This window comes from Dermatophagoides farinae, chromosome 2 (assembly GCF_024713945.1).
Source record: "Dermatophagoides farinae isolate YC_2012a chromosome 2, ASM2471394v1, whole genome shotgun sequence".
NCBI classification, from domain to species: domain Eukaryota; kingdom Metazoa; phylum Arthropoda; class Arachnida; order Sarcoptiformes; family Pyroglyphidae; genus Dermatophagoides; species Dermatophagoides farinae.
The window spans coordinates 3,034,397-3,585,793 of record NC_134678.1 but is presented as its reverse complement, the minus strand read 5'-3'; the positions used below and the strand labels follow the sequence as shown (position 1 = coordinate 3,585,793).

Sequence of the window (551,397 nt, the reverse complement as noted above, 5' to 3'; positions counted from 1 at the left end):
GACAATGGTTGTCTAGCATGTGGCGTATCTAGTGGTGGATTAATTCTTAAAAAAGAAGGTCGCATAGGACAAGCATCAATTCTGGGTTCAGGATGTTGGTCAGAAGGCAATGTAGCTGTGACTACTAGTGGAATAGGTGAATATCTAATTAGAACTTCATTTGCTCGAAAAACGGTGGAAAACTTGAATGGAAAAAATGATGACACACAAAATATAGTTGAAAAATTGGTTCAAGTTTTCAATGATAATTTTTTCGGTAATATTTTTTAAATTTTTTGGGTTTTCATTTATTCAATGAGAAATATTTTATCACACCAGAATCTCCATTAATGAAAAATGTACCACGCGAAGATCATTTGGCTGGAATCCTAGGATTATCAACTGATACAGATAACATTGAAATGTTTTGGGGGCATAGTACCAAATCAATGTGTATAGGTTATATGGATTCCACATTCACATCTGGAAAATCATTCATATCTGATTTAGATTGTTCAGTTAAGCCAGGTTCTTCAATTATTGTACAATCAAAATTATTTCTAAATAAACATTAATTTTTATCAAAAATTTCTTTGTTTTTGAACAATTTATCTAAATTAGGTATATCTTTAATTGAAACTGTTGCACTGCCACGTTTGGCCGGTTTTGGCTGTGAAGGATGTGGCTTCCATCCGATGAAATAGAATATTTGAAAAGTGGCTGGTATACATGAATTTATATCATCATCTGGTTTGAATGTTTTATGTTTTTCACTTGATATTCCATAAAGATGTTGATATATGGAAGCTGCGGCCAACAACGAATCTCTATTCAAATGTGTCTTTGCTAGAATGGCAGCATTATTTTCTGCCATTCCTTTCAAATCGTACATTAATTCGAACATGGTTGGGTAATGTACAACTATCTCATCAGTATCAATTGTTAACATCGTATATCCCGATCTATTCAATAACGAGCCGATATCTTGTGCGGTGATTAGCGGTGATATGTGCAATCCGAAACCACCTTCTCGTTCGATTTCAGCCATTTGCAATGAACATCTAAGTTCAAATAATGTTTGTCCACCAAACATTGATCCTATGAATATACCATCTTGTTTAAGCGAATGAAAGACGTTTGAAAAAAGTCTTGGCAAATCATTTATCCAATGAAGATCTAGACTAGAGATGATCATATCCACACTGTTTTCCTGTAGTATAAAATCTTCTTCGTTGATGAATAATTTTTGTATCTCAATATCATTTCGATTTTTGATTAATTCCTTGTAAAATGAAAAAATGAAAATTACAATTAAGTAAAATACAAGTTTCAAACACATTAATTTAAATTACCAATGATTTGTAAGACGAAGAGCAATGTAAAATACAATCAACAGTTTCCTATTTAAAAAACAAAGATAAATTAAGAATTGGTTTTAATAAAAACGGAATTTTCTTCTCACCCTGGTCAGATGTGAACCAAGAAGACCTTTGTAAGTGCCAAGATCGACAATGAATGAGAATCGCCTAAAATCATGCTATGAGATGAAAATATTTTCGCTTAAAAATAATATTTACCTTTTGATATCAAATATCCTGTCGGCAACTCGAAAAGCTATCTCATCTTTCAAATAATTATAAAGTTCAAAATCTGGACTGGAAAATGATCGATCACGTTGTAATCGTTTAATTTTTTCACTAAATATATTAACATTTGTGGAAAAAAATCGTTTATCACGAACTTTTATTGATGAACAAAAATGTTTCCACATAATCGAGGTATTAGGTAATTTTGTTATTTATGATGATTTTAACACCAAAAACAGAATCAAATCCAAAAACTTTCACATCTCAATATATCGATTGTATCGTATTCTTTTTTTTCATTAATTCTTAATCATAAATCATTTAACATAATCATAATAAATCTTAATCATAATTTTTAAAGAATATTATCATCATTATGTGTTCGTAAAATGATTTTATTTTTAAAAGAATATAATTTTAGCTTTAAATACAAAATAGAATTTACAAAGGTGAGAAAAAATCATGATTTATAGTATCGCGAAAAATACTTTTTAGCGATTTCGGGCATATCACAATCTTTTTCATCGCGTAAACCATAAATAGCGCATCCACCTTCAACTTTTTTACGAAACAGATAACGAATGTCTTGCGAATCTTCTTTTTCAATACGAATTGTATCAATAAATTCGGAATTGTAATCAGATTCAGAAATTTTACAATTATATTCAGATGTAGATGGCAATAGTTGACAGTCTTGAAGACATTCATCAATATTAGAATATGAATCCAAAATTTTAGAAAACTTTTTCTTGTTCTCGATATAATTTTTTATTAGAGTATTATTTCTTCCCAAGTCTGTTCCGTTAATATATATTCGTGATCCATCATCCATAAGAGCGACATATTGAATGGACATTCCATGCATTCGTTCACCGCAAATCATAATAATATCTTTCAATTTGTATTTGTGATTATCGGTCATTTTGAGGTGAAATAAAATTGACAAGTATTCGAAAGTATTATCAATAAGAATCACGATTATTACTCAATTTTGGAAATATTTAGAATCAAATGTTGATGTTTGGATGCCTTGAAAATCATTTAAACCTACTTGGTTTACTGTGGTTAAAATAGTAGCTAATTCAAATCGAAAAATTGTGAGAATATGGCTTTTATTTGTTTTTGTGATGATGATGAGTGATTCTTTAAATGCATATAACACAGAATAGAAAAAAATAAGCAAAAATCACATTAAATTATGTGAACAAAGAGGTCAGGTAATAATTGATCGTGTAGAGTACAAGGGTCGACCAACTCTTGGAGATGAAGGTGAAGAGGACCTGGATCGGTTTTGTTCATTTGATGACATATTTCCCGGGGTAGAATGAATAGCAGCGAAAGGAGTTTGTTGTGTCCCAAACATCGAGAATGATTGTCCAGATGTTGTCGGTGTACGATTATAATCTATGACTAAAAAAATTTGATTAATTTATAATGGAAAAAAAATTTTATTTAAAAAAGTTACCTCTTTTTGGAGATGTTTGTAGAATAGGTGATGATGAATCAACATAAATGATTTGTTGTTGTCGATCAAGAACAAATTTTTTTCCAATGACATAGATGGAAAAGGCTAAAATGATGGTTATGATTAACAATGAAATCGTATAGAATGATTCTAATGCCGTATTCGAACCGATGAGTAATTGTCCGGGCAGATTAGTTACACCGAAAAGTGATCTATCAAATAATTTAAGTTGTATGGGAATTTTTTCCGTTTGATTAACTAATAATGATTGAAGTATTATATGAAGATTAGAAACATCATTGGAAAAAATATCAATATTTCTTAGAGAGACAATCACGCGCATCGAATTGGAAAAAGATTGATCATGTTCGTAGATCATTTGCTTTTGTATAGATATAATATCTTCGTTTGAAGATTTTATGACCATTTCTTCCAGAACATCAATAACAGAATGAACAATAAAACGTACTTCACGGGATTCAGAAGTTAATAAAATTTGTTTTAGATTAGTTCGAAATTCTGGCCAAAATGGAAATTGTACTTGATGAAATAAACCAAATGAATTGAAAAATTGCTGCTGTTCATTAGAATGATCAGATGATATGATTGTGTCGGCTAATGTTGTAATTACAATAGTCACAGTTACATTTCGATTTTTCCATAATGCTAATGAATCTAGATCTAAATTCTTTTTGGGCGTTAATATACATGACCAACCATTTTGTTGTGGATTATATTGAACTTTTGCATTCCAAAGAGAATCGGAAATTCCATCCGAAAATGAAACATCACATGCAAAAGGTACAAGATGTTCAACATCAGCAAACGCTTTTGCATCTAATCCGGGACAACTATTCGTTTGTTTGGATGATAAACCTGGGACATTGATAGGAACAATATGTTTTGAAGTCGTACTGAGGCCATTGATGACATCCGTATTTAATATAACTCGTTTGATTGCTAAAACTTGAAATGGTTTATAAGTTGAAACCCGAGTTAAAGAATGGTTAAAAACAATGCTGCCTTTGCCAGGACTGAGTGCCAACAATGCTCCAACTTTTGGATTTATCCAACCGATAGGTATTAACGAATCTTGTTGATCTAAATGCCAAAAACCTTGCTGCTGCTGATGGTCTTCGATTTTGGTTCGCATACAGACTACATCGCCAACTTGTAATGTGATTGAAGAATCGTCTGTGGGCACTTCATTAATTGATGTTATGGCCCAATCGACAACAATTTTATAATATTGTCCAACTTGGTTAATATCATCCCAAATTTTCAATATGACTGAACCAGGTTTAAGTGAACGAATTCTAAATGATTGTGTAGATTCATCTGGAGACTCTATAACTGTAATAATATCATTTCGAGACATCATCCATTTGAGATTAGATTTCACTGAATCAAATCTTCGTCCTAATTGATTGTGAAAGTGAATGACCATTGAAATTTCTGATCCTATTGGAAATGAGGCCAAATTAATCAACGGTGTGGACATGTGTTCTGGATATTGTACAGGATCCAATTCAATCGAGAGATATCGAACTTTATCAACATGGATAATTTGATTAAAGTGATCCATAATGCCTGTTCGATATAAATCTCGCTCAATCACCAACGAACTGAATTCTAATTGATCACCAGCTTGTAGCATCAAATTACCAGTTTTGTTGGTCAATTTAATGTGCGAAGATTCATTCCATATGCGATATCTTACATCATCCATTGAATTTTGATGTAATAAGAGTTCAGATTGAGGAGACATGAGTAATGCACGTCCAGTTAATTGTTTTGGATGATCTCGTATATTTGTAAATGAATCCATGGGTGATGATACCGATAAAACATAATTAGGATATACTTGAATCTGGATCGAATTGGTCAATGGTTGATTGCGATATAGTTGTTCGAAAAGAGGATCCCGAGATGCAGATGTAACCTCGACCACAACTTTTAGCATGACTGTTCCTATTGAATGTGCACTAAAACGTACAGCTATTTCATCGGAAACTTGTCGATCGTAAATACCAACTTTTTGGAATGAGTTTTCCAGCGTTCCAATTTTGTCATTTGAAAGTGACCAACTTATTTTAATTGATGGTCGAGCATGACCAAACATGAATGGGGTTTCATTTTCTCCCGAACTTCCAATCAAATAAACCGGAATTGAAGCGCCGACAAAAACTTGATTAATTGGAGTCCAGATCTGGATTTTTTTCAATGGAGTTACATAAATTTCTGCTTGAGCACGAGAATATTCATAATTATCAATACTAGTTACACGAGCAATTAAACGTGTTTTGCCATTTTTTAGCGCTTTTATCAAACCATTTGGACCATTGACTATAGGTGTGGTGATAGCTATGCTTGAATCTTCTAATTCAAATTCAACATTTCTTTGTGTTTGAGGTCCTCCGATAAATTGCGGTTGGAACACGTTGCCCACGATTAACGTAATATTAGTGGGTGTAATTCGAAGTGGGGAGAATATTTGCAATTCAATTTGTGCTGACAGTATCGAACGAATTTTTGGTGATTGTGTTTCTATCAACAATTTACACAAGCCTAATCGTTCTGCTCGTACTGCAAATGTCGATAAATAATCATCTTTTGGTTTCACGTCTTCAATTTTAAGTAAGTTATTCGAACTGGTAATGATCAAATCAAGGAATTTATGCAATGAAGAATGAAGGCGTTTTCCACGGTTATCGAGAACAAAAAATGTTCCTTGAATAGAATGGCCGAGTTCTATTTTATCTGCCATTTGTATTTTAATATCAATTGCTTCAACAACCGAATATGGCAGCATGAATGGCGGATAATTGAGGCAAAGATCGGTTATGATAATCATGCCATTACCAGTTTGAAGTGGTGTAACTATGAATTCGCGTTTGTCATCTTTAGCCAATTCTACTAGAACATTTTGTTTTTCCTGCCAGTCCAGTGAAAAGTGACCAGAACCTTTGACAATGTTCAATACTTTTTTATAATCTGAATGTTTCAATACAGTAATGCTTTCTTCTGTTACTGTCAATGGATCCAATATAATTAATTCTATTTCTCTTCTAATATCGAATTGATCCGGAAAACGTCTATGCTGATGATAACCGATGATACGACAACCAACTCGAATGGCTTTTATTGAATTAGTAAGACCGGAAAAAACTTGATATGATCTAGTCAAAATGGAAAAACCACGAGCGCCATTTACTTCTTCAAGGACACGATTGGCTTCTTCGAAAATTCCATTCGATAAATCTTTCGACCATTCAAAATATAGTGTTGAAAAGTTATAAAAAGCATTTCCTTGCCGATCTAAAACATGAACTTCTAATTCGTGTGAGCGATTTTTTTCCAATGAAAATTGCACATCTTGATGAGGACACGATGATTTCGTTTTCGGTTTGATAATCAATGTTTCGGGTAGTGAACATTTAATTCGAACCAAGGTTATTGTTGATGCTGGATTCAATAATGTTGGTGATACTATGTTTCCAACTTTGAATTCGATTTCTGTTTCTCCATACTGGTTACAATATGCACGAAATATATGAAGATCTTTATTAAAACGATAACGGTCACGAATTTCCATCAATTCTATAATCGAACTATTGATTGCAATAGCTTAAAATGAAATCATCATTATTAATTAAGATTTAGATGAATGAAATCTAGGTAATTTACCTTTGGTAAAATGTCCTTCGGGATACATGGACCATGGACGTGGTCCGCCTTCAAATGCTAAATCAATTCCGGCTCCAAGTGAGAGAATAGCGATTTGATCTTTTATCGGGTGAATCATTTTCAATGGTTTATAACATCCAATAATAGTATGTGTAGAGATTTTTCGATCTTCTAATCCCAAATGATTATAACTAATTGTTACACGAGAATTGCCCGATGCTATACATTCGAACAATAATGATCGACAAGAATTACGTCCAGTACCTGGCATAAATGTATCAGCATTGTAACGAATTCGATTCTTTTCCACAATGTCAACATCGAATTTGACTTGTGAACAATCATCAAAATAAAATTTTTTGCCATCTTTGATTGCAAGAACTGCGATAGGAAGTAAAACCTCTCCACCAATAGGCGCTTCAACAATCGATGGCAAAATTTCCAAAGCATCAATGGGAAGAACTTGAATCAGCATTTTGGAATTAAATATCAATGAATTATGAATATCATTACAAATTATCCAGACATCTCCTAGCACTCCTTTTCTATGAATTGTTGCTCGTGTAGATTTATGCGTTGAAAATTTTAAGATAGCTAATGTTTCGTTTGAAGATTGCCAATTATATCCGCTACCAGTGGCACCTAAAGCTTCAACGTTAACTGTATAGACTTTGGGCTGGGAGGAATCGTTCGAAGGTAACCATGGCAAATAGATTTCTTTAGGAGTCAATGTAATTGGTGGATGAATTGTAACATCTTGTTGATGAATTAATGGTTCAGATAGAAAAAAATTGCCTGCGCCACGGAAAAAGACTAGCAAATTGGCCGTGCCAATTTTTTGTCGGGTTCGAATTCGATAAAATGTTTTGTTCAACGAATTCTCTAGAATTTCAAAAAATTGATCATTCTCCATTTTCAATTCGAAATGAAAATTATCTGACGGATGGAGAAGATTATGAGAATTGTCGTATAAGGATAAGTGAAGTTGATATTCAAAATCGGTTACAAGTTGAAATCGATCACCTGGTTCAATCAACATTGAAATATAGCTCGGTGGCATAATATGAATATCTGTTCGGGTTCTGCTGTATAATACATCTTCGGGTGATGAGCCATTTGAAATCATATTTCGATCTTTTAAAACTAAAGTTGTATGGCCTTCGTTTAATGCTGTAAGTACGTTGGTCGATTCATCAAAGCTTGCAATATTCGAATCATAGACTTCTAAATAATATTGTTCATTAGGAAATTGTAATGATACACGAGGGCCTTGTTTGGAAATTTCAGCACTAAAATGAATAATAGCTCCGGGAACCATGAATATATCATTGGATGGCAGCAATAAAAGATTTGCAACAACATGGATATTGATTTCTGCTGGTTCCATTTTGATCATGGACTCATTATCACTGAGAGTGGCACGAATCTTGGCTGAACCAGTTTTCACACCTTCAACCAAAATCATAGAACTTTTCTTGCCGCGTGACTCCCAGTATTCAACAAAATCAGGCGATGCATAAGATGATGTAGACCAAGGACGATATCGTATAACATCCGATGGAGTTAAACACCAATCAAATGAAACTCCTCCGATAGATGTAAACATATCATTCTTTTCTGAATATGCAAATACTCTAATGGTTTCGGGTAGCTCACCATAGACGATTTCTTTTGTTGTCGTTTGAATAGTAATTCTTGAAATAGCATCCACTTCAACATCACAACGAATTTGTAGATTGGTTTTGAGATCATGAGCAGTAACCACTGTAGACTGACGTTTTGGTATTCTGGAAACTACGGTAACCAAGGCACGTTTTGAACAAGATGAAGTATCGGCTGGTGTGATTGAATCAAGAAGTAGTTTCACTGATGCAATATCAGGTCGTGAACTAGACCATTTATAACAAGCATTTTCATCGCCAAAAGTTTCCAATGTAAAATTCGTCGGAACTCCATCATTATAAGGAAGCAATATTCGTCGTTCATTTATTTTGTCGGTGGTACAGAAAATTTGAATAATTAAATAGAAGATGACCGCAAAACGAATCATGTTGTTCTTATTGATTGGTGGCATCGAATCAACGCATAATTATGATACGTTAATAGAATGATAAATCCGTTTGTCAATGAACAACGGTAGTGAAAGAAATTGTTTTTTGTTTTGTAAATTTATTATTCTAAATAAAAAAAAATTTCAGAACAAAATTTGTACAAAAAACCGGTCGAATTTGACATGAATAGCATGGATGAATTCATAAAAGCATGGCGACAACGGCCTCAATGTGCTTGGAATTTGCATCGATAACACATTCACCATATTCCGTAAACTTTATAAGATATATTGAAGCCAAAGCTTGTGCATGCTTTACGTACTGAAAACCGTTCATAGACAAAGTCATGTTAGAATGAAAAATTTGAAATTTTAATTTATTTTTTTACTATTTAAAGAATCATTATCATCAATCAGCCGGTTTTTGTTTATAAATCGGATCGCGTTCATAAGCTCGTCCGTATAAAGATAATGTTGATAATGGTCGATATAATTTTCCAACCGAATTGAAAGATAAACTACCGAAAACAAGTTCATGAATTTTTGTTGTTCCTTGAATTTTGCTTGAAACCGTCCATACATCATCCATAGGTATTAAACGATTCTGATATTCTAAGACGCTTGGATAAACAACAGTTTTTAAATCGAATGTTGCTGTCAATTTGACATGATAAAATAATGGTAACTGATTGGATGAATATTTTCCACATGTTTCATCAACATTCTCAATGCAATAAACGAGTGCACAGAATTCTTCTCCCCATTCGTAAGAAGGATTCGCTCGAGAACGATTGGAACCAATGAGAAAGTATTGTCCATCTAAAATTGAAAAAAAACTATTACTCAAAACAAAATGAAGCTTTTTTTCGAACCTTGATTTGATTGACTTAAATTTCCTTCGAACTTCAAATGACATTTTACCCCTTGATGTTCTAATTCGATTTCTTCTTGTCCTATATTCAGAGCTTTCATCATGACATTAGTATTATTCATCTGTTTGTATTTATAGGTTCCATTTGTTATAATTTCACGGCCTGCAACAGGTATTTCTATAATCTCATCTTTATATTTATTACATTTAGCTCTTGTTGTACTACGTGGATGAATTGGTAATCTACCAATTACCAAACGTTCAGCATCATCTTCAGTAAAATGAGCATTGAGAAATGTTCGTTCAGGTCCACCATTATAGATTCCACTTCCAAGTGAACCGGCCTAATCAAAAAATAAGAGATGATAACAATAAATGTGTTAGTGTGTTTATTTACTTGGAAAGGATGATGAATATTTGATGCCAATAGGCTAACATTATTGCCAAATGCCCAAGCCATTTGGAATTGTGATGCTGAAAGAAATGGTGCTTCATCCATCCAATGTGTTGGAAATATAATCGTATCTACATCATATTCAGTGGCCAAAATGTGTCCCGGTTTTTTATAGATAACATCGAAACATATTTGAAATCCAAATCGTCCTAACGAAGTATCTATGTAGATCAATTCATCATGTTGTGCAGGATCCAAAAACATTTCTCCATATGGTTGCATTTTATGATATTTAGCTACCAACTGGCCAACACGATCAAACAAAACGGCTGTATTATAGATGTAATAATTATCACGACATTCTGTTGTTATATTTCTAGTACACGGTTGCTTATCGAGTAGTTGGGCTACAAGAAAAATTTCGTACTTCATAGCAAGACAACTTAATCGTTTTAGAACAGAAACGGATGAATCATAAATTTGTTCAACATTTTCACATAAATGAGTCAATTCGTTTGGAATCTGAATAGAATATTCTAGAGCCATTTTTCGATCATGAATTCCAGTCATTAAGCCAGATTCAGCAAAAACAATCAAATCGACATCCTTTTTTAAAAGAAATTAAAGAAAATGAAGAAAATGTCAGAAAATCTTATGACAATTTTTAAAGATTATTATTAATTACGCGTTCTTTGGCCAATATAGTAGCATTGATAAAAATTCGAAAATTTTGATCAATATTTTCGTTGACATTTTTCCCGTAAAATGGACGATGATCCAAAATGGCAGCTGTGAAACAATTTGAATCGATTTGTGAATCAACACGTGTATAATATATCGCTACTATCGATAATGAAATAAGAATTGATATCACAGTAGCGGTTAATGTTATTTTCCAAATAGAATTCATTTTGAAAATCTATAAGTTTTACGATTAAAATAAATGAATGATTTTCATTTAATTTTTAATAATTAAAAAATTGTTAATTTAAGATTTTTTTATGACACAATACAAAGTGTAAAAAATTTCTTTTTTTTTTGTTGCAAATGATAATGATTTGTTGATAATTATTCTCATCATTGTTCATTAATGTTCTTTATGGAAACAGAAAACTTTTTTTTTATCTTTATGATAAGCTCGATTATGTATATCTATATATGCTTAAGTAACCATTGTCATTTGATCTTTGATTTTCCATTTGTTTTTTTTATGATAATGTTCTTTTTTTTTATTTTTCTTATAATAACCTTTGCCTTTATATTCTAACTGTTGAATTAATTTAATTTGAAATGTTGATATTTTTATAAAAGAAATTCATTCCAATCAACCAAATGCAAGGAAAAATGTTAGGCTTATTCTTGTTACTAATAGTTTCGCCTATAAATTCATTATTAGCTCAATCGAATGATGAATGTACAAGTTTTCAGAAATCAGCATTAAATAATATACTTTTGATTGGATTGATCAATAATGAACAATTATTATTGATAACAGTTAATTCTAAATTATATCTAATTTCCTACAATGAAGATCCAAAATCTGGTGATGTTAATGTCAATCTTAAATCAAATTCACCAACAATTCTGGATAATTATTATCCACAGTTAGTAAACGATGTTCGATTCAAACGAGCATTGGCACAGAATTCAATACAACATACATTCATTTTTTTCTGGCGTACACGTTTACGTATGGTATTCATTGGTGATGACACGATTGAATATTATCCCGAATGGTCCGAAGTACATAACAATAGATTTCGTTTGCCATCAATTGAAACAATACCATTATCAAGCTATGATAAAGAAGGAAAAATTCTTTACATGCTTAATGTAAAATCAACCGAATTAAAAATACAAGCCATTTATCTCGATTCATTTCCATGCGATATATTTGATATGGAAAATATTTTATCCAATCCACAATATCGTTATATTTGTTATAGTGGTGATAAAAATTTTATGTACATTGAAACATCCGTAGAAAAACGATGTTCATCACCAGTTAAACTATTGGTTCGAATAGGTTTTATTTCTAAAATAAATGTCTATCTCATCACAGAAAGATATGTATATTTCTTTTCACGACAAGCCCTAATAAATACAGGTAAAAATTATCATTTCTACAAGATATTGACCACATCGTTTTTTCAATGTCAAGAAAAAGGTATCGATTTGAAATGATCATTATTCGAATATTTTTATTAACAACAATCTGATTTTTACAAATTATTCAATTCAAAAGAACAATCAACTATCGAAGAGGTGAACGATGATGAGCCCGTTTACGAGGATCATTGGAAACCACAAATGAATAATAAACATAAAAAAACTGAAGACAATAAATCCAGTGAATTCAATTTGAATTATTTATGGATTATTTTGGTTGTAGTTGCTTTTCTTTTTCTAATCGTTATTTTCTACCTACATCTTTCAATTCGTAAACGAAAAAGATCTCCAAAGAGAAATTATGGACAAAGAGCATCAAGCTCAATAGTATCGAATATCTCATCATCTAGAGTATTATCTCAACAAAGTATGGGATCACGACAATCATCATCAATAATGAGTAGATTTTTAACAAGTAGAGGTGGAGGCTCAAGAAGATCACCATCAACTTCAAGAGCATCTACGCTGAGAAATGGATGGGGATGGCGAACTACACAAAGAGCAGCAACGATATCACCAACATCATCACAACAACCGAGTACTTTCAGAACAAGAAGAATGTCGATTAGAAATTAAAAAAAAATTATATTTTATAATGTAATAGCTTTTAATAGTTAAAATTTATTCATTAGAGAATTAAAGATAAACATAATGATGACGAAAAAAAGACGATCACTGAATCGATTAAGTGATTTTTCAAAGATTCAACGATTGCAATGGCTAGTTTAAGATTTGAATTTTGCAAACGTATCTTGTGATGACAGAATCGATGAAATCAAATTGCAGGCCATTATAGAGAGAAAGGATTGATTGCTTATAACAGTCATTCTCAACCACTGTGCCGCGGCACTTTTGTGTGCCGCGAAATTCTAAGATTGTGCCGCCAAATTTTAGATTTAATAAAATGAAAATATTTTTTGTTTTGATACATTTGAATATTATGGTAATCCTGAATCAAAAACATGTACTTCGATTAGTCAAATATCTATTAATAGTTGTGCGAATTGTTTGTAGTGGAACCAACATAAGAAAAATAAGTATAATTAAACAAACAAATAAAAGCAATTCTTCTTTAAACAATTTTTTATTAATCAATGTTTTACAAAAAGTGCTAGATTCTAGAAATGGCAAGTCCAAACTAACACGACCAGTTCAGAATTCAAAATCGAGAAAATAACAAATCCAAACTAACACGATCAGTTCAGAATTCAAAATTCACAATCAAGAAAAAGGCAAATCCGATCTAACACGATCAGTACAAAATCAAGAAAATAACAAATCCAACCTAACACGACCAGTTCAGAATCGAGAAAATAACAAATCCAAACTAACACGATCAGTTCAGAATTCAAAATTCACAATCGAGAAAAAGGCAAATCCGACCTAACACAACCAGTTCAGAATCGAAAAAATAACAAATCCAAACTAAAACGACCAGTTCATCTTCAATGGCAGAACATCCGATACATATCGAATTAATTAAATGTAACAAACATTATTTAACTCTGAATCTTGGAAAACACAATTCATCATTGAAAATAATTTTTAATGAATCTAAAAAACGGTATAGAAACCAACCAATTCTGGTAACTAATTCCAATAACTAACCATCTGAACTGCTCGTGTTAGGTTGGATTTGTTATTTTCTCGATTCTGAACTAGTCGTGTTAGTTTGGATTTGCCATTTTTTTGATTTTGAATTCTGAACTGGTCGTGTTAAGTTTGACTTGTTATTTTTTTTATTTTGAATTTTGAATTCTGAACTGATCGTGTTAGGTTGGATTTGTTATTTTCTCGATTCTGAACTGATCGTGTTAGGTTGGATTTGTTATTTTCTCGATTCTGTATTTTGAATTCTGAACTGGTCGTTTTAAGTTTGACTTGTCATTTTCTCGATTGTGAACTGGTCGTGTTAGATTGGATTTGCCATTTTTTTGATTTTGAATTCTGAACTGGTTGTGTTAAGTTTGACTTGTTATTTTTTTTATTTTGAATTTTGAATTCTGAACTGGTCGTCTTAGGTTGAATTTGTTATTTTCTCGATTCTGAACTGATCGTGTTAGGTTGGATTTGTTATTTTCTCGATTCTGAACTGGTCGTGTTAGTTTGGATTTGCCATTTTTTTGATTTTGAATTCTGAACTGGTCGTGTTAAGTTTGACTTGTTATTTTTTTTATTTTGAATTTTGAATTCTGAACTGGTCGTCTTAGGTTGAATTTGTTATTTTCTCGATTCTGAACTGATCGTGTTAGGTTGGATTTGTTATTTTCTCGATTCTGAACTGATCGTGTTAGGTTGGATTTGTTATTTTCTCGATTCTGTATTTTGAATTCTGAACTGGTTGTTTTAAGTTTGACTTGTCATTTTCTCGATTGTGAACTGGTCGTGTTAGGTCGGATTTGCCTTTTTCTCGATTGTGAATTTTGAATTCTGAACTGGTCGTGTTAGTTTGGACTTGTCATTTTCTCGATTGTGAATTTTGAATTCTGAACTGATCGTGTTAGGTTGGATTTGTCATTTTCTCGATTCTGAACTGGAATAAACGAATTAACAACAAATACACTATATACTGTTATTTTTGTAGTACATATTATATATTATTTTATTTAGCACATTTAAAATCATTATCATAATCTATTTTACGCAGTGCTTTTTCTTTGTGTGCCGCCAAATTTTGAAATCGTAAAATGTGTGCCGCAACAAAAAAAAAGGTTGAGAATCACTGGCTTATAATAATTATATTGAATGCGAAAAAAACTTTATTGTCATCTTGAAATCATTTTGATTGTAAACAGCATTATCCATGTCATCATTTAATTTAATAGGAATTCACATTAATGTACCATTTATAGAAAGTTACAGTTGTTTGTGCTAATCCATCCATTCATCAATCATTGAATAAATGCAATATATGCATGTAAATCAAAAAAAAAACATGTTTGCTTAAAAACAGGTTACATTTGCGTAATCAAAATAAATTTGAAAAAATAAGCAAACGATAAAGCAAGATATAAAAGATGAAAATTTTCATGGTTAAATTTCGAAGAAAGTTATTCTGAAATCACAGATATTTGCGTCAACATATAAGTTTTTTTGTTGTTTGACATAATTCAGAATATGAATCATTAAGAAAAAATGAACATCGGCTTTAAAATCAATTTGAATCTTATCATCATCTTAATATGGACGATACTTTGTCTAATGTTTATGGTACAAGCTAAATCATCTCCATCTTCAATTGTAATAGAATGTGATGATTATAAAAATTTAGAAGAACATATGCTTAAAATTTCGGGAAATATAAATGACAAACGTTATCCATATCCGTCCAAAGATGAAGAGTTTTCAACCTTTTGCAGGTAAGTAGATTTGATCAATATAGTAGTAAACAAACATTACTTTTCATTTAAAAAAAAATAATTGTAGAAATATTAAAACTGGTGCAAAATTTACCAAAGATTACACACAACAATGTCTACAACAAAATCCATCAGGTAAATCAATCTTGACGATTATAGCCTATTCGATCACACAGTCGGCAAAAAAATATTGTGCACGTCGTAACCCGAAAATCCGCAAAGAAATGATTCAAATTGCAAAATGTACCAATCCCAATCGTAAGCTTTTAACTGAATGTTTCCAAACCTATTTGGATCGAATGAATTTGACTTTTAAAGTTGAACCTGATAAAAATAAATTTCCATATCTATGTTGGTATGTACAGAATGAAGATGCTCACTTTTTCCATTTTTAACCATAAAAATTTCATTCTCAGTGTAACCGATGTATTATCTACTTGTATGACTGAAAAATTAAGAAATGGTAATCCGGTTTGTTCGGAAGAAGCGATCGATAATTTCCAAAAATTTTTTGGTGGCGCAATGAAAAATGCAATGAATTTCGCTTGTGAGAATTTCGAAGATCAACAAGACCGTTGCCAAAATATGATAGAAAAACAAGTGAAATTAAATGGAGGTTTGCCGCATGTTCAATGGCGAACACCATTTACTATTCTTATAGAATTTTTCAAAACATTGTAATACCTTTTTCTTGTGAAAATGCCATCATAAAAACAAATTGAAAATATGTTTGAAAAAAAAACATAACAAATTTGCAGATATTAAAAAATATTCTTTCCGAAAAAACAAAGCTTGATAATATATTTGAATGGTGAAAAATAATGTTGGACAAAACTTTTGTGTGGAAGATTCATTTTTTTTTGACCATAAATATTGTCCATATAATTCTTTAATAATCAAAATAATTGTATAATTGAATTACGTGATGCGCCAACACCGATCCATTTTACTGTAAAAAAAATTATGATAATTTTTCTTGGATATAATTCAACAAATTGTCTAAATACTTACTTGGCTTTCCTAACAATGACTCTACTTTTCGGACATAATTTTGAGCTTTTTCGGGCAAATCATCAAATCGTCGACATTGGCTAATCGAACATTTCCAACCGGGTAATGTAACATAATTGACGGTTACTTTTTCCATATCGACAATGTTTGACGGTGGCGATTCAATTTCACTGCCATCAATCATATAGCTGATGCCAATTTTTATCTCAGATAATCCATCCAATATGTCCAATTTAGTCAATGCAATACTTGATTAATTATTATGTTAATTAATTGGGATTAAATTAACATTTCCAATAAAAAAAATATACTTACGCTGAAAATCCATTGATCATATCGGCATAACGAAGCAAAACAATATCAAGCCATCCACATCTACGTTTTCTTTTGGTGGTTACACCAATTTCTTTACCAACTTGTTGAAGATAATCGCCAATTTCATTTGTCAATTCAGTTGGAAATGGTCCATCACCTACTCGAGTACAATATGCTTTAGCAACGCCATAAACATCACCGATGAATCTTGGAGGTATGCCTAATCCGGTACAAGCACCACCAACCGTACAATTCGAAGATGTTACATAAGGATATGTTCCAAAATCAATGTCCAGCATGTTTGCATTGGCACCTTCGACTAAAATGTTTCGTTTTTCATGAATCGATCTTGATATGAATGGTATTGTGTCAATGACACAAGTGCGAATATGTTCTCTCATTTCTTTTATGCGTTCCAATTGTTCGTCAACATTTGCTTTCAAGTCAGGGAATTGAATCTGATAAAATTTGACTAAAGAACGAAATTTTTCTGAAAATTTATCAAAATCACCCATCAGATCGGCCATACGAATGCCAATACGTGATGCTTTTGTTGAATATGTTGGCCCAATGCCTTTTTTTGTCGTGCCAAGACTTTTCGTTCCTTTAGCTTTTTCGATTAAACCATCGACTTCTTGGTGGAAATCAAACACTATCGAAAAAAATATTTCAACAAAGTATACATATTTAGAACACACTTACCCAAATGAGCACGATCAGAAATGATCAGACGTTGTTGCCAATTTATGAGACCTTTTCCTTCGTTTTTGTGAATCTCGTCTAATAATTGGCCTAGATGGATGACCACGCCATTACCAAGAACGGATGTAATATTTGCATTAATGATACCACTGGGTAATAAATGGAAATCATATTCAACACCATCAGCAACCACAGTATGACCTGCATTATTTCCACCTTGACATCGACAAATGACATCCATCTCAGAAGCGATCAAATCGACAATCTTTCCTTTTCCTTCATCACCCCATTGTGAACCAAGAACGACAGTAACCTTCGAACATTTGCTATAATCGATTCTTAATGGCTGGATAGCAGAAGAATTTTGCTGTTCAACACCGGAATCGTTGCCATTTGCTAGCCGATTTCGTTTAGAATTGTCGTTTTGAGTTTTATTAATAGAATGATATGAATGATGGCAATTATTCTGGTTGTGATTATGATGAGGACCACCATTTTGTTTGTTCAAATCGATCGTTGCCATAATTTTACTGAGATTAAAAAGATAAGCTTGTTTAGATAAATTCAGCAACAAACAAACCTCGATTAGCCAAGTTATCAAAAAAAAACGAATGAATGAGATCAAAATTTTAAAAAGTTTCTTCTTATTTAGATCGATGATTCCACTATAAAATGAATTTCAATATAATAAAAAACAATATGATCTTGAGCTTAATGTTGTTGTTGTTGTTGTTTGAATTCTCTTTTTCACTTTACAGTTGTTGTTATATTATCAACATCTTGAAAAAAATGATTGGAAAACACAAGGCTAAATGTGATGAAAGAAAAATAATAGTGATAATTGTATTAGCAATTGCACTTCATTCATTTATTCATCAAAACAAGAAGGGAAAATCAAACAAAAAAAACTAAATGAATTCGGTCGTACACAAAAATTTTATATATACGATACATTGACAAAAAAAAATTGAAATAATAAACCTAACATCATACAACGATGATGATGATGACAATGAAAACGGTGGATAGAAATCGAGCTAATTTTAACTAGATATTTTGTCAAAAAAAAAAAAAGAATTCGAAATTAAAAACCGGATTCATTTCAGATGGGAAAAATCCTTAGTTTTCATCATTATCATTATTTTTGTTTTGCTAGATTTTACTTTGCTTCGTCATTGTCAAATATAAAAACAATGAGTATTCATATCTAATCTTGAAAATGTAATATAATATAAAAACATTATTATATTCGTGTCATTTATTTTGATATCAAGATGTTCTTGATAATTCATTATTACGCAATTATCACAAAAATTAAAGAGGGAATCTGATAAACATAAATTTGGCGAAAATGTTTTTTTTCACATTGATAATGATCATGAAATCATTATTTTGTTTCTATTATATATAATGGTGAATAAAACATAATAATAATTTTGTGTTTAATGAAAAAAGAGCTCATATTAGTTATTTACATGAACATGAAACCTCAGCAATGAATTCATGAATATACAATTACATGAAAATGAATCTTTTTTTTAAGTTAGAAGTCCCTTTTACACAATTTTTAATCTGAAAAAAAGAAGTAGAATGACTTATTTATACTTACTTTTTTTAATTTGACCAATTTTGCTTCAAGTTTGCAATTTGTATGTATATATTCACATATGAATCACATTTACACAATATATTCTGATGGAAACTATGAATTTCTTAACTGTAGCCTAATCGATCGAATGATGAATAAGAATATTCTTTATTTTTGTTTTTATTGAGAATATAAAAGTTAACAACACATTTTTCATCCATTATACATTGGTTTCATCCAGTATGATTATATCGATTGTAAGACATGTACACACACACACACACATATATTTATTATACAATGTTATATGTGGTGATATTGAAGGAATGACAACAATATTAAATAAAGAATTGTTCGAGAAATGAAGTTAGAGAGCAATCATCATAATTCTATTGCTCACATGAATTGACAATATAATATAAAAAAAAATGTTGCTCAAAAAAAACGGCGTGCACATGTACATGCTGGAAAAAAATACGCCATGCGAAATTAAAGATTTGTTGTCTTCATCATATATATATATATACCTCTTTCATACTCTTAGTGATCAGGCGCTTATATTTGCCGATATAGCTATATACATCGGAATGTTAATTTATCATAGAGAAAAAAAATGTCGCATACTCAAAATTTCTGATTATAGACGCATGCCGTCGGAAAAAAAGTATCATCAAAAAAAAAAAAAAAAATTATCGATACTATATCTTAAGAAAAAAAATGGGTTTATGATAAAAATATAAGTATAATTACCTCGATTGATTCGTTGGATTTCTAGTTTGGCAATCAGATTCTCCAAGCTGAAAAGTGTCAACGAAAGTGATTGACAAACATGCATTTATCTGACGAATCACTGGTTAAAACCAGTTATTGCTAGCACATTAAACAAATTTTTTTTTTCTCGTGGACGTTTGATGATTATGATTACATGTTTTAATAGTCAATCGTTCAATCATAATATGTTTCAATATGTTTCTGTTTGATATATGCACAGAATTTCATGTTCGTTCTTGTTACCCTAAAGTCCTATGTATAATAATGTTCTTTTATAATTTCTTAATGGTAATCGGTGATTTCTTGCTGAGTTTTCTTTGATGTCGATACTTATTGGAAACTTTTTTTTTTGTTTCGTCCTTGGTTAAATTGCATTGTGCTTGAACTTTTTGACCTAAGGGTTTTCATTAATCTTAAGCTTTCTTTTGTTATGCAAATATTACGATAGTCATTCCATAATCAAACACCTTGTTTCATATGATGATGATAATATAGCAAACAATGCCATTTTACGAGTAGCCGAACATTCATTCACAGTTTATTTACAATTTTTAACTGAAATAAAAAATTATTTATAAGAATTCAATAGTTAAGAATGAATTAAGATTCTAACTCGAAATTAGATTTGGCATTCGAATCTGCATGGAAATCTTCCATTTACAATATATTAGTATGATTTGATTCATGTCCATTTCACTTTCAGTCAATATTGTAACATTCTTCAATTTTAAGGCCGTTTCAATATTGTCCACCATCGGAATATCATTTGATTAGATGATTGTTTCGTTATCAGCCTCTTTAACATCATTCGATCCTGGGCGATTTCGTTATCACTCACCATCAGAACATCATTCAATTCCGAGTCTGTTTCGGTATCAGCTTTCACCAAAACATCACAAAATTCCGGGTCTGTTTCGATCTCAACTTTCACCGAAACATCATCTGAGGAAGAGGAATGTTCAATATCACTAAACATGGAGTATTCAAGAGAAGTTCCTTGTATTTGAGATGTATTAGTCGACTCCTCTTGGGGATTGTTTCCATCGATAATCACATCTGGATGAGTTTTAACAATGTGTCGATGCATGTTGGTATGTGTTTTAAATAACTTTCCACAACAGAATGTCAGAGACTTTTGTTTTGATCGTATTTGATTATATGCTTTGGTGATTGAACTTCGTTGATCGAATTTTCTTCGTTTTTTTATTGATAAGAATTTCGGTGTTATTTGCTTGGAAATATTGAATTTTTCCGTCACTAATATCCGAAGATCTGATGAAATTTCGGATGAATCAGCTATGCTTTCAATTTTATTCTGTATAATTTGAAACACATCAAAGTCCATGCTAAAAGATCCATATGAATGGACAAAATCATTGAGTTTATCAATCAACTTTCCATAAGCTGGAATGATGAATTCATCCTTGATTCCTTCATTTTCAATCCAGCTCATTAATTGATCCATAGAAACTTTTATCGAACGGGAAATATTATTTTTCTTTTTTGACATACTGAAATTATTGAGATATTAATTAAGTAAAAATTCAAAAAAAAAGAAATACTTTAAACACCTGCTTTTTAAAATGTCGATTTTCCAAAAATCAAAAAGGAAAACATGATGTGACAAACGCTAAATATTCAAATAAATCGATAAATAGAATCCGAGCTCAATTAATTGATATTTAGTAAAGTTAACTAAGTGTAAACTAAATAAAACCCCCCGGTTTTTTGAAAAGTAGCGGCACAGTTTAAAGTTAGTTCACAAACTAAAAGTGTAATACTTCTTACTTATTTTCTATGCTTCCCAAACCGGGAGGTTTTTTTGGATTTAGGATTCATACAACAGCAACATCATCGTTTTCTTTATGTGGTAGAGGCATAGCCAATTTTTTCAGTTCATCACTAATGATATTCATTCATCATGATGCAGCACAGCTGATTTTATTGATTTGTTTACGTCATTAAATTGGAAATTGGAAAAATTATTTTGGATTCTTTCAAGTTTTTTTTAATTGTGTTTTCCCATTTTTTTCGGACTACAATGTCAGCCTCAGTTAATCTATTTTCAATTGTAAATAATTTAGATGATATTAAAACAACCTTAATACCTGAAGATCAAACCAGGCAAGAAATGTATCGTGATGATGATTGGGATAATCGTTGGAATTGGGATACAAGTGAATTAGTCTATGAAGATGATAATAATGATGATAAGAAATATGTATGGCTTAATGAATGTATTATTTCTATATCACCATTTTCAGATATGATGGTCATTGGACGATCACGAACAGTATCCATATTTCATTTGAAACAAAATTCTAGTAATAATCAAACTGAATTTAATTCGATTTATACTACAACGTTACCTGGTTTGTTCGTTTAAAATGATAATCATATTTGTTTCATTAATTGTTAATTTGTTTTTCATAGGAATTGAAAATGATGAAATACTTACAAATATTGTTTTGTTACCCTTTGTATCACATAAAAAATCTGCCGTAAATTTTCGTGATTGGACAGCCATTATAGTTGGATTCTCGTCAGGTTATTTTCGAATCTATACGGAAAATGGAAAATTTCTTCTATTGTCACATCTTTTTCATGATGAACCAATCGTTGAAATTAAATGTCGCACATATTCTATCAATCAGCTATTATCGGATCAAACGGATGAAATTCTAATTATTTATCCAACTGCCGTCATACAGATTGATGGTTTTAGTCTATTTCAAACTATTAAACTTTGTCGTAATCGATTAACAAAATCGGATGAAACCATAGACAACATTGGCGGATTTTTCAACACCAAAGAAAGCAATCAAACACCTTTTACATTTAAAAAATGGACATTTCAGACATCATCTGATGGTCGAATCTATGATTGTGTTAATGTTTGTTCTTTTGTTAAAAATGATTTCGATGCTTTAGTATCACATTCGATTGATGGAAAACCATTAGCCAATGATCATGCTAATCTTTTTTTCACTACTGGAACTAATCCTTATATTGGATTTTATCGTGCACAAGAGGTAAATCGATAAATTAATGTAAAATTGATTGAAAAATCATATTTTTTTTCATTTATTCTACAACAGGGAACAACACATGCTATAATTGATGAATTATCTCAATATTTAATGAATAAAGTGAAAAATATGTTTTCTTTCTTCAATCAACAAAAAGAACCAAATGTCAAAGAATTGATTAAACCATCGACAAACGTTGGATCTGATTTATCTCTATTCGATGAACGTTTAGGTCTAAAAATTTGTCTTTCACCAAATCGAAGATTAGCCGCTGTAACCGATGATTTTGGCCGCGTAATACTGTTTGATATGCAAAATTTAATTGCTGTTCGTATTTGGAAAGGTTATCGGAAAGCTGAAGTTGGTTGGATTGTTATCGATGAAGATTTGGAACAAGAGAATCGAAAACAGGCACATTTCCTTGTCATTTATGTACCAAAACGAGGTATATTAGAAATTTGGTGTGCGCAGAATGGACCTCGTGTAACAGCTTTTAATGTTGGAAAAAATTGTAAACTTCTCTACATTGATCATACTATGTTTGGCCTTAATTATATCATTCTACAAAACATAAAAAATACGATGAGCTTTCAAGAATATCAACGATTTTTTGCATATTCAAGATGTTTTCTATTTAATTTTGATACTGGAACAATTTTCCGTTTTCAGGTTCCATTTCTTTGTTCGTTGACCGATAAGAATAGTAAAAAAACTCGTGATATCCATATATTGAAAGATTTAAAAAATCTACTAAAAAAATCTGATTCAATCGATAAAATGATGAAAGAAAAATTCTACAATGAAATAACAAAATTAATTTTAATGCTAAAAACTGCTGAAATACGACGTGAATGTATTGAATTAATATGTAATACTTGTGAAGATCCCAATCTAATACTTTTATGTACACGAAAATTACATAATGATTTACTACAATCATTGGATAAGAATGAATTAGATTTTGAAAACAAATTGATTGCACAGATGTGTACAAGAATCATACAACTTTGTCAATATTATATCAGCATACAAGAAAGAACTGAAGAATTGCAGGAAAAATTTGAAAATATCATTCATCAAAGTGAGCAACCACCTGATATACAACAATTGATGGAAAAGCTAGAAGGTTGGTCAGGAAATGATGTTGTACGTATACTATCATTAATTACATTTCGTCAATCGATATTGAAAATGGATCCACAAATGAAAACATATTTAAGTGAATTAAATCTAACGATTACGGAAATGTTATCACATTTTACATTATATTATAATCATCTTGTTAAACGTGATCAACAAGAAATTTTCGAAAATTTACCCATTGAAATTATATTGATGAAAGAAGAAACTCAAACAACATCAAGAAAATTGGAAGACAATAAGCTAAAAATGATGAATATTAATGATGATCATTATATTAATTTGAATAGATTATCAACATATTTATTTTTTGCAATATTCTGTGGTGATGAATCTAATTTGGAAATTTTATTGAATGATACGAATATTATATTGTCAAATTTATTGCTTCTATTGTTTAACGCATGGATACATTCAAAATGTTCAATTTATTGGCCTTGTTGGACGACATTTTCAATGGCTTTTAGCCATATTATAAATACAATAAATGCTTCACAAATAGACAACAGAAATAATGAATCAAATGACGTAAATGAAATTCAATTTGATTTTTCATGTTTTGATGATCATCTAAGTCCCAGTTGGATTGATATTATTAAGCTAATTTATAAGTCAACAAATATTCCGGCTGCATTCATAGCAATCAATATGATTAAAGCACTTATACATCGAATAAAAGTTGAAAAGAAAATGGCCGAGATAAAAGAAAAAGAATTAAATGATAATGATGATGAGAAAAAATCCTTGCATAGCATTGTATCGGCCGATAATGAATGGGAAACATTACATTTGGACAAAGAAAATCTAAATTTATTATCAAAACAACTTGAAGATTTATTTTTACTTGATTTGTTGCTCAAATCATGTAATTCATCCGTAATAACAACAAATACAGCGCAAACCTTGAATAATGGTGTGAAAAATATTGAAAACATATCATTATCATTTATATTGACCAGTGGTCCGGGTATTGTTTCGGAGATTGTTGCCCGCTGGGCTGTGTATCATAAAATTGATCCCAAACTTCTTAGCACATGTCCACGAATTGATGTTGATTCAACACTATCTTCATCGAATGTAGAATCGTATGATGAGGAAAAAATTCCAAAAAATTATATTCAAAGGTAAACAATGTTTGCTTTTCGAATGTTCTCTCAACAATTTTATCGTTAATAATCTTAATTTTTCCTATTAATAGTGATTTAGAAACCGGTTCCAATGCTGTAAACGAACTTTCAAGATTAACAGCACAATCAACATTGGTCGAAATTTTAGATCATGTTCGACGATGTTTTCCAAATTGTCTTGATTCTGATATATTACTTATAAATTGTTTTTGGGAATTATTACGACAATGGAGTAATCAACCATTAATACATACAATTGAAATGGCATTAGAATACTTGGAAAAAGTATCAAGTTCAGTTTTGAAACATAATGTTGCTTCAATGGCATGGCGTTTATTTATACAAAAAAGATTTGAAATTCTTTGCAATCTGATCGAAAAGATGGGAAAAAAACCTAAAGATCGTGTCATTAAGAAAGAATTGGGAATGGGTAATATTATAAAAAGCGAATTTTTTTTGTCCAAAATTAATGTTTGTTTATTTGTTTATACAGATGAAAACAATTTGGAAGAATTTTCAAATTTTAGCTGTGATTTAGTAGATTTTATGATAAGAACAAGTGCATCATCGGAAACAGAAGCATTGCCCTTATATACAATGGATGATTGGTGGAATAGTTTTAATTCATTGCAATCATATAATACGAATTATAATGAAGAATTCATCAAATATGATTTACAAACAACAACCGGCAACAAATCTAAACAACCCAAGCAGCCATCATTATTGAATGAATCATCATCATTATATTCGTTGAACATTCCATTAGCAGTGATGGCAATGCATCAAAAAATGGCCAATATTGATCTATTGATTGAATATTATCATCTAGCACAATGTATTCAATTTATTATAATATTTTCTGTGCGAAATGTTCGTCCATTATCATTGTTTCCATCATCGATACGAGCATATTTTTTTAAAGATCTTGTTTCATTTCTATCGATTGATACTACTAATGATGGTATCATATTAAATGATCCCGAAATAACTGAAATTCGAAGAAAATTTCTTACTAATACAATTACATCGATAGTACAAACAATTCCATCGTATAGAAATGGTATGATATTTTTTATATATATCTTTTTTCTTTGAAAATTAATTTCCATTATTTCTTTCTTTATCGAATGAAAATCGATAGATACCAATGATAATAAAAATGAATGCCAACAATTCTATATTCAAGCAAACAAATGGTTCGGTAGGATAATTCAATTGGCAAGAGAATGGAATTTAGATATCGATCGTATACGTGGGCATTATGTACATGAACTTTTTCTTTACGGATGTGATCCGTTAGCCGAAGAGGTAAATTTTGTTGAAAAGGTGTTTGGTCGTTTTTTCTTATTAACCAATAAAAAAAAATTTCTTTATCATTGATCTTAATTTTATCTACTAACAAACATACACACCAAAGCTTATGTCTACCGTATCGGATACAAAAAGTTTAGGTCGTCAATTATTGATCATATGTGGAATACGATTGTGTAGCGTGCTGAATTCAAAATTCACATCATTAGATGAAATATCGTTTCTTGCACCGAATGTACTATTCTGGATCAAATCCTTGGTAAGTCATTTCGTTTGCGTTTCTTTCTTCATTAATTTTTTTCTCTTTTTTTTTGTTTCAAATTTTTAAGATTATTGATCCAAATTGTTTTACTGATGTGCCTAAATCATCAACAATTTTATTGTTGGAGAAAATATCAAATTTTTTATATGATGCAGACGATGACTTGGGAAATTATCGAATCTGTGAAGAATTATTATCTGCTTTCAAAAGATTTGTTTGAATGTTCTTTGTTGTTGTTGTTGTTGTTGTTGTTATTGTTGATTTGTGAAATAACTGGAAAAAATCGAAATAAAATTCTTTAAAAGTCAAATTAATAGATTGAATTTTCTGTTTTATGACTAAACATTGATACTATTTATAATTATATAAAGGATAAATAATTTTAATGATTAATCACATTCAATCATCATCAAATGTAATACGATTATAATTTTTTTTTTTTTGATTTTGCTTGAAAAAAAATTCAATTTGTTCACAACAAAATCACCATCATTTGCTTAATGATAATAATCATAATGATGATGATGACGATTATTTTCTTTTTTCTATCAAATTCTTAGATTATTTGATGAATTTTTAGCTGTTTTTCTTTCGGGTTGCACTCATTAGATTCGACAACATTCTGGCCAAATTCATTCTCATAAGAAAACATAAAAGTAAACAAGTAGTTTTTTTCTTAAAATATTCATGCTTTTTACGCTTGTCATTTGTGATTTGTAAACAAACAAACACAAACATTCAATGTGTGTGTGTGTGTGTGTGTGTTGAAATTAATCATTTTCTGATGATTATCCGAGGATTAAATGATTTGACTGTAAATAAGAAAAAAAAACTTTTTTTTCCATTTCAATACAAAAATCAATCATTATTATTATCGAATGAATTTTCACTTTACTTTCAATCTGTTTTCTTTCTTTTTTTTCCCCTTTACAGTTTGCTTCACTGTCATATTTCTCTCTCTCTGTGTGTGTGTGTGTGTGTGTGGATGTTTGGGGGTAAAATGTTTTTTATTTTTTTTTTTCTCAAAACAATTTAGTAATCATTTTCTTGTATTTTGTTTCCATTAAATTGAAACATTTTTGGCTACTAAAAATAACTTTGAATTTTATAAAAAAAAAATTTGACAGCAAAAATTTTTTTTTCTGAAAAAAAATCAACAGTATTTCCATCATCAATCTATTTGGCAGAGTGTCTTTTTGTATATTGTTATTATTATTATTATTATTATCATCAATCTATTGGACTGTGTTTTTTATTTCTCTCGCTAACTTAGTGATCGATGACAGTCCATCATCACTAATTGAACAAAAATGAAATCCGAAGGAGAAAAAATAAATAAATGTTCATGTGAAAACAAAACAAACACACAAAAACGTGTATAATGTGTTAATAAAAAGATGTATTTCCTTTTTTTCATCATTATCGTTTTAAGTAAGCGAAGATATTTCATTCAAAAAATTTACTCATCAATAACAAATCGAATTTTTTTGTCTGATTTTGATTTTGTAATGAAAAATGATGTTTTCAATGGTGGTTAAATGTTAGAAAAACTTTTGTTCAATGAATGTGAATGAAATCATCATCAAGTTTTGGAGAGAAACAAAAATATTGTGTTTTTTTTGCAGCAAACGCATTTCATTCGAAATCATTAATCATTATGAAAGAATGGACCGACCATTTTTTGAAAAATTGGTCAAATATTCTTTCTAGTATTCTAGTGAATGTGATGAATCCAAATATTCGATTGATTGATTGATATTATTTGGATTTTTTTTTGGATTATTGTATTGTTACTCTGTCAATGCTATATAACATTGAATAATCATTATTCAAACAAAAATTCCGATGGTTGGCAAAACTTATAATTTATTCTGCTGTTGTAGCTACTTAAGAATTTTTTTTTTTGTTCGGTCTGCCAAAAAACGACTATCGGTGAATAAATGAATGCAACAGCTGTGCTTTGCTAATTTTTTATGGCCAATTTCATTATCAATTTTTTTTGGTATCTTTTTTTGATTAAGTGAAAAAAAACTTGAAAAAGCATAAGTGAAGAAAAGAACAATTATAATCATGACATCAATTATGACAAGCATGCATTTTTTCGATTTTTTTCCGTGTGAGTGTGTGTCTAAAGGCAATTTTACTCTCATTTTGTTGAAGAAAAAAAACCGAAAATTATAATGAGAATCGAAAATTTCAACTAAAGTAAAAAAAATTCATTTTCTATATAGAGTCGGCGCCATTCGATATCGATATATATTATATATATTTAAGGCGTATCTTACCACCTTTTTTTCAGTTTTCAGTTCGAAAAAAAAATATATTCTAAAATGTATTGACAAGCCACAAAAATTCCACTATTACTATACGGATTTAGAATAAAGCAAACAAACACAAGTCTACACTGGAATCAAATCATCATGATCATGATCATGATCATCAATTCATTAGATTCAGTTTAAACATCATTCACAAACATATCGCACATATTTGTTTCAACGGAGATAAAAAAAAAACTTTTATTTTATCAAAAACTTTCCAATATTCTCAAAGCTTATCATTATGATATATATTGATGAACAATAATAAAACAATGGCTATAATAATAATTATATTATAATTCATATCTTTTTTCAATCATAAAATGCTTTTTTTATGCTATGATCATCACATGATTTGATATTGAAAATTTGTTATAAATATTGTGTGAATAACAACAATAGCAACAACAACAACAACAACAACAACAACAACAAAAAGTCAAAATCCGATTAATCGATGAAAAATCTATATCCAGAAAAAAAATCATTGATTTCATGCATACAACTTTCACTGTGTATTTGTTGTCAAAAAAAAATATCTAGAATTCAGCCTATTTTTTTATCTTTATTGATAATATGCTAAATTTGTTTGTGTGTATGATTGATGAATATGTATCAAAAAAGGTGTTTATGAATTTTTGATTTCGTATATACGGGGGCCGTACATATCAAACAAAAAACGGTAAGGTTTAACTTTTTTTTTTTGAAAGTAACAAAACTACTACTGCTATTTTTTTACAAATTCACATTCTACAGAATTATTTGTTTTTTTTGTCACTCTATAAATAAATAAAGAATTTTTAATGATTCTCAAACATGTCATGTGATTTTTTTGTTTGTGTGCCTGTATGTATGTTCCATGAAACTTGCACTTTACATTCATTTTCATTTGTATATTGATATTATTTTTTTTTGCACAATAAAAAGTTTTGGTATGTTGATTCTCAAATCTTAATATAATCGTCGTACAAATGTATCCAAGAATTCTCAAAGGAAATTAAAGCTTTTAAACAAAAATTAAAGATATTCACTTCTTCTTCTTCGTCTTCTCTAATTATTCGTAATGTTGTGTTCCAAATTCAAGTCTAATTTTAATTAGTTTTTGGCAAACAACAACCACCATCATAACCATCACCATAAAAAGAGAAAGAAAAAATCTTAATCGAATGATTTTTTTCTTTATTCTGTTTTTAGTAATTTTTTTTTTGAACAAGAAAAAAATTAACCTAATGAAATGAACATACTCTGTCCCTGGATGTGCATGTATATATGATTGTTGATGATAATTTTTTCTATTTTAACCCGGTTTGTTTGACATTTTCCCGCATCTTTTGGCTTCCTTTTTGTCTGCGTGTGTATGTCATCTGAATGTTTTCTTTATTCCTATCTAATTCTTTTGATTTTTAACAATCAAAGTTTGTATAGCAAATTCTTCCCACATTCTTTTTTTCCATTCTCTTTGTGTGTGTGTGTTTTGTTGTGTTAATGCTTCAATAATCTTTGGTTATTTTTTGCTTCATCCGTTGATCTTTTTTTCTGCTTTGTTTGTTGCTTTTGTTGTCCTATTTTTTCTCACTTTCACACATTATTCTGATACAGTTTGATAAGGTTCATACGAATTTCATTATTATTTAGTTTTCTTTCAAAAAAATTCGGTTTTTCAAATATTTTTCCGCTTAGAGGAAGGTCCAATTTCAACGCAATTTGATAATTTGATAACAATAAGATGATGAAAGAAAAACATGACAAAGAAAAAGTGTGAAAACTGTAAAATTTTTATTTTATTTTTTTTTTTTAATCAACAACAAGATTTTGTTATTGATGTTACAGAAACTAGAATAGAAACATTTTTTTTTGAACAACAACGACAATTAGATTCATGTTTCAATATATTATCTCCACCATCATCATCATTATCATTGTCGTCATCAAGAAACAAAAATGATGATGTTGACATATCAAGAATAACGAATCATGTAACTATAATTTTTTTTTATATAAATTCAAATAAAATAATAAACAACAACAACAACCGAAAAAATACTGAATCCTTTTCTTTATTATTGCATTTGAATTCCATCTTTGTTCATTTATCGTAATTTTATTTGTAAAAGTAAAACAAAAATTTGGAAATAACCAGACACTTTTTTTTGTGTGCGTGCAATAATGATGATGTTTATATTACTTTGAAGAGAAAAAAAAATAAATTTCAACAGCTTAAAGCTATGTTTTTATGAAATATTTCTTTTCAACTTTAAAACTATTGTTTTTCTCTGATTTTGATGGAATCAGATTGAAGAAAAAAAAAATATATCCGACGAAAATTTTATTATTATATAAAACATAGTGCTTCTAGTAGATAACTTGTCTTACTGTTGTTGTTGTTTTGTTTTTTTATCCATCGGTTGTCATGGTTGCATTCATTTAGGCAGCGAAAATGATGCGGATTTTTTTTTCATCTCCCTCGACGCTTAAAGTGAAAAAAAAATCTTTTTTTTACAAAAGAAAAAACTTTTGTTTTCAACAACTTGGAAATATATTATTTTCTTTACGACCAACTTAAAAAAAAAATTTTCGGATATTTTTCGTCATTGAATGAATGAATCTATTAATATCTAATCGATAAAAATATTTTCTTTCTTTAAGATTCTTTTTTTTATTCTTAAGATGGCCAATATTTACCAAAATGATAATCGGCCTATATATATTATATTTAATTATTCTATACATTAACCAAATGTAACTAATAGAATTTTTAATCAATCAATCAATCAGTTTGGTCAAACTAATCGGATGGCCATATTTCTGATCACGATGATGATGATGATGATAATGGCGGCAAGATTTTTATAATTATTATTATTATTAATTCGGCTATTGATTGTTTTTAGATTATGTGTGATAATAATGTCGAAAATAAGAAAAAAAAACGATAAACAAAGTAACACATATTGAACAATGGTGGTGGAAAAAGCGATTGTGAAAAAATATATTGTCATCGCTATTTTTACGATTTATCATGTATCGAATTTCAGATCAGATTTTCTTCTTAACTTTTCCTATATTTTTTCTTTCCATCGTTGTACTTAAAGGCTTCGTAGTTATTTTTTTCATGATACAGAATTTCATAATGATTTCTCGAAAGCTTGAGAAAGAGCAAAAGAATGGCAGGAATACAACAACAACAACAAAAAAAATTGAAAACAATCGAATCAAATCAATACAAGTAGTAGCAACGAGCCATAAAAAAAACTAATCAAAAATCAATTCAGATTTTAAAACTTTTGCCAATATATTCTACGTGTTTGTATGTGTTTTTCATCATCAAAAGTACTTTTATTCCATATTTTCATATAGTCATTAAATATTTTCACATGAAAAACCCAACAAAAATCCAGAGTAATTTTGTTTTAACACTTCAAATTCTTTTTATAGTTCTCACAATGATCATTTGTTTTTTTTCTATTATTACTTACTTTTCTCTCAAATTTATTCAATTTTCTATATCCACCATGTGTGTATGTGTGGTTCATTTTCGATAATTTGATTTTATAAAGAAGAAAACTCTTGTTTTTTGTTGTTGTTGTTGTTGTTGTTTTATTATTAGTATTTTGGCCTTACGGCATCCCCTTTTTCTATAATATATATGAATGTTTTTCAATTTATTTTCACTTTGAATTTCTGGCGATTCTTAACTTGTTCATTTTTTTTTTACTTTTCCAGCTAAATACATTATGAGAGAGCGAAGATAAAGACAGAAATACGAATTCCATTTGGATTCGTTTCAAGGGACAAGTAAATTTGGTATTTTTTTTCTCTTATCTTATCTTGTTATTATGGATCTGAACAACATCTATTTTGTTCGACAGTTTATAGTGTAAGTGTGTGTGTGTGTTGGGGGGGGGGGGGGGGTAATAAGTGAAATCAATGAAACTTTTATCATGTTATATTGTAAATTGCTTTTATCATTATTTTTATTAATTGAACTGCTCTAACAACTATATATAACTTTAACATTAAGTCAATGATGTGTATACATTATCATCAATAGACAAGTGTATATAATTACAACTTGTGTGTGTGTGTGTGTGTGTGTGTGTGTGTGTTACGTTACGTGAATCCATAATTAACACATTAATCTTGATATAATAAGATGTTGATGATGATGAAATTATTTATTGTAAATGTGGAAAAAAGAATGTACAATTGAAATTGATGATGATAATATTGATGTAATGTGGTGTGATTTCGTATCATTGACAGCAGCACACACACACACACACACACACACACACACACACACACACACACAACACTTGAACAATTCCGCGACTTTGGTCAGAATAATCTATGTGATCATGATATTAATTTCTGTATAGTCCATTAACTAAAGTATTTTACAGATGCATTTTGCGTATATTTTTCTCTACCCCCCCCCCGAAAATCATCAATTGATGATGATGGTGATTTTTCGGAAATGTTTAAAAAGGGAAAATAAAACATAGACATAATGGAAAACACACACAATTAAAATGGATTTGAATTTTCCGTGTAGAGAATAAGAGAAAAAAAAATGATCACCAATTACTGTTGTTGTTTCGAATTAGACAGTGATTGTTTCGGGTGTGAGAGAACCTAATTTTGAAAATTTCCTAATTCTCGTTTTTTGTTTGTTGTATTTGATAATGATTATGGTGTCAAAAACATTAATTTTCAATCACTTTTTTGCTATTGTTGCTTAATTCTCATTGAATAATCAACTCCTGATGATGATGATGATGATGACGATGATGGTGTTAGCTTTTTCTCTGAAACACAAATCCAATCGTTATTTCGTTTGTTTGCTTTTTTCAATTTTTGTGATTTTTTTCCTTCTTCTTCTTTGAATTACAATACATCTATTATTTTACAATTTGAAAAAAAAGAAAAAATTAATTTGAATATTTGTGTTGCTAATCTATGTTCAATTATGGATTTTTTTTAGAAAGTTAATTAATTGAAATTATTGCCATGAAATCATCACCAGATATTAAATGGATGATGATTAACAAGTTTACCTGTAATGTGTTTTACCTAGTATAATTTGCGCTAAATTTATTTTTTGTTTCTCTTTAGCTTATTTTGATCAATCATTTATGAATGAATCACACTTAATCAATCATTTTTTCTTTTTTTTGTGTCGTTATTGTTTGCTTGTCATTTTTTTCTTTTATCTTCTCTATGTATATAATGGATATTCATAATTTTTTTTTTGTTTTCTATTACACACAAACACACACAGGTGTTGATCGTGTATTCATCAATTTAACTAATCGTTTTATTCTTTTCTGTTTCATTGAATGAAAACAAGGAAAATAACATAGTGACATCGAACCAATGAATACCAATAGAAAGACATAGAGAGAGAGAGATACAAACAATCCATTATTTGATCATCATCATTATCATCATCATCATATGTGAACAAACAAAAAATTAAAAGAAAACGACGACAACCAGATAAAACTTTTAGATGAAATGAAGAAGAAAATCCATTAACAATGATAATGTAATTTATCTGATGATGATGATTACTTTTTTCTTTATTCATTTATTGTATATATTCCCATGTTTGTATGCGCGAGTTGATATATTGTCATTTTCAATTCATTTTTTCCCTCATCATCATCAATGTGATATGGCCAACAACACTTACTCTAGTGATGGCTATTCAAATGGATTGTTTGTTTGTCTGTTTCTAATGAAATGAATTTGAATGAATAGAAAAAAAAATTTCAAACTGCTGTTTCATTCATTCATTCATTTATTTATAGTTGACATTACCAGTACTGAACTATTTTTATTTTTTATTTTTATTTCTTTTAGATAACCAGTTATTTCAAGTTGTTTTTTTTTGATATATAATGAGCAATAAACCACTATTGTTGAACAATAATGATGATGATGATGATAAGACAACAACATCAACAGCAACAACAACATTATTATGGTATTTAAATAGTCCATCCACATTGAATCCATCATCATTTGCATCATCATCATCATTATCGTCGTCATCATCATCAACATCAAATGATTTTACATCATTATTATTTGAATTTAATCATACATTTCATCATAATCTTCATAATCAACATCATTATCATGATTATATCGAATGTCAAGAACAATTTATTGATATTGAAAATTTTACAGATCTCACTTTTCCAGGTATTGTATTTGTTTTTTTTTTTGAAATTTCTTTTTTAAAATTTTTTCATTTCTTCCTTACCGGTTTTTTCGACCATCAACAACATCATAAAAATTATTGAAAAAGGTGAAAGAATCGAAAGTAAAGCATTCGGTTTGGATGAATATTTCAAGATAACAATTTATATATTGGCTATAATAGCTTCAATATTTGGAAATTCTGCTGTGGTCATCAGTGTTCTTTCAAAACGATCATTACGTGTCACAGTTAATTTATATTTAGCTAATCTGGCTGTAGCTGATATACTAATATGTATCTGTTGTATGTGGGTACATCTTGTCAATCATTTAACGGCACCAACATATGTACTTGGACCATTTATCTGTAAAATCAATTCATTTGCACAAAGTGAGTAGTTGTTTTTCTATTGCTTTTTGTTCAACGGTTAAATCAAAAAAAAAGTCCTGATTGTTTCCGGTAATGAATTCCTTGCCCTATAAACCATATAATTCAGGAAAAAAAACAATCCATATTGAATGATGCTTAAAAGTTTGTACCTTTTAAAATTACTCTACACAATTACGAATTGTAAAATTTCGCAAATTTTTTTGCAAAATTGGAACTGATTTGCGTGTGCTTTGATGAATGAATATTCTCAAATACTGCTACTAAATAGAAACTGATTAGTTCATTAAGAAATTTGGTAAAATATAAATTAGCAAATTCAATTAATTATTGCATGGTTGACTAGTCACGGAAAAAAATATATAATTTGTTTCTGTTTATTTATTTTATTTATTTTTTTTTTTTTTTTTTGTTTCCAAAAATATCATTTGAATCGTCCTCCGGAAAACACATGACATAAACAAATAACACAAAATAATTAATATCCGTTATAAAAATAAACATGTGTTTTGATGTACAAATCATTGTTGTCAATATATGAGATTTACATTATATAGACAATCTGTGTGGAAAACTTTTTTTTTCCAGTTAAACTACCAAAACAAAACAATGCTTATGTAATAGAATTACAATTAACACTTTTATCTTTTGAATGCATATAACACCTTTGTTGTTGCTGTTGTTGTCAATCAAAATGTAGGCATAAAATTCAAAAATTAAAAATAAATAATAGTATTCTAAATAAATGAAAAAACAAAACAAAACATCATTATGTGAAACAAATAAACAGTGAAACCTGAAACAGATTTTCAACAATAAAACAGGAAACTTTATACAAAATTTAAACTTTACTTTTGTTGCATTAATTATCGTCATTTGAAAATAGAGAAAAAAAAACAAATGAATTTGACATAACTGTCCATGGTTGTGTTTGCATTGAAAATAATTATTTCATTACATTACTTTATTTTTTTTAATGCTGAATATTTCTTAATTCCAAAAATGAAATGAAAATGAGAATAAAACTTTTATTCCATTTGTCACATTGTTCATGATATGGACATTATTATTTTGTTAAGTAAATGACATATACAATGGTCGTTTCAAACACAAAAAAAAACAGTAAAATGTCATGAACTCAAAAAACATCAGTATTTGTTGTTTATTTTATTTCCGGAATACAAACAAACAAAAAAAAAGTAAATTTAATATTCAAATTAAAAGTTCTTTGTTTTTTTTTTTGATTCCAAATTCAATTTTACTTTTTTTATGATCCAAATTTTTCGTCCATTTTGTCCATCATCATCATCATCATCATCATCCACCCAAACATTGTGTTTACGTACATACATAATATATATTGATGTGAATTCGAAAAAAATTCTAAATTTTTTTTTCGTTTTATTTGATTTTCATTCATTTTATATTCAAATGAGAAAAAAAAATCTGTTTTCGACTTAGATAAAGCAAAAAATCAACGACATACACACACATATTGATGATGATGATGATGATGATAATGGAATGAATATAAATTGTTGATAGTGTTTGATGATTGGTGAATTGAATTCGAATTTTTCATTCGAAAAATAAAAGCATTTATAATCATTTATAATAGTGATTTTTTTTTGAAAAGATCCAATTTTTCATTTATATCAATCCTTCATTCATTTCACTAAACGGGTATTTGTGTGTTTATGTTGTGAATGTATATCATTATCACACTATCAATAATACCAGAACACTATTATTATGAATTAAAGATGCTTTAGATGTTGAATTATGAATAGGAATTTTTTTTTTGAATATTTATTTTTTTTTGTTCTATTTTTTTCATTTGGATCATTCATTCATATTGATGCTGATATTGATTTATTTTCGATTCGATATTTGTTTGTTCTTTGTTGCAATAACCAATTTGAATTGTGAATAATAAAATAAAAATCAAGAGCAATTATAAATTGACAATGAAATTATATGTACGTGTATGTGTGTGTGTGTGTGTGTGTGTGTGTGTGTGTGTGTGTGTGTGTGTGTGTGTGTGTGTGTGTGTGTGTGTGTGTGTGTGTGTGTGTGTGTGTGTGAAAAACACTTTCTTTCTCCATAGAAATAGTTATTTTTTTATTATTCTGTTTTTTTTGTGTGTGTGTGTGCGCGTAAAAATTACACCCAGATGAATACATTAGAAAATTTATTGAATATGGCATATATAATAATAATAAAATAGACTGTGTTATTTATTTCAGGCAAGTTTCATTTATTTATTTTTTTTTTTTGCCATAAAATAAAAATAGATGTTTGATGAAACTGTCAACACGATTTCAAATCGTTTCAATCAACATCATTGTCGAATGAAACGCTGTATGAAGGGATTCTTCTTCGTTTTTTTTTCGTTTTTTTTAAATTAAATATTAGTTCATGTCAGATCGATGGTTATTGATTGATTGATTATATGATATGATGATAAAAATGATTGTTGATTGATTTTTCAACTTTTGTTTTCTTAAAAAAAATTATTTTTTTTCCATCTATTTATTCATTCACTTTGATATGATGAAATCTATACACCAACTTTATTTCGATCACATCACACACACACACACACACACGCACACAGTTTATTCAGAATTAAATTTTTTCATGAAATTATTAAAGTCAAAATGAATGGAGACAAGAATCATTTTGGTACAATGATGAAAAACTATTTCCGTTTTAAATATTCGATCTACATGTAGCGAGTTTTTTCATCTTCTATCCACATTTTTTAATCCGATTCAAACTGAATTCTTGAATTGAAATTCTTTGGTTTGTGAGAATATAAGAAACGAGAGTAGAATTTGATTTGGAATTCATACAAAAAACAATCCATCAAGAGAAAAAAAATGAAGCGATAACGTATGAAAGAACGTGAAAAAAATGTATCATAGAAATTCAAATTGGTGTGTGTGTGTGTGTGTGGGTATTTGTCTTTTGTTGGATCCATTTCCACAACAACAACAAAAGAAAGAAATAAAAATATGCATTCATCATCGGCACTATCACCATCATGATGATTATTGTCGAATTCAATTGGATCAAAAAAAAAGAAAATCCAAAAAAATAGCGAAAAACTTCATGTGAATTGAAAAAATGAATGGAAAAATAAATAACATTGTGATGATGCAAATGTATGATCAAAGATGTGCAAGAATTTTCTCATATTACAAGCTGAATGAATTTTATCCATATGATGATGATAAGCAGAATGTGTAGAAAAGAATCTATTGCACTGTAAACCATACATACATGCATACATAAATCCGATGACAATTCTTATTCTTCTTCATTTTTCAATTCTACATACATTTTTGTTGAAACAAACCAAATCAAAAAAAAAAATGTATTGTATATTTTGAATTTGATAAATATCATGATTAAATCAAGTTGACTGTTTTTCTGGATTTTTATTCTAATAATATAGAGTTTACAGTTGTAATCATTGATTTATATGACAACAACAAATGATAAACGATAATGGAAAGTACAAGATTTTTTTTTTGTTCAGAGAACCAAAAAGAATTTTTTCTTTTTATTCGTAAAAAAGACTATTTTTAGATTTAGTTCAGATTTTTTTGTTTTTGTTTTTTTGATTGATTTTTTGTATATATGAATGTGTTGAAAATTGATAAACATAAAAATGGCAAATAATTCAATCTGATTGATTATTATTATTAGATAATCCGAACAATTTAACATAACATTCCAAGTTGAAAACAAATTGTGTTCATGATGAATCTGAACATTCACAAAGACTAAATACAAACAAATCCATTATTCCTAAAGGCAATTATTGTTTGAAACTGTGTGTGTTTGTTTGTGTATATAAGTGAAAATCAAATAATTTGGTACAGAAATGAAAAAACTTTTTCATAAACTAGTTATGATGATGATTATTGTATAAATAATTTTATTTGATTGATTCAAAATCACTGGATTTGTTATATGAAAATGAAATGATTGTATATGCAAAAATGTGACAAAATTTTTATCTGTTTTTTTTTTCTTTCATTCACTCACTATACAATGTCAAAACGAAAATTTAATTAACGGTTTTTTCTCGTGAATCAAAAAAAAAAATTGTAATGTAAATCTTTCAACATCACATGGTCAATAGACGGCCAATGACATGATGATGATTCATATTTGTCATATTTTTTCTATCTATCTGTCTTGTATTTGTTTCTGTTCAATAGAGAGAGAGAGAGAGAGAGAGAGAGAGAGAGAGAGAGAGAGAGAGAGAGAGAGAGAGAGAGAGAGAGAGAGAGAGAGAGAGAGAGAGAGAGAGAGAGAGCAAAAAAAAAGATCAAAATGAAATAAAAATCATCAAAAATGTCAAATCAGATTCTTTCTTATTTTTATGTATTTTTTTTCTCATTCCAATTTGGAGATATTTTATTCGAATGTAAGAAACTCAAGAAAAAAAAACTAGGAAAGAAAGTGAAAAAATTCCATTTTTTTGGATGCTATATTTGTCATTTTTTTCATTATTATTATTATATGTTACAACAATTCTGTAAATTCTACTAGATTTGTCCGATCTTTGACCAAACAAACATAAAGTACAATTACAAAATTATAAATGGGCTATGAAATGAATGTCAATCTCATCATTATGACATTTTGTTGTCATTCAATCCATCTTTATGTGGTATTATTATTATGATGAAGAGAGAATAAACAAAAATTCTGGTTGTTGTTATCAAAGAATTTTTTTTTCGTTAAATAAAATGAAAAATTCTGTTTCGATATAAAGATTTTAAAATTTAATTTATAAAAAAATTTTTCATTTTATTCTCTTTTTTTTATATCTACCGATTTTTCATATTCATATTCTTTATTTTTGTAGTCATGACTCGTTTCTCTACTTTATTGAAATGAGAAATTCCGTTTTATTTTTTCTTTTGTCTGCTGTTGTTGTTATTGTTGTTGAACATTGCAATATGTGATATCATTGTATTCATAATCATAATCGGTATATGTAATTAAGAAAAAAAAATTCTCATTATTAATACAAAATTTATTAGAATTTGTGCAATGTTGAAATTAAATTGAATTGAATGAATAAATAAAAATTTTTTTTGTATGAAATGGTAGAAATTATCGAAATTCTTTTAAAAAAGGTAAAATTTATTTATTGATTTTTTTTTGTGATAACAAAATGGTTATTATATATAGGAAAAAAAACGACAAATGGAATTTCAATTTTTTTTTTGCACATCTATTATATCACTATGTTGTATTCAGAATGTAAACAGAATATACAAAGAATTTGATTCCATTTTTCGTATTTGTCTTTTGTCATTCGTTCTCTATCAAACTCAATTTATTATTATTGAATCAATTTTGTTTGTATTCAAATTCGATTCAGTTTCAAATTCAACATTGTATGACTATCTATACATGTGGAGGAGGAAAACAAGAGAAGAAGAAAAAAATGGCTATTTCGAATGTTTGTTTTGTTTTCTTGATAATAGATACGAATATCGATTTTTTATCTCTTAAAAATCGATCATCACTATTATATACTTGATATAAAGATAGTAAGGATGATGTTTTTTTTCATTGAATTTACAAATTTTACAAATCTGAATTTGTTTTTGTTTTTTGAAAAATTGTCCTCTTGAACTGCCAAAAATCTTGTTGCCGATAGTCCAATATTTTAATTGATTTTGATTTTGTTTTTTTCCCATACGTTTATTATCAGTGACATGTTTAACATCATCAGTATTGTCATTATCTGCCATTGCTTGTGATCGTTATATGGCTATTATATATCCATTACGTACACGTGTAACGAAACAACGAACCGGTATTGTCATCACTGTCATTTGGATTGTATCATTAATTATTTCAATACCATTCTATTATTCCCGTCGTTATGAAACGGTTAAAGTAAGTGTGAATTAAATTATGACACAAATGTGAATGACTAAACTGACTTTTAATGTTATCGATTTTTTTTCTTGTTTCAACAATCTGACAACCACTAAAGTGGATAGATTATACACAGACAACTTGTATGGAAGATTGGCCATATACAATGACTTATTCGGAAAATGATGGTGGCTGTGTAAAGAAACATACGATGAAAACATTCTATTATACATTAGTAACGACAACATTATTCTTTGCACCGGTATTGATTATGATAACCGCATATTCAGCTATAATTTGGATATTATGGGGTAGCCGTTTACCTGGTGAAGCGAATGAAAGTAATTTACGACATCAAAAAAAATCCAAGAGAAAAGTATGTTTTCAATTTTTTGTTGTTGTTGTTGTTGTTGTTGCTAAAATGTATACATCCTGCATATATTATGAATCGATTATCAATCAAAAAAATTTTTTTTTTTGTTTTGCTGTTGCAAATCTGATATATGATGATAATAATTTTTATAATATACATTTACATAACAATCTTTCATATATTTTTTTTTTTTTGATTTTCAATCAATTTTTTCGGCAACAGAATCGATTTGTCATTAAATTCACGTTAATAATATATTAATATTGAAAATGTTGATGAATTTTATCATCATCGAAATCTGTTACCACCATACGGTTTTCTTTTCCTGTTTATTCCCAAAATAATCATTGTCAAATGACGATATTATCATTTTTCTAGTTAACACTGTTTCTATATTCAGAATTTCATGCTATAAACATATATAATATATATACCATATAGAAGGAATAGATTACCTCCAACGAATTAATTTCAAAATCATTTTTAATGAATGTTTCCATCATTAATTTTTCTCTATATATTTTACTTGTCTATGTATATATTTATTTTATTTATCGAAAAAAAGGTAATCAAAATGGTTGTTGTCGTATTATTAGTATTCGTTATTTGTTGGCTACCATTACAAATAATTGTATTATATTCAATTTATTTTCATTCAAGTAGTGAAACTGTAAGTATTGTGGTTTATTATTGATCTACTTTATTGATTAATTAATTACATAATTGATTTATTATTTATCTATTATTTAGCTTCCTAGCTGGTTTGGTAATCTGATATTCTATTCATATTTTATTGCCTATTCAAACAGTGTATTCAATCCGATTATATATGGTGGTTTTAATCGTAATTTTCGTGATGCATTATATAAGAATGCATTCTGTCAAAGTCTATGGTGTTTCGGTACTCGTGATAATAATAATGTTATTGGTGGTGGTGGTGGTGGTGGTTGTACGCGTTGGCATCATCCACGTAAGTTTATCCTTTTTTTCTTTGCAAAAGATTTTTCCTGATTTTTCAAAATTTAAATTTTTTTTTATTTATCATTTTGAATGCAATTTTTTCATTTCATTTTATCATTATCATTATTATTTCGTAATATGCATGCATCGTATACGCACACGCCTTTTTCTGCAAATTATCTCACTCATTAATCATTCTTTCATCCATTATTATCATCAACATAAAATCCTTATGGTATATGTGGTTTGCTTTCTTCCTTTCTTTCATTCATTCATTCATTCATTTGCCAGAGAAAAAAAACGAATGATAACCAACCATACAATAACGTTTTTTTTCTCTCTCCGATTTTTGATATAGCCCCAAGGAGAAATGAAAAAAAATAGTCTTTTACATTTTTTTCCCATTTATTTATGACCAAGACACATAAAAATAGAAAGAGAGTGGATAAAAGAACCCATGGGTGTTAGAGATAAAATAATGTGACTTCCAAGTCAAAGAAAAAAAGATATACAGTGGGCACTCTACTACTTACGAACAACTTTGTTCCAGAAGAATGTTCGTAAGTCCGAATATTGGTTAGTCGAGTATCCACTGTGAACAGGAAAAAAATCATTTAGCCAGAAAAAAATTTGTAATAAATGTCCTTTTCAAAAAAATAATACTAATTGGTAAATATAGACAAATATCAATGTCAATCCCAAGAAAACATAATAACGATCCATTCACGTCTATCGTTTTCGATGTCTAATAATGTATGACATGACCATGATGATGATGATGATCATTTTCATTAGTGGAAAAAAAATCATAAAAGATATAACTAGCGATTATTGTTATACTATAGTTTCACATTTCCTCGAGTCAAAATTATTGTTTTAAATTGTGGTTGTTGTTTCGAATCACATTCGATTATTTTTTTTTTTTTTAATTAGTATACTTCAATTCATTTGATCATCATCATCATCATCCACGAGACATTAATGAAGGCGACAACGACAATATTAGAATGGATCAATCTTAAATTCTAAAAGTTTAATGATTAGTTTGTTTTACAGAATTAATTTTTTTCTGTTGTCCATGTTTGTGTGTGTGTGTGTGTGTGTGTGTGTGTGTGTAATTCGCGAATTATTTTTTTTTTGTTTTATTCTATATTTTCAATATTTTTTCTTTTTTCATTTCTCATATTTTATCATAATTATTTGTTTTAAAATAATCATGTTATATGAATCGAATGTGCTGCTATGTTTATTTATAGGTTGTACCGACATTGCTCATTATTCTGATCATCAATGAATGAAAATTCTTTTTTCTCTCTCTTTCTCACACATACACACACACTACTAATTTAAATGTACCTGAAATGTATTATTCTTTTATTCTACCTATTTACACCATTCACCACAATCACCACCAATGAATATTTTGTGACTTGATACTGATCCTGATCCTGATATAAATATTCAAACACCTCACCAATGGACTAACACCATGCATCTCGAGAATAAAATTTGAAAAATTAATTAATTAATTTAAATTTCAAAATTTTTTTTCATGTCATTTAAATTAAACTAAAAAAAAATTCTATCTATCTGTACCACACCAAAATTTTAATTACCATCAATGAAAAATCCATTATAAAACAAGCATCGTTTCGTTTTTTTTTTTTTTTTTTTTTTTTGAAAAACTACCAATTTTTTGGGCTGCCTTTATTTTACTAAAATTTTTTTTATTCATCTTTTCATCCCAAACATTTTGCACACACTTGCAGACACTAACCAATTGATCTTATATCTTTTTTTTTTGCCATTTCTTGATGCTAATTTTGCACATTTGAGATTCCTGATCAATCAATTATTCTTTTTCCTGTGATAAATTTCAAATTGATGTGCTTGTTTGTGTAAAACACACATACACACACACATTTATATATACACCCACCCTGTATGAATTACACTGGGGAAAAAAATTGGCTCTTTTCGTATTTCCTGTTAATTAAATTAAAATTGAATTTTTTTTCACTACTTACTACTACTTTCATTGATAATTTGGTATGAAAATTTTTATTTTTTTTCCCCACCATACCCCACACTTCCTCGCACTGTATATCATATCAAATCGGTGTAATATATTCAAATTAAAATATAAAATTATGTATGTATATAAACAGAATTTTCCATTGGATCAATGTCGACTATTGTAACAACCATCCAACAACAACAACAACAACAACCAAATCGTAATGGAATGACTACATCATTATCAGCGAGTAATTATAAATTTTCAATAATAAAAAAATCACCACCAACTACAACAGCAACGACAACATTCGCGACAATGACATCAATGAATAATGGTAATAATAACAAGAAGAAAAAGAAGAATGATAAGAATCGTCACTTTATGAGAATTCGATTGTCATCATGTTTGACTTTCAATAATAAAAAAAATAATGACGATAATAATGTTAATGATGATGATGATAACAATGTAAATGAACAACCATCACAACAACAACAACAATTCATCAAAGATTCTATTGTTGAATTTGTTGATGATCCAAATAATGGTAATGATATATATGAATTGGAATCATTAACAGCTTCCATTGTATGATATATTATTATTATTATTAATCAAAAAAAAAACCAATTTTTATCGATATTCAAAAAAAAATTTCAACAATTTCATTTTCATTTTGACCACCCCCTCTCTCATATAAATTTTTTCCGTTGCCAATGTTTTTTTTTCAACCAATTTTTCCTCCAATTATCTATCATTTTAATCAGATAAAAAAAATTTTACCATATTTTTCGTGGTTGAAACATTTGAATTTTGTTTTTGTTTTTGTTTTTTTTTTTTTTTTTTTTTTTTTTTTTTTGCTGATTATCCAGAAATAGCCAGATTCGTATTAAAAATTTGTTTTAATTTATGGTAGTGCTGCTATCTTTTAACAGGATAAAGAACTACGTATATCAATTCAATTCATTAGATCTCAATCCAAACTAATAATGGTAGAAAATGTCTTTAGACATTAACATTATCTATACTTTCAACATATAAAATGGAAATAATTTAAAAATGATTATTATGACCATTTATAACCAATTAATAAATGATCTTGCAACAAAAAAAAAATAAAAAATAAAAAATTCTAACATTCTTGTTGCTTTCGTCCACGTCTTCTTTCGATCGGATCAAATCGATAAATTATTACTGTAGTTGTTTTTTAATTTGAAAAAAAAACATTGTCCTTGAATTGCATTCGATTGCAATCCAATCACGTCATTTCATGTAACAATAATATTATTTTGAAGATGTGTACAAGTACTGCGTTTTTTTCCTGTCGAAAAATGGCAAACCAATTGGTCAGCAAAATAGAAAAAATTTCATTTCGTCGATGTAGAATTTATAAAAAAAAAAAAAAAATATTTCATGTCATTCGTTGTTTGTAGCGTGGCTTCTGCAAAACAAAAGTATTTTGTAAAATTATATGATGATTTTTTCTGGATTTCATTTGTTATTAACATTATTCTCGATCACCATAATAAATGTCGATTCAATCATATTCTATCAAGGTCATACAACAGCCTGTGATCAATGTGATCGTATATCAACAAATTCTGTACGTAATATACTTTGCTGTATGAAATTCAGCAAATGTTGTTTACCAAATAGTTTAGATGAATATAATGCTCAAGTTGAAGCTGAAGATGATATTTATTATGGTCGTGTCAAACCAAACATCAACAGTAACCGAAACAACGGAAATGGATCACCATCATCAGCACTTCTCAATAATGGAATGAATCGGAAACAGATGATGAAGAAGAAAAAGAAACAAAGTAGTAAACAAAAGAAACGAAAGCAAACTTCAAATAAAGTAAACAAAAGAAAACGTCCATCAACAGTAATTGGGATCGTATAGTTAATAAAATATTACTTTTATATATATATAAATTGCCATTAAAATGATGATGATGCTTTCCAAGAGAAATAAATCTTCTTTCTATAGTTGAGTGTTTTTCTTTTTTTTCATGTTGTAACAATAATAATAATAATAATAAATAATAACAACAACAATTCTGACAACTTGTCGACCACAAAGAAAAGGCAAAATAGAATCATATGAAAGCGATATTTATCATCATATTTGTCTAATGCCGTATGTTGATAACAATAATAAATTTTATATCGTAATTTGTTTGTTTTTTTTTTTTTTTTTTTTTTTTTTTGATTGATTAATTCGATATCGATCAGCAAAACAATGATGAAAAATGATTATTAATTACTCGAAAATTTGAACTCATTTATTTCATTTTGTTTGTTTGTATGAATTTCAAAAATTTACAAATTTAGTTGATGAAACAAAAAACAAATCATTTTTGTTTTTTTTTTTGTTCAATCAATCAATATTTGATAAATCACCACCAACAACAGATTTTGTTTTTCATTCGATTAATTTTTGGGTCAAAAAGATAAAACATTGAGCATTTTATAATAGATCAAGATAATCAATATCCATGGGTGGTGTCATTGATAATGATGAAAAATGCTCTTGAAAAAAATTGATTGACCGTATCATTTTTATTTTTGTTGACCATAACATAATTGAAAATTAGGCGGCGGTGGTGCCTGCTGCGATGTTTGTTGTGGATTCGATTGTTGTTGATGTTGTTGAGGATCTTCACCCGAAACACTTCCACTGCTCACTGATTGGGATGGATTGATTGGATCTTGTTGCTGCTGAAAAAAATATATAAATACAATGAGAATTATTAAAAATCAAACATTATCAATGCTTACATCGCCAGAAACTCCAGACATGGGCATTGTTGGTATCAATTGTGGTGTATAAAGTTGTGTTCCATATGGATGTGGATTACCCGGTAAATGGTACTGTGATAATGAAAAAGAAACAAATTGATAAATAAAAATATATATGAAAAATGATTTACATACCCCAGCCGTTCCTGAAACACCACCCAATTGTATGTGCGACATTTGTGCTGTCAATTGATGCATTAATGCGGGAGAAAATTGAAGCGCTGTAGCAGCATTCGGATCCATCAATTGTGGTTGCATTATATATTGGGGCTGAGGTGCTTGATGATGCATCCATGGATTTGCTTGCATTGGATTTTGGTATGGAGATGAAAATCTTTGATACGAAGTAGCACTCAATGGTGATGGCAACATAGCAGTTACACCACCGTTCGTAGTCAAATTTGTAGAATCGAATCCCATTTGAAGTTGCTAATCATTTGAACGATAAAAAATTTTCATTAAATATAAATTTGAACAAATTGAAAACCAAAAACACTTACATCAACATCGCTTCGATAACGACTTTCATTCTTATAATGATTCTTCTTTTTGCTACCACCATCAGCGAATTTCACCAACAATGTATCTTTACCGCCAGGTAATAATTTTCCATTCAAAATGTTAATGATACTTTCACATTTTTCTTTACTTTCCATTCTATTTATAAGACGACAATGAAGAATCATTCATCAAAATCATTCAGTAATTAATTTATTTACCGAGCAAATCCTACACCACGTGGTGTACCATTCGAATCCTTTAAGATACGTGTTGATATGACATTACCATATAATGAAAGCATTGCTTCCAAATCTGTTTCGGCCATAGTCATCGGTAGATTTGCAATATACAAATTTGTTGGATCATGTTCTTGTTGCTATTTAATAATAAAATAATAATCAGAATCATACAAAAATATGAAATATCATCAAAATGAACATACAAGAATCTTTTGCTGCATTGTTTTGTTTCTATTTGTATCAGTACATTTTGCCATTTGTGCTTGAACACCTTGTGAAATTAAACTCTTAACTGCTTGTTCGGCAGAGTTTGGATTGTCAAAATCAACAAAACCATAGCCTGTATAAAAGAAATTAAATGATTTTTTGTTTTTGAATATAAAACTAAAATCAATGCTAAATACCTTTGCATTTGTTGGTTTCCTTGTCTAGAATAGCTTTTGTCGAGACAATATTACCATAACTAAATATTATAGAGAAAACGAAATTATTGTGAATATATAAAACTACAGAAAAAAACCGAAAACATACGGTTGGCAAAGTAATTGAAGATCTTTGTCAGTAGTATTTGGCGTCAAACCACGAATATATAAATTTGTTTTACTGATTGTTGTTAATGTTGATGAATCCGATTTATCCGACGACAATATCGATGCTGTCGTTCCATTTTGTGTGTTTACATTTGTTGTTGAATTCATGGACAAACTGCTATTATTATTATTATTTCCACTTGTTGTACTATTATTGTTGGCATTATTTCCGCTATTAATCGATGGAACATTTATGGAGGTAGATGATCCATTTGTTGATAATTTATTATTGGTTTGTACCATTTGATTTCCGGTTCCAACAGCAGCAGCAGCAGCAGCTGAAACTGCTGATGTTGTTGATGGTGAAACGGAAGACGTAATTTGTTGTTGCTGTTGTTGTGATGAAATTCGGGAATTATGATAAGGCTAGAAATGATAAAAATAATAAATGTCAATGATTGATTGATTTCTTAATATTTTATATTTTATTTAATAAGAATAAGATCCTTTATGCAATTCATATCAGTGAGTTTTCACAATGTGTTTGTGTTTGTGAATAATACCTGTGTATGGCGAATCGAATAATTATTATTTGATGATGATTGTTGTAGGCAATTTTTATTAGACATGCGGAATGGCATGTTTGTTTGTTGTGAAGAATTTGGCAATATTGTTCGGCCATTGCCGCCGATTCCAACAACAACACTACTACCACCACTTGTACCTATTTGCTGAACTTTATCACTATCATTATGTCGCTTGTTATTATTTAAATGAGGTAAATGTGGCGAATGTTGATGATACGAAGACATATTCGGTCCATTCATGTCTACCATTGAATTTGCCAGAATCGATGATGTTGTTGTTATTGTCGTTGATGATGGCGAAACGACAAGTGTTGTTTTCGATTGTTGTTGATTTATATTATTATTATTATTACCACTACTCATTGTTTTTATATTATTTGTTGTTGATGTTGTCGATGAAGTTGTATTCGACATTGAACCTTGCAATGCTCTACTATATAAAATTTTTGGCTGTGATTCTTGCTTCATTATTTTTCATGTAGTAATGATGATCATTGATGGTAAAATAATTACAAAAAAAATGTTTGATGATAGAAACAGTTGAAGGGATGATAAAGTGATTGTCGTATCATTCAAACAATGTATATCAATATCACATTATTAGAATATAAATTTTTTGGAAAAAAACCTATTGACAACCTTTTGGAATGAATCACCAAATGTAATTTGTCATTCATTGATTATGACAAGTAATAATTAACATTTTTAAAAAAAAATGTAACACTTGATGATAGCACAATACAGAAATAAAATAAGAAAATCACTTGATTGATTAAAAAAAAGGTAAATTCATAGAAAAAGGGTATTATTTGTTGTATGAAAATAGAATTTTTCAAATTATAACAGCAATAAAAACAATGGATAGATACGATTACGATATATTTGTTGTTCTATAATCGCGTTTAGTTATCGGAAATCAATTGATATATTTCACATTAATCTGATAAAAAAAAAGTTCAGTGACCATATGGATTATAGACGGGTATAATAAACCATAATCATTGAAAATCACGGATCAATGATCAATCAGATGTCGTTGTTTTTTCTCAACATACACACAAACACATATACCAACATATAAATTGTTAAAATGATAATCACAATAACAAAAAAATTATCAACACATTAACAACAAAATGGTTGCTGAAACTCTATATTGGGTCAATCCATCAGGTTATTAAACACACCACATAAAACAAAAAAAAAAATGAAAACAAAACAAAAAACAGCCCCAAATTGGTTTTATTCGAATTGAAATTTACACAAAAACACCATCAATATTGGAGAATCAAAATTCTTCATCGTTGTTGTTGTATTCAACGACGACGATGTAAAGGAGGATGATGAGGAGGAGGATTCGCGCATTCAAAAAAATGGTTGTAAATCAATATTGAGATTGGATTCTGGTTATTTCTTTTTTTTTTGTTGTTTTGTTTCTTCTTTTCATGAGTATAATATATACTTCTTCTTCGAGTAGTTTCGTCGAATATGTGGTGATGAGCGAAACAAAGAAAAAGCGGCGAAAATTGAGTGTGAGTGAGTTTTAGTTGAGAGGAGGAAAATAACTAAAAAAAAGAACGAACAACCGAAAGATCAACACAAATAAATGGAATGAAAAAAAAACTGAGAAAACCAGAAAACACACCAATAAAGTAAGACGACATAGAACACACACACACACATACAAACAAATGGATCACCATTTATCGAACAAACAAAACTTCAATCATAAAAGTTTGTGTTTGGGCCATAGATATATCTTTTTTTGGCAAATGTAATTTGGTGTGTCTTGTCCGCGGATGATGGTAGTGGTATTATTATTGTATTGTATAATATAATATGGCCGCGCTTAAATCATTGTTGTGGTTCATCATAGATGGCATCGGTGATATTGTTGAAAACAAGCCAACACCTTTTGATCATATGAAAATGATCGCCATCTAGTGTTTAATGAATTAATTAAAATTATATTCTGCATCTTTTTTTTACCGAAAATCTTATTTATATGATGAATTCTGAACAATAATTGCATAATAGGACCTTTGATACTATAAAAATTTTTGAATATATAAAAAAAAATTTATAACATACCGTATGACCAGAATGGGATTGAGCATTTGAATGAACAGGTGGAATAGTTGATGGTGGTGGATAATATTGCCTAATTCCATCGGCATTTGATGTATAATAATTAACATAATTTCCATGTGATGATGATGTTTGATGATGAATCGTTGATGATGATGATGATGATAAAGTTGCTGCCGCTGTTGTTGTTGATGAAGATGACGATGAAGAATGATGATGTTGATGCGGATGTTGTTGTTGGCCAGAATTTATTGATCCATGATGATGTTGACGATGATGATGATGATTGTTGTTACTATTATTATTGGTAGCGACAGAGGCATTATGTGTTGGTGGTGGTGGAGCACCAGTGAATCCTGTAAATGGATTCATCATGGCAGCAGCCATTGCTGTTGGATTAATCATTTTTGTTGATTTGTTATTGTTGGCTGACCACAGATTATGGTCGAGTTTTTGATGATGATGATCGAATTTCTGAACAACAAGTGGTAATGTAAATTAAACAAAAATACCATACACCAGGCACCAAATGAGTAGAATTTTGATTCAACAAAAATCGAATTAAATTTATGGTTAAATTTCTATTAAAATGATAATAAATTAGATAAAATCATTGATCGGATGCTAAAATATATTACTTGTCAATTGATGAATCAATTTCGAAAGATTCGATTTACAAAACAATCGAATGGATGAAATACTTTGCTTAATTTACTTAAGATATATAAAGAATTTTACTCAATCATCGAAAATTACACAAACAATTCTTGAAAATTCAATGTAAATAAAAAAAAATTGAAAATGATGTGAAAATAAAGATGGATGAATGATGTTCTCATGAAAAAAAATATTCATTCATTCACATCATATACCGAACATACAGAACATTAGTATTGACAACAAGGTCCTGAGTTGAGCCAGAGTTGTAGAATGAGGAGGAAGAATAAAAAGCAAAAAGGAATCATTCATTTGGAACAATATTCGGATTCTAACTATTTTATTTGCCACTACTACAAATGAACAAAAACAAATTTTTGACATAATATCAGCCAATCGGGGATAGGGGACAATTGATTGTGTAATTTTTTGTTTCAGTTGTTTGTGGATGTGGGAGTGGAAGTGGACAAAAACAAACAAAGAAGGAGGAGGAGGAGAAAGAAAAAAGATGTGATATTGTAGCACCATAGAAAAGGTAATAACCATCGGGCAATGTACCGCTTGCTATGTCCAATATTGTCGCGCATTTTATTATTGATTGGGCCACTACCATTATCGTAGCATCACTATTGCTGCTACGATTCGTTGAATATGGAGAATTAGATCCGCATCAATTCAATTGAAGAAAAAACAAAATATATCGATATAACAGAATATGGTAGTGGTATATGAATTTATGACTGCATTCGAATGGTAGTTTCTTGATTGATTTTAAAAAAAGAAATTTTTTCTATTTCTGTACAATTTTTAAAAATTATTCTCATTTATTTATTAATTTGATAAAATAATGATAGAAATTTTTGCCGAATTTCATCCGTATAATTTGCATTTGAACGATCTAATAATTGTTGTATGATAGCATTGAAATGGTTATTAATTTGAACATTCTGTTTTTTCAACCATTCATTTGGAATAGTTGATATTAAACAATTGATACGTTCGAATGTTTTCATTGGATCATCGGCTGAACGTTGAATAGAAATAAGTAGATAACGGAAACATAATTTTTCAATCACCAATTCACGCAAAATTTGTTCGCTGATTATATTACGAAATGATAATATATTTTTCATCAGGTAGAATGTTTCCGAATATTGATGATCGAAAAAACCAATTACATAATCTCGAACTAAATTTTCATAATGCGATCGTTGCTGTTGATCATTGTGAGTGTTGAAAAATTTGGCTGGAATCATTTGTGGAATGAATATATCATTTTCAATAGTTTTTTCCATTCTTATAACAATTTTTTGTAAAAGTTTTGAAAAATTTTCACTTATATCAACCAATGTAGGAAAATTCGTTATCGATAACCGTAAAAATCGGATAAAACGATCAGTTTGTCTTGTGGATAATGGATTCCAGATTTCCTTTTCAATCATTTCGATCAATTTCGGTATCATAACATTATCGATCAATGTTGGAATCACATTCAACTCGATTAAATTATCTTTACTTAAATTTGAACAACAATAACGAATCAGATGCTGCATAGATTCCGTTTCCATTAGATCAATAGCATTCGAATGGTGGTGATAATGATTATCATCAAGGAAAATATTCCAAAATGCAAAATCATAACGAATATAATAGGAAAGAAATTTGGGTAGAAATTCTGATATAAATGATTCTTTATAAGTATGTGTCTGTTTCGATTTCCATTGTTGAAATTGTTGACATATACTATGAATAGATGCAAAATCATCATCAGTATCATCAAATAATTGATTTAATCGTGTTTGGATTGATTTCAGTTCTTCATTGTCTAATAAATCATGTTCCGAATCATCATCATTTGTTGTAAAGATTTCTTTCTTGTTGTGCTTCAGAAATTTTTCCATACGATTATAGCAACGATTACGTTTAGTATGATCACCATCAAAATTATATACATCCAATATACAATTCAATTGCTGATGATCTATTGATGCATATTGTATTGATAATGCTTCATGATTCATAATTAGATATAATGAAATTGAATTCTGATCCTGTATATCGTTACTATGTTCATTCGATTTAAGTTGTGCATATTTGCCATATACATCAATTATTTGCTGTTCGTTCGTTTCTAATTCAGCCATTTTATCATTAATACAATCGAATAAATTACGTATGAAATCAAACATATTTCGATATAAATTATATTCATCAGTCATTTGCGACACATCCGTATCATATGTTTCAATATCTTTGGCTGTTAATTGTAGATCCATTGTTATACGATCCAAAAGTTTATTATTCTCTTCAATTTTTGATTCAAATTGTTGTCGCATCGAATGAATGCGATCATTGAATGAATCGAAATCGTTATTATCATTATCATCTTGAAGATTATATTTATTATCACTAATATAGCTGGGTATATGGTTTCCATATGATCGTGAATCAGGGTGATCAATTTCGATCGGAACGACACTATGATTATCATGTATGACTTGTAGTTTATTGATCAATGTATTATCATCCAAAGCGGTCAAAAATTTATTGTTCATTTCGGATCTAGCTAAATGATAAATGTTTGGCATACGAACTGCTTTACGTATCTGTTCACGTTCCCATTTATCGATTTCATCTTCAGATTCATCATTTTTATCATCATTTTGAACGCCATCATTATCATCATTGTCGTCTTCGTCAGATGATGAAGAACATTTAGAATCATTCGATTGTTTTCGATTTTCAATTTTTTGTTGAGCGACACGAAAACATTCACGAAATTTTTCTTTCTCTTTTGATTCATAATCAACATTACCGAATTTTATTCGATCTTTATCACGGTGATCATCATCATCGTCGTCTGAGTTTGGTAGGTCATCACCATTTTCGCTTTTATCTTCATCACTTTCACGAATTAAACGGACCCCCGTTTCATTTTCTTCATTTTCTAACAGTATAAAATCGGCTGTCATGGCCATTTTTTGTCGACGTTTTTTTAGCTCATAAATTGTTTTAGCATCCGGAATAACACCACGTTCTAATGTTGAACGAAATTGTGGCCGTTGTTGTTCAGAACTTTGGCTAAAATGTCTATTTTCATCATCGTCATCATTATCATTGGCTTCATCATCGCTACCAGGACAAACAATAATTTCTTCCAATTTTTTCACATCTTCAATGTTTGCTTCTGCAGTTGTTGATGAGTCAAAATCTTCTTTTCGTTCGATTATGGAATTGTTTTCATTATTTGTACAATTATTATTATCAAATTTAGATTTAGATTTCAGTAATTTTCGTTTATTTTTTTCCATTTTTCGGCTATATACAGATTTTTTTACTACAAAAACATCTTTATCTAAGAAAAGTGAAAAATTTAATTAAAAATTTGTAGAAAATAATCTCAATCAAAAAAAATCTTACCTTCTTCTTCATCTTCTTCGAAACTGAGTTTTGTTTTTCGATCATTTTTATTGTTAGCAGATTTGAAACTAAGATTACTACTATCAGCATCTTGTTCTATCGTTAATATATTCATTGAGATTGCAACATTATCATTAATTTTTGGTGTAGTTTCATGAGGAATTTGTTGTACATCACCACCATCATTATCATCAGAATCTGAATGACGAGTACGTTGACGAAATGATCGTTTAGATTTTTTAAACATATTTATTATGTATTAAACAAATAACACATTAAAATCATAAATAAACAACAATTGCTTTATTCAAAATTAAAACATCATCAATTGATCGGCATGTTGTGTATTCGGAATTTTATTTTGACCACGACCAGAAATATTTCTAGAAATTCAATTATTTTTTAGTCAATAATTTGAGAAAGTTTACGGAAAATTTATATTTATACTTGGTTTTAATTCTTTAAAAATATAAAATAATATTAATTTATCATTTTTTTAAATTGATTTTTGAGAAAAATAATTAAGATAATTTTGAATTAGAATTATAAAATTGGATGCATAATTTTAGAAAAAAATGGTGAATCGAAAAAACGAATAGAGATCAAATAATTTTCCTTTTTGTTTTCAAATATGGTCATTATGTAGATTTTTTCAAGATGATGATAATATTTAATTACGAATACCTAATGCTTGTTCTAATTCAATTCTTCGCTGTTGTACTTTACTGTAGAAATAACGGCATACAGCTTCTTGTGTCCATGGTTGATAGAAAAAATCGGAAAGTCGTTCCTCTTCAGGATTGCCACTTTGATCAGTCATAACCTAAAATGAAATAAATTTTCATGTGAGATTATATAATTATAACAACTATATGATTAATAACAAGAATACCTTAAGATCACGAACTTGTGAAATAAGCCATTTATGTATAAATTGTTGTGGATCGGATGCAAATCCAAGATAAAATTCTCTGCTTGTTTTATGATGATTGATTGAATCAACTGTTTCATGATTTTTCTGTTCTAAAGCCAATATTTCCTGTTGTGATGCAATGGAAAGTAAAAAATTTTGCATCTGTGATTTTAATGGATCATCCACTTCAACTTCAATATCATAACAGGAAACTTTTTTTAATGAATCCAAATGTCCTTCAATCACTATCTGATGATTAATTATAATAGGATCAGGTGGTTGTAGGAAATGATTCAGACGGCTTGGAAATTCAGCAAATTTAATTCGTTTTGCATTGAATATTTGTTCCAAATATTGATCGCAATTGATATATTCACGTTCATGTGTATCTTGAAGTCGATTTTTCTTCACATATTGCCAAAAGGCTTGAATGATAACGGGTCTTGTGTTTGCATAAATACCTAACAAACGGCTCAATCTTGGATCCAATTTATATTGCATTGGCTGATAATCAAGCATGAATAGAATGGTACAACGTACATTACGATCACCAGGACGTTTCACTTGAAAACCATCTGTTTCAGCCGTATTCACTGATCGATGCCATTCAACGAGATGATTATCCGGTCCATAAAGTTCTTTATCCAATTCTATAACTAAACTTTTGAAAAATGTTGAAAATTTTCGTTTTTGTAATGCTTTTGAACTTGATGAACTATCTGGTTTATCATCCAATAATCGGCCCTCTACTCGTAATTCCCATGATGGTACAATCGGTTCTTCATTACCTTCGGGATCATTTTTTCCTGGATAAAATGTATTCGTGACAAATATACGTAATTTTCGCTTCTGTTTGATTGGTTTTTTCAATGCTTCTTGTATGTCCATTCGTTTACGCATGATAGTGAAATCAAGTTTACGTTCGAATGCTATCAAATCCATATAAGCTTGTGATTCTGGAACAAGATCACGAACTTTTTGGGGCAGAATTTTATCAGAAATTTTTTTCTTCTTTTTTGCTATTGGACCATGCATCGATGCGTTTGAACCCGGTGCAACTGTATTTGGTGGTACAATACCGCCACCACCAGACATTTGTTTCATTCCAGGATTTACCATGGCTTGGGCAGCCGACCGTTTACCACCAGAATGCATTGGTGATTGTGATGGTTGGGGTGGACCTGATTGTGGCAATGAAACCATTGGTGGGCGATTTGGTGATGATGGATATTGACCACCACCTGCCATCGGATGACCCATACGTACTTGATGTTGCGGAGGATATTGACGTGGTGGCATCATTGAATTGCCGGGCGGTGGTGGTGGTCGCATTGAATTCGATATTGGCTGTGGTGGCATTTGATGATTCGATAATGGTGGTCCTTGTATTGCCACATTAGGTGACATCATCTGCCCGGTTGATGGTGGTGGAGGCGGTGGCATTTGACTGATATATTGTGGTCGATTCATATTTTTGATTCAGAAATTTCAAAAAATGATGAAATTTGATAAAATTAAATCATTTGAAATGAAATAATATTGAATGAAAAGCCGAACAAAAAAGAACTGTGAGTGTCAGATACTTTGCGCTCACTATCGATTCTATCGATATTTGACCATCACAATATTCAGCGAATTGTATTCATGCAATTTTTAGAATTTTTATATAATTTTATTATTTTGCCTGACGATAATGACTTCAATCATATATTTTACACCGATTTCCGGAGCCCTAGATGAATCACCACCATGTTATCTTCTTAATATTGATGAATTTTGTTTCCTTCTAGATTGTGGTCTAGATGAATCTTGTAATGTTGATTATGTTGAAAATCTAAAACCACATATGTCGAAAATTGATGCCGTTCTTCTGTCTCATCCTGATACTTTTCATTTGGGTAGAATGTTATTTAAATAAACTATTACTTTCTTGAATTAAATTGATTAATTTTATTTTTAGGAGCATTGCCTTATTTATTTGGAAAATGTGGCCTGTCATGCGATGTATATGCAACAACACCGGTCTATCAAATGGGTCAAATGTTTGCATATGATTTATATCAATCACGTCATAGTTTCGAAGATTTCAATCTTTTCTCATTGGATGATGTTGATCTTGCATTCGATAAAGTGATTCAAGTTAAATATAATCAAACAGTCATGTTAAAAGGAAAAGGACAAGGTATAACATTGACACCATTGCCAGCTGGACATATGATCGGTGGTACTGTTTGGAAAATCGTTAAAGATGGTGAAGAAGACATCCTTTATGCTGTTGATATTAATCATAAAAAAGAACGACATCTAAATGGTTGTACAATCGATAAATTATCACGGCCATCAATGTTGATTATTGATTGTGATAATATTAATTATTTACCGGAAAGGCGAAAAAAACGTGATACACAATTATTCAGCAGTATTATTGAAACATTGAGATCTAGTGGTAATGTTCTGATTGGTACGGATACAGCTGGACGTATATTAGAATTATCACATATGCTTGATCAAATGTGGCGTAGTGAACCAGGTCTTCATGTGTATTCAATCATTTTGCTCAATAATTTCAGCTATAATGTAATAGAATTTGCCAAATCATTAGTCGAATGGATGAGTGATAAATTGATGCGTGGTTTCGAAGGCCAACGTAACAATCCATTTGCATTCAAACATATACAGCTATGTCATAACCTGAACGAATTGGCTCGTATTCCTGAACCATATATTGTATTGGCATCACAACCAGATTTTGAATGTGGATTTTCACGTGAACTTTTCTATAATCTTTGTGGTAATGCAAAAAACACAATCATTTTAACCCAACGATCATCACCAGGTACATTATCCGATTTACTTATCAATTCAGTCAATTTACCACGACCATTTACGATGAAATTTGAACGAAAAATACGTGTACCATTGACCGGAGAAGAATTGGATGAATATCTGGAACGAAAACGTAATGAAGAATTGGAAAAAGAAAAGGAAAAAAATGCTAGTAATTCGATTAAAGAAAAAAATAATGATGACGATGATGAATCGGATGATGAATCTGATGACGAAGATGATGAGGAATATTTTGATGAAGAATTTAATCGGATTAAAAATGTTAAAAATGAAAATTCAAGAACAGTGACAAATATTTCTGGCACACAACATAATACCGCCAAACATGATCTAATGATGTCATCACGTATGGATGGCCGATTAAAAGGTGGTGGATTTTTTAAGAATGCAAAAAAATCCTATCCAATGTTTCCATGTGTGGAAAAGAAAATCAAATGGGATGATTATGGTGAAATAATCAATGCAGATGATTATTCAATATTTGATATGTCAAAAATGTTTATGGAAGATAAAGAAAATATGATGATATCTGAAGAATTGAAAAATGGCGGTGAAAATATGGCCAAAATAAATGATGATACAATGAATGAATCGACAAAAGAAACAAACCCAACAAAATGTATTCGGAATCTGGAAGAATTGCAAATAAAAGCTAAGATTGAATTGATCGATTTTGAAGGTCGTTCAGACGGTGAATCACTAAAACGGATAATCAAATTGATAAGGCCACGACGTTTAGTATTGGTTCGTGGTCTAACTGATAAAGCTAATAGTTTTGCCTCGTATTGCCAGAATAATGATTGTGTACCGGGAAAAATTTTTACGCCAAAAATTTCTGAATTAGTCGATGCAACAACTGAACGTCATATTTATCAAATTAAATTGAAAGATGCTTTGGTTAGTTCATTGAAATTTTCTCATTATAAAGATGGTGCACAATTATCATGGGTTGAAGCTGAAATCGATATGGATATAACTGAATCTATATTGCCACAAGATGAAGATCAACAACAAACAAATTCCGATTCGAATGAACCAAATAATAATAAAAAAGATGAATTAGATTCAACATTAATGATTCAAATTGATCATCATCGTAACAATAATCGTGAAATGATACCAATATTAAAACAATTACCATCATCGGAAATGCCTACACATCAAACAATATTTGTAAATGAATTGAAATTATCGGATTTTAAACAAATATTAATGAAACATGATATACAGGCAGAATTTTCCGGTGGTGTATTACTATGTAATGGACAGGTAGAGGTGAAACGAACAGAATCCGGTCGTATTCACCTAGAAGGAACCGTATCGAATGAATATTTCAAAATACGACAATTATTATATGATCAATATGCTATTTTATGAATTTTTTTTTCATACCAAATTAATCTTTATTTTTTTTGTCTTCATTTTTTTGATTTTGTAAATATTTTTTTCCATTTTCATGACATGATTTCCATGATGATGGTGATTACATTTGTTATCATATAAAAACCATATTATCTTCAAAAATCTTTGTGAATGCCTGAATGGTTGAAAATATTGATTATTTTTTTCCCCGATAATAAATGCATCAAAGTTCAAATTTCAAATTTTGTTTCATGGTTAAATGATGATGATGATGATGACTAAAATAAAAAAAATCGGAATTATGAAACTGTTACGATAATCATTAATATAAAAGTGATAATGAATTTATTAAACGATTTAGATTTGGATTTTATTTAACGATAATTTGAATGAATTGATCAATGGTCATCAAAAATTATTCAATCTTATTGATTTCAATCATTCGATAATTGATTATGGTTATTTTGATTGGCAACAACAAAATATATGTCATGATCGTCATCTCATCATATAAATACTGTTGCTGTTGCTATATCGCAAATCATTGTGGATTAATTTTCAATTAATCAATCGAACTAAATCAATTTTGTCAATAAAAAAAACAATTATGGAAAAAATTGATATCCATGCACATATTCTGCCGGAAATTCTTCCATCATTTAAAGAAGTAAGTAGAGATTGAAAAACTTTCAAATTAATAATACTTTTTGTTTCATTTGTTATTAATGATAAAAAAAAGAAATTCGGTTATTCTGGTTGGGTTCAATTGGAACATAAGATCGATTCGAATGGTAAAAAAATTTCTAAACTTATTTACGATGATGGATCATTCATGAGAGATGTTGATGAAAGACTCTATTGCGTTCAGACACGTTTAATGGAAATGCAAAAAAATGGTATGATTCTTTGTCAAATCAAAATTAATGATGATTAGTGATTTGTTTCTTTTCCCATTTTTTTAGGTGTCAGCAAACAGATTATTTCAACCGTACCTGTTACATTTAATTATTGGGCAAAAGGTGAAGATAATGAATTTGTATCAAGATATTTAAATGATAACATTACACACGTTGTACGACAATGCCCTGATAAATTAATTGGTCTTGGAACGTTACCAATGCAAAACGTTGAGCTTGCTATTAAAGAAATGATTCGTTGTAAATCTGAACTTGGAATGAAAGGTCTCATCATTGGAACACATGTTAATGATAAATCATTGGATGATCCAATATTCGAACCATTTTGGAAGGCAGCCACTGATTATAATATGCCATTGTTTATTCATCCATGGAATATGGTTAAGCCTAAACGTTGGGATAAATTCTTTTTACCATATATTATTGGCATGACTGCCGAAACTTCAACCGCTGCATTACAATTAGCATTTAGCGGTGTTTTAGAACGTCATCCTCGATTGAAGATTATCCTTGCACATGGTGCTGGAACATTACCATATATCAATCAACGAGCCGATCAAGCATTTAAATTTTATCCAGAAAATATGCGTGACGATGTTCAAACTCCTACCCATTATCTTAAAAAAAATCCAAATATTTGTGCCGATACATTACTTCATGATCCAAATGCATTAGAATTGGCATTGAATTTTTTCGGATGCGATTCGTTATTACTTGGATCAGATTTTCCATTCAAACTTGGTGAAAGTTCTCCTGGTTCAATGATTGATAATTCATCTGATCGTTTTTCTATGGAAATGAAACAGAAAATGTTTCATCTAAATGCCGTACGGATATTTAATCTTGATTGAATATTTTTAAAAAATTTAAATATCGATTGTTACAGAATCAATAATTTCGTCCATTACTATCCAAAGTGATTCTTAATTTTTTGATGATTAAATTTTTAAAAAACTCTTTCAAACTGCCTTTAACAACAAGTTTTTTTTCATTTCAAGTTTTAAAGACCATAATTTATGACCATCGTTATCATGTATTATCATCATCAACAACAACAACAATATTATCATCAATTCATATCGATTGTTGTAATGATGATATCTAGATTGATGTACAACCATTCATTTCAAAGCTAGATGAAAATATTATCAAGATCGGTTGTGTATGTGAATGATCGATGGCAAAATGATATGTCGGTGTACGTATGATGTATCAATTTGTTATTTGTATTTTTTTCAGCAAAACAGAAAAAAATAGAAAAAAAACAGGTTAAATATCAACACCTAAGTGTGAAATGTTTGAATCGAAATGTTTAAATGTCGTGAATGAATACATACTCTTGATTCAAACATTCGATTCGAACACTTGTTTTGTTTGTATTAAGTTCTGATTTAAGGCGATTATAATTTTTCGAACAAATATATCTGGATAATCTGATTTTTTTGATGACGATGATGATGATGGTTATTTGACAGTGAAATTCATCATGATGATGATGATGATAATAATAATATGATGTGAAAAAAACATTGTTACTTTTTTTTCGTTTTGACAAGTCAATTTTTATTCATCGTTTCATACAATTTTTTTTTGTAGCATCGATATTTCTTTTTTTTATCTGAATATTATCATCATGAATGGATTGATCTGAATGACAATCCCGGAACTGGAATGTAAATTCAAGCTTGTCATGTTTTTTTTTCTCTTGTTCATCGTTTTCACAAGACATTCATTTGACAAATTTCTTTTTCTTTTTTTAGCTCCTCCAACGAAAAAAAAAAATTGTTGATGCGTCAATTTTTCATTTTCAAAAGACAGAAAAAGAAAAAAAAATCCAACCAAAAACCCATAAATTCAATACATCATCAATTCAGCTTTGTTTTGTTTGTTGTTTCAAATAAATATAATCATTGAATCAATTCCATTCAATTTTTTTTTGTCTCAAACATGGCTGAATTATTTTCAAACGAATATCAGTATTATGGCTGTGGATGTTGATGTAAGCAAATAATTAGACAATGAAAAATCATCATAATGATAATGACCAATGGTAAGTAATCAACAATTTTGTTAAAAAAAAACTAATAACTGTTACAAACGATAAGTAGAAAAAAAATAATACCTGTTTATCATTATAAGCGTGCCATATATAATGGGCAATTGTGATAACATCTTTAATCACGACAAAAATCTTTAGTACGTCGCTTTTTCTGTTGCTCATCGATGATGATGATGATATTATCATTGTTTTTTTTCTAAACTGAGATTTTTTTCAGTTTTTAGTTTGGTTTACAGATTTGTTAATCTTGATTTCTTGTTATACGTTGTTATTGGCCATTTTCTTGAATATAATCCATAGCTAAAAACAGATTATTGTTATTTACAGAGAAATTTTTTTTTCTCTCTCATTTGATTTGGATTATTTGGCTCGATTTTTTTCTGCTTTCGGTCATCATCACTTCCATAATATGATTTTTATCATCAAGATTCATCTTGTCAAAAAAAAAGAAAAGAAAACCGAGAAAAAATGATTACCATTATCAAAGAAAATTTTTCACATAAAATAATTATAGGAAGAAGAATAGACTGGAAATAAAATTCAACGAAAAAAATCATTATTTCCTGGAAAAAAATTGCAGAAAAAAAACATATTCTATGGAACGAAAATCTAATCAAATCAAAAAAAAGAGAGATGGAAAAAATGACCTTTAAAATGAATTTGAAATGGAATTTATTTGGAATTTTTTTCTGTTTTTTTTTCTTCTTTTTCCGTTGACATCTACGAATGGTGTTCATCAATTTTCTTCATTTTTTTTTCTATCATTGAAATTTGAAAGTTTCATCAGCCAGTCATACCATATATCTACTGTGAACATGTTTTGGTCTTAAGAATTTATTATCACACACGAATTCGAAAGTCGATATATATTTTTTTTTATTATTCCGATTCCTATATACACGATTGGCGATGAAATTCAATTTTTTTTTCAATCAATCAAAATAAAAATCTGATGAAATTCTTTTTCATTTACAGTACATTGTGCATTGACATGGATCGAATGAATGAATTCAAATATACCTATTGGATCTTGTATTTGAAGAATGAGAAAAAAAAATCTCATTATCTATTGTTCCTGTGTAACACACATTATCCTCATTAGATGATTAAATCTAAAGCAAGTTCAATATGTGATCCGTTTTTTTTTTTGCTAGGCGTTTTCCAAATTTTTTCCTACACCAATCATTATCATCATGTTTGATGATAATCACATGTGAAAAACAACAACAAACGGCAGGAAACAAAAAAAAATTTTCATACTACATATTTTCAAACAGAATTTCTGGGCGGTGGTATATTTATATCATGGAATGTAATAAAGCGGTCGAGAATTTTTCTCTTTCTTTTCTTTGAGACAAAATATTTCATTTATTATCATTAAAGATTATTATCATAAAGCTTAAACCTGAATTGTTGTTGATTGTGGAATGGATCAACAACAACAACAACAAAAAAATGTGATCAATTTTTTTTTTCTTTTCGACGTTTGCGCGTTGATTTTGTATCATAGGTTCATCATCAAAAGACAAACGAAAAAAAAAACAAATCCGAAAAAGTCGTTCATTCATTTATGATGAAATCTGAAAAAACACCAACCAACCAAACAAACACCAACGCCTTTAAAAATTTGTTCATTTAGTCTAGCGACACACATTTCCTGTTTTGTGTTGCTGTGCTTTATATATTTGGTTTAAAAAAATTGTTTGTTGTTTTTTTTTATGAATTCCGGAAAAAAATAAGAAATATGTTCAATGTGAAAAAAAACGACTGAATGAATAAAATTGACAAGACAAACATTGTGAAGAAAAAACAACCATCATTTGAATCATCATTCAGACTAATTCAATCAATCGGAAATGTTGAAGAATCTCACATCATCATCATCATCATTGAAAAACATCATTTAATGGACGAAAACGAAATTCCACAGAATTCATAATTATCATACGCGATCATTATTATTATTACATACTTGATTCAATTCAATTTCAATCCATTGATTTGATTTGGATTGAATTGAATTGAATTGGATTTTTTTTTTTTTTTTTTTGGTTCTCGCTTCACTTATTTCAAATGTATGTATTATAAATGTAATGGTTACATCATTGGTTTTTTTTTCTCAACATTATCCCATCATTGAAAATATGAGCTTCATTCAAATGCTGAATCATTCATTCATTTAATCTCTCATAACCAAAATTATCAGGCTATATATTTGCTGGTTACAATTCTTTGTTGCTCATTAATGCATGAAATGATTTTCATTATTAGTTGATAATATCCGATTATTTCCATACACACACACTAATCATAATTCAAAAAAATAGTTTAATTGCATAACATTTAAAATTTATTTTTTTTCACGACGACGACGACGACGACGACATTTCTTTTTGACAGCAATTCTTGTCTTCCAAAAGAATCTCGTTATTGTAAAAGAAAAAAATCTCTGTGATTTAATTCAATTCAATCATCAATTCTAAAGTTCCCAAAATGTTTATTTTATGCAATGAGATAAAGAATCAGTGAAAAAAAAATCCATTTCAAACACAATGTGCTCACGTTTTGAAAAATATAGAAATGTTATTGTAGTAATAGAATTGATATATTCAATATTAAATAACCCGAAGAAAACATTATCATTAAATTGAATGGAACAAAAAAAGAAGAAAAAGAACAAGAAAAGATTATCAATGAAATGAATGGTGATGTTTAGAATAGAATCAATGAACAGAGAACAACAATTGTGTTTAGAAGAAATAAAGAGATAGATATATAAAATTAACAACTTATAAACATCAATGACACAATCAGAATAAGTGATATGTGTCGATTTTCTTAACAAAAATAGAAATTTTTTTTTAGTGGAGAATGTCATTGTTTTCTCCATTCAGATCATCATCATCATCACCAATATTGTGGCACATTGTTTGCAATTGAACGAGAAGTAAAATAATTCGTAATGAAAGATAAATTTTTTTTTTTTTTTTTTGGAAATACAAAATCATTTGACATTTGGCAATTTTTTTTTTTTTTTTTTTTGCTTCTTCACTACCCCTTGTTCAATTCTTGTGATTGTCAATGTTTTTGTTGTTGCTTTTGATTTTTTTTTGTTTCTTTCGCTGTTTTAGCTGTCGTACCAGGCTAAATGTCATAATTTTTTGTTGATGTTGTTGTTGTTGTTGTGTTGTCCACATTTTTTATTTATTTGTTTGTTTGAAGCTTATCTTCGAGTAACTAAAAAAAAACGCGAAAAATTCTTTTACATTTCATTGTCATTGTAGTCTGTGTATTATGTTTTGTTGAATTTGAAACATTTGAAATTCATTCTTTTGCTTGTCATATACGAAACACACAAATGCATGATGTGTCCACAATGCTTAAATGTCCGAATGATAAGGTGGTATCTATGTCTATAAAGGTTGTCAAAACAGGAAAAAGTGTATAAATTCCGGAAATCCATAACGTTTCGAATATCGTAATCGAATTGGATCCAGTGATTTCCACCAGTAAAATTACAAGTTACAGAAGTTGGAAAAAAATTTTTTTTTGTTATGGATGTCAATATTAAATGTTAATTTTGTTGTCATTCTTTTTCCTTTTTTTTTCTTTTAGTCTCAAAGTTTTTTTTTTTTTTTTGCTGAAACTATAGAAAACTTTTCATTCGGTTTGAAATCAAAAGATTTTTCTCATTATTTTCAACGAAACAAAAAAAATTAATTCAAAAACAACAACAGAAAAAAAAATCAAAGACAAACAAAAAAAATGTGTAAAGCATTTGAAGATGAAACAAATGGATGCTGTGATGATCCGGATGATGAATGTATTGGCCAAAATGGTTGCTGTTGTTGTTGTTATTATTGTTTAAATAGTGAATGCTGTTGTGGTGATGGCCAACACAAATGTATGAAATGTCCACCAGAATGTTGTATAAAATTATGGAATTGTTGTAATCCAATTCAATGTTTTACCTATAGTAATATGATTACATTATGTCGTTCATTATTTCTATTATTACATACATTATTAGTTGCAACATCAATATTTGGTCTAATATGGTCAAATGTTTATTTCAATTATTTTGATCATATTTTTACTGGCACTATTTTGGGTGGACATTTAGTTACATTATCTGCAGGTTAGTTTATACATTGTATGAATGAAATAATAATATTCTGAAAAAAAATTATTTACCAATTACTACCAATTACCAATTTTGAAATTTTTATTTTTAATATGTATTTTTTATTCATTATAAATAGGAGGATTACTATTTGGACTAAGTGGCCTTTATGCTACAATCAAACATCATAGACGATTATTATATACACATACAATTATTAATTGGTCATTATTCATATTAAGAGGTTTTACATGGCTATTATCAATGTTACATGAATATCATATTGATCCATTATTATATGGTTTAGCACCCATTGAATTTTCATTAGCTTTGTTGTCCACAATGTTGTTACGAGATGCACTCATCTATTACTGATATTGAATGATGATAAAAAAACAAAACAAAACAAAAAAAACATTGAGCATTCATCACTCATCACACAAACACACATATCCAGAGAAAGAATCAATATTGTATTTGGAATCGATATTGAATACCAAAAAAAAGAAAAAAAAAATTGTCAAAAACAAGCCACATTTGAAATGAAAGATGATTATTTCATATTCAATGATAAATAATAGCGAAAATAAAATTCCAAGGAGCGCGTGTGTGTATACCAAAGATGGACAATAAAAAAAATGTATCAAAAATCATCACCCAAAATATTCTTGGAACAATTCCTTTGAACTCCTTGGATAACAGAGAATTCTACATTCTCTCCTCCATCATCATCATCATCATCATCATTTTCTTCGTCGTTTAATTTTTCCTATACCATTATCATCATCATCATCATCATCATCATCATCATCGTCATCAGTAACATTCTAAATAATTCAACGAACACACGAACTAACAAAAAACTATTGAATGACCGTTTATCATCATCGAGTATGTGTATATATGCCCTCATCATCAAACCATAACCAACAAAAAAAACATAGTAAAGTATTACAAATGAAACAAAGAGGAAACAACAACAACAACAACAAGAAGACATCGGAAATGCCTATACACACACACACACACACATTTATAAACAATATATGAATGGAATTTGATGAAAAAAGTTCGATCCAAAGTTTTTGTTGTTGTTGTTATTATTATTAGAGTAACAGAGTGTATAAAAGGCACAATATAACCAACAACAACAAAATTCTGCCTGAACGATTTCTTATTGTTCATCATTTGTTTTCGTTGTTACTGTTATTTTTTTTTCATAAGTTCTGCTATCTTTTTCTTTATTTCTTTCAAACAATTTCAATTCTTCTGGTTCTTTTTTTTTTTTTTTTTTTTTTTTTTTTTGACGAGCATACGCTTTTGATTATAATTATAAAATAAAAAAAAAGAAAAGAAAAATTCTATCCAACTTGTAGTATATGTTTGTGTGTTGAGAGAGAGATGGCCAGAATAAATAAATAAACGAAGAAACAAAAAAAAAATAATTTTGTTGAAAAATTTAGCAAACAAAATTTTTTTAATTAAATTTAAATTATAAATAATTAAATCGTTTTCGTTGATAGTGACGTATTATGGCAATGGATAAATGAAAATTTTGAAGCTTTTTGTAAAACAAAATAAAAAATGAAAAACAATATTATTTTTGGCTTTGTGCGACCATTATTATTATGATTCATATAGATATGGTTGACTGTGGTCATCGAGAACAACGACAGAAAAGAATAATAGAATCTCTGCATTTTTTTTTTACAAACCTTCTTTTTTTCATCATGATCATAAATCTAATTTAATTATTCGGAAATTTATATTGAAACACAAAAATCCATAATAATAACGATGAAAACAATGTGTTTAAGAAGATGAAAAAGTATAAAAAGTCAACTGATAATGAAAGTTTCAACAATGAAACACAAAGAGAGATTTTATTTTTATAAACTTTGTGGTCAACACTAGATGTTTTTTTGTTCTCTTCTGTAGAAGTTCTGCTGTTTATGTTGTCAATTTCGTATTACTAATTTATACCATTTGTCCACCACTATCATCACTTTACTGTTTCATTATCAATGTAAATTGAGCCAAAAATTTTTTTTTTCTTATTAGAAATAATCATATCGACCATTATTATTATTTCCTGTTATTTGGAAAATAATGATATCCAATATCGATTAATTGATATATTGAATCAATTTTGTGTGTGTGTGTGAGTGCAGATGTTGTTTTACTCAAACTTTTTTTTTTGATTCATCCAAAGGTAGAAACAACATAAATTGTCGATAAATGTGTATTACCGCAATACTTTGTTGTTGTATTCAATTTATGTATGTTTCGATCTTGATCTAGAAAAACAAAACAAAATTCAATTCAATTCTCAATCACCTGGAACACGAAATAGTTCGATCTATCGATTATTATCAGTGGAGAAAGAAAAAAAGTGCTATTAGCAGCAGAATAAAACAAAACCAAAATTGATCGATTTGGATCGAATCGAATCGAATCGGAACTATGTGGTTAACAGCCACAATAATGATAACAAACCCGGAACAGGAGCTTCGCGCCTGTCTTGCTCTGCTGGGCTGACTCCTTGGCTGCGCCGCCCCCCTACTTGGTATCCGACCAAAGGTGTCAATTTTAACGCTTCGTGCCTGACGGCCTTCGGTTTGGTACCGTATATTATTATATTATATTATTATTATTATTTATTATTATTATATATAAATATAAATAAAACAGAAATAGAACAGAAAAAAAAGAATCATCTTCATCTTCATTCAATCATTCATCATTCAATTTATATCTTCATTCTGTTGTTGATTTCGGTTTTGATTACCATTACCATTACGATTGTTAAGATTTCGATTACGTCGATTACGATTTTGTTGATTATGAAATTGGTAAAAAAAATAATTTCTAATCAAGTCGTTTATAATCTGATTTTGATGATGATCTCGTTGTCGTCGTTGTTGTTCTTGTCGTCGTCGTCGTTGTTGTTCTTGTCGTCGTCGTCGTCGTTGTTGTTCTTGTCGTCGTCGTCGTTGTTGTTCTTGTCGTTGTTCTTGCCGTTGTTGTTGTTCTTGTCGTTGTTGTTGTTGTTGTTGTTGTCGTCGTCGTTGTTGCTCCTGCTGAAACTGCAATTGTAAGTAATTATTATAATTAACAATATAATGATGTTGATAATCAACATCATATTGTTGATGATGTTGAAGAAGATTATTTTCATCATTATTGATATTAATTTTATTATCATCATTCGGTTGTGGTTGTTGTTGTTGTTGGGGTTCCATTACTTTTTTTCATTGGATTTCGAATTATTGAAAAATTGAAAAAAATTTATTAATTTCAGCAATAATATCATGAAATCATCAGGTAATAATATATAACTTACCAATTACCAATATAATAAATTACCAAAATTATCAAAAAATCAGGATGATGTAATGATGATGATGATGTGTGGTGAAAACAAAACTCGGAATCGGAATAAAAATGAAAATCACGTGTGTCACTATCAAAATTCGAACTCTTTCTATGTTCTATTGAATGACTGCACCATCTATTGGATGCAAAGGCTGCAGCAACGTGTGCTTAGCTAGAACAATGAAAAAAAGCTACATACCAAATAGTTATGTTTGTATTGAAAATAAGTATTATGGCCGGTTCGGCTTCTCCGCATCAAGTACCTAGTTTTGTTAACACAGTGTAAGCACTTGCAGAGTGTAAAAGTTGCAGTTACCGAAATACTTTATAGAGATAGAGATAGAGATGATTAGAGATGATTTTTTTTTCCTTGCCAAAAATAAGTAACCATCAAGAGGAAAAAAAGAAAATTGATCATTTCAACCATATTTGGAATGTTCATCAATTGATGAACATTGGGAAGTGGTTGAATACCTTTTCCTTTTTTTTTTTTTTTTTTTTGTTCAACTTCTTGTACACAATAATATATAAACACATTATTGACGTTAATAATATCCATCATCATCATGGATAAATGTTGTTGTTGTCATCGTATGGAGAAAACAATAGCTACAAAATTGATATTACTTCCGTTGTTTTTTTTTCAGTAAGAATCTAAACGAAAAGTTTCAATATCTGAAATGAAAAAAATGTTTTTGTTGTTATTTTTATCATGTTTTTACGATATAAGATTTACCGTCCATATTGTGATGACGGTCGGTCGGTATATAATTTACAATTGTCCATTATCATCATCATCATCATCATTATTGAATGTTGTTATTGTTGTTATGTTTTTATTTGTTCGACCATTTTACAGTTGCTGTTGTTGTTTTTTTTTTTTTTTTTTGTTGGATTCATAATTGCACATTTTTTTCCCGTTTGTTTACTTATAATTTAAATTCTTCACGTTTTTTTCACAAAAAAAAAAAATTTCAGTTACATTGCCAAGCCTTAGTTTTTATTTTTTCTGTTATGATTATTATTATTATTATTATTCTTTGGGCGAAGTCAATCTTTAAAGTGTATCCACATTCATTCATTCACTATAAAGATTCTTATTTTTTTTTTAGTGAAAAAAAGACGATATTTTATTCGAATGTTCACCATTTCAATGAATGGCTATTTTGGAGAGACAGAAATTCTTTCTTTAGAAAAGAAAAAGGTTTGACACTACATTTGTTATTCAATGTCCTTTTTTTTCTTTTATTTCAAATAAGAACTAGTGTGTCCAACTGAAATATATGAGAATATAATTCTATTGTCTGTATATAGTTATTTATTGACTTTGTTTTTTTTTATTATTCTTCTTCTTCTTCATGTCATCGTTGATTCAAATATCATCATCATCATTATTATCCGACAACAATAAACAAAAAGAATTGAAACAACAACAACAACAACAACAACAACAATAAGAATCAGGAAAAAAAATTGTACTATTTTTGAAGAAAAAAAAATATTGCATAAATTACCATGTGTTTCATAAACATCGATATTTACTATGAATTTTTGATCTAAATTCTCGATTATATCCACAATAACATTGGGGACATTTTTTTTTTTTTTTTTTTGATTTACTAAAAGAGATTTCTATGGCCAATGTTTTCATTTTCAAGTGGACCATAATTTCTTTCAGATCTTAAGTTAAAAATAAACAACAACAACATCAAAACCGGTGAAGATAATAGATTAGAAACAAATATATAAAATAATGGCAAAATAAACACTATATTGTTGTGTATATATAATACACACAGAATATTGAAAGTTAAATACAAGGACATGGCACAACAGAGCTCATCATCAGTTTGTTCGTTCATCATGATCATCATCATCATATATATCATAATTGTTCATTCATTTGTAATGGGGCCATAGTTTTTTCAACACAAAGCCTATGTCGATAACAACAACAACAACAACAACAACAACAAAAAACCTACAATTACGGACCGAATAATAGTTATAGCGAAATCTATTCTATATTGATCTATTTTTGTATATACTTATCATTATATAATTGAATCGAATGGTTTTTTTTTTTTGCTTTATCTATATTAATTTCATTTTCACTTTTAAATTACTTATATTCTTAATTCTTATATAAATAATAATCTATTGTTCCATTTTATCAATTCTATGAATTTATAAATTTGAAAGATTCTTCTAGAATCAAGTAAAAAAGAAAAATAAATTCTGGTTTAAAAATTTTCAAATGTGAAAAAAATAATGAAATATAAAATAGAAAACCAAAGTTTTTTTCCCATTCTCTATCTGTGCGTGTGTGTGCGTGTGTGTGTATTTGGCAAAATATTTTGAAAAAATTCAACAACAAAAAAAAATTTCCATAATATAAGCACAAAATACTTTTTTTTTGCTTTATTCACTTTTCAATGTTTAATGTGTTATATGTAACGAATAAAAAAAACAACAACAACAACAAAAACAACATAACTTTTGAATCAACCAGAGAGAGAGAGAGAAAGGTTATTTAATAGCCATTGATGATGATGATAGTCGCATTCAGAAATACCATTTATTCATATGTGTGTATTATATATTATATATGTCATATGATCATCATCAAGTTTACTTCATTTTCAAAAGAAAACAAAAACAACAAACGAACAAACAAACAAAAAGTATTTTATGGAGAGAAAAAAAAACTATGAAAACATGTACACCATTATGATGATTGTGTATTTTATTTTATATATAAATATAAATATTCATTTTAAATCACGTAAAAAGTATTTATTTTTCTTGAATTCATTTCAGATTTGAAATGTTTTTCTTCATTTTTAAAGCTTGTTGTTGTTGTTGTTGGCGAATGCGGTAATTGTATTCCTTCATTCATTCATTCAGAAAACATATGCATATTAAAGGGACATTTTTTTTTGGTTAATGTTGATGTTTTTGTTTTTCATATTTCATTGAAACTGTTTGTTGAAATGCTTTTAAATTTTTTTTTTTTTTTGCATTTTTTCGAAAGAAAAAAAATATTTCATTCATTGAAAATTTTTAAATTAAAAAAATTCAACTAACAACCAAGAATTTGTCGCTGTCGGTGGAAAGAAATTTTAATTGTGTGTGTGTGCATTTGGTTCAATACAGCCGGTTCTAATATTTATAATCACCACCACCACCACCATACATACATAAACGACAAATGTGTTTGCGTCAATAATAAAAATAATCAATATATAATGATAAAAGAAAAATCGATTTTTTTTTGGCTAATTAATGACGTGAAAAAACTACTATTACAACAACAACAACTATGATTAGAATTTCTTGGTTTTCTACTTATATAATAATGTATCAATGTGTATGTGTATGTTTCGAAAATTCTCAACGACTGGTGGTATCAATTTGAAGTGATCAACAGAATTATCCATTGTCGTTATATATATAAGAAATAAATGTAGAAAAGATCCAGAAACACTAACAAAAAAGTGATAGAAATAGTGTCTGATGTGATCTATTTTCATTTTTCATTCTCTAGCTCTATCGTTATCAAAATAATAAGCCACAAACAATATTTTTGTTTGTGTATGGAACAAGCATCATCAACATATACAGAACCAGAATTATGAAGAATATTTTTCATGTGTGTGTATTGTAGTAATCGAATCAAACAACATGAAGCATGTGGTCACAAAAAAAGCAAAGATGATCGAATCTAATAGAAACGAATGAATTGGAATGGATCGGATCGGATCGGATGAGTAAAAATGAAAAAGGAAGACATTTTTTTTTCTTTAGCTGCGATAATAGCAGTAATATTTGCCGATACCATGAATGAATGAATGAATGAATAGAATGAATTCAATTGAAAAAGATTTTTTTTTCTTGTTTTTGATACGCTGTTCTATATGCTGTTTTTGTGTTGGTTGTTAACTTTTGGTCGATTTAGGTTCAATATTAATGGTGGGTGGGTGATATGATTGGATGATTTTCATTCTCGATGAGAAAATTTTTCACTCCCCCCATCCTCAAATACATCGACAAATGACAGAATCAAAATGAATTGAATGATGATGATGATGATGATGATGATGCAATAGAATTTGTGGAGAATAAATAAATAGAAGAAAGAAAATATCTATAGTATGATGTAAAAGAGATGATGGTGAGCAAATCGAGAAATCGTTTCGTTTCATTGATTAGATGAGATGTTGAAATGAATGAAAATGAAATGAAATAGATGGATGGATGGATAGATTGAATTAACGACATTCCTATGAATTGAATGAACCAAATGAACAAATGACTACTGAGTTGTTTGTTTTTGGTCAACAACAACAAACGAATCGAATTTGAATTCAAATAATAATAATAATAATACCATAGAAAATTGGTTGACCATTTTCACTATTTATAGATATTTTGTTAAGAATTTGAATGTACTAAAAATACATTTACATTTAACATTTTGGTTGATTTTTGTTGTTGTTGTTGCAAATCTAATCAATCGACTACTAATTAGTTTAATTAGTCAATCATTTCAAATAGAAACAAAATAATGGTGAAAAAAAAAATTTTAAACAATATTCTTATCATCATCATCATCATCATCATTAACAAAATTGAATAACACATATTTCACAATATAATGACATCAACAACAACAACAAAAAATTGATAAATATATTATAAAATGAAATGAATCATCAGATAAATAGAGAACCATGGTTGATGTTTGAAAAAAAAATATTTAACAACAATGTAATTTGTTGTTCTGGTGGTATATACTTCAAATTTTTAACTATGAAACCTATTTATTTATTATTGTGTGATCATAATGAAATTAATAACATTGACGATAACAGCAATAAAAACAACAACAACAACAACAACAAAAAACTATTTTAAAGTTGACAAACACTAAAACAGGCTAACAGAATGTGGATATATCATTAATAATATTCGAAGGATGGCAATATAGCAACGTATAAAATTTGATTTTATCAGCAACACACACACACACACAATATTATATATATATACAGAATCGTTATATGTTTTCCAATTATCTTTTGTTATATCATTATCATCGCGATAAACATTCAAAAGAAACATTCAGGAAAAAAAATATAAAAATTTTTCATAATCAATCAGTCATTCATTCATTCATTCATTCATTCTATGCAGGGGTTATCTGATCGAAATTAGATAACGAACAAAAAAATGTCTATTTTTCTATGAAAAATCGTTATTGAATGTAGTGTTTATCAAAATATTGAATCAGATCAGATATATAAGCTTATTATTTGATGGCAAAAAAAAAATGAAAAACGTGAGAACTAAAAAAAAAAAAAAAAACAATCGAATCCAATACTGGTCACAGACATGTGATATCGTAAAGATCGAATGAATAATATTGATAGGCAATATTTATTTCCGAAATTTTTCAAATATTTTTTTTTTTTTGGGGGGGGGGTTTCACAAGAAATTCATGCTCATCACCATTATCGATTATTATCATATTATAGATATGATCGGACGATGATGATGATCAATTAACATAACAAAAAAACAAAAGAATGAAAATTGGCCAAAAATGATATGGATGACAACAAATCAAGTTGAAATTTTTTTTTTTTTTTTGATTGGATAGATGCTACACTTTTATTCAGGATCGGTATTCACTAATTATTACTCGGTGTCAAATTTTATATTACGGCAATTTTTATTTCATGTGTGTGTGTAATGGTCATCATTGTCATTATTGTTTCGGCAACAATTTGAATTATTTTTTTTTTTTTTGAAATAGATGAAAATTACAGCCATGTGTCAGGAAAATGAAAAAAAATCAATAAAAAAAAATTATGAATATAGATTAATTGCTCGTCGGTCAAATCATATTGTCCAATTTTGGCATGAGGTTTCACACACACACACACACACTCGTACGCATAGACTAAGAATAGATTGTTGAAAAACAGAAGCATCCCATTATTTTTAATATAATGAATAGAAAGACACAAAGAAAGGAAAAAAATAATTTTTCAGTCTCTCTCTCTCTCACACACACAATGTGATGTTATTATCATCAAAACTTTTCCATCATCATCATTAAATCAATGATAATCATAACGAATCGAGAAATACAAGAAACAAGAAAGAAAAAAAAACTTTATTATTTTTCCCTGTAATTTATAAATATAAGATATATATTCATCATTCAAAACAATGATTTGCACGCAAACAAACACACACACATTGAATTCAATACGAGAAAAAAAATGAATTTTGAAAATATTTTTATACAGTGTGTGTGTGTGTGTGTGCATGTGGTGTTTGCACCTGTCGATTTTTTTTGTGTGTGTGTGTCTTAGCTCCGTTTATTTGGCGCCATTGATGTGTGTGTTTTCATATTCATCTTTTATATCAGGAAAACACATCCAATGTATCGATGTTATTTGTTTTCATGCTAATTTTGTATGCAATTTTTTTTTACTACCACACACACACACACACACACAGAGTACACAATAATAATATTAGCATCAAACACGCCATATATCATGATGATGATGATGTTGATGATGATGAAATATTCAAAAAAAAACAAGAAAAATTTATTAAAAATTTAAATTTAATAATGAGATTTTTTTTATAATTATTATTCATCGTTTGCTTTTGTTTGTGTGTGTGTGTACCATATGATGGATATTTTGATGACCATAAAATTTTTCCAGACTGAAATTGTAATATCCTGATATCAAAATTGCCAGTCTGGTTTAGTTTTTTTCTGGTCATATGCTAGTATGAATGACATGAAAGATCGTCTCTTGGGTATCCACACGCATACACACAAATATGTCACCATTAATTTACATGTGATAAAGAAATAATTATAGAATTTAGAGTTTTGATAATTTTATAGTTTATCTAATTTGAAAATATATAAAGGTTTTCAGGAAATTGAATCATACTACACATACACATAATAATAATAATATATATTTTGATTGCCAATCTACCAATAATATGATCATCATTAATATCATTATTATCCAATATTGATTCAATAAATTTCTAGTCATTATTTTGATACAAAACATTATTATTAAAGAATTTTTTTTTTGAAATAAAATGACCATTTATATAATGCCCTGCCCTTTTTTAACTGGCTATAAATGATAGGATTTTTTATTTGGCGAAAAGATACTATATGAGGGTTATATACAATGACGACTACGGCGACGACGACGACGACGATGATGATGATGATTGTTGATGGTCATACCATGAAAGTTCGTGACCGGTCAACGTTTTATTTTTTTTCACTGCTTTTTTTTCTCATTGCTGCCGTTGTTATTGTTGTTGTTGCCATCCGGTAAATACAGAAATACACCTGACCTTTTTTTTCGTTCAGCAACAACAACAACAACATTTGGCCATCTGGTCATCTTGATGAGAATCATCATCATTCTGGTTGGTTAACTTTAGCTGTTTCTTTTTTTCTGGAATAACAACGAAAAAAAACAAAATTAAAGGGCAAAGTTTTTTTGTTTTGTTTTGTTATGCCCGGCAATTCGTTCCGTCCGTTTGGACATTTGGTCGGGTGGTTGTTCGGTTGACCGAGGAAGCAAACGAACAATCAGTTTTGGGCTGCTTTTTTTTCGTTCCTTCAGTTGTTTTCGTAATTGGTGTGAAATCTAAATCATTCGTCGTCAATCTATTGTTATTATTATTATTATTAAAACTTTAGGGTTGATCATACAATTAAAAACTTGATAATGATTCTTATGTATAATACTGACCAAAAAAAATAATCATAATAATAATTGTTCTTGTTGTTCAAGAGTAGATAGGCCTGATAAACAGAGCTTGAAAGAAGAAAATTGCCCAACCTGAACCATCTTTATGATGATGATGATAAATTTGAACCAATAAATACAATAAAAATTGTGAAGAGGAAAGAAATAAACAACATTGTCGATGAAATAAATAAATAAATAAATTGAAAATAGTTCAAAAGGTGTAAACTTTCTGAATGATAAATGGCAAAAAGGTGAAAAAAAGGTGATTTTAATATTTATGGAACCCAAAAAATGATGGTGGTCAAACACAAGAAAAAAAATATTCTTATCCAATAAACACATAATTATCAAAATCATAATGGTCAGTTGTTAATGAATTTGAATTCATTTTTTTCATTTTTTTATTGAAAAAAAAATCAATAAAAAAATCCTATTCAAAAGATAATAATTTACAATTCTTTTGTTTGTTTTCATTTCAAAAAACAACCTTCCATTATGGTGAATGTTTTTTCTCCAAATAGATAGTTAGTGGATGATAAAAGTAGGTGTTTGGTGGCAAATATAGAATAAGCAAACATGAATTTTCTTCATTTATTCATTATTGAATAGAATTTGATGGATCGATGAATGAAAATGAATTTTGTTACGAAAAAAAAAAAATTCTATTACCTTGTTTATTCAATGACGATCAAGTCCAATTGAAACGAACCGTCAACGTCATCGATTCAATGAATGAAGGTTAAGAATAGCCAAAAAAAAATATTTATTAATTCAATCTATTTTTAGAACCAAATAAAATAACTGATAGTCGATATATAATAAGAGGATTCATGAAATTGAAACAATCTGGAACAAGAATAATCTAGAAAAATTAACTATAACTAAATGATGTCAGAACAATGAAACACCTTTTGTTAATGTTTACTGTGTGTAAGCATTATAAATGAAAAACAAAAATTAAAAAAAAAACAAAATCATTAAAAATACTCATTAAATGATGACCAATGGGTGTGTCCAAAACATCAATGGTAAGCTTGAAAACAAAAAAAAAACATTTATTTGCGACTTGGTTGACTGATTTTGTATATGTGTGTATGGATGGATGGATGTCATCTTTATGGTGTTTTTTGTGCTCATTTTTTTTGTTGTTGTCATTCTATATCTTGTTTTGTTTACCATCAACATTTTTTCGGTATTTATATTGATATATTGTGGTGTTTATATTCATTATCATCATCATTAAAATGAATAATTTAACTATACCACTCACTAAATCGAACAGAGAATATAATGAAAATAACCAGAATAACTAACCAACTAGCCACCACTATTGAATGACAATCATGATTCAATGTGATGTTTGTGGCTTATATTTACTTTTTAAAAAAAATGTCAAATATTCATTCTATTATTTTGTGATCTACTCGAGAAAAATTTCCATTCAATTTCAATTCTGAATTGTAATTATAATCAATGAATGAAAGAAAAAACAAAGACATTTTTCGTTCCATCCATCCATCCATCTATCCATCTATTCATTCATTCAATAGTTGTTACATATTTTTTTTTCAAACTGTCATGTTTAATTTGTTCATTGTGTGTGTGTGTGTTTTACTTATATTTTTTGACAAAATGTGTTCAACTTTATTATCATCATCGTCATCATCATCATCATCAATGAGGATGATGGACATGTAATAGCAACACAACAACCAATAACAAACAAACAATGATGATTGACATTTAAAATGAATATAAAAGTTGTCAGTTGCATCAAAAAAAAGTACATTAAATTCATATATAAATATTTGAGTGCCAAATGAAAACATTCACTAAAAATATGAAGAAAAAAAATGGAAAGGAAACACAGCCCCATAGAGATCCATCATATTTGACATTTGGTTGTTACACAAAACATACCATACAAACATTGAATCAATATCCATACAGTGATCATAATAACCGGAATAATGATAACAACAACAACAAATGAACAATGTTTTTGGGTTTTTAGCAATATATGAAAATATATTATATTAACAATATTGATAATATTTAATCAGAATCAATCCAATTTTGTTTTTGTTATTATTGTTGTTTGTAATATGAATTTAATGAATTTTTATTAACACACATACACAGATCATCATCGTTTTGGATTCAATGTAATTTTATCGGCCAATGTGCATGTATAAGTGGTATTCAACAGGACATTGACATTTAAAACGAGGGTGAATTCCATCTACATTTGTGATTCAATTTATAATTTTTAAAAAATATAGATATTCATGTTACACCCCTTTTGGCCAATGGACAGAAAAAACTATGTATAAATTACACAGAACAATTGTAGAAATAATAAGTATTCGATTCGATTTTAAAAAATCGTATTATTAATAATGGTAACCAATTATATGAATACATGTGAATAAAAGACCAGCAAATTGTTTTGACATTTCATTCATTTATATTATTTTTTTTTATTGGCCGAAAGGCAATAAAAATGTATTTTTAGTAACAAAAAAAAGGATGGAATTTTCAATCGAATATACTAGAAAAAAATATAAGAAATGATACCTTGAATCTGGAAAATTCTATTTAAAAATGAATTTTTTTCTTTTCATCATCATTGTATTTTCTTTCAAGAGTTCAAACCAATGAATCAACGAAATGAATCCGGATGGTCCGTAGAATGAGGCCAAAATTGAATCAAAATGATATTGGATTTTGGAACAACTAATGTTGCTACAACTAAATTCTTTTGACAATTCAATTCTGACATATAAGTATGTGCGTGCGTACTGGCAACGTAAGACATAAGGGTTAATATACATTTAAATTTGATTCATTTTTCTTTTCCTTGTTTAGCTTGTATCATACACACATTGATGATGATAACTCAATTTTGTAAATGTCTCCATCATTCTCTTGTATCCTTTTTTTTCTCGTTATTTTAAGTTCTACATTTTGCTCAATTTCGATTGCCATTCTATATTAATAATTGCAATCGATCTTAATAGGATCCTTTATTCTCATTGAAATATAAATATATGTGAAGAATGAATGAATGAACAAAAGTTTAGATTAGATTTGTATGAACAAAAAAAAACATTGAGAAATAGAACGAGAATAAAATACACCATCAATATACAATGGATACAAATGTGAAGCCATGTTATAAAAAGAATTTCGTTTTTGGAAAAAAAAATAATGGTAGTAGTGGCGGTGGTTCAATTGTTACACTTATTACAAGAATTTCGATTTATTTTTTTTAAATTTTTCAATGAGAAAAGAAAAAACGGAACACAACATGAATTTGGATCCAGAAAAAAAATGTTTTCTATTTTTAAGAGTTTTTTCTTGATTCTTTTTTTATTCATCATTTGTTAATATTATTTTGTGTGTGGTTCTCTTCAACTCTCAAAAACTCTTCAATTGTTGATTCTTGTTATATTTCAGGTTTTTACTCATGTACCAACAAGCAAACAAGGCAAAACAATGAGAATCTTTTTTTTTTGAATAAGAATTTTATTTTTTCTGTTCAAAAACTTTCGGAAAAATAACGTTTTTTTTCATCAAAAAGGAAATTATTATCTTTCATAGAATTTTATATTATTTTTTGCAGCAAAGCTTCATTGTTGAAAGTAAAACATTTTTTTTCTGTAAAGTTTTCTATCGATCGATCCAAAAACATAAATTGATAGATGGAATTACGGCCAACAACATTCATTGATTCAACAAAATCGATTATTATTATTATTCAACAGAGAAGAAAACGTTTTCCGGTATCATTTTCATTTGTTTTTCATCTATATATATGTGTGTGTGTCATTTAAGTATAGTGTTTTCAGTAAGATAAGAAACCAGAATGACAAAAAAAAACTAGAAAATAAAATAACAATGACCACACTTGAACATACACATTTTACATACATGCCAATTTATTTAAAATAATAAAAGAAAGAAAGAGCTTATTGAATAGAATAGGGAGAAAAAATTTGCAAAAGTGTACAGAAAAACAAAAAAAATATTCTTGAATATCATCATTATAAAGTAACAAAGAATAAAGAATTGACAAAATTTTTGACAAATCAGCAACATGAACAGAATAACTGTGAAGAATTTGAAAAAAAATAAAGTATGACAATAGAAACACACTGTTTGTGTGTTTTATATGAGAACAAAAGAATTTTGTGTTATGAACCAAAAAAAAAAACGAAAACAGTATACGCAAATGCAACGCAATGACTTGGAACCCGGGTAAAATGTGTATGTACGTGTTTTGTATGGAATTTGATAAACCGGTACTCAAATCAAAGAATGAGCCGAATGTAATGGTAAAATTCAAACAACAAACAAAAATTTTTTTTTTTTCATTTTCAAATTGAAAATTGAATAAAAGGAAATTAATTAATTATTCACTGGTATGTAGGTTGTGTTTGTTTGTTTGTTTTTTTTTCAAAACACTATTCTCACCTGAAATGATGATGTAGCAAATTGTGAAAATTTTTCAAAACAAAAATTGAAAAACAACACAGTGTTTTTTTTCACACTTGATTTAATGTGATAGAATGTCATACACAATGAATAAATTTTCGACAAAATGTTGTATTTTAATATCATTCTGTGATTACTAAAAAACACAACAACAACAACAACAACAAAAATCACTTTACCAATTGTAACCAAACAATTTTTTTTCCTGTTTAATTTCAGTTTGAATTTGATGTGTCTCACATAGGACATACACAAACATATATGGTTTATGATGATATAAAAAAAGTAATACGATAATAATAATAATAAAATTCTGATTACACGAAACACACACACACACACACAGACGAGATCAAAACGATTTTAGCATCGAAAATAATTCATTTTTTTTTATATAATAATAAGCCAATATATAATATTGCACATTGCACATGTATTATTTAATAAATTTTCATTTCATTTCATGTAAATTTTTATTTTCATCATTCAATACGATCATAAAATTCATATATAGTTTAATCATAATAATAATCTATATATATGATATGATATTGGAAGGAAAATATAATCATCATCATCATAATATATAATTCATATTTCGAAATTATTATTATTATTATTAATATTATGGAACATCATTTGCAAAAACAACAACGTTTCGCATCTGATTGCGCGAATATAATATAATATAATATAAAATTCAAAAGATATAGATATATCCTAAAATGATAACAATAATAATAATCATCGTCATCTTAATTCTATTATATCATATCACGAGCTAGTTATGAGATATGAAACACTGTGTGTTTAAAATGAATTTATATATTTTTTTTAGGCAAAAAAAAACCACACACATAATGTAGACCAGAATTTCGGTCAAAAAAAAAAAAAATAAGTTAAGTGATTGAAAAAAATGACGACCCGAGAAAATCACATCATATTCTATGTATATACATGTGTGTGTGTATGTGTATGTGAAATGGAAAAAATTCTCTTTATGTAAATTTTCTCTTCGTTTTCATCATTTTTTTTTAAATATAATTTGTACAAGAAATTCTCTCTTTTTCCCTAGAGAGAAGGTGATGTTTCTAGAGACAGTTCTAGTTCCAGGGTGTGTGTGTGTGTATTTTTCATTGTAATCTTTACTTCCGGTACATTGCATATCACGACAGCTAAAGTTTTCAATTTTTCTTTTTCTTTATTTTTTTCTACCTGTTTGTATATGTTTTTTTGATTTATTTTACTTTTTTTACAACTAAAACCATTTGATAAATCCATTGGATAAATTTAGCCAAGTGGCTTTGCTCTTTTTTTTGAAAAAATTCATTTCATCTTGATTTTTGTAACAAAAAAGTATTTTCAAGTTATATGAAACGCCTACGCCAACATCTCTAGCCCACAAATAAAAACGTGTAATAAGAAGACTGGCAAAAAACAGACCAAAATTTCTATTCAGTTCTATAAGCTTAAACTTTTTTTTTGATGATGAGCAAAAGAATTTTGCCAATATAAAATTTCACTTATATCGATGATGTCGAGATATGTGGTGGCTGATATTCGAATTGAATGCTTGAGTCTAAATTTCAATTCATTTTATATGGCCAGAAACACTTATTACATACAATGAATTTAAGCATTTTTGAATCAATCATCCTAGAAAAAAAAATTCTATAAAATTTGCTGAAACAAATTTTTTTTTTATTATTATTACAATTTTTCATCTCATTTCATTTCTGTTGAACTGTGATTCTGAAGAATTTCGTCTCTTTGCCGTCGATGATGATGATGATGAGAACGATGACAATAATAATAGTAAAGAAAAAATTTATCAAAAAATTAATTTTAAAAATAAATTCAAAAAAATTTTTTTATTGCCATCATCAATAATAATAAATTCAAAACAAAAAAAAATTCGCCAAGCTAATCAATATTTATGGTCTGTCTCATATGTTAATGAAAGTCACACACACACACACACACACAGTGAGATGGAGAGAGAGAGAGAAAATTAATTTAAATATAAATGTACGGTAATGCTGACTATTAGAAAAATCTTTCATTTCCCATAATGATTCATTCATTCAACTACCTTATCTAGTCATAATTCTGTACAATAAAAAAAAAGATTTAAAATAAAAAATATTTGAATCCTCCATTGTATATATTCGTCGTTGTACAATCATCATTATGATGACCTCTCTTTCTGTCTATGTGTATGAATTGAATTTTTCATCATCAATGAATCAATTAATCGATCGATAAATATTCATTCTTTTTTTTCCACAAATCAAACAATGATTGTCACATTCATGTCATTATGATGAGCGGAAAAAAAACAATTTTCATTTTATCAATAAGAAGAACAAAAAATTCCACTGACCAATTTCAATGATTGGTTTGTCATCATCATCATTATTATTATTATGTTTTCATGCGTTTGGTCTGTTTGTTTGTTTGTTTGTTAGTTTCTTATTCTCTCAATCATTTTCCTATAAAAAAAAGAAAATATAGTCAAATACAATTTTTTAGACATAGTCCAAACACAAAAGAACAAATAAAAATTATTATAATTCAGCAAATAAATTCACCACTGTTTTGTTTGTAAATCATTCGTTATTCTTTTGATGATTAATTCAATTTGAATCGAGCAATGGTGATTTTCCATTTATTCCATAAAATTGTCATTTCTTAGCAACTGAAATAAAAAAACAAACCAAATTGTCCGAAATATCAATGAAAAAAAGTAAAAATAAAGTGGACACTGAACACGTCACCACCATATCATATTGTGCAGGCAAGGAATATACAACTTTTTTTTCGTATGTTTAAAACCACAAAAAAAATATTGATAATATGAAATAGGTAGAAGAAAAAAAAGATGCTAAAACAAATGCGTAGGAGAATCGAATGAATTAACTTGGTTGAAATATAGGGAATCTGAATGGCGATGAATTTAAAACATGTTGTTGTATATATTCGTCATAACACATTAAAATTATATGAAAATTAAAGTAATAATAATGATGATAAGAAGAAAAAAAAGAGTAGGAGTTTGAGTGTATGTATTTCGAATTAGCTAAAAAAAAATATTGTTATTCATCATCATCATATAGCATATGGTGATTTGAAATGATAAAATAAAAATACAGACAAAAGCTTGCCACACATAGATCCATCATGATGATATGATTAAGATGATGATATCCGAAAAACAAGAAGAGAAAAACATTTCAAATAGCTAAAAAGAGAATGTGAAGAGCTTTTGTTGAGATGAGATGCATTTTGAATTGAAAATTGAAAATTTCTATAATCATTCTGGTTTCCACCATGATGTCGTACAAAGTGAATTGATGAAACTTATCAAGGTGCAGAAAAAAAAGAAAAAATTTTCAACTCAAATTATCATCACCACACCATCATCATTTGAATATTTGCATTCTATTGTTAATTTCATTAATTTTGTTTTCGATTGTGGGTGTTTTAATGTCATCAATGGCTCAAAATACATACTAAATAGTCTTCTTGTATATATTATTGTTGAACCAAAAAAAAAAAAAAAAATAGAATACCAATAACCATCATCATCATCATCATGACAACATCAATACAAATGTTGAAGAAATAAAAAGAAAAATTGTCAATATCATCATCTCATATAATTTGGACAGGCAATGTGTATTGTTCCAATCGATGATATAATGATCACCACTACTACCATAACTATATCATGTGTGTGCGTGTGTTTAAATGTCATATTCATTGATTGTGTGTCTGAATCCATTATAGATAAGTTTGTTTTTTTTTACTAGCGTTTGTCCATTTTTTTGTGCAATAATATTTCATCTGGTCAACGAGAAAAATGATCATGTTGATGATTATTATTATTAGATCAGCAAAAAAAAATGAAGAAAATCGGAATTACAAAAAATCGATATCATGTATATATTGATATACTATCGATCGATATTGATATTCTGTTTGTCGATTCTGTGTTTGTGTAAAAAAAAGCAACGATAACAATGATCGAGTTAGAATTGATTCTGCCCAAACTACGATAAATAGTTTCACAACTTGATCATTTTTTCGATAATTTTAATCATTATCATATGTAAATCAACAATAATTGTTTTGCAGGAAAATGAAATTTTTCTCAAGAGATTTTTTTTCTGTTGTTTTATAAAAGCTGTCACCAAAGAAAAAAACCAACCAACAAACAAACAAACAAACAAAAACGGTATGTGTCCAAATATTTTCATAAATTTCGAAGCCATAGAGATATTTTTCTTTATTTTTTCTTTTTTTCGTTGTTATTTGTTTGCTTAGATTGTCATGGTTGTTTTTTTTTTGTTAATAATAATAATCAACGATAATTTATATGCATCAAATATAGCCGAAAGAAAGAAAAAAGTCAGAAAAACCCAGAAAAAACACATCATACACACACATAAACACATATACAGGAAGGAAGGCATGATCGTCATTCATTGTCATCATCATTATTATTATTATTATTTATTTCTGAAGTCAATTATGATGATGATGTGGCCAAATTTCAATGTTAAACATATATGATATACATGATTTTGACATAGAATCCATTATGTTCATTCAGCTTTTTTTTATAACATTCAATGATGAATTTGGACATCCACCACACACACACACACACACACACACACACACCAAACATGAGTTTCCCGACATTGGATCCGACTTGTTTATTTGTCAACTGTTATTATTATTATTATTATTATCCATCATTCAAAACAACAGAAAAAAAAATACCGAATGACAATCATCATCATAAAATAAACAACTATAAACTGGAAATAAAAGCCAAGATCAAAGAGAAGATGTTTAGATATGAGCCATTCATAACACACACACACACACACACACACACAACGACAATAACTGATAATGATAATCAGAATGCCTGTAAAAATATAGAATTTAAACCAAAAAATATATTTATCTTTTTCTTTCTGTACATGTGGAGCTTTTCCACTGGTCGTTCACTAGCAACTATTGTGTGTGTGTGTATGATCTCCACAACAACGTGAAAAAGGAATAGTGGGCCAACATCAAAAGATGTTTCAGACCGTTTCAGAAGGAAAGAAAAAAATGTCCGACAATATTTTCTTTTTCTCCTTTTTTTTTTGGTTGAATGGCAGAGTTTGTGGGTGTGTTATTTTTGTATTTTCAATGCTGCTGCTATTAGGAATCGTAACATATAACATCTATAAAATGATGAAATAAAATGTGTAAGGTTTAAATGTCACTCGGGTATATTCATTTGAATTTTTTCCATTCATTCGTTCGGAATTTTTGAATATGTGACCAGACAACCTGACAAAAATGTCGTACAAATGACGTGTTTACACGCCATTTTACTATAGTAATTTTTTTTTCACTGATATGATTCATTCCATTTTAGGTTCCGTTCTCAGTGTTCATCATCTTCATAATAATAGTTTGCCATATCTAACAGACATCACACACATACATACATACATACAATACATACAGCATATATCGAATGTTGAAACTTCGTATACACAAAACACACACATTGGATAACAACCACCACCAAATATATGGAACAAAACATATAAAACGATATTGTAGAGCATAGTAAAATAGAAATGAAGAGGCAAGACAAAAAACTAACAAAGAAAAAAACTAGAACAGGGCGCCATGTTCAATTTCAAAATTGTGTATAATGGAACCTCTATTTAGAATTGTGCTATATATAAATGTTGATAATGTGATTGACTGGTTTATATATATATATGGATATTTGGTTTCATATTATGTGTGCTTCTCTCTTTTTTTTCTCTCTCTCTCTTTTGGTTTCTCCATTTAAACAATTTCTTTCTTTCCCCAAACAATAATAATAATAATAATGATATAATATAAAACATATAACAACAATGAAAATGTAGGAAATAAATATATACGCCATTGCCACATACATATGTATATTAAATAAAAAACCAACCAGAACAAGATGATGATAATAATGTGTGTGTGTGTGTGTGTATATGTGTGAAGATGTACCACTGCCGCCTGACCAGTTCCTGGCAACCGATTTTCCATATATATACGCAGTATATGTTTATGTTGGACGACCGACACAACACACACAAATACTTACCATTATCATCAATAGACGAATGGTAAACATCAAAAAAAGAAAAAGAAATAAAAATCCTAAATAAAAAGGCAGCCATTTTACATTTGATTCATTCATTCTATTCGAATATTTTCATTGGATAACAACACAAACACCCACAGCTGTGAAAAAATTCGTGAACGAAGACTATTTTTTTTTCTCTCATTCAAATAACTGTTGTTGTTGTGCAATCCATTGTTATCAAAATTTGCTATTATTACATCCCGTTTATAAACTGACATCATTGAAGATTTACGAAATATATACATACGGAAATGTATTTGCAATGTTGCGTTTGCGTATTACGAATTATGTGAAACTAAATATTGGAATCTTCTTGATAACAACAATGATGATTCTAAAGAATCAAATTGCATCTGCGCATATATTCATTCGATTTAGTAGATTTCTGGTTCCAAAGAACCCAGGATCAATATATATATTGAACCACTATGACAGAATATCGATAACTAACCATCGCTGCTACTACTACTACTACTACTAATCATTATCAACAGAAACTGAATTCTATATCCTGTGTATGTAGAATAAATACATCGTCAATACAAATAAACAGCCGCAAAATTGTACGGACAAACAAGCGGCAGCTGTCGAACGGTTATTAGTTGGATCATCATCACTATACATTGTGTGCTGTATTGTATATTTATTATTTCATTTCATTCAAAACCAATACTACCGCTACCGTTTTAATCAAAAAAAAAAAAGAATATTCTTTTAACAAGTATACATAGTGATAAGTGTGTGTGTTTGCATGTAAAATGCACCATACCAGAACCAGAAACACACGACAATCAACTAAAATGAAATGAACCTGAACCACCACCATCTCACTATCATGGTATAGACCCAAAAGCGAGAAAAAAATTTGAACATTTCACGACGACGACGTATACCGTCGACAACGTATAACGAAATTGCCATATCAAAGTGAAAATTTCTTTTATAAATTGTCAACCATACAAATAAACATTCGACATTTGGTTCGTAGCATCTAGTCTGATAGTGTGCACAACAACCATCATCTTCATCAAGTTTTATATTTTCCCGTTGCTTTTTTCTTCCATCCTTTCAATGAAATATTCTTTTCCAAATTCCAAATTTTTTTTTCTTTCTCTATCTCTCGCTCTTTTTTCTTTTTCGTTAATGATAATGATGTGCAATTGATCAACATCATCAACATCATCGTCAATAAGATTTAAAAGAATTATTTGGGATATTTTCTTCCTAATAATTTTGTAAATAATTTGTTCATGCGTTACGTTCATCATCGATTTCATCATGATTGACGATTGTCACATTGATGGTGGTCAAATACATATTTTATCATATAATGGTCATCAATATCAATAACTCTGACCTTATAGTATAATCTTTTTTAATCCCATTCATTTGGTTATTATTTAATCAATTTTTTTCGCAACTTGGTTGATTGATTCATTTTTTTTTTTTTTTTGAAACCATTCGGTAATTGATCATCATTCAGTTTTTCGTACGAGAAAAAGAAACTTTTCATTTCAAAAAAAAAGTTTTTTCTCATCAACTTTTCTTCATTTTTTTCTGGTTTCGTTTCAAGAAATTTTTTTTTTTATTTTCATCCAAGAAAATAACTATCACATGATTCAATTAAAAAATGAATCAGTTTCTACAATCATCGAGCATCTTTACAAATAACAAAACAGGTAACCAGATTCATTAATTGATTTCTTTTTTTAAAAATATTTCTGCATTTGTGTAAAAAGTTGAAAGAAAAATCTGTCGTTAGCCATTATCATCGTCATCATTGAAATTTAGGCATTATTATTATAATCATTCATCATTATAACACATTATAAGACATGTATAGCATACATCAGGATCGACATATCGATCATCAAATAATCATTGAAGTGAATTGGATTTCATATTCTATATATATGTTGTAAATATGATGATGGCAGCATCAAGAATCGTCGATTTATTGAATGTCATGTTTTTACATTCCAGAATCAATGTTTTTTTTCTTAGCTATCGAATTTTTTTTATCATTTTTTTCTTTTTTTTTTGTTGTTGTTATCTATACATAAAGGAATTTGTTTGATTCTTGCAAATTGATTTCTGATTTTCTGATAAATATACATGGCGCCTTCAGGGGAATTGAATTTTAATCTTGTGTAATCTTTAATCTTTTGTAGTATTGATGATTCAGTTTTTTTTACATTCAGAAATGAAAGACAATTGGAAATTCTGTTTTTTTTTCGTAATATTTATTCATCAGTTATTCTTTGATATTTTTTTAGAAATAGAAAAAAACAAGTTATTTGAGCTTGTCATTGATGATTGTCGGTTCTCTCTCATTCTCACTATTATGCTTCCGTTATGCAATTGATTGATTTTGATTTTTTTTGTTTTCGACCACATTTGATTCGATTTTTTTTTTTGTTGTTGTTGTTGTTTTAGCCGTTGTTGCTAGTTTGGAAGAATAGAAAATCCAATTGATCGGTTTCTATGTATTTTTCTTGTTGTTTACTGTTGTTATTTTTTTTATTCTTGGAGAATCGATTCCGATTTGATGATGATCGACCAGTCAACCGATTGATTAACTTTGTGTATAGTGTAGGGCAACTTACAATATTTTATTATCAGGGGTAAAATGCGGTTGTCGGTTTGATGATTGTTGATGAAAAAAAAACCAAATAAATCGACCAAACATTGTGTTAATGAATTGTATTTATTGTTATTGTTATTGTTTTTTTTTTGTTTTGTTTTGTTTCTTTTTTAGCCATAATGAATGTTTCTGGTTTATTTCAAATGGGGAAAAAAAATTCTTGGAAATAATAATTATGATGAAGACAAAATATGGATGATGTCGGTAATTAAATTTTTTTCTGTTATTTGATATCAATTGACAAATGAAAAATCCTGGCAATATTTTTTTTTTTTTTTTGCATACAAAACAGATTTCAAATTTATGATTTTAAACTGACTATAAATACACATTTTAATATTTAAATTTGAAAATTTTTTTTTACAGCTAAAAAAATGTATCAATCCTCATCGATTGGTAGTTTTGGAAAAACAAACATCGACAGAATGGATAAAAACACCTGGCCCGAGAGTGCGTACAGTGCTTGATCTTTTGTCTCAACCAGTATTTTTTTTGGTTGACTTGAAACATTTTTTTTTTCATTTCAGAAATAAAAAATTTCATTGAATGAAAAAAAAATGTTACAAGAGATAATATTTATATTTTGTTGTAAACAAACAAACAAAAATCAACCTAAAAAATTGTCCATTACAGTTATGGTGAGCAAAGCATCAAGTACATTACTCACTCGTTTTTAAATCATCAATTATTTTATCTATTCTGTAATAATTTTCATCACAAACACACCAGGTATGTACATATATTTTTACAATTATTATCAATTCATGCAATCATCTTATTGTAGTCATATTTTTTTTGTTTTTTTTTGTTTTTTTTCATCATTTCATCATCATTATATTAATAAATAGAATTTATTTTACCAAATTATTTTTCATTTTTTCATTTCTGCCGTTGTTGTTGTTGTTGTTGTCGTTGTTGTTGTTATTATTATTGTTGTTGATTCGAGACATGTACCATTCATTCATCATTCATTATGGCAGAGTGTTGCCCATTTGTAAATATGGCCATTGTAACAAAAAAAAAGTCAGTCAGTCACAAATTCATGGACACCACCCAAGTTATATAAATTATTATCGTTTTTCAGTTTCGCTTAGATAACATTTATGCATTTAAAAACACACACATACACACATATATACATACATTTTATTTAGAGATGACAAACCTTATGCCATATATATTAGTATTATTATTCTATTGTTCTTTTTTTTCAGCATTCTCTCTCTCTCTCTCTCTCTCTCTCTCTCTTTCTCTTGTCATTGTTGTTGTTCAATGTTAATCATTCATCCATACCTAAATTATATATAGTAACCATAAGATTCATGGATATATGGATCCAAATATTCAAACATACATACATGATAAAAGAATTCAAGAATTCTCCAATAATGATGATGATAATGATAATAATAATAATAATAATGAAGATAATATGATCAGACTATACAAATCGATAAAGAGAAAATTTTCTTCAATTTTTGTATGGATATATAATTGATAATCATCAATATTATCATCATCATCATCATCATCATCATCATTATTATAATTCATTAACAATAACGAAAAAAAAATAGTAATCAATGAAAAAAAATAACGATAAAAATTCAATCATTCATCCATGGATCATTATCGATATAATTATCATTCGATTCATTCAGTTAATCATCATCATGATTGAATCTTTAAATATTATTTATATATATTTGAATCTCATATCAATTGCTTTGTTTTCTCGCATATACTCATCATATTCAAACATCATAGTTCATCATTATTCATTTATTAAATGTCATCAGACTTATGTGTGTGGTCGTCGAGAATAATCAAAGAATCTTCATTCAAAAAAAAATGTTAACCTTTGTAGATGGATTATGTCATTATATTTATGAATGAATGTGATAATTAAATAAATTTCTATATATAATTCGTAAAGGCATTTTTATTAAATAAAGTGATCATTCATTCATTTGCTATAATAATCCAAATAGTAACATCACTACAATTCTTATTGCCGGATACCAAACAAAACTGAATAAACATTGAAATTTTAGGTATACATCGTCGTCATACATGTCATATGGCTATTCATTATTGTTATTACATAGAAAACTGTGCATGCGATATTGTTGTTGACTTTTTTTTTTGTTTTGATAATAAAACCTTGAATTTAATGGGTATATATCTAACCATATGGAAACAAAAGAATAAAAACACACACACACACATATAAAGAGGAAACCAAAAAAAGAAAAAAAATATAATAATAAGAACCTAGAAACAATACACCATACGATTGTAGATTCTCATTCATTTCATTTTATTTCACAGCTGTAAATTGTATATTGTCTTGACTCATTCATTCATTGTTCACATTTCATTAAATGACAATTCTACATTCGAGAAAATGAATGTAAAAAAATAAAAAATGACAGTACTAATTTTTTTTCCATTTTAGTGTCAGGTCAGATAATAATAATAATTATATTACAACATTTTATTTAAAAAAAAAATTGTCGCACAAATGTTCTTTCCGCTAGTACGGATAATATGCATCATACAAAACATATTGAGAAATAAGTTGAGAAAAAAAAACAGAAAGAATTTTTCCTGGCCATTAATTCTTAGGGAATTTCTTTCTTTGTCTGCATCACACACACAAATAAAGGCATCTTTCTTTTCATTTTGCATATGTGCTTTTTACTAATATTATTATTACTACTACTACTGCTGATGCTTAGTAATAGAGAATATAAAATTTCGATTTTGAGATGTTTGTTTTTTCAAAATTTTTGGGCTTGTATTATATATATACATGATACCGATGAATAATGATGATGATGTTCACCTGTGCGCGAGTTTACCGCATTTATTTTTGGCTAACTATTTCAGCTATATTTGGATAAATAGAGAATTTATATAGTTATATATATTTGAAACAAAACCAGCAAAAAAAAAATCATCTGGTAATAAGAATGATCATTTGAAAAGTCTGAAACCTAGAAAAAAAAATTAAGTAAACATCCATCATTCAATCATACATTCTTCATTTCAATTGATGATGATTCGTTCTCTGGATCAATTTTGATGACATTTCTTCTCCACTCCATCGTTGTTGTTGTTGACATGGTGATAATAATATTTTCATTTTGCAAAAAAAAAATTATTAGTTTTTTTCTAGCTCTAGCTGGAAATAAATTTTGTGGAAAAAAAAACGCTCGGGTTATCAAAAAAAAAATTCACATGAATGAAAATAACACGAAATCCAAAGGGAAAAAATTTTTCACATACAGTAAAATAAAAAAAAATGAAATAAATGTTCCCATTATATATAATAAACGACGTAAATAAAATGTGAAATCAAAGTCAGGAGAGCAAAAAAAAATCCCATCAATCCGTTTAGAACAAATTTTCAATGTGAATGTGGAAATTGAATGGAAAGAAAATACTTTTTTTTTATTACCCGATCACAATCAAAAACAAACTCGACAACAGATTAAAATGGATGGACTTTATACAACTATCGTTTAGATTCATTTAGGATCGATTTTATTTAAAATGCCGAAATGTTAATGCAAGGGCGTATTAGGCCAAAAAAAACCAGATCAGGCCAGCAACCAAAACAAAAAAAAAACAAAAGAAGAAAAAAAAATAAATAAAGTGATAATGGAAATAAACCAAAAAAAAAACAAAAACTGACAATAAAAATGCCAAATACATTTGTTAAATATTATTGTATTGTTTGGATTGCTATTGGCCAATCGATTCGAATCGAATCAAATTTATTTCAAATCTTTGCTTTTCATTATTCTCAACAGCATTGATTTTTTTTCCTGACTTTGTTGTTTTGCTTTTTCTTTTCTTATTATTATTATTATTATTATCAACAGAATAGAATCAATCACTCAATCTAAACTAACAAATATTTGTTCGTACATACATTCACTATTCATTGATTTAATAATTCCCAAGTGGAATTTTGGTTATTCACATAGCATCAATTCCCCAGAAGAAAAAAAAACAAAAACCATCAAAATGAACTAAACAAACTGTATTATGAAAACAATAACAGTTCAGTAAAACAAAACAAAACAATTCTGTTAGAATGTCAGCAAACTAAAAGCTCATCATCATCAAAGATGATGATCTCCTTTTTTTCTTCTTCTTCTTCTTCTGCTTACAGATCAACATTCAATGATGATAATGATAATGATAATGATGACAACAAACCAAAAAAAGAGATTTTCCTTCATTTAAATAATACATTTTCTTTTCTCTGAGTGTGTGTGTGTGTGTATTTTTTTCCTTATTGAATAAAATCAATTTCAAAGCGTTGAAAGGTGACCTATTGTTTTGTTTTCTATTTATACTGGAAAAAGTCTCTTTCTTTTGTTTTGTCTTGTTTTTGTTTTGTTGAAATTGATAATGATTTCACTTCCCATTCATTCAATTTATTATTCATTCAATCTAATGTGATGCAATGAGTTTTATTGTTGTTGTAACCACCCTTACAAAAAAAAGGGTGGATGGTAATTTTGTTCAAATTTTTCAAATTTGATTTTTGTTTTTTGTATTCAAAACTATTCTATTATAGTAGTAGTATAATTTTTTTTTAGTTCAATAATAAATCAATCAATCAATCTAGTTTTCTAAACTTGAAATTTATTAATTGAAAAAAAAACAATGTCATCATCATTATCAATTAATCTCTCATTTGAGACAGATGATGATGATGATGACGTTTTGTGTTTCAAAAGCTAGATAATTGAATTATCAAATTCAATGAATAAATTTCTTTTGTGTGTGTGTTTTTTTTTGATTTCATTATCATGTCATTCCACCTGAACAATTGTCAAAAAGAATCTTTTTTTCTCTCTTTCTCTCTTTATCAACTATTAAAGAATTCTTTTTGGTGAAATAAATGAAAAATCAAGATATTTTATCTTTTTTTACAGTGTTGTTGATTTTTTTTTTTTTTTTTGAAAAAAAATTTCAATTTATAAAATAGAAAAAAAATATAAAAGACAAGAAGATCAATCATCAAACAGACTAGCAAACAAACAGAAATCATTGATGAATGAATTTTGAATATATGGAAGAGAGAAGAAAAATTTTCTATCACCAGCTACGCTTTTCATATTCATTCGTGCATGATTCGTGTTTCTGAACAAACAAACACCAAGAATAGTCTGGAAAAACAACAAGAACTTTCATGTTGACAACTAAAGGCAAATAATTTTTTTTTCAACAAAAAAAATTGAACAGAATGAAAAAAGATGTGAATCTCTCATGTTTAACAATGTCATTCATTTTGGCATTATATTCATTCCCATAATGTACAAAACACACACACACACATACACAATATGTGTTTGTATCGATTTGGTAATGTTGATGATGATGATGATGAACACATACAATGTTCAAATCCAAATGGATGAAAAAAAAAGTGAATGAATTCAATCGAATCGTTTTTTTTTTGTCAAATTGAAACCAGAATGACATCCGTGCATTGATCAAAAAAAAGTGGCAGAATAAGATTTTCGGTGTGAATGAAAAAGAAAAAAAAATATGAAATTTTGAATTTGAAATCAAAAAAAGAAAAAAAATATGATTTCTCTGGTACATGCGTGCATGTTGTCATGCAATGATTATTTTATCAAGTCAAATTGATTTCAGACAAGATAGTATATTGTGTATACGATGAATGGATGAAGAAAAAACTAAAAATTCGAGTTTAAACAAACAAACAAACAAACAGAACAATCTTAGATCATATTCTACACAATAACAAATATTAACAAAGCAATGTTGCAAAAAACCATTATTATTATTATTATTCAATATATGGAAAAAAAATAAAATGATGCTCTATGCATGCACCAACCACCATATGGTACAAATATGAAAAAGGTGAACGATGTTGTTGTTGTTGTTGTTGTTGATTTAAACTTATTTTTAATAATAACTGGAAAGAAAGAGAGAGAGAGAGAAAAAAAAGGATATTGGATGTTATATATATATACAAACACACACCAACCAACCAACAAACACAAACAAATATCATATCATATATATTGATTATTGTTTGTGAAATTGCCCAATTTCATAAACAAACGAATAAACAAACATAACGTAATACAATTTTTTTGTTTTGTTTTCTTTTAACTAAATGAATGATGGATGTAAAGTAAAAAAAAAATGAAAAAATGAAATGATGAAAATATCAATCCAAATATAAACAACATTCAACAAACAATGGTTGTCGATAATAATCAAAACAACATATGCGATATGTGATCAGATTGATATCAGAAAAAAAAATAACCGGTGTGTGTGTGTGTATTTGTTTAATATGTGATGTATATATGAATTTTGTTTCCATAAACAAATTTACGGTAAATTATATGTCACACACACACACACACACACACACACACACATGCCAATCACTCACTATACCTATACAACAAATGAGTGAAATGCAGATGGGAAATATTTTTTTTTTTTTATTACTATAAAAGATGTCTTGTTGTTTATTTTCTTTTTCTTTCATATTTTTTTTATTCATAGAATCAAGGAAAAATGATGATGATGAATATTATAAATCAAAGATTCAAGTCAAAAGCTCAACATAAACAAACAAACGGCCATCTGTTTTTTTGTTGTTGTTGTTGTTGTGTATCGATAATGATCGGTTGTTGTAAACAAAAACAAAACAAAAACTAATGAAAATTTTTTTGAGAAAGTCATCCGGTTTTTTTTTGACATTTGTTATTTTTTTTTTGTCGCAATTTTCTTTCGATTCATTATATTGCGACAAAAAAATAACAAAATTTAATCATTCGAAAACAGAGTATAAAGAATCGTTCAGACAAAAAAAAGTCGATCAAATCCATTTTCAACGAGTGAATTAGAATCTGACAATTAATCCCTACCATATATATTTCCTTTTTTTTTTTTTGTTTTGGCATCCGTAACACAGACTTGTGATTTTGATCTGTTTATTTCAGTAGGAATTATGTTCCTTGGCAAAAAAAATTTTTGAAACAAAACAATCGTTGCCTTCCTTTTACCCGAGACAGACAGCAGACGAAAAACCGATCAATGCTTTCGATGGACAACAAAAAAAAAGTTTTTTTTTTGTTGCAAAACAGAAATAATGTACTTTTTTTTCATTTCGATAATTAGAAAAAGCAAAAGGTTTTATTATTATCATAATTATTTCGAATTCGTTGGGAAATGCAGTTTTCGAGTTGGAAACGAAAATATTTTCATTTTTTTTCCACTATAGTTCATCAATATCGTCGTTGTTTTTAACGAAAATGAAACAAATGGCTCAATAATACATAGGATTTATAGAATGAAAAAAAAATGAAATGAAAAAAAAATCACAATCAAATAATAATCTCTAGTAACCGGGCAATATGAATCGAATCGAATGTTTATACAAACAGAGAAATAAACCAAAAAGTCAATCTGTTCCAGTCAGTGTGTTTGTGTGTGTGTGTGTGTGTGTGGTAGGCGTTTTTCACATGATTGTTGTCATGGTGGGTGTGTTGTTAAAATAATTGAAAAAAAGAAGCAATATTGACAAAAACAATAAAAAAAAAATGATCATGATGATATGGCAGCAAAAAAAAATAGTTTTATTATGGATCAAACGAGAAAGGTATTCACTGAGAATCGACGAAAAAAAAAATATCCAAGCAGCAGTGATAATATGAAGCAAGAAAATTGGTTATTAATTAATAAAAAAAAAGTAGTAATATACATAACTCTATAATGAACTAGAATATATAACATGGTCTCATTGATTGCCTCTAATCATCATCATCATCATCATCATCATAGTCGTTGTGATAATTTTTTGGATGCATTTTCTAATCAAGTTTGTCAATATCTATTGTTTCATCACATTTATAAATATATAGAATGTGTTTCTAGTGTGTGTGTGTGTTTGTGTGTATCTACTATGTTATGATGAATATTCCGGAAGAAAAAAAAGTTGTTTAGTTGCATTTGAATAAAAAATCATTCCAAAGAATATACACATTCACAAAAAATGAAGAAAAAATGCCCTGAATCCAAATACAAAAATAAAATTCAAAAGAAAAACAAAGAGAGAGAGAGAAAGAAATCAAATGAAAAATAATAATAGTAATAATGCCTTTGTGTGGAATGTGATGATGATGATGATGATGATGTAAAATTCGTGCACAACCAGTGTGTTTTTTTTTGTCTTTATGTGTGTGTTTGTCATCAATGTATAGGAACACATGGAACAAATGTAATATGAAATGGAATACGAATCAAAATTCATAAAATGAAACAAATGAAATACAACTACTAGCAGCAAAGACTTAATTAAAAAAAAATGTTATGATGAATGTGTGTGTGTGTGTGTGTGTGATCATATTATATTTTTTTCTGTCCAAATCCAAAATGTTAGTTTTGAATTCAAGCAGACTGGCAGACAAAGCAGTGAAAAAATGCATACAATACACAATGATGATGATTCAAACCATATGGAACCATAATTATCATCATCATCATCATCATCACCATGGATAGAATTGAAAGAAGAATGAAAATTCAAAAGTTTTTGGTGCTTGACATATGAGACCTATTGAAAAAAAAATACAAATGTGTGTCTGTGTGTATGTTTCTCTAGTTTTCTGATGACATTTTTTTTTAGTTCTGTTGTTGACAATATATTACATACATATGTATGCCATAGGCTACAAAAAAAAATTCAAAAATTCATGTTTGTGCGTGGGTGGGTGGGTTAGGTGTTTTTTTTATTGAATAGAAACAATGTCTCCAAATGTTATGATGATGATTATAATGATAATGTTATAGATATTGTCATTGTTTTTTTTTTGTTTTTGTTTCTTGGCATTACGATTTCAAATCCATATTCATAATCATCATCACCACATGGCTGCCGATGATGAAAGATCAACACGAACCGCATTCGTTGATGATGATGATAATGATGATGTAGAATGATAACCATTACTGCTACCACCGGATGTAGTATTCTTATTATTATTATTATTGTAGATTAAATTAGTTGTAGTGGTATCCTTTTCCTGTACTGACGATGATGGTGATGTAATTGATGATGATTTTATTCGATTATTATCCATAGTTTTTTTCATTGATTTTGAATCATTTGTTTCCAATTTCCGCTGTTGTTGTGTTCTGATTGTCCACCAGATTTATTAGATTTACATCATAATATTAGGAAAGGGTCAGACAAAAAAAAATGAAAAAAAATAAGAAATATTTCATTACAATTCAATAATCATAAATCTTAACACTACTACTATCTATCTGGTCATAATAATTTTAAACAGACTAACAAATTCTTGAATTCCGGGCATAAATTCATCATGAAAATGTAGAAAAAAATCCATAGTTCATAGGAATTTTTCTTTCTTTACTTTTTTTTGAAAGACTGTAACTTACAGTAATCATCATCATCATCATCAGCATCATTGAGAAATAGAAAGTCGTTTTTAGTTACCTTTTGCTCAGAGGATTCAAACTTTAGTAATGCCAACCAAAAAAAAAAAAACTATAAGCAACTTGCAAACATCGCACACACACACACATCATAAAACATTATGAAGTTCATCAATTAATTACGAAGAAACGAAAAAGTAAAAGAAAAAGACAACCGACCAAAAGAAAAAATATATATATTATATGTCATATGACGAATTATTATTAGGCCATTTATTAATATTAAAAGGGTGTGTATGTGTGTGTGCATTTGAGACACCAAGAATGCAAGAAAAATGAATGAAAGAAAAACCAAGTGCCAAAGATCTGAGCTAACACATACACACACACACACACACACAAACACATTTTGAATGGAAAAATTTCGTGCACCATACCATGAACATACAAGGCAACAAGGCAACAAAAAAAAACTATTACTTTACCAATTATTTTGTTTTGAGGTTGAAGACACATAATACATGTATATTCATTCCAAATTCTCATTATCAATCAACGAAATGCCAAATTAGTTTGTTTTTTTTTCTATTGCATAAGTTTTTTCTTTTCAGCTTATTTCAAACTTTTTTTCATGATAGAAGAATATGGTTACCTTCTTTTTTTTCCATATTATGGTTATGATACAACATCTTAAGTTATATATACTTGACAGATACTTGAAACACTATCTGCGAAACAGTAGCCATTTAACCATTCATTTGGTACTATAGAAAGCAAAAAAAAAGATGTGTGTATCCAAAAAAAAAAAAAAACCATAAGCCAGCTGGAATTTAGAAGCAGGTAAAAATTAGCTCAAAAACACAAATTTAGATCATTGTGATTGTTGAACAGAATAACTATTGTTGCAAATTGCAATTCTTTTGATTATTCATCATTCCATCAACAAAAAAACAAAAAGAAAAAATTTAAATTGTAACAAAACACATGATGATAAATAAGTGACATTGATGATTGTTTAAGCCTGACAATTATCATTCATTCATTCATTTCATATATTATAATTAAATACAAAAAAAATGATGTTATATTCAAAGGAGCCAAACAAACACAGTGATATTCGATTGAAACACAATGAACTTATCAATCATATAATATATGTGGAGAAGCACATACTTTTGACATTTATCATCATCATAATCATCATTTGTGTTGATAGAATTGATGATAATCAGCATTCATTTATTCAATGTTCAGCCATATGGTTAACATTATAATTTAAATAATAATAATGATGATAATCATTATGAAAGTTGAAAATTGTCAAAAAAATTGTTCAACAAAAGAAAAAACCTTTCAATCAATCAACAACACTGACATAATATTTTTTTTTTTTTTTTTGGGTTTTAAAATAGAATATTTTGTTTTACAATGTGAATACAAATAAATAAATAGAAAATAAAACAAACAAGCAATCAACAAACATTGGTCATATGTGGTTTATGTATTGTGTGTGTCGATGTCGATGGTGATGGTAATCAGTGTGTGTGTGTGTAGAATCAAACATCACCAAAAATAAAGGTTAATAATTTTTTCACTTTTGGATCACACTGTAGCAATTGATGATGATTATGATTACAATATTCTTGATTATACTACAAACATTGATATCATAATGATAAATTTCGACATTTCAATGATAATAATTATAACATAATCATTTTAATTACAATATCAACCCGTTGCCCTCAATCCATCTATTTTGAGTCAAATAAAAAAAAACTAGATTTTCTACATAATGTATATATGTTCACTGCACAGGTAAAGAATTTCTACATGTTATGATTACACCATCATTGTTGTTATGGCTGCATAACAAGCGGAAAATCATAATCAATCACAATCATCATGATGACGATAATGATGAAGAAAACATATGGAAACAGAAATAAATTCAAATCATAATGATAATTTAATGGTGGCAAGCAAGCACAATTAATCACATAAATCATTTCATTCATAGTAATGATCATGACAGATGATGATAAATAAGAATCGGAGAAAAAAAAAGAAAAAAAAATCAATCAACAGCTAATTAATTTTAAAGGATCGATTCAAATGAATGATATATATTTATATATCACAACTAGAATAGTGTGAGTCATCATTACTATAAACAATCATTTAATCGTGATGATGATCATCAAATTATTTTGATAATATAGATTTTTAAAGATAATAATAGATTGTGTGTGTGTGTGTGTGTAAAGATTACTAGAAGCTATAACGATAGAAAAGAATTACGTGATCCATAAGCTCTCTTTCTTTCTCTCTCTCTCTTGCACCCTCCATTAGCCGAGATTAGTGTGAGATTTCGAAATTGTTTTCTTCGTTTAGGTTTTTCGTTTTACTCTAGTTATTATTAGCTCCATTAGAGCTATGTTGTTGTTGTTGTTGTTGTTCATCGACCACCATCATCACAATATTACGGAAACGATACTATTGGCTATAATAGTTAGTTAGTTAGTTGATGATGATGATGGTGTATAAGCAAGTAAATTAAAAGTTTTTTTTTAAAGAAAAATAAAATTTTTGGCTTTCATCATTTATATATACACATGGATGTATGATGTATGATGATCAAAAACATTATAACGATAAAAGCTATAATCAAAGACTAAAAAAAAATAGATTTTTTTTCAATTTTTCCGGTTCGGGTCCCGAGCGAATCATTGGAAACTAAAAATCCAACTTTTTTGTTCATATATAGAATGTATACTGAATCCCTTTTTTCAGAATAAATGGTGGTGGTAGAAAAGAAGCCTAAACACACACACACACACACACACACGCACACAAACACCATAACAACATACATTCTCTTAATTCATATCAAATTGATTTAATGGAAAAGTAATGATAAAAATTAAGCATAAAGGCAATCATCATCATCATCATCATCATCATGTGTATATGATGATGATGATGAAAAAGTAACTAAACCAAGATGAAATAAAAATAAAAGTAGACTATATCAACAAAAAACCAGACCAGTTTAAACCTGAAATTTAACAATGTATTTTTCGATTTCATAATGAACGACACACCAAACATCATAAGTATAGTGAAAGAGAATGAAAACAAACCTAACAAAACCAAATAAAAAAAAAGTAAATTGAAACTATATATATACGCCCAGTTTGAAAACAAATTCAAATCCCTGTTACAATTTCATTTATTCAAGATTTATATATCGATAAAACTTTTAGTTTTTTTTTCGTTTCATTCATCATCATTGTCACTCTGTTTAATATTTTTTCAAAAAAAATCGATCAAAATCAATGATGGGAAACATAATGAGAAGAGAATAAACATGAGCAAACAACAACAACAACAACAACGATAATAATCATCATTTACAAAGGTAAAAATATTGTCAATTGTGGTCGTCGTTATAAACTTTGTTATTGTTGATCTACTTTGTTATTGTTGTTGTTGTTCTGGGTCTTTTGAAATATTATTATGTACTACCCAAAACCAGAATAAAAAAAAAATAAAACAGAGTTCATTTTTGTTGAGTATAAAAAAAATGGGACAAAAATCGATCATTCGATCGAAAATTATGAACTTGAATTATATATTATATTGAATCGATCATACACGAAACAATCTGGCTTAAGAATGTTAAAAAAAAGTGGAGAATTTCATCCCCTCCCCCCAAAAAAGCTTACTTTTTTATTCATTTTTTACTATTTGAAAATCATTCATTTTCTTCATATATAAAACAGTAACAGTAAAAAGAAACAAGTCATATGAATTAATAGAATTAAAAAAAAATGAATGGCATGGAGAAAGAAAATAAACTAAACTAAATAAAATCTAGACTCTATAGATTGAAAAAAAATGTAAAATTTCTTTTAAAAAACAAAGAAACAATATAATTCATAATAATCGAAAACGAAATGTGTGCGTATGTGTGAGTGCATCGAACAAACATTGAATATTCAGGGAAAAAATTGAGTACAAAAACGAGACAGAATAAACAGCTAGTCTTAAAAAATAAAAGAAAAATATGAGACTATACGACGATATATGAATATACAACAACAACAACAAAAAGGATCATCATTATTTCTTCGATAATGATGGCGATGATGATGTGCCGAAAGAATGCAAAAATTTGATTTTAGCCCAAAAAAAAAATGTTGCTAATCGATTTTTGTTTTATATATGTGTGTTTGAGATTTTTTTTCCTTGGATACTTTTTCTTGAGAATTTTCATCGATTCCATGCGAAAAGAATAAATGAATGGAAAATCTCCACCTCTTATTGCGAAGTATACACAAAAAAATAACTTGACATTTTTTTCTTGTTTCTTAATAATGATGATGATAGTTTTTCTTTATAAACAGTTTTTTCAGTGATGATCATCATTATCATCATCATCATCATGAAATTGATAGAGAGATGATGATGAAATTGGTAAAAAAAATTAATTATTGATTGCCATTATTATTAGGTTCATTTTCAAAGTTTCTAAAATAAAATATCAAAAATTCTTTCCAATTTTTTCATGATAATTCAAGACATTGATTTTTTTTTTGGATATGTGGGTTTCCGTTTAAACATTCCTTATTCTTCACATCACGAATCAAGCATCTCGGATTTTCAAATACAGAGAAAATTTTTCATTTGTTGATGATCATGCATACATGATCTGTTTTAGCAGAATTATGTATTGTTATTTTTGAAAAGTAAATAATAAATCATCATAAAATACACACAAACACAAAACATCTAATACATTCTTTCATGTCTAATTCTTCGTGTTTGTTGTGTGTGTGTGTGTATGTCAGGATAAACCTAGAACCAAGAACCAAGAAACAAGGAAACATAGGTTTACAATAAATTTATTTGGAAAAAAGAAAAAAAAATTCGGAAACTAGAATGCTATTCATTTTTCTTTACTGTTCAAGGAAAAAGTTCAAAATTGATGATACAAACTCTCGAATGGTCACAAAGTCTTTTGTTTTCTCATTTTTTTCGCTTTTTAGCTTTTTAGCAAAAAAAATTTTTTTGGCAGAGTAAGAAAATAAATCAACTGAATTCAAACAAACAAAACAGGAATTTTTTTTAATAAAAATAAACTCAAAAATTTCAAAAACATACAGAAGCAAGAATAATTTAAAATCAATAAAAGAATTCTCTCGATGACGATGATTATGATGATTCTAAACGAAACCAATACATAACAGAAGAAACAATGTAAATTCAAAATGGAAATTTAATAATTTTCTTTGTTTTCTAATTCTCTAGCAAAAGTTAACAATAACCAGGACTGTTTTCGAACGATAAAAACCACGAACATCTCTTGAGAAAACAAACAACAATCAGAAAAAAAATATTGACACATTTCTTATGACAATAAATCTATGCAAATAAAACTGGGAAAAAAATTTCGTAATCAATATATATAATGATGATGATTATAAATAGCAATTTTGTGATGAATAAAAATTTTTTTTTTATAAAATAAATCGAAGCCAAAAAAAGAATCAAATCATTGATTCAATTCAGATTTGATTTGATTATGATCTAATCAAAAAATTGGTTGCCAATTTGTATTAACCAAACACACACACACAAAAAAAAACGATTCAAATTTTTATTCTTGCCAAACATCAAACAATAACAAAGCCTGACGTTTAAATTATATTGCATAATATAAACATAATTTGGCAGATGCTTCAAAATAAATTCTTGATTCTTTTTGAAGCTTCATTCTTAGAAGAAATAAAGAATATATCAAATATATATGTCTGTGTATAACATAAGCAATAATAATGTTTATCATTTTGAATGAATGAAATTTTCAATTTTCTTTACTCATCATTTTTACTTTCAATCAATGAATGATATTATTATTGATGCTCATTCACTATGTTTGTGTGTGTGTGTGTGTATTTGTTATTGTTGATTTAACCGGTTATTTATAACCCGGTTACATATAAATAATAAACATTTTCTCAATACTAAAAAAAAATGGGAATTTGGCTCGATATCAAATATTTTACATTATATAGTTGAAGTTTTTTTTTGTCCCGGAAATTCAACGAATAGTAATAGTAAAAATAATAAATATCAGCATCTGAACAAACAAACAGAAAATAATTCTACTTACCTAGTAATAAATCCAGATTTTACTGCACGAAATCCAGCACTAGCCAATGGATGACCAAATGTTGGTCCAATCATTGATGAACGATTGAATAAACCTTCACGTTTTTCACGTTGTTCAGTATATTTTCCAAAATTCGATAATGAAATAGCTCGTTTTCCATCGATCATTGTTGTGCTAACATCACTTTCATTTTCATCATCATTATCAACATCATCATCATCATCATCATCAATATCTGTAGATATAGATGATGCGGAAGACGACGGCGATGATGAAGATGTAGATTTCATCAATGGCGATGGAGTAGTTGATATCATCAATAATTCTTTTGATGGTTTTTCTTTCATTTGCTTCTGCTGTACAGTTGTTTGATTTTCATCCATTAATAAACAATTATTATTATCATTCTTAAAATCATCATCATCATCATCAATTTGATAAGCTCGATTTTCAAAAGCAAATTGCTTATCACCATCATCATTGTGATCATTGTTGCTGTTATTATTATTGAATATTTTATCATTTTGATTCAATTGATTTGTTCGTTGTACAGAATCCTTTGAATAATTTGAAACAATTACCGTATTATTATTATTATCATCATTAGCGTTTGACTCGATTTCCACTTTAGTTATGAATGTTTGTTTACTGCTGCTATCAGAATCTGTCATACATTGAGTGGCGGTGATTGTTTCATCATGATTTTCCTGAGTTTCATTAGCCATCATCATTATTAGATCATCAACATCATCCCTAGTGCATGTGGATGCATCACTTTTTGTTTTGATTATCGATTGATGATGTGCAGTTAATCGTGTAGTTGATCCAGCACAACAAGATGATGTATTTGTTGTTAATGAAGCTGTAACAATGATAAAAACGAAAACAATAATTTTTCCGGCCAAATGAATATTTGTGAATGGGATCAAATTATTTTTATAATGAAAAAAAAGAAACATACCAGTTTTTGATGCTGAATAATGACGAATCATATTAGTGGATGATTTTTTTTTCTGATAAAGATGATGGCTACTACTTTGATGACTTGCCGTCGATAGGCTTGATTGATGTTGATGATGATAATAATATGCATTCAATGGTGGTGGTAATGAACCAATAATATGTATATCATTTCCAACAAAATAACGATATGGTGTATCATAATCAACTTCAAGTATTGTTGAAAATTTATTCGGAAATAGAATATCAACAATGGATACGGTTGCACCGATAAAACAGGCTGTTAAACCTATATACAACAAACGAATTCGGAAAAAAATTGAAAAAAATTAATTTTTTTCAATAGAAAATGTACCATTATATCTAATAATTTAAATGAAAACAATACATACCAGCGGCAAAAACAAGCCAAAAACACCAACCATATGTGAATATTAATGTTGAACCTTCAAATGGTATACGTAATGGTTTAGATGGTATCATCATAACATATAGTAGATTTGATAGTAACATTAGTAAGCCAGTTAATTGCATCGTATATGCACCATATCTTGGTACGGCACAAAGCAATATATTCATTAATATCCAGCTTGCAAACGCTAGCCTAAAATTACAAAAAAAAAGGAAATTAAATAGACAATGAGAAAGAAATTGATGATGAGAATAAATTGTGATTGGACTTGATCCATTTGTTTTCATTTTATCGTAATAGATGGATAGTGAAAAATTCTCATCATGTGTTGTTTGTTGTCACAGCAAGAGACAAACAAAATTTAACAACAAATCCCGATCACATCCGGAAAACAAAAGAAAAAAGGAATCTGGGAATTTTTTTTTTTTTTTTGATTCACCACTATCATCATCCATTTTAATATACTTACCATAATGAAATGCTTGTATAATAACCGGCCAAACGATAATGACGACCCCAATTAAAGCCTTCACCATCTTGGCTTAAATATTCTGAAATGGTCAATATTGGAAATGGTAATCCTTTGGCTAATGCACGTTGAAATTCATGTTTCATTTGATTAGCTTTGTGAAAAAAAATAATGAGAAAATAAAAAGAATTAACCATCAAATTGTGGATAATGATAATGATGGAATAACATGGAGAAAAAAAATATATAAAGGGAAAAGTGAGAAAAAGCCAAAATAAATGAAAAAAAAACAAATTTCAATTATAAATGAGTTGTGTATCAATTCTTTTCAATCATCATTATTGTATTTTTACTATTAGTTTTTTTTGTCCTTAATAAATCGATAAAATTAATAAACCACCACCACAACCACAACCATTATGGGGAATCGAAAAAAAAGAATTTCATTCATCTTTTTCTATTGTTACACTTTATATAAAGCTGATGGAATGAAATTAGAAAAAAAAATTCAAATTAAAATCGTTTCGGTTATTCAAGATGTATATATTGTTGGTGTTGTATATATTTGGATTTTGATTTATATTCATATTCCCGATGATATAATCGAAAAGAAGAACTAACAAGAAAAAAATTGATCAAAATATGAATATGATGATTTGGGATATATGCCTTTAAGGCGTCAAAAAAAAAGATTTGTTATTCTATTGTCGGTTATTATTAGCATTTGAATTATTTTCCAAAAATTTATATTTTAAATTCACGATATTTCCTACGTAAATATTTCAAGAAAAAAAAACAAAAAATTCCAAGAAAATTTTAATTTTTAAAAAGAAATTTATTCTTTCTTTCAAATGTTTCTTGACGCCAACGTCAAAACAGCCGTTCATCATTATTTCATATACTGAATGATGAAATGAAATCAACAACAAATTGATTGAATTCAATATTGAATCATTTTTCATTCATAAAAGTGGTAAGAAATGGAAAACCGCATGCACAAAAAAAATCTCATCATGTTTGAGGAATATAATTCGTTGATGATTAAATTTAGGCGACAAAAAAAGGCAAAACAAAGAAATTGTTTCCTCTGTGTTAATGATCATAGAAAACAAAAAACAAAACAAAAAAAACCTAAAGAGATAAAGATGAAAGAAAATTCTCCATATCTCATGAGACACATGAAATTCTGATTCGTATAATAATAATAATTGACCACCATATATCACACATATGGTCAATTATTTTTGCATCAAATTACAATCATATCATTATGAGAATAATAATATTATTAAGCGTAAATAAATTCATGGTTCAAGGTTTAACGACAACGACAATTCGATGACAGGTTAATTGTGTCGTTATTATAATATAATTTCTTTTTTTCTTTTATTGTTGCTGTTGTTGTTTCCAAGGTCAGATTGTCCAATTATTTTTATTCAGTGAAATGAATGAAAAAAAAAATTTTTTTTGACAAATTGAATTACACATCATCATCGTTGAATCTTTTCGAATCTATAAAATAATTATTAAATATGAAAGGTTATTATACACAGATGCAAACGATGTTTCGACAATGATTGTGAATGTGTCAAAAGCTGTCTTTATTTTGGGCTAAAAATTTTAATATTTCGCCAAAACTTCAAGATGAAAAAATTTGACATTTGAATAGTAACAATCTGAGAAAATCAAGAAAATATAGAAAAAAAACTTGATCATCCTACACATATAATATATATATAACATTATTTTATAAATGAAAAAAAAGAGAGAAAGATTCTTTATTTTTCTATGAGTTTTTTTTTGAAAATGATGAATTCAAAATTCCCAATGATGAGCCGCCGTCTAGTGTGTGTGTGTGTGTGTGTACATTCATACATCACATTGACGATGACCACAAAACAGCAAAGAATTAATAATGTTCATTAATTAAATTAACAAGAATATTATCTATATATACATTGTAACCTTTCTGTTCTAAAATGAAAAGTGTGAACAGAAATTTTTTTTTTTTTTTTGCTTGTTTTCAGACAAAACTTTTTTTTTTGTACAATGCATTAAGTTCATATGATGGATGATGTCATGAAGAAATGATGATTTACATTTTTTTGGAATATGAAAAAAAAATTGCACAGTTTTTTTCAATGCATCATCATCATCGAAATCGAACCAGAAAAAAATGTTACTATTTTTTTTTTGGAAAAAAAAACATACAAGCAAGCTATATAAAAATATGTAGAAGTGGTTGACAACAACCATACAAATTGTGGCCACGTTGTCCGATTTTTTTTTGTTTGATTCGATTCCTTAGAATCCTGGCTAAGAATTCGAAGTGAACTTTGTTCAAATTCCATCATCATCATCATCATTGGAATAATTTGTTGAACAAATTTTATTCAATAGAAACTTTTTATTCTTATTACTACTACTATTGATGATGATGATGAAAATGTGGTTTTTTTTTTGCTTATAAAAATAAAAACATTTTTCGCTTTAGGCTAATCAGACAATATGTCGCACACAATTCAAAGTTTCATCATCTTTTTCGTTTATAACATAGCTATTATTTTGTAATTTTTCTTTTTTTTTCTTCCTTCCTTTTTTTTACATTCGATTTAACCATTTTATACTAATGTGTAGAATATAGCACTCTCTCGTTCAAATACATTATAAATACATAGATATGGATGCTGTATTGTATCCTGACAAGAATGAATACCGAAAAGCTTTTAAATCATGTTTTTTTTTGTTCTTGTCATAATTTTTGTTTCATGCATAAATACACTGAGTGTGTGTGTGTGTGTGTTGTGTATGTGTGTATACTAGTCTAACAAAAAAAAAGGAATGGAAAATTTCTCCGTTTCGTAAATCAAAAAAAAAGAGAAGAAAATACACAGAAACAAGATATAACAATATCAAATCAAACATTTAACTCAACTCAACATTAAAACTCAATTAGAATATATATATATATATTGATGGTTGTTGGGTTCAGTTTTGTTTGTTTCGGTGGTTGGTGACCTCAAGTAAAGTCAATTCAACTCAACTCCACACAACTCAATTCAATTTCCGTTTGTTTTTTTTAATTTTTACAGATTCTAGTTCAATCATAGCATATATATATAGGGAAACAAATGAACCAGAAAAAAAACAACACGCCCAAAAACACGTAACCCGGAAAACAAATTCAAATACGAAAATGCTTTCAATTGAATAAATCAATGATTCTTGAATATTTTAATTAGTTTGATTTAAATCCAAAAAAAAAACCGTACGAAATAAATTCTAATCAAAAAGTGTTTATTTATCAATTGTCGACAACAAAAAAAAAACTTCAAATAGACTAAGTAGTGTGGTGTTTGACAATTTAATTAGTCTACAGTGGTATTTTATATCACAAACGTTCATGTTCTAATCTGCATAATTTTTGCTTGTATAAGTTCTGTTTCCGTTATTCTCTAAACTCTCTACTACTACTATTGATGGCAACAAACAATGTCTCATTATCATTATTGAGCAAACAACCAGAATGATTCTTATTATTACATAAACTCGCGCAAAAAACAAACACAATAAATTGCAAATGTGTGCGTGAGAAAGCATACATGAATCAACGTGGAAAAAATATACCAAGTTTCATCATCATCATCATCATCAACAACTACAACAAAAAAAATACATTTTCACTATGCAAACTAATCATATTCATTCATCAACATTTGATCATCATAATTATATCATAAAATAATGGCCAATGATGACAATGGTCAAATATCGAATAGCAAAAAGACCATAGATACCAATTATATGATAATATCATCATACGATATACAATACATAAATACAAACAAAAGGAAAGAAAAAATTTTGATGACATAACCGACCGATCCGAATGGAACACACACACACACACACACACACTTTATATTAATGTGGTGTATATCCTGTTTTGTGTGTGTGTGTTTACTGGCCATTAGAATACATATACAGAATATGAATCTTAGTTTTTTTTTTCTTGCCAAAAAACGAATAATGTTAATAGCAGCAGCCATAAGGCAAACAAATATAACGTTGAACATGACCAAAGCATTGAATTTAAAAAAGAAAGATCATATTTGTTCACCTAATTCTGTTTACTTTTCCTAAGTGGTGCCCATTTATGTATGTGTGTGTGTATGAATTTTTTCACTATTATTATTATTATCTATATTCAAGATTCTCATCATCATAGAATATATGTCGTAGTGCCTAATGCTATTGGTATGGTTTATTTCAAAAATGATGATTTCCATATTTTTCATCATTTCATGGTTGGTTATTTTTTTCGAGAAAAAAAACCGTTACATATTTTTAGAAAGTGGAAAGATACTTGACTTTTCTCTTTCTTTAGCATCATTTTGTGAAAACATTTATTTGTCCATGTAATAATAATGGCCATTTTATAGTGAGCAAAAAAAAATATGTACATTTTCGTGTTCAAAATGGTCATTGATGATGGTTGTTCAAAACAACATTTAATTTTTTTCCATTTGGCCATATTCATAGAATAATTTCCTGTGTTCGTCTTATATATACATTGATTACAATAGCCATCCTAATAGAATATGCCAATAATGGTTAATATTGAATTGTTGATATTGACCTCAAACATCAACATCGATGAATGCTAATCACACTAACGTTGTTGATCATTCAAATTTGATATTCGAATCAAAAAAAAAAAAAAAAAATGGTTTCATATAGACTTGGTTATTTTTTTTAAAAGAATCAAATAATCATCACGATGGCTTTATAATAATGGAATAAACAAGGAAAGCAAATAAGGAAAAAAAAGCTTTCATGTTCCAACACACATGGCCCATTTGTCAACAGTAGAAAAAGCATTTTCCATTCACAATTCCAAGATGTCGATCCAAAAAAAGAAGAAATTTCTCAATGCTATTTTGCAGAACGCACACGGAAAAAAGCATTCACTCTCACACACACACACACACAATTTGGTTGTATGAGTTGATAATGATGAATACATATATGACATATGAAGAAAAGAAAAAAAAATATCGATATGGACAAAGAATTTTTGTTTAATAGGAAATAAAGATGTATCTCCATGCCTGTATATCGTGCGTTTCCTTTGTGTGTGTGTGTGTGTGTGTGTGTGTGTGTGTGTGTGTATGCACTATAATAATAATAATAATAAAAAAAAAGTATAACTAATGACCCTTATGGAAATATACATTGCACACATAAACATACACAGTACCCAGAGAATGACACAAGCTTTTTTTTTGTAAGAAATACAGCATACTGCTGGACCAAACAAAATATAATAATAAAATAATAAAATAAAAGTAAGATGTGTCATAGCATTTATTTATTTTTTTTTCATCAAGATGATCTAAACGAAAGAAAGAAAGAAGAAAAAAATTGCAATTTCATTTGCTTGTACATATATATGTATATATATAGATTGATACGATGGTTATATAAATGTAAAATTATTCATAATGACACACACACAAATACACAGTGTTATTGAGGATAGGAAAATTAACTATGAACTTGTTTAGGGTAGTTTGTGTTCCAGAAATACGACGACAACAACAACAAAAAAGAAATTCAATGAAATCATGAAAAAAAAATGAAAATAACGTTGACATTATTATTATACAAGCCAACGCTAACAACAAGAGAAAATAGTACCCAAAAAAAACCAAATTTATGCCAAAGCACAAATAAAAATTGAATATAGATGGAGAATATAAAGTTTTACTATAAATTTGATATTGTGAAATCATTCATCCAGTTTCTTCTTTTACCGATATTTATTCTCTTTGAATATATATAAAAAAAACGGTCCAATATCACTGATATTGAAACCATCATCATCGTAATCATCAACAACACTGATGTGATGTATAATAAAATAAAATAACCGAACATATCATTTCTTTTTTCATTCACAATCTGATGATGTTGTAAATATAAGCAAATTTTCTTTTTCTTTTTTTTATTTTTATTTTTGTTAGTTTATTTGTTACTTATATGATGATATATTTTTTTGCGACACATTTTGAAAACAGAAATTGTTTAGAAAAAAAACTTGGTATTGTCAAAATATTCACTGTTCCCAATGTCCAATAACATTGATGTCGATGAATAAATTAAATTACAGTCACAATTTCATCTTTCTATTAGTTGTTCTTATTGAATCATTCACATACATGCATTATGGAGATTATATCATCGAGATTCAGAGATTGAAAATTTTTTTTTTCATTTCATTTTTTCAATATTAAACATTATCAATATAAGATTTTTTTTTCGGTTTTTTCTGTTGTTGTTCCATTGGAATTTTTTTCTGGTAATCATCATAATAAAGAATATAGGAATAAAATGAAATGGAGAGAGTGTAAAAAACTGCAAAACATTCCAAATTTTGGCTGAAAATATTAATAATTTACAAAGGATCAAATTGCCACCAATAATTGAATTTATCGAAAAAAACCAATGATGTTGATGATGGAAAGAATTAGCAAGCAATTAGTATGAAATTGAAACAATTTTTTTTCATTATGCAAATGAGTAAAGAATAAAGAAAACAAGAAAACCCTTCATCGGATGAAATATTTTCTTTGCAAATGGCAAAAAAATTCAAAGTTCATTTAAAATTCCAAACAAAAAAAAACTAGAAAATGATGCCCTTAACAAACAAACCGAAACGAAACAAAACACAAAGCAGAAATATATTTTATACGTTGGTATAATAAAAAAAAATTGGTGAAATGAACAAAACAAACATCAAACGCCATAATAACATATATATGAAATGGAATACAGTGGTTATGGAAAACAGCATGTGATGATGCGACATAGAAAAAAATAGAGAAAACAATAAGGTTCTTCAGACAAAATGCAGGAATGAAAAAGAGAAAAGATTGTTGGCATAGATGCACACTGAAAATGTAAGTATCATAATTTATCTATTTAATTAATGCAGTAGTGGCATTTGATTGTTTCATTTCTGCATTGAAAACTAGAGTGAAAAGAACCTAATATAAAATTCGGACGAAATATTCGATTTGAGGATTCTCGCCCATTTAATAATAATGCCAACAAACAAAAAGGGCAAATAAATAGAGATCTAAATGTGATAGATAGAGATGAGAAGAGAAGAGAGAGAGAGAGAGTCATAAAGTCATATTATACGTATGTTTCACTGCATTAAATGGATCGGAAATAAAAATAGAAAAAACCAAAAGATGTATATGAATGCCGCAACAGCAACAAGGGCCATCTTTGAATAGGGTTTAAATAAATGTACATTTTGGCTCAACAACAACAACAACAACAACAAAAATACTACAGAGATCAAACCTAAATCGTATCTGATGTTTGCAACGAATAGAAAAAAAAGAAGATCCATTCAGTTCCAGAGAAAAAAACGAACTTTCCAAAATAAAAAAGCATCAAATAAATTTGTTGTTGAAATAATTTGCCCAAAAAAAAGCATAAACCATGTTAAAATCTATACAATGTACTATAATCAGCAGACCAGTATAATTCTTTTCGGTTTTATTGTTACAACGATTCTAAATTCACTGTTGCTAATGTTGGACAATCAATGACATTGCAATAACGTATGAAACCAGTCACATCTTGTCATTTATGATTGTTTTTTTTTCAGTGAAAAATATTTGGTTGATGTGTAGCCATGGAATTCTACATTCAGTTATCTCTTTATACGGGTAAATTGCATGTTGATGTTTTTCTTTTAATACAATAATAAATCTCGATAGCCAAACACTGATTGAATGATGTGGATCCAGATGGATAAAACATTTGAATTTCAAATGAAACAAAATAATCACATTCTATTAGGAATAATAATAATAATAATAACCGCTACTGAAAAACGAACAGAAACCGGAAAAGAATTTTTTTTTACACGATCAAAATGAATAAAAATAAAAAGTTTCATCATTGTATTTAGTTCCAAACTAAACCCAAGAATAAGTTTAAATAGAACACCAATTTTGATTAATATACATCCAGCTGTGTAGATTGATTAAATTGCTGTGCATGTTTATGTTTTGTGTGTGCATTAACCCAAAAAAAAAAAAAAAAAAAAAATTAAGGATTCCAACCGATCATCAAATGAAAGCAAAGCAAAAAACTCCAGAACAACAACCAAAACTGAATTCAGAGAGACAACAAAAATAGCTTGTTGAATCCACACGAAACATATACATATGCACACAGGAAATTCAACAATGAATGGACATTGGACAATGGATAAGTAAAGTTTTTTTTCAAATAAATAAAATGCTTTTAACTATTTGCAAACTTATGCGTGCAATATGAAAAAAAACAGAATGAGAAAAAACAATTCAACGTTATTATCAATACAAAAAAAGTCTTGTTGTCAATTCTAATAATCAAAATCAGAAAAGAAAAAAAAACAACAAATATCGATTTGGATCAAAACAACAACGACAACGAACAAAATTGGTTCGAGGCTTTTTTCTGTGTCTCTATCGCTCTCTATATGAGAGCTTGGTGATTGTATGATTGATTCAATTCTGTTTTTTGATATTTTCTCTTTATTCTTATTTTGTTTATGCAAAAAAAAAAATATTCATTCAAATTTTAGATTCTCCCTATGATGTCTGTCGTCTATTCATTCAAAATAAAAACGGTTTATATTGGCAAAAGATAGATAGAGAGAGAGAGAGAGAATAACAATGTGCTTCATGGTTGGATCGATTGACAAGGAAAACCGACAAACAATTGCCAACCAGTCAGTCAGCAATCATTGGATCTACTTATAGACAATTCTTCAGACAACAACAACAAAATCAGAATTGAATCTCAATTTTTTTTCCATAACAGAATCGCTGCTAGGTTTTTTTTGAAGTACAACATTAGCAATGTAGAATTATATGGCTATAATAGGAAAATCTTTTCAGATTTTAGCAAAACAAAAAAAATTATTATAGTTTATATTGGAATTAGGAAGCCTATCATCATCATCATAATGAAGGATTTTTAAATGTATCTTTCTATTTATTCATATGGAAGTGCGAGAGAGAGAAAAAAAATTCGTGCTCATGGTGTGAATGCACATGAAAAATGTTTTAAAATAAATTTTAATTTTTTTTCCAACTTTTGATCGCTCGGTTGAATAATAAACTAAACAAACGATAAATTTTTATTTTGCGTTGTGAATCCATTTTTTTCAGGGCAGAAAAAAAACGAACAAAACCATCGAATAGGAAAATGAACAAAGTCAATTTTTTTTGCATGTTTTCGATAGAAAACTTTGATGGAATCACTATTTCTTTCAATATATATCTTGTATAATAATAATAATAATAATCACAACAACGACAAAGCCTTAATATAAACACAAATAATGGCAATATGAATTCATTTCGTCAGTCTTGATGATGATATTGATGGAAACGAAATTTCTTTTCCTGTTTATATGAAAGAAAAAAAAATTCAGATTTGATGATGATGAGAAAGGAAAAGAGAAAACTTTGCATCAAACACAACTAGATATTTTCTGTTGTTGAAGAATTTGAAATTTCTCTCTCTCTCTCTCTCTCTCTCTCTCTCTTACTCAATCTTTTTCGCTAGAAACATTGTGTTTATAATAATATATTTAGCTATGGTTATGCAAAAATTATTATTCAAATTCATGTCTAGAATATAATCAACAATAAAAAGAACGTTAGACAACAACAATCTCCTCTATTCTGTCATAGAGTGGGACCTATTGGTTAAATATGCTAATTTCATTTTTTTTTGTTTTTCACTGATTTTGACTGAAAGTTTCTTTCCACTACACTGTGTTTGTGTCTCAAAATAACAGGGGCGGCGAAATAAAGTTTTAGATTCACAGATATATTGACAGTATATAATGAACCAGAAAAATGGAATCAAGAATATGGATCTGAATTAAATTTGAGATTTATGAAGAAGAAGGAGAAGAAGAAAAAAAAGAGGAAATAAAAATTTACAAAAAAAAAGAAAAACAAAGAATTACTTACCACCAATCCAATAGAAACGTTCGTTATAGTTAATTTCTTCATGCTGTTGATGTATAGGTAGTGCTGACGTGAATCGGAATAGAAAATTTATGAAATTTTCAAAATTTAATAATTTTTCTCATGATAAAAAAAATATTCAAATACCTTTTAATGTAATATTGACACTATCCAAACCGATATATACACCAACATTAGCATAGATTTTTTCTTTGGAAAAGGCACGATACGGTCCAGCGATCGATCCTTTTGCTACATGCCAATTTGATCCACAATTTGAAACTATTATAAGATGGTGAAAACAGTATTTGATTATTATCTTGAATGCATGCTATAAAATGACATAAAACACTTACTTAAAATAACGGCACCAATGAATAAACTGGTGGTTACACATATAAATGTTGAAACACGCTATAGAATAATGGACAAAAGGAAACCAAGGATTATTATCAACATTGAATCAATCGTTATATAAATATAAATAAATAGATTAATCATTTAAGGGAAAAAAATTGTCATTTCTGTAAAAACTTGTTAAAATGTCATTGTTGTTGTCAATTAAAAATTTCCAGATGTTTCCAATCGTTTACTGTTCATTATACACCGTCAATATTGTAAAGGATATCGACCTTTCATTTTTTTTTCTCATTCATTTCTACGACACTGAAAATTGTCATTTAATATCATCATCATCATCATCATCATCAAAATAATACCCTGGATATACATGTCTTGTCGAATTGAAAAACATAATTCAATGTAATGTGTAATGAATTGCAATGTTTTTTTTCAAATGAAAAATATGATATATATATAAACATCATAAATGAAATAAAATAAAATAGAATAAGAATGTATATGAAACCTATTTGATGTGTGTGTGTGTGTGTGTGTGTGTGTGTGTTCAATAGGGGATGGCTCAAATTGATTGATGCCAATATATCGAATAAATTTATTACTATTATTATAATAATAATATAATGGATATCACTACTATCTCTCTCTCTCTCTTTACATTTTGCAAAGTTTCATTTTTCTTTGTCGTTTTAACTATGTTTGTCCGTTTGTTTCTGTTGTATAAAATTCATGTGAGATCCATATAAACAAGCCATTGGAGACAGACAAAGACAACATTTGTTGTATTATTTTGGTATTGAATCCCGTTTCACAAGTTGATAAATGATAAATGATCCACATACACACACACTTTCATGCCATATATACAAACAAACAGCAATTGCAACAATGTTGACATCGATCATGGTCTTTGCACTTTTTGTTGTTGTTGTTGTTGTTGTTCACATTGTGATATGTGTTTTATTATTGTTGTTGTTTCAAATAGTTTTCATACATTTTTTTTCTCGTTTTTTTGATCAACGAAAAGAAAAAAACTATCAATGAATCGATCATAAAATGAATGTCATGATAAAATATATTCCGTATTCTTATTATTATAGATAGAACAAATGAATAAAATTTGATCAGATCGAATGAAAAGATGATGATGACAATTAGTTAATAGTTTATTATATATTATGAGAATGATGATCATCCTGAATGTATTGGCTCGTCTATTTGATGATAGGCAATGGATACAAATTGATGATGGCCATGTTTGTTCTCTTTTTTTTTGTTCTCTCTTTTCCTATTCTTAATGACATTCGGCCAACAAATAACAAACAAACTTATACAATAAACAAGATATAGAGAAAGATATGTATTTCATGTGAACAACACCAATTTTTATATATATAAAAACAATATTGAACACGACAACATCATTTCTGTTTTCTATTTCTCGATTGATTAATGGAAAAACTGAACAACAACAGTAATAAATAAAGCAAAAAGTTTTATTGATGGACATCATTTCAACGAATCGAATCTGTATGTGTGTGTGTGTAATCATCAATATTGGAACTGAAGTTTTTTTTTCGTAGAAAATAATTTTACCCTGTAGTAAAGACATGACAATTATAATTAGATAAATTTGAAAAGCAAATCGATAATAGAACAATGAATTTCGTACTTATTAATTAATGAATGTATATCTGTGTTTTTATGTAAAATTCAATGAATAATAAATAAACAAAATTAGGCAAAAAACGAATGTAAACTTTGATAAAACTGGAAAAATAAAAGTACTTTTTCTACTGGTATAAAAGCAAAAAGAAGTCAAAGACCAAAATTAATAACTAAAGTATATGGATCACCCTAGATGACCAGAAAAAGATTTTTTCAGGAAAAAGAAAAAAAAATTATCACCAATATATATAATAACCATAAATAGGATAGAATAAATGAAATAGCAGCCAATTTCATAAGCCTATCAAGAACCATTCATTTCATCTATAATGACTTTAACCAAATATTATATAATAGGAACAGAAAATACTACCAAGATTTTCACATAAATTCTGAACCTGAAAGTTCAGCCAAAGAATGAATAGAAAAAAAAAAGAAAAACTCGGGTTATTAATGATTGATGATTAAAAACACGACGAATGGATCTTATGTTTTCCAAAGAATTTCTAAAGAAACTAACATTGTCCGATCTCAATTCAATGGCCTATGGGGCATGTTATTTTTTTTCATCACAAGTTTTAAAATACAAAAAGAAAAACAACAACAAAAAAAATGAAATATTCAATGATAGCGATTCTCAAAAAAAAAAATCTATGAAGCAGGCCATTACTAAACCATCATCAAGAGAGAGAGAAAAAAATGGATCGAAAAAAAAGAAACTAAGTATAAAAAAAAAATAAAAGCAATAAGTAAAAAGAAACTAAATCAGATTTTCCTGCGGATAAAGAGGAAGCAAAAGACAATATAGGATACTCGAACAAACCAAGACGAAGGCAACAAAAAAAACAAGGAATCTGAAAATCTTTTCAGAACAACGAGAATTCAAAGTTAAAGCAAAAAAAAAAAATCAACACATAAAAGTGAAAGTCAAAGTGTGTCAAACCTTCCACATACACACCACATAAATGGCATAATCGAATAGAAAGGAAATTTTCACAATTTTAAATTAATAATGATGGTTACAATTTTTCGTTTATTATTATTCACGTAATAATAAATCATTAAATTTGACTATGAAAATGACGTATCGTTATATATATGTGTGTAGATCATATAAGTACATTTACAATTTGAAATACGTTCATTTGAGACATATCAAATGATTGGATGATGTATACATGAATGAATGAATGAATAAAAAAATTCTGGACAAAATTTTGCAGTTTTTTTTTCATCAAAGGAATTCATTTTGATTCATTGTTGTTGTTGTTGTTGATTTTTTTTGTGGTGGAAAAAAATTGAAAAAGTGATTGAATTTCATACCAAATGAAGTAATTATAAAACACATACAATGTAAAATCTTGGCAATTTAATATCTCTCAAAAATGAAAATCTTTAATAAATTTCATTTTTTTTTGCAAGTTTTTCTGTCTTGAATTGATGTGTGTTACATTAACAATTATGATCTTTATTTATGGAATCAAATAATAAATTATATATTATAAATTATAAGTATTAAAAATGAATTACATACCAATCGCTGGTATCATTTAAATTAACAAAAAATCAATTAATTTTACAAACAAAACAAAACTCAAGCAAAACGCACGTGGTATTTTTCTCTAATGCGAATACATACAGCATTATTTGTAACGTTCATATATATCGTTCAGTTACAGATGTGTGTGAATATTTCTTAAAATTTTCTAAAATACTGAAATGCATCTAAACTCTTTCCATAAAATTTTCTGATAAATTAATCAATTAATTTTCATTTCAATTAATTAAAATTAATTTTTTTTGCTAATTTTCAATTAAAACAATCCCCACAACATCATTGAGTTTCACATTTTTATTTTAATGATTATTTTTCTCAAATGTGAATATTGTGTTGTTTTATATATGAATTCATTGGTTGAAATTGGTAAGAAAAAGAAATTTCACTATTTATCAAATGTTGTCTATCTTTTATTGTTATTAGCAAAAATAAATTAAATTGTACGATTGGAAATGAATTTTTCGTTTTGTTTTCGAACAATGAATGTTTGTTCTAAATAATGCATTTGTGTATTTTGATGATGATGATGATCATCATCATCATCATGAATACTAATAAAAAGTTTTTTGGGTTCGTTTCAATATTAAATGAAAATTTATAAATATAAATTTTATCAGTGAACAATAAATTTATAGACAAATTTAATGATATAATCTATAAAATATGTCCATATATATCTACGTGTATGTGTATGTAATAATAATAACTGTTGAAAGAAGATGCAAATATCAATTTAGATGACGAGAATTGAAACAGAAGAATAAAAATTTAGGGAAAAAAATATTTTCTCTTTATGTGTGTTAATATGATGATGATGATGAACAAATATTGCAAAATTGGGACATACAGATACAAAAACAAAAACTGACTCTCTATCCTAACCAAATTTTTTTGGTTATTATTATGTCTGTGTAAACGGGAAAAATAATAAAATTTTATTAGTCCAAAGTTTCAACCTAAGCAATTGTTTGTGTGTGTTGAGAGAATTCACTGTATTCATTTGGTCTGGGAATCTAGTTTATATTGTTTCATGGTTGGTTATATAAATTCAAATGATTGTATTTGTTGTTGTTTCTGGATATATTTATGGATGTGTGTCTACCAACAGCCAGAAACAGAAAGTGGAAAAAATTTCATTTAGTTTTAAAGCTTCATTAGAAATTATATCTGATTGTTTTTTTTTTTTTTTTGTTCAAATAGTTAGTTAGTCTTTAGCCAAACAAACAACAACGGAATTTGTCTGAAAACAACTGAAAACATCAATATTGTTGTTGCAATAATGTTATAAAGAATTCAAACAAACAACATTAGGATCACAATACTGCACACCAAGTGTATGTATTATTTGTAAATGTTTTTACACTGTTTTTCTTCGATTCATTCAACGTTATTGAGTTTTCTTTTCCTATATTTATCCAGAAAGAAATTCATTCAAATTTAACAAATTTGTTAATGCAACGGATTCATTCACTATCATTCTATCTCTGTATTTCATGTACAAATCTGTAAAAAAAACTAAACTAGTTTAAAGGAGACAGAGAAGGACGCTTGAAAATGTTTCAAAACTGGACAAAAACGAATAATATATCCCAATGTATAAAGTGTTGTATAATTAAATTTTGGTCATTTTCTTTTATTCTTTAAGAAAAAAAACAAGACAAAATAAAATGTCCAAATCTTTGTGAATAAAACATACATTCGGATGAAATTGTTATTATACAACACAAATAACAACAACAACAACGACAACAACAACAATGAATGGGAAATCATAATAATAAACATTGGCATTTTCGTATTTGAAAAAAAAAACAAATTTTCCTAATTCTTTCAATGTTTAATTGTTATGATTATTGTTGAGATTCTTGAAATTATATATTTTCAGAATAATAACAATAAAATTGTTCAAAACAAGTTATACAACATACCTCTTTACGAATTCCAGGAAAAATGATTAGAAATGCAACAAAAAATGTTGTAAAACTAATGTAAATCAGAATATTACGTATATCTTCAATGGCAGCCGTACGATTCATTGATGAATATAATATTGGACCACCATTATCTTGGAATGCATCAAACCAATTGGCACCAATATTCACTAGATCAGGTGATGGTGACGACATTTTTTTTTATTTTACAATATTAATGAAATGATGAAAAGATCAAGATAGATTTGAGTGTAATGATTGATGAGAATGTTGATTGTTGAACCAAATGAATCACAAAACAATAAAACGTTGAAAGAAAGTTTCAATGCCTGTAATGAAAGATAACGGGAAAAAAAATTCAAAAAAATTATTAGATATAATCATGAGACAATCGAAACAAAAATCATATATTTGAATGAGGAAAAAAAAATTCAAATTGAAATTATTAACCATGTCAAATGACGAGATGTTAGTTCCAAATCAATATTTTAAACATTGATAATTTTTATTTGAATTCAGATCATAACCTGAACAAAAACTGAAAAGAAACTTTTTTTTTGATGATGAGGATGATGACATGACAGGCCAACTATGAAATTATCATCATTATCATCATCATTACATTCATCGAATGACAATCAAATCAATAATTAATCTAATCTAATGATATTTACTGATCATTTCATTTAAAGACAAAACAACCCAATAACTGGTTTGAAATCAGAAAAAAAAGTCAAAATTAATTTTAAAATGTTTATAATAATGGTTAAAAAATTGATGATGATGATGATGAGAAACAAACTAGTTTAGTTCAGTGATTTGGATTGATCGTTTCTGGTTTTCAAAAGGTGTGTGTGTGTGTGTTTTATTAAAGCAACTGTGTAATAATGATGATAAACTAATCAGGTAATAAGGATTTGATGCAATTGAAATGAGAGAAATAATGATGTTTTAGTCGCACGCACACACACACACACACACTCTCCCTCTCTCTCGGATAATTTTGCTTTTTTTTCTTATTTTTCGTCAATTTATCATGCAAGCTATTTCTGCAACTAATAATAATTTCCTCCAAACATTTTCTCTCAAATTTTTTTCCTTTTCCTTTTTTTTCTATTTCTCATCACTAATAAAAAATATTGAATATGATAGATATATAAATATCTGGGAAACAATTCATTTAAATTTTGGTTTTTTTTCTGATTGCAAACCACCAGCACTGAACAAAATACACACAAAATGACAATGCAAATGTTGTTTCACAAGTAAAAGACAAAAAAAAATTGTCAATTTTTTTTCTGACAATCATCAGATCGGAAATTGTCATTATTTTCATCGTTTTTGTTCGTCTTTGATATATTATTGTATGTAGTTGCGTTTGTTTCAATCATCATGATTATGATTTATCAAGGTTTTTATCGTTAGAAAAAAAAACAATCTGGATATATGTTTTTTTTCTCTCTTTCCTTTTTTTTCCTAATTATTAAAATATTCATTGTTAATCATGGATCAAGAGACATAAACATTTTGTGTCATTGATTGCTTGTTATTTATTGATTTAGTTGTTGCTAAAAATAAAAACAAAAAAAAACGGAACTGACAATTTTTAGTTTTTGTCATTTTCAATTTTTTTTTTTCTTTTTTTTAACGTTTTGTTTTATTTTTCTTCATCGTCATCATCAACATCATCATCATCATCATTATTATTGTCGTTGTTCATGCGATGAGACCTTCTAATGCCAATGAGATTGGCTGTGTTTCATTTTATTTTTTTTTTCTCTCCAATCATCATTTTGTTTGGTTTCACACTTTTCAATTTCTACAGAAAAAAATAAAATAAAATAAAACATAACCACCAATCAATTGTAACGATTGACAGATGTTGCTGCTACAAAGCGTAATAATAAACCAGAATAAATAGTACCAAAAAAAAAAGAAAGATTAGCGGTTTTGACTTTGAACCAAAAAAAAACTACCTCCCACCCAAACAACAACAAACAGCAAACAAAACAAAACAAAACAAAATAAAAAAAAAATAGAAAATTCAACCAATCAACACTATAGATTTATTATTGGCCTTTTTAGATTTTTCGGTTGAATGATTCATTCATTTTCATTTTGTTTTAGTTAGTTACAGTCATTTAGAAATTGATTCATTTCAAATGACGATGGTCGTACTGACATAGCGCCCCCAAAAAAAAAGAAACATTACAATCAATAAATTTCGATTTAGAAATAAAAACATTTCATTTCATATATACAGAGCTTATATATAAAAGCAAACAAAAAAAAAATCAGATACAATTCTTTTTTGGTTGATAAAAAAAAATTCATTCATTTTTCACTGTGTTTCAAAAGTTCAACCATTTGAATTGACCAATTATAATAGTATATAAGATGATGGTGATTAAGATGGAAAATCAAACAAAAAAAATAACAATGAGAAAATCCAACAACAGAACCAAAAAAAAGGGTTAATCAATCAATCCTTTGGGTGCAATCGATGTGTGCAATCATCAACAGCAATATTATTGTAAAATTGAATTGAAAAAAAAATCGATCAATCTTTGTTTGATTGTTTTTTTGTTTCTGTCAGAAACAAAACAAAAAACAAAAAAAGAACAAGAATGACCAAGAAAAAAAAACAGAATCGAATGATTAATTAAAAAAAATTCAAAAAATCAAAATATATTTACCATTCAAATCATTAAGAAATACAAAAAAAAACAATTTCCGAGATAAAAACCGTTTTGAAAACCAAAACGTTCTGGAACACAAATACACCCACACACACACAATTGAAACAGATGCACTAAGAAATCAGAGAAAAAAATGGGTGAATTCACTTTAATAAAGCGAGAAAAGACGAACGTTTTTTTTTGGAAATTTTCAAATAAATAAATTATTGAAAAAAACCCACAAACAAATGATGATGATTATGTGTATGTCTGTTCAATACACACATGCACACACACACACACAATTGGAGAAAAAAGATTCTTTAAAAAAATTTCCTGCATGGAAAACCACAAACAAACTGATCTTCAATGTACAATGATTCGATGACAAATGATGATGATCATCATCTTCGATTCGTTTTTTCCCTCTCTCTTCGATTCAATTTAATCCATCACAAAACGATGATAATAATAATAATAATGATGATGATGATGATGATTGGACATTAGACATCCACAAAAATCAAACACATACATAGAAATGGTCATTCCAAATATTGAATCATATCTATCCACCGAATGTATATAATATTCATTCGGTTCATCTTTTCTCTCTCTCTCTTTCTCTTTCTGTGTGTATGTATTATTTATCCTATGTTGTTGCTGTAAAGTTAAGGAAATAAGACCTCGAATATCTTCCGAGTGATTTTAGTTTTTTACACATTCATATTTCTCATTCACCTTAAACACACACACACACACACACACATAACACATTCACAATCTCTCAATGTCGATGTTCATATTGATAGAAAGGTTACAAATTTTTCATTGAAAATAAATTTCAACAATTTTCTATCCATTCTATAATTCATTGTGATGTAATGATGATGATGATAATGATGATGGTCATTCTCATAAGTAATAATCGTCATCACCTTTATATATTCACATAATGATGGTGATGAACATTTTTTTTTTTTTTTTTGGACAATGTCGAATTGAAGGAAGAATGAGAATCAAGGATTCAGCAAACAAACAAAACATGAAAAAACGGATCAAAGTCATCGGAGAAAGAGAGAGAGAGAGTGATGAATGTTGTTTGTTTGGAGATTCAGAAATCAACAACAATTTTTTTCAAGGTAATCAATTTTCAAATAAAGGAATGAAATAAATCAATGAATAAAGTCAATGATGATGATATCATAATAAAAAAAAAGAATAAAATTCAACAATAAATGACACTGAACAATCAATGTCATCATGAAGATAATCGATAGCAGACACATGCACACACACACACATGACTTTTTCACAAAAAAAATTCGAACTTGAATATACAGGACACATAGACAAAAAAAACATGTAATAACATAGCGATTATTCAACATTGAATTATCATTATCATCCTCATTATTATTATTATGTGATAAAGAACAAAAAATCTCATGATTTTTTACTTTTTCAAAGACTTTTTTTATATTATACTATATATAATGCAATTAAGAGATGTTATTGATCTTCAGCAGCAAGAGCAGCAGCAATGATGTTCCATAATAATTGTTCCATGATGATGATAATCATAAAAAACTTTTTCTTTGATATTTGAAAATGAAGGTAACAAAATGGAAAAGATTTCCATTGTCATGACATTTTGTTTTTAAAGTAACAAATTTTTTTTCTCTTATATCCTCAACAGCAATTTATGTCATTCAAAATCAATAAATCGATAGATTCATTGATTTTTTTTGTTGTTGTTGTTGTTGTCGTTTCTGTTGTCAACATTTTTTTTTTGTTTTTATGTGAAAAAATGTTTGCTTGTTTTTTTCAAACCAAACATTATGGTCAATGTACGATAATGTTATTGGTTTCCAAAGAAGAACCTTGTTGTTTTTGTTGATTATGGCCATCAACATTTTTGATAAAATAAACAGGAGAACAAAATTAAAATCTTTTAAACCATAATGATGCATGTACATCAAAATAACATCAAATAAACATATTCACTGTGTTTTTGTCATCCAAAACAAATTTTTTTTTGTTTTTTTTTAAATTATTAAGAAATGTTGAAAATTGAAAAAAGTAATAATAACTTCAATTAAGATATATACTTATGGAAAATCCGAAAGAATTTGTTGCTGTAAACAAAAACAGCAACGAAAAAATCAAATCAACTATCATCGAATCAACAAAAAAAAAAAATGATGATTAGGAATTTCTAGTTCAAAGTTCTCATAATTATTGATTTTTTAAAAAGTGTTTTTTTTTCTTAATTGAAAAAAATTGAAATTTTTTTTTCTCGTTGTTCTTCAGAAATAAATGCTGAGAATTTTAATCGATTTTAATTATTCCAAAATTTTACTGAAACCCCCTTCTTCCAAAAAAAAAAAATTCAATCTTTGAATCGATCTATTTAAAAATGATAAGAAAATCAAGATGAAGAATGAATTCAAACCTTTTTTTCTTTTTTTTCAAATCAATGCATAAAAAATATGTTCCCCATCATCGCCATCATCATCAAGGACAGAAATTATTTTTTTTTTCAATTTCAATGATAATGATTTCATGATGCTAACACACACGCTAATCATCTTTTCCATGAACAGTGAAAGACATTCAGAGACAATAAATATGATGATGATAATGCTAACCAATTTTTTTTGCATAAATCACAAGGACCGTTTCCAACTTGTAGCAAGGTCTACAACTAAATCAACAATGGTAGTGATGCAAATGAGTTTTGTCGTCCTGAAAAACGAACCCTCTTTTTTGAGAATCAACAGTATTTTTGTTCATTATCATGTTAACTAGATGGTTTGATTTTAAATTTTAAATTTATTTCTGGGAAAAAACAACAACAGCAACAATGACGACAATTGAACGAGGTCAGGGACAAATACAATTAACATTGGAGACAGTGAAACAAGGAAAAAAAATGATAACTGTGTAAGAGAAAATGAATTTTTTTTTTTTTGAAAAAAATGTCAAAAGAGAAAGCACGTCATAAATTTGACGTGCTTAAGCATTAATGCACTTGTTGCTAAATAAATTTTTGTTCTGGAATTCTGAATCTAATTATCCAGGATCTTTTTGTTTGTAAAATATCTATCATTCCATTAAATGGGCAAACATTAAAAATTTTCAGTTTATCAATCAATAATCGGTTAAAAATATGAAAAAAAATCAACTAATCTAATCATTATATAAAAGAAAATATGAACATCAAGATCAAGTAACTAGATCCAAAAAAAAAAGAAAAATCCTTGTTCCAAAAAGGAATAATACTGCCCCATACACAACATATGAATATTTTCATACATTGCATAAAAATTTTCACAAAAAAAACCAAAGTTTCCATTTAGTTTAATGGTCTTGCTATGTAATATAGAATATTGAATAGATAACATGTACAACATTACTGCTGTTTTTTGTTTCATTCTGATTTAATGGAACTTTAATGTTTATCAAAATGATTTTTTGTTTTTCACTCTTTCACTCAATCTCTCTCTCTTGCATTGATTATTCCTTGTTTCCTAGAATGCCATAAGTTTTATGTTGTAAAAAAAACAGGAAAAAGTGAAACATTTTTTTTTTTTTGGTTAACAAAAATGAGACTAATTATACGGTCGTAGCCCGTATAATAATGAATAAACATGTGAAAATTGCCTATGTACATGATGACAATTGACGAATAAAAAAAAATCCGGAAAATCCGGTTATTTTTCCCATATGTGGGAAATATATTCGTCAATTTGTTGTCAATTAACCAGGAAAAAGCAACAATAAACCATACAGAATACTAAAAATGCGTCAGATTCTGGATTATATAGAAAAAAAAACTTTAACAACCATAGAATCAGCACAATATGTTGTTATTTTTATTGGTCAAATATTTGTTTTAAGATATAAAAAAAACAACTTCACCCTACTTAATCAACCAGAATCTGGTTGCGATCAAATGATCCACTATATCCAACACAAGCATATGTTTACTGTTTTTCATTTAGAAATTTTTTTTTTTGTTCTACAAACTTAAAAGATTGACATTGATGATTTTCATCTTGAAATTTGATGAATCGATTGGAAAAAAATAAGAGAAAAAAAAACTAGAAAATTTTACCATTGGAAACAACAGAAATGCAAGCCATTATTCATCATCATCTACAACAGCGATAAAAATATAGATGAAAAATGGAGAAAAAATACAAACAAAATCTTTGCGAATCAAACATTATTATTATTCGAACAAACAAGCTATAGACAAAGTGTTAAAAACCAACAAAACTTCTAAAAAAAAACTCTTCAAAAGGATTTTTCTTGCTTTATTCGGATTTAAAGAGAATCTTATAAACACACACACAAACACTATGGGAAATGATTTTGAAACAAACACAAAGAAATTCTGTTTCTTTTGCCATCATTTGAATCATTTCAAGTGGAAAAGATTTTCATTTTTTTTTTATTTGCCGTTGTAATAGAAAGAAAAAATATATGAGTAATATAGAGGTCTTATGACATATTAAATCCTAATCGTTGTCGAAATTATTATTAAAAATGTTTGTATGTTTTTGTTGTTTTCATCGAAAATGGAATCAACCTAAAAACTTGAAAAAAAACTTAAAATTTTATCCGATTTAATGGATGAATTTAATCATCATCATCATACAATTTGTCTTTTTTTTATCTACCCTCTAAAAAAATCTTTTTTTTCAACGGAAATGGGCCAAAAATCTCCAATATCCTGATTTATATTTAGTGAAAAACGTATATAACAAATCAGATGATTAACTCAGAAAAAAAATGTATGTGTGTGTGTCATAAATTATGTTTGAACCAGAATATTATCGACCTTTTTTTCTATGATCCATTTTTTTATCTGATCAAAATCTTACTCATAATATTTGTTCAATTATTATATTTGTTTTTTTTCTGGTAGAACGATCAATAATGATTCAATGTTCAGGATACAAATGATAACGGTGGGCAATATCTGAAGCAATTAATATAGAACACTTAAAACCATCTAAATGAATGAAAATAAAACCAAACCAATGAAAAAAAAACGATAACCCGAAACGGAAAAGCAAAAACCAATTCAAAAGGCAATTTTTTTTGTTGATGAATAAATTGGTAAATACAAGGTCCAGAAAAAAAATCTAACCAATTGGGACAAAATGTTGTTGTTGTTGTTGTTGTCGATGATGATGATGATTTCTGATATCAAATGACCAAAAATAACTTTCATTATACCAAATAATAATATAATAATAATAATATATGTAGCATCTTCATTGAAATGGACCCAATAATAATCATAAAGACAACGATGATGATAACCACCATCACTATCACCGCAATTATAATTATGATAATAATAACGAGAATGGCTCCAAAAAAAAGTGTACAATAAAGTGATTGTCAAATAGTCCACACACATACAAAAATAATATGTCCATGTCTTTATGGGCTTATTCTGTACTTATTATTATTGTTAGTGTTTTTTTTTGTTTTGGTCATAATTGCGAACCGAAAACGGTTGAATGAAATGAATGTGTTTTGAATGATTATAAAATAACCGTAGAATAAAACTGAATTATTAAAAAAGCATATGTAATGAGAGATGAGAATGATGTTCTCATTGATGTTCTTTAAACACCAACACTACTTACAGGATGTGGAAATGAAATTTTTTTTATCATTCAAAAATATTATGGAATTTTTGTTTCAACACAAGAACAAAAAAAAACAAGCAAAAATGCTATTAATAAGGACAAAAAAAAAGTTAATGTATCCAGTAATTACAAGTGACAAAAAAAAAAACGAAAATTCATAAAAAAAATATGATTACAAATAACAAACAATAATTCATTCGACGGAATGAATGAAAAAAAAGGTTGTTTTTTTTTGGAAAAAACTTTTTTTGTTCTCTACTGTTTCTGTTTCTGTAAAAATACAAATTGCGATCATTATAATCAGAAATTTTAGTCACACTCATCTTGCAGTGAACAAAACTTTACGGTATTGACCAAGAAAGGCGTGAAATCAATATTCATCAAAAAAAATATATCTTGAATATTCATATAGCATATGAATATGTCTTCATTATTACAAATAACAATTGAAATTATTTGTGTTTTTCGCTTGAGTAACACACAATATAGACATAACAACAACAACAACAACAGCAACAAAAAATAATGACAAGATTTTTTCTTTGTTATGGTGTGATGGTCAATTGATGATTTGATGTATCAAATGAATTACGCGAAAACATTGTGCAATATGACATTTTTCATATCACCAATCTCATTTGTTCTACACTACAAGTCATAAATCTTATATATTATTATGTTTTTCTCACCATTCGTTCTAGACATAAAAGACACTTATTCATTCAAATTTAGCCATTGTTGATGTTGTTGTTGTTGTTGTTGTTGTTGTTACAACATGGAAAACAAAGAGAGAAAAGGATGGATTATTGTTCCCTATATAATTGATCAATCGATAATCGATATATAATCTCGAATCATATTATTGATGAAATAGGAAATATGATAAAGAGAAAATAATAACACTTTCAATATGCTTATGGTTATGTCATACAATTGTCTAACATATATACATTGACAAATGACAGAACAACAAATGATAACAATGTTTTTTTTTTTGGGAACACACCAACAACAACAAAAGAGGAAAAGGAAATTGTGGTTTATATTTCTTGTATAGGTAATTTACCCGTTAGGCATGCTTGTCGATTGTTGGATCTTTTGTATTTATGTATACAGGTCTTTGGAACTGTTCCATTTTCATCATCATCAAATGCACCACCATACGAACAAAGAATCAGAAAAAAAGAAGACTATATGCCAACCAACCAACCAACCAACCAACCAAACAAACAAAAACGAAACGAAACGAAATAGGAAAATATGCCAACCAACCAACCAACCAACCAACCAAACAAACAAAAACGAAACGAAACGAAATAGGAAAATACGTGACTTGGAAAAACATGATGGTATTTTGTACACACACACACACACACTGAAGACATTGTGGCAAATTTAATTTAGTTAGATTTACTTTATAGTTATTGGTTAAGAATATATTTAAGACGAACATCATCATTGTCATCATATATATAGAATAGATAGATATTGAGACGGAGTGAATAACACACACACAAACACAGAATCCAATATGATGACAATGACATGTTTTAATCAAAACCAAATTCAAATTGTTCGATTTGATTCGGTTCGATGCGGTTGATAGTATTTTTCGAGATTCGTGTTTCAAACTTATATATAGATATCATCCAGTTATCATCATTATTATGATAACGAAGAATAAGAATTTGCAAAAAACTAGTGTTTATCATTCTGGCTAGGGAAATTGATTCTCTATTTTTGGATAGAAGGAACAAGAAAAAGAAGATTTCAAAAAAAAAAAAAAAAAAAAAAAATATATATTCTAATCGTATTCGGTGATTTTATTTTGAAGAACAAATCAATTCCTGGATCGATTATTTTGCTGTTTCTATTTCTGTCTATGTAAAAAAAAAATCATCTTGTCAAATAGTGGATTTAAAGAAAATTAAAATATAATGAACAAATTACTTACATTTGATTAGAGACTAGAAAATGTTTATGTTTTTTATTTTATTCTGTCAATTTAAAGAATCAATCACAATCAATTAATGTGTGTATCACAATTTATAGCAAATTAAGAATTGAAATTCAATTAAAATTTAATGATAATTGAAATTACTTCATAGCCATCATCTTTATCAATGATCAAAATTTTCTAGTGTTTGTTGTTATCAATTTATTGATATAATCATTATGATCAAACACTTCATACTATCTATCAATAATATTTAATAATTGAAAACAATCATTTTCAATATGAATTTGACAAGCTTTTTAAACCAGTGGATATACTGTACTGTTTTTTGGCGATGACATAATCATGTGATGTGATGTGATCTTGATTAGTTTTTTGTTGTTGTTGTTGTTGTTGTTTTTGTTTTTATTTTTATGTTACTGTGTTTTTGTCACCATCAATTCATTCATTTCATTCAATTGTTATTATTAAGCTTGCTCGAATAAACATTGTTAATCATGATTAACAAATAATGGTGATGATGTTGATGATGATGATGATGATAATAGCCATCGGGAAGGAAAACATAAAAAAACAAAACAAAACAAAAGCCAAATTCAATTGAGATACACACACATAGAGAGAGAGAGAAAGATCAAATTAAACAAAGATTGTTGGCAGAAAAAAAATGACAGACAGAATTACCAAGTGTAGTAACAATTGATAATGAAGCCAAAAAAAACAGAACAATGTGACACGCTAGTCAGTTATTTTGACACACATTATCATCGTCATCATCATCAACTAAACTTATGATAATAATAATAATAATAATAATAAATTTGAAACAAAAATATATAGAAATTAATTTCATTATCAATATCGTCGATCATTATTTTTGATCACTTGTCTCGTTTTTGTTGTCGTTGTTGTTAATTGATGATGAATTTACCCAGAAATAATAATAACAATCGACGATGAAGATGATGATGATGATGATGACGACGACGACGAAATTATCATTAAATTTAGATTGTCATCATTTGTATTTTTCAAAAATTTTTTTTTGTCGTAACCAAAGATGACATTATGATCAAATTCAATGACAATATTGTTTAGATAAAAACAAACAGAGAAATTTTTGTTTTCTTTTTTAGTAAATAAAATTGAAAAGAGAAAAATATTGAAATTTTTTTCTGATGGACAATATATGTTGACGATGATGATTATTACGTAATAACCAAGGATTTTGTGTCTGTATATAATGGATATTATTCATATGATGATGATGATGAAAGAGAAGGATGAACACACACACACATCCTGTTTGAATTAAAATTATTTGATGATCAACATTCTTCATTCGATTTTGATATAATGATTATATTTAGGAATTTAAAATTTAAACAAACAAATGACCAGATTCTATAAGACAATTGATTGAATGATCCATGGATAATGTGTTTGAATTCGAACATAAGATCATTGCATAGAGAACAGAAATAACGCGTACTTGACAAACAAAAGAGCAGACACACAATCAATGAGTATCCATATCTCATTTTGACCGAGTACAAAAACAAGGTAATGTATCGAAGTAGTTTTTTCTCTCTCTTTTTTCCATAAAAAATTCTCTTTTTTAATCAAATTAGTAATTGTAAATTTTTCAAATTGATTTGACATTTTCAAAGACGTGGGTGGGGAACATGGATGGCAATAACAATCATTTGATGACATCCATCATGTCTGTCTCTTTCAGTGTGATTTTTGTGTTTTGTAAGTGAACTGTAATTGTTTTTTCTTTAAAAAAAATTTTGAAATTTGAAATTTTAATTTTTCTGTAAGAAACAAAAAGAAAAAACAATACGACATTATGACGAAAGAATAGTTCATTCAAATTCTCTTGTACTGACCACCGATAAAAAAAATAAAGACAAATAAAATATTCTGTTCACAGGTTGTGAATAAAACAAAAATAGAAATGAAAGTTTTCCAATTCACCATAACTAACAGCATTATCTACAATTAACTGAAACCGATTATCTTTTAAAACTTTTGGATTCATAAATTCTGTTCTGTGTGCATTTGTGTGTGCAAATGACATTTTTTTTTACATAACAAAATTCATTGGAAATTTCATAGTTAACGTTTACTTTTTTTCCTCACTAGGTGAACAACAACAACAGGGAAAAAAACTTTTATTCAATTCAATAATATACAAAATATGGTTCTGATGAAATAAAGTTAAAGAATGAACTTTCTAACTTTGATCAAAATCACGTTTTTTCTTTCTATTCAATTGGATCATCTACCAAATCAGACGGAAAATAAACCCAAACACAAATATGCAGCCTAAGAAAAAAATGTTCACCATTTTTTTTCTGCCGAATATGCAAATATTTCTTGAAAAAAAATTGATAAACATTGAAACAAGAAAGATGATGAATTCAATCATTTTGATAAATAGAAAAGTTTCAAACAACAATGAAAAGAAAAGAATTGTCGCTAATCAAAAATTTTTTTTCATTGTGTCACACACACATCATTCAATGTTTGATTAAGGTTCGGCCAAGGGGTCGAGAAGGAGAAAAAAAATTTTTTTTTGTCAAGTGAGAAAGTTTCTGAAAGGAGGACATGTCCTCTTGTCCTCCTTGGAACTGGTATGACCCTATGTTTGATGACGACTTCAACGTATCGTAACAAATATATGAATTCAATAAAACTTGTTTGAAAAATAAAAAACAATATATAATATATAAATATCGATTGTTGTTTATGGCACACTTATTTCTCTTTCATCATCAACCGATGTGTTTAATGGATTTCAACATCGATCAATTGATTGATATAAAATCAAAATTGAATACAATCAATCATTTTGTGTTTATATTTCAACAAAATAATCCTTAATTGAATTATTTATCTTAACCATATTAGGTATATGATGTATAATAGGAAAAAAATTTGTAGAAAATTGTTTGTTTTTCTTTGAATTTTTATATTTCTAATCGAAGCAAATTTTTTTTTCATCTTTTATATTGGTTAAAACAAATAACAGATAAAATAGGATTACATTATATGTGTTTTTTTCTGGTAATAACAACAACAACGATCGGATATTATGAGGATAAATTTGAAAATATTGTTTTTCACTTCTGCATGTTTTTTTTACAAATATTATAATCATCATCATCATCGACAACGATAAATAATTTTTACAAGTTTTTTTTTTGGCCTGGCTTGCTGCCATCGTCCATCCATCATTCTGTGAATAATAATAACAACAAAGCTTACAGGCAGAATAAGGAAATAGATGGCCAAAATAGACATATATATATATAACTTGAAGAAAAGAACAGTGAATATGGTCAATTTCACAAAGGGATATATAATAATGATTTTTTTTTTGCGATTGAAATGATATTTTTGTTGTCGATTCACAAAGTACGTCAACAAAAAAAAATAAAATAATAATAACATGATATTTGTTTGACTTAATCCTTCAATGTTTGATTCTTCTTCTTTTTCTTTTTTTGATATTACTTTTTTTCGGACGATACATGCGATGTTATTATTGTTATTGTCGTTGTTATTATTATTGTATATATCTGTTATTGATCGGGTAAATTCGGTAAATTGTCGAGAAAAAAAGGAATAAAGAATAAACTATACTCTATATCTCGTTCGGATGAATTTGGTTATTCTTTTGTTAATGGCTGGCCGCCTATCTGATACGATTTGATATTTAGAGAAACACAAATAAAATGAAATGAAACGAAACAGCAGCAAATATTCATTTTGAGGTTTAACCATGATTCCATGTGGATTTCTTTTCTTTTCATTTGGTTTATGTTTAATTCAATTCAATTCAACCATCCATCCATCCATCCATCCAATCTAGCCCATCTGTCTTTTTAGGCAAGATTTAATTCTTCATGTCGATTCAAGGATCAAATTCTTTTCATTTTTTTTTCTTTATTATTGTTGATTTTAACATGGATTTTCTTTTGCTCATCTTTGATTATTTGACATGAATGAATCCATGTCCATGTCCATTTAATTCGTGGCCGTTGTCGTTTTTTTTTTCTTTACACAATAAAAATGAATAAATAAATTCTGGGAATCTGTTTTGGCAATTTTATTAATTGTCTTCCATCATTTTGGACATTAGACAAAATAAACAAATTGGAATCCCCTGAACGCCAAACGCCAAACGCAATAGGATTTTTTTGCCAAATTGTTTTTTCGTGGAAAACTAATTTTCAGTTTCGTACAAATGATAATCAATTGAACTTTTTTTTTTGATAATGAAAATTCAACTTCTCGTTTTTTTCTCTTTTTGATGTCAAATTTGATGACAGTTTCAATTTATTCATTTTTAGTGATTCGATTTTCACCACACACACACACACACAAGTCATATCCAAACATATAAAAAATACACTCATCACTATGGTGTTTCTATATAGGTTAAATCTGGAAACAAAAAAAGCAATTTTCATTCATTTTCACATCATTTTCTTTTTTTTTGGTTTCGATTCCAAAATTTATATGATGATGATGATGACAATATTGGGAATTTCATTTTCACGAATTTGCTCTCTTTTGTTTTCATGGTTGGCCGCAAATCACATACACATAGATTCTATTTCAAAGAATTTTACCATTGCTATTATCAAAAGAATAATATATTTATTTTGTGAACATTCAATGGAGATAAAAAAAAATATTCATCGTTTTCAAACTAACTCTTTTACAAAATTGATTTATTTGAGATATGTCATCATTGTCATATCTTCGTACAGTATAAGTGTATCTTGACATTATTACAAAATACACGTAACCCGTTTTTCCCAGAAAAAAGTGAATATTTTGTTTTTTTTTATTTTGACAATAACATGAAAGTTTTGAACAAAAAAAAATGCTACCATCCACTTATTATGTGTGTATGTTGATATTTCATCAGTTACAGCCAGAATATTCTCTTTTTTTTCTTTCTATCTATCTGTTTGTTTTTTATTTGACGCCTGAATTATATTCAAATTCGTTATTCATGCACACACACACACACACACACAGAATCTGAAACATATTACATTTTTTTTTTTTTTTTTTGGTTGGTGGGTGTGTGTGTGTTCGTGCATGAATTTTTTGTTTGTTTGTTTGTTTGTTTGTTTGTTTGTTGTTTTCTTTTGCCATTTTCCACACGCGTCTATATTTTCTCTATTTTTATTCCATGATACATAAAATCCATTCATATATATTATATATATAAATTCAATAGAATCAAACATCATACATTATTGAAAAGTCAATGAATAGGAACCAATTTTTTTTTTGTTTCATTGGTAAATATTTACACACACACACACACGATTACATTGATTGGTTATTATTATCATCTAAAATATGAATGTAATAATAATCATCATCATAATCGATAATCGGTGAAACCAAAAAAAAAAATTCAATATTTTTTTCATATTGACGACATTTATGATCATTATCATCTGATTTATATGGTTTTCCACAGATAGAAAATTGAACAAACGAATAAGACTTTTCGTTTTGTTGAATGATGACAACATCCGGTACAACGATGTTATTATTGTTTTACTTCCACATATACTCTCCCTTTTTCATCAATGATCAAATAAATTTGTGTTGATGCCTTTATTTGATCAAATGTTTAGTCCAATGGTATTTTTATTTTGTTTTTCCTTTTACTCTCATGTTTTCAACAACAACAACAACAACAAACGATTATAATAAATAATAATAAAAATGAAAACAAAAATAAAAACACAACAAAAAAAATTTCACAATCTAATATTGGATCGGTATTGCAACGGTTTTTTTTTCTTTCATTTCATATTACAAAATATACATTCAACATACACATGCACAATAATACTTTTAAAAGATTTTCTGCATTTTTTTGAAGGCATCACTCTTTTTTTTCCATCATGTCATCAGGTTCTGTGTACTGTACACCATACGATGAACAAAGAGAAAATTTTTTCTTTTTCTTTGTTTTGTTTTCAACTTATGAAGAAGCTAATAAAAAAAAAAGAAAAATTTACGAGAATAGAACGAGCAAACTCTAATCTATAATGGAAAATTTCAATTTTTTTCCAGTTTTTGGATAGAATGAAATTTTTTTTTCTCTTATTCAATTTCAAAAGCTTGATTTGATTCAATATTGTTGAATTGTGAATAGTGTGTAGGGAGTAACAAAAAAAAATACGGAAAAGAATCGAAAAACTTGGTTGAGCTTTTTTGTTGTTTGATGAAAAAATAAAAATAAAAATATTTCATTCTACAATCTTGAACCTGAAGAGCATTTCACACACACACACTTTCATAGCCATTTTGTTCAATTTTCAAACAAATTTTTTTTTCTATTCCATTTTCTGTTACACTGGATCTTTGGTTGAAAATATGAAACCTTTGAAATAAAAGTATGGTTCGGATGGATCGAATTTTTGTTGTTATTATTGTTATTGTTGTCAAAGTCAAAATCATCATCATTGTTGCTGTTGGATTTTTTTTATTATTATTATTTTCAAAGCAATTTCTCATCGTCGTTGTCATCGTCATCGTTTTTTATTTGTTGTATTGTTTGATCAAAAAAGTAAACAAAAGAATTTCGTTTAGTTTATACAGGCTTCTTTTTTTCTTCAATCCCCCCCAAAAAAATATGTTTTATAATTAATTTCATTTTTTTTCTGCTGGTTGAAAAAAAATCTGTGATAATCATGATGATAGTGAACGGCAAACATATTTCTTTAATAATTTTCAAATTTTCCAAAGCCAAAGCCAAAAAAATATTAATATTTAACTTTATGATCACAAATGATTGCAAAAAAAAAAAAAAATCTTTCATCATCGTCGATCATTGTTACGATAATATGTATTTGATGATTTGAAAACTGGATTAATCAGAATTTCAAACAAACAAATTTTGATTATTCATTATTGATGGAAAGAGGAAATCTTGTATCCAAATGATAGAAAAATCAATTATGATGATGAGATAGGAAAAATTCTCACAATTCATGCAGAATAAACGAAAATTATTGATGGCGCGCCAAAACTCTTGTATATATTCAAATTATATATTGGAAACAATAATTGTCCGCTATTGGTTTTTGTTGTTTTGTCTTCTGATTCGTTGATGTATCCTATTATTTTATTATGAAATAATAAGAAAAAAAAACGTAACATGAAAGAACAAGAACAAAAGATGCAAGGTGTTGTTGTTGTTGTTGTTGTCATTATTCAAATAAGAATCGCTTTTATTAATTTCTGATTGATGCATATTTAGTGACAATTTTTCTCATTTTTCTGTATTTCAGCTAGTGACATGTTGTTGTTGGATATGAAACACCTGGATTCTTACTATTGTTTGAGAAAATAAGATATTGCTGCAAATTGTTCAGAAACGTAGTCTATGAGCAGCACAGGAGACCACGTGCATGATAGCGCGTTTTTTTGGCTCACCCTCCTGCCCTTTGACACACACATTTTTTTGTTCGTCACACACAAAAACACGTTTTTTATTGGTCACACGAAAACCACATTTTTTGCAATACACACACTTCTGTTCTCTCCTTAGACCAAATCGGTCAACTTTCATTTATTCCAATTGTTTTAATAAAATTCTTCGTTCGTTTCGTTGAGTTGGGAATAATTCACTATTTCCAAAACCGAGCTTTCATCTCTCATTTTTTCTGAGTTCAAATCTGTGTTGAAAACATTTCATCATTCTTTCCGAGTTTCCATTCTGAGTATCAATCACAACAATCAATCGTCTAAACATGAGTAACAACGAAGAATTGGTCAATCTGCTTTCTCGAAGAAGAATTTATCGAGCATCTATAACAAGTATGTATAATCAGTTGAAATCGAATTGTGTTATTCCGACATTGTATTCTGCGACCGAACTGCATAACGATTATTCAGAAATCAATTTACAATTGGAAGATCTCAATCATGAAGAAAACAGTGATCATATGGAAAAAATCGATCTCATCATCGATTTCCTATATCGGTATCAAAGAGTTGTGCGTCTAACATCAAGAGATACATTGTCATCGGCATCACGAAGTCAATGTCAAACAACAATTGAACAATTAAACAAACTGGTAGAGAAATTCCCTGCCACAAGTGGATTGGTGGATGAACTACAAGAAAAATTGGAGAATATATCAATCGCATCGAGTAGTCAATCAAAATCATCAGTACGAAGCAATGGACGTCAACCGTTAGCAGCCACGAGCCCTAGTATTTCACCGAGCATTCAAGACGTTCGTTTTGATCATGTTAAACAAACAGCAGACAGTCATCCATCAGCAATATCACGCCGTCAAAATGTCACGTTCGGGTTTAATAATGGACCAACACCACCGACTATCAATACTCTATCAAGCAACAATGTCAATAATACTGGTCATTACCAACCTGAATTAACAACAGTCAACAATTTGTTCGATCAACCACAGCAACCGCAACGAGTACCAAGCAATATGCCAATTTTAATAAACCAAAATAATTCGACAAGAATAAGAATTAAAGCCGAAGAGGTGCCGAAGTTTGATGGAACAGCCGGAAGTTGGCCCGATTTTAAAGATGCAGTTGTGGAGCTTATCATAAACAATGTAGAATTGCCAACCCAAAAATCAAAGTTTTGTCGCCTAATGAATCTACTTCCACCGCTAGCACAAGATACAATCCGATGCGAAAAGTCAAACCCAGATTTCCAACAAATTTTGAACATCCTAGATGAAGTGTACGGTTCACCAGCTTTGATCATGAATGAACTAGTTCAAAAAATACAATCGCTTCCATTTCTGCGTTTCGATTCTCATCATAGCTACTATACCAAATTCTATGAAACAATGGCGAAAATAAAAAGCATCGATTTGAAAGATGATGACAGCCAGACAATAATAAGTTACGTTCTGGGAAGAATGGATTATGAAAATCGACGAAGAGCATTCCATAGTCCAAATCAATCATCATCAAACGTAACTATCACAATTGATCAACTGTATGAATACTTTAAAAGGATTACTCAAACTGATTTGTTGATCAGCTACATGACAAACATTGGAATTAATCGTCAGACTGATCAAAGGAAAATCATTGTCAACAACATCAAATGATAATATCAGCACATCCGACGACAAACCAAAGTGTATCTTCTGTGATCAATTCCATTTCCATAAATATTGTCCCTTGCCTTATGATCAGAAGATATCAGTGCTCAATAAAGAAAAACGTTGTTACCGATGTGCTGGAAAGGGTCACGGTACACGAGAGTGCACAAGAATACTCAAATGTAACAAGTGTGGCTCAAATCATCAATCATTTTTGTGCAAAGGTAACTCAAGAGATAATCAACTAACGTAGAATCAAACCGCGGTAAAGTCATTGATTGCTTCTAAAGCTTATAAAGAATACAACAATTCATCAATAATTATTGGTAAAACATCTTTAGGCTACAATATGTAGATTTATTAATGAGAAAGACTTTTGTTTTAAGCCGCCAATCAAGTAATCAATTGTTGAACAATAATTACATTTGAATCTGTTCTTTTTTCTGATCGAACTATTTATATAAAATGTCTTTTTTTTTAATATAATTGAATCTCAATGTGTTTTTTTCTACCATTGAATTGTTGAACAAGAATATTCTAACAATAACAATGAATAAAACAACAATTAAAAGTGATAAAATAATAATGACAATGATATTGACAGTAACAAAAAAAATCGAGTAATAATGATCTAATAATGTAAGGTAAGGTAAGATTTTTTTTGTTTGTAATCAAGTTTTGTTCATGATCATTCTCATTATCATTGTTGATGATAATGAGAATGATCATGAACAGATCAAATGAAAAACAATTCTGATATTGGTGATGGTTTTTTTTTTGGTCTTGTTCAATTTGTTGTTGTTTTCCATAGTGAACCATCATTTTAATTTGATTCTGATTATTTTGATTGTATGCATGTGCATCGTAATCATCATTAAATGATAATGATGATAGCCATAGAAATAAATTGTCTATATTCCTTTCCCATAATGATATCAAAACTGGATTTGATCGACGGTAAATTAAAAAGACCAACCGAAAAAAATAATAAATAAGGTGATTCTTAATTAAACTGTAAATAATAAATTATTTTATCGCAGTATATACATAGCTAGAAGCAGAATCGAGAATAGAGAATAAAAAAAAATTGTCATTTATACTGGATACAAGGTGGAAACTTTTTTTTGGAATAAAAACCAAAAGAATTCTGTCCACAGTACAATGGGAACAAAAACTTTTTATTTTTTACATCCATCACACACACACACACACACACACATGAACAAAAATGGAAAAAGTGAGAAATTTTCATTTCAATTTTTTTTAATAATTTGAATTGTTTCTCCGAAAAAGATATGTGTGTGTGTCAAACCGCAATTGAAAAATTGAAAACATGAATATGAATTTTTATTCTATCAAAAAAAAAACAATTTGTTTGTCGATTATTATCATAATCTTCATTTGAATAACTAATCCTTTTACCGGTTTATGATTGAAAAGAAGAACGAAAACAAGTTGTGTTTATTTTGAAATGAAAGTAAAAAAAAAATTTGTTGTTTATTCACTGAATTCACCTATTTTAAATTAATGAAAAACTTGTTCAATTTTATCAAAGTTTTTCATTTTTGCTTGACAAAAATAAATTCTACACATGCACATACATTTCATTTGTTTCAGAAAACAAAACAAAACAAAAAACATTTAAAACTTGTATGATATATCAAAAGAAGAGGAACATAAACTTTTTATCTACCCTTTTTTTAGGTTATTATTTTTTTTCGGTTATTCTGATAACAACTACAACAACAACATTTTATGATGATGGTCCCTAAATAATAATAACGAATTCATCCGGCAAATCAAACAGGCTTGTTGTTTGTTTTTATTTATATTTATTTTTATTTTGTTATGTAACAGCAGTAGCCAAAATAGGAGAAAAAACATTTGCATTAAAATTGTCTAAAATTTTTATTCTTTTTTTTCTGGAATTTATGATGATGATGATTATGGAACTTTGAAACTTTCACTTCTAATAAGTTTTTTTCATACAATTTTTGTTTTTGGGCCTTATATAAGAATGGGGCAAAGTAATATAAATTTACAGCCTTTTTTTTCTTTTAAACGACGACCGATGACGACAACAAATTATTCTATTCGACACCCATAACGTTATAATCATAAAGAATAATAATAATAATAAAAATAACTTGAAACGATTCTTTATATATTTTAATTGACTATTTTTTCTTTCACTATCGTTGTTACTGTTGTTACTGTTGTTGTTGTTGTTGATACGATGATTTGTTCGCAGGATTTACTATCGTTTCTCAAATAGTTACGATAGAAGAAGAAATTGTAATTCAGATTTTTGCCTTTCATTCTGTTCCATTTGTGTGTGTGTGTGTGTGTGTGTCGGTGGCATCTATTTGGAATTGAGTTGTATTAACGGAAAGAAAAACTTTTTTTTCCAACAAACAACAACAACAACAGCTATGGTGTATCACACATTTATTATTCTTTTCTATATTTTTTTTATACTTTAAGTGATCACATTTTTTTTCTATACAAAAACACAAAATATATTCACAAGAATTCTGAATTGAGAATTCATTCTTAATTGTCGTACAACAACAAACAACCAATTTTAATTGGAACTTCACACACACACACACACACACAAATATAAAACATATAACCTAACCAAGTATAGTGTGTTATTAAAATTTTATTGCTTTCACACACACACACATACATACGGTGTATATGTCTAATTTATTAGTATTGTGTCTGCGTGTGTGTTTAGAGCTTTAAATGAATGCTTTCTAAATTTGGTCCTGGTTTGAGATTGGTATGGGTGGATGGATGGGTGTGTGTGTGTTTCATAATAATTTTGCTCAATCTACCTCTTATAATAGTAGCAGTAAGTATAGTAGTTGATAAAATGTTTTTTGCTATTAAAACACTGGTTTAACAAACGTGGAATTTTTATTCAGAATTTTTTTGGATGATTTTATTCCGGGTTCCAGAAAAGAAAAAACAATTAAAAATTTTCTCCAGATTAAGTTTTTGTTGTTTTTCAACTGATCTATATAGGCAAGAATATACGTCATGCCTCTTGAAATGTATGTACTTCATACAACATAATTTTCAATATTCATTATTATTATTCATCTTATTTATCATTTGGATATTGCATCTGGTTGTGCCCTTTGGTAATTCTAAATATGATCTGAAAAAAATGGTGTGAAAAAATATTAATAACATCGTGATGTCATTAACGAACAAACAAACAAACAAAACAAAACAAATAAATCGATAGATTCATTCGATTTATCGTTGAAACACACAACAAATAATAAGAGTCTCTTCTCATGCAAATTAATAAAGTTATATATATATATATTATTAAGATGAATGAAGAATGTATGCATTGACAACGAACAATATGATGAGAATGATGGATAAAATGATTAACACACTGCTCCTGTATGTATGTGTGTGTTGGAAACAACTGAAACAATGTTGTGATCAATGAATCGAAAATATTGGATGAATCAATTTTTCTTCTTTTCTCTTATATTCGATAAATGTATGAAAAAAGCAGAGAAAAAAAAACAGAAATTATTCTGAAATAAAAAGAAAAAAAATAACTAACTAAAGCTGATGATTAGAATGTTCTGAAGTAGCATCAGCAAGTCTTGTGAGTATCTAATTAGATCAATGTTTTTTTGTTCTTGTTCCTTGTAGGTTTTTTTTCTCTTTTTCTTTCTCATTGTCTTTTTCATGAAAAAAAAGAAAAATCTTAATGCTAAAGAATCTTTTTTTTTATCTATTACTCTTTTGTAATTTGTTTTGTCACATTTGTTCACTTCATTTTGATTTTTGTTCAATCGTGTGTTGTTCAAAATTCATCTGATAATAATAATCAATTGCAGTTCTATTAAGCAATATAAATGATTAGAAAATAAGGAAATAAATTAACGCCTTGTTTCAAGTATAATACATATTGAATGAATCATTGCATACGGTGAAAAATCAATTCCATATGAAAATAAAAAACGTTCATAGAATATTCTTCACTGTCACACTGAAGAATTATTTCTTACTTTTTTATAAATAGTCAAATTTATCATTTTTTTCTATTGACATTTGAATTTCATTTGAAATTATTAAATAAATTATTCAATAATTTAATTCTGTATTTTTTTTAATAAAAACAAAACAATAGAATTTCTCGTATTTCAAAAGACGACAAAACTGATTGAAAATACCAGAATATTACTTGAAATATTTAATTTATTTTACTTATTAAATTTCATAAAAAAATTTCATCATCAATTTGATAACTTAATCATTATTTTGTTTGCTTGCATGCTTATTATTTCTTGGTTACAATCTAATCTCGTTTTACTCATTCTCTGTCTCCCTTCATCACACATTCAAACATTATGAAACCAGAAAAAAATCATCTATTCCACTAATGGGTTTTGCTTTTGGTTGTCAATTCAATTAGGCAGTAACGTCAAGCACTCAACGACCAAAAGAAATAGAAATAGAAAAAATGAATAATTTGTCATCAAAGCAATAATTTATATGAAACAAATTCGAATGTAAAGACAAACACCTACCTTTTTTATGATGTTATTGAATGATGATAAAGATGACAATGACAAAAGATGCAATCAAGCGACAAAAAACAAAATTGGATTCTTTTTTTTCTGGATAGTATTTGAGTGTTAAATTTCTTCTTTTTTAAGCTTTTTGACTTTGTTTTTTCCACCTTTCAACACAATACACGAGTATCTGGTTACACATTATTCTTTTTTGTCTATTTTATCAAATAATTTTTCATTTCATTGAATAGATAATTCTGGAACATTCGAAAAAAAAATAAAATGAAAATAGAGAAAAAATGAGTTGTCGGAACATCGGACCATAAATATATCAAATGATGAATGTTTTCATTAAATTGAATTGCAAAAAAAATAAAAATTTCCGTTTCCAAAAAAAAAAAAAAATTTCGGTAATAATAAAAACCAATCAATACATTTTTCCTCTAATATTAATATTTATTAACTACTTTGTAAAACAGTCGGTAATCGAAGATTTTAATTGAAAATTTCTAAATGTAAAAATAGAAATTTCATTTGAGTTTGAGTTCAATCGTTTCTATTTATATATTGACCATCATAAATTGATATTTTATGATAATGATTATTTCTTATGGAATATCTGGAATTTTTGTTATTCCATGTATACAACATTGTAAAACCTGAAACAAACAAAAAATAAATAAAATAAAATCAATCAGATCAATTTGATTGAAAGATGTGATTATTTTCTGTGTTGACGGTATTTCATCTCGTATTTTTTGGTGGCCTGTAATCATGATGATCATCTAAATTTATTGCTGAGTAAATGTATACAACGAAAACGAAAGAGAACAAAACAAGAAAAAAAGAAATTCAATTAGAATTGTGTGTGGTTTCATCATCATCAATAATAAACCATCTATACCGGCAAATATTTGGGCATCAATAATAATGATAATGATAATTGAATTCAATTGTGGTTGTGATTTTAGATAACGTGATTTTTCCTCTATTTTTTTTTTCTTTCTATCTAACTATCTAGCTACATTGATGATAATTGCATTAGTTTCTGTTTTTTTTTTTTTTTTTTTTTGGTTCTCTCATTCGATCATCAAAATCATTAAAAACCGAAAGAATTCATGAATCATCATCATTTTTTTTTTTGAAAGCGACAAAATAAAAATGACCAGAAAAAAAAATAAAATTCGTCAATATTAAGCGGTTGTTGTCCAGATGAAAAAAAAAATGAAAACCAACGGTTTTTTTTTATTGAACATGGTAGTAATAGTAATACTAGTAGTGTTGAGACGGTAATTTCATCATTCCTTCATTTTTTATTCTCTTTGATTAGAAATTCTTGTCTCGTTGGTCATTCGTTCAATTCAAATGATGTTTATTGACGAATCAAGAAAATTGTCTTGCTTCTTCCCCTTTATCATCATTGATTATTATTATTATTATTATTAATCTTGATTCTAGTTGGGAATCTTTTTCTTTTGTAATTTCAATCACTTTTTGGCCATTCTTTGTCAAACGAACGTTGTGTAAATCGAATTGAATTGATTTTTCAATTTTTAAAATTGAATTTTTCTTTCTCCATTTGTGTACATTCAACATTGTTTGATTTGATTTTTTTTTCGTTGTTACAGATTCACTTTTTTTGGCATGATGTTTGATGAATGATGGCGGCCTCATACATCATCCATTTTTTGTTGTTGTTTACATATTTTGTGCATATTTCACAAATGTTTTATGTATGAAAATTTGTTTGACTTGACATGATTTTGTCGTTTAAAGTTTGAATGGAAAATTTTTGTTTGAAAATAAAATGTTTGTATTTTTTCATAACAATTTGTTGTCTTTGATTATCTGATTATTGAATAAATTTTTTCAACTAATCAACATCTATTGAACTATTATTATCAGTGTATTTTTTTTTTGCTATTGTTTATGAATTGAATGTGATTTTTCAATCTTTTCCAACAAAATTGTTTTATTCTATGAGAATATTCCAATCTTTTTTTTCATGGCTGAGAATTTTTTATATTTGATACAAAAAAAAATCAATAGTAACAAAATAATTTTTTTATTATTATTTCTTCACTCAATCTTATTTTACTTCTTATTCATTTTTTTTCCTATTCATATAGAGTTTCAAAGTTTTGTAACTTTTGATGATCGATGAGTAAAAACATTATGGTTCCACATACACACACACACACCATGTCATTCAAATTGAACGATTTCGTTCAGTCAATAAATTTGGGAACAAAATGAAAAAAAAATCAGCATTGTTCCATTATTATTGAGTTTTTTTTCCCACAATCCAGAAATTTTTGTCATTTTTATCCACCCCCTTCCCCCACCGATCCAAATTCAAATCGCTTGTTTATTTGTTATGGCCATTGGCCAGTTTCTTTTTTATCTTCTTCTTCATTAGATTTTCCAATCACGTTTCAGTTGCTAATATTTGCTGGTCCAGTAAGCACAACACATACACACAAACTTTTAATGTTACCTATTCGCTCAATTCAATTGCAGTTGGATTTGAAAAAAAATTGAGCGAAATTAATTTGTTTGTTTGTTTGCTTGCTTAAGGAATAAACTCAAAGTGTCATGGAATATTTCCGTTTTCAACGTGAGTGTGTGTGTGTGTGTGTGTGCACGAATGAGGAGGTTTCATTTAAATTGATTTTTCAACATTTAAATTAGCTTTGAAAATTTAATGATTTAAAAAAAACAAAAATCTGCAAACAAACAAACAAAAAGTTTACCATCATGATGATGTTAAGAAACTTGACCGACAATTCTGAAAGTCTGTTTACATTTTCTCGACAAAAAGAAGGAAAATGAAAAAAAATTGAAATATTCTTTGCCGCTGAAAAAAAAACTAAACAAAACAATTCAAATGGAATAAACATGATCAATATTCCATAAGCATATCAATGATCGATTTCCGATATTTCTAAATGTGTCGTTGTCTTTGTTTTTTTGTTTTGTTTGTGTTGTTCAAACCTCAATTGAACTGAATAAATTCTGTTGTTATTCTCTTTATTATTATAACTGTTGTTTTTTTGAAATTGAAAAAAAAACAGATTTGAGACAGGCCATTGGTCAACCATGGACAACGGAAAATAAAGAACTGTCAATTTTCATTTATTCAATCGACCGATACTGATATTGTTTTTTTTTCACTACTGTTTGGTGGAACAACCCAACAAAAAAAAACTAAAACGACTAAAAGTCAAATGTTTGGTAAATTTTTCTTGTAAATCTTTTATCCATTACTTTGGTTTGAATGAAGAAAAAAAAAATAAAATATGTGTACTCATGGATTGTATTTCGGAAAAACAAAATCGAAAATTTCACTTTTTATTGAAATCGAAATTATTGTATTAAAATTACATTTTGATGTTGTTGTTGTTGTTGTATGACAATGGATTGAATTTGGATCATTTGGAATCGAGTTTTTTGAATATTCATTGATGATGATTATAATATTTTGTAAATCAAATCGATTTATTTAAACTAATTTTTTTCCTGTTTTTTTTTGGTTGAATTCTCTGATTGGAGTTTGCTATATAAATGAATGAAAAAAAAATTCTAGCAACAAAAAAAATTGTTGACAAATTTTCACAAAAAAATCTATTAAATATCTGGGAATCAATTATGGTTATAATAAAATAAAATTCTGGATATTATTATGAACACAAAGGACAAAAAAAATTTGATCAAATTGCTTGTTTGCAATCCGTCTATTAATGTTCCGGAATTTCACGAAATTCTTTTCATTTTTTTACCGTTTAATATGGACCATAAATATTTTCATTTTTCTAAATGTTTGAAATTTATGAAATATCTTATTTGTTCATGGTTGTTATTTTTTTCAAGAATTTTTTCTCCATTTCATTTAGATTATAATAATATTATTTGATGGAATTGGCAATTTCATTTCCAATCGGATATTTTTTTCCGATTAATGATGTCCGACGTGTTGACAGCAAAACTCAATAATAATAAAAATTAATGATAACACAACTACAACAGGGTCATTTGATGAATCTTGAGTAAAAACCGCGCACTATAAAAAGCCAAATATCATTTTTCTTTTTATTAAATACCAACCAATTAAATTCTACATTGATTTTATGAGGATTTTTATATCATTTCGTTTTTTCTGGATCTAATTTCCGTCATTATTATGTCATAATCATTATATTACCGGTGATAAAACTAAATCAAATGTAAAATGAACAATGTTCGCCAATATTAAAACCAATGGATGTGGAAAAATGCGAACATAGTTAGAATGAATTTTTTAACAAAAATTTACAATTTTTTCTACAAAAAAAGTATCTATCAAATATGCAAATTATTCATAATTAGATTTGCAGATGGCCAAAAAACAGAAAAAATTTTGTATTCGATTCATACAAAATCAAACAGAAATTTGTGTCGACATCAACAGAAAACAAAAACGAATGTCAAATTGTCAAATGAACACAAATATTATTTACAAAAAAAAGAGAACCCGTAATCAACATTAGAATTTTGCAAATTTTGTGCAATGTGCAAAACATGAAAACGATAGAAAATGAGAATCGAACGACAAAGATCTATTACAATTCTCTCTCTCTCTCTCTCTCTCTCTCTCTCTCTCTCTCTCTTGGATAATTCATGCACTCTTTGTATGTATGTGTTGCAAAGAATTCTAGCTTCTTCATTCAATATCATTTTGTTTCCATCAATTTCATTCTCTTTCATTTTCATTCTTCGTTCTAAAATTCCCATTATCTTCCATTTTATATTTACATTGGCAAGATTCATTCATTCATTCATTTATTTTCGTTTCACAAATTATCATTCATTCTATTCTTTTCTGTAAGATAAACAACAAAATGATACCAAATTCGGCCGATTTTTTTTTTATTTTGCTTTCACTCTTATATCACATTGACCATTTGTCAATTGAGGAGCAGGCTCTGTTTTGGGTTCTGTATTCCGTGTTCAATAGATCATTCCTCATTTGGGTGAACTAAAGTCACTACTACTAAGTCTGGCTATTTGGTTTTGTTTTTTTGTTTTTTGTTTTCAGGCTAGTCGATAATTTGTTTCGACTCAATTAAATATCTATTTGTTTTTATTTTCTGCATCAATTTTTTTGTCTATTGTTCAGTTTTGTTGTACTGTTTATAGAATTGACTTTGGTTAGAATTGCTCACAATTTATTTTTTAAATTATCAAATGTTCAAGGTACAATCATTGATCAATTTGATTGGACAGGACAAGACAAAAGTTGAATATTTGTTTGTATAGTAGATTTTTTCTTGTCAAGAATCAAAGTCTTTTTTTTTTGTTTTTCGATTGAATTTTTTTTTTGTTTTATTCCAAACAAATACTTGACAATAGTTATCGTTTCAAGATAGAATACTAGATAGATAGATAGATTCATTGGATCACTGGTTTTCATTATCGTTTATCGTTTGATAATTTACCGTTTATCATTTTTGATCAATTGATTTTGTCTAGTCCAGTAAGTAATAAGAAGTATCAATGTATTCAAGCTTGAATGAAAAATTTTTTCATTCTTAAAGAAAGAAAGAAAACCATCATCCTCAATTTATTTGTTTAATTATTCGTTTAATTGTGTTTATTTTTTTTCTGCGTGGGTTTTTTTTAACTAGATTTCTCTTTGTGTGGGTGGAAAAATGGGAAACCAAAAAAAAAAAAAAAAAAAAAAAAACTATAAACCAAACTGGACATTAATGGAATCTCATTCGTTTTCTTATCTCTTTCTATGTTGAGATGTTAAATAATATTGTGTAATAATTTAGCATCAATGGTGAGACTAGGAAAAAAACATTACTTCTATTTTCGTTTTCACTAATAAATTCTATGCTTTTTGTGAATGATCAACTAGGAATATTCAACGAACACAAAAAAAAACTCATACATTTTATATGGAACACACACACACACACACAACGACACCCACAAAAAGTAAATATAAGAATATGAAGCCTTTTGCCCCCAATTTTAGTTGTTTCACATCAAATCATTTTTTTTCTGTGGTAAATAAGATGATAAAGCTGGATAAACACGATGAAAAAAATGTATATAAATCTAAAAGGAGAATAAAGAATATAGAAAAATAAGCTCTTTGCTTCACTCAAATTTCTTGGATTTTTTTTTCTCATTCATTTATGTATGTCAACCACCACATACATACAATATTTACATTTAAAAATTTGTCATCCATTATGTTTGGCCAAAAAAAAGCCTTTACATTATTTATTTATCCTATCTATATGGTCATTGTTATCTGATCTATGATGGTGTTTACCGGCTTTCTTTTCTTTTCGGCAACTCTAATTTCATCCGGTTTTATTATAAACAACATATACATATAATATATAAAAACGCCTACACACATGAACAAAAAGCATTTATTTGTTCACACATCCTAATAGAATGTGCCTAATGTCATAATGTTTATGAATGGATGGATTTGTTTGATTATTTCGATAACTTTTTTGGAAAAACAAGATTGAATTTCCTTATTGACAATGTTCATACGAATTGGTGGTAAAAAAAAAAATAGTAAATGAAATTCTAATTCAAAACACATGGCACCATCTTGTGGTTTTTTGATCAAGTTTTTCGTGCCCATTCAATTCATGTTAATAATCGTAATCTTGACCTTTTTAAGAGGTGAACGTACAATGAGATAGGAAAGATAAAGGGTAAAATAAAAATTATTTTTAATTAAATAGCAAATGAACTTTAAGGGGTAATGCGAGTGAGAGTTCAATAATCAGTCATTGACGTTCACTTTTTTTATAACTTTCTAACCAAAAACAAAAACAAAACAAAACCGAAAAAACTGGTTTCACTTCCTTATTGATTAATCTCTTTCAGAATCCAGTAAGAGAGAGAGAGAGAAAAAAATCAAAACAGAAAATAGAACCGGTTCAATCTGAATTTCAATGTGAATTCCGACAGAATGCGGAAGAAACATTTGTTTATAGAAAAAAATTCTTTCATTCATTTATTGAATAAACAATTCTTAATACAAATCAGAATAGGCAAAGGCATTGGACTCATCTCTCATTTGACATTTTAAATTTAAATTTAATTACTTCTTAAACATTGTTTGAAAAAAATTATTCTGTTTGAACATTGAAAACAACAGAATTGATTTGAAATTCTTTCAACAAAAAAAATTGCTGAACACATTAATTTGCTTGTGGTTTTAAATTGAAAAAAATTGATAAACTTTTTTTTATTGTCATAATTACAACTTACCTGACAATTGAAAAAGCCAAATTTTGACGAACAATTATAAAAAAAAGTGGAAAAAGATGAAAAAATCAAATTTCAAGTTGTAACCATAAAAAAAATTGCAAAAATTCAAGTGGAATATTCTGTTTCAATTGAAACAAAAAACGAAAACAAAAATTTCATTGTCAGCGTATGTTGATAATGAAGAGAAATAATAAAAGCTTTTTGTCGATCTCAATTTTTAGGTTAAATTAATTTGTTTCCAAAATTCTTTCTTCATAAATCAAATGTATTTTTTTTATGAAAAATCAAAATTGTAATGTTTATTTAAACCAAAACAAAAAAAAAAAAAAAAAAAATACATGACAAATTTATTCATTGGTTGATTGCACTCAACAAACTATTGATGATAATGATGACGATGGTGATGTTGAATTATTATTGGTAGAAGAAGAAAAAATAGAAAATTTTTTTCCTGAATCTAAAAGTTTTATTTTTAAAAAAATAAAAATAACAGTTTTATTGCTGTTCTTAATTGTATTGTCTTGTAACGGCGACTATTTGAAAAGTGTTTGTTCAATTTTGAAGGTTACTGTACTATGTATATATTTGAAAAAAAAAACAGACAGACATTAAGTTAAAGTCAAAACTTGATTTCTGTTTTTTTTTCGAATTGAAGAATTGGATTTTTTTTTTCGTTCACTTTTCAATTCAGGTCTGATGATCATTGATTGGTAAGAGGAAAAAAAACACAAACGGTTATGATTGGTCATCTGAAGAAAATGGTAATAGTGGTGGTTGTGGCAACCATCATCATTATTCCGTTGTGCAAGTAAAAAAAAAAAAAACGGTTATTCATTGCATTCATTCATTCGGATATACCGATTGTGATACGGCATATCACTATGTATGTATGTTCTAAGTTATAAACAAGCTTCATAAAGTGAAGAATTAAATAACAAGGCAGATGACCGCAAACGATGATGAAGGTAATAAGATAGTTATGATAACAAATATGAATGCAATGAGCGATAAATGGTGAAAAATAAACTTGCATGGATAAATGCTATGTGTGTGTGTGTGTGTGTATGAGAAAAAAATGTAAATAAAAATGTAATGGTAAAATGGTTTTTCTATAAAAACATTATTATCAAATTTTGTAGAAAAAACACATCATTTAAATTACGGATGCGGATGCAAACACACACACACACACGATGATTCAACAATTCGATGCTAGACGTTCATAATATTTATTAGCAAGAGAATAGGATTTCAATATTCATTTTTTTATATGCAACAAAAATAAATAAAGAAAATTCTTCTATGATATGTAATGAATGGTAGAGGACGAAAAAAAAGAGAGGAATAGCTAATCATCATCAATAATCAAATCAATTTTGAAAATCATCAAAAAGAGTGAGAGAAGAATTTGAATTTAATGAAAAGTGTTGAAAGGTAAATTGGAAAAAAAGATGCCAAATCAAAATGAGCCAATTTGATTGTGGTGGTGGTGGTGTATACCTTCCGCTTTTTTTTACTATTTCTTTTCCACTTAAATTGAATGTATATGTGTTCAGGTAGTATTCATTTTGGATGTTATTTCTATCTAATTTGTCGATACCACCAAAAAAAATGATGATCATTTCTGTCTGTCGTTTATATTCATTTATATTGGATAGATCTATTGAATACCATGAAACAATAATGTATGTGGCTGTTTTTCTTAGTAATAAGAAAAATAAAAACTATCTATGTTTAAATTGAAATAAGAATGGAATAACGCCAATTACCTTGACGAACATAGCAATTGACAATGGAGGACTTTTTCTTTCTTTTCTTTTCCATTATCTTAATATATATTGATAGCCAATAAATACAAGTTTAAATGAATGAATGATAGTCACCGTTTTTGTCCAATAACATCCGCAGCGGTGCGTTCATGTGTGTGTGTGTGTGTGTGTGTGTGCATGTAGCAAGCTTAGCCAAGTAAATTCATTTCTCATTTTTTTTTTCTTTTCCTTTCTTATATATTATCATTATTTCATTAACATTGAGCACACATAGGCGGGCATAAATACCAATGAAAATTATCATCATCATCATCATCATCCTCGTTTATCACCAAATTGAGTATTGGAACATCAGCAGAAGTAGAATGAAAAATAAGAAATTTCCAATGTACATGGCCACCTAAAAGCCAGAAGGCTTGCTTGAATGCTATTAAATTAGAAACCAATGAAACGAATATATAGAGAAAGCGATAAATGTAATATAATGACGGTAGCATATATATATAAATAAAGTATATTTGATTGGATAGATATTTTCTATATCAAGGTTAGTTATATACATGTCTTTAGTCATTTTAGTCTTTCAAATAATTCCAATATCGTTTTTTTTCTGTTGGAATGTTAGCGACAAAAAGAAAATGGAGAAAAAAAAATGAAAAGCCATTTTGATTTGACATGATCAGGAAACTGAATTTTTGACACACACACACAGACACACACACAAAATTCACATCGAATAATTCGATTGATTGATTGATGGATCAAAAGAAATTGGTTGAAACAAACTTGCAATGACGATGATGATGTGATTTCGATTCGATTTTGAAAACCTTGACATTGACAGTCACATTTGATTTGCAAATTTTTTTTTATTGAAATTATTCATATGAAAAAAAAGAATAATATTCATTATTAATCAATCGAAATATTCCGATTATGGATATTAATACTAGCATTGGAAAAATTTTCAACAAAAATAATTTGTCATCAAGGAAAAATATGAAATTTTAGTGAGAGAACATAAAAAAAACTTGAAACAATGGCAAACGCACATACACACAAATATGCTCTTGTTTCTCTCAATTGGATCCATTGAAATTGAAATCGAATAATAAAGAAATTTTAAATTGAATTTTTTTTCGTTTTTATGATCATGATTCATGTTGTGTGGCGCCATCATTACTGGGAAAATCCATAATTTTTGCATTCATTTTCACAAAAATCGGAAATCATTTACAAACACCATATGTGCGAAATTGAATTTCAGGAAAAAATTCCAAGTTTTTTTTTCACCTCCAATTCAATGGTATGAATGGAATAAAAAAAACATATTTACATTAATTAGTGATCTAAAAACCAATTAATAATCAATGTTTTTTTTCCGAAAAAAATACATTTGAAAAATATTGATGATATTACAATCAATGCATTTGTTTATTCATTTATTTATTCACCTTGATTCCTTAACAATGACAATAATACCTTGAAACCTGACGACAAAAAAAAATGGTCATTACCAAGGACTTATTATTATTGTATTTGTTTCCGTGATTGGTTTTCATTTTGGGTTAGACTAAAAAAAAACATTTTCATTATTATTATTGTTGTTGTTGTTGTTGTTGTTGTTTTTGTTGTCATCGACAAAGGTGATGATAAATGATTCTTTTTCTATTTTCTATTGACTTGAATAAAAACTAACGAAGGTGTTTTACTGTATAAAGTTTTTCTATGAATATTCATACTTTTTTCTAATCATTAATTTTGTCGAACAAAAACAAAATAGTGTCTTGTTTATCGATCACATTATCATCACTTAAATTTGAAAATTATTTACTGATGAAATTAAGTGATTAATTCAAACCCACTGAAATCAAAATGGATTATGAATTTTCAGAATGTTTTTAGAATTCGGCAAAAAAATCAATTCCTTTTTCTCAGTTACAAAATTTTTTGAACAAAACAACAAAAAAATGTGTGGGAAATAATTTGATAATAAATTAAAACGGAAAATACAACATAATTTCGATCATTTGAATTACAATTTAACACCTTTTTTTTGGCATTTTGATGTAATTATTGTATGGAAAAGCAAAAGAATTTTGAAATTCAATTTTTTTTTCTCATTCGTTTTTCCCACCAACATACTACGACAACACGTTCTGGCACAAACGTGCAGAACGTTATATTCATTCTGAATTGAAAATAAAGAATAAAAATCTTATCAAACATCTCAATCATCATCATTATTATTGTTCAAGGTTTAACATAGGGCGGTTGTCTTTGCTTTTCTGCCAAATTATGTAAATCACCATCATTATCTTGTGTTTAATTTTTCTTTCATTTCCTTTATGGGTTTCTGAATCATAAGAAAAAAAATTTCAATTTCAAATGTTGATATGTTGATAATGATCATGTTAGAAAATCGATATTCGCCGAAATGACGTAGGAATTCAATTGAAAAATGATGATTATTATCATTATTCGTTTATAATTGATCAAATTAATGATGGAATTCCAATGAATCAATCAATTTGACAATTTTTATTTCTCTTATTGCTTTCTCGCAAGCAGCAATTTGTCAAATTCGTGTTTTTTTTCTTACTAAGATAAACCGATTGATTTAATTTTTTTTTGATCAGAAAAACGAAGAATTTAAATTAAAAGAACAAAAAACTTACGCAAAAGATTTGATTGAGTTCTTTAGCTTTTGCTGCTTCTGTTTGGTTTTCAGTTGTTGATGAAAAAAATTTTTGGAAATTGTTGATCTCAAAACAATCACTCACAACTCAGTGTCCTGTAATGAAGTGACAACGATAATGATGATATCGTCAATTTTTTTTTTGTTTCAAAGAAAAAATCTGCCCAAACAAAAATTGCCATGACATGGATAATTTGATGGATAGATGACATCATCATCATCATCGATGTTGATGGTGTATAGAGTAGATTCATGGGAAAAAAATTTGTACATTGTGCGTGCCGTTTCGATCAACATCATCATCATCAGCATTATAATCAAATAATCGATAATTGGATTTCGATTTCAGAAAATATGCGAAATCTTTTTTTATTGAAAATTATTACAAATGTTTAACGACAGATGGCAATATGAATGGCATAATTGAGTCTTTTTTTTATTATTTTTGTAGGTGCAATTCAATTTAAACAACATCAGTAAATTTTTTCAAACACCATGATTGATTAAATGTGATTGCCGGATCTATCGGATAATAATGATAGGTTTATTACTGATGAAATAAATGTTTATGGCATTCGTGTGTGTGTGTGTATGTGTGTGAAGTAAAATCACATCATTTAATTTGCACACTATTCTTATCTCACAAAAAAAAGAAACATAATTTATACAATAAACACATATCTCACAAACCATTCATTAAAATAGTGAAAGATGTAATTTGTAATTATTCTTATTGATGATTTCACAATTTCAATTTCAATCAATCAATCAATCAATGAGTCCAAAAAATTCAATTGTCTGCTATACACCGAATGAAATAAAATGATGAACACAATGTCTTTTGTTTGGGTTTTGTCTCACTTTCTTCAGGAATAAGGGTGATTATTATTCTATGGAAATATTTACGAATAATAATAATAATTAAAACAATAATTAATATATATTGTTCATATGCAAATCATTAATCACAAAGTGTTAATCCCTTTTCTATTGTTTTTGTTGTTTTTGTTGTTGTTGTTGTTAAACATATCATTTGTAAATTATAATTTTGACATTGACAATAAAACATTTGTAACATTTTTTTTCTTCTTTCACCAATGGGGAATTTGTCTGAAAATTTTTTTTTGTCCATAGCAAAATAAATTCCATTTTTTTAATGCTAATCTGATCTGGTTAAAAATCAAATAAATTCGATATTTCACCTGTGTTGTTTTTTTTTGCCAAAATTTTTCTGTTATTTCTTCCTGAATTTCATTTTTTAGATTAATTTGATTTGACTGGACCATGATGATGACCATGAAAAACAAAACAAAAAAAAATATTCATTTCTTCGATATTTCGATATTTTGATGAAATCCAAAACAAAACAAAACAAAACAAAAAATTATATATTTTGAAATCTGAATGGAGCAATGTAAATGTTCAGCAATATAACACACACTCATATATGTATATATAGATAGATAGATGATATTTACACAAATTTGTGCCTGTTTGTACCATTATAATAATAAAAATAAAGTCTAATATAATTAATCAAATCAAGAAACAAAACAAAACAAAAAAAAATTCAACATACAATCAACAATAATCAATAAACCGATTCAAATTTGTCATGCCGCGAATGTCATGTTGATTACACAAATAAATATATCTCAATCCTTTATTTTGTTCAATTGAAAAGAGAAACAAAAATTCCTTTCATTTTTATTTTAATGTTTTAATAAAAACATGATAGAATAAACAAAATGAAAAAAAATTATTCCAACTAGCCATTCATAATACCGATTATCCATTGATCAAATATTCCAATATTCATCATTTAGATGAATTTATTTTGCAAAAAACAAAAACAAAACCTTGGCATTTATTTTGTTCAATTTATTCTTGTTTTTTTCCCATTTTTCTATATAAAATGTTTTCAATATTTGTAAAAAGCTTAATATGTAAATATTGCCACCAATAAATTTTTAAGCAAAACTTTTTTTTTATTACTTTTTAGCGTCCATTTTATAAAATTGATTGATTTTTTTTCTCTTTCTTTAATTTTTCAATAAAAAAAAAATTCGTGATTCTCTTCCCACAATCGTATTAGAGATTGATGATAAACGAATAATATTAACACCATTTTGTTTTTGTTGGACGCCTAGGGTTATCAAGTGAGAGAAAGAAAAAAAAATCTTGCTGGTTTTTTTTCTGCAATCAATATTCATCATGTCAACGACATTTGTAATTATCCATTATTGAGTTTTTTTTCCGTGAATGAAAAATCTAGAAGATAGAAATTTGAAAAATGAATTCAGATATCTAATCATGCCAGTACTAATCCGTTCATTATATTTTGACAAGCAATCAATTTGTAGCAATCATCAAATAAGAAATTCGACTCATCATTCTTCAAATTCGTTTGGAAAAAAAATATTAATTGAATTTATTCGAAATATCATTAAATTAATCAATTTTTTTTTCGGTCGAAATTGGTGTTTGCTATAAATCGAAAATGTTTTTTTTTGATGAATATTCCGTGATAATTTCGTGAGGATCGAATAAAAAACATGAAATATAAAAATTAAAACATGAAAATCAAATGTTCACCATTTATGTAAATTTTTTTTTTGTTTTTCTTTCATGTTTTTTACTTTTTCACTTGATGACAGGTGGTGGGTAGCTTGCGAATACACAACAACAAATGGTGGCTGGATTTTCCCAAACAAACAAACAAACAAACAGAATTTCATTTCCAAAAAAAAAACAATGGAGCTAAATGAATTGACCTTCTTTAATGAGTGAAAAAAAACATTTTTCTCGTAAAAAACGAAAAATGAAACATTCCACACACACAAAAAGTTATCATGTTATTTAATGATAAGATCAATTTTGAATAAGAAAAATTCATCAACAACAACAACAACAACAGCCGCTGCTATGCAAAGAGAAAAAACCCATGACTAATTAATGAAATCAATTGATCGATTGCCGCCACCACCACCACCACCGCCATCACCACCAAATCAAATGTCTATACTCGTACCCCTTTTATTGATGATCAAAACATCAATTGACGCCATAGACATTTATGCACACACATACACACACACATTGATTTACCATATACAAATTTGACCATCATCCACTGATTATCTAAAGGATCATTTATATAATAAATAATAATATTAATGGCAAACAAACATCATTCATTTGATTGTTATCAAAACACTATATTTATATAAATAAATTCCGTATAATAATGGTAATTGAAAATTGGAATTCATTTTTCATTCGTTCCCATCGAAATCATTATGATGAAAAAAAATACAACAACACACGCTCATATCTTCGTCTGACCATGAAGTTTTTGTAATCGAATTTGATCAATATTTAATGACAAAAAAAAGTAATAGAGGGGTTTAAAACAAATTTTGTTTGTTACGTTTTTCATGTCACTAATTGATGGCTAATAAGGATAATTATCTTTATTATTACGATGAATGATAATACTTATCATTATCAAAGAAAAAATTCTTAAAATGACAAGAAAATTTTTGAAAAATTTTATTTATTTTCAATTAAAAATTAACTCATTGACTGCCAAACTGCTCAAATATGAGTCGTATTTTAATGGAATTTTTACGCCACTAGTCTATGGGTACTTTTTTTCTATGATGGCAGCCAATGAGTTAAAAAAAATGAATTTTAATAATTTTATTAAATGAATCATCAAATATGAATGATCAATGTCAAATCGATAACCATGATAAAAAAAAATGTGATCAATTTAAATGAAAATTCAGAATCGATTGATAACATTAGTGAAAACTGTTGCTGGGTGTTGTGTCATTGATGATGTAACATTGTGATTTTTCAAAGGAATCAAATTAAAAAAAAATCGCCATCATCATCCGGCTAATTAATTTTGTTTCATTCATTCTATTCAACAATTGATCAATTCATAGTTAAGAAGATTAGAACTATCTGCGTTTTTTCTCTCTGTTTTTTTTTCTACCCATACACACACACACACATAATTTTAATCGATTGCAATCGTAATGGTCAGTCAGCCATATCATCAATAGTAAATAAATCAATCGATTGATTCGCTCATCATCATTATCATTATATATTATATATATTTTTTTTTTTTTTTTTTTGGTTAAAAAAAATTATGAAGATTATCATTATGATGATTATACCAACACACATGTTTGATTTCAAATTCAAGGTCCAAATGGTCATTGTAATATTGAATATTGAATGACTACTGATTATGATCATCAGAAAAGAGAAAAAAAAATAAAAATCAAGTAGTAGCGATTTTCATTTTATTTCTTCATATATACAAAATGTCTTTGTTTTTTTTTTCTCATTTGTTCAATTAACTTTTTTTTCCCATTTCAACATTTGATCACACGATTCAACCACAAACACACACACACACACACACACACATACATAATACTTTTACGTTCATAAGTCTTGAATTTATCAATCAATCAGTAAAAATAGCTAAAATCCGCTTATGCTGATTGATTGATTGAATCGCTACTACTGTGCACAAACACTATGCACCTATCCATTCAGCCAATGGACAGCACATGTTTATAATAATAATAATAAAAAAAATCCTATTTTTGAATTGAAAAAAATATGTGATTGTTTTACGATTGAAATTCATTTCATTTATTTTTTTTTCTAAATATATTCTTTACATGTCAAAAAAAACACACCGACAGCTGTCTATATAGAGACAAAGACTACTGAAATAAAAAAAAACTGTCATTGTTTTTTTTTATTTCGCTTCTGTTTTCTATCATCTACTCATTTTGGAATTCAATTTTTAATGGATCAGATATTGGAACTGGATTGAACTGGAAACCCTCTAGCCATGCCACCATCAGAGTATATCATATCAGTTTTGCTTTTTTTTGGGCTTGGAATTTCAATGAATAATTTTTTTTTCTCTCTTCTGGATCGAGTGTGTTTGATCCAACAGCAACAACAACATTATTAGCAGTAAATGTGTTCTATCAGTGTATATTTGCGTGTTTTTTTTTTTATTTGCCTGTAGGTAGAAAAGTTATCATTTCTGATGAAAACTTGTTGTTAATCGAATTCTTTTTCAGCCATTTAGTTGAATTTTTTTTATTTCGTTCGATTAACGATTGCCAATAATATAGCAATAAATAAATATAGTGAAATGTGAACATATTCATATTGGTGTTGGCTTCACATTTTTTTTTCTTCACAAAAATATTATTTCAAAATCCTGCCAATAATGATTAATTTCAAACAAACAAACAAACGAAAACCAAAAAAGAGAAAAAAAAACAGTAGAGATTTATATTCATTGAGAATTATATTTTTATTAATGACATAATTGTTATCGTCCAGACATTGTGCGTTGATCATGTATTTGGATTTTTTCACATCTTTTTATATTTTCTTTTACTTACAATCAACGGGTGGTCACACACACACACACACACACATACACACAATAGTTAGTTAGGATAATAAGAAGGAGGTTTGGTTTGAATTTTTTGGATTTTCCACAATTGAATTCCAATTGAATTTTTATTTTTATTTTTTTTTTTGTTGTAGCATTTTTGACTCGCCCAATTATTGATTGAATAGATTTTATATAAACATCATTTTAGAATCAATTGATCGATGATTTACATGTATATATCTGCTTTGCATTCATATGGATATTTTCACCATAGGCGGAAATTCGCCTATGATCATCATCCAGGAGAATGATGATGATTGAATCGACGTTTGTCATTTTTTTTAATAGATAATTTTCAGCTTAAAATTTAATTTGAAATTTTTCTTGGATTCGTCATCATTTCAAGGTCGAATGGTCAATTCAATTCAGTTATTTTATTTTTTTTTTGTTTATTTGATATTGAATTTAAATTTTTTTGTTTTTTTTTCGTTGTTGAGGTTTTTAATGTATTTGAATTGAATGGACCTGTGTGTGTGTGTGCTTGTGTGTCATTTTCCTTGTCAATTTTTGTTGTTGTTGTTGTTCTCGGAACTTCTGGAATCGTTGTCATCGTAAATCATGTTTCAATGATAATGCCGATTACAGATGAATTTTATTTTATTTTTTTTATTTTTTTTTGTTCAATGAAATCAACCATCATTGTCAACCAGAGAAAAAAAAGTATTAATTTTTATGGCTGTTTTTTTTTTGTTTTGTTTGCCCCATACAACCGAAAGAACGAAATTTTGGAAATTAAATTAAATTAAATTTTTTTTTTAGTAGGCAAGGAAAAATTGATTTTAAAACAATTTTTTTCTTATTTATTTTTTTTTTTTTGGTCGGCCGATTAGTTTGAATTATAAATATTTTTACCATTACCATTGTTGATGTTGTTGCCTCGTTTATTGTGCCATTTGCAATTGACTTTTTGTTGTTGTTGTTGTTGTTGGCCAAAATCTATTTTAGAATTGTTCTTGAAAATTTGTGTTTCCACATTATATGTGTAATACAACCTTGTATTCAACACACAGTTTCCTTTCCATTGTATTTTCTATATATATGTATGATGTCTGTGCAAGTGGTTTGGATTCAAAATGGTTCGATTCGTAAGTGACTATTGAATTGAAGAATCAATAAAAAAAATCATCAAGATAATCCAGGGATAATCGAATGATAGAATTTTTTTTTCACTTTTCTTAGAATATCAATTTGCCTTTGTTTTAGAATTTGTTTTATTTTCCAAAATTTCTTTGATTTCTCACTAGCTGATGAATCCATTGTTTTCAACATTTTTGATTATTAGCTTAAAATGAAAATTTCAATCAGAAATTTTTTTTCATCCCATTCATTTATGAATTTATTATCATTTTTCGTTTCCAACTTAAAACAAAACAAAAAAAAAACGATTCACATGATCGATTTGATTGTTGTTGTTGTTGTTTAACGCTAACAATAATTTCACTCGTCACACTGACCAATTATTTCAATAATAATGAAAATTTATCACAATTTGAGGGTCAGTTAAGCTGTTGGTTGTTGTTGTTGTTGTCATTGTTTCAAGTTCATGGTACAGTCATACATGTCTGGATGTGGGTGAGGAGATAATAAAATATAAAATAAAGAAGACATTTTCTTTGCCATTCAATTCATTTTAGATACAAAAAAATCAATGCAAAAATAAACATCTCAATTCAGAATATACATATAATGTTAATATACCATGCTGGTTTTTTTTAATAAAATACAGGAAACATAAAAAAATTGAAATTATTGCACACCAAAAAAAGAAATTGAATTGAATTGAATTAAATTAATTGACCGGAAAATCAATTTCATTCAAAAAACATCATTGATCCAAACAGAAATTTTTTTTTGATCCAATATAAATATAATGGATAGATTGTTGGGTATGAATCATCATAATTTACAAATATTTTACATTCTTGTCATCATTTCAATTGATAACCGTGAATAATGGTATGATTTTATCCATATACACACGCACACACATTGTGTTTATTTATCGTGACAATCATCATCATTATCGAATTGATAAATTTGAATATCAATAACTAATCGATTCATTTACAAATGTGAAACATATGTAAATTCACCGGTTGATTTTTGAAACTTTTGTGTGTGTGCATGTGTTTTTTTTTCTTGCTTACACGTTGATTCTGTTTATGTAAACGTGAATATAAACAATGGAACAAAAAAAAACCGAATAACAACGAAATTTAATCATAAATGGTATGTGTAATGTTTGAATGGTTGTTAGTTTGTTAATAATATCAAATTTTTGTGCAGGAAATTCCATTATTCATTCCATTCATAATCCATTATTATAATTATTTTGTCAATCAATCAGAAAACAAAAAATTATTCCATCATCCAATGATGAATCAATCAATCAATCAATCAATGATTTTAAATTCCATTCACATCATCACAAATATTTTTCCTCTTTCTTTCTCTAAAAACACGTGCAGTGGTTTTTCCACAATAAAAAAAAATTTTTTTTTTCGTTGGTTCTGCATTTTTTACATTCAATTTGATGAATTCACTGAATTCTCAAAGTTAGCGCATTTTATTTTCTGTTTGTATCCAAAAACAAAAAAAAAAAAAAATATTTGGCCCCTTTCATCACCATCCTGAAATGTATCTACTTGAAAATCATTAAATGAATGTCTGAAAAGTGTATGTGAGGTAATTGGATGGTTTTTTTTCTCTTTTTCTCTTCAGGATATTTACCAAACAGGTACATAATACAACAAGATATATATAATACACCTTGTTTTTGATGGTGACCATGTGTGTAGATGTATTATGTATCACAAAAAAAACATAGAAAAAGAGAGAATAAAGAAACTGATCAAGTCTTTGTTTTTATTGATTTTTTTTTCTTAGTCTCTATCATCATCGTCATCATCATCATACATCTGACCTGACAATCATGGCTATATCTGGCTAGAAATTTAGCTTTTTTTTGACATAAAATTAAACATTCAAATTTTATATGCGAAAAAGAATCGGTTTCGATTCTGATGATGGTAAATGTGTCGTGTGCGTGTGCAAGAGAATGACATTTAAAAGAAAATGAAAATTTCATTTTCATTTGATAAAATAAAAACATTTTATGGTCAAAAAAAAAAAAAAAAATAAATAAACGAACGAACGAATGAAAAGGCCGATATTTATCCAATCAGTCATAGCATCATCATCATCATCATTCGTTAATATTAAATATATAAATGGCGCCATTGAATTACGAACATCTCTCAATCACTCTCTCTTTCTCTCCCTCACTTTCTCTCATTTGCTTGCATTTTCTCTCTCTCTCTCTCTCTTTCTCACACACACATTTAGCTCTTTCGATATTTGATTTTTTTCATTATTTTGCTCCATCATCATAAATAGCTATAGCTTTCACTCTCGCTCTCAACAGACATACACTTTCTCTTTCTCAATTTCTGTTAATTTGTTCTGTCTATGTTTCATTTTTATGGAAAAATAATAATTACAATGATGATGATGAACAAAGCTTGAAACATATAGAAACGAAGAGAAAAATGTTTCGATCTATTATTATTATTATTATTATCGGGAAAGAGAGTTTGAGCTCAGTTCCAACAACAACAACAACGACAAAAAAAAAGAAAAAGTGAAATTTACTTTGAGAGTGAGAAACATATTTCTATTTGATGATTGTGGCTCATTCATTGATGATGATGATGATGATGAATGGATATACAAGTAGAAATATAATATATCCACAAACCACTGACACATGAACATTCGACATAGATTTTTTTTTTCATTCAACTTTTAATTTTTGTGTTTGTGATTTTGATTTCATCAAACAAAACAATCAACAGCATCATAAATAAACTCTGATGACATTTGGTTGTAGCTGCTGCTGCTGCTGCTGTTGATGCTGTGAAACATAACACATAATACATACATACATATATTTTGCCTTGTTCTGCTTATTTGTTTTTTTTTTGTTGTTGTTGATTTTTTTTTTTGGTTTTTTTTTGTTTTTTATTTCTATTTTTCTGATCATATAATGATTTGGAAAACAAAATATGCATTAGATTTTTTTTTTTGAAACAAATGTTTTTTTTACTCGACATATTTTTCGATAACCAAATCCAAATGACAACGACAATAGCCACCAATGATATAATGAATAAGTGAAAAGAATTTTTTTTTTTGAATTTCATCTGTGATTAATGTTTGGTGAATGGTGATGGGCGTTTTTTAAGAATTTGTTTCTATTGATGATATAAATGGTGAAATTATAACGTGGTTGTGTGTGTTTCTTTTTCTTTTTATAGTGTTTGTCAACAATATAGTCAAAAAATAATGTTTTGGTGAAAAAAGTGATAATTTAAAAACAATATAAAAAAGTTTCAACACGATAATAATAATAATGAGAAAACGTAAACGATAATACTATTTTTTTCACATTTTGTTTTCGTACGCAGGCAAGAATCCATTTTTTGATAATTTTATAAAAAATTTTCAATTTTTTAAGATTTTTTTCAATTAATTTTTATCTCTTTTTATACAGTGTGTATATGTGTGTGACATAACATCATCAACGAAGACGACGACAATGTTTGATCAACATTCAATGATCAATGATGATGGTAATCATCAAATATTGACCATCAAATCAATAATAATCAAAAAATCATCGAATATAATTATCGATGATCATGATAGAACACAGCAACAACAACAACCAGATGATATTGTTGGCAATAATATGGCAAAAACATCCATTGTCCATCATCAGCACAAATGGCCAACAACAACAAAAATTCAAACGAAAAAGTTTCAAACAAAGCCAGCATCATTTTTAAAAAGGTCTGTTTTACATAAAAGACAACGATCAAATTCAATGACGATTCAATTCGTATCACCGACAACAACAACTAAATCACCGCCATCGATACCACCACCACTACCAACAACAACAACAGAAGCAATAATATCAACACTACCACTTTCTCATGAATGTTCATTAATCAAATATACAGATAATCAACATAATGATAAATCACGAATACAATTACCACCAAGATTATTATTACCGTTATTATCATTATCATCTCTCATCCTAATCTGGTCCAATTCTCTAATCTATTCCATTATAACAATAATAATCATTATATCAATCATCATCAATGATTGGTATTTTTATTATCAAAAAAATATTATCGAATATTCTAGAAGGTTTCATCAATATTTAAACATTTCTAATTGCTTTAATATCAACAACAAAAACAATGCTGATGATGTGGATGGTAATGAAATAAATTTTAACAACAACAACAATAAAATTACCCATAATAATAATAATAATCAAAAGGATTCAACATCAACATCATCATTCATCAACGTGATATATGATCATCATCATAATCATCAACAACAAAAACAAAATTATATGGCTAATAATAATGGTCAAATTCTGACCAATTGTTTTCAACAACAAGCTAGAACATTATCAACACCTGTTAATAATAGTGATGATGTTATGATGAGGATCATTAATCAACAACAATTAAAATCATCATCATCAATATTGGAATGTCCAAAGAACTATGGATCCATAAATCATTCGAGACGGCAACAACCACCAACATTTTTGTTGTCATTATTTTGTTGTTTATCAATGTCATCATCATCATCAAATCGATTGAAAAAAAAATTTCAATCATCTATTTCATCAATGATGATAATGATTTTATTAGTTGGATTTATTTTATCATCATCATCTTCATTAATGATACAAAAAACATTTGCAGCACAAACATCATCATCATCGCAAAGAAATGGTGAGTAAATTTTACACACACACACACATACACATACACACAACGACTATCAAATTCTGGTATCTAGTAATAGTTGCTATGGCGTTCATTATAACAAATCAAACAGGTCAAACGTACATTCAAACACACACACACACTTGTGTGATATTCAATAAATTTTTTTTTCGATTAAGCTTTCTAGAAAATAATTCACACATTTTGTTTTTCGGTTGAATGTTGCAAAATCCAAAAAGAAAACATTTAAATAAAATTCTTTTGAAAATTTATGCAAAACCAATGATTTGTTTAGTGGTGGTTACCTCATCGTTATTATTATTATTATTATGGCCATTTCGTTTGAGCCACAATTTTTTTTTTCGTTATTTGGTTTTTGTTCATTTTCATTGACCTTTTGTGCATTTCATTCGTTTTCTCTGTTTATTTATACCAGAATTTACCAGAAGTAAATTGCCCATAAAACCATGAATCAATTGATGGTGATAAAAGAATTTTTGCAATTCCTTTTTTTGTTAAAATTCTTATATCTTTTTCAAATAATTTAGGTTTTTATTTCTTTCTTAGCTTTGTGGTTTTTTATTTTCATCATTTCTTAACCACTTTTGTTCAATAATCATTCTTTATTTAAATTTTAACAAAGGATCGAATTAAATTAAATTGATTGATTGGTTTTTTTCTTTTATTTCTCTTGATTCAAAAAGAAAATTATCATAATTTGAAAGAAAATTTTTACCAGAAAACAAAACAAATGAAATTTGGTAGAAAAATCATCACGTGCTCTAATCACGATTTCTTTGTATTTGTGTGTGTGTGTCTGTTTTCATAAAAATTTTTGCCGAAAGCGTTTAAAAATTGCATCATCATCATTATAATAATGACGATGATAGATACAGAAAGACAATGAAAAAAATGGATTTCATTTTTTTCTGATTATAGGATAAGAATCGAATGAAAGAAAATTCGAGAAAAAAACTAGAATAAATTAACTAAACAATCAAACAAAAAAAAGGTAAATAACCGATTGGTCAATCAACAATCTCATTACACACACACACACTTTGATTACAATTTTATACCGATAATGATCCACTGTTTTTTCCTATCGAGAATAGTAGAGGGAAAATGCTAATAATTTTCGATCTGTGGAAATTCGGGTTTTTTTTGTTGTTTATCGCAAGCTTTTTCTAGAATCACTATATAAATCTACAATAAAGATAGCAAAAAAAAAAAAAAAAAAATGGAAATTTGAACAATCGGTTGCCGCCAATCAATTTGTAGTGTATGTGTGTGGGGGGTACGAATCACAGAAAATAAAGATGAAAAAAGCTAATTTTTATTTGCCAAGCCATAATAAAGAGTTTCATACATCATGCTGAACGAAATGTACACATACAAAAATGGCAAAGAATTTAAGAAAAAAAAATCAGTGTTTTTTTTATTTTCTTCTTTCTCTGAACCGGTTTTATTATTATTAATCCTTTCTGATTGATTGAAATTACTTGGTTATAAATCTATCTATCGTAGATATATCAATCAATGTGAAATTGAAAACCAATATAGTTCGAAAAAGTGATTTAATTGTAGTGTTTCTGTAGTTGAGACAGGTTAGATTTATCCATCTGAAGATTATACAATAATAATAATGGATTCAAATCATATCATAAAATTCTTTAGCAATCTGTGTAATGTTTAACATTGATCGAAATAATGTAATTTATAATATTATGAAAAGAGAAACATGTTCTTCTCTACATATTAATAGTCATTTTTTACAGTTGAATCAAAATGAATGAATGAATGATGATGATGACACGTGAGAAATTGAAATATTAAAATAAAAAATGTCATCATGTTATTATTATATTACAATATCGATCAAATTCGATCGATATATTTATGTATATATTGTTGAAGAAGATAAAAGGTCACGATGTATGTGTGTGTGTGTGGATCATAATCAATGAATGGCAACATTACATTACATAATGTATCATCATCATCATCATCATCGTTTGAATTTCAATCCAGTTTTCAATCATTAATCAGAAAGAAATTAGTTTTTTTTATATAGAGAAATTTTTTTTTTTTTTTGCTGAAACAGAAAAACTATGTCACATTGTGAATGAATGTTATATACACCTGTCTCTTTCTTTCACTCTCTCGTTTATTATTGTCACTGATGTCTTTCTCTCTTTCTATTTGCTTCTTATTTTAGACTTTTTGTTTTTATCTGTTTTGTTATTGTCATTTTTCATTTTGTTGTTTGAATTTTATTTCAAAAAAAAATTTCTTGTTTTGAACATCATCAATTTTCATCAGAATTTTTTTTCTCTAATCAAAAATTCCATCAAGAATTTGCAATTCAAATTTTTTTTCTCCTAATATGTAACTAAATATTATCCATTTAACAACGGAATAAAATTTACGAAAAGAGTTAGGTGCTGAAATCAAATGAATTACACACCATACATACTGCTGAAATACTGAACAGAAGTTTTGTTTTTTTTTTTTTTTTTTTTTGTTGAAGGTGACACACATATACATTATATATGTGTGTAATAACCGAAATTACTGACTAACTATCGAAAAAAAAATGATTTCATTTTATATTTTGCTAAAATTTCGATTGAATCCACATTGCTTGTACTTTTTTTCAGTTATTTTTTTTCATTTCATTTCTCTAATTATTGATCGATTGAATTCATTCATTTAATCATTGGATCAATAATTCGATGTCTAGTTATTATTATATTATTATACATACCTACCACACACACACACATACAAAAAATAAAATAAAAAGTCAGGATATATACCTGTACACGTACAACAAACGCCCATTCTTTTTAACCAATCAATGAATAAATAAAAAAAAAACACATACTGAGCAATCAAGCAGGTAAATAGTTTCAACAACAGCAACAACGACGACCATCAATGAATGTCAATAATTTTTTTGTTGTTGTTGTTGTCGTTGTTGTTTTTCCACTTTAAGTTTGCAATAATAATAATAATATCATGTATCCAGAAAAAAATGATAATAATAATGAAAACCACCACCACCACCAAAAAAAAAAAAAAAAAATATCATCATCCCTTAAAAAACAACCATTATTTTTTTTCTACTGAAAAATCTAAACTTATGCCATTGCTTTCAATTGAAACATTTTATTGGTTAATAAATTACTTCCAGCTTAGTTTTTGTAATATCACAACATTTTAGATATTTAAATACTTGTCAATTATCAATGACGAATGTCATTGATGAAATTCATTGGAAGGAAGTCTTTATTTTTTTTTAACATTTTGCGTGAATGTGTGTGTGTTTCTGAATAATTTAATGGATTCAGAAACGTTTTTTTCTTTCGTTTATTTTTAAATAAACAAAAAAAAAAAACAAATTTGCATCAATGAATCTGATCTGACGGAGATGAGTTTATTGTGGATCAATTCATTTTGGATCATTTGATATTTTTTTTGTTGGAACCAATTGAATTATTATCAAAATCGGATCATATGATTTCATGTGATTCATGCAATAAATAACAACAAGGTTACAAACTAGATTGATTCATTTGGTGGTTGTTTGGTTGGTGGTTCGTTTGTTGTTTGCAAAAAGAGAGGAAGAGAAAACGAATGAAAAATTTTTCCATTCATCCACATACACACACACACAGATAAAGAAAAATATTGAATATATGGATGAAATACAAAGTCAAGGAAAAACGAAAAAAAAAATTTCCATTGAGGATTAGTCAACGACAATTTGACATTTTCAAACGTGTTACAATAATGATTAATTGATGTATATATCTAAATTATTGACAAATGTTCGTTTTTTTTGGTTTTATTTTTCCAATGATGATGTTTGTTGTTTTTCATGGCAAAATATGCACAAATTGAAAAATATTTTCTGGTTTGTTTTGATTTCAAAAAATTCTTTCATTGTTTTTCAATGTTTTTTATGTTTGTTTAAATTCATTTTTTTTATTGAAAACAAGAAATGCAAATAGACAATGTTTTTGAAATGAATAAATAGATATAGTAGATTCACAAAAACATAATGACATTGATTACTCCGGAAACGTGCATTTAATATATTATAATTTAATTTAATTTAAATTTTTTTTTCTTTTCATTTTCTTTAGGTGCCGTTTTACTACGTAGTACGGCTAGATCCGTTACACCTGTAATAATGACATCGACGTCGCGAACTACAACTAGGAACCTAAGCACCCATTCGACTTTAGCAACAACAACATCATCGACAACGACGACGACGACGACAACAACAGCAACACAGATGCCAAGTTCATCATTGACATTTGAACCAACATTATCATCAAAGATCAATTATGATGATGATGAAATATTGAATAATGATTATGATTATCATCAACATCATCATCATCATAGTCATGATAATATAACATCAACAGAAAAATTTGATTTAAATTTTTCACCATTAATCAATGTATTTGCCTACCAAACGCAACAACAACAACGACATCATCATAATAATGAAACAAATGATGATGAAGATGATGATCTAATGATGTTTAGTTATAGAAATCATCAACGTGCCATTCATAGAAATATGTATTTTAAGGCTGAAATGCAACGTTATGATGGTTGGTATAATAATTTAGCACATCCATCATGGGGAACAACTGGTAATTATTTTCATTTTGTTATTTTCATTTTATTTCAAATTCAAAACAAAAAAAAATTCCATCGTCATCATCATCATCATTAATCAAATCATTTATTCATTACAATGAATAATGTTTATCATTTCTTGGAATCTTTTTTGGAATTTTTTTCCACATTTCAATAGAAAAATTCAAATTACACGATTCTGATGTAATTTTGAACAAAGGAAAATAAAACATCACATGAACAAATTACCCAGAAAAGAATATTACTTATCACTAATAATGGATCTTAAATTAGAAAAAAAATCACACTTGCACACATGTCGTCATTATCCATTGTATGAAAACCGTAAATAAAAAGGCTACATTGGTTTCAAGTTGATTGTAAATATAATTACTTTATCATATCACAAGTGCTAATGATTTACAAAGGGAAAATAATATCGATAATTATATTATATAGAGATGTATCCGGAAAAACCAAGACAAAAAAAAATATGCATCCAATCACCTCCACCACATTATGGGCAAGAATTTTTGATTTTAATGATCGATAATTATAATTGATGATGATGGGTTTTTTTTTCACAAACACACAATCAGGCTATTCAATTTTATTGCTACTTGGATATTGCCATCATTTTTTTTTGTTGATTCAATCCATTCGTTACTATATTATGGATGAATCTTTTTTTTCCCAATTTTATTTGAATGAATGAATTTCTATATTCGCTAATTATTGTTGTTTTTTTTTGTTTTATTCATTTTTCTCTTCGAAATATATATATATATAGAAAGTCATCTAACACGCAAAGCACCACCATCATATTCGGATGGTGTATATATGATGGCCGGTGAAGATCGACCTAGTCCAAGAGAACTTAGTCAAGCTTTGATGAAAGGTGACGATGGTGTTGCATCTAGCCGTAATCTTACGGCATTGTTTGCATTTTTTGGTAAGTTTTTTCCTTTTTTAAGCCAATAACCATAATCAACATCAATAAGGAACAATCACATTACAAAAAAAAATCAATCAATTTGTTATGGAAACAGTGATGATGATGGTGTTTATTTTTTTTTTACATATTTTCAACATATATTAACGCGTGTGAAATCGCGTATTTTGTGAATGTGTATGTGTGTGTGTGTGAGAGAGAGAGAGATGGACATTGATGATGATTTGACAGTTAGAAAAAAAAATGCAAGTGTTGTTTTTTATTGACTCAACAAGTCTGTCTCAAGAGATGATGAAAATATTGCATAATAAAACTTTAAACGACGACCAATAATATGATTGTAATAAATGAAATGAGAGAAAAAAAAATATGTTTTTTTCTTGCTTAGCCGGTCTTTTCTGAAATTTTTTTTTGCTTTGTTTTTTTTTCATGAAACAAACCTTGACCCATGTTTTTATAGATAGATTGCGCGGCAATGTTTTTTTTGGCCAATCTCATCTTATAAAAAACCAAATGATGATGATGATGATGATGTTTAACAACAACAATTTATCGATGATACAATATTTTTCCTATTAGCAAAAAAAAAAAAAAAAACAAATCTTGTTTTCACATTCATTAAATCTATACATGGCTAAAAGTGATAGAAAAAGAAAAAAAAATGATGAGCCAGCAACGCAAAAGAACTTTATCTATATCCACAATCATCATCATCATCATCGATTATGTAACAATGTGATGAAACATACACACACACGCATGTTTGTGTGTAATTAAAATAGTTCCAAACAAACAGAGAAAAAAAAACAACAACAACAAAAACAACAATTTCTCTAAAGATCATCATCATCATCATCATCATTAGGTTACACAAGTATTAGACAAAAACAAAAAGTTATTACATCATTTGGAATTGTCAAGTTTTTTAGGAAGCAAAAAAAAAAAAAAAAAAAAATTCAGAATTCATTTTTCAATTTAATCGTTTCAATTTTGTTGCCCAAATTCATGAATGAATCAACACAAAGGAATTTTTTTTTTATTTTGAATAATTTCAGTCTATTATGCATATGTGTCTTCATCAATCAGTCAGTCAATCGTTTAGCTACTTGAATACCTTGGATCGAAAAAGATTATTTCGTTTTTTTTCATCATCATCATCATCATTTATGTAATACCAATTTCAACAATTGAATATTATTATTTGATGATGATGATGATGATGATGCGTGCATTTTTGTGAGAAAAAAAAATCATGAGGGCAGAAACATCAAACAACAACAACAACAAAAACAACAGGCAGAGAGTTGTTGTTGGATTAAATTTTTTTTATTTCAATTTTTTTTGTTGTTGTCAATGTCATAGTGTCTGAAAATGTAAATCAATTTTCACTTGCATCTTTCATCTAAGTGTTTATGTGGAAAACAGATGAAATGCTATGTTATATATAGTAACACAGGGGAAAAAACAGAGAAGGGGGAGGGAGAGAGAGGAAAAAAAATGTTCAATAAAATAGTGACCATCATTTAATAATAATATAATCATGATGATGATGATAATAATAATTGGAACAACAATTTACGTGTGTGTGTGGTCAACATACATTAGGTTAAGGTCAAATAAATTTTTATCAAATTTAAAATTGAAAAATTTAATGGTCAAAACAAACGTTTCAGTAAATTGTCTTTTTTTTGTATTGTCGTGGATTTGATTTTTTTTTTGAAAAAAAAATTTAAATAAAACTTGTAGGAAGTGATGAATGAAAATGACATCGTCATCATCATTGATCGATTGATTGATTGCCGATTCTAATTTTGTTGTTGTTGTTGCTGTTGTTGTTAGTGGTGATAAAATATTTATTTTTTTTTGTCAAATTAACTTTATGATGACAAAACGCAACACACACATACATAACAATCATTGTATTTCATGTTGAACTTTTTTTTTATTAATTTTTTTTCCATATTTTTTATACATTTATTATGAATCGCCCGATTTCTTTCAAAACATTGCATTGAACAAACAAATCATATTTTTTTGTTTGTTTGTTGTTGTTGGCCATTGATTCATTCATTCAAAAAAAAAAAAAAAAAAAAAAAACAAACAAACAAAACAAACGAACAAACGAAAAAAAAACAGGACAAGTTGTATCATCGGAAATATTGATGGCCAGCGAACCTGGTTGCCCAATCGAATTGCATCGTATTAAAATAGCTAAATGTGATGAAATGTTTGATAGAGATTGTCATGGTGGTCGTACAATGCCATTTCATCGTGCAATATATGATATACGTACTGGTCAATCACCTAATAATCCTCGTGAACAGGTATGTGTTTTTTTCCTATTCAAAATATTTACATACATATAATCAATTTAAATCAAAACCTGATTGATTGGTTGAAAAATAATCTTTTGGTTTTTGTTCATTATAATTCTATCAAATTTCAATTTAATTCGATTTTTTTCACTGAAAAAAAACTAAAATTTACTCTTTTCAGATTAGTTATTAGTTGTCATTATTCCTGATCATGTATCATATTACAAATTGGATAGCAATAAAAAATAAAGAAAAACGAATCAAGTTTATGACAAAATTGAATAAAATGAATATATTCAGAATAGAAAAGTAAAAAAAAAATCTCATTGAGATCGATTGTCGTTGTTTGTTTGTTTGTTTGTTGTCATGTCGGAAACATAAATGTGAAGGACAACAACAGCGAAAAAAAAAGAATTAACGCTATCGGCAATCGATAACGATTACAGACACCATGATTTTTATTCAAAAATGTATGTCGAGAGATAAGGAGATAAAAAGAATAGGAAAATACAAAATTCATTCCAATAGAATACCGTCGTTTTAATAATTTTGAATTTTAAATTTTTTTTTCTTATGAATAATTATGATTATAAAGATATGGATCGCGTACAATATTATATTGGGTATTCGCATTGTAAATTGTTGTGCGTGATTTTTTTTTCTATCAATCTGAAAAAAAATGATCCGATCAAGATACAATGTTATGGGAAGAGAATAATAACAATATATATAATGATGAGTGAAAAAAAGTATTTAAAGATAATGAAGATGACCATGAATGATGATGGATTTATCATAATAATGAATAAATGAATATAATGATGCAATAACATTCGAAATATTCAACATTCGAAATCAAAAATATTGTCCCGTATCATCATTGATGGATCTTCATTGTTTTTTTTCTCGTTTTTCTGAAATTTTTGTTTTTCTTTCTGTCATTGTTGTCTGTTGAACAATTACAGTATAATTACGATTTTATCTACACCTGTACAACAATACAACAAAAAAAAGGTTAAAATTCATGATTCTTTAATCTATACGCCGAGATTTATGTTTATCATCAATGTTTGTGAAAAAAAACTGTTTCAAATCAAACATTGATTTGAGAAAAATTTTCCATTGTTGTGCCACACACACACACACACATAATGATGATAATTGTGTCAACATTTTGTTTGTTTGAATATATTCAAACAAACCATTGACATTTCAATGTTCATTGATATTCTCTTTTCATTAATGATGATGATGATGATGATGATGGTGATTGTATATGTTTCGATATATTACGATCAATCGGAAGTTTTATGAACTTGAAACACAAACACAAACACACAACACAGGATATCTACCTACCTATTATTAAGGTGGTTTTTTTTCTGCTAAACAAAAACCTATCTTTGATTATCAATGTCATGCCGTTTATATTCAATTCAAGTTCAATTGAACTGAAATTGTGTATGATGACGATCATAACGATAATGTACGACGTTTTATAAATGAGAAATCAATGTGTGTGTGTGTTTCAATGTTATGACAATGAAAAAAAAAATTAAGTTTTTTTTTCTTCTTTGAACAAAAAAACCGATTCGATCATTGATTTTGATCAAATGATAGTTGATGATGATAGTGGTTAATGGTTAATGGTCTGTTTGCAGAACATATTATTATTGTTTGGAAAAAAAAGAAAGCGAGAAAAAAATGAACAGAATTTTTTTTCTTAGCTAAGTCGGAAAAGTTTTTGAAATTTTTTTCTTTTTTTTTCTATTTGCAACATTCAATTTGATTTTTCTTTAAACTTTCTCGCTACCTCTCAATGATCAATGAACGCAAATTTTTTTTTTCTTCTTTCCAATGTTTCTTTTCTCATGTTTCAGTGCATAAATGAAGAAAAAGAGAAGGTAACAGTTTGCCGAATAAATTTCAATTAATTAATTTTGAAATTTTTTTTTTATTGATCCAAAGAGAGAATGAAAGGATTTATGTGTTTGTGATTTCGCAATAAATTTATCTGATAATTGATGTTTTTTTTTCTCCTTACAATATAAATTATTCATCATTAGCTTAATCTTGTGACCAGTTGGATCGATGGTAGCTTCATATATAGTACATCGGAAACATGGCTAAATTCAATGCGTACATTTCAAAATGGTTCATTTAAAACCGATATAACTGGTCTTTTTCCACCACGTAATGAAGATCGTGTACCATTGATTAATTCACCACCAGCACATCATTTACGCATGGCACATCCGGAAAGAATGTTCTGTAAGTTTAGGAAATGTGATTAGATCATTGTTTTGCTGATTTCTCCCTCTCTCGCTTCAATCTTCATTCAATAAAAAAGTGCTTGGTGATGCACGTACAAATCAAAATCCCGTTATATTAGCATTAGGTGTTGTTATGTTTCGTTGGCATAATGTATTGGCTAATCGTGTACAAAATGAACATCCCGATTGGTCTGATGAAGATGTATTTCAACGTACTCGACGTCTGGTCATTGCTAGTCTACAAGTAAATTTAATTAATTTTTTTTTCAATTTTTTCCCACTAAAAACATTCCTTCAATTATTTATTTATAGAATATAATAATGTATGAATATTTGGAAACATTGTTCGATGAACCGATGCCACTTTATGATGGTTATAAACCGGATATACATCCCGGTATTAGTCATGTCTTTCAATCGGCTGCATTTCGTTTTGGACATACGATGATACCACCGGGTCTTTATCGTCGCGATGCACAATGTAATTTTCTACGTACAACAAGTGGACACGATGGTATACGTCTATGTTCAACATGGTGGGATGCAGTTGTAAGTGTTGTGATTGATTGATTGAATGATTCAATGAGCAAAAAAAAAATCATAAACGAAAATTCTCTAATTTTTCAATTAAACAGGATATACTACCAAATGCTGGCCTGGAAGAATTACTAATGGGATTAGCATCACAGATAGCTGAACGTGAAGATGCTGTTCTTTGTTCAGATGTAAGAGGTAAGTGTATTTAATAATGTTTTTCAATCAAACAAAATTATTTGATTGATTGATTGATTGATTGATGTCTGGTGATGTTTATTAGCCATCATTAATGATGATTATAGTAATTACCAAAAAAAAAAAAAAAAAAAAAATGATGATCTATTGTGATTATGTTTATGTTTCTGTTAACATTCCAGTGTGATTGATGGGTATCGAATCAATAAGAACCAATACAGTCAATTTTACATAATAATAATAATAATGATCAATGAAGATGTTCATAATTGTCATTTGAATGATTGTTATTGCAATTTTTAAATTAAATTTAATGTATGGGTTTTTGTAATTGAATTATTTTCAATCTTATTTATCGTTGAATTGAACACCTTTGTTGTTTGATTGATTTTTTTTTCTTGATTCTTGAAGAAAATTTTTGGGATTTTTTTTGGGTAATTCCTTCATTTCCATGCGATATATAATCATAAGTTCAATGTTGCAAATTTCTTTTCAACGAAAAAAAAAAATTCAATTTTAATTTTAAAAGCCTCATAGGCAATAATTGAACACACACACACACACAGAGCAGATTATGAAAAAATTGAAATTTTCTAATTTCCATCAAACAATTTAGAGAAAATAATATCCTCCTCTCTCCCTCTCTCTCTAGCATACAGGCCATATTTTTTTCTCATTTTGCATGTTTTCATTTCCGTTTGAATGTGATGCTTTTGATTTTTTTTGTTCATTTGCCAAAATAGTAATAATGATGATGATGATTGACATCAAACACTAACATTCAACAATCATCAAATGATAACAATTGGTTTGATTGTTGAATATTGTGAACAAAAATTGATAATTGAAAGAAAAAAAAATTGACATCCATTTGGAGTTTTCAAGGAAAAATATATACAGTTATATATTGTTGTTGTGATTTGGCCGCAAAATAAAATAATAATTAAATTAAAATATATTGAAAAATTATTAATGGTCAAATCATCATCATCATTATGATGATGATGATGATGATGATTGATTGATGAAAAATGATGATCATCATTGGTTATGATTCCGGTCCTAAAAAAAAGAAAAAGAAGAAAGTCTAAGAAATGCTATTCACTACATTGAAATGACACATGAACAACAAAAGGTCGATAGTGTTTTTTTTTCATATCGTTGCATCACATTGTATGTGTGTGTGGTTGCATCACACGATTATGTTGCTCAACGATGATGTTGATGATTAAGAACATTTTTTGATGGCCAATGACTACTTATCTCTAGACATAAAGATGTGAGTGTGTGTGTGTGTGAGAGAGAGAGAAAAAAAAATTTAAGTGTAATAAAAAAAAGAGATAAATTCTTTCTCATTATCTGCATGCCATAAAAAATGTCACAAAAAACTCGTTTAATTATTTGAGTTTGAAACAAAAACAAAAGAAAAAAAATTCTCATGGAATTTCCCCTAAAAAAAACCACCATCACGAATGTTTCACACCTTTTGATTTCATTTTTTTGTTTCTTTGTCCGGATTTTCCGAATGAAAATTTGGAACTTCGATGGTGGTAATCAAATTCAACAAATTTCATTCATTTGAATTTTAATTTTTTTTTTTAAATTCAAATGTTCTGTTCACGTGTTTACTCTTTCTCGTTAATTGCAAACTCTATCCATCCATGCAAACAAACTGCTCGACGATAGAATGAAAATGAAGAAATTCAATTCATTTTTTGAAAACAAAAAAAAAGAGAGAAATCCAATCCAATCGTAAGGGGGAATGTAAAAAAAGTAAATAAAATTATTGAAAATGAGGTCAAGATTATCACACATGGTAGCGGTAGTCTGTTTGGGCTGTGGTGGATCGAATCATAATTGGATATATATTTTATGTTGTTGTTATCATCAAGCTTTACTTATTATTTTTTTTTCACAATCTGATTGTGAAAGATTTGTGTTATCACTACAGTCAATTTATTCATTTTTATCTTGGATTTTTTCTTTTAGTTTTAGACATTTTGCTTTTTTTTCGTTTCAACTTTTTGCTGGTTACTATCATTCAAAATGTTGATGATGATAAACGACCTCGAATCATTCCAGAATATATAGTCATTATTAACCAATTGAAATGAATAAAAAATTTATAATATTTTCTCACTGTGTTAAACTGTGGTTTTTTGAATCGATTTCGAGATCTTTTTCTTTTCGGACTGATGATGATAATTGATTAGCTGCTAGTAGTAATTTCAATCTTTTCAATGTTATTATTGTCACAATATATTTAAATTAAGAATGGATAGTGCATGATTTTAATGATCATGATCATCATCATCTTCGTATTTAGCACGGTAGATTCATCATCATTTTATCGATTCGATTGATGATGATGACGATGATGATGATGATTAAAATACGTTATCCTTTTCCTACCTTCGATCAAAACATGGAAAGGTGGAGAACGTCATACACGGAGGGATATAAAATTCATCAATGACAATTTTTTATTTTTATTTTTATTTTGTTGGAATCATTATTAACAATTCTCACTTTCTTCAAATGATAATGACCATAATTATTTCTTCCTTTATTTTTTTTTTCGTTGATTTGCTTCCATATTACTTCCAGTGTGTGTGTGTGTGCTTACCTTGAAAAATTGAAAATACATATTTCGTTTTGCCTGTTTCGTTTTTGAAAATCATTATTTCAAAAAGCCGGATTTTCAATCTAATGATAATCATATAATGATGATGATAATGAAACCATTAGCAAGCTAACCTTTGGTCTTATTTTGGTAACGTTTGTTTAGGTTGACCATGATTCAGGTGATGATAATGGTTTAATGATTAATAGTTTAATGTTCATTGGATTGATTGATTGATTGTCATTTCCAAAAACTTGACTTTGTTAGCTTATTTATTAGCTATTATTATTGATTATTGGCAATAACGGAAATGTTTTGAATTTTATTTTGAAAAATCTATTGATTAATAATGTTTCTCTCATCGCTACTTTTTTATTTTTAGATAAATTATTTGGACCTTTAGATTTTTCACGTCGTGATCTGGCCGCATTAAACATAATGAGAGGTCGTGATAATGGTCTACCAGATTATAATACAATAAGAAAATATTTTAATTTTCCACCGGTAACAAATTGGTCACAGATTAATCCATTACTTTATGAAAAAGCACCAGAATTATTTGAAACATTATCTAATTTATATGATAATAATTTGGATAATATTGATGTATATGTTGGCGGTATGGTTGAATCAGAATTGGAAACTGGTCGTCCCGGTCCATTGTTTCGTGCCATCATACGGGAACAATTTCTACGCATAAGAGATGCTGATCGATTTTGGTTTGAAAATAAACATAATGGTATATTTAGTGATGAAGAAATTGAAGAAATACGTAAAATAAAATTGTGGGACATTATAGTCAATGCAACAAATGTTCTACCGGATGCTGTACAGAAAGACCTATTTCTTTTTCATCCAGACGATCCATGTCCACAACCGCGACAGATGACAAGTAAAAATTTGGAAAATTGCCTAATTCTAGCTGGTTGGAATTATTTTCATGGTAGTGAACTGCCATATATAATGGTCATTTTATTGCTTATATTTATACCGATGTGTAAGTGGTTAAATTTTGTGAATGTGTTTTTTAATCGGCAAAATTTTAATTTTAATTTTATCTTTGAAATTTTTTTTTAATATTCATAGTTGTCGCTGTAATGGGATATGGTGTTATCAAACTAAACAATCGTCGACGTCGTAAGATTAAACAGCAAAGAGAAATATCACAAAAGAAAAATTATGATAAATTATGTATGTATATCGTTAATCATGGACAAATCATTTTGATGATGATGATAAAAATCAATTTTTATTTATTTATTTATTTATATTTGAAAAAAAATGTAATACACATTAGATGTACGTGAATGGTTACATCATAATCATAAACGTTATGTAAAGGTTAAAATTGGACCCGATCAATCAGTATCGACTGTAAATCGTAAAGGTGAAACATTACGAAAGATTGATATACATGAAACATCATCATTATTAGTGGAAGTATCACAAGATTCAAATAAACCAATGATATTGATACGGCCACCAAGAGATCATGATCTTGTATTACAATTTGACAATAATGGTTCAAGAAAAAAATTTCTAACAAAACTTGAATCATTCCTATTGAATCATAAGAAAACATTAGAAATAATACATACTTATCGGGATATAATGTTGGCGAATGCTGAAACAAAAGAAAAACGACAAAAACGTTTGGAACATTTTTTTCGTGAAGCATACGCACTAACATTCGGTTTGAAACCGGGCGAGAAACGTAAATTTGAAGATGTAAGCAACGATGTCATCATGGTAATGCGTACATCGTTGTCGAAAAAAGAATTTGCCGAAGCATTAGGAATGAAACCTGATTCATTATTTGTGAAACAAATGTTTAATTGTGTTGATAAAGATCATGATGGTCGTATTAGTTTTCAAGAATTTCTTGATACAGTCGTACTATTTACACGTGGGAAAACCGATAGTAAATTACGGATTATATTCGATATGTGTGATCATGATGGCAATGGTGTTATTGATAAAAATGAACTAACAAAAATGTTACGATCATTGGTGGATATTGCTAAAACAAATTCAATGACTGAAATTGAAGTGATGCAATTGATTGAAGGAATGTTTGCATCGGCCGGTCTAGAAGATAAAGATGAATTAACCTATGAAGATTTTAAACATATGATGAGCGAATATCGTGGTGATCTAATTGCAATCGGTTTAGATTGTAAAGGTGCTAAGCAAAATTTCTTGGATACATCGACAAACATTGCACGGATGACTAGTTTTCAGATAAATCCATATCCAGATCCGGAACCAATGTTCATTATACAGAAATGGAATCAATTCATCACTTATCTGGAGGAGAATCGTCAACCAATTGTTTATTTATTAATATTTTTCGTTACAACAATTGTTTTATTTTTAGAACGTTTTGTTACATATAGTCATCTAAGTGAACATACTGATCTTCGTCATGTAATGGGTTATGGTATTGCCGTCACTCGTGGCTCGGCTGCTTCATTATCATTCTGTTATTCATTATTGTTGGTGACCATGTGTCGTAATTTGATGACAAAAATTCGTGAATTACCCATACATCAATATATACCATTAGATTCTCATGTACAATTTCATAAAATTGTTGCTTTGACTGGTCTATTTTTCACAGGTATGTTTTCGTAATATTATTTTTCTTATATATTCGTTAATTATTCTGATTTTTTTTCTTTGAATTCATTTTCATCATCCAGTATTACATACGATTGGTCATTGTGTAAATTTTTATCATGTTTCCACTCAACCTGTTGAACATTTACGTTGTCTAACTAAAGAGCTACAATTTGAATCGGATGCTAAGCCAACATTTTCATTTTGGATATTTGGAACTGTAACTGGATTGACTGGTATATTACTCGTACTAATCGTATCGATTATATTCATTTTTGCACATCCACGAATACGACAAAAAGCGTATAGCTATTTTTGGACCACACATTCACTATACACCCTTATGTATTTGTTTACATTTATTCATGGATTGGCTAAAATTACCGGGGTATGTAATGCCTGAATTTGTTTTGATTTTTCGTTAATTGGTAAAACTTTTTCTATCTGTATCAGCCCCCAAAATTTTGGCTATTCTTCATCGTTCCCGGTATCGTTTTTGTTCTAGATAAAATTGTCAGCTTGCAAACAAAATATATGGAATTAGATATTCTGGAAACAGAATTGCTACCTTCAGGTATTTATTTATCAGAATTAGATCTTCAAACGGTAGATATATTTTTTAAATTTTCATTCTCATTTCAGATGTAACAAAAGTAAAATTTTCACGTCCACCGAATTTTAAATATTTATCTGGTCAATGGATACGATTATCATGTACAGCATTTCGTTCAAGCGAATATCATTCATTAACATTAACCTCGGCACCACATGAAAATTATCTTTCTGTTCATGTTAAAGCTCAGGGCCCATGGACATGGAAACTACGAAATTATTTTGATCCAAATAATTTGGTCAATATTGTACCGGATTTACCGCCTCCTAAAATACGTCTGGAAGGTCCATTCGGTGGTGGTAATCAAGATTGGTATAAATATGAAGTTGCTGTTATGGTAGGCGGTGGTATCGGTGTTACACCATATGCATCCATACTAAACGATTTGGTGTTTGGAACATCGACAAATCGTTATTCCGGTGTTGCCTGCAAAAAGGTTGGTTGAATTTATTTTTGGCGCCTATTTTAGCTTGATGTTGATTTATTTTAATGTGTCAGAAAAATAGTCGCGTTTGTTTTTTAAAAAATGAAATTTTCAAAACTATTTTCTTCATCCATCAGGTATATTTTCTTTGGATTTGTCCATCACATCGTCATTTTGAATGGTTCATCGATGTATTACGTGATGTAGAACGTAAAGATGTGACACAAGTTTTAGAAGTACATATCTTTATTACACAATTTTTTCATAAATTTGATTTACGTACGACAATGTTGGTGAGTTGAAATTTTTTTTCCAATGAATTCAATTTTAATCAATTCAATGATTTTATTTCATCCATTAATTCAGTATATATGTGAAAATCATTTCCAACGAATATCGAATCGTAGTATGTTTACCGGTCTAAAAGCTATCAATCATTTTGGTCGACCAGATATGATTGCCTTCCTGAAATTTGTACAAAATCAACATTCTTATGTAAGTGGTGTTATTGTGATTTTTTTTAAAGAGAAATTCACAAATTTTTTTCCTCAAAAATTTATAGGTGAGCAAAGTAGGTGTATTTAGCTGTGGACCATCAGCAATGACAAAATCAATAAGTAAAGCTTGTGAAACTGTGAATAATCGACGAAAATTACCATATTTTATACATCAATTCGAAAATTTTGGCTAAATTTTCAATCACAATCATCATAGAACTCAAACTATAAAATTTTGCTCATTAATTCGTTCATTTAATCATTTGTGATCAATTTGGGGTGTGAAACACAAAAATTATGAATCGGAATCTCTCTCTTTCTCTCTCACATTGTAACATTTATCTCTTCTTTGTCTTATTTATTTTTTGTTTCTGAATTTTCCGAAAACATTTTGTTTTTTTTCAAATAGATTCAATTCTCATTTCATTACATTTTTTTTGAATTTCGACAAAAGAAAACTCAATGCCATTTTTTCATAACATAAATTGAAATTCTTCGATTCGATTTGCCATTTGTTTGTGGTACACCCAACACAACACAATATACACCCAAATGATATGTGATATTTCTTTCATCATCAATTTGATTTACTTAAATAAAGAAATTTTTGTTTTAGAAAAATCGCTTTTGTCAAAATTTCATTTCAAATAACTGAGGTTTAATCATAATTTGGCCATCTCAAACGTTTGTTTTTGACCAAAAATCAAATTTTAAACAAACGCTTTTCATAGACAACGTAACGAGATGACTGACGTCATGAGCGGTTGATTGGGCAAACAGAAAAAAAACAACAGAAATCATTGAAAAAAAAATTGTCTTGTTGTCGGTCAAATTTTATTTGTGATAATCATAATTTGATTATTTTTAATTCACTAAATTCCTATGTTTAATTGACAATTTCATTCGATTCAATCTATTAATCGATAATTTGTCCACAACATCAAACCAATTTATATGCGTGTGTAATATGTTTGGTTAACCTTTGGAAAAATCTTTTTGTTTAAATTTAATTGAAAATATCTGTTTTTCTGTATTGGTAAGTCACATTTAAACATATATATAGATTATACCGGAAAAATTCAATGTCGATGGATTGCCAATATTATGAGTCTTTCCTTTTTCAAGTTGTTCCAGAAAAAAAAATTATCAGGCATGTTTATTATTATATAGGTATTACTATCTATCTTATGCTTGACGATCATTATTGTTGCAACTAAAAAATGCAGAGTGAAATTGAGAGAGATAGAGAAAAATATCGTATGATTTTTCACATTATCATCATCATATCACATATCGCACATTTTTCCATTTAGTCATCCGTTTTTTTGTTCTGTTCAATCGTAGTATTTTTGTTCAATTAATTTTTTTCAATACACAACCGAACTTTGTATCATTTGTGGTTTGTGTATTGAACATTTTCTGGAATTGATTTTTTTTCTGTTGAGATAAAATAAATATTTTAATTTCAAGCCAATTTCCTCACGCCACGACTATAGTATTCCAATTGATAAAATGTAGATCTTTGGATTATTGTCATACAATATTTTATTGATTTGTCAACGTCATCATTGTTACAATTAATTAATGAAATCGCTATTGAAACATTTGTCCATTCAATTAAAAAATCATCTTAGCCGAAATGTATTATATAATAATTAATTTTTCATCTCCAATTAATTATATTTTATTAATTTTTTTTTTATTTTTCATAGATTTTATCATCGAATGTTGATTAATTAATTGATTGATTGAAATTATTATTATCATCATCATCATTATATAAAATAATAACAAAAACAATTGTGACACAAAAATGGCTGGTCGTTTCAATTCTTTGCTTAACGCTGCTTCAAGCGTTGTTTGTGAAAAGCTTAATGATGCTAAGTTAAAAAGGTTTTTTTATTTGAATGACAATAATGATTACATGTAATTAATTGTTTTTTTTAATATAAATCCATTATAATAGACTGGCCGATCATAAATATTCAGCATCTGGTAGTACAATGCTTGATTTTATAATGCAAAAATTTTGGAGATGGTGTATTGATAACTGGATACCGGAATGGTGGGCACCAAATGCAATGACACTTGTCGGTTTGATTGTCAATGTATTCACATGTTCATTGATGGTATATTATAGTCCGGATGCAAAACAAGATATTCCATCATATGTATTGATATTGGCTGCCATTGGTTTATTTATATATCAAACATTGGATGCTTGTGATGGTAAACAAGCACGTCGTACGAAAACAAGCTCATCATTGGGTGAACTTTTTGATCATGGATGTGATGCTATTTCTACGAGTAAATATCTTTTTTTTTGATTTTCGAATTGTTTTCGTTTACTAAGCCCTTAATTTATGATCTCGTTCAGTATTTGTTTCATTATCCGTATGTTTATCCGTGCAACTTGGTCAATATCCCAATTGGATGGTTGTATTATGTGGTGGTGCAACTAGTCTATTCTATATTGCCCATTGGCAAGCATATGTTTCTGGTACGCTGAAATTTGGTTTCTTTGATGTAACCGAAGCACAGTTTACGATAATAATAATACATTTAACATCAGCTATTTTCGGCTTATCATTTTGGAGTAATAAAGTATGTTTATTTAGTTTTATGGATCATTAATTCCTATTTTATAATTTAAATTCTTCGACGGAATTCAGATTTTTGGTATCGAGCTAAAAATAATGGCAATGATCGGTGTTATCGGTAATGAATGTTATCTCTTATTCCGTGATCTCAAATCCATTCTATCTGGTGGTGCGGGCAAAAATGGTTCAACAATCGCTGTAAGTTTTTATTCTCAATTTTACGCACAGCTTTATTTATTTGTTATTATAAACCAATACACACAGGGCACATCGATTCTATCACCGATAATTCCTTTGATGTTGGTCTATTCATTTACATTGATTATATATTCAAAATCAATGAGCAACGCTTTTGTTAATTATGTAGCCATCTATATTATTACATTTGGTTTTGTATGTGCAAAAATAACATGTAAACTTGTGGTAAGTGAGCCAAAACGAAAAATATACAATTTAAATTTCCATGTTCACTTTTCCTTTCTTTCCAGGTTGCACATATGAGCAAAAGTGAAATGTCTAAAATGGATACCATATTCATTGGTCCTTTGATATTATTTTTTAATCAATATTTTAATTTCTATTTCGATGAATTAACAATGCTTTGGATTGCATTTGTAAGTTTGATTTATTTTTTTTTCTTTTCATACTTTTAAACAATTTTTTTTGTTTTGATTGTTTGTTTTAGGCTTACATATTATTGGATTTCATTTGTTTTAGTTATTCAACATGTCGTCAGCTAGCAAATCATTTAAGGATCTATATATTGACCATTCGATCAGTACCGAATGAAATGTCATCGAATAATATTTCATCATCATCGGCATCAACAACGACAACGACAAACGGTAGGCATTATGGAACACGTCAACGTACTGGGAATCATTCACGCCGCTGACCCATCTAATATAAAATCGATACATTATTATTATCTAATCAATTCATACTTGTTCTCTATTCTCCTTTATTATTTCTTATTAATTTCTTTTGTCATCGGTTTAATGAAACAACAACACAACAAAACAGGATACACAAATACATTTATATACCTAATATATTTCATTTGTCATCATTTTATTCACTTTTGTTCCAGGCACCGCCTCATCCCACCCAATTTCAAATAATTTTCATCATAATCAATGTTTTTCCTTCTTTTCTACTTTACTTTTCCACATATTCCCATTCCTTTCTAACACTCGATTATTATTGAGTCATCATACACAATACAAGAATGAGTTTCTTTCTCAGAATTACTTAGATGTTGTTTGTTTTGTTTTTGTAATTTGAACTGCAGCAAAAATATTTTTTGGAAATTTTGTAACTAATTTCTTTTCTAAAAAAAACTTTAGAATAAATTTTTGTCTTTTCAACAAAATTTGTTCCATTTTCAGTGTATATGTGTGAATGTGAATTTATTTTGCGTGTACATTAGACATTTTCCCTTACTGAATATTCTTATTTTGTCCTTCGTTATTTAGATTTATCTTTGTTGTTTGTTTGCCTTTTTAAATGGTGTCAGCGGCAAAATTCTGTATTTCTTTTTTTTGTTTCAAATTTTGATTTTTTTTTTGTTGGATTTTTCATTTTAATTTTATTTGTTTTTCCCATTTTGTTTGTTTTCTGCTACATTTTATATATTTATTTATTCTATGAAAAAAAAGACCATTCAAGTCGATCCTCATATTCATTATTGGATGATGATGATGATAATGAAAAATTGGCTGTACAAACGGAAACAGAATCTTTATTACAGAATAGTTCAACAGGAAGTAATCATCAAACGATTCAAGTGCCAACAACAGCAACGACAATAAATCTACAACATTCATCATTCAAAGATACCAAAGAACAGATGGTGAAAATTGATTTATAACTTTTTGATAATTTTATAAATGCGGGTAATTTTTCAAAGAAAATTTTTTTTTTTTTTTACAAATGTCAATCACTCACATTTATAACGGAATTGGCTTTAAATTATATTTTTTTTTATTGTAAAAAATGAAACATATCGATTTTGTAAATATAATTATATTATTAAAATAAAGCAAAAATTTACATTTAAAAATGAAATGATAAAATTGCCCGGGATATTGTCTCTCTATCTCTCTCTTTCTCTCGAATGTAAGTGTGAAAAAACAATCAATTTACAGTCATTGTTTTTGTGTTTGTTTTTTCTCTCTATCCATCAACAATGGTTAATTATGATTGCCACATTAACAGCTACATTTTTCCGATTTACTTACACCATGATTATGATAGGCTAGATTTATAACATCATCATTATCGGCAACATCTTCAAGTGCAAAATGTTTTTGTCGTTGTAAAATCTGAAAAAAATGTTTATATGAAAATCAAAACGAACTAAATAGGAAAATTTCAATGATCAAATTGAATACAATCACATACTTTACCGACAAGAAATTTAGCCGATTCTTCAATATTTGTATTTTCTTTTGCCGATGTATAATACCAACCACAGAAATTATTTTCCTTGGTAAATTTTTCCAACATTTCTGGATCGGCTGCAATACCTTCTTTATTAGCATCACACTAAATTGAGAAATAACAAAAAAGTAAAACACAATTAATTAGTTTCGATTGATCAATCGATCAATCAATCAATAGTGTGTGTGTATGAATACTATTATTTATACTTTATTAGCCAACAATAGACAAGGTATTGGTTCACCATCGGCCATACAAACTTTTGTATCCAAATCATGTTTCCATTTCAATACAGCATTAAAACTAGATGGTGCCGATACATCGAAAACAAGGAATGCCCCGACAGCTTCTTTATAATAGATTCTTGTCATATTACCAAATCGTTCTTGACCGGCAATATCCCATAATTGTAGCCGTATTAATATATTATCATCCCAGTTTAAAACTTTCAGTGCAAAATCCACTCCAATCTATAATAATGAAACGAAAAATCAATCAATCAATTAATCAATTACCCGACAACAACAACATTCATTCAATACACATACTGTAGCACGATAATATTGCGAAAAATATTGATGTACATAGCGTTTAATAAAACTTGTTTTACCCGTTCCTAATTCACCGATAACTAATATTTTGAATAAATATTCACGAACTTCCGGTACAAATGTTGACATTGTTGTTGTTTCGTCATTTCGGGCATCTTTACGTTGTTGTTGTTGTTGTTGTTGTGAAAATCGATTCGATGGTGATTGATTATTACTGGATCGTAGATTATTACTGCTACTTGAATGTTTATTTGCAATATGTCTATTGCTATTATTATGTTTTCCAATGATTCTATTATTATTGTTGTTGTTATTCTTGTTATTATTCATAGTAATTGGATTCACATCCATGGGTGATTGTGTTGAATTGTTTTCATTCGACGATACATTGTTTCCCGATGTTTGTGGCATCATCATCATTATGAAAAAAAATGAATAAATTTATAAATCTATGATGAAAAATTGATGAACTTTAATCATTTAATCAGAATAGCAAAAAAATAAAAACACTTACGAAATGTGTTGGTTAAATGAATAGAGAAAAAAAAGCCAAAAAAAGTGATCAAAACGGATTCAATTCGTTTGAATAATTTTTTCACAATTCAAACAGTAGTTAATGTTAATGAATGGAAATTTTTTCGCCAATCAAAACAAAAACAACAAAAATTTCTTTTTTCATTTTCTTCATTCAAAGACATTTGTGACCGGGTGTGTGTGTGTGTGTGCGTATGTTAACAACGATCCTGATCAAAAAAAAAAACTTCGATTCAAAAAAAAAAAAAAATTATCACAAAAATCAAATGACAAATCAATGTTGAAATTATTTCATTATCGAACACGCACTAAAACAGAGACATTAACTCTGGGATAACGAATGAATGATGAATCTATTTACCAGTAAAACATATTAATCGTACGTCGCTAAATGTGGAATACGAGGATCAAAGTTTTTTCATTACACACACACACACACACAAACAAATAAACAAACCATACACCACACATAACCAATCAATCAAATATGGTGGAAAGACAATTTTTTTCCAATTATTATCTCATCATCATCATCATCATCTTAGCTGGTAGTGTTTTTTTTTACTACTGATTTTGTTGATGGATGATAAATGTTACAATCGATCGTATAGCTAATCGATGGCGATAGTTCGACTGACACTCAATCAATCAATTGACATGTTATCATCATCATCAATTTTTTTTTTTTTTGTTAAGAATCATTGTAGATGGTTATTTCATAGTTGATAATGTTAATAATTTTTTTTTATCAATTTTATGTTAAACTTGTAAAATTCGTTTTTATTTTCTTTTCAAAAGCAAAGTAACAATTTTCAAATCGATCGTGTCATCATTTCCGTTTCCAATTGATTTTGAAGTCCGGAAACAAAAAACAGAATGTTTGTTTTTTTTACACTGAATTTATTTTAAATCATTGTAATCATAATGAACCGGAAAAGGAAAAAAGAAAAGAAATGGATATAAAATTCATGAATACAATGTGAACAAAGAGCATAGAATCTGGTCTGTTCTTCATACATTTATTTATTATTTCTATATAATCGTTATATATAAATAATGATTGATTGTCGTCAAACTTTCAAAATGATGCTAAATATTGGCCAAAAACTGTATATGAAAAACAGAGAAATCGGACAAATGGACAGAGTTTTTGTTCATATTGACTAATTAAAATGAATAGATCTAATAAGTTCACTGTTAATGTAATCCATACTATTAGTAGTATTTATGTGGACAGTTTTTCTTGTAATAATATCATTCGAATGAAAATGGACAGCCAAATAAAAAAATCGAAAATTTCTTGTAATACGATTGTTATTTACGATAATGGACGAAATCGGAACAATGAAATCCTTCTATCGTTGCTGTTATTGTTATTGGACAATGTTCTTTGAAAAAAATCTGCTGTCTTTTTAATTATTTTTGTTTCGCTAATAAATGATGCCATCATTTTCTTCTTTTATACAATGAAACAAATCAATTAATCAATTGACAAGTATCACAATGTAAGCTTAATTAGTATTATAGTGATGATGAGAAACAAAGTAAAAAATCTATACTGTAAAGTTGGAATCGAAAACACAGAAAATTAAAAATTATGCAAATGTGTACGATGTGGTGGTACCGGTGGTGGTGTTGGTGTTTGCAATATGAAGCGATCTTTACGTCTATGATTCAACATTAATGATGCAGATGATGAAATACGATTTGCTCGTGATCCATAATTAATATTTGTTGGTGAATCACGGCTGTTATTATTATGTGTGGTAGTTGTTTTATAGCCACGGGCAAATATTGAATCAGGTTTGAATGTTGTTGCCTTTGAATTTACAAATGTAAATTCTGAATCGGCTGATTGAAAAAATGATGATGTTGATGAGCTCGATGTTTGATAATTATTTTTCATCATATTTTGTATTGGATGATGATTATTCTGTTGTTGAAATGTTGATATTCGTTTGGCAGTGATACGTCGTTGCTGTTGATTCATTTGTGTTGGTGAATTATTGTTATTCACCATTAATGGTGAATATTGAAGCGCATATGATGATTTACAGCGTAATGATTGTGACATTAATGATGACGAGGCAGTACTGCTTGTATCGGACGGTTTTCTGGCCACTATTGTTGTCGAATCTTTTGCTTTCAAAATATCCGAATTTGTTTTCGTCCATATTGTTTTATTATTATTGTTGACCATTATGGGTGAATTATGAATAGCCATTGAATTACGAGATAAACTCGGTGTCATTACTACTTTTGTATCTGAATGTGTATTCATTGTGCCTAAATCTAAAGCAAGGATCAAAGAGATTTATTTATATTTCACAAATCTATCATATAAAATAAACAAAACACTACTTACCTGTCGACAGACAACGAAGATATCTTCGCGGTGGAGGTGGTGGCGGTATAATAATTTCATTTATTAATTTATTGTTACTGTTAGCCGATGATTTCAATATTACACTTGGTGAATCATTCCTAAAATTATTTAATGGATTAAATCTTTGATGACAATTTAAACATATCATTGGAACTTACCTTTGAATAATTTCAGTTTTCGTAAATTTATCATCATTACTACCATTAACATTCGATGAATGCAACATATTCGGCAACAATGTTGATGATTTACGTATAGATGCTTCTGAACGGCGATCTTTGGTTCGAATAGTCGAATCTTGTAACACGGACATCCATTCATCCAAAACGGTATCAACATTATTCCATAAGAATATCATTGTATTTGCTAATTGTACACCGATTACGCCATTCTTTTTTTTATCGACCCAATTTAAATTTTTAATTTCATTTAAATTTATCTATAAATGTTTTCAAACATTAATAAATCATCAATCATTTTATCAAATAAAGAAAGAAAAACATACCTTATAAACAAAGCTACCCATTTCGGACATGCCAACTTTTTTCGAACCTTTTTTAAAACATGTTAGATAATCTTGTGTTAGAATGAAAAAACGTTCTTTCCAACGATTGAAAAAGAATCTTGTTTGTTGTTGTTCCCATAGTAAACCTTTTTTAATGGCAGTACATTCCTGCACTATCGATATTGAAAAATGATCTAATTGTCGTTTTGGTAATGTTGTTGTTAACTCTTTTGAACAAACTTTAAATGTTGATGCTGTTGCTGAATCTTTTATCTCTGAACTTGGTGATAATGCAGTGGTATTGATTGTCATCATCATGTCACTAGGTTTTTTTTGATTGATTGATTTATAAACGATCAATGATCGAAAAACAATATTGATACATTGAACAAAAAGGTAGATTAACACACAATAAAGAAATGAACAAAAGTCAATGGACAATTTTCTATAGTTTTTTGTAAATTCTTTCATATAGCAGTCATCATCATCATCGGTTTGGCCGAACCAAATGGAACAGTCGCTGACGAAACAAAGGCAAATGAACTAATATAAAAATAATAAAAACAACGTGAGCAAACCGTATACCATTATTATTACAACAGTGCACACATATATTATTTTGGAACAGAAATTTTGTTTTATGGAATGATCGAACATCGGTTGTGTGAGTATGTGGAGAGTGCCCGAACGATAACCGACCAGTCGATGCACACAATGATTGGATCGCGGCTGACTAAACATAACATACCGCCACTATACACACAAGACAAAAATTGAAATTGTACGCGCACATCGCATTCGATTTAATGTAATTTCATACTTTTGTTTCGATGATATAAGATGTTTCATAATTGGTGAAAATGAAACCAAATATTCTGTCCGTTGCATAATCCTAGTGAAAGATTTGGATCAACAAATGGAAATGAAAAACAGTCGACTCTTATGACTAGTTTTGTTTGTTTCACAAATCCGCTTTTGTCTTGGATAATAAGATTAAAAATTGTTAGTCGAATGACAACAGTTTATTAGGAAAAACCAGTCTTTTTCTTGCTTTCATTACATAAATAAAATCACTAAATAAGGAAAAATAAAGATTTAAATCATAGATCATAATTATGGATTTGATTGCCTTGGAACACTTGATGTGCTGAACTTAGTATACTATAGACTCTGTGGATGTTCGTGAAACTAGTTCGATTTTTTTATTAAAAAAACAAACGTACTATATGAACAGCTTCTTTGTACGTGTGATGAGGCGGTGTGTGTGTGTGAGCGGGTTTATGGATTCTTTTTTTTATTTGTTCTTCAATTCTGTATCATTCATTATTTGATAATATTTCTTTTTTGTTTAAATCTTTATTATCAAATAAAATAAGTTTAAAATAATCAATTACGGTTGTCATTTATATGCCATCTAATTGGTTGAAATTATTTCTGTGATCATCATCAACGGCGACATTTATCATGGCCGGTAATATTTGATTTGTTTCTTATTTCGAAAATTTTAAATAAAAGTTATTCAAAATTCTTAATTAGGCTATTCCTTCGCAACATCAACTGTAAATAATAATAATCACAATACACCGAATAATCATCAAAAAGGCGGCTCTCGATTTACAGCCGCCGCATCATCATTTTCATTAATGAATCGTTTTGGAAAATCTGAACGATCATCAACACTAAAATCTAATGGTAATAGAATAATAAAAAATAAAAATCGTTCCAAAATGAATTCATTTCAATATAATGAACGTGAAAAATTCAAAAAAATGTTAATGGAACATATGAATGTTCCGAATCGACGAATTTTCGATCAACGAAATAATTTTAAAACGAATGAAAGTGCTATTAAATCATTACCAACTTTATTTCAAAAGCCAACCTCACCATCGAATAGGAATAATTATCATGATCGTCAAACAACGGCCTTAACGAATTCCTTTTCATTGTATAATCTGGTACAATCCAAAGGTTTCGCAACAACTTTGCCAACAGTTCATCATGACGAAATTGATTCGAGAAAAAATTCAACATCCATCAATACGAGTAGATTGAATATGATTCAAGATTATTGGAAATTACCTGAAAAATCTAATGTTTTTAAATCATCTGTTGAGAACAAAATCAGTTTGGTTTACAATAAATCAACTTCATCGACACAGTTATCACCACTGTCACAATCAAATTCTCATAATAATAAACTGATTGTTGATAGTAATAAATCCAATATAAGTGATATGCAAATCTATGAAAAATTAAATCATGTAAAAATATTTAAAAATGATCGTGAAACAATAACGAGCAGAATCAAATCAATGTTCGAGCCATTCATACCGTATAATTTTTATTATAAATTTAAAAGATTTATACCATATATACAACGTGATCATGAAATATCGGATCGTGTAAAACAAATTGAAGATACAAAAACTACCGTTGTTGTACCATTAACGGAAGAAATTGAAGATGAAATTGATGAAATTCTAAATAGTCCCGATCAATTATTAGTATCAGCATATTCAATTAATATTCATACCAAAGATATATTGACACTGGATGGTTGTAATTGGCTTAATGATGCTGTATGTGTCGGTTCATTTTTAATTTAGTAAAATTTCAACATTAATAATTTTTTTCTTTTTTTTAAATAAGGTAATTGAATTTTATCTGAATCTCATCGTATCAAGATCTCAGAATGATAGGAAAAAATATCCATCAGTATATGCATTTAGTACGTATTTTTTCACTCGACTTTCTAATGGTTCCGGTCCAGGTCGTTGGGCAAATAAATTGGATTTTTTCTCTTATGACTTATTACTTATTCCTATACATCATTCAAGCCATTGGCGATTAGCGGTAATATTATTATTATTTGTTTACATAAAATGTTTTCACTAATAATAATAAAAAATTATTTTGATATGTAAATGGCCAGGTGGTGGACAATGAACGACAATCTATCGTATATTATGATTCTCTTGGAAATGAATTTCGTTATTGTATCGATTTATTGACAAATTTTTTACAAACTGAAAGTATAAAAAAGAAAAACATTGAACTTGATATGAATGAATGGAAATTGATATATAAAATACCTGATATACCAAAACAACAAAATTATTATGATTGTGGTGTTTTCGCCTGTAAATATGCTGAATATATTTCCCGTCGTGCTTCATTGACATTCACACAAGTATGTTTTGAAATTATTATTTTCTTTTTCTGTTGGGAAAAAACAAGGATAATTTTTTGAAAAATGAATCAATTTTCTTCTCTTTTTTTTCGTTACCAAACAGAAACACATACCTGCATTTCGTAAATGTATGATGTATGAAATAATTCATCAAAAATTACTTGTTTAATATTCGATTGATCATGGATTTCTGATATTGAATATACATACCACCAAACGACATTGTTATCATTTTGTAAATTATATTTTTAAAAAAAATTTATTACAATAAAATTAATTTATTCTTGATTTAAAAAAGAAAATTTCAATAATTATTTCATTATTATTTTATTGACCAACTATTAATTATCATAAAATTGATTTGATGCTCATTTCCCTTTTCAAAGTAACTCGAGCCGAACGAACAAAGCACAGAAAAAATATTTTCTGATTATTTTTATGCAAACAAACACACACACCGACAAGAGAAATAAAAATTGAACACAATTGTGCACTGTGGCTTGTTATACGGAAAAAAAGATGCTTTGTTACGAACAGCCCAAGTTATTTTTTAAGGAATTTTTCATTTTTTTCACTTCTAAAGAAAAAAAAATAATTAAATTATAAAATTAAAAATGCCGATGTAATTTAGTTACCATTTGAATTGGCCGTTCAATTTTGGATGTTTTTTCTCACACATAAATCCCATTCGAAACATTGGTGGTAACCAAGGCAAAACATGTCATTGGGGCAATAATTTCTGTTTTGACCAATAATCTTGTTCAAAATACAATTTTATTATGACAATGGTTATTCAGTTATAGTTATGGTGATTTTAATGTTTCTATTAAAAAAAAACATTATCATTTTTTTGAATATAATTTCATACATATTGTCAGACTATAAATACGAAACTAAAAATTATCCATCACACAATGTGTGTACCATTTGAATAGTCCGAGAAAAATGGCCCGATCACGTTCGATGATAGATTCAAACTGAAATATAAAATATGTTTTTTTTCGGGCTATAATTTCTGGTTGAAATGTTTTGTTATGATGGCTATTAGCCACCCACCACAACAGAATAGGAAAAAAATGAATAAAATGCTGGAATTTTGTTCGTTTGGTTGTTAATATTACCAAGCGAAAAAAAAATTGGCGTGGCATCGACTAGCGAATTATATGACAAGAGAATGTGTGGTTGTTGGATCATAAGTTGGAAGTTAATGTACAGAGAATTCGCCGAAAAACATTTCCAGAATCCTTCCCTCCGCTTGAAATTAGAAAAAGACTGTTGCGTGACATATATTATATGTGATGATGGTGAACACATTTTATTATTAATCTGGTAATTGTTAAAATGGTATTATTGGTTGAAACAACAGAAAGAAAACTACATACCCACTGTTTTTTTTGTACAGGCGGACGGACTGATTTTTTCCCTTGTTTGACTTTGGTTTCTATTTTCGATATTCGTGTTTCAATTGGTTCTAAAATAGACCCCCGGATTGTGATACAAATACCTGCTGCCATTATTTGGTTGATCATCATCATTATATTTTTTGTCGTGATCGCCGTTGATTTTCCTGTGTTGTTTCTTCTGGTCATAATATATTTGCACATAATAATACCTGGATAGGTAATGAGAGGCGCGATTAGTTTGGTTTTTTTTTTTGGTTTCATGGGTGGTGGTGGCGGTGAGGTTTCACATTTTTTTTGACAACATATAAAGCTGCAATCCACATTGATTATTATGCATAATAGTTTGTACATTACAATATATTGGTAGAATCGATTCATCAGTTTTTTTTTGAACGAAAAAATCTGTTATCTTCTAAGCCAACTGTCAACAATAACAAAATAAAAATCGCTCAGCCCATATCTATGTGCAAATTATTCGTGTGTGAAAATTATGATGACAAACTAAATTATCAAAAATTGAAAGAAAAAATCAAATCAACAAAAAAAAGATAGATAAACAAAAAAAAGACAGGAAATGATTCATTAATACAAATGTCATTTTCATGTCATATATGAAACAAAAAAAAATTTGTCAATTATTAAAAAAAAATTATGAATATAAAAAGATGATTATATCATGTTAACAAATAAATGATGATTGTTGTTGTTGATTCATATCAAGATTTTTTTGCCAATGATTATCGTTCGAATAGAATTATGAATAATCATTATGCAATGATCAAAATGTTGATTATAAACATGTTTGTGTTGATAATGAACAATGTTATACATTTAAATAACAAACTAATCGGTGAATAATAATTAGATCAAACTAATCCAAATGAATCAATTCCAAAAAAAACAGTGATGACTTTGATAATGATATGATGAATAATATTGAAATCTTCTATCTAATCTTGTTGTTTATTTGTTCATCATTATCGTTGTTGTTATTGTTTGATTTCTAAATTCTTATTATTATTATTATTATTTTATTACCATATAACACAGGTGTGGTGTTATTTTTTATTCTTTGTTGGTTGATAGCGAAGTTTAATCTGTGGATAAAAAAGGCAAAGTATATTTTCAAAGTTTTTGGGCGCGTTTCCCTTTTTTCACTGGTCCTCTGGTATAGTATGAATTTAGTCAGAGATTCGTCATTATCACTTGTCATCTTGCTAATCGAATCATCATCATCAGAATTGTCCCGAAAAAAAAACTTTATAAAGATAAGGAGTATAACAGAATAATATTGTTGACAAAAAAAAGCCGATACATATTGAAAGTCTGCCTGCCTGTCCGTGAATCGTAAACCAAATAATAATTTGTATAAACACAACACCCACACTGGTCAAAAATATAAATTTTCGAATGAATGTTCCGATAATGATAATAAAAATCATGCGGAATTGCAAAATTTCTAATATCAATTAAGCTTTTTTTGTTTGTTTGTTTTTTTGTTTACAGCGTTTCACAATTGTCTCTCTCATTTTGGATTCGAATTATGGTTCTATGGCTGAAATTAGATTTGATTTCATCAGTGTAATTAACAAGAGATAATTTTACTATTGTGTGTGTATGTTCATATTCATATTCCTTCCTATTGTATTTGACCCGGGGGAGAAAAAGCTTTTGAATAAAAAAATTCCTAACCCAACCAACTACAATCATTCAAAAAAAGCAAAAGAATTTGCTCTGATCCAGGAGAAAAAAAAGATAATGAATGAGATTTGATTGGAATAAAAATAGAGGAAAAAACCTGGTCACGCCTTGATCCAAATTTCCAACAACAACAACAGCAACAACAAAAGAAATACCGCCGTCTAGTAAGTATGAAAGACTGTATTTTTTCTGTCCGGTATTTTTTTCGTCAATATTATTATTATTATTACCTTTATTGAATTAATATATGTCGCACCCAAATATTTGTGTGTGTGTGTTATTTTATGGAACTTGACCACTTTTTACTTGGCTCGACACATTTATATTCATATGGAAAGTAGTGGTGGTGGTTAACCCGAATCCAATCCAACACACACACACACACCTACAAAATGCACAATGTAAAGACTAACTAATCATTGATAATCATGGTAGGAGAGAGGAATAAAAAAAATCTAGTTGTTGTAAATGGGTTGTTTTTTTGTATTTTGAAAATAAAAAGGAATGTAACAACGAATATAATATACGTTTTATATATGAAATGGTATTCTAAATAAAATAGATAATGTAAAACTTACCAGAATATTTATTCAACAAATATTTCTTTATTTAAAACTAAAATGTAATGATAATTATTTTTTTGAAAAAGAAAAATACATGATAGGGTTGTATTAATCATCATGAAAAAAATTATTCATAAATTATAATCGAACGGATATAGAAGATGGGAAATTCATTCACATTCAAATTGCTATTCAAATCAATTAATTGTCTATTATATACATTAGGATAATTTTGAAAATTAAAATTATCGGCTTCTATGGTTTTTGATTCAAGAATCCAATCACATTTTGGATTTATTAGCTTATTTCGATCATCATTATACGTTGCTCTTGTTGTTGTTGTTGTTGTTGTTGTTGCTGTTGTCGTTGATCGAATGGGACATAATGTTTTGAATATATAATGCAATGCATTCACTATATCCATACTGTGAGGATCGGTACAAATAAGTTGTTTATTTGTACATTGAATTAGTTCTTCAATTTCAGGCGATGACATTATTGCTGTTAGATGATTTCCATACTCATCTTCAAGATAAAATTCAATACTAAGATATGCTGCCAATGGTTCACGACAATTTTGACAAATTAATGTTGTATTATCGATACATGAATCTTTTGATATAGCCATGCAATCATAAGTTTTTTGTAAAATAAATGACATGAATGGAGCGGTGAAATCACATGATTGAGATGTACAAACAATTTTTATTTGACTTTGTCGTAAATGTGCCATGTTATAAAATTCGATTCCATGTTTATCTTCAAATTGATAATCAATTAAACGAGCCGATATGCGAAATATTTTAGCCACTTCTTGTTGTTCACTATCCATATCTGATGATGGCATCAAATCAGCAAAACTATCGATTTTTTTGGCTATATCAACATTGACCTGAGATTTAAAAAGTGTTCGATGATTTTTAACATGACAAAATATATTCTTTTTGATGTTTGCTAATTTCCACAATTCTTCTTTTTTTCCCATCATTTTCATGCTGTCTTTCATGCTCATAATGAACTGTTTGGCATTTGGACCTAATCGCGATAGAATTGACGTATCTAAATTCGTCTCTATTTGAATGGCCAAATTATTTTCTTCTTCTGGGGCAATGTTCATTGGGATTTTTTCCTTAAACGAAAGGAATAGTCTTTGAAGGTAATCACTAAGAATTGTATTTGATTTAACATGAATAAATCTGCGGCCAAACATAAAACCATCACTAAGAGAATAATAATAGAATCCACTGTGGGAACGATCATTTCGGATAAGGACATTATAAAGTATAACCACATCTAATGGAAATACTGTATCGGATATTTTCTTATGAATTCCCCATAATGAAACAGAGATTATTTGATTATTGTTTTTCAAGTTTTGCAGATAAGATTCATTGTAATGAAAACGATATTGATAAAACGACATATTTTCTATTTGTTCAGTTATAAATGATAGATTTTCATTGATTAAAGTAGGATAGTTAGTTTTAGTTGGAGTCATAAGAAATATATTGGTATAAGGTTTTTCGGATATATTTGATGCAAATTTTGCCGCACTTAATCCAACTAAATTGGCTAAGAAATATTCATTTCCATCCATATTTTTAGCACTACGAGTTTTACAGCTAAGTAATTCGATAATATGATGACAATACAATTCAGTGATACGTTTCAATTCTTCAATACTGATTTTTCTACTATCATTCGTTGTGATTCGATCGTCTTCTTTATGCATTTCGATGATAACGATTTGATCGGGATGAACACAGATATTTTTCCGATCCATTTTCAGACAAAGTTGGCGAATACAGATGATATCTCCAGCTTTTAATAATGGATAATTTTTAGGATTATTATTAATGACAGAAGTCTGAGCCGATGATAATGATTTATAATAATCAATTCCTTTGTTATCAGTTTTGATTTCAAAATTATCTATAGTGTCATCACATATGCATAATAGATTGTGTTGCGGATTATGTTGTTTAATGATTCCAGTAATATTTACAAATCGATATTGTTGAACCGAATTGATTGGATATTGAAGTTGAGATAATGATGTCAATTCTATTGGTTCATTTTGGATTAGATGATCATTGAGATTTGTTCGTAACAAACGGTAAAGATTGAATTTTTCCTTTAAATCACTGCTAATTTCATCAAGTATTGTTTTGATTTTTTTCTCCGTATCATTTTTATGGCCAATATAATCATCATCTAATTCTGTTTCAGACATCAATTGTGATTCAATTACAGTATTAGCCTGTAGTGATTGAGTATCAGCATAAATATCCATAATTTTACCATTCATCATCGGAGTTTCCATATCATCATCGCTTGGTAAATATATTGATGTTTTTGATTGTTGTGATTCCATCATCATTGAAGTATGTTTAACAGTTAGATTCATAGGTTCTATCATGTTTTGTGATAATCTTTCAAGATCGGTTATGTTCTCACCATAATTTCCATGGAATATTAAACTGGAATGAAATTCCGTTGACACAATGATGACAATATTATATAATTTTTTTGAAGAAATTTGACAATTTATTTCATCTGTGAAAAATTAAAAGAATTAGTTAAATTAAATTATTATTAAAAATTCTTACTTAAATCTTTAAATGAAAAATTGAATGGACAATCAAGTGTGAGAAAATTTTTCAATGAAAATACATGATTCATGTGATCAAATGTAACATTAAATTGAAAGTCTTGATGATCAAAATTTTTAATACAAATCAAAACATTATTCTCTGGTTTACATATACATTCGGCAATCAAAAATAATTCTTTATAGCCATTATTATCGTATGGACCGAATATATGTAATAATCGTAAAGCAATCGAGTGTAGAACTTTTTTGAATTTACAGCCCGATGGTAACAGTTCTTTTTTCGAATTTTCTTCATAATTGAACTCAATATTTGTATTCAAATATAGACAATTTTTCTCCAAATCACTGACATTCATAATGCCAACATGAGATGAACAAAATGATCTATTTTCATTCATGATGTTTCCAAATTATCATTAGTTGTGAAAGAATTTGAAAAACAAATCCAAAACAAAACAAAAAAATGGATTCGAAACGTTATAAAATACGTTTTGAAAGAAATTTTTTTAGTAGTAACAATTCTGTAAATATTTCTCAATAATGACGAATTCTGTTTTCCATAAAGTTTTCGAAACCTCGTGTTTTCTTCATTGAAATTGATTATCATCATTTGTTATTATTTCATCATTACAATTATTAAATTAGTATAAAATTATTTTATTTGAATTCAAAAACAAAATGAATTATCGCTTACTATTACGAAAATCCGTTCAATTGACATGGACAAACAAAAGTCTACTTGAACTATTGAATAAAACTAATGTTTGTCCGATTGCATTACATCATAATAAATATTGGTCACCGATTTGTTTATCGCCTAAAAATTTTCCCATTTTTTGTCCTCGAATACGATACAATCAAACATCAACATTAATTGAACCAAATGAATTGTTGAACGAAGCAATCAAACAATTTCGATCAGAACATCAAGTATTTGTTGAGAATGTTAAAGATGGACGAAACATATTCGAATTCAGTGAATTAGATATGCCGATAAAACTTCAGGAAATTATGACCAAAAGTGGTTACACAAAACCGACACCTATTCAAGCACAGGCTTTACCGATATTATTCTCCAGCCTTGATTTAATTGGTATTGCTCAAACTGGTTCTGGAAAAACATTGGCATATCTATTGCCAGCATTTACTCAATTATACCCAATTCATCGAGATTATTGGACCGATAGACGATTAGGAAAACAATTAAAACCTAAGGCATTGATTTTGGCTCCAACACGAGAACTAGCCGTACAGATATTTGATGTTATCAAACAATTTAAAATCTTTAAATCCATTTGTTTATACGGTGGAAATGATCGACGAAAACAAATAGAATATCTTGAGAATAATAATCCACTATTTTTGGTTTCAACACCTGGACGACTTAAAGATCTGATCGATGCTAGATATGTTGATTTAAGCGAAATAAATTATCTGGTCATTGATGAAGCTGATCGTATGTTGGATATGGGTTTCGAGCCACAGATATCCTATTTAATTGATCAATGTCCTGATCGATTTCATCGTCAAACAATGATGTTTTCAGCATCATGGCCAGATGAGGTTAAATCATTCGTACATAAATATTTAAAACCAGAACATGCATTCATCTCGATTGGTGGTACAAAATTAGTTGCTAATCATAATATTCAACAAAATGTTGTCGTATGCAATTCGAGTCAACGTTTTGAATTGATGGAAAAAATTCTTCATCATCATCCGGATGAAAAAACATTGTTGTTTTGTAATACAAAAATCGATTGTGATCGAATTTCCAGATATATTTATCAGCGATTACGAATACCATCTTCAGCTTTGCATGGAGATATGACACAGCGGCAACGAGAATCGGCTTTAAAAGGTATGAATTATATTTGTCGAATTTCTCTCATCTCTAATTACCTCAATAATGATTATAACAGGTTTTAAACTTGGTCAAATTAAACTATTATGTGCAACAAATGTAGCCGCACGAGGTCTTGATATTGATGATGTTAATATTGTTATTAATTATGATTTTCCCGGTGATATTGAAACATATGTTCATCGTATTGGTCGTACAGGACGAAAAGATAATAAAGGTATTGCGTATTCATTTTTCAGTGATCGTTTAAATTCATTGTTGGCACGGAAACTAATTGAAATTTTACGTGAATCGAATAATAAAATACCGGAAGAATTGTCCAGAATTTCAACTACACAAAATCATCCACAAAAATCATTATCATCATCAATATCCCGAAAACATCAAAAACAATGGCAAATGAATCGTCATCCATCAAAATATTCAACGACGAAAAAATCATTTTATTAGATTTTATTTTCATCTGTATAATTATTATGTTATTTAAAATCTATAGGATCTACATATGATTTTCTTTTATCGTTCAAACCATATTTGTACATTGTATTATTTGTGGATTGTTTGTTTGATTTAGATTCAGTCTTGATTTTTTTTCGCCTTAATGAGGAACGTGTCTAGAAAAAAAAGAGAAAATAATTTCGAAAACTTTATACTTTTTTTTGTCTCATTGTTAAACAATAAATAATCGTTTGGCTACTATTATTAGATTCATGAAACACAAAGGTATGTGTGTGTGTGTGTTGTTATGCCGAACCAACCAATGCTACCCGTCATATGTGTGAAAATCATACATCCGGTTTTGTGTGTGTCTGTGTTTTGAACTAAAGTTTGATACGCACACTGATAAACTAAAAAAAAAAAAAAAAAATACACCAGATTGTTTCGTTGGTTATTCGGTCAAACATTTTATCCTTTTTAGTCGAAAAAGACAACAACGATCTCAATTTGAAATAAATCATGGAAGAATGATTGTCGTCTTCATTTCATTCCTTTCTCATTCGGTTCAATGATTATTATTATTATTATTATTATTGCTGTTAATGTGGCTAAAATTTGTTATGTTGGAAAAAATATGCTGAATTTTTTTCCCTTGGTTTGATTTTTTTCCTTCCATTGACTAGATTCGCATTTTCTTAACATAAATATGACTATTTTTGAAATCATTGCAAAAAAAAAAAAATATTTCAAGTTGATTCTTCAAAAAGGAAGAAAAACAAGAAGACCTGAAGAAATAAAAAAAAAATTCATTCTATTTTTGATCGTCAGTCAAAATGTACAATCAACGTTTACCCGAATTATGTCTGGTAAGTCAAATTAATTTCCAAAAAAAAAAAAAAAATGAAAATTTTTCAATTCAAGTCAATAACCGGCATTCAGTTATATTGAATGGTGGACATTCATTGTCCAATTAACATCGTGACAGATTTTTAAAAAAAAAACTTTTTACAACATCTATATATATTTAATGACTTTTTGAAATCTTTTCTTTTTCTTGATTCTGTTATAGTTGCATAAACAACTCGGTTAATCATCAAAAGACAATACACATTTGATATAGAATGTTTGTCATAATTATTTACCTGTGATGATGATGATGATAATGATGATACCTAACACCGTAACTGTTTCATCATGAAATCATCAACGAACCGTGATGAACATGTGTGTGTATGTGTTTGAGGGATAGAGCAATATGATATGATCGGGCTGTTGTCAATGAACACAAAAAAGAATAACAGTTATTCATAATTCATTCGTTCATATACAAAAGTTGAACACTTAAAGCTTCATCATTGTTACCCTTGTGTGTTTCAAAAAACCATTGTTTTTTTTTGCAAAGTAAACAATGAATTTGATTATTGTTTAATACTAATTCAATATTTTATCTGATCTTGATAAAAAATAGGAAGTCTATTTATATATTTATATCCATCACTGTGTTCAATGATCAATCGGGCTTGGAAAAAGAAAAAATAATAAAAATGATATAAATTATAATCAAGGGATTTTCTTAACTCAATAAACAAAAGAAGCGTCAAAACTATGTTCATAAAAACAATTCTTTTTTTTGGTGCTCATATAGGTAATAGTTAATTTTCGCGTTTGATATGGTCAACACCAACACCACCACCACCACCTGTTGAACCGCTTTCACCAATTCGAATGATTGAATGATTTTCTCTTTTGATGTTGGTCGCGAATCAAAGAAAAGAAAAAAATAATCGCATAGTTTTCTCGTCCTGTTTTTTTTTGTTCGAATGTTTAGAGATTAAATCATTTTCTTGACAATTTTTTTTTCAAAATTTTCATTTTGACCATTTTTTTTCTAACCAGTTCATTCTAAACGTTTAAAACGTTTTGTCTCACATTTTTTTCTCGCCAAGTGAATTATCGGATTTTTTTTTCATACAATTTCATACACAAGTGAAAAATTCGTTTAGCCGTTTTGTCATTAGGTCTTTATAAAATCTTGAATAATTTTCAATAAAAAAAATGTAATCAATAAATGTGTTTATGACATCTTCATTATTGGAATCGTTTTTGTATTATGTTGTTGTTGTCGTTTTATTTGAAACATTCAAAATATGTCTTCAATTCTGTCGCCATTTAAAAAGAAAATTTTTTTATCCAGATTGATCATCATAATATGTTCGATACGTACATCATTGACTCAAAATAGAATTCGAAACAATGACGAATTTTATAATCGACGACAATCATCATCTATGAATAAAGTTTCATTGGACCGTCTATTGAAAATGGTATGTTTTTTTAATTTTGTTTTGTTTTTCAATTGGTCAAAAAAAACATTCTGCAATAATTTTCAGACACCTGCAATACTTGAAGAAAGTAGTGTTTATTTAAAATTGAAAACAAATTCGAATGGATTTTCACGAAAATCATCGGATATGATCGAAACACAGATAGCTATTCCATCGAATCTTATATCGTCAAAATCGAATTTAATCAATACGAAATTTCGTTCCACAAAATCATTGGATAAATTTCTGTCATCCATTCGATTTAATTGTACTGATCGACCAGAAGGGTATTATGCCGACATTGAACGAGATTGTCGAACATTTCATTATTGTAAACGACAAAGCCGTAAATTTACATTCAATTGTCCTGGTAGTTCAATATTTAACCAAAAAGAATTATCTTGTGAAAATAATTTGAATAATCCACGCGAAACTTGTCTTAATTCAACGAAATTCTTTTTTATAAATTCAATACTTTACGACCATAACAATAATAACAGTATTAATAAAAAATCACTAAATAAGGAACTAAATTTTCGAAATGAAACGAAAAATCTCATTTCCATTACAACAACAAATATTTCGAATCAGACGAAATTATTACCACCATCGTTAAAGTATCGACAGAAAATATCATCTAATCATTCATCATCGATAATGATTGCTTCAACCAAAACACCATTAACAATGCAAATTGATAAACCAAAATGGTATAATCATCGACAACAATCGTATTTCATTGGGAAAAATCAAGCTAATGATTTACCGGAACATTCATTTAATAAATACAGTTATAATAACGATAAAATGACCACAACTTTTCGGCCACTGATTATCAAAAAATACAATACATCATCAGCGAATAACAACAACAACAACAGTAATGATATCAAAGTAAAATTGAAATCAAATAACAATAATAAATACATCATTAATGCATTCAATGAGATACAATCCGAATTCTCACCACCATCAACGACAACTTCGATTAATAGTATTAAGCCTATAACGATCAATACAAATCTATCGACACAAGATTATTTTCTTCATCATAAACCTTTAGTACAATCAATGTTTTTGAATGATTATAATTTTTTTCAACTTCCTTTCGGCGGTGGTGATTATGATAACCATAGTTCATCATACAATGGATCACCATTTCATCATTTATCCATTCAACAACCATCGTTACCATTAACATTACCAACACTGCGAGAGTCATCTAAACCAAAATCTAAAATGGATAAATTTCTGCCATTCTCGCTAACAAATATCAAGGATAGGTTACTACGAAATTGGAATCAGAATTTTTTCAGTAAAAAAGTGAATAAAGATTCAAAGAAAATTCGATCAATGGATTCGAGAAAAATGGATTTCCTCTTTCCACAAGCTTTTAAACGATTTAGATCATTATTTTCTCGTTCAAATAATACAAGCGATGGTTCCTAACTCCACACCCTTTTTTTAATTGTTTCTGTTTTTTTTTTTTTTTTGAAATTTAATTTTCTGTTTATTCAATTGATTTTTATAAATAATAAAAAAAATTGTTTTTTCTCTTTAAAATGTTAATGTTGAAAATTCTTTGTTTAGATGGCAGCAGGTATTTCAGAAATCTCAAATTTCGATCAGATTTTTATTTTTTTTTTGTGCCGCTCAACTATGGTTACCATTTGAATCATCATCATTTTAAATCAATTTCCAAGTGGAGATAAAACTTAGTCATCCTTTGTGAAAATAGAGTAAAAAAACTATAAAAACTTATGTTAAATTGATTTACTGCAATTATATCATCATTTTTATTATTTTTGTTGCAATATATTTTGAATTGTTTTTTTTTTGTTGTTTACATTTTGATTTTAATCATTTTCGATTCAATTCAATTCAATTTAAATCAAGATGTATGAATACATTTTTCCCATACGTGAAGAACATTTAAGAAAATTGCATTCAGATCATGTAAGTTTAATTGATTAATTTTTAATTAATGATGGTAATTTTGATAATTTTGTTAAATTAATCTATTTAGAACATGATCATTCAGTCGTCGAATAAAGATAATTTTGACTTCTCTAAGAATAATGTTCAACAACAATCAATAGATTCATCATCTGATACGAATATATCACGTATAACTTATGAAGATATTGAAATTGATTTGAATTTTTCTAATCATGAAAAATTGGAAACATCAAAACCAATGTTGTCATCATTCGAACCATCATTGGTTACTGTTACCGATGATGAACAGTTTCATATTTCACCGGGAACGCCAACAACAGATTCATCATATTCATTTGCATCAACTGCTAATGGTGATTGTGGTGACCTAATAAATCGAGATTTCTCTCAAATATATCATCATTCATCATCCACAACTAGTAATATTTGGTCACAAACATCGATTAATAATCTAACAGATAGTTCATCATTTCAATATTTTGATACATCATATCTACGAGGAGTAATGAAACCTGTTGTACGAAGACCAGCACCACCTCCACCACCACCACCACCAGAGGAATCATATGAAATGATTATGATGAATGATGATCTTTCAACCATTCATTCAGAATTATCATCAAGTGATATTTACACTACTTTTAATGGTAGCAGCACCTGTACGATAACACCGTATTCAAATGATAAAAAGTTACCCCGATCAAATACAATAAATTCATCGACAACCAATCCACTTAATGCTCATATTAAGCCACAACGTTCAAATAATATTCGATTATCAAACAATCATCCATCATTGATTAGTGTTACAGATTGTTTGCCGCCACCAAATTATGCTACTTATTGTATTCGAAATAAAAATTCTGAACAATTTCGTATATTTAATGATGAAAAGAAAATCACTGATAACCAGAAATCTATTATTATCGATGAACGAAGAAAAAATGTAAATATTTACGAAGCCGACAATGTCGAACAAGATAATGACTCACATTACACTGATAAATTAATGCAGATGAATGATTCAACATTTTTAGGTATTGAAGAAATCAATCATAATAATAAAAATGATTTCAGTAAAAAACTCAAATCACATAAACCATCAACAGAATTTCGTTTAATTAGCCGTATGGTATTTATTTTTATTGTTATGATGGCCATCCTTTTAGCATTATTTGTAATTATTCGATTGGTACTTCATGATCATCATGACAATGATTATCATTTTGATTATAATCTTCATTGGCCAAACGATGGATTAATCAATTTTACCAATTCACCTATTTTCTAGTTCAAAAATGATCTTGATCGTTTTTTTTTGTTGTAAATATTATTAACTGACGAATTTTAATAGAATTTTTTTTATTTGTAAATTAACACTTGTTCTATTGAAAAAATCTGAATTTTTTTTATTAAAATGTGATCACAAAATTTATGCTTGACACACACATATCACATTGATTATTGAATTTCGACAAATAAAATGATTTTTAAAAGAAACTAAAATTTGAATTGATGATGAGCACAATTGATTCTCAGCTGGATGAATTTTAAAGAATAAAATTACAAGCAAATATATAATATACTTTCCAACAAGCTATGTACCAGATGCTCAAAGTAAAAGACGAAAAAATTCAAAACACCTGAATTCGGTGATTTTCACGATCACAAACCAAAATATTACCGGTCGAAGAAATGGCCACACCTTCTAATCCTTTAAATTCTCCTTCACCCGAACCCCATTGACCAAAATTCTTTAGAATTGTAACAAAAATTGTGAATTTCTTTAAACAAAAACATTAAAAATTTACCTTGAGAAATGTCCCATCTGGATTGAATATTTGTATACGATTATTACCTGAATCACCAACAATTATAAAGCCATTTTCATCCACAGCCACACCACGCGGAAATTTAAATTGTCCATCTCCAGATCCTTCATTAAGCAAGTTAGAAAATTAAATCAAAATATTTTCCTTTATTAAACTGTTTTAGTAAATCTACCTTCACTTCCAAATGTTGAGATGGATCGTCCATTTATATCAAAGATTTGAATACGATGATTATTACTATCGCTTACAATGATTCGATTCGTATTGCTAACAGCTATATAATGTGGATGTTCCAACATGCCAGCTCGACTGCCAATCGATCCGAATTTGCCCACAAAAGTTCCGTCAGATTGAAATACTTGAATCCTGTTGATATTGAACGTTATAATAAATAAAATTTGTTGTTTGATTTATGATCAAAAAAAATTACCGATGATTTTCTTTGTCACAAACATAAATGAACCCAAGAGCATCAGTTGCAATACCCCATGGATAACTGAATTTTCCATCTGATCGGCCTTCATTGCCAAACGCTCGTAAAAATCGACCGCTTGCATCAAAAACCTGAACTCGATGATTATAACGATCGGATACAATGAAATGACCAATACGATTTACGGTTACACCAGCCAAACAATCGAATTCACCTTCACCACTGCCATATGAGCCAAATTCGAATTGAAATCTTCCTGTAGAATCAAATACCTGGATTCGGTGATTAGACGAATCGGCAACTACAATTCCATTATCAGGGCCACAAGCCACACCTCTTGGCCATGTAAAACAGCTTGGATTTGTTCCTCGTGAACCAATTTTCATCATCATGCGTTTCTTCTGTAGATACATTTGACGTGGATAAGTCAAACCGATTGGTGTCGATTTATATGGTGTATAATCTGTAATCGAATCACGACGATATTTAGTGGTAGTAACATTAGTTGGTAAATCTTCATCTGAGCTGGATAAACTTCGGCCAAATATAGCATGAGAACTTTTACTTTTACTCAAAGCTGTAGGTCGATTATTTCGTGTTCCATATTTATTAATCAAATATTGTGTAACTGAACCTATAAAATAATTTTTATTAATAAAGGAATATAATATTCGTTCGCATATTATGTATTACCAACACTCTCTTCCTCTGGACTTGGTTCTCTGGTTCGATATGTATAGCCAGATCGTGAAGTACGTCTTGTAAAACGATCGGAATTTTCAGAATTATTAGTGGACGATCCATAATTGGTGAAACGGCTTTTGAAACCACCGGCACTTGCTGATGGTGATAATGGATTTCCAGTACCATTACTTTCTTCATCACTATCATCATAAGCTATATAAATTAACAATCGCTTCCATTAATTTTCTGAAAAATTTAATAATATAAATATTCCAACTTACCGACTGCATGTGAACTTTTACTTTTAGCTAAACGATTTCGTAGATAGCTATTTGATGTTGATGATGTTGATGACAAACCATATCGATCATTTATTGGTGGATGAATACTTGATCTACGATTTGATCCATAATTTTCTGACTCATTCGTATTCATTACCTCATCATAATGATTACGACGATTCACACTATTTCGACGACCTAATTGATTGTAACATGGTGTTGTGATAGTCGTTGTATCGTCACGACTACTATTGTCTTCATCTCTTGATATTTTACGATTACGATAATGAGCATAAGTACCAATATTATTATTATTATTATTATTTGAATCTTCTAAATAATTATGACCATAACGTGATAATGAAGATCGTTGTGATGAATTAGTTGAATTAAAATATAAATTTTGTGATGAAATTTGAGCCTGTTGCTGGTGATGATAACTGCTACTTTGATACAACATATAACAAACAATAATGAATTAGAGATCAGAAAACAAAAACAAATCAATTAATAATAGATTAGATTAGATTAAATTTGATGAATGAAAATGTTTCTCCAATGTTAAAGATATGTGTCCATGAAATAATGATTTTTGATGTGTTTTTTCAATGATTTTGAATTTTTGTTTTATGAATATTATTTGAATTTGAATAAAATGTATTATTATTAGTTTCAGCATCAACCATTTCCTCTTCATCATCATCATCAGCATCATCATCATCATCATTTTCTTCAGTTTCTTCGTCGGTTTCTTCATCATCATCATCTTCAGATTTTTCATCATCATCATTAGCATCGATAAATTCTAAAAGATCATCATTCGAACTACTTTGTTCTCTTTTGATTACATCTTCAGAGGCACTTTTCATCTGATCATCATCATCATCATCATCATCCTCATTTTCCTCTTCAACGCTCATTTCACTTTCTTCACTTAATTCATTATTATTTTCAATAGTTTTGACATTCAAATATCGATTATTATCTTCTTGTTGACCCGGTAGATAGATAATTTCATTATCATTTTCTTCTTCATCCTCAATCTCTTCATCAACATATTCATATTCATCATCATCATCATCACCAGCTTCTTCTTCTTCTTCTTGACCGTCATTTACATGATCTTGGTTTACTTGCCGATTATCGGTATTGTTTTTTGTAGAAGAAAATTGGCTTTCGACGCTTGGTCGAAGCCAATTTAATTGACTTGGTATAGCTAATTCACCATTAAATCTATTATCACTACTATTAACACGATATAGTCTAGGACGATCATCCATTTCATTTTCATCATTTCTCTGTACATTTTCTTCTTCATCGTCTTCGTCATCATCATCATCGCTAGAATCATTTTTAGTTTGCCTTTTTCTTCGCATTATTGTTACATTACCTTTCTGGGTAACGATCTCAACATCATCTCTATTTGATGATGAAGTTTGTATGGCAGTTGTTTGAGTAGGACTTGATGATGGTTTGTACAATATTGAAGATGTTGTAGTACCAGCAATTGAATGCTGTGGCTGAGGAGATTCCGATGGTGATGTTTTTGCGGATGATTCATTATTGGTTTCAATGTCTTCTGGTTCTTTTTCTTCTTCTTCTTCAGTTTGTTCCGATTCTGGACTAGTCGGAACATTGCTGGCTGATAGTGTTGGTGGTGGTAAAGGCGATGGCTGAGTAGAATTTGCTGCAGAACCATATGGTGTTTGCTCATTGGACGATATCGATGGTATTGGTGATAGATTTCGTTGTGGTGGCGATGATGTGGTAGAATTCTTTGATGATGATAACGTATCAGATGTTATATGAATTGATGGTGATGATGAATAATGTTGATAGCGGTGGCGATGGTGGTAACGAGAAGATGGAACATAACTTTGATATTTAGATGATTCTTGATTTAAATAATTTTTGTCAATTCTGTTGTTAATGTTGGTAGTGGTAGTATGATCGGTTATCGATATGGACGGCCTAGTCGTCGTGAATATATACCTGATGATTCGTTTAAAGTAGAATATGATCGAAGAAAAAAAAGAAAAAAAACAAAACTTTTGTTAGTGATCAATAATTATGAGAAAAATTAAAATTTTGTATTTTTTCGGGACATGATAATCATGAAGCAAGGTCATTATATCTTTCCTGTAATAAAGCTTTTTGATTGTTGAGGTATATATGGTTGATTGGTAATGAAGGTGATGACATTGTATTTCATTTTATATGGGTAATACTAAAAAAGCATCCTATACAACTAATAATGATTATCATCATCATTTTGATTCGTTGAAAGATTTGCCAATCATTTTTTCCATTGTTTTCAAATAATAAGTTTTGTTGATTTATTAAATAATTGATGATGATTCCATGATAAATGGTAGCATTATCCGTATGATTGGTCATATGATGTTTGTCATTTTCTGACCATTAATGATGATGTCGATAAAAGTTGTTTTGATAGTCGAAATGGAATGTAACTGGTGAAAATTCACTAAAGGAAAACATCAAAGACTAGGATCACGAATTTTCAAAGCTACTATGGATATAAACAATTGGCCATCTAAGAAAAAAATGATGGAACCATTACTTGAATCGGGACTTTCCATCGTAAGTAATGTATTTAAACATTGGTTGTCGAAACATTTTCGGTTGAATTTCTTGTAAATGATGGCGCTGTCTGGCGCGATCTAAAATCATGACGACTATAAAGATTATATTCGATGATGATGATGATGAATTGCTATTACTAATAATTTATTTTTGATCAAAAGTTTCTGGTAAACTGTACGTTGTTAACGTAATGGGCGTTGTTGCACTACTTACAACATTATTATTGGAATTGGATTCTTTCTTTTTGATCCGGATTCGTTTACGAATTGGAACATCTATCGCATGACTATCTAAACAATTATTATTATTCTCATCCACTATCAAAACGTTTGTTTTGCTATTGTAGTTTGAATCATGTTCTGATAGATTACTATCATCATTTATTGCGATCTGCTGCTGCTGTTGCAAAGGGTCAGATGGTTGTACGGTAGGGTTGCTAAGCGATTGCATTTGATTATTATTGTCTTTTGATGAGGATATATCATCATCATCATTATGTTGTTCAATACTCGAATTTGATGTAGAGCCTTTTGATACTATCGTTGCTGGAATCGAATTGTTATTCGTATCAATCAGGCTTGAAGTAGATATCGGTGTATGACTGCTACTGCTGCTGCCGGTTATTTGATAATCACGCCAATTAGTCGAAGGTGTTGTAGACAAATAGTTGCTTCCACCACTACCACCACCACCAACATATTGATTAAATGGTAATGACGACAATGATGATGCATGATTAATAGTCGGATTTCCGTTAGAAGCAATATTCATTGAATTTGTATGATATCCTGATTTTGGCGTTGAAGAAGCAACATTGAATAATGAAGCTGTTGATGATAATTTATTATGAATCGGTACCTTATTATTATTAATATCACCATTATGTCTATTATGGGTAGCTGTTGTTGATGATGATGAATATGATGATGGATTAATATCATCATAATTATTATCATACATATCACTGATGCCGATACCGCTGATGCCGGAGCTTCCGCCAACACAACCACCACCACCACCACCACTACTACTACTACTACTACCACTTGCACCATAAATGTTGCTGCTTTTATTATTGTGCTTTTTATTATTATAATATGCAGATTTAGATGTTGATGCCGATTGATTGTTATTATTAAATGTTGATGTTGAAGAATTTGTTGGAGATTTACTAAAAGGGGTTGAACTTTTTGATGAACTAACTGATGCCGGTGCTGATAATGATGATGGTGATAATTCTGATGATAATAATTTTGAAGGACTAATTGATGATGGTTGTACACAACCAGTCATTAAATCCTCTCCTGGTACTAATGTCGTTCTTGTCGATGATGACGATGATGATGATGATGATGGTATAGAAGAAACTGTTCTGTTCGGTAAGGAACTCATAGAAGAATTTAATACTTGCCTGTTATTACTTCCGGTGTTTCCTGTATTCAAACCATATGACGATGACTGTGAATACTTATTACGAGATGATGATTCTCCACCATATTCGGTACTTTGTGAAAAATTATTCGCTGATTGATTGCTATTACCACCGGATGTAACATGTGATGATGCATAGATACGTCGACGAGCTGAACTATTAGTTGTTGTCGGTCTTGTCGTGGTCGTTACATTATCATCATCATAATTTAAATCATCGGAATTATCATCCGAACTGGATGGTGATCGTTTCTCTTCTTGTTGTATTGCTTGAATTCGACGATTTGTTACCGAAGTTGATGTATTAGTTATGTTAGTTGATGAATTTGATGAATTATTATTATCTGATGAACGATTTGTTGTCGTTATCGTTCTAGGCGTTGAAGTATTATTATTGGTTGTTATTGTCGATTGTTGTTGTGTTTGTGTAAATGCAGCTTGATTTTGTTTTTTTTGTTTTTCAATTTCATCTTCACTAATTTGTCTTGCAGGTCTATGTACCGGTGTTGGATTCGGCGTTGAATTAGTTATAGGTGGCATTGTTGCGTTTGTTGTTGTTGTTGTCATAGATGATTCATTCTCTTTTACTTCAGCTGCTTTTTGTTTAGCTTTTATTTCATTTTGATGTAAACGTTCCATTAGATGTGGTGAATCGCTTAATTTAATTAAACCACTTAATGGAGTGCGCATATTAGCCATTTCTTCTGTATCGAATAATTTTGGTTTTGTTGTCGATGAAGATGATGATGATTCCTCTTGAAATCGTACACGGTGACCAGACAATAAGTCTGAATCATGATCATCAAAACTATGATCATCATTCGTAGTACCCGCCGTACGTTCACGTATTCTTTCACGCATAAAACGTGAACGAAAATTTGCCGAATTGGATGGTTCATAATCAGAATCACCGGGTCGTTGCCAACCACGTGTATAGCCAAAATCATTATTATTACGTGTTGTAGAACTACGTTCATGTACAGAACCAAATCGTACGGAACCTTCAATACGACGGCCACCACCCGGTGGACTATTACCACGTTCACGTTCAGAATCACTGCCATATTTATTCTGTCCACTAGTTACATCCAGATAACTACGCTGTAATGGATCTGATCGCTGTGATCTTGATGATGGTGTTGTTGTTGTTGAAGCAAATTGAGCTAAACGATGATCACTTTGACTTCTCATCAATGAACTTTGTGGTATGGCTAGATTACTTGTACTATCAGCGGGTGATAAGGGTGAAAGAAAATTTGATGATAATGATGATTGTATGATACGAATTTCACCAAAATCGGCAACATTACGTCGTATACTATCTAGATCGACTTTTTGTATATATTTTATCTTTCTTGAATAATCCATTGAATCGGTATCTAAATTTCTAAGAAAATCTAATGTTTTCATAAAAATATCTTTAAATTCCATTAATTCAGCATCGGTCCATTCATCCGTTTCGGTAATATGTTCATCAGCTAATTCACTATTACTAGTGATTGTTGCCAATTCAATTTCAAAATCTTCTTTAAGTTTTCCGCTATTTTTTGTTTCATTTATAGTAAATTCATCTAATTCTTCTAATAATTTTGTTTCACGATCTTTTAAATCTTTAACAAGTCTTCTAACCGATTCGGTTATTTCATCACGTATCTGTGATGTGATTGATAATAATTTTTCATTACCTTTATTCGCTTGTTCAGCATGTTCACTAAGGTTGTCTAGACCACGTCGTATTTGGCTATTGATACGATTAATTTCTCTACGAAGAATATCTAGATGAGCTGTTCGACATTCATCACAAACTTTTTTTCCACAATGTGAACAACCATTACAATAGGATTTTTCGCCACAAACATTACAACGATCCATTTGTGATGGTAATGGTTCCGGTTCTTCACCCGTTATACTTCGATGTAGATCTAAAAATCTTGTCAACGTAACATTATTAGGAAATGATTGTACACCATTGTATGGAATGCGATGTTCGGCACGACATTCTGGACATTTTATCTGTCTACGTGCATAATCTACTAGACCTTCCATACAAGGTTCGCCACAAAATGTATGTTGACATGGTAAAAGTTTTGGATTACGAAACCGATCCAAACAAATGGCACAGGTTAGGAGCTGTTCTAGTTGACTCCAAGCTCCAGACATTTTGGCAATATTTCTATTGATATAATTCTTCTGGATTTAATAAAAATCTTTCAATCACAAATGTATCTTGAGGTAAATTTTAATTATCGTTGTTGTTGTTGTTGTTGATTATAATGCGCAAAGAAGAAATATAAACAACAGAAAAAACAAACAGGATTATATTTTGTAAAGTGCAATTCGTTAAAATACGAAATACGAATGAAAAATAATTTTGAGGACATCAAGCTTGAAGATCTATTCATCTATTCAATATGTGTATGTCATGTCGTCGTCTTCTTCGTCATTTGATGATTATGATGACGACAACGATCAGCATGATATGGTGATGGATAAAGACGACAATTCGTTTATTGAAATTGCCACATTACTGTGTATAAAGCAGCAAAAAAGTTTTTTACATTCACACTGAATAATGATGAATAATCATGATATAAAAATGAATTAGAATTTTGTGCTAGAATTTCTCAAAAACGTATAATAAGAATATAGATTCAGAAAGACACTGGCATTAATGGTGAACCTGATGTTTAAAAATAGTTTTTTGGGCCTGTATGTCGTTGTTGTTTTTTTTTGTCTCCCCTTTTCTTTTTTTTCTCTATTCTCTCGATGAATTACAACGAAGATTGTGTTTGTGTGATCGACACTTTTGAAAAAAAACATTAAAAACAACAACAACAACAAAACGAACATTAAACGAATTGTAAAGAAGATCACAAAATTGACTTGAAGAATCAACAAGAAGAATTTACATCGAATGATTGCAATGATGTTGGTGGTGGATGTATGAATGGAAGGATGAAAAACGGCATCAGCAGCAGCAGCGGTTAAGCAAAACAAATAGAACGTAGCACTTGTAATTCTTATCATTACAAAGAAATTCAACTGGTGATGAGAATTTGATGCTTTAGAAAACAAAAAATTTCACATTTCACATTTGGTCGTATGCCAATGAGAACACACAACAACGATGTTTGATTTTTTTTTACATTCGAATTCTTTATTATAATCGTCGTGGTAGTGGTTGGTGGCAGTGGTGTGGTCGAACAGAATATTCTTTTCTGTTGTTGTTGTTGTTGTTGTTGTTGCTTCTTAGTTTTTATCATTCGATTCACACAAATAAACATTACTAAAATGGAATAAAATAAAGAAAAATATTTTCATTTTTAAAAATAAGAATATATTAAGAATAGGTTGCAAATGTGGAACATTAAAAGAGAAAAGTGAATTTTTTTTCCATTGAAATTTGTTGTTGGATTTCGGTTCCAATCTATTAATCTTATGACTGTAATTTGAGCAAAAACGAGAATTTTCAATTAAAAGATGGGAAAAAAGTTTACTATTTTTGGCTATATTTTTATTCTTCACACAACAAAAACGACAACATTCGGCCAATTTTCAAAAACCAACTACCTTCTTTCTTCTATTTCCTATTGATGATGATGGCAATGAGATTGATGATTTGTCGCATTACAGCGATAGTAAAACTATCGATGGATCTGGATCGTTTTTTCAATTTTGACAAAATCTATGATGGATAAAAAAAATTAATTAATAAACATTAATTGATTTTTTTTATTGTTTTCTTTTAATTAAAACAATTGTGTTGACACACCCAACACTTGTCATCGGAATAGAAAAAAAATTAGTCTAATAAATCAATCAAACCAAAAACAAAATTTCGCGGAAAATTCAAATCGTAAACATTAATAGAAAAAAAAATTCTGACATTGAAAAATGTGAATATAGAAAAAGCAAAGAAAAAAAAAATAAATCATGGATTTCATTACCAATCAATTGATTTATTGGGATTGGATTTTTTTTTACCAACGGAAATGTCATAAACGAAATAAATGATATAGAAACAAAACATTTTTTTTACTCACAATAATCACCCGAATTAAAGATGTGATCGTATCGTTGCAAAATTACAGTATTATCATTCGAATATAAACACAAAATCACAAATGTGTTTGTCACAATCTACATCCACAACACAACAAACAAGAAACAAGCAAGAATTTTTTTTGTTTCATTCCAACACAGACAAGCTATTCGTACGTTGATGGTATATCACAAATTCAAAATGGAAAAAAAATGAGAAAATATCTGTCATGACAATTTTTTTTTAGTTTTTCTTTTTGTTTTTTTTTTTTTTTGGTTAAGTTAAAAAAAATAATATTTTTATTTGAATTAAAATACCACCACCTTCATCATCACCATCATTGTCGTCATCGTTTTTATTTTTTTCCTTCAAGAGAATTGTAAGTGTACAAAGAATCGAATGAAAAAAAACTGTCACCCGGTTTCGTATGTATGTTGATTTTTTTTTATTATTATCATATCATTATTAATAGAATGTATTTGCTTTGCATCCATAGAATCAAATCATATTACACTGAACAACGGCAATGATGATGATAATATTTTTTTTCAAAAAAAAAAAAAAAAAAAAAATGAAAGAACAAATACGTACACATGGATGCCAACAAACAAGGTGATTAAATTTTCAATTGTGTTTCGAAACAAAATATTGTCGTTCCAGAAAAAAAAGTCATCAATTTGTCACAATGGGGTCATCACCACTAATCAAAATGCAAAGATTCAACAGGTCGTCACAGGCATCAACATTAAAGTGAAAGAAAATTGAAAATCATTTATTCATTTGCAAATTGATAATATTTCTCTCTTTATAGCAGTACGATTGTTCATTGTGTAAAATTTAAAATGTAAATGTATGCCATATGCGAATCGAAGTTTTCAAGTTTCACACCACCACTATGCTTTGTCACAATTTTTTTTTTATTTTCAACGAGGCACCTATTTATTCAAAAGAATTTTATTCTCAAATATCACTTGGGTAATAAAAAAAAACAACTCTAATGACAACAACCAAAAGAAATTCTTATTATCCATTATCCTTGTCTTGTATTTTTCAAATACTTTTACTGTTTTTTTTTTCGTTCGACATTTGAATTCGATCACGAATTTTAAATAAAGGAAAAAATCTGGTTTTAAATTTCTTAACTTAGTCCAGAATCCTTGGATCATAGAATTTCGAATTTTTTTTCTAATACTACTGCTACTACACGCCGCTGCTGCTTCTGTTCATAAAAAAGAAGGATGAAAACTTTCGACGACACAAGTTATCATCATCATCATCATCATCAAAGAGAATTTCGATTGACAATATGACAATGATATTCCATATGTGTAATGTTTTATACAAACAACATTTAACGAATATTTGCAAAACATCATATACTGTTGATTATTTTTGGAAACAAAATTTCATACGAAATTCGTAAAGATTTTCTTATCATCATCATCATCATCGTCATTATTATAATGAGTATATAAATCAGGTCCTCTTTTTTTTGAAAAAACGAAGACTAAGAAAAATTTATATTTTTGTATGTAAATTATTCAAACCTGTCGTTCAACATTATGGCAGCAGCTAGTGAAATCGAAATCGGATCAAAATATTTGCAATAAGAAAACATAATCGACTTGTTTTTTTTTTCTCTCTCTCTCTTTCTCTGTCTATGATTAGAGAATTTTAAATCAATCAAGTAACAAAGTTACTCACAAAAATAGCTATAACTGTGATTGATCAATGAATAAACAAGGGAGTAAAAAAGGATATTTTTATTTTTTCACTTTTAAATGTTCATTTCCGGTGGTAATAGAATTGTTAAAAAAAATATATGAATTTCATTTACATATATTTAGTGATTATGAAATTTGCTGCTATTGATGATTTCCTAGATTTCTTATTTTTCTTAGGCGTTTTCGATTCTGTTTCGTCATCATTGTTGTTGTTTTTATTATCACTTTCAATTTTTCCATCATTATCAACATCATGTGATTCAAGATGTTTACGTTGTAGAACGCAACAGAAAAATCCATTTGTCATTGTATTTTCATAATCAGCACGCAAACATAATGATGAAAAGGGATAATCACCTTGTCCTCTGTAAGGCCATTCAGGCATTGGATCAATAATTTCATAATTTATATCTGGATTCAATTCGAACAATTGATGAATTACATTTTCATTTTCAATTTGATATTTTGAACAGGTACAATAAACAATACGTTTAGCATTGAATGATAAAGCGGATTGGAGTATAGCTAGTTGAAATTTTGCTAAATTTTCACAACGTTTTGTTACATTATCGTTATGGTATTGATTGTCTATGGATAGATTATTATATTCTAGTCTTCGGTTTATACCGCTACCAGAACATGATGGATCAAGTAATAGAATATCGAGATCAGGATATTTTATCGGATCAATCTGAGTGAATTCCTGTGTTAGTGATTTGAATTTAACCCCATTACGGCTAAGTAAAATTTTCATATCATTGAAACGTTTTTTATCTTTATCATTAGCATAAATGGTACATTTATTATTCAAACGTGAAGCAATTGCCGCCGTTTTCATTCCAGGTGCTGCACAAGCATCCATAATAATCATATTTACTTCGAGTTTCATGGCTTCAATTGCCAGAAGACTGGACTAAATGAATATAAAGACAATGATTACTAAAAATCAGAAATTCATCTGACTACCATACATACCTTATCTTGCATTGCAATCGAACCATTTTCATACAATTCTATCAATTTTTTCGTCGATTCATCATTGAATACAAATACATCATCAAAATGATAATCGAAAATGAATTCATCGTTATTCAATGATGATGCCAGTGCTTTGAATTGATCGAATGAAATTTTTTCACCATTATTATTATAAGCTTTATGTATGAATCCAAGTTTTTTTAATTTTTCCATCAATTCAGATTTGGAATTTTTTAGATAATTAATTCGAATATATCGTATCCATGGATTTTTCCGATCGATTGAAACATTGTCTTTTGCACTGTTTTTGACTGTTCAAAATGAAATGAGAAATGTTGTTTTAATTGGCAAAAAAAAGAACTAACCGTTAGCATAATGATCAGTGATTTTCTGTTGATTTTCAATCACATATTGTACCTCATCTTTTCTTCTATATTTTAAAAAGCTTTTTTCACCAAACAAAAGTTCAGCAATAAGAATTTCGATTAGATATGAATTTAATGTGTTGGTATCGAAATCCGGTAGTTTCGTTTTAATCTGTTCGATTATATCACGATTTTTCAACACTTTAACCGCTAATGCATAAATCATTTTAATACACTATTAAAATATTATTTGAAATCAAAATTAATTGAATTTTTATTTTACATTCAATGATATAATTAACATTACTTTATCACCAGTGAAACGATTCATCAGACTATTCAATGAGCCAGATTTTTCATTTAATTGCCATAAAACATTTGCAGCCGAATAATAAGCTTTATGTAATTTTTGTCGTTTAATTCGCTTCGGATCTGGTCGAACGTTTTTTTTGTTCCGGTTATTTTTCGATGCCATGATCGGTGACATTTTGCAAATAAAATTTTACTAATTTTTAAGTTTAAAATCAACAAAAAATTTTGTAAACAAAATTCAGATTCAAAACACGTGGGTATCCAACAAAATTCCATTCACCGATAACGTAAACTTGAATCACATGCTGCTATAAAGAATCTGAATCTCTGAATTCATGAATTTCCAATTTGATCATAAAAATTCAAAATGAATTCAATGAGATTGGCAAAATGTTTTCTTAAAAATCATTTTCTCAACGCTCGAATCTCACTAAAAACAACTACATATTCAACTTGTTTAAAACCTGAATTTGATAATAATGTTTTGGATATTCACCGAACAAATACGACGACCACATTGTTCAATGATAATGATGAGCGGATCGATGAAATTTTTTTCGAACAATATGTTTCACATGAATTTCGAATGGATAAACGTGATGCAAAGAAAATTTACTTTCTCAACGATGATTTGATACGAAAACATTATCCGACCAACGAATCGATTATTCATCTTTGTAAATTTCTAAAATTATTTTTTACCGCCGAAGAAATCCAAAATAATCCGAAACCATTTTTAATGCCATTTCAACAATTATATAATCGGTAATCGGTTTTATTGACTATTATGTTTGATTTTGATTTAATTTTTCCATGTTTCATCCATAGTACACTATTGTTGAAAGAAATTGGATTTCGTTCGATTCAGATACCAATGATCGGTTTGACTGCAGAGATCCTTAAACTTAATCTTTCACAACTACGAAAACATTTAAATTATCCGATGGAACAAAATTGTTTCGAAACAATATGTAAACATCTTGAGATTTATGGTGATGCAAAAACAAATTTAATTGTGCATATCGAAAATATCTATGGAAATCGATTGGATCAAATTTCCATACATGATATACGTATTTATTGTGCAGCATGTTATCTATCCAATTGTTTGAAGATTTCGTTCAATCGTGCCGTACATCTATGTCGAAGAAATTCTCGATTATTGAATGAAATAAATCTGACAACTTTAAAAATGAATGTAACATTATTGCAGAATGATTTTAATTATTCACATAATAAGATAATTCATGATGGACTATTTCTTATGACAAATCCGGAAAATCTATCGCTCATATCGACAAAGCTAAGACCGATTGTTGGCGATCATCTCTTTGAAAACTTAATCATTATGCCCGAAATATTGAAATTAAATTTCAAACAAATTATAAAAAACTATCAGCTCATCAAACACAAATGTGATGGACAATTTTTTAGCCGATCAATTGAATTACTTTCAATGGATACGGATCAATTGCTATCTACATTTGATGCAATTGAATCAAACAATGATATTAAACAACTAAAATTAAAAATGTTTGGTCCAGATTTTTTAGCATTAAATTACCAGAAATGTTTGGATAGAATTAAAAAGCTAAAACAAGAAGAAATTCCACTCAATCAAGTGCCATTATCATTTTTCATAGCAACCGATTTGGAATTCAAAAATATGTTGCTCGATCTGACTAATGATCCGGAATTAAGAGTTAGATTTTTTCTCGAAACACGTTTCGGTTTAGATTATAATCAAATTAAAAGCCGTCTTTATGTTATATCGAATGTGAATACAGAAAAATATTCCAATATAAATGCTAATCGTATAATCGAATTTTTAATTTCAATGAATTTCGATAAAGATCTGATCATTCAATTCGTTTATCTGATATTGTTTGATTATAAATTAGTTAAAAATGCCTATTTTTATCTTTGTAATCGAATTGGATAAATCATCATCATCCAACTTGAAGAAAGAAATGTTCTTACAGAATCTTGTTGAACATCTTCAAACTACGAGACCTGCAACGAAAATTTTACAAAATATTTCATTTCCAAATTTAATGTCAATGTAATGTAAATTTTTTTTTTTTTTTTTTTGGTTAAAAAAAATTTTTTTTTTGAATTTATTTTTATCACTTTTTTTAAAATTACAAATTGTATAAAATATATAATTATTTAGTTATTATTTACAGAATGAGAATATGAACAAAAAAAATATTTACATAGAAAAAACAATAAAAATTTTATAGCATTTTCTTTTTTCATTCAATAAACGTTCTATTTGAATGTGCCATCGACAATGTTTCGGAAATCAGATCCAAATGATTAGAATCGATTGTCGAAGTATTTGATGAAAATTTTGTATGATTATGAATAGATGGTAGTTGGTGTTGGTGGTGACATGTAAATCGTATTTTTATTTTCAATTCTATTTTTATCCGATAATCCAGACATAGCTAAAAAAGTTGTTTCATTTGGATGTTGTTTATCGAATTCTATTGTATAATCTTTTGATGGTGCCATTGCAGGCAAATTATGTCCACTGATTATATTGGGCAATGATTCATGATAATGGAATGTTTCTGTATCGTCTAATTGAGTGAATAATGAAGGCTGGTTGCCACCATTTTCACCACCAGCAAATGGATAATTATTAACATCAACTTTAACATTTAATAATAATCCATGTTTAGATTTGTTGTTATTTGGATGTATTTTTGATTTGATTGAAAATTTATTAACATTATGATTATGTTTTTGTTGTTTATGGTGATGATGATCAATGGAATTACTGCGTGGTTGTTTTGTAAATTTTTTCTTCTGATCATCTTTACGAATATACCATATGACACAGTAGATAAAGATGACCAATAACACTAATGGTGTCATGATGAATATAAGGATTACTATCAAACTATATCCTTGCATGGAACCTGTAATCAAAAAGGATTCATTAAAAACAATTTTAACAAAAAAACAATCATGATTTCAATTACCATAACTTTCTTGAAGTTGTTTACCTAATGAATCAAAATGATGATCATTCGATGATGATATTATTGGAGGTCGTTGTTGTTGATTCGAATGTTCGAAATCAGAATCATTTGAATCATCTATAATAGTTTTAACATAATTACACATATCGTCAAGACAACAAGTAATTGTTTTATTATGTGTACGACGAAAATTTGAACTAATTTGATGATTATTTGGCTGTTGCTGTCGATGTATATGAATATGATGATGATTTCTATGATGATTTGATATGGAATGATGATGAGATGAACGTATGGCCAATGCTAATTCTAGACATGAAACACGTTGATCATTTGGTAACATTTCAATACATCCATGACGAGATATATCACTTGAACGATCCATATTACCGAAACCCGAATGTTCAACAAAACAGCCGGCTTGTTGGCCTTTTGATTTGCACATATAACCGGTACGTACACATACTGGTTGATTACAATAACAATGTATGTCACCTATTATTTATTTATTTATTCAATTGATAACAACAACAATAAAAAAAAAAGAAAACAAACGAAAATAAAATTAGATAAAATTCAATTGTAATTAATAAAATAATGAATGAATTACAAGTTTATATAATTTCTAAATATATAAAATATTTTTACTATGTTTACATTTCCGGCTATTCAATTTCATAATAAGCAATTTGTTCTCACATCAATTATGTTCTCTTTGTGATGACAATTTTTCTATTTACTCAGACATTTTCATTCATTGATCAAAATACGCGGATGTAACATAATGATAAATCCCATTTTTTTTCTACATTCAATCCATTTTCATACAAAAAAAAATCCAATCACGACAATGATGCCGACGATAATCCATTATCAACAATCATTTTTTTTTCTGTCTATAGACTTAATGATAAAAGGTATTTGACTGATTGAATGAGTAGTAGTGACTGATATTTTATCTTGAAAAATTGTCGAATAGACAATCATCGTTGTCGTTTGTTATCAAAAAGTAAAATAAAATTTTTCGACTACGTATATTAAGCAAGCCAGCCATTCGGAACGGTTTTAGATAGGAATTAAATTCAGTTTTCAATTCAAGTTCAGTACTACGATCTACATACCATACATACATACATACAAAGCCCATCTCAATTAGCCAATCTTGTATGTTTGTTTTTCCATTCTTCTTCTTTTAGTACAAGTAAATATTTTCAATAGTTTCTTTAGTTTCAACCACTCGACTAAAAACAGCATTCTAAACATACAAAAACAAAGTAATCTAATACACACACACGCTAAAACAGAAAAAAAAATCTAGATAGGAAATATCAGATAAATCTTTGGTGTGGTGGTTGGTTTCGAAAAATATCGTTGTTGTCGTGCAAAGTGAATTGAACCGATCAAATCAAAACAGACGGGACCGTCGACTGACGGTCAAGTCGCCAGTTAAAACTTTGCTATCTGACATGGCATGCAGCATATTCGTTTCTCTAAAAGTAATTTCGCCAAAAGATCATAAGCAAAAGTGAATAGTGAAAAACCAAGGCAATGAAGAAGATGATGATGATGATGATGATGAGGGTCAAGAAGAAGAAAATATTGAGTACTGTGTAATTTACGACAACAACAACAAAAAACGAAACCTTCTCTATCTCTTGACCATATATTTGGCCAACAAATATACACGATCGTCGGACAAGACATGGCAGGTTTTTTTTCTAAACAGAATATGTATGTAGGATAGATGGTAGATGACCATAGATTTCGAAAAAAAAGTATATTCAATATGATGTATGTTCGGTTCGGTTCTGTGCTTGCTTATTATGGGTAATTATATGAAATGAAAATAAACAACAAAGATGGATTGAATAAATAGATTGAGAGCAGTGAAAAATTTTGAAAAAAAATCTTTTGAATCTTGAAAAAGAAAATGATAGCTGAACACACATATACTATATACTATGTCTGAATGATAAGATTGTTGTACAAGTCCGAATAGGAAAAACTTTGATGACGATGATGATAGTCGTCGTCGTCGTCTTCCTCGACATCGACATAGTCGTCGCCGTCTCAGTCTAGTCATCATCATCATCGTCATCATCATAATGGATATGAATAACGTAAAAAATGAAACGACTATTTCAAAATGACAAAATTCAATTACAATCAACTGTGTGATTGGTTGGATGGATTGTCATCATCATTTTGTCTCTTTAAATGAAATAATTAATTTAGACAATATTTTTTTTCATTTTCAATTCAATCATTGAAATGTAAAATGTAAAAAGAAATAAATAAGATTTAAAAATGTGATGAGTAATAATAATCATCATCATCATCATCAACATTATAAAACAAAAACAAAACAAAAAATATCGAAATGAATGGACAACTAGTTCTTTTTCATTTGATATGGCCATTATCTACCTACCTACTACATACACACACTCACACACACACACACAAATGATTCTTACCTATACTTCTAATTAGATAATCATTCATTAAATGTAAAGGTAATTAATATTAGCCATTCAGGTCAAAGTGCAACTACGAAGAAAGCACTAAAGATAAAAGGAAAATAAGTGTATGATGGATGAAACACAACACAACACAACACAACACAACGCAACACAACCAACCAACCAATCATCATCAAAGAATCATTTGTCTTCAGATGTTTATATGAAACACGACAAGCGTGACCAGGATAGAAAAAAAACATAGAATCATGTTTTTTTTCAAAAAAAAAAAAAAAAAAAATCTAACCGAAAATAATTGAAATGATACACAAACATTTCAGTCGATGATCAAAACATCATCATCTTGTTGATGATGAAAGTAACTAACTTTAATTTGGATTTTTATTCAATTCAAAATTTTAACAATTAGACGTGATTATTGTTTTTTTCAGATAATAATTTTGTTTTTTTTAAATGAAAAGAAAATTGGCAACCGATTGTGAAAGAAAAAAAAAACAAATAAAGAATTCTTGAACAAACAAAATCAAAATGAATTGCAATTTCAATATAGAAAATTTTTATTATCCGATGAAAATATATCCAAAGGATGTTCAAATGAATAATGAACGTCATCATCATCATCATCATCATCATTTTCATTGGAGCCACCACCACCATCATAATAACAATGATCATATGTGATTAACTTGTTGCGTGCCATCATCATTACGATAAAAAAAATTTTTATTTATCATTTCACATCAAACAATTGTTAAAAAATAAATTACAACAATGAATTCACAGGACAAGAAAAAAAACAACAACATAGAACACACAATTGTTCAACGTTTTGTATGTTCATCATCAAATAGTTGTTGTTGTAGTTATCAGATTCAAAATCTAACAACAATAGCAAATAATAGTTGAGAGGGAATAGAAATCATTGCAAAAAAACATAACAGAGACACAAGGATAGAAAATAAAAAACCAAAAAAAAAAAAAACGAAAAAGAATAATGTAATATTCGGTTGAATGGATTTCTATAAAAAAAAATTGTAATTGAACTTAATGATCATCATCATCATCATCATCATCATCGAAGATTGGATTTTTTAAAATTTTCATAGAAATTCTTCAAGTCGGGGCCAAGAACAAGCAACTATAAAGATATGTACGTATGATGATGATGATAATGATAGTGAATGGTTACCTCAGACACGCAACAACAACCTGTATGATGATGATGATGGAACAAAAAAAACTAGACTAACCAAATTTCTAGCCATCATCATCATCATCATTATTATTATTATCATCAATCGAATGAGAATTTTTTTTTGAAATGATAATAATATAGTTTGGCTTAAACTAGTCAACCAAACCAAAGTAATGGTTTGCTGGGTCCACCACCACCACCACCATCAAATCATCATCATCATCATCATTGTTATTGTGTTGTGTTGTTGTACACACAATGCTACAAAGCAGATCAATTTCGTAAGGCCAATTGAGAAAAATACAATTATTTGGTTTGCCAGAGAAAAAAGAATTTTCAAATAATAATAATAATAATGATTTTCATCATCATTTGGTATTGAATAATGTAGAATATAACAACAACAATCAACCATCTTATTGGTGTGGAATGATAATGGTTTTTTACAATTCAACCAAGAAATAATGATTGGAAAAAATTGTTTTTGTGGTTTTTTTTATTCTCTCATTCATTCAAAATTCATTTTTTATCTTTCTCACACAAACTGTCTGACAAAAATTGTCGTTGTTAACAGAATGACATTCGCTTTCGATTTAATTTTCTCAGATTCAAATCTATAATTTTTTTTTTGTTAAGATGTTTCCGTAGCATAGTCAGAAAAAAAACAATGAGAAAGAGATGAACCAAAACAAAAAAAAAATCAAGAAAAAAGAAAGGGAAAACCAAGACATAATAATATCAAAATGAATTGATCAACAAGTGGTTATTATTTGATTCAAAACTTTGAAGTATGTGCGTGTGGTTTACAACAACGACAACAACAACAACGAACAACAAATGACACAATTTGTCACAAGATCAACAATGTAATTGAATGCAATTTTCGGTTTTTCGGAATCATGGCCGTGCTATGTAGCATTAAATTTTCATTGTCAAAAAAAAATTATCAACGTAAACGTAAGGGCCATGTATGTATCTCTGTATAGACGACAAGCAACCAAAAAAAAAAAAAAAAAAACAAACAAAATCTAAAAAGTGTGTAGCGGGATAAGTGGACAAGAATTTTTTTTTGAAACCAAAGCGAGGCCATCATCATTGAATCAAATAAGCTTAAGAAAAAAAATGTGGTCAGCCATTGTGTGTGGAGAGGGGAGAAGAAATTGTACCAACAACAAGATCACATTGATGGATTTGAAAGGAGTATTTTTTTTGCTTTTGGAACTAAACAAAATACAAAAAAACAATTCATATAATACAATGGACTAAATCAAACACAGCAGGAGCTTACCCGCCTGCCTATCTATCTATCTATGCTACGCAGTTCCATTTTGGACAGGTATTTTTTTTTCTCAATAGTAATGTTTTTTTGATCAACTTTGAACTTGTACTTTGAACTCTAACTTGTACATAGATTGTTGTAAACACACATATCTACACACAACTTATCTTGATTAAGAAAAAAAAATTGAAAAAAAAGAGTGCAATATCTTTGAAAAGGAAAATGTTCATGTTACACATGAAATGAAAAACGAAACTATCAAAAAAAAAAAAAAAAAAAAAAAAAACAAAACAAAACAAAAACATGGAAAACTCATGATTTTTGAGAAAATCCATATTGATTATCAAAATTCATCGATAAATATTTTGTTTTTATCGTTCATTGTTATCATCATCATAGTCATCAATTAAAGTTCAAAGACATTGTGAACATAATAAAGAAAATTTTGTCACATATCAATGATGACGACAATCTAATCATGTACAATTAAAAAAAAAAAAAAAATAATAAAAATGTGAGTGTTGTTGATTAAAAGATTATATACTGGCCAATGAACGATTAAATCTTGGCTGCCATTTTAATTCAATTCAATTCAATTTTTTTTAATTAGCTTAAAACAATTAGTTATCTTGAAAGTGGACCAGATAAAAGTGCATTAAATTTATTTATATCGAATGACAAGCGAAAAAAAAGAAAGCTTAAAATAAATTTAAAGAATGGTCAGTCGGTTGTTTGGATGGTAAAGAAAAAAAAAGCAAATAGATCAAATACAAAGATATCGAGACATGTTGCATTTTTTTTATTATTATGATGATATAAAACAACAAAACGATTGGCGACGACGGCGACGAAAATCAATATGTTGATTATCTTCATCAACTTCATATATAGTGACAGAAAAAAAGGATCAATTTTATAATTGGGTTATTATATAGCTATATCATCATCATCAAATGGTAAGAAATATATTTGTCATCGAATCTCTCATAATTTAGTCATCGTTTTTTATTTGATATAATTAAGATAATCAATATAATTAAGAAATTGAATTGAATTATCATTTATTTATTTTTCATAAATAAAAAAAAATTTTATTATTTTAAGGCTGGTGCATTCTGTTTTTCTTGATTTTAAATAATAATCAAAAGCAAATTTCAATAATAATAATAGTGATAAAAATAATAAAAGAAGGTTGGAGGATATAGATACACACACACACACCTTTATATATCGTTAGTGACAGATTTTTGTTCTGGTAGTCATAATAATCATCATGATAATAATGGTAATGAAGACAAAAAAACGAAAAAAATCATTAAGTAAAGTTTGATGACAACTATTATCATCATCATCATAATCATGGTAAGGCCAAGGTAGGTAGGTATGTAGGTAGGTCCACCTTGTTCTTATCTCTATTTGTATTCGTCATTTTCTTTTCAACAAAAAAAAAGACAGTCAATGATAATGATAAAAAGCTTTTGAGCATCAAAAAATTATCTTTATATTCGAATTCTTTTAGTTTGGATTTGTTTTTCAAAAGACCCTATATATCTCACTATTATTTTGTCATGGATGATGGCGACAAATAATGTTTCATTCAATAAGCATGATTACGACAAAATTGTTCGAATGTGAATGATTCTCAGCCCTAAACATTTGATGATTTTTATCTGTGTCTATCATCATCATCAATCTAAACTTGACTAAACATTCTAAACATTCTGACTAATCTAAACTATCGATGATGGTTTGCTTTCGCCTCGAGGCTTTTTCTGTTCTATGTTTGTTCGTTCGGTATTTATTTTCTTAATTATACACAACAAAAACCAAATACGATTCAGCCAATTTTTTCGTCAAACAAGAATGAATAAAACAAATGAAATTGAAAAAACACTGAAAATCTTTCATGATCGTAAATGGGTAATAATAACAGACAAAAAAAAACGTTTTTTACCATCTTTAGATGTTTTTCAAATTCAATCAATTTTTTTTTCTCAATATGATTCGCCAAATAATCTCTCTCTCTCACACACACACACAGGCACACTAATCTTTTAATGGAATCATCATTAAGTGAATGAAAGCCGATAAAATAATAACTTGATGAACATTTGCATCAAAATTCGAATAAAACTTACATTTAATACCGGATATTATGATGATAAGAAGTAGACATGATGAAACAATCGGATGAAATATTATTGATCGAGCCATCATTGTGGGAGGTGTTTATAATTTTTGTTTTTTAAACAATATATTCACCACTTGGATGGATCAATTTACGATTCAAGAAACAATAAATGGGACACATAAACACAGACATACACACACACACACACACAGGAATCAGGAATTAAAAATGAGCAAAAAACGCCCATATAAAATATTCGTTCGAAATCTTTAACGTTTTGTAATTGAGTTTTTCATTCAATCACATAGTCGTTGAAATATTAGATTTTGAGAAAGACATACACACACACACTTGATATCAACAACAAATAAAGAAATGTATGATCTATATAAAATGTAGACCATAAATGATGATTGGCGATGTATTGCATCACCATATATTATTATTTAAAAATATCCAATAATAGATCCATATGAACCATGGCAACATTGATTCCAATGGAAAACGCACAATTTTTACGACGATGTTATTTACTCTATACTTGTCAGCCAAATGAATGATATCTGTTTCTAATCGGTATTCAAGCCCATTCTTTTTTTTGTTGCGATGATCATTGGCGATGGTGGTGGTGGTGGTGGTGGTATTAGTTTTTGATCGCCGGCATGGGTATAATGCATTGCCAATTCAAGATCTCGTCGATAAATCTGCTGAGAAAAAAATAAGTAGTGGTATTTGGAATAAACATGGAAAAAACTTACCTCTCTCTCTCTCTCTGTCAGTGTCAGTCAAGACGATAATTTTTTTTGATAGTTTTCGAAAGAAAAATAAAATTCGGTTACCCTCTAATCATCTCAGATCTATTCGTCGATTTAGAAAAAAAGAAATGTTTTTTTTTTGGCATAACATTTGACGAATGATTGTTTGTAGTTCGGTTCGTTCATTTACTATTTACCATTATGATGATTAATATGACCTTGGGCCATAGTGTATACATTGCTGCATTGATTCGATCGGTCAGTCAGTCAGTTAAACAAAACAAAAAAACAAAAACTGGCCTAATAGGGACGATGATAATCATAAGGTTTATGACTGATTGATTGAAAAAAGGATTGAATTTTGACCAAGAGACAAGAATCGTCACTGTCGCGACGATTTCGTATTTGTCTATCCAAAATTGTCAATTATAACATTGTTGGTCAATATGTCTATATGGTAGACGAATGGAGCCAATTATTCGGTAAACTCTTTTGTCTTAAAGGACAAACAATAGTATTCATATACCAGTAAAGAATGAAAGAATTAGAAATTTGAACTTATTTGAATGTCAAATAGGCAATATATGAGAAAAAAATGTCAATTTGTTGATCCAACAAATGTCGATTAGCCATTTGATTTTTTTTCTCTTTTTGTTGTTGAATGAAACATAAAACTTATCATAAATAATCATACAGCCAGCCATTCGATTTGTCGCCGCCGCCGCTGCCGCCGCCGTCGACGTCAATCAAATCAAATGTAATAATACTTCATAAGGAATTTGTCATCATCGACAAAGTGTGTTTTGTATGCTCCAAACACATTGTTAGTGGGGTGGTTCAAAACCATGAAATTATGGACCATAACGATGATGATGATAATGATAATATCACATAGAAAAAAAATAAATAAATGGTAACTATGGATATGTTGTTGATTGTAGATATTTTCATAATTTCCTCTACTCTCACTCTCCCTGTTGTCTATATCTATACTTTATTATATTACCATCTAATTGATAATATGACCAATCCTTGCATTTATTTGGAGTCAATTTTCGTTTTGTCTACGTTCAACAATCACCACCGACGATGAATACAATATAATTCCATGTGTCGTCTGTTTTGTCGTAATGATAACGATAAATATCATTAATGAATCGATATCGCTATATTTGGTCGTCTGCCGCCACAGCTTTTATCGTTTATAATCAATTTTTTTCTTCTGTTTTTGCATTTTTGACTTGATTACAAATGTCGTCCCTATATATCATATTTGGCATCAAATATTTGTCATAAAATAAAAAGAATAAGTTAACGATTAACAATTTACACCAAAATCCACATATATCCGTTACGATAAGATTCATACAATCAAAACATATATGTAAAGAGAGAATGCGCTTGGGCTTGGCGGCAAATAGATGGCGTGATGATAGCGAGAGCAGTCAGTAAAGTTTTGGGGTGATCACTTCATGTTCCTTTTTACTGTTTCAATGTTCATCAATCTATTGTATACAGAAAATAAAGTTCTCTTTGGACCGACTACCGAATTCAACCCGTTCCCTTGTTTTTACAAGTCAGTAGGATGTGATCAACGTCCAATCTCCCGAATGGATTTCCATAAATGTAAGCATCATCAAAGATAGCTTCAATTGTCTTGTGTTGGACCTGGAAAATTCTGGTTTTCTCGACTACCAGTTTTTACAGGAGGTAGCTAACAAATTACCTCTTTCGTTTATCAGACAAGCGACGACCGCTACACAATCGACAAGACTCAACGCTAAAGAGCTGATGACGTTCATCAAGGATGATTCAATTGGAGAATGAACGATCATTGACGCAGAATAAGGAACCAGAATACAGGATTAGACCAGATCAACCATTCAAACCTGCCCGACTACTATCGTTCAACCGAAATAATCATCGATTTTGGCAAAATAATCCTGTACCAAGATACCCACCGTATTCGACTCGTCAAATAATTCCAAAATCATACCAAAGCTACGGAAATCGATCATCTAACAAGCAATCAACTTTTTCCATATTTTCTAAAAACCTTTCTAAAAACTTTCCTAAAAGTCCAACCTAACACGATCAGTTGAGAATCGAGAAAATGGCAAGTCAACAACAGATCCAACAAGATTTTTAATTTTTAATATAATTTATTTATTATATTACTTTATAATTGATTATCATAAATACATTAAGATTAATAACGGCTATTAGCCCCACTAAGAGTTAACGTATCAATTAAATTGTGAATGATCAAGTCAATGTTCATCAATCTATTGATACAGAAAATAAAGTTCTCTTTGGACCGACTACCGTATTCAACCCGTTCCCTTGTTTTTAATGATAAATTCAAGATTGTTTTATTAAAATAAGGTCGACGTTATGACTGTAACAGCTTGGTATGACGAAGAGAGTAGTCTTGTATCTATTAATGATAACAGTGATGAAGAAGATTAATAAAATCACAGTATCAAGCATATTCCCCCGAATCTTTTTTTTTACTTTTCTATAATTAATTCATTATATTTCATTTAATCAGAATTAGAAAACCGAATTCTGTTAAAAAAAAATATATAAATAATAATAATTCATCATACCATATACATTCAGTCAGTCAAGTTTTGGGGTGATCACTTCATGATCCTTTTTTACTGTTTCAATGTTCATCAATCTATTGTATACAGAAAATAAAGTTCTCTTTGGACCGACTACCGAATTCAACCCATTCCCTTGTTTTTACATATATTGATACAATTTTCAATTCAAGATAAAAATTTTATTAAAATTGCAAGAAATCATTATTTTTATTTTGTTTCAACATTTTTTCATTTAGCATTAAAATCTGATCCATGAATTTCCGGTTCATAATACATAAGAACAAATGCTACCCATACATGTAGAATGATAATATAGACAAGAAAAGCTGCACGTGCTGAAGGATACATACGAAGAAAATTTCCTAAACGTATGCTAAATATAAATAATTAAAAATAAATATAGTTTAAAATTAAAATTTGAAATCAAACACAAATCTTACCTGAATGTATCGATTGCCGTGTATGCACGTTTAACTTTACGTGTTACCTGACCATCATTAGGATCATCATGTATTAATGATTGAACACTATCATTATTCCCACCGGTAATACGATGTTTAATCAGATTCGTAAATGATGGTGAGTGATATATTCCAATTGCAACTGAAAAATCAAATTAATAAAAGAGTAATGCTTTTGTTAGAATAAAATTAGCAATGAATTTGTTAGAAATAATTTACCATCATTTTTTAGTTGGCCATTATTCATCACTAATTCATGTAATTTTTGTTCACTTCTTTCCAATTGTAATTTCAATGAATGATTGGTTGAAGATAATTGTTCAATCATTGATTGTTTTGTGATTAAATTTTCTGTTAATGATTTTAGCCGTTGTTCCCATTCATTGGTGATTGATGTATTCATCATAAATGATGATTGATCATCATCCATTTGTACCAGATGATGATTGGTTGTGGTACGTTGTTGTTTAAGAATCAATTGTCGCCGTAGTTTATCAATCTCATCATCACGTTCAGTGATTCGTGCGGAAAGACTGGATTTTATTTGATTCAGATCATCCTGATATGATTTACGATCACGAGATAATTGATCGATTTCATTCTGTAAATTCGAATTAATTTTTTTCTCCTCTTCCATTTGATCTTTCAATGTTTGAATTTCTGCAGTTTGCCGAGGAATCGTTTCATTTTCATCCTTATCCAACATTGATTTCATCTGATCATATCGACTACGTAATTCAATCAATTCATTCATTAATGTATTACATTGTTCATGTAGAATTTTCATTTGCCCATCATCATGATGATCATGATCACCATCATCATCATTGGTTTTGTTGGAACGTGACGTTTCCATCAGGTCATCTTTATCTTTCAATGTTTTTTGAACTTTACATTTAAATTGTTCAAATTCTTTTTCAATTGTTTCACATTTTTTACGTAAACTATTATTAATCATTTCTAATTCGGTACGGTTAGATTTTTGTTCATTCAATTGCCGTCGGTAATTATCCAATTCTTCAATCAATGATCGTTGATTGTCCTCAAGGCGTATGATTTGTTGATTACTACTATCCTGTATTCGTTTTGATTCAGCTTTTTCAAATTCTAAGGATTGTTTCAACGATTCAATTTCTCGTTGCAAATTGATTGTCAATTCATTATTTTCAGATTTATTCTGAAGTTCATGTCTAATCTGTTGATGTAGATGTTTCAATTCTTTATATTTTTCCTCTTTTTCCTGTATTTCAACCAATAATTGTTCTGTTTGAACTTTGAGGGCAGCGATTTGGGAATCTTTTGCACTAATTGAGGCAATTAGATCATGTTCTTTTGAATTCAATTCCTTAATCAATTTTTCATTGGCCATATTTTGATTATAATAATTTTGTGCTTTCAGTTTTTGTTTCTTGAATGCGCCATTCAATTCCAGGATTTTCTTGTTTAATGAATCAAGCTCTTTAACATCACGTGTGAGGATTTCACGTTTTGTTTTTAATTTATTATTATCATTTGATGATTCATCGTGATTAGAATTATTCAACGATTGCCATTCTTCTTCGGGGATATTATTATCCTTGTTTAAATATTCCATAAGTCTATCATCATCGTGTGATTTAGAATTACGTGAACCAATTGAATCATAACTTGATGTACGGGTATGTTCACCTTTTCGGCTATTACCATTTTCAGAAAGAAGTGAATTCGTACTCGTACTTGTTCTTAAACTCATTATATCGGGTCTGATTCGATAAGATTAAAAAAATTAGTTGATTAAAAAAAGTTTGAGAAATGCTTACGTATCAATATATTCTGTATCAAGCAAATGTAAACTTCCATTATGATCATTTGTCGTATCCGATTTATTAAAGGAATGTTTTCGAACATTTTTATGATTAACATTTGTTAATGCAGTTGCGGCACTTTTATCGACAGCATTTAGGAAGTTTTCGGCTTTTCCAGCAATTTCCGTCAGCCAAGACATTGTTTGAACATTTGTAGATTAAAAAACAACCAAAACAATAATTTAAAAAAAAACAAAATAATAAAATGACAACAACGCAATCAAAACATCAAAACAACTTTTTTATATCAAAACACGAGATTTGTGGACATCACCAAATGTGTTTGGGTTTTGTTTTTCGAATTGATTCAATATATTGGATATAAGCAACGTGTTTTCGGTTCTGTTTTTTTTTTCATTTTTAATTTCAAATTTTTTTTCTTTGGTCTTTCATTAACGATGGCCAATAACGGTACTAATCTGAAAGAAATCATCTGCCATAATCTAAATCAGGCACTTTCAATGGATAAAAATATTCGTGAAAATGCTGAGCAACAATTGAACATGTTGGAAACGAATGAAGGTAAAAATGAATTCTTTTCGTTGATTTGAAATCTAATTGTTTAATTTATCCAAGATTACGGTCTTCATTTAATGGAAATAACTCTTAGTGAAAATTTAGATTTTTCCATACGACATTTAGCTTCGGTATTGTTGAACCGGTATATTGCTAAACATTGGTGTGATACAGCAGATAAATTTGAGCCACCTGAAGTGCCAGATCCTGTTAAACAATTGATACGTGATTATCTTCTGAAATCATTAGCGATTGTTATCGCTGACGAGGATAATATGCCAACAACCATTCGAAAATTATTAAGTTCATTTGCACATTCAATTAGTAATATTGCACAATATGATTGGCCACAACATTGGCCGCAGCTTTTTCCAATGCTGAATCAATATCTAATTTCCGGATCACAAAGTGCCATTTATAGTTCATTGAAAGTTTTCAAAGAAATAGCACACGAAATAACCGATACACAAATACCGGACGTAGCGCCCGTATTGTTGCCACAACTTTTGAACATATTCACTTCACGAAAATTTGCCATCCGTACTAGTACAAATGCAATCAAAATATTCGGCATAATTTCCGAAACGATTATGGTGATGAATGAATTAGATAAGAATGCTATCAAAAATCATCTTGCAGAATTTATCCCTCGATTCACCGAATATTCTATTGAAATTCTTATGACACCTGAAACCAGTGATACGGTTGATATTGGTATGAAAAAAGAGGTCATTTTCATTCTAACCAAATTGTTGCGTTATTGTCGGAAATATATGAAAACTTATTTACCGAAAATTCTGGGACTAATTTGGCAACATTTAACAACATCAGCACAAATCTATGTGAAATTTAAAGTTAATTCTGCTGATGGTGATTTCAATGATTCACTTTCAGAATCTGTAGATTCAGATGGAGAAACAATCGGTTTCGAAAGTTTAATCTATACGATTATTGATTTTGTTAATTCAACATTTGAATTTGCTAAATATCGTGTGCTTATCAAACCTGTTCTTTCGGATCTTCTCTATTATCTTCTCTGTTATGTACAAATGACTGATGAACAAATAGAAAAATGGCAATCCAATCTTGATCAATTAATCGAAGAAGATGATATTGATACATCGGCATTTTCTCTTAGAATTGCTGCACAGGATTTAATAATGAATCTAGCTCGTGATATGACTACGTTGAATGATAAACATTGTAAAAAAGATGATGAACTATTTAAAATCGCATTCCTTCAAGCAATTCAACGACATTTTTCCGAAGCATCTGAATTGGAAAAGACACAAAAAGCACGACAAATTTCGCCGCAAACTTGGTGGAAAATTATTGAATCGTGTCTATATGTGATGGGAATTCTTTCATCGACCATTATTTATACGATAAAAAGTGGTAAAAATACTGCAAATGAATATAAAAGCATATTGGATAATGTTTTATTGAATCTAAACATGACCGAATCATTTATGGCCGGTAGATCATTGTGGACAGCTAGCCGTTTTTCACAAATCATGAATGATCAATCATTGGATAATTTTCTGCGAATAACATCAACATTATTGAATACCGTTGAAGCTCCGATATTACGTGTGTATGCATTGCGTGCAACTTATTATTTTTTCGAAAATGTTCAAATGAATCAACGAGTTTCGGTGATCAAACCACATCTCCCACAATTTCTACAAGGATTAATTTCGATCGGAATGAATTGTAATAGTGATACTCTCTATCTTATCCTACAGATCATTGATCTCCTTTTAGAGTTGGATTCCGAATTCACTGCTACTGTATCGAGTTCAATTTGTTCAATTTCCCTATCATCATTTCTACGTTTTCCCGATGATGCTATCATATTTGATGTTGTACTTTCCATTTTGGATCGACTTTTCTCAACTGATCAATGTTTTTCTGAAATTCAAAAACGCTTATTGCCAATTATTGTTGCAATTTTGCACTCTAATCCTAATGATCCAAACGTTTCCGAATTGATATCTAACCATAAGATTCCACCACAAAATATGGCCATACTACAACCACAAGCATTGGATATGCTTACCAAAATGATTAATCATTCGAATGGATTGAATGATTTTATGATACAAAAAGCTTATCCTTCGATGATTAATTGTATAAATAAAGCATTTAAGGATAGTTCGGCAATATTTCAAAGTGGTACAGAATGTTTAAGTGCTTTCCTGAAAAAAGGTTCCGATTTCATTGCTCGTTACGTTGATCCAACTACAAATCAAAATGGAATCATTTTGGCTTTGAATGTAAGTTCAAAAATTTTACTTTATTTTTTTAAACAATTATTTTTTTTAATTCAAGATTTGCATCAATCTATTGAATCCACATACATCTGATTCGGCCGCTTCATACGTTGGTCGTGTAATCGTCATTCTAATAATGAAATCTAATCAGATTATTGGACATGAAAATATTCAACATTTATTACGATCCACATTGGTTCGATTAAATACAAGTAAAGAATTGCCGATCATGCAAAGTTTAATATTGGTCTTTGCACATCTATTATATACTGATTTATCGACCATATTAGTGTTCCTGAATTCATTACCAGCGCCGGATGGTACGAAATCAGCATTGGAATTCGTTATGGATAAATGGCTTGGTATTCAACGATATTTTCATGGTTATGAAAATAAAGCATCAACGGTTGCATTGTGTCGACTGTTTCAACATGCACTACAACAACAAGCAAATAATAATCAAGATAGTAATAACAGTGGTGATATGAATTTCATAAATCTCAATCAAATTCAAGTTTCTTGTGATGATGAATTTGATTGTGATAGTTCACAAACAGCAAGAACTCGTTCACAAACGGCAAACCAAAACAAGAATGTAAAGAAACGTTTTGTTCCTTGTACATTGAAGATATTGAAATTATTAATAAATGAAATGGTTCACATCCGAGAATATAAAGCCGAACAAAATGCTAATGATGAAGAATATGATGATGATGATTCTGATGATGAGATCGATGATGAAGATGATCAATATGAAGATTTGGATTCATCAATGAAAATTGCTACTGCCAAACAAGGACAGCAAATGATTGATCTAACTGATTTATTGTTGACAGACGATGGTCATATTGAAGATCAAGATGACGATGAAATTCTTAGCGAAGAAATCGGTAACCTTGATCTTGAAAATGTATTGCAAACTTTTCTTAGTGAATTTCGGCATCTTCCGATGGCCAGAGATTTTATTGTTCATTTAACACCAACCGAATCGGATCTGTTGGGACAGCTTTGATTTATTTGTTATTATTAGTTTTATATGTTTATTTCAATTTTTATATCGACATTTTCCATCAAATAAAATATTAATAACTCATTGATTTTGAATGATTTAACCATTTATCGATTGACAAACCAGTAATATGTAATCATTGATAATCATTAAAATTAGATACGATTGTGCATCTAATTTGGCCATATAATCATCATCAAAGGAATCGTCGGTGGTAATATCACTGATCATCGATTCTTGATTTTCATCGTCGATAAATGTTGAATTAATATCAAGCTCAAACATTTCTAATCGATTTATTTGACTGAATAGATGATTAAATTCGATGGATAAATTTTGGGCAAATTCATGTTGCCGGTGATCTGTTTTATTATTCAAAAAACATTGATCAAAATAGCGATCTTCAATACGTTTGATCATCTGATCTAATTGATCGATTAGTAATGATGATGTCTGATGGGTCGAATCATGATTCATTTTTAATTGACAAAATTCTTCAACAATTAATTGTGATATGATTTGTTGGCAATCTTTTTTATCGAATAAATAATAATTTTGTTCAATCAAATTTGTTTCAATCATTTTCTCTGCTAAATGATCCAATGAATCCGGTAATAAGGTGAAATCTAATTTCTAAGTTTTGTTTATGTCAAAAGAAAGAAAATTTAAAAAAAAAATTTATGTAACAATTTCGAATTGAATAAATAAATACTTTTAGTGAAGCAATAAAATTGACAACGAATTTGATTTTAAAATGCCATTTCAATGCATCTTGTATTTTGATCGTATTTAAATCGTCAAATTCAGTTCGATTTGAATTCAATTTCCATTTAATATTCCAATTATTATTGAAAATATTTCGCATCCAAACATACATAACATAACCGATTGTATTGATGTGTTTTAAATTTTCATCACTCGAATTTGGCGATAAATAAACCTGACATAGTAATGAATACATATATGAATCCAATGATTTCATTATATTTACATAGATCACTATGTTTGGTGGCAATTGTTGCCAAAAATGCATTATATAATGCCTCATCTACGAAATAATGAATGATTCGATAATAATTAATTCTTATACAAAGCAAACACATTGAATTACCTGGCCATAATTTTCACATAATGCAGCATCAAGCAGACATTGACAATGGGTTTTATATAAATTTGTAAAGATAAATTCATCATTCTATTAAAAGAATTATATTCATAATTATGATCATTTTTTGAATCAACTTTTATAAATAACATTACATTGTAAAGTTGATCTTGTGGTAATCGCATAAATGAAAGCATTAATTGTATAATGAAATGGTGATCATTTCCATGGGAATTTCTTTTCGATTCACTTTGGGATAATATTGTCAATGGTTTTGATGATGATTTATTATTGCAGGCAAAACTGGGTGCTGATTCGGTGTATGTTTTACTGTTTTCATTCGAATTCAACAATGTTCCATTGATTTTCGAATTTTCTTTGAAATTAATATTATAGTACTATAGTTTTTTTTTTGATGATAATCATTATTATTTTGATTTTAAAACAATCAATCATACTAACATGATATTTACTTTGACCACGAGCTCCTAAACGTTTTGATTTAACACCAGGAAATCGATTACGAACCAATTTTCCAAATGTTGCTTTACAAACGGGTATGAAATTATGTTGTTGACAAAATATAAGATAAGTTTCATAGATTAATGATCGTGAAATTGAAACACCTGGTCGAAATTGAAATGTATGATGAAGCCATTCGAATGTCATCACCGTTTGTTGATTTCGAATAATATGGTCGTTCATCGTAAATGATGTATCATTTATGTTGACAGAAAAATCATTATCGAAATTATATTGTTGATTATCACCAATATCATTTTGATAAAATGGCAAACTATTGGTCGAATTTTGTGATGTGGACAGCGAATCAATAATGATTGTATTGTCCGTTATATTATTATTAGTGATAATATTGTTTGCCATAATGTTTTGCCATCAATCTATGAAATCGAACTAAATCAAATTATCATTGTGTTAGCAGCCAAACTAATCCTATAATCAATCTTATTTTGGAATGATAATCTCATCACTACTGTGTTAATCCAAGCATGAGATTAACGATTTAAAAAAAAATGAAATGGAATTTTCAAAACACATGTTGCTTTAATTTATTGACATTTATGGCAAATGAGATTTTGTTTTTATATGCATGCAAACAATTAATGTCGATACATAAATTTTTGTAATATCTTATTTATTAGATTTTGTTGTATTTTTTGGTGCTTTAATGAAGTCATTATCAATAGTAAGAATCGATGATGTTATTGTTGATGATGATGGTTGACCATAATCATTGTTTGGATTCATTTTTCCATAAAAAGATTGATCTATAGTTGGTGGAATCAATGGATAATAATTTGATTGATGAATTGATGATAATGATGATGATGTTGATAATGTTGATTCAGCACACCATGCACAATTATCGTAAATGGAATAATTTCTTCTTTGATTATAAATGTCCAACATTTCCGATTTGAAATGATGACCATTCAAAATTGTTGGTCGATGTTCTGATGGGGAAATATTTTCATTAATTGGTGATGCTAATGTTACACGAGCAACCGTCGATCGTGGTAATGATGGTTGGTATAATGTATAATGATGATGATTATTATTATGAGATGTTGGTGGTGAATATCCAACCAAATAACCATTCGGTATACAAGTAGCCGTTGTTAAATGATGAGCTGATGTTGTTGGTATTGTTAATGGAAGTGTAGGATTCAACGTTGATTCTGTCGATTTTGATGTTGATGATGATGCAAGACAAGTTTCAACAACAATGGAAGGTAATGTAGAACAAGAATTCAATAGAATTGGAGCAGAACCATTCGTTCCAATAGGTATTGTCGTTGGCTGTATGAATGTCATGGTTTGTAACGCTCCAGGATGATTGTTGGGGATGTTATTATTGTAATTATCATTCGGTTGATTGTTATTGTTACTGTTAAATAAAAAATGGTTGTTATTTGACAGAAAAAATAAGAAAAAAAATTACCAATTTCTCATCATCATGTTCACCATCATACGTTTTTCGCGATTGCGAAGAATTTCCTCTTTCCGCCTCTTATCTGTCGGTGGTTTAGCTAATGATATCTCCAATTTTAATCCTTCGGGCATTATTAGATAACCATTCATCTGTTTCATTGCTTCAATGGCACAATTTCGATGTTCAAAATGTACAAATGCATAATCTTTGATTTTTTTCACTCTCTCAAGTGGACCAAATTTTTCAAACATTTCCCATATAGAATAATTGGTCATTTCTAATGTTAGATTACGAACATAAAGGACTTTTATTTGAGACATTATCTCTTCATCCGGTTGTTCCAATGGTTCAGCCCAATCAATCCAAATATCGGTATCCCATATTTTTGTACGATGTAATTGTAATTTACGTTTAGCTTGTGATGCATGTTTATGTGATTCATATTCAAGAAAACAGAAACCTCGATTACGTTTACGATCATTTGGTGAATGATATACAATAACATCGATTAAACCAGCTAATATACGAAATAATCAATGAAAATGATTAATTTATTATAAAATCTACAATACCTGTAATTTTTTGAAATTCATATTGTATATCATCCTTGGTCATTTCTTTCGAAATATTTCCGATAAATAGACGAACATTTGGAATGGACATTTTCACTTTTAATCGTGTACCATGAACCGGCAATTCATATTTATCAAACTATAAATCAGATAAAATAAATTCATCAATTTTTTTCGATTATCATTAAAAATCAACCTTTTCGACAGCAGCGTTTGCTTGTTCTGATTGAAAATACGTTATGAATGCATAACCACGTGATTGACCTGTCGTTGGATCCATCATCAAACGTAGACTATAAATTTGTCCAATCTGTTCGAACAATGGTACGATTTCATCTTCAAACACATTTTTTGGTATTTTTCCCACAAATATTTCCGTATTCCGACCAGGTAATTGATCATTATTAAACTGACATTGTTGTTTACCGTATTTACGTTGTCCATTTGAGAGTTCAAGAATACAATCTTTATAAACAAAAAAAAAAATTAAAAATATCAAATTTGAAAATCAAAATGATAATAATACTAACCACGCTTTTCAAGAAGTTCCATCAATTTCACCGTATTAGGACCGGGACGATGTAGAATTGCATTCGGTGTCATAAAATTTAAAATTCGATTATTATTATCACTAGAATTATTGATAAAACGATGATTGGGCATTTTTTGTTGTTGTTCCCATTTATTGATCCAATATGATAATTTATTCAAATTATTATCACAACAATGACAATTTCCCGATTGTGATGATGATGATGATTTGATCATTTCATAATCATTATTGTTGAAACATCGATCAATATAATCAAAAAGATGTATCAAATGATTATCATTGGATAATTTTTTCAATTTCTGAAACGTGTGTTCATCATTAATATCTTTTAGATCAAAATTGAATCGAACTATTGCGCTATGGATTTGTTGTTGAATGTTTAGTGAATCGATACCTAAGTTATTTATTTTTTTATTCAATAATTTGATTAAATCTTCATCCATTCTGGAAAAATAAGGATTTTTTTCATTTGAAAACAATATTTTCGATGATGTTAATGTATTATTTTTTTGTTTTTGTTGTTGTCGATCATTATCATCATCATCATCATCATTTTTAGATTCTGAATTTAATCGAATAAACATTGTAGATGATGGTGATGATGTTGTCGTACAAGAAGGATTCGAATCAAACGACCGTAACATTCGATTTATGTTTTTATTAATTACACGATTATTAACATTTGCTATCGATGAAGATTTTATTACCATCATTGATGATGAATTATTTGATGATGAGGGTGTTGGTGATGGTAACAAACTAGTTATTATTTTCCTTTTATTTATATTATTATTATTGACCTGAAATTGTGATGAATTTGAAAATTTATTATCATTATTATTATTAGCAGCAGCAGCAGTAACAATAGCATTATTATTGATTGGTAAATTTTTACCGTTGTTCGTTGTTGTGGATACCATCTTCATTGTTGTCTGTTTGTTTTTTGATGGTTCAATTTCACGTCGTCGAAAAAGCGTTGTGTTTGTTGAAAAAAAAATGATTAATGACAATTTATTTCTTGAGAAGCAAAATCAAACAATAATTTTTATGAAAAAGTCTTTTTTTTTGCTCACTGTTCATTGGCAAATATTTGATTGAATTTCGATCAATCCTTTTTATTTTCATCATTTAAATCAAAACGGAAGAGCCAATTATTTTTTTCTTTTCATCCCACGATAGTTGTTTTTGTTGCCGATTTGCATATTATGGCTTTCATATAAATAGCAATTATGTATCAATCTAATCAAATAGACATTCAATGGAAAAAAAGATTCATTAAATAATGATAGAATGGCCAGACTGAATTTCAATACGGTGAATGGAAAAAAAAGAGCCACGCAAGCAATTCAAAAGTCGTCGGCAGCGATATATAACACATCAATATTTGAGATGGTCATGATGGAATAGGCGCGATACCGTTTTTCGTTTTCACAATACAAACGTGTGGCCAACACGACGTTTTTTTCCCCATTCCTTTATAGATCAAATACGACGACAATGTAATTTTCATGCTGAATAAATGAAACGTTATTTGTTGTTCCATACAACATGAACCACCATTCTATATCGAATCGATGAATTTTACAATGAATATTTTGCGTAGGCGCACACAAGTTCCACAGTTCATAGTAATTCCAATACAGTTTCATATCACGATCTTCATCATGCAACAGGAAATGTTGAAATTCATTTTTTTTCATTCGGAAAACTCATTGATGAAAAATGATTTAGAAAACATGTGGGCAGACATTTCCGCAATTGATTTTTTAAATTTTTTTTTTTTTTTTTTGGTTTGACAAAAACAAAATTATTTTGATGAAAAAATTATATTTTAAAGTATTGAAAAGTTTTTGGTACTATTTTTTCTTGTTTTGACGGAATTTTATTTTTTGTGAATTGTGTTAATCATTTTAAAAAATAAAAATAAAATAAAATCACCAGAATATTTTCATATAAATTCAAATATGAAACATTCATAGTGTATGTTCTGTTGTCACGCGTGTTTTAATTTTTTTTTTGACTCAACAACATGTGATTATAATGATCCAATAATTATTTTTCAAAATATTTCTCGTTTTTTCTGTCAAATTAATTAATTATAATTATGGCATCAATTGAATTTTTCACATTTGATGAAATACGTAATCAACTTGATCCGATCATCATTGAAAATGATCGTGTAAAGAAACATCAATATGTATTACCGGGTGATTGTATTACTACGGATATTAATTTTATGCGTGGACATGGTACATATCAAGATGATTTTTTGGAAGAAGATCGAATTGATGATAATAGTAATGATAATGATGGAAATATGGTTGAAAAACGTTTAGTGTCATCATTGGCTGGAATTGTTGAACCGATTAATCGTTTGATTTCTGTTCGTCCACTTCGAACACGATATGTTGGCGCTATCGGTGATGTGGTTGTTGGACGAATAATTGATGTACAACAAAAACGATGGAAAGTTGAAACAAATTCTCGTCTTAGTTCGATATTACAACTTTCAAGTGTAAATTTACCGGGTGGAGAATTACGTCGACGAACCAGTGAAGATGAATTATTAATGCGTAATTATCTATCAGAAGGTGATTTGATTTGTGCCGAAGTACAAACAATCTATGATGATGGTTCATTAGGACTTTATACACGTAGTTTGAAATATGGAAAATTGGGCCAAGGACTTGTCGTACAAGTATCACCATCAATGATTGCGAAAAGAAAAATTCATACACATAATCTTCCATGTGGAATCTATCTAGTTTTGGGTAATAATGGTTTAATTTTCATTTCAATTTCAAATTCGACAAGTTCTACTGGCGGATTCATACTTGACAAAAGTATTATACCATATGAGCAAAGAGAAAAAATTTCCCGATTACGTAATTGTATAATAGCATTATCAACGAATAAAATTATGTTGGATTATAGTTCGATTGTGGCTGCATTTGATATATCGGAAAAACTTGAACTCGATATGAATGAAATATTGAAACCAAATGTTTCTCGCATTGTAGCCGATCAAACACGTATTCATTTGCTTCAATCTAATTTAATACAAATTTGATTTGCTTTTATTCTTTTGACAATTTTAAAAAAATTTCCAATTCATTTTTCTTTTCTAAATAAATATATACTGTCATTTGTTTTATGAATAGCCCAATTTCCTTGTTTATTTTTTCTCATCATTTGTGACCTCGGTATGCTGTAAATCCGAAAAAGGTTAATTTTGGATTTTTTCTTTCATTAATTGGATTTATATTTGTTAATAATAGATAAATTTTCTCATTTTCTGTGACATCATAATGAGTGGGGCATTACGACTTTCTATACTAATCCGTTCAAGTTTTTTAGGAAAAAATCATCTAAAACAATTGCCTGCAGTGTTATCGAACCATCGTGTAGCTAATATTGTGTCGGTTGCAAATCAAACACCGGAAGATGGATTTATTAAAACAACACCTTTCCCATTTAAAACAAAACGCTATACAAGACTTCATGTTGCTATGCCATTTTTGGATCCAACCGAAGTTCGAATGAATAAAAATTCGAAAATCATCTGTGTTGAAGGTAATATTGGTTCGAAAAAGGATCAGGTTGCTGAAGGTATTGCCAAAGCATTCGGTATGCATTATATGCCCGAACCAAGAATCGATGAAATGTATGTAAATAAAGATGGTTTCGATTATAGAACATTGAATCAATACATACACCCGAAACTACATGCAATTGATGAGAAAATGTATTATGAAGATCCATATCATCCAGCCGTACCATGGTTGAAAATTTTTTTCTACAAAATTCGTTACATGCAATATGTGGATGCTTTGGCTCATATGTTTAACAGTGGACAAGGTGTTGTCCTCGAACGTGCACCTCAGTCGGATTTTGTCTTTGCCGATGCTATGCATAAATGTGGATTTCTTCCCAAAGATGGTATGATTATTATTATTCAGTTGTGTAAACTAATATTGCTACTTTATTTTATAGCTTATGATCATTATTATCGGCTACGTTATGATACAATTCATGAATTGAAACGTCCACATTTGGTCATTTATTTGGATACCGATGTTGATGTTTGCATGAGACGTATTAAAGAAAAAGGAATTGTAAGTTTTAAAAAATTTTGTTAAGAATTCATTTCTGATTTTATAATTCTATTAGCCTTACCAAATCAATAGTAAAGTGTTATGCGAAGAATATCTTAGTGAAATTGAAAAATCATATAAAGAAAAATATCTGGAAGATGCTGATAAATATTCCCAATTATTAGTGTTCAAATGGAATGAACCAACGCCATTGGATGATATGATATTGGCAATGGAAAATGTAAATCTCGATGATTGGGATATATTCGGTGATAAATTTCGTGATTGGAATTTTTATTTCAATTCCATAATGCATGAAGCACGATATACGTATACGAGAGAAAAAAATAGTTTCATTTCGGCATTTTCCGATACACTTACATATGATGTCGATAGTCTTGATTTGGATGCTAATGATTATGAACATAGGGATAAAGTCTACGAAACTTTGGTATGTTTTTGTTTCTCACCAATGGTCAATTTTTCATTTTCATTAAAAATTTCAACAGGTGCCAAACTATGGACAAGTACCGGAAACAGGATTGAAAAATGGTTTTCTTAAATCGGCATTCACATTACCATCACTTCGTGAGAAAGAGGAATTTTGTATACGAGGACCGTTCTTTTAGAATTTATGCGATAAAAAATTTGTAAATTATTTTAGCAGAAAATCACAATAATGAATGAATGAATAAAGAAACAATCGAATCAATTAAATTGAAAATATTCAAATCAGATAGATTTTTTATTATTTTAATTTTAATAATAATATAATGCTAATTTTATGCTTTTGAAATCATTCGGCAAAAATGTGAATTTGAATCTTTTTGCAATTCAATCGGATTTCCTTGTTCAACGACCTGGAGATTGTTTAAAATAAATAATAAATAAACAAATTTAAAACAAAATTTGTTTCGTTTGTTACACTTACCTTTCCATTTTGTAAAACAATTAATTGATCACATTTCAACACGGTTTGTAATCGATGTGCGATCAATATGATTGTGCAATCATGGAAATTATTTCGAACAATTTCCCATATATCATTTTCGGTACGATCATCGACCGACGAAGTGGCTTCATCAAGTACGATAATTTTATTGCGATGTAGTAGAGCACGAGCTAAACACAGTAATTGTTTTTCACCAGTGGAAAATTTATCTTCACTAATCACTTCATTCAAACCATTTTCGAATGACAAAATTTTATCCTTGAGTTTTACTTGATCTAAAATTTCCATTAATTGTTCATCTTTACTTTTCAGCAATGGATCAAGATTTTTTCGTACCGATCGTTGAAATATGACTGGATCTTGTGGAATAATTGATAATTTTGAGCGTAAAATCTTCAAATGAATTGATTGAATATCAATATTGTCAATATAGATTGACCCGGAACATATTTCAACTAGACGAAATAATGCATATGTTATTGAACTTTTGCCAGCACCCGTACGACCAACAATAGCAAATTTTTCACCACCTTTTATATCGAAACTAACTGAATCCAGTACTAAGGGAGAATTTTTTCGATATTTAAGGGAAACCTGTCGAAATGATATTCGTTTCTCTGTTGGCCATCCATTCATTAATAATTGTTTAACATTAGATTCTTTTTGTACAGATTTTTCTTTCTTTATAAGTTCTGTATAAGTGTTGATTCGTTCAACGGAAACTAAACGTGTTTCCAGTTCCAATGCTAATCGTATAACCAATTGTAATAAGCCGCTCAACTATAGGATAAAAATTAATCATTTCGAATATTGAAAATTGTGAAAAAAGAGGTCATCTACCTGAAGACTTTGTGTAATGAGCAATCCAGCATAGGCGGAACCAATATAATTTAAATTTAAAATAACAAAAAATGTAATGCATAGACTAGCTGATACACAAATGCAATCAATTCGTATTGATAGCCATCGTACTGCACAATGATAATAATAAAATGCTGCTATTTGTTGATCACAAATTGAATAAAAATTAATTTGAAATTTTCTTTCCATTTGAAATGCTTTGATTGTGGCCAGACCATCGATCGTATTGTTTACAAAACTATAAATGGGTGAACGAAGACGCATATCTGCTTGTTTCAACCAATACATTGCCTTTCGATAATAACGAAATGCTAGATAGAATGAAATGGTGAAAAATATAAACGGTATTGTGAACCAATAAAGCATTGAAATGATGATAATAAAATTTCCAGTTACAAGTAACACTCTCTGTAAGAAACCATCCAATGCTACAGGTAATTGGTTATCTAATTCATCCATATTATGACTGAAGAGATTGATAATTTTTCCCATTTTGATTGAATCAAAAAATATGATCGGTGAATGTATGATTTTGGACAAAATTTTGCTATGAAAAGTATTGGCAGCTGTAGTTATAACACGAACAAATATAATAGCCATTATGAATGATGTACAGATGACAATGACGAATGAAATTAGATAAACCAATTGATACAAATGAAGATCAGGATTGACAATTATTGATGTTTCATCAATTTTAGCTGTTGATGTGGTATTCGGTGATAGTCCCGATCCTTGATTAAGCCAATAACTGAGCCACCAACTAGAAAATGTTGATGTTGCTGTTTGTATTATGAAAATTGTGACCATTACTAAAAACCAACACCAACCGCCGCTTGCTCGAACATAATTTTTATACACAGACCATGAAACTGTTTTCTTATGGAATTGATGATCACCGTTCATCAATTTTTCTTTTGTTTTTTTATACTTTTTATTATGGTTTCCATTAGCTTCAACATCCTCATTACCATTACGATGATCATCATATTGAGCCATTAATGAGATTAATGAATCATATGAATTTGCTGGACGTTTTGTTTCACCATTAATAGTCTTATCGATTTGTATTAATGTTGCTTTATCTATTGAATTGGAATCAAAATCCGAATCAATATCATCAGTACTATCATCATCATGTTCGATAATTTCGGATGAATTATCATCTTTCTGTTCTTCATTAAAAACTTTAGAATTTTCCATTAATAAACGATAATCTTCCGATGTTTCGATAAGTTTGGAATGTTTTTCAAAACTTTCAACCTTTCCATCATTCATGATAGCAACAAAATCATCATCATTCAAGAGGTAAAGATTTCTTGTGATAAATATGACCGTTTTATGTTTGAGAATACCGTTAATGACATTGTTGAAAATGGCTTTAGCCACACGAGTATCTAACGATGAGAAACAATCATCGATCAAATAGATATCACTGTTTGAATAAACTGCACGAGCTAATGCAATTCGTTGTTTCTGACCGCCAGAAAGTTTGACGCCGTTTTCACCGATCACAGTATCTTCACCATTAGCCAAAAGGCTTATATCTTCAGTCAACGAACATTTCATCAATGTTTCATAATAACGTTTTCGATCCATCGGTAATTCGAAAAGAATATTCTCTTTGATTGTTGAATTTTGTAGCCACGCTTTTTGTGAAACATAAGCAATTTTTTGACTAAACAATCGTACCTCGCCTTCAGAGCATTGTGTTTGTCCCATGATTGATAATAAAAGGGCAGTTTTTCCCGATCCAACAGGTCCATAAAGACAGACGTGACTCTGTTTCGATATCAACAATGTTATGTTTGATAATGAAGCCGAATTTTCACCATTAGAACGAATCCAAAAGAATGAACATTTGACCATTTCAATGGCATTTTGATTATCCAACATTTCGTTGCTTATATTCGATTTATGATCATCTTGTTGTAGGAATTTTTCCGCACGTTTCAAAGCGATTCTTCCATTGACTATTTCACGAAAATAATTTGGTAATGATCGCACACCATGAGCTGCTATGTAATTTAACATTATTAAAGAAAATGCCTGTTAAGAAAAATAATGATTATTTTTTTTATTATATAGATGAAAATTCTGTACTAACAGTGGAAACAGTTAAATCATTTCCCAACCATGTATGTACCAATATATTAATGATTGTAATTAACATTGGAGCTAAAAGCGCTAAAGATGTGCTCAAACACTGCAGATATTGATAACGTCGAATAATGGAACATTCAGCCGTTCGGCAATCTATTGATCAAAACAATTTGTTAATTATTGTTCGAAATTAACCTACTTTACTTACGTTCTATTTCATTTTTAAACGGTTCTTCCCACGCATAGAATTTAATGGCACGAATAAATTTAACAATTTGATTTACTAGCGATAATCGATAATCAGTTTGTTTCATTATACGATTACGTAATATGGTTTGCCGTTTGATTATTGCGAATTGTAGGACAAAAATAATGATAAACAAACCGATACCATAAAATGCTGAGGTTCCGATTAATAGGTATGTATAGATAATAGTGACAATAATGATAATTGGGCTACCAATCATTAATGGTGCCATATAAATCATTTGAAACACTTTCCACAAATCATTGGCGAAAAGATTATTTGGCTGTATGTTCATCATCGTTGTTGTTGTTTTGGTATTACATCCATATAGATTTCTTGATATTCTTGTCATTATTTTATGATAAATAATTCCATTCATTGCATTCACACAACGTATACCGGTTCGAATACTGATTGCAAACATTATCGAAAATGATATAGCACGTATAAATTCACAAAGATACAGTGCAGCTATCCACTTAAATGCACCAGAAATATCACGTTCACCATAATTAACAATGATTGTGTCATTAGTTTTTTCATCAACCATTTTCACATCAATAGTTCCGACATTAGTAATAGCTTCAAGTTCTTCGAGTAATTTTTTAACAAAAAAAGTCTTTCTTAATGAAAAAAAAATAAACAGCAAAAAAAACTCATATATTTTACCGCCAAAAAATAGTGAAAGACAAAAAAAAACATACCGAACTTAGATAACCTGTAGCCAAACATAGAATATAGAATAAACATGCCACAATGAATCTTGTTCGAAAAAATCTGAACATTGTCCAAGATAATGAAGCATTATGTGATCCTTGTTTATCACATTGTTGTTGCCAATATCTGGTCAAACGTAGTGAATTTATATTACATGAATCAAACGGAGAACAAACGCCCAAATCGATAAGGGAAATGTTTCGTCGAAATATTCGCCGTACTAATGATGTCATCCATGTGAAGAACACGTATTGAAAACAATTAAGATTATCCATCCGAACGGCATGATGCTTTTCGATTTCTTCATCATCACTAGAATGATAAAAATTAAGAATTTTAGCAATTATTGTTGAAAAATATAAAAAACTGTTTTATACAATTTAAATATGGTCATTATTGATTGAAAATGTCAAAAATTCAAGTCCTAGATTGATGACATTTGCTTCGAAATGAATCAAAAACGAAAAGCAAAATCCTTATTGACAAATCATACGACAGTACAAGTGGCAAGATTTTTTTTTTCTCTCTCTCTCTCTCTCTCTGCTTTCTCATCTAGAAATCATGTTTAAAAAACAGTGAAGAATTAAATAAAGCGGATAATGTCTTCGTGAATACGCGCATCATCGAAGAAAAGTAAAGATATTTATGGAAACATGATACAGACAAAAATTTTATAAATATAGTCGTAGTTTGTCGTCGACGGAATGTGTATATATGCAGCGTTCCATCCATTCATTCAATCAAGCAAACTGTCAAGATTATTAGTAGTAATAACTTTTTCCATTATAACGTTCTCTTTCATTCAATTGAATTTTTCATTTAAAATTGAATACTGTACCGTTTGATAAATCGATAAGGTAATGTTGATCGCATCTCTCGACGATATTTTCTCCATCCTTTTTGATTTTTGCTCCATCCATTATAATCATGATCATGATCATATCGTATTGATCGGGTCATCGATTTTTGGCCATGGCGATTATTATCAGTGATAAATGTTGTTTCATTATAGATCCTATAAACATTATAATAATAAAAATAGAATCGATTATAATTGAATTTAGAGAAAATACAAAAATTTTTTTGCTGACTTTTCATTCGATGAATAAATCGAACGATTTCGTTTCACATCATCATCATCACCATTGCCGTTGTTGTTGTTGTTTTTAACAGTTGTCATCATTGTCAATTTTTTCTTCTCTCAAATTTAAAAAAAAAACATTCCCGTTTTGTTGGGTATTTGTATTATTTTTGAAAAGATTCAAGAAGAAAAAAAAATTTTTGTATTTTTTTCTTGAGAAAAGAAAATGCAAAATGAAAAAGTGCAATATGATTACATCTGGATAATATATAATAATTATTATTATTATAACTAAAGGCGACCGATTAAGATATGAGCTTTTTTTTATTACTAATTTTAATCGTTATCAGTTTTCTTTATTTACTTACTTACTTGTTGCTGTTGTTGCCTAGCATAACTGTATTTCAAATCTAAAATTTATCGTTTTTGTCTGTTGTTTTACCGATTTGCTCATCTAATTATATTGAATCATTTTATTCCATTCAATTACATTGAAATTTGAATGAAAAATAGTCTTGTTTTTTTTTGATCACATAGAAATTCATTAACAACTGAATCCGTCAACTTGTTGTTGTTGATAATAATTAAAAGAAATATGATATGTGCCAAAAAAACAACAATCGTTAATGATAATGAATCATTATCAATGATATCGAGACACTTTATCTGTACTTATAATCATCATCATCAAATTGCAAAAGTACAGATCATTTTTTTCTTTGAAAAAAAACATGTGAATAACATGACGTTAATGGCAAGCAATAACAACTAAATAACCATTTCAATCAGTTCAGAATGATGAATTCTCTTATCTTCACAATTTTCAGGATTTGAGATTTATTTTTTTATTTTTTGTTTTGTTTTGAAATTAAAGCTATTTTTTTTGCCTTTCATTTATAATTTACTGCCATCTAGTAGTCAAACAAATGAAGATGGCCTCATTTTCGCCATCTATGAACAATGATTAAAATTTATTCAGGATCGAATCATCAAATAATAATAAAATTGATTCGAATGTTTTCGTTTGTTATTATCATATAAAACTAATCTAATATCTAATATATAACCATATAGCTCCCATCATCATGATTCATGTATTTTGATTCTCAAAATGAAAATTTATCGTAATTAGAGTAGAACCATTTATATGCGTATTATTGGAATCTATATTCCATACATCGCACATAAAAATATTTAAAGGGTAATGAGAATGTGTGTGTGTGTGTGACGTATCAAGAAATCTAGGTGAAATTGACATCATCATCATTTCACATCGAATATAATGATTATTTTATTTTATTATAAACACTCACAACATATATTTAATGAGCGCAAGCGTGAACGCCTCTTTTTTCAATTCAATTAATGTTTTTATCATTTCATCATCGACAAAATTTCCAGAAGTTATAGCCCATCTATAGAACGTTTTGTTCACACATACACACACATGCATGCATGCAATTCATCTGGGTTTATTTCAACATACTAATTTTCTGTCCGTGTATGATATCGGATATAAAATAAAATTAAATTTTATTGTTATAACAACAAACAAAATTTCTAGTAAGTTTCATCCTTATCTATATAATAAATTGATTGTGTTTTATGACAATTTCACTCGTTAAATTAGAAATTATTATAGAGAAAGTATAAAAGTAAATCATTTTTGGAAACGAGATGATGTCCGATATTGAGTTGAAAAATATTGAATCAACTGATCCACTTGTAATGCATCATCATTCATCATCATCATCATCACTATCGACAATGACGATAAATAATTTTAATAATAATCATGAAGCCCTATATGTGGATACAGATTATGGTCCAATATATGTTGTACGAATTGGTGCTCGTAATCATTCTGGAAAGCCTTATATAATTACCTATCATGATATTGGATTAAATTTTAGCTCAAATTTCCAGGCATTTTTTAATTATTCGGATATGAAATTATTATGTGAATCATTCTGTGTCATTAATGTTCATGCACCGGGTCAGGAAGAGAATGCCACTATTTTACCATCGGATTATATATTTCCAACAATGGATCAGTTAGCCGAACAAGTTGATTCGGTTTGTAAATATTTTGGCATCACAAATTTCATTGGTTTAGGCGTAAGTAGTGTTGGATTGGTTATATGAATCTTTCTCTATTTTGATGATTTTTATAATCAAGGTTGGCGCTGGCGCTAATGTTCTTTCACGTTATGCATTGCAATATCCTGAATTGGTTGATGGATTATTCCTGATACATCCGACATCAACACAAGCATCATGGACTGAATGGTTATATCAGAAGATTAATATCTATTATCTTAGTTCAACGATTCAAAGTTTTTCGCAATCTATGCAAGATTATCTACTTTGGCATCATTTTGGCGTGACCAATGAAGATCATAATCGTGATCTAATTCAAGTTTATAAAACTTATTTTAGTGGCAACAATCATGTTCCACGGAATTTGGCATTGTTTTTAGATGCCTATATTCGTCGTACCGATCTAAATATTGAACGTGGTAATCGTGAACGAAATTTTAAATGTAGCGTACTCGTATTATGTGGTTCACATTCACCACATGTTGATGATACTGTCAATATGAATGGCCGTCTAAATCCGGAAAATTCAACATGGATGAAATTATCCGGCTGTGGTATGGTACTTGAAGAACAACCACATAAAGTTTCTGAAGCATTCCGGCTATTCATACAAGGTATTGGCTATGCATTAACATCATTCGAACGACGACGATCATTACGGCCACAAAGTGATGATGAATATGATACATCAATACGTATGCATATTGTGGAAAATCCAATTCAAAATTAATGATTCAAAATTTTTGAAATGAAATTGTTTCGCTAGTCGCTTAAATGAATGGTTTTGTCTGAAAATCTAAATCTATCAATGATATCTATGATGATTCTCTTGTTTTTCTTCAAAGTGAAAAAAAACAAATTTTATTTTGTACAGAAAAAAATCGAAATGTGTTTTTCAGAATTAAAATTCTGATGATGGACAATGCTCATTATTAAGACAGATATCACATTTAGGTTTTACTGGCAGACAAATTGTTTGACCAAAACCAACTAGAAGATGATTAATATCATTCCAATAATCTCTTGGTAACCATTTTTCTAGCTCTATACGTGTTTGTTCAGGTGTTTTGGTTCCAGATGTCCACTGTAAACGATTCGATATACGATGAACATGTGTGTCGACAGCAATACCGGTTATCTGATTCCAAGCAGTAACCATTGCAAGATGTGCCATTTTAGGACCAACACCCGGTAATTTTTTCAGTTCGTCAATCGTCTTGGGTATATCACCGTCATATTTTTCTCGTAATAAACACGCCGTTTGTTTAAGATATTCAGCTTTACGTCGATAAAATCCAACCGGTTTAATCAGATTCATTAATTCATCACACGAAATTTTATTGATAAATTCAATGGATAAATTATGCGCCCGAAGCTTGTTCATTGCTGCGTATGTTACCTGATCTTTTGTCTGACTGGATAACATTAATGAGACGAGTATTTGAAATCGTTTTTGTTTGTCATTAATATCCGTATCATAACATTGATCACAACCCATCGTATCGACTGGTGCAATTGTCCTTGAACGCATTTTGGCAATATTTTCATAGATTAGACGCCAATTTTTGGGCATTTTTATCGATTCATCTTTTTTTTCATTTGATGGCCGTTTATTCAATCGAATTTCTGTTTCATTGTCATTAGAAAAATTTATCTGGACATTTTTACGTTTCGAACGTCTTAATGATGATGAAATCATGATGATAAGAAGTTTTTTTTTCGACGATGATAATGACGAAAACATTGAATTTAATCTGTGGAAAATTTCACAAAAAAACAAACACACACACACACGTACATTGCGAATGACCGCGAATTCATTCGAAATGTTTACGTTTTTTCTTTCTGAATTCTTTATTCAGAACTCAATTTTTCTTTTACTGATCCAAGTTTTGTTCCAAGATATATTTCCTTGTATATAGAATACACTCCTTAATATGGATCATTATTCTGGATCCAGCCAGCATCAGCAACAACAACCATGATTGCTTGTCAAATGAACAGCCCAAAATGAAAACCATGTATCAATAATCGCCATAATATTATTTTTATCGTCTGTGTTTATTTGTTTTTTTTTTTATTATATAACATCCAACAACAACTATAGTCTTTCAAGAAATTTTTTTCTTTGATTTTCACTAAATCAACCTTTTTTATCGTTCGTTTTTTATTGTTCCACTTATCCTTTTTCTCTCTGTTTCTTTAAATATTTTGCAAATTTTTTTTTATCAATTTTAACAAGCCAGTCCACTAACATATTAATATAATAATGGGTGAAGTGGATGATTTTGATCCATTATATCAGCTATTAAAAGAAGTACAATTGGAACATTTTTATCAGGCCATCAAATCAATTGATGTGACAAAAGTGGAACATTTTGACAATGTTGTATTTGATGATCTAATCAATGTACGTGTTGGTATGGGTGCACCAGCAGCCAGACGTCTATTGGAAGCGGCAAAAAAACGTAATAATAATAATAATAAATGGAAAAAGAATCTATTCCAGATAATATTACCTAATGCTAAGTTAAAAGATCATTTAAATCACAATAATAATATCGAACGTTTAAAGACATTTAATAATAATGTTGATAGCTCAGTGGATGATGATGATACAAAGAATTTTGATCAAGAAAATCGTGACAATAGCGGCCTAACATGTTTAATATCAAGTAAAGATATAAAATTATTGGATAAAATTGGTGATGGATCATTCGGTGTTGTAATGCGTGCACAATGGACAAGAACAACGAATCAAGAGAATCATATGAATACCATGAATAAAACGACAAAATATGTGGCCGTTAAAGTACTTAAACAACAGGAAATCCTATCACGAGCACTCGAAGATTTTACTAAAGAAGTGAATGCAATGCATCAGTTAAAACATGAAAATCTTATCCGACTATATGGTATCGTTTTGTCTACACCGATGATGATGGTTACTGAATTAGCTGAACAAGGATCGCTGCGTACGAAATTGATTCGAACACAGGGAAAAATTCCACTTAGTATACTAGTCAATTATTCCATACAAATTGGTAAAGGTATGGATTATCTGGAAACTAAACGTCTTATACATCGTGATCTAGCCACACGTAATATATTCATTACTCTAAATGATATCATAAAAATTGGAGATTTTGGCCTTATGAGAGCCGTACCATTTGACGAAGATTATTATACAATGAGCGATAATATGAAAGTACCTTTTCCATGGTGTGCACTTGAATCATTAAAATATCGACAATTTTCCCATTCAAGTGATACATGGATGTATGGTGTAACATTATGGGAAATATTTTCATTCGGTCAAGAACCATGGGCCGGTTTGAATGGATCACAAATCATACGAAAATTGGAACAAAATGAGCGATTACCACCACCGGATTCATGTTCACAGCGAATTTATCAGGTAATGATGCTATGTTGGAATCATGAACCAAAAGAACGACCAACATTCACTGCAATCGTCAGATTTTTCAAAATGGAACAACCGTTCAAATTGAAAGCATTACAAGAATTCGACGGGAATTCAAAATCAACATTTGATTCGACAAAAAAAACAATGTTAAAACTATATCGTGGTGATGAAATTGAAATTATCGAGGGAAATCCTGAAAATTATTGGTGGAAGGGACAGAATCAACGTACGTTTGAAATTGGCTATTTTCCACGTTCAGCGGCGAAAGATATGCGATCATTAAAAACGAATGATATAAGTAAACCATTGAAAAATAGTTTCATCCATACTGGACATATGGATCCAACGGGTAAAAAATCATGGGGCAATCCAGAATTTATCGAAAAAATGTATCTGGAAAATCCGATTGAACCACAAGATTTAATTGGATTCGAATCATCACCAAGTGATGAAACAATTGCAGCGGTTATTCTCGAAACTCGTAATGGTAAATTTAATTTTTTTTTATTATCTAATTAATAATTGTTTGTTATTTAATAGGACGAAAAAACCTTGATAAATTGATAAAGGAAGGAAAAATTGAAAAAATTTCCAATTTAAATGATTTAGATGTTTCGAACAACCTGAATCATAATGATGATAATCATAATGAACAGAAAGAAGGCGTTTTAATTGATTTTGAAAATGATGTTAATCATGTTTTAACTTCGGCAGCTACAATGATGAATATAGTTAATGAAAATAACAATAATCGACCACCTACATCGATCAACAATGAATTGGCTGAAATTAAATTCAATACACAGGAAATTCTTGGTTTATATAACCAAAAGCCACCACCACCACCATTACCACTTTTGAAGAATCAACTCGATAATAATAATAGGATTAATTTATCATCGGAAGATGATTCAGATTTACTTACTATGTCAATATGTGAACCATTGGAACAACAGAAACAAGAACAACAACGAGAAGAATCGCCCATGAATGGATCAATTTTAGATTTAAATAACAAGAATAATTTATATTCAAAATATTATATGCCACCATTTGATGCTAATAATGGTCAATTATCTCAACAACAACAACAGCAACCATATTCAAAAACAAGATACTATTCAGCTGTTTGTACGACAACCGGAATATGTGAATGTAATAATTCTACAATACCGAATCAAAATCTGACTATTGATCCACCAACCACCAATAAACCCAGCTGTCAATGTTGTCAATTTGATCTATCATGTGGCCCTTGTTTGCCTATATCTAGCCAATTTACACCAAGTGTATCGATGAACTTCATAACGCCACAACAATCAAATTGCATGATAGCCACCAATGATCTTCAACAACGTAGTACAACAAATAATATTAGCAGCAGTTTTTATAATAGCCATACCTTAGCTTGTACTGATGAAACAACATTAGCACCTCTGTCGCCACCACCACCACCTCTTCCATCAACAAATACGACAAAATCAACATTTCAAACAAAAATATGTAAAGATTTTATTGATGAATTGGAGGCAAATTTTTCTAGAACAAAAGTTGAACATTCAGATTCAACGGCGGCTGCCACTTCCGGATCGACGATAGTATATCCGACCATAAATCCACCACCAAAATCGTATAAAACACGACGACCAGCACCACCACCTCCTGTACAGAAGAAAATCTAATTGAGATGATCTGAATTTATCAATCGGCAATAATTTTCGACCAACTGCAATCATATCGTTGTAATATTTTTTTTTTTTCATTTTTATTCCACTAATGTTCGCAATAATTTCTGTAGTAATTTATATTTCTTAATTTACTCATTGAATTTTTTCTCTTTTCATAATTATCACTTTATAAGTTTTTTCAACTATTCATCATCATCATCATCAGTATTATTAAGATGCTTGTTATTATTAAAATGCCAAAATTTTAAAAAAAATTTTAAAATTTAATAATTTTTTTATTTTTCTACAAATCACCACTAGATGGCGATTTTGATTGTTTTAAAATGACACACGTCGGCTTTCATGATAAACACAACTGTTGTATTTGGCTGGTTGTTGCCTGTATCCTATTTCCAAACCAAACAAAAGAATTTTTCGAATGGATTTTGGTTGAAAATTTTGTCAAAACAAAAAAAAAAATTATTCCGAATCGTTTGCGATCTCAACCAACAATATTTCCAATGTGACCACCGAACAAATACAAAAAAAACGAAGATAATAAAAATGGTGAAAATAAATCGCTCGTTGACGAGCATCATAAACCTGAGCAATAGTATAATTGGTGTATCGATTCTAGCGATGCCATTATGTTTCAAACAATGTGGTATAATATTGGCCTTATTTATCATATCATTCAGTGCCTTATTGAATCAGTTTAGCTGTTACCTGCTGTTGAAATCGGCCATCATAAATCGACGAAGAAATTTCGAATTATTAGCATATGATGTATTTGGTACCGGTGGAAAAACATTGGTTGAAGTATGTCTATTACTGTTCTTATTGGGAACATGTGTAGCATTTTTTGTTATCGTAGGTGATATTGCACCATCACTTATATCACATATATTCGAATTTGAACAAGGGCCACAACTACGTGCTATGTGTATGACATTTTTGGCAATGTTTATCATCTTACCATTAGGATTATTACGTGATGTTGATAATTTAACATCATTTTCAATGATGTCATTGATTGTTTATTTATTTCTCGCCTTACGAATGTTATACTTATCTTTGGATAAATTCATCTTGATACAACCGAATGTAAATATAATTAGCCAATTAAACTATTGGAATTCATCATATATGATCACCTATTTACCCATATTCTCGATGGCACTATCATGTCAATCACAATTATTTGAAATATTCAGTACAGATTTATTTCAAACAACAAAAACCGGCTCATCATTACGATTAATAATGCGTTCAATCAAAAAAGCTCTAATGATATGTTCAATTGTTTATATACTGATTGGCTGTACTGGTTATATTGCATTCTATAATGTCAATTTTACCGGAAATATTCTACAAAATTTACCACCCGGATTGACAACAAAATTAACACTTTTATTATTTCTGATCACCATATTGACCAGTTTTCCGTTATGTTTATTTCCAAGTCGTACAAGTTTACATTCATTATTATTTCGTAAAGGTGTACATTATGATCTTCTAAGTACATCACATTCATCTATTCATATGTCTGATTATCAATTTAAATTATTGACCATCATATTGATCATTACGACAATGGGCATATCAATCATATTTCCACGTGTTGAATTAATATTAGCATTGGTTGGTTCGACCATTGGCTCAACAATATGTTTCATAATACCGGCATTAATTTTCATCAAAATTTGTGATAAAAACACTATCGAATATCTATTATCATATTTGTTATTATTTTTCGGTACAGCTATACTAATATTTTGTACAATGTCAGCATTACATAACATTTCAATGGCTCGGGATACAGAAATTGAAGAGAAAATCAATGAATTTAAACAACAAAAATCTACCATCCTGCCCAACAAACAATCGCAAATGATTGCTGAAAAACCAATACAACCACCATCGATGGATATGAAAAGCCGTATAAATAATATAAATAAATTAAAAGAATCAATTAAAAATGATATGAATCGTTTGAAAAAACAGGAAGCCATCCTCAAACGATTGGAACAACAGCAACAATCTGGTAATGGTAAAAAATTCATAAACATTACGGTGACCACCAAACCAATAATTGATCATCATCAATCAGATATAAAAATCATCAACAACGGCGAAATTCGAAATCAATCAAAATCATTGAACGTAAATAGTAATAATGTTGGATCAAAATTGAATACATCATCTGCTATTTCAACGGTTAAACCGTTTACAATTGGTAATTTGGCACCAAGTAAAAAACCGAGTAAATTTCTAGCTAATTATGGAAATTATTCGACCAAAACTAATCATTCCAAAATTATTTCAAACCACAACAACTACACTGAAATAGCACGGCAATCAACTATGAAACTTACAATGGCAAATTATTCTCGCAACAAATTCGAATCTGCCATCAAGCGGCAATCAATCACAAACGATACATTATCTTGAGATAATGAAAATTCCTGGGCACAAACGCAAAACATTACTTTCAAATAGATATTTTGATATTTGATATAATAGTAAAAACTGTGTATTTGTTATTGTGATTTTTAATATAATGATGATAAATTTAAATTTATGAAATCTCAATAATAGTAATAATCTTAATAACCAGTGCGCATATCTAGTTCCGAATAATTATTTTTCTTCATTATTTCAATTAATCATTGGACGATTCGATATTCCTGGAAACAAACTTCAAATGGAGGTGGATCGAACGGTATTGGATAGATAAATTTATCCGCTTTAAAATTAGCTAGATCCATTTCGACTAAATCTTTTAATTCGGAATAAATTCCATATCTGCTTTTTTCTTTGCCCATTTTTATAGTATTTTTCGAATCTTTTTCAAAATTCGATTCTGATGTCATTTCAATTGGCTGTTGGTTCATTGGTTGATCGAAAAATGATTTAGTTTTAGGAATGGTTGATTGATTACTGACACTGCTGTTATTTTTATACCAATGATGAACATCATTTTGCCTTATTCTGGTATCAATGTTTAATGGTGCCGAATTCAATGCTGCTGTATTACCAAATGTAAAGGTATTATTTATCGGAAAGTTAAGCGAAGATGTTGATGGAAAATCTGATTTCATTTCAAATTCATTTGTGAATAAAGAATTCGTAGGCATCCTGACATTTTGAACATTGTTAATTTGTTGTAATGTCTGATTGAAACTGAATTTACCACCAGTAGACGATTGACCAAAGTACGATTGCGGTTGTTGAAATGAAACATTGGTATTGGAAAAAATATTAGCATTATTTTGATTTGAATTCGAAGAAATTTGATTTAATGTTTTTACAAAACTAAATCCCGTATTATCTAAAGAATATTTAAAATTTTGGCCATAATTAATAAACAAAATTATCTAAAACATAATAAAGATAACCGACTTTGTTTTGGTTGATTTCGTTGTGGACTGAAATGATCATAACGACATTGATGGCCATAACGACAATAACCTTGAATGTAAAATTTACAAACAACCATTTTGATTGAAGAATTCTTTCCAATTTTACTCGAAAATTTGAAAAAATTTTGCTTCATTTGAGAATCACTCGAAATAGTGATGAACAACTTTCGATTGTGGAACAATCGATATTCAAAAAATTTTTTTTTTTAATTTATTTGTTTAAAATCAATTTTTTTAAAGTGCCTTCGTATTTTCATTGAAAAAAATTTATCTAAACTATATGGCAATTTGTTTTCTGTTCCATCCCAGGCTATTCACTGGTCCATTATCAATGAATGAATGCAGCTGCTGATCGATGATTGTCCATTCAAAAAAAAAAAAAAAAAAAAATTCATGAAACGATTGCGATAAAAATCTTGATGGCCCATTTATCAATGTGAAATAATGATAATGATAATGATGATGACATTTGTTCCATACATCTATCCATTGGATGCATCAAATGAATCTGGATTATCTTTTATTGACTAATTTTGGAAATAAAATAAAATAAAAATAAAAACGATAAGCGTTTCTATGTGTTTATTATGAGGGTGATTATCATATATTCGCATAACGATTTTGTTATTTTCAACATTAACAAAACAAAAAAAAAATTAATCCAAACAACAATCGAAATGAATAAATTTTCTCTTTGAATTAAATGACCAGAAATTGAATGGAAATTATTAAATTAATTTATTATTTAAAATTATTATCTAAAAAAATAAAACAAAACTTTTGTGCAAAAAAAATGAATGAATGAATAAATGAATTCATCGACTTCCAATGGTGAATGTCTGATTGTTTTCCAAACAGAAAACAATCATCAATTTGTCCATTGTTTTGATTTGATTTGATTTGTTTAATTTTTTTTCTCGTTTCTTGTAAATAACCATTAAATAAACAACAACAAAACAGAACAAACATTAAAGATTCAAACAAACGAGAAAACAAAAAAAAAATAAACGTTTTAGTCGTGTCATACATGTCAATATAATAAATAAATAAATAATAATACAGTTTATCAATATATACATGGTTATGACAACAACAAAATTTTAAATTGTACAAGTTCAATTTATATAACAAGTGAAATTTGAAGAAAAAAAAATAATAATTTCAATTTATGACATCCGATACGAATTACACAGTGTAGTACATAGTGGTGTGTGTGTTTTGATGATTGATCCTCATGATGATGATGATGTGTCAAGTGATGATAGGAATAATAATAGGTTTTTTAGTGAAAAGATTCGTGATTTTTTGTTGTTGTTGTTGTTGTTGTTGTTGTTGTTGCATAACAATGTTTTATTGATCTGATCATCACACATGTCATATCAATGATATGTTTCATGCATTAGATGATGATTATTACATATCATCAACAACAACAACAAATGTAAAACAAATGTTTAATCATGATTATGCTACCGGGTTTTATTGTTGTGTTTATTGGCCACCTAGATTTAGGTGATCGTTATCTGTTTAATAATAATAATGATAATAATAATTGGTTTATATAATATAAAACAAAGAATAAAACTAAAAAAAACGGATTTCCCATTATGTTTCATAAAACATCATGATCATCATCTGATCATTTGATTTGAAATTGTTCTGTTTTGCAATCTGTTTAGATATGGAGGATAGTGTATGTGTGTGTGTGTGAGATGTTCAAGATGTTAATCTATTTTGAAACAATATTTTCGTATCGCATACAAATGGTCACATTTTCGTTTCGTTTCATTATTAGGAAAAAAAAACATTTTAAAATTATATAGCGGGATTCTGAAATCATAAAAGAGAAAAAACACACACACACACACATACACACTATAGTGTGTTGTGTATACATAGTTAAAATTCAAACGAAGGTGGAGCCAAAAAAAAACAAAACACCAGAAAAATAATTCAATGTATCCAATTTAAATTGAACGGGAAAAGTAATCGTAGGAGTTTGTATCGAAAACAAAACAAAAAAAAAATACAAAGATACATTCCTCTATACAGAAATATATCCATTGAATCCAAATACACTAAAAAATGGGAGGAGTTTAATCATAAACACACAGTGTTAACGATTCATCAATTATTATAGGATTTGATGATGTTCATGATGGATCAGACAAATGATTTTCTGGTCTTGGTTTGATTTGTTTGTTTGCAGCTGAACAAATATCCATACGATTCTCATTACATTCTATTCATTCATTTTTGGGACATTGTGTTTTACGGTACACAAATTTTTTTTTTTTTGGGTTTTGTTTTGTTTTTTTCTTTTTTTAAAAAAAAATATTCTCACAATTGATGTGTTTCAATGTTTGGCTGTGTGTGTGTGTGTGTTTGATTTGTGATTGATTCTTTAGTACATCATCATCATCATTATCAGTATCATCATGTTAAAAACGACAAATTTCGAATGGGACATTAATGATACACAAATTCCCGATGTAAGTAATTAAATTGAATGAATGTTGTTTTTTTTCATTTCAATTATTGCATTTCCATTTCCATGAGTTAATTTGATCTGATTCAAAAAATGTGTAAATTTAAATCTAAAAATCAATGAAAAAAAATGTTAGTTTATTGTTTACAATTTGCAATTTAGAGTTTTTTTTTAAATTTCATTCATGTCTATTGAACTTATCAGATGGAAAAAAAGGTTAAAGACCATTGCCGTAGACTATTGATAATAATTGACAAGATAGGGTGTAACACAGACACAGACACACACACCACATAAACTAGACGGCGATTCTTGGCGGCCCATCTTTATTTGACCTCACCTAGTTTTTCATTCCATTTTGTGTTCTGTTGTGCTTTTTACTACCTATCCCAGAAAAACTTTTTCATAATTCTAGACAATGACCCTTAATGGTCAAATTAGACCAAATTAGTCCAAATAATCAAAGCGACATAATTAAGAATGAAACTAAATGGAAAACTATCATTGAAACAAAATGGAAATGTAATTTTGAAACACAAAAAAAATTCTCTTAACATTCTAATGACATAAATAATTGCTCGATTGGTGATGATAATTCAGTCAGTATTGAAAAAAAAATTATCTAATTCAAATTAACACAATAAAGCAACAAGCGGAAAAAAACTAGAAATACAAATTCGATAATTGAGTCTATATTTGAATTTAAAAAGAAAGACAAAAAAAAATTCATAATTGTCTTTTCACATCATAATCTTGCATTTTGAAATTTGAGAAAAAGTGATTTCCAAAAAAAAAATTGAAATTATTGTTGTTGTTGTTGTTGTTCGATTCCTAATTGTTTTTTTTTGAAATTATAATTTTTTTGAATTGTAATTTGCTTGCGGGCTTTGAAAACAAAAAACATTTGCTTTTGTTTTGGATTTTCGAATGCAAAATTTATTTTTTTTTAAATTTTCAGGTAACACAATTTGATGAATTTCAAGAATGGACCGATGGCCATTGTAAATTCGTATATCGTTTAGATTGTGAAGAAGCACGAAGACATTCAAGTGGTTGGGCAATGCGTAATACGAATAATCATAATGTTAATATATTGAAAAAATCATGTCTGGGTGTATTAGTTTGCAGTAAACGTTGTATACTTGATAATGGTCAATCAATACATTTACGGCCAGCAATTTGTGATAAAGCAAGAAAAAAACAACAGAATAAATCATGTCCAAATCGTCATTGTAATGGAAGATTAGAAGTACAACCATGTAAAGGACATTGTGGCTATCCGGTAACACATTTTTGGCGTCATACAAAATTTGCCATATTTTTTCAGGTAAACAAATTAAATTGGATTAAATTAAATTTTTGAAAAAAAAGATATTTCAATAGTTGATCAAAATCAATAAAAATTTATATATGGTGATTTTTTATCCATTCAACAAAAAATATTTATAGGCAAAAGGCAATCATGATCATGTACGGCCAGAACCAAAATCAAAAATTGATGCTCGTGGTTTCGGTATCAAATATTCCAAATCATCATCATCATTGGCATCAAAATCATCCATTCTATTATCATCGTCATCTTTATTTGCCATTCAGGTAATGAGAATTCTTACATCAGTTTGTTTGAATTGAATAACAAATAAACTAAACAAAACTATAAGATGAAAATCATATAAATTACATACAAATGCAAATAAAAATCATTGAACCTTATATGATTTATTATTATTACATGATTTGATCATTGATGAAAAAAAAAATCTAATTTGAAAATTTTCTACATCGTTTATCACAAACACACACACATACACAAAAAAACCCCAATCCCCATCACCAAATAGAAATTGAACAATTCAACAAACTTGCCGAAATATTCAACCAAACAACGAAAAGTGATGATGATGATGAAAAAGGATGAGAATAATAAATCAAATAATAATAAAAATTCGAAACAAAAATTATTGAAAACGATTGTCACCATGCAGCATCAGCATCAGCAGCAAAAACAACAACAACAACAACAAAAACAATCCGATGATTCGAATATCCAGTATTTAAATTATCATTTTAATAATAATGATGATAACTATGGTAATTTAATTATTGAATTGATAAATGGATTTCAAGGATTTTTTTCCAATACTTTTTTCCATTTTTACTATAATAGATATTGATAACCGAAATAATTTGCTTATGAATAATAATGATCATACAAATCATCATCATCATTTGATTAGTCATCATCAGCATTCAAATATGGTTTATTATGAACAGAATAATCTATTAATTAAACAGGAATATAATAGCAATTGTTTTATCTATCATAATAATAATGATACTAATTATCAGGTAAATTTTTTTAAATTACAAATTTCAAATTTAACGAATAAAAAAAAATTTCAATAGAACTTTGCTACCACAATGAATCCTACATCGAATGTTAATAGTACAAAATCATCAGTACATACCGAAGAATTACATGGTGATCAATTTAGAAATATTCTGCAAAATTTACAGCCACCATCAACAACATTGAACATTGGTAAGTAGAATTTATCGATTAAAATTATTCATTAAAAATGATAATAGAATTTCTTCCCATTGAAGAAAATTTCGAACAATTTTGCCCGGAACAACAACAAGTTTATAATCAGAATTGTTGTTCATATTTTTCGACTACACCAACATCATCGAATGACGTGGATCAATATAGTGATTATAATCATCATTATCCACATCATCAGCAGCAGCAAATAGATCCGATAACATCGAATAATGATAATCAATTACAATTTAATGATGAATCGAATCGATGTATGACGAATGAATATGATGGTAGTAATCATCACCAGCAACCACAATATTCACACACATCACACAGTTTTGATCATCCATACAATGATTATGGTACTCTCAATTCAGATAATACAAATGCCTATAATAATACCACGGATACAACATATTGGCCATCAATGGTCAATCATCATCATCATCACCAACATCAAAATGATGAACAAAATTTCACCATGACAAATCCATATTATCCAACAATTAGCTATCCAAAAGATTACGATTATTCAACATATTTTCATCATCAAATTAATAACAAAAATGGTGATAATCAAGAATTTAATAATTACAGTATCAGTAGCAATAATCATCATTATCAAGATAATATCAATGCTTATGATCCAAATGAAATGTTCAGATAAGACAAACAAGAAAAAAAAAGAATTTTGACAAAAACAAACTAAACAAACAAAAAAACAAAGGAAATCTACATATGAAATTTATGAAAATATAGATGTAAAAAATGTTTATTTATTGTGCGTCTTTTCGATGATTATCTTATTCTTTGTTGTCGAAATTGGAAAAGGATCGTGTCAATGATGATGAAATATCGGTCATTGAATTACTACTATCAATGCCAGCACCAGGACCACTACTACTAATGGCAAATAATGACATAAAATTGGATAATATATTTCGATTCGTTGTCGATGATGATAATGATGACAATGATGATGATGTTGACATGTTTATTGAGCGATTTGTTTGTGCTAATTGTTTTAATTTCTCTGGATTAGGTGGACATTTCGAAATTGGTTGTATTTTTACACGATAAAATTTTGTATTCACCGGAAGTTTATAGCGATTCTCTTTCTAATTATTAACAAAAATTAATCAATTATTAAAATTGAATTTAAATGAAAAAAAATTACTTTTTTTATTTGACAATATTCTTTTTCAGTCACTTTGGCAATGATCCAATCATATTCATTCGTAATGGGATCTGTTTACATTTCAAGCAAAAAAAAAAAAAAATTAATTCATTTGTGAAATAATAATCACAATCAAACATACCTTTACTTATATCACATTCTTTCAACGAATCTGAATGTATATAATGTAAGTTATCCAATGCTGTGAATACGATGAAATTTTCATATTTTTTCTCATAATAAACAAGAACAGTGTTGCCAATCTCACAACTAAAGCAAACAAAAAAAAATTGATATGATCAAGCTAAATGGATAATTTTAATTAGACCGGCACATACCTGTTTGCAGTTATTTTATTATCAATATTTGGATCAAGATTAACAATAAAATGTTGAGCTAATTTTGATGTCAATTTTGGCTAAAAAAGATAAATAGATGGATATAAAAAAAAATTATAATAAAAATTTTTGAAAAAATAATTTATGCTGATACATACGCTATCTGGTGTCGTTGGTATCGAAATAAATGAACGTGAATTTAAAAGCTCCATATTTCGATTAAAATCATTAAAATCCTGCGATAATCCAGCAACAATGTCTTCAGATTTTATATTCTTTTCCGGATTTGTATCGATTCTTGCATTCAAACGTGATATAAATGATTCGTATAAAGACATTTTTTGCATAATGAAGTCAACATTCATTTCAAATTCAGTATTCATTGATTTTTTCTTTACAAAATTTTCCCGTAATGATGATTGTTGTTGTTTTTCCATTTCATTTCTTAATGATTGAATCATTTTTTCATGATCATTTCGAATCAATGCTACGGTTTGTTCATGTTCATTTCGTTGTTCATTCAACATGGATTTTAGTTTTTGTATTTCTTTTTCCTGTGCTGATTGATCAACAATATCTAGTTGAACTTTTTCTAGACTTGTTTCCGATGCTGTTCGTTCAATCGATGTTGTCGATATGGCCAATTTAAAACGTTGTCGTAATGATTCCAATTCATTTTTATGATCAAAATTTAATTGATCACGTAGTTTCTGTATTTGTCGATCTTTTTCCATCGAAATCTCCTGTCGAACGGATTCAATATTCGTTTCATGTTTTTCATTCAATGTCGATATTGTTTCTTCGATCAAACGTAATCTTTCATTATTTAATTCGGAAAATAAATTCATAATTTCCTCATGATATTTTTGAAAATCCATATTCAAATTCTGATATGATGAACGGAAATTATTAATGATTGCTTTTTCACCATTAATGGCAACTTTAAAGGCTTCTAATTTGGCAAATTGCTCCTGAATCTGTTTCCAACATTCTTGATTTTTGATCTTTTCTTCCGATAATTTATGATTACAAGCTTTAAGCTGAGAATTTTTTTGTTTCACTTGGTTTTCAAAATCTTCGATCTTTTCGGTTAATTCAGAAATGGTCTGTTTATCTTGCGATGAATATGATTGCAGCTGATTCATTGCATTCGTAATTTCATTTAAATGTGATTTGAACGTTTCAATTTCATTGAGAAAATTCTGCCCATATGTTGATAAATGTTGTTTTAAGCGATCCGGATGATTAGTATGAAAGAATTCGATCAAATCATCGAATGTAGATTGCAACAGTTTTAACAGATTTCGTTGATTTTTATTCTCCACTTTGGTAATGTTTAGATTTTCCATAAGATTTTCAATAATTTTATCTTTTTCCGAAATTATTTTCCGCATATTTAATTCATTCGATTCCAGATGTCTAATATCGATCAACGATAATTCAGTCGTTGTGGCAATATTTGAATGATCGACAGTTTCAACAACGGTAATTTCATTGTTCAAAAAATCAGGCACAATTGAAGGCACGACTAGTTCATTGAACATTTCGGGCAATTCATTTCGTAAATGTTCAACATCATCCATCGTTATATGAGGTAGTGATTGATCGATCCGATTTGGTTCATCAATAAAATTTTCTGGCATCTCATTCATACCGGGAAAAAAACAACGAAGAAAATGATTATCAATTTGTTCAGAAAATTTTTGTCGTAATTCTTGTTCTCGTTCGATTAAACGTTTAGCTTGTCGGGAAATATTTTCAGCCCAACCATAAAACATATCTGTGAACATTTTCCGCCGTAAAACTTCAATAATAGAATCCAGATAAATTTTCGGGCTTGTATGTAAGCTTTGAATAATTTCCAATTTGGTACGTAATTTTTGTAGTTTAATTCCAACAAGGACAACCGTTTCATCAATATGTATGATCTGCTCCTCTACATGTATAATCCATCGTAAACGTTGATTCAAATTCCTTGATAATTCTAGTTTAGCATCACGAAACTTATGTTCCAAATCAATTAGTTCCAGATGATTATTTAACATTGTTTGCAATTGTTCGGAATGATTTTGACATAAATCTGGTAAAATACTTGGATCCTTGAGATCCGAAATGCGTGATTGATTCTGTTTAAATCCTTTGGTAAGGATACCTTGTTTTTCGTAATTTTTTTTCGCTGCACGTATAAATTGTTCTAATGCTGATAACCGTTGTGTTAGACCTTTGATTTCTTTCATATCGCTATTATTACATTCACTGAGTACCCTGTTGACATCTGATCGCAGATTACCAAGTTTTTCCTCATCATATTCATTCAATTCTTCCATACAGAATAGGACATCCAATACATTATGGCTATCTTTTTGAAGAATCCAATCAAGCAATGATATTTGACAATATTGGGAATCATCCATTTTTGGTATCAATGAATGTAGTATTGGAATTTTTGCAAGAATCTCTTTGTCCGCCTTAAAACTATTTTAATACAAATTCATTTTAGAAATTAAAAAGTCCAATTAATTAAAAAACTTACTTATTCAACAAATTTAGATATGATGATTTATTTCGCAAAATATCGGCATAAAGTAATTCTGCTTTACGAGCTTTATTTTCAAATGATGCGACAAGATCTTCCAGATTTGCAACGACAGCTGCCCAACTCTGTTGCTGCAGATGTTGATCATGTACTAATCGTTCACAAAGATGATATATTGAACCATCTGTTTCATATAATTGTATGGCCATTTCATTTCGCGAAACGACCGTATTAAAATTTGGTTCCATTTGTAGACATGATTGTACACGATCTTTCATATCATCATCATTATGTTGTTGTTGTTGATGTGTTGAATATGTTTGATCTAAATCCATTGATAATTCATAATTTTTGCAGAATAAAAATATTGGACTAGTATCGGTACCAGCCGATGAATATTGACAAACACGATCATCTGGATTAAGGCTTTCACCACCACTGATCAATAATACCTGGCTTAAGATTGGTATCTTATATTGTTCATAAATGGTTCGTTTGAGATTATCAACACTATTTATTAATAATTATTAGAAAAAAAAATTTATTAAAAATGAAAACAAAAACAAAATTTTAATTTTTTACGTTTCAATCGCCAGATTCATATCGAATGTCATCATCGTTCCATTGTTCACCCAAAATATGTACAACATCTTCGAAATACGTATGTTAAAATTTCAAATGACCAAAAAAAATTTATGATTATTTATTTAGTTCAGTAGATCAATTGATTAATTAAATCATTGGTATTCAATTCAGATTAAATTCATAATTGTTTTTTTTTTATTTTTGTTTGAATTAGCAAAATCACAGTCAAATCATTTTTTTCGTTACGTTTTTATTATTGAATAGGATGATGAACTTTTGATGATGAAAAAAAAATGAAGAAATCAATTTCTCTTACTGTTTTCTTTCTGGTTATTATAATATGAAAAAAAATTAGCCTTTTATGCAACCAACAACAATAATAATAACACATATATAACATCACACAAAGCATGATCACAAAAAAAATTGAGAAAATTTGAGACGCATCAAAAAAAGCTGTAATGATTATTGTTGCTATATCAGCTGATGACCCATTGAGCATGTGCAATATTTATACACTTTGCCTTGGTTTTTACAAATTTGAAAATTTTTATTTATTAAATTTTTCTTTTCTTTAATAAAAAACATAATCCAATGATTAAGGTTTCATTGTTGTAGTAGATGTTTTTGCTGATTTTTTCTCTTTCATCATCATATGATAAAGATGTAAATCATTGGGACATTTACACATATCATTCGGACAATTTGGATCTTCGGCATTACAATTATCATTACACCAATGATACATTCCAGCCTGTCGTTGATAAAATCCGGTTGGTTTACATATGGCAAAAAATGGTGTATCTTCATCAACATTTTCATTATAATTCATTGGATAACATCCATTTTGTTTGGGCAATGGTTTCGATAGTTTAAATATTTCATATATTTTTGAATAGATAACAAAACGTTTAAATGCTTTCATCTTATATGGTCCTTTACATTCTAATGGACCATTTATAGCCATTGTTGTGTGACCGAATTGTCCATCTTTAATCTATAATTATTATGATTATGATAAACAATGTTTCAAAAGAATTTCAAATATATAATAGAAATCATTACCTCAGGAATATCATGAACATATTTATCCCAATACCAGAATGCAGAACCCCATGCACCTTCTTCGGTATCGGAAACAAGATTTGGATTATCCACTAATCGCATATCACCATATAGATCTGATGAACAATTTGCATAATTTTCTAACCATGTTAATTGTATATAACCACGGCCATAATAATAAAGTCCATCTTTTTCACGTCCAGTACGATAATTATTTGGACATTGTGTCTTTACACAGGCAATCTCTTTCGTATGCTTTATGGAATGAAAGAAAAAATCAAATCAAAATTGAAATAAACAAAACAAAAAAAAATCTTACCTGAAGACCAACAGATTCCCAATAAACTTGTGCTAAAAACATTGCCAATTCAAGTTTACTTGTAATATCAAAATCTTTAGCTAAACGTAAAACTGTTTCATATTTTTCAACTGTCGGTTCCGGATATTGATTTGCCGTCAATGAATCTTTGAATTCTTTCCATGTTATCAATTCTGTTTTATTTTGTAATTAAAAAAAATATATAATTTTTGAAAAAAAAAAAATATTTTTACCTTTAGCTTCAATGTAATTATTGCAAAGGAAAATGATAATAAAAATTGAATGTAAAAATTTTAATAACATTTTCAACTAAACATAAAGCTTTGATGAAAATTTCAAGAAAAATCATCCTTAGTAAAACTTAACAACTATTTATATCAAAATGATTATCAAAAAAATAGCATCCAGAAATCTTAATTCAAAAGAGAAAAAATTCCAAATTTTCGTTTGCTTTGCAAACCAGTTGACCCAGTTTCTTCTTCTTCTTCTTAGTCGTCGTCTCTCAAAGATCATTTTTTTGGGACAGTTTTTTAATAGCTATGTCACTTTTAGTTTTTTTGATAGCAAAATAATTAATTTTCGTAGGTAAAAAAAAAATTTAAATTATATTTCTAGCATGTCTGCCACCCCCTCATACGTATTATTTTCTGTACTATTATGGCAACTCCAAAATGTTGAGCAGAATGAATTTCTTCTTCTTCAGAATGTTTGTAGTAGTAGGAAGATGTCAAATCAAATGATTCGCAAATGAGTCAAACTTTATGATTATATAGCATTCGGTGGAATATCGGATTCTTAATGTTTGTTATGAATTCGTTACAGAATTTTATTTATTATTTTTATCGGATTGTTTTGTGTTTATAGTCAAAAAATAAATCGATACAATAGTGTTTATTTTAATCACAATCTATTGTAGTTTAATTGATTTCCAAAATGCTTGCTGAATGGATTAAATCATTGGATAAAAAGTAAGAAGAAGAAATTTGAATGAATGAATTTAATGGCATTGAATGTTTTTTTTTTCACAGAACAAGTGAACGTACTGATGAAGATCTGGAGATAATTTATAAGAAACTGAAAACATTTAAATTATTTCGTCGTGTTCATCCATCAGTAATACAGCAATTATGTTTTGTAGCCATTATTGAACATATTGAAAAAGGAGTTGTCTGTAAGAAAATATATTGTAAACAGGAAAAAAAATTTAAAATTTAAAATTCTTTTTTTCCTTTTTTTACAGTATATAAACAAGGTGATGAAGCCTTGAATTGGTATTCATTAATATATGGATCATTAGATGTTCAAATAACACATACTGGTAAAAGAAAAGATATTGTTACCGTTTGTACACTTGGATCCGGAACGGCATTTGGTGAATGTGTCCTAAATGATGGACATCATTCTGTTAGTGTTATATCGAATGAACCATGTACATTATTACGGGTACCAAAAACAGCATTCCAAGATATTTGGCAAAAAAGTTCACATTTTATGGAGGAAATAATAACATCACCATTTTCATTGAATGAATTGAATGAACATTCTACAAATAAAACATTCAATCAAACATCAACAACAACGACAAAGATTATGGAAAAATCTTCAACATCACAAGAACAGCCATCCACAAATCGATTAATGATGGATAAAGATCAGAATGATGAAACAGATGATCAAAATCAAGAAATTCAACTTTCAGAAAATGCAATAAAATTGATGCATGCCGGTTGGGTAATACGATTACGTATTCAACAAACAGCTTCACATCTAATTCGTGACCGTAAACATCCATCAACATCAGAAATATTTGATAAATGTTTTATCAGTTCTGAATTAACCGATTGGATAATCAATGTAACAATGACATCAAGTCGTATAAAAGTTCGTTCACGTAAACAAGCCGAATCTATATATCAGGTTTTGTATGAAAATAAAATCATTTATTCCGTATATCCACCAAATGAAGAGAATTCATTCACCGATCGTTATGCATTTTATCGTTTCTGTTTCGATGATGTTAATGATGAAAAATCACAGACATTAGTGAATTTATTCCAACAGAATGTCCCTATTGATGAGAATCGAATATCTGATTATCTTTATGAAAATCTAACATTTTTATTACAACTAGCACCGGAAGCAATACTGCGTCAAATTTTACGTAAACCACCGGAAAATCGAACCGAAGATGATATTGATATTGTTTATGAAGAAATAATGAACATTAAAGCATTTTCTCATCTATCGAATACTGTGAAAAAAGAATTATCGGCTGTAATTGCATTCGAATCCATTGAGAAAAAATCGACAACATGTAAGTGATGTTTCAATTTCTAAATTTCATTATAAATCTTTTTTTTTAAATAAAAATCTAGTATTTAAACAAGGTGATCGTGGAACTTGTTGGTACATAATTTTAAGAGGAAGTGTTAATGTTGTCATCGCAAGCAAAGGTATTGTATGCACATTGCATGAAGGCGATGATTTTGGAAAATTAGCATTGGTAAATGAAGCACCACGTGCAGCTACAATCATAACGAATGAAATGGATTGTCAATTTTTGCGTGTGGATAAAGTACATTTTGATCGTATACTCAAAGATAATGAAGCATCAATTGTTCGACTGAAAGAATGTGGTAAAGAAGTATTAATCCTACAGAAAATGTCGATGAAACAACAACAATCAAAAAAGAGTGAAAATGAACCGACAAATTTCAAATATATGGTTATGGCTGGTACACCGGAAAAAGTGATTGATTATCTACTCGAAACCCGAATGAATAATAATAATTTTGAAGAACAATTTAACAAAGAAAATCTATTTGAAGATTTTTTACTCACATTTCCTATATTTATCACATGGAAACACATGACCAATTCATTGCTTCGGTAAGATTTGTATTTTTCAGATGATTCTTTTTTTTCAAATAATAATTTTTTTCGTAAATTTTTTTATATTTAGACACTATAAAATTGATGAATTAAATTTTCGTCAAATGGAAGATTATATTGTGGATAATAAGAAACGTGTAGCACGATTCATATTACTTTGGTTTAAGATATCGGTCGATGCTTTTTTGAATTGTAAAACGATTTGGGTTTTTCTCGATGAACTAATCGATCTGATGGAAAAAGATAATCTTAAACACGATAATCATTTTGAAACGGAATTGACATCATTGAGAAATATTAAAGAAACCAAAGAACAGTATGTTTATTTTTTTCATCCAATCAAATTTTTCATTCACAGCCATTTTTTCACTAAAGTTACAATGTAAATTTGGAGATGAGAGGCACTATCGTTTACAAGGCTGATAATTCAAATTCAGTTCGTCGAATGTCGAATATAAATGAAGCATTATTCGCTCAACCACCGGCGGATACGGATAAAATTTTCAAACTAACGGCCATCAAAGAATTTGATGAAAGTAAGTTGATTTTTTCTCTAAAGAAAACCAATTTGAAATTTTGAAATTTAAATGATGCACAATTTTTGCATTACAATTTAGTCATTTGTCGTCTATATTGTGCGGATCATACATATACAACGTTGAAAACAACAATGGATACAAAAGCAGAAATTATCCGTAATCAAGCAGCTGAAAAATTGAATCTCGATAATTCAGTCGATTATACACTGGTTGAATTGAAATCTGATAATGGTAACGTATTTAACAGTGCAAAATTTTTAATCCAATCAAATTAAATTATATTTGTACTTTATGTATTTAGAACGATACATTTTCAACGAAACAGAACTAAACCTTGCAACAACATTATCATTGAATGGCCGTATATTTATATCGCATAAAGATCATTTGGATGCATTGACAACATTACCCGAACAGGAAGGAGCGACAGTTGGTTCAATTTTCAAATTGGAATCATTTTCATCACAGGAAATTGCTTATTATCTAACCAATCATACATGGAAATTATTCTATAATATTCATCCATATGAGTTCATTTATTTGGTATTTGGTCGTCATAATTTCAATGATATAACAGCGAATCTTGATCTATGTCGACGTAATTTCAATGAATTACAATATTGGGCTATAACGGAAGTTTTATTGGAAAAATCATTGTCAAGAAGGGTACAGATTTTGAAAAAATTGATCAAAATTGCCGGATAGTAAGTGTGATTGATTCTTAATTTATTTGATTGAATTGGATTTATTCTTTTTTTTTATAGCTGTAAGGAATATAAAAATCTAAATTCATTTTTTGCTATCATCATTGGATTAAGTAATGTAGCCATTAGCCGATTAACACAAACATGGGAAAAATTGCATAACAAAGTTAAACGAATATTTACACAATATGAATCATTGATTGATTCATCTCGTAATTATCGTCGTTATCGATTATTATTGTCAAAATTTGATCCACCACTCATACCATTCGTACCGTTATTAATTAAAGATATGACCATCGTACATGAAGGAAATAAAACATTTGTCGATCAAGGATTGGTCAATTTTGAAAAAATGGTAAGATTAAAACGAAAAATAACAATTACTTAATTTTTTTCTCTTTTTTCCTTATTGATAACAATTGAAAACAGCATCTATTAGCCCAAACATTACGTATGATACAGGATTGTAAATCCGGTTCATTTCAAATACAATCACCGGCAACATTATCAATGAAAAAAATGAATTTTCCAAACGTATTACAAGAATATTTTGATCAAATCAAAGTAATTGATAATCAAAAACGTTTAATGCAATTATCCTATTGTCTTGAACATCGAAAACTTTGAAAAGTTGACTTGAAAACAACAAATTCAACACATATCATCATTTGTTTTGTTTTTCTTGCACAGAAAATGTTTTATTTCATTATTGTTATCATTCCAGTTAAATCAAACTGATCAATTAATGATGAATAATTAATATCTTATCGTAAAATTTCTGAAGTCACAATTGTCAATAATTTTCCAATTTTTCATCATACAGCAACGAATTTTTGAGAATGGACTTCCCTGTGTAGTCAGCCAAATTACCCTATATTGTATTTTTCGTGAAAATAAAAATGCTTAACGTTTTAAAAACAAAAAGTTTGATAACACATACATTTCATCCACCTTATCTTTTTCACCTTGAATTTGTCCATAAACGGAACCACGAGAATTAACACGAATCCATCCCTTTACATCCAATGTTTCGGCTATGTTTTTAGCGTATTTGCTAAAATAGACGCCTACAACAATTATTAGTGAATAAGAACATTCAATCATCAATCAGATTTTTTTTTGAGGAAAAAATCATATTCAACTAACCTGAAACTTCGCCACCAACTTCAAAATCAACTTGTACGATCATTGGACGATAGGGATTCACATCCGATACATAGGATTTACGCACATCATCATACGATGTTTTTATTGTAGAATATTGATGCATTCCGGTAATCATTTTTTTCAATTTTCAACGCTGTTTCAATATTATTTAAAACTACCAAACACAGAAATTAACCGATACAAACACAGTCAAAGAATCTTTAAAAATGAATTCGAAAATTTCCTCTAAAAAAATGACTTTGTTTTCGTTTGAATTGTCGATTCTGTCAACATTATAAATTTCATTTTTTGTTTGTCAGTTGCCAATTATTGCATCGTTGCATCTTCTAACCTTGGTTCTGACAATATACATGCAGTGATGTTTCGTCTAATCAACATGATGATGAATTTCACACATACAATTGTTCTCAAAGACAAACAGAACAATTTAAAATTCCGTGAGACAAGAATGATTTCTAATCAAAAGATCAGGAATTCTCGGCATTGTTTATTTGAGATTTTATATAATGATTAATTCATTCAATCATCCATTATTATTTTGATTCGTGAATACGACATAATTCTTATTCTCATTAGCATTTTTTTAGCTTTTGGCTAGAAAAATTTCTTTTTTTCCATTTAAAATTTCATTGATTATCGCTAAAAGACAATGAAGTGCGAATATCAATACCACTGTATACGGTATATATACATCAGAATAATAATACACTGGTATCTCGTTAACTGATGTACTATTTTGTTCGAATTAGGCGCAGTAGCGAAAAAAACAAATCATTGAATCTTTCGAAAAAAAAATTCAGCAGCATTAGAAATTTTCGTATAAAACATTTTACCACTATCAATTGGATTCTAATCATCATATAGCATCCTTCTTAAAACATCTTTTCAAACCAAAATCGCGAATGGCTCGGTCAAATGAAAGTAAAAACACATACTCCCTTTGTACATATATGATATATAAAACTAAAATAAAAAAAAAACGAAAACGAAATTCTTGATTGAAATTGGATATTAATAATTTTTTTCGCTTGATAACATCTGATGATGAGGATGGGATATATTCATTTTTGAGTGTTTGTTTTTGTTTGATCATTATTATTAGGCCAGAGATTAGAATTTTAACGACAATTTTTCATTTTTTTTCCTTTGTTAATTTTTTTTATTCGTTTTCTTGGTGATCATTTGAAATAGGATTCAAAAGTAAAAGAAAAATTTCCTTGTTGCAATATATAGAATATAAATCAGATAGAAAAAAAAGATGAACACGATTCAATTGCCTTGCTGTTTCCTAACAACATTTATTACCATTATAATTATAATTAATATATCAATAATTAAACTATCCATCATACATTGTTTGCCATCAACCATACAAGTTGGTATGTAAAAGATAAACATTGAATTTCAAATGGTTATAATTGTTTGTTCCATCCAAAAATAGGAGGTCTATTCACACCGGAACAACGTGAAGAAGAATTTATATTCCGTTTAGCCGTAAATAATATTAATGAAGATCCAACCATATTATCACGAACAAAATTAGTAGCTCAAGTAAAATCTATTGATTATTTTGACAGTTTTCATGCGAATAAAAAAGGTAAATTGTTTTTTTTATTTCGATTCAATTTTTTTTTGATTATTAACTTCATTTGTCTTTTCTTAATAGTCTGCGATCTTCTTGAAAAAGGTGTCGTAGCATTATTCGGTCCACTTGGCTATTCACCAAGTTCAGCTCATACACAATCAATTTGTGATGCATTAGAAATACCACATATTGAAACACGTTGGGATTTTAAATTACATCGTGATGATTTATCCATTAATCTTTATCCACAACCATCCGTATTATCGGCTGCATATGTTGATCTAGTCAAAGCATGGAATTGGGATACATTTGCTATTGTTTATGAAAACAATGAAGGAATCATACGGTTACAGAATTTTTTTAAAGATGCACAAAAATGTAATTGGAAAATCAAGCTATATCAATTCGAAACGGATCGACCATATAGAGATACATTCTGGGAGGTGAACAAAGCTAAAGTGAAAAATATTATTCTTGATGTTAAACGTGAAAATCTACTGCTTGTACTTCGTCATGTAAGACCTGTTTAATTTTTGTTAATTTACATTTTTGTTTGATAATCTTTCTGCTTATTTATTATTACTAGGCACAACAAGTTGGAATGATGACTGAATCTCATAGTTATTTGATAACATCTCTCGTAAGTAGCATAGTGGTAGTAGTTGAATGTCAAAAAAAAATTTAATATATCTATTTCTATTCAATCTAATACACATCTAGGATCTTCATACAATGAATTTAGAGGATTTTAAATTCGGTAGAACAAAAATAACATCCTTGCGGATTGTAGATGATTATAGTCCAGAATTAGTGAATATCATGCAAAATTGGACTGAATTGACTAAAAATATGCATATGTATGATTTGGATAAACCGAATAGTATTTTGGTATAAATTTTTTTTTATTGAAATTATTTAAATGAATTTAAATATTGTTATTATATTATTATAAACAGACTGAATCGGCATTAATTTATGATGGAATTCGTCTTTTATCGACTGCGTTACAAGATTTAGATCAAAGTCAATCGGTTGATGGTATACAACCAATTTCTTGTTATAGTGGCACTCCATGGCTTTATGGTAGTTCATTAATTAATTATATGCGTCCAGTTGCATTTCGTGGCATTACAGGCTTGGTTGATTTTGATCAATTGGGTTATCGAACTAGTTTTTCATTAGATGTAATGACAATAACTATTGATGGTTTTATGAAGATTGGTGAATGGAAACAGACATCATCACCCAATGATACAAGCCTTACAACGTATGAACAATGGAGTGATCATTATTCGGCAATTTCAATGCAGAATATATCGTTAATTGTGACGACAATCATCAGTGAACCATATACAATGCTCAAAGAATCGGCTGTCGAACGTAGTGGTAATGAACAATTCGAAGGTTTCGCTGTTGATCTTATTGAAGAATTATCACGATTAATGGGATTCAAATATCGTTTTAAACTTGTATCAGATGGTGCCTATGGTATTAAAGATGAAAAAGGTGAATGGAATGGCATGATTGGTGAATTAATACGTAATGAATCCGATATTGCGATTGTTGATCTAACGATTACATCAAAACGAGAGGAAGCTGTCGATTTTACACAGGTAAATTACTTCTTTTCTTTGAAACGAAAATTCATTCATTATGATTCTGTATAATTTTCGTAAAAATAACCAGCCATTCATGAATACAGGCATCAGTATATTGTTTAAAAAACCAACAACAAAAGTTACCACATTATTTTCATTTTTATCGCCATTCCAGAATATTGTATGGATTTATGTATTAGCTGCCTATATTAGTGTTAGTACAATATTATTTGTTATTGGACGATTAACGCCATATGAATGGGATGATCCACATCCATGTCGTCAAGAGGATAATGTTTTGGAAAATAATTTCAGTCTGATTAATAGTTTTTCATTTACAATTGGTACAATGATGCAACAAGGATCGGCAGTTGCACCAAAGTAATTATTATAATTACATTTTTTTCTTTGTAATAATCCTGATCTTTTTCATTTAAAGAGCAATGTCAACACGAACAATAGCAGCAATATGGTATTTTTTCACTTTAATCATGATATCATCATATACGGCTAATTTGGCTGCCTTTTTAACTGTCGAAAAAGTTGTCTATCCCATTGAAAATGCCGAAGGTTTAGCTGGACAAACACAAATTGAATATGGTTGTCTAAAAAGTGGTTCGACAAAAGCGTTTTTCAGTGAATCTAACATACCGGTATATAAACGAATGTGGCAATTTATGCAAAGTCGGCCACATGTATTTACGAAATCAAATGCCGAAGGTATTGCACGTGTGAAAAAAAGTAATGGAAATTATGCCTATTTAATGGAATCGGCTTCGATTGAATATGTGATCGAACGTGACTGTAATCTAACACAAATTGGTGGCCTTTTAGATAATAAAGGCTATGGTATTGCAACACGTAAAGATTCACCATATCGTAATCCATTATCACATGCCATATTGAAACTTCATGAAAATGGTGTCCTATTACAGCTGAAAGAACGATGGTGGAAACAGAAAAAAGGTGGTGGACAATGTACGGAAGAGACAAAAAAATCATCATCGGTTAATAATCTAAGTATTGATCATGTGGGTGGTGTTTTCGTCGTTCTTTTAGGTGGGCTATCATTTTCATTCCTGGTTGCTATATTTGAATTCGTATGGAAAGCACGAAAAGATTCACATGTAAGTATATCGAATATATTTTTCTGTTTCCATATCATTGATTCTTTTCTCATCAATTTGTTATAGGAGTCAATATTTGAAGAAATGATTAGAGATCTCAAATTTGCATTCGCCTGTCAAAGTAAAACGAAAAATGTGAAGAAAAAATTAAATGAAGAAATCTATCCAGAACGATATGATTATAGTCCACCTAATTATGGCCCAGAGTTTGCACCAGTTTATTGATGTCATGGAAAATAAGGAAATTTTTTCCTTATCAATAGATTTCGCTTGATATCCAGTTACCATGATGACAAATACAGTCATATTACTGGATTCTATCAATTATTAGACATCAAATGAAACAAGTGACTTAACCGTTTTTGGTAACAAAAATAAACACTCAACAAATGACAAAACGAAACGGAAAACCATTTTTTCTTGCTCAACAAACCAAAAAAAACGACCAATTTTTTCTGGTAAAATAACCATCTTTTTCATTTTCATCATTTTGTCTACATTGAATTGTTGAAATAATTGTAACAAATCAAAAGGAGAATCCAACAATTTTTAACCAAAAATTTATGGTCAACAGCAACGCACACATTCCAAGAATCGTCCATTTTTTCTGCTGCCCAAATGTACGTTTTGTTTGAACAGCAACAATTTTTCTTATTTATTTATCAACCCGTTATAAACACAAACACACACACGGTCACAAATATTCCAATATTGATCTCATTTTTGGCCACTATTAAATTCTTTTCTCTTTGACAAAAATAGCATCGTTTTTTCTAAAATATAAAATAATCACATTGTAATTAATAATAAATCATATAATTATCATCACAATTTCTTTGGAAAAGATTAGATGTTTTGTTTTTTCTTTTCATAAGGCAGTTTTTGGATAAAGTATCATCGCCCTTCTAAAATTCATTGAACCACCACCAATCAATATTGATTGATTGATTGATATCAGTTTAATGTATGAATGTGTCAATAAACTTCCATTAATAATCTCATATTGACGGATATAATTATGAGGTTTTGATTTGTTTGAATCGTTTTGATGATAACGACGGTAAAAAAACCCGAAAAATGGAACAAAATTTGATTGAAATGAATCAAAAAATTCAAGTAAGTAGCTATTGTTTTTATTGACATCATTTTAATTTTATTTGAAAAAAAATAAATGCCAAGATTAGCAAAGACGAAAATTTTGGAGCCAACTTACCTACAGCTGAATTAAGTTGGCATCAAATTTCTGTATGGGTTCGATCAGAGCGTCGTTCATGTTTTCGTCGTCGTTCATCTTCAACACAGATATTAGATTCTGTATCTGGAAATGTTAAACCCGGTCAATTGCTGGCAATTATGGGCCCAAGGTAAAATTTATTCGTGTTTGTCTTCCATTCATTCATCCTTCTAATCAAATTTAATACAGTGGTTCGGGAAAAACAACATTACTTAATACATTGACCGGACGAAATCTGAGTCAATATAATTACGAAGGTGTTGTCCTAATCAATCGACATCGTGCTCAAATTGATACAATTAAATCATTATCTGGTTATGTACAACAAGGAGATTTATTTGTTCCTATGCTCACCGTTAAGGAATATCTTATATTCATGGTAATTTATATTGATAGAATTTGTATTGATTTTTTAACGAACGATTTTTATCATTATTATTAATAGTCGCTGGTACGAATGGATAGAAACAAATGTTCAGATCATGAACGAAAACGTCGTATCGATGAAATCATTTCGGAAGTAAATTTTGATTAATTTATTTTATCATGAATCAATTATCATTTTATATACAGTTGGAATTGACAAATTGTGCCAATTCCCGTATAGGTAATCGATATGATGATATTATTGGCTCGGGAATTTCAACGGGAGAATGTCGAAGGCTTTCATTTGCAGCTGAGGTTTTTGAAATTTTCTTTCTCTTTGTCTATGAAAAGTGTATTGATTTTTGTAATTAATTCCATGAAATAGATGCTCACCAATCCATCATTGTTATTCTGTGATGAACCTACCTCTGGCCTTGATTCCTATTTAGCTGAAAGTGTTGTGAAAATTCTGAAGAAAATGGCTCAATCTGGCCGTACGATTATCTGTACGATCCATCAACCATCATCCGAAGTATTCATTCTATTCGATAAGATTCTATTGCTTACACAGGGAAAATTGGCTTTCATTGGAACTTCATGTAAATTTTGAAATAATTAAAAATTTTAATTATCAATTTCGATTAATTATTATTATTATTATCTTTATTATCAAAGACCAAGCTAATGAATTTTTCACATCCCTTGGTTTCATTTGTCCGCTTAATTTTAATCCAGCTGATTATTTTCTACGACAAATATCGATAATACCAGGATCAAAAGATGAATGTTTACAACAGATTAATGTAAGTTAACTACTAAACTCTTTGCTTAATCTTTTTGTTTGATTTATTGTTTTTTTCAGCGAATTTGTTCTGAATTCAAAGAACGAGAAAACGATGAGCTAAAAGAAAATCATTTAGAATCATCCACCGAAATGATTGTTCGACAGCCGGAATCAATCATATATAAAGCATCATGGATGGAACAATTCCATGCTCTATTATGGCGTTCATTTATTTCAAATGTTCGTGAACCGATGATTACACGGATAAAATTTTCACAAACTTTAACTGTTGCATTACTTTTGGGAATCGTTTATTGGAGACAACAGCTAGATCAGAAAGGAATAATGAATATAAATGGAGCGATTTTCATTCTAATTATCAATCTAACATTTATGAACGTTTTCTCGGTTATCAATGTAAATATTTTTGTTTGAATTGAAAATTGAAAATTGATTATTATCAAATTTCATTCCTATTTTTTTAGACTTTTTGCAGTGAACTTCCAATTTTTCTACGCGAATACAATAATGGAATGTATCGTGTTGATACTTATTTTTTGGCCAAAATGTTTTCCGAATTGCCTTATCAAATCATATTTCCAACCATATTAGTTGCCTTACTTTATTATATGGTTGGTTTTAATAATACGTGGAATTCATTCATTATGTTTATTTTTATTTCAAATCTAATCGCAAATTGTGGAATTTCTTTCGGTAATCTTTTCTGAACATGAATCATAAAATGATATTTTAATACTAATTTTTTTTCATATCAAAATTTCTTTAGGTTACATGATCTCATGTTTATCTTCTTCGACAAAAATGGCCATTGCCTTATCATCACCATTAATTTTACCACTACTTTTGTTTGGTGGTTTCTTTATCAACAATAGTACAATACCAGTGTATTTTAAGCTATTCAAATACATTTCCTGGTTTTACTATGGTAATGAAGCATTGATTATAACACAATGGATAAATATAGAAAATATTACTTGTACAACGCAGAAAATTTATGACAATCAATTGATGAATTCATCGATTAATGAAGCTTTAGTAACAAGCAATGGTCATGGTGGTGAACAACGTTGTCTAACCAAGGGAATTTCTGTAATCGAAGAATTAAGTTTTGATCCATCTAATCTTTATATCGACATTATTGCATTGATATTATTAATCATTGCAATGCGTTTTTTAGCATACATGAGTTTATCGTTGAAATCTCGAATACGATAAAGACTTTTTTTCATCCATTAAAAACAAAATTCAATAAATAAAATTCATTTGTTTTGAATTTGGCGCAACAGTTTTCTTTTCGATTACAGAGTTTATGAAATGCGCTCATTAAAGATGTTTTTGTTGTTAAATCACAACTGTTAATAAATATTCTTTATTATCATTTTTTACATTAACGATGAAAAATTTCATAGGTTATCAAATATGACACGAAAAACTTTAATGACTGGTATTCTATGCTTTGTTTGTGGCATACTACTGGGATATGCAACAAGTATTTTGATAAATGATAATGATCTAAAAGAAAAACAACGAAAGCGACGAAAACGAAATGATGATGATGATGATGATGATGTTAGAACCTTTAGAATTGAATTTGAAAAAGAAATTCATCGTCTTTACGATAAGTTGGATGCTATTCAACAACAATTGAAAGCAAACAACAAGAAAATCAAACATAATTCTAGAGAAGATTCATCCGATGAAACAGATTATCAACCTGAACAATTCTATGATACAATTGAAATGCAAGTATTTTTCCGGTGAAAGTTTTTTCCACTTTTAATTCTTTATTCACATTGATAGTTTTAAAGATGAAATTAACGAACAAGATGATGATTATAGCCGAATCGATGAAATGTTTGAAAATGATTCGGTTGATGTGCAATATATCTCCGATTATCTCAAACAAAAATTGTTAAAAGTATTTTTAATAATAAATAATTGATTTTTCAAAAAAAAAATTTAATGTTTATTTTTCAATTATTTTTTTAGAATCCAAATGATGTGGAAACGTTGTGGAGACTTTCGAAAGCAACACATTTGTTGAGCAAAACCACTGTCCATATGAATGATGAAGAATCCCGTAAAAAATTACTTTATGAATCATTTGAAATGGCTGATAAAGCTTTGAAACTTAATGATCAAAATGCCAATTGTCATAAATGGTATGCCATTTCGATCGGTTGCCTTAAAGATTTTGTTTCTATCAGGGAAAAGATACAAAATGGCATCAAATTCAAAGAACATTTGGATATTGCATTGTCGTTGAAAGATGATGATCCAACATTATATCATCTGGCCGGTCGTTTTTGCCTTGAATTATTGCTTATTTCATGGGCTGAACGAAAATTGGCCGGTATGATTGTTGGTTATAGTTTACCATCAATAACAAATCAAGACGCCTTACAGTATTTTCTTAAAGCATATCAACTCAAACCTCGATGGAAAGAAAATGTTTTCTATATTGTACAAACATTAATCCAGACGAATGAACAAGAAAAAGCACATGAATATCTACGAGAAGCATTAGCCATTCCATTTAATAAAAATTCCGGTGACGAACAAATTATGCATGATAAATTACTTAAACTTGAATCATCAAAATTTTCGTGACAAGATTTTATTTCGTATTTTTTTATAATAATTTGATTCAAATAAAAATAATTTAAATATAATAATTGAAACTGAAACGAATTCAGTTTAGCTATCATGTAGAAATAGTTGATAAGAGAAATTTTTATTAAAATAGTCATTATTATTGTTTTGTTCAGTTTTTTTTGGATTGACATTCGAATATCAGTGTATTTTTCGATCAAAATGGACAATTCAAAATGGAATGATTTACAGGCAATTCAAAAACGAAATAATTCCATAAAAGAAAAAATTCAACAATGGAAACGGCAACGTGAAAATATATTGAGTGTAACATCATCGTCATCAGCATCTTTTACGAATATTTCGACAACCATTCCAGTTGGTTTTATTAATGATCAAAAAACGAATCCAAATTTTAAAAAAATAGAAAATAAATTGATAGATATTCTTTGCGATAAATCAAACAATTTTCCTATTGATTTTTCAACAATCATATCTTATACGTCCAGTTTTACGGATAAAAAAACGACCAAAGAATTATTAATTAAATTTTCATTACGAAAATTAATCCAACTCAATGAATATTTACCATCGGATAATAGTGAAAAAACCATTTTTGTTCTATCTGTTGATTGTGATGCATTAAAACTATTGAAGGAAGATAATGAAAAAATCAAAACAGTTGAAAATACATTGAAACGAGCGGCAAGTAATGATGAAACTAATGAGACAAATCAATCGGTATCCAATCTAGACGACTCACAAACGACGAAAAAATTTCATTCAAATGAAAAAGAAAAATCAAACAATGATTCAGTCGAATGTATCTTATCATTACAGTCGACGATCGAAAAAAATAATCAAAAAATTTCTGAAGAGATTCAAAAATTATTGTCAAGACCAACGGCTAAAGAATTATCATTGAATGAACAATTTCGTTCGCTGAATCCAAATGTACAGGAATTTTGTTCACGTGGAACACCCGAAGAATGTATGCGTTCGAATGATTCGAATGAACCATGTGAACGTATACATTTTTTAAAAATCATTCAAAAACATACAGATGAATCATTGGGAGATTGTTCTTTTTTAAATACTTGTTTCCATATGGATACCTGTAAATATGTACATTACAAAGTTGAAAAGAAGAATAATAAGAATGTTCATATTGCATCGGCCCATGACCAACACGATGAAAAAAGTAAAAATGAAATGAATAATCAAACAATGAATACTATTACTACGAATAATAATATTGTCAAAACATTGGCCAATGCAACTGAACAGCCATTCAAAAGAAATCTTTTCCCAGCACAATGGATACGATGCGATTTACGTTTTTTCGACATGAGTATTTTGGGTAAATTTGCCGTCGTAATGGCCGATCCACCATGGGATATTCACATGGAATTACCATATGGAACAATGTCCGATGATGAAATGCGAAATCTAAATATACCATGTTTACAGGATGAAGGTCTTATATTTTTATGGGTTACCGGTCGTGCCATGGAATTGGGCCGTGAATGTCTTAAACTTTGGGGCTATGAAAGATGTGATGAATTAATCTGGGTGAAAACAAATCAATTACAACGTATTATACGCACTGGTCGTACTGGACATTGGATTAATCATGGTAAAGAACACTGTCTGGTTGGTGTGAAAGGAAATCCAAAGAACATTAATCGTAGTCTTGATTGCGATGTTATCGTAGCCGAAGTTCGTGCTACAAGTCATAAACCAGATGAAATTTATGGTATTATTGAACGTTTATCACCTGGTACACGAAAAATTGAACTATTCGGCAGACAACATAATACGCAACCAAATTGGGTAACATTGGGTAATCAATTAGAGAATATTTGTTTAATGGATCCCCAATTAATCGATGCATATAAAAAATGTTATCCGGAAGAGATCATCAATCTTTGACACAATGTTAACGCTTTAAAAAATTTTCAATCATTTGTCGAATTAAAATTAAAAAAATTATTCCAAGTTATTGGTTTTTGGTCCCATCATATATATTAATAAAGTGAACTTTTTTTAATCAAAAGCAGCTACATTTATCAACAAAAAAGGCACACTAAAATCCTGAGGAATCAACAATTAGTTTTCAGTATCGTTCTTATATTTACGAATTGGGATTTTATTTGAATATAATCAATAATTTGGGGCAAAGAAAAATTGTACAATTAAATATATTGTATTATTTATTATGAAAAAAATGATCTCGATTCTCCTAATTCATTATATAGCAAAAGAAAAAAAAATGAGAAAAAATACAGTGTTGAAAACTGACCGAAAAAAAAATCCGAATTCATAATCATGCATCGATAATAAATAAATAGAATATAGAAGGATACAATAACTCTAAATTAATTAGGTGATCATCAATTTATGGTTGATTATCATTCAAGAGAGAAAAGAAAAAAAAAATATTCGCTTGTTGATCATGAATGTTGATTTCAAATTATTATATATTACAGATGAAAAAAAAAATAAAGAGTTAGCCAGTATATTAATGAAGTACATTCAATATTCAGAATGAATTATGTTATTAGCAAAAAAAAAAAAACAATGAAGAATAATGATTATGAAGACGCTGCTTATGAATCTAATGTTTCATTTTTTCTGATGATGATGGTGGTACGATAAGTAAAGATGAGAAAAATTAGTTTCTTTGAATTAATATTATCGTACAAATATAATATACAAAAAATCGATTAGTTGTTTGAAATTATGAATAGGTAAAAAAAGAATCGCCAAAAACGAGTGTGTTGTTTTTATTAAAGAATCAAAAATGAGTGAATGATAACACATTCTTGATCCGAAAATTCTTCATAACATTTCCTCAAAATTGGCCATGATGTCACTTTGACGATTCATGTCGATTTGTGATGCAATCTATTTATAAATGGAATAAAATATGAATTCTTACAATATAAAATACATAATAATAAAAATAAAACAAAATGCTTACAGCTTCACGACGGCGACGTTCCTGTTCCCGTTGTCGTTGACGTTCACGTTCAGATACCGAATTTGTAAATGCAGGTGACATTGAATTCGAATCCGATGCCGGTGATGAATTAGTGGATTTACCATGGCGAGCAATATCATCATATGGATTATGTTTACGCGTTCTATCCACTTGTGTTGAGTTCAATTCTTCTTCTTCTTTAATGATGTTATGTTTTTCTAACCGTTGCCGCTGTTCTTGTTTACGTTCCTGTGCTACTTTTAATTGTTTTTCACGATTCTCTTTCTCTTTGGCTTGTTTACGAAATTGTTCAAAAGTATTTTCAGTGCTTGCTTTAGGCAAGAATCCAGTATTTGAACTGCTACTTGATGTTTGACTGGACCAAGAGGTCATTGATTTTTGCTTGGGGTCCGTCGTAGGAGCCTGTATTCAAATAAAAATTTTCAAAATTATAATCAATGAAATCAGAATCAAATAATTGAATTACAAACCGTTTTCTTTGAAGATAAACCAGAATTCGACATTAGATTCATCGATGATTTTGAATCTTTTTTGTCCATAGTTTGATTGACATTATTGCTGGTTTTAGATTTATAAGCCACAAAGTCTATTATATTATAAATATAGTATTGTAACTTTATAAGGTAAATTTTCAACTAAAAACTTACCTGGATCATTTATACGGCTACTTGGCTCTTCCTTTATTTTGGATACTAAAAAACAATAAAAATTTTAATTTTGAAATTCATAGTCTTTTTGATTAGAAAACAATCCAACATACTTAATGAAGAACCGGATGATGATTCTCGTGGTAAAACATTGGCTGTAAATAAAAACAAACAAAATGGTTGGAATGAATGTTCATCTTAACCGAAAATATGGCTAACCATTTTTAAAATGTGTTGATGAAGATGATGATGTATGTTGAGAATTTTGAAATGATGGCGATGATAATTGATGTATAGATGATGAATTAGATTTACGAAGTGATGGTTGTGCTACAGCACGATTACCACCACCACCGGCCGAATTAATGGACGACGAAGAATTTGGTGGTGGTGGTTGAGATTGGGATGGAATATTCTTAGTCAATGATGATGATGATGTTGGTGGTGGCTGAAGACCAGAATTCATATTAAAAGGCTCTTGTATACCAACATTTAAAATAGGTAATAATGGATGAGCATGATGTGATGATTGCCCTATCGATGGTAATGCTGATGAGGGCGGCGGTGGTGGTGGTGCTATATTTGATGATGTTGGTGGCTGAATTCCAATCGTTGATACACTGGAAACAATACCACCACTTCCGGATGAATTATTTGGAAATGAAGATGGCTGTGTATAGGGAGAATTTATCGGTAATGTTCCGGGAAATGTAGGTGCATGTTGTGGTGCATTATATTGACTACCGGCCTGATTGTTTTGGCTTCCTTTTTTCTTCGGTGATTCTAATATATGAAAATATAATGGAAGAAATTATTTTTTGATCAAACTCAAAAAAACAATCAATCAATTTTGTTGAATTCATTATGATTGTTGGATCAAATCATCAATTAAACAATCGTCATTAGATATTTAAATAAGATTCCTCAATTAGCATCAATATCTAAAAAAAATCTCAAACCCAGAGTGCAGTGGCGAACAAAAAAAAATTGAACCCAAAACAATATTCCAAATTTCAATTTGTTTATTATTTGTCATCATTCATTCAATTAATAAAATAAAATATTTAGATTGTATATGAAAAATTTTTTGTATGTGTAAAAAAATTTATAATTTGTTTGACAAATTATTTTAGAAACAAAAAAAACAACAAGAATAAATCAAAAACGTTGTTGTCTAAGGGGGCTTAGATAATAATAGACGATGCAGATGATAAAAAAAAGTCGAGCAATTTATTTAGGCGCGAAATAAGAAAAAAATTATATAATTTTTACAAGTCAATAATTTAGATTAGGATTAAAACAACACACAAAAAAAACTAAATAAAATATATGTGGGTGCAAAAAAATGAACGTATTTTATAAAATCATCACACACACACACTAAATGTCGAAATATTGGATAACAACCGACAAAAATAATAAGTAGAATTATTCAGGTAAACATTTACAATTGAACAAAAGATGATATTATTTGTGACAAATATATGTAGATAATGTTCATCTGATGATGTGATTTTTTTTTTGTACAAATTATATAAATCTAGAATATTCTTTTGTTATGATGATTGGTAGAGAATAAAATTATTAAGATAGAAAATAGACGAATATGATGATGATTATGGGTTACAGTTTGTGAAAAATGTCTTAGGAATTAGAGAGAGAGAGAGAGAGACAAAACAAGAATGAGAACGAGCGAGAAAAAAGGACCAGGAGACAAAGAATTTTGTTGAAACAATAAATAATAGTGAGTAGTAGCAACACAGGGATATTGAAGAATGAAAAATATGATCCATAAAATATTATCAAAGAAAAAATAATTTAAATGTTGTTTATCAAAGACATTTAAATTGTATTGTGTAAGTATTGTGGACGTTTTGCAAATTGCAATTATATGCAAAAAATAAATCTTTGTTTTAGGATTGAATAAATAAATGAATCTTTTCTTTCTTTCTCTTTCATTCCATATAATATAACACACACTGCACTCCAAGGTATTGAAATTTCAGTTTTTTTTTGAATAGGAAAATCTACCAAGTTAAAATTTTATCAGCCATTTTTCTTCCTACATTATTTATGGCCAAATTTATATAATCTTATCATATATAAAAGGCTTAATGTTTTGTGCAATGTGTCTGTATATGTTTTTATAATATGAAGGAAGTTTATTCCTAACCTGATTCAGAATCAGAACTGTCCGATGATGAACTTGATGATGAGCTACTATCGCTGCTCGAATCACTATCACTCGAACTTGATTCACTTAATCTAACACCATTTTCTTCTTCGGTGAATGCATATGGATCTGCGAAAATTATTTGTTTCAATGTTTGGGGATCAGGAACAATATGGCCATAATTAACGAAAAAGAAAAAAACATTAATCAATTTAAATTTAATCAATCAATATGTCATTAATTTATTATGAATCTTAAATCTATCCAAACCTTTTTTATTTTTCTTATTGGCCGTTAATTGTCCATTATCATTAAGGCGTTTCTCAATTTCCTGTTTTTTCTTTTCCGTATCTTCTTTTGCTTTACTTGGCCTTTTATCTTTTATCGTGGCTATATTTTTTTGGAGGGTTAATAAAATTGATTATCAGAAAAATCAAGATGAAACAATTTAATAAAACAAAACATACTATTTTTCTTTTTCAAACAACTGGCTACATAGCTTTCCAATTCACGTAATGTAGAAGGCTTTAATGTTTCGAAATCAATTTCAATCTCATCCGGATTTGAATCCCTTAATGTTGGTTCACGTTGTTGGATAATCTGTACAACTTTACCGAGTTTGTCACCTGTATATCATCAAATCACAAATATAAATACAGAATCAAAAATGATGTGAAAGAAAAAACATACCAGGTAATTTGTTAATGTCGAGGCTAAGCTGTCGTTTTTCATCATAGCTCATCGGACGAGCATTATCTTCTTCTTCTGAATCGATTCGATTCAAATTCTGAGGTACAGTTGCAGCTTTAGATGATTTACGATTCGTTTTATTTGTCGTCTTGGTTTTCTTACTATTGACACTATTGGAATCTGTATAAACAATTCACATATAATTTTTTTTCCATAGTTCATTTATAAAACTTACTTATAGCATTAGAACCACTACTGATTCCGCCACCAAACGCATCATTCATACCAAAAGCATTGATTGGAAATTGTGAATTAATTGATGCAGAATTAGTCTGATTACCAGCGGTATGATGATGATGGTGATTAAAAGCGGCATCCAAATCATCATTAACTTCTACTTTGACACCACCGCTATTACCACCACCACGTTCTTTACGATCCGTTTTACTAACTTTGGATTTATGTTTCTTTTTCTTACTACTTCTCTCTGATTGTTTAGCCAATTGTTGTACTTGTTCGGTCAATTTTTTCAATTGTTCTTGTAGGGTTTTCAATGCATTACGTCGTTCATTTTCATCTTCACTATCGGAACTATCCGAACATGATGATGAGGAATGATTACTGTCGGATGTACCACCTTCATCACCACTTTCATCGCTATGATCCTCAAAATCTGGCATTTTGGCATATCTCATTTCAAACACATCCTAATACAAAAGAGAAATGTTACAAAACCATGAAACCATAATTCTCATTATTATTAAAGAAAAATTGCGATTAATTTTGATTACACTATGATTTTCCTCTTCTGTTGATTAAAAATCCATCATCGATTACAAGACAGATTTTTTGCCCAGCAGAGGCACTATATATTGACCAAACAAATGATAAATTAATTAAATTATTTACCTGTAATTTTCGACCCATATTAACAACTTGATGATCAGGTGAATTATATTTATAACAGTTTGTAAATATTAGCCTTATATCGGCAGCAAATTCACCAGGTTTCTTATATTCACGTGCTTCTAGTTTTCTTTTGACCGTATTCAAATCCATTGGATGTTTGATCACATCATAATAATCGGGTAGTTTAAGTTGATCCACATCTACTGGATTATAAAATGGCCATGCATTAGGGTAATGTTTTTTAGCAAAAAGCTCCTTCAGAATCGTTCCACAATATTTCATTTGTTCGGATAATTTTCCTTTTTTTACTTTTGATGATGATTGTTTTTGAATACCGATATCAGGTAATTCTTTCGACGGTTTCTTTATCGGTCGACCACTTTCTCTTCGTGTTTTCATTGTCGATGGTTTAATATCTTCGGCGACAATATGGGTCGCAAAATTACCCGATGATTCTAATTCCAATGTTGTAGTATCGGCTTTTCTTTTTACACCTTTCTTAGGCGTTTTGGTTGCTGTCGAATTGACTGGGATCACAGTTGTTGGGCTAGAATTGAGATATTGAGAATTTGTCGATGGAGGTTGTTGTTGTGGTTGCGATGCTTGCAACAATGATGTTTGTTGTTGTTGTTGTTGTCCAATAGCATTCATATCAACATTTGAACGTTGAGGTAAATTATTAGACTGTTGTGGCGGTAAAATCGTAGGAGGATTTTGATTAAGAATCGAATCCATTGTAGGCGTTGTTGTTAGTGATGTTTTGCCACCGGTTGATGCTGTTGATGGAACAATGGATGTTTGACTAACATTACTTTTTTGTGCCACTGTCGGACCACTATTATTCATCTGTCTAGAGGGTACTTGTTGTTGTGGTTGTACAGGATATAAAGATATGGGCTGCTTTGGAACAGTGGATATTGGCGTTGACAATGGTAGCGAACTTGTATTGATTACTAATATTTAAAAATGCATATCATACAGTAATAAGTAAATTATTATCAATAATAAACAAAATACGACATACCTCTAGGCCCAGATGCTCCTTTCGTTTTTGATTTTCCTTTACCTTTTTTTCCTTTTTCTTTGGCGCCTTTTACCTGTATAGGTATTTCAATCTCTTCACGAGGCATTTCGGCTAATTTTGAATTGTATAATTTTTCAATACTATGTGCCATCATAACAACATCATCACCTTCCTTATTATACAAATAACAATTGTTAAACATGAGACGAAAATCATTTATACATTCTTGTGCTGAATAATAGTAACAATTTTCTAAGCGTTTTTTTATCGTTCCCAAATCCATTGGTTTTCGAATGATTGTATGATAATCGGGTAGCTGTAATTTTTCCGCATTAACAGGCTCTTGAAATGGCCATGCATATTGATGTTTCCAAATATTTCTATTGATTATGCGTAGCATATATTGTAGCTGATTTGTATTACGATGTGGTTTATCCGGCGGTGGTGCAGTGATTGGTTGTACCATTCCTTTAACCGGCGGTATTAATGGTTCATGCCAATAGATTGGTGTACCATCTTGATTGGTTCCTATCACGGTGGCCTCACCAACATTTGCTGACAATTGTTGTCCAGCTAATATGGATTGATCTTGTTGAGGTTTTTGTTGCTGAGTGAGCATCGATGCAGCAGCTTGAATGGATGTCGGTAAAGTTGATTGTTGGGATGTAACGATAGCTGGTGTTGTTGTCGAAGACATATTCGATTCTGAATTGTTCGATGAAAAACTTTGATCTAAAGCATCTGCATAACAAGTGGCATTGCTAGAATTTTGGTAAAATAAACAACCAAAAAGTAACCAACCAATTTTTGGATTGATAAAGGCCATTTTTTAAATGAAAAAAAATAAACAAACCTGGGATCCATATTATACGTTCTTTTGTAACGATTTTCTGCTGCGTGTGTATTTCTAAGTTGTTTTTCATTAGATGCAATTTTCACAAAGACAAACAAACACACAAATCAAATAACGAAATCGAATTTTTCTTTGTTGTTGAATCGAATAAAATTTAAATGTTGAAATAAATGAAAATTTAATTCGAAAAAAAAATTAAGCAAAATGGCGCGCGATAAAAGCCGTGGCCGTGTTATGAGTGTGTGTGTCATCAAATTACCCAAAACACACACACAAAAACGAGTCATTAAGAATCATCAAAAATAGGCTCCATCTTTTGGCCAGAATATTCATGATCAGGTTATAGCATGTAATCTTGTGTGTGTTGGGTATTGGAAGGCAAACAATCAAAAAGAAAAACAAAAAAAAGACGACTCAATTTTGATAAAATTGGAAAAATTGATCAGAAGGAAACACAAAACGGAAAAATCCATAAATATTATGGCCTGTTGTATTTATAAGAATTTCTTTCTGGGCACAAGCAAGATGACCGCCATTAATTCAATCGAAAAAGCGAAATCGAAATCCATAATTCATTGATTAAATGATGAATGCATGAGTAGGTGTGTATGAAAAAACAAATAAACTTTAATCATAAAGATGTTGTTTGAAAATTCTTTATACACATACAAAAACAAAACAAAGCGTCCGTCATCAAGCAACGACCATGATTTTTTGTCGTTGATAAACACTCACAGACACAAAATACACTTCAAGATGATATAAATTGGTTGATTTTCCAAAAAAGTGGTTCCGTTTTAAAAGAAAAACGGTAGTTTTAACCGGTATTGATTGATTTGATGGGTCTCAAATTTTATTTATTTGATGTTAATTAATGATGATGGTCAGGTCAAATATACAAACAGAGAATACAATAAACGCTGAATATAAGTGAGCGGGAACAGTTGGGCGAACAGATCGAGTCAGCGATTCGTCGCTCAATTTTTACTGCTCACAAAACACACACAACGATTCATGATGGCTGGCCAAACAAAAGGGAGAGGCATCGATTGTTGTTACATATATACACACACACATCGACGGACAGACAGACATTGACCAATCGAAACGATTTGATCACCATCTAGTGTTGATGGAAGTGAGCTATTTTATTTGTAAAGAATATACAGACAAACTTCAACTCACAAACGAGTTATGTTCCAGAAGAAAGTTCGTAACATAAATTTTTTCGCAATTTTTTTGGCTCATTCTTCTTTCCATCAGTAACATTCAGTTAGAAATTAGCCTCACAAAAGTGAAGCAAAAAAATTTTTTAACAAAAATTCATTCGTCATATATGATATATCTCCGAATGTTTGCAAGTCGGAGAGCGTCTGTATGAAATATAATGTGTTTTATTATGTAGGTGTGTCTTTGTGTGTTATGCCGAGCGCGCGGGCAATCGGCATTCACACCATGTTAATAAATTATTGCACATTACGACATACCACTACCACATAAAATTTGGAAATTCTTTTTCTTGATTCCAGTGAATATCGAGGACGTTCATAAAGAAGGTGATCGAAAGAAAAATTCTTGATTTCATTTTTTAAAATTTGAAATTTTTTTTAATATTTAGAATATCAAATTTTCCATTTAAATATCAAAAATTGTCACAGTATTGCTGAATTCGGTGGCTGATTCCATGGATTATTGCAGATAGCCACTAATGAAAATTTTTGAAAAAATTGTTAGATTCTGGATTCAATTAAAAATGGAAAACAATGACTTACGGTAATTTCATACGCATAAAAATCCATGTAGTAAAAAATGATACCAATATAAGTGCGAAACCAATTGAAATCAAGAATATTCGATTCAGTTTACGCGTGTTCGGTTGATGTGTTTTATCCAGAATGACAAAATCAATTGCACCCAATATAAAAAGCATTGAAGATGCTAGACCTTCCATTATATGTTGGCCATTAACATGATATGGCATGAATGCTACTGGCCGTGAATGTCCATGTTCATCAACATTCGATCCGATAGCCGGGGGTTCTATAATGACATCATATATAATAATAGAATCAAAAATGATGTGAAACAAAAAACATACCAGGTAATTTGTTAGAGTCGAGGCTAAGCTGTCGTTTTTCATCATAGCTCATCGGACGAGCATTATCTTCTTCTTCTGAATCGATTCGATTCAAATTCTGAGGTACAGTAGCAGCTTCAGATGATTCACGATTCGTTTTATTTGTCGTATGATGACGGTGGTGATAAAAAGCGGTATTTAAATCATCAACTTCTACTTTGACACGACTGTTATTATCACCACCACGTTCTTTAAGATCCGTTTCACTAGTTTTGGATTTATGTTTCTTTTTCTTACTACTTCTCTCTGATTGTTTAGCTAATTGTTGTACTTGTTCGGTCAATTTTTTCAATTGTTCTTGTAAGGTTTTCAATGCATTACGTCGTTCATTTTCATCTTCACTATCGAAACATGATGATGAGGAATGATTGCTGTCGGATGTACCACTTTCATCGCTATGATCCTCAAAATCTGGCATTTTTGCATATCTCATTTCAAACACATCCTAATACAAAAGAGAAATGTCACAAAACCATGAAACCATAATTCTCATTATTATTAAAGAAAAATTGCGATTAATTTTGATTACACTATTTTCCTCTTCTGTTGATTAAAAATCCATCATCGATTACAAGACAGATTTTTTGCCCAGCAGAGGCACTATATATTGACCAAACAAATGATAAATTAATTAAATTATTTACCTGTAATTTTCGACCCATATTAACAACTTGATGATCAGGTGAATTATATTTATAACAATAATTTTCTTTGGATAATTTTCTTTTTTTCACTTTTGATGATTGTTTTTGAATACTGAGAAGTTGTGGAAGTAAAATCGTAGGAGGATTTTGGTTAAGAATCGAATCCATTGTAGGCATCGTTGCTAATGATGTTTTGCCATCAGTTAATGCTGTTGATGGAACAATGGATGTTTGATTAACATTATTTTTTTGTGCCACTGTCGGACCACTATTATTCATCTGTCTATAGGGTATATGTTGTTGTGGTTGTACAGGATATAAAGATATGGGCTGCTTTGGAACAGTGGATATTGGCGTTGACAATGGTCGCGAACTTGTATTGATTACTAATATTTAAAAATGTATAACATACAATAAGTAATTTAACAATAAACAAAATACGACATACCTCTAGGACCAGATCCTCCTTTCGTTTTTGATCTTCCTTTACCTTTTTTTCTGGCGCCTTTTACCTGTATAGGTATTTCAATCTCTTCACGAGGCATTTCGGCTAATTTTGAATTGTATAATTTTTCAATACTATGTGCCATCATAACAACATCATCACCTTCCTTATTATACAAATAACAATTGTCAAACATGAGACGAAAATCATTTATACATTCTTGTGCTGAATAATAGTAACAATTTTCTAAGCGTTTTTTTATCGTTCCCAAATCCATTGGTTTTCGAATGATTGTATGATAATCGGGTAGCTGTAATTTTTCCGCATTAACAGGCTCTTGAAATGGCCATGCATATTGATGTTTCCAAATATTTCTATTGATTATGCGTAGCATATATTGTAGCTGATTTGTATTACGATGTGGTTTATCCGGCGGTGGTGCAGTGATTGGTTGTACCATTCCTTTAACCGGCGGTATTAATGGTTCATGCCAATAGATTGGTGTATCATCTTGATTGGTTCCTATCACGGAGGCCTCACCAACATTTGCTGACAATTGTTGTCCAGCTAATATGGATTGATCTTGTTGAGGTTTTTGTTGCTGTTGAATGAGCATCGATGCAGCAGTTTGAATGGATGTCGGTAAAGTTGATTGTTGGGATGTAACGATAGTTGGTGTTGTTGTCGAAGACATATTCGATTCTGAATTGTTCGATGAAAAACTTTGATCTAAAGCATCAGCATAACAAGTGGCATTGCTAGAATTTTGGTAAAATAAACAACCAAAAAGTAACCAACCAATTTTTGGATTGATAAAGGCCATTTTTTAAATGAAAAAAAATAAACAAACCTGGGATCCATATTATACGTTCTTTTGTAACGATTTTCTGCTGCGTGTGTATTTCTAAGTTGTTTTTCATTAGATGCAATTTTCACAAAGACAAACAAACACACAAATCAAATAACGAAATCGAATTTTTCTTTGTTGTTGAATCGAATAAAATTTAAATGTTGAAATAAATGAAAATTTAATTCGAAAAAAAAATTAAGCAAAATGGCGCGCGATAAAAGCCGATAAATTCTGAATTGTTCGATGAAAAACTTTGATCTAAAGCATTTGGATAACAAGTGACATTTAACGCGAAGAAAAAAATGAAGCAAAATGGCGCGAAAAAAAAACCGTGACCGTGTTATGATTGTACACACACATCGACGGACAGACATTGACCATTTGGTCACCATCTAGTGTTGATGGAGGTGAGCTATTTTATTGAGCTATATACAGACAAACCTCAACTCACAAACGAGTTATGTTCCAGAAGAAAGTTCGTAACATAAATTTTTTCGCAAATTTTTTGGCTCATTCTTCTTTCCAACTGTAACATTCAGTTAGAATTTAGCCTCACGAAAGTGAAGCAAAAAAATTTTTTAACTAAAATTCATTCGTCATATATGATATATTTCCGAATGTTTGCAAGTCGGAGAGCGTCTGTATAAAGTATAATGTTTTTTATGTAGGTGTGTCTTTGAGTGTTAAGCCGATGTGTTGCACGCGGGCAATGTTATTAAATTATTGCACATTAAGACATATATGTATACTATACCACTACCACATCAAATTTGGAAATTCTTTTTCTCGATCCCAGTGAATATCGAGGACGTTCATAAAGAAGGTGATCGAAAGAAAAATTCTTGATTTCATTTTTTAAAATTTAAAATTCATTTTTTAATATTTCGTATATCAAATTTTCCATTTAAATATCAAAAATTGCCACAGTCTTGTTGAATTCGGTGGCCGATTCCATGGATTATTGCAGATAGCCACTATTGAAAATTTTTGAAAAAATTGTTAGATTCTGGATTCGATTAAAAATGGAAAACAATGACTTACGGTAATTTCATACGCATAAAAATCCATGTAGTAAAAAATGATACCAATATAAGTGCGAAACCAATTGAAATCAAGAATATTCGATTCAATTTACGCGTGGTCGGTTGATGTGTTTTATCCAGAATGACAAAACCAATGGCACCCAATGTAAAAAGCATTGAAGATGCTAGACCTTCCATTATATATTGTCCATTAACACGATATGGCATGAATGCTACTGGCCGTGAATGTCCATGTTCATCAACATTCGATCCGATAGCCGGGGGTTCTATAATGACATCATATATAATTCCACCACAAACAAGAAAATAGGAAACCAAAACAAAACTATAAACAACCATCGATGATGGTAATCGTAGCCACCATGGTTTTTTCAATTTAAGATTCGGCATAACTAAAATATGAAATGGTAATCCAACAATTGTTTCGGCAATAGTATCCATTATTGATTTGTTATTTTTCGTAAATTAAAATGAAAAAAAATCACAAAAAAATATTCATCATCATTAGTTTTATGCTTTGACAATAAAAATGTATCGCCATCTGACAGCAATAATTTTCATCATATTTTTTATTATTAAATTCAACATTGGTGTAAAATAAGATTGTACCATTGATGAACTTTTCTGAATTTGATTTTCGAATCAACCACCATCTTATTAATACTGATGAAGGATTTTTATTTGTATTTTTGAAACATAACATAAAAAAATATGAAAAAATAAATAAAAAAAAATATTCCATCATGGTTAATACAATAGTAGTCTTTTTTCTTTTTGTGTGAGAAAAGGGAGAGACTAGTTAGAAATAGAAAAAAATTAGTCGCATTAAGATTGTCATATATTTGTTTTGTTTTTCTTATTAAAATATTATAATGGTCGTCGTCATCGTCGTCGTCGTTATCATCGGTCATTATTATTTATAATTTGTCTTTCAAATCATTATATATTCCATCGTGGACCAATCGGAGAAGGTGATGATTGTTTAGTAAATGAAGATGCACGATTAAATGATGATGTTGTTGGTCGACCAATAGTCGAACCATTAAGTCCACTCTTTTTTCTTGGACCTAATTTATAGCCTTCAAGACTTCCGGTTGACATATCACTACCAGCACGACTTGGTGGTTGACTTGATGAATGGTACGATCCAGAACGGCTTGTTGGCCGACTATTCGAAGCTGTTGTCATGCAAAAAAAAAAATTAATCAATTAACAATTGAATTTGACTTGATATTTTTGTTTAAAAAAACTTACGAGTCATACGTGTACGTGAACGTGATCGAAATAGATCTTCTTGATCTTCATTATTGGTATGATCACCACTAGATCCTCCATAACGATAAGTTTGAGACATAGGCATACTCCGTTCGGTTTTTTCTCGGATCTATATGTATACATTAATGAATAAACATTATCATTATTGAAAAAAGAAATGTATGAAAATAAAAATAAAAAAATTCAAGACATAAATAATAAAGATTTGATTTGAAATGAAATGAAAAATTTTTTTTTCTCAGATAGGTTACCAGATTTGTAGTTTTTGGCACAGGAATTTTAGAATTTATATCATAAATAAGTGGCTGATAGATGAAACCATATGGTAGAATAGTGGTTTGTACCGGTAAACATCCACAATATTCAAGAAAGCAGTCTTTTTTTTTGGTATGGCAAAAGTGAATAAAATTTTATTCAAGAAGGAAAAAAAACAAGGTGGTTAGAAAAGCGTGTGTATGGAATATAGATTTAGCAGTTGGATGGTCAAATAAAATTGAAAACAAAAAAATTAATAGAAAAAGAAAGAAATAAAGAAAAATTTTCGACAAAGATAGAAACATTGTTACTACAGATAGAAAACCGTAAATGTGAATTGTTGATAACAACAAACAGAAAAAAATACCTTCGAAATCGGGCCAGTCATCGTAATGGAACCATCCGATTGGAATGGTGATTTTGATTTAAATGGTGTCATTGATTGACCTCTTACACTATCAGCAAGCACAAATTGTTCTCGCAATTCTACATTAGTACGACCTTTGGCTATGTATTTTTGGATTTTTATGGATTAAAGCCCATTCATTCGAATCAACAATCGAAGCAAAATTAATACATGCAATTTTTTTTGAAAAAAATAAACAAACAAAAATCAATATCAAATTGAAAACGAACAAATAAAAAAAACCATTTCGACCATCAAACTTATTTTTTTAAACAAAGATTTAATCTGAATCAGGAAAAAAACATACCTCGACAAGGATCATGTTTGAGAAGAAAATCGCTCAACGAAACCCATCCACCACCAACACGTACCATAACGGTACTACGTAATATTCGAACTAGACGAAGTTTTTGCGAATCGCCAAACTATTGAAAGAGAAAAAAAAATTAATAAAAAATTTAACATCCTTATAAATTAAACCCCCATATATATTTAGTTACCCTATATTTTCCTTCATCAATTCGATATACTTTATAACGTTCAACACAAGTACATTGATCGGCTAATCGTTGAACTTCATCCTGTATTATTTCCGATTCCGTTTTTGATGATTGACCAGCACCATCACCTTTATCCGGCCTTAATGTATCCAAATATTCTTTCTGATCAATATAACGATCACCATTAATGTCGAATATATCAGCCACATTTTCCATTTCCAAACGATTCGTTGTAAAACGTGAATTCAATACTCCATTGATAAATTCAGATTTACTAACACGGCCATCATTATCACGATCGATTCGTTTGAAAAAATCCATTAATTTTGCTTTACGGTGATCATTAAAGAATAAAAAACGTTTTCGCCATTCTTCGAAATCAAAATTTTTCATTTTTTCCATTTCACGATTATAATTTAAGCCATCTTTTAATCGTTTCATACGATCGGAAACTAATCGCCATACAGAATGCCATTTATCCAACATATGATTAGCTTTCGGATTATTGATTTCCGGTTCAAATTGTGCTTTCGGCATTTTCACACCATATAAACGATGTTTTGATGATGTTGATCGATCTTTCGAGGCAGATGACGGCTTCTTCGACGAATATGTTTTGATAATAAATTCAACATCCACTTTTTTGTCATTCAAATCATCGATTAATCGTTGATGATCATCATTTAATTTTTCCAATTCAATTATTTCATCCGGTAATGGTTGTGATTCAAGTTCATTCAGATTTGATTCTGTTGTCGCTAACCATTGATCCAAATTATTTAATAATTCGGATGCATCTTTCATCGATTTTAATTGATCATTAAGACGTTTTTCACGTTGTCTGCCCCATGATTCCACTTCATCCCAACGTGATTGAATGATTGTTATCCAATGTTTAATAACTGGTAATGCGTTTGGATGTGAAAGTCGTAGAATATCGTTGGCCAAATCCAATGTTGAATTCTTTTCACGTTCTTTTTGTTGCATTTCACGAATAAAATTTTCATGTTCACGTATTTGTTGTTGTACGACATCTTCATTATCGGGTAACGGGCCAGCGAAACGTAATTTAAGTTCAGCATCCGAAAGCCATCCAAGCAATGTATGTACAGCTTTATGTAATTGATTTGCCAATTTCAATGCATCATCTAAACGAAGTTGTTTTTGTTGCATCATTTTTTCAATTTCAGCCCATTTCTCTTCCAATGTTTCCATTTGTCTACCGATTTGTCGTGCATCATCTGCATTAGCCGATTTCATCAGATCAGCCGCTGTTTTGCGAACAAATTGCATATTCTTTTCACGTGATTTAAAATCATCGATAAAGTTTCGATGATCATCGATCAATGTATTGACCGTATCTAGATCACCATGTACCGGTTGATCAAATGCCAATATTTGTTTCGCTTTTTCCAACCATTCAATCAATGCCTGTATGGCATCCTTGAATTGTCCAGAAAACAGTAGAGCTTCTTCAAGTTTACGTTGTTTATCCACCGATTTCTGACATACAGCATTCCATTTATTTTTCAATTCATCTAACATTTCCTGTAATATGGGTCCATCATCTTTTGGTGCTTTATCCTTTAGGCTTTTACCAAAACGCATTGTTGAATCATAATTCGATTGTTTACCACCCAATTGTCGTTGAAATTCTTTATGACGATAAAGAGTTTGTTTAATTAAATCAGGATTATTACCCATTGGTTCAATACTATCCAATGTTCGTTCAGCATCATCAAGCCATGTAATAAGATCGGACCATGAATCATGAAATTCTTTTGCCTCTTTGAAACCATGATCAAGATTTCTTGCTCGTTCAGCCGTTTTAGTCAATACTTTTTCCCAACGTAATTGTACACTTGAAAGAAGATTCTTAATGAGGATGACATCTTGTTTTTGGCTAAAGTATTTCAAATGTGTTCCTTTTTTATCCAGATTCAACATTGTTTCACGATGTAGACCAATATCTTTTTGGAATTGTTTATGTTCTTCAATCTGTTTAAGAACATGTTCTAATACACGGCTAACCGGCTGTAATGAAGCAAGATATTTTTCGGCCGATGTTAACCAATCAACAAATTCTTGTAATGCTTCATGAAATTCGGTTGCTTCTTTCAGCGCGATTTCTAATTTAATTTTACGGTCATTAGCACGATTTAAAATATTTTCCCATTTGTTTTGTAGATTTTTTAGATTCTGTTGTAGATGAACGGCTTGTCCTTCTTTAGCTTTTGATACATAATCATGACCATTTTGCAATAAGGTTTCCACTTTATGACGATTCATATCCAATTCATTATAGATTTCCATAAAACGATTCAATTGTTCACGTGCCGTTTCCGGTAGACCACCAACTGGTTTCGATGTACTAATCAATTGATCCATTTCATTCAACCAGGCCATCATATCTTGAATTTCCTGTGCAAGTGATTGTGATTTTCGCAAACATTCTTCTAATTCATTTGTATGACCATTAGCCTTATCAATTAGCGTATTCCAACGGGAATTCAAATGATTCAATTTAGCTTTCGTATTTCGTGCATTTTCGGATCCCATTTCCGAATCAATTAGATGACGGCCAACCTGATTTAATGCATCAACATTGGCCTGATGTGCATTAATATCATTGAGTAACACTTTATGTTTAGCCAATTCAACTTCAATCACTTGTGGATCAGCATATATTTTTTCACCTTCATCCAATATTTTTTCAATTTTATCGATCCAGGCTAGTAATTCATTTAAGGAATGTTGAAATTGTCCCAATTTTAGTAGGGCATTATCCAGATCACTTTTTCGATCACCAATATTTTTCAATAAATTTTTCCATCGTTTATTAATATCACTGATAGCATCACGAATACCTTTAGCCTGGTGACTTGGTACTCGATCCAATAGTTCATGTGCCATACGATTTAATGCTTCAACATCGACCATATGTGGATCGACCCAATTTTTGAAATTTTTCAATTCCTGTATTTGTTTTTTCACCTCATCAATATCGGCTGCGATCGGACCAAGTTTGTCGAATTTATTTTCTGCATCATCCAGAAATTTCAGAAGATTTCGCATCTTTTCATGAAATTCCATTGCTTTTTCCATGGCATCGATAAGATTTTTCTCGCGTTTTGCATACAAACTGGTTACATTATCCCATGCACTATCAAGATCTTCCATTTGTTTTCGTACTTCTGGACGATCTGGTTCACCACACACTTTGATCAGATTTTTACCCACTTGTTTACATTGTTCCAATCGTGGTCGTGTACGATCCATATCATGTTTAATTTCCGATAGAATATGCTGTTGTCGTTGAATTTTATCTGGTTCAATGGCCGGCGGTTCCTGTGATTCAAGTGCATCTTCAAGATCTTTGATTGCACGTATAACATCATTTAATTCATTCCAGAATTGTTTGGCCAATTTAAGTGCATCATCCAGACAATCACCGCGTTCATTGGCCATTCGATTAATATCATTCCAAAGGTCATTCAATCGATCCAATTTATTTTTAATATCGCGAATGGCAGGCTCATCCGAACGGCCAGCTTTACTTATTATTTCTTTCGCATTATTCTTCACAGCATTGAATGCATCTTCACGTTTTTTCAGATCATCCAATATGGCATTATTATCGCCGATTTGTTCTTTAATTTTTGGAACATGTGCCGAAATTGGTTCGGCATTTTTCAATTGATCGGCAGTATTATTTAATGCATTCAACATGCCATCCAATTTATCCGTAAATAATGATGTTGCTTGTAAAGCATTCTCCAGATCATTTTGTCGTTGACGTAAAGCATTTTTAAGCCGATTATATCGCTCATTATCATCATCCATAATCTGTTTAATTTGATGTATATCGGATTTTTTCTGCAACAAACCAATCAGTTCATCACCAGTTTTATTCAATCGTTCGAATAATGGTTTATTCGATTTCAGACTTTGTATCAAACGTTTTGTCGTTTCCTGTTGTTTACGAATCTGTTCCACATAAATCGATGGTTGTGACAGAATTTGAACTTCATTTTCGATTTCATCCAAAAATTGTACAATTTCATTATGGGTATCAAAGAAATGTTCAACTAATGGCAAGGCATGTTCGATCGAATTAAGACGATCCTGACATAATTGTGCAACATTATTAGCCAATTCTTTAAGTTCATCAGTTTTATTATTAATGTTGATCAATTCATCGTTGGCCGTCGTCGAATCACGCATTAATTTTTTCACTTTATTCACAATTTCACGTACACGTAATTTTTGTTGATTAATATCATCGTTTAGGGATTTTACTTCACGCAATAAAATCAAAAGCTGATCATAATTCGATGTGATTGGTTCGGCTTCCAATAATTGTCGTTCAGCATCTCTAAACCAATCGAATAATTCATCGATATCGATGTTTAGCGATTCATTTTGTTCACGCATTAAGCGTAATTTTTCACTTTTTCGTTGAAGTTGTTCAATAATGGCATCAAATCGTTTATTACATTTGGAAACATAGCCATTGATTGTCGATGCACCTTGTCCTGGGCTTGTGCGGGCAAATTCATTTCCCAAATTGTTAATCGTATCCAATAATCTTCGTTTCGATGTAACATCCGATTCTAGACTATCGATAATTTCATTTTGTTGTGAAATAGGATATGAATCAATTTGATTCAGTTTATTTTCAGCCATTTTCATCCATTCATTCAATTCATCGAAGGCAGCATAGAATTTTTGAGCCAAATTCAATGAAGCTCGAATTTGTTCCAATTTATCACTGGCCATTTGTGTAAGGTCATTGAATTTATTCTGAATGGATTCAACTTTTTGCCGTATAAACATTGAATCATTCGTTGAATATTGTTTGGCCAATTGTTGACCATGAGTGACAAATTCAGCGATTTCACGTTGATACGAATCGACATTACGATGAATATTCTCTACGTCATCCAATTGATCTCTAAGTTTATCCAGATGAACGTTAAGAATTTTATGTTTTTGTAGTTTTGATTCCATTTCATTTATCCACTTTGAATGTTTATCAAAATTAGCCAAGAATGTTACGATTTGTTTGGATGCATCATGTAATGTTTTCTGTAATTCATCACTATCTTCAACCAATTTAGCATATTTTTCAATCACTTCGGATAGTTTATCAGCAATTAATTTTCCTTCATCATCCGATCGAATTAGATGAATCAACCGTTGGGCAATGTTTGATAGATTTTTGAAATCTTTTTGTTTACCTACTACTTCCTGGTGGAAACTTTGATGTTCACTGATTCGTCGATTTAATTTATTCGGTTCGATTGAGAAAGCCTGCAGTGTGGTAAGTTTTCTTACGCTTGATTCAAGCCATTCCTGAAGTGGAACAATTTTTTCGGAAAATTCTTTCGCCAATGGAAGTATATCATCAAGCATTTTCATTCGTTCATTACAACTATCAAATAATCGATTGAAACGTCGATTAACGTCGGCCAATTGTTTTTCAATCTGATTTCGTTCAGCTCGATCCAAATTATTCATCAAAGCACGACCCAATTCTTGTAGATTATCAATACTTTCTTGACGATCGGTCAATGTCTTTTTCAAATATTTTTGTTCTTGAATCTGTGCTTTGAGTGCAACATAATCCGATGATGGTGGTTTCTGTTTAGCTACCATTTCTTCAGTTTCGCTGAGCCATTTTTCAACATTTCGCAATGCATCTTCAAATCGGCCAGCCTGAAGGAAAGCAGCTTCCAGACTTTTTTCTCGTTCTTGTACCTTTGCTTTGAGATTGTTCCAGGTTTCATTTTGTTTTTCCAGATCTTTTTCCACCTGGCCAACATCGACACCATGAGATGCTGATTGTATCAATTCATTTCCACATCGATTTACCTCGTCAACTTGTTGTTTTAATGGTTCGACACGATTCTGTACAAACGATTGTAGTTCTCTTTGCTGTGATCGTATGGTTTCAACATCACGACTAATCGGTTTGAAATTGTCAATTTCTTTCAATAAATCTTTAATGCTTCTCATGTTTTGATTAATAAGATCGTTAAATTGTTTCAATTGATCGAGAACATCATCCAGATTTTTCAAACGATTCTCACCACGTTCTTTGATTCGTTCATATTTTCGATGTAAATTGTCCAATTGATTACGAGTACCGATTGGATCGCTAGCAAATCCTTTGGCAATCAAATCATCACATGTTCGGTCAGCTTCTTTAAGATTATCATATACTTTAGATAATTTGCCATTGAATTCTTTCATTTCTTCAATTTGCATCTGAACCACTTGAATTTTGCGACCAATTGGAGCCATTTTATCCAGTTTTTCTTCCAAGGCATTCAAATCTTTTTGAATGGCAGAAAGATCATTGTTGAATTTTTGCATAGCACCTGATGCTTTCTGCAGGCTACGATGACGATCAGCTAAATTGTTGTTCAACGTATTATAACGATCATCAAAATTTTTTAAACCATCACGGATAGGAGCCGAATCAGCATCCGGTCCAGCTTCATCGATAATTTTGAAACCAACTTTTTTCAACTTATCCAAATCATCGGCCAATTTTTTTGAATCATCCATTAGTGATTCAAGTTTTTCCAATTGTTTTGGATCTTTATGACTTAATTGATTAAGCTTATCATCCAGACGATTGAGGCCATGATTCAAATCCCCTGCTTTATCATCATAAATGTTCAATTTTTGTAACAATTGTTCCACTTCTTTAAGTTTATTTTCAACTTCTCGTTGAAGATTATTCCATCGTTTTTTCAATTCATTTAATTGTTCACGAATTACTTCAGTATCAATATCAGCCGTTGAGATGAGACTTTCACCTAACGAACAAATTGTTTCAAAATCTGAACTATGTCGGGAAATGTCACTTTTCAAGGCCTGTATTTTTATCAAACAGAAGAGAAAAAAAATCAAAATTTTCATCAAAATTTTAAATCTGAATTACCTGAATTTCACGCAACATTTTTTCCATGTGTTGTTTGGTCAGCACAAGTCCTTCAAATTGTTTTAGGCGATTTTCGGCCTGTGTCAACCATGGCATGAAAGCATTGAAAGCATTTCGATATTTTGTACTAATGTCTAAACATTTCTGTAATTTTGTATGTTGTACGGTAGCTTCATCTTTCAATTGATTATATTGACGTTTTAATTGATCCATTTTTGTTCGTATTTGATTCTGATCACTTGGTCGGCTAATACCTCGCTGTAATTCGTCACCTTTTTGAATCAAAATATGAATTTCATGTTCCTTATCCAAAACTTCACGATAAAGTGGTTCAAATTGATCCACTTGTTTGAGAAGTTTTTCATGTATGGCCGAAACTTTAAATTCTTTCAATAATCTATTCTGCATGTTACGAAGCCAATCTTGAATGGCATTACAATTGAAAAAGAAATCTTTATCTTCTTTCAATGCCAATTGTAATTCAGCTTTTTTATCGCTTATTTTTTGGCTTAAATCATCGTAAAATTTTCGTAGGCCATCAACACGACCTCGAACTTCATTCTTTGAACCATTATCGGTGAGCAATTCACAAAGTTTTTGACATGAACGGTCACAATCGGCAATGTTTGGACGTTGTGCTTCTAGCGATTCTTCTAAATGAGACAATTTCAACAATTGTTCATCACCATCGGCACCAGAATCAACAATATTGTCAAAATCATCAGAAATTTTATGCAAAGCAGCCAATAATCGATCATACTTGTTCTGGAATTCATTGGCCGCATCTTTGACAGCAAGTAAATTCTTTTCACGTTCAGCTAAAATATTGGTCAATTTGTTCCATTTATCATGGATTGATTGTTGTTTTTCCTGTATCGATCTAAATTGTGAATCGGTTCGATCCAAACGTTCCATAAGAGAATCGGCAAATTTATCAATCTTATTCAACATTGGACTGTGCGCAACAAATTCTTCGGTCAATTGTTGTGTTTGTTGTAATTGTGCAATAAGTTTTTGTGGTTCTGAACAAATTGGTTCCAATTTTTTAATGATTTTTTCTTTTTGATTAAGCCAGTGTAAAAATTCATCAGCCAATTCATGCTAGAAACAGAGGGAAAAAAGAGAATTATTACAAAATTGCGAAATTTCACGCAAATTCTTCACAAAATAAGATTAGTGACTAGTTCTCACCTGAATAAGAGGATAATGTTCCTTAGATTCTAGTGGAACATTTATATTAGCATTTTCACTAATTGTTAATGGAAATGATGTGGAAAAATCGACAGGAACAGAATCAAAATGAAAAGATGTTGAAAATGGTTTGTTAATATCAATGTTATCAGTGTTAATTTTTGAAAAATTATTATCATCATCGAGTTCGTTAGTTGGCAGCTGAAAATGTTCATAATAGTTTGGTTCTATCGTTTGTTGTTGTTGTTGTTGTTCATCTGGTTGAGTGGATAAAAATTCTATTTCAGAAATTGTTTTCATTGATTTATTAATAATGATAGGTGGTTCGGAATAATATGAAGGTTCTGCCATCACCATAGAAGTGGTATTTATCACATCATATGGAATGTTTTCAGATAGATTTGTAGATAAAATGATTGGATTTTCATCCTCAAAATATACATCGGTCTCTTTCGATTGAATAGGTGTGCTGGAGATATCATCGATGAATGCTCGACTTATTTGATGATGGATATCGGATGAGCAAGATAATCGAGCAATAGGCTCATAACGGTCAATCATTATCATATCATCGATTGGTTTATCACCATCCACATTAATTGAAAATGATTCAGATTCATTGTTATGTTGTAATGGTTGAGATTTTTTCAATATAAATGTTTTGTTTTGAACATCTGTTTCGTATATACGATTTACGGTTATTTCAGTAATATTATCATCCGTTTCTTTTGATTGTATATCTTGTGTTAAATTCAATGTAGAAATATTTAGACTTTTACATTCATGTAAGTCACTTAATGGTACATTTGAAACGGTTGCTGTTGTTATTTTATGATGATATTTTTGTAATGTTGCTTCTATTGTCGTTGGTGATGGATGACATTGATTAGTGAATGAAATAGTAGTAGTACTACATTGGCTATCGATTGTATCATCTTCATCAATCATCACATTATTAGAATTACGGTTACTATTATTATTATCATCATCATTATTATTATTGTTATTATTATTATTATTTGAAAAAATAAAAGTAGAATTATGACTTTTGATTATTGAATTAATACCAGGAAATTGTTCATAAGTCTTGATAGTGACAGTTGTTGGCTAATTGATTAATGAATTAAAGATTTTTAATCAATTAATTGAATATAAATTTTAAACATTTAGAATAGAAAAATAAAGTTTGAAATTGAAAAAAAATATATTAACAAATAAATAAATAGATATATTACTTACAAATTCTCGTAGCTTTGAATCATCATCTTGTAGTTGATTCAAAAGGCCAAGTATACGATTCAAAAGCGAGGCATAATCATCATTGAGTTGTTTCAATTCCTGTTCAACACAATCGATTCCGCCAATAATTTTTGATCGTTTAGCTGCAGCATCAACGCTTGGATGATACTCTTCAATTTTTTCACGATAATTTTTCAATTTCAAATCATAGATTTTTGCCTCTTTCATAAATCGAGCACCTAAATGATTGGTTTCTTCAATCGATATCTTGTGCGATGATGCTTCTTCATAAAGTTGCTAAGTTATTATTAATATTTTAAGGTGAAAAAAATTTAATTATTGGATAAAAACAGTCAAAAAAAAAAATTCAAATTACCTTGGCATTTTTCAACTCTTTACGACGTACAAAATCATCGACATTCTGATTCATTCGTTTCATCCATTCAATCTCTTTACACATTTTGGTACGATAAGCATTCAATAATTCTGTACAGGTTTCCAATGATTTGATTCTGAAAAAAAATCAAGAAAATGAATCAAAATGAACAGTCATGTATTTCATATAAAATACCTTTCCATTGCTTGTGTAGCAATATCTTTCCATCTTCGATTCAATATTTTAACATCACGTTCAAGTTGATCAATATCGGGATGTGATGCTGTACGATGTGGTCGATTCCGTTCGACAATATTACGAATCTTTGAAACATTTGATAATAATTTTTCAAAACTACTTTCGTGTTTTATAACTTTGGAATGAATTCGTCGAAGATCATCAAATACCGCTCGTGCCTTGTCAATTTCAGAAGACATATCTGGTGAACTTGATAGTGCAATTTCCAATTCACAAATCATATTAGTTGCATCATTAATATCCAACAGAATGATTCGTATAGCATCCATCTGTTGTACATAACTATCCGAATACTTCCAAATATTTTGCCATAATTCCATTAATGTTTCAAATTTTGATTGTGAACCAGCATTTCGTGTGGGTAATTTCGAATATTCACGTTTCACTTTTTCCACATCCGGTTCAAATTGCCTGGTTTCAATTTCAAATTCTTTATGTTCAACAGCCAAGCGATCAATATCCTGAACACGTCTTGGTATTGGTTCCTGTAGCTTTTTAACAATTTTTCGTTCCTGTTCACGTAATTTTTCCAATAATGCCGAAACATAATCGGCAAATACCTGATGAATTTTCTGTATGGATTTATCTTGTAGTGCACCAAATATTCGTTCATTAAATTCCAAATTCAATGCTTGATATCGTTCATGTAATAATTTAACTTGTTCATAAAGATCTCTAGCTTCCGGATAATGTTGATCAATCAAATAGTTTGCATCATTGATCATCATATTCAAACGTTTTTCTTCGAATTTAAGCTCTTTTTGTATTTGTTCGATCGCCTGTTCAGTTGGTTCGGTGGTGGTGGAATGTTGAATACGTTTCTGTAGATCGACAATTGCATATTCAATATCGGTGAGTTTTTTGTCACATTCACGAATGTTTTTTCGTAATTTATTAGCCAAGTGTTCCAGATCTTCTAATCTTGACATATAATCTTTGATGTCACGATCACGTTCTTGATAGGCTAACAGCATTTCTTTCCATCGTTGTTCAATACTGTCCGGTTTAATTTCCTCATCAATTCGTACGGGTAATGCTAAAGCCATTTCAAGAATTTGTTTATATGATTCACAAAGATGTTGTTTATCCTTGAATCGTGGTGGAATTTCTTCCGAACGGAAACGATACGTTTCTTCCTGTATTCGTTTCATCTCTTCCAATGATGGACTGAAATTACGATCACTAAGACGATGACAACTTTCATCGATCCATTTGACCAGACGTTTAGCAGCCGTTTTATATTCTTCAATACGTTTAATACGTTCTTTATCCAATAATGGATTATTTTCTGGTGGTTCAGGAAATAATTCATACAAAGATGAAATATATGTTATCAATGATTTTTCATCAGGATTCGGACAGTAAACATCTTCTGGATCCAATAATTTTGTTACACCCAGATCGTTTTCGGCAATGGTGAAGGCATTTTCTAGATTTTCGATTGCCGTTCTCGAACGACATGAACGATAATCAAGTAGATCCGGACTTGATATTTAGAAACAAAAATATTTATAATCAGTATTCATTAATATATGGTATTGGTTTCATTTTTACCGGTTTCGATGTAGAATGGCATTGAAAGCTAATCCATCTTTCCAGCTATGAGTAAAATCGGTTACATTAACACCTGGATAACCTTGTGTTGTTTTTCTAGCCCATTTTAGCAATGCTTCTTTGAATGATATCGTATCATCATAAAGTATTATATCCGATAGCTAATTGTATGAAAAAACAATTGTATGAAAATCATGGGCATAATGTTTTCGAAAATTATAAACACATACTTGGAAATGAAGAATGATTGTCCAAATTAGGCCCAATGTTAATTTAGGATTACCATCGACAATATCATCGGCACGAATATTTACAAGTTTTATCTAATGAAGAATGATGATTGATTAGTCAATTGTTTTTTTTTTGAATTTTTTTCACATTTAATTTACATTTCGATTTTTAAGAAATTGCAGACATGTTCGAACATTCTGTAGATGATGTACACGTAGTTTTCCTTTTTCTCTAGGTAATGTTTCACCCGATAATACTTCCAACAATGAAATGAGATTATTCCCATCACGAATATCTTCAAATAAATCGACGACACCTTTCGTTACCTTTTAATTTTTCAATAATAAAAAAAAATTAATCAATTAAAACTAAATATTCAAGAAGAAAAGCAATAAACAAAAGAATAAGCACAATTATTACATTGATATTTTTATTATTATTATCACAGGAATCGATGCTTATACACGAAGGCAATAATGGTAGACATGGAATAGACTTTAGTTTGGTTTTTTTAATGAAAGAAAAACGTATCTTAGTTAGCTGAATTAGATTATTATCATTATTGAAATAATACCTGACGAACTGTTCCAAGCTTTTTTTGTTTGTTATGATTAATATTGATTAATTAATAATGAACACATAGGAATAACAAGAATAAAACAACAGATTGAATATATAAAGGAAATCAATGCAAACGATAATAATAATGATGATGAATAATAACAAACTTACTTTAATTAAATGTTTATTCACCCATTTTGTAAATGTTTTCTTTTGGATTGCATCTCTTTCATCTAAACGGAAAAAAATTTTAAAAAATCAAAACAAAAATTTAATTAATTCTTGTTTAAAAATATGAAAAATGAACATCAAGAATGAATATTATCACTATTTTGTTATGTGGTACACGCCTTTATGTTTATAAACGCTGGTTTCATATTCTTGGACCGCTTCTTCTTCGATATTATTCATATTATGATCATAATGGTGATAATGTTCATAATATTCCATTTTTTTCTTTAATTTTTAGAATGATGATGTTACAATAATTTGGCACATACACACACACACAAAACACAATGTAAAAATATAATTTTTTAAAATGATAATTTGATTAAATTAAAAAAAAAATCCAGGTAGAAAAGTTGTATTACCACAACAATATATTGATAATAAAAATCACGGTGTAAATCAAAATCAAATCATCATCAGTGGTTTCGTTTTTTTGTTGTTTTTTTTTTTTTGGTTAGTAGTAGATATAATGAATAGATAAATACTGTGATTAGGATTCAGAATAAAAACGATGAAGATAATTTTTTTTTTGATTAATAGAAATCAGATTAAGAATAATGATAATTAATAACGACACAATAACGATAACGACGACAACGATGAGACAAAATTTTCGATGACGACAATAGACATGAAACTAACGACGATGACAACGATCATTACACGTTTGAATGAATTGTTTGCATTTGAAAATATTTCATTTCAAATCAAATGATGATCATCATTTGGATTGACAATGATAATGATGATGATGCTGAACCAATATCATTCATTCTATGATGGTCATAATATGTGTATGCGTGTGTGTAAGTGGTGTGAATTTCATTCATTCAAAAAAAAAAAACTAAAAAAAAACTTTTTATGAATTGGAATTCGTTGAAACCATAAAAACCATCATCATCACCACAACCACAAGTTTTCATGATTGGATTAACAAGAAAAAAAAAAGAAAAAGGCCATCGATGACTGATCGACGATACATCGAAAAGCCGCATCACAATACTAAACAACAAAAATTACTACTACAAACAACAATGAAAATAACATCCAAAAAAAAAAAAAATTAAACATGAATGTTAAAGATTTTGTTCATATTTGGTCAATTGATGATGATGTTGATGATGATGATTGGAATTGCATGCGAACAGTTTGTTATAGTGATAACTATACTACTACTGCTTTTAAAAAAGAAAAAAAAGAGAAAGTCTCTAAGGAAACATCTAAAAAATATTATTATTGTGTTACTGTGGGAATATCCACTACATTTAACAAACACTAGTTGCATACATTAAAAAAAAATCAAATGAATTATGTGTGTGACACATTTGAAATCAAAGCCGCTAAAACCAATTGTATGTATGATCAATAAGTTGCCACAGCCACATCATTTGATTATTGATCCAATCCATTATCTGTATAATATTAATAACAATAACGACAATAACAAAAACAACAACAACAACAACAGCAACAACAACAACATGTTAACATTTGAATGTAGAGAGAGAGAGAGAGAGAGAGGAAAACATGTCATGTTTTTTTTGATCGTGGTTGCTGCATTTAATATTTTATCAATTAAAAATGGTTCTCATAGCAAATAATAAAATGATAATTTTGTAAACCATATATACTAAATCGATCGGATGCAATGCAATTTCTTTCTCTCTTTCTTTCTCTTGGTTTCAATGTGTATTTGTGTGTGTGTATGTCAAAACCAAATGTTGAATCCACATCATCAATGAATAATGAAAAATTCATTTTAGCCAATGAGAATATTTTTATTATTATAATGAAATTTTTTTTTTTAATGAGCGGAAAAAATTTTTCTGGAGGAATAAAAATATCGTGTAGGCAAAGAAAAGATGTTGAATGGCATGGTATGATTATCATCATCATTATTATTATATTGTGTATGTATACGAGCAATGTGCATTTTTTTTCATTCGATTCAATTCAATTCAGGCGCGACAGGTATCTGTTCCATATGTTTTAGTTTTGTTTTTTTTTCGTTTAAAATGTTTCAGAAAGGAATCCATTGGCCGCATCAAATCACTATCATTATAGACATTATGTGTGATCTTGAAACATGAAAATTTACGCCACATTTGTACCAAAAAAAAAAAAAAAAAATATGAAGATAGGTAAAGCAACAACAGAAACTATTCAGCCAACGCGAAATTAAACGAAACGAAAAAAAAACACGTAGAATTCATCCACAATACAATCTGAAAAGCGAGAAAAAAAAATGAAGAAACGTTTCATATTTCATTGAAAAACAATAAAGATAATAATAAAAAAAGGTTGATCAATTTCCAATTATGGTCACATCAAACAAAATGTTGGATGTTGCTGTTGTTGTCGAATGATGATGATGATGATGGTGATGGAAATCACATCGAAACACAAACACACACACACACACACACCATAAACAGTCAAACAACAAACTAACATGGAACACAAATACACACACACACAACACATAGACAGGAATCACCATTTAAGGCATTTTTTTGCTGTAAAAAATTTTTTTTTTGTTCAAATCCTTTCGATCAATCCGGTATTGATGGTTGCGTTTCGATTTTAACAAAAAAAAAAAAAAAAAAAAAAAACAGAGAATGACGTAGCAAATTTCAAATATTGAAAGACAAAAGAATATTTTAGAATTTAGTTTGAAAAAATTCTTTGCTAAAAACCACATGAGAAATATGAATGTATAACTAAAATTTTTTTTTTGATCACAAACAAGGATAAAAAAAATTTCAAATTCGTTCGAAATTGAAAAAACAAAACAAAATAAACACCTTGCCTGAAAATTAAAACGAAGAGAGAAAAAAAACGGAAAATTGAATTGAATTGAATTCAATTCAATTCAATTCAAGGTAAAGTATAAAAAAGAAAACACTGCTGTATTGTGTGTGTATTGACCAAAAAAAGTGATTTTTTTTTCTCAATTCTTTCATTGAAAATGTCTGCCTACGTCAAAAATTATTTGTCGAACAATTTTTTTGTTTGGTTGGTCTTAATAAATGAAATGATCATTGCCGCTATTAATTCGTAATTATTCTTCATCAAGTAAAAAATGTAAACTTTTTCGAATGAAAATTTTTGTTCATTTAAAAAACAGAAAATATAAAAAAAAAATTAGCCACATTAGTCGCGCCATCTTTTGCTAACCATTATGAATTGTTATAACGGGATATTTATTGAATATTTTCATTTATAAAAACAAATCATCATTTACCGTGATTAACATTGTTTTTATTCACTGTTTTTAAATTAACACCGAAAAAATTCTGAAATGATGATCGATTTGTTGATGTGACAACGATGTTTTTGTTGCTGTTGGTTTTAAATTTTTGGATTGTTTTCCAATCCACATTATCAACATTGTTTTGAATAAAACGATTATCATTATTATTCAATGATAATTTCGATGAATCATCACCATCATCGTCAACATCGGTATTAGTTGATAATTCAACACGTTTTAAAAAATTCCACATTATAAAACGATGATAGGATAATATGTATGTTGTTGCTGAAATATAATTCTCATGTAATGGTCGTTTACCAAATCTGGCAACATTGCCCATAATAATAATAATAACAAAAAAATATTATTATCATCATCATCAGAACAAAGACAACGACAATCAGATGAATCAAACAGAACAAAACGATAAATTTGCCACCATATAAAATGATGATGAGAGATCAAAAAAAAAAAATGAACAATCAATTTAAACAAAATCATTTATTTTTGAGTAATAAACAACAATCAAAAATCATCTTATCACACGTTAGCTTCTTATACCTAATTTTTTCTATATTTCTTTTGTACTTATTGTATATTGTTACACACACACACACATAGAGATACAAATTATATCATTAATCAATGAGATCATAGATAGATGAATGAAACTATGATATTTATGATGTAAAATAATAATGTAGCCGATGATCACATCATAATAGAAAAAAGGATCTCCGTGTTCCCATGTGTGTCTGCTGTGTGTGTGTGTGTGTGTGTGTGTGTGTGTGTGTGTGTGTTAAATTGGTTGATATTTTATTATTATTATTATCATTATTTGATTAATTTGACACGTCTCTCGGCAATCGTCATGATCGATGAGGATAAAAAAAAAAATCTCAGGTGTCGATTCATATTAAATTCAATTTACATTCAATATAGATAGAAAGACAACCAACCTATCAACAACAAATAGAGAAACAATCTCTATGCTGACTGTAGTAATGTCCAGGGTAAACAAATATTGGCACTTTTTTTCTATTGATTTCATATAAATTAATCAATATTTGTATGGTAGACATTTTATTTTTCGCTTGCCATTTTTCATTGCAATCGCATCCGTTGGTAATGACACATACAATCATCAACATCATAGAGTTAGTGGTGTATTAATAATAATAATAAAAAATAGTTAATAAAATAACCCAATAAGTACCTCTGTCTCTTTGACGGCAATTTTTTTGTTGTTACAAAACAAGATTTGACCATCATAAACAGAGGTCATTATCAAGTAATAATAAAAAAATAAAAATAATCTATAAAACTTGTGGTTATATAAAGAAAATGTATGTAATGACTATGATGATGATGATAATAATGAAATTTATGGCTTATAAAAAAATTTTGTAATGCTGATTGTATAATTATCAACAAAAAAAAAGAGAAAAAAAGTGGACAAAACTTACCAGCAATGAATAGAACAAAACGATCAGGTGGATCTAATTGTAATATTGAAATCGGTTGAAAACGTAACCATTCAGATAGTTCGGATGAATTTAGATTCTGATCCATTGAACGATGATTACCTAGACTACAATAAAATATTGAAAATGATTTTGAACGTAATGTTTTTGTTGAAACATTATCATCATTATCATGTTGAGATGCTGCGGTCCCGGATATAAGATTCTGTTCCGATTGTAATAAACGTATTGATGGTGATAATTGTCGTTGATGATTAAATGGTGATGATGAATTGATTGATGATTGTTGATTATAATAATAATATGGATAATGAAAATGTTGATGTTGATACTGATAACGAGGAAGATGATTATGATGAGCAGTAGCACCGGAAATATAATGATGATGATGATTTGAATTATGATTATTGAGATCAGATAGACTAGAATGTGGTCGAAGATTTAAAAAATCACGTGACTGTCTGAATGGATACACTTTTGTAGCGTTTTATTTTGTTTTTTTTTCAACGAAATAATAATAATAAACAAAATAACAAAGATCAAAGATTTTTTTTTTCTTATTTGATAATCAATTTGAAAATATTTCACATTGTTTAATTGATTGACCAGAATCTTTTTTCTTCTTCATTGTTTTTTTTTCTTTTTTTGTTTTGTTTTTTTTCACATTGAATAAATCAATTTATAAATTTCGTTGTTTCAATATTGATTAGATCAATATTTTGAAGTGAATTTGATAATCTAAATAAATTGAAAAGATAAAGAATTATTAATAAAAAAAAATAACAACAACATTTAGACATTTGAAGCAAATCTGGGCTATATGGAAAAATAAAACAACAACAACAACAACAAAATGATAAATATTATTGCTGTATATAAAAAAAAATGATAATAAAATAAACTCAAATCAGGTTCAATTTGTATGGAGAGTGAGGGAGAAATAGAGAGAGAAAGCTGACAATTTTGTTTTTTTTTTTGACAAGCAGCCACCCTCTTAAAAAACAAAACCTCAAAATCATAGGTTTGATTATGTTATTTGGTTGCCTACCGATGATTTTGAGGTTTGAGTGTTTGATTCTTTGGTTAAATGAAAATTAAAAACAAAAAACAACTACCTGTTGATTTTGGGTGAGATGATGATGATGATGATGATGATGACAATTGTGTAGAACGTCAAGCGCCTATCAGCCCAATGGGAAAAAATTTTCATCAGATCGGATCTATGGTTAAAATCAATAATCTGAATGTTTCGGCTCAATTGTGTTCGGTTTCTGTATGTTTATTTCAATGTAGTTTATTCGTTTGTTTTCATCCGTAAATAATTGTTGCCTTCTCATTTGATTCAAATATTTTTAAAGTTTTAATTTGAATTCTTTTTTCTTTGCAGTTTGTACATTAATGATAATGATAATGATAATTAATCACATATGTATTGTAAGTAAAGCGGTGCGATGCATTACAAAATGAAAGCACAAAATATTGCTTTATTTTTTTTCTGCAAAAAAAAGTTGAGAAACATGAACACACACATACATGCAAACAGGTATATCTGATAATGGATGCGATAGGCTTCCATCCCTATTCTTTCTACATATTATATTTAGCCTTTTTTTCTATTGTAAAGGAAAAAACAATGAATTATCCATTCGAAATGATACGGCTAAAAAAAACAATAGACCATCCTATTTTTTTTACTGATAAATGATGTTTCATATGATATAGAATGTTTGAAAGTTTTTCAAGTTGAACATTACTATCAGAAGAAAATTTTTTTTTTTAACAAGGTACACAGTAGTCGTTCACAGTAGTTTATTAATCAACAATAATAACAAAAACATAAAACAACAAGGGCGAACAAAGCCGAACATCTGTCATTAATGTATGCATTCGTTGTGTTTGTATGTTTATGTGTATATCATCTGTATCTGATGATGATGATGATGATGATGATGGCCGCCAAATGAAAACAACAACAACAACAAGATAATAATAAACAGGTATCATCAAATTGTGAATCAATTCATGGATGAATTCGTTCATTGCTGTTGTTGTTGTTGTTGATGTTGTTGGTGCAATGTCGGATGTTCATTATGTGTGTATGAGTATGTATTCACATGGTATATAGATTGTCATGGATATTTTCCATCAATCAGTAAACCAGAAAAATCTAACTAACCATCACTATTTTTTTCTATTATTATTGTTCGTCTTGTATAGTCGATGAATAATAGATAAACAAAACTCTTTTTTTATAACATAAAAGATAACAAATTATTAAAAGAAAATGAATGAACAATATTGATGTATGGTTGGTGATAATAATGAATGATTTCAAATCATTTATCATTTACATCCTATGGCCATTATTATTATCATCACCAATTGTTGTAAAAATGGGTGATCATTTTTTGTTTTGTTAAAAAATAAACTTAAAGTTGAAATATACACAGAGAGAGAGAGAGAGACAGACAAATATTTGACAAACAAAATGCACCCTGTTCCGCTTCTTGTTATTATCATCATCATCATCACCATTTTCTTATTATCAAACACGAAAACACACCTGCGTGATTCATATTGTTGCTTTGGATGTATAAAAACTATAATGATCATTTGATGCACGCAAATATCAATTGTAAGAAAAAATTTTTTTTTTAAGAAAAATTTACAAATTTTCATGATTGTGATTTGTCTAAAGAGAAAAAGACCACATTATATCAATCATCATCATCATCATCACGAGAGGAAAGGGACTATATCGACCTTAATCAATGAAAATACAATTTTCTTTTTTCGAATCGAATCCTTGATTTGAATTCGTATAATTTCGAAAAAAACAATCGATTTGGTCAATTTCGATTGATTCGAATCGGATATACAGGTCACCATTACTGATTCAATAATCTCAATATCAATGACTCAAAAAAAACATTGAACAATTAATCAATTAATGTGACAGAATGTATACAAAACAAAAAGATTACACTTACCACAATGTAATATAACTTGATGAGTGTCAAAACATAATTATTTTGTTTATTTTTTTTGTTCCAAAAATATTTCTGAATGAATGAATGAATGAATGGTTGTTTTTGTTTTTGTTCGATCGTTGTTTTGGTTACATACACACACACACACACACACACACAAACGCGATTTCAATTATTTAATTGATATTTATGATAAAAATTATCAAAAAGAAAATTTTTTTTCTGATATGATGAAGATATATGATGATTAAGATAGACAAGGTATTATTGATTAGTCGAATCAAATCAAATCAAATGACTATGATTACATTGGCAGCATTTGGATGTTTATATATTTACTATGTATGTAGTAAGAACAACACCACCACCACCACCACTATCATCATCTAGAATTGAAAAAAAAATAAATTTTTTTTTTGAATGAGAAAAAAAATTCATGTATAAACTTACGAATTAGAAAAAGAATTTCAACAATTTGAATTAAATTTCATCTTAACGGCTGATTTGCCCGTATATGTTGACATTCAAAAGATTTTCTTGTCGCATCATCAACGACGATTGACAGACACACACACACACAATGTGATTGAAGCCAGAACGAAAACCTCGTATATTCTTCAGTTCAAAACACTGATAGTTTTTTTTACATTTGGTAAAATCACGAAATCAATAAAAAAAAAGAAAAAATAATAATAGCCATCAATGTGTATAGCAAGGGGAAACCTTTAATGGCGAAGCAGAAACAGAGAGATAGGAAAAAGATAGCAAAGATGATCTAATCTGATCAAAGATTCTCTTCTATTTCGTCATCCAAGATTGCCACTGTAATAATACAACAAACAAACCCACTGAGATTATTGGCTTCTGGTATAAAGTTAAAAAAATCGTAGTTATTATTATTATTATTGTATTGAATGATGATAATGGTTTAAAATTCAAGAGAAAAATTTATATCTACAATCATCACCACCACCACCCGTAAAATACAACAACATGGCTCTTCTTTTTTTTTCTCTGGTAGGGATCCTATTGCATTTATTATTCGAATCGAATCTGCTCGATTTTTTCTTTTACTTGCCACACATAACATACTCTGGCGTCTGTTCTGGTTTAGTCAACAATCTACAAAAATTTGTGGTTGTATACAACACACGAAAGAATCTGAAATACAATTGTATGTCATCATCATCATCATCATCATCATCATCATTGCCGATCATTATTTGCTATTCAACGAATGAATGAACATCACAAACTCACACACATACACACTCATTCAAGAATGGATTGCTCCATTCATTCATCATCATTGTTGTTCTCCCTTTTCCTATCCGTTTTTTTTTTAGTTTTTGGAGACTATAGCCCGGTTTTTTGGATTTCTGTCGCTCTTTCACACATTCATTCTCGGTTGAGCGCGCACGCATTTAATACTGAATTTTTTTTATGAAATAAAAACAGTCCATATGCTGCCATCTGATAACTATTTCTACAATTTTTTTAGATATAATATTACGATTGTATCGATAGTTTCGTCAGTTAATGATTACGATTTATTTATTTTTCACAACATTCACATGTTGAATTGGTTTTTTTTTTTTGATTAATTTGTTTATATTATCATGTCAAGACAAAATTTCCGTAAAAATAATAAATTTCAAACATCAAAAAGAAAGGTAATTAAATTTCATTCAAATTTTTAAACTGTTAATTTTTAATTTTTTAACATTCAATTAACAATCAAAAAAAAAAAAGCTTGAACCGAATGAATTTGATCTTGAAAAAGCACGCCATGAGGTCTTTAATTTGGGAATTAAAGGATTTTCTGATAAAGATAAACGTGCAGCCAAACGTGAACTTGCCATTCGATTAGGCGCAACGGTAAAAATGTTTTTATTTTGCAGAAAAAAATGAATTTTAAATTTGATTTTTTTTTTAATTTAGCCAAAAAAACCACGTGGTAAAAATATTCAGCAACATTTACAAGAAGTTCGTGAACGTAAACAAAGAGAACGGGAAGAACGTGAACAACAACAACAACAAAATCATACATCAGGAACCACATTGAAACGAAAAAAACAAAAACCACAACCCAAGAAAAAAGGATTAAATGAAGTACGAGGAATGGATTATCAGTTAGGACGATTTCGAGATGGTGTACAATATTTAAGCAGACAAGATATTGAAAAAATCACAAAAAATAAACGATTACGTTGAATATTGTTTTTCAAATTTGTTTATTCTGTAAATATTTTTCCTGTTTAGTTTGAAAATGTACACCATCACCGGGTAAACTTGATTTAATTAATGGACATAGAAATATTAACAATAGCCAACGATCACCAAGTGTTTCCGAAAGATTTTTTTGCCAATCACTTAGATCATAATCGGCAATCGATTTGGCTCTTTCATATGTTGTACGATTCATTCGTAACAGATTAAAATGATAGATGAATAAACCGGAAGCGAATATAGCACCAACAATGCAAAGCATTGATATTATATTACAACAAGTTGTCCATAAATCGATCATGCCTAATAGATAGAATCCTAATGGAACAGAATGAGCGGCGATTGCCCATAAACCAAGATGATTAATATTCAACCAAATATAATGCCAATGCATTATCGTTGCATAAGTGCATGCGAAACCAACATTAAACAAAAGGCCCATAAAATATCTAAATAAAATGAACAAAAAATGGTATTAAAAATTCAAATTAATTTTTCAAAACTTAAACTTACTTGTAATTCTTATAGCCAATACAGCAGGCTTTATAAAATTGACAAATTTAAAATGAGTTTTTATGAATTTTTAAATATCAAATAAACGACTTACATGTGAAAACACAATGATGGTCACGTCGTAATATACAACGATTACATGTTTTGCAATGAAATGAACGTGGTGGTGTATTCGATTCACATACATAACAATAATGCCATTGTGGGGGTAATGGTGTTATAGAAGGCATTACCATACCGATGATCGATGTATCCGTATGTACAACCAGATAAAGATTTAAACAAGTATTAATAAGTAAGAAGATGGCCATGAATAAATGCAATGTAACGAAATTGGACACATTACTTTCCAGCAAATATGGACGTATCACAAATACTTCGAATATGAATACAATAATAATCATCGATAGAAAAAATATCGATGATAACAATTCCGAATAACGTTTCTTCCAAAACATATTCGTTTGTTTATGAGGTCAATATTTTATTCATTCAATTGATGATTGACAATAATATATTGATGAATAATTCTTGATATGTTGTTGTTGAAACAAAATAGAAATGTTCCATTTATCGGGTTTGATTTATTTTATGTGTACGTGTGCATGACTTATAATCTAGATTTCTACATATAGATTTTGATGGTTGTCATAGAAAAAAATAACGAAAAAAAATCAATTATACACAGCTCCAACAATTGAATTTCACTTTTACTTTATTTTTTTTAGCCAATGTAGAATCGATGATAATGATGAGAATTATGGACATCAGATGGCGAAACATTCTAATTGTGATTTTAATCACAATCAAAATGTAACGAAATGGTTTGAATTTTTATTTGAACAAAGAAAAAAAAAATAAATAAAAATGGTTTATGATGATATTTAATATAATCAATAATTAATGGTAGTGTGGTTTGAATGTCAATAATTGGATATAGTGCTGTGTAAGTGTGTGTGTGTGTTAATGGATGATGATGAGTACCGATAATTCTAATACAATTTTAAATTATTCTCATTTTTTCGTCGTTTCATTCAAAATGTGTTACAAAATATTTATCACAGTCTATAGAATATAAAGAAAAAAAATATAATTAGATGTGGGAAAGGAGAATGTTGAAAATTTTCAATTTTTTTTCAAATCAAATGTGAAAAAGAAATAGTCGAATCGAACATAGTTTTTTTTCTGGAATAAGGAACTTAATGAATGAGCCAATCGTTGTCGACGATAATTTAGTAGGTGAAATAAAAAAATAAAAATAAATCAATTCTTCAAGGAATAAAACTTGATCATAAATGATTACTTGATAATGTGATTAATTTGGTGATGTCGGAGGAGGAGGAGGAAAACCAAATGCACTAAATAGTTTTGATTTTAAACCAATTTTTGATAAATTACTATTACCACCACTAGTATGTTCCACTAGATTACCAAATGAACTGGATAATACTAAACGACGAATCGATGATGATGATGATAACGAATTCTATTGAATGACACTTTTTGTCAAGGAAAAGAATATAAATCTACACTATACATACATACCCTGTGATTGTTATTTTCACTGATGTTCTGTGTATTTATCATTTTGGGTGATGATGATGATGATGGCGATGTAATCATTTCGATTGTTCCGTTGTTTTCCAACGATTCCCGAGATCCATGTTCGAAACTATCCTTAAAAAATGATCGTCGTTTATCTTTGAGTTGTTGATTGTCTTTATAATCACTATTGTTTAAATAAGTAAACTTGCCTTGCCTGTTGCTCGATACTTCATGATTCTGAAAATAAAATTATTGATTTAAATGAATCGACTATCATATCAATCAAATATAACTTACATCTTTATTGATTCGCGCAGCAGTCAAATCTTCAAGAACTTCGGCTGCATCCATTTTTCCTATCTTACGATATAATGCCACCAAATTTTTCAATGTAGTTGCAACAGTTGGACTATTAATTGAATTAGAATTTTTTTTTCATTAAATTAATTAAATTTAAAGAAAAAAACAACAGAAAAAAGTTAATAACAATACCATTTATCAACCGCTTTATACCATCCACCATAATCGGAAATAGTTGGAGTTCCATTCTTCCTTTCTTCACGTTCTTCAGCCAATTGCCAAATAGGTTTATTTTCTTCATTAATATTACCGAATTCTCTTTCATGAACACGTGTTAATATCTCTTTATAAAGGGCTTCAGCTTCTTTATATTTAGTTTGTTTCAGGTAAGCGGATGCAAGATTATTTTTTGTCTTGGCCACATTTGGATCATCTGGGCCAAGTGCACTTTCATAGATTTCTAATGCACGCATATAATACTTTTCAACTTCATCATATTTTCCTTGATTTTGACAAAGTAAGGCTAAATTATTCAATTGCTTTGCAACATCTGGATGATTTTTTCCAAGAACACGTTCACGTATTTCTAATGCACGTTTACACAATGGTTCAGCTTCTTTATAACGTGATCGTTTTCCGTACAATACGGCCAAATTATTTAATGTAGCCGCTACAGCTGGATGATTTTCACCTAATGTTTTCTCACGAATAGCCAATGCATCATTCAATAGATTGGCTGCTTCTTTGTATTTATATTGATCACGATATACAAGGGCTAAAATGTTCAACATTGTGGCCACATCCGGATGATCATGACCACTGGATTTTTCCAGATCTTCCAATGCTTGTTTACATAATGGTACGGCTACTTCATATCGCCCTTGCGATGCATATTGTATAACCAGATTATGTAATGTACGCAAACGAGCCGGAATTTCATAACCGGGATTACCACCGGTAGCCATCTGGCATCCAGGTGGTGTCGATGTTAGTCCCTCAGGGTGAACATTATCATCATCATCATCATCGGGAAATCCAAGATCTAATGGATCTTTTTCGTTATCAGTTTTACTTTTTGATGTATAACTTTCTTCGGAAACCTAAAATCAGAGACAAAAAGTTTTATTAATCAAATCTATTCGCGTTTATATATCATATATCATTATAGATACGCTTACATTAGCTTCACCAGTTTCATATTTTTTCAATGAATTCATATATTCAAGATGTCGTTTTTCTTCCTCTAATTGGGCCACCGTTTGTTCGGAAACTTGTAATCTTTGTTGAGTATTTGCCAATTCATCTCGTAACCACGAATTCTCTTGACAGAGACGTCTTACTTGTGCACGAAATTTCTGTTTTTCCGCTTCGATACTTTGTAGATGTCCAGCTAGGGCCATCATTACCTATGATGCGTAAATGAAAATGGTTATTTCATTGGAAAAACAAATTGCAATTTGGAACACTTACATGAGCTTCATTTAGGCCCAATTCAATTGATTCAATACTTTTTCTAATGATTGTTGCCTTTTCTTCCATCAAACGTGTATTCACATCACTACCTTTAGATGTTTCCTTAACCAATTGTAATGATTGTAATAGGCCAGATAATATGGTACAATTTTCATTTTTTAATGCTTCCAAGCCTTGTATGACCGTTTTAGTATTGGCAATGATTTCCTCTTGAGACATACTAATCATGATGAATGAATGAAATGCAAAAAAAAACACTTTTCAATGAAAAGAGAATTTTCAAAACAAAACGATGAGCGATTTGATCAATCAATCCAAAAAAATAATAATGGTCAATGTACTAATCTCATCGAAATAAATTATAAACAATTTTAATCAGCATGAATTGTGAATGAAATTTGATTGATTGAAAAAAAATATTACAAACACATAATGGCTATTAGGCGAAGCAAAAAATTAATATATTCTACCACGCATACACACAACAATCATCAACGTCAACAATACAAGAACGAGCTCAAAAAACCAACACACTTTTTCTATTGTTACATAATCCATACTGATCATGTAGACATAGTTGTATTTAAAAAAATTTAAATTTTTCATCATTATCTCTTGAATAATAATAAAATATTTTAATTATCAGAATTCATTATATATTTCGATCGAATGTATTATATACGGATCATTGTTGTTGATACGGTTGTTTGTTTTTTACAATTTTTAAATAGAAAAAAAAGGAAAAAGCCATGATATTAACGATGATTATTTAAATAGCATCAATATCAATATCTAAATCTTTATCTTTATTTAATAATTTTTTCACCTCTTCCGATTGTTTCTTTTCTTCCAATTCAATAATTTTATCTGGTCGACTTCGTTCATCATAAACAACTTGCACTTCGTCCTCTTCCTCTTCATCGTCATCATCATCATCTTCTTCTTCGGCAATTTTAAGCCAATCAATAAATTTTTGTGCTCTTTCAAAGATTTGCGTTCCTAATTCTTTGACAGCAGATTTTTTCTAAATGAACAAAACAACAAAAATGATTGTGAAATTTTCAAATTTCATTAATTTTCATACCTTATCAGCCCAATCGATAAGAACTTTTTCATCCAAAATATCTTCATCATAGAATGTTTTCAAAATGGTGGCAACACGTGGAAGCAATTCAATGGGAAATTCTTTGACAGTCAATTCAAAACCACGAATCAGATATTTTTGACATTTGGGATTATCCAATGTAAACTATGTGATGATTTAGGTGGAAAAAATATTATACCATGGTGGTGGTGGTGATGGATGGTTTAATTATATTAATCATCAGAGTCGTCAAACTTACGCGTAAAAATAAATTTCGATTAGCCTTGATCTTTTCAGGAATTTTAGTTGGATCACGGAATAAAACTTCACAAAGAACAATGGCAGCTTTGTCCTTAACTTCTAAACGTTCAGCTTCACTAAGAATTTCCTTTTGAATGGCTACATCAATCGGTCCGTTAGTCAAAGTTTTTTCCTAAAATCAAATTGATTATTGTTTATATCACCCCAAATAGAAAAATAGTTACCTTGACAAAATCATAAAAAATTTGCATTCGTTGTTGAACAGATTTTTCAAGATCGTCATTTAGCGTCAATTTTTTCAATGCACTATTATCCAGATCTTCGGCAACTTCAGTTGGATCACACCAATCATTATCCTGATCACCATTTTCGGCTGTAAATTCATCGGAATCATGTTGTGGACTACCACTACGACCATTTTGACCATCTTTGCGGCATTTTTCTTCACGTTCTTTCTTCTTTCGTTTACTCACTGATGCACCGGGTGCATTTTGTTGATCCGGTGGACACTTCAATATATATGTGGTCAATTTATCCTGTGAGCTAATTGATCCCAGATGGCCACATGCTTTACATGTGGCACTAATTGTACCTTTTTTATGATTAACCAACAATGTTGTTTCAGGATTATCACAAGAAGCGCAAAGAACATATTTCTTAATGAAACCATCTAATAAATCTTGTAAACGTGCTGCATCATGTGATCCATTCACAATATAACGTTCATTTTTTACATCACAATTAACCTGTGCTCCAAGAACACAACCAAAATATTTGGTTGGATCTATAAACAAGAGATAGAAACAAATATATGTAAATATTGAATTAAATATTCAGAATAGAAACAAAACATACACATTGGTGGACGATTCAATGCTTTAGCAATATCAACCATATTGACAATAACCGTTTTGATGCCATTGCCTTTTCCTTCAACTTTTGCCAATAATTTTGGCATCTTATACCGATAAAATTGATCGGTTAAATTACGATTAACATTAACACTGGCCATGATTGCTATCACTTATTATTGATTGATATATATATATATATAAGTATCCTAAAAAATCATCATCATCATCATACTTTATATAAAAGAGTAAGCCAATTAGTGTTTATGTATGTACATCCAACAGTAGGGAATGCTTTCAGCGTGTATAATAATGTATGTATATATGAATATGTATTCATATACTACGTAACATTGAGTGCTCCAATTTATACAATTTTTAACTGCTTGTAATTTGTATGGTAACGCTGTTTATTGACAGGATTTTGAGTAAATGATTTTCGATTTTTTCTCTCTGTGTATAGATTTTTATTTGATCGAATGAATAACAAAAAAGTCGCAGTCTATATTTTACACATTATCATCATACATTTTTTTAATGTATCATCATTAATCGAATAAAAAACGCTTTGCCGTCGTTAGCAGCAGCATTGATATTCGTAATTGAAAAAAGAAAACTTGTATCTTTTTTTCTGCACATAATATAAATAAAAAATTGTAGCAGTCAACTGGCTGCGCATGCTCCTGCCTATTGCCACCTCTTCCTATTTCGACCGAGAATGGCGGTGAGAGAAACAGGATGTTTCCAACTGCAAATTCCGAGTCCGAGCAACACAATTGAACACACGCTGACACAGACACATACTAGTGATTTGGAGTCAAAATAAAATTTCGTTTTTCACACCGTTAATGCGACAAAATATTATTTCATTTTGAATCCAGGTATGTTTTTTCTCTATTCCTACCGAAAAATTATTTGATGATTTCAATTACAATTCATTAAAGAAATTAGTTGGCCATTCGATTCGAAAATCAACGATTTTGTTAAATTTTTCATTCAAATTCCATTTAATTCTTTGTTGTGTTCGAGTGCGGTTATTTAATTGACGCATTGAATCCGTGTTTTTAATAAAACCAAATTATATGACGTCTTTATTGGAAATTAGTTTCGGTATGTATTGTTTTGTTGTTATTGTTTGGTATAAATATCATCATGTTTTTCGCACTTAATCTTTATTTTTGTTTTTTGTTCCAAATAATATAGTCGCAAACATAATCCAACACGAGTGGAAGAAATACGAATTGGATTTTAGACATTCAAAAATATCATCGTTTATGCCCGAGCGATTATTTTGGTAATGTTTGAAGGATTTTTTGTTTTTGAATATTAGTAGTGGACAGGAAAGGACAAACTCAAATTTTTGAGTTTTTGAAAAAAAGAAACGAAAAAAGATTTACAGTACTATCCCGCTTAACGTGGGGGTAACGTCTCAAAAATTTAAAGCGTAAAGACAACGTTAAGAAAAGAAAATAATGTGTTTTGTGTTGCTCATGTTACAAAAAGTGTGTGTCTGAAGTTGTTCAAAATATCGTTATTTACTAATTTGCAAATAGCAAAAAAAAAATTAATTGTTTTTTTCTTACATTTCAGGTTTTCTAAGCATTGCATTAGAAGTCGGAAAAAATATACTTGATCCTTACACATCATACACCTGAATATTCCCAATATATACACAGGGAATAAAGTGAGCAGGGTAAACTGCAAGATTGAGTGTATACTTGCAGGTTATTTAGCAGGCTAAACTGCAAAGTTACATATTAACCTCCATCAAAGAATGGTAAATACGCTTTCTAATTGGAGGTTAAGCTCCGATTTTGAATTTCATTATTAATCAAATTTAGAATTTAATTGATAAATTCTAAAAAATAAATTTTTAAATCATGAAATATCAAAATATCACTTCAGAAATGAATAACAAATAACCCATTATGGAAATAATTTTTCATTCATTCATTTTTAATGTAATTTTACAATGTTATGATTGTTGTTGTTTTCGTTGCCAAATGTTAATGGATATTGTTTTTGTTTTTTAAATTTTTATTCAATTTAATTTTAAAGCTATGATTTATCTCATAAAAGAATTAACCTACATCACAATTAATCTTTAAAAAAAAAATAAAAAATCTATCTGGTTGAACAATGCTAATACAAATGTAATAAATTACTGTTCGAATATATTGAATTATTATATGTTAACAATGTTTTGTAGAACTACTTGGAACAATGGTTCCGTTTATACTATATTTATATGTAAACTTAAGAACTGAATTATAACACTTGTTTTGTCCGTTTTAGTAAACCTTTATTTGCTTATTTCTATTCTACGATATTCTTATTTCTTGTGCATTACTCAGCATATTTATTTTATCAGGTTATGGGCTCACACGACTCAACGCCCTGATACATTAAAAAAAATGTATGATGATAATGTGTAAAATATAGACTGCGACTGCCGACTTCTTTTTTTATTCATTCGATCAAATAAATCTATATATAAATTAACGCCCAAATTCCACAACATATTGCATTATTGGGAAGATGCATTGGAATTTGGACCAAATTATCGTCACTCTTCGTATAAATACGAACGATTCCATCAATTGAACAAACGTTCAATTTCGACATCAAAGAATATGAAAAATCCATCTTATTCGATGGTGAATTTCATTCAGAAAAAGATAGCCTTGACACTCTTTAAAGAAAATTCTTTAGAGCAAAATTTTTACGAAGAATATTTGGAAGATTAAAGGTAAACTGTAATTATTCATAAAAAATTTTATTGATAATTTCTTTCATAATTTTTGAATTTTTTCATACAGTTTTCAATTTAAATAAAAAACAATTTTATTTAAAAAAATAAATTTATTATTTAGTGAATATTATTTCAATTATTCAAAAGACGCGCTATTAACTTTAAATATCATTTATGTCGAAATAGATCTCAATAATGTTGAAACAGTCGAATTTCAAATCAAAACGATGATGATGCTGTTGCATGCATACGCATATTTAGACAGTAATCGGCTCAATGTTTTTAAATAGCTTTTTTCTCTTTAACTGTCACTGTGCATTTTCAAATCATATGTAGTGCCGTGAAGCTTACATTTTTTCTCTCTGTGTAGAGACTTTTTTTTAATGCTATGTGCTGCTGCCATGCATGCATGCTTTCGAGTTGCGTTTTAATATATGATATGATGATGATGATGATGATAAGAGATATTGCGTTTCCAAAGATTTATCAAATCCGATTGTGGCGCCACACTTTGGCATTGATTAATATTGCCGAATGGTTATGGTCACAATGTATTATACAGGAAAAAAAAATTGTTGGAAACAAAAGAAAAAAAATCGAAAAATATTTCGAAAATCATTTTTTAGAATTTATTTATTTAATATTTAAACTTTTCAAGATTATATTAATTTAAAAATCGTCGAGATTTTTTCTGCTCCAAACTATTGATCGTATTCGGTATGGATGAACGTTTTGATGGTACCGTTTTAGGATCATCCAATTCTTGATGATAATGTTTTTTGAGAAAATCGATTAATATATTGTATTCGGGTTCGCGTACTGTTTTTTTGGAAATCAATTGATTATTAAAACATTTAATGCATGTGCATCATGATCATCATCATCACAATAACACTTACTTTCCAATGATTCATCATTAATTGAACGAATTTTGGATGAAACCGATAGAAATGAATTGGATGATTTTTTCATTGTACGTGTATTAATTTTGGAAAAATTCTCCTTATTAAATACAGGAAGATTGTTTAGAAAATTTTCTGATTCCTATCCGTAAGAGAGATTAATTAATATTAACATGAAAAACATTTAGTAAAATAAATTACCATTTTGGAGCCGTGTTTTTTAAATTCTGTTTGACAAATCGAAATTTTGTTACGTTGCGAAACCGCATACAATTTGAAGATTCCATTCAAATAAAATGTGACAGTGAAAGCCACGCGTTCTGATATAAAAACATTCGACCGAAATATTTTTTGTCCTCATATTAATTGAAATTAATTAGTGTTTTGTATACGAAAAATTTTTACCCAACAAAAAAAGAATGGATAAATTATCTTGCCTAACCTGTCAGATAAGTTTACCATCGACGACTCATCAACGTGAACATTATAAAAGTGAATGGCATCTTTATAATCTTAAACGTAAATTAAATCAATTAAAATCAATCACTGAAGATGAATTTAATCAGATAAAAATCAAACATACAATGGATGTTGGTCAAGGTCAGAAAGAAAATTCTAATGAATCAACATTCTATTGTGATGTATGTGGCAAAAATTTTGTCAATCAAAAAGCATTCAAACAACATAATGCAAGTAATAAACATGTTCGACAAATGGCCATCGCGGCTAGACTTTTGAATCGATATAATCATAATCAACAGAAAACTAAATCGAGAGATAAAGAACAACAACCCGAAGAAGAAAATAAAGACGAAGAATTTAATGAATCCGATTGGGAAGAAATGGATAGTGATGAAGAAATTCTTGAAACAATACCGATTGATGAATGTCTTTTCTGTAGTCATCATTCGACCGATATTGAATCGAATCTCACCCACATGGCTACAATACATTCATTTTTCATACCGGATTTAGAATATTGTATCGATGTGAAAGGATTATTACTTTATCTTGGTACAAAAGTTGCACATGGACATTGTTGCCTTTGGTGTAGTGATAATGGTAAAACATTTTCATCGACTAAATCCACACAGCAACATATGATCGACGTGGGACATACGAAAATAATTTTTCATAACCGTACCGAATCATTATTGGAATTTGAAGATTTTTATGATTATTCTTCCAGTTATCCAAATGACTCGAAACCGAAGGAAGAGGATGACGATGAAGTAGATTTAAATGTATTGGATGATGATAATTATCAGCTACGATTACCATCCGGTGCAATTATTGGTCACCGTTCATTGATGATTTATTATAAACAAAAATTACCTCCACAACAAAAACAATTAGTGCCTGTGGATCGATCGAAAAATCGTGAATTGATGAATAAAATTCAACGCGGTTATCGAATGCTTGGTTGGAATGGTAGCTGTGCTAATGGTTCAACAGGCCAACAATTTGCACGTGATATTCAATACATGAATCGTTTGAAATATAAAATGGAATTGCGATTAGGCCAAAAATCAAATCAAACAAAACAGACACATTTTCGTTGTCAAATGGGTTTCAAATAATGGGATGAAAAAAGCTGTAATAAAGAATTTTTTATTTGTATAATTTATACCAATTAAATAAAATAGTCATCAATGATATGAAATTAATAGTATCGATAATTGTTGAAATGACCATCAATGCCCAGCCATTCATTGTATTCAACATGGTTAATCGCCAATTTTTATCAAAACAATTATCATGATAATTTATAAAACAATCATGACGAATATCAAGATATTTTCGAATCAATTCAACGGAAACATAAAGTTTAACAATGACCAATATGAATAGTATAATAGCTGCTGTTAATAATAAACGAATTCGTTGTATCATTGGTGATATTAGTGAAAGGATAGCCATTACAATATACAATGGTATCAATAGATAATCATAATATCTATTTGCAATGAATAATGTTGATATGATGGCCAATAAACAGCTTATTACACTGGCTACCATAAGTAAATGTTGACGGCCAACAGTTTGGTCATCATATTTCAATATGATTTTCTTGTTATTTGCCATGTTTTTTTTTGTGTTGGAAAATTTTTCGATCAACAACAAATTCCACCAAATTTAATTGCAAAAAAAATATTGCTCCAATATGCAACAGATTTTTTTTGTTTTATCTCTTAGCTCTTGGATCATATTTGTTATCAGTAAATCACTAATGGTAACAAGTGAAATACTCAATAAGGTTTCTATTTACTTATTAATCGAATATATATCAAAGCAATTGACCGGAATAATGTCATTTTTGAATATTGTTCAATTTTGAATTATCATTTCTATGAAAAAAAATAAATAAATTCAAATTCAATCTATATTATCATATAGGTAATATATATATGATGATAGATATGCACACAAATATTTAACATTTAATATAAAATAATTATAATAATAATATATTGAATTGAATATTTGAGAAATGAATTAAAAATATGGCCTTTTTTATAATAATAATCATAATCATTATCATCAATATCATATCATGCAAGACAAATACATTTCATTTAAAATGGAAAATATATATAAATGGGCCCCATTCAATCAATAATTTTTTTTAAAGAAATAATTTTGTTATTACTGTCCAACAAAAACATTCATACCGGGACCAATTGTTGTTGTTTAGAATATATGGGAAAAAAATCAATCCATAAAAATATAATAATTATATATATCAGGGGTGGCGAACGTGCGCCCCCTGTTCAATAGAGCTCTGTGGGAAATTGGCACGCGTGCCAATAGGTTCGCCATCCCTGATATATATGAATGAAGAAAATAATAAATAAATAATCAATTGAAAATGTAGCCAGTTTTTTTCATCATGGATTTTCTCTTGTTGTTACATTTGCATTCCAAAATGGTTAAATTGATTATGATGATGATATGGATGACATAGATGTATGAATGAATGAATGAATGACAAAATATGGAATTGAAAAATAGATTTCTTCTGGAAAGAAAAATCTATCCACAAATTTTGTGTTTTAGAAAAATAATTTTTTTTTTGTTGTTGTTGCTGATGTTTTTCCTTTACAATATTGTTCCACCAAAAATAATATTTGGATGATGAGAGTTGGTGTGTGTGTGTGTGTGGATGTGTCCATGTCATTGGAACAATTCATGCAGCAAAACATATATAAATATTAATAAAATGTTTATATTCAACATGTGTGTGTATATTTGTGTGTAGTATAATTTGCAAATCAAGAAAAAAACGGACATACCTTCGTTTTTGCGGGAATTATATAATTCATCACTTGCATATTATTGCATAGAAAAGATACAAAAAAAGAAAATTGAAGAAATTGCTTGGATTCGCGATATTTTCATTGTTCTAGTAGTTCTTTTGGTGATTATGTGATGAGATAAAATGACAAAAAAAATAATTGTGAAAAAAATGATATCACACCATTTGATTGGTTGTTGTTGTTGTTGAATTTGTTTCGTTTTTTTTGGTTCATTTTTCAAATTCAATTACCATTGGTCGTTGGACATACATTATTATTATCACCATTATCATTGCCATTCAATGATTTACAAGCGGCTAATCTTTGTTCTAGATCTTGTACTCTACGATTTTCTTCCTGGTATGTTTGCACACCAATCTGTACCAATTCATTTAATTTATCATTCTTTTTCTTCAATTCAAGATTTTCTTTCTGTATCTTTTCGAACGCCGTTGTATTCTGATCATTTTCATTCTGTAATCGTAAACATTTTGTTTGTTCTACCTTTAAAAGCTCATTATTTTTATCAAGATCACTTTTTAACTGATGAATATAGATTAGTTTAAGTATAGAATCAATCAAGAATATAATCAATTACTTACATGTTTAGATTCTGTTTTCAATTCATTCAATTTTTCATCCTTTTCTGTCAATTCTTTTTGAAGAAATGTAATTTGTTGTTCATTTTTAGTAAGCTCTGTTCGTTTGCACTGTCCTTCTTGCAATTCTCCTTCAATTTTGCGAAGTCGTTTTTCCTAAAAAAATAATTTTTTTTTGTAAATAAAAAATTTACGACCATAAAATACATACCACATCTTCGAGAGAATTTTTATATTTAAGACTTTCATTTTCGGTTACATCCAATTTTAATTTTAGATTTTCGATTTCATCATTCGATTTGGATGATTTTTCCATCAGTTCTTTTTTCGTTTCTAATAATTCATCAATCGATTTCAACAATTTATCACCTGAATCGTTGTCATTGGAGCCATTTTTGATATTGGTGAATTTGGAAAATACATCTTTGAGAAGTTTTTCTTTCTTTTTCCCATCATCGATGGTTAATTTTAAGTTTGCAGCAGAATCTTCCAATGCCTCCAGTTCTTTTTCGAGCTGTTGAATTTTGCACAGATATTTTTTATTTGTGTCTTCAGATTTTTGGAAATCTTCTTTAGCTGTTTGCAAATCACCAATGGATTTTAACAAATTATCAATCGAAAGATCTTCGTCTTTGATTGGAAGTTTTTCCGAAATTTGCTTCATGAAATTTTTGTTTTCCTCTTCCAATGTTTCAATTTTTGTTTTCGAATCTTCCAAGTCTTCGTCGAGCTTTTGAATTTTGCACAGATATTTTTTATTTGTGTCTTCAGATTTTTGGAAATCTTCTTTAGCTGTTTGCAAATCATCAATGGATTTTAACAAATTATCAATCGAAAGATCTTCGTCTTTGATTGGAAGTTTTTCCGAAATTTGCTTCATGAAATTTTTGTTTTCATCTTTCAATGTTATAATTTCTTTTTTCGAATCTTCCAATTTTTTTTCGAGCTGTTGAATTTTGAACAGATGTTCTTTATTTGCGCCATCAGATTTTTCCCATTTTTTTTTAAATGTTCGCAACTCATCAATGGAATTAAACAATTTATCAATCGAAACATCTTCGTCTACGATATGAAGTTTTTCCGAAATTTGCTTTATCAAATTTTTTTTTTCTTCCAATGTTTTGTTTTTTGTTTTCAAACCTTCCAATTCTTTTTTGAGCAGTTGAATTTCGTTCACAGAATCTTTATTTGTATCTTCAGGTTTTTCGCAATTTTCTTTCGTTGTCTTCGATTCATCATTACCAGTCAAAGCATCTTTGAAATAATTGTCGGTGCTATTCGAATTTTCATTTGCATCTGTTGCTGATGCTTTGGAAAGATTTTCTTTAGCAGACGATTCATTGTTGATCGCAGTTTTCTCGGCCATTTTCAACGATTGTTTCAATGTTTCAATTTGAGCTGTGAGCTGTTCGTTTTCCATAACAATTTCATTCAATCTATCATTCAATTTTAATTGATCTTCATTTAAATAACAAATTTCGGCCTGATATTTTTCGGTGAGATTTTTCAAATTTTTCTCATAATCCATTTTAGCATTCAAAAGATCCTGTTGTAAAATTTCCAAATTTTGTTTATTGACATCATTAGTTTTACTACGTTCATCCATTTCAGCCAGCATTTTTTGCTTTTCCATTAATTGTATTTTCAAGTTATTAATCTCATTTTTCATATCCGAAATAATTATATTATGACGAGAAAATTCCTCTTGCCGTGTTATGCGATTTTTTTCAGCCAAACGTTCCATCTGTTGTTTGCCATTTTTCTCCATTTCGGACAACATACGAGCAAAATTGTTTTTTTGCATCTCAATCTCTTGTCGCATACGACATTCATTCTGTAGTTTCGATTTACTCATCTTCAATTCATTGTTGATCAAATCGAATCGACGTTTACTATTTTCCAGATTTATCTTCTGTGTATTGATCATCTCTTCTTTTTCGGTCAATTGTTTACGCAAACTTTCGACAGGATCATTTTTCTAACAAATAAATTGAAAATAATAAAAATTTTTTTGAAAAATTAAAAAAAACATACCGTATGCCAACTTAGATCATTGATTGATTGATCATTAGCCTGTATGGTCAATAAATGATCGGTAAGATCGGTAACCTCTTCCTTGGTGAATGATTTTATAATTTCAATTATATCATTCATGTTGAAATCTCGGGAAGCTATTGAAAAAATTAAATTTTTTTAATCAATTTTATAACAAAAACTTCAAACCTACATTTTGATAAATTGGATTTTTTACTCTTTTTCCCATTGGTTATCGGTTGATGATTATTTGATTTATTAATGGCCATTGTGGTAGTATCTTGAATGACAGCGGTCTTCATGGAAGATGTTGATGATTGATTCTTTATTTTAATCGGCTGTTCAACAATGGGATCAATTTTAACAGCATCAATTTTATCATCAGGTATCGATACTGGAACAGTAGTAGTAGAAGCAGCAACCGAAGAAATAGTAGGAATCGATTCATTTTCACTAGATTTTCTATGATCATCTTGTTTCAAAATTTTCGATTCATCAACTGGGGATGGTGCTATCCCATCAGTCAAACCTGGCAATGTTTTCTCATTGATATTGATTGATTTTTGCTGTATTTTATTTGCAGCACTTTGCTGCTGTTGCTTATTACTTGCAGTTTGTTTGTTAGTCGATTCTTTATTTGATTTTTTATTCAAATTCAATCGTTTCGTTCGATCTTTTCTATTACCACCTTTATCTACATTATCACCTGCAATGATATTGGTTGGTGTTAATAGATCATCATTTTTATTTCGCTGTTCTTCCAATGCCTGTTCATATGATTGTTCACGTGTTAAATAAAATAACAATACAGCGAATAATATTAATAGAAAACAGCAGATGGCTAAAAAATCCAACATTGTTCCATCCAAAAAAAAAAAAAACACGATCAATAAATTGATGAATGATGATAATTTGATTGAATTTTTTGGTTTTCCTGTTGAAAGAATATTTTTGAAAAAAAATTTAAAAATAATGAATGCATTTTGGCTGGGAATTATCACCTTTTTTCAATAGATGTAAATACTCCAAATGTTTATAATAATTTGAATTGCATAATAATCAAAACAAAATTAAAATTCCAAACGATTTCAATTTTTTTCGTTGGTATTCATAAATACACAAACAATTGTCATCAATGATGAGATTGATGACGAATTCAATTTTTTTTTGCTTTTTGTTTCGTTTGATTATTTACAAAAAAAATGACAACAAAATTGAGCACAAAATACCAGAAAACCAAACGACAACAGTGTCCAGACAAGCAGAAATTATTTGATTTTCATATCAATTTGATGATTGTATGATGATAATGATAATTGGTGGCGGTGAGGATGGTGAACAAACAAACAAAAAAAAAAATTTTTTTTTGAATCAAAGTAAAAGAAATGTGGAATGTAATAAAAAAAATGGGATAATTATTACAATCAAATGAAAATGATGATGTCAGAGATTTTTTCTTTTTTGATCATTCGATGCAAAACACACACACACACAAAGATTTGATTTTAATGGAGTTAATGATGGCTACTAAAATAAATTTTTCGAATTCTTCAGATTTGTTCGAAGAGAAATTTTTTTTTCGAATCATTGAAATTGCAAATTCAAAGAAAAAAAAATAAATCAGCCACACAAAAAAAAATAATTTAAATTCTTCATGGATATTCGATTTTTGGAATATACCAATCCAAGTTTTTAATGATTCAAATTTCAACAATATGACGATGATGATGCCACGTATCTCGAAGGGAAAGTATGGTTACTTTGGTCGAATTTTTTTTTTCTTTCTTCTTGTATGTTGTATGTTCAGGTTCAGGTTCGGTTCGATTTTTTTTTGTTGGTTCTTTAAGATTTTTTTAAGGTTGTCAGCTTTTTTTCTGTTGGTGGTATGTGTCAGTTGTTCAGGCTTTTTCTATCATTAATGTAGATTTGTATGTAATCTGTCTGCTGATGGTAATTTGTGCGGCTTTGGCCGGCTTTGTGTATGTGTGAAATGAATGAAAAGAAATTGTATAAGAAAAAGTTAGGCAAAAGAAACTCAAGATAAAGTGCAAAAAAGATGCTGATGATGTCGTCGCCGTCGTCGTCGTCGTTGTTGTTGCGCTGAGTTGTCGAATAACGACGATCATCACCATCATCATCATCACTAATCAAATATAAAATGATTGAAGCACCATCTACTGATGATAATATTTAATTCATTCGGATTTAACACATGTGTTTCGGAAAGAATCAAAACAATTTTTTAATTACGAATTTATTATAAAAAATTTATAGTTTTTTGATGATTGACAGAATCTATTGAAGATGGTGATTTAAATTTCTTTTATTTTCAAAGACAAAGTAACTACCTTTAATAAATAAGACAAACAAAATTATGACAGAAGCAACGAAAAAGAAACATGTTGCACGTGAATTGAATGATTTCTATCATTTACCCGATCCTGGTGAACAAATTGTCCAGGTTTTACGTGGTTGTGGTAATAATCTTCATGAAGTTCGTACATGTGATGGTGAACAATATCTTGTATCTATGCCAACAAAATTTCGCCGTTCTGTTTGGATTAAACGTGGTGATTATCTTATTGTTACACCAATTGAAGAAGGTAATAAAGTACGAGCAGAAATTCATTCCATACTACTCAAAGATCATATCCGTTATCTAAAACAACAGAATAAATGGTTTGTCCCTGATTTTTTTTGTAAAAAAAATAGTTTTAAAGTCTCTAAATTTTTCCCAAAATCCTAGGCCAAAAGAATTTATTGATTCAAAAACAGTCGATAATAAATTGGTGGTCGATGATGATGATGATGATGACCTTATACAAATGAATTCAAATCGAATTAATTTGAATGAAAATGATCAAAACAGTAGTAATGACTCGGACGATGAATCCACTACCGATGATGATGATGATTAAATTTTATTTTATTTTGTATATAAATGCATTGTAACAATCAATTGTGTTCCTTTTTTTCCACTGATTTCCTAACCTTCATTTCTTTATAATATTTTCGAACTTGTTGTTTATCAAAATTTTGATAACGATATAATGTCCATGGAAGGATAATGAATAGAATAATGAAAAGTAATGTTATTTTCATCATTGCAATCGGATTTGATGTTTGCAACCAATTACTATCATAAGATCGTATAATAAGTCGAAAATGAAGAAAACGTATCCCATTTGTATTCGATAAATCCGCACAAGTATAGATAGCCGAATCATCATATTCAACCGAACGAAATTGTATTTCATCTTCAAATATACGTATACGGCCATTCGTTTTCATCGTTATACTATCGTTTAGCTGATAAAAATCTTTCATCCAATATTGCCTTGTTTGTCCATCACTACTTGGTACTGGTGATAGGTCTTAATAGGAAAAGATTAGATAAATATTTGAAAAAGTTTTAAGTTAAAAAATTATATATAGTTTACTTTTCTTTTTAAATATTCCGATACCAAAAATCAGTCGATTTTTTGTTTCTTCCCAGATTTTTTTCACCAAATAAAATGGTTTAAATAGATTAGTGAAACTGGTTCTACTGTTTGCCAATATCTGACATCGAATAGAAATTTTTTCCAATAATAATGATTCACGTATGTGTATCGATTCATTCGATATTGATTGAATTTGTTTGATTATCAATTGCGAGGATAATGATTGTTGTTGTTGTTGTTGTTGCTGCTGCTGCTGTTTTCCATCAACATTCTTTATCTTCGTTGTTGACATTTCCGAAATGTATTGTACATAAATCGAATGATTTGATGTACGCCATATGATATCCGAATCCAATCGATCAAATGAAGCAATTGGTAGATATGGCCTGTCAAATATCATTTCTATCATAAAAACAAGTCTTGATCTTGTCAGGATAGTGATCATTAATATAATCAAAAAATGCATTTGTTTTTACTGATTGCCTTTTTTCGACATAATTTCCCAGTAAATTTGTTCATTGCAATAAGCATTTAATTCGATTGATGATAATTTAATTTGTATTTTATTATCATGAGAGAACTTTGAACTATAGTTAATTGAATGATTAATTTTCTCGAACATTCTTCCAATTTAGGATATTTGTTGATGTTTATCTCGAAAAAGACATTAACTATAAATATGATTTGTCTTACAATAATGAGATTGTCATTTCTTTCAAAACAACATTAATTCCTTTTAACTTTTGAAATCTTTTTACTATAAAAAAATGAAAATCTTCATTCATGTTATGGATCTTGTTGGTCCACAAAACGCTTGTATTGGTCTTGGTCAACAACTAGTTCAACGTGGTCATCAAGTGTTTTTTTTGGTGAATGAAAGTTTTGTGAAAAAATTTCAACCATACTCGAATCAATTCAAAATTATAGGCCTGAAACCGGTAGCCGAAGAGAAAAATGAAGAAGAAAAAAACCTGGCGCCAATACAAATTCTGATCAATAGTTTCGTACGAATGGGTTTGTTCGATTCGATTGAGCCGATCGAAAAGATTCGTAGAATGATTGATAGTAAATTCATTCGAAATCTTGGCGCCAATGCTGAAGCATTTGAACCACAGATTCGGATTCTAATCGAAAGAGAAAAGCCGGATATTTTACTTGCGGATGCAAAAATAATGCCACCATGCATTATGAATTCATCAATACCATGGGCTTATATATTCTGTGCTAATCCATTAGGACTTTTTACCGATGAACGTCTACCACCATTTTCATCCGGCCTACCGATCGATGGTGATCGCCGCGAATGGCAAGAATATCGTACAATATTACATCGAGAATATTTTGATAAAGTTGTTGCTAGACAAAGAGAAATTTGCGAAAAATTCGGCTATCCACCGACAGTGGATCAAGTTTTTTTCCCACGATCACCATTGCTAAATATTTATCAATTTCCAATGGAACTAGATTACGATGATGTGGTAACGTTACCCAAACATTATTTACGTGTTGATGCATTCGTACGTGATGAACCGGAACCATTTGAATTACCTGTCAGCATTCGTAGCCAAATGAAACCGGGTGATAAACTCATATTTTTATCAATGGGTTCAATGGGTTCATGTAATCTGGATCTAATGAAACGTATGGTACGTGTTTTATCCAAAACACCATATTATTATCTGATATCGATGGGACCACTTCATGATCAATATGAAATAGCACCAAATATGTGGGGTGGGCCATACGTACCACAAACAAAAATTATTCCAATGGTTGATTTAGTCATTTTTCATGGTGGAAACAACACACTGACGGAAACGGTTTATTATGGAAAACCAATGATCGTAATACCATTATTCTATGATCAATATAATAATGCACAACGTGTACATGAGAAAAATTTTGGCCGTCGTTTAGATCAACATCAATTCACTGATGAACAACTTGTACAAACAATTGATGAATTGATCAATGATCGCGAACTTTGTGAAAAACTGGATAAAGTTGGTCAAAGAATTCGTGCAAGTCGTTCGAAAGAAATTGCCTGTGAACATATTGAACAAATGGTCAAATCAACTAAATAAATCAACGTTTCGCAAACTTTTTCGGCAGCGGACCGGTACTGGATCGCGGACCACAGTTTGTGAAAGGTTGGAATAAACAAAAAAAATTAGATTTAATTTAAAACAAAAAAAATTTTAATTTTTAGATTTTTTGTCTTGTCACACAAACACATGCTAACACATCATAAATAAATATCGAAATATCTTTTATTTTCCGATATTCTTGATACTACTCTGACTCGATGACTTTTTTTTCGTTTTAATTCGACTATCATTTAGTTGTTGTTGTTGTTGATCCCCGATCGAAACATTACTGCCACTAACGGTATTACTTCTGGCACGATGACCAAATACTTTTGGTAAGGCAGCATTCAACTCGGAAAATAATTGATCAATATCACTATTATCATCGATAAATGAATCATTGATTAATTCATCTGCCATTTCGAATAATTCTTGTCGTTCTTCCGGTGGTAGTTTATATAGTAAAAATGAATTACTACTGTTTAACATGCCACCACCGCTGCGACGACCTTTTCCTTTGCGACCAGAAATTGAACTAGATTTGGATAATGATGATGGTGATGATGGTTCAAATTCTTTCATCATTTTCATTACTTTTGGACTTAGAAAATATTTGAAACCAACACGATTTTTTCTAATCAATGCTTTACTTTGACTACGACGTTTGCTCATTGAAATTTTTGATGATAATGATCGGCGACTTGGTTGTTTACGCGATGGACGTTTAGATTTTGCAGTAGTCATTTTCATTTTTATACTACCGGTAGATAATGATCGTCTTCCTCTTCCACGTCGTTTGGATGTTTTTGTCATCGTTTTGACTTTCATTACCGGTGATTGATATATTGTACTTGGAGTACTACTACTTAGACTTTGTCTACTACGACGACTACTTTTCGGGCTTGATTTACTCGATATCCGTGAATATTTAGCCGCAATTGAACGTCGTTTGCGTTTGATTGTGGAAATTCGGAATTTCGATAAATGTTTTTTCATTTTTCCTTTTTGTTTAATCTTTCTTTTGACCAATGATGGTCGTGATGTTGTTTTTGCTTGCTTTTTTCTTGTTCCGGTTCGCCTTTTACCACGATTTGATTTTATCATCATTCTATCGCTTGGATCAAATGTTTCTTTTAATGGCGAATAATTACTTTTTCGGGAAGTAATTCCACGACGAATTTTACTTGTTGATGAAAATGAACTTTTTGACATTTCCAAAAAGGCGGCAAAAATTCCTTTTCTTAGTTTATCATACAATCACAATAAAAAAAAAAATAAAATTCAATTAAACAAAGTTGACCACAATGAACTAACCATTATAAGTTGATAATAATTCATTCTTTTCGGTCATTATAAAGTTCTTAATCAAATCAGATGATTGTTAGTTGTAGCTTAATATAATAAAATAAATATAATTCGATTGCAATTATCAATCAAAGTTCTAGTTTAATCTCATACTAATCCATATCTTTGATATGAGATCATTTATTTCAAGAAATCATATCATATACTTATATTTAATTGAGTAATCGATGAATATTAAATATCAAAAAAAATAATTCAATCCAAAAAGGCGATACGCGCATGACCACGGCTGATTCATAATTCGTACAGCGCCGTCGTAGTATCATTTTATCGTAAGATAATAGTATTTTCTGATGATGAACCCAAAATATCAATAATCATATAATCATTATTATTCGAAATAACGTCCGTTACTGATCGATTTGATGATGGCATCAAAAATTTTAAATCCAACAATCTATGAAATTCCTGAACGCAATAAAAGCCCAATATTGGATGTTTTGAAGGTAATTTTTCGACAACAATTCGGTGATGTACCGTTTGATAATGATGTGAAGGTTAAATCATTGAAATTTCTCGAAATTGGTATGTATCATTCGACAATGTTTCAAGTTGTGTTAATTGTTAGTTTCGACTTGCATGACATTCATCATTTTAGGTAGTTGTTCCGGACAACATTTAGCACATTTTGCCCGTAATTTTTCCGGTATCGAATTTCAACCATCGGATGTTGGTACAAGTTACTTTGATTCGATAAATGCATTTCGTCTTGGCTTAGGTGTTGAACCGCCCGAAAAACCATTAGGAAATGTTTATGAACCAATCGTATTGGATCTAACATGGCCAACATCTAAATGGCCAATTGCAGCCAATTCTTATGATATTATCTATTGCAGTAATGTCGTCCATATAAGTCCATGGCCATGTTCGATTGGTTTGTTTGCCGGTGCTAAACATTGTCTAAAACATTCAAATGGAATTCTTGTAATGTATGGACCATTTGCAATGGATGGCTCATTAGAACCACAAAGCAATCGTGATTTTGATCAATCATTACGTCAACGTAATCCAGAATGGGGTATTCGTGATATTTCCGATCTGAAAAAATTGGCACAACAAAATGGACTGATTTTGGATCAAACATATGATATGCCAGCTAATAATAAGATTTTATTGTTTAAATTTTTTAAATCTGATATTTAGATTCATTTAAAAATTATGAATTTTATTTCTATTCAAGATTAATTGATATTTACACATGGTTATTGAAAATGATTAACTTAAATAGGTTAAATTGTTTGACATAATCATTAATCCAATTTAATTTTGATCGATTCAGCCAATCGTGTTTATATTTCCATTGGATTATCTTGCTGTTGCTGTTGTAATGAAACCGGATTCAATGGTCCAATGCTATCTTCAGATATGAAACAATTCGAATTATTCATATCACTTTTGGTTGTTGTTATTGTTGTACCATTAACATTTGATGATGGTTCGAGGAAACCACATTTTTCCATCATTGTTTTATATGTTCCATTTGTTGTAGAACATCTTTCGAATGAATTGTTTTCATTATTACCACCATTATTACCGATATTATCATTAACATCATCATCGACATCATCACCCCAATCAATTTTAAATTTTGTTATACGCGGATCAGTGGCCAATATGTTACGTTGAAGTTTCTCAAATTGTGGTACGGATGGTGGATTTTCACGTAGCTCAGGATTCATATATTCATTATTAACATAATAACCAACACGAACAAATTCTTTACTACGATATGAACATGTCAACAGCACAACGGTAACACCGACAGCATCGGCAACAGGTATTTTTGATGGATCCGGTGCATTAGCCTGGAATACAAACATATGTCGTCCTTCTGGTACGGGCCCAACAAACACTGTATCCAAAACTTGATCATAATCTTCACTTTCAGCTGAACCAACATAAATTATTTTCCATTCAAGATCATCCTTTAGATCTTCAATACATTCGAATGTAATTTCAAATTGAAATGGATTAAAAAATAATGAAGGATTGTCTATATGTGAAAAGTGGAATAAGATTAATGAATATTCAGCCAAACATCAACTAAAGAACAAAGAATGAGAAACACCTACCAAGAACGACAATGTTAACAATTTGAGCCTATGATCGAACGAGAGAAAAAAAAAATCATTTCAATCAACTTCAAATCAAAAAAAAAATCAGAAAAATCAAAAACAAACCTTTGCCATTTCGCTTTGATTTAACAATGATTTCTTGAATTTTTTTTTCAACGATTACAAGTCAAAAACCGACTCGAGTGGAGTTCGAACAGAACACAGTGATAGCAGCAACAGCAGCAAGCGTCAGCACAACACAAAAGAAAGCCCAATAAAATAATTAGCGCCAAACTCGTAATATCCTTTATGAACGGACTTTTTCTCAACATTTTTCGTGCATGCAATGTTCGAAAAATTGATTCTTTAATCGATAATGGCTCAATCAAATTTATCATCGGGTAATTTTACCAATTTTTCCGTTAATCCCGGATTGAATATGTTTCAAACTCAACAGCAACAGCAGCAGCAACAACAACAGCCGTCGCAACAACAGCAAAATGTTCCCTTAACATCATTATTTATGCCGAAAATTTTCAATGATGACCGTGATAATATTATTGGATTATTCAATCAAATACAGGCATTCTGGGGTGCCGGTAAAGCATACTATTCGGCTTTCAATCCCCCATATGAATTGAATAAAACGGATTCATTTAATCGTTTTAAAACGATTTCCTATTCAGAAGAAAAAAATCTTGAAGAAAAATTATTCTTTCTCATCCGATATGTTGATGAACAACAATTACGAACGAATTTGGTTCAGTATGAACAGAATTTTAAACAATTTATTGGACAAAATCATACTGTTAAACTTGAGTTGAAAACAATACTGCCCGATAGTAAAGCATTGATTGCCATTATGGTTACTGAAAATGCTACCAGTAAAATCATACCAGACGCACAATTGCGTACAAATTTCAATCAACCCCAATGGAAACAACAATTGAATCAAATTTTCATCAACAATTTTGTCGAGATTATATTCACATCTCTTTCAAAACAGGAAATCGAAGCCTATTTAAGCTCACCACCGAAAGGTATTGATGAACGAATATGGGAACAGGCGAAATTGGAAAATCCTGATCCACAACGATTCATACCCGTACCATTGATTGGTTTTAAAGCGCTAAATGATCGATTTAAATTACAGGAAAAAGAAATTCATCAACAACAACTTCGATTGAAACAGATGATTGATAATGTTTCAACATTGGAAAGTAATATTTCACAATTCAAGGCAAAATTCGAAGAATGTCGACGTAAACATGATAATCTTTCGTATCGTGTATTGCGTAAGATGATTGTACAGGAAGTACAACGTAAACGAACGATGCCAATACAGGCTGAAGAAGATAAGCTACGTGCTGATCTGGAAGCCATACAAGCTGAACTAAATGTACCAACCAAATTTCAAGGCTGCCTTAATGAATTAATGTCACAGCTACGGCAGATGCAATGTCAAAATCCATTGATTGGTAAAATATCTTTCGATAAATCCAGTATGAATGAATATCTACAATTTTTAAATGAAGAGAATCGTGGCATTATGAGTTTAGTTGAAATATTGAAAAAAGATATCCAAGACATTCGACTTTCTTTGAATGATGGTAAAAAATCTACCATTTGAACCATATGCCATATACGAATAGAAATAGTCGTCATCATCATATGATTGTGACTTTTTCAATCAAACAAACAAACAAAAGAAAAATCATGGCTTATCATCATATTCATTTTTTTATAAAATACATATGTCCATTGTTTTGATTTGATTAGAAAATAATAATAATAATAATAAACAATGTTTTCATTATTATATGGATTTTGGCGTTACCTGTTTCAAAAAGATGAATATTATGTACTTATATTGGGCCTAGATAATGCTGGTAAAACAACATTCCTGGAACAGACAAAAATCTCAATGAATCCCGGTTATAAAGGTTTAAATTTGATGAAAATAAGCTGTACAGTGGGATTGAATATCGGAAAAATTGATTCCGATGGTGTTGTATTAAATTTCTGGGATCTCGGTGGCCAATCTGAATTACAATGTCTTTGGGATAAAGTATATATTGGTATTGTTGAGAATCATTATCTTATATTGGATTTTTTTTCTCTTTTATCCAGTATTATGCTGAATCACATGCAATCATCTATGTGGTCGATTCATCCGATCATGAACGGCTGGATGAATCGAAACAAGCTTTTGGTAAGCCTATTGATTCATTAATTTCAATTAATTAATTTTTTAATCAATTAATAAAGATAAAATGATGGAAAATGAATCATTGAAAGGAACGCCGTTATTATTTGTGGCCAATAAACAAGATGTTTCGGTAAGAAAAATTAATTAATTGATTGATTTATTATTGATGAACTGATGATCGGCTCAAAAAAAAGAAATGTCTGCCAATAACGAGGATAATGGATCAATTTCGATTGGAAACAATCATATCAGCTGCACAACGTGATTTTCATTTTGTTGCCGTATCTGCGTTGAAAGGGTAAATGAATTGAATTTTTTCTTTGTTGAAACTTTAAATTTTTTCATTTTTGAAATCATACATCAGCGATGGCATTAAAGAATCGATCGATTGGATAATCGAAACGGTGAAAAAGAATAATGTTTTTAAGCCGCCAATCAACGGAACTGAATAAAAATTTTTGTAATGAAATATTTTACTTTTTAAATTAAAATTACTTAAATTGAATTTATTTTTATTGAAAAAAGGATTATCAAACAAAATAGATAATTGATAGATAGGATTGAAAATGATCGTATATGATCACAATGATATGAATAATTTAACGGAAAATTCCTCTCAACGTTTGATCTTTTTGATGACCACCTCAGTGTTATCCACCATTTCAATATGTTCATTGAATTTTTTTACCCAATCCTGTAATGATTCCTGTGATGGATGTAAAAAAAATTACTGATTGTAATTGGGGATTTTTTTTCATAAAATTTACATTTTCCAATAGAGCCTTATCCCATGGATTTATTTTCCGCTCATTTCTATCGATTTTAATAGGCTGTGGTACATTTTCATCACGGTGATTAGGTGTTGAACATCGAAAGAATAGTGGTTTGAAATGGTCATTATCAAACTATTCACAACAAAAATTAGTTAATAATGATGAAAATAATCGTATACGTTACTTACATCAAATTCAAAATCATCATCAATTCCCGAACTATCCAATGAAAAATCATCAGCTGCATCGAAATCATTTTGTTGTTGATCATTTATTTCATGTTTTCGTTTATTATTATTCGATAATTCTTGTTCAATTTCATCATTTGATGAAATAAAATCCTCGATAACATCTTTTCGAGCTGTTGTCGAAGTTGATCGTAGTGATCGATTATATTTGAAAAATTTTCGAGCACTCATTATTAGGAAAAATCGTTGAAATCATTAATCATAAATAGCAGAATAAAAGGAAAAATACAAACGCGCGAAAAATCGCATCAAAATAACCGTTCGATCCGATTCGATCCTGCTGCTATATCAACACCACCCAGAGCACAGAATGACTGGGTAGAAATAGGTAGTAGTTTCGAGTAGTTTTTTTCATCGGAAAATCAAAAAACGAAATTTGTTCACAAATTTTAATTTTTTCCTACGATTTTACTATCCGATTTCAATTGAAATGTCTTCCATGGAGAATGAGAATAATGGAGAAAATGATGAGATTGTCGATAGCGATAAAGAAGATTCGAATGATGATTCAAACTCCAATTCCTCCTCATCAGATGAATTTGAAAGTTCGGGTAAGTTTTTTTTCATTGAATCATTTGAAATTTGCTTTATCTCATCATAATATATGATTTGTTGTTGTATGATTTAGATTTAGAATGTGTGGATAAGGATAAGGAATATAATAACATATTGGTAGATGTTGAAAAACAATTCTATCTCATTCGATTATTGTATAAGAATGAGAAAAATTTTGAAATCGATACGAAAATACAGCAAATATGTGAGGGGATAGCACCCGAATATATACAACCATTCGAAGAATTAATTGCACAGAATCGAATTCGTCTAGAGATAGCCGAATTAATACGAAATTATCGCCTGAATAATCTCAAACAATTTTATGATGCAGAAAAATTGGCAGCTGAACAGAATTACATGGTAACTTGATTTGTTTCAAATTTTTAAAAAATTTTAAAATATTTTTCTTTCTCCTAAACATAAGAATGAAAAAGAATTACTCAAAGATTCTATACGTAAAGATGTTGAGGAAAAGATACAGAAATTAAATGAAGAACGTTACAAAGCGGATAGTGAATTTTTTTCCGTATCAGTAAATTATATGAAAAAATCAAGAAAATATTCCTATAATGATGATTATAATGGTGGTCATCATGAAAAACGTCGGAAAGCCGTGCCAATAAGTGGTCCATACATTATTCATCGATTGAAAGAAGATGAAATCAAAGAGGATGTAAACTTTATTAAATGTTGTTTGAGATCTCAGAAAAATAATTACAGTATGCATCATCATAATAATAATAATAATCATCAATACTCACATCATTTTTAAAAAAAAATGACTAAAAATGTAATAAATTTTCTTTTATGTAATCATTTTCGATAACTACATAAAACTGGACCAATATGTTCCATTGTTTCCATCATTTCGGTACGACTACGAGCACCGGTAATGATTAATTTACCCGATACAAATATTAATAATACGGTTCGTGGTCGTACCATTCGATAGATAAGCGCGGGAAAAAAATCTGGATCATATGTACAAAATTGTCCATGATAAATAGCCAATTTATCTAAACGTATCGGAAATTTCATGTCCACAGTGGATACAATATTTTGTACTTTGAACTCAGAGAATTTTACCTTTCAGAAAAAAAACATTTATCAGAAAAGTTCATCGTTAAAATCAAAATAGCTTACATCATAGCCAAGTTTCTGAACGATACGACCATATTTACGACATGCAAGGCAGGCTAAACGTTCATTTTTAGCGCCCGTAACCACTATTTTACCAGATGCGAATAACATTGCTGTTGTTCTTGGTTCAAAAATTCGCATTATAACAGCACAGAATCTTTTCGGATTATATTCAGCATTTCGTACACGAGTTACAATTTTAGATAATTCTAATCGACAATTGAAATTAGCTGTCGCAACAATATTATGTACGACAGGTTCATCAATATCAAGCCGAATATTAATCATCGATTGTGGTGGTTGCACGGGTGGTTGATTCAATTCATTCGATTGATTATTGCCATCATCATCAATTTTTTGGTTATCAAAACTATGTTCATCGTTATCACCATCGATAATATGATTAAAATCTGTTGTAATTAATGATTCATCAGGTAAACAATCATCAAATTCTGAATCCATTTTTTTCGAAAAATTAAAAACAAAATACAAACACATGCATGCAATGAGTTAAAACTCAGATCTGCAAAATAGCGACACCTGATGGCCATAAAATTAGATAAAAATTTCATTTTATTGATTGATTACTATTTATTTATTTACATGATTGTAGTACTTCATTACGCATTTTCAATATCAAATCCTGATTAATTAGAAATAAAAATTTCAATGATGAAAATTCAATTAATGAATTATGATGTATCTGTAATGATGATTGTGATATTAATGGTTTTGAATCAATATAGATTGGCCGTTTTCCCGTATTGAATATGATAAATTCGCCGGTTGATTGAAAATTAATAACCGCTTGTAAACGTGATATTTTTGTTGATGGTCCTTCAAGCGAAAGATCCACGTCGACGACAAAATCTTTTGTTATCCGACCGATTGTGATTTCGGTTGAACGCATCAGATAGCGTACTAGACGACCACGTAAAACAGCATAGGTATTATTATCAAAATCGGATGGTGCCACTCCGGTAATACTATCCAATAGTATCTGAAATTTTGGTAATTCATTTTCCAACATTCGTATTTCAAGCATACTTTTACGTACACTATGTGAAATTTCCTGTCGTATCAATTCATTTGATTCGGCTGCTGCATTCGTTGCCAGTTCATTATTCTTCAGCTCTTCTTGTAGCTCTTTTTTGATCGTATTTTCTATTTCGGAAAAACTAACAACACTTTCATGACGTGCTTGCGGCTGTAATGATTGGTCACCAAGTAGGCTATAATGTCGTAATAATCGCCAATGTTTAAGCAATGTTTTCGGTGTACGACTAGGAAGGAATACTTCTGCATTCATATCTATCAATTCCTGTAATGATTCTAATGCTGGTTCTTTACACGATTCCAATTTTTTCAATAATTCTTCTTCTGCATCACTGAATAAAGCACGTGATTCAATAAATTGAACAATATCCGAATGAAGTTGTCGAATGGCCGCCAATGCTAGATTTTTAACATTCTTATCATATAATAAGGAACGCCATCGTTGTTCAACATCTGAAAAGGTAAATTTACTGGAAAATTTTACACCATTATATACTTTTCGTAGATTATTTGTCTGTTCAACATTGATTATCAACGCAAGATCATCGGTGGGTTTCCAGAAATTATTCTCTTCAACGTATTGACTTGTCACGATTGTTCGTTTTTTATTCTTTTTCTTCTTTTCCGGTACAGTTGCTATCGACGCTGGTGTTGATATTGATGATGAGGGTTTTGATGATTGACGTTTCGATGAGATGATAGTTGTGGTGGCCGCTGGGGTTAACGGAGTAGGTGGTTCATTGTGATGCGTTGTAATGATTGTTTCGTTATAACCACCACCACCACTTTCCGAATATTCACCACCAAAATCAAATTTACGCTCAGGTTTCTGATGTCTTGGATATGATGTACTAGCACTATCCACAAGTTCATCATCGAATTTTTTCCGTTTTATTGAACGTGATGATGCTCGTCGTCTTGGACAATTGTCATCAAATGTTGAATCTCGAACTGTATTTTGTAATATAGCAGCAGATATTATTGTTTTTAGGTTATTCGATCCTGATGGTGTTGATGATGTTGTTTTATCATTTTTTCCCATATTCACTAAATTATGTGACGTTGTTGAATTCGATGACATATCGATGGAAACGATTTGAAAGAGAAATTCTCTGAAAAATCGATCCAAAACTAAAGTAAAAAAACAAAACAATGAAACAATGTGTGCTGTGCAAATTCCACTCTTTTCTATTTTAATCCACCAGAACTGAATCATGTGTAAATAGTGGAAAAACCGTTTCAAAAATCAAATATTCCGAATCAAAATAATAATTTGGAAAATTAAATTCCAATCAAATATTTTTTTTAATGTTAATAAATTTTCGAATGAAAACTTATTAATAAATTAAAATTTTTTGCCCGATTTTTTCAAATAAGAAATCAAATAATCATCGATAATTGTGTGTTCATGACCCCCATTTTATTTATAATTGGGGGATGAAAAAATAAGCCAAAGAAACTTGTCTTTTTACGAAAGAAGGACAAAACTCAACCTATAAATACCTGCCATTGCTGCCGCTGCTTTCAATTTTTTTTTAAAGACATCTACTGCATTTAACCACTCGAACTGTTTGGCAATGATGATGTTAAAGAATGTACATGATAATCATCATGGTCATAACAAACATGGCGACTAAACTTACCAACGAAGCTACCTTGCTACCACCACCACCACCACTAACGTCAAGTTGCTTTCGTGTGAATTTTCTTTTGGCTGACTGGCTGCATCAATTCCAACTATTCATTCATTATTAACCATGATATTCATCATCATCATCAAGCTTATGTTATAACAACAACCACACCAATAGAAGCAAAACAGCTTTTGGCTCTTTTTTCTTCGTTGACTGTATATATGTGTTTACATTCATTATTCAATTCAATTTGATTAAATGAGCCATATATGATGCTTTTTATATGAAAACTATGTGTTGACACACCTTGGCCACGGTCGTCGTCATCATCATCGTCTTCGTCGTTGTTGAATTATTTCAAAACTTCATTTTTACATACACAAAGATAATAATCCATTCAGCATAATAATAATAAAAAAATACGACAGACATTGTTGAAGAAACGAAACGAAACCAAAAAAATCTGTATTGATTACGAATCTTTAGATCAAATCATCAAAGACTGTCATTATCTATTTTATTTATTTTGATTCATCATTTATTTATTTTTTTTTGTTGTGATTCGTCAATCAATCGATTGATTGATTGATTTTAGTTGTAAAAGAAAAAAATGTTTGGTAAAAAGAAAAAGAAGCCACTCATTTCGGCACCAACAAATTTTGAACATCGTGTTCATACCGGATTTGATCGTAAAGAAGGTAAAATGTTTTATTTTTGAAACAATTTAAATTACAACCTGTTGCTTTTTTCATTCAAGGAAAATTTGTCGGTTTACCACCACAATGGCTTTCACTTATACAAGGTGCCGGCGGTGGAAATTCGAATCGTCCAAAACCAATAATCGATCCATCCAATATAACACCAACAGAAATTATGGATATCAAAAGTCATACAATTGTACGTGGACAAAATTCATCCGTTAATGTTGCCACAGCATTTATTGCTGCCAATAATAAAGATATTAACAATCCTCAGATTTCAAGTCGAAGCTTAGTATCCCGATCAAATTCATTGCGTAGAATTGAATCACCACAACCATTGAAACAGAAATTTAATCAATTTCAACAAAATTTAATGGAACATAATGAAAATGTGATAAACAATGATCAACTGCCAAATAATCAACCTATACGTCCATTTAATCTTAATCATAATCATAATAATCATCCAAGTCAACAACAACAATCGTTGTTGAATTCAATGAATATGGAATCGATGCCAACGACAACAACAACATATCCACCATCAACCATAATGAATCCATTACTAAGTACGGCGAATAATTTTATAATGGCAAATAGAATATATCCCGCACGTAACCCTACACCGGTTATTCAATATCAAATTCAACCACAACCATCAAATGGCAATTTCCATAATAATAATAACAATAATATCAATCATCATCATATGAATACACAGCAACAGCAGCAACAATCAATGACGGCAAGAAATGTTTACAATTCAAACAAAATTCGTTATGGTGTATTACCACAAATTCAACAGGCACAATTTATTTCACATAATAATAATGCGAAAATTACTAATGAGTTACCGAATAATTTCCATAATCAGCAGCTAAATATTCACCATCATCAACAACAACAGCAACCATCGTCAAATCAATTACAACAAACGATTATCATGCCAAATTCAGCTATGCAACAATTTAATAATAATTCATCGGTGTTAAAATCATCATCGACAATGTTTCAGCAACAGGAAAATAATCCCGATTTAATATCGACAACAAATTCAAATAATCGAATAACAAATGCAACTAATATTCATTCAAATACTCATCATTCAAATAATTACATAAATCAAATGAATTTGAATCAAAATCTATCAAATATGACGATACATACGAAACCAATGAATTCTATTAATCATTTGAAAACGAATGGAACATCTCAACATCATACACAGATATCGCCAGCATCATCAATGAATCATAATAATGGTGGCGGAGGTCAGGAAACGACTACTACGGGTATACAACAACAACATAAGAATCCAAATCATCAAATTGTTTCGAATGCAGCTAAATCGATGGTTGTAAATAATGTACAACATGATAATGTTTCTAATGCAGCGATGAATCAAAATCCAACAACAACGACAACGAATTCATCAACGGTTACTTCGGCAACTGTACAACAACAGCAACGTGTTACACATGAACAATTTCGTGCAGCATTACAGATGGTGGTTAATCCAGGTGATCCAAGGTTCGTTTTTCTGCAGTGATAGTGTATTATTATTATATTTTAATTAATTTCGTTTTTTCTGCAGAGAATATTTAGAACATTTTGTAAAAATTGGTGAAGGTTCAACCGGTATTGTATGTATTGCCTATGATAAATCGCAACAGCGTCAAGTTGCGGTGAAAAAAATGGATCTACGTAAACAACAACGACGTGAATTACTATTTAATGAAGTGGTCATTATGCGTGATCATCATCATCCAAATATTGTTGAAATGTATAATTCATTTTTAGTTGATGATGAATTATGGGTTGTTATGGAATTTCTCCAAGGTGGAGCATTGACCGATATTGTTACACATGCTAGGTTTGTGTGTATAAAATTATTTTAATCTAATGATAATAATATTGGTTTTACAGAATGGACGAAGAACAGATTGCTACTGTATGTAAACAATGTCTTAAGGCCTTATCATATCTACATTCACAAGGTGTCATACATCGTGACATTAAAAGTGATTCAATATTGTTAGCCAGTGATGGGAGGGTACGTTTTATTATAGAATAATAATAATGGAAGTTAATTGAATTTATTTGAATAGGTAAAATTATCTGATTTTGGATTCTGTGCTCAAGTATCGAATGAATTACCCAAACGAAAATCATTGGTCGGAACACCATATTGGATGGCGCCTGAAGGTTTTTATTTTTTTTCATAATTCTGTCAATTTATTCTAATTTAATTTAAATTTCTACAGTAATATCACGTCTGCCATATGGACCAGAAGTTGATATATGGTCATTAGGAATAATGGTCATTGAAATGATCGATGGTGAACCACCTTTTTTCAATGAACCACCATTACAGGCAATGAGACGAATACGAGATATGCCACCACCTAAATTGAAAAATCTACAAAAAGTTTCAGCCAATCTCCTTAGTTTTCTGGAGAAAATGTTGATACGTGATCCAAACAAACGAGCTACAGCAACTGAATTATTACAGCATCCATTTTTACGATTGGCTGGTCAGCCAAAATTATTGGTTCCATTAATGAGGCTTTCTTAATTTACATTTTTCTAAACAAAGACAACTTTTCAGTTTTTTGTGATTGTAAATTTTTTTTACGAAAGAAAACGAGATATGTATTTATTTTCTCTTATGCCAAATAACTTATTTTCGATTATTAAAAAATATGAATTTTGAATTTTAATCGATTGTCTTCTCAGACATTTACTACGGCTTTTGAATTAAGATAGGATTTATATTGATTAAGAACGGGTGTGACTTCATCGCGAAGAAATTCAAGCACCTGATTCGGTGCACGACCAATAAATGTTTTTGGATCTAACAAACCATCCAATTCATTATGAATTGAATTGAAATACGAATCTTTTCGAATTCGCTCAATAAGGTCATTAGGCAATCCTAATCGTTTCACCTGTTCAGCAGCTTGATGTGATAGGACACGAATTTTTTCATGACATTCTTGACGATTGCCTCCTTTTTTCACCATTGCTACGATTATATTTTCAGTTGCCATAAATGGTAACTCTTCTTTGATGTGTTTATTAATGACAGCCGGATAAACAACGGTACCTTCAAAAATATTTTGCATTGTATTCAGAATAATATCGGCAGTGAGAAAAGCTTCGGCTATCGAAATACGACGATTGGCACTATCATCTAATGTACGTTCAAGCCATTGTACTGAAGCGGTATTGAATGCATCGGCTGACAACGTAATCAAATGTCGAGCCAATGAACAACAACGTTCGCTACGCATTGGATTACGTTTATAAGGCATAGCCGATGATCCAATCTGCGTATTTTCAAATGGTTCTTCAATTTCTTTTCGATTTGCCAATAATCGTATATCGGTGCAGATTTTATGTATAGCTGAACCTAATAACGAAAGTGACATTAAAACTTCAGCATCAACCAGACGGCTATATGTTTGTCCAGTAACTGGATATGATCGACGAAATCCGGCCATTTCTGTTACACGTTGATCAAGTTTTTTCACTTTTTCCTCATCACCATTGAATAATTGCATGAACGAAGCCTGTGTACCGGTCGTTCCTTTGCAACCACGAAAAGCCAGATTATCTTTTGCTCGTTCCATATTACGTAATGAAATCAATAAATCTTGAAGCCAAAGACATGCTCGTTTACCAACGGTGACCATTTGTGCTGGTTGCTTTTTAGATAATTAATTAACAACAATCATTTCAAACAAACAGAAACTTACAAAATGAGTAAAACCAAGCGTTGGAAGATAATGATATTGTTCGGCAAATTTAGATATACGACTAATACAGCGTGCAACTTTTGGTAGAAGAATATCAAAACCATCACGGATACAGATTAAATCTGTATTGTCACCAACAAAACAACTGGTAGCACCCAAATGGATAATTTTAGTCGCTGATGGACATTTATGACAGAATTCAATAACATGTGCCATTACATCATGACGTGTTTTCTTTTCCTCTTCAACGGCCAATTCAAAATCGATGTTATCGTGATTATTTTCCATTTCCTGTATTTGTTCATCAGTAATGTCGATACCCAATTCTTTTTCAGCTTTGGCTAAAATAATCCATAAACGACGCCAAGTAGAGAATTTTTTCAAATCACTAAAATTATAATTCATTTCATCCGATGCATAACGCATCGACAATGGTGATTGATAACGATTCAAGTGGAATTCAGTCATTTTTTTCGTCGTCTTCGTTGATGCCATTTTTTCGAATAGTTTTAAAATAGATGGAAAATAGAATTAAAAAGAAGAAAATAAAATTGTTGCCTGGTATATCGATGAATGAATGAATAAATACCTTTTTTTAATGGGTGGAAATGCAAAAAAAGTAAAAGCAACGAAATGATGAAAACGAAATTGAATAAAAAGATAATTATAAGATATTTATCTTTTCTTGAATGGCAATAAAATGGGTCCAAAACAGAAAGATCAAAGACTAAAAAAAAAAATTCATATACAAAATCAAATGGAAATAGAAAACCAATCAGGTCATATATATGATCATGATCATCAAATGTTGCCATCATTATAAAAGCTTACCTCCGTTTATTGTCTTATCAAATTGAAAATTATCATCAAAAAAAAATCAATATCAATATAAAAGATAAAATCTTTACGTTGGGTGGAGCGATACAACTACAACATTGATGCTAGATGTTCGCGCCACAATACAAAACTCAACCGAAAAAAATCATATGGCAACCAATAGAATGATACTGAAAAAAGTTTACAGAAATGTTGGCCATTCATATAAGATGGTACACTGAAAAATTTCCAATCAATTTTTGATAATTTAATGTCATTATCGATAGCGATATTCGATTATTAATGTTATAATTTTTTTTCACACAAAAAAATGTTTCTTTTGTTTCAATAAACATGAAAATCAGACAAGAAGAAAGAATAACTGTATCGAATCCGGTATGTTAATAGTTTTTTTTCTGTTTTTTTTTAAATTTAAATTTTTTAAAAAATAAAATTTAAACTTAAATTGATTTGTCATGAAATGTATAACGAATTGTGTGAAAAACTAATAATTCATACAGCAATTCGATTCGATTGATCGAATAATGATGATCGATTCGATTTTATGTTGTTTGTTTGAAATAATAAATAAAAGAAACCTAATTAGTGTTCAATCGATTAAATCAGGAACGGAAATTCCAATATCGTTTTGCCGACTATTTCATGAATCTTCATTTATCAAAGTCTTCAAAGATTGACGAAACAAAATAAATCCTGTAAAAGATAAGAAAGGACTTTTTCTAAAATAAGATGTAAATTGAGGATAGGTTGTCACCAACATAAGGTTTAAGATCTTTTTCAAAAAAAAGTAGGTGGATCCATTTGGAACTTTGGACCTTTTGTGCGTGTGTGGCTTATTTAACAATGTCCGAATTGGTTGAGTCAACACACACAAAAATATGAAGGAGGTACCACCGACACCAAATATATGGGCCTAGATTGTAAAAAAAACAATTTTTTCGATTTTTATTTGAATTAATGAAATTTTTTTTTTGGAAAAAGATCCAATTCGTGGTATATAAAATGAGAGGCGAAAGAAAAACCGTCTTAATCTGATCTTTTAATTTTTTTTGAATTTTTTCCTTCGTTGTTCAGTGAAAGTGAATACAGAAAAATTATTCTGCTCCAAATCATTTTACACAGTACAATAAATTCAAGGTGGAAAATATTGAAAAAAATAGATAGTTTCATTCCATTGCATTCGATTTTCTTTGTGATTTGATGATAATGATGATATGATTGTCATTTTCAAATGCTCATGCGATTCAAATTCATCAAATTCTGGTAAGTTACCGGCGTTTTCTTTCTCTTTTTTTGTTTGTTTATCGAATAATAATAATCAAATGACTTGAATGAATCGATCAAAATATATATATAGATCAGTATGATGCTACAGAATATAGTAATATTACCAATTGATTAGGAACAATTGCTCTCTTTCTATATATATAATATATATAAATACCGTCAAACAAACATTCAAATTCTATACATTTTTTCGCCTTGAATTTTTTTGTTGTTGTTGTTGTTGTTACTTCTTTTTCGCTATTTTCTTTCCCTTCACGCACCCATCATTATTTATTCTTCGTTTGTTAAACGTAGAATTCTTTTTTTTCGGTGTTTTGTACACGAACATTCAATTCAATTCAATTCCATTGTAATTGCTTGAGTTTGCCAAATGTTCTTTTTTTTTGGTCAAGGTCTTTCAATTTTTCAATACGATTCTATTCCAATATGATCTATGAAGAATGAAAGAATGAACAATGAATGAATGAATGAATGAATGAACATGGTATATCGTATGTATACTAACTATGAATCTTTGACTTTTTTCTTTTCTGTTGTTGTTTGTTGATGTTGATTTTACTATGATGATGATTATCTTTTTTCTTTAATATTTCATTTCTATATATAACAATCACCACCATTGCTAGTACCAATACTACCAGAATATTATTCTTCATTCTTATTCATGATGATGATTGATTTATCAGAATCTATTCCGTTTTTTCTTGATTTCAAATGGTCTGTTTCTTTGTTGATACTAATTTATTTTGGATACAAAAAAAATGACATCATTTTTAATGATAATTATTGGAAGCTTTGATTTACTCAATTCATTTTGATGATAATTTGATCAAATCAGCAATAGAAACAAACAAACACCATATAACCACATGTACATAGATTGATGCATTTCCCATCGATGATGATGTCTATCAGCAGGCATGTTGAATTTCAACATGAAATTATGAACCAATGAACAAATCTTCAAGTAATAACTAATGATTTTTACTCCATGTTTGATATTTTAATGTATCATTGTACAATTGATATGTATAGAAATTGATTGCCACGATTAAAGTAATACATTTCATTTGATTTGATAATTTTGTTTGTTTTACTTTATTAGATCAATTTATGTTGAAATAAATGAAATTACATTTGTTTTTTTTGTCTATTCATTCATGACAATTTATTATGTTTACATAAGAATCGTTTAAATTTCGGTAATTTTTTTCTGATTGTTTGAATTGAACAGAACGATCTCATCATAAGGTTTTTTTTCGATTTCGTTACAAACGATTATAAAATAATGATGATGATAAAATAAAAACAATTAAAAAAAGTTCACAATTAATAAACAAAAAAAGCAATAAACGAATCAGGAAATGCAATGATTTATCAAATGACAGTATTAATTATGTCGATATTCGTACATAAGATAACATAAGTTTTAGAATGTTGGTTATCTTTAAATATTTCTTTTGTTGTTGGCTATTGCTCATTTAATTTTTCTTTTTCAAAAAAAAAAAAAAAATTGTCGTTTCTTGTTTACAAGGACACCGATATAAAATCGACTAATCGATACAATTTACAATTGTTGTCAACAATTGTTCATCATCAGAATCAATGCCACTCTAATGGATGTTCAAGATTTATTTATTCAAAAAAAAAAAAACTAAAATCTGGGTGAGACCGATGAAATTTTGACAAAATTGAAACGATCAAATTTTCTTCTTTTTTTTTGTATACACAAAAACCCGATTGAAAGGCATTGATGCATGCATCGATGAGTTCGATTAATTGAAAATGATTGTACCATACATATACAAATCATTTTCATTTTGGATTCGTATCGATTGAAACCTGTCTTGGTGGTCATTACCATTACAATTTCAAACAATTCACAACAGCAACGATATTGACATTTTTTCCAAGGGTGACATTTGGAGTACCCAAAGGCTAAATTGATTTTAATCATAATGGCATAATAACCTTCATTCGTCTTCGAATCTTTAAACTTTTGTCCCTTTGTAACCTTTATCATCAAGATGAAATTTATGCACACGAAAGCTCAAAGGGTAAGTTAATATGTATAAGTCACAGAGTTGAAGGTGAAAGGACAAAAGACCGCCGCATCCTTTCCCAAGCGAATAATAATACTTTTACTTTATACTTTCTAAAAAAAATATGTTTGGTTAGTAGTATACCAACACTCAAACAAAATCTCAAACATCTTATGAATCCTGAAAACACTAACCAGACAGCAGCAAGTGTGTGGGAAACTCATATGTCTCAAGTCATTTTGAACCATCATCATCTCATGGCCATTGAAGGTCGTGTCAACATTTCAATCATAAATACATTACAATTGCTTTTGGATCACGTGACTATAGATCCATCTAATTGTCATGGTGATGATGTTGGAACTCCATCGAAATCGAATTTTTATCATTTGAAAAATCGGCAATCAATCTTTGATGATGATGATTATCATGATAATCATAATGATATGCCCGAGAAAAAAACAATACAAAAGAAAAAACGATTGAATGCTCGCGATTTCATTTTCCCACCTGTGGCATACAAGCACATAATAACCCTTTATAAAAATCCCCTGTATCAATAACCTTCAACCAAGGACACGATGATGTTGTTCCAAAACATCACATCACAATCTGTTCAACATTCCCACACATCACCCAACAACATCAATTTGAATATGAATATGAGACGATAGGGTTGAATGTTCTAATGTCACCTTCACCTTCAAGTTTTTTTTGTTGTTGTTAAAGAAAAGGTGACCTTTTTGTTTCGAATGTCTTGAATCGATGATGATGATGCGGTTCGACAAAGTTTTCCGTTCCTTTTTGTCAACAATGAAAACGGTCTTTCGTTTTATTTTCTGTTGTTATAAGTAAAAATGATAGACTTTACACCAATGAAAAATGTCTATTTACCGAAGCCAACTGACTAAGGATTGGTAGACAAAAATCTTTGAATTTTTCTCAAACAAAAGATCTTGAGAGAAAAGTTGTATCGAATCAGCCCTTTACTTTCCTTTATTTTATTAAGCTAAATAATCAATTCAATTCAGTCTTTTTTTCGTGTTTTGTTTAATTTTTTTGGAACCAAGATGCTAAATAGCCCGAAATTTACAATAATTGAATAGGATTTTTTTTCCTACCAAGTTCAAGGACAATTCGGTTAAGAATTGAATTGTTCCATTATAACCATATATCAATATCTATTGTTTTTAATGTCTTCTGTTTCATTCTTAATTTGGTTTTCTTATACAAAATTATAATTTAGCTTAAATTCTCATGGATTTTTTATCATCATATTGTGCATGCATGGTTGAAGGATTTAAAAATAGAATTTCTTTCCTATGTCTGTCGGCAAGAAAACAAAACAAAAACAATCAAAATCATCATCATTTGACGATGAATTTCATTCTTCTTTCACTTATTATTATTATTATTAGCTTTTCCTTAATTTTAAGCCATTATTATTATGAATGAGCTGCTGTTGGTTGTGGTGGTGGTGATTGTGGTGGTGGTGTAATCACATTAGCTACATATTCGGCGTTTTTTTCCCTATTTTAATCATAATAATAATTGTTGATTTGGGCGGCGTATTCTGGTTTTTGTCTGTTGGTGATGAAAATCTAGAAATTCTGTTTATATAAATTCCATTCCACATATTTATTGCGAAACAAAATGATGATATTGAAATGTTTCCAATCATTTTCAACAAAACAAAAAAAAAATGATTGATTGTAAGTATTATGACCATGAATTTTTCGATTTATTCCTTTTTTAATGGTTAATCTTTTTCTCATCATCAAATGGTAATTCATTGCATAAACTATTTATCTATCTATCTATATATATCTATGGTTTGTTTAGGATCATTGGATCAATTCCGATACTAAATTTGTACATTTACTTGTAAAAAAATATGATCCATTGAATGATTATCCAATAATGATAATCATATAAATCTAAACATACATCATTCATTCAATCTATGGAACCATTAATGGTTGTAGCAGTAGCAGAAGCAATAATAATAATAACAATCCAAATAATAATATAATATCCATTCATATAACATTTGATCAATTTATGATTATCATAGTAGCGGTATTTTTTTTAGTTATTATATATTATATATCATCTGAGTTTTGGATGTTGGATGATGATGATGCCTGCGTGTTGTCAATGCCAACCCAAAAACAATATTATAACCGTGTATATCAGTATGGGAGACAATTTTCATTATTGAATTTAATGTATCGCTGCTTCTTTCACATTCGGGCGCCATTCATTCATTTGTGATGGCTACCACCACCACCACCACCACCATCACCACCAGTGGAAAAAAGCATGAGAATTGAATATCCATAAAGAAGATATAGAAAGTGAATCAACTGTGTGTGTGTGTGTATGCATGTTTGAGAGAGATGCAATGCGCCCAAATAATGGTTAGTGGTGGTGTGATGGACGCATGGTGTTTCCAAACATAATTTTCTATTTTCTTCGCCCATTATCATTTCAATTCGTTTTGTTTTGTGTTGGATCCATGTACGACCAGAAATAAAGAGAGAAAAAAAAACAATAGATATGAGCTTTTTGATGGTAGATGATACACTACATACACAACGTAAGTGCACATGTAATTTTTTTTTCTGGTTTCCAAACAAATGTTCCTCCTACTCGTTTCGTTATTTTGTTATACATCTGCATTGCAATCTGGTTAAAATTTTGGCTGTAGGTGTGTGTGTGTGTATTGTGGTGGTGGTTGGTTGGTTGGTGGTGATTTTTTTTTCTTCGGTTTTGATCATCATCATTATCGTTGGTTTGTGTTGTTGTTTTTTTCCTACCCGGTGACAAAATATAGCGACTGGGAACTGAATTCTTTTTGCAGATTTTAGGAAATGAATGAATTTCATTTTTAATTGAATTGAATTTGTTGGTTTTTTGTGTGTATGTGTGTGTGTATAGAGTGAGAGAGAATGTGAATCTGATGGTGATGGTGTATCTATCGTGATTTAATTTCGTGAAGATCTGGTTTGGTGTTTGATGGTGATTGTGTGTGTGTGTATGTGTGTACGAGGTGAAAGTGTATGAGGAAAGAAAAAAAAGAAAGTTTGAAATTGGCTTTGTGGAAGAAACTTGAATATTTCCGTTATAAATAATCATCATTATAATAATTATCATCATAATAATTCATTCATCCGAATTCGATATGAGAAAAGAAATGAAATGATATGAAAACTTGGTTATGACACATCATATACCTTTTTGCAATTTGTATTTTATTTGTTTATTATAAAAATCAATTTTGAAATTGTTTTAAAAATTGATTAATTTGAAAGAGTGTGGACCAAATTCATTCACCAAATGATCATCATCATCTTATCATCAAGAATCGATTGAATCGAAAAAATATACAATTTCAATTCATTTCTTCCGGATTTGATTCTATGAAAACACAAAAAACACTTATACTATACTATTTACATATATAAGACACACTTATAGTATTTGTTATCATTTTTTTTCAATACAAAAAAAATTATATCTGTTATTTGATTATTATCATTGTTGTTGTTGTTGTTAATTATTTTTTTAAAAAACGATCCAATATTTATTATACAATCTGTTATCGTGCATATTATGTTTTGTTTTGTTTTTTTTTGAAAAAAAATTTGTCTATTCAAAACACACTAATTAACAAAAAGTTAGCCAATTTCTAGTCATTGAAAAAGGATTCTGTTTGTTTCTTTCATTTTTTTTGTCATTTTCTACATTTTAACCAATTACATCTAAACAACAAAAACATATACACAACACGGGTAACCTTATCTTTTTTTTACCTCAGAAAATTTGAAATCTTTATTTTGCAATAAATAAACATTCAACAGAGAAAGAGAGAGAGAGTCATCACTTTTGCCATTATCGATCATTGTTTTTTTTTTTGTTATGATACTAGATTTGAATATTTTTTTTCACATTTTTTCTCAACAAAAAAAAGAAGAAATTTTCATCATCTAAAAAAGTGGTCTTTTGTCTCTCGAATCAACATTCATTCACCACATATTCACACACACACACACAAACATTCACACAGCATACATAAATCTATCCGGTTAAAAAAAAAGTGAGATGTCATCTATAATCAAACAAAATAGCAAGCTAAACGAAGAAGACGAATAAATATAATAAAAAAAAATTAAAAACGTGTGCCAACCATATACGAAAATTATTATTATTATTGTTATTTTCAAATTCACGCCTACACACACACCCATATACCACCATTGTTTAATTTTCGTTGTTTAAACATTTTTTTTTTCATTTATGATTACCATTCTATGATATCGTTATCGTTACTATATTTCTTGTAATTACTTTTTTTTTGTTGTTAGTGCTTCCAATTCTTATCACTGGGCTAGATGTGTGCATGTGTGTGTGTGTGTGTGTGGTATATCCGTTTCCGTTATAAGAATTTAATTTAATCTGTTCATCATTTATTATCATTCTAACTAGTCAAGTTGTGATTTTTGTGAATCATTTGAAACTCAATCAACAACAGATACCATCATCACAACAACAACAACAACAAAAAAAAAACATATAATTGTGAATCTGTAAGTTATATCTTTTTTTGCTTACTTTCTTTCTTAAGTTTTTTATTCATTTCATTCAATTTATTTTTTCATCATCATTCCGGTGATTGATAATGACTATGATGATGATGATGATCCAATCCTTTTCTTTTTTTTTTTTTTTGGCTACTAAAGTAATAATGACAAACAATAATTTTATTTCAATCAAAAAAAAAATCATGCTTTGTCATTTCATTAATAATAATACGGGCAATGTGTGTGTATGTTTGTAGTTTTTCCGTTTGTTACATTAGTGAAATTTTTGTTTGTTTAAGGATTCAATTTCATTTTTTTTTGCACAAAATCATCTAACCATTCATTTCATTTCATTTTTTGTATTTATTAAAAGAAATGATGAATTTTTTTTTGTCAATTTCAAATCAAAAAGCTATAATGGGCGCCATCTTTCGACATTCATCATTATCGATTAATGGTGATTTTTTTTCATAACTATAACTATTAATATTATCAACAATCATCATCAATTTGATGATTATGGAAAATCCTGATTTTTTTGATTTTTCATAGTTTGATTATAAAACACATTTAAATTCTATAGAATAATTTGCTATAACTATGAAATGATGTACCTTTTTCACTTTCATAATAATAATGATGATGATGATGATGTAAAAACTAAATGCAGCAATTAAATTATCATCATCATGTAATGATAACATGTGATGATCAACATTCCTTAAATTCAAAAAAAAACAGGATCATCATAATCATCAATCGTTGGAATTATTTATATGTTATGTTTGATTTTCCATTTCACTTTTTTTCCCATTATAATCAATTAATAATTCCATTAACGTCATTGATGAGTCCATTCTATGATAATTGATTCGAGTTTGGATACATACGAATTTTTTTTTACGGTGATGGTGTGTATGTGCATTTGTGGACACCAGTGGCCTTGAATTTGAGCATATTTTTGCTTTTTATTTTTTCTTAACACGATGATGCATTTTATCATAATCACAATCTTAGTATGTGCGTGCGTGTGTGTCTGTCTGCCTGCCTGCCTGTGGTGTGATGTTTAGAAAAAAAAACGTCTTACGATTGCAATCAAAATTGTCTGTTTGTAATAATAATTGTTGGTTGGTTGATTTGTAGCACTTGTACTGTTTGTTTGTTTGTTCATCAGGAATAATAAAGTGTAGTGAAAGTATTAGCTTGTATGATGAATTTTGTCTTTTTTTCCAAGTGTTATTTAAAAAAAAAACAAAACAAAAGACTTTTACATAACAATCTAAAATATCTAAACCACAATTTTGAACAACAGAGCTAAAATGATTTTCAATTATCCTTATCGATTGATTGATTGATTAAAAAAGTTTAAAATGTTTCACAATTTAATGGTATTTAATTTTTAAATTTATTAAACGACGCCATCTATGATCTATTGTGATATGTTTTTTTTAGAAATTTACAATTTCGATTTCAATTTTCTTTCCTTAATCATGCTTTTCTGCTTCACTTTTTTTTGCAGATTAATTGCCGTAAAAAGAATAAATTTTGTCAACTAACATTTTATTAAAAGTCTCAAATTGCAAATTGAAAAATAAACCGAAAATGTCAACAACGAATGCAACGATCATCAGTCCTTTAATTACAAAACAGATTATTAAACAGGAAATTATTAAAGAAGAAGATGAATGTATACGATATATTTCCACCAGTACAAGTTCAAGAAATAACAGCAACAGTAACAGTACAACAACATCATTGAATAATGAAGAATCATTGGATGTTAGAAATGGACATAATTATACGGCTGCCATTATTAAATCGACTTCCAACAACCAGAATACCTCACATCAACATCATCAACAGCAGCAGCAAACAATATCAACATTACATAGAGGTGTGACAACTATAACGACAACTGCCAATAATAATCATCGATCATCATCGGCCAATATAAAACGGATCGAATTTCCTATTTCCAAGCATCAAATCAATAACAGTAACAGTAATAGCACAACACAAACATCGATCAATGTCGTAAGTATAAGTAGTTTTAAATGAGAAAAATTCTATAAATTTGATTCTTCAATTAATGAATAAATAGGATCTCTTTAGCGCACCAGCAAGCCTTGAACATTCACCATCATCATCACCATTGAATTATAATAATAATAATGACACTCATCATCAAGAAATGTTTTGCTCAAGCACCGTTTCAGGTGATATAAACACAAATGTTTGTCTGGATACAAATGATTTAAATAAGGTACGTGATTCATCCCCAAAACGTCTATGTTTGGTTTGTGGTGATACGGCATCCGGTTTTCATTATGGTGTTGCATCATGTGAAGCTTGTAAAGCATTTTTTAAACGGACTATTCAAGGTATTTATTTGTTTAACAGATTAATTGATTTTTCACAATTTTTTTCTGAAAAAAGGCAACATTGAATATACATGTCCAGCGACCAATAATTGTGAAATCAATAAGAGAAGACGTAAAGCATGTCAGGCATGTCGTTTTCAAAAGTGTCTTCGCATGGGTATGCTTAAAGAAGGTGTACGATTGGATCGTGTTCGTGGTGGTAGGCAAAAATATCGCCGTACTTCGGAAGCACCATATCAGGGACAGAATTACAGTCTAAAAAAATCCAATATTGATGGTATTTTATTGATTTTTCCTCACTTAATGATTGATGATGATTTTAATTACATTTTTTCTGTAGATAATCGAATTATTGCCGCATTGATTAAATGTGAGCCTGAACCGATAATGAGTAATGCCAATATACATCTATATAGTCCTAGTTCGAATAACAGCATTTCATCCGTTTCATCATCACAATATAAAAATCTATGTATTTTAAGTGAATTGGTTGATAAAGAATTAGTGGCTACAATAGCATGGGCTAAACAGATACCCGGTTTTACTGATTTAATTCTTAATGATCAAATGCGTTTATTACAATCAACTTGGGCTGAAATATTATCATTATCACTTGCGTTCCGGTTCGTTTTTATATGCCGATATATGTCTGTTTATTTTTTTATCATCATAATATTTTTTTTCATAAACATAATTGATAGATCTCAACAATATAGTTCACCGCCAAACACACCTGCATGTCTTAGTCCAAGCAATGCATCGTCGACAACGAATCCAATATTTAATAAATTAGTGTTTGCAACAGATTTTATTATTGATGATCAACAGGCTGCTCAATGTAATGCCGAAGAATTGTTTGCTCATCTGATTCAATTGATTCGACGTTTGAATCAGTTGAAAATTGCCAAGGAAGAATATTTACTTATGAAGGCAATCATATTGACCAATGCGGGTAAATGTTTGTGGTTTTTAACTTGAAATACTCACTGATTTAATGATAATTTCTATTTCCAAATTCATTACACATATATACAGATATACAATTGGAAAATCAAGAAAGTGTTTCAAAACTACGTGATACATTGCTACAAACATTACAGGAATGTGTTTCCATACTGCGACCACAATCAGCTATAAATCATCTTAGTCAAATATTTCTATGTTTTCCATTGCTTAGACAATTGGATACAGTTACACGGCGATTATGGTCAAATATATTGCAAGAAGGAAGTGTACCGATGCAAAAATTGTTTGTCGAAATGCTTGAATCAAATGTTGCATTCTGAACGAATTCAAAATTTACCGATTAAATTTGAATCAATCAATCAACAATCAACCATAGAAAACAACAATTCAACAAGATGTCGATCGGTTTTGTTGATGATTGTTCAACATAGTATTTGATTGATAATTTGATTCACGTTATATATAATCATCATCATCATCATCAGCTCGCTTTTTACACGGCAGAAATTATTTTATTTGTTAATTTTACATTCACATGTTTTTGTTGTTATTTTTTTTGTCGTTTAAAATGATGTGTGTGCACAAAACTTTCAAATGAATACCGATAGAAGAGTTAAGAGTATTTTTTTCAATAGAAATTATGACAAAGATTTTTAGCTGCTCATTTTCATTTTAAAATATACTAAACAATACACACCTCCCACCCACTTTTATTGATTATTGTTGTTTGCTATTTTCATATATTTAAATTTTTTTTTTGTCTTTTCATCAATTCTTTTTTTTGGTAGTCACACAAAGAATCATCAGTGAAATTGAAAAATTCATTTTCAAAAAACAGAAAAAATTGAATGTGTTCAACATATTATTATTATTCGATCGAGATTTAGTTCAATTCATTTTTCGCATACACTCACACACACACACACACACACACAAGACAATCTTAGAATTTTCTTTCGAAACAAAAATACTAATAATAATTCATTGGCAGATGAATTAATGAAGATTTATTTAGAGCTACATTCGATTCGATTTAAAATTTAACCTTTGAACGATGATGATTATTATCAACTATTACATACCGGTCAACTTACAATCCAAATGAATAATAAGGCGCTTTAAATAATCGATATAAAATGATTATAATTCTCATTCACCATAAACACATATACACACACACACATTTACCTTGTGAAATTATTATTATCAATTGAAATGATATATATGCAGAAAAAGTGTTTTATTTTTTTACGCACTACCCAACCGCACACACACATAAACACACAGAGATATTATATATTTTTTTGGCCATATGAATTATTATTAATTATTAATTTACGATGTAACCAGCAGCAGCAGCAGTCAAAGCAACAAAAAAAATCAGAATTGATTGATTGATCAACAGTTGCATGTTTTTATTTGTTATTCATTCATTCATTATTATTATTGTAATTGTGTAACATAGATTTTTCTTTTTTTTCAAAATTTTTATCAGAATTTTTTTCTTTGTTGTTTTAAATTACAAAAATTTAATCATCATCATCATCATCATCATCATCAACAACAACAAAAAAAAGAAGAGAAAATTTATTGTTAAAAAATTTTATAATTATTAATTGTTAATTGATTAAAAAAAAATTGGATGTGTTCACAACACTCTCATAGTATGAGACTCATACACACACACACAGTGAAAAATTTTCGTTTTTTGTTCGTATAAAAAAAAATTTTTTTTTTTGTTAATTTATTTTTCATTTCATTTTTCGTTCGTTCTCACAAAACAAACAAACAACAAAAAAAAAATCATTGATTTGATTCGTTTAATGATGATGGTAATTAATAATAATAATAATAAGAATTCTTTGATAATTTTAGAAATAATCACGACAATAATTTCTTGATAATTTCTTTATTTATTATTAATTTTATGGATAAAAAAGAAAATTTGCATTGCGATGATTGTCATCGTTTTTTTTTTTTTTTTGATTAGATAAAGTTCATGATCATAATCCCTATATATATATTATATATGTAAATCAAATAATTGGATAGAGAAATGAATTTAGGAATCCAACAATGATATTGCAATGTTTATCTAGTCATTGTTTGTTTGTAATACAAACAGGTAATATTTTTTTTATCAAATTTGTTGTTCTATTTGTAACAGCCAATAAAAAAAAACATGTAGGTAATTCATTGGAATCATGTCTCATATAAAATAAGGGAAAAGTCTTCTCTTTCTCTCTCTCTTGCACATTCGTACGGCGTGTGTGTTTAGCTAAAATAAACAATTGTAGCGTATTTGTTACACAATATATATTAGTTAGGTTGATTGCATTGGGTTTTGTTTGTCTGGCAATTGGTGATAATATTTATATATATTTATTATTTATAAAATTGTAACACGAAAACGTGGCGCCAATTTGATATCAATTATATGTTTATTTCGTTTTTTAATAACAAACGATTAACATATAGACATGAGAATAAAGAAAAAATAACATTAAAGAATGGAATATTTATTGATCATTTTTTTTATTGTATCAAAAATCGATAAATAAATCAACGAATTGGATTGATTGCAACAAGAAAAAAACGTTGTTTTTTTAAAAAAAAACTAGGGTTTTGGACGATCGCTAGATGGAAGCACGTGTAAATGTTTTACATGATTTTTATTTAAAATTTTGAGAAGAAAAAAATCATTTTTTATTCTATCTTTTCTGAATAAAAAATTATTTTTCATTCGACAAGAGAACTAATTCTATTGCTATCATTTTTCAATTTACCTGGTCATAATGATGATAACCATCAATTAACAATGTAGTCATCATTATACTATTATTCAATGTAATAATGTATATATAGTAATAATTATCCTTATTATTCAGTGCAAGAATTACGCGAAGGTAGCCGCTTACGGGAATAGATCGATATAGAATAAATGGAGAAATAATAAATTCTAGAAAATTTATCTACAAAATTCAACAAACAGACAGACAGGTTAGAAATAAGAAAAAAAAATCAAAATGACGGTCAATAATAATAATATTTTTAATTTAATTAATTCAAAGGAAAAAAAATTTTAAGGATCGGCAACAATCAATGTCTACTACGTTTGTTTACCACTGATGATGATCATTGGAGTGTTTTTCTTCTTTTTTTTTCTCTCTGGTCAATAACATCCAATCGATCGTCGTCGTTGTGGAATCGATAAAAAACAAGAAAAATTATCAATGTTTTTTTTCTCGGCATAAATTTTGAAAAAAAACCAAAAATAAAAACATAATATATTCATTATAATCACATCAGGATTTGATACCGACAACAACATCAACATTATATTAACCTCATCGATTCAAAAAGAAAAAAAAATTGAAAAAATAAAACCAGACGAACAACAATCCAAAAAAAAAAAAAAAATTAATCTCTCTCTCTCTCTCTTTCTCTATCTAGCTTTCTTCCTTTCACTCTGTGTCTGTGTATGAATCATTTTCTTCATCATCATCATCATCATCGAATAGAAAGAAGAATCTAAAATGACTGTCAACTCATCGAAAGAATCATGATGATCAACTTTTTTTTCAGAAGAAAAAAAAAGAATTTAGGATTAATAATTTTTTCCATACCTTTGTTCAAATCAAATATGTTAGTAAAGTTTTCTTTCTATCTTTTTTTTTCTTTCCTTTACATTTGATTTTCTCTCTTGTTGCACACAAAAAAAATAGTTTTTGTTATTATATGAATTATGTATCTTTTTTTCATTGGTTCGTTTGAGTTAAATTCTATTCGAATGAGTTTTTTTTATGATTGTTCAGCCGGTGTTTGTGTGTGTGTAAGGAGGATAATTAAACTTGAAGACCTGTCGATGATTAGTGTTTGTCTGTGTGTGTGTGTTATAGACAAACTGCACGAAGACGACAGCCAGATTGATAGTTTTTTTTTTTTGATTTCTTGAAAAGTTGAAAAACCATCGGATTGGAATTAGGTACGTGTGTTTTGTGTATGTGACGTTTATGGATTTATTCAATTTTTGATAATTTTTTAATGTTTTGTTTTTTTCCGGATAAGATTATTCTATGATCGATTCTTGTTGAACTTCTATATGCACACACACACAAACAAAAATAATATGTTACAAACAAGCAATTCACCAATAAAAAAAATTTTTTTTTCTCTTTCTTTTTCTTTATTAAGATTAAATAAACATGAAAATTCTTCAATGATGACTGTGTGTGTGTATCGCAAATATAAATGTTGAAGAGATGATGAAAAAAAAGAAATTATTTTAAATCGATAAGTCAAAATGCATACTATGTGTTAGCTGTGTGGCCACAAAATCATCAATTGTGGATGATGATGATGATGATGATGATGATGATAATGATGCGAGAATAAGACCTTGAGATTTTTCATCAAAAGACATTGGCGAAATGAGGATTTTCAACGAATAAAGAAGGAATAGGAAAAAGTCAATATCCAGACAATAAATCTTGAACCAATGTGTATTTGTATGTGTGTGTACCGAATCTATCAGTCAGTCTATAACTAAAACTTTCTTTGATTTTTTTTTCTCAATAAACTTGTATTACCGGTGTATTTTTTTTAAATATTTTGAAGATTTGGCTGTTGTTGTTGTCGAACAAGTTTGTCAAGATCATCGTTCGATTTAGATTCTATATTTTTTCGGTTTTTTTTTCTCATCTCATCTCATCTCGTCTCATTCATTCATTCATTCTTTCAAAACTATGTTGAATGCAATGGAATGTTTATGTATTATATGCGATGCAATCATCATTAACTTACTTATACATTTTCTTTTCCTTTTTTTTGCAAATAATAAAAAAAACTGGCCCAATCCACTATATTTTTGATTTCGATACATTCATGTCACACACACACACACATACGCACACCGCTATCACTTTCGATTTGCCAATACGTTTAATAAACGTTTTTTTTTTTTTTGATTATTAAATTCGTTTCTTCTGAATTCTCAACTAAATGAGGATGATGATGATAATCATTAAAATGATCAACAACAGCAATCATATTTATTTATATTCTACTATTTTGAAAAGTTCATTGATATTCTTAATCGTTGTATTTATTTATTTATTTTTTAAGAAAAAGCTAAACTTATACAATCTTGTTACAACAATCATACACACACATATGTGTGTGTGTACTATTAATTTTCTTTTGCTTTTCTACATTTCATTCCATTCAACAATTGTTGTATTTTTACCATCTATCCATCCATTCATTCATTCATTCATAAATTGTGTGTGTGTGTGTGTGTGTGTGTGTGTGTGAATTTATTTGTATATGTATGATAATGGCTCTCTAATTATATAAAGAATCGAGAACATTACCACATTACATACACACGACAATACAAGATTTTTATTAGAACTTTATAGTATTATATTAATATTAAATGACTACAATTTGATTATCATTACAATTGTGATGATGTATATTTAAAAAAAAAATTCTGTTAATTTGAATGAACCAAATACATGATGATGAGGATGAAGATGAAAGGATGGAAAAATTAAAATGAACTTTTGGCTTGAAACATTTATGTTTGCCAAACACTTGGTCGTGTGTCTGTATGTATGTGTCGATTACCATTACATCAAGATGATATTTTGAATGAACAAAGAATCGTTTTTCGTAAGTTTAAGCGGGAAAAATTTGTCTAGAATAAAAATAATGATTATGATGATGATGATTCAAAACGGGGTGCCTCTTTTTCATTATTCTTTGAAAGAGAAATGGAAACAAAAGAAGAAGAATAAGAAGAAGAAGAGGCGAAATTCAACTCCGTTCTAATTTTATCCATCCGGAAATGTTTATTTGCAATGTGTAGATTTTTTTTTGAAAAATGAATGAGTATTTTTAGAGGTATGTTTTCGATTTTTTTTTATTAACAACGATGTTGAATGGTGCTGCCTTGTGCATTCCAATATAACAAAAACAGAATTGAATGTGGAAAAATTCGCGGAAATTTTTATTATTCTTATTTTGAAATAAAATGTCATATGTAACCGGAATTTATTAACGCCAAGCACATAACTATTCATCCATTTATATATTCATTCAAGTCATGTCCCTCAAACCTTATTTATAATGACCATCGAAAAGCGGGTCAGCAAGCTCAAAACGATGATGATAAAGATGATGTTTTTTTTAGATTTTTTTTTCTAGTTTTAATTTCATCACATTTTATGACCCTTGTGATACCTGTCATTACGTTTTTTTTCTGCTTCATTTGAAATGTTAATAATCATTTCAAATAAAGATTCACAGTGTTTTTTTTTTTTTTTTTTTTGGTAATGAATTTTCCTACCTAGATACATCGATGATAGTGAGAGAAAGTGAAATTTAAACCTGAAACATCGATGATGATGATGATGATAATGATAATTATTGAAAGAAAAATAAATTGAATAATCCCAAATCATGAAATCGATAAATATTTGGCTGAAAAATTTCAAAATTAAAATTTTAGAGATTTGAACAAATTTTAGTGCCCTAAAGGCACAAACAAATTTGCCCGATTTCTTCGGTGCCTGTTTTTTAAATTTCTAAACGAATCTGAATGCCTATTATCGATGATGATGATGATGATTGGGATAGAAAATTATTATTATCGAGAAAGAAGAATTTTCTATATTACAGTGTGAGAGGTTTCAAATGAATTCTACGAATATGAAAAAAAATTAATTTTTTTTTGTCAATTCAATTTCGATCAACAACCGAAATGACATGACACCGATGATGAGATGAAATGTTAATGAACTCTTCGTTGGTAGTGTTTGCTGTTGTTGTTGTTAGGAATGACATTTGAGAATTTTTCCCTTATCTTTCTTTAGCTATAGCTAAAAGTAAATAGAATAATGATGATATGACCCGGCCGTTGGAAGAAAGTTTTATTTGATTTTATCCAAATAAATGAGATTTAGTCAAAGAACCTGAAAAAAAATAAGTAAAGCTAATAATTTTCATTTTTCATTTTTCCATATTCATAATCGATCGACTATAAAAATGGTTCTATTTTGGTTGATTTCTTCTTTTTTTCTGAGGTCTTTTTCTCTCGTTGACGAAAAATTTATTCATGTCACTATGGTTTCAATCAATCAAACAAATTGGACAATTTGAAACTGGCTATAGCCTGCTGTCGTGTAGTTGTGACAAAAACTGTTGAACCCTGGATGGAAAAAAAACACACACAAACCAAACCATTGTCTCTTTGTGTCGTTATTTGTGTGAGAAAAAGAATATTGTCAATTCGATCCATTTGTGTCAGCTTGTCTCACATTGTCGAGTTTTTTTTTGTATGTAGAGAATTTTCACTTTCCAATGATTCCTAGCCATTTCTACTATCAAATTTTCCTTTGTTGTTATTGTTGTTGTTGTTATTTATATTATTTTCGGTTGAAAAAAAACGTATTCATATAGAATCAAATTGCATGGAAACGTTCTCGGTCGGTCCCAAAACAACAGCAACCACAAGGACAATAATAATAAAATTTTCCTCATTTTTTATTCTTCTACTAAATCAAACAATTAATGATGTATTTGCGTGATGATTATAATCGATAGCCCGATGATGATGGTCCAATGGTCGAATGGCTCTTTGTTTGTTTATTTTCGATGGTCAATCAGTAGTTTGTTTTTATTCATTATTAGTTTTTTATATTCATTTTTATTTATTAATATGAGAATCTTATTATTCGGTCATTATCATTATCAACATCATTGTTGCTGTGTTTGTGTGTGTGTGTGTGTGTGTGGAAATGTGAATCAATGAATGTCATCTTTGATTTTTGTTTCATTTTATCATTTTTGTCGATCCATCATTTATTATTCATCCATTTAATTTGTTGTAGTTAGTCGGTTTTTATTATATTTAATGAATTTTTTATTTTCTGAAATTTGACCAACGAAAGCAAAAAGAAAAAAAACATTATTCGCTCATCAATGTTCATTAGGTCATTATAAAACAATTATGAATGAATGAATGAATGAAATTGAAATTGCAAAACTTTTGTTTTTCAATATTTTCACTTTTCCATGATTTTCTTGGGAAAAAAATGCGTAATTCTATTTAATTTTTTGTTTGTTCGGAAGCTTTTTTTTCTTTATTTTGATGAATGATTCAGGCAGAAAAAAAAGTGAATGATCAAAAATTAATCATTCAATGACACTGGTAAATTAAATGACTTTTTGTTTTGGTTTTTTTTATCTAGTTTTTTTTAATGTATCCATTGTATAAATAGTGAATGAATAAATACTCAACGATCTATCAATTTTGATGATGATGATGATTGCCAAACATTGTAACAATATTATATCGATTTGTTTTTCATCAAAATCCGATTATATAAATGCTGATTTGTTTTTGATCAGATTTATACCGATTCATTCTCACACACACACACATAGTCAATAAACCGATCAAAATGATGATGATGATCATCATCATCATCAAACAGACAACCATGGTCATTCGCCCATAGATTAATGATATATTCATATATTGTCTGTTTGTTGTTTGCAGGCCTCAATAATATGCATTTTTTTGTATGATGATTTGGTTAGATTATGGTTTTTGTCTGATGATCTTCATCATCAATAATGATCATATACTCATCATGGATATTTCTGTTGTTGTTGTTGTTGTTGTTGTTCATATTCAAAGAATTAATTCTAATCAATGAATTTATATGGGAATCTATTGTCCTCGATCGAGGTTATACAGTCAAAATCATTCATTGATCAAAATTGATAAACTTTAATATAATAATGATTCATGGACCATGGCAGTTGAAATAAATTGATTTTTTAAAAAAATCATTAAAAAAAAATTTTCAATCAAATCAATTCATAGACAATCGAATTAATTCTTTATTTAATTACTATTTTCGTTAACAAAATTTTGACCTTAAAGCCAAAACAATCAATCAATACATCTCAGTTTTTTTTGAGATAATATTCCAAAAAAAAAACAAAACAAAAGTTCAACAAAGTCATCATCATTGGTAGATGAGAAACGAATGAGAAAAATAATGCAATATTTAATGATGGCAATGGCATAAATCACTAAATCAAACCACACACACACACACACACATATACAAAATAAAAAAAGGTGGTAAGAAAAAACATTACAAATCATGACACTTGTTGTTGTTTGCCGAAAAACGAAAAAAAAACCGTATCATCATCATCATAATAATCATAAATCTAGCTCAATTTTGTTCGAAAAAAAAACTAAATCCAAAATCAGATTCACACATCACCATGGATAAAACAGACATTTTTTTCGATCATTTATATTCCTAGTTCATAGTTCGGTAAAATAATAGAACCCACTTTTTATTGCCCTTTTGGCTAGAAACAAAAATCATCATAATAAACATGGAATAACCTTTGGTCTTTGTGGATATACACATCAACATCAACATCATCACCACCCACATCGAGATGTATATACCAAATGAATTTATGAATATCAGTCAGGCATCAATCCAAAAATGGTAATGTTCACCAATTTATAATATAATATGGTAACCAACCAGAAAGAAACGAAGAGGAAAAATTCTTCATCATTTTTTTTCTGGTTAATCATTCAATCTGTAACGAATTCCATATATAAATATATGAGTATATATGAATGACACATGGGAAGGCATCATTCATTTATTATTCGAATGCTAAAGCTATATCATTTTACGCTGATTATATGATATTTTGTTTTGTCTATACTCGGTGTGTGTGTGTGTTCTCAATTTTCTCATTTTCTTTCTATTCATTCAATTCATTTTGTTCATTCATGAATCATCAACATTCAAACGACGATTCAAACTTCAAATAAAATTCAATGAGCTATATCGTCATTTTAGTTAGAAAATTAAACTTTTAAGCTATAGTGTACAAAACACAGTAGTTCATTTTTTTTGTAGTTGCCTGTTGAATTCAACAAACATAGACACGGCAACCAAAAATGAATAAATCCATGTGGATATCGTTTATTCATTTTTGGTTTGATGATGATGATGAATATATATAATTTTTGCATTCGCAAAAAAGAACATATAAAATTCTCTTTTCTGGTTGGTTGCCAATCTTTTTTTTTCATTTATTTTTCAAAACCAAATGAAAAAAAATGCCATGAAGAAAAGTAATAAACCAAAAAAAAAGTGCCGGGCCAAAATACATCAATCAATCAATCATTTAATTTTTTTTTACTCATTTTTCGCAGTTTTTAAACAAATTCATTACATAGCTAAAATCAAGTTGAACTTTGTTGATGAAACATAAACCGATTCCCGAAACCAAATGGTGTTCATGGTTGTCAAATCTAATTTGGTTGATGATGATGGTGAGCTGACTTATTGCACATCCTTTATGTGTTTGTGTGTGTGTGGGTGGATGGGTGGCAAGGTTGGATAGGTGTTTTAATTCAAATTTAATTACATCAAAAATTTTTTTTATTAATTTCTTACTGTGTGAATTTAACCTTCAAAAAAAAAATGAAATTATTTTTGTAACCAAAAATGTCAAACACCCATTTTTTGTGGTGTTGGTTGTTATCATTCATGACGAAAATAACTGAATTTTTTGTGAATCTAATCAACTCGAAGAAAAAAAAATTGTATCATTCATATATTGATTAGAATATCAATCGATCAATGATCAAATTTTTTTTCCTTTAATCAATCAATCAATCATTCAAATGAATGAATAGTTTCAATTGTATGATGTCCATATTGATAACAGGAAAACCAGAATAATCGAGATTTTCATTTTATTTAATTGGGACAAATTTTTTCCAAACACACACACACACACACACATGATTATCAATTTTTTTTTTCATTCCGAATGGGATGACAATCGGAAAAATTTATTGTAACAATGTATTTGTTTTTTTTTGACAAAATGTATTTTCTTTCTCGTAAAGATTGTGTGTGAAATGAGAGGGAGAGAGAGGGAGAGAGAGAAGAGAAAAAGAGTAATGATGATGATGAAAATAAATATTTTCAACTACGACAATATTTGTTTGTCGTTTTATGTGTGTTGTTCAATCAATCAATCAATCAATTGAATTAAATTGATTGATTGATACTTTTCAATCATAAAAACACACACAAACACACACGCATAATAAAGAGATTTACCACTCGATAAACATATCAATTTATAGAGTTATCATCATCATCATCGTTAAATCATAATCAATCACATTTATAATTGATTTTGATCGATTTTTTTTCTATTTTATTCACTCTGTATCTATTTCATTCGTTTAGTCATCATCATCATTTATAGAACCACAAAAAAAGGTGCTATAACAATTGGTCGAACACAAAAAGGTCGAACACAAAATGGTCGAACACAAAATGGTCGAACACAAAAAGGTCGAAAACCCCTATCCCCTTAAAGAGCGCTTAAATGAGTGAGCGCTTATCGAAAACGGTTAAAATGTACACATGTAGGCCTATGAGTAGCTCGCTTAAGAAGCAGAGCATGGGAATGGGATGGCCTATGGAGATCGGCACGCACGTTATGAAGATTTTAACGTAATGTCAGTGTCGGCTTTTCCCTTATTCAATGCGGGAAACGTCAGTGTCGACTTTTCCCGCATCCAATGTGGATAACGTCAGTGTTGACTTTTTCCCGCAATCAATGCGGAAAACGTCAGTGTTGACTTTTTCTGGTATTTAATGTGGATAACGTCAGTGTTGACTTTTTCCGGTATTTAATGTGGAGAACGTCAGTGTTGACTTTTTCCGGTATTTAATGTGGATAACGTCAGTGTTGACTTTTTCCGGTATCCAATGTGGATAACGTCAGTGTTGACTTTTTCCGGTATCCAATGTGGTTAACTTGATCAACTCTTGGTTCGAATGCACTCATACCTCGCTTTACGGCCTAGATACGTTCCACGAAACTTGGCCGCAAAACGAAAAGCTGTATAAGGAATCAATTATTCTAATACAAATTCATATAAATTCAATGAGATCGGTTCCAAATTTGTTAAATATGTAACATGGTTTATCATTCAAAATGCATTTTATCTTTTTATTTCATTTAAATAAAAAATACATACACACACAGTAACAGTTTCATGGCCTATGGGAGAGAGAGTTTTTTCGAAGCTTCTTGTTTTTTGTAGGATTTAAGCGAAAATATTTCACTAGTGCATAGCAAAAGAGTTGTTCTTTCGAAAATTTTCGAGAATCGTGAAAATGACAAATCCAACCTAACACGACCAGTTCAGAATTCAAAATCAAAAAAATGACAAATTTCCAAATTAACACGACCAGTTCAGAATTCAAAGTTCAAAATCGAGAAAATGACAAATCCAACCTAACATGCTTGCGGTTATCGTCAACGCTATGGATTGATCTGGATACTGCATCACCGACTCCAGATCGTATTTGTTATTGTTTAAGTTTGAAAACAAAAGGTTGTTATTTACGGACTCTTTCTTAATGCTAGTAATGAACCGGTTTATGTCCATCCGCCGCCTGGTTTTGAAGGTGGTGGTTTGCTGAAATTGGAGAAAACGTTGTACGGATTGAAACAAAGTCCATTAGAGTGGTACCGGACTATTTCTAATCATCTTATTGAAATGCATATCAGAACGATTTTTGTTTAAACGGGAAAATATCGTTCTTCTTCTGTATGTTGATGATATTATTGTTACCGGACCTAATGAGTCAGAAATTGATACCCTGATTAATGAATTGGATCGTAGATTTGAAATTACTGATCTTGGCAATGTTGGCAGCAACGTGTGCTGAGCTAGAACAATGAAAAAAAGCATTGTCAAAACTACATACCACAGAATGCGTTTTTTAGAAGTGGCTTTTAGCTCTGAGCTGGACGAACTGTTCAGAGGCATTCAAAAGTTTTCCCCACTGTTCGATATGTTCAGACACACACACACTGAGTAGCTCATGCTAAATAGTTATGTTTGTACTGAAAATAAGTAGGAATCGCCGATTCAGCTTCGCCGCATAAAATGCCAAGTTAATACACAGTGCAAGCACTTGCAGAGTGTAAAAGCATAGCCAGTTACGCTAAGCGACATAGACTAGTAGAATGACGTTTGTATATAATAATTTCCAAAGACAAGGAAATTTCCTGCGACAAATGTGTAAAACACTTTTTTGCTTCCAACCATCAAGTATTCGAACAAAGAGTTGATCAAGTTAACCACATTGGATACCGGAAAAAGTCAACACTGACGTTATCCACATTAAATACCGGAAAAAGTCAACACTGACGTTCTCCACATTAAATACCGGAAAAAGTCAACACTGACGTTATCCACATTAAATACCGGAAAAAGTCAACACTGACGTTCTCCACATTAAATACCGGAAAAAGTCAACACTGACGTTATCCACATTAAATACCGGAAAAAGTCAACACTGACGTTTTCTGCATTGATTGCGGGAAAAAGTCAACACTGACGTTTTCCGCATTGATTGCGGGAAAAAGTCAACACTGACGTTATCCACATTGGATGCGGGAAAAGTCGACACTGACGTTTCCCGCATTGAATAAGGGAAAAGCCGACACTGACATTACGTTAAAATCTTCATAACGTGCGTGCCGATCTCCATAGGCCATCCCATTCCCATGCTCTGCTTCTTAAGCGAGCTACTCATAGGCCTACATGTGTACATTCTAACCGTTTTCAATAAGCGCTCACTCATTTAAGCGCTCATTAAGGAGATAGGGGTTTTCGACCTTTTTGTGTTCGACCATTTTGTGTTCGACCTTTTTGTGTTCGACCAATTGTTATAGAACCACAAAAAAATATACAAGCCAGAAATAACTAGATTTATGGAATTTGTTTCATCATAAATGATATATGGTTCATCATCATCATCATCATCATAATCATTCGCCCAGTGTATACCGGTGCTAACAAGTTGTTGTTGGTGATGGATTTAATGATGATTATCGATACAAAGAAGCAATGAATGAATGAATGAGAAAGATACTGACTGACTAATACTGTATCAAATTTACAATGTATCCATTGGATTCAATGACAATTCGTTTCTGTCTCGTTTTTTTATATGCGCATCTCTTATTTTTTTTGATGATTACTACACTGTCGTCATGTTAAAATCAAACAATCAATCGATGATGATGATGATGAGCAACATCAGCATAGTACACACGTGTTTGAAGACACACACACACACACAAAACTTGTGGTTGATTGTTGTCCGTTAACCGTCGTTGTTTGGTAGCATCTCTTATCATTCATTATAATCATAGCAAAAAAAAAAGAAAAAAAATTAACATTTCATTTTCAAATATAAAACACACTTATATGATATTGCCATTTGATATTGGGATTTTTTTTTATCTTTAGAACAGAAATCGAAATAAATAATGAAATCGTATGTCATTTTTTTTCCTTAATGGAAAAAACAATGATTTTTGTTGTCGTTGTATTTCACACTTCGGTGGGTGTGTATTTGGATTTGCGAAAACAATTTATCAACAAAACAACAATGAACATTCATTCATTCATTGAATTGTAAATTGAATGAAAATTGATTCATTTTTGTTTTTGTTTTTGTTTTTTTTTTTTTTTTTTTGGAATTCAATGAATTATTGTTCCGATATGAAATTCTCGATAAAATGATTGGTTATTATTGTTATTGTTTTTGATTGTCATCAGAAATTTAACAAACAATTTTTGTGTGTGTGTTTGATGTCTATCATTGATAAATGATTGATTCATTTGATTTGATTGATTAAACTTGTTGAATACGTGACCGATAAACAATCAACTCAATTTGGATAATGGGGATGTGATGTAGGATGAAAACAAATACAAATACAAATAAAAAATTTTAAACATTCCGGATAAGACCACCCCCATTGATGATAATGATTATCATTATCGTTTAATAATCCAAAAAGAAAATGAAAATGAAAATGAATCCATTGTTATTATGATTATTATTGATAATAATAATTTTTTTTTGGGGTTATTTTCGTGGATTGCGGAAGCAAATAACAAAGAAAAAAAAAGTAAAAAACAAAAAAAAAATTTGTCGCGACATTATTATTATTGTCATCATCGCCATCATCATCGAGATAACAAATGGCGACAATTATTTAATGATAATATTTGTTTGTTGTTCAAAATTGCCTTAAATAAATCAATTTCATATATCGTTTTTTATATAGGATTTTTCTTTTTGTTAATGTCGCAATGGCGACATAAATCCTACACACAAACAATATATGTTGGTTTTGCTTCAAACAAATTGATTTTGTGAAAATTTCATGTTTTTTTTCTTTAATTCAAATTTAAATTATGTTTTTGATCAAATTTTTTTGTTTCTTAAATTGTATCAAATAATGTGATGCTTCTGTTTGCTGCATTAGTGACATTTGCAAGCGAGTTTTTTTTTTAAAAAATTTGATTAGAAAAAAAATCTGACCCTTGAACTTTGTAGCTTGTAAAATCTTTTTTCAATGAATGAATTAATGATATGTGAACATGAACAATAATCACTATATATAAACCAGGGTTTAGAATTTCTATATATACTTGAAGATATGAAAAAAAAGTACAAAGAATGTACAACAACAACAACAAAAAAAACGATGAAAAAGACAGATTTTTTTTTCTAGACAAAGATGTCATATCATCATCATCATCATCAATGAATCCAAACGACAGACAATCAAGAGAAAATAAAGAAAATGAAAACCTCCAACTCACTCATGTGTGTGTGTGTGTGTCTGTTATAAATATATACCGGTTTTTTGTTTAGTAACACGAGACAATATTGCTTACTAAGCAAAAAAAAAAATGATTTTCAAAATTCGCTAATCGAATCATTAAATTTAAACCAGATTCAACACAAACACCATACTCACACGCTATCTATCTATCTATCTATCTACAAAATTCAATAAGATACTTGCGGCTATATATACATTTATATAAATGTATCGTCACACTGTATGAAAACCGTTTAAATTTTTCACATTTTCTTTCTAATGATAATTCATTCATTGAATATTTTACAAAAGATTATTATCTTGTTAAATGGATCTTATGAATGTATGATGATTGTCGATTGATTGCAGTGTCTTGATTGATATATTTAATGCAATTCAATTCAAAAAAAAACGTAAATTTCAATTGCAATATGTCTGGATTTTTTTTTTGAATAAAAATTTAAAAAAAAACCAAGATGTTAAAAAGTGTCACATGATTTATATACATATAAGTCACACACACAAACAAACAAACAAACATTGAGATAATGAAGATGATTGTTTGTTGTCTTTGTTGAGCACATCCGTTTGCATCTGATTTATTGATTTTTGTTTTTTTTTTGTTCAATATTAAATTTTCTTAATGAAAATGAATGTATCCGTCTTTTTGTATTCTGTAGCTGTAAATGTAATAAAAAAAAATAATAAAATACAATGATGATAATATGATAAAAGTGTTTTTAATATCAAATTTTTGCAAAAGAAAAAAAAAATTTCACTCTGTCTTTTTTTTAAGAAAGAAAATATGCACGCAGCCAGCCAGACATAATCATCACCGACGTATACAATATAAGACGTGCGAATGACATTAATCATTTGTCAATCAAGGACAATCAATAATGATGATTTTGTTTTTTTGTTTTTTTTTTTTGGCGGGCAATTAAAATTATCATCATTATTATTATTTGTATTCAAATGAAAAATTTAATCCCAGGATAAGAAAGTGAAATTCAGCAATCAAAAATAACAAAATATAACACATGTGGTTAATAATTTGAATAAGATGAGAAAGGAAAAAAAATCTAGCCCAATTCTTCTAGTTTCATTACAAAATCGATATAAATAAATATATTTGATTGTAATCAAAAAGAAAATCGAGAAGGTCGTTTGAACGGTCGTTCATTCAACAAAAAAAATACGATGTAAATCAACGACAAAAAAAAATCTTCTAAGCCAAAGAATTTCCGTTCGCAATGGCCATGGCCATTAATTGTATGGTTAATTACAGATTTTATGTATGTTTTTTATTCTCCTGTCCCCTTCTCATTGATTCCACATTTTCAATTTGTGTTTATTATTATTATTATTATGTTAATTACAATGTAAAGGAAGGAACCTTCCGTCGATGATCATCAAAAAATGTATGTCAATCTTTGTTTGTTTTGTTTATATCAATATTGGACATCTCCATTTCATCATAGACCAGACACATACACACACACACACATCCGTGTTGAGCCATTGTAACAATAATTCCGGAAACGGATTCAAGATAAAAAAGTAACATGTTTTTTGATTTGAATTTTCAATTTAGTTGCGAATATAAACGTTTACTAAATCCACCTCCCACACACAAACACAGACATATTATTTATTCCTTCACATCGATCCAATTAAAATTGTTTTATTAAACAACAAAAATCCAAAATAAACCTGTAAGATTCATTGAAATCAAAAAAAAAAAATCCCTTCGCAAACATTGAAAGATTATTAATTAATCAGGAGACGAGAGACGAATGATAGAAAAAAAAAGAAAGAAAGAAAAAAACTTAATTATCGTACAAAATTTATTCTACTGAATTTTTTTCATCATTAATGATGATGATAATCTTTACATCATTAATAAGATATTTTGTTCAATTAAGTGTTGTTTTCTTCAAATAATCAATTTGTATATATGATGATCACAACATGTGCAGAAAAAAAATTGTTAATGTTTTTTTGTTGTTTATTAATTTAAAAAATTTATTTTATTTGGAGAAGATTTACCAAAAAAAAAAAAAAAATTCTGTTCCCCTGTATTAATATAAATTCGGGCGCGAAATGATGCTGATGATGATGATTACATGACGCAAAATAGTCATTAATCAATTTTGAACCAAAAAAAAAAAAAATTTCAAACAATGATGAAAGGAAAAAAAAATATCAACAAGTATGACTAGCTGGCTTTGGGTTAAGATTTTTTTTTTGAATTTTTCCTCGTCACTTTTTTTTCTTATCTAATTTATTATATTCGCCAACACTCACACATGTTCCTTTAAAGATTTCTTCTTCTTCTTTTTTTGGATTGAATTATGAATTCTGATTTTTTTTCGATGATTTCAACATCGGCAATAATCATAAATCTAGTGACAATTTTTTTCTCTTATATCATCATCATCATCATATAGATGATGATAATATTAGAAAAAAGTGAATATATCTTTTTTTTTGTTCATTTTTCATCGTTGACAATGTCGAATCATGTCTAAACATGCATTAAATGAAAGATTTCGAAATTTTTTTCCATGCCGACAAAACATAAAATCATTGCATCTTAAAGAATTTGTCAGATAAGACACATACACAGACACAGACACACACGCATACGAATTGACTGAAAGTTTTTTTCTTACTTTTTTCTTGGATATTATGAAAATAATATGAATGAATGAAGTTGAACGTCTTGGTCTAGACATTTTGAACGAAAAAAAAAATTATTATTTTTTATTTTTTGGCTGATTTCCGAAGAAGAATCGAATAGAATGAATGTGCGCGAAATAAATTTCATTGAATCCATCACATTACAGGTTGAAGGTTGTCTGGTTACTATAATAATTACAACGTAGAATGAATAAACAAGAAATGAAATGACAAAATTTCCGATTACTGAGACAAATTTTTTTTTTCTCTACATTCATTCATTGACAAATCAATTCGATATTATTTTTGCTTCCTCAATATTGCCCTGAACATTCTGCGTTTGTGTGTAGTTAAGTTCACTTTCTGTTTGTGTTTCATATGAAAATTTTCTTTCCTCATCGATCCATCAGTTTTACGATGATGATGATGATGATGATGCTGTGGATAATGAAACTTTACGATAACGGCCATATTAGTGACCTTCATACCAATTTGTTTTTGTTGTTGTTGGCTATTTTTGCTTTCATTCATTTATTGGATAATTTTCATTTTACCTTTTTTTTTCTTTTTTTTCTGTTTTTTCTTAGATTTGATTTCATGGCCATCGGTGGTGATTGTTGGAATGAAATCGATTCAAGCTAAAAAACATTCAAACAAAAGAAAAATAACAAAAAAAAAAATACCAGGATTCATTGACTTACCAAACCAGCCATCAACCAAAAAAAAAACTTTTTTCTTTCGTTGTTGGTTAAATTCAAACTAATAACCTAAAGAAGTATTCTAACTTTTTCCACCAGCAACGATAAAAATGCGTACGCATGCACGCGTTTAATACGACTATATGATCGAAGAAAAGCTATATTTTTTTCCCAAAAAATATGTGAAATTCATTCTCCCAAACCAACCAACCAGGCTCCAAAATAATAATGATCATGCCTGGATGGCTGGCTGGCTGGCTGGCTTTGGCGAAGAATTCGTTTCTCTTTCTCTCACTCTCTCTCTCTTTCTTGTTGACCTTGAACGCCATCATCATCATCATCGAATGGTAATTGTATAGATATTTGGTGTGACTGACCGAGCGACCTTCATATTCGTCGTAGTTGTCGACGTCGTCTTCGTCATTTATGTCGCCATTCAAATATTAAATTGATGATGATGATGATGATGATGTGGTATAGTAACCATAACAGTATAGAGTAACCATCCTTTTGGTGTTTATGTTGTTGTAGATTGATTGGTTGGTGTTTTAGCCACCATTTTTTTTCATGTAGCTTTTCCAATTTTAAATGTTTTTTTTTCATTATTTTCACCATACCATTATATTTTTTTTTCATTATTATTGTTTTAGTGATGTTTGCATTTTATCGAGCAATCATCATAGTGTGTGTTATTAAGTCAGAAAAAGAGGTAGCTTTTTTTTCATATTAACATACATTCTAATTGTTAATATGGACAATGTATATTCATTGACCGAGTTTCATTCTATTGTTCTTTATTTGATTTTTTTTTAAATGTGTTTTTTGTTTCTTTCCTTTCTCTTTCATTATAACACATACATACAACACATTTGTTATCCATAATATAATCATTATGATGATGATGATAATGATACAAGAAAATTACATGATTGATTCCTATCATCTCTTTATGTCTTAAGGTCAATGGAATTTTTTTTTCTTTCGGCAATCCAAATGATGAAAACAATGTAATTGAAAGAAACCAACAAAAATTTACGTGTATACATGTCATTTGTCGATAGTTAAAAGGTAGTGAAAGTGTTTATATTAACATTAAACCATATAAATCATTATTTTGTTATTACTATTAAAATCGATTATATAATAGACAACAACAACAACAACAACAACAAAATACTGTCAAACAAACAAATTGGTTGACATTGAAATCCGAAAACAAGAATCGTATGAGTTGAATGAGCTCTATTCAAAATACAATCAAGAATATTGAGTCTTTTATAAACAAAACAAAACAAAACAAAAAATACATCATCATCATCATTATTATTATGATGATGATCTTTAGCTACTTTACTTACTTGATTGTCTTTGAAAAATTCAAAGTTTCCCTCTTCATCAACATCATCGTAATCATTATGATGGTGGTTCAAATCTATAGCAATACTCCATACATATACACAAACACGAATGATGAATAAGCTAAATAATTTTTCATTATTATTATTATCCTAATGACGATAGATGGATTGTTGTTTTATATCTTATTATGAATTCTACTACAATATTAAATACATTGTCATGCAGGTGAATAATGTCATAAATGTGTATAAGAGTGTGTGTGTGTGTTTTATGCTTAATTGGTATCTCTATACACCATCTAGCTAGTAGTTACCAATTTAAGGAAAATTTGCCGGTATTTTTTTTAACAAAAAAAAAATTTTTTTTTGATCGTTGTTATTACCCTGAAAAAAATGGCCGTTTATTATAACGATCAAAATAATTAAAACAGGTTGACAAAATATGTCATATATGCTGTAATACTGAATATATTCAAACAACAAGTATTCAATTTGCAGATGTTTTTATTTTTTTTGGTTCGATCGTTTTTCTTTGCAAACGGACGAAAAAAATCCAATATTCATGATGATGGTGTTTTGTTGAATTTTTTTTGTGACCGGCTTAATACGAGAAGAAAAAGGTTTCACATCTGGTTTTACGTATCACATCTGACTACATACATTTCACAATAGATCCAGGATCTGGGTCGGATGCGGTATTTGATAATGGACAATGACATTCTTGAAATTTTTTTTTGTATTGTAATCGCAGCCACATTCAGTTGTTTAATTCATAACCAAATACTATGAGATTATTTACGTGAGCAACAAGCACTGAGAGGCCAAACACTGGGTCTGGTCTGGGTCAAAGTTTTCATTCAGCAAATTTTTTTTTTCATTCATTCATTGAAATGTCACATTATCGAATGAGTGTATGTGTGTGAGTCGTGGAAAAAAAATTTGCTGAATGAATTCACTAATCGAACCGAACGAATACAAATATTTAGATGATGAAAAAATTTCCGCTTTTTCCCGACACAATAAATCTGAAAAATATCTACATCATCATCATTGTCGAGAGCTAGGTAGGTTCATCATACATTTGATGAATTTGAAACATTTAAAAGAAAAAAAATTTCAAAAATGTTATTTCATCATGATTAGAGAATAGTGTGCGTTATGGTATTGTCATCTAATACTTCCTACATGGAAAATCCGAATACGAATACAAATCAATTTCCACTTATTTTTCCGTTCGATTTGTTCGTTCTGGTTTGATTTGTGTTGAAACCATGTATGTATTATGGTGAAAAACCTTTAGCATTTTGATAATGATGACCTTTTTCAAAATAAAAAATAATGCCTTATCATTCCATTTTTTTATGATTATACTGATCATCTTCACTAAATAACAATTATAAAAAAAGGTCAAGGGTTATCTATATGTATGTATGTTTATGGAATTTATCCTTTTCATGCTGTGTTTTTACTAATTTTTGTTTTTTCGTTTGGTTATTTTGTTGTTTATATATATCTATTTATGATAACAGGTTGTTGTTACAAGTTTTATTTACGAACACATACAGGTATTATATGGAAACTTTTTTTGTTTTGTTTATTTTTGTGTACTATAATAACCCCTTTTTTTTATTAGTGTCGTTTATGATCATCTAGGATCGTCCATAATGGATAAAATTATTATTTTGGAAAAAAAAAGAATTTCCATCGATAAAACTTTGGCTTATATATTATGTTTGATGATTATTATGGTGATTCAACACACATAAAGCTCAAAGACAAGAAAAAAGTCAATGCCTGTCCTAGTGATTCTCCAAGAAAAAAGGATTGATTCGAATTCGAAAACATTTGTGGTGGTAGTGGTGGTTATTTTCGATGACCTTGGCAGCTGAAGAATTTATCTAGTTAATATCAACTATAATCTCATCAAGAATATTTGTGAAATATTTTTGGATCATTGTTGTCTATGATATTGGAGAATCGAATGTTTAAAAAAAAAATGTCGATCACACACATATCAACAACGACTATTTGGCCTTGGATCGTTGGAAATTATTTTGGCTACAAAAAAAAATCTCATAACATCCCGAAGGTTAAAACGACTACGTAGCAGACTACACAGACAATACAGATTTTCAACATGTATATTTTTTTATTTGATTTTGCCAAACAATTTCCTTTTTTTTACCATCATAATCATCATCATCATCATGAGATGGGGAATGTTAGTTTGTTGTGTTTGTATCCCTCCAATGTCTGCAAAAACCACCACCAGCACCACCACCCTCTCTCTTTTGTCAATATCATCAGAATAAAAAGCGCGCGAAATTTTTTTTTTTTTTTTTACTGCAATCTGTGTGTGATGGTGTTGGGGATTGTTGCAAACGTCCGTTTTACATTTGTGTTGCAGTATCGCCAAGTGGTATGTGTGAACTTGTCTAGCTACAAGTACAATACAGCCACTGGCTATGATGAAAAAAAAGCGCGCCAAAAAAAATTTTTTTCTGTTTGTTCATCATGTTATTGTACGTTTTAAGTACGTACAGTATTTCGTTTGGTTATGTGTTTGTTTGTTTATATCTGGTACAATGAATTCCAAATATTTTTCTCTCTCTCTCTCTCTCTCTCTCTCTCTCTCTCTCTCTCTCTCTCTCTCTCTCTCTCTCTCTCTCTCTCTCTCTCTCTCTCTCTCTCTCTCTCTCTCTCGGATTTTTACAAAATTGGCGGGAAAAAAATTTCTTTAAAGAATTTTCAAACAAAAAAAATTTTCATCACTTTTTTATGATTTTTGATGATGAGATCGTTAGGCAGGATATCCGTTTGTCTTGGCGTGATGTTGTTTTTATCAAATTTTTTTCAAATCAAAAAAAAAAGAAATAAACTTGGATGCCATTAATTCAATATCAATGAGGAAAAAGTGGAGTTAACCTTAAAAATTTAAAAAAAAAATTGGATCGTCTCAAGGTCACCAAAAAAAAAAAAAAAAATACCAAATTGAAAAAGAAAAAAAAACCATTCTGCGCAATGTTACATAACACAAATTCCATGATATCCTTGGAAATAAATGGATACAGTTTCCAAATGGTGGCATAACTTTATCGTTTTTCTTTTTTTTCTATTTTATTTTGGATTCATCTCAGTACATTATTATCCATCAAGAACAATCATTGCCAACCAGACATCAGATTCAAGGTCGAAAACGCCTATTTTTGACCCACCTACCCTATTCTGGGGTAGAATTTAGGTTCAATGGGCTTCATGTCTAAACAACATTCAAATAGATACGTTTATTCCCCACACGTCCACATTCTATCCGTTCGACCGTTTTCCAGACATTATAATGATCATAATCCAAAAACAAAAACAAGAAATTTTATGTTTTGGTCTTTTAAACGTTACATTTTTTTGTGATTTGCAAAAAAAGCTTAAATTCACGATTTCGAATTGATCAATCTTGTGCGGTGGTGATCCAGATTCCGAAATGTAGCATTTAAATGTCTCATCATTGTTGCTTGTTGAACCTTTTAAATTTTCTACAACTTTTAAATACAAACCAACCAAACAAATTACTATTAGGTCGTGACCTATCAACTATAGCAATATCAGTGATGAACATGTCAAATGTCTTTATTTTCATTATCAATAATCATTATCTTTCAATATTGTAGCTATTTAACACAAGAGAAAAAAAATTTGAAGAAAATTAAATTTTTTCCTATCGATTCGAACACTGGATTTCAAATATTGAGAAAAAAAAATTCAAAAAAGCGCGTGCGCGGAGGGAGGAAGAACACAAACAACACACGTACTGGGCATATTCAAAAAAAAAATCGAGACGATGAAATTGGCTTGAGTGGTGGTGGTGGAAATTTGAAAAGAGAAAAAGAATAGCAAGTGAACGAACGTAATCAAGGACGCGACGATCTTTTTTTTTTGCTTCGATAATATAATATCATCATCATTGAAATCAGTTGGTTTCAATGTTTGATGATGACAACATTTGGTTGTTTGCAAAAAAAAAAAAAAAATACGAATATTTGCCTGGCTGGCTGGTTTTGATCACACATTCACCAAAAAATTTCATTTTTTTTGTACATCATCATCATCATGATCATGATGATGATGGTGGTGGTGGTGGTGGTATGCATGTCTCTGCTGCATTCATATACACAATACAGACACAATCGATGCTTTACTTGCTCTCACCATCGATGCCGGCATTTTTTTTTTTTGGTTCAGTTGTTGTTGGGTGCATGGTTTAAATGTCCAAATGTTTCTTCATTCAGAGTAATACTGACAAGTGTTAGGAGCCGGTGAATGGATGAAATAATGACAGATGAGAATCACGAGCAAGAAGGCAAAAAAAAATTCAGACTTGGTAGACCTGGAAAAAATATCTATAGATAATGTTGTTGTTTAAAAAAAAAATTATTTCATTCATATTGTTTTTTTTCTGGATTCCCATGTACCTGGGTGTTTAGAAAACGAAAAAAAGAAAATTTTAAAATTTCAAAATAATAATAATAGATGGGGTGGATAGGGGATAAAAATGTGAGGAAAAAAATTGATTGCTAAAAGAATTGAATGAATGAAATGGGAGAAACATTAAACGACTGCGCATAGAATCAATAAGAATTATCATTAGATTTTGTAACAATTATGACGCCGTGGCGTTTTTTTTTTCTCTCTCTTTCCTTCCCCATCTGTTTTTCTTCCCCCTGTCTATGTGGAAATCTTTTTTTTTTTGGTTTAGTTTGGTCATGGAAACCAAACCATAATAAAAAAAAATTGTTGTTGTTATTTGGCATTTTGGGGAAATTTTAAATGAATGAATGAATGAATGAAAGAATCGATAGGGAAAAGCAATCGGTGTTTGGTTTTGTGTGTGTGTGTGTGTGTGTGCAGCATTATTATATAGAAATGCAGCAAAAAAAAAAATTTTTAACATCCAAAATGAAAATGGTAGTAGTTGTGCATTACACACATCACATATCACACATGCTTGGCTGATAATCATCTGTAAGGGAAAATTAAATTTGAATTATACGCATGCGTAGAAAGATGCCGGCATCTGTATTGTGCCGGCTTGTATGTTGATGATGATGATGGTGAATTGAAGAACTACGTTTCAGATGATGAGTGTGGTGGTTTGGTTGTTTCGCGCTATTCACACAAACACTCATCGCGTATCTATTCGATTTCGATTTTCCTTTATTCATCATCATCCTATCTTGCTTGGATTGACTTTATTGCAACGTTTTTTTTTAAATAAAAAATCATCTTTATTATTGCATAGTTGCATAATATTTCATCATTTTTAATTTTGGAACTTTTTTGGGTTTTCTTCGTTTCAAAACAACATATTTCCAGGTGTCTTTGTATATATCTCTAATAGAATCAATTAATTGTAATCACATACGTTGATTAAATGGTATGACATTATCATCGCCATCGTCATCATCAATGATTCCAAATCATCATCAGGTATGTTAATTATTATTATCATCAGAAAAGAAATAAGTTGATTTTGTTTGCAAACTCAATTTTGTTACTAAAAAAAAGAAAAAGAAAAATGCCATATGTTTTATGTGTTACATCCATTTATCGATATCATATCGAAAAATTTTAGCGAATTTGCCCCACATATTCGAATTAGATTTGTGAGTTCGATTTTTTTTTTGTAGATAAGATAATGTAATGTATAGAGATAGATATAGTTTTATTAAAATTTCCCAATTTTTTTTCATCGAATGCTATGCAGCATTTTCAATTGCAAACGCCTATTTTTTCTCTCATGACAATGACTCGAACATGATTGTCATCATCGAAATTTAATTTATCAAACAACCAATCAATCGATCAATAGCAATGTCTCATATGGTCAAAAAATAATGATGATTAAAATTATTGTTGTTGATCTTATTTTTTTCTTTTATAATCCAAAAAAAAAAGAAATTTAAAGGCTCAAAAGGTGCGGTAAGTGCTAACAACAACAACAACAACAACAGCATCATCAGCAGCTGCATTGCCTGCCTGTAGATTGTGTGTGTGTGTAACAAGAGAATATAGTTTCTTCTTGCCCACTACTACCATTTGCTGCTTTAAGCTTTGTTTATTGCAAAAATCTTACAACTGCTGATTTGGGGATAATGATGATGAGTTGGAGCTTCAAAATCAATTCTTTTTTGTGTTGTGCAGGTTAAAACACATATATAATGTTTGTTTAATGCGCATGACTATTTTTTTAGTGTAGTGATAAGAATTATATGGTAGTAGTATATTTAAAAAGGGAATGGATTTGGAATAGAATTTTTAGCCGAAATTTTTTTTGGGTGGTTTGTATTTTCGGCAATAGCATTGCTTCCCCATTTTTGTTTGCATACATTCAGCTGAAAGCAGTAAAAGCAATGCTGCAGTGTCAGTGTTTGTTGATGGATAGTAGAAAAACCGCGATTGTCGGCCATAGTAGTGTATCGAGGTATTTATATTCCACTTGCTATACGGATGGTTTTACCAAACGTTCATCGTCACTCGCATTGTTCGCAACTGCAATTTGTTTTCTTTCTCTCTCTGTTGCGCGGATTCAAATTCCATTCGATCTTTTTTTTTCACTGGATAAATTTCGAATTTTGAACTTTCTATTTTTCGCTCTATTTCGAACATTGTCATCTCATCCAAATTGTTCTATATGATATAGGGATATCGTACGAATTTGAATTTTCATTTATAAGGATTGAAAAATCATTTCTAATTAAATTGAATGGAGCAACATATATTTAGGCGCCAAATTTTGCCGGTTACAAACAAACTTTAATTTTTTTTTGTTTTAAAACTGTTGACAATTTTCTTTGTGTTTGTTTTTACTGGATTGATTGATCTCTTCAATTTCTAATTTTCGAATTTTTTTTGTTTTCATCTCGTGTGTGTGTGCGTGTGTTCATCAACATCATCATCCTTGTTGTCCATATTTGACAAAAAAATTAGACATTTCGAAAAATGCCTGTCAAAATTAACTATAATTCCAACAATCGGTATTCACCGTTACCAGCATCATCATCATCATCATTCGATATGTTTTTTAATGAAGATTTTAGTGTCGATCCAACCGATATCGATGTTACAGATATAACGAATTCATTTTGTTTTGAAGAAATATGGAGTAATTTTATACCTACACCACCACAATCACCACCATTCATATTGGATTGTTGTGAAGATTTACTTAATGATGAAAAGATGCATCTAGATGAAGAAATTGGTAAAAATGTGATTGCACATGATTGTATGTGGTCAGGACAATGTAGTGAACATAAATGTAAATCATCCACATATAGCCTGAATGGCATTACCAATATGAATAGCAACAACAACAGTAAATCAATGGCAACATTTTTTAGGCCTGGAACACCATTCAATCTATCGACATCGCCACAAAGCGCATTCAATTATATTCATTCTTGTGATTTGAATATGAATGAAAATTATACAGTCGATGATGATAATAATCAACAACAACATGATCAACAACAACAACAACAATCATCAAATACCGTAACAAGTGGTAATGTTTATGCAATGACCAATGATCATTCATATGGTTCATCACAACAACAACAACAGCAGCAGAAAATTACGATTATGTCTGATTTGAATGAAAAAAGTCTCATACATAAAGATACGAAAAGTAAGTTTTTTTCATTATGATAATAAATTTTAATTGATGATTGGTTGTTGAATATATTTAGGCATATACAGGAAACCAATGGAAAATAAATCGATTGGTCAGCCGAGAATGTCTAAAATGCGATGTAAAAAATTGTCGAATAGCAATCGCAAACATCAACAACAACAGCAACAAACATCATCTAGTAGTTCTTTGTTGAATAATAATGCCGTGTCATCATCAAATGTCTCAATAATAAATGGTATAAAGAAAGAAAACCAGAACAGCGTCATCAAAACAACATTAGTATCGTCATCATCATCTAGTAATATAAAAAATTTTCAACCGCTTAAAAGAAAAAATCCCAACACTATTGTTCAACATCCAACATCAATTTCGACATCATCGAATTTATCACGTGTAATTCATGTAAAAAATTTGGCCACCACATCATCAGCAGCCGTAAACCTTATTTCGAATTTACAATTAAATAGTCCCGCATGTTCTGATTCGGAAGAAAGTAGTCTATCATTTTTATCAGGTGATGGTTGTGAACAAAAATTGAATGGTGGTGGATCATCACCACCGGTAAAACGACGTGAACATAATGATTCGGAACGTAAACGTCGTGATCATTTGAGAAATTCATTCAATAATTTACGAGATCAGATACCAAAATTGAAAACATCACAGAAAAGGCCACCAAGAATTATGATATTACATGAAGCAACAAATTATGTACAGGATTTGATCCATGAAAATGAACAATTAGAACATGAACATCGTATTGAGATTGAAAAACGGAATCGTTTAATGGAAATATTGAGAAGGTGTAATGAATCTTCAACATAAATAACATCACAATTAACCAATTTGATGATACATTAGACCGTACCACTGAATCCACATTATACACATCTATTCGTTATTTGTCGTGTACTTGAGCAATCTTGTTCTTTAAAAAAAAGATAATAATAATTTTTCATCTCATTATCATCATTTATAATAATATTATCCATATATAAATCACAATATAGAACAATATATAAGATATATATACATTATTATAAATTTAGCAAATGAAGAGTGCAGAGTATTCAATTCACATTTTTGATTGATAATGGATACAAACTAGGATTTTCTAATTCTTTTTTTTTAATTTTGTAATTGTAAAGAAATTGATTTTTTTTCATTCATTCGTTCGTTTTTCATTCATAAGATATTTTTTCGATTAATTTAGAAAAATTCTAATAATTTACGAATATAATAAATTACATGCACACACACACACACACACACACACACACTTATAACATATAAATAACACATACATATATATATATATAATATAAATCCATTTCATTCTGAATGGGAGAAAAATCTACATATATTTTTTTTTGTATTTTCATCAAATGTAATGTTTTTTTTGTCTGATTGTGTTTAACCATTGTTTGTGTTTGTGGTAAATATTTTTTTTTTCGATTGACTAAAAAAAAGAAATTAAAGAAAATGGAAAGATTTTGAATTGTATAATTTTTTTTTTAAATAATGTAATCGGATGTTTACAAGATCAGATTTCTGCTGATTGATGATTTGGTAAACCATACATACATACATACATACATACACACACACTGAAAAAAACATGAAAAAATCAATTTTTTTCAAATTAAAATTGTTCATTTCACACATATTTTTTTTTTGTCTTATCCGAACGGGGAAAAAAACAAACCATTGACACTTGTTTATCTCAAACACACACACACACACACACACACACATAAAATACAGAGATAAACACTTTTGCTTATACGAATTACGAAAATATTTCCTAAATATAATAATAATAATATAAAATGTCTATTTGGTTTTTTTTTCGCAAAAAAAATTTTTTCCCATCATCATCATCATCATCATCATCATCATCATTAACATTTAGATAATATATGGCACACATATATAATCGCATATTATGAAAAAAAATATATTACATTACACAACATATATGTTCAATTCATTTCAATCCTTTTTTTTTACTATTAATCTGTCATCAGATTCTGTCATGGCATTTCTTTTTTCTTTTTTTTGCCCCTTTCATTACACTTAGATTTTTCTTACATTATTCACTCTGTGATATACGTGTGTTGTAGATGTTAAATAAAATGCTGCATACACAAGACACAGACAAGAACATACATACATACAAACATACATACACAGAGAGATTGTCTTAACATATTAATCAACAGGTTATATTCAATTTATATTACGAAGAAAAATATATATTAATAATCATAATAATAATAATAATTATAATTGCTGACAATTAATTATAAAATTTTATTCAAAAGATAAATGAATTAAACGTAAATAATAATGTGGAGCAAAATAAATTTCTTCATTTCCGATTTTCATTTGTCATTCTTTTTTTTTACGTTTGTTTTTGATCATTTCACAACACACACCTACACTTATTATCCAAGTTTTTTTTTCTCTCTCTCTCTATCTGTCAAACACTATGAATAATGTGCCTTTTTTACAGCCTATGATTGATAAATGGAATTTCAAGTTATTTTTCTTTTCCTGGTTTTTTGTTTTTTGTTTTTTTTATTTCGCTCCACAATATTTCATCATAACGATGTTTTAATAATCAATTTGAATTCAATCTCATGGATAGAATGGTCATATGGCTTAAATCATTTATATTTATATAACATAACATACAGAATTTTGGCTTTATTTTGAAAAATTCATACATTTGTCAATCATAATAAAACTAATAATAATCAAGACACTTATATTCTGGCATATATATTCATATTTGTTTCCTATGTGTATTTGATGGTGGTATAATCTTTGAAAATTTATTTGAATTTAAATAAACACAAATATTTTAAATTTTCAATAAAAAAAGCAATAATCATAATAATAATTCATTTCAATTGTGTGTGTGTGTGTTGTGTGTCCTACTTTATTTTTTCTCATAGATTCTAAAGTGTCCAGTGTTTTTTTCTTTCTCTATTTATTTATTTTTTTTTGTTTGTCTTTTTGTTTGTTTTACCCGAAAATAAGGAAAAAACTTGACCATAATTAAACATGAAAATTCCACTTGTTGTTATTGTTGTTGTTGTTGTTATTTCTCGATGAGATGATCTGATCATATCAATGGGTGTTTCCGTCAGTATATTTAGTTCGCTTATGAAACATGAACAAACAACCGAATCGAATATATATAAATTGATAATCAAACACCATTAATCATTGTATTCATTTTTGGGACATTATTTACATGTGTTTATATGTAAATAGTGTGTAGCCGTGCGGCTATACATCAAACAATAATTTTTAGGTTTTCCTGAACGATTTGACAATGATGATGACGATGATGAGGACGATGATTTTGGAAAACAAAACAGCAGAGAAATTTCTGCTATTTTTGTTTTTCCTGTCCAATTGGACAAGGACAAGTTTTTGGTGCAAATTTTTTTTCAATGAATAAAACTTTCGTTCGTTCTTCCTTTTTTCATGGCTAATTACTACGCATACACACACACCATATACAATGTTCAGATGGTGTTTTTTTGTGTGTTTGTTTCTTTCCATACATTTCATGCAAATATTTGACCATTAACATGGACAACTGGAGAAAAACAACGAAAATGTCCAAGGACAACAAGGTACGTTTACTGCTGTCTCCTTTCTATGATGATGATAGTAGATGGTAGGGGGTGGTCATCCGATCATCATCATCATAATTAAAACCAGCAAAAAAGTAAGTGTTTTTATCAAATGAAATTCCAAAATATACCACTTTCATTCATTCATTTATTCAACCAGGTCATTTTCAAAGTCGAGACTGATTTCTGACTGACCATCATTGTCATATAGTCTTCAAAATAAAAAAAAACGTTTGCCTTACGTTTTACATGTTTGGGTCGTTTCAACGAAGAAAACACATACAAAGTCGCTGTCAATATGTTAACCATGTGATCATAATGGAGGTCATATGTCAAATGGTATGATGTGTGTGGATTAATGAGCTGAAAGAAATGTCCATTATTTTATTCCAATTTCAACAAGTTTCTGATTATTTTTTCTCGTGAACAAAACAAAAACAAAGTTAATTGAAATATTTGATCCAAAAACTAAAAAACGATCCATCACAAGAACGGTGTTATAACTAATATTTTTTCGCCCCATCGAATTTTTGAGTTGTTTTCGGTTTTTTTGCTACGAACAAAAAGGAAATGACGATAATGATGATGAAGAAAAATCGTTTTGTAAATCAAATTCCATGGAAAAAATGCTTTCTAAAAAAGGCACCGAAAATGAATTTCAAATATTTGTGTTGTACGTTATCCAAAAGAGAAAAATTTTCAATGAATGAACGCTGATAATAATGATCATCAATGAATAATGATGATGATAATGATGGCTTTTATAATGATGATGATTATTGTTTTTGTTTGGTTTGGCAACATTCCAAATATGTGGAAACAACTCATTGACATTCCAAGGACAACAAACCCGTTTTTTTTTTGGTCAAACTTTTCACTTGCGGTATTTTTGTTTTTCCAAAAAAAAAATTGAGGCCCGTTTTCAAGTGAAAATTTTCAAGGTATCGAATATGTATGTTTCTTTCAAATGAAATGATTCATTTATTTTCAAATATTTTTTTTTTCATTAATGATTTAAAGCATTGAATTCATTGTTAATAAACATGATGAATAAATTCCGGGAATGAATTTCTTACAATAATCATGTGTGCAATATGATTTTCTTTAGGATTATTTAATCCTTTCTTTATGGAAAAAAATAAAACGATGTTTGGTGTTGCAAAAACCTTATCAACAAACCATAGTCACTAATCTGAAAATGGAATGGATGAATAATCATTATTGTAGTGATGCAATACGAATTGGCTGCTGTTGGAATTGTTAAAAGAAATATTGAATTAGTTGTTTAATATAACTGTTGAGTATATTTAATTAGTATGTTCAATAGTGTAAATATTGTATATATATGAGTTTGTTAACCAGTTATTTATTATGATTAAAACACATATTCATCAACTGCTAACTATTGAATCTTATACTTCCAAGCCTCTTGCTAAATATTTCAACAGGTTATGGGCCCAGCACGCAAGAGATGTCAAACATTTGTATTTTGGTCGATACAAATTTTCATCTATGGTCTATGGCAGGCGTCGGCAACCTGCGGCCCGCGGGCCGCATTTCCCATAGAGCTCTATGGAAGATGCGGCCCGCGGGCCGCAGGTTGCCGACGCCTGGTCTATGGTGATCATGTTAACGTTGGAAAGAAGAGTGCTTTGGAAGCACGTCGTAAAAGATTCGATTAGTTCTTGGCAGTGGCATTCGTTGTTCAAGCAGTCGATGAGGCCAATTCTTTATCGTTTATCCGGCTGTGAGAATGTCAAGCAGTTGATGAAATATGTGTTTAATCATTAATAAATAACTGGTTAACAAACTCATATATATACAATATTTACACTATTGAACATACTAATTAAATATATTCAACAGCTGCTAGCCAAACCAGAAATAATAATGATAATGACGATTTGATAGACCAGAGACCATTTGAACAAAACAAAAAAAACAGCTATTCATTCATTCAGACATCCTGAATTTAATTTCAAATGAAATTGCAATTATACATTGCATATCTATACAGTTTTTTGTTTTGTTTTGTTTTGTTCTGTTTGTCACTCTGTGTTTTGCATTCATTTGCAATGTTGCAATTTTAAAATTCAATACAAAATTATACACACCACACATTGATCATTGAATTCACCAGTGATTCATCACGATTTTTTTCCGTTTTTTTTTGACTGAACAGTAGGAATTACTACTGTTTTTTTTCTCTGGTTACGATTCGACGAATATGGAATTTAAATTGTCCATCCACGATTATTGCTACTGGATGATGATGATGATGATGATGGTCATCAATCTAATCGGAATATTTTCTACAGAAATTTTTTTTTCCAAAGCTTTATAGATTCTTTATCGTTGAAAACAAAAATCTAGATGATCAAATCATGATGATGGCCCTTAGGTTTTTTTCTGGTTGTTAATTTGATTAATCACTAGAGAGAATTAGGAGAAAAGAAAAAATCAAATTTTTTTCTTCTTTCAAACAAACAATTTTTCCAAACAATCGGACTAGACAATCGGCCCAATTTCTATCTACAAGCCCATCCGCAGATACATTATCATCATCGATAATAATGACCTTAGGTGAAGAGCAGGTGATGAATTCCATGGCTAAGGTTAATCAAGTTGACCCCTCCCTTGCTCTTTTTTTTCATGTTGCAAATGACTGAATGATAATATTAAATCAATTGTTGTTGTTGTTTGTTATTTATAACGGAACAATTTTTGCAAAAAAAAACTGCTGCTTCTGCTGCTGCTGCTGGTCTGTAAATTGCTCTGTGATTTAGGTCTGTAAAATCATACATCTGCCTAATTTGGACTAATAAACCATTATCATTTCTGTGAAAAACACCGGAATCGGGAACGTGCATAACACGCACGTGATGCGCGTGCCAAATTTCCAAAAAAAATTTTACTAATGTTTATTTTGAAATTCATTTGGAACAATTACCAACAACTATGATTTTTTAATTTTCTTATATTTTCGAAAGATGATCAATCTTCAATATAAAATTGATCCAAATAAATAGTGATAATAATAATAATAATAATAGACTTTAAATTAGTCTGAAAAAAAACAATTCAAGATTATCTTTTCTATTGAAGCAGGTGATCTGTTTTTATGTGGTAAAATTTACAACAAATTTCCATTTATACCATCATTCATTCATTCATTTGACCTTTGTATAATAATTCAATAAGATTTTCCAGCAAAATACCAAGTAATTTTTCAAATTAAAATTGTACCATCTGCCTAACAAATAACAAAAAAAAAAATATTGTCACATTCAATCTCTCAATTTTTTTTGACTCATGGTTAAAAGTCATTTTCTTGCCTAAAAACAAACCCGGTCGTTTTATGACTAACATTGGTATGTGTAACATAAAATAAACTAGATTAGATTAGATATATTTTGAGCATGATGCACTTGATTTAATAGATTGATACAATGATTGAAATGAAACAATTGAAGAGAAAACAAAAATTGTCAGATAACATGTTTTTATTATCAAGATTATTAAAAAAAAATACTTTGATAACAAATCAATGTATGATAAATGCAAGTAAATTGATTTGTGAAGTGGATAATAATAAAATGTCACTCATGCGATTCTGATTTACTTTTTGAGAATTGTTGTTAGAAATTCTAAATTTAAAATCTAGTCTAGTGATTTAGTGTCTGTATATATATATAATGCCGGTAATTTTCCTTTTTATTTTTATTCTTTGTCTTTTGTGTCAAAGTTCAAGTCAAAAAGAGTGATGAATGTGTGGTTATATATAAATGAATGAACGAATCCAAATTCGGGGTCAATATTATTATTATTATCTTTATTTTTTTCCTGTTCAACATTCTCATACTTATGTTATAATCATTGGAAAAATCTCTATTGCTATTTGTTCATTGAATCAATCATCATCATCATTTTATTATTTGTAAAATAAACTTTACTCTTATTGCTGTCATTCTTTCATTCTTTTATATGTGTTTGGCAGAGTGATTAACGCTTCTTCTGGCTTCAGATTCAACAACAACAACAACAAAAAAAACATTTCAACAAATTTTCTTTTCGTTTCGATATTCATCACTATATTTCCTATCTTATCATGAATGTGAATGAATGATATAAAAATATCTGGAAAATGACAAAAAAAAACTTTCGCTTCAAGATCGTTGTGGATAAGGGAAAGGAAAAACATTTGAGAATGAAAAAAAAAGAAAAAAAAAGATCAACAACAGATCTTTTTTTTCCGAAAACAAGTGAAATGGAAATATATCGGAATGGATAAAAAAAATGAATATATAGATCATTAAGTTTTTTTTCTGCATTAATTATATGGACACAGTATACATATATAAAATATATATTAGAATGACGATGATGGTGGTGGTGGTGATGGTAATCTACTGAAAATATAAAAACATCCAATATGTCATCATTGAAAATTGAAATTGAATATCCCAAATATATACCATATAATACTTATCTTTTTTTCCACTTGTTTGTGCATGTATTTGTGTAGAACGTGAGAAATCCATCTTTCTATCTTTTCAGGAAAACGTTCATTTTGAATGTACACGAAATATAGATAAAAATAATCCAGACAAGAATAAAAAAAAGTGTTTCTTATCATATTGATGATGATAATCAAATGGATTTAGTGTGTGAACAATTTCTCACTATGGTATGAGTATTTGTCAAACTTGATAATCAAATAAACTTTTTTTTTGAAATAAATATAAATGAAAAAGAAACGAATTTATCTTGATGAAATCATTTTTTTCTTTTTCGTTCTTATAATCACAAATTTGTTGTGTGTGTGTGTGTGTGTGTGTGTGTGTGTGTGCGTGTGTGTTTGATTGGTGCAATATTGATACTTTTTGAAAATGGTGTGAACACATAGTGTGATGATGAGAAATGAAAATTGAAAATAAATGAATAAAATTGTATCGAAGCAAAGAAAACATGGATTATCGGAATTTTTTCTTTTTACCGAAAAACTATGACATTGATGATCATCATAGTAGCGATGATGGGATCATCCTGGTCCTGTTTTTTATAATTTTTTTTTTTTTTGAGGGAGTTTTCCAAATTTTTTTTCATTTTCAATTTATCTTCATCTGAAAAAGTGTAGTGAATTTTTTTTTGTTTGAATTTTTTTCTTCCCAACCACAACGATAGATGGCCTCCCATCTGGTGGTGAAATGGTGATTTTTTTTATTTATCTTCGATTGATGATCATCAAATAATAGAAAATTAATTAATTAATTAGTTTAATTAATAATTAATGATAAATTTGATCGATAATTTTCTCTTTAAGTATAAAATGATACTGGATTTTGGATCATTTGTTTTTGTCTTTACATCGATTGAAAAAAAATGATGCGAAATCTGTCGAACGTTTTATTATTGTTAATAATTTCATTGTCATCATGTTTGATGGTGTTCGGCTGGGATAATGGCCTAGCTCGTACACCACCGATGGGATGGTTATCATGGATGCGATTTACTTGTGAAATTGATTGTAACACTTATCCTGATGAATGTATCAATGAAAAGCTTTATAAAGATATGATTGATCGAATCGTTGATGATGGTTACCTTCAGGCCGGTTATCAATATGTCAATATTGATGATTGTTGGATGGCCATGGATCGTGATCCGAAAACATCTCGATTAATTGCTAATGAAACAAGATTTCCATCCGGTATTAAAGCATTGGCTGAATATGCACATTCAAAAAATGTTTTGCTCGGCATTTACGAAGATATTGGAACACTAACATGTGCAAAATATCCCGGTACATATTACCAGAATAAAGATCATACCTTTATTGATGCAGAAACATTTTCTGAATGGAAAATTGATTCAGTTAAAGTGGATGGATGCTATGCTGATCCGAAAAAATTTAACATCACATATGTAGAATATTCAAAAGCATTAAGTCAAGTTGGTAAGTGAATTTTGATTGACTGACTGTTTGATTGATTGATTTATTGATTGCTTTCATTTTTAGAACATAAAATACTATATGGTTGTAGTTGGCCATTTTTCAAGGCAGATTTTTCCGAAAATGATTATAAATTAATCAGAAAAAGTTGTAATTTATGGCGACAATTTGGTGATATTGTTGATTCATATCAAAGTGTTAAATGGATTATTGATATGATGGGCATGCATAATGAACGATTTATCCGATATCATGGTCCAGGCGGTTGGTTTGATCCAGATATGTTGATTATCGGTAATAATGGCCTTTCATATGAACAAAGTAAAACACAAATGGCATTCTGGTGTATGTGGTCGGCACCACTATTCATGTCCAATGATTTACGATCAATTCGGCCGGAAATGAAAGAAATCCTGTTGAACAAAGAATTGATTGCAATCGATCAAGATCCATTGGGCATTATGGCACGAAAAATTACGATTGTATGATGATTGATCAAATAATAATAATTTGAACATTTTAATTCATAATGATTTTTCTCCACTAGAATTCGCAAACACATCAGATATGGGTGAAAAAACTATCCACATCCAATGATCATCTTCCAAATCCATTTGCAGTTCTATACTTTAATAGTGAACAATTAGGATCGCCTAAATATGTAAATTAATATTATTATTTTAAAATCAATCAATAATTTGTTTTATTTGATTCCATTCAATAGATGTCGTATCGATTATCATCACTTATACCCGAATTGAATCAAACAATTAGCTATGATGTATATGATTTATATGCAAAATCAAACGAATCCTATTTGGAAACATTGAAAGCGGATCAAAATCTTCGATTAAAAGTACCAACAGCTGGTAGTGTACGGATCGTAAAATTATTGCCAAAATTGTAACGAAATAAAATATTTTGATGAAAAAGAAATTCTTTTAATTGTTTTGAAACAATCACTAAATAATCAATAAATAAATTTGAACAATTGATTTAAAGTGGCAATTTAAATCGGTATTTACTGATAATAATAAAAAAAAGAAAAATTTTATCAATTTTTATGTACGATATGATTAAACAGTTCAAAGGTCTGGAATTTATTCTAATGATAATCATCGAAACTTAACTAAAGATGATTATTATCATTGAAAAAACAACGTTTATCAATAAAAACAATGTTATTGATCTATGCCAGATTAATCTTCGATTGGATATTATCAGTATCGGTCATTGTATAAATTGAATTGGACAAGTTATTAGTTTATTGTTTATTGTATCATGCGACTGTTTTATCAAAAATTAATGGCTGATAATGATGATTTATCAATTTTAACATCGATTTTTTTTGTTGGTATTTTGAAAAAGATCAATATTCAATATAAATAACATATGACAAGTGAGACGTTGTGTTGATTATTGTACTGTATTGTTTCCGACAAGCTGATCGTGATGATGATGATGACTACGACGACGAAATTTTTGATTTGTTTTTTATTCTCGTTTACATTCACAACATTTGTTTATGGTTGGAATAATGGACTTTCACGTCGACCACCAATGGGATGGCTATCATGGATGAGATTTGCTTGTGAAATTGATTGTAAACATTATCCAAATGATTGTATCGATGAAAAGCTGTATAAAGATATGATTGATCGAATCGCTGAAGATGGTTACCTTCAGGCCGGTTATCAATATGTAAATATTGATGATTGTTGGAATGCACATTATCGTGATCCGAAAACATTACGATTAATCGCTAATCAAACCAGATTTCCATCTGGTATAAAAACATTGGCCAAATATGCGCATTCGAAAAAAGTTTTACTTGGTATTTATGAAGATGTTGGCACGCTTACATGTGGTGGTTATCCCGGTACCTACTATAATAACATTGATCATACCTATATTGATGCTGAAACATTTTCCGAGTGGTCAATCGATTCATTAAAATTGGATGGATGTTATGCAGATACGAATAAATTCAATCTAACATATCCAGAATATACTTTGGCACTCACAAATGTTCAACATCCAATTATATATTCATGTAGTTGGCCAGCATATCTAAAAAATATTAGTGATGAAACATATTCAGAAATTCGTGATAATTGTAATCTATGGCGTAACTATAATGATATTGTTGATTCATATCAAAGTGTTTTTCAAATCATCAAGTATTATGGCCAAAATAATAAACAATTTATCCGATATCATGGTCCAGGCGGTTGGTTTGATCCAGATATGTTGATTATTGGCAATAATGGTCTTTCATATGAACAAAGTAAAACCCAAATGGCATTCTGGTGCATGTGGTCGGTACCTTTATTAATGTCCAATGATTTACGATCAATTCGGCCTGAAATGAAAGAAATCCTGTTGAACAAAGAATTGATTGCAATCGATCAAGATCCATTGGGCATTATGGCATCATTGGTCATTCAAGTAAGTTTGTGTTAATGTCGTTGATTTATTTATCGATTATTAATTTATCATTTATTTTTCCGAATTAATCATCAAAGAAATCAAACTGGCAAACACAAGTGTGGACAAAGAAATTATCACCGATGAATAATAATGAATTGAATCCATGGGCTATTCTTTATTTTAATGGCCATCAATTAGGACCAGATTCATATGTAAATTATTTTGCATAATAAAAAAAACAAACAAAATGAATCTATAATTAATCTATTTTTAATTTTTTAACAGATGTCATATAAATTATCATCGCTCATACCGGAATTAAATCAAACGATTAGCTATGATGTGCATGATCTTTTCAATTCAAATGATTCCTATCTGGGTAAATTGAAACCAAATCAACAACTAGAATTATTGGTTCCAACAGCTGGAAGTGTACGATTAGTTAAATTGATTCCAAAAATTTGAAATTAATTTTCAATTTTATTTTATAAGTCAGTTTAAAACCGAATTAAAAAATTTATTATATAATTGATATTCAATGAACAAAAAAATAAAATTCAAAAATCCTTGCCAATTCATTATCACACCAGATGGCAATATTATTCTACCCGAATTTCGTATAAAGGAGGGTATAGATCCTATAGTATAGAGAAAAAAAGTACCCGCCCGTTAATGTTCAGAAAAAATTGGTGCAACTATAGCGCCACCTTTGGTTGCCGGATCGGTTCGGTGAGAGGATCAAATAGTATATCTGTGCAAAGAGTGTGTGTGAAAACGTTGTGAGCACTGACTCTCTGTCTGCTGCTGCTGTCTATGGTATACTAATGTTCGAATCATCTATAAATTGAATCGTGTCGTCAAACTCTTCGTCGAGTTCTTCGATGTTCTTGTTTGGTTTTTTTTGTATTTCTTGTTTGTTGTTCATCATCATCGTTTTCTTCCCTATTTTTTTTTGATCGTTTCGTCAGCATCGTTTTTTCTGTTGTTTAATACAAAGAAAAACGATTGTATATGTGGCTAGTATACAATATATATAATCTTTTTATGATCATCATTTGTGTTTGTGTGTGTGTAACAAACAAGCACATATAGATGTATTTATTGTATGAAAATTAAATCAAATATATAATATTATAAAAACAATATTTTGCCATCATCATCTTCATCTTCGTTATCGTTGTGTTTGTGTGCCACAAATCCATTTTTTCTTCTCAGTCAAAAGATTTGCTAATTGCTTTTATTCGAATTGAATTTGCCGATTATTTATTTCATTTGATTTGATTTTTTACATTTTTATGTTGATTGATTGATGATAATTAATTTTTACCGGAAATAAATTAACAACAACGAATGAATTGAAAATGAATGAAAATTGTCAAGCATATCAATGTGTTAATGTTTATCAAACATCGGCTACATCGGAAAATTTGAGTAGGCATGAAATGCTCAATTGGGTAGATGGATCGCTAGAGGCCGATTTTAAAAAAGTTGAAGAATTATGTTCGGGTAAGTTTAAAATTGATTAAATTTAAATTATTTGTTAAATTTTAATTTAAAGGTGCCGCTTATTGTCAATTCATGGACATGCTATTTCCTGGTTCTATTCAATTGAAAAAAGTCAAATTTCGTACCAATCTGGAACATGAATATATACAGAATTTTAAATTATTACAAGCAGCATTCAAAAAAGTTGGCTGTGATAAGGTATGTTTGTTTAATTATTTGTGAAAAATTTGAAAGAAAATCACATTTCTGTAATCATGCAATATATTGGATTTTATAGGAAGTAATGATCAACAAATTGGTCAAAGGACGATTTCAAGATAATTTTGAATTTTTGCAATGGTTTAAGAAATTTTTCGATGCCAATTATGATGGACGTGTTTATAATCCGTATGAAGCACGTGGACGACAACCAATGGGTTCAGCTGTGAATGGTCCAAATCATGCCAGTAATCGAGCAATGATCAATAAACCGGCTGTGCCATCACAAACACGTGCATTTGCTCCGGCCAATAAAATTGCCCAATCATCCACACGACCATCTGGCTATTCAAATAATGTACGCAAAAATGATCTAGATTCGGACGTAAAAAAATTGGATGAAAAGGTATGAAAAAATCATATCATTAAATAATCTGATAATTTTATTATAATTTCTTAAAGATGAACGAATTATCATTGCTTAATGATACATTGGCACGCGAACGAAATTTTTATTTCAGTAAATTACGTGAAATTGAAGTTCTATGTCAAAATGAATCCACCAATGAAGCTGAAAAAGAGATTAAGGATCAGATATTGAATATTCTTTATGCAGTGGAAGATGGATTTACATCGCCAACTGCTATAGCCGGAGAGGAATATGATGATCAATTGGCTGCTGAAGGAGAGTATTGAATATTTCCTATTTCATTTCATTTCATTTCACGAGCCGAAACAACATCCATTCAACACAACCCGATTCATAATTTGAGGCAATTTTTTCGTATAATCTGGAATGAAACAAAGTCCGGATTTAATGATACATTTTTTTACTATATGATTTGATTACTTAACTCTTCACCTTTTATCAGACACACATACACACACACACACTTACAAAAAATGATTGATTCATTTATTTTTCTCTTGACTCATTACCAATTAATTCGTTTTATAGATAAAAATATTTAAAAATACAACAATAATTTCATTTTTTATTTATAAATATAACGTATACGAAAACAAAGTGCCTGATACATTCGCCGCACAATGCGATCACAATTGTGAATTAATGATAATCGTATTAGAAATGGATAAAGATAATGACGAATTAATTTTATTGCTTCACGACGCCGTCCTTGTTGACACCAACTATGACTAAGATAGATTAAACAACGAGCTATGAGATTAGGATCACCATAAATTAACGATAATTTCATCTGTTTCCATGAAATTGTTTCGGCTTCATGAGCAAATCGCAGATTTCGGTCACCAAGTGATGAATAAGCACCGCCTAATGTTGATAACCATGATAATGATTCTTCCAATTCCATTCGAAGTATAGCAAAATATTGTATTCGTCGACACCAATCGATGTCAATGATAATAGATGATATTAGATTTAAATCATTTACCCGACATTTGATTAATAAATCAAAATAATTTTCATCGAATGATGAATATTTTGTGATTGATTCAAGATTTTTTCGTACATTATTTCGATACACTGAGTAATTATCAAAACAATAAAGAAAATATATTAATTGAGCAATGTGATCACAATCGATTCGACATCGAATCCATCGATTATTGGTGATTATATTTTCATTGTCTTTGAACCGGTATGATAATTTTAATCCGGATAAAAATCCATCATCAATATCGATGTTTTTGTGACATGATAATTTTGAAATCAATAGAATCGACACGATTTGTTTTGGCATGATAATCGAATGATGATGATGATATAAAAACAAAAACTATAATAAAAAACATGTTGGCAATTCTAATTGATAATTATATCGACAGATGGCAGGCACTGTAATTTTTTTTTGTTTGATGAGCCATGAGTTGTTTGCACATTTGAATCATCGACGAATGTTTTTCTGACAAAAAATTTCTTGCATCTTTTTTCATCAAAATGCCCCCAAAACGAAAAAAGACTGAAGCTGCAAAGAATTCCAATATCAAAAAGCTACAAAAATTATCGGCAGATGAACAACGAGAAAAAGAAGAGTCATCATCCATGTCAACAAATGTAGATGAAAGTATGATGAAACCATTCAATTTGAAAATCATATCCTGGAATGTAAATGGAATTCGTGCTGCAATGAAAAATGGCATTTTAAATTTTCTTAATTCTGAATCATGTGACATTTTGGCTATTCAAGAAACCAAATGTAATGACAAAACATTTCCATCTGAATTGAAAAATTGGCCGAATTTTCCATATAAATATTATGTTTCATCCAAACAAGATGGATATGCAGGTGTTGCATTATTCTCGAAACGAAAACCATTATCCGTTGAATATGGTATTGGTAAACCGGAATTCGATGATGAAGGTCGAATCATTACAGCTGTCTATGATAATTTTATACTTGTCAATGCTTATGTTGTGAACGCTGGACAAGGATTGAAACGATTAGATTTCAAATTACAATTTGATCAAGATTTTCGTGAATATCTACAGAAATTGGATGAACAGAAACCCGTTATTCTATGTGGCGATCTAAATTGTGCACATAAAGAAATTGATTTAGAGAATCCAAAAACCAATACAAAAACGGCCGGTTTTACACCAGAAGAACGTGCCGATTTCGATCGTTTACTTGATGCTGGTTTTATCGATTCATTTCGTGTGTTGTATCCAAATCAACATAAATGTTATACATATTGGGGATATCGTTTTAATTGTCGTGCTAAAGATATTGGTTGGCGTCTAGATTATTTCCTTCTCTCGGAGCGAATAATGGCCAATTTAATTGATAATCGTATATTTAAACATGTTATGGGTAGTGATCATTGTCCTATTGCTCTATACATGAACATGTCCGATTCAGATGATGATGACGATGAATAAAACTGAATTTTTGCATTCTGATCATTAAATAAAATTGTAATAAATAAAAAATAAATAAATCAATTTCGCGCCCATCAAAACATATGACAAATCAATCTATCATAAAAAGCGCATGTCCATTATCAATTCAAAACGGAAAAAAAAACACTGAGGAGGGAGTAGTGGTGAAAAACATTAAAATAAAAATAAAAAAAATTTACATGCGCAGAACCATCACAATCTGTGAATGATGATGATCACTGTGTGTATACGTGCCATGCAGGCAGGCAAGCAGCCAACAAAAAAAAAACAGGACCAGTTAATGGGCAATTCGAATTGAAAAAAAAGTGAAAAAATAAAATCCACCGATAGGGGGATACACTGTCGATCGGATAGGGCCATATACACACACACAATACATATACAACCATTTGGGATAGCAAAATGAAAAAAAATGATGTCGAACTCTGTGTATATTATTATGATCTCTATGTGTGTAAATGTGTGTTGTGTATCGTTGAAATTTTTTATTTCTGATATTCAATCCAATTCAACAATTTTGCTGTCTCTATAATTTTATTTGATTTCTTTTTTTGGTGTTTAGTTGTGTGGATGTAGTTTCCTATTTTTTTTTTGTTGTTGTTGTTGTTGATGATTTTTCTGCGGTTGTTTTCGTTGTTATTGTTGTAGTTTGGCTCAATTTGGATTGTCTTAACATCATCATCATCATTATCATCATCATTACCCGATGTGTGAGTTTCGAGATTCAGAATTATCACAATTATATTTTTTTTCTCTTTTCGATAAATATTAGATGTTCATCAAATGTTTGAAGAATCTAATATAAGCAGCAACAAAAACAATACATTGAACATTTTACAAGATATATTAATGATCAATACAAGAAGGAAATACTTCAATTATCCATTTAGATTCATCTATCTTTTATCCAGCTAAATTTATTTAATATATTATTATTAATATATCATCATTGATACATTTACACTGATTCAAGTTTCAGAAAAAAAGAAATGAGTAAATGACCAGGTATGTTTTTTCATTCATTTATTCATTTATTCATTCGTTTTTCATTTTCATTTTAGAATCATTTTTATTAAATGATTATATTGTTTATTGAAAAAATACAGCTAAATAAATGCGGTTATCATGTCTTCATCTGCGACAGTTTCGAATCCCGTTCCTCCACCACCACCTACAACCACTACGCAACCATCACCACAAACATTAGTGAAAAATGATCTGAAACAAATTGGCATCTGTTTACCTTCGAATACACAAATGGAAATTGCTAATACAGCTAATTCATCAACAGGCCAATCATTAAATCTGTCATATTCAAATGCAACAAAAAATGTTGTTACTAATAGTACAAATAATTTCTATACAACTGCAACAACAGCAGGACAATTTCAAATGAGTTCCCTTAGTGTTATGGTGGCAAAACTGAATCCAGCACGACAACAGACGGTCATCCTACAGCCACGTATCAATACAACTCGTGGAGCTACGTTACAGATACAGAATTCAGTTCGCAATTCATCGGGAAATTCATTACCAAATTCTCAGACAATATCGACGTCACTTTCATCATCAAATTCATCATCGATCTCGGTACGAACGAGAGTAATTGGTGGTCAAGGCAATCATGCCAGTACGACAATACCATTGTCAAATCTTTCAGCTGTAGCTGCATCATCGAACACTACTACTAGCGGATCATCGAATACATCGTCAAATGTGACGACAAATTCAATGAAACAGATGCTTACTGGTCAGAAATTTATAACTGCAAGCAATGTCGAAACAGTGAATCTAATGATTTCCAATCCGAATGAAGTTCGTAATCTGAAAACAAATGTACAGAATAATGAAATCAAATCCTTGTACAAGATAAATGGCCCAAAACAATTGACTGGTTCAACAACAGCAACGGCTGCTTTGGTCACAGCACAAACCACACCGAAAATGATCAGTATAAACAATGCGTCTGGACATCAATCATGTGCAGCGACAACTACACGTTTTGGCATATTAAGCAGTAATGCTAATGCCAAATCAGCTGTAATTAATTTGCCAAAAAATTTTATCATAACACCAACGGGAGCTTCCGGTATTGCCAATATGGTTAGCATTAGTTCGGCAAATTTTCCCGCCAATCGAATACCACTTTCTAGACAGCATACAGTAACGACAACATTATCGGCTATTCAGTCATCCAATTCGACATTACCATCTACAACGACGACGACAACAGCAACAGTAACAGCAAAACCAACACCGACAACAATATACACAGTGAATACAACTAATCAGACTGCAGCAAATGTATTAAATAATCCGAATATTATCACAACATTACAGCCGATTATGACTAATCAACAACAATCGAATAGTCATCAAACATCGAATATTATATCGACTTCAAGTACGACATCTTCGATTGCTATTGCCAATAATAATAATAATAATACGACAAAACAAGCAATGAATATTCAAACAATCAATAGTATATCGCCGATAAAATCAACGACAATCAATTTGTCATTTCCAATACATCACCATCAATCTATGACACCGAGTTCACCTAGACCTAGGATATTGAGTCGAAAACGGACGATAACCGAAACACCAACAACGATCACGATCAAACCGAATAATATTAATAGTAATAATAATACGACAAACGGATCATTAGCATTTGTTACAACAGCAACTGCTGCCAATAATCCATCATCAACGACAAAAAATCAACAGCTTCCAAACATAACGAATGATAAATCCATTATTAATGTAAACATTCTAGATACGAATAAAATCGAAACTAACAACAACAAAAGCAGCAGTAACAACAACAACAACATTGTTCAAAATAGTCAAAATTATATCGAAATTAATAATAATTTGACACCGAGGAAAAAACCTCGTAAACAATTGTTGGAACCTTCATCATCGATAAGCAATAGAAATAAATTTATCACCGGTTCATCATCATCTACTATTGTCATTCATCAGCCATTAAATAATGATCAACATCAAAATCATCATCAATTGTTAGTCAATAATCATAATAACAATGAACAGCAACAATTATGTTTGAAAAAAACTGAATGTAAAGATATACAACAACCGAAATTAATGCACATAAAGAAACCTCGTTTATCAATTATAAATTATCATTCGAATGGTAAATTGCCTCAATTTTCCAGTTATAATGATGTAAAACCAAAAAATGATAAAAAACTAACATTACAAGATTTATTGAATGATGTACGTAAACAGAATGAGTGGAAAGATATTATTCTAACGGACCAATGTAAAAAATTGGCCGATGATGAAGAATCATTTACGCTCAAACGATTAGAATTATTATTATCCACATTGGAAAATGAAATAAGTCCATTTTCTAAATGTGCAGCAATGACGACATTATATGATGAGATTGATAATCAGCCACCACCACCACAACAACAACAACAACGAACGTCAAAGATTAATTGTATCGATCGGAAATGTGTCCGTATCAATGATATAATCCGTGCAAACATACAAAGATCAAAAGTACTTTGTGAACATTTTATTGATTGTAATCAGATCATACATAGAGTGACCTATGAACATAAGGATAAGGTTACGAATCTCACAAAACGTTTGAATAACAAACGTAGTAGTAGTAGTTATTCGAAATGATTAAAAAAATATATTTTCATATAACCATCCATTCATCTGTTATTTGTCTATCCTTTTTTTTATCATCATCGTCATCATCATCATCATCATTCACCATCAATAAATTGTTCTCATTCAAAGATATTTGTTCATTTTCATTACACACACACAAACGTTGTTGACATGATTTTTTTATTCTTGATTCATTATCATTCATATCGAATTTAGATTTAAAAACCAACTTATGTTTATATATGATTCATGAATAATTGGTGATGATGATGATAATTTTCAAAACATTAACTATAGATATGAATGAATGAATAAAAAGACTATTATTTTCTTCTTATTACTCACACAAACACTTTTTAACCCTTTTTTTTCTCTCTTTGTAAAATAGTTCTGAATTGTTTTTGTCAACATATGTTCTTTTTTTTATTTGCTTTTTTTTGTAAATACATTTTTTTTCTATCACAGAAAAAATGGGCAATATTTTTGTCAATTTTCATTTTCCACTGTCGACATTGCTTTATTGATTTTTTTTGAGATTTTGAAATTATATGATAAAAATAATAAAATCCAATATATTAGTAACTTTTTTTCAGAAATGATTGTTTTTATTTTTTAGCGAAGATAATTTTAATTTCAATTTAATTTAAAAATAAAATTAATTTTTAAACAAGAATTGGCGCGCGCTTCTTTTGTACATAATTGAAAGTTTTCGCTATTTTTGTATATCGCTATTTTTGGCTTTCGCTATTATCCATCCATTCCACAATTAATATCCCAAATCGTATTTATCAAACTTGGTTTTTATGAATACGTCCTTTATGAATGGCTACCAATAAAAAGGTGTGGCTATTGTGAAAATTCTTAAAACAGCCAATCACGTTTGACCGTTGAAATTTTTAAATCCACCATTTAACAATTTTCACAAAATCTGTGTATAATTCATAGGGAGAACAGTGTGTACTCATCATAGTGTGTTAACTTTTTTTTTGATTTAAATCGATAGCATAACATGTTGTTTTTCTGTCAAAATTCTGTCAAATCAAAATAAAATTGGCATAATCATCAATCACAATGAAGAGATCGGGATCGGAAAAAAATGATTCCCATATTGTGTCCAAATCACCACGGTTACTAAATTCGGGTAATGATGAAATTGATTCACTCGAAATCAGAAATCAAATCAAAGTTTGTGTCCGTATTCGCCCATTGAAATCAATTGAATTGGAAAACAATACTAAATCAATAATCGAATTTATCGATAAATCAGCGCTTGTATTCGATCCATATAAAGAAGATAATCGATATGAATATCATGGAAAACGATATAAAGAAATTGGCAAAAAAGCGAATAAAAATTTAAAATTTAATTTTGATCGTGTTTTCAATAATGACGAAGATAATCTTACTGTTTATAGTGAAACTACAAAAAATTTGGTCACTTCTTTACTTGCTGGCTATAATTGTTCCGTGTTTGCATATGGCTCAACTGGTTCTGGTAAAACCCATACTATGCTTGGCTCATCAGATGATCCTGGTGTTGTTTTTTGCACCATCATGGACCTATACAAACATATTGAGGAAAAAAAAGATCGAAATCTTGAGCTGAAAATTTCCTATTTCGAAATCTATAATGAAGTTATTTATGATCTACTTGATCCAAAATCCGGCAAGCCATTATCTGTTCTAGAGAATGTTAATAAAAGTATTAACGTTCAAAATCTTTATGTTTATCAACCAAAAAATGCAGCAGATCTGATTGAACAGCTTGAATTTGGCAATAAAAATCGTAAACAACATCCAACCGATGCCAATTCCGAATCATCACGTTCACATGCCGTATTTCAGATTACATTACAACGTAAAGATTTTTCCAATGATCAAAGAATGGCTATTCAGGTTTCGAAAATGAGTTTAATCGATCTGGCTGGAAGTGAACGAGCAACGAATGCATATAAAACATATCGAAGTAATAGTTTACATCGTGAAGGCGGTAATATTAATAAATCATTACTATCATTGGGTAATTGTATTCATGCATTGACAAGTAAGAAGAAAAATGTCTACGTTCCATATCGTAGTTCGAAATTGACATTGATTTTACGTGATTCATTGGGTGGTAATTGTCAAACAGTAATGATTGCAACGGTTTCACCATCAGCAAATCAATATGAAGAAAGTCATAGTACATTGATTTATGCGGAACGAGCTCAAGGCATACAATTGAATGCCCATAAGAATAGTATATTGGTTGATGTTAAACCACGAGATTATAAATGTGTGAATGAAAATTTGTACAGAGAAAATGCTAAACTGCTTAAAATAAAAGAAGACCTTGAACAACAATTGGAAAAATATAAGAATCACGAGAAATTTGTTCCGGATAATCCAATCAATGCATCGATGGATTCATTGGCTAAATTAAATTCGGTCAAAGAGAATTTGGATCATCTTTTCGAACAACGTATCGAATTGCGTTCGGAACTTTTGAAATGTGAACATAATCTAAAATTGTTGGATGTAAGTATAAGAAAATTTGTGTTTGGAAAATTTTTTAAAATCCTTTTTTTTCTTTTCATAGTTTCGATCAGAATACCGTAAATATGAAAATGAACGATTAAAATTATTGAACATTCTCGGTGAAGAAAATCAATCTGACCATTCAAAAGGATTACATTCGATTTATGAGCAAACATCGTATTATTCAAACCTAAAATCATCGATCGAAAAAGAGGTGGAAGAAAACGAAAATAAAATAATGAAATTTGAAAATGATCTAATGGCCAACACCGATAACGATATGATTGTACAAACTTATTTTGAGAAAAATCATACTATTCTTGAAAAGAAAGAAATGAAATTCAATCGAGAACATCAACGAAAAATGATGAAAGAATTCTTTTCAAAATATTATGCATTTGAAGAATTTGATGGAGATTTTTTGGATTTCATTTATAAATATAAATCATATGATATATTGAATGATAAGGGAAAATTATCGGATGAAATGGATGAAAAATTTCGATCGATCGTGCATAAGATAAAAGGTAAAAAGAATGTCATATGGCGTGATGATATTGATCCAACATCTATAAACAGAATGAAAAAAATGTTACAACTTTTCTCATTGCCCGTTTATGATGTTACATTGAATAATACACCGGAAATTAAACGAAATTTAGTAGCCATACGTGATATAACACCACGTTTATTACGTCCAATACAGAATCGTAATGTAACACCTATACATATTGGACAAATGAATCATCAAAATCTTGGCAATACAATAAATATATCTCGTAATGTAGCTATTCATTCATCTGGACAAAAACAACAATCAATACACTATCGCGATAAACCATCACAACGTTATTATAATAATAATAATAATATTTCAAAATATTATAATCAATCACTAACATCAATAGATAATCATCATCAGCCATGGCCCCCATCATCTGTTGGCGGTGGTTCGCAACGAAAACAAAGACATGGCTATCGTAATAATAAATACAATTATAACGGTGGTGTTTCGAATTTTCAACAATCAAATTCACGACCGTCGGAAGATAATTTTGGTTATAATCAAAATATTCGACCTAGATTTCGTGTATAAATAATAATCTACAATGTACAACAAATTTCATCTGATTAGATAAAAACTACATTATGAATATCATATTCTCTACATTGATTAATGTTTTTAAATTAAGATTAAGATTTATTATCAATTGGGTTTAAATAATTTTCATTTTTAACCAAATAAAATATTCATTACGACTATCATTTATTTCTCATTATTGTCCGTATTACCAATCATTCAATCACAAAAAATAGTGAGCCAAAAATCGAATCCGGTTTACTCAAAAGTTGATTACTTTACAAGTAAATAAACCCCTATCCTTAAGTTGATTATCGATTTAATCACCAATCATTGGCGGCCAATCTAATTTAACTTCCTGTGAAAAATATGAATAAATTAATTTTTTCTCACATAATCTAAAAACATACCAAAACATCTAAACTGATAATATCCGCACGACAATTTCCCAATAACGAACTAATATTTGGTCGTGTACGACCAAAATCGGAATGGACAAATTCTTTTATATAGGTACCGGCTTCGGTAACGATAGAAATTACGAACATTTGCGATAAAAATTCTTTCCATTCAGGATTAATTAATTCATCAACATTTATTGGTCGAGCCGAAATCGAATGAACTGTACGATGACGATCAGATAGGGTACGTCTATGCAGAACACGTATCGGTGTTGTTTGACAGATGACCAAATCTTTAACCGAATTCAATATGATCATATCGGCCTCAGTGAACGATCTATCAATACAACAGATTGCCTGATATGTTTTCGATTTTTCTTGTTCACCTTGTTTCAGTAATTTCTGACTTTCATTTCGTGATACAAATTGTAGATCTCTTACTTTTACATCTTGATGCATTTGATTGATATATTCTTTGATTTTTGCAATGATATTATTATTATTATTATTTGACCACTGTGGATTAAAAATTTCAATCATAAATGGTCGACCAGTTCCTAACATTCGAACATCAACGTCTTCACGACCAGAGGAACTGAATTTAATATCATTATATTTAATGTAGGCATTGATTCCGGAGAAAATTTTCTCTTGTACAGAAGATTTGAAACGATTACCATCGTCGACAAACCATGGTGTTTGTGAAAGATTTCGAGATAATTTTAAATATCGACCAGCAATATAAATCGGTTCTCGACAAACTGAAACATCCAATGTACAAATTGTTTTGATCGGTATCAATTCAAATAATTCAAGAATTCGATTGTTTGAGGTTTCAAACAGACGAAATAAAGCTGCATGATTTATGGTTGATGAAGATTTAAATCTTTTTGGACTAGAAACATTTCGATGACATGTTTCCATTAGTGATTCGCATTCAATTTTCGATTGATGATGATCAAAATTCAATACAATCACATGATTACCCTTAGTCGAATGTTGAGCCTGAATAGCTTTTTCAATTGGAATGATAATAAATGTTTTGATTACATCTTTAACAGTGATTACATCCTCAGGGTTCAATTCGAATAATTTGCTAAAATAAAGATGTCTTAATGTAATTATGAATGGTTGATAGATGTGCAATTGAAATTCGTCGATGGAAAACATGGTCGATACATGGTCAGCGATTTCTTTAACTTTAATCATCATATATTCTACATTCAATAGATCAAGACACGATTGACATAGTTTGTTTTCATCATTAGTGAATATTTTTTTCAGAATGTTTAATAATATCTCATTGGACAAATGATTTTGACAATATGACCAAAGATCATTATGATCATTAACCTTGAATATATGACGAAAATTTGAATATCTTAAAATACATGTGAAACAAATATAAAGTGATTTAATTGAACAAAGTTTGATAATCTTTTCGATTAATTCTTGATTTAAAATCGAAGACATTTTATCTCGAATATTTGTTATTTAAAGATTCGCTATAGCAATATATATATGGAAAATTTACAACAAACATGTGACGTGAATGTTTTACGTAAATTTTCTCACGCCTTAATATGGCATGCTGGTTCGAGAATTTTAGAGTAGTTCTGTTGAAATTTGTTTTTGTTTTATTATTTCATCATTTTTATTAACAAAATGTCCCAATCATCACAATTAATGACACATCGAATTCGTTTCTTTCACTATGAACCAAAATCGATAAATTGTATTGATTTCAATGAAAAATTGGGTAAACTTGCTTTACTTCGACGATCGATACGTAAACATAAACCATCACAGAATGATATGCCAAGTATTATTGAAATATGGAATGTAAAACAAAAAGCCTGGTATCTTGAACAAACTATACATGAAGATCCTGATCAATCTAATCTATTGGAAAGTATTGCCTGGTCACGTTGTGGACGTCTTTTTTCTTGTGGACTTAATTCTTATCTAAATGAATATGATTTATTCAACGGTAGAATTGCCCGTTCATATTGTGTTCATTCTGATCCAGCATGGTGTATGACAATCGATTCGGATAATGAACTTATAGCCGTTGGTACTGAAAATGGTTTCATCTGTATATTCAAAATGTTTGATGATTGTTTACAATTTGAAAAAATTATGCCCAAAAATGATAATCGTATACTTTGTCTGCAATGGCATCATTATGATATGGATTCAACGAATTTATTTTTGATTGCTGGCAGTATTGATTTTGTAAAAATCTACAGCTATCGACAGGGAAAATGTATAGATTTCATTCGAATCGGCAATAATCGAATCGTTTGCTGGTGTTTAAGAGTCCTTAAAGATTTTACGATCATCACAGGCGATTCCAACGGTACCGTATCATTTTGGAATGGCAAAACAGTTACATTGATTCAATCATATAATTCACATCGTGCCGATATTTTAACATTATGCAATACGAATGATGAAGAAATTGTATTCGCTGCCGGTGTTGATCCGACTATCGTACAATTTCATCGTTGTTATGGTCCACAGATAACAACATGGGTTTGTTCACGTAAACGACGACCACATAATCATGATATACGTTCCATGTTGATTAACAAAAATCTATTGATTAGCGGCGGTATCGATAGTCTTTTGTCACAGATTTCTATCGATTCAAATGGTCATATAAGTTATCTGACAAATCTATTCCATAAATGTTCATTCACATCAAATGATCAAAATAATTTCATTGGATTAATGTATGATAAATTTATTCAAATTTGGCGTTTAGGTGATGCCGATCCTAGAAATGAAGCAAATTCAAAGGAATCATCAACGATGATTACACGGCTAAAACTTTCGGAAAAAGCAACAAAATTGTTGGATATTAAATCACGAAAACCAATCATTGCATTCGATATGAATTCCGAATGGATAATCTATGCTAGCTATCAAACATTCAAAGCTGTAACATGGTCTGAAGAAAGAATTGAAAAAATTAAAATTCTACATGATCCAATATCAAATATTTCGAATATTCGATTATTGAATAATGATCGTTTTGTAGTAAGTTATGGTTGTAATTTTGATATATTCGAATTGGATCGATTCGGTATCGTATTGGAATATTCGGGAATTTCATACGAACAAAAAAGAATCCATAGAATTCTATCATCCGAAAACAAAATGATTATATTGACTGCCGATAATTGCATTTCCATTTATGATCTGAATCATTCTAAATATGAATTATTGGGCACAATCACCAATATTGCTCATCAACCATGTGCATTAGCTATCGATAATCGAACGAAAAATCTAGCGGAAAAATTATGGTTATCATTTCCTAATTCATTGCTAATCGAATATGATCTAAATAATCGCCAACAATGTCAAACATTAATGTTGAATAAATTCAAATCGAATGAAAACAAAGAAAGCCGTAGTTTCAATGAACATTGGACAATTAAACAGATTGCATTTTCAAAAAATTCAATCCTATTAGCTGATGATAATAATCTTTATATGCTTAATATTGAACAACAACGTATGATTAAATGTGATAAATATCATCACATTATTGCTATGGCAAATATTCAACATCAAACACGAAAATGTCCAGATAATAATAATGATGATGATAATAAATCGAAAATCAATAATGATGATGATGATGATGATGATGATGATCTTGTCATCATAGAGGTCACAAATCAGATGATAATGGCTACATTACCACCATTGTTAGTAATGAAAACATATGGTGTATCATAGAAAAATTCATTTATTTTTTTTCTCATTTAATTTAATGAATAAAAAACTTTTCTTTCAATCTAAACAAAAGGCTTTATTTGGGTGATTTGATAATGATGCAAGCTAGAACATGAAAAAATGTATTTTTTTCTACTTGTTTTTATAGGAAATGAATGGTTTCTTTTTTTGGTATCACCGAAAAAAAAATCACGATGATGATGAGTGTTTTGTGTGAATCTTTTTCTCACATTCAATGGTATATATCTGTCAACCAGGAAAAAATATATCTAAGTGAGCATACTCTGAATATAATAATAATAAATAACCAGAAAGAAAAATAAGATTGGTTTCAGAGTCTGTGTGTGTATGACCAACAAATGCCGTTATGTTTGATATAACTACTGTTGTCCTCTTCTATGACATCCTAAACACACACACATAGTATAACCAAAATAAAGTGATTAATAATTGTAATGAATCGACAATTAAAACATCATTGAAATTAAATATATTGTAAAACAACATATAGAGTGTTGCTGTTGAATGGGACAAGCAATAAATGTGAAACAATGAAAATTTCCGTACATGAATTATTAAAAGAACTAATTGAGGTGGCAGAAAAATCGGCAGAAATATCAAGAATATGTCGTGATGATAATGATGGTCTATTCCGGATATTGATACAAGAAAAGACAAATATTGATAGCAAAAATCCACGTTTTCAACATGATTATAAAACATTTGCCGATGTTCTCATACAGGAAATGGCCAAATTTCGTCTGGAAGCTAAGGTTAGTTAATCGCTATTCAATTAATCAATAGTAATAATCTAATTGAATAATGAAAAAAAAAATAGTTTCCAGGATTTTCCAAACAAATCTATGGTGAAGAAAGTAATCATTTTCAAAATCAATTAGGACATGACATATCGATACAGATTGGACATGATCAACAAATTACCTATGAAATGTTTACACAAATTCTTGATTATAATACCAGTGTATCACGAAAATTAGTTCAGGTTATTTATTCATCATCATCGTCAACAACAAACAATATTGTCAATGATAACGATGATTCAATAAGTATTGAGCTATCGGATATTGCTGTATGGATCGATCCAATAGGTATGTGAAACTTTTTAATTACAAATGTTCAATGAATAATGATGAAATCTATAATTAATAACGTTAATTAGATTCAACATCTGAATATATAAAAGGCCAATGGAATAATTTATGTGATACAACACTAATACCAAAAGGTCTTCATTGTGTAACATGTTTATTTGGCGTATTCGATACAAGATCTGGTACGCCAATAATCGGTGTATGTAATCAACCATTTTATCGGAAATATAATGATGGCTCATATGAAGGAAGATATATTTGGGGCTATAATATTGATCATGTTTGTCGTAATAATATTGATCGATCAACAATCAAACCTCAATCGGATATCATTTTAATCGGTGGCAAAGAAAGTGCTGAATTAAAAAATAGAATCAATAGCTTTGCAAAAACAATGTATGTAGCTGGTGCTGGACATAAATTATTGAATGTAGCAATGGGAAAAGCTGATCTGTTGTTAACATCTTCAAAATCAACATATTATTGGGATACGTGTGCCATTCATGCTATTTTACGATCGATTGGTGGTGGAATCATACCGTTTGAAAATTTTATCCACATTAATGATTCTAACGATGATGACATTGATGAACAGTTGGAACATTTACAAATAAGATATAAGGAAAAAATAATGACCACCAAAAATATCGAATGTAATCATTCAAAGGGTCTGATCGCATACAGATCAATTGATACTGTACGTAAGACATTGAAACTTCTCAAGACATGATCAATTTTGTTGTTACTATTATTGTTGAATTTCTTTCTTTTGATGTTTATTGTTATTATTGACAAACAATATATTTAAATGTTGAAATAAATAAAAATGGGGCCATTATTAAATAATCCAATTTTATTCTTTAAAATTCCATTCCTGTCGACACATTGGACATTGTTGATGAACATTCTGTGAAGTTAACCATTTCATAATGCAATGAATATGAAAACAATGTGAACATTTTCCCCATACTACATAAAACCAATAATAAAAAAAGATGAAAATTTCATTAATTGTTTTGACAGCAACCCATCCTACCTAATGGACAATCATCGCCTGGCATTTTACATTCGGTACAACAGCCATCAAATGCATTACGACAAATACCACAATTATCATCATTGGCAATCCATTTCCAAATTGCAACCGCTTGCCAATCTATATTAATTAATTTAATTAAATTCGTTAGATTATTATTATTCATAGATTACAAAAATCGTAATTATACTAACTTTTAATTTTGACTTTCATTTTAGACCACGTGATTGGTATTTTCTAGTGGCTTTCAAACTTTCAATCAAAAGTGAAAATTAAAGTTGTGACTCGTTAATTTTTTTCTAAACACTACAATGCACATGTGCACAATGAAACGTTCTTTTTTGCCCGGCAATTTTTTTTGTGTGTGTTGAGTTTCATCATCGATGTTGTATTCTGAGTTTAGTTCAACATTTGTATTCGTTGTTCGTTGTATGATTATTTTCGATTTTCATCCATCAAAAAATGGAAACAGTTGATTTGCCTTATTTGGCAGAATATTCCAAAAGTGGTCGTGCCAAATGTAAACGATGTAAACAAATAATCGATAAAGATGTTCTTCGTTTGGCTGTAATGGTTCAATCACCATTCTTCGATGGTCGACAACCGAATTGGCATCATTTTGATTGTTTCTTTAATCGTTATCATCCTAAAAATGTTGGTGAGATCAAAAATTTTGAAATTTTGAAATTTGATGATCAAAAAATGATTGAAAAAATGCTGACGAAAGAAGCAACCGTCGAAATAAAAGGCAACCGAAAACGTAAAGTTGATGTGAATGTTTCTCAAGATTTTTTTGTTGAGTATTCGAAATCAAGTCAATCTCGTTGTATTGGCTGTCAAGAAAAAATTGAAAAAAATGAAATGCGTATTGGAAAAATGGATCATGATAGCGAAGATGCCAGACGTATCGGGCCATTTAAACGTTGGTTTCATGTTGATTGTTTTCGAAATGATTATGATGAACTTGGCTTCATGTTGCCTGTTGAATCTTTAAATGGCTTTGACAAAATGAAAGCAGCCGATCAAAAAAAGTTACAAAAGAAAATTCCAACCCCAAGTAATGCTGTGAAAAAACAATCAAAAATTGAAGACAATGAAAAGCAATCAAAAGTCGAAAATAATGGTGTTGAAAAAAAATCTCAAAATAATGTAGAAAACAAATTGAAAAAACAATCGAATTTGATTTATCACAACTTGGAAATGGTAAAAAATTTGACAAAAACACAGATTAATTCATTTTTTGAAGCAAATGAAGTGGAAGAACATAATATTCCCGAAAATTTTACACGTCGAAAAGAATTTCTAGCCGATGCATTGGTATTCGGATGGCCCGAAAAATGTGATAAATGTGGAGGATGTTTTATTTTCAAAGTTTGCCGTTATGTTTGCCGTGGTCATTATGACGAATGGACTCACTGTACTAATGAGATTGAAAATCCTTCACGATCTGCTGTTAAATTTCCTGATGATAAAATACGTGATCGATTCGAATATAAATTTGTAAAACGTAAACGTTTAATTGACGAAAAGTTTAAAAGTGAATTTCAACAAAATTTCTTTGAGAATCAAATGAAACAGTCGCAAGTTAAAAATGAATCAAGTGATAACGAAGAACAAGAAAAAGGTATATTGGCCGGTTTCACCATTACGTATTTGGGAAAGGAGAAATTGAAATTTGTCAAAGAGAAAATTGAAAAATTAGGCGGTAAATATAGAAAAGATATCAATCAAACTATACTCTGTGTCATTTCGAGTGAAAATCATTGGAACAGCTCGCGAAGAACTAAGAACATCAAAACAATCGAAGAATTGAATATTCCAGTTGTAACGGACGATTTTCTTACAAACCTATCGAATCCTGCAAATTCCTTACAAAAAGCAATGATAGATTCAAAAATAACATTGTGGAACCTTGATGAGAATGAAATTAATCAACGTTTGGACAAGTTAAATTCTCTTAATAATATCAAATCTGCATTCAAATCTGGTTCAGGTATGGTTATCTATGAATATTTATCATTATCATTTTAATTTTAACGAATATTTTTTTTTAGGTAATAGTCAATCCAAAAGTCAAAAAATTGTGATTAAAGATGGAATTGCCGTATATCCAGAAACTGAACTCCAGGACAGAGCTCATGTTTACAAAAATGGAGACGACATTTATAATGTTGTTCTTAATTTGGTCGATCATAAAACAAATAAAAATTCATACTATAAAATGCAATTGCTTCAAGATGATCAAAATAATAAATTATTTTGGCTTTTCAAATCATGGGGACGTATAGGTACTGACATTGGCAAAACCAAACTTGACGATTTTTACGGTCCCGTTGAAGCTGTTGCTGCTTTCAAACAAACTTATTATGAACGTACTCGAAATAAATGGTCCGATCGACATCAGTTTATTAAACATACAAATTCGTATTATCCCGTCGATATAGATTATGGTGGCAAGGAAGACGCATTAAAAGTGATAAAAGTAGAAGAATCGAAATCATTATTGCCTTTACCGGTTAAAGAACTTATTGCTTTGCTTTTTGACATTCAGAATATGAAACGAACTATGATGGAATTTGAATTGGATCTTGAAAAAATGCCTCTGGGTAAATTATCGAAGGAAAGAATCCTCGAAGCTTGTGCTACATTGAAATATATATCCCATCTACTGGAGCAAAATCCGATTCCTCAAAACGAATTGGTTGGAGCTTGTAACAAATTCTACAGTTTTGTTCCACATAATTTTGGTTTAGAAAAACCACCGTTGATTATGTCACAGAATGTGGTGGCAAAGAAAAACGAAATGCTCGAATCATTGATGGAAATGGAATTGGCTTATGAAATCATTAGCAATCCGAATAGCGACAAAAATGAAGATGTGATCGATTCGAATTATAGAAAATTGAAGGCCGAAATCGTACCAATCGATCGAAATGATGATGATTTTGAATTAATCCAAAAATATATCCAAAATACTCATGCAAAAACACATAATATTTATACATTGGATATAATCAATATTTTCCGTCTAAATCGAGAAGGCGAGGCCGAACGATTCGCCAAATACGCTGATAATCCAAATCGAATGCTTTTATGGCATGGTTCACGTTTAACCAACTTTGCCGGAATTATTTCACAAGGTTTGCGAATCGCGCCTAAAGAAGCTCCTGTGACTGGTTACATGTTTGGCAAAGGTGTTTATTTTGCTGATAGTGTTTCGAAAAGTGCCAATTATTGTTACACATCATATGATAATTCTATTGGCTTATTGGCTTTAAGTGAAGTTGCCATTGGAAATAGTAGGGAATTGGCCCATGCTGAATATGTAACCAAATTGGCTAACAAATATCAATCGGTCAAAGGTATTGGACGATCGTATCCAAATCCCGAAGAAATTATCATCACTGAGGATGGTATAAAAGTGCCTGTTGGTAAATTGATTGATAATAATAAAGCTAAGAATACTTCATTGCTTTATAATGAATATATTGTCTATAATGAAGAACAAATCAAGATGAAATATTTGGTTCAAGTACAATTCAATTATAAACATCTTTTCTGAATTGATCTCATCATCATCAGAAATTTTGAAATATATACATCATATAATATTGAAACTATATTTAAACTAACAATAATATAACCATTTTTATTGTTTCAACATTCGTATTATTATTATTAATATTGTATATTCGAATAAAAAAATAACATTTGATTCATTCAAACATCTGTCCATATAATGAAAGACGAATAAAAAATGATTGTGAAGGACATTTTAATATTTCATAATCATCATAATAATGATGATCATGATGAATTGTTTGCTCGTTATTTTTATTATCTGATTCGAATGTATGATGATCATCACTATCATTTTCGTTGATAATAGTTTGGATCACCATAGTTGATGTATTGATCATGATCGAATTTGGTTTGATTTCAATGGAAGACTTTGAAGGAATGGTGGAATGAACTCTTATTGATTGTTCATCATTCGAAATGAATGGAGAATTATTATTGATGATTGTTTGACTACAATGAGTTTCGTTTTCGGTTTTGAGCACAAAAATTGGCGTTTGGATGGAATTCGTTGATTCAGGTTCATTCGTGTACCAGGAAATTTTCTGGCTGAAACTTGCCTCTAATTTAGCTTGGCTATTTTCGTCTTGATGTTCGGTTTTCGTTGCCAACAATATTTGGCCATCGGAATGATTTTCTTGAGATGTCGTGATAATAGAGGAACTTGTTGATGTTGGTGTAGTAGTTTGTACCACATCGACATATTCTACATATTTTTCGATAGAAATTGTATCAGATGAATGCAACAACTTTTCATTTCTTGTGATTGGTTTGCGAATGTACAAATCATAGAGATCAACTTCATCTTCGAAAAAATCTAACTCGCGGCCATAAAATCGATTGCAACAGGTTAAAGATGAGATATCAATAGGATGAGCTTCTGTATTGAAAACATATCCACCGGATTCGACCACACAGCTATGTTTGCTTTTAAAATTTTGATTATTTTTGAGTTCAATCATCGTTCCAAATGAACCCATCTCATTAATGAAATTATCCTCATCGAACAACAGAAATAAATATTTCAATGTTTCAGCAAGAAAAAATGATTCCATTCGATCTTCGATTGTATGGTCGGATACGCTTTTTATTGTCGCATAGCCACAATCAGTACGAGCAGAATAATATATAGAATTTATAACATCGGCACCAATGGTAAGAAGATGATCATCTTTTGTGGCACGATACAAATAATAAACACTTTCGATGAATTCTGGTCGAAGTGGATATCCTTCTCTTTTATGGTGTTTTCCATGTACAATATCATAAAATTCAGGAACAAAACCATATTGTTTCCATACTTGATGATAATTGTACAATGATTTTTTCGCCTGATCAAGGTCACCCATCAAAGTTAATAATCCAGGAAAAAAAGCTTCAAGCGATTGAAATATAGGCATAGTTGCGGAACCGGTGGCCATGCTAACCCAAATGAACCAATCATTTTTTCTTAAATAATTTTTAATTAAATCATAATCATCTATTTTTCCAATATAAAATCAGAACTGATAAATCATATTAATAAACATTATGAAATTAGTTACTTACAATTGAACACTTCCATTAAACTAGGCATTTGTAATAGCATGGAACCTTTGACTAAATATTCAAAATAAGAATCTACACCGGCTCCAATACCGGCATCAGTAGCGGTCCATTTTCCATCCTGTACATTAATATGATTACCTAAGAGACCAATTTTTGAACGATGCCTTTGCAAAGCTTCTAAGGCATTAAGTGCTGTTTCCTCAAAAATTGGATCACCAGTCAAACGACTTAATGTTCCGAATTCGACAATAAAAGTTCCAACACCAGCCGTACATGTAATGGGAGTTTCATTTTCAGGTACACCATAAAGAAAATTAATTGTACCATATGGCATTCCCGTTGATGTATTGAACGCTATTAAAATGAAGAAAAAATCTAAATCAAAAATTCAATCAAAAATATTGTTAAATTTTATATACCTGGAATTAATTTTCTTGCCACTTTCTCGGCTAATCTAAGTAGTGGACCTGAACAAGGCCAACCATCTTCAATTTGGAATTCAGTACGTCTAGAGAGAAGATGGGCTGACAAAAGACCACCAACAACTAAATTAATTAACGACAAATAATTATAAATTGACAAAATGATCCAGAAAAAAAACAAACAAACCTCGAATGTTTGTTTCAAAAACCGAAACATTTGTATTTGTTTCAAAATCAGCCGTATCAATAACATGCTGAGCTATACGCCTAAATTCCGTATGATTATCTACGATGGCTAACATATCTAAAGCATCGATCAAAGAAAGTGAGAATGTTCCCCAGGTGTTCATTCCCGAACAACTGATTGGCATTAATTCATCATATTCGATTGCATTATCGACATAACTGTTGTAAGCTTCATAAAACATTGCGAGAACTTTCTCTCTATTAAAAACAAGTATAAATAATTAAATTTTTAAAATACTTTTTAAATAAAATTTATTACTTGTATGCAATTCTTTCATTTTTCGAAAATGGAATAAGCCGGTTTTGTGAATGTTTCAATAAATGTAAAAACGCAAACAATCCAATAATTAACAGATGGATTCTATTTGAAGTGATCATAATATTCTAGCAGAATTGAATTCATTTGAGGAATGATTTCGATAAATTCAAGATTAGCGATTCAATTGTGATTTTCGCCTCAATTTTGGATTTCAAAATAAACAAAAAAACACTAATAAACATTGTCTATGAATGGATTAGCCTTTGCCAATACAATAGTCGTGTGTGTTTCCTGTGTTTGGCCACGCGTGTGTGTTTTGCTCGCTCTGTTTCACAAAATTTTTTGCTTATTTTTTTTCATTTGGTTTTTGCAGAGTTTCGCCAATTAAATATCCAAAAAAATGGGTAAAATTATGAAACCTGGTAAAGTGGTTCTTCTGTTAGCTGGTAAATATTCTGGCCGAAAAGCCGTGATATTGAAAAATCAAGATGAAGGCACCAATGCAAAAAGTTATGGCCATGCTTTGGTTGCTGGAATCGATAGATATCCAAGACCTGTTACCCGAAGAATGGGCAAGAAGAAACGTGCCAAGAGAAGCCGTATTAAGCCATTCCTTAAAGTGGTCAACTATAACCACATGATGCCAACACGGTATGATTTTTTTTTGTTAATAAAACCAATCGGAATTTTCATGTCAAATTTTCCCTAAAATCATTAGATACATTGTCGAAATGGCTTTAGAAAAGGTCGATGCAAAAGAAATTGTCAAAGACCAAGCTGCACGAAGGAAAGCTCGTCAAGAGGTCCGTAGTAAAATGGAAGAACGTTACAAGTCTGGCAAAAACAAATGGTTTTTCACTAAACTTCGTTTCTAAAATATCCATCAAAAGTAATCATAAAATAAAATCTCATTATTTCACTACACATTAAATTCTAGCCAAAGATTAGAAATTTTACTGCTGTTCACATTCTGATTATTTTAAAAAATGAATGAAAATTTTTATTTAAATATGAGGCTTTTATTAGTAACATTTTTTTAGTTATTCAAATGTGTTTCACAATTTATTAATAATATTTTAATTTTTTTTTTCAGTTGCGTATTCGGGGATAAAAAATTAAATTTTTTTCTTTTATAAATACCAAATGAGAATCAATTCATATCATAATATTATTTGAGATATTGTTTAATGGTGGCATTAAGTTGTTGAGATTTGGTTGAATCACGAATTTGTTTGAGTAGATTAGCAATCGATGCTCGATATAGCATTCGATTCGGTGATTTAGATGAAAAAACTTTCGATTCTTCTTGTAATACCATCTGTTCAATGGTTGAATCGGTGAAATTGTTCGAATTATTCACATGATGTAGATGAATTTTAATTTCTGCAATCATTTTATCACGAAACATTTGCCTTGTAGCATCATCGATCGAATCTTTTTTTGTTGTATTTTGATTCTTTTCTGATGGATGTTGATTTCTGTCCGATTTTTCATTTTTACCTGAACTTTTTTTTATAGCTGTTTCCAACACTATCGTCGAGGCACTTTTAAACGTTGATTTCGGTGGTGGTATGGTAGTTTTTCGTTTTTTAAATTCCTCTTTAACAGTATCGATGGCTCGATTTTCTTTTTTCTTTCGAAATTCATCTTGATCTTTGGTTTCATCGAGTTTGGGTAGAAAAAAACTATCATCATCTTCATTATTTGTCCGCTGACTGTTGAATAAATTTTTCATTCGAATGGCTTGAAATTTTTCGAATCGTTTTTGAACTGTACGAGGATCACAACATATATCACAACAGGAACCACAGCCACGATTGACAATGTTTTCATCACCTACAAATTCCGACAATATAAACGAATGACGGCATTTTTGAAAATTTTCACAATATCCAATCATTTTTTCAAAATTTTTCATTGTAATTTCATAGTCATAAGAGTCTTTACCACCATGTTTGACAGATGATTTAAAAGTTTTTCTCTTCTCAATATCTTGTCTAATCAGATATGCAATTGCATCACGATCATCAGTGGAATAATAAATTCGACATATGGATGGCAATCCATCACGACCAGCTCTACCGGATTCTTGATAATAACCGGTCAATGATTGAGGTAGATTCCAATGAATGACGAAACGAACCTGAGCTTTATCGACGCCCATACCGAAACTGATTGTTGCGGCGATACATTTGATTACACCTTTCATCCATTTTTCTTGACATTCCCGTCGTTTGTTGGCCGTAAGACCGGCATGATAAGCATGGGCTTTTATACCAGCTCTGGATATAAAATTGGCAATCTCTTCACATTGTTCACGGGTACGACAATAAATGATACCCACATTTTCATCTTTATTTTCATTATTATTGGCAGCCTTTGATAATTTTGCAGCTTTATCAAATATACTTTCAGTTGTTGACATTTTGTTAAACAAATTTTGATCATTTGATCCTAATTCTTTAATGACAAAATTTTTCAAATCTTCAAGAGTTTTATTTGTTGAGTCTTTATAATGTACATCATAATGTAAATTGGATCGAAAATTTGACATGATATATTTATCAACAGGTTGTCGAAATTTCAGAATTGTGATAATATCATTCATAACTTTGGATGATGCCGTAGCTGTTAAAGCCATCCAAGGCACTGAAGGATGGTTTGATTTAAGTACGCCCAATTTCAGATAAGATGGCCGAAAATCATGTCCCCATTGTGAAACACAATGAGCTTCATCAACAACAAATCTAGCCAATTGATTTGTTCGAACTAAATGATTCATGACTTCATTGAAAAATGTTGAGGCAGCCATCTCTGGCGTTATATACAACAATCTAATTGATACATTTGCCGATATTAAATCTTTTTTAATCCTTTGTTTTTCGGCATCACTAGTTTGAGAGTTAAAACTTTCGCACGCAATTCCAAGTTTACGTAGATTAGAAACTTGATTTGAAATCAAAGCCAATAACGGTGATATGACCATAGTTATTTTAGTATTATCAAAAACTGCTGGCAATTGAAAACATAATGATTTACCAGCACCGGTTGGCATTGAAACAAATATATCACTTTTACCTTCGATAGCTTTTTTGATTGCCGATTCTTGAGAAGTGTTTCGAAATGAACGATGACCAAAAACAATTTCTAATACTTCTTTGGCATTCGAATATGATTTCGATGGATTTATCATCTTGATTGGATATGATTCCGATATGGATGAATCGATTTCGTTTGTTGCACCATCATTGTCATTAGAATCAAAATCAACGATTGATAGTTGATAACTTGTACTAGATGTAAATTCCAATTTTTTTCGTTTTGCTTTATTTTTATTCATTGATTGTGATGATTTTTTATGAAAAGAAAAATCGCTTGAATTATTCGGTCTTTTGGCCAGTCCATTCAAACCACCATTAGTTTTTTGAAAAAAATCAGTTATTTTTGTTTTTGAAAATGACATAATGTTACGAATTGAACTCAAAATAATTTCATATGATTGGCGGCTGAACAATCAGTTAGTCACCTATTACAACTGCAAATCTAAATTGACCTTGTATGTTAAATAGACGAAAAAAAATCATTTATTCTATTTAAACTTTAAAAAAAAAAATTATGGAGACAAATTCAAAGATGGTTACCATAACCGTTGATCATTTGAAATTTTATTTCAATAACAAAACAATATTGGAACTTGATTATTATCGTTGTGTTTATTGTATCAATTTTTGATCGTTAATCAAAACGGTTTCCTTGATCGTGTTCTATTGATAATATTTTTTTAAAAAATATTTCTATTCAAATCGATTAAAAAATGTCTTTTTTTTCGTTTAATAATTTTAGATATAACTAAAATAGAAAATTCAAAATCATTCATTCATTCATACGTTGATACTGTTATGAATAACGAGTTTTTTTTCGACAATTTCATGACTCTTATTTCTTCGCCGTGTCTATGGCTGTGTGTATTGTGTGGTTATTTGATTTCTATGTATGTATGTGTATTATAAAATGTATGTATATCTCTATGGTGTTTTTTTTTCCATTTTCATTTAATGTATATTTTGTGTATTGTGTGTTTGTGTGTGTATATTATATACTCGATGCCCAGCATTTCTCTATATCTCTGCCCCTATATATCATAGACATTCTCAAATCGTTTGTTGTAAAAAAAAAGTTGTATTTGTGTGTGTGTGTTTATACCATTTCCACATAGTATTGAATCTGAATAAAAAATCAATATCAATGATCAAACAATAATTAGAATAAATAAAAATAAAAATAAAATTTTGTCAACAAATGTTTTTTGTCTTAATTATTTTTTAAATTTCAAATTCTAATCAATTTCAATTTTTTTTGCACTGATTCTGCCTTTTTATTGAACATTTGGTCAACATCTACATTTGATTCATTAAGCTGCAGATATAAATTGTTATAGAATAAAATAAATATATGATAAGTGTAAGTGTTTAAACGTTTGAGTCATTGAATTGACATGGATTTTTTATTTTTTTTTCTAGTTTATCAAGAAAAAATGGTCAAAAAAAGATCGTTTGCAAATAAAACCGTTTCAGGATCATCATCAACACCGAATATTAAACCGGAGGATAGAAAAACACTTGAAGATGATTTAAATTTATTGGATCATTCGGTCATAAGAGAACCGATTAATGTTGGTATTAAAAATGTACATCAGATCATTACCTGTATAAGTGATGGAACTAAAGAGATTAAAGATCTTATTCTAAATGAATGTAATATCATTTATGAGTGTCGTGTTTGTCGTAATCTGTTTCGAAGTTTGGCCAATTTTCTTGCACATAAACGATTGTATTGTAAAGAACATTGCTGTGAAAAAATGGTTCTATTCGATCAGGATTGGTTTACTAAAAAGCAAGAGAAATTAATTGAACATGAAGCCGATTCTCTTGATTCTGAATCGGCATCAAAAATGAGCAATCCTTTATTGGATGAAAATTTGAATATTAATCATAAAGTAACATCAAATGAAAACTTTGTCAAAACTACTACCTGTGATAAAAGCACATATGTTGATGAAACAATCTTGAAACGTTATATAGAAACATCTGGTTTGATTACTACCGAAGAAAGAATTGTGAAAAAGAAACGTATTGAAAATTTGGTGAGTAAATTAAATTCAACAACGACAGCTAAGCCTATTGTGGATTCCTCAATAGAACATGTAATTACAAAGAATACAGAATCGGTCAAAGATTCATTCACTACCGAAGATACTGATGAGTTTAAAACTATCGTCAAAAACAATAAAAATGGAAAACAAATTGAGAATGAATTCACAGCATTTTTTAAAACAATATTTGCTGTCAAAATTGATTTCATTTGTGAATATTGTGATGTTGGTTGTACATATCTTTCTTCAGCGATTCGACATTTGATGAATATTCATGATATGTCTCGTATTTCAGCAAAAAAGTTTTTGATTGATTTTGGAAAAGAACATGGATTTTCCATGAAAGAGGAACCAAACGATGATTGTTGTTCAAGAAAAACGGATGAAACTAAAATTGAACCGGTAATTAAAATTGAAAATCAAAATGATGATTTTGAGATTATTGAAACGACAAATTGTCATCATTTACCAAGTGGAAATTTGAATTCACCAAATGAAACGAATAATAATCATAATATTTCAGAATCCAACGAAAATCGAACCACCGTTAAGAATAAACGATATGAAACACGATGTTCGATTCGAAAAAAATGTTTTTACGATTGTAATTCTCAATCATGTTTTTTCTCCAAACATTGTCCGAAAACGATTATTAACAATGATAAATCGATTCAAAATCATGTTCCAGATAAAGAAATTGATATTGAAATCAATAATGATCATGAATCAAAAAGTAATGGAATGATGATTAATGATAATTTTCAACCACCACTATCATCATCACCATTATCATCTGCGTCTAATTCGGATCCTATTGATCCTTTGTCTATATCTGTTAAAAAACGAACACAAAATCTTTGCGATCGTATAAAAAAGAAGAAAATGAGAAAAATTAAGGAATTTATCCCAATTCTTAATGAACATAATAATGAATCGAAAACTTGTGATAACAATGAATCACAACAAGAAACGGAAAAGTTAAATTTCAAACCAACGTCTACGGTCATATCACAATCATTATCATCTTCATCATCTTCATTTGGTGATAGTAATTCAAATGGCTTTGAAAATTTTCATAACGATAACAAGGACATTTCCGAGGATTCCAGTTTATCGAATCTTCAAAATAATAATAATAATAGTGTTGATAGTTTAGATTTTAATTTGCGAAAAATTCATTCGCAAAATATTATTAGAGCAAAAATTTTTGATGATGAAATTGAACCAGTTGTTGAATCTACTCATTCACCATTGATAACGAAATTATCGTTACGAAAATTTGATCCGGATCATCATCATCATCACAAAAGTATGTTTTCTATAATTTTTTATTTACCAATTTACAATTGTCAACTAATTTAATTACTTTATTATTCATTCAGATCCACAAAAAGAATCAAGATTAAAACTTCATCTAAGGACAACTGGTTCGAAAAAATGCTATCAAATTGTCGATACTTGAAATGGAGTTGTGTTCGATTTTTTTCCATTACCCTTTATTCTACTGATAAAAATCTGTGATTTTTTAATGAATTTTTTTTTCATCTTAAGTTTTGTTCTTGATCTATTTTAATATTTTTTTTCTGATGTACTCTTTAATTGTTATTCATATTATTCTATTATATTAATTTTATTGGAATAAAAATCATTCTTTTTGAAAATGTAACAATTCTTTGAAAGAATAAATGAAACGCCATCTATTGATCATGAAATGAAGATCATTTGTTTTATTTTGGTTTATTTATTTATATTCCGAACGAAATTCGATCACACACAATGTGCGTTTCATATAATAATAATCATCATCATTTAAAATCATTGATCGTAAATATAAATTAATTAATCACCACAAGTAATTTATTTCATCATTTTTTTTATTGAAACTTATCATATAAAATAATTATCAGAATATATTGTTTATACTTCAGATCATAAGCAACACACATCATCATCATATGTATGATTTCTTAAATGATAATTATTTACTATAAAAATATTTATGGATAAACTCCCATAACGAAAATGGATTCGTCTATGTTTGAGCCAAATTCAAATGAATTTACAAGCAAATGGCCTTATGTTGCCGGTTTGTTTGCATTGACGGCAATTTTTCTGTCATTATTTGAAATCTTTAAACACATGCAATATTATAATAAACCTTATCTTCAAAAATATATCGTTCGAATATTATGGATGGTTCCAATTTATGCTTTAAATTCGGTTCGTTTCATTATCTATTTTCGATATATTTGTAATAATTAATTAATTGAATTTACAGTGGTTAGCCATGTTTTTTCCACAAACCTCAATTTATATGGATACATTACGTGAATGTTATGAAGCATTCGTTATTTATTCATTCATGAAATATTTGTTCAATTTTCTACAAAATGATGTTGATGAATATGAAATTCTTGTCGATTGCAAGCCAAGTATTCCGAATAATTTTCCATTCTGCTTGTTACCACCATTACCCGGTGGTCGAAGATTCATTCAACTTGTACGACATGCAATGATTCAATACATCGTACTTCGACCAATAACAACATTTTTGGCCTTGTGCGTATATGATTTATCATGATCGAAAAATAATTAATTTTTTCCATGTTTCTAGGATTTTTCAAATTTTCGGCGTCTATGGAGAAGGACATTTTAGTTTGAATAATGGTTACATTTATCTGTTAATCATAAATAATTTTTCTCAAATGGTATTTATTTCTTAAAATATTAATTTAATTTAATTAATTTACAATAATTATTCTATTTTTTCCATGTCAAAGGTTGCCATGTATTTTCTAATCATGTTCTATCAAAATTATAAACGAGAACTTACACCTATGAGGCCATTGGGAAAATTTTTAAGCATTAAAGCTGTGATTTTTTTCTCTTTCTTGTAAGTCATTTTCCATACAATATAATTTTTTATTCATACTAATTGAAAAATTTCCAAACAGCCAAGGCGTAATATTGACTATATTGATATATTTGGGAATAATAACCAAATCCTTCATACCAAGTACTCCAGATATATCTACAAATGAAATGTCAAGAAATTTACAGGATTTTATTATCTGTTTCGAAATGTTAATTGCTGCAATTGCACATATTTTTGTCTTTTCACATAAACCATTTATTGATGAACAACGTCGAAGCAATCCAATGTTTTATTCGTTTTCCCGTATTGTAGACATGACCGATGAAAGGACAGATGTTGCCGATCATTTTAGACAGATAGGAAATCGAATGAAAAATATTTGGACATCTTCACAACAACAAAGTAACTATACAAACATTGAAAATTCAAACACAGCTCCTTTGATACCGATGCAAGTAAGGAAAAATTATGGCTCATCACGTGAAGGTTTTCAAAAAATTTGAATTGCAATTTTTTTTTGTAAAATTTTGTACTATATAAATGAAAAAAATATAAATTTTTATTATTATTATTATTTACAAATAGCTGAAAACATTTATTTAAGTCGATATATTTGAATGGGTTTGAATTCGAATGATATCGATAGTGGTTTTCGATTAATCGATTATAATATAGCTGTATGACTTGACAAAACTTTCGAGTCATTCATTCGATAGGCTTCATTTAAAATTAGGAAAATCGTTTGCTTTTGCTAGATTTTGAAAAAGTTTTTAAAATTTTTTTTCAAGATGGTAAGTTTTAAAAATTCGTTAAAATTAATTCAATTTTAAATCATCTATTCTAGAGTATTTTGGAATACAATGGTGGTATCGTTATTGCGATGAAAGGCAAAAATTGTGTTGCAATCGCTGCTGATCGTTGCTTGACAGTACAAATGCGTAACATTTCTATGGATTTTCAAAAAATATTTCAAGTTGATCCTCATATTTATATTGGTTTACCTGGTTTGGCTACCGATACGAAAACTGTTTCGCAAAGACTTAAATTCCGTGTCAATCTATATGAATTGCGTGAAAATCGTCGTATCAGACCTAAAACATTCTCTTCTATGGTATCTAATTTGTTATATGAACGACGATTCGGACCATATTTTGTTGAACCAATTATCGCTGGTATAGACATTAAAACTGGTCAACCATATGTTTCCTCTATGGATGTCATTGGCTGTACAACCGAACCAGAAGATTTTGTCGTTTCAGGAACTTGTGCTGAACAAGCTTTTGGTATGTGTGAAACACTTTGGAAACCAGACATGGAACCAGATGATCTTTTTGAGACTATTTCACAATCACTCATGTCTGCTTTTGATCGTAATGCTAGTTCCGGTTTTGGTGGTATTGTATATATTATCGAAAAAGATAAAGTAACAGTTAAAGCTCTTAAAACAAGAATGGATTAACGCTTTATATTATAATAATGATGATGATAATTTTAATTGAAATTCGAAGAAATAAAAAACATTTTTTTTATATATTTGTTTTATAATAAACAAGAGAATATTTTAATTTGACTATCAGCTCCACCGCTAACAATGAAATGTTCATTAGACCAATTAATTGACATTATTTTATCTTGATGTCCTAACAGATCGTACAATGGTGCTGATGGAGATCTAATATCCCATTGTTTAGCTGTTGAATCATAGCTTGCCGATACGAAAAGATTCGTATTAATTGATGACCAATCGACGGATGAAACCCAAGCATCATGTGAACTATAAACATTTTTTATTAATGATCCTTGATTTTGTCGTAGATCCCAAACACGAATATGTCGATCACAAGATGCCGTTATAATATGACCAGTTGATGGACAATATGCAACATCTAAGAATGATTTACTCGATGAGAATGATTGTTTTTGTTCACCAACTTCAATGTCCCAAATTTTCATCGTTTGATCTAATGACACAGTAAGGACTGTTGGTACTTGTTCATTCATCCAAACACAACTTGAAATTGATTCTTTATGTCCTTCTAATGTGATTGCTGGTGATCGCAATTTTTTCTTCGAAATATCTTTCATTTCAACATCATTATCGTCATCATAAATTTGATCAATGGTTGACCAAATTTTGAGCATATTATCATAAGAACCAGTAGCAATAAGATCTTTGTGTTGATCAACACAATCAACAGATCGACAATGACCAATATAAGTGAAAACATGATCAACTTGATTAAGTTTGGCATCCCAATTCCAGAGCATAGCAGTTTCATCATGAGAGCAAGTCACAAAGCTATATTTTTGATTTTTCTGCTCCAATTCATTACGAATCCATTTAACGGCTTTGATTGATGATGTATGTGGTGCTGGTATGGCAATTTCGTGGTGACCATTTTTGACATTCCATATGTGCGCCGAGCTATCATAACAACCGGACAGAATCCATTCATCAATCGTGTCAACGGAAGAGACCCAATCATTATGAAGGAATGATTTATGTGGCTTTGGAGGTTCACATTTGACAAAATATTCGATTTCGATCTGAATTTCGGTGCTAATATTTTCATTCTTAATGAATTCTTCGATAGTTTGACGTAAAAGTTTTCCATTAATTAAAAAATCAAATTCCACTTGTTTTAAATTAATTTTTTTGTTGCCATCTTTGATTAAGGCTTTAATTATATTGTCGAATTCTTTGGCCGTTGATGAACTTTTAATATTTATCGGAATCGATGGAATAGCATATCTTTGATCTTTTGTAATAAAATTAACAATCAAATCATTTGAATCCATTTTTTCACAAAAATGTTCAAACAAGAAAATTGTGCTGAGAACTCAAAATTCGAAACACGTGAGGTTTTCCATTCCATTAGTTTGTCCATTCATAGATGTTATGATTGAATTTTCATGCATTGATTGAAAACATTGACATTTGTTTTTGTTTTAAATTTATTATTTTTTTCTGTAAATCTGTTGATAATCAATCACCGAAATCCGCTCCGCAACCGAAAATGGGACGTCGAATGAAATCAACCAAAAGTGGAAAATATATAAATCCAACGGATCAAGCTCGAAAAGAAGCTCGTAAACGTGAATTGAAAAAGGTTGTTACTTTGATTGAATCAATTTTTTATTAATAAAAATAAAAATCATTTTTTTAGAATAAAAAACAAAGATTGATTGTTCGTGTTGCCGTTCTAAAGGGAAAAGATCCATATCAAATTATATCGGATATGGAACGACTCGATCGAATGGAATATGATTTCTACAATCCTCCTGCGCTCAATGAAAAAGTGCTTAAAGATAAACGAAGAAAACTAAAAGAAACCTGGGATCGTTTATTAAGACTTTATGTAAGTATTATGGGTTTTAATATAAGTAGATTAATTTAAATTTGAAATTTTTTTTTTGTACAATCAGATCAAAGAGGATAAAGATAAATACATGGAATTGAAACGAATGGAAGGTGATTATAATGCAAAACGAAATGAATTAGCTAAACAATATGAAGCAATCAAATCAGCACAAGAAGTTAATATTGAAGATATTCCTCTTCCTTCAGCTATTTCTTTACCTTCGGAATCATCGACAACAACACCGTCATTAGGTAAAGATATGATACCCCAATCAATATTGAAAAATACCAAAAATCGCACCAAACAACCACCACCACCCGGTTGTCCTCCTGGACTTCCACCGTCATTGAAAGAATTCATGGCCGAAAGTGATGATGAGGATGATGACGATAATGAGGATGATGTTGAAAAAATTGAATCTAATAATAAAAAAATCCGATTCTCAGATGAAGTTGATGATGAAAAAAATAAAAATGAAAGTGATTTGCATAAATTTCTTCAAGAAATCGAACAATTGTCCAGTGATAATAAACCAAAAGAAGCTGAACCGAATAAAAATATCATTAAAGATGTTCAAGTTGCTCCGAATAGCAGTATAATTTTGGCCGGTTCTACTTTGATTCAGCCAGCACCTCAAATTCTTGTTCGACCAACACCACCACCTCCTCCTCCTGTTCAAGTCCAGATTCCACCTCAATTAATGCATACTCCTGGTCAGGTTTTACGAATGTCGGTGGCAACTCACAATAATCCCACAATTTTCAATCCATCAAATTATCATCAGAAAAAAGAAAAAACTAAACAATTAGCAACAATTGAAGCAAGGCCTCAACTTCGTAATCTTAGCGCCGATTCAACTAAATTCATGCCATTAGCATTGAGAGTTCGCCGTGATGAAAAACAAGCGCCACGAAAATCAATGGTCAAACCTGCTCGTATGTATGGTATGATTCACTCATTAGATACATCATCATCATCTACTACATTATCCAACAATGTCAAGGACAAGACTAATTCCAAGGATGACGCTTATGAACAATTTATGAAAGAAATGGGTGGTTTAATTTGATTAATCATTTTATTATAAACTAAAAAACCATTTAATCCATTTCCGGTCTTTGATTGTGAATGAATTGTTTGATGAATGAATGAAAGTCTACAGACCTGGAACAAAAAGATGGATAGAACATGGTGCAACAACTAATATACCAGGGGTGGCCAAGCTCCTTGATAGTAAGAGCCATTTTTCAAAATTTGAAATTTTTCGCGAGCCGCAATTAAATAAGTACACCCATACCTCGATATACGGCCCAGATATTAGTATTAACAAATTTTTTTTTACAAAAACATTTTTATTTATCAAAAACATAAATATGTATATTAAACACATTTATTTTGCCTGTGTTGCTAATTGTTTGAAATTTGGTAAATAATTTGTGGCAGAACTTCTCATCAATTCCTTCAAATGCTGATTTGTTAACATTGATCTGTGTTTTGATTTCACAAATTTTAATGTAGAATAAAAGGATTCGCATGTGTACGTTGTACCAAATATCGAAATAATTCGACAAGCAGCCTTTTTTAATTCAGGATACTTCGATTCTGGTACAAATTTCCAAAATTCAGTAATCGACGTCGACTTATATTTTAATTGTAGAGCTTGATCTTCTTGCATCTCTATTAATTCCAATTCTCCAGATTCTTGTTGAGTCATAATTATGTTGGAAATGGAAAATTCATCTTGAATTATGTTAATTGCAAATGGATTTAGAAAAAAATCAAGAAACGATTTAAAATATTTTAAGTCTTGAAATCTATTTTGGAATTCCGTCAATATTCCTTCTAGATTTTTTATATATTCGTTGAGTTTTTCTTGTTTAATATTGAAACCAATTTTTTTAATTCGATGAAAATGACAAAATGTTTTATTTTTGATGTCTTTTTGAAAAAGTTGTAATTTTGTTTGAAAACTAAATATACACTGTGAGAGGTCAGATATTATTTTATCTTTTCCCTGCAATTGTAAATTCAGTGTTTGCAAATGTTCCATGACATCAGTCAAAAACATTAAGTCTTGTAACCACTCGTCATCGTTTAATTCTGAATAGGTTATTTCCTTTTTTTTTAGAAATTCAGTTATCGGATCAAACAAATCAACAAATCGATTTAATATGTTGTAGCTAGATAACCATCTAACAATGCAAAAGAAATTAATGTCATTTGGAAGTTCTTGGTCATTTAATTCTTCAAGGAAATTTTTGAATTGTCGATGGTTTTTTGCATTGGTGCGAATATAATTGACAATGTGTAACACTGTTTTCATAACACCAGGATAATTTAAATATTTTGTAACGAGATGTTCTCGGTGAATTATGCAGTGAATTGGTATGAATTGTGGAATTTGAGAATCATTTCTTAAAAGCCCCATAAGACCGGTTTTTTTATCCAGCATTGCCGGAGCTCCATCAGTTGCAATGCTTACAAGTTTATTAAGAGGCACATCAAAAGTTTTCATCATGGAATCTAATGCATTTTTAATATCGACACCAGGGGTTGACTCTTGAAGTGCTACTAAATCTAATAATTCTTCAGGTGAAACAAAACGTATGAAAACTGCCAATTGCGGAATATCTGTGATATCTGTCGATTCGTCAAGGGCTAAGCTGAATGCAATACAGTTCTTCAAATCATTTTTTAAATTATTTTCAAGAGATGTATTAATTGCAGTTATGCGTCGTTCGGTTGTGTGTCTCGAGATGGGAATTTGCGAAAAAACTTTCTGCAATGCTACATTATTTGGATCTAAAACTTTAAGTACATCTTCCAAGTTTTTTTTAATAAACTCCCCTTCTCCATACGGGCGTTTTGCACGAGCAATATTCCAGGAAATAACAAAACCGGCTTCGGTCACATTATTAGCTTGATTGCTAAAGTTCATAAAAATTGACTGTTGTTTACTTAAATTTGATTTTAAAGATGCAAGTTTACATGATCTTAATTTGGAATTTGGTGGATACTGATTAGAAAACTGAGGATGATTGGTTTCATAATGTCGACGTAAATTGCTAGATTTATAATTTTTGATCGTATTATTACAGATAACACACAATGCTTTTTCATTATTATCAATAAAAAAAAATTTTTCTTCCCACTCAGCGTTAAAAGTTCTGTTTTCATCTTCGTATTTTCTTTTCTTAAATTCGTTTGTCATATTTTTTGAGCTGGAAATAAATAAATTTGTCAAGCTAAAAACAATTTGGTTTTATTTCATTTATCACAATTTTAATGTTTTTACAAATACACATTCACTTCAACTGTCAAAACAACTGTCAAAACACAACTGTCGCGTTTTTTCCACACCTCGTTGTTCTACTCATACACGACTCTCTTCATAAATGTCGTGACACTTATAAAATACAAATGCGCAAACGATAGCTTCACATACTACGAGACAAATTATTGTTAACTTACGAGCCACAAATAATCATTCAAAGAGCCGCATGTGGTAAATATTAAATATAAATATACAATATCATAGCCGCACATACCCCTCTTTTTTCAGCGTATTGTTGCCACTGTGGCTCAGAGGCAGAGCATCGGTCTCGTAAACTTTCTAAAGTATAAACTTCCGTTTTCAGCTGAAATTCCTCTGTATTTTCCTATATTTCATAGGAAAATAAGGGGAAAAAATAGGAATTTCAGTTGGAAATTTATTTTAACTTGTTGTTGTTGTAGAAAAAACCGGGGGTCGAGAGTTCGAATCTCTCCAGTGGCTTTTTTTATTGATAATTGACCTATAATATGGATTCTATAAAAAATAAACTATATTTTATATAAACTCTAAATTATTATTATTGACTCTATAATATATGATAGAATTTCACTGTCACGTCCAATCATAGATGGCGTTATTGATCGTTGTAAAATTGTGTAAACAAAATTCGGTATTTTTTTTTGATAAAGACGAATACAGAATATCATTTTTCCGAAATGAACAACAATCAACGTGATGCTGATGATACGTTTGGTGTGATTCATTATTTCGGTCTTTCGAAAGATCAATGTCCATGTGGTTATTGTAAATCGAATCGAAATCCTGAAACCACTTACGGTAGGCTATGGTTTATTATGGTTCATTTAAAACGTTGTTGATTTTAATTATCACATTTAAATGCAAGGTCTTTGGGCTCATTATTTACCACCAAAAGTTTATCAGGGATTGATTGATCGTAACTGGAGACGATGTGGCAAATATATTTACAAACCGGTCAATACTGCCCTATGCTGTCCAATGTATACAATACGATGTGATGCAACAGATTTCAAATTGACTAAATCTCAAAAGAAAGCTATTAAAAAATTCAATAATTTCATTAAATATGATATTAAGCCAAATAATGAAAAAAGTAAAAATCCACCAGAATCAATGGACATTGAATCGGAAAGATTGAATATGGATAGCATCCATAAACAGATATCAGCCCAAACAATCAATAGGGAATGTATTGACCGAAACATTGATGAACGTGATGAAGAAACAATGAACAAAATTACCGATGAATCTGGTGAAGGAAAAAAGGAAAAATCTATTGTTTTTAATAATAATAGAATTAAATCTGAAATTAAGATGACCAAAAAGAAATATTTACGACGACAAAAACTGGTTGAAAAAATAATAAAACGTGAAAATTGTTCAGAAGAACGCGCTAAAGAGATATTATGGGAAAAAAGCTGCCGAAAACAAAAAACAAAAACATTGGAAGATTATCTTTCCGACATTGGTAATTCTACTGCTACGCTCAAACATACATTCAAGGTAAATGATATTTCATAACCAAAATAAAATTTTTCATATCATCTTTAGACCAGAATCATTCGTGTTAAATCCACATCCGATGATACGGATCGTACAGATTATGAAGTATTTAAAAAATATCAGATGAAAATACACAATGAAACGGAAAATGAAATAAGCTATCGAAGTTATTCTCGTTTCCTAATCGATTCACCACTTGATGTAAGTGTTTAATTTATTTTTTTTCATATTTCATAAAGTTATTTCTGCTTTTTCAGTATATATTGATGAAACAAAACTTTGCCAATGATCATGACTTACCACGATTCTTTGGTGCATATCATCAACATTATTATATTGATGATCAACTTGTAGCTGTTGGTGTGATTGACATATTGCCCGGTTGTATTTCCTCTGTTTATCTCTATTATGATCCTAAATACAGTTTTCTCAATCTTGGAGTATATTCCGCTTTAAAGTATGCGGCCTCGAATATCGATATACAGAGATATATACATTAATTTTTGTTTTTATTTGTTTTTTTTTGAAACAGTGAAATTGCAATGGTGCGGAAATTTAATAGAATTTTACCTGATTTGATATATTATTACATGGGCTATTATATTCATCAATGTCCAAAAATGCGTTACAAGGCCAAATATTTACCATCTGATTTATTATGTTCAGAAACCTATCGTTGGTTTAGTATTGAATCTTGTCTGAAAAAATTGGAACAAAATAAATATGCACGTTTTTGTGATGATGATGATCCAACCGTACAGGATGATGATGGCAATTCAATCAATGACTGTGATATTAGAGTTTTATTCAAAAATATGGTCTTGAATTATCGCGATTACAAACGATTAACCAAAAATAATGATCATGAACAAAAGGAAAAAATTTTCGAATATGTTCGTTTAGTTGGCCGTCAATGTTCATCATCATTGCTCTATTATATTGATTCGAATTGAAAATTTCTAGGTCATTTTAGATGAACGAATATAAGGATTACATTCTGTTATGATTATTTTGTGACAAGTTTAATTTCTTCAAATACAAAATTCTAATATCCCATTGATTTGATTATTGATTAATAAAAATTGTTTATTTTATAAATGACAAATCTATAAAATAATATAATCAATTATATACGACTAGATGAATGTTTTCTTTTTTCATTTTTATTATTGTTCGATTGAATATGAAATAAACAATTGACAATCTAAACAATGATATCCTCTTCATTATTGTTGACTTCAAGTGCAAATCGTTTTCCTTTGAATATTTTAGTTTTCAATGAAATTCCGTTGGTCATTTTGTTGTCCATCATTGGTATGTCTAAAAAATGTTCTTTTCGTTGCTGTTGTGATGTGAATTGAATAAAATTATCATCAATATCATTGATAGTCTTGATGTTACCGTTCAGGTTTCCCTCATTCGTATTATCTTGTTGTTGTTGTATGTTCAGTAAAGTTCGATAACCCATCGGATATTTTGATTGCCATTTCCAACTATGAGCACACATATCTCTTAATGTCCATTTTGGTTTCCAGTTCAATTTGTTCTGTGCTTTTCCAATATCAGCCCACAATTCATCCACATCACCAGCACGTCTATTGCACATTTTATACGGTATGTTTACACCAGTGGATTCTTCAAACGCGGTGATTACCTGTAATAATAAATTTAAATTGTTATATATGAAAATTAATTCAAATCCAAAATCAAACTTGTTATTATAATGGTCATACATCTAATACTGAATATCCAGTACCAGCTCCAAAATTGTAGACATTCCAACCTGTCCACTCTTTTTTAAGAACATTTTCCAATGTTATTGAATGTCCAGCAGCTAGATCCATGATATGAATATAATCACGTACTCCGGTTCCATCGGCAGTTTTGAAATCATTGCCAAATACTCTAAGAAAAGGCTGTCGTCGTACAGCCACCTGTGATATGTATGGCATCAAATTATTTGGAATACCCTGAGGATCTTCACCAATTTCGCCGGATTCATGTGCACCAACTGGATTAAAATAACGTAATGATGCCACACACCAACCTTTTTCTGAGGCACATAGATCTTTTAATATTTCTTCGATAAAATATTTGGTCCGACCATAAGGATTTGTGCAACCATTTCCAGTTTGATGATTTTCATCGATTGGCAAATAATCTGGATGCCCATAAACAGTAGCTGATGATGAGAAAATGAATTTTTTAACACCAAATTTACGCATCACTTCCAACAGTATTATAGTTCCGCTAACATTGTTTCGATAATAATCCAAAGGTATTTTACATGATTCACCGACGGCTTTTAATGCTGCAAAATGCATGACAGCAACGAATCGATGTTTAGTGAATATTTCTTCCAATTTAGTCACATTGTTAATATCTTCTTTATAAAATTTCACTAATTGTCGGCCAGTAATTGATTGCACACGAATTAAACTTTCAGGCAAATTTTCACCACTCAATTGTATAGAATTAGAACAATTATCGATGACCACAACATCATAATTATTATTCAATAATTCAACAAGACAATGAGAACCAACATAACCGGCAGCACCGGTCACTAAAATTAATTTATTGTAGTTGTTCATTTTTATGATGAATTTTAAAAGAAAAAATAAAAATGTAGAAACTTTCCGATGCAATAACGTAAATCTTCAAGGTATTTTTGCGATGATAATGAAAAATCACAAATAATAGTTGGCAATAATAATTCGAATTTGACAAAAGCTAATGTTTAGGTTGTAGGCTATACGCCAATCAAAAATAAAAATTGCACTCTTAGGAGGTAAAAATCTTCTTATGTTTTTTTTCCATTAACCATTAGAAAATGCAAAGACCGAACAGTTCAAAAAGATGTTCAACATTGATGAACGGTTTGAATATATCAAGGAATGATTAATCTCAATGGCCTTTAACATCAAATTTTTTTTGAAATACTAACATTACTTACTTGCCAAACTGGTTTCTTCTGGTATCTTTTTTTTCTCTTTTTCTTGCTTTCAATTCATGATACAATAGGATATCTTTCAAATATGAAAAAAAAAATGAAAGTCGAAGAATTTTTTTTTTCTGTTCTGTGTCCTATTCGATAAATGGAAATATAATTATATATTAAGGAAATGGATTCTTAATAGGATTTTTCGCTTTTTATCAGAAAAAAAATACAATGTTTCTATACATGTAACTCTAAATCAAAAAATTTAATTGATTCATTGATTGATTATAAACCATCATTTTTCATTGCATTTCACATATAGAGAACATATGAACGTAAAAACATGACTAATCAAATAGGCTTAATGGTGTGATCACATCAGAACGGAACAAATCGAATCGAATTTTATTTATTATTAATTGCAGAAAATCTAAACAAAAAAATCAACAAACAAACAAATGACGCAGCAGTTCATCAATATATTGTTTTGAAAATGCCAATTAATATCATGTGTCACGCCAAAAACACAAACATAAATGTTTTATATAGCCTGTTGCCTGTTAAATGGCAACGCCTATTTATTTATTATTTAGTAATTCGGGCCAAATGCTATGAATGGTAAAATTAAAATACAACAACCATTGTAATGTGTTTCACACAAACACACACACACAATCATCTTCCCATTCGAATAAAAAATTTGTAAATAAAAAAAAATGAAAAGTTTTATATAGCATTATATTTTGTTTATTATTATTATTATTATAAGAACATGTTTAAAAAATCTAATTACATATATAGAGATAATAAATAGATATAACAAAAACAAATAAACATGTATTGTTTGTTAAAATGATTAAATTCTTAAAAAAAAAATCTTTTACATTTGAAATGTTTTACCGCTCAATTGTTAATCACTATCATCCTCATCATCATCATCATCGTCACCATCATTATTCATTTCCAATTCTACTAATCAACTATAACGATATTCATTATAATCAGATTCTTTAAACCATGGGCCAAAATATGGAATATTATAGACAAATTCAAAACCAAGTACAGCCAGATATGAACCACACTGAAAATAAAACAAAAAGTCATTAGATACATTGACAAAGAAAACAATAATAATTAAACTTACCAAAAATAAAACGAAAAGAATGTAGAATATAAAGAATAAGAATAAAAATGTATAAACTAATATATGTGAAACAACATGATTGTGTACATAATCATAGACAAAATAAAGATTAATTGAAATCACTATCACAGATAGAATGGTGACCAATAATTTTGTCAATGGACCGTTAGCAAATTCACCCATCACTTTACGAGATGATGTAAATGTAAGCACAGGAAATAAGGCAAATGGCAATTGTAGGCTCATCAAAGCATTGAGAAGATCATTCATACGTGTTAATTGTGACATGCTTTGAAAAGCGATCAATAATGTGGGAATAATGGCAATTGTTCGTGTTAACAATACTCGTTTCCATCTTGACCAATGAAGATTTAAAAATCCTTCCATGACAAATTGGCCAGAATACGTTCCGGTCATAGTTGAAGACTGAAATTATTAATCAAAATCAATGTTTAATTTGCAAAAAAAAAATTCTTTTTTTTGAATCTAACCTGTCCGGAAGCAAAAATTCCGATTGCCCAAATGTAAAGAGCTTCCATTCCAAACGTACAGCCAAGAAATATACCAGCTTTATAGATATTAATTTCAACGTGATCGTTTGTATTGGGAAAAACTTTATCAGGCACCGTAGAATTTTGGCAGATTTTATTAATTTGTGAATTAGTCTTTCCATAAAGACCTTGAGCAAAGACAGATGTTACGGCAATATTAATTAACAATGAAGTGCCTAAAGCGATAGCCGATTCAATGAAAACATAACGATTAGCATCTTTGACTTCTTCCTTTTTTTGCCGATCGATTCGACGTGTTTTGACTAAAGCTGAATGTAGATATAAATTATGTGGCATTATGATTGCACCAATAATTCCAATTGCTTTTAGAACAGTATCTGAATCACAATTATGACAGCTGGGAATAACAAGCCCCTCTAAGACGCTCAATTCATCTGGTTTCATTATGTAATACTGATAACCAAATGTTATGGCCATTATTGTTCTGTGTGAATTATAAAATGATAATATATTTAATAAATAATTATTCTCTAATACATACATTAAGAAACCGAAAAATGCTTCTAATTTTCGAAGACCATACTTGTCCAGGAATAAGAATGTAAATGTATCAGAAATGGTAATCAATACTCCGATGAATAACGGAATCTTGCCATTTGAAAGTAGATACAATGATATGGCTGTTCCTATTACTTCTTGCATATCGGAACCAATGATGGCAATCTCGACCATTATCCAAAGTAAAATTCTCGGTAAAAAAGAATAACGACGATGACATAATTCGGCCAAATGTAGACCTGTAACAACTCCTAATCTGGCCGATAATCGTTGCATTATTAACCCCATTATCGTAGACCACATTAGAACCCATAATAAATAATATCTTGTTGCTGTTCCAGCTTGAAGATCAGATTCAATATTTCCTGGATCAAGATAAGCAATGGACATAAGAAATCCAGGACCAGTAAAAGTCCATAATCTTCGCCAGCTAAATGAATACTAATAAAAAAAAGTGATTATGGTTAGATTAATTTATAAATAACAATGAATAAGAATAAACTCACATCTTGTGCTGCTGGTATGGATACATATGAATGAAGATATGGATCAATCGTTTGACCAACGGTATCAACAGAATCATCATCATTGACTATTAAATGATTATCATTATCGCCAGCATCACTTATGAGACCATATTTAGTCACATTTGTATCCTTTTGCAAATGATCACCTTTCAAATTTTTGGAAAACAAAGTTTAATTTAATTCTATAAAAAAAATATTTAAAAAAAATTAATATACATACTTTCAAGCTGCGTTTGATTGTCGGAATCGGATCTTATCGCATTCGAAACAACATTCTCATTTGATGAAGATGAATTCATTATCTCCAATGGATGTAACTAGATTTAATTTAAATATGATAATAGATAGAGATAATATTCTTCAATAATAAGTTTATTTATAGCTATAGGAGTTTTTTTTAAAGATCTCGTTACAATCGTGTTTGATCAGCTGTGCTCACAATAATTTGATGTGATCCATTATTGTAATAATGATAATGTAATGAATAAATTCAGCGCACAATCAATGTTCATGATCATTTATACATGTACATTTAACATTATTTTATATATTATTTAATCAATAACGTAAAATAAAGGATTTATTTCTTGAATTTGGTGGTTTTTTTTATTGTATCGAAAAGAATGAACTCAACATTGATTGATTGATAGACAGATACATGGATAAATTAAGGAATTGAAGATAAAAATAAATAACGGAAAAAAATAGATAAGAACAAACCTGATTATCACTTTGTGACATGATTATCATTCAATCATCCAATATATAGTTTATTGTCTAAAATGGCTTTTTAGTTTTTCTATGTTTATGTTATTTGATAAAAATCGGTTTTCGTATTTTTATATTTAATGTGTTTACGCGAGTACAAATGGTTATACACTTGCTGTGTTTTGATTATATTGGTTACAATGATGATGACGATGATGATAAGAAAAAAAACGTGTTTACTAAAAAACAAAACAGATTTTTTTTTCACTATCTTATGTCAATGAACAAGTGCATTGTTTTCACTTGTATACACAGAATTATCTTGATGATTTTTTAATTTATTCTCTAAATATACAGAATTTCAAAAAAAAATTGCAATTATTAAATTTAATAAATTCATGAATTCATTTTCATCACTAAAGTTGTCACCTGAACAAAGAATCAAAATCGAAAAATTTGTAGACACGTCATCATTAGAATCATTTTTTTTTTGTAGAATTCGTGTATGATTAACAATGGTTGATAATGATGAAATGAAGAGATGAAATTATTTTCAACAAAATAATAATAAAGATTATGATGATGAAATGAAGCAAAAAAAACAATCAGCTGTTGCATATAAATAATTTATTAGACAGAAAAAAATGTTCCAAAACCAATACAGACACAATAAATGTATTCATGATAAGCAACACTTGCTCAACATGCTCCTAGCTGACTAGCAAGCTTCACCTCCAAATATGTGTTGTTTACAATTGAAAGAAAATTTTACAGAAAAATTTCACATATTGATTTTGATGGCGTGCAAAACCGACAATCCATAAATGTCAGATATATGTTTCCTGTAATTATTTTATTTTATTAAAATTTGAAAGAAATAAAACAAAAATATTTAGATTGTAGATTTTATTTCATTTTTTTTTATTCTTTCCAAAACAAATGATTTATTTTTGTTCATGTTTATATATTTTGATTCATTTCGTTATGGTAACTTATGGAAACCAAATGAAATTAATTTCTTGTGTGTGAAATAAAATGATCTGATGATGATTTAATTATCATATATATACATGCAAAACAACGATAAATAATCAAAATATTAAGGCTAAAAGGAATTACAAGGTATTTGGGTTTTGTTTAAATTGTAACAAATTTTTCTTTGAAAGTTCTTTTTTTTATACAAATTCTTCACCACCATTAATATCATAATGACCATTATTATCATTATTATTATAAGAAATATGTTTTGAACCATCATTGGAAAATACATCACCAATTACTGTGCTCAATAGATTAAAACGATTACATAGACCATTATTATTACATAGATGAAATTTTTCAATACAAATATAACGTATAATGATTAATGTAAAGAATATCACTGTTAAAAGGGACATTAAAAAAATCATATCGTTAAATATTGTTGTATTCACAGGATTTTTTGAACTAGATGTTGATAATATTGCTTGAAAAAGGCCAAACATTATAAGTAACATTAAACATGTTATCAATGAAATTGTTAAACAATTGAATGGTAATTTTACTTGACAACATTTACATGTATTCTCACACATTGGTGGTTCAGTTTCACCAATATAATTGGATGTTGCTGATGATTGATTGAAATTATCTGAACGATATCTATATTCACCGGTAATAAGATCATAATAACCCATCTGTGGTGATGAATATCGTCGTGCCATAAATGAATCACTAGTTTGTGAAAATTTTCGATTATATGGACTTGTATCCAAACGAATTGGTTCTGCTAAATACATTGGATTTGTTCGTTGATTAAATTGTTCATCATTATACATCATTGAATCATTGTATAAATAATGATTTTTGTTCACGGCCATAGTCGATAAATTGATAAATTGATTCAGATAAAAAATTGGAAAACAATTATTGAAGAAAAAATATTTTTTGTTCGAATCTTGATTTAAATAATGGAAATGATCAAATCCATTTTAACATGTTCAATTTTTTTTTACTAAAATAATCATTCCAGTTAATAATGATGATAATAAATGATGATATATTAGTGAATGAAAGGAATATGAAAAAACGACAATCGTAATGAAGCGAAACAAGAAATATTTCTCAAAAGTTTATTTTTATTTTCTGACATTGGTAAAACATTTTTGTTCTGGATCTAGTCATTTTATTCTTGTTCTTGTTCCAACCACTAGTTCCAGTTCATTTTTTCTAGTCTCCCTCTCATATCTTTGCGATCCTCTTTATTCTTTATTCCATATGTGTATGGTAGTCGATTTTTATTTTCTGTCAGTCATGACAAGTGAATAACAACAACAACAACAACAAAGATAGAATCCATTTTCTTTTTTTAGTTACATTTATTTTTTTAATGTCTATGATCATTTTTTATCAACAATTCCGGATTTTCCAGTTGTTCGTTCATCATCATCATCATCATTTCTCGTCATTGAATGCTTCTACGACCATCAACCACATTATGTTTGGATCAATTTTTCTATTTCTTTTTTTTTTTTTTGTTTATTGCCCACAAAAAAACATTCATATGATCAAAAGAGGCTATACTATGTGTGTGATGATTATTGAATTTTTATAAAAGAAATAAATAAAGAAAATCCATATAAAAAATTGTTCAAACACACACACACACACATACGCGCAAATACAATTTAAAACAACAGCATTTTTTTTAACCATAATAATAATAATCGATTCAAATTTAGTTTTGTTATATTCTTGACTCAGCTATATATTTCTAATAAGATAAGAAAATATCTTCCAAGAAAAAAAAACAAGACCTTGAAGAATATATTGAATAATTCAATATTTATTCGGTTGATGATGATGATGATGATGGTGGTTCATTTTATCGGTTCGATTATTTTAGTCTAAATTTGTGACCAGGACAACAATAATAATTCATAAAATAAATTACATAGTTATTATGAAAGAAATATTTGTATTGAATTTCATTTATCATTTAATTTTTTTTTTTTTTTTTTGATTCTCCAGTACCATAAAATGTCAATCATTGTCTTGGATTTTTTTTTCTGGTTAAACGAAAATTCTATTTTGGATTGATTTTTTTTTTTGAATGAAAAACAAGAAAAAAATGTTTCATTATTTTTCAAAAGTGTTTGTTTATGTGGATATATATTCGATTTAAAGCAATACACAATCCATACCCGAGACAAATCATCATAAATCATTACTTGAAAATATAACACATAAACGGCATACACACACACACACACACATACAAAACAAATACGTAAAATGAATACTTTAGCAATAAGGGTGGATGAGAAAAATGGGCAACCACTTAAAGAATCTGGCCGAAATATAATCATTCATACATACAAGAAGAATGTTTATGTATGAATAATGATAGTCAAATGATGATGAACAATGCCCTTGAATGAATGAAACGCTGATCCATTCACAAAACAACAACAACAACGTTGTGAATGGGATGTGGAAAAGAAAAGTTCCAAAAAAAAAAATAACAAACCAATTGGCTCAGCAGCATCAGCAGTAGTAGTATTTGTGGAATTTCGTTTCAATATTACTATCATTCATTGTTGTTGTTGTTGTTGTTCATCTAGGATTATTCTCTCTGATCGAAAAAGGAGCATAGATGAATAGCAAAAGATTCAATAGAATAAAAATCGAATCCATTCATCATCATATATGAAGGATGTTGAATTGCTAAAAAAAATTCCTATGGTTTAAACTAATACAAACATTTGATTGTAATTGAATTATGAATGTGTAAATGGATAGATGCTAATGGATGATTATTATCATGAAGAATCAAAAAAAAAAATTGACACTACCACCACATATCCACACACACACAAGCGAATTGGTTTTTTTTCTTTAAAAATTATCGTTAATATTCTTTATTATTATTCGGTAAATAATAAAATACATTTATTGTACGATTGTATTGTTATTTTTAGTTTTATATTAAAAAAAAAAATTTTATAACGATGAACCAAAAAAAAAAAAAGTTTGTTTACTGTAATGAGTGATTACGTTCGATTCGTTGTGAAAGATTTGGCGTTGACAATGAAATTCGTTGATTCGTCATCACTTGTGTGACTAATGAATATAATTTTGGCTCTTCATCCATACTTGTTGATGAATTTTGGGACTTAATCGAATTATGTCGTAAATTAATCGATTTATTCCATATACGTGAATTATTTGGTCCACGTCTGATTCGTCGTATTAAACTATAAATGGCATATAATATTGCTACAATTATCACACAGGAAAAAGGTAAACCAAATGCCAACAGAATATAATGCTGTTGGCGTGTGTCACGTTGACTTGATAATCGAGGCAAATTAATGAGCATTATAATGATGGCTATAGGAAGACCGATTACAATCGATGATAATAATAGACATGTCCACAATTCTCTACTCATACAACATAATCTATTTGTGACAATTTCACTATTATTATCGTTGATGTGGTTATCATTATCATTAATCGTATTGTCATCATTATTATTATCATTATATACAATTGATTTTGTACGAATTTCAAATTCTTTGGATGGATAAGATTGTAGTGTTGTATCGACATTGTTCAAATCATTAATAATTCGATGGGCAGTCACCATTGATGATGGAATATTCAATCTGATAGAAGGGTTTCCAATAGAATCTATAAAAAAACAATAATAATAATATACAATAAAAGAATCGATTAAAATCATATATATTACATTGTATTCTTTCATTCATTTTGTTGACTATCACATCACCTCAGGTTATATAATCCATTTTGGTTTATAAAAAAAAGATATATGGATCTATCAAGACAAAAGACATGGTATTATCATTTTTCTTTGCCCTTTGAGCTTTTTATTTGATTATTCAAACAACATTAACGAATCGACATATTTGGTGGTAGTATAGATTTCGCGTAAAGCAAAACGAATAATAATATTTTGCTTTTTTCCTATCTATTGGGCGTTATGTGAATAAATATTTACATATTGAATTCAATATTTGTATTCAATATACAGAGTTGATTCTTTTCATTGAATTCATGCATGAATGATAATAATAATGGTATATATTAGGCTTTTTGACCAATTTCAACTGAAAGGTAAAGAAAAGAATTTTTTTTATCTATTCTATCAACTGGATACTTGTAACGAAAACAGAATTCTACATATTATGTATTCAAAAAAAAAAAAAAAGAAAATTAACTGAAAATACTACTATTAAGTATATTATATTCAATTCAAAGAAGAAATTTGATACAATTCAATTGAATTGATAAGATAAATTTGAATTACCATTAACGGCGGGAAGAGGGGATAAAATTTCAATCATTATTCATTATATACACATACCATTGATTTGCATTTCGATTTTCAACTAAACATTATTGAATAAAATGATACAATTCCAAAACTGATGATGATGATGATGATAATGATGATAATGATGACAATCGTTGATATTTTTTTTTTGTTATCGATGTGTTTGTGTGAATGAATAATTTGTTTCGATTATTATGATAGACAATCATGTGTAACAAAAAAATACGAATAATATAATCGAAAACATAAAAAGACATTTGAAAAATTCTGAAAGAATTTATACAACGATCAGCATCTAGATACATACACATAGCAAAAATAAAAAGATGAAGAGAATATTCTGATCAGGCTTACTTACTGTGAATTGACTTATTATTGTAAAGAATGAAAGAAATTTAGAAAAAAAATTTGCTATGCTGATGTTGTGTGTGTGTGTGTGTGTGTGTGTGCCATTGTATGAATGTCGGATATTGTTGTCGCATATAATATAAAATTGTATTATTGCACATCGACGCTTGTGAATTTTTTTTTATATCTATCCCAGTAATAGAGACCACACTCACATACACATCATATTGACCATATAGAACTTTGGGAATTTGTTCTACTCGATTTTTTTTCCTTTCTCTCTCTCCCTTTCACCCATTTCTCACATCATCATCTCACATTTCAGATAAAATCTATTGAAAAAAAGAAAACTTTATTGTATTGGTCATAGATATCTAGAGCGTCGCAGCTCAATAGTTCAATAGTTCTGATTAATCGATTTTTTCTCACTCACAACACACTTACACACACACACACACACACACACACACATAATCACGCGCTATTTCCTCTATCTTACATAATCTAAATCTTTGACAATGAAAAAGTTAAAAAGTGAAAAAAAAATCCAATTAAAGTAACAAACATTCTAAATGTTTGAAATTGATTAAAATTTTCTCAAATTTTAATTTCAATTCTTTCATTGGTTGAGACTTGAGAATGGGTGAATTCGTTTTTTTTTTCTTTCTGAAAATTTAACTTTCGTCTCAATCTTAACGATTAAATTGTGGCTATACAATCCGGGAATCAAATTAAACCTTAATTTTGGGTGTGTGTGTTTCGTTGATTTTTTACTGGTTTTATTTTATCAACGAATAAGAATAATAAATAAACTGTATATATGTATGTGGTCGCGCATATTCTTAATTCGTCTGTTCATATTTATATGAATCACACTGATTTACATATACACGATATGATGATCATCATTTATGATTGCATGTGATATATGATGATGATGTACGCAATGTAAAAAAAACAAGAATGGACAATTGATAATTTACGTAATAGGATTATGTGATATATATATAGAATTTATGTTATTACTTATGCATTACTTAAACCAAGAATTATTAATAAAGAATCTAAAAATAATTTGTTTATGAAATTATGTCTTGTTTACATATGAATATGAATTTTATTATTTTATGAATTATATTCCACATACAATTACAGATGATAAACAATTATACAATTACACAGAAATGAATTTATTGACAATCTGACGAGTTGATGATGATGAAAATCTGTTGATTCAGCTATATTTCATTGTATAGAAACTAATTGAAACATTTATTAAACTGAATATGATTCAAATGAAAATTTTGTTTTCAAATTAAAACCAAAAAAAAAAAAAAATGAAAAAGAAGAAAAAATAATGAAATTTTAAATTCTTTTTTTTTGTTCAAATTAATATCAGAATCAATGTGAAATTCTTGCTGTTGTTGTTGTTGCTGAAGGGAAAAAAAAGTTTTATGTCTGATAATGGAAACAGAAAATGAAACATCATTCGGATTTTATCACAATTCTTATCTTTGTTTTGCTTGTTTGTTTTGTTTACTGTTATGATGATATAATAATATAAATAATCAGATTTAAAACAATAATATCAACACACGATAAAATTTTATCATCATTTCATTATCATTATTTTTCTTATATTAGTTATTAATGTATTAATATGTTTTGAATATTTACAAATAATTTTGTTTTTGTTTTTAGTTAAAAGTTTCGGGAAAAAAAAAATTAAACTTTTTCAAATCTTTACTATAATTCTTCTTGACTAGTTTGATGTGATGTTTCTTCCTGATTAGAACGTTCACTGCTTTCAAAACTTTCACTACTTTCATCAACGATTGTATTATTATCGGTATTAATATTTGGTTCATTATTATCCAGATGATTATTATCATGATCATGATTATGATTATGATGTTGATGATGATTGTGGCTATTAATAACTTTTGGTATTTCATCATTATTATCATCAATATTGACGCCATTGTTATCATTATCTTCAACATTTTCATTATCAACAAAATTGTCACCATTAGATCGTTCATGGTTATGTTTTGATATTAATTGTTTTTCTTTACAATGTTCTTTTGGTAAGATCACTTGCATTTGTGATGGATCAATTAAGGAATTTGGACATGTTTGCTGGTTGTGCGTATTAACACTTGGACAAAGTAATGCCATCTCATAGCTTGGAGGGCTATCTTCAATAATCAATGTATTGTCTGGTGCCAAAGCAACAACGGTACCTTCTTGAATTTGATAATAATATGGATGATGATACGATCGTGTATTATAACAAATCAAACCACTTGGTGAATGTTGATGATTATGAAGATGATGATGTTGTTGTTGATGGTGATGAAGATGATGATGATGATGATGATCACTTTGTGGTGATTGATTTGGATCTAATGATGAATGATGAGCATTGGTCACAATAACTCGATTCATTATAGCACCATTATTATTCGGTGATAATGAATTATTATTATTATTGGCACTGATATTATAACCCGATGTGGTTGTTCCACCGATGGCAGCCGATTCTGAATCACAACTATCAGTCATTAATGAATTAATATTTGTGGGTGAATTGGATAGTATTTCTCGTTTATAAAATTTATAAAGCTATTTATATAAATAGATTAAACATAGATTACATTGAATGGATTTAGTTAAAATGACATAAATAAAAGAAAAATTGATCTAGAATCTAAAAAAAATAAATATGAATAAGTAAATACCTTATTCAGGATGACTGTGAAAAAGAATAATGCAAATGGAAAGACAAAAGCAACACAGAATATGACAAATGAATATATGGCATATTGATGTAGATTAGTTTTCTGCATCATAAACACACAGATCAATGTGGAAGTGATGGCAATGGGAAGTATCGTTATAACGATACCGGTAACTAAACGATTTGAACAACGACACCATTGACAACATCGTTTTGTTGATTGTGTTCCAGATCGTATCGTAGGATATTCACCAGATAAAAGTGTATTGGCAGCTGTACATGAATTACTAGTTATTTGTGATGCTGATGAAGGTGGTGGCTGTACATGATAATGATGTTGTTGTTGTTGTTGTAAATGTGGATGATGTTGATGATGATAATGATGTCCAATTTCATGGCCATAAAAATGATGATGATGAGGATGGATAGCCAATGTCGCCGATGATGAAGACATGTGGCCAAATGAAAATGTGGAACAATGATCTATGGTTTTAAAATTTTAATTAAAAAATTAATTTTTGAAAAAAAACTCAATGATTATTTACTTTTGGTTTGATTATGCCGATTTTCAATCGAATTCATTTAGCTCTATTTATGAAGTGTAGTAGGATTTTAGTTAAACAAAAATTATTTGGGTAGTAATTTCATTTCATTTCATTTCTAAATGAAATAAAATTCCATCAATGAATATGAAATAATCAATCAGTTGATCAACGTGATTTGAATGGATGGAATGAATATAAAAAAATTCATCGAATGAATGAAAGTTAAAATGAGTATTTCATCAACAAAAATGATGACCATGCATCACGATGTGATTGATAAATCAAACATTACTGTTGTCGATGATTTGCTATTGATGCTCGCTTTCGCAATCATGGTGGACAAATTTTGGAATTGTTGTTTGTAAAAAGTGGATAAAATAATTACTTAGTAAGTATATTGTGAAGGATAAGAAATAAAAAATGATGACAATTTGTTTCATAATTTAATGCAAGATCCGAACATAGATATTAGTCAAAAAAAAGAAGACAAGGACGAAGAAGAAAGAAAATCAAAAGAAAAAAAAATAATACACACAAACACTGTTAAAAACAGTAAAAGCAAAATATAACCACACTAGGAACAGGCAGTGGTGTATGTGTATGTTTTTTTTTTCATTATTAAAAACCTTTATAGATAGAATATATAGATTGTAAATTTTTTTTGGGATTCTTTACCGCTCTCTACTACTCGGAACTAGCTCACACACACATACACTTTTTGTGTTTCAAAAGGAAATATATTTTTGTGTGTGTGTGTGTGTGTGCGATTGATGTTAGGTTACCATTTCATTCATTTATTTATTCTTTCGTTCGATTTTTTTTCCTATATATAAAAATATAACCGAAACAAACGGAGAAAAAAAATGAACAAAAACAAAAACCTAGAATGCAGAAAAACATATTTGAACTTCGAGCTTGAAAGTCTGTGTTTAAGAACTGCCAAAACACACATGAATACACACAAGCTATATAACAATGAATGAATGAATGAATAGGGATGTAAGCAAATTTGAACACCCCCCATTAAAAAAAAGAAAGAAAATATTGGTGTCAATCATTGTTGAATATTATTTTATGGAAAACCAAACATTTGCTTGATGATCTTCATAGATATTCCATTGGAACAACATTCATATAAACAAATGGATAAATTGTTATCGTTAATTTATTATAAGAATTATTATCAATCAATAAAATGGATATAGATTTTTCGGTCATATATTGATCGTTTTCATTTTCATAATTATCAATGAGACAAACAAATGAATTTTTTTTTTCGTTTTGTATTTGTCTTGATTATCATGACAAATGCAAAATTCATTTTCCGAATGGATTATTATTATTATTATTTCTATTTATCCAAATGGAATTATTATTATATATGAAATGACACCGTCAACTGTCAAATCAAAATTGGATCGAAATCGAAGACAATGTTTAGTGAATATTCATAAAGAGAGAGAGAGAAAGATAATCAAATGGGATTGACGTTCGACAAGAAAAAATTACGATGAAGCAGCGAAAAAAAACGAGAAAAAAAAATTCATCACTCGGCACGATCAATCATTCTACTGAATATTTCATATAATGAAAATGTCAATAAATGTTAGAATGAAAGTTTTCCAAAAAAAAAAAAAACAATCATAATGATGATGATGATGATGACTATGACTTCAAGATGATTAATATACTTTTTTTTAGTTAATAAGAAAAAAAGTTTTATTCCCAAAAAAAAAGGAAACAAATTTTTTTTTCTTTCATCATTTTCGCAAACAAGAATCGATGATCAAGTCAAAAATCGATTGAATTGAATGAATACCATGCATGTAATAGATGGAAACACAAAAAAAATACACACATATATTGTTTTTTGGCCTTTGGCAAAAAAATTGTTTATTTGTTTCATCAATCCTTTTGTGCTGGTTATTTGGTTGGATTGATGATGATGATGATATTAGTTTTTTTTGCTCTTACAATTCACAGTTGTATAGTCTGAAATTTTTCATATTAAAAGAATTAATAATCAAAAAAAAAAAAAATGAACAATAGATTTTTTCTTGTTCTTGACATCTTGACGATAAAAGAGCACAACCCACTTGAAACAACAAACTTGGTTTTTATAGTATATCAAAATCTATCTAGATATCTCTGTGGGTTAAAAAAAATGTCTCTGTATGTGTATGTGTAATCATAATGCTAACAAATTAGATGTGCAAATGCAAACATCTAAAAATCTTGTTTCTTACAACAAATAGCTTCCAGTGTTTTTTAAGTGATTGACAATGGAAAAACATGTAATAAAAAAAAAGAAAGAAATATTGATGATGATAATTTGTCGCTGTTAAATTGCTTTAGATTTTTATATTGGATTGAGCAAATCTTTTGTTGATATTTAATAACATACACATACACACACACACACATATACAACCATATAAACATAATATTAGAAAATCAGAAAAACATCTTTTGTTCTGATCAATCATTATTTGTAAACAAAATAAAAAAAAACACACTTACATAATGTCACGAATGTCAAACACGGCTGAAATATTGACCAAACAATTTCGTCAACAACATATTCGCAAACAAAGTGATGATAATATTATTCACACAACAAATAATGATGATGATGATGATGGTGATGATGATGTTCAATGGTCATGGAAAAGATTTATCCAAGAATTTTTTTGCTTAAATCAACAAATGTCTTCGAAAGATTCGGATGATGAAATGAATGAATTATTCTGGAAAAAATATCTGAAAAAATTGCAGATTAATTTTTTTGTTTGGTTATTATTGTTGAATACATTTTTCAATATTATTACAATCATTGTTGCATTGTATCATCAGGTGATTGACGATATTAATGAATAATTTTACATTCATTCTGATATTTATTTATTTTTTTTTGTTCATAGAATGATTCAAAATTTTTTGGCACTATTTTCTTATATTTCGCCTCATTAATCGTATTCGGAATGTTTTTATTCATCACATTTATTGATGAACATTTATTACAACCAGAATTTAGCAGTAGTTTAGCATCGATAACCGTATTAATAACAATGATATTCACTGAATATGGTTATGAATTTTTTCATATGAATCATTTATCAACAATTTCAATGCAACGAATTCGACCATTATACTATATTTTGATTGCAAATAATCTTTTGCTTCCATTTTCATCACGAATGTCAGCAGCAATATCATCAATTATTATCATTACTATTGAAATTATCATTTCAATACATCATCGGCTAAATATATGTCAAATTCAAAATATTATTCGATTGACTTTTTCTGAGATCATTGTCTATGTATATACTGCATTATTTGGTTTATATATCAAAGGATTATTGGAAAAAAATATTCGCAGAGCATTTGAAAATTATATTGAATCTAAATACAATATCTATCAAGTGCAAAAAGAACAAGAACAGATATTGAAAAGCTGCCTACCTAAACATCTGATTGATCGTGTACGAAAAGATCTAAAAGAAGTCATTGATCAACAGGGAAGGGTTGTATCGAGAAGATTTCAAAAATTATATATTAAAAAATATGATAATGTATCAATATTATTTGCCGACATTGTTAATTCGGTTACATTGACAGCAAGTTTGAATGCAAATGAATTAGTTGAAACATTGGACGATATGTTCGGAACATTTGATAAATGTGCCGATAAAAATAATTGTTTACGAATTAAATTACTTGGCGATTGTTATTATTGTGTTTCTGGATTACCTATACCGGATTCTAATCATGCATGGAATTGTGTACGAATGGGTATTGATATGATAAAAATTATTAAGTATTTTTTTCCAATTTAATAACAAAAAGAAAAATTCTAAATTTTACTGATTTTTAATTAAATTTCTATTTATATATAGTGAAATAAGAAAATCAAAAAACATTGATATCAACATGCGAATCGGTATAAATTCCGGTATGGTACAATCCGGTATTATTGGCATGCATAAATGGCAATTCGATATCTGGTCAATGGATTGTTTATTAGCATCACAAATGGAACAGGATGGTGTACCTGGATGTGTACATATAACGAAAAAAACTTATGACCTATTGCCAAAGGATAAATTGTCCGAATATAATATCGTTGGTAATTGTTGTTGTATATTCTTTTTTTTTGTTTTTGTTTTTTATTAACATTTTACATTATTTGATTTCATTTTCATTCTTTAGAAAAAATAACCAATGAAAATATTGGATATTTGATCAGTATGACTAATTCACAACAACAACAACAACAACAACAACGAAAAAGTAATCGAAAAATTTCATTAATCAATGAGTTAAGTTTGGTTGAAGATCATCAAAACGAAGAAAAAGTATTTGAAGTTTCAAATGAAAATTTCATAAAAGAAATGAATGTTTGTAAAATACAAGTAAGTTTTGATTGAAAATTGAAAAGTGAAAAAATTGGCAATTGAGCAAAGAAGATAACAAGAAAATATTTTTTCTTTCTTTCACTCCATTTTCAAATAATACACTACAAACTCATGCACTCAATTTTTCTACAACAAAGATGAGATCATCATTTTCAACGATCCATTCGATAAAAAGAATCAATTCATCGAATCAAAACAAGTCAGTATAGTGTTTATGTGTGTGTGTGTTTTTTGTTTTTTTTTTAGTTTATACGTTCGTTTGTCTTTGGCAAACAAACAATTCCTAAACTATTACTATTCTTTTATCTTTATTTATTTATTATAATAACAAATAGTGAACTGGAAAAATGCTTGGAACGAAAAAGAATGTTCATTGATCAAGAGATTGAAAAAATGCCACTTAGTTTCAAAAAGTTTGTCATCAAATTTATTAGAATTGAAATGAAAACAAAATAATAAAACCATATTATGTTTGTATTTTTCTTTTCCCTTTTTACTATGTTTTTATTATTGAAAAAAAAGAAAATTCAAAAACTTTCATGGAATCAATCCGATAAGTTTAACATTTGTAAAGCAATCGAATAATCAACAACAAGAATCTGAAGCAGCAGCAGCATCAGCAAGAGAAGAAGATGATGATGATGATGATGATGATGATGGCGATGATGATGAAAAAGAGGAATGTTTCATGAAAAAAGATAGCAAAGAAAATAGTTTGAAATTGGAGAAAGAATTTCTTACACTTCCGGATGAATTTTTTATATTTCATCTATTTTTTTCAATATTTCTTTGTTTGATAATTGGTCTAAATAAAGTGGTGATTATACCTAATTGGAATGATACACAATGGATAAGTTTAACATTACTTGGCGTCACTCTTATCATTATTTTATTATCCTTTTACTATTCATATCGGAATTCGAATACAAAGGTAATTATTAATTAATAAGAATCGTTTTTTTCTTCAAATAATTACTTAAACTTTTTTTTTTGTTTTTATTTTCTACAAAAAAAAATTCAAAGTTAACATTTTGTAAACGTAACTTTATATGGTTAATAGTGAATCTATTATTATTGGCTAATTCATTACAGGATTTAATTCTGGTTAGTTTATTTTTTCAATATATATATATAATTGATGTTTACTAATTTAATGATTAAACATGACATTTTTATTTGTATTCGATTTTAAATCGTAAATAGTATAATTGTAAGATGGAACAAAAAGAGATGATCATCCAGACAGTATTAAAACAATTTGATTCAGCCAATTGTCCATACATATGGGTAAGTTAATCACTATTGATATTGTTAAATTTTCAATCAACCGTAATTATTTTTATTATTACTTGGTCAAACGATAGAATTTAACAATGTGTACCATACTATCAATGACTGGCATTAGCATTTTTATAACAATAAATTTTTGGTTCAAATTTATACTTCGTTCAATTGGATTGTTTTGTTTCATAGCTATTCTATTGAATGATTGTTCATTATATCAATCAATAATACCTAGAATTGAGAATGAAAAACAATGGATCAGCAATATCGGTTTTGATCCTATTATGAGCCATTTATATTATATGGTTATGGCATTCATTATATTGACGATAATTGACCGTGAAATTGAATATGTATTTCGATTAGAATTTCGAATAAGAAAAAATGAAAAACAAGATGGTAAAATTACGGTTGAAATTAATGAAATATTATTAAAGAATATTTTACCCACAACCTATATTGTACGAGAATATTTGAAGAATAATTCACGATCAAATAAAAAATTTTATTCAGAATCATATCGATTCTGTGCCGTAATGTTTGCCTCGATACCAAATTATTCAGAATTTTATTCGGAAAATGAAATAAATCAACATGGAAAAAATTGCCTAAAATTACTTAATGAGATCATTTGCGATTTTGATGTGGTAGGTGAAGAAAACAAAATTTCGGCAACAAGAACAAAAATTAAATTTTCTTACAATAATTCTTTTTTTTATTTTTCTATTTCCGTTTATAACAAGCTGTTATCTTGTCCGGAATTTCAAAAAATTGAAAAAATTAAAACTATTGGCAGTACATATATGGCCGCAGCTGGCTTACAACCTGGCCGATTGTCGATAGAATCCGATTATGATGATGTAAATTTAAATAAAATTCATCAAATTCAAATTGTTAACATTAACATACCTTCGTTTTTTATCATTAATAATTCCAATAGAATGATTCTCGTTCGATTGATGATGAGCGAAAACTTGTAAAAAATTTGATATGTTTCGCGATGGAATTGATGAAAAAATTACGAGAAATGAATAAAAACGCCTTTCAAGATCTAAAACTCAGAATTGGTATCGCTGTTGGTCCTGTTATTGCGGGTATTGTGGGTAAAAGTAAACCACAATATGATATATGGGTTTGTTGTTTTTTTTTTTTTTTTTTTTTGGTTTTTGATGTTAGTTCTAACATTAACATTTTACATGATTTTCTAATTATGAAAAAGGGCGATACTGTTAATGTGGCAAGCCGTATGGAAAGTACAGGCGTAATGGGACGTATTCAAATAACACAGGAAACGGCCAATATTATATTCATAAATGATGATTATGAAAATATTTTTACATTAGAAAAACGTGGTCCAATCCCAGTAAAAGGCAAAGGAAATTTGATCACGTATCTAGCTAAAACTGAATTTGATTTTGATGAACAGGATATAAGTTTATAGTTTGACGACGATGATGATGATGATGATTTGATTATTTTTCAATTTCATTATGTATTATAAAATTTCATTATCATTATCATTGAATTATTCTGAAATATAATCTGAAAAAATTTCGAAATCTTCAAATTTCATTTTACTACATTGCGCAGAATCTCCCGAGTTAATGTTTTGATTGAATCGAACTTTTTTCTTTTGTTGTTGATTATTGATCAGTTGGTAATATTTATCTATTCGATTTCATTTCTTTTTTTCCCACCAATCGGATTATGGATGAACTTGTCGATGAACTTAGTGGTACGACTATCGACGAAGAACCTCGAAAAGTAACTGAAAATAATTTCAATTATGAATATCATTAATGATATCGTTTTTCATTTCATTTTTTATTCGAAATAATCAATAGAGTGGACAGCAAAAATCAAAGAATACAAAACCAGTAAATAGATGTGCATCGATAATAAATCGTTCAAAATTATTAATCTTAAGCGATTCTGAAAGTAATGATGATGAAATATTTGAGAAACAATGTACAAGTAAATATTCACGTTTTTCTAAACAACGAAATCCAAGCTGGAAAGCCAAAGAACATTCCAAGATTGTGCCGAAAAGGAAAAGAAATTCTGGATCATCGTTAGATGTTCAGGCTGGTAATACAATAATATCATCATTGTTAATGGATTCATTGATGGAAGATAAGGCACGAAAAAAAATTGATCCAAAGATGGATGTTGATAAATCTTCTTCTAGTGATCTTTCCGATGATTGTCCTACCGAATGTAATTTTGATGGTGATGATGAACAAAGTGATTTTTATGATTGTAGCCAGGAAAATCGATCCAAAAATCATAACCACCACCACCATCATCATCATCGTCATAATCATCATTCACAAATTAAACAAAAACTTGAATTCAAAATACCTAAACCAGTGAATCCATTTTCTGTTGATTTTGTCGAAACACACTCACCCAATAATCATTGGAAACGACGAAGAGCTATGCATTAATTTTCTTTATAATTTGTATATAAACTTAAACTATTGTAAATGAAATTGTAAATAAAAAAAATTAAATTTCTCTTCACATCAGGAAAAAATTATCTTTATTCTAATTCAAATTCAATTGCTATTGAACAAAGTTATTTCGATCATTAATATAGATTTGAAATGTGTTGCATTAATCATATCGGCCATTTTATCGGTTAGCATAACGTCCAGAAATATCAGCCCATCTATGTGCTTCCTGTTCTTTTTCATGTTCCAATTTTTTAAGACGTTTATATGTTGCTTTGGCAGCCGGAGAGTTGACCTTTGAATCGATATACCAGACAAATGGAAATACGGTTATCATTCCATAGATGGTATATCGGAATGTCCAATTCATTTTCCATTCATATGCAAGATTAAAATGTGACCATTTGGCAGCTATTGTGTATGGCCAGACCATTGGTTTGCCCTGTTTGGGCATCTGAAAACGTAATAAAGCTCTAGGAGTGATGCGTACCATTGTTTAAACTGTTGTAATTTTTAAAATAAAATTAAAATTGGATAATATTGATAAGGTATAACGAAAAAAAATTACCTTTTTCAATCAAATTCAATGAAGGGCAAACCAAGAACTCTCAACTCAAGTTTGTGATCATCTGAACACAGAACTGACGATTTTTCGGCATTGATGATGTTTTATATCTGAAAAGGCCAGGTTTACACTTGTCATTATACTTACATTGTATAAACAACTTTGAAAATTTTATATTTTATTTAAACTTTAATATGATTTTAAACAATTTTATCATTCTATCTTGACCACATGATGATATATGAATAGCATTATATTGATTTTTATCAATGCATATTTTTGGTGAAAATCTTATACGATTTACTGTCGATGTATGATGATGGTTTTCAAAATTATGAATTTTCAACCATACTCCTGATAAAATATCTATCGTATGTAAAGATAAATTTCCATTTTCCAAACCAACACAAACTAAATAATGATTATTTTCAGTGAAAAATTTGGAATGAACATCCAACGAAGTGACTGGATGATCAAATGAAATTTTTTCTTTAGATTGGATTTCCGTTTCGTTTTTATCATTCAAAAACCATCTAATAATGGTTTTATCACGTGATCCGGTAAGAAAATTTTTCGAATCTGGCGTCCAAGCACAGTCCCAAATAATACGGGTATGTATTCCGGTACTTTTATCTGAGAATGCAATTCGTCGATATTCCAAACTTTTCATTTCAAACAGTGCCCATGTTCGATCACGAGAAACGCTCAACAATAGCGAATCATCAGGTGAGAATCGCATTTGTGTTACAGTTAAATTATGTGAACAAAGATTGGTTAATTTTTTAAAAATTTTCATATCCCATAAAATGATTGAAGCATGATTAGCATTTGATGCTTTACAAGCTGAAGCCAAAAAAGTGTTGGAATGATTGACAGCCACAGCGAATATTTCATATCCATGTCCATAAAGTTTTTGTGATTCTGGCCACAAAGTGTTTTGCATGAGAATCTCTTCGCTTGGAGGCATATTAATAGTTTTTGGTTTGAATTCTTCTTCAATCTTTGATGTATCATATACGGCCGAATTCGAAAGTCCAAGTGAGGGTACAATTGCACATTCGGCAAATTCATTGCCTGCTAAATCAATGTTGATTGAGCTTATATTTTTGATTGATTCAGTAAAATTTTTTGTCGCATTAAAGATGCGTACAACTTTTTCATCAGCACCAGAAACAAATCTAAATCGACCAGCCATAGTTAAACTCTTTAAATCATACCCATGAATTTGAGGTCGAGCGATTTCATGCCAAGATGACAAATTTGATGGATTCCATGATGAATGAAGACGAGTTGTTTGATCGCTCGAACAACTAAGAAAATATTCTCCCTCTGGTTCCCAGGTTAAATCGGTAACTTCTTTGAAATGACCAGTTATAGGGGGATAAGATTGCCAACAATTTTCACCATCAATTTTTCTCCATAAATGTACGGCACCATTATGTGATTGACCGATAATCATTTGAGGTGAGTGTATGAACGAACAAGATAAAAAACCGAGAGCATTTTCTCCCACTTCACCAAAACGATATTTTTCATTCCAAATAGAATTGCCCATCTGTTCCCAAAGAATGATCATTTTATCTGAAGAACAAGTAAGAAGATGGATTCGATTCTCTATAATGATCCATCGAACATTGGTTACCCAACCTTCATGGCCTGCCAAAACGGTTTCCAATGTAACAGAATAATATTTTTCCTTATCGTCATGTTTTACAGACATAATATCACCCATTACACCAATGTCCGTTTCAAGAGAACATTTTTGAATTTCATAGACTCTAACGAAAAAATCTTGAGATGCTGAAGCAAGTAGACATTTATCTGTAAAAATTATAAAATCATTTAAAATAATTCTGAATATCTATTGCTGTTAAAGTTAACATTACCATTGAATGAAATTAAATCAATCGATTTTACCCAATCAGTATGCCCCTGTAAAGTGATTAAACTTTCAAGCGTCTTGGTAAATAAATCAAATTGATTGATTTGAACACACTCATTAGATCCGGCAGTCAATACAACCAAGCCAGAAATATTAGCCATATTATTATAGATTCGAACATCAAAAATAAAATGTTTGACATCCTCGGTGAAAACCATTTGATCATTTTGCCATATACATAAAGATTTATCATTTGCTGTTGATACAGAATGAAATTCTTTATCAACTATCACAGAATCGCTTATAATTAACGAATCTTTATGTCCACCATTTAGTACATATTTCAAGTGGAAAACATTTTGTCCATCTTTTTGCCATATAATACTTGTTTGATCTACTGATGAAGAAATAATATAAACACCGTTTTCATCGATCCAGCGAACCGAATTAATCAGATCAGAATGATGTGATGATGATGAAATGACACATCGAACCTATTATTGAAAATTAGTCATTGAAAAAATTATACCGACAAACTTTATATTCAATATCGTACATTTAAATCATAAAGAACGATCGAATTTGAAGAACCGAATACGATGAGATTTTCTTTTGTATCCAAACAATGTGGATAACGATTAACCGAACAGCTAACATATACATTTTTACAATCTAAAATATCCATTTTTGATGATCAATAATAAAAAGTTTCATTTCAAATTAAAGTTTTAGGATGGCAACACGTGAAACTATAGTAAACTATTTACACCAATCAAAACCTGTTTCGGTAGTTTTAGATTCTTTATCAATTCGTGGCTCAAATCTTATTTCACAGAATTTTTTTATTTTATTAGCAATTTTTAAAACACCCAATTCCATTTGAAAAATGATGCATTTCATGTTATTATTTAGCCGACAAGGCAAACTTCGTTTACAAAAATGGTATGTTGCACATCCGGACAAAACAAAGAAAAAAATTACTCGAGATTTAGTCAATCTGATATTGGCTAGAAAACCCAAACATTGTTCATTTGTTGAATGGCAAGATTTTAAAATTGTCTATAAACGGTAACCTATTTTGATTTGATAATTCAGTAATTTCAATAATTTAATTCTAATGTTGTAGATATGCAAGTCTTTATTTCCTATGTGCCATTGAACAATCGGATAATGAATTGCTATGTTTGGAATTGATACATCGTTACGTTGAATTGTTGGATAAATATTTTGGAAGCGTATGTAAAATACTTATACTTATGGCTAATTATTGTAAATTATTGTTGATCGTTGTCTATATTGTTAAACAATCTATAGGTCTGTGAATTGGATATCATTTTCAACTTTGAAAAAGCATATTTCATTCTTGATGAACTTTTATTGGGCGGTTTCATCCAGGAAACAAGCAAAAAGAATGTCCTGAAAGCAATATCAGCACAGGATCTGGTACAAGAGGTAAGTTTTTTTTCTGTCTTCTACTATCACTTTTTGCATGTTTAGCTTTTGCATGTCTTTAATTTGTTGAATGTTATATAACTTTTAGCACATTTAACTAAATTTCAAATTCACTCATATTTTACAATAACAAATAGCTGCTAGTCTGATATAAATCTTAAAATCAATCTTGATTTGATTTGTTTTTTAAAAAAATTTTATTTTTTTCAAAGGATGAAGGTGTCGAACTGTCTTTTAATGATCTGGGTTATATGTAAAAAAAAACATTTGAAAGGAATTGTCTTGAATTATTTTTATTGCACATAATTGTATCGATTTTATATGTTTTCCATTCAATAAATCATATCCACGCAAAATTTATGGCAGTGGCTTTAAACAAAAACCTTTGGCATTCATTATAATCCTGTCCATTATGATTATAATTATGCAATATCTTTCATTATTCTATAGGAGGAAACGCCGCAAGGATTTTTTGAAGATCATGGATTAGGTTGATGATTATATAATGATTAATATGTTCGAAATTCGTTTCATTAATGGTGAAATTTTCATGGTTCGTCGACATTTCATTTTAATTTGATATTATTGGATTATTAGAATGTGATTGTTTTCCTCTTTGATTATACAAATTTTTTAAATTAAAAATTTATTTAAAAAAAATAATAAAAATCATGAAATTCTGAAATCAATGGAAATAAGTATCGATTGTCGTTTATCGATAATAATTGTAAATGTCAAATTCTTTATGGTGTGTCGTCACGGTATTTATGATTGCTCCCCGAACACGTGTTTAAAAAATCAAGTGAGCTCAAATAAAATTCAATTGTTTCTCTTCACTCGTGTGCGCATGGATGAAACACAAGAGATTAAAACGACTACATACCAATATTTTTTTTTTAAATCGGAATTTTCCTCAGTAATTAATAAAAAAAAAATGGATCTTTATGATGAATTTGGCAACTATATTGGACCGGATTTAGAATCAGACAATGAAGAAGAAGAAAATGATTATTCTCAATTTAATGTCCAAGATGATGATGATGATGATGACGGTGATGATATGGATCAGAACAATGTGAGTATTCAGTTTGATTCATGTCAATAATTTATCTCATATAATTTTATCGATTAGGAATTGATGACAATCGATAAGAATAATGAAGATGATGATGATGATGAACAGATGCAAGTTGTTTTGCATGAAGACAAAAAATATTATCCCACTGCCGAAGAAGTGTATGGCCAAGAAGTTGAAACGATTGTTCAGGAAGAAGATACACAACCATTAACAAAACCGATTATAGATCCAGTCAAGAATAAAAAATTTAGCTATCAAATGAAAGAATTGCCTTTGACGACTTACGATCTAGAGTATGTACAATGATTGTAGTTTATTTTACTTTAAATAACCAAAAATTTCCATTAAGATTTATGACCGATTTGATGGACAATCCTAATTTAATTCGTAATGTTGCTTTCATCGGCCATCTTCATCATGGTAAAACATCTTTTGTTGATTGTATTATCGAACAAACACATCCCGAATTGAGTAATCGAAAAGACGATAAACCGGTATTTTCTACATTTATGAATATTCTCAATAAATTAATAAATTTATAACATTTTTCTAGTTTCGATACACCGACATTCTATATACGGAACAAGAACGAGGAGTTAGCATAAAATCCACACCAATAACCGTGGTCATGCAAGATCTCAAATCCAAATCCTATCTTATGAATTTTTTCGATACACCTGGTCATGTCAATTTTTCAGACGAAGTAACAGCAGCTATTCGTCTTTGTGATGGTGTCATTCTGTTTGTAGATGCTGCTGAAGGTGTTATGCTCAACACTGAACGTTTATTGAAACATGCATTGCAGGAAAATCTTACCATAGCTGTATGCATAAATAAAATCGATCGTCTTATACTGGAATTGAAACTTCCGCCTCAAGATGCTTATTATAAAATTCGTCATATATTAGACGAAATCAATGGCATTATTAAGTAAGAAGCTTTTGATATGAATGGAATGATTATTTTTCATTGAACTTTTTTTCATATTTACAGAACACACTGTAATTTATCGGAACCTCCATTGATATCGCCACTTTTGAACAATGTTTGTTTTTCCAGTTCACTATATAATATCTGTTTCACTTTGAAATCCTTTGCCCAATTATACGCTTCTTATTATCCTGGAGTGGATTATATGGAGTTTTCCAAACGTCTTTGGGGCGATATTTATTTTAACCGTACAAGGTATTTTCATTAATTTTTCAAATCATCATAAAACAAAAGTTTATTTACAATCCCTTTTAATTAGCCGGAAATTTGTGAAAAAAGCGCCAACAGGACAAACTCAACGAACTTTTATCGAATTCATCCTGGAACCCTTGTATAAAATTGTATCACAGATCGTTGGCGATGCTGATGGAAACTTGGCAAAAGTTCTCGATGAGCTTGGTATCAAAGTTTCTAAAAGTGAAATGAAACTCAACATACGGTCACTAATGAGATTAATTTGCTCTCGATTTTTCGGCGATTTCAATTGTCTTATTGATATTTGTGTTAATGTAATTCCTTCTCCTATTGAAAATGCCCTGAAGAAAGTTCAACATATTTGGAAAGGTCCAATAGAATCTCCATTGGCCGAATCAATGATCGAATGTGATCAGAAAGGATCATTGGTTATACATACAACTAAACAATATTCTTCCCAAGACGGCACAGCTTTTAATGTATTTGGTCTTGTTCTCAGTGGAACACTTGAGGCTAAACAAAGCGTGAAAATTCTTGGTGAAAATTACTCTTCATTCGATGAGGAAGATTCACGAATCATGTCGGTTGGAAAACTTTGGATTTCTGAAGGTCGATATACCATTGAAGTTAATCGAGTTCCAGCGGGTAATTGGGTTCTGATTGAAGGGATCGATCAGCCAATATCGAAAACTTCAACCATAGTAGATGCTAGATATGACGATGAACTTTTCATTTTCAATCCATTGAAATTCAATACTCAATCAGTCATAAAGATTGCTGTCGAACCTGTCGTCCCATCTGAATTGCCAAAAATGTTGGAAGGTTTGAGAAAATGTAATAAATCATATCCATTATTGGGAACTCGGGTAGAAGAAAGTGGAGAACATATTATTCTTGGAACCGGAGAGTTGTATCTGGATTGTGTGATGCATGATTTGCGCAAAATGTATTCAGAAATCGGTAAGCCGCCTAAACGAATTGATGCCATTTTACACCATAATTACTTATGAATTTTCAGATATTAAAGTTGCCGATCCTGTCGTCTCTTTTTGTGAAACGGTCGTAGAAACTTCACAGATTAAATGCTTTGCCGAAACTTCAAATAAAAAGTAAGTTCCTTTCTATTTTATAATAAGTGCAAATCGATTTTTTATGCCATATTCATAGGAATAAAATAATGATGATTGCAGAACCACTTGAAAAAGGATTAGCTGAAGATATTGAAAATGAGATTGTACAGATCGGTTGGAATCGTAAAAAATTGGGAGAATTTTTTCAAACGAAATATGATTGGGATATTCTTGCTGCACGATCAATATGGGCTTTTGGTCCAAGTAACACTGGACCAAATATATTGGTCGATGATACTTTACCATCTGAAGTGGATAAAAATTTGTTAAATACTGTACGCGATTCTATTGTTCAGGGCTTTCAATGGGCATCGAGAGAAGGGCCATTATGTGAAGAACCAATTCGAAATGTTAAATTTAAAATTCTCGATGCTATCATCAGTCCGGAACCGGCTGCCAGAGGAGGTGGACAAATTATTCCAACTGCTCGTCGTGTTGCCTATTCCTCTTTTTTAATGGCTACACCACGACTTATGGAACCATATTATTTTGTCGAAGCTCTAGCACCGGCTGATTGTGTATCAGCTGTTTATACGGTTTTAGCGAAACGTCGTGGCCACATAACTCAAGATGTACCAGTTCCTGGTTCGCCATTGTACACTGTAAAAGCTTTTATTCCTGCAATAGATTCTTTTGGGTTTGAAACGGATCTACGAACACATACACAAGGCCAAGCATTTTGTTTATCAGTATTTCATCATTGGCAGGTATACTTTTTGATTATCCAATTAATCATCATAAGTGCATGTTTTAACTACTTTACTATTTATTTTTATAAAAGATTGTTCCTGGCGATCCATTGGACAAATCGATTATCATACGACCATTAGAACCACAACCGGCACCACATTTAGCCAGAGAATTTATGATCAAAACTCGTCGCCGTAAAGGTTTATCCGAAGATGTTAGTATCAATAAATTTTTCGATGATCCGATGCTACTCGAATTAGCCAAACAAGATGTACTACTGTCTTAATTAATTGAAAATTTTTCACATATTTGATGTATTATATATAAATAATAATATAAATATATTTATGGATAATAATAATGATGGCTATGGCTATTTAGATGATTGGTGACACCAAAAACATCAAATCATCATATAATCAAGTCTAAATATATCTCAAAATATGGTCAAATTTATTTAAATTTCTCAAAAAAATGTAAACAATCAATTCGCACAAGAAAAACCATCAGCTGCATTACAATCTAAACTTTTTAAATCAAAAATCAATGCAGAAAATTCGTCCATCAACACCAGTTTTAAAAGATGTGAGATTTTATCATCACAATGCTTCTAGAATCTAGATCACCAAACAAATTAGCTGAATCCATTATGGAATTCATTAAACGTTACTACGACATACACTAATTTAACGCCTTCGAATTGTTATTATTATTATTATTCATTATTTCATGAATATCAAAAGGCACATTATCAAAAAAATAAAATATAATATATTCAATTAAATCACATTTTATAAACACAACATTAACACACACACACAGACTTATTTTCATTTGTCTTCAGTTACAAAAAAAAAATTCATGAAAAATGCTACAAAAAATCGTTTCTTTTTTACAGAATCAAAAAAAAAAATCGCGAGAATGTAATGCTGATATTCACTGATAAAATTGTCGAGCAAATTTCATATATTTACAGATATGCGATGTAACGAAGTTTCCTGATGAACATCTCAGATAAAACATTAATAATAATTATACAGAAATAAATAATAAATAAGGAAAATAATCAATCTCTTCAATTTATGTGTGATTATGATATTTTTTAAAAAAAATGTTTGACGACCAGAGCTATGAGAAAAGACCAGATTTGTTGATGAAAAAAAAAATTATTGTTGTTTGTTGATATTTTCATTAAATTTCATTCGAATCATCTTGATCATTCGTTTCATTCTTTTCAACATTTTTCTTTGATTGCCATTTAAAATTACTGACCATAAGCCATTTTTGACCTCGTTTTTTCAAATTACATTTTCTCAGTTTTGGCTGACTGGCTGCATTATTATCAGCATCTTTTTTTTCTTCATTCTCAAGACAATGACCAGATTTTTTATGAATAATTTGTTTGGTTGAATTATTATAAAGCCATGCTTGATTGCCACCCATTCCATGGCAACGGATTAATTTGATCGGTGAATTTAAACTGGAAGCATCCATACAATTGTCATCGGACATAATTTGTTCACGTTTGGTATAGGCAAACACTTGATTACCGCCAAGCCCATGACATGGTGATAATGCAATATTCTCACCACTTTTTCTACCAAATGTATCTAGGCATTTGTTTGTGGCAACATTACGTATCTCGCCCAGTGAATAATAGTTCAATGGCATTTGGCTTTCGGGATAAATATTTTCCAGATACCAACGAAAATCTATTTAGAATTAACAGACAAAACAAGAAGCTATAGCATTGAAACAAATTAAAAATTTGAAAAATATTACCTCTACACTTTAAATCTTTTCGAAGTTGTTTTCTCTTAGCAGTATCACCCATATCAATATTTTTGGCGGCTGGATTAATGGCAAAGAAAAAATCTTTCCATTCATCCATCCAAACTTCAGCTAGACGTGCATTATTATGATTGACAATGTTGCTAGTGCCACCGGGAAATGTGTATGGTGTCGATTTACGAAAAACATGTCCAACATGTGAACAGGTGACAATCTCCAATGTTCCACCGCACATCCAAATTCTAAAACTCATCTCCAGATTCTCACCACCCCAAATGTCCATTCCTTCATCGTATCGACCTAATTTATTGAAATAGTCTCGATCCATAGCGAATAATCCACCGGCCATAGTTGGTGTTCTGAATTTAATTTTTTGAAAAATTAAACGAAACTTAAATATAGCAAAAATAATTTTCTTTTTCTTTTGAATGCTACCTGACAGGTAATGTTCGATCATTATTACGTCGATCGAATTCTCTTTGAGGCACATGATACCAGCGAAAATTTAATTTCCAATTGAAGCCACCCCATGTTTTATCCGAGGCAGTTATATATTCGAAATTTTCATCACTAATCACATCGATTATTGGACATACTACTCGGGTTCTACCAATGCACGCAAAATATCAATAAATTTTTTTTTTAAAGAAAAGAATTTATTCAAATTTGATTGAATAATGTCAAACAAAACCGACAAACCTGTCTTCAGCGATTCGAGATAGTAATGGTTCAAGCCATCCTTTTGTACATTCACAATGGGCATCTAAAAATGTGATCACTTCACCATGTACTTGATCGGCACCAATCAAACGTGCTCGTATTAAGCCTGAACGTTTGCCAGTGCGAAGAACTTTGACCGGTACAGGTAATTTGGCAACATGATCTTCGAGCTTTTTTCCCAGATACTCTACAAATGATAATGATGATGAGAAAAAAAAATTGAAGTGATTAATGTCTATAAAAACACACACAAACATAATAATGTTAAATATTTGGTACCTCTTTCACTGGCATCATCAACCAGTATAATTTCTTTCAGTAAATTTATTGGAGATGTGCGAATTATACTATAAACTGAATATAAAACAAAAAAATATGAACCAATGAAAAACAAGTAAAATAGAAAATTTGAAATTGATATTTGAATCAAAAGGCATACCAGTACGTAATAATGTAGACCATGCTTCATTATGAAAGACTATTACTATTGAAGCTGTGGGCAAATGTTTTTGATATCGTTTTCTTCGGCACCTGAAACAAATATAATTAAAATTTTTAGGTCACAAAAAAAGGAATGGCCATAAGAAAAAACATACGAATTGAGACGAACATCAGAGATGGTTCGATTCAAAGCAATTCTATCACTGGCCAATATATTAAATTGATTTAATTTAAATTTTTCATTTTTCTCCGCTTCTTCTTCTTTTGGTATTTCGACACCTTTACCATTTTCTCCAGGCCATGATGATGGATTGGTTTTGATTTCTTCATATAAAAAAATCAAATTGAAAATGATTAAATTTTTTTCAAAAAAAATAGAAATAACACTCACCAGCTGGTGACCATAATTGTAACTGAGATTCTTGATAAGGTGGAAGACGTAAATGTGGCCAATCATTATTATGAATATCGACAGAATATGAATTCATTTTGGATGAATCGGATAAAAATTCCGTATCACTATTTGATACAAGTAATAGCTGTTCAGGTGAACCAATACCATTTGATTGATAGTCACCACCAACATTATTAATTTTATTACGGCAATTGATACCACCGTTTCCGGCAAGACATTCCATATAATAGACTAGTATACACATTCCGAATATGACCCAAACGATCGAGGTCAATATCATTATACGGAATGTATACCATCGTATGGGAGATCTGAGCAACATTTTTTTTTAATATAATGTTATATATTGTATAGTAAAAAAAATTCCCTTATTGTTATTGATGTGTGAGTGTGTGCTAAGAAAATGAAAAAAAAGGAAAAAAAATATAATTATTATTCAATCAACATGATCATGATAATGGTGATTAATTTCTGAAAATAAGAAATTAGGCTATCAAATTTAAGTGAAACAATAAAAAAAATGACAATCGAATGACACAATGAATCGAAAAAAAAACACATGACCGCGTGTAAATTGTGATTATCGTAAAATGAAATAAAAAAAAAAGAAAGAATGAATTACGTTTTTTGTGAAATATAGAAAATGAAAAGAAATAAATTGTTTTTTTTCACTTTTGTCACATACATACAATCACTATGTATGTATGTGTCTCTAGGCAATTCGTTTGGCGTATCCAAAATGAAAAATTAATGATGGAACATTAACATAAATGAAGTCAAAATGTTCTCATCATCATCATCATCATCATCATAGCAATCAACACAATGAGAAAAAATAACAAAATGAAATTTCAATCATTGAACCGAAAAAAAACAACATAAAAAAATTAAATCAATTCAATTTTTTTTGTTGTTGGAAAAAATGAATAATTTAAATTAAACAAATGAAAAATTAAAAAAAAATTCCAAAATTCTATAGCTTATAAGCTGCTCAATGCACACATATTCATTAACACACCACACACACACAAACACAAAAAAAACAAACTAACAATGGAAAGAATAATACACTGACACGACTACCAAATAGTAGGACTTTCAATTTCAAAATAATTTGATTGAATGAAAATTATCATATATGAAAATAAAGACAGGTGCATCACACAACACACAATCGACAATCAGTAGTAGTGATTAACACATCGACAAGAATATATACACAATAATAATATAATAAGCATTTGTATCTTGTGTGTGTGTGTGTGTGTGTGTGCTGTGTGTATGTGTGGGTAATATAATAATCAACAATTTGAAACTCACATTTTGGTGTTTATATGGAAAACTTGTAATGATGAAAGAAAATATGGGACAAAAAAAATTACTTTTTTTATCACAGACAGATAACGTATATAAAAGATGATGATGATAATGATAAAGGTCAACAACAATTAATATTTGAGTTGTAATATAGATGATGATTCTTTAAATCGTTATGACGACAATAATAGATGATATTACGCGGAAATATGATGTGTATATATAGTAATAGAGTAAATGTGTGTTGGTTGGTTTGTTGATTAAATGAAAAACGATATTTATTTAAATGGTAAAAAATGGAATTTTTTCCAAGAACAGAATAAAGAATAAAATAAAAATAACAAATAATTCAAACGAATAAAATCAGATAATAATCATCAATGGAAATGATGACGATGATGAAGAAATCCTTGAATTTTAGTACATTTATTATTTTCCATCATCTATTCAGCAGAAAGATGTCCATGTTTGATACAAAAAAAAAAATATCAATTTAAAAATGTAGACAAAGAAGGGTTGACATTATGTTGTTTTTTTTTTGGTTATTGTTTTTGATTCACATCGATAAACAGAGAAGATTCATTGTATTGCAATAATAATAATAATATTTCAAATTAAATTGATTGATATTTTAATTCGGGTCAAATACAACCACATACAAACACACACACAGTCACATAGGCACACAATAATCAATATTATATCAATCAATCAATATCGGAAAATGTGTTCACAATTGTTGTTGTCGTTGTTGTTGTTGTTGTTGTTGTTTTTGTTAAAGAAAGAAAACCGATGATTTTTTTTCTGTCATATTGAATATATATAAGATTATGATCAACAAGTAATAATAATTTTTTTTTACTTATTAAACGATTCATATGATAATGTGAATGCAATTCATTGAAGAAAAATAAATACAGGATGTAAATACATCAAGTATGTGTGTGTGTGTGTATGTATGTAAGTATTTTATTCAAATCACAGATAAATATGATGAGATGTAAAAAAAAAGAAAGAATGAAATATTCTCATTTGTATACAATAGATGAATGAATGAATGAAAATATTTAATATTCAACTAATCATAGAGATGGAATAAAGAAGAAATAAAAAACTAATAAATTCAAGGTTAATCTATTGTGTAAACGTATACAATTGATTGACGATCATTATTGTTATAAGGAATATATTGATGAATAGACAGAACAAAAAAAAATGAAAACCTTAATGATCAAAATCAATGTTGCGGTAAAAAAAACACTACTACTACTATTGTATATATGCGTGTTTTATGGAAACAACATTTCATTTTCTGTCATTCACATTTTCGATGATTTTTCATTTTGGATGTCGTTGATTTTCAATGTTTTTTTTTCATTTGTGATAGTGGATGGAAAATCCACACAGACAAACGGATATATATCGACGACGATGATGATGATGATTATTATTATGACGAATGAAATATATATCAGATTTGAGATAGTTGATCAATATTTGGCCAAAATAATAATAACACAACAACAACAAAAAACAAAATCAATAGCAATAAATCATATATATTGGAAAACCAGATTTTTTTTGTTGATTAATTGACGATTAAAAAAATGATGAAAACAAAAACATTCGATGGCCACTATAAATGTTGGTGGTTAACAAAACATAAATTCGTTTTTTGATTCAAAATTCGTCGTCGTTGTCGTCATAATTGTCAACTGAAATTGAGAAAAATGGTCACTGCTTTTCTGGTATAAATACAATCTAAACATTGGACAACGACGACGACGACGACGACAACGATAACGATAACAACGATGAGAAACAATGTTAACAATTAACTTGATGCCGGTGGCTTGCCGTGCCGTGTTCGTGTATAATAACGCCGTATAAATCCATGCTCGAATATTTTTATTTTTTTTATTTTTTTTTTGACAACGAAACAATATACGAAAAAAACAACTTTTCAAAATGGTGAAAATGAAAGAAAAAACAGATTCGAGAGAGACATAGAAGAAAAAACCTCAGAATAGAATAGGCATATAGAAAAGCATTAAGGCATTACTAATATCACCGCTATCATCATCTTGAAAGTTCAGTGGTGCTAATTTTTTTTTCTTATCTTTTCATTTACGAGTACAATCATCCCATCATAGAGTCCATTCTTTTAACCATCATCAATATCATTGATTGTAGCTATTTCTTGTTCATTTTTTACGAACAAAAAAAAACAGAAAGAGAAAAAGAAGCAGAAGAAGCTTTATATGTGAATTGAATGAGAGAATACAGGCAACACACACATATACACAAAAACACAATTATAATAATCATCATCAGGACAGGTTTATTTTGAAGAATCCAAGCTTTCTCGTATAAAGTAAAAAAAAAATCGTTAAATCGAATACACAAATACAGACACCATAGACACACATATAACAAAACATGAAACATGACGTTCATTGATTCTATTTCATTCAGCTTTGTTTGATGATGATGATGGTGCCAATGTTCATTGGCCATACTACTCCCAAGAAGAAAAAATTGATCATATCTGCCCATTTAAGGTGAATTAATAACAACAACGCAACACACACACACACACTCACCTGTAAGATACACGTTTACAAATAAAATTCAAAAAAATTCATCATCTTTTGCAGCCACATTTTGGGATCCATCATGATCTATACTCATCAACTATCTCTCTTTCGTTGTGTCTTTTCTCTCCAAGTTTATTTGTGTGTGCGTGTGTGTTTCTAGCCAACAAATATGTTATGTGATTGAGAACCGACAACAACAACAACAACAACAAAAATAACCGACTTTACCACTTTTTCATCATCATCAAGCTTGCTTTCAATTCATTGTGTGAACAACAACACATGTTTGTATATGTATTGTGTGTGTATGTGTGTTCAAGAATCTGGTCAATCTGGTATGTCGACCATGCTCGATGAATATTATTTTTTTTCCATTGGTTAAACGGATGCGCATATATGCATGAATTAAGCTGAATTGAATTGAATGATTATGAATGGAAAATCATGAACGATTCATCAAAAGAAAGAGAGAGAGAGAGATGAACAAAATGAATGGATGAATGAATGGTTATATGGATGGATGGAAAAAAATGAAATCAAAAATTGTCAAAACTTTTTTTTCAGAAAAAATAAAAAACAAACATTTTTATTCGAATGCGAAATAAAAAAAAAATATATCGTTTTGTTTTGTTGTTGTGACAATTGAAACACAGTGATATTTGAAAAAAGTAACTATTTTATATTTAATAGATCACTTGAATTTTGTTTACAATTCAATCATCAATTGTTCATCATCATCTTTAAATTGAAAGAATTGTTTGCCATCTCCTAAAATTGATGAACCGATGTTACAATTGAAAGAGTGAGAAAGACACATGCACAAATGGACAAAAGATCTTCAATTTGACAATTGCTATCTGAATTTTGTTTTTTTTTTTTTGTTTGTTCGTTGTCATCATCGCCAGAATGATCATGAAATTTTTTTTTGTCTTGCTCCAAATAAAAAAAAATCCATTCATCTGTGTAGCCATAATGTGTGTGTGTGTGTGTGTGTGTGTGATCGATTGAATGGCCATAAAGAATTTCGATTCAATTGAGCAAGAATTTGAAAAATTTTTCATTGTAATGATGGAAAAAAATGAAATTTCTCTTCATAATATAATATTGTTGTTGTTCATGGGAATTTTTCTATTTTCTAACTTTATTATCTGTCACAAATGCATATGCATGGAAAAAATTATCTTCACTTCCTACAAAATAAATTCCAATAACTATTGTTGAAGAAAAAGGATCATGTTACGTTTGTTAAAAATAATTCCACGATTCTTTCATCGTACTTTATGTCGTTTCATTTCAATTTTGAATGGAAATTTAAAATTTCATCATTATCATCATCAAAATGATCATCATTTTATTCTAGTCATCATTATCGTCATATTGTTTATATGTTTTTTATCGACAGCAATCTATTTTCAAATTATTGCACATTTTAAATCAAAATTATCGAATGGTATGTATTATATTTTAATATATTATCTATATAAAATATCAAGAATTTGAATTCGAATGCATTTGAATATAAATCATACCTTTTGGGAAGAAAATTGTCTTGCCAAGGTTGAATAAAAGTGTAGATTATTTTTTTTCAAAAAGTTAATTTCATAAATTATTTGATTTGATAAGAATGATGATTGATAAAAATAGAATGGCCAGAAATAGTTGAATATTTTCATTCATCATAATGACTATCATCATCATTATCAGCATTAACATTGAGAGAAAAAAAACATTCCTACAACAATTAAAAAATCATGATGATAAACGGTTGATAGTCATTAATTCATTTTTCATTTTTTCATTTTTTTTGCTGGTGAAACAAATAAAAAATACAAAATTAGCCCCTTAAGGTATAGCAAAAAATTTTTTTGATTGGGGACAAAAACAAAACGAAAAATCAATTATAAATGATTATTATACAACCGGACACTCCATTTGAAATATGTTTCATCAAAGATTTGTCTAGCATGTTGAAATTTGTATTTGTATTGTCATCATCATCATCATATTATATGTTGGATGGAAAGGCTTGACAAAAAATGACATAATTCAAATGATGATGATAAATTGAGAGACAATCATCATCATCATCATTGTTACATGTGACATTTTCCCTTGTAGAAGACGATGAAAAAAAAACGAAAACCATGTGTTGATAGTGTTTTTAGCTATAATGATGATTCGGCTGGCGGTGACATTTTTGTGTCATTGTACATGTCTTTACACGAATAATCTTTAAATACAGACAAAATGGACATTTCTAAAATAATAACCGAAAAGAAGAAATAAAAAAAGTTCAACATATAGGCACGAAAATCAACAACAACAACAACGACAACAAAAATCCAAAATGATGATGATGATGACAATCATAATTATGAATGATGATAAATGAAGATGAAATCAAACAGATGAAACTATTCTGGTCTATGTGTGTTTTGTTGGATGATACTTTTTTTAGGATGGAAAAATTTCCACTATCTTATTTTAATTTCAACTTTTTTTTTTGATAATAATAATGATGATGATGATGAATGAAGGAATGAATGGAAAAGAAAATTTTATAAATGTCCACCAACATCACATTCATGCACACAAACAATGGAACATACACACACACACACATACACAGAAGCTTTATTGAGAAGAATGACAATGTAAAATACATCGAACTCTCTCATTCATAATCATCATCTTTTTCTTTTCTTTATATTAATCTACTAATAATAGTTTACCATTATATAATATTTAATGATCTTCATCATCAAACCGAAGAGAGAGAGAGAGAGAGAGAGAGAGAGAGAAAATTATTTGATTGATTTATCGTTTTTTTTTTTGTTTTGTTTTTGGTTCTCAACCAAAAAAACAAAACAAAAAACATCAACGATTTCATGGACAATTATTAATTGTGAAAAAATTGTGACATTCGATTTGTTATTAAGTGTGTCAGCATATGTTTTTTCAAACTCTTTTTCTCGTACAATTGTTGTAATTAAATGTGTTATTAGTTTTTTTTCCATTCATTAATACTTGATTGAATTTAGTTATTTGATGATCATGATGATGACTTGAAGTTGAAGCTAATTGATCGACATCTGGGACACACAAATGAATGAATACAATGATGATGATGATGATGATGATCACGATTGATGATTAAATGGAATTATTAAAATTGAATCCAAATTATCATAAACATTTTACAGATAATAGAAGAAAAAAAAATCGGTCGATCACATTACACAAACAAAAACACAAATAATAAATGTGAAAAAATAGTATATGGCTATATACACACAGCTGATATAACTTTTAATAATAATAATTTTATTAAAAAATCAATGTGATTGAATAACAATCGATCAATCGTAATTTATTGATTAATTTGGATTTTGAACATATTTGGTTGGGATCATATTAATAGTATAAATAATCAAGACATAATAAGATATATCAATCTATTCATTTGATTCTTTTTATTTTAGAAAATCTGATAATATCATGAATTAAGTCATGATTATCTATTTGGTTTGGTCAATTTAAATTTGATGACATAAATATTTATATACAAAACATACACACACACACAGCCGAAAAAAAAGTTGTTTTTATTGTCGGCGACGGTGGTGGCAGAGTATTGGTATTGAGTTTTTTTGAGCATCGAAACCGTTTTTATTTCAAAACACAAACGTTATTTTATATACCACTTGGATAGACACACACACACAACACACACACATACATTGACACTACTATCAATACAACCAAAAATAATATTAGAAAAGGAACAACAATACGGCTGTTAGTAGAAGTAGCCCAATCCCAAAAAAAAACTATACGATTTATACATTTTTGTTTGAATGAAAATGCAATAATTGGAAAAAGAAAAACACACAGACACATGCAGCTCTATAGTTTAGAATCGGTTCGTTGATTTCAATCAAAAAAAATTACACGATCGAATGGATGTATATATGAATATATATGGTTGTTGATAGTTTGTAGTTCCAAACATACGCATGTGCAAATTGGATATATAGAATTTAAATTGTTGAATTTGAAATTTTTTTTTTTTTTGGTCATAATGTTGTCATATGCCGGTCGAATGATAATAAATAGTCAAATGATTTAGGATATTTTTTTCCATAATGATCACTATTATTTTTATTTTTTCTTATTCCTCTATTAAAAAAAAAAATTGTCCCTCACAAACGCGGACAAATGTGACATCGAACCTAATTTGGTATTTTACCTATATTTTATTTCTATAACTTTATTTGTAGTGAAAAATGAAGAATCAAATGGCAATGATAATATCATATCATCTAGGTCAAATACCGACAAAAATGGCATTCATATTATTGTTGGTCAATATATGGGCAAAGGTTTTCCATGGATCAATCAAATCAACCTGACAGATGGTGAATTTATCATCACATTCAATTCAAACAAATCCATATTTGTGTTCTAATTGTTTATTGTTATATATTCTTATTTTCATATAGATTTATTAAATGTTAACAATTATTCACCATTACCAAATTATGGCGAAAATGGATCTCCCGTATATGTGCCAAAAATGGACCATACACAAGCCAAACGTTTATTCGCTATTAATCAATTCAATATTGTTGCTAGCGATATGATTTCTGTGAATCGTTCACTGCCAGACATTCGAAAACAGACATGTCGTGTGAAAAAATATCCAGATAATTTACCAGATACCAGTATAATCATTGTTTTTCACAATGAAGCTTGGTCAACATTGGGTAGTTTTCTTTATACAACCATCATTTAATGACTAATAAATCTTCATAAAATTTTTACTATTAGCTCGAACTGTACACAGTGTCATTCTACGTTCTCCACATCGATTAATCAACGAAATAATATTGGTCGATGATGCCAGTCAAAGAAAGTTTCTTGGTCAAGAACTTGATGAATATATGAATAAACTATCGAAGGAAATAAAAATTCAAATCAGAATTCTTCGTTCCACAAATCGAATTGGTCTAATACGTGCGAGAATAATGGGAGCAAATTTTGCCAAAGGACAAGTACTTACCTTTTTAGATGCACATTGCGAAACAACCAATGGATGGCTTGAACCATTATTACATCGAATATTGATTGATGGAAAAGTGGCCATTTGTCCAGTGATCGATATAATCAATGATCAAAATTTTGCTTATGTACGAAGTTTTGAAGCTCATTGGGGTGCAATGAACTGGGCACTCAATTTCCGTTGGTTTTCGGTGGGCCATGCCGAATTGAAACGAATGCATAAAAAGAATTTTGATTCGACTAAATCATTTCGTACACCTATAATGGCCGGTGGCCTGTTTTCTATACGACGAGATTATTTCTTCGAATTGGGTACCTATGATTCTCATCTACAAGTTTGGGGTGGCGAAAATATTGAAATGTCTTTACGTATTTGGCAATGTGGTGGAAAAGTGGAAATTGCTCCTTGTTCACATGTTGGCCATGTTTTTCGAAGTTCATCACCATATTCGTTCGGAAAGAAACAAGTCGGCGATGTACTATATGGTAATCTGATTCGAGTGGCTGAAGTTTGGCTGGATGATTGGAAAAATTTTTTTTATAAAGTAAATCCCACTGCTAAACAAATACTTCATCATGATCGGAATGATATTCTAAAAGATATAGAGAAAAGAATCGATCTTCGTAGGAAACTTAATTGCCATTCATTTGAATGGTTTTTAGAAAATGTTTGGCCGGGTAAGTTATTAAACAATCCATGTATTCAATCAATAATTTAGTAATAATGTTTTGACTTTTATTACGAAATTCCAGAGAATTTTTTTCCAAATACAAACACCACTTTTGGACATATTCAAAGTTTATATAGCAAAGAATGTATGCAAAGACCATCGAATGGAGTGCATCCAATCGGAAAAGTCATCATGGCCAAATGTTCAATAGAAATTTATGGTCCACAAAGTTTTATTATTCCATTAACAGGTGAAACAGGATATATTAAATCAGATGAATCTGTTTGTATTGATGCAAATTCTAAGAAAACAAACGCTTCAATTTTATTAATTGGTTGCAATCAATTAGAACGACAAAAATGGCGATATGATTCAAAATTTAAGCAAATAATCCACATTAAAAGTTCATTATGCATTACGATTGATCGAAGAAAAACGACACTTTCATTGGCGAAATGTTTATCAAATAATAATAAAAGACAAGCATGGAAAATAATATCACAAAATTGGAATAATGATTAAATTTAATTGCTTGAAAATATTCGTTTTGTTTTCTTACATCATATATTGTGATAATTTTATATTGAAAATAAATCATTTTTTTCGATTTTGATTGGTTGTTTTGTTGTTTTTATTGTTTGGATTGTAATAGTTTGATTGTCTATTTTTTGTATTGTAATTTCGATTATTGTTATTATTGCTACTGTTATTGTTACCATCATTGCGTCTATCATCATTTGTCATTTTAGATGAATGACGATGATCTTGATTGACATTATTTGGATATTGTTGATTTTTAACTGTTTGTTTTTGACGTTGTTGAGGATCATTCGAACCATAACTATTATTGAAAGATTGTTGCCCTTTTCCTTGGTTGTTCCGTTGTTGATATTTATTATTATAAAGCTGTTTGCGCAAATATTTTGCACAATTTTCATACTTTTCATTGGCCATCCTATATTTAGGCATATTGTTTGTTTTGCCTAAATTTTCATGAACAATAGCATCATCATTATTATTATCATCATCGTCGTCGTTTTCATTATTCTCTTCTATCACAGGTTCTATATCAAAATTTTCATCTTCATTTTCATAGGTATCATCATATTCATCATCATAGATATCCATTCCTATATATTTTTCATCGGTTTTTAAATCTTCACGTTGTAATTTTCCACGTTCAATCATCAATTTAATCTGTTCTTTTAGCTCTTCTTCTTCCTTCTCTATTTTTTCGGCCAATTCTATTGTCACATTTTTCGTCTTTTCTTTGTTGGCTTTCATTTCGCTCAATTTATCTTTCTTTCCGATATAAATGTCGGCCAATTGGTAATTAGCATTATTGATTGGATTATATTTCTGTGAATCCGTTAATATTTGATCATCCATCTGTCCACTCGATTTCACATTGTCCAACATTGATGCAACTTTATCCAAATCAGATTTAGTTAATTTACGGTCTAATGAATTTAATTCCGCTGGGAGGTTAGATTCGAGAATAGCATCGACAACTCGTTCATTATTAAAATCATAATGTTCGAGACATTTGTAAATGAATCCATTACCAAGTTCAGGAAACATTTCAGCAATAAGTTGTTCTTTGGAAATGGTTTCAGGATCAATACGAAAACTATATTTTGATGTTTGTTCCAAATTTATTGCTTGAGGCTTTTCGACTTTCTCAGAATTTTGTGATTTATGTTTTTCTATCAACGTATTAAAATTCATTCGATAGTATTCCAGAACATCGTTGATAGTTAATTCTTTATCTAACGAAGGGTTATGACGGAGTGATTCGAATTCTTTTTCAAAAGAAAATTTTTCAAAATAATCAACACAGAATCTACATGATTATGAATAAAATATTTAAATGAATGGCAGAATTGAATGAATATTTGGTTACCTTTCTTTGTTAGCAAGAAAATCAAGCAATCTCATTAAATTATCAAATAGTTTGTATAGGTCATCTTGCCTGAAGAAATTAAATGTTAAAACATGATAAGATGAAATTATTCAAGACTTACAAATTCGCTAATGGTTCAATGTAGACGGTATGTATAATTTTACGAAACAATAATAAAGAGGAAGCTTTGGACAAACAAATTTGGCTTTTGAAATAATTGTAGAAACTATTACGAAGAATTCGAATGAAAATACAATCATACAACCGAAAATTACTTTATTAATAATACATACTTTTCGACGATTGTATTCGAACGATATAAAGATAGAGTCTCATTTTCGATGTATGGAAAATAAAGTGAATGAAACTTGATCAATCGATTCAAAAGTTGACCATCTTCATAAATGAAAGCAATTCGTGGTTCATATTGAATTAATTTGTTCAACGAGAATAATACATCCGTAATATTTGCGATCACATAAAACATTTCATTATTTAAATCATATGAATTATAGTTTTCATAATGGAAGAAAAATTCAAATATTTCTTTTAAAACGAATACGACATCATTTTTCATTTTTGAATAGTTTCGTTGGAAAAAAGATTTTAGCAAAAATTTTAACATTTCTGAATTTGGTCCATAACCGTAAATCTGTATTAAATCCAATATTTTTGATATGTCTAAAATATTGTTTTTAATCAACAGTTCAGAGTGATAATCTTCGCTCATATAATTTTCCTGAAGAAAATAAAAGATAACGAATCAGACATGAATACTAAATAATATGAAAACAGACCTCAGATTCTTTGTGTAACAGAATCCGTATATAGATTCGGAAAACAAGAGAATGAATACTACTTGATACGGGTCCAATCGTTTCATGTTTAATTATTGGATGTATACGATAAGGACGTGTGACATAATTTAGATATGATTCTAGAGCAGTATGAACATCTGGATTGTAGACGATAACAGACCAAAAACTTTGAAAAAAAATAAAATAAAATTTCATCATCACAGAAAAAAACATACCGAAAATAAGGCAAATGAACAATGGAATTAAGAGAAGATTCAAACATTTTACAATCGTGAATCCATTTTGAGCTGTTCATTGAATTGAAATTGTCCATTTCATTAGATGATGGCTCATAATATAATGGAAAATTGATACGAATATTGAATTCTTTACTCTGTATTCGGATGGATATGAATTAAAAAAAATTAACAATAACTTTTGAAAGAAAAATTTATCATACAATCAATGGTAACGATTTTTGTTCTCGATTTCGATCCAAAAATACGATACGTCTTTTCTCCAATGGATCATAACGATTCATCTAAATATTCAAAAATTTATTCAATCAATCATCAAAGCAAGAATTTACAAGAATAAGAAATTATTTACTTTGTCGCTTGATCTTGATTTACAACGGAACGATGATTGTGGTTTTAGATCCATAATTTTGAGAAATGATAAACCGGATTGATAATAATAATATTAAAAATGTGGAAATTCTGAAAATTATATTACAGCCGGTGATGAAAAACTATAGTGAGCCAGTTGTCTAATGCGCATGTCATCGTATAACTTGAAAAAAAACTTGGAATTGTTGCTTCGTTCCAAAATTAGATTCCTTGATTAGATTGAAAGGACATTTCTTGTAAATTAATTTTTTGAACTTTCTAATTCTTGTAAATTAATTTTTTGAACTTTCTAATCGCGATTGTCATCTAATTGGGACTGGAATTTTATCTGGTACATCATAAACATTCATCTACAAATCAATTTTTTATTTATTAATCATTGCTGAATAGCTTATTCAACATAGCTAACTTGCAGCTAGATGTTTTCGTCAATAATCTTTGCTTGTTATCTTCATTATCATCATCATCAAATTGCACATCAACATCATCATATTATTGATGGACGACAGTCTTTAATTGCGTATGAGCTATATAGCTGTTGATTGATTTTTCTACCTGCAAGCTTTCAGTTGTGTTACATTTGGAAATCAAGTTGAAGTTCAAGAAAATGAAATATTTAAATTATAATTTTCATTATAAAAAGGTTATTATCAATGTTGTGTATGAAATAATCACTTTCATTTTATTTTGTTTATGAAAATATATCTTATTTTTTCCGTATAGGTTTTCTCAGCCTTGATAAATCGGCGATCATTGTCGTCGAATGTGATGAGAGAAGAATGGAAAAAGATGGCCACTAAACAAATGAAGGGCAAAGATCCAGATACATTGATATGGAAAACATATGAAAATATTCTGCTAAAACCAGTGTATTTCAGTGAAGATCGAGCACAGGATCCACAAAATGAATTGCCGGGAAAATATCCTTTCACTCGAGGACCATATCCAACTATGTATGCACAAAGAGCATGGACTATACGTCAATATGCTGGTTTCAGTACGGTAGAAGAAAGTAATCGATTTTATCGTGAAAATATTAAAGCTGGTGTACAAGGTTTAAGTGTTGCTTTCGATCTAGCTACTCATCGTGGCTATGATAGCGATGATATCCGTGTACAAGGAGATGTCGGTATGGCTGGTGTGGCTATTGATAGCGTTGAAGATATGAAAATGTTATTCGATGGAATTGATTTAAAAAAAATTTCCGTTTCAATGACAATGAACGGTGCGGTCATACCGACTATGGCATTTTTCATTGTAGCTGGTGAAGAATCCGGTGTAGAACAGAAATATCTTTCCGGAACTATTCAAAATGATATTCTTAAAGAATTTATGGTTCGAAATACGTATATTTATCCTCCAGATGAATCAATGAGAATCATTGGCGATATATTCTCATATACATCCAAAAATATGCCGAAATTTAATTCCATTTCGATTTCTGGCTATCATATACAAGAGGCTGGTGCAAATAGTTTATTAGAATTAGCATACACCATTGCTGATGGTCTTGAATATTGCCGTACTGGTGTAAAGGCGGGTTTGAAAATTGACGATTTTGCTCCTCGTTTATCATTTTTTTGGGGAATTGGAATGAATTTTTACATGGAAATTGCTAAAATGCGTGCCGCTCGAAGATTGTGGGCACATTTGATGACTAAATACTTTCAGCCAACAAATTCTAAATCATGTATGTTGCGTACGCATTGTCAAACATCGGGATGGTCTCAGACAGAACAAGATCCGTATAATAATATTGTACGTACTACCGTTGAAGCTTTAGCAGCTGTATTTGGTGGAACACAATCTCTTCATACAAATTCTTTTGATGAAGCGCTTGCTTTGCCTTCACGGTTTAGTGCTCGAATCGCTCGAAATACACAGATTATAATTCAAGAAGAAACAGGCATTCCTAAAATTATTGATCCATGGGGAGGTTCCTACATGATGGAAAGTTTAACCGACGAATTATATAATGATGCATTGAAAATTATTGAAGAAATCGAACAAATGGGAGGCATGGCAAAAGCTGTGGCTCAAGGTATACCAAAGATGAAAATCGAAGAATGTGCTGCAATCAAACAAGCACGTATTGATTCTGGCCAGGAGGTAATTGTCGGAGTTAATAAATATAGATTGGAAAAAGAAGAACCGATTGATGTGCTGATGATTGACAACAAACAAGTACGTGAAGCTCAGATCGCTAAATTAAATCAAATCAAAACCACTCGTGATGAAGAAGTATGCCAAAGATCTTTGGATGCATTGACTGAAGCTGCCAGAGGTGATGGTAATGTTCTGGAAAGAGCAGTAGAATGTGCCAAAAATCGTGCTACATTGGGTGAAATTTCTATGGCATTGGAAAAAGTATTCGGCAGATATACAGCCGTTGATCGTTTAGTTAGCGGTGCATATTACAATGCATATTCAGAATCGGAAGTATTGAAAAAAATTCAGGATAAAATCAAAGAATTTGAAGCCGTTGAAGGTCGTAGACCTCGTATATTAGTTGCCAAAATGGGACAAGATGGTCATGATAGAGGTGCAAAAGTCGTTGCTACTGGCTTTGCTGATGTTGGTTTTGATGTTGATTTGGGGCCATTGTTTCAAACACCCGAAGAAGCAGCTCAACAAGCGGTCGATGCTGATGTTCATTGTGTAGGCGTGAGTAGCTTGGCTGCTGGCCATAAAACATTGGTACCATTATTAGCTGATGCATTGAAAAAACTTGGCAGAGAGTAAGTTGATTTACAAACAGATTGTTAAATGATTGTTTCTAACAATATTTTGTTTCGTTTACCAGAGATATCAAAGTGATTGTTGGTGGAGTCATTCCTCCACAGGATTATGATTTCCTTTACAAAGCAGGTGCTTCAGCGATTTTTGGTCCGGGTACACCGATTCCGCATTGTGCAATAAAAACATTGGAAGTCATACAAGAATCTCGTAACAAAAATGATAAGAATATTGCCGCTTCTAATTAATTAATTAAAATTTAATAAGAATAAAATACTCAAAATACATATGGATTGTTATATTATTTTTTTTTTATAAAAATGAAATCAATTTGTTTAATAATTATAAAATCAAAAGAAATAAAAACTATAATAATAATAATATAATTTTTGTTGTTGTCTATTTGAGATTGATTCGGGAAAAAGTTTTTTTTGTTTTGTTTGTTTGTTTAGCATGAAATAAAATATATTGAAATAAGGAAGAAAAAATAATCATTAAAAGAATAAATAGAACACCTTCACAGAGAATTATACAATTATTATTATAGTTTTTGTTTTCCATCAAGCAGAACCTAATTTTTCTTTTCAATTTGAATGAATGAATGAATGAATATGTCAATCTGTAAAATAAAATTGTCTTCTTTGTTTCGTTTATCATCATCATCATCATCATTATTATTAGGCAAGGAAGAAACAATTCATTTGAATCAAAGTAAAATATGACAAAACACGATACGTAAAATGTATTAACAATTAAAAAAAACAAGTATACAAGTATTACGTATCGTTATATTGATGATGTTGATGATGAAACAGTATTGTGTATAACTCAAAGAAATTGCATAGAATCAGGTGGAATACAGGAAAAAGTGTTGCTATCAATATTCATATGCAAAATGTGTGATCGAAAATATTACAAGTTTACAAACACTTCATTATGTATTTTGTGTTTGTGTGGGGGCGAGGGTGTCGGTTGAATGACGGAAATTTATATTTTCATCTGAAATGAAAGAAAGTAAAACAATTTGAAACAAAAGAAAAAACCTAGATATAGATTCCAATGTGAATGGGTTTTTTTTTATATTCACTTGGATTGCATATTGTTCGGACGATAAACAACGGTATTGGGTCCACCGCCAGCACGAATTGGTTTTACTATTGAATTTTGAATAATCATTATTAATTGACAAAAATCTAGATGAAAATGTATTAACAAACCTATTTGAGCGACGTGTCCTCTTCGTGCTAAATTCTTTTGTCGGACGGCTTCTTTGATTCGATCAACTTCGTGTTGATAACGTTTTCGATCTTTCATAGCCGATTCTTTAGCTTCTTTTAGGGCAGCTTCCAACGTTTTTACACGTTCCATTGTAGTACGTAATCGTTTTTCTAATTTTGGAAGTTCACACCTCAATTCGGCATTGTCTCGTACAAGCTAAAAAATAAATAATAATACATTAAAAATGGCGAATACAAATTCAAACAATGCAACAAGTACCTGTTTATGAACTTTAGTCAATTGTTCAAGATTGTTCTCGAGGAAGGCAATTTTCTGTTTCTGGGCTAATGATCCACCAGAATTTGAAGAATCATCCTGTTCCTCACCAATCGAAATCTTTTTAAACCGATTCTTAATATCTTCGACAAATAATTTTCGAAGATTGAATAGGCTATTCAACTCTTTGGCAACAGTCTCTTCTAGTCCTTTAAGATCTTGTTTGGCCTGTTCACATTTTTCATTCAACAATGTCATTTCATGCAATTTTGCACTCTTGTCATTTTCTTCGGCTTTGAGCTTATCATAATCTTGTTGTAATCGTTCTAGAGCAAGGGTCATTTTTTGATTCAAATCTTTGTACTGATCGACCATTGATTGGCGTTCGGCAATTTCATCACGTAATGTGGCCAATTGTTTTTGATGATTTTCTCTATGTTTTTCAATTTGTTGTTCAAGAGCATTTTTCATTTGCTCGACAGAATCTTTTTCCTTTTCTTTTTCTTTTGATGTAACCTGATGCATTTCTTCGGCTGCTTTCAATTTAGCACATTCTTCATTTAGCTGATCAACAGTTTCTTCCAGAACGCGTAGTTTTTTATCAGCTTCTTTTATCGTTTCTTGTAATGAATTCATCTTGGCCTCGTATTGGCTTATAAGTAAACGACGTTCCTGCAATTCTTTTTCATATGATTCAATCTTTTTATTACAAGATGACTGGTATGTTTCAAGATGAGCAGTTCGAGTCGTAAGTGCTTTGACTTCGCTTTTCATTTTACTTATGAACAATCGAGCAACAGTAAATTCATCATCCAATTTGCTTGCATCATTTGATATTTTTAGTTCACCAATAAAACTTGCATTTTGATTCGAACCCAAAACGATTCCCACTTCGCTGAGATCTTTCATTAGATTTGTAACCATTTCTACATATCGTCGCTTCTGATGATTCATCTGTTCTTTTATTTGTTGTAATTCTGATTCTTGACCATTCAATAGTGAAGATTTTTGTGTCAATTCTTCGCTTAACGTTTCAAATTCTCGGTTCTTTGTTTCGAACTCTTGTGATTTTTGATCATAATTAACAGCAAGCTCTTCGAGAGCTTGTAATACTTCTTTAACCTCTTCTTTAAGAGATTCATTTTCCTGTTGAAAACGAGTAATATCGGCTTGTAGGACATCATTATCACGTCTAGATGATGTGAATATTTCTTCCTGTTCGACAATTTGCTCTTTTAATTTTTCAATCTGTTGACTATATTTATCAATTTCATCATCTTTTTCATCAAGCTGAGCATAAAGTCGAGCTCGTTCTTCTTCGAATTTCATTCGTTCTTCATTTGTTAATGGTTCGTTAGTTGTAGCTGCAAACATTGGAACATTAATATTCATTGCTGGAGCGGAAGCAGCAGGCAAATTATGAACTGATTCGGATAGACTAAGTGTACTAGTATCAAGATCTCTAACCAATCCTGATTGTTCATCAGGCGGTACGGATTCACCGTTTCGCCATCGTGTCAATTCCTGTTCACAACGTTGAAGTTGAGCACGAAGTTTGGTAACTTTTTCACGTTCACGTTCATAACGACGTTTCCATTCTTCAGCGGTCAATTCTTCATTCACTATGACAACGTTCTTGATGGTTTTGGCTCGCCGACCAAATTCAAGCGTTGACTTTGTTTCCATTTCATTGAATGATGCCGGTGAACAGCATATAATGATTGTAGTACGTGAATTACCGCCGAGTGATTCTTGTAATATACGAGTAAGCTTACTATCACGATATGGAATATGAGATTTCTACAATAAAAAATACATGATAAAATAATTATGATTCATTTGTATAAATGTCATTTGGAGATAATTACATTGCCATCCGCTAGGGCTGATATCACATTTCCAAGTGCTGAAAGCGATTTGTTAATATTTTTTGCTTCATCCAACACCATTCCTTCAGCGCCAGTCTTGCTAACCTAATTTGTAAAATAGTCGCCATTTATTTAACTATTATTCATTATTGATAAAATTACAAACCTTTTCAGAACCAGCCAAATCAACAAGATATAATTTTCCGGTCAGTTTTTTCTGGTTATCTTGATTTTCTTGCTTAACATTTATCAAGAATACTGAATGACTACGAGAAGAATGTTCATTCATATCTGATAGAATAAAATTGTTAAAAATTTCTATTTAAAACGAATAATTTTTGCAATACTAACTCGTCACGGCTATATGTCGATTTGATTTTCCTTCATCAATAACTTCCATCACTTCCTCTGGACATGTTACGAAACGTTCGGTCGCACCTTTGACAAATGTGCAACGATTTTTATCTTCATGAACCGATAGATTCACTTTGGACACTGTTGAGAAATTATTAACAATAATTGATTTTTTTAAAATCACAAATACTGATTATTTACCATCTAAAAGATCTCTAATTTTATCTAAATAAATTTCAAAATAAGAGACTTTGATGTGAAATTCAATTGCTTCATCGATCGAGTAGATATAATTGAATATATCATTCACGATACGTGGTATGATACCCATATAATCGGGATCATTAAGTACACCTTCCATCGTATGTGTTTTACCCGATGATGTTTGACCATATGCAAATATGGTACCATTATAGCCACCAAGAACATCTTTGACAATAGCTTTTGCTGCTTCATTATATACTTTTTCTTGACTTGCATTTGGTTTGAACACTTTATCAAATACATATGTTTTGCCCTGAAAACAATATTTTAATTAATTAATTCTAAAACAATCGATTTTATAATGCAAAATATTTACATACCGATATAGTCAATCCTTCTTCACTATTTGAAGGAAATTTGACGACGAATTTGCTACCAGATTTTTCCTCTGAATCATTTAGAGGTCGAAAACGACAGACAACTTTAATGTTACATTCGGATCCATCAGACATTGTGACTGGTTTTTTTCTGGTGTATCGTTGATTACAATATAAAATTTAAATTCATCAATAATTATTCTTCTCTTTGGACTACGATATATACACTCGTACAGAGGGAGAATCACTTGATTTGATTAGTCTTCTTTTTTTTGCCTCTGATTTTTATTAATAAAATTGTAGGTGAAAAAAAAATATCACGGTTATAATATAAAGAAAAAAAGACAAAGCTTTTCGTTGCTATTGTTTGAATCGTTGAACATTAATGATCAAAAAAACAAATGATGAATGAAGATTTTAAATCAAAGATCGATCATATAGGTTTCGTGGGATGTTTTTAAAATCACATGAAATTTTTGATTTATTCAAGAGAAAATAAAATGCAATGATTTTCTACCTAAATTAAAAAATGCAAAGAAATTTCATTATAATGTCAATAATATAAAACGAATTCAATTAGAAATGTGACTTTACCTAAATTATTATTGACGTAAATGAATCAGTGGATCTTGGATTCGAGAGAGGTAAATATGTTTGAATGAAATTGAATAGAAAAAAAATGATAATAATAATCCTAAACTAATAAAATAAAATAAAATGTATCACATAAAAATTTCCATTTGATAATTGTTGATTGCATTAATTTTTATAATAATGGTCGAGAGAAAAAGCAACAATTCCAAAAAATACAGCCAAATTGATCAATGTTTTTTTTATTAGATAGAAAAATTTTCAAAAAAGGCCGAAAACATTAATAGCAGCTTGATTCAGGCCGAATCATCATCATCATCATCATCCGACAAACGACATTGTCATAAAAGGCAATGTGTGTGATTATTATAGTTTTGAACATTTAGGCACACACGTACACACAAAACACAAGAAATAACACAAAAAAAATGAAATGATTCAGGTCAAAGAGAAATGTAATTTCAATAATATTTGATGGATGGATAAAAATTTTTATAAGAAAAAACAATTGATACGTGTCATTCGGTAGATGATGATGATTCACAACTGTGAGTATTTCTTGTTGTTTTTTATTATCAAAAATTCAAATTTTTGTCACCATCAATTAAAATGTTGATAATCTGTGTTTGTGTGTGTTGTATGCATTCAAAATAATTGAACAAACAATATCATCAAATGCCGAAATAACATATGATCGAATGGTTTGCAAAAAAAATATAAAATACACAAACATTCACTAAAACAAGAATTCAATGAATATATTCTTTGTATATGTGAAATTCGTTTTATATTTGTAAATATTAGATGCGATTCAATTCTCACATTAACACATATTCACACGATACGACGTATCAATCAATCAAAATTGAGAATTGTTGATTATAACCTGAAGAATATATTATTATCATCATCATCAAAGAATAATAAGAATATACAAACACATCCAATGAGTCAGGCGTGAAAAAAACGATGGATTTTTTTTTATTTTATTATTATTACACATAAATCAATGAAGAAAAAATACTATAAAAAGGGGAAAGATATGATGAAGAGAGAGAGAAAACAAAGATAACCAAAAAAAAAAAAGAATAAAGGGAGAGATGATGTCCGGTTGGATTGTGATTGGTTAATTTAGGTTTTTTTCTTTTAGGTTTGGTGTGATGATGATGATTACTGTCACGCCATGCACATACATACATTTACAATTTGTATAGATAGAGAGTATAAGATGTATAAGGGGAACGAAAAAAAAATAAATAAATAACGAGGGACGAAAATATTTAGTTAGAGTTTTGGGAGGTGCGTATATATTCTGCGTTGTTGTTGATACCACCACTGTTTGATATTTACGTTTGGATAATTTTTTTTTCATCGTATTCTTATACTACTACTTCTATTTAATGCTTTGTGACTATTTGTACATTTATCATTCATTGTGATTGTAACAAACACACCCACAGTGTTCAATGCGATTCATTCGTGCATTCATTCCGCAAATATTGCCTATTGGAGTGATACAAATTCATTTGAATAAATGAAAAAATTTCACAAAATTTTCTTTAGGTCAAAAAAAAAAATTAAATAATTTTGTTTGATTTTAGATATAATTGGCTCGACAACAACAACAACAACAACAAAAAAATTTTCTCATTTTTGTTGAAAATAGAATGACGAAAAAAGAGAAAATTTTAAAAAGTATATGGATATAAAATAAAGCTATTATATCATATGATGATGATGATGATCATTATGACAACTAACGATATAACCAGGTTATATGGTTGAGAGTTATGGCTAAAATCTCATTATTATTTGTTGATGATAATGGAAAATTATTTACAATTAACTTTTATCTTTCGTTTTTACAAAAGCTAGTTTGTAAAATTTCAAGACTAATACAAAAAATGCATTGAAAAAAAAGATTTTCGGAAACTTTCTTTATAGATTATTCAAATTTCCGTAAATATTGTCAATTTTACAAAGAAAATGCTCTAATTTAGATTTTATTGAATAATTTTCATTCTATTTCTTAATTTATTCGACTTAAATTTTTGTATGAATAATTGTTAAAAAGATTTCCAGCAATTGGCATATAAAATATGCGTAAAATTTACAGCAATATTGATTTGGTGCCCAATCAACCCAATTAAAATGAATGTGGCACATGGCAGAATAATCAAAATAATAATAAAAAGAAATATATTCGTTCGATAATCAAGATTCAATGTGATTATTTTTTTTAGGGTGAAAAAATATTTATCCATAAATACTATACTATACAGGCAACAATGATGATGATGATCATCATCATTATCATAAAGTTTCTATGTGATGGCATAAAAAAAAAGCGAGAAAAAAATACTAAAAAACTAGTTTTACTGGTCCGACATTTAAAAAAAAAGACAGCTATAGCCAGCGTCAATCCAACCGATGCGATTACGGGCTGATCTGTAGGCCAATTTTTTTTTTTTGGATTTAAAATTGGATATTTATCCATCTCCGATGCTGCCATCTATTAGGTTGATTTTTAATTTGTTATTAATATCATCATCAAAAAGATATATTTTCGGTTTTGTTTCCTTCAAAGTTTTATTTTTATTTTTTTTTTTTTTTTTTGGTTTGTCATCAAATGTATGCAACAACAACAACAACAACAACAATATTTGACGTTCAGGTATCGTTGATTTCTGCTACTGCTAAATTTTTTTCATAATTTTTTTATCAATCATTTTATATTTTAGTTCATACAACAACCTACTACACAAGCTCACTCTTTCAAAATTCTATTATTTGGTTTTGTTTTCGAGAATTGGCCGGCAATTCTGTTTGTTTTATTGTAACATTTTTGAGCCACTAAATAATGACAACTAATATGGGTAGAGCAACTATAACAACAACAATAATAATGATATGAATGATTTTCTAAATGAAAATCATTATCAATCATTTGAAAAATACTCGAAACAATCATGCATCATCATTAATGGAATAAAATCAAGCTAATATAATGGTGGTCATTGTTTATTCGATCAACAACAACAACCAGAAACAAACCAAAACAAAAAGAATCAATATAAATGGCATTGATGCCAATATTGACCAGGTAGGTCATATTATCTATTAGTAGTTAATGTTATTTTCAAAGATTTTTATTGATGAATCATCATCAATACGAATTATGATCATGAACAAATTAATTATTATACATTGTTCCTGGTATGACATCATCAAAAAAAAAATTCCATATCATATACTATAACCGATTCGAGAATAAAAATTATGAAAAAAAAATTTTTATTCGAATTTTTTATATATCAATTGATTATTGTCGTTTTGGATTTTATATAAAAATTGTGTGAGATATTTTTCCTATAATTGATAAATCAAATTTAGCAGCTGTAAACTGTCATTGTTGTTATTTGATGTGTTCAAACAACAGAGAAGAGGCAGAACAAAACACCTTTAGATTTCCTTGAATTAAAAAAAAAACAGACAAACGAAAATGTAAAGCTCAAATCAAAGTGTGAGAATTTTTTTTTTTTTTTTGATAAATTCCAATGTTTTCAAAGATATATTCTATTATTACCACCGCCATTCATTTTCATTATTATTGTTGAAAATGAAAAAAATTTGTTGTAACAATTATGATTTTGTCATTATTGAAATGATGATGAAAATCCTGTTGAAAATTGAAAAATCTTCGTTTTTTTTGTTTTGTTTGTGTTTCATCCTGTATAAAATTTATATTTTTTTTTTCAATTCATTGAATAATTTCAGCAGGTGCACGCATATAAATTCATTATTTCTCGACCCATTCATTTATGGATTGAAAACCCGTGTGTGTGTGTGTATTTTTGCATAATTAGTTTATTAGTCTGTGTTTGTTATTTGTTTTTTTTCCGCCGTCTTCATTATATAATAATGAACTTTTTTTTATTTTATTCATCATTATTATTATCCGGATCACCGATATTATTATCATTATATTTCTGTTTTGACATTTGTTTTTTTTTTTGGTATTTTTCATTGACATTTTTTCTCTCTCTCTCTCTCTCTCTGTGTATGTTTGTCTTTGTTGATCTAGATTTCTGTCTGCTGAAAGTTTTGTGCATTTTTTTCCCTATTTAGTTTCCCAGATACACACTTTCATGAACACACAAACAGTTATTCATTATAATCCATCATTGGTCTTATGAATTTATTCAGATTTTAGTTTTGTTCCATTCACCTGAGTAGCAATCATTGATTATCGTTTTAATCAGACAGATTTATTTTTTTTATATTCAAGTTTGTTTTTAAAATCATCAAATTTAGAACCAAAAATGTTTTTCAATTTCAACCTCAAAATGAAACAATACCAACGATAAAAAAAAATACACATCGATAAAAAAAAGAAAACGATAGATTAATAAATTTATCTGTAAATATGTAATTATGATGATGGTGGTTGCTAAGTGTTTCTTTTTTTTTAGTACAACCATCATCGACGACAAAAATGGCAGCTATTGTGATGATTCTCATCGTGATCAGAAAAAAATGTTCAATTATAATTGTTGATCATTTGTGACTGTTTTTTTTTGTGTGTGTATGTGTGTGTGTGTGATTTCCAATGATTTCCATTTTCCGTTTGCTACGTCAATAATTATAAAAATATTTGAAAAAAACAAATCTGTTTTCAATCAATTAACGGCGAAATATTTGTTAGTAAATATGGGATGAAAGGAACTGAGGGTTTGAAATAATGAATGTTTATTATGATAGAATCGAATTTTCGAATATCATAATGTGTGCGTTTGAGTGTACCATTGTTGTTTATATATTTTTTTGTTGTTGTTGTTAAAAAAATTTTGATAAAATAATTTTAAAAAAATTCTGGAAAAAAAATATTTCTAATTTTGCCCAATTTGTTTTTATTATTGAAAAAAGGTCAGTTAAACTAATGTCGTCTCTGTCGCAAAAATCATATCCATATCAGCCATTAAATACGAATATAATAACGAATAATGGTTCATCATCATCATCATCATTATCATCGCATAAGATATCAAAGAATTTTATGATTGCCCTATTAATGGGCATGACATTTGGTTTCAGTTTTGCCTACCTGTTGATCAGTGTTGTTAATTGGGATTCATTGAAAGGAATTAGTTTTCTATCATATAGACAATCAGAATTTGATGATTATCATAATCATAATAATCATCATGATCATGATTTCGATCCACATCATCATGAACAATTAGATTCGGTGACTGGACCTAAACTTCCGGTATCATTTCATGATTTAGATGAAATATTTCACAAAGGTAAATCTTAATAATATTTTTTTTCGTAATGATTGTAATTTGTTTTTTTTTATAATAGATGAAGATATAGTTGCTCGTCATCTATCGAAAACCGTGCGTATTCTATGCTGGGTGATGACTGCACCGAAAAATCATCAAGAAAAAGCTAAACATGTGAAAGAAACATGGGGAAAACGTTGTAATACATTGATATTTATTAGCTCAGAAGCGGATTCATCCTTACCGGCAATCAAATTAGATGTTCCAGAAGGTAGAGATCATCTTTGGGCCAAAACTATTGGTGGATTCAATTATTCTTATCATCATCATCTGAATGATGCCGATTGGTTCATGAAAGCTGATGATGATACATATGTGATTTTGGAAAATCTTCGATATTTCCTTTCATCTCATGATCCTACGGAACCTGTTTATTTTGGCTGTAAATTTAAGCCATATGTTAGTCAAGGTTATATGAGTGGTGGTGCCGGTTATGTTCTCAGTAAAGAAGCATTGAAAAGATTTGTCGAAATCGGTTTGGCCAATGATCATCCGGATAAATGTTATGATAAAGAAGAAGGTGGTGCTGAAGATGTTGATATGGGCTATTGTCTTGAAGCATTAAATGTAACCGCTGGTGATTCAAGAGATTCATTGGGTCGTGGTAGATTCTTTCCATTCGTACCGGAACATCATGTCGTACCAGGTCATGTGGATCGAAATTTTTGGTATTGGAAATATATTTATTATCCATCACAAGAGGTAAATATTTTTTTTATGAAAACAAAAAATTTATTCTAATTTGAATTGTAATAAAAAAAATACAGGGTCTAGGATGTTGCAGTGATACAGCCATATCATTCCATTATGTTAGTCCAAATATGATGTATGTTCTTGAATATTTAATCTATCATCTTCGTCCATATGGCATATCAAGTTATGTTCGTCCACAAGATCAAAAATTACTTGAACATCACCAACAACAAGAATTGCAAACAAAAACCATCCCAGTGGAAGAAATCACCAAGAATGATGATGATAATAATAATAATAATGTTGAACATCGTAATATTAACGAATGAAAATTTAAATATTTTTTCAACAAAGATCTCTTTCAACACCGAATCCATTATCATCATCGATACAAACACCATCAAGTGATTCTCATCCTTGTGATCGATATATATTCAAGAAAACATTCCCATTTATTAGATTCAAATACAACCAATTTAATAACCGTATTCGAACAGCCAATCTGGTTTTCTAGTCCAATTTTTTTTTTATTTTTTGCTTGTTTACCAGCAAAAATAGAAATTCATGTTCGTATTTTATTTTCATTCCAATTTGTAAAAGCAAGTTTTTTTTTATTATTTAGTTGAAACGAAAAAATATAAAATATATTAATGAAAATAAAATTGAAGAGAATTTTTAAACTTTTTCAATAAAATATAATTACGTACCTGATGTGTGCACCACCCAATTATTTACGAATATCAGATATTCGAATCCGAAAAATACTTACCCAACATTAGTGATTCATTTATTTATGGATACAATATATTCACATACACTATTTTCAATGGCTTCATTAATATTGCATGCATTCGATAATTATTTCACATGTTCACATGATGAAAGAATGAAACATTTGTCATAGATTTTTCATAGTTTGTCAGAATGCATCTTGAATATTCTACAGAAATTTGTTGTTCATCATCCACCACCGAACATCAACCGAATGGTGAACCTGAGAGTTTTTTTTATTATCCACAAAACTTCAAACTTCAATCAAGTGAATAATACTTCATCATTGAATGGTTGTTTTTTTTTGGATTTTTGAAGAATTCGATTCGCTGACGATTTGATCAATCATCAATTGTACTAATTTTTGATTAATTTTTTTTTTTTGAATTTTTCTGGCCGAATCATTCTTGCTAATTGTTTTTTCTGTCTTTTGATTTCTAGCTGCCAAATGCTTGCCCAAAAGTACTCTTCATCATCGCTACTTTTTTTTATATATTTCAAATCCTTTTGTTTTTTCTGTTTTTCTTCAAATCATCATCAAAATCATCAATCAAATCATAAACAATAATTTTCATTCAATTTTGGATTTTTCTTCTGAATCCTTTTTATATGGAAAGGGAAAAAAGAAATTTTTTTAAAATGTTTTAATTGTTTAGCATATAAGATTAATAAGTTGATAAATTATAGTATCGAATGTAATTATCTATCATGTTTTTTTTGTGTTTTCAATATTTAGGGTAACGAAAAATGAAAAATTTGGTGAAAAAAAAGAAAGAAAAAACAAAAGAAAATTTGTATATATTTGGGCATATAGAATGATTTTTGCTCGGATAATGATTATGAAAAAAAATATAGAAGATAAGATCGAAATACATTTAGCCGAATCAACACAAAGTAATTTTTTTTTGTATTATTGTGATATATAGATTTTGCGTCAGATTATGTGAAAAATGAAATGGAAAAAAAACAGGAGAAAAAAGGGTTATTCATAATCAAATTAATTGACTGACATTGTTGCTATACACACACACACACTTTCAGAATGATTCAAAATTGAATCTCATATATAATGATATAAACTGCATATTATTATACTTTAGTGATATCATCGATTCTTGTAAGTTAAAAAAATTCTGGCACAAATACACATTTATGTAAACACACAAACACCACAATCATCATTTTTGTCATAAACATTTCCTATATGAATGTCGTATATGTGTAGGTATGAATTTTAGAAAAAAAATCAATACTCAATTTGAAGCATATATTTGACGCCTAGTGAAAAGAATCAAATCATTATATATATATTGATTATAGAATAAGGAAAAAACATTATTCATTAATTGATCAGGTTGAAAAATGGCCAATGACTTTAAAAAAAATCATGGATTGATTGAAATTGTTTTTTTGTGATTTTCATATCTAGTATGTAAAAGTTGGTTTTGTTTGTTTGAGTATGTCTCTGTTCGGATTGTAGATGAAAATCGGCAAGGATTTACCGATTAAGTGATATTTTTTTTTTTTTTTGATTCTTTCAAGCATAACTAGACATAAAAACTCTGCCCGAACGTTTAAATGGATACTTACGAGGGGAAAATGAACGTGAACGAGATCTTGAATATCTTGCCGATGATGTATGTCCCCCTCGTCGATCTCTTGATGAATATGAATGAAATGGTGATGGTGAACGGCGACGATGATGATCACTACTACCACTACCACCATATCCAGATGAATTCCGATATCCACGATTATAGTTACTTCCCCCGCCTCTATCTCCACCACTGCTGCTTCGATAACGAGGACTTACAATTAGCAAAAGTATGAAAATTTAAACAAAATTTAGCGAAATCCGAAATATATGGGATAATATCCAGATTTAAGCTATAATTTTAAACTTACTGAGTTGGTTTGCCCATATAAATTCCAGGTGTTGGTGTATGTGCTCGTTGAGTTATAGAAAAATCAACACGTATTTTACGACCATCAATTTCCATGCCATTACAACGATCTTTAGCCTGTAAATATATTCAGAATTTTAAAAATTAGATTCATCATCAATTAACAAAAAAAAACGCCTTACTTCAACGGCATGATTTCTGTTTTCAAAATAAACAAAAGCAAAACCACGAGAACGCCCAGTTTGTGCATCATAAACAATTTGTACGTCTTCAATGGGACCATATTTTGAGAAAACATCTTTAAGATCACGTTCTTGTGTGTAGATTGATAGGCCAAAAATTCCTAGACAACGGCCAGAAGGTGGATTTTCACGATTACCAACATGTCGTCGTCGAGATGACATTGGTGAACGAGATCGTTTTGTACGACGACTGGAAGAATCAGGTGAATGTCTTGAACTTTATTTTTTGTAAAAAAAAGGAAAAATATAAAACATGTTATTTCTGAAACACAAACAAACAAAAGAGTAAATTCTTACTATTTGCGACTTTTTCCACGTGAACCACTTCGTGAACGAGTTTTACGATAACGTCTTGAATTGCTGCGACTTCTAAAATTTTTTAAAAAAGAAATTTATAGAAAATTTATTAAATAGAATTTTGACATACCTTGAGCGTGATCGACCAGCTGGCCTTGGTGAATGCCCATTAGCTGAACGATTTGATTCGTGTTCAGAATCTTGTTGTGAAGCAGAACGATCATCAGCATCTGGTGAACCACCATTACCCATTTGTTCGGAAGAATCCTAAATCAAAAAATGACGAATTATTCACACTTTAAAATCAATTTCATTCAACATACTTCACGATCACTCATTATGAACACAAAAAAAAATGAGTCAAATCAACAAAAAAAAGTACAATTTTCACAAAAAACGACTAAATTTTTCTTGAAAATTCCCGAATTTGACGATGAATAACAAAACAACACCAAAAGATGTAATCCACTAAATTTCAAAATGTTAGTTCGAATTTGAAATTAGAAACAAAATCAACTCAAAAAAAAGAAAACGTGCTTTGTACCACCAACAAATACAACACACACACACACAATGACAACTTCTATGGCGTGTTCATGGCCTTGCAAATGGTTGCTCTTCTTCACTTGCATGATACAAGGATGCTGCCATCTATCAATTGATGGCCGAAATACAAAAGTATTTTTTAAAAAATTGGATTTGTGATTATTATGTGAAATGTTCGATCAATATTGACAAGCAATCGAATAGATTCAATTGAATAAAAAAAAAACTTTTGAATATTTTCATTTTTTTTCTACAAATCAATAAAAAAGGATTTAACCTCGAATTGTCACCCACACACACACACAAAAAAACAACAAAATCGTGTATCAATTCCACAATACATTTCGAAAATATTCAAACATTTTATCATTGAACTTGAAATTATTATTAGAAAAATTGAAATAATTTTGGTCACGATTTATGATTGTACGGTACGTATTTATTATTATGATCATCCATACCATTCATTCATTCATTCATTCATTCATGAGGATCTATATCACGGACAGAATCGAATCGTAGTCTTCATAATCCACGTGACAAAAATAAATAAATGATGATGATTGTTGTTATGATGGCGGCGTGGGTGTTTTCCTTTTTTTTATGTTTGTCGATTATTATTATCATTATTGTTATAAATAGTTGCAAAATTCATAAACGATATTGTTAATTGTCAATTATCATATATAGAAGACCGAAAAAAAATGATGAACAACAACAACAACAACGAAAAAAAAACATCTGTCCATTCCGATCATCATCATCATCATCATACAGTGCATACAAAAAAAAAGACAACGATAAATTCGAATGGAACGAATGCGAATTATTATTATTATTTTTGAAATAATTTTTCATTTTTTTTCAAGAAAATTGATCTTGAAGAGTTTTTTTTCTGTAATGATGATGATGATGATGATGGCTGTTTAATGATGATAATTCTTTCGAATGTTTTAATATGTCTGTCTATGTCATCTTGGAACAACAAAAACAAAGCTAAAATTAGCAATTCGAGACACAAACAAAATGGATGTTTATGGAAACAAAATCAACAGGGGGATGGATGGATGGGAAACCATCATATAAGACAAGTAAAGATAATCGATTTAACATCGTGACTAAATAGAGAGAGAGAGAGTGGACACATTACACACACACACACACACACATACACAACATTAAATGTGTTTGAAAATGAAATACAATTGAAAAAAAATGAAAGTGTTTTTTTTCGTTTTTTTTACTTTCTCAATTCCTAAAAAAAAACCATTTGCCGATTCTTTTCTTTGTTGCCTATTTAAAGCGTAAAACATTATATTAGTGGTTTTATTATTAGTTCACCATCAAATGTCCAACGACGATCAATGATCAGGAAACCCATCCTATGAATTTTATTTTGTACCTGGTTGTTTTTTTTTCGTTTTTCTGGTTTTTTATTTTTATTTTTATTTTTTTTTTTTGGCTATAAAAACGGTACGATAATTTTTCTTTTCTCTCTTTCTTTCGTTCACAATTGCGACCAAAACGAATAAAATTAAATTGGCTACTATAGCCAAACGAAGTGGTAGCCTACCTCCACCAATTCCAGGTCGAATGTCAAATAATCATCGAACAAATGTAATCTGTTCGACAACGACAACAACAACATCATTATCACCATTAAATTCATCATTAAATACATCATCATCATCATCATCAGCATCAACGGGTAATCTATTACAACATACCCGACAAGCTTGTTATAGAATGTCATATGTATTGGTATCGACCGATGATTTTCATCGTGGTCCAACACGAATATCGACAATTGATCCATATCTACATGAAAAAGTTCCATTCACTGTCATCAAGGATAGTCTATATTTTCAGGTGAAAAAGAATGATTTTTTTCACATTATTTTTTTTTGTTTGTTAGCAAATAATTTTATTTTAATGTCAATAATATTTTAAATTCCTATATGTTTGAATAATCAAAATAGGCTGAACCACAATATGATCCACATGGACGATATTGGAAATTTCGTGTTGAAGATGCGCCTGTACGTGTATTGAATAAATTATTGGATCTTGGCTATAAAGTATTGACCGGTACAAGTCTATCTAGTACATATGAACATAAACAACCTGGACATGCATGGACATTGTTTCGTGATCCAAATGTTCGATATTCAATCATGCATACAAATAATAATAATCATTGATTATATATAATCAAATATTGAATTTATCACCATCAATCCATTATATTAAAAAACAGAAAAAAAACAAAACAAAAACTCATTTATTTTAAAATCATTTCCATGTTTCTTTGATAATAATTTTTGCTGATTTTTAATTTCGAATACCACACACACGCACACACACACACACACAAAATGAGGAAATAAAATTTCATTTTTTCTTCTCCTCCTTTCATCAATTTATCCATTCATCCATCCATCCATATATACGATTATTTAATCTTGTAAATTGATGATGTTTACGGCAATACGGTAATCATCATCATTATTATATAAACATTTAATTTTCCGGATTGCAGCCATTGGATTGTTGTTCGTTTGTTGTATGATCAGGTGTGTTTTCGAATGTTTACTCTGTGTATGTGTGTGTGTGTATTATTATTTTATATATGTTTATAAGATTCGAAATCCAACAACAAGAACAAAAAAATCACTCCACCCTTTTTTTACTCCAGTGTTAATTCAATGGAAAAGTTTTGGTTTAGTTTTTTTTTTTTTTTTTTTTGAATGTTTTGATTATTTTTAGATCTATATCATCACTGTCATTTTATATTTAGAAAAATTATTCAACAATCGAAAGTAAAACTTGTTTAGTTTGTTTATTTTTTTCTCGATTGTTTGATTGAGAAACTGTTTGACTGTATGGATTTTTTTTCGGTATAGTCGCTGTTGAGAGTATGTGTCCGGCAATTTTTTTTTTTTTTTTTTTTTTTGCTAATAAAATAATAAAAAAGAAAGTAGCATTACATCCCATTTGATCCAAAATTTTGTTCATTTGTTCGATTTCATATATACAAAACAACAAACAAAAGATATAAATGAAGTTAACATTTTGTTGACCATGTTCATTCATTCGTTTTTCATGACGGCATTCGTTTTGTGTTTAAAGTTTTTTGTAAGAAAAAATTCAAAATTTTACGATTCAAAATTTTTTTTTTTTTTTTGAAATCTTAATAAATTGTGACATGTTATCAATATTTTTGCAACAAAAATTTTCAATAAAAATCATAATATTCATCATAACAATTATTGTATTCGAATTTATCATCAATTCAAATCAGACATTTGTACCAAAAGGTATTTTTGTCTTTGATTTAAAATTAAATTTTAATGTTTTTTTTTGTTTTTGTTTTTTTTTGGTACCACAAACATAAAGGTCGAAAATGTCGTCTACAAGAGATGCATTGTGATATTATGCATCCAGAGAAACAATGTTGTCCTGGTACCAGTTGTGGTGTAAAAAGAATCAATAATAATCTTGTCAATATATGTATGATGTGTCTGGATATTGGTGAATCTTGTGGTGGAAATGATTCAAAAACATCCTGTTGTCGTGGTTTACGTTGCCAAAAAATTACTGCATTATCAAATGCTTGTATTCCGGTTGCCGATTTTAAATTCTATCCAGATTATGAGACAGATATTAATGTTGATGATGATCAACAACGTAATAATAATTCACCACAACAAATTTCTCTTGCATCATTATTAATGTTAAGAGGATGATGATGAATGGTAATAAATTGATATTGGAATCATAATATCATAATCATAATAAAATTTTTATTTTTGTAAATATGAAAAAAAAATTTTTTGAATTTGTTTTCTATGCACAAATTTTCAACGATTACGGAAGTTTTTTTTTTGATTTATTCGAATGATAAGTTTTTGATGATAATCTATCTCATGGAAAGCGCGCGCATCATTTATTTATCCTCAATAATATCAATTTAATAATATACCTGTGTATCATCATATCATATATATAGAGATCGAAAGTATATAAATTCAAATATGTAGTAGTGGTATTAAAATGAATAAAAAATTGATACTTTAATCTTTAAAATTTTCATTAATGCTTGCTACTACCATGAATATTGAATAAATGTGTATATAATAATGTTGAATATATATGTTTGAAATCCGTTTTTTATTTTGGAATAGAAAAATAGATACAGTAATATCCCGCTTAACGCTGCATCAATCAATTTCATTTTAACGCTAAATTCAACAACCATAAAATGATCAAATACTAATACTGTATGTATTCAGTGATTACATAAGTAATCAAAATTGACATTATTTAAAGAATTTCTAACCCCAATAAATTGCAAATTAAGATAGGCAGCTTTATGTTCAAAATTTTTGGAACGTAACATTCGCGTTAAGCGGGATATTACTGTACAATAAATACAATTACGCAGGCGCTATTTGTCGAATGTCATCGAAATCGAATCCAATGGCGTATCTTTTTTTTGTGTGTGTCCCTTGATTTATTTTATATACACAAAAAGATTTTTTTTTCTATTTAGTTTTGTTCACTTTACTTTTGTTATTATTAATATTGTTGTTGTTGATCTTTGATGATGATGATGATGATTTTCTTGTAATCCTGGTAGCATTTTTCTTCTTTTAGCTATAATATTCTTCAATAAATAGGATTATTAGATAGTTATCCGAAATTTCAACAACAACAACAACAATAAGAAACATTCAAAGAATATATCGTTTTTTCTGGTCCAAAAGGTTTGAAATTTTTTTTATTTGAATTTTTTGAGATTTTTTCCTTGAGGCCCCACTAGATATAATTGACTTTGTTTTTGTTTTATTTAGTAATCAATGTGATCCAATGAATCGTGATTCAGATGCCAAATTTAATAATAAACAACAACACCATCAACAACAATATATCATCTTATCATATAGAAATAGATCATTGAAAAGAGATCTAAAATTTATTAACCATCCAAATACTTCCATTTCGAAAAATAATGAATACATTACAAATGATCATCAATCAAATATTATTGATTGGAAAAATCTACCATTGGTGATATTATATAAAATATTTGCCTATCTTTCATCAACGGAACGGTTGCAAGCATCATCTACCTGTAATTCATGGCGAAATGTTATCTATCATTCAACATTATGGCCACAAAAGCATTTAAAGGTCAATCTTTGTCCACATAAATTTGTTTTGAGCGAAAATGAACATTATCAGAACCAGCAGCAGCAGCAACAACAACACCAACAACAATCTTTATCATATGGTTTTCATACATTTCGTCTTCAAGATTCATATCTTTATCAACAAAATATTAATAATGTAACTTGGATGAAGATTCGTAATGATAATTTAAATAATCGGAAACCAAATCGAAAAAATTTCAATGAGCAGCTAAAATTATTTATACAAAAATGTTCACGTTTTTTAAATGGCATCACATTTTATTTTGATCCAAATTCATCACACAATGTATTAGACTTGATCAAAATAATCAAGTTTCTATCCGAAAATGAAGTTGCTATATATGAAATGAATGATAATCGTCAAAATTTTTATGCCAATTGTCGTAATCTTAAATATTTTTCAATTATACCTGTAACTACATTGGTACGATGCGCTTCCGATCAACGTTTTATGTCACTTTATTCTGGCCTAACCGAAGCAATTCGTTTTCTATTCTCCAAATGTAATCAATTGGAACATGTATCGTTGGGTGATCTACACGAACTTATTCATGCAAGTGATGCTTTTCTGTCACAATTTTTCAAAACAGGCGTTCATCAAAAATTACAATGTCTACATTTAAGTTCGATCAAAGGTGATATTGTTCGATATTTACCACAACAAATGACCACGCTTGAACATTTGGAAAAATTCCATTCATTAAATCATTTATCATTGGATTTTGATGTGCTCAATACAAAAGTAATCAGTATTTTAAGCAAAATTGATACACTTCAATTATTGTCAATCAACGTACATCGTTTTAATCGTAATCATCCTGGTATATCATCATCAGCATGGTCACGAATTGTAACCAATCTGCCAAATCTAAGTGTAAACCTTAATCTATTACATACAGAAAGCAATAATTTTCAAATTATTATCGATTCATTATTGAATACTGAAATGCCTATCAAACATTTTAAAGCTTATTATCTTGAATTTAAAGATGAAAATTCATCAACAATACTTTGTAATATGCTTGAAATACTTAGTCGAACTCATATGAATACTCTTGAATCGTTGACATTGATCGATCATTTAAATAGTCCTAAAAATCATTTAAAAGCTGTCACGCCAAATGTTTTGATCATGCTTTGTTGGCGTTGTCGAAATCTTAACAATCTTACTGTTATCGGTTATGAAACAACCGATAGAGAAATTATAGCAATGGCTCGACTTCGTGGTGAATCTCTACAATCGTTTTATTTTCCTTCCTGTTGCATACAATTAAGCGAAATATTCACTAAATATAATTATTCACCAGTTTTCAGTGAATTTTTCATCAATTTTGATATGGCTAATCAATATGCACAACGTAGTTTTCGGGATGCTGTTTCATTACCATTGAAACGTAATTGGCAACCAATACCTACTCATAAGATACCAGAAATAATAGCTACAGGATTTCTTCCTCAAACAACTTATCATCGAACCATTTTGGAACAGAAAAATAGTCATTGTATTCATTGATCTTTTATCGTATTTTTTTCGCTCAAGTAGGCGATAACAAACGATTACTGTGATTAAAGAAAAAAAATTCATTCTATAATAGATAGTGAGAGAAACAAAACGAGGCAAATCATCATCTCATAGGAAAAACAAACTTAAATTCCTGATGAGTATTCCGGAGGCCAATTTATCATTTGAATAGCTGAAACAAAAAAAAATTTCGAAACTTAATTCATTTGATCATTGAAAATGAAAGCGAATCATAATATTAAAATTAATAATTGAACATCAACTGTGATATGAAACAACGTAAATAAGTAAAAAAAAAATAACGGCGATAAAAATAATTGTCAAACTAAATATTTTTCAATTGTAATCATCAACCAAATAATTGCCGATTGCCTTTGATTTTCAGTGGCTACATCATTCAAGTATACGAAAAAAAAACAAATAAACTAATCAATCAGCCATTGAATATTAGATTTTCATCATCATCATCATTTCATATTAAAAAAACTATCCATCATCATAGTTTGAAAAAAATTATTTTAAATTCTCACCAGCAACAAAAAATTTTAATTATCAACCATCATAAATATCACCTTGATATATAATTATCTGACACATTCCTATCATATGATAAACAAAAACAAAAATGACGCAACTAAATCACCTCAATGAATAAACCAACCGATTCGATTGTGATCTTCGACATACAAAAAAAACAATATCAAGAAAAATTTAATTCATAGTAATTAATCATTATCACCGGATAATCAGTCCATTTTTCTTTCTGAAATTTGAATCTCAAGCTTAGTTTTGTTTCAGTCATCAATTTTAAAATCATCATAAACTTTTTATACATGAAAACCAAAAATACACCGTCGGCAAGCACAATGAAATTTTTTGTTTTCGAAATGAAAAATAAATACAAAGTGATTTGAATTTCAAACAAACAAACAAACATATTGATTAATCATTGCTAAAAGGATGAATATTTGAAATCACAAAATTCATCAAGCATACGAACTGTGATATGGTGAAAACAAAAACAAATGAATAATGATCATCATATTTTTTTGGAAAATATCTGAAAATGTTGATAATAAATTCTTGAAATCCTTTATAAGATAGCTACAATTTCTGACAAACAAATTAATCAAGCCATTAATTCTATTTCTATTATTATTTTCGTTGATATTTTGTTACCTCTAACCATTTTCAAAAAAAAGAACCAGTCAAATCACTTACATACATTTAAAACAAAAAAAAAATGGTTTCAAAAAACCAACTCAATAATAACCAAACAAATAACGAATGCATATCTTTTTTCCTGTCATCATCATCCCATTAAATAATTGGACACAATTGTCATCCACTGTTATATTCATATATTATGAATATATTGTTGTTATTATTAATAATAAATAAAAAAACCATCACTACCACCACCCCTACAAATACGATTACATCGATTTTGAATGAAAATATGTGGCCAATATAACCATAATAATAATCATCTGAACAAAAAAAAAACTCATGGACTGAGTCAATTTTTAATCATTATATAACAATTATATCACTTATATATCTGAGATTAGCAAAGTTTATATATTCCCTGTACTTTTGTTTTGTTTGTTTTATTAAATTTTTTGTCTAGCAATTTTTAGTAATAAAACTTGAATAATAAAAATGAAATTTTTTTTTTCCAAAATTAAGACAATTATCTATCGATTCAAAAATGAAATGAGTAAATTTTTTTGTTGTTGTAAATTTTATTACAATTCATCTTTGCCGATTTTGGTCATGGATAATGAACGAAAACTATCCACAATATTCAGACGATTTTTGAGATCAACTTTTTTCTGATCAGATAATTTACCATTCAACAGGTTACGAATACGTTCGAATTCACTTTCAATAAATATATCTCCACGTTCTAGAATTCTTTCCATTATTTTTACATAAATTTTTGCCGAATTTTTATGATCTTCATTTCTCATATTGTTCATTTGTTTTTCAGTATTTTTTAATATTTTCTTACGTTTTTCAGCTGATTTATTATCGCGTATAAAATCTTTGGCCAGATTATCAAATTCTGGTATACAAGATTTTAATTGAAATGATAATCCTGGAACATTGGTTCGAATGAAATCACGTAATGTATAGGAATCAAATTGTTTTCCATTAAAACGAATTGGATTTTCGAAATTTTTTTCACGATACAGGAATATGACAGGCATATTCTCAGGACCAGTAATATTATATTGTTTGGCCAGTTTTTGTTCTTCGGTCATTTCATTCTTATCCATATCATCAGCTTGATATGGTACGACAATATGTCCAACAAATATATCCATACTGAAACGTAATTCTTCGGCAAGAATTTTATACTCTGCATCCTTATCTGGGTTCACTGAATAACTTTCATCAAATTTTACAATAACAGCTTTAAAATTGGAAATTATCTGCATTTATTAAAAAAAAAAAATTCATTAGATTTTGTTTAAAAAGAAAATAAAAATTAAATTTCGATACTTTTTTCGCATTAAAATATGAAAGTTTAGCCACTAATAGTTCATCCTCTTGCGAATAAACAATTTTTGCCGACAATATGAATGATAAAATCAATAATACATTGAAAGAAATCATGGTTTTGCCGTATGATAATTTTGATAACAATAAAAACAAAAAAAAATAATGAAAATTCTGGCTTCAAAATTTGATTTGAATGCAATTTATTGAAATTTTTTCAAATTTATTCATAAATTCGATGAATTGAATGATTACGTGTTCATCGTGGATTGGTGGTCGACGAGTCATGACGACATATTAAGCACCGTTATTAACCATAGAAAATACAAATGAATGTTGTTGGCCTATATAATATAATAAAATTAAAATTGTTGCCATTTTTTATTTGATTGTTTATGAAAAAAAAAATAATAAAAGGAAACAATTTAAACATGAATATAAACGATTCAAGACAAACAAAATAAACAAGAATCGTAATCGTAATTATCAATTAAATAATAATAATAATTAATTAATTAATAATAAAATTAATGACATATCATAGCAATAAATGTATCCTAATAAAGATCAATCCAGAGTTTTTCCACCTTGTTTTGTTCGTGTTTTTGATTTAATCTTTTTGATTATCTTTCAATATTTTTTCACGTAAAAATTCTTTGTACTCTTGTATGGTTGCATCCCATTTCGTGACGGTTTCTTTTTCACAGATCCAAATTTCTTCGGCCACCTTTTTTTAAAAAAAAAACAATTAATGAAAATGAACATAAATGCGAATAGAAAAGTTACCTGGCTGATTAGACGGAAATCGTGACTAACCAATACCATACCACCTTCGAAATCATTGATAGCATCGGCTAAAGCATCAATGGTTTCCATATCTAAATGATTGGTTGGTTCGTCCAAAAGTAAAAGATGCGGAACTTGCCAGGCCAACCAAGCAAATACAACTCTACATCGTTGTCCATCGGATAATTGTCGAATGGGACAAATCTGTTGCCGGCCTGTCAAACCATAGCGGCCAATAATTTTACGCATCTCTTCTTTTTCCTTGACTTCAGGGAAACTTTTCATCATATATTCGAGAGCTGAAATATCAAGCTCAAGTTGTTCATGCAAATGTTGGTGATAACGAGCAATCTTCAAATGTGAATGTGTCCGTACCAATCCTTCGGTTGGTACTAACTCACCACATAACAACTTCAACAGTGTAGATTTTCCCGCACCATTTGGACCGACCAAGGCCAGACGAGAATCCAGATCGATACCGAAATCAAGATTTTTATAGATCCAAGGTGTAGTGTCACTATATCGAAATGAAACATTTTGTACCATAATAACCGGCGGTGGAATTGTACCACAAGATGGGAAATAGAATGAGACATTCTTATCGTTTACAACTCGCTCAGTTAATCCACTAGCCATCATTTTGCCTAATGTTTTTTCTTTACTTTGTGCTTGTCGAGCTAATTTGGCGCTACCATGACCAAAACGAGCAATATAATCCTGGGACACAAAAAAAAATTTTATTATTCATTAGAACCAAAAGAATAAATAATGGTGGACAAATAAAATTTAATCTTATACTTACTTTCATATGGGCGATTTGTGCTTGTTCCCAATTATATCGCTTCATTTGATTCTCGAGCAATTCAAGACGAGTTTTAACAAATGCATCATAGTTGCCAGTGTAATATTTCAATTTACTTTTAGTCAAATGAATAATATTAGTGCAAACACCATTAAGAAAATCCTGTGAATGTGATACGATCACCAATATTCGTTTATATGATTTCAGTTCTTCTTCAAGCCATACACAAGCATCTAGATCAAGATGATTAGTCGGTTCATCTAAAAGCAATAAATGAGGCTTAACATATAAAGCACGGGCCAAAGCGATTCTCATGCGCCATCCACCAGAAAAATCTTTGCATTTCTTTTCTTGCATATCCTTATCGAATCCAAGACCGCGTAGAATATAAGCGGCTTTAGCTTTAGCTTTGTCTGCATCAATTTCATCAAGACGATCATAAATATCGAGCAATTGTTCTTGACTTTCTTCATCATCATATTGAACCAATTCTTCAGCTAATGCTTCTAATCGTGTTCGTTCTTGATCAACGTTGAGTACAGCTTGAAGAGCGGTCATTTCTGATGGTGGAATTTCTCGAGTAAGATAATAAATATCTATATGATCTTGGATGGGCACTTCACGCCGTCCAAGACATGATAAAAATGTAGATTTTCCACAACCATTAGCTCCTATCAAACCATATCGTCGGCCACAATTTAATTCAATTTTAGTATCAGACAATAATTCAACGCCATGAAAAGTGATGGAAAAATTATCAATTTTAATATCACGAGAACGGGGATGAATACCCAATACACCGGTACATGAACGAGCTTCAGAATTCAATTTCATATCATGTTCAAGTTTTTTGACCAATTCTTCTTCTTCAGTAAGAGGTAAATCATTGTTATCACCATTGATCAATGATGACCCATTTTCATTTGATTGTTCTTTGGTCAAATCTTTTTTATTACTATGTTTACTTTTAGCCAATTCTTTTTTCTTGGCTTCACGTCGTTTTTTATTATCAGAGGGCATTTTTCGGCTGGAAAATAATAAAAACAAAACAAAAAATTACAGAAATATAAAGAAAAAAAATCAGAGGAAAATCAAGAATGAAATGAGAGAAAATTCTCTTTAGGAGCACGTGAAATGTGTGTGAAACAGAAAAGTTTATTCATATAAGATGTAACCAAATTGTATAAAGAATTTTTTGCGCAAATTTTCAAATTTCCATAACAATTTAATAGAATTCATCTGTTTTGGATTTAGAATTACTTTCATTCTGTTCATCATTATTATTATCATCTTCATTGTTGGCCGAATTCATTTGATTTTCCTGATTTAAATACATTTCAGCAACTTGAGCGGCTGTTGTTCCATCTTCAGGTTTTTTATCATCACGAACTTTGATGAACCGTGGAAAACGTAATGATATTCCTTTTTGAGGATCAATAATACCGATAGCAGCTTTATAAACGGGCGAAATAGATAAATCGGCACATTTAATTTCCCAAACTTGATTCGCTTCAAACCAAACATCAGCTTTTAATGTTTCATCCACATTATAATAGGATTTTGGCTTTGATATGCTTAAATCTTTTAATGAAGTAGATAAAGTGGCCAAATCTTCATCGGAAAATCCTGTGCCAATCTTACAAATACTTTGAAATTCATCATTCTTATCATCATAACAGGCAAGAAGAAAACCACCATAAAAGCCGGTTCTTTTGCCACGTCCATAATATGCTCCAATCGGTATTAAATCCAACGTATCACCAGTGCCTTCTAAATAATCTTTCTTAAGTTTAAGCCATTTAAATGAACGTTTGGCTATTTCATAGCTTGCATCTTTATGCAATGTTTTTACCATCAATCCTTCGCATTTATTCTTAATGGATTCATCTAAAAATTCTTGAATAACATCAATATCATTCAGATCTTTACTTGAAGCCCGCATAAATTGACCTTCTATAAATTCGAAATTCTCCTGAAGTAATTGTCGTCGTTCATATAACGATTTTTTAACCAGAGATTCATCATTAAAATAAATCAGATCGAATGCAAAAAGACATATATGAACTTTGATATCGGATTCTTCCACATTTTTACGTTTTCTTGTGCTCAACACTTGAAATGGAAGAATTTGTTTGTTAACAACATCATAGGCTACTGCTTCACAATCGATAATGAAACTTTTCACATCGCTTTTCATAACATCTGGCATCAATTTTACAATATCAGGATATTTTCCAGTATTGTTCTCTTGATTACGGCTATAGATGTAGATTTTACCTTGATTATCCAGATGAATTTGTGCTCGTTCACCATCGTATTTATATTCACATGTAAATTCTAATCCTTCTAATCGTTGTAAAACTTCACGAACTCCTTTGGTAGGATGAGCTAACATGGGCTTTAGTGGTATTCCAGGTATTAGATAACATGATTTGGAAAGATCGTCGAAACCATTTTCCAATAAGGCCGGAATTAATTTATCATAATTCGGACATTCATTGAACGCTGTCTGCAATAGTGAAACATTTTTGTTAAGTTTTTCTTTAAATCTTTCCGAGTCAAGTTGTTTTCTATTATCGGGATTTTTATAAATCATATATGCTTGTGCTATAGCTGTAATTAATGATTTTTCACCCAGTCCAATTCTCATTTTTCCGGACAATGCACGCATAATATATCGTGATTCAATTGGCTGTGAACAGGTAATTAAACTTTTAATTTTTTCCACTTTGTTTGACATAACATTACGACCGGTCATTGTAGCAATCGATTTGAAAGTATCGAATACATGTTGAACAGTAAGTGGTTTTGGTTGTACCAGTAATCGTTGATTCGTTTTAGAAATTTCAGAACAAGAGCCAATGTCTCCAATGTCATTGAGCTGTTTTTTTAGCTGAGCCATATTACGGCCAGTAGCTTCCGATAATGCTTTCATCAATAAAGATGTCCCGATACCTAATGTAAATAAGGTGGGAAAAAATTAATTTTTATATTGAAAAAACATTTTACCTTACCAAGTTCAATGCCTTCATAGTCTGGCGCAACTTTATTCAGACAAAGATATATTGATTTAACTAAATCTTCATGTGATAAAGCCATCACTGATGATATATAATTACTCATTATTTCGATACTTTTCAAACGACCACTAACATCTTCAATAGCTGAGAATGTTTTAGCCAAAGCAATAAAAGGTACCTTTTCATTTGTTTTCCAACAGGCATCATTGACCATATCATATTTGGATTTGGATGGATCATAACTATTTTTATTTTCATTCGATGGTTTAAAAAGAAACATTTTTCTATCCAATTTTTTGGCACGCCTTTTCTGAAAACATTTAACCGAGGTACAAAACAATTTCCGATGAATTGGAATGAATGACTTTAAATAAAGAATGGGTGAAAAAATGCAATATAAATTATAAAATTGTAATGTTTATATTTAGAAATTTAGAAACAAAAATAATACCGATAATATAAGTTGTCGATTAAAAAAAGCGCGTAAAAATATTTTTCTCATTGGATCATCTGAATCATGAGTAAACATTTTCGAAAAAACTTTCTCCCATCCCAATGATCTCGAAACATTTCCCGTATTAATAATTTATGTACAAACTATTTCAAAAAAAAATTACGATTTCCGACTTATCGGATTGATCAAATAAATTACTTGATGATTGAATAAAAAAATGACCATAAATTGAAATATTATTATGTCCAAGAATTGTTTTCTTTGTTGTACTGTATTCAAATTTATGATTGAGAATAAAGAATTTTTATATTTTCAGAAATGTTGTTCACTTCACTTCACTTTTTACGAATAATTTTTCTTTTATTGAACAAACACATTATAATATGCAGAAGCAGACATTTCGTTTTTTTTCCGCACATATTAAATGTCGAAAGACATTTGAAAAAAAAGTCACATGGATTTTTTTTTCTTTGTTTCCTCTATTATCGTCGAAACAGATTCGATATCACGAATCTATTTTATTCGCTATATCGTTTCATTGTCAGTCACAGCAGGTGAAAGAAATATTTTCGATTCTGAAACATGAATTAGAATGTTTCTACTATTTCGTAATTCAACAATTCTATTGGATAATAGCAATAGTGAGTTATATTATTTCTTTTTATTCCAAACACTGTAAATTGGCTTTTTGTTATTTTCTCCATTTACATTTTCGGTGATAAATTTTTCCAGGATTTTGAATGAAATTGCAATATAAATTTTGGATATTTTCATATCAATCATTGTGAGAAATGGAATAAATTCTATGAATAATAATAATCCAACAAATTTTGTGATGAATTGATAAAGATGATCATCAATGATTCAGGAGTGGAATTTTTTTTTCAAATCTATATGTTTCTGGATAGGTTTTTAAATTTTTATTGAACAATCTGCAATGTCCGTGTATGTAGTAGTAGTAGGAGAACAAAGATTACAATATGAACCAGCCCGAGAACAGGCGCTTCGCGCCTGTCCTGGTCTGGCCCTGCGGGGCTGACTCCTTGACGGTCAATATAACTGGATACCCGCAGGGGTGGCGGCTGCGCCGCCCCCCCTGCTTGGTATCCAGTCAAAGGTATCAATCCTTGACGGTCAATATAGCTGGATACCCGCAGGTGTGGCGGCTGCGCCGCCCCCCCTGCTTGGCATCCAGCCAAAGGTGTCAATTTTAACGCTTCGTGCCTGACGGTGGATTTCTATGCACGGCGTTTTGCTTCCGGCTTTCGGTTTGGTACCGCAGGGTCAGCCATGACTTTTGTATTGTACCTGACACTTTTGAAAATGTTACGTAAATCCAACATCAACTTATCGATCAAACAGCATACTTATTATTGTTCATCGATATTGATAAGTTGGCGGAATACGATATTTTTGGTTGTAGATGCTGCGATCGTTGTTGACCTTCAGCAAAATAGCACCTTGCTTTTCCTCAATTTCCTCAACAAAAATCTTAAGATTATTTGGATTTTTGCATTGGGAAAGAGCCACATACATCATTCCATGTTGGAATACTGGTGTAGGAAGGTATACACCTACTTTTTCGAAAGATTGCCCTTGAGACTTATTAATTGTCAGAGCAAAAGCCAACACCACAGGAAATTGTCTACGCACCAATTTGAATGGCAGTTCAGGATCTTGATCGTTTTGTTGGAAAATGATCCGAGGAATCAGAGCCTCCGTGTTTTTGTGCGTTCCTGTCAATATGAGATCAGCCAATTTTGCTGAATACAATGAATGGCTTCTTAAATTGGGCAACGGTACACTTCGAGCTGAATCATCTCGAATCACAGATCCAGAATACTTTCGTATTCTAAATCCAAATCATAAAAAATGATGATTTCATCATCAAATACTCACTCACACAGGCACACAAAATGAAAATCACGTGTGTCACATTTATTATCACAATAATCAATTCGAAAAATTCGAATTCGAACTCTTTCTATGTTCTATTGAATGACTGCACCATCTATTGGATGCAAAAGCTGCAGCAACGTGTGCTGAGCTAGAACAATGAAAAAAAAGCTTTGTCAAAGCTACATACCACAGAATGCGTTTCTTTGGAAGCGACTTCTACTTCTGAGCTGGACGAACTGTTCAGCGGCATTCAAAAGTTTTCCCGCATGCTCAGACACACACACACAACACACACTGAGTAGCTCATACCAAATAGTTAGGTTTGTACTGAAAATAAGCAGGAATGGCCGGCTCAGCTTCGCCGCAGTTTACACACATCCTTAGCGTCATAGTATAGTAGATGAATATTTCATTTTATTTTGGCATCTTTCGAAATCGAAATTAGAATTGAAAAACAATAATAACAACAACAACAACAACAATACTAAGCCGTGAGCTCATCAACATTTTTGTATTTTGAATTTGAATCGATTCCAGTTTTTTTTTATCTTTTTTATTTGTTTGTTTGCCATTGCGATATATATGAACCATAATTTTATTCCGTTTTCGTATAAATGAGCTGAAAAAAATATGTTTAAAAAATTTTTGTTTTTGTTGTTACGTATTTTTTTCTTTGATCCAATTGTTCCATTTGTGAACACACACACACACACACACACACACACACACACACACACACACACACACACACACACACACACACAAAACATATACTATCGGTTTGGGTAATTATTATCATTTTTTGAATTATGTTTTGCATTGTTTTTTTCTATGAAAAAAAAAATTAATTTCTTTGTTATTGCTTATTCAGCATTATTTTATATTTTAATAATTTTTTTGAAATA

General features: G+C 29.3%; 123 protein-coding genes, 2 long non-coding RNA genes and 1 other non-coding gene across 196 annotated transcripts in view; 66 read left to right on the top strand and 60 right to left on the bottom strand.

The window, feature by feature from the left end:
* The window catches only part of Tasp1 (Taspase 1), a 1,382-nt gene extending 815 nt beyond the window's left edge, over positions 1-567 (top strand). For both annotated transcript variants that reach the window (XM_075736131.1, XM_047063230.2), the window contains exons 4-5: positions 1-256; positions 319-567. The exon at positions 1-256 is cut by the window's left edge. In XM_075736131.1, coding sequence (XP_075592246.1) covers positions 1-256; positions 319-554 — 492 coding nt within the window. In that variant the 3' untranslated portion in view covers positions 555-567. The remainder of the gene's footprint in view (positions 257-318) is intronic.
* LOC124499337 (uncharacterized) lies at positions 543-11,065 on the bottom strand. Its single transcript, XM_047063231.2, has 7 exons — positions 10,718-11,065; positions 10,036-10,638; positions 9,641-9,982; positions 1,557-1,687; positions 1,442-1,505; positions 1,332-1,379; positions 543-1,261 (listed from the first exon to the last, which is right to left on the bottom strand). Exons 1-7 carry the CDS (start codon positions 10,940-10,942, stop codon positions 551-553), a joined length of 2,124 nt encoding a protein of 707 aa, XP_046919187.2. The 5' UTR covers positions 10,943-11,065; the 3' UTR covers positions 543-550.
* On the bottom strand, positions 2,661-8,993 carry Gp210 (nucleoporin 210). The gene is made up of 3 exons (XM_047063224.2): positions 6,718-8,993; positions 3,031-6,657; positions 2,661-2,975 (listed from the first exon to the last, which is right to left on the bottom strand). Exons 1-3 carry the CDS (start codon positions 8,789-8,791, stop codon positions 2,779-2,781), a joined length of 5,898 nt encoding a protein of 1,965 aa, XP_046919180.2. The 5' UTR covers positions 8,792-8,993; the 3' UTR covers positions 2,661-2,778.
* Positions 11,066-11,376: 311 nt separating the features above from the next.
* LOC124499334 (uncharacterized) lies at positions 11,377-12,777 on the top strand. Its single transcript, XM_047063227.2, has 2 exons — positions 11,377-12,199; positions 12,278-12,777. The coding sequence occupies exons 1-2, from the start codon at positions 11,377-11,379 to the stop codon at positions 12,775-12,777; spliced, it is 1,323 nt and encodes a 440-aa protein (XP_046919183.2).
* A 2,453-nt stretch (positions 12,778-15,230) lies between these two features.
* On the top strand, positions 15,231-16,350 carry LOC124499339 (uncharacterized). The gene is made up of 3 exons (XM_047063234.2): positions 15,231-15,560; positions 15,628-15,915; positions 15,977-16,350. The coding sequence occupies exons 1-3, from the start codon at positions 15,337-15,339 to the stop codon at positions 16,239-16,241; spliced, it is 777 nt and encodes a 258-aa protein (XP_046919190.1). The 5' UTR covers positions 15,231-15,336; the 3' UTR covers positions 16,242-16,350.
* Adss (adenylosuccinate synthetase) lies at positions 16,167-19,701 on the bottom strand. The gene is made up of 6 exons (XM_047063226.2): positions 19,198-19,701; positions 18,169-18,396; positions 17,589-18,118; positions 16,887-17,538; positions 16,572-16,819; positions 16,167-16,509 (listed from the first exon to the last, which is right to left on the bottom strand). The coding sequence occupies exons 3-6, from the start codon at positions 18,109-18,111 to the stop codon at positions 16,457-16,459; spliced, it is 1,476 nt and encodes a 491-aa protein (XP_046919182.1). The 5' UTR covers positions 18,112-18,118; positions 18,169-18,396; positions 19,198-19,701; the 3' UTR covers positions 16,167-16,456.
* Positions 19,702-20,454: 753 nt separating this feature from the next.
* Positions 20,455-21,718, bottom strand: LOC124499338 (uncharacterized). 2 transcript variants are annotated; one of them, XM_047063233.2, is made up of 2 exons: positions 21,519-21,718; positions 20,455-21,458 (listed from the first exon to the last, which is right to left on the bottom strand). In XM_047063233.2, the coding sequence occupies exon 2, from the start codon at positions 21,455-21,457 to the stop codon at positions 20,675-20,677; it is 783 nt and encodes a 260-aa protein (XP_046919189.1). In that variant the 5' UTR covers position 21,458; positions 21,519-21,718; the 3' UTR covers positions 20,455-20,674. The 2 variants fall into 2 exon arrangements, with proteins under 2 accessions (XP_046919189.1, XP_046919188.1); XM_047063232.2 differs by having other exon boundaries at positions 21,523-21,718.
* A 73-nt stretch (positions 21,719-21,791) lies between these two features.
* Positions 21,792-27,129, top strand: Rab3-GAP (Rab3 GTPase activating protein). The gene is made up of 8 exons (XM_047063307.2): positions 21,792-22,319; positions 22,381-22,979; positions 23,046-25,240; positions 25,315-25,673; positions 25,737-26,306; positions 26,388-26,554; positions 26,664-26,816; positions 26,887-27,129. The coding sequence occupies exons 1-8, from the start codon at positions 21,989-21,991 to the stop codon at positions 27,037-27,039; spliced, it is 4,527 nt and encodes a 1,508-aa protein (XP_046919263.1). The 5' UTR covers positions 21,792-21,988; the 3' UTR covers positions 27,040-27,129.
* Positions 27,130-29,211: 2,082 nt separating this feature from the next.
* Positions 29,212-45,812, top strand: LOC124499734 (QRFP-like peptide receptor). 2 transcript variants are annotated; one of them, XM_075728467.1, is made up of 8 exons: positions 29,212-29,822; positions 35,006-35,350; positions 35,457-35,738; positions 41,479-41,666; positions 41,767-42,024; positions 42,587-42,691; positions 42,772-42,991; positions 45,150-45,812. In XM_075728467.1, exons 2-8 carry the CDS (start codon positions 35,044-35,046, stop codon positions 45,593-45,595), a joined length of 1,806 nt encoding a protein of 601 aa, XP_075584582.1. In that variant the 5' UTR covers positions 29,212-29,822; positions 35,006-35,043; the 3' UTR covers positions 45,596-45,812. The 2 variants fall into 2 exon arrangements, with proteins under 2 accessions (XP_075584582.1, XP_046919643.1); XM_047063687.2 differs by lacking the exons at positions 29,212-29,822; positions 45,150-45,812 and adding an exon at positions 44,238-45,000 and having other exon boundaries at positions 34,927-35,350.
* Positions 45,813-47,267: 1,455 nt separating this feature from the next.
* Positions 47,268-53,124, bottom strand: LOC124499479 (RNA binding motif single stranded interacting protein alan shepard). 6 transcript variants are annotated; one of them, XM_075736129.1, is made up of 10 exons: positions 52,390-53,111; positions 51,755-52,332; positions 49,078-49,502; positions 48,951-49,009; positions 48,750-48,886; positions 48,526-48,683; positions 48,307-48,463; positions 47,942-48,235; positions 47,786-47,878; positions 47,268-47,722 (listed from the first exon to the last, which is right to left on the bottom strand). In XM_075736129.1, the coding sequence occupies exons 2-10, from the start codon at positions 52,154-52,156 to the stop codon at positions 47,567-47,569; spliced, it is 1,881 nt and encodes a 626-aa protein (XP_075592244.1). In that variant the 5' UTR covers positions 52,157-52,332; positions 52,390-53,111; the 3' UTR covers positions 47,268-47,566. The 6 variants fall into 6 exon arrangements, with proteins under 6 accessions (XP_075592244.1, XP_075592243.1, XP_075592242.1 ...); XM_075736128.1 differs by having other exon boundaries at positions 47,268-47,725; positions 52,390-53,108; XM_075736127.1 differs by having other exon boundaries at positions 47,786-48,235; positions 52,390-53,124.
* An 88-nt stretch (positions 53,125-53,212) lies between these two features.
* LOC124499840 (PAX3- and PAX7-binding protein 1) lies at positions 53,213-56,207 on the bottom strand. Its single transcript, XM_047063817.2, has 2 exons — positions 55,829-56,207; positions 53,213-55,763 (listed from the first exon to the last, which is right to left on the bottom strand). Exons 1-2 carry the CDS (start codon positions 56,073-56,075, stop codon positions 53,233-53,235), a joined length of 2,778 nt encoding a protein of 925 aa, XP_046919773.1. The 5' UTR covers positions 56,076-56,207; the 3' UTR covers positions 53,213-53,232.
* A 101-nt stretch (positions 56,208-56,308) lies between these two features.
* On the bottom strand, positions 56,309-58,220 carry Bap60 (Brahma-associated protein 60). The gene is made up of 2 exons (XM_047055621.2): positions 56,721-58,220; positions 56,309-56,651 (listed from the first exon to the last, which is right to left on the bottom strand). The coding sequence occupies exons 1-2, from the start codon at positions 58,209-58,211 to the stop codon at positions 56,499-56,501; spliced, it is 1,644 nt and encodes a 547-aa protein (XP_046911577.2). The 5' UTR covers positions 58,212-58,220; the 3' UTR covers positions 56,309-56,498.
* Positions 58,221-58,336: 116 nt separating this feature from the next.
* On the top strand, positions 58,337-61,182 carry Cpsf100 (cleavage and polyadenylation specificity factor subunit 2). Its single transcript, XM_047055608.2, has 2 exons — positions 58,337-58,639; positions 58,702-61,182. Exons 1-2 carry the CDS (start codon positions 58,435-58,437, stop codon positions 60,963-60,965), a joined length of 2,469 nt encoding a protein of 822 aa, XP_046911564.2. The 5' UTR covers positions 58,337-58,434; the 3' UTR covers positions 60,966-61,182.
* Positions 61,183-61,283: 101 nt separating this feature from the next.
* Positions 61,284-62,831, top strand: LOC124499472 (2-amino-3-carboxymuconate-6-semialdehyde decarboxylase). The gene is made up of 3 exons (XM_047063388.2): positions 61,284-61,617; positions 61,690-61,846; positions 61,913-62,831. Exons 1-3 carry the CDS (start codon positions 61,558-61,560, stop codon positions 62,716-62,718), a joined length of 1,023 nt encoding a protein of 340 aa, XP_046919344.2. The 5' UTR covers positions 61,284-61,557; the 3' UTR covers positions 62,719-62,831.
* A 4,758-nt stretch (positions 62,832-67,589) lies between these two features.
* Positions 67,590-69,273, top strand: LOC124490207 (uncharacterized). Its single transcript, XM_047052673.2, has 2 exons — positions 67,590-68,064; positions 68,189-69,273. The coding sequence occupies exons 1-2, from the start codon at positions 67,692-67,694 to the stop codon at positions 68,422-68,424; spliced, it is 609 nt and encodes a 202-aa protein (XP_046908629.1). The 5' UTR covers positions 67,590-67,691; the 3' UTR covers positions 68,425-69,273.
* Positions 69,274-70,729: 1,456 nt separating this feature from the next.
* On the bottom strand, positions 70,730-71,536 carry LOC142597330 (uncharacterized). Of its 2 annotated transcripts, none has more exons than XM_075728621.1 (2): positions 71,400-71,536; positions 70,730-71,293 (listed from the first exon to the last, which is right to left on the bottom strand). In XM_075728621.1, exon 2 carries the CDS (start codon positions 71,289-71,291, stop codon positions 70,794-70,796), a length of 498 nt encoding a protein of 165 aa, XP_075584736.1. In that variant the 5' UTR covers positions 71,292-71,293; positions 71,400-71,536; the 3' UTR covers positions 70,730-70,793. The 2 variants fall into 2 exon arrangements, with proteins under 2 accessions (XP_075584736.1, XP_075584735.1); XM_075728620.1 differs by having other exon boundaries at positions 70,739-71,293; positions 71,393-71,481.
* Positions 71,537-100,207: 28,671 nt separating this feature from the next.
* Positions 100,208-161,496, bottom strand: LOC124499494 (uncharacterized). Of its 7 annotated transcripts, none has more exons than XM_075728581.1 (11): positions 161,369-161,496; positions 149,653-149,894; positions 125,635-125,966; positions 120,477-120,534; positions 120,268-120,402; positions 120,124-120,186; positions 110,072-110,225; positions 109,583-109,794; positions 109,192-109,479; positions 108,231-109,092; positions 100,208-101,788 (listed from the first exon to the last, which is right to left on the bottom strand). In XM_075728581.1, exons 3-11 carry the CDS (start codon positions 125,830-125,832, stop codon positions 101,515-101,517), a joined length of 2,244 nt encoding a protein of 747 aa, XP_075584696.1. In that variant the 5' UTR covers positions 125,833-125,966; positions 149,653-149,894; positions 161,369-161,496; the 3' UTR covers positions 100,208-101,514. The 7 variants fall into 7 exon arrangements, with proteins under 7 accessions (XP_075584696.1, XP_075584694.1, XP_075584698.1 ...); XM_075728579.1 differs by lacking the exon at positions 161,369-161,496 and adding an exon at positions 156,922-157,978; XM_075728583.1 differs by lacking the exons at positions 125,635-125,966; positions 149,653-149,894; positions 161,369-161,496 and adding exons at positions 123,270-123,353; positions 123,499-123,614; positions 123,683-123,777.
* LOC142597353 (uncharacterized) lies at positions 143,469-145,570 on the top strand. The gene is made up of 2 exons (XM_075728887.1): positions 143,469-144,583; positions 144,645-145,570. The coding sequence occupies exons 1-2, from the start codon at positions 143,744-143,746 to the stop codon at positions 144,696-144,698; spliced, it is 894 nt and encodes a 297-aa protein (XP_075585002.1). The 5' UTR covers positions 143,469-143,743; the 3' UTR covers positions 144,699-145,570.
* Positions 161,497-170,316: 8,820 nt separating the features above from the next.
* Positions 170,317-191,044, top strand: Duox (dual oxidase). The gene is made up of 18 exons (XM_075728377.1): positions 170,317-171,360; positions 171,447-172,719; positions 176,865-177,389; positions 178,166-178,327; positions 180,464-180,651; positions 182,709-182,913; positions 182,993-183,159; positions 183,228-183,464; positions 183,551-183,647; positions 186,653-187,267; positions 187,357-187,461; positions 187,568-188,890; positions 188,973-189,277; positions 189,343-189,463; positions 189,532-189,938; positions 190,064-190,219; positions 190,293-190,421; positions 190,489-191,044. Exons 2-18 carry the CDS (start codon positions 171,492-171,494, stop codon positions 190,615-190,617), a joined length of 6,099 nt encoding a protein of 2,032 aa, XP_075584492.1. The 5' UTR covers positions 170,317-171,360; positions 171,447-171,491; the 3' UTR covers positions 190,618-191,044.
* Positions 191,045-191,082: 38 nt separating this feature from the next.
* bbc (choline/ethanolaminephosphotransferase 1 bbc) lies at positions 191,083-194,977 on the top strand. Of its 2 annotated transcripts, XM_075736083.1 has the most exons (10): positions 191,229-191,459; positions 191,920-192,064; positions 192,136-192,316; positions 192,390-192,730; positions 192,801-193,027; positions 193,096-193,221; positions 193,288-193,446; positions 193,512-193,637; positions 193,709-193,868; positions 194,682-194,977. In XM_075736083.1, the coding sequence occupies exons 3-10, from the start codon at positions 192,237-192,239 to the stop codon at positions 194,891-194,893; spliced, it is 1,431 nt and encodes a 476-aa protein (XP_075592198.1). In that variant the 5' UTR covers positions 191,229-191,459; positions 191,920-192,064; positions 192,136-192,236; the 3' UTR covers positions 194,894-194,977. The 2 variants fall into 2 exon arrangements, with proteins under 2 accessions (XP_075592197.1, XP_075592198.1); XM_075736082.1 differs by lacking the exon at positions 191,920-192,064 and having other exon boundaries at positions 191,083-191,459.
* A 6-nt stretch (positions 194,978-194,983) lies between these two features.
* Positions 194,984-197,010, bottom strand: Rab32 (RAS oncogene family member Rab32). The gene is made up of 5 exons (XM_047063247.2): positions 196,531-197,010; positions 196,014-196,465; positions 195,675-195,935; positions 195,427-195,570; positions 194,984-195,347 (listed from the first exon to the last, which is right to left on the bottom strand). The coding sequence occupies exons 2-5, from the start codon at positions 196,434-196,436 to the stop codon at positions 195,234-195,236; spliced, it is 942 nt and encodes a 313-aa protein (XP_046919203.1). The 5' UTR covers positions 196,437-196,465; positions 196,531-197,010; the 3' UTR covers positions 194,984-195,233.
* Positions 197,011-197,302: 292 nt separating this feature from the next.
* LOC124491824 (uncharacterized) lies at positions 197,303-200,025 on the bottom strand. Its single transcript, XM_047054566.2, has 4 exons — positions 199,442-200,025; positions 199,095-199,375; positions 198,916-199,034; positions 197,303-198,842 (listed from the first exon to the last, which is right to left on the bottom strand). The coding sequence occupies exons 1-4, from the start codon at positions 199,910-199,912 to the stop codon at positions 198,139-198,141; spliced, it is 1,575 nt and encodes a 524-aa protein (XP_046910522.2). The 5' UTR covers positions 199,913-200,025; the 3' UTR covers positions 197,303-198,138.
* Positions 200,026-200,682: 657 nt separating this feature from the next.
* LOC124498859 (uncharacterized) lies at positions 200,683-202,936 on the top strand. Its single transcript, XM_047062679.2, has 5 exons — positions 200,683-200,912; positions 200,978-202,023; positions 202,094-202,297; positions 202,377-202,634; positions 202,738-202,936. Exons 1-5 carry the CDS (start codon positions 200,906-200,908, stop codon positions 202,801-202,803), a joined length of 1,581 nt encoding a protein of 526 aa, XP_046918635.1. The 5' UTR covers positions 200,683-200,905; the 3' UTR covers positions 202,804-202,936.
* LOC124498862 (uncharacterized) lies at positions 202,748-205,186 on the bottom strand. The gene is made up of 3 exons (XR_006959520.2): positions 204,017-205,186; positions 203,270-203,960; positions 202,748-203,211 (listed from the first exon to the last, which is right to left on the bottom strand). It is a non-coding gene; the product is annotated as an uncharacterized LOC124498862 (long non-coding RNA).
* A 1,137-nt stretch (positions 205,187-206,323) lies between these two features.
* Positions 206,324-209,408, bottom strand: LOC124498855 (uncharacterized). Its single transcript, XM_047062675.2, has 2 exons — positions 208,911-209,408; positions 206,324-208,857 (listed from the first exon to the last, which is right to left on the bottom strand). The coding sequence occupies exons 1-2, from the start codon at positions 209,311-209,313 to the stop codon at positions 206,429-206,431; spliced, it is 2,832 nt and encodes a 943-aa protein (XP_046918631.1). The 5' UTR covers positions 209,314-209,408; the 3' UTR covers positions 206,324-206,428.
* Positions 209,409-209,588: 180 nt separating this feature from the next.
* On the top strand, positions 209,589-211,481 carry LOC124498860 (uncharacterized). Its single transcript, XM_047062680.2, has 2 exons — positions 209,589-210,776; positions 210,838-211,481. The coding sequence occupies exons 1-2, from the start codon at positions 209,594-209,596 to the stop codon at positions 211,227-211,229; spliced, it is 1,575 nt and encodes a 524-aa protein (XP_046918636.1). The 5' UTR covers positions 209,589-209,593; the 3' UTR covers positions 211,230-211,481.
* Positions 211,482-213,347: 1,866 nt separating this feature from the next.
* LOC124498858 (uncharacterized) lies at positions 213,348-214,990 on the top strand. Its single transcript, XM_075728531.1, has 2 exons — positions 213,348-213,541; positions 213,608-214,990. The coding sequence occupies exons 1-2, from the start codon at positions 213,365-213,367 to the stop codon at positions 214,988-214,990; spliced, it is 1,560 nt and encodes a 519-aa protein (XP_075584646.1). The 5' UTR covers positions 213,348-213,364.
* A 326-nt stretch (positions 214,991-215,316) lies between these two features.
* Positions 215,317-217,000, top strand: LOC124498861 (uncharacterized). The gene is made up of 2 exons (XM_047062682.2): positions 215,317-215,497; positions 215,568-217,000. The coding sequence occupies exons 1-2, from the start codon at positions 215,438-215,440 to the stop codon at positions 216,789-216,791; spliced, it is 1,284 nt and encodes a 427-aa protein (XP_046918638.1). The 5' UTR covers positions 215,317-215,437; the 3' UTR covers positions 216,792-217,000.
* tn (tripartite motif containing protein thin) lies at positions 216,884-227,765 on the bottom strand. Of its 6 annotated transcripts, none has more exons than XM_075728513.1 (9): positions 227,399-227,765; positions 226,336-226,450; positions 222,746-226,051; positions 218,731-219,173; positions 218,459-218,662; positions 217,763-218,399; positions 217,505-217,698; positions 217,312-217,436; positions 216,884-217,254 (listed from the first exon to the last, which is right to left on the bottom strand). In XM_075728513.1, exons 3-9 carry the CDS (start codon positions 224,923-224,925, stop codon positions 217,135-217,137), a joined length of 3,903 nt encoding a protein of 1,300 aa, XP_075584628.1. In that variant the 5' UTR covers positions 224,926-226,051; positions 226,336-226,450; positions 227,399-227,765; the 3' UTR covers positions 216,884-217,134. The 6 variants fall into 6 exon arrangements, 5 of the variants coding, with proteins under 5 accessions (XP_075584628.1, XP_075584627.1, XP_075584629.1 ...); XM_075728512.1 differs by lacking the exon at positions 227,399-227,765 and adding an exon at positions 226,809-227,011; XM_075728514.1 differs by lacking the exon at positions 226,336-226,450.
* A 790-nt stretch (positions 227,766-228,555) lies between these two features.
* On the bottom strand, positions 228,556-230,473 carry Nsun5 (Nop2/Sun-like domain containing protein 5). Its single transcript, XM_047055336.2, has 4 exons — positions 230,182-230,473; positions 229,875-230,109; positions 229,507-229,820; positions 228,556-229,444 (listed from the first exon to the last, which is right to left on the bottom strand). Exons 1-4 carry the CDS (start codon positions 230,359-230,361, stop codon positions 228,641-228,643), a joined length of 1,533 nt encoding a protein of 510 aa, XP_046911292.1. The 5' UTR covers positions 230,362-230,473; the 3' UTR covers positions 228,556-228,640.
* Positions 230,474-230,544: 71 nt separating this feature from the next.
* On the top strand, positions 230,545-232,442 carry LOC124492428 (uncharacterized). The gene is given in 3 exon segments (XM_047055322.2): positions 230,545-230,951; positions 231,015-232,119; positions 232,121-232,442. Coding segments are annotated over 3 exon segments (1,635 nt in total). The 5' UTR covers positions 230,545-230,553; the 3' UTR covers positions 232,253-232,442.
* Positions 232,284-241,585, bottom strand: LOC124492441 (uncharacterized). 3 transcript variants are annotated; one of them, XM_075728509.1, is made up of 5 exons: positions 241,217-241,583; positions 241,023-241,121; positions 240,272-240,968; positions 233,177-233,671; positions 232,284-233,113 (listed from the first exon to the last, which is right to left on the bottom strand). In XM_075728509.1, exons 3-5 carry the CDS (start codon positions 240,348-240,350, stop codon positions 232,548-232,550), a joined length of 1,140 nt encoding a protein of 379 aa, XP_075584624.1. In that variant the 5' UTR covers positions 240,351-240,968; positions 241,023-241,121; positions 241,217-241,583; the 3' UTR covers positions 232,284-232,547. The 3 variants fall into 3 exon arrangements, with proteins under 3 accessions (XP_075584624.1, XP_075584626.1, XP_075584625.1); XM_075728511.1 differs by having other exon boundaries at positions 233,201-233,671; positions 240,272-240,971; positions 241,023-241,585; XM_075728510.1 differs by having other exon boundaries at positions 240,272-240,971; positions 241,023-241,584.
* A 2,206-nt stretch (positions 241,586-243,791) lies between these two features.
* LOC124500150 (golgin subfamily A member 5) lies at positions 243,792-246,163 on the bottom strand. The gene is made up of 4 exons (XM_047064189.2): positions 245,889-246,163; positions 244,309-245,831; positions 244,069-244,231; positions 243,792-244,001 (listed from the first exon to the last, which is right to left on the bottom strand). The coding sequence occupies exons 1-4, from the start codon at positions 246,071-246,073 to the stop codon at positions 243,857-243,859; spliced, it is 2,016 nt and encodes a 671-aa protein (XP_046920145.2). The 5' UTR covers positions 246,074-246,163; the 3' UTR covers positions 243,792-243,856.
* On the top strand, positions 246,154-249,819 carry LOC124500139 (importin-9). Its single transcript, XM_047064182.2, has 3 exons — positions 246,154-246,455; positions 246,510-248,725; positions 248,781-249,819. The coding sequence occupies exons 1-3, from the start codon at positions 246,332-246,334 to the stop codon at positions 249,732-249,734; spliced, it is 3,294 nt and encodes a 1,097-aa protein (XP_046920138.2). The 5' UTR covers positions 246,154-246,331; the 3' UTR covers positions 249,735-249,819.
* Positions 249,735-251,748, bottom strand: LOC124500163 (uncharacterized). Its single transcript, XM_047064201.2, has 5 exons — positions 251,299-251,748; positions 250,992-251,234; positions 250,843-250,926; positions 250,444-250,779; positions 249,735-250,364 (listed from the first exon to the last, which is right to left on the bottom strand). The coding sequence occupies exons 1-5, from the start codon at positions 251,719-251,721 to the stop codon at positions 249,831-249,833; spliced, it is 1,620 nt and encodes a 539-aa protein (XP_046920157.1). The 5' UTR covers positions 251,722-251,748; the 3' UTR covers positions 249,735-249,830.
* A 240-nt stretch (positions 251,749-251,988) lies between these two features.
* Positions 251,989-255,212, bottom strand: LOC124494511 (uncharacterized). Its single transcript, XM_047057691.2, has 5 exons — positions 253,893-255,212; positions 253,559-253,827; positions 253,363-253,501; positions 252,800-253,307; positions 251,989-252,745 (listed from the first exon to the last, which is right to left on the bottom strand). The coding sequence occupies exons 1-5, from the start codon at positions 254,839-254,841 to the stop codon at positions 251,989-251,991; spliced, it is 2,622 nt and encodes an 873-aa protein (XP_046913647.2). The 5' UTR covers positions 254,842-255,212.
* A 673-nt stretch (positions 255,213-255,885) lies between these two features.
* Rrp4 (exosome complex component Rrp4) lies at positions 255,886-257,073 on the top strand. The gene has a single exon (XM_047057725.2). The coding sequence runs from the start codon at positions 256,020-256,022 to the stop codon at positions 256,983-256,985; it is 966 nt and encodes a 321-aa protein (XP_046913681.1). The 5' UTR covers positions 255,886-256,019; the 3' UTR covers positions 256,986-257,073.
* A 29-nt stretch (positions 257,074-257,102) lies between these two features.
* Positions 257,103-258,741, top strand: ND-42 (NADH dehydrogenase (ubiquinone) subunit ND-42). 2 transcript variants are annotated; one of them, XM_047057703.2, is made up of 4 exons: positions 257,103-257,854; positions 257,909-258,030; positions 258,086-258,460; positions 258,519-258,741. In XM_047057703.2, exons 1-4 carry the CDS (start codon positions 257,224-257,226, stop codon positions 258,636-258,638), a joined length of 1,248 nt encoding a protein of 415 aa, XP_046913659.1. In that variant the 5' UTR covers positions 257,103-257,223; the 3' UTR covers positions 258,639-258,741. The 2 variants fall into 2 exon arrangements, with proteins under 2 accessions (XP_046913659.1, XP_075584623.1); XM_075728508.1 differs by having other exon boundaries at positions 257,103-258,030.
* LOC124494470 (multidrug resistance-associated protein 5) lies at positions 258,722-264,829 on the bottom strand. 6 transcript variants are annotated; one of them, XM_075728505.1, is made up of 9 exons: positions 264,339-264,829; positions 263,981-264,182; positions 263,728-263,904; positions 262,877-263,201; positions 262,134-262,791; positions 261,930-262,078; positions 259,802-261,871; positions 258,941-259,741; positions 258,722-258,869 (listed from the first exon to the last, which is right to left on the bottom strand). In XM_075728505.1, the coding sequence occupies exons 2-9, from the start codon at positions 264,070-264,072 to the stop codon at positions 258,792-258,794; spliced, it is 4,350 nt and encodes a 1,449-aa protein (XP_075584620.1). In that variant the 5' UTR covers positions 264,073-264,182; positions 264,339-264,829; the 3' UTR covers positions 258,722-258,791. The 6 variants fall into 6 exon arrangements, with proteins under 6 accessions (XP_075584620.1, XP_075584621.1, XP_046913612.2 ...); XM_075728506.1 differs by having other exon boundaries at positions 263,981-264,084; XM_047057656.2 differs by lacking the exon at positions 264,339-264,829 and having other exon boundaries at positions 263,981-264,269.
* A 157-nt stretch (positions 264,830-264,986) lies between these two features.
* On the top strand, positions 264,987-266,871 carry LOC124494532 (protein NDRG3). The gene is made up of 3 exons (XM_047057713.2): positions 264,987-265,533; positions 265,601-266,088; positions 266,150-266,871. The coding sequence occupies exons 2-3, from the start codon at positions 265,648-265,650 to the stop codon at positions 266,798-266,800; spliced, it is 1,092 nt and encodes a 363-aa protein (XP_046913669.1). The 5' UTR covers positions 264,987-265,533; positions 265,601-265,647; the 3' UTR covers positions 266,801-266,871.
* Positions 266,872-266,902: 31 nt separating this feature from the next.
* Nthl1 (Nth-like DNA glycosylase 1) lies at positions 266,903-267,814 on the bottom strand. Its single transcript, XM_047057738.2, has one exon. The coding sequence runs from the start codon at positions 267,812-267,814 to the stop codon at positions 266,972-266,974; it is 843 nt and encodes a 280-aa protein (XP_046913694.2). The 3' UTR covers positions 266,903-266,971.
* Positions 267,815-267,873: 59 nt separating this feature from the next.
* Positions 267,874-271,439, top strand: Ack (activated Cdc42 kinase). The gene is made up of 2 exons (XM_047057681.2): positions 267,874-269,984; positions 270,038-271,439. The coding sequence occupies exons 1-2, from the start codon at positions 268,340-268,342 to the stop codon at positions 271,177-271,179; spliced, it is 2,787 nt and encodes a 928-aa protein (XP_046913637.1). The 5' UTR covers positions 267,874-268,339; the 3' UTR covers positions 271,180-271,439.
* Positions 271,440-271,945: 506 nt separating this feature from the next.
* LOC124499246 (solute carrier family 38 member 10) lies at positions 271,946-273,779 on the top strand. Its single transcript, XM_047063135.2, is given in 2 exon segments — positions 271,946-271,991; positions 271,994-273,779. Coding segments are annotated over 2 exon segments (1,668 nt in total). The 3' UTR covers positions 273,616-273,779.
* On the bottom strand, positions 273,701-274,719 carry LOC124499249 (uncharacterized). The gene is made up of 2 exons (XM_047063139.2): positions 274,567-274,719; positions 273,701-274,495 (listed from the first exon to the last, which is right to left on the bottom strand). The coding sequence occupies exons 1-2, from the start codon at positions 274,661-274,663 to the stop codon at positions 273,831-273,833; spliced, it is 762 nt and encodes a 253-aa protein (XP_046919095.2). The 5' UTR covers positions 274,664-274,719; the 3' UTR covers positions 273,701-273,830.
* Positions 274,720-277,022: 2,303 nt separating this feature from the next.
* On the top strand, positions 277,023-280,305 carry LOC124499251 (uncharacterized). Its single transcript, XM_047063141.2, has 7 exons — positions 277,023-277,078; positions 278,033-278,401; positions 278,524-278,670; positions 278,916-279,165; positions 279,242-279,423; positions 279,481-279,616; positions 279,682-280,305. Exons 1-7 carry the CDS (start codon positions 277,025-277,027, stop codon positions 280,284-280,286), a joined length of 1,743 nt encoding a protein of 580 aa, XP_046919097.2. The 5' UTR covers positions 277,023-277,024; the 3' UTR covers positions 280,287-280,305.
* Atg17 (autophagy-related 17) lies at positions 280,196-284,674 on the bottom strand. The gene is made up of 7 exons (XM_047063130.2): positions 284,253-284,674; positions 283,668-284,180; positions 281,293-283,609; positions 281,135-281,214; positions 280,939-281,066; positions 280,797-280,867; positions 280,196-280,737 (listed from the first exon to the last, which is right to left on the bottom strand). Exons 1-7 carry the CDS (start codon positions 284,318-284,320, stop codon positions 280,423-280,425), a joined length of 3,492 nt encoding a protein of 1,163 aa, XP_046919086.1. The 5' UTR covers positions 284,321-284,674; the 3' UTR covers positions 280,196-280,422.
* A 128-nt stretch (positions 284,675-284,802) lies between these two features.
* On the bottom strand, positions 284,803-286,265 carry LOC124495827 (uncharacterized). Its single transcript, XM_047059294.2, has 4 exons — positions 285,873-286,265; positions 285,640-285,812; positions 285,321-285,575; positions 284,803-285,252 (listed from the first exon to the last, which is right to left on the bottom strand). The coding sequence occupies exons 1-4, from the start codon at positions 285,940-285,942 to the stop codon at positions 284,854-284,856; spliced, it is 897 nt and encodes a 298-aa protein (XP_046915250.1). The 5' UTR covers positions 285,943-286,265; the 3' UTR covers positions 284,803-284,853.
* Positions 286,266-286,414: 149 nt separating this feature from the next.
* Epac (Exchange protein directly activated by cAMP) lies at positions 286,415-290,701 on the top strand. Its single transcript, XM_047063131.2, has 10 exons — positions 286,415-286,607; positions 286,668-286,810; positions 286,880-287,953; positions 288,015-288,528; positions 288,602-288,847; positions 288,907-289,067; positions 289,149-289,301; positions 289,372-289,774; positions 289,835-290,132; positions 290,207-290,701. Exons 1-10 carry the CDS (start codon positions 286,573-286,575, stop codon positions 290,402-290,404), a joined length of 3,225 nt encoding a protein of 1,074 aa, XP_046919087.1. The 5' UTR covers positions 286,415-286,572; the 3' UTR covers positions 290,405-290,701.
* On the bottom strand, positions 290,445-291,217 carry LOC124499252 (acylphosphatase-2). The gene is made up of 3 exons (XM_047063142.2): positions 290,924-291,217; positions 290,718-290,844; positions 290,445-290,648 (listed from the first exon to the last, which is right to left on the bottom strand). The coding sequence occupies exons 1-3, from the start codon at positions 291,057-291,059 to the stop codon at positions 290,534-290,536; spliced, it is 378 nt and encodes a 125-aa protein (XP_046919098.1). The 5' UTR covers positions 291,060-291,217; the 3' UTR covers positions 290,445-290,533.
* Positions 291,218-291,875: 658 nt separating this feature from the next.
* On the top strand, positions 291,876-296,085 carry LOC124499242 (glutamate receptor ionotropic, kainate 2). Its single transcript, XM_047063132.2, has 9 exons — positions 291,876-292,323; positions 292,386-292,541; positions 292,611-293,044; positions 293,116-293,169; positions 293,250-293,417; positions 293,486-294,142; positions 294,216-294,508; positions 294,567-295,254; positions 295,321-296,085. Exons 1-9 carry the CDS (start codon positions 292,203-292,205, stop codon positions 295,477-295,479), a joined length of 2,730 nt encoding a protein of 909 aa, XP_046919088.1. The 5' UTR covers positions 291,876-292,202; the 3' UTR covers positions 295,480-296,085.
* Positions 295,511-298,932, top strand: LOC124499243 (protein white). Of its 3 annotated transcripts, none has more exons than XM_075728500.1 (11): positions 295,511-295,874; positions 296,105-296,370; positions 296,434-296,618; positions 296,678-296,867; positions 296,934-297,008; positions 297,062-297,169; positions 297,240-297,453; positions 297,530-297,657; positions 297,717-298,055; positions 298,124-298,352; positions 298,426-298,932. In XM_075728500.1, the coding sequence occupies exons 2-11, from the start codon at positions 296,332-296,334 to the stop codon at positions 298,872-298,874; spliced, it is 1,956 nt and encodes a 651-aa protein (XP_075584615.1). In that variant the 5' UTR covers positions 295,511-295,874; positions 296,105-296,331; the 3' UTR covers positions 298,875-298,932. The 3 variants fall into 3 exon arrangements, with proteins under 3 accessions (XP_075584615.1, XP_046919089.1, XP_075584616.1); XM_047063133.2 differs by having other exon boundaries at positions 296,100-296,370; XM_075728501.1 differs by having other exon boundaries at positions 295,513-295,874; positions 296,439-296,618.
* Positions 298,916-300,331, top strand: LOC124499248 (regulator of microtubule dynamics protein 1). The gene is made up of 3 exons (XM_047063137.2): positions 298,916-299,401; positions 299,460-299,577; positions 299,649-300,331. The coding sequence occupies exons 1-3, from the start codon at positions 299,079-299,081 to the stop codon at positions 300,267-300,269; spliced, it is 1,062 nt and encodes a 353-aa protein (XP_046919093.2). The 5' UTR covers positions 298,916-299,078; the 3' UTR covers positions 300,270-300,331.
* A 96-nt stretch (positions 300,332-300,427) lies between these two features.
* Positions 300,428-302,307, top strand: Mettl3 (methyltransferase like 3). The gene has a single exon (XM_047063136.2). It carries the CDS (start codon positions 300,474-300,476, stop codon positions 302,181-302,183), a length of 1,710 nt encoding a protein of 569 aa, XP_046919092.2. The 5' UTR covers positions 300,428-300,473; the 3' UTR covers positions 302,184-302,307.
* Positions 302,308-302,364: 57 nt separating this feature from the next.
* LOC124499239 (bromodomain-containing protein 2) lies at positions 302,365-310,585 on the bottom strand. Of its 3 annotated transcripts, XM_075728499.1 has the most exons (15): positions 310,221-310,585; positions 309,552-310,057; positions 308,699-309,459; positions 307,675-308,627; positions 307,001-307,472; positions 306,766-306,945; positions 306,543-306,701; positions 306,346-306,465; positions 306,076-306,204; positions 304,122-304,685; positions 304,016-304,057; positions 303,903-303,947; positions 303,726-303,841; positions 303,235-303,657; positions 302,365-303,158 (listed from the first exon to the last, which is right to left on the bottom strand). In XM_075728499.1, exons 2-15 carry the CDS (start codon positions 309,560-309,562, stop codon positions 303,093-303,095), a joined length of 4,041 nt encoding a protein of 1,346 aa, XP_075584614.1. In that variant the 5' UTR covers positions 309,563-310,057; positions 310,221-310,585; the 3' UTR covers positions 302,365-303,092. The 3 variants fall into 3 exon arrangements, with proteins under 3 accessions (XP_075584614.1, XP_046919083.2, XP_046919085.2); XM_047063127.2 differs by having other exon boundaries at positions 302,439-303,158; positions 309,552-310,585; XM_047063129.2 differs by having other exon boundaries at positions 302,439-303,158; positions 307,001-307,402; positions 308,487-308,627; positions 309,552-310,582.
* A 545-nt stretch (positions 310,586-311,130) lies between these two features.
* Positions 311,131-314,178, bottom strand: LOC124499244 (bromodomain testis-specific protein). 2 transcript variants are annotated; one of them, XM_047063134.2, is made up of 6 exons: positions 313,628-314,178; positions 312,781-313,535; positions 312,333-312,718; positions 311,650-312,133; positions 311,324-311,591; positions 311,131-311,256 (listed from the first exon to the last, which is right to left on the bottom strand). In XM_047063134.2, exons 1-6 carry the CDS (start codon positions 313,636-313,638, stop codon positions 311,241-311,243), a joined length of 1,920 nt encoding a protein of 639 aa, XP_046919090.2. In that variant the 5' UTR covers positions 313,639-314,178; the 3' UTR covers positions 311,131-311,240. The 2 variants fall into 2 exon arrangements, with proteins under 2 accessions (XP_046919090.2, XP_075584617.1); XM_075728502.1 differs by having other exon boundaries at positions 312,333-312,727; positions 312,814-313,535; positions 313,628-314,145.
* A 295-nt stretch (positions 314,179-314,473) lies between these two features.
* LOC124499250 (putative oligosaccharyltransferase complex subunit CG9662) lies at positions 314,474-315,202 on the bottom strand. Its single transcript, XM_047063140.2, has 2 exons — positions 314,669-315,202; positions 314,474-314,601 (listed from the first exon to the last, which is right to left on the bottom strand). Exons 1-2 carry the CDS (start codon positions 315,109-315,111, stop codon positions 314,586-314,588), a joined length of 459 nt encoding a protein of 152 aa, XP_046919096.1. The 5' UTR covers positions 315,112-315,202; the 3' UTR covers positions 314,474-314,585.
* Positions 315,203-315,327: 125 nt separating this feature from the next.
* Positions 315,328-333,325, bottom strand: LOC124499237 (dystonin). 3 transcript variants are annotated; one of them, XM_075728497.1, is made up of 17 exons: positions 332,944-333,320; positions 329,640-329,701; positions 329,482-329,499; positions 329,328-329,402; positions 329,066-329,233; positions 328,907-328,999; positions 328,677-328,837; positions 327,060-328,607; positions 326,865-327,000; positions 326,489-326,785; positions 325,250-326,356; positions 324,059-325,159; positions 317,107-323,991; positions 316,914-317,031; positions 316,197-316,321; positions 315,925-316,054; positions 315,328-315,848 (listed from the first exon to the last, which is right to left on the bottom strand). In XM_075728497.1, exons 1-17 carry the CDS (start codon positions 333,293-333,295, stop codon positions 315,610-315,612), a joined length of 12,615 nt encoding a protein of 4,204 aa, XP_075584612.1. In that variant the 5' UTR covers positions 333,296-333,320; the 3' UTR covers positions 315,328-315,609. The 3 variants fall into 3 exon arrangements, 2 of the variants coding, with proteins under 2 accessions (XP_075584612.1, XP_075584611.1); XM_075728496.1 differs by lacking the exon at positions 316,197-316,321 and adding an exon at positions 316,568-316,707 and having other exon boundaries at positions 332,944-333,318; XR_012832061.1 differs by lacking the exon at positions 316,197-316,321 and having other exon boundaries at positions 332,944-333,325.
* A 4,586-nt stretch (positions 333,326-337,911) lies between these two features.
* Positions 337,912-339,658, top strand: LOC124499040 (40S small subunit processome assembly factor 1). Its single transcript, XM_047062891.2, has 3 exons — positions 337,912-339,102; positions 339,182-339,307; positions 339,371-339,658. The coding sequence occupies exons 1-3, from the start codon at positions 339,049-339,051 to the stop codon at positions 339,641-339,643; spliced, it is 453 nt and encodes a 150-aa protein (XP_046918847.1). The 5' UTR covers positions 337,912-339,048; the 3' UTR covers positions 339,644-339,658.
* Positions 339,647-340,945, bottom strand: LOC124499039 (putative palmitoyltransferase ZDHHC24). The gene is made up of 3 exons (XM_047062890.2): positions 340,266-340,945; positions 340,172-340,199; positions 339,647-340,107 (listed from the first exon to the last, which is right to left on the bottom strand). Exons 1-3 carry the CDS (start codon positions 340,627-340,629, stop codon positions 339,654-339,656), a joined length of 846 nt encoding a protein of 281 aa, XP_046918846.1. The 5' UTR covers positions 340,630-340,945; the 3' UTR covers positions 339,647-339,653.
* A 90-nt stretch (positions 340,946-341,035) lies between these two features.
* LOC124495723 (uncharacterized) lies at positions 341,036-345,922 on the bottom strand. Its single transcript, XM_075728530.1, has 11 exons — positions 345,690-345,922; positions 345,059-345,618; positions 344,833-345,006; positions 344,574-344,738; positions 344,262-344,513; positions 343,487-343,744; positions 343,195-343,422; positions 342,215-343,116; positions 342,014-342,134; positions 341,717-341,953; positions 341,036-341,657 (listed from the first exon to the last, which is right to left on the bottom strand). Exons 1-11 carry the CDS (start codon positions 345,844-345,846, stop codon positions 341,487-341,489), a joined length of 3,225 nt encoding a protein of 1,074 aa, XP_075584645.1. The 5' UTR covers positions 345,847-345,922; the 3' UTR covers positions 341,036-341,486.
* Positions 345,923-346,097: 175 nt separating this feature from the next.
* On the top strand, positions 346,098-347,808 carry LOC124499042 (uncharacterized). The gene is made up of 4 exons (XR_006959531.2): positions 346,098-346,566; positions 346,630-346,795; positions 346,889-346,979; positions 347,276-347,808. It is a non-coding gene; the product is annotated as an uncharacterized LOC124499042 (long non-coding RNA).
* Positions 347,809-349,043: 1,235 nt separating this feature from the next.
* On the bottom strand, positions 349,044-349,666 carry LOC124499041 (uncharacterized). The gene is made up of 3 exons (XM_047062892.2): positions 349,541-349,666; positions 349,337-349,481; positions 349,044-349,256 (listed from the first exon to the last, which is right to left on the bottom strand). The coding sequence occupies exons 1-3, from the start codon at positions 349,541-349,543 to the stop codon at positions 349,102-349,104; spliced, it is 303 nt and encodes a 100-aa protein (XP_046918848.1). The 5' UTR covers positions 349,544-349,666; the 3' UTR covers positions 349,044-349,101.
* A 78-nt stretch (positions 349,667-349,744) lies between these two features.
* On the top strand, positions 349,745-351,002 carry LOC124499038 (cytoplasmic 60S subunit biogenesis factor ZNF622). The gene has a single exon (XM_047062889.2). The coding sequence runs from the start codon at positions 349,759-349,761 to the stop codon at positions 350,917-350,919; it is 1,161 nt and encodes a 386-aa protein (XP_046918845.1). The 5' UTR covers positions 349,745-349,758; the 3' UTR covers positions 350,920-351,002.
* Positions 351,003-351,760: 758 nt separating this feature from the next.
* Positions 351,761-357,364, bottom strand: LOC124499037 (uncharacterized). Its single transcript, XM_047062888.2, has 6 exons — positions 356,270-357,364; positions 355,462-356,202; positions 355,269-355,405; positions 353,446-355,212; positions 353,238-353,390; positions 351,761-353,178 (listed from the first exon to the last, which is right to left on the bottom strand). Exons 2-6 carry the CDS (start codon positions 356,123-356,125, stop codon positions 352,879-352,881), a joined length of 3,021 nt encoding a protein of 1,006 aa, XP_046918844.1. The 5' UTR covers positions 356,126-356,202; positions 356,270-357,364; the 3' UTR covers positions 351,761-352,878.
* Positions 357,365-357,465: 101 nt separating this feature from the next.
* On the top strand, positions 357,466-358,800 carry LOC124499441 (putative RNA-binding protein EIF1AD). The gene is made up of 2 exons (XM_047063347.2): positions 357,466-357,947; positions 358,015-358,800. Exons 1-2 carry the CDS (start codon positions 357,643-357,645, stop codon positions 358,184-358,186), a joined length of 477 nt encoding a protein of 158 aa, XP_046919303.1. The 5' UTR covers positions 357,466-357,642; the 3' UTR covers positions 358,187-358,800.
* On the bottom strand, positions 358,224-359,164 carry LOC124499437 (uncharacterized). The gene is made up of 2 exons (XM_047063344.2): positions 358,709-359,164; positions 358,224-358,642 (listed from the first exon to the last, which is right to left on the bottom strand). The coding sequence occupies exons 1-2, from the start codon at positions 359,154-359,156 to the stop codon at positions 358,224-358,226; spliced, it is 867 nt and encodes a 288-aa protein (XP_046919300.2). The 5' UTR covers positions 359,157-359,164.
* Positions 359,165-359,412: 248 nt separating this feature from the next.
* On the top strand, positions 359,413-361,003 carry LOC124499434 (NDP-glycosyltransferase YjiC). The gene is made up of 2 exons (XM_075728503.1): positions 359,413-360,861; positions 360,921-361,003. The coding sequence occupies exon 1, from the start codon at positions 359,479-359,481 to the stop codon at positions 360,793-360,795; it is 1,317 nt and encodes a 438-aa protein (XP_075584618.1). The 5' UTR covers positions 359,413-359,478; the 3' UTR covers positions 360,796-360,861; positions 360,921-361,003.
* On the bottom strand, positions 359,417-362,242 carry LOC124499436 (uncharacterized). Its single transcript, XM_075728504.1, has 2 exons — positions 362,113-362,242; positions 359,417-362,038 (listed from the first exon to the last, which is right to left on the bottom strand). The coding sequence occupies exon 2, from the start codon at positions 362,008-362,010 to the stop codon at positions 360,982-360,984; it is 1,029 nt and encodes a 342-aa protein (XP_075584619.1). The 5' UTR covers positions 362,011-362,038; positions 362,113-362,242; the 3' UTR covers positions 359,417-360,981.
* A 207-nt stretch (positions 362,243-362,449) lies between these two features.
* On the top strand, positions 362,450-363,337 carry LOC124499439 (methyltransferase-like 26). Its single transcript, XM_047063346.2, has 2 exons — positions 362,450-362,688; positions 362,762-363,337. The coding sequence occupies exons 1-2, from the start codon at positions 362,529-362,531 to the stop codon at positions 363,304-363,306; spliced, it is 705 nt and encodes a 234-aa protein (XP_046919302.1). The 5' UTR covers positions 362,450-362,528; the 3' UTR covers positions 363,307-363,337.
* LOC124499438 (histone chaperone asf1) lies at positions 363,308-364,456 on the bottom strand. The gene is made up of 3 exons (XM_047063345.2): positions 364,344-364,456; positions 364,236-364,263; positions 363,308-364,156 (listed from the first exon to the last, which is right to left on the bottom strand). The coding sequence occupies exons 1-3, from the start codon at positions 364,350-364,352 to the stop codon at positions 363,453-363,455; spliced, it is 741 nt and encodes a 246-aa protein (XP_046919301.1). The 5' UTR covers positions 364,353-364,456; the 3' UTR covers positions 363,308-363,452.
* A 137-nt stretch (positions 364,457-364,593) lies between these two features.
* On the top strand, positions 364,594-366,036 carry Nup54 (nuclear pore complex protein Nup54). Its single transcript, XM_047063342.2, has one exon. It carries the CDS (start codon positions 364,594-364,596, stop codon positions 365,845-365,847), a length of 1,254 nt encoding a protein of 417 aa, XP_046919298.1. The 3' UTR covers positions 365,848-366,036.
* LOC124499433 (ADP-ribosylation factor related protein 1) lies at positions 366,022-366,931 on the top strand. The gene is made up of 5 exons (XM_047063340.2): positions 366,022-366,285; positions 366,348-366,429; positions 366,486-366,556; positions 366,621-366,724; positions 366,791-366,931. The coding sequence occupies exons 1-5, from the start codon at positions 366,022-366,024 to the stop codon at positions 366,876-366,878; spliced, it is 609 nt and encodes a 202-aa protein (XP_046919296.1). The 3' UTR covers positions 366,879-366,931.
* LOC142597319 (uncharacterized) lies at positions 366,918-367,752 on the bottom strand. The gene is made up of 3 exons (XM_075728495.1): positions 367,388-367,752; positions 367,194-367,331; positions 366,918-367,132 (listed from the first exon to the last, which is right to left on the bottom strand). Exons 1-3 carry the CDS (start codon positions 367,616-367,618, stop codon positions 367,043-367,045), a joined length of 459 nt encoding a protein of 152 aa, XP_075584610.1. The 5' UTR covers positions 367,619-367,752; the 3' UTR covers positions 366,918-367,042.
* An 8-nt stretch (positions 367,753-367,760) lies between these two features.
* Brms1 (breast cancer metastasis-suppressor 1-like protein) lies at positions 367,761-368,821 on the top strand. Its single transcript, XM_047064176.2, has 3 exons — positions 367,761-367,998; positions 368,076-368,365; positions 368,430-368,821. The coding sequence occupies exons 1-3, from the start codon at positions 367,878-367,880 to the stop codon at positions 368,775-368,777; spliced, it is 759 nt and encodes a 252-aa protein (XP_046920132.1). The 5' UTR covers positions 367,761-367,877; the 3' UTR covers positions 368,778-368,821.
* Positions 368,668-371,910, bottom strand: LOC124500135 (uncharacterized). The gene is made up of 4 exons (XM_047064175.2): positions 371,845-371,910; positions 370,237-371,332; positions 369,149-369,410; positions 368,668-369,091 (listed from the first exon to the last, which is right to left on the bottom strand). Exons 2-4 carry the CDS (start codon positions 371,280-371,282, stop codon positions 368,819-368,821), a joined length of 1,581 nt encoding a protein of 526 aa, XP_046920131.2. The 5' UTR covers positions 371,283-371,332; positions 371,845-371,910; the 3' UTR covers positions 368,668-368,818.
* Positions 371,911-371,949: 39 nt separating this feature from the next.
* Positions 371,950-375,256, top strand: mbt (serine/threonine-protein kinase PAK mbt). The gene is made up of 6 exons (XM_047063067.2): positions 371,950-372,533; positions 372,593-374,066; positions 374,131-374,409; positions 374,463-374,589; positions 374,645-374,741; positions 374,801-375,256. Exons 1-6 carry the CDS (start codon positions 372,446-372,448, stop codon positions 375,109-375,111), a joined length of 2,376 nt encoding a protein of 791 aa, XP_046919023.1. The 5' UTR covers positions 371,950-372,445; the 3' UTR covers positions 375,112-375,256.
* On the bottom strand, positions 375,230-377,260 carry Adsl (adenylosuccinate lyase). 3 transcript variants are annotated; one of them, XM_047063075.2, is made up of 4 exons: positions 377,126-377,260; positions 376,884-377,021; positions 376,295-376,774; positions 375,230-376,243 (listed from the first exon to the last, which is right to left on the bottom strand). In XM_047063075.2, exons 3-4 carry the CDS (start codon positions 376,760-376,762, stop codon positions 375,269-375,271), a joined length of 1,443 nt encoding a protein of 480 aa, XP_046919031.1. In that variant the 5' UTR covers positions 376,763-376,774; positions 376,884-377,021; positions 377,126-377,260; the 3' UTR covers positions 375,230-375,268. The 3 variants fall into 3 exon arrangements, with proteins under 3 accessions (XP_046919031.1, XP_046919032.1, XP_046919030.1); XM_047063076.2 differs by lacking the exon at positions 377,126-377,260 and having other exon boundaries at positions 376,884-377,113; XM_047063074.2 differs by lacking the exons at positions 376,884-377,021; positions 377,126-377,260 and having other exon boundaries at positions 376,295-376,881.
* A 145-nt stretch (positions 377,261-377,405) lies between these two features.
* On the top strand, positions 377,406-390,265 carry LOC124499192 (steroid hormone receptor ERR2). 6 transcript variants are annotated; one of them, XM_075728494.1, is made up of 8 exons: positions 383,133-383,709; positions 384,949-385,049; positions 386,563-387,077; positions 387,145-387,424; positions 387,480-387,701; positions 387,765-388,047; positions 388,126-388,376; positions 388,460-390,265. In XM_075728494.1, exons 3-8 carry the CDS (start codon positions 386,646-386,648, stop codon positions 388,708-388,710), a joined length of 1,719 nt encoding a protein of 572 aa, XP_075584609.1. In that variant the 5' UTR covers positions 383,133-383,709; positions 384,949-385,049; positions 386,563-386,645; the 3' UTR covers positions 388,711-390,265. The 6 variants fall into 6 exon arrangements, with proteins under 6 accessions (XP_046919027.2, XP_046919028.2, XP_075584609.1 ...); XM_075728493.1 differs by having other exon boundaries at positions 383,133-384,254; XM_047063071.2 differs by lacking the exons at positions 383,133-383,709; positions 384,949-385,049 and adding an exon at positions 377,406-377,506.
* A 23,757-nt stretch (positions 390,266-414,022) lies between these two features.
* LOC124495531 (uncharacterized) lies at positions 414,023-418,078 on the top strand. The gene is made up of 3 exons (XM_075728491.1): positions 414,023-414,389; positions 415,890-416,589; positions 416,651-418,078. The coding sequence occupies exons 1-3, from the start codon at positions 414,339-414,341 to the stop codon at positions 417,418-417,420; spliced, it is 1,521 nt and encodes a 506-aa protein (XP_075584606.1). The 5' UTR covers positions 414,023-414,338; the 3' UTR covers positions 417,421-418,078.
* A 7,515-nt stretch (positions 418,079-425,593) lies between these two features.
* LOC124495437 (alpha-N-acetylgalactosaminidase) lies at positions 425,594-427,206 on the top strand. The gene is made up of 4 exons (XM_047058852.2): positions 425,594-426,201; positions 426,265-426,680; positions 426,746-426,859; positions 426,923-427,206. Exons 1-4 carry the CDS (start codon positions 425,628-425,630, stop codon positions 427,103-427,105), a joined length of 1,287 nt encoding a protein of 428 aa, XP_046914808.2. The 5' UTR covers positions 425,594-425,627; the 3' UTR covers positions 427,106-427,206.
* A 297-nt stretch (positions 427,207-427,503) lies between these two features.
* LOC142597318 (alpha-N-acetylgalactosaminidase-like) lies at positions 427,504-429,209 on the top strand. The gene is made up of 3 exons (XM_075728490.1): positions 427,504-428,646; positions 428,724-428,840; positions 428,914-429,209. The coding sequence occupies exons 1-3, from the start codon at positions 427,651-427,653 to the stop codon at positions 429,091-429,093; spliced, it is 1,293 nt and encodes a 430-aa protein (XP_075584605.1). The 5' UTR covers positions 427,504-427,650; the 3' UTR covers positions 429,094-429,209.
* A 209-nt stretch (positions 429,210-429,418) lies between these two features.
* On the top strand, positions 429,419-431,312 carry LOC124499284 (microtubule-associated protein RP/EB family member 1). The gene is made up of 4 exons (XM_047063172.2): positions 429,419-430,134; positions 430,187-430,332; positions 430,412-430,738; positions 430,795-431,312. Exons 1-4 carry the CDS (start codon positions 429,990-429,992, stop codon positions 431,026-431,028), a joined length of 852 nt encoding a protein of 283 aa, XP_046919128.1. The 5' UTR covers positions 429,419-429,989; the 3' UTR covers positions 431,029-431,312.
* LOC124499285 (uncharacterized) lies at positions 431,300-432,226 on the bottom strand. The gene has a single exon (XM_047063173.2). The coding sequence runs from the start codon at positions 432,054-432,056 to the stop codon at positions 431,328-431,330; it is 729 nt and encodes a 242-aa protein (XP_046919129.1). The 5' UTR covers positions 432,057-432,226; the 3' UTR covers positions 431,300-431,327.
* On the top strand, positions 432,153-433,275 carry LOC124499283 (exodeoxyribonuclease). Its single transcript, XM_047063171.2, has one exon. The coding sequence runs from the start codon at positions 432,254-432,256 to the stop codon at positions 433,193-433,195; it is 942 nt and encodes a 313-aa protein (XP_046919127.1). The 5' UTR covers positions 432,153-432,253; the 3' UTR covers positions 433,196-433,275.
* A 324-nt stretch (positions 433,276-433,599) lies between these two features.
* Positions 433,600-437,455, top strand: LOC124500027 (uncharacterized). Of its 2 annotated transcripts, none has more exons than XM_075728634.1 (3): positions 433,600-433,926; positions 433,989-434,221; positions 434,278-437,455. In XM_075728634.1, the coding sequence occupies exon 3, from the start codon at positions 434,342-434,344 to the stop codon at positions 436,880-436,882; it is 2,541 nt and encodes an 846-aa protein (XP_075584749.1). In that variant the 5' UTR covers positions 433,600-433,926; positions 433,989-434,221; positions 434,278-434,341; the 3' UTR covers positions 436,883-437,455. The 2 variants fall into 2 exon arrangements, with proteins under 2 accessions (XP_075584749.1, XP_046919999.1); XM_047064043.2 differs by having other exon boundaries at positions 433,665-433,926; positions 434,323-437,455.
* A 309-nt stretch (positions 437,456-437,764) lies between these two features.
* On the top strand, positions 437,765-440,656 carry LOC124490280 (kinesin-like protein KIF18A). The gene is made up of 2 exons (XM_047052754.2): positions 437,765-439,390; positions 439,452-440,656. Exons 1-2 carry the CDS (start codon positions 437,945-437,947, stop codon positions 440,484-440,486), a joined length of 2,481 nt encoding a protein of 826 aa, XP_046908710.1. The 5' UTR covers positions 437,765-437,944; the 3' UTR covers positions 440,487-440,656.
* Positions 440,582-442,391, bottom strand: Pus10 (Pseudouridine synthase 10). Its single transcript, XM_047052841.2, has 2 exons — positions 440,882-442,391; positions 440,582-440,829 (listed from the first exon to the last, which is right to left on the bottom strand). Exons 1-2 carry the CDS (start codon positions 442,343-442,345, stop codon positions 440,791-440,793), a joined length of 1,503 nt encoding a protein of 500 aa, XP_046908797.1. The 5' UTR covers positions 442,346-442,391; the 3' UTR covers positions 440,582-440,790.
* Positions 442,392-442,537: 146 nt separating this feature from the next.
* l(3)72Dn (UTP4 small subunit processome component l(3)72Dn) lies at positions 442,538-444,691 on the top strand. Its single transcript, XM_047052786.2, has one exon. The coding sequence runs from the start codon at positions 442,538-442,540 to the stop codon at positions 444,620-444,622; it is 2,085 nt and encodes a 694-aa protein (XP_046908742.1). The 3' UTR covers positions 444,623-444,691.
* A 29-nt stretch (positions 444,692-444,720) lies between these two features.
* Positions 444,721-446,574, top strand: Ipp (inositol polyphosphate 1-phosphatase). Of its 2 annotated transcripts, none has more exons than XM_075728488.1 (3): positions 444,721-445,396; positions 445,465-445,728; positions 445,800-446,574. In XM_075728488.1, the coding sequence occupies exons 1-3, from the start codon at positions 445,171-445,173 to the stop codon at positions 446,459-446,461; spliced, it is 1,152 nt and encodes a 383-aa protein (XP_075584603.1). In that variant the 5' UTR covers positions 444,721-445,170; the 3' UTR covers positions 446,462-446,574. The 2 variants fall into 2 exon arrangements, with proteins under 2 accessions (XP_075584603.1, XP_046908860.1); XM_047052904.2 differs by having other exon boundaries at positions 444,726-445,392; positions 445,458-445,728.
* LOC124490450 (anaphase-promoting complex subunit 11) lies at positions 445,705-447,084 on the bottom strand. Its single transcript, XM_047052950.2, has 3 exons — positions 446,962-447,084; positions 446,768-446,887; positions 445,705-446,700 (listed from the first exon to the last, which is right to left on the bottom strand). The coding sequence occupies exons 1-3, from the start codon at positions 446,978-446,980 to the stop codon at positions 446,585-446,587; spliced, it is 255 nt and encodes an 84-aa protein (XP_046908906.1). The 5' UTR covers positions 446,981-447,084; the 3' UTR covers positions 445,705-446,584.
* A 60-nt stretch (positions 447,085-447,144) lies between these two features.
* Positions 447,145-450,546, top strand: Parp1 (Poly-(ADP-ribose) polymerase). The gene is made up of 2 exons (XM_047052743.2): positions 447,145-448,760; positions 448,822-450,546. Exons 1-2 carry the CDS (start codon positions 447,230-447,232, stop codon positions 450,327-450,329), a joined length of 3,039 nt encoding a protein of 1,012 aa, XP_046908699.1. The 5' UTR covers positions 447,145-447,229; the 3' UTR covers positions 450,330-450,546.
* LOC124490301 (ER degradation-enhancing alpha-mannosidase-like protein 2) lies at positions 450,390-453,070 on the bottom strand. Its single transcript, XM_047052776.2, has 5 exons — positions 452,822-453,070; positions 452,504-452,760; positions 452,314-452,439; positions 451,895-452,248; positions 450,390-451,826 (listed from the first exon to the last, which is right to left on the bottom strand). Exons 1-5 carry the CDS (start codon positions 452,938-452,940, stop codon positions 450,484-450,486), a joined length of 2,199 nt encoding a protein of 732 aa, XP_046908732.1. The 5' UTR covers positions 452,941-453,070; the 3' UTR covers positions 450,390-450,483.
* A 33-nt stretch (positions 453,071-453,103) lies between these two features.
* Positions 453,104-453,965, top strand: RpL27 (ribosomal protein L27). Its single transcript, XM_047052939.2, has 3 exons — positions 453,104-453,472; positions 453,540-453,710; positions 453,915-453,965. The coding sequence occupies exons 1-2, from the start codon at positions 453,222-453,224 to the stop codon at positions 453,694-453,696; spliced, it is 408 nt and encodes a 135-aa protein (XP_046908895.1). The 5' UTR covers positions 453,104-453,221; the 3' UTR covers positions 453,697-453,710; positions 453,915-453,965.
* On the bottom strand, positions 453,799-456,782 carry RecQ5 (RecQ5 helicase). Its single transcript, XM_047052765.2, has 2 exons — positions 456,463-456,782; positions 453,799-456,374 (listed from the first exon to the last, which is right to left on the bottom strand). The coding sequence occupies exon 2, from the start codon at positions 456,282-456,284 to the stop codon at positions 453,990-453,992; it is 2,295 nt and encodes a 764-aa protein (XP_046908721.1). The 5' UTR covers positions 456,285-456,374; positions 456,463-456,782; the 3' UTR covers positions 453,799-453,989.
* Positions 456,783-457,347: 565 nt separating this feature from the next.
* On the top strand, positions 457,348-459,642 carry LOC124490322 (uncharacterized). The gene is made up of 2 exons (XM_047052797.2): positions 457,348-459,282; positions 459,356-459,642. The coding sequence occupies exons 1-2, from the start codon at positions 457,356-457,358 to the stop codon at positions 459,433-459,435; spliced, it is 2,007 nt and encodes a 668-aa protein (XP_046908753.2). The 5' UTR covers positions 457,348-457,355; the 3' UTR covers positions 459,436-459,642.
* Positions 459,643-459,707: 65 nt separating this feature from the next.
* Positions 459,708-461,430, top strand: LOC124490421 (transmembrane protein 184C). 2 transcript variants are annotated; one of them, XM_075728489.1, is made up of 6 exons: positions 459,742-459,825; positions 459,902-460,193; positions 460,252-460,532; positions 460,588-460,681; positions 460,754-460,866; positions 460,928-461,430. In XM_075728489.1, the coding sequence occupies exons 2-6, from the start codon at positions 459,996-459,998 to the stop codon at positions 461,349-461,351; spliced, it is 1,110 nt and encodes a 369-aa protein (XP_075584604.1). In that variant the 5' UTR covers positions 459,742-459,825; positions 459,902-459,995; the 3' UTR covers positions 461,352-461,430. The 2 variants fall into 2 exon arrangements, with proteins under 2 accessions (XP_046908871.2, XP_075584604.1); XM_047052915.2 differs by having other exon boundaries at positions 459,708-460,193.
* Positions 461,431-461,516: 86 nt separating this feature from the next.
* On the top strand, positions 461,517-462,389 carry Prosbeta3 (proteasome subunit beta type-3). The gene is made up of 2 exons (XM_047052927.2): positions 461,517-461,639; positions 461,693-462,389. The coding sequence occupies exons 1-2, from the start codon at positions 461,637-461,639 to the stop codon at positions 462,305-462,307; spliced, it is 618 nt and encodes a 205-aa protein (XP_046908883.1). The 5' UTR covers positions 461,517-461,636; the 3' UTR covers positions 462,308-462,389.
* LOC124490402 (ribosome biogenesis protein WDR12 homolog) lies at positions 462,320-463,647 on the bottom strand. Its single transcript, XM_047052892.2, has one exon. The coding sequence runs from the start codon at positions 463,645-463,647 to the stop codon at positions 462,388-462,390; it is 1,260 nt and encodes a 419-aa protein (XP_046908848.2). The 3' UTR covers positions 462,320-462,387.
* A 91-nt stretch (positions 463,648-463,738) lies between these two features.
* Positions 463,739-465,770, top strand: LOC124490394 (uncharacterized). Its single transcript, XM_047052878.2, has 3 exons — positions 463,739-463,958; positions 464,016-464,207; positions 464,275-465,770. The coding sequence occupies exons 1-3, from the start codon at positions 463,866-463,868 to the stop codon at positions 465,277-465,279; spliced, it is 1,290 nt and encodes a 429-aa protein (XP_046908834.2). The 5' UTR covers positions 463,739-463,865; the 3' UTR covers positions 465,280-465,770.
* On the bottom strand, positions 465,542-467,546 carry LOC124490341 (general transcription factor II-I repeat domain-containing protein 2-like). The gene has a single exon (XM_047052819.2). The coding sequence runs from the start codon at positions 467,419-467,421 to the stop codon at positions 465,601-465,603; it is 1,821 nt and encodes a 606-aa protein (XP_046908775.2). The 5' UTR covers positions 467,422-467,546; the 3' UTR covers positions 465,542-465,600.
* Positions 467,547-467,781: 235 nt separating this feature from the next.
* TRNAT-CGU (transfer RNA threonine (anticodon CGU)) lies at positions 467,782-467,985 on the top strand. Its single transcript has 2 exons — positions 467,782-467,817; positions 467,950-467,985. It is a non-coding gene; the product is annotated as a tRNA-Thr (tRNA).
* Positions 467,986-468,127: 142 nt separating this feature from the next.
* On the top strand, positions 468,128-470,124 carry Ate1 (arginyltransferase 1). The gene is made up of 5 exons (XM_047052831.2): positions 468,128-468,321; positions 468,389-469,026; positions 469,075-469,227; positions 469,284-469,483; positions 469,559-470,124. The coding sequence occupies exons 1-5, from the start codon at positions 468,201-468,203 to the stop codon at positions 469,977-469,979; spliced, it is 1,533 nt and encodes a 510-aa protein (XP_046908787.1). The 5' UTR covers positions 468,128-468,200; the 3' UTR covers positions 469,980-470,124.
* Positions 470,036-472,563, bottom strand: LOC124490371 (UDP-glucose 4-epimerase). Its single transcript, XM_047052852.2, has 3 exons — positions 471,983-472,563; positions 470,760-471,828; positions 470,036-470,680 (listed from the first exon to the last, which is right to left on the bottom strand). Exons 2-3 carry the CDS (start codon positions 471,618-471,620, stop codon positions 470,231-470,233), a joined length of 1,311 nt encoding a protein of 436 aa, XP_046908808.2. The 5' UTR covers positions 471,621-471,828; positions 471,983-472,563; the 3' UTR covers positions 470,036-470,230.
* Positions 472,564-472,691: 128 nt separating this feature from the next.
* Positions 472,692-476,146, bottom strand: Mvl (solute carrier family member malvolio). Of its 3 annotated transcripts, XM_075728485.1 has the most exons (8): positions 475,846-476,146; positions 475,429-475,761; positions 474,929-475,025; positions 474,688-474,854; positions 474,165-474,622; positions 473,603-474,107; positions 473,112-473,537; positions 472,692-473,048 (listed from the first exon to the last, which is right to left on the bottom strand). In XM_075728485.1, the coding sequence occupies exons 2-8, from the start codon at positions 475,456-475,458 to the stop codon at positions 472,944-472,946; spliced, it is 1,788 nt and encodes a 595-aa protein (XP_075584600.1). In that variant the 5' UTR covers positions 475,459-475,761; positions 475,846-476,146; the 3' UTR covers positions 472,692-472,943. The 3 variants fall into 3 exon arrangements, with proteins under 3 accessions (XP_075584600.1, XP_075584602.1, XP_075584601.1); XM_075728487.1 differs by lacking the exons at positions 475,429-475,761; positions 475,846-476,146 and adding an exon at positions 475,148-475,344; XM_075728486.1 differs by lacking the exons at positions 475,429-475,761; positions 475,846-476,146 and adding an exon at positions 475,122-475,334.
* Positions 476,147-476,462: 316 nt separating this feature from the next.
* Positions 476,463-477,210, bottom strand: LOC124495346 (uncharacterized). Its single transcript, XM_047058736.2, has one exon. It carries the CDS (start codon positions 477,192-477,194, stop codon positions 476,592-476,594), a length of 603 nt encoding a protein of 200 aa, XP_046914692.2. The 5' UTR covers positions 477,195-477,210; the 3' UTR covers positions 476,463-476,591.
* A 2,148-nt stretch (positions 477,211-479,358) lies between these two features.
* On the bottom strand, positions 479,359-481,442 carry LOC124492488 (uncharacterized). Of its 3 annotated transcripts, XM_075728641.1 has the most exons (3): positions 481,116-481,136; positions 480,788-481,052; positions 479,359-480,090 (listed from the first exon to the last, which is right to left on the bottom strand). In XM_075728641.1, exons 2-3 carry the CDS (start codon positions 480,798-480,800, stop codon positions 479,432-479,434), a joined length of 672 nt encoding a protein of 223 aa, XP_075584756.1. In that variant the 5' UTR covers positions 480,801-481,052; positions 481,116-481,136; the 3' UTR covers positions 479,359-479,431. The 3 variants fall into 3 exon arrangements, with proteins under 3 accessions (XP_075584756.1, XP_046911367.2, XP_046911359.2); XM_047055411.2 differs by having other exon boundaries at positions 480,788-481,442; XM_047055403.2 differs by lacking the exons at positions 480,788-481,052; positions 481,116-481,136 and adding an exon at positions 480,152-480,180.
* A 737-nt stretch (positions 481,443-482,179) lies between these two features.
* On the bottom strand, positions 482,180-487,001 carry LOC124495146 (uncharacterized). 2 transcript variants are annotated; one of them, XM_075728476.1, is made up of 4 exons: positions 486,911-487,001; positions 484,391-484,711; positions 483,847-484,328; positions 482,180-483,730 (listed from the first exon to the last, which is right to left on the bottom strand). In XM_075728476.1, exons 2-4 carry the CDS (start codon positions 484,425-484,427, stop codon positions 482,852-482,854), a joined length of 1,398 nt encoding a protein of 465 aa, XP_075584591.1. In that variant the 5' UTR covers positions 484,428-484,711; positions 486,911-487,001; the 3' UTR covers positions 482,180-482,851. The 2 variants fall into 2 exon arrangements, with proteins under 2 accessions (XP_075584591.1, XP_075584592.1); XM_075728477.1 differs by lacking the exon at positions 486,911-487,001 and adding an exon at positions 486,082-486,471 and having other exon boundaries at positions 484,391-484,433.
* On the top strand, positions 486,766-491,649 carry LOC124491502 (adenylate cyclase type 2-like). Its single transcript, XM_047054154.2, has 13 exons — positions 486,766-487,243; positions 487,312-488,210; positions 488,290-488,519; positions 488,603-488,805; positions 488,946-489,007; positions 489,144-489,221; positions 489,331-489,739; positions 489,832-489,912; positions 490,012-490,095; positions 490,173-490,739; positions 490,836-490,952; positions 491,033-491,224; positions 491,312-491,649. Exons 1-13 carry the CDS (start codon positions 486,914-486,916, stop codon positions 491,531-491,533), a joined length of 3,474 nt encoding a protein of 1,157 aa, XP_046910110.2. The 5' UTR covers positions 486,766-486,913; the 3' UTR covers positions 491,534-491,649.
* A 37-nt stretch (positions 491,650-491,686) lies between these two features.
* Positions 491,687-493,051, top strand: LOC124491564 (uncharacterized). Its single transcript, XM_047054238.2, has 2 exons — positions 491,687-491,856; positions 491,937-493,051. The coding sequence occupies exons 1-2, from the start codon at positions 491,800-491,802 to the stop codon at positions 492,537-492,539; spliced, it is 660 nt and encodes a 219-aa protein (XP_046910194.1). The 5' UTR covers positions 491,687-491,799; the 3' UTR covers positions 492,540-493,051.
* Positions 492,618-493,248, bottom strand: roh (reduction of Rh1). Its single transcript, XM_047054275.2, has 2 exons — positions 493,114-493,248; positions 492,618-493,046 (listed from the first exon to the last, which is right to left on the bottom strand). The coding sequence occupies exon 2, from the start codon at positions 493,036-493,038 to the stop codon at positions 492,727-492,729; it is 312 nt and encodes a 103-aa protein (XP_046910231.1). The 5' UTR covers positions 493,039-493,046; positions 493,114-493,248; the 3' UTR covers positions 492,618-492,726.
* Positions 493,249-493,266: 18 nt separating this feature from the next.
* Positions 493,267-495,766, bottom strand: Elp2 (elongator complex protein 2). Its single transcript, XM_047054188.2, has 3 exons — positions 495,549-495,766; positions 494,997-495,486; positions 493,267-494,931 (listed from the first exon to the last, which is right to left on the bottom strand). The coding sequence occupies exons 1-3, from the start codon at positions 495,675-495,677 to the stop codon at positions 493,289-493,291; spliced, it is 2,262 nt and encodes a 753-aa protein (XP_046910144.1). The 5' UTR covers positions 495,678-495,766; the 3' UTR covers positions 493,267-493,288.
* On the top strand, positions 493,326-497,113 carry AP-1sigma (AP-1 complex subunit sigma-2). 4 transcript variants are annotated; one of them, XM_075728483.1, is made up of 8 exons: positions 493,326-493,481; positions 493,543-493,721; positions 493,790-493,836; positions 495,328-495,779; positions 495,847-496,060; positions 496,119-496,227; positions 496,307-496,444; positions 496,895-497,113. In XM_075728483.1, exons 5-8 carry the CDS (start codon positions 495,879-495,881, stop codon positions 496,937-496,939), a joined length of 474 nt encoding a protein of 157 aa, XP_075584598.1. In that variant the 5' UTR covers positions 493,326-493,481; positions 493,543-493,721; positions 493,790-493,836; positions 495,328-495,779; positions 495,847-495,878; the 3' UTR covers positions 496,940-497,113. The 4 variants fall into 4 exon arrangements, with proteins under 4 accessions (XP_075584598.1, XP_046910220.1, XP_046910205.1 ...); XM_047054264.2 differs by having other exon boundaries at positions 493,408-493,481; positions 495,719-495,779; XM_047054249.2 differs by lacking the exons at positions 493,326-493,481; positions 493,543-493,721; positions 493,790-493,836; positions 495,328-495,779 and having other exon boundaries at positions 495,793-496,060.
* A 167-nt stretch (positions 497,114-497,280) lies between these two features.
* Positions 497,281-500,946, top strand: LOC124491509 (116 kDa U5 small nuclear ribonucleoprotein component). Its single transcript, XM_047054167.2, has 9 exons — positions 497,281-497,519; positions 497,577-497,815; positions 497,872-498,016; positions 498,076-498,452; positions 498,516-498,707; positions 498,772-499,667; positions 499,726-499,816; positions 499,875-500,544; positions 500,619-500,946. The coding sequence occupies exons 1-9, from the start codon at positions 497,292-497,294 to the stop codon at positions 500,811-500,813; spliced, it is 3,033 nt and encodes a 1,010-aa protein (XP_046910123.2). The 5' UTR covers positions 497,281-497,291; the 3' UTR covers positions 500,814-500,946.
* Positions 500,947-501,212: 266 nt separating this feature from the next.
* On the bottom strand, positions 501,213-511,737 carry Pgant5 (polypeptide N-acetylgalactosaminyltransferase 5). 8 transcript variants are annotated; one of them, XM_075728472.1, is made up of 10 exons: positions 510,787-511,731; positions 505,215-506,015; positions 503,871-504,289; positions 503,635-503,803; positions 503,478-503,569; positions 503,318-503,392; positions 503,018-503,225; positions 502,754-502,924; positions 502,310-502,677; positions 501,213-502,239 (listed from the first exon to the last, which is right to left on the bottom strand). In XM_075728472.1, the coding sequence occupies exons 3-10, from the start codon at positions 504,214-504,216 to the stop codon at positions 501,719-501,721; spliced, it is 1,950 nt and encodes a 649-aa protein (XP_075584587.1). In that variant the 5' UTR covers positions 504,217-504,289; positions 505,215-506,015; positions 510,787-511,731; the 3' UTR covers positions 501,213-501,718. The 8 variants fall into 8 exon arrangements, with proteins under 8 accessions (XP_075584587.1, XP_046910180.1, XP_075584584.1 ...); XM_047054224.2 differs by lacking the exon at positions 505,215-506,015 and having other exon boundaries at positions 510,787-511,737; XM_075728469.1 differs by lacking the exon at positions 505,215-506,015 and having other exon boundaries at positions 510,836-511,731.
* LOC124491550 (polypeptide N-acetylgalactosaminyltransferase 1) lies at positions 508,526-514,147 on the top strand. Its single transcript, XM_047054211.2, has 5 exons — positions 508,526-509,258; positions 512,089-512,226; positions 512,311-512,574; positions 512,639-513,547; positions 513,623-514,147. The coding sequence occupies exons 1-5, from the start codon at positions 509,042-509,044 to the stop codon at positions 514,060-514,062; spliced, it is 1,968 nt and encodes a 655-aa protein (XP_046910167.1). The 5' UTR covers positions 508,526-509,041; the 3' UTR covers positions 514,063-514,147.
* Positions 514,034-517,023, bottom strand: LOC124491517 (activating signal cointegrator 1 complex subunit 2). The gene is made up of 8 exons (XM_047054178.2): positions 516,850-517,023; positions 516,701-516,781; positions 516,477-516,634; positions 516,241-516,427; positions 515,737-516,182; positions 515,565-515,669; positions 515,444-515,512; positions 514,034-515,383 (listed from the first exon to the last, which is right to left on the bottom strand). Exons 1-8 carry the CDS (start codon positions 516,901-516,903, stop codon positions 514,135-514,137), a joined length of 2,349 nt encoding a protein of 782 aa, XP_046910134.2. The 5' UTR covers positions 516,904-517,023; the 3' UTR covers positions 514,034-514,134.
* Positions 517,024-517,358: 335 nt separating this feature from the next.
* LOC124491540 (putative methylmalonyl-CoA mutase, mitochondrial) lies at positions 517,359-519,986 on the top strand. Its single transcript, XM_047054200.2, has 3 exons — positions 517,359-517,512; positions 517,593-519,607; positions 519,673-519,986. The coding sequence occupies exons 1-3, from the start codon at positions 517,477-517,479 to the stop codon at positions 519,851-519,853; spliced, it is 2,232 nt and encodes a 743-aa protein (XP_046910156.2). The 5' UTR covers positions 517,359-517,476; the 3' UTR covers positions 519,854-519,986.
* A 135-nt stretch (positions 519,987-520,121) lies between these two features.
* On the bottom strand, positions 520,122-525,875 carry Khc (kinesin heavy chain). 2 transcript variants are annotated; one of them, XM_047064169.2, is made up of 9 exons: positions 524,497-525,875; positions 523,906-524,419; positions 523,523-523,838; positions 523,319-523,462; positions 523,134-523,258; positions 522,968-523,072; positions 521,103-522,899; positions 520,823-521,039; positions 520,122-520,759 (listed from the first exon to the last, which is right to left on the bottom strand). In XM_047064169.2, exons 2-9 carry the CDS (start codon positions 524,035-524,037, stop codon positions 520,689-520,691), a joined length of 2,907 nt encoding a protein of 968 aa, XP_046920125.1. In that variant the 5' UTR covers positions 524,038-524,419; positions 524,497-525,875; the 3' UTR covers positions 520,122-520,688. The 2 variants fall into 2 exon arrangements, with proteins under 2 accessions (XP_046920125.1, XP_075584583.1); XM_075728468.1 differs by having other exon boundaries at positions 523,906-524,415.
* Positions 525,876-527,133: 1,258 nt separating this feature from the next.
* LOC124499964 (glycoprotein-N-acetylgalactosamine 3-beta-galactosyltransferase 1) lies at positions 527,134-531,237 on the top strand. Of its 2 annotated transcripts, XM_047063967.2 has the most exons (5): positions 527,134-527,167; positions 527,235-527,596; positions 529,420-529,799; positions 529,858-530,540; positions 530,606-531,237. In XM_047063967.2, exons 2-5 carry the CDS (start codon positions 527,571-527,573, stop codon positions 530,858-530,860), a joined length of 1,344 nt encoding a protein of 447 aa, XP_046919923.2. In that variant the 5' UTR covers positions 527,134-527,167; positions 527,235-527,570; the 3' UTR covers positions 530,861-531,237. The 2 variants fall into 2 exon arrangements, with proteins under 2 accessions (XP_046919923.2, XP_046919925.2); XM_047063969.2 differs by lacking the exons at positions 527,134-527,167; positions 527,235-527,596 and adding an exon at positions 528,842-529,193.
* Positions 531,238-531,772: 535 nt separating this feature from the next.
* tra2 (transformer 2) lies at positions 531,773-534,343 on the bottom strand. 8 transcript variants are annotated; one of them, XM_075728480.1, is made up of 7 exons: positions 534,069-534,343; positions 533,876-534,012; positions 533,746-533,817; positions 533,389-533,665; positions 533,208-533,323; positions 532,893-533,110; positions 531,773-531,903 (listed from the first exon to the last, which is right to left on the bottom strand). In XM_075728480.1, exons 1-7 carry the CDS (start codon positions 534,081-534,083, stop codon positions 531,878-531,880), a joined length of 861 nt encoding a protein of 286 aa, XP_075584595.1. In that variant the 5' UTR covers positions 534,084-534,343; the 3' UTR covers positions 531,773-531,877. The 8 variants fall into 8 exon arrangements, with proteins under 8 accessions (XP_075584595.1, XP_075584596.1, XP_075584597.1 ...); XM_075728481.1 differs by having other exon boundaries at positions 532,893-533,092; XM_075728482.1 differs by having other exon boundaries at positions 532,893-533,089.
* A 263-nt stretch (positions 534,344-534,606) lies between these two features.
* LOC124491962 (uncharacterized) lies at positions 534,607-536,790 on the top strand. Its single transcript, XM_047054705.2, has 3 exons — positions 534,607-534,722; positions 535,844-536,160; positions 536,271-536,790. The coding sequence occupies exons 2-3, from the start codon at positions 535,885-535,887 to the stop codon at positions 536,490-536,492; spliced, it is 498 nt and encodes a 165-aa protein (XP_046910661.1). The 5' UTR covers positions 534,607-534,722; positions 535,844-535,884; the 3' UTR covers positions 536,493-536,790.
* Positions 536,791-537,095: 305 nt separating this feature from the next.
* Positions 537,096-538,097, top strand: LOC124494041 (uncharacterized). The gene is made up of 2 exons (XM_047057185.2): positions 537,096-537,608; positions 537,688-538,097. Exons 1-2 carry the CDS (start codon positions 537,497-537,499, stop codon positions 538,035-538,037), a joined length of 462 nt encoding a protein of 153 aa, XP_046913141.1. The 5' UTR covers positions 537,096-537,496; the 3' UTR covers positions 538,038-538,097.
* A 680-nt stretch (positions 538,098-538,777) lies between these two features.
* LOC124496185 (F-box only protein 33) lies at positions 538,778-542,710 on the top strand. Its single transcript, XM_047059679.2, has 2 exons — positions 538,778-539,057; positions 539,145-542,710. The coding sequence occupies exon 2, from the start codon at positions 539,161-539,163 to the stop codon at positions 541,015-541,017; it is 1,857 nt and encodes a 618-aa protein (XP_046915635.1). The 5' UTR covers positions 538,778-539,057; positions 539,145-539,160; the 3' UTR covers positions 541,018-542,710.
* On the bottom strand, positions 538,883-543,842 carry LOC124496266 (endoplasmic reticulum resident protein 29). The gene is made up of 2 exons (XM_047059776.2): positions 543,535-543,842; positions 538,883-543,464 (listed from the first exon to the last, which is right to left on the bottom strand). The coding sequence occupies exons 1-2, from the start codon at positions 543,646-543,648 to the stop codon at positions 542,775-542,777; spliced, it is 804 nt and encodes a 267-aa protein (XP_046915732.1). The 5' UTR covers positions 543,649-543,842; the 3' UTR covers positions 538,883-542,774.
* Positions 543,843-543,885: 43 nt separating this feature from the next.
* LOC124496194 (ATP-binding cassette sub-family F member 2) lies at positions 543,886-547,243 on the bottom strand. Its single transcript, XM_047059690.2, has 3 exons — positions 545,120-547,243; positions 544,318-545,034; positions 543,886-544,258 (listed from the first exon to the last, which is right to left on the bottom strand). The coding sequence occupies exons 1-3, from the start codon at positions 546,137-546,139 to the stop codon at positions 544,142-544,144; spliced, it is 1,854 nt and encodes a 617-aa protein (XP_046915646.2). The 5' UTR covers positions 546,140-547,243; the 3' UTR covers positions 543,886-544,141.
* LOC124496173 (DNA ligase 1) lies at positions 546,098-548,708 on the bottom strand. Its single transcript, XM_047059668.2, has 3 exons — positions 548,591-548,708; positions 548,134-548,503; positions 546,098-548,074 (listed from the first exon to the last, which is right to left on the bottom strand). Exons 1-3 carry the CDS (start codon positions 548,666-548,668, stop codon positions 546,345-546,347), a joined length of 2,178 nt encoding a protein of 725 aa, XP_046915624.1. The 5' UTR covers positions 548,669-548,708; the 3' UTR covers positions 546,098-546,344.
* Between the last annotated feature and the right edge of the window lie 2,689 nt (positions 548,709-551,397).

Excerpts from the sequence above, each read along its gene's own strand:
- LOC124499840 (XM_047063817.2), bottom strand. The coding sequence starts at position 56,075 with ATGTTTAAAAAATCTAAACGATCATTTCGTCAACGTACTCGTCATTCA. Across the intron at positions 55,764-55,828 it reads CGAAGAAGATGAAGAAGAAG|ATAAAGATGTTTTTGTAGTA; the intron begins GTAAGATTTTTT and ends CACTTTTCTTAG.
- LOC124490207 (XM_047052673.2), top strand. The coding sequence starts at position 67,692 with ATGTGTAAAGCATTTGAAGATGAAACAAATGGATGCTGTGATGATCCG. Across the intron at positions 68,065-68,188 it reads TTTAGTTACATTATCTGCAG|GAGGATTACTATTTGGACTA; the intron begins GTTAGTTTATAC and ends CATTATAAATAG.
- LOC124499284 (XM_047063172.2), top strand. The coding sequence starts at position 429,990 with ATGAATGAAAATTGTCAAGCATATCAATGTGTTAATGTTTATCAAACA. Across the intron at positions 430,135-430,186 it reads AGTTGAAGAATTATGTTCGG|GTGCCGCTTATTGTCAATTC; the intron begins GTAAGTTTAAAA and ends TTTAATTTAAAG. Across the intron at positions 430,333-430,411 it reads AAAAAGTTGGCTGTGATAAG|GAAGTAATGATCAACAAATT; the intron begins GTATGTTTGTTT and ends TGGATTTTATAG.
- RpL27 (XM_047052939.2), top strand. The coding sequence starts at position 453,222 with ATGGGTAAAATTATGAAACCTGGTAAAGTGGTTCTTCTGTTAGCTGGT. Across the intron at positions 453,473-453,539 it reads AACCACATGATGCCAACACG|ATACATTGTCGAAATGGCTT; the intron begins GTATGATTTTTT and ends TAAAATCATTAG.
- LOC124490450 (XM_047052950.2), bottom strand. Across the intron at positions 446,701-446,767 it reads AGGCGATGATTGTCCATTAG|TATGGGGAAAATGTTCACAT; the intron begins GTAGGATGGGTT and ends GGTTTTATGTAG.
- Mvl (XM_075728485.1), bottom strand. The coding sequence starts at position 475,458 with ATGATAATCATGTCACAAAGTGATAATCAG. Across the intron at positions 474,623-474,687 it reads CCATACCAGCAGCACAAGAT|TATTCATTTAGCTGGCGAAG; the intron begins GTGAGTTTATTC and ends TTTTTTTATTAG. Across the intron at positions 473,049-473,111 it reads TTCTTTTCGTTTTATTTTTG|TGTGGTTCATATCTGGCTGT; the intron begins GTAAGTTTAATT and ends TTTTATTTTCAG.
- LOC124495723 (XM_075728530.1), bottom strand. The coding sequence starts at position 345,846 with ATGGCCAGTGTTAATGTTAATCGTAATTTAACCGATCAATTTTATCGG. Across the intron at positions 345,619-345,689 it reads ATTGAATCGTCCACCAATGT|ATCCAACCAAATATTTTGGT; the intron begins GTATGTTTTGTT and ends TCTTGTTTATAG. Across the intron at positions 344,739-344,832 it reads ATCGAAATTTATTTTTACGC|TTTACATTGGATAATCCCAA; the intron begins GTAAGTTTGACG and ends ATCATCACATAG.
- LOC124492441 (XM_075728510.1), bottom strand. The coding sequence starts at position 240,350 with ATGATGGCTCGATCAATAATATTTCATCCGATTGTTTCATCATGTCTA. Across the intron at positions 233,672-240,271 it reads CATAATATCCGGTATTAAAT|GTGACATACATTGTTATTGT; the intron begins GTAAGTTTTATT and ends AATAAATAATAG. Across the intron at positions 233,114-233,176 it reads ACAACTTCAAGAAAGTTATG|GTTCCATGCAAGGATATAGT; the intron begins GTAATTGAAATC and ends TTTTGATTACAG.
- LOC124491962 (XM_047054705.2), top strand. The coding sequence starts at position 535,885 with ATGTCAAATAATCATCGAACAAATGTAATCTGTTCGACAACGACAACA. Across the intron at positions 536,161-536,270 it reads AGGATAGTCTATATTTTCAG|GCTGAACCACAATATGATCC; the intron begins GTGAAAAAGAAT and ends TAATCAAAATAG.
- LOC124491509 (XM_047054167.2), top strand. The coding sequence starts at position 497,292 with ATGGATGAAACACAAGAGATTAAAACGACTACATACCAATATTTTTTT. Across the intron at positions 497,520-497,576 it reads ATGATATGGATCAGAACAAT|GAATTGATGACAATCGATAA; the intron begins GTGAGTATTCAG and ends TTTATCGATTAG. Across the intron at positions 499,668-499,725 it reads CAAAATGTATTCAGAAATCG|ATATTAAAGTTGCCGATCCT; the intron begins GTAAGCCGCCTA and ends ATGAATTTTCAG.
- Epac (XM_047063131.2), top strand. The coding sequence starts at position 286,573 with ATGCTTGCTGAATGGATTAAATCATTGGATAAAAA. Across the intron at positions 286,811-286,879 it reads TATTGAAAAAGGAGTTGTCT|TATATAAACAAGGTGATGAA; the intron begins GTAAGAAAATAT and ends CTTTTTTTACAG. Across the intron at positions 290,133-290,206 it reads TGGTCAATTTTGAAAAAATG|CATCTATTAGCCCAAACATT; the intron begins GTAAGATTAAAA and ends AATTGAAAACAG.
- LOC124499339 (XM_047063234.2), top strand. The coding sequence starts at position 15,337 with ATGAACATCGGCTTTAAAATCAATTTGAATCTTATCATCATCTTAATA. Across the intron at positions 15,561-15,627 it reads GAGTTTTCAACCTTTTGCAG|AAATATTAAAACTGGTGCAA; the intron begins GTAAGTAGATTT and ends AAATAATTGTAG. Across the intron at positions 15,916-15,976 it reads AAATTTCCATATCTATGTTG|TGTAACCGATGTATTATCTA; the intron begins GTATGTACAGAA and ends TTTCATTCTCAG.
- Adsl (XM_047063074.2), bottom strand. The coding sequence starts at position 376,789 with ATGGCATCAACGAAGACGACGAAAAAAATGACTGAATTCCACTTGAAT. Across the intron at positions 376,244-376,294 it reads CGCTTGGTTTTACTCATTTT|CAACCAGCACAAATGGTCAC; the intron begins GTAAGTTTCTGT and ends TTATCTAAAAAG.
- LOC124496266 (XM_047059776.2), bottom strand. The coding sequence starts at position 543,648 with ATGATTTCTTTCAATGTATTATTGATTTTATCATTCATATTGTCGGCA. Across the intron at positions 543,465-543,534 it reads CATATTTTAATGCGAAAAAA|ATAATTTCCAATTTTAAAGC; the intron begins GTATCGAAATTT and ends TAATAAATGCAG.
- LOC124499039 (XM_047062890.2), bottom strand. The coding sequence starts at position 340,629 with ATGTTTTGGAAGAAACGTTATTCGGAATTGTTATCATCGATATTTTTT. Across the intron at positions 340,200-340,265 it reads CCATCATTGTGTTTTCACAT|CCTGCTGTATTGGCTATAAG; the intron begins GTAAGTCGTTTA and ends AATTTTATAAAG. Across the intron at positions 340,108-340,171 it reads ATTGGCTATAAGAATTACAA|ATATTTTATGGGCCTTTTGT; the intron begins GTAAGTTTAAGT and ends CATTTTATTTAG.
- LOC124498861 (XM_047062682.2), top strand. The coding sequence starts at position 215,438 with ATGTATGAATACATTTTTCCCATACGTGAAGAACATTTAAGAAAATTG. Across the intron at positions 215,498-215,567 it reads GAAAATTGCATTCAGATCAT|AACATGATCATTCAGTCGTC; the intron begins GTAAGTTTAATT and ends TAATCTATTTAG.
- LOC142597353 (XM_075728887.1), top strand. The coding sequence starts at position 143,744 with ATGAGTAACAACGAAGAATTGGTCAATCTGCTTTCTCGAAGAAGAATT. Across the intron at positions 144,584-144,644 it reads TGGAGCTTATCATAAACAAT|CACAAGATACAATCCGATGC; the intron begins GTAGAATTGCCA and ends TTCCACCGCTAG.
- LOC124491550 (XM_047054211.2), top strand. The coding sequence starts at position 509,042 with ATGTTACGTTTGTTAAAAATAATTCCACGATTCTTTCATCGTACTTTA. Across the intron at positions 509,259-512,088 it reads TAAATCAAAATTATCGAATG|TGAAAAATGAAGAATCAAAT; the intron begins GTATGTATTATA and ends CTTTATTTGTAG. Across the intron at positions 513,548-513,622 it reads TTTAGAAAATGTTTGGCCGG|AGAATTTTTTTCCAAATACA; the intron begins GTAAGTTATTAA and ends ACGAAATTCCAG.
- LOC124496185 (XM_047059679.2), top strand. The coding sequence starts at position 539,161 with ATGAATCGTGATTCAGATGCCAAATTTAATAATAAACAACAACACCAT.
- LOC124490394 (XM_047052878.2), top strand. The coding sequence starts at position 463,866 with ATGGGACGTCGAATGAAATCAACCAAAAGTGGAAAATATATAAATCCA. Across the intron at positions 463,959-464,015 it reads GTAAACGTGAATTGAAAAAG|AATAAAAAACAAAGATTGAT; the intron begins GTTGTTACTTTG and ends TCATTTTTTTAG. Across the intron at positions 464,208-464,274 it reads ATCGTTTATTAAGACTTTAT|ATCAAAGAGGATAAAGATAA; the intron begins GTAAGTATTATG and ends TTGTACAATCAG.
- Rab3-GAP (XM_047063307.2), top strand. The coding sequence starts at position 21,989 with ATGTCAGCCTCAGTTAATCTATTTTCAATTGTAAATAATTTAGATGAT. Across the intron at positions 22,320-22,380 it reads TTATACTACAACGTTACCTG|GAATTGAAAATGATGAAATA; the intron begins GTTTGTTCGTTT and ends TGTTTTTCATAG. Across the intron at positions 26,555-26,663 it reads GTGATCCGTTAGCCGAAGAG|CTTATGTCTACCGTATCGGA; the intron begins GTAAATTTTGTT and ends TACACACCAAAG.
- LOC124500139 (XM_047064182.2), top strand. The coding sequence starts at position 246,332 with ATGGCCAATAACGGTACTAATCTGAAAGAAATCATCTGCCATAATCTA. Across the intron at positions 246,456-246,509 it reads CATGTTGGAAACGAATGAAG|ATTACGGTCTTCATTTAATG; the intron begins GTAAAAATGAAT and ends AATTTATCCAAG. Across the intron at positions 248,726-248,780 it reads GAATCATTTTGGCTTTGAAT|ATTTGCATCAATCTATTGAA; the intron begins GTAAGTTCAAAA and ends TTTTAATTCAAG.
- Ate1 (XM_047052831.2), top strand. The coding sequence starts at position 468,201 with ATGAACAACAATCAACGTGATGCTGATGATACGTTTGGTGTGATTCAT. Across the intron at positions 469,027-469,074 it reads CGCTCAAACATACATTCAAG|ACCAGAATCATTCGTGTTAA; the intron begins GTAAATGATATT and ends TATCATCTTTAG. Across the intron at positions 469,228-469,283 it reads TAATCGATTCACCACTTGAT|TATATATTGATGAAACAAAA; the intron begins GTAAGTGTTTAA and ends CTGCTTTTTCAG.
- Nthl1 (XM_047057738.2), bottom strand. The coding sequence starts at position 267,814 with ATGTTTTCGTCATTATCATCGTCGAAAAAAAAACTTCTTATCATCATG.
- LOC124500163 (XM_047064201.2), bottom strand. The coding sequence starts at position 251,721 with ATGGCAAACAATATTATCACTAATAATAATATAACGGACAATACAATC. Across the intron at positions 251,235-251,298 it reads GTGGTCAAAGTAAATATCAT|TACTATAATATTAATTTCAA; the intron begins GTTAGTATGATT and ends AAAAAACTATAG. Across the intron at positions 250,780-250,842 it reads TATGTGAAAATTATGGCCAG|ATGAGGCATTATATAATGCA; the intron begins GTAATTCAATGT and ends ATTATTTCGTAG.
- LOC124490280 (XM_047052754.2), top strand. The coding sequence starts at position 437,945 with ATGAAGAGATCGGGATCGGAAAAAAATGATTCCCATATTGTGTCCAAA. Across the intron at positions 439,391-439,451 it reads ATAATCTAAAATTGTTGGAT|TTTCGATCAGAATACCGTAA; the intron begins GTAAGTATAAGA and ends TTCTTTTCATAG.
- Nup54 (XM_047063342.2), top strand. The coding sequence starts at position 364,594 with ATGGCTCAATCAAATTTATCATCGGGTAATTTTACCAATTTTTCCGTT.
- LOC124499248 (XM_047063137.2), top strand. The coding sequence starts at position 299,079 with ATGACACGAAAAACTTTAATGACTGGTATTCTATGCTTTGTTTGTGGC. Across the intron at positions 299,402-299,459 it reads TTCTATGATACAATTGAAAT|TTTTAAAGATGAAATTAACG; the intron begins GCAAGTATTTTT and ends TCACATTGATAG. Across the intron at positions 299,578-299,648 it reads TCAAACAAAAATTGTTAAAA|AATCCAAATGATGTGGAAAC; the intron begins GTATTTTTAATA and ends TTATTTTTTTAG.
- RecQ5 (XM_047052765.2), bottom strand. The coding sequence starts at position 456,284 with ATGTCATTTTCAAAAACAAAAATAACTGATTTTTTTCAAAAAACTAAT.
- LOC124494511 (XM_047057691.2), bottom strand. The coding sequence starts at position 254,841 with ATGAAGATGGTATCCACAACAACGAACAACGGTAAAAATTTACCAATC. Across the intron at positions 253,828-253,892 it reads GGAACTTCTTGAAAAGCGTG|ATTGTATTCTTGAACTCTCA; the intron begins GTTAGTATTATT and ends TTGTTTATAAAG. Across the intron at positions 252,746-252,799 it reads AACATGATGATGAGAAATTG|TAACAATAACAATCAACCGA; the intron begins GTAATTTTTTTT and ends TTTATTTAACAG.
- LOC124494470 (XM_075728505.1), bottom strand. The coding sequence starts at position 264,072 with ATGATGACAACTGTTAAAAACAACAACAACAACGGCAATGGTGATGAT. Across the intron at positions 262,792-262,876 it reads CTACAGGTTATCTAAGTTCG|ACTTTTTTTGTTAAAAAATT; the intron begins GTATGTTTTTTT and ends TCATTAAGAAAG. Across the intron at positions 261,872-261,929 it reads ATGATTTAACTGTTTCCACT|GCATTTTCTTTAATAATGTT; the intron begins GTTAGTACAGAA and ends TTTTCTTAACAG.
- LOC124499334 (XM_047063227.2), top strand. The coding sequence starts at position 11,377 with ATGTTAGGCTTATTCTTGTTACTAATAGTTTCGCCTATAAATTCATTA. Across the intron at positions 12,200-12,277 it reads TTTTCAATGTCAAGAAAAAG|AACAATCAACTATCGAAGAG; the intron begins GTATCGATTTGA and ends TCAATTCAAAAG.
- LOC124499479 (XM_047063391.2), bottom strand. The coding sequence starts at position 50,131 with ATGAAGCAAGAATCACAGCCAAAAATTTTATATAGTAGAGCATTGCAA. Across the intron at positions 49,503-49,639 it reads ATTCGATTCGCCATACACAG|CCTTATCATAATTCCCGAAT; the intron begins GTATTATTCACA and ends TATCATTTCTAG. Across the intron at positions 47,723-47,785 it reads TGTCTGGAGTTTCTGGCGAT|CAACAAGATCCAATCAATCC; the intron begins GTAAGCATTGAT and ends TTTTTTCAGCAG.
- LOC124490402 (XM_047052892.2), bottom strand. The coding sequence starts at position 463,647 with ATGGATTCAAATGATTTGATTGTTAATTTTATTACAAAAGATCAAAGA.
- LOC142597318 (XM_075728490.1), top strand. The coding sequence starts at position 427,651 with ATGATGATGATGACTACGACGACGAAATTTTTGATTTGTTTTTTATTC. Across the intron at positions 428,647-428,723 it reads TGGCATCATTGGTCATTCAA|AAATCAAACTGGCAAACACA; the intron begins GTAAGTTTGTGT and ends TAATCATCAAAG. Across the intron at positions 428,841-428,913 it reads AATTAGGACCAGATTCATAT|ATGTCATATAAATTATCATC; the intron begins GTAAATTATTTT and ends ATTTTTTAACAG.
- LOC124491564 (XM_047054238.2), top strand. The coding sequence starts at position 491,800 with ATGGATGAACTTGTCGATGAACTTAGTGGTACGACTATCGACGAAGAA. Across the intron at positions 491,857-491,936 it reads TCGACGAAGAACCTCGAAAA|AGTGGACAGCAAAAATCAAA; the intron begins GTAACTGAAAAT and ends AATAATCAATAG.
- Atg17 (XM_047063130.2), bottom strand. The coding sequence starts at position 284,320 with ATGTTGTACATATTTTGGGTGAACAATGGAACGATGATGACATTCGAT. Across the intron at positions 283,610-283,667 it reads TATCTAAATTTGTTGAATAA|TTTTAAGGCGGACAAAGAGA; the intron begins GTAAGTTTTTTA and ends GTATTAAAATAG. Across the intron at positions 281,067-281,134 it reads AATAAAATAACTGCAAACAG|TTGTGAGATTGGCAACACTG; the intron begins GTATGTGCCGGT and ends TGTTTGCTTTAG.
- LOC124499283 (XM_047063171.2), top strand. The coding sequence starts at position 432,254 with ATGCCCCCAAAACGAAAAAAGACTGAAGCTGCAAAGAATTCCAATATC.
- Gp210 (XM_047063224.2), bottom strand. The coding sequence starts at position 8,791 with ATGCCACCAATCAATAAGAACAACATGATTCGTTTTGCGGTCATCTTC. Across the intron at positions 6,658-6,717 it reads CGAAGGACATTTTACCAAAG|CTATTGCAATCAATAGTTCG; the intron begins GTAAATTACCTA and ends TTTCATTTTAAG. Across the intron at positions 2,976-3,030 it reads ACAAACATCTCCAAAAAGAG|TCATAGATTATAATCGTACA; the intron begins GTAACTTTTTTA and ends AAATTTTTTTAG.
- LOC124491540 (XM_047054200.2), top strand. The coding sequence starts at position 517,477 with ATGAAATATTTAAATTATAATTTTCATTATAAAAAG. Across the intron at positions 517,513-517,592 it reads ATAATTTTCATTATAAAAAG|GTTTTCTCAGCCTTGATAAA; the intron begins GTTATTATCAAT and ends TTTTCCGTATAG. Across the intron at positions 519,608-519,672 it reads TTGAAAAAACTTGGCAGAGA|AGATATCAAAGTGATTGTTG; the intron begins GTAAGTTGATTT and ends TTCGTTTACCAG.
- LOC124490421 (XM_047052915.2), top strand. The coding sequence starts at position 459,996 with ATGGATTCGTCTATGTTTGAGCCAAATTCAAATGAATTTACAAGCAAA. Across the intron at positions 460,533-460,587 it reads ATAACAACATTTTTGGCCTT|GATTTTTCAAATTTTCGGCG; the intron begins GTGCGTATATGA and ends CCATGTTTCTAG. Across the intron at positions 460,867-460,927 it reads GTGATTTTTTTCTCTTTCTT|CCAAGGCGTAATATTGACTA; the intron begins GTAAGTCATTTT and ends ATTTCCAAACAG.
- LOC124500150 (XM_047064189.2), bottom strand. The coding sequence starts at position 246,073 with ATGTCTTGGCTGACGGAAATTGCTGGAAAAGCCGAAAACTTCCTAAAT. Across the intron at positions 245,832-245,888 it reads GATACAGAATATATTGATAC|ACCCGATATAATGAGTTTAA; the intron begins GTAAGCATTTCT and ends TTATCGAATCAG. Across the intron at positions 244,232-244,308 it reads TGGCCAACTAAAAAATGATG|TTGCAATTGGAATATATCAC; the intron begins GTAAATTATTTC and ends TTGATTTTTCAG.
- LOC124499433 (XM_047063340.2), top strand. The coding sequence starts at position 366,022 with ATGTTTTCATTATTATATGGATTTTGGCGTTACCTGTTTCAAAAAGAT. Across the intron at positions 366,286-366,347 it reads TACAATGTCTTTGGGATAAA|TATTATGCTGAATCACATGC; the intron begins GTATATATTGGT and ends TCTTTTATCCAG. Across the intron at positions 366,430-366,485 it reads TGAATCGAAACAAGCTTTTG|ATAAAATGATGGAAAATGAA; the intron begins GTAAGCCTATTG and ends CAATTAATAAAG.
- LOC124499441 (XM_047063347.2), top strand. The coding sequence starts at position 357,643 with ATGACAGAAGCAACGAAAAAGAAACATGTTGCACGTGAATTGAATGAT. Across the intron at positions 357,948-358,014 it reads CTAAAACAACAGAATAAATG|GCCAAAAGAATTTATTGATT; the intron begins GTTTGTCCCTGA and ends CCAAAATCCTAG.
- LOC124499192 (XM_047063071.2), top strand. The coding sequence starts at position 386,646 with ATGTCAACAACGAATGCAACGATCATCAGTCCTTTAATTACAAAACAG. Across the intron at positions 387,702-387,764 it reads AAAAAAATCCAATATTGATG|ATAATCGAATTATTGCCGCA; the intron begins GTATTTTATTGA and ends TTTTTTCTGTAG. Across the intron at positions 388,377-388,459 it reads AATCATATTGACCAATGCGG|ATATACAATTGGAAAATCAA; the intron begins GTAAATGTTTGT and ends ACATATATACAG.
- LOC124499244 (XM_047063134.2), bottom strand. Across the intron at positions 312,719-312,780 it reads AGGAGGATCTGGTCCTAGAG|TAATCAATACAAGTTCGCGA; the intron begins GTATGTCGTATT and ends TTTAAATATTAG. Across the intron at positions 312,134-312,332 it reads ATATGGGTCGAAAATTACAG|GATGTGTTTGAAATGAGATA; the intron begins GTAAATAATTTA and ends CTTTTGTATTAG.
- LOC124491502 (XM_047054154.2), top strand. The coding sequence starts at position 486,914 with ATGTCACGAATGTCAAACACGGCTGAAATATTGACCAAACAATTTCGT. Across the intron at positions 489,913-490,011 it reads CATTACAGGATTTAATTCTG|TATAATTGTAAGATGGAACA; the intron begins GTTAGTTTATTT and ends AATCGTAAATAG. Across the intron at positions 490,953-491,032 it reads TAGAATCCGATTATGATGAT|AATGATTCTCGTTCGATTGA; the intron begins GTAAATTTAAAT and ends TAATTCCAATAG.
- LOC124499734 (XM_075728467.1), top strand. The coding sequence starts at position 35,044 with ATGAGCAATAAACCACTATTGTTGAACAATAATGATGATGATGATGAT. Across the intron at positions 42,692-42,771 it reads TTCATTCAAGTAGTGAAACT|CTTCCTAGCTGGTTTGGTAA; the intron begins GTAAGTATTGTG and ends TCTATTATTTAG. Across the intron at positions 42,992-45,149 it reads TACGCGTTGGCATCATCCAC|AATTTTCCATTGGATCAATG; the intron begins GTAAGTTTATCC and ends GTATATAAACAG.
- Ack (XM_047057681.2), top strand. The coding sequence starts at position 268,340 with ATGGGTGAAGTGGATGATTTTGATCCATTATATCAGCTATTAAAAGAA. Across the intron at positions 269,985-270,037 it reads TATTCTCGAAACTCGTAATG|GACGAAAAAACCTTGATAAA; the intron begins GTAAATTTAATT and ends GTTATTTAATAG.
- LOC142597330 (XM_075728621.1), bottom strand. The coding sequence starts at position 71,291 with ATGGAACCCCAACAACAACAACAACCACAACCGAATGATGATAATAAA.
- LOC124490301 (XM_047052776.2), bottom strand. The coding sequence starts at position 452,940 with ATGATCACTTCAAATAGAATCCATCTGTTAATTATTGGATTGTTTGCG. Across the intron at positions 452,440-452,503 it reads TTTTGAAACAAACATTCGAG|TTGTTGGTGGTCTTTTGTCA; the intron begins GTTTGTTTGTTT and ends TAATTAATTTAG. Across the intron at positions 452,249-452,313 it reads GGCAAGAAAATTAATTCCAG|CGTTCAATACATCAACGGGA; the intron begins GTATATAAAATT and ends TCATTTTAATAG.
- LOC124499252 (XM_047063142.2), bottom strand. The coding sequence starts at position 291,059 with ATGATTACCGGAATGCATCAATATTCTACAATAAAAACATCGTATGAT. Across the intron at positions 290,845-290,923 it reads AGTTGGTGGCGAAGTTTCAG|GCGTCTATTTTAGCAAATAC; the intron begins GTTAGTTGAATA and ends TAATTGTTGTAG. Across the intron at positions 290,649-290,717 it reads AAAGATAAGGTGGATGAAAT|GGTAATTTGGCTGACTACAC; the intron begins GTATGTGTTATC and ends AATACAATATAG.
- LOC124499239 (XM_075728499.1), bottom strand. Across the intron at positions 304,058-304,121 it reads ATCAACACATTTTAAAAATG|CCAATGTTTTACCACGAGAA; the intron begins GTTAGCCATATT and ends TTTTATTTACAG. Across the intron at positions 303,948-304,015 it reads ATCATCCGGTTCTTCATTAA|TATCCAAAATAAAGGAAGAG; the intron begins GTATGTTGGATT and ends ATTGTTTTTTAG.
- Rrp4 (XM_047057725.2), top strand. The coding sequence starts at position 256,020 with ATGGCATCAATTGAATTTTTCACATTTGATGAAATACGTAATCAACTT.
- LOC124499338 (XM_047063233.2), bottom strand. The coding sequence starts at position 21,457 with ATGTCAAAAAAGAAAAATAATATTTCCCGTTCGATAAAAGTTTCTATG.
- LOC124498859 (XM_047062679.2), top strand. Across the intron at positions 202,298-202,376 it reads CAAGCCATTGGCGATTAGCG|GTGGTGGACAATGAACGACA; the intron begins GTAATATTATTA and ends GTAAATGGCCAG. Across the intron at positions 202,635-202,737 it reads CTTCATTGACATTCACACAA|AAACACATACCTGCATTTCG; the intron begins GTATGTTTTGAA and ends GTTACCAAACAG.
- LOC124498855 (XM_047062675.2), bottom strand. The coding sequence starts at position 209,313 with ATGAATGAAAATAGATCATTTTGTTCATCTCATGTTGGCATTATGAAT. Across the intron at positions 208,858-208,910 it reads TTTTTCATTTAAAGATTTAA|ATGAAATAAATTGTCAAATT; the intron begins GTAAGAATTTTT and ends AATTTTTCACAG.
- Adss (XM_047063226.2), bottom strand. The coding sequence starts at position 18,111 with ATGGCAACGATCGATTTGAACAAACAAAATGGTGGTCCTCATCATAAT. Across the intron at positions 17,539-17,588 it reads TTCTGATCGTGCTCATTTGG|TGTTTGATTTCCACCAAGAA; the intron begins GTAAGTGTGTTC and ends TTTTTTCGATAG. Across the intron at positions 16,510-16,571 it reads GTCATTGTTAGGAAAGCCAA|TAAAATGGATCGGTGTTGGC; the intron begins GTAAGTATTTAG and ends TTTTTTTTACAG.
- LOC124499436 (XM_075728504.1), bottom strand. The coding sequence starts at position 362,010 with ATGTCAAAAAGTTCATTTTCATCAACAAGTAAAATTCGTCGTGGAATT.
- LOC124499038 (XM_047062889.2), top strand. The coding sequence starts at position 349,759 with ATGGATAAATTATCTTGCCTAACCTGTCAGATAAGTTTACCATCGACG.
- roh (XM_047054275.2), bottom strand. The coding sequence starts at position 493,038 with ATGGTACGCATCACTCCTAGAGCTTTATTACGTTTTCAGATGCCCAAA.
- LOC124495146 (XM_075728476.1), bottom strand. The coding sequence starts at position 484,427 with ATGAATTCGATTGAAAATCGGCATAATCAAACCAAAA. Across the intron at positions 484,329-484,390 it reads TCGGCATAATCAAACCAAAA|ATCATTGTTCCACATTTTCA; the intron begins GTAAATAATCAT and ends TTAAAACCATAG. Across the intron at positions 483,731-483,846 it reads TCACAGTCATCCTGAATAAG|CTTTATAAATTTTATAAACG; the intron begins GTATTTACTTAT and ends TTATATAAATAG.
- tra2 (XM_047063963.2), bottom strand. Across the intron at positions 533,818-533,875 it reads GCTGGTCGATCACGCTCAAG|AAGTCGCAGCAATTCAAGAC; the intron begins GTATGTCAAAAT and ends AAAAAATTTTAG. Across the intron at positions 533,666-533,745 it reads CGTGGAAAAAGTCGCAAATA|TTCAAGACATTCACCTGATT; the intron begins GTAAGAATTTAC and ends CAAAAAATAAAG.
- tn (XM_075728513.1), bottom strand. The coding sequence starts at position 224,925 with ATGTCTGGAGCTTGGAGTCAACTAGAACAGCTCCTAACCTGTGCCATT. Across the intron at positions 218,663-218,730 it reads TAAAAGTTCACATGCAGTCG|CTTATGATGATAGTGATGAA; the intron begins GTAAGTTGGAAT and ends TAATTTATATAG. Across the intron at positions 217,255-217,311 it reads CAGATGGGACATTTCTCAAG|AATTTTGGTCAATGGGGTTC; the intron begins GTAAATTTTTAA and ends ACAATTCTAAAG.
- Nsun5 (XM_047055336.2), bottom strand. The coding sequence starts at position 230,361 with ATGTCACCGATCATGGCATCGAAAAATAACCGGAACAAAAAAAACGTT. Across the intron at positions 229,821-229,874 it reads CACTGATCATTATGCTAACG|TCAAAAACAGTGCAAAAGAC; the intron begins GTTAGTTCTTTT and ends CATTTTGAACAG. Across the intron at positions 229,445-229,506 it reads CGATTGCAATGCAAGATAAG|TCCAGTCTTCTGGCAATTGA; the intron begins GTATGTATGGTA and ends ATATTCATTTAG.
- LOC124499242 (XM_047063132.2), top strand. The coding sequence starts at position 292,203 with ATGAACACGATTCAATTGCCTTGCTGTTTCCTAACAACATTTATTACC. Across the intron at positions 292,542-292,610 it reads TTTTCATGCGAATAAAAAAG|TCTGCGATCTTCTTGAAAAA; the intron begins GTAAATTGTTTT and ends TTTTCTTAATAG. Across the intron at positions 293,170-293,249 it reads GTTATTTGATAACATCTCTC|GATCTTCATACAATGAATTT; the intron begins GTAAGTAGCATA and ends ATACACATCTAG.
- Pgant5 (XM_047054224.2), bottom strand. The coding sequence starts at position 504,216 with ATGTTGCTCAGATCTCCCATACGATGGTATACATTCCGTATAATGATA. Across the intron at positions 503,570-503,634 it reads TCTGATGTTCGTCTCAATTC|GTGCCGAAGAAAACGATATC; the intron begins GTATGTTTTTTC and ends TATTTGTTTCAG. Across the intron at positions 503,226-503,317 it reads TGATGATGCCAGTGAAAGAG|AGTATCTGGGAAAAAAGCTC; the intron begins GTACCAAATATT and ends TATCATTTGTAG.
- Bap60 (XM_047055621.2), bottom strand. The coding sequence starts at position 58,211 with ATGAATCGACCACAATATATCAGTCAAATGCCACCGCCTCCACCACCA. Across the intron at positions 56,652-56,720 it reads CACAAGTTCGTGATCTTAAG|GTTATGACTGATCAAAGTGG; the intron begins GTATTCTTGTTA and ends ATTTCATTTTAG.
- LOC124495346 (XM_047058736.2), bottom strand. The coding sequence starts at position 477,194 with ATGTATTTAGCAGAACCAATTCGTTTGGATACAAGTCCATATAATCGA.
- LOC124490322 (XM_047052797.2), top strand. The coding sequence starts at position 457,356 with ATGGTCAAAAAAAGATCGTTTGCAAATAAAACCGTTTCAGGATCATCA. Across the intron at positions 459,283-459,355 it reads TCATCATCATCATCACAAAA|ATCCACAAAAAGAATCAAGA; the intron begins GTATGTTTTCTA and ends TTATTCATTCAG.
- Rab32 (XM_047063247.2), bottom strand. The coding sequence starts at position 196,436 with ATGATGATGATGCCACAAACATCGGGAAACAATGTATCGTCGAATGAA. Across the intron at positions 195,936-196,013 it reads CGCAATATTATCGTGCTACA|ATTGGAGTGGATTTTGCACT; the intron begins GTATGTGTATTG and ends TCATTATTATAG. Across the intron at positions 195,571-195,674 it reads GTCTATTGTTGGCTAATAAA|TGTGATGCTAATAAAGAAGG; the intron begins GTATAAATAATA and ends TTCTCAATTTAG.
- LOC124499438 (XM_047063345.2), bottom strand. Across the intron at positions 364,157-364,235 it reads TGTTAACATTGTCGTTCTTG|ACAATCCTTCATTATTTTTT; the intron begins GTAGGTGTTTCT and ends TTTCACATATAG.
- Mettl3 (XM_047063136.2), top strand. The coding sequence starts at position 300,474 with ATGGACAATTCAAAATGGAATGATTTACAGGCAATTCAAAAACGAAAT.
- LOC124499243 (XM_075728500.1), top strand. The coding sequence starts at position 296,332 with ATGGAACAAAATTTGATTGAAATGAATCAAAAAATTCAA. Across the intron at positions 296,371-296,433 it reads AAATGAATCAAAAAATTCAA|ATTAGCAAAGACGAAAATTT; the intron begins GTAAGTAGCTAT and ends ATAAATGCCAAG. Across the intron at positions 297,454-297,529 it reads GGCTTTCATTGGAACTTCAT|ACCAAGCTAATGAATTTTTC; the intron begins GTAAATTTTGAA and ends TTATTATCAAAG.
- AP-1sigma (XM_075728483.1), top strand. The coding sequence starts at position 495,879 with ATGATGCATTTCATGTTATTATTTAGCCGACAAGGCAAACTTCGTTTA. Across the intron at positions 496,061-496,118 it reads TTTAAAATTGTCTATAAACG|ATATGCAAGTCTTTATTTCC; the intron begins GTAACCTATTTT and ends CTAATGTTGTAG. Across the intron at positions 496,445-496,894 it reads CACAGGATCTGGTACAAGAG|GAGGAAACGCCGCAAGGATT; the intron begins GTAAGTTTTTTT and ends ATTATTCTATAG.
- LOC124490341 (XM_047052819.2), bottom strand. The coding sequence starts at position 467,421 with ATGACAAACGAATTTAAGAAAAGAAAATACGAAGATGAAAACAGAACT.
- Pus10 (XM_047052841.2), bottom strand. The coding sequence starts at position 442,345 with ATGTCTTCGATTTTAAATCAAGAATTAATCGAAAAGATTATCAAACTT. Across the intron at positions 440,830-440,881 it reads TTATCAGTTTAGATGTTTTG|GAAGTTAAATTAGATTGGCC; the intron begins GTATGTTTTTAG and ends TATTTTTCACAG.
- LOC124498860 (XM_047062680.2), top strand. The coding sequence starts at position 209,594 with ATGAATTATCGCTTACTATTACGAAAATCCGTTCAATTGACATGGACA. Across the intron at positions 210,777-210,837 it reads ACGAGAATCGGCTTTAAAAG|GTTTTAAACTTGGTCAAATT; the intron begins GTATGAATTATA and ends TGATTATAACAG.
- Duox (XM_075728377.1), top strand. The coding sequence starts at position 171,492 with ATGTTTGATCAACATTCAATGATCAATGATGATGGTAATCATCAAATA. Across the intron at positions 187,462-187,567 it reads GAAAAATTATGATAAATTAT|ATGTACGTGAATGGTTACAT; the intron begins GTATGTATATCG and ends AATACACATTAG. Across the intron at positions 189,278-189,342 it reads GATTGGCTAAAATTACCGGG|CCCCCAAAATTTTGGCTATT; the intron begins GTATGTAATGCC and ends TATCTGTATCAG.
- LOC124495827 (XM_047059294.2), bottom strand. The coding sequence starts at position 285,942 with ATGTTATTAAAATTTTTACATTCAATTTTTATTATCATTTTCCTTTGC. Across the intron at positions 285,813-285,872 it reads TAATTACATTGAAGCTAAAG|AATTGATAACATGGAAAGAA; the intron begins GTAAAAATATTT and ends AAAATAAAACAG. Across the intron at positions 285,576-285,639 it reads GGGAATCTGTTGGTCTTCAG|CATACGAAAGAGATTGCCTG; the intron begins GTAAGATTTTTT and ends CATTCCATAAAG.
- LOC124499439 (XM_047063346.2), top strand. The coding sequence starts at position 362,529 with ATGATGGCATCAAAAATTTTAAATCCAACAATCTATGAAATTCCTGAA. Across the intron at positions 362,689-362,761 it reads ATTGAAATTTCTCGAAATTG|GTAGTTGTTCCGGACAACAT; the intron begins GTATGTATCATT and ends TCATCATTTTAG.
- mbt (XM_047063067.2), top strand. The coding sequence starts at position 372,446 with ATGTTTGGTAAAAAGAAAAAGAAGCCACTCATTTCGGCACCAACAAAT. Across the intron at positions 374,590-374,644 it reads TGTTAGCCAGTGATGGGAGG|GTAAAATTATCTGATTTTGG; the intron begins GTACGTTTTATT and ends TTATTTGAATAG. Across the intron at positions 374,742-374,800 it reads ATATTGGATGGCGCCTGAAG|TAATATCACGTCTGCCATAT; the intron begins GTTTTTATTTTT and ends AAATTTCTACAG.
- Brms1 (XM_047064176.2), top strand. The coding sequence starts at position 367,878 with ATGTCTTCCATGGAGAATGAGAATAATGGAGAAAATGATGAGATTGTC. Across the intron at positions 367,999-368,075 it reads AGATGAATTTGAAAGTTCGG|ATTTAGAATGTGTGGATAAG; the intron begins GTAAGTTTTTTT and ends TGTATGATTTAG. Across the intron at positions 368,366-368,429 it reads CAGCTGAACAGAATTACATG|AATGAAAAAGAATTACTCAA; the intron begins GTAACTTGATTT and ends CCTAAACATAAG.
- LOC124500135 (XM_047064175.2), bottom strand. The coding sequence starts at position 371,282 with ATGTCATCGAATTCAACAACGTCACATAATTTAGTGAATATGGGAAAA. Across the intron at positions 369,411-370,236 it reads ACGAATGCAGCAGCCGAATC|TGATGAACCTGTCGTACATA; the intron begins AAATGAATTGAT and ends TCGGCTTGATAT. Across the intron at positions 369,092-369,148 it reads TTCAGAAACTTGGCTATGAT|GTAAAATTCTCTGAGTTCAA; the intron begins GTAAGCTATTTT and ends TTTTTCTGAAAG.
- Khc (XM_047064169.2), bottom strand. The coding sequence starts at position 524,037 with ATGTCTGATGGATCCGAATGTAACATTAAAGTTGTCTGTCGTTTTCGA. Across the intron at positions 523,073-523,133 it reads ATTTGGCTGGTTCTGAAAAG|GTTAGCAAGACTGGCGCTGA; the intron begins GTTTGTAATTTT and ends TTTACAAATTAG. Across the intron at positions 522,900-522,967 it reads CAGCCCTAGCGGATGGCAAT|AAATCTCATATTCCATATCG; the intron begins GTAATTATCTCC and ends TTTTTATTGTAG.
- LOC124499041 (XM_047062892.2), bottom strand. Across the intron at positions 349,257-349,336 it reads TAATGATGAATCATTGGAAA|TACGCGAACCCGAATACAAT; the intron begins GTAAGTGTTATT and ends CCAAAAAAACAG.
- LOC124494041 (XM_047057185.2), top strand. The coding sequence starts at position 537,497 with ATGTTATCAATATTTTTGCAACAAAAATTTTCAATAAAAATCATAATA. Across the intron at positions 537,609-537,687 it reads TCAGACATTTGTACCAAAAG|GTCGAAAATGTCGTCTACAA; the intron begins GTATTTTTGTCT and ends ACAAACATAAAG.
- LOC124499337 (XM_047063231.2), bottom strand. The coding sequence starts at position 10,942 with ATGAATTCTATTTGGAAAATAACATTAACCGCTACTGTGATATCAATT. Across the intron at positions 9,983-10,035 it reads ATATTCATCATCCTTTCCAA|GCCGGTTCACTTGGAAGTGG; the intron begins GTAAATAAACAC and ends TTTTTTGATTAG. Across the intron at positions 1,688-9,640 it reads ATTTAAGTCAATCAAATCAA|AATATATTTAGTGAAAAAAT; the intron begins GGTTCGAAAAAA and ends TCCACAAATGTT.
- LOC124499472 (XM_047063388.2), top strand. The coding sequence starts at position 61,558 with ATGGAAAAAATTGATATCCATGCACATATTCTGCCGGAAATTCTTCCA. Across the intron at positions 61,618-61,689 it reads TTCTTCCATCATTTAAAGAA|AAATTCGGTTATTCTGGTTG; the intron begins GTAAGTAGAGAT and ends GATAAAAAAAAG. Across the intron at positions 61,847-61,912 it reads AATGGAAATGCAAAAAAATG|GTGTCAGCAAACAGATTATT; the intron begins GTATGATTCTTT and ends CCATTTTTTTAG.
- LOC124499250 (XM_047063140.2), bottom strand. The coding sequence starts at position 315,111 with ATGGATACTATTGCCGAAACAATTGTTGGATTACCATTTCATATTTTA.
- LOC124499434 (XM_075728503.1), top strand. The coding sequence starts at position 359,479 with ATGAAAATCTTCATTCATGTTATGGATCTTGTTGGTCCACAAAACGCT.
- LOC124490371 (XM_047052852.2), bottom strand. The coding sequence starts at position 471,620 with ATGAACAACTACAATAAATTAATTTTAGTGACCGGTGCTGCCGGTTAT. Across the intron at positions 470,681-470,759 it reads CTGGATATTCAGTATTAGAT|GTAATCACCGCGTTTGAAGA; the intron begins GTATGACCATTA and ends TTATTATTACAG.
- LOC124499964 (XM_047063969.2), top strand. The coding sequence starts at position 529,081 with ATGTGTGTGTGTGTGATTTCCAATGATTTCCATTTTCCGTTTGCTACG. Across the intron at positions 529,194-529,419 it reads CAATTAACGGCGAAATATTT|GTCAGTTAAACTAATGTCGT; the intron begins GTTAGTAAATAT and ends TATTGAAAAAAG. Across the intron at positions 530,541-530,605 it reads TTTATTATCCATCACAAGAG|GGTCTAGGATGTTGCAGTGA; the intron begins GTAAATATTTTT and ends AAAAAAATACAG.
- LOC124498858 (XM_075728531.1), top strand. The coding sequence starts at position 213,365 with ATGTCTTCAATTCTGTCGCCATTTAAAAAGAAAATTTTTTTATCCAGA. Across the intron at positions 213,542-213,607 it reads TGGACCGTCTATTGAAAATG|ACACCTGCAATACTTGAAGA; the intron begins GTATGTTTTTTT and ends AATAATTTTCAG.
- Cpsf100 (XM_047055608.2), top strand. The coding sequence starts at position 58,435 with ATGACTTCAATCATATATTTTACACCGATTTCCGGAGCCCTAGATGAA. Across the intron at positions 58,640-58,701 it reads TCCTGATACTTTTCATTTGG|GAGCATTGCCTTATTTATTT; the intron begins GTAGAATGTTAT and ends TTTTATTTTTAG.
- LOC124494532 (XM_047057713.2), top strand. The coding sequence starts at position 265,648 with ATGATGTCCGATATTGAGTTGAAAAATATTGAATCAACTGATCCACTT. Across the intron at positions 266,089-266,149 it reads CAAATTTCATTGGTTTAGGC|GTTGGCGCTGGCGCTAATGT; the intron begins GTAAGTAGTGTT and ends TTTATAATCAAG.
- LOC124500027 (XM_075728634.1), top strand. The coding sequence starts at position 434,342 with ATGTCTTCATCTGCGACAGTTTCGAATCCCGTTCCTCCACCACCACCT.
- LOC124499251 (XM_047063141.2), top strand. The coding sequence starts at position 277,025 with ATGTTAAAAACGACAAATTTCGAATGGGACATTAATGATACACAAATT. Across the intron at positions 278,671-278,915 it reads CATCTTTATTTGCCATTCAG|AAATTGAACAATTCAACAAA; the intron begins GTAATGAGAATT and ends ATCACCAAATAG. Across the intron at positions 279,166-279,241 it reads TAATAATGATGATAACTATG|ATATTGATAACCGAAATAAT; the intron begins GTAATTTAATTA and ends TTACTATAATAG.
- LOC124499237 (XM_075728496.1), bottom strand. The coding sequence starts at position 333,295 with ATGGGCAATGTTGCCAGATTTGGTAAACGACCATTACATGAGAATTAT. Across the intron at positions 329,234-329,327 it reads ATAATAATAAAAATATCAAT|GTAACGAAAGGTGTCGTCGA; the intron begins GTAATAATTGTG and ends AAAAATTAAAAG. Across the intron at positions 329,000-329,065 it reads AATTTCTTAAAAATCGAAAT|ATAAAACTTGTAAATATTCG; the intron begins GTAAATTAAATG and ends ATTCTTCATTAG.
- LOC124499249 (XM_047063139.2), bottom strand. The coding sequence starts at position 274,663 with ATGGTTGTTTGTAAATTTTACATTCAAGGTTATTGTCGTTATGGCCAT. Across the intron at positions 274,496-274,566 it reads ACGAAATCAACCAAAACAAA|ATAATACGGGATTTAGTTTT; the intron begins GTCGGTTATCTT and ends AATATTCTTTAG.
- LOC124499285 (XM_047063173.2), bottom strand. The coding sequence starts at position 432,056 with ATGCCAAAACAAATCGTGTCGATTCTATTGATTTCAAAATTATCATGT.
- LOC124495531 (XM_075728491.1), top strand. The coding sequence starts at position 414,339 with ATGACATTATCATCGCCATCGTCATCATCAATGATTCCAAATCATCAT. Across the intron at positions 414,390-415,889 it reads TGATTCCAAATCATCATCAG|ACATTTCGAAAAATGCCTGT; the intron begins GTATGTTAATTA and ends CAAAAAAATTAG. Across the intron at positions 416,590-416,650 it reads CATACATAAAGATACGAAAA|GCATATACAGGAAACCAATG; the intron begins GTAAGTTTTTTT and ends GAATATATTTAG.
- LOC124496194 (XM_047059690.2), bottom strand. The coding sequence starts at position 546,139 with ATGCCCTCTGATAATAAAAAACGACGTGAAGCCAAGAAAAAAGAATTG. Across the intron at positions 545,035-545,119 it reads CACAAATCGCCCATATGAAA|GATTATATTGCTCGTTTTGG; the intron begins GTAAGTATAAGA and ends TTTGTGTCCCAG. Across the intron at positions 544,259-544,317 it reads ATTTCCGTCTAATCAGCCAG|GTGGCCGAAGAAATTTGGAT; the intron begins GTAACTTTTCTA and ends TTTTAAAAAAAG.
- LOC124499037 (XM_047062888.2), bottom strand. The coding sequence starts at position 356,125 with ATGTTGGATTTTTTAGCCATCTGCTGTTTTCTATTAATATTATTCGCT. Across the intron at positions 355,406-355,461 it reads AAAATCCAATTTATCAAAAT|CTTCCCGAGATTTCAACATG; the intron begins GTAGGTTTGAAG and ends TTTTTTCAATAG. Across the intron at positions 353,179-353,237 it reads TGAAAACAGAATCTAAACAT|TTAAAAAGTGATCTTGATAA; the intron begins GTAAGTAATTGA and ends TATATTCATCAG.
- LOC124499437 (XM_047063344.2), bottom strand. The coding sequence starts at position 359,156 with ATGATCACTATCCTGACAAGATCAAGACTTGTTTTTATGATAGAAATG. Across the intron at positions 358,643-358,708 it reads CGGAATATTTAAAAAGAAAA|ACCTATCACCAGTACCAAGT; the intron begins GTAAACTATATA and ends TTTCCTATTAAG.
- LOC124491824 (XM_047054566.2), bottom strand. The coding sequence starts at position 199,912 with ATGAAAGAATTTACAAAAAACTATAGAAAATTGTCCATTGACTTTTGT. Across the intron at positions 199,376-199,441 it reads TGGGTAGCTTTGTTTATAAG|ATAAATTTAAATGAAATTAA; the intron begins GTATGTTTTTCT and ends AAACATTTATAG. Across the intron at positions 198,843-198,915 it reads TCTTCGTTGTCTGTCGACAG|ATTTAGGCACAATGAATACA; the intron begins GTAAGTAGTGTT and ends TCCTTGCTTTAG.
- LOC124499494 (XM_075728581.1), bottom strand. The coding sequence starts at position 125,832 with ATGTCGTCACCATCACCTGATCTAGTGAATATTGGTGCCAATTGGTTT. Across the intron at positions 110,226-120,123 it reads ACGTTTCTATTGGATTGGTG|CTAATCAAATGAAACATGAA; the intron begins GTAAGTAATTCT and ends TTTTTCACAAAG. Across the intron at positions 109,093-109,191 it reads TTATTCAGCATCAAAAACTG|CTTCATTAACAACAAATACA; the intron begins GTATGTTTCTTT and ends TCATTGTTACAG.
- LOC142597319 (XM_075728495.1), bottom strand. The coding sequence starts at position 367,618 with ATGAGTGCTCGAAAATTTTTCAAATATAATCGATCACTACGATCAACT. Across the intron at positions 367,332-367,387 it reads ATGATGATTTTGAATTTGAT|TTTGATAATGACCATTTCAA; the intron begins GTAAGTAACGTA and ends TGTTGTGAATAG. Across the intron at positions 367,133-367,193 it reads ATAAGGCTCTATTGGAAAAT|GAATCATTACAGGATTGGGT; the intron begins GTAAATTTTATG and ends CATCCATCACAG.
- LOC124491517 (XM_047054178.2), bottom strand. The coding sequence starts at position 516,903 with ATGGATCTAAAACCACAATCATCGTTCCGTTGTAAATCAAGATCAAGC. Across the intron at positions 516,428-516,476 it reads GTTCATTTGCCTTATTTTCG|TTTTTGGTCTGTTATCGTCT; the intron begins GTATGTTTTTTT and ends TTTTTTTCAAAG. Across the intron at positions 516,183-516,240 it reads TGTTACACAAAGAATCTGAG|GAAAATTATATGAGCGAAGA; the intron begins GTCTGTTTTCAT and ends TATTTTCTTCAG.
- bbc (XM_075736082.1), top strand. The coding sequence starts at position 192,237 with ATGGCTGGTCGTTTCAATTCTTTGCTTAACGCTGCTTCAAGCGTTGTT. Across the intron at positions 193,638-193,708 it reads CAATGCTTTGGATTGCATTT|GCTTACATATTATTGGATTT; the intron begins GTAAGTTTGATT and ends TGTTTGTTTTAG. Across the intron at positions 193,869-194,681 it reads AACAACGACAACGACAAACG|ACCATTCAAGTCGATCCTCA; the intron begins GTAGGCATTATG and ends ATGAAAAAAAAG.
- Elp2 (XM_047054188.2), bottom strand. The coding sequence starts at position 495,677 with ATGGATATTTTAGATTGTAAAAATGTATATGTTAGCTGTTCGGTTAAT. Across the intron at positions 495,487-495,548 it reads TCGTTCTTTATGATTTAAAT|GTTCGATGTGTCATTTCATC; the intron begins GTACGATATTGA and ends TTTCAATAATAG. Across the intron at positions 494,932-494,996 it reads TGATTTAATTTCATTCAATG|ATAAATGTCTACTTGCTTCA; the intron begins GTAATGTTAACT and ends TAATTTTTACAG.
- Ipp (XM_047052904.2), top strand. The coding sequence starts at position 445,171 with ATGAAAATTTCCGTACATGAATTATTAAAAGAACTAATTGAGGTGGCA. Across the intron at positions 445,393-445,457 it reads AATTTCGTCTGGAAGCTAAG|TTTCCAGGATTTTCCAAACA; the intron begins GTTAGTTAATCG and ends AAAAAAAAATAG. Across the intron at positions 445,729-445,799 it reads TGTATGGATCGATCCAATAG|ATTCAACATCTGAATATATA; the intron begins GTATGTGAAACT and ends AACGTTAATTAG.
- ND-42 (XM_075728508.1), top strand. The coding sequence starts at position 257,224 with ATGAGTGGGGCATTACGACTTTCTATACTAATCCGTTCAAGTTTTTTA. Across the intron at positions 258,031-258,085 it reads GTATTAAAGAAAAAGGAATT|CCTTACCAAATCAATAGTAA; the intron begins GTAAGTTTTAAA and ends TAATTCTATTAG. Across the intron at positions 258,461-258,518 it reads ATAAAGTCTACGAAACTTTG|GTGCCAAACTATGGACAAGT; the intron begins GTATGTTTTTGT and ends AAATTTCAACAG.
- LOC124495437 (XM_047058852.2), top strand. The coding sequence starts at position 425,628 with ATGATGCGAAATCTGTCGAACGTTTTATTATTGTTAATAATTTCATTG. Across the intron at positions 426,202-426,264 it reads AAAAGCATTAAGTCAAGTTG|AACATAAAATACTATATGGT; the intron begins GTAAGTGAATTT and ends TTTCATTTTTAG. Across the intron at positions 426,681-426,745 it reads TGGCACGAAAAATTACGATT|AATTCGCAAACACATCAGAT; the intron begins GTATGATGATTG and ends TTTCTCCACTAG.
- LOC124496173 (XM_047059668.2), bottom strand. The coding sequence starts at position 548,668 with ATGTTTACTCATGATTCAGATGATCCAATGAGAAAAATATTTTTACGC. Across the intron at positions 548,504-548,590 it reads ATCGACAACTTATATTATCG|TCATTCATTCCAATTCATCG; the intron begins GTATTATTTTTG and ends CTTTATTTAAAG. Across the intron at positions 548,075-548,133 it reads CTATGAAGGCATTGAACTTG|GTATCGGGACATCTTTATTG; the intron begins GTAAGGTAAAAT and ends TATTTACATTAG.
- Parp1 (XM_047052743.2), top strand. The coding sequence starts at position 447,230 with ATGGAAACAGTTGATTTGCCTTATTTGGCAGAATATTCCAAAAGTGGT. Across the intron at positions 448,761-448,821 it reads TGCATTCAAATCTGGTTCAG|GTAATAGTCAATCCAAAAGT; the intron begins GTATGGTTATCT and ends ATTTTTTTTTAG.
- LOC124499040 (XM_047062891.2), top strand. The coding sequence starts at position 339,049 with ATGTCAAGACAAAATTTCCGTAAAAATAATAAATTTCAAACATCAAAA. Across the intron at positions 339,103-339,181 it reads TTCAAACATCAAAAAGAAAG|CTTGAACCGAATGAATTTGA; the intron begins GTAATTAAATTT and ends AAAAAAAAAAAG. Across the intron at positions 339,308-339,370 it reads CCATTCGATTAGGCGCAACG|CCAAAAAAACCACGTGGTAA; the intron begins GTAAAAATGTTT and ends TTTTTAATTTAG.